We start from the raw sequence: 530949 nt of genomic DNA, 5'->3' as shown, positions 1-530949 counted from the left end.
TGAGACGCTTAAGATAACAGCCAAGCTGTGGTTGAGTGTGGAGCACAGTGCGATCACACCTTTTTTTTTTTTTTTTTTTACCCTTTTCCACCACTATTACATTGCGTCAAGAGGGGCTCTGTTGTTGATAATGGATATGCTGTGCGAAGGTGTATCTATATCCGGAATATTTTCACAAGTGCATTTAAGATAGGAAAGACTCCTCAGTCTGTTGCTACCTAGAGAATTCTTCACAAACGAGATTTGAGCTCTTGGTGCTTTTTCACTGCCACATTTGGAATTTTTCAATGTTCACCGTTGCACAACGTCCACATACAGTCCCTCATCGTGCTGTGAACTTGGCTGCAGTGCAGACGTTTCCACTACTTATGGCCTATTGATGCTACTGTCCAAAATAAATTGGTTTCTCTGCCTCTGATATGACAGTAATTGTTGAATATAGGTGCAAAATGCTGAGCTTAGAAGACAGACTGCTGCTGTTTTTCTGAGCGGGAGACAAAGAATATATACAATTATTACTCATGTTAGACGACTGACTGAAGGAAAATCCTGCCATGAAATTGTAGCTGCACTGGAAAGCTCTTCACATGACACCACACTGACTGCTTCTGACCAGATTTCCACAAGAGGAAGAAAAATACATTTCCAGAGAAATATATACAGTAAATTGCCACAGGCAAAAAGTATTTTCAGGGGAAAGCGCAATGTGTTTTTTTTTTTTTTTTTCAGATTTCCTTCTCCCTTGATGATACCTTAAATATTCCAGCAGATAAATGCAGAGCATGGCATGTTTATTTCTTTGAGGAGAGTTGTCAAATGGTATTAATATTTATAAATCAGTCAGTAGCACTGCACATTCTAATTACTTGGCATTTATTAGAATCCTTTTTTTTCACATAATGAAAATGGTGCAAGTGTTGCCTGCTTTTGTGCAAGAAAATCAACATACAACAGACATCTCACATCCTTGTAAAGGTGGAGATACTTGCATTATTCTGAATATGTAACTCCCCAGTGTGTTGGAGAGGATCGATGAAAACTGACGGGATGAAAGTCAGAAACAGACTCGCACTGTGTCATGTTTGTAATCGCCGTCCGAATAGAAATCTGTGTTTGTTTGTGACTCATAACTTTCCCCCAGATGAATTTTCTTGTTGATTTTAGTTGGCATGGCTTTGTGTAGTTTCATTTCATTTCAAGATGGTTTTTTCCTGTATTTGCTTTTCTGTTTCGTGCATATGTAAACTGTTGTTGAGTCATTTTCATTGCTTTTCCAGTTTTGACCTGCCTGACACATGAATACAGATTGTAAATGTTTCAAGACAGGCTACAGATGGAAATAAGAAAAGCACTGAGAGAGAGAGCAGTATTTCGCCAAGGCGGCTCAGTCATTGTATAATTTCCGACGGATAAGTCCCGATAAGTCCGCAGCGATGGATTTGTAGTAGGGATTGCAATCATGTTGTCATCAGCAGGCAGCTGATGTAGTGTTCACTTGTTGTCATAGATACAGTGACGCTATGCCACTATCTCACAATGATATAGAAATCTAACAAATCCGCAAACTATAAGCTGCATCACTGCCAAAATTGAATGAGGTGGCCCTTGTGTCATTTTTGACCTTCCCCGAAAATTTCATCCAAATCTGTTTGTCCGTTTTGAGTAATGTTGCACACAGACAGATTAACAGAAGGACAAACATGCGCCGATTGTCACATAATTCTTCTGCGTTCCTTGGCGGAGTAAAATTCAATGGCCTGAAGGCCCCTCAAAAAAGGTGCAGTATACTAACCTCTAATTAGACCAGTGACTAACAAGTATTTTCATTATTTAGTATTTTACTGATTGCACATTTGATAAACGGATACTCGTGTCAATATAATGTTAGAAAACAGTAAGATATGAAAAAATGGAGGTCGAGTTGCTTTGTTAAACAAGTTTTCTTCAACAAAGCATTTATTTTTGGGGATTATAAACATATAAACTGATCAGTAAAATCAACGGTGATTGATTTACTATCAACTGACAGTAAGCTATTGGCCCCATTGGAGACATGTCATAGCCATGCCGATGAAAAACTAGAAATATATTATCATGTGCTCTGTGTGTGGCTCATGGCTGAAAACATGAACATGTACACAACTCGTTTCAGCAGCTCTTCACTCCTGCTGTTAGAGATGTTTGTGTTTCTCTGGAGTAACTACAAAATCCCCGACAGTAAGTTTGGGAGCAGAGCTTACAAGTCTGGTTTAATAAGAGGTCAGTCATGCATTGAGGGAAAGCTCAGGGGTTGCCACTGCTGACTTTACTAGAATGTATCCTTGGAATCTCCATCAAGCCGTGCAGCGAGCAATCAAAAGACATTAAGTGAAGACTGATGCAGTTTTAATGAAACTGACACTGCAGCTCCACAGAGTAACTACTGTCAGAGAGTCCCATCATATTATGAAGCAGCTATATTATATAACTTGTATAATTTAGTATAATTATGATAAATGATCATTATGGAGAGTAATCGCTGTTGATTTGGTTTTAGTAAGAAGGAGATTCATGGAAAAAGCGCTATAGAAACAGACCAACCAATGCATGCAGGGCAGAATTAGACCCACTGGTTATTAACATTCAAAAAAGAACGCTTATATTAGGTTATATCTCGAGACACACAGACATTTCAGACGCTAGAAAACCCAAGAGCTAAACACCCAAACATGTTTCTTCTGTCTGATCAGATAATAACCGGCGCTGATCAACCTCAGATCAGCTCTGCTCTCCAACCACTAATCAACCAAATTATTACATTAACAAAAAGATGCTTATCTGGAACACTGGAGGAATCAAATCAAATCTCAAAACAAACTCTCCCCAAACCACGAATATAAATTGGAAAATTATCTCTTTACTATCAGAGATACGAAACAGAGTCAGATTCTCATCAAATGCTGCCTCAGTGACCGCAGTCGAGCCACAAAGAAACACAACAAGTTGTGGCACCAGACAGAGAGACTGTGATCACTGCATGACAAGTGAGACGACAACAAATACAATGATAAGACAAGAATACTTAGTAAACACTGAGAAATTTGACTTGTTGATCTCAAATTTTGCAGAGCTTGATAACTTTGAAGTGCATCAGATTCTAAAGGCAGAGCTGTACTGACCTGCATGTCACAAACTGAGCATCACATGATTAAAAATCCCTTAATATGCAGTACAGTTATTCTGACATAGCCTATAATACATATGAAATACACTTTTTCTCTCAACCCCCAAACACACAGACACACACAGCATTCTTATCCTTTTTTCCCTCCTATTCATTTCTATTATCACTCCACTCACTTTTTCCTTTTGATTTTTTCCACCTCTTTTATTTGTTGAATTAAACCATCCTTGATGCTTTGAAAATATTGTTAACCTGACATTCATGCCAATAAAGCATAATGAACTGGACTGAAAATGAATTGCCTACAAGGCCACAGAATGGGTTTAGTGTGTTTAGGTATGCTGGTTAAAGCTGCATTAGTAGAATTTTTTTTAACCTCTTAGTGTCAGAGGAACTCAACTCATGACAGGACTGCCACTAAGTGAAGGACAACAAAACAAGGTAACAAAAGGCTTTTTCCTGCATTTTAGTGTCTCGCAATCAAGGACAGGAGAGTCAGGAAACAAAAGTACGGCTCTTTTAGGCAAAGTGGTGACCTGAGCTAAATGCTCACATGCTAGTGATGCTGATAACCATCACTGCACTACCTCAGTACTGAAAAGCTAATTGTATTTGGCATTATCTTGTAATTACACAATTTCTTTTGCTATTTAAAAATATAGTAATGTGACTAAATTTGTCATTAAGAAATAACTTTGGCACTGTTCAGTCAAGAGCAACAAGCTTTGCAAACAGAAAGTCACTGGAGCATTCTAAGCCTAATTTGTAAAACTTTCATCCTGTTTGTCCATCCATCCATCCATCCATCCATCCATCCATCCATCCATCCATCCATCCATCCATCCATCCATCCATCCATCCATCCATTCATCCACCTGCTAAATTTGTGACCAGAATGTAAATAATGCATCAAAATAATTTGAGGGTTATCTGTCAGCCCACAGGATAATTGCAAAACACCTAATGTGTTCTTTTTATATATAAAACCCATCTGTAATTGAAGTTAATTACATTCAGATATAAAGAAGAATAACAGAAACAGCGTAAAACTTAAGACCAACACTATAATCAACCTATGAATGGAAATGCTGCGTCTGGTTTGACTACAAACGTACAAGAAAAGTTTAATCTTCGCTGTGACTACGGCCATAATATTCTGTGTGTTCGCAACATGATAACTGATAAAACCTTAATTCTTCAGGAGTTTTTGGCAGAAGGTCACTTTTTGGTGGTTCACTGTAAAGTCAAAATGTCTGCCTGTTGTACGATGCAACAGCTTGCTAAGGGATCAATCAACAAAATAAATCATTCCTACACTATCTTCAAATAGACAAAAGTACTGTGTTTACTAACAAATGATTATGATAATACAGAGCGGCCTGTTAACAGATCAGTTGAACTTTTCTGCTTTCTGCGATAAAGAAACAAAACAGCTTCGCCACCTAAAACAACTACATTTACAGTTGCATATTTTATGTGTTAACCTCTTTTTATTTCAGAGAGCACTCTTGACATATCGGTTTATTGAAGCTGCAGCCTCGCTAGTCTGAGGGAAAAGGCCGCAGTTACTTATTCAATAACTGCGATTCAGTGGAAACACCATGTGCCTTTGTGAGCATGCTGCAGAAAATGTTTGAATTGTAGAGATGATGATTGTAAGCTAAGTGCATCTACTCCTACATAAGTCACTTCTCCTTTGTGTAGAAAATGTGTCAGAGGAATTGACATCTGTAGCCAGCCATCTTGTGATTGTCAGGATTTTAAAGTGCTCCTCTTCTCCGCTGCTTTCAGCTGTCATTTTTAGTGCCACCTTGATGTGCCTCACCTGCTCGCCTCCACCTTCAGTATTCATCAGACCCGACCCCTCGGTGTGACTGTCAGCAGTACAGGCCCAGTGAGCTTCTATACATCCTCCTTTCCCCTCCATCCATCTCCAGCTGACAGCATCTCCAGGAAGAGTTCTCACTGGAGCTTCAAGTCTTCACCAAAGTCTTCTGTTTCTATTCTGGCTTTATGTAAATAACCATTCACACTACTGTGGATTCCAACACTGTGAAATCATCACATTTTTTCTCACATTTTTTAAAAAATGCAGTTTATAGTCTTAGTGCAAGTGCAATTAGACACAAAAATAGTTGTATTAGACCTTTATATTCAATGCTGTGCTCTAACTCAATGACTATGACTGATTTCTTTTTTCTTTTTCTTCTATGATTTGATTTCTGCATCAGTGTGTCATAGCATAAATTAAATTTGCCACCACTGAGAATGCATACGCTGAGTACTGTTACCTCCCAAATTCATTCCATTGACACAAACCTAGTTTTCTAAGTGTGAATGTGTTGTCCCTTCAGGCTCAAGCAGCCGGGACTCATGTGCACCACCGCTAACCGCTACTGGCCTTCAGGTGTTTGCAGTTTAACAAGAACCTGATGAAAATCCTACAAACGTTTTCCTGAAAATACCACTTGAGAACAGCTTGCCAGCTCTGCCGTCAGACATAATAAATTCTTAAAGTCAGGATGGAAGCGGTATGCTGGAGAACATGCGAAGGGCTGGTGCCAACCTAAAAATAAACTTTTCTCAAATAAATGTCCGCCGTGCAGATAATTGCCACTGGCGCAGAGCAATTCCTCTTTGGTAGAGGTCACTCGAGTCATAGCAGCATGAGTGGCTATCGCTCATTAAGAGAGAGCATCACCGTCACAGCTAACCTGGCATGAGCCACTCTGTGCTGGCATTCAGATCAAACGCACTGATTGGGCCCACTGGTTTCCCCAACTAATGGGCCAGAAATACCACTGCTGGACGTCACCGCAGGAGGACGTTTGGCCGAGACACTTTCTCAACAGTGAACAGTGTTAAACGGCAAAGACTTTTATAAGAATCCAATGAATATGTCTTCTAAAGTACGACGAGGGACTTCTCCTCTGCCATTTTTCACTCCTTACCCTTCTTCTAACCTGTGGGATCTTGGTGTTTGAAGCAGCAGAGAGCCCACTTAGGGGGTGCAAATACCTTATGGCTATTCACTGCTGTGCTTTCAACTCTTTCCTACTTTGTATGAAGATCTATGTATAGGGAAGGCATGAGAGTAAGAGACTGGGTACATGTAGCCATATGCATATCCTGTGCTCAGACACCCTACAGAGCGCAGTGTAAAGCAGCTATTCCAACATTTGCCATTCATTCAGGCTAAAAGTGCATGCAATTCTTGGAGCCAACCAAAATGCAGCAAACAAAAACGAAACGGGGGAAAAAAATGCACAAAAAACACGATTTGCTACCTGCTAGACTAATAATCCTCAAAGAAATAGAAATCTCTTTAGTTCTAGCTTTAATATTCCATAGTTTTAGTCTTCTAAGATGTCATTCCAAGTGCCTGCAGGCGAGTGTTTCTGGAGCAGCGCTGCAGCACTGGCAGCCTGGAAATAGAAAAAATTTTAAGAGCTTTCATGCATGCGTGAATTAATGAGGACCGTGCAGATTTTACTGAGAAAGGAACCTGCATGTGCATGTCCCCCAGTGCTGCGGCCATTTATCCGCTGTCAATGCAAATCACCCATGGTGCTGAACAACTGGAGCTGCAGTTGCCGTTGCGCTCAATAGGAGGAGCTGTTGACTCATCGCCTCATGTCAAAGAGTTTTTAGAGATTTTTCCTGTGATGTGTGTGGATATGCAGTGATTTATCAGGTGGCAGACAAAGCAGCAGTGCGTTGGTTTATAAGCTCCTGGTCAGAGTGTTGGAGCTCCTCACTACAAACCCTGCAGCTCCACGACCGCAGCGTGGACAAGCTTAGAAGTGAAGCCCCTCTGTGCTCTTCTAATCTACTTCCTGAGGTGATTGTTTATCTTATTGTGGACCGCAAACGCCGCACACAGAGACACCATCCTCTCACCTGCTCGCTCAAGGGAGGCCATAATCATAATTAAGCAGACGAGGATGCCTAACGGAAGCAACATGAGAGGAAAAGGTAATTAGGGGTATCTTGAGCATCACGATATCACCCATAAGAACCTGGTTATCTCCTCACGTCCAATTATACCTATCTCATCTGTGATGTGAATATGTATAAATGGATTTACTAAAATCATTCAAAGAAATCCCACCAGATTGACATTAATGCTCTTAAATTTAAAATTCCGGCTCAGAATTTGCTCAGGCTTAAAATCAGCAGATGCCCAAGGACATCTTCTAATATCTCTCCCAGAGACTTTACAAGGTGGGAACTGTCCTCTGGCATAATCACTATTGGTGAGGCAAATCACACCCTCGCTTACATGCACCTTGAATTGAATTAATGAGGACGCTCCTCACTGTGTCACAGTGATGAGAAGACGACGGTGAATGGAGAGCAGCATTCACCAGGGACTGCTGGTGGATTTAATTAGTCTGTGTTTACCTCCATGTGTGATGCCTGAGAACCTGAAGCACAATCGCAAGCGTGTTTGTGCACGCGCACTCACACACAAACAGCTGTAAAAGAGATAAATTGCGAGTGCCTCCAGTCTATCAGTGCGTAGGAATGGCAGCTCAGTTGGGAGGAAACTCGAGACAGAAAGCTGCGTCTGAAAGGAAAGAATGCGCCGCATTAGTGTTTTGTTTATGTCAGGGAGAGCAAGAGAGAGAGAGACACGGTGTTGCAGAGAGAGGAGGCTGGTGTGAGGTGTGCTGGAGTTTGTCATCAGGGATGTTCCGCTGAGATCAAGTCTTGCAGCGTGGAGAGGAAACGTGGTGATGCACAACTCTGCACAAGCAACATCTCACAATCCCAAGTGCACTATCAAGCAGGCGGGAGCTAAAATATCTGGATTTACAACTCTTCTTCTGCGTTACCCATTCCAGAGCGTTTCGTTAATCTGCCGTCAAGCATGAATGTGCACCCTGGTCACTTTTCCGTAAAAGTCGCGTCGGGGCAATGGCTTTTCCCAATTTCAGCACCAACATTTGTCCAAAACCACCACAGAGAGCACCACATACGCAGACTGTGGAAAAAAAATCCATGTTGCTCACTTGCTTCCCTCTATAGTTTCTTCTTCATTTTCAATCTATTGGGCTACGAAATAAAATATCCATAGTAATAAAACTTTACCGGCATGAAAGCAGCAATTAACAGCTTGGATTAATAGTACACTTCAATAATGAATGCAATCCAGGTTTTTTCCTCTCTCACAAGACCTGAACAGGAGCTGAAGGTGTTTAAAGGAGTTTTTCCTCTGATTTTATCGAACACCTGCAGCATCAAACAACAGCAGGATCCATATGAGTGTCGCCAAAGAGAGACACGCATTTACACACGGAACAATAGCAGTAATTTCATTAACCGTCCTGTTGTCTTCATTTATGGGCACCAAAAAATATTGTTTCCTTGTCTGAAAAAAAAAATCCCCAAATTTCACAAAATTTGCAAAACTTTCAGGAAGAAAATTTCAATAATTCCTTAAAAGTTTTGTTTAAAAATCCCCCAAATCTAGCAAGAAAATTCTTGTAAATATGTTCAAAAATGAATAAAAATCTTCCTAAAAAAATCCCCAAAAGTGATTACATACATATCGGTAGAAATTCTAATATTTTCTTAAGAACATTCACAAAAAAATCTACCAAAATCCAGCGAATTTCGCTGGATTTTGGCAGACTTTTTTGTGAATGTTCTTAAGAAACATTTTTTTTCCCACCAAAAACTTTTAAAAAATTTCCCAAAAATGTTGAAAATGTGGACACCAGAAGTTTCACTGTGAAAATATATATTTTTTCCACATTTTCAAACTTTATAACAGGTCAGTTTGACCTGCAGGACGACACAAAGGTTAAATAGTTATAATTAAATGAATCCTGACACGGAGACAGGCTCAATGAGTCGCACTGTGGACTTTTATTCCCCTCAGATAGGCGAGTTAAACTTGGTTTTTAGTTATTTTGACCATTTGATGAGCTGCTATTGGTTTAGATTTAGTCTTTTGCTTGTTATTTCATTATTATGCATTGTACATCACTTGGTATATTGTCTAATGTCACGTGAATGACATATTGCGTGCGTGCTGCAGCTCTCTCCATCACGCTGGTGTCTGAATGAAGCCCTGAGGAACATTAGCAGAAAAAGTGACCTTTGTCTGAATGACTGAATGCAGCTGTACTGATGAAGCCGGCAACGTTACGTCTCCCATCTATGAAAAGATCATTATTATAATAAATAAGTGTAACGTGTCTTATGAGAAGAGAAAAGCCCTGATCTTCGCTCCAATGCATTGCTGCGACTGCATATAATATCATAACGCCTGCATTACAGCACCGGCATTCATTCTCCTTCCTAATCATGCTTGACAGAAGCCTACAGACTGAGTGGGTTGGAAATTATATACTATATTTAACATGCAAACAATTCCACTCCCATGACAGATTTACTGCAGTTTACTTTTCACTCATAAAAGCCGCTTTCATTTGAAACCTCTGCTCTTAATAATGGATACATGTGTACAGAAAGAAAGCCTTGTAGGAGCTTGTAGGAAAGAAATACTCATTCCCTATTATTAATTCAGCTACAAGAACTAGTATGCTAAGATGAGCTCGAGCACTAATGTTTCAAATACAGTGACTGTAGGAGACGGAGGAGGCCAATGAGAGCAAATCATGCACAATAATAAACCTTTGTTTCCCAGAGCAACGAGGGGAAGCGAGCGCGCCGTCAAACAACCCGGTGGAGGCGTATTAAGAATGCTTGACTGGGCTTTGGGGAGGAACCTCCAGTCCTGGCGGCGAGAGCTCTCTATCTGCTGAAGGTGGAGAAGAAAACTCCCCTCTGCAGTGTTGTATAACCATTTAATATATGGATCCAGGCAAGTGGCACACTAACATTTTGTGTACGCTCCATGCCAGAGACCACACACACACACACACACACACACACACACCAACTGCTTCACCAATTAAACATCATTAACATGATCCCCTAGGTGTGCTTCGCAGTTAAGTGTGATGTGAATGCACTATGCCTTTAGCCAGGCTGACAGCCAGGCTTAATTGGCTTTTGAGAGACACAAATGCCCTCATGTAAGGCTCTAAAACCAGCCTTGAGTACAGCTTCTAAAGGAACAAAAAACCCAGGAAAAAAAGGCAGCCCTTCAAGCTAGAATGGGCACAAACTTAGAAGTGAACCACTTGTCTTGTCTTGTGCAGGTGTCTGTGTGTGTGTGTGTGTCTCTCAGGACTGATAGTAAGGGTTGGCAGGCTTAAAGATGTTTGAACAACTGCACTCGAATCACACAGCTATTTTACAACCAGCCTCTCCAAACAGCAGGTATATAAAAATAAATTCAAACGCTTTCATATACTCAAATGTCTTTTTATAATCAAAAATATCATCCAAGCATTTACAGTGTATTACAACAAATGATTCTATGCAACTGTTAACAGCCTTTACAGAAAATGAAGAAATATATCCATTTTTGATCTATGTTACAAACCAGGAACAGCAAAAAGAGAAGAGGGGGAGGCCCAAGGGTTTGGCGGTTTAAAGTGTTCAGGCAGACTCTGATAACCTCCCTGGTTAGCCCTGCAGACCCGGCCCACACTTACACCATACAGAGCCAACTGCGGGCTCAGAAAGTACAATGCCCTGCCCCCGTGGGCAAAAACAACGTAATAATCCAGTGACTGTAGGAATTGGTGCTCCTCTGTTGCTCCCAGGGAGTCATTGTGTCTACAAATATTTCAGACACCCAGTAACTGAGAGTTTAAGCTCACAAAGTCTTTATCGCCGGGGCTTGGTGTCAACATTCCTGCAACCATGGAAATGCTGCGTTTTTACGTCTCTGCCACCTACAGAGTCCCTGAAAAGTTCATGTAACATTCCTTCCTGATCTGAGATCTCTGCTCAGTCCTCTGCGTCCTTGAACAGTAACATACAGTCCACAGTCTTTGATAGTTGTAGGCTTTGTACGGTTTCTTTCACATCTCTACAGTGTCTATGCGTTGCGTTGTCCGCCTGTCGTCTCTTCCACGTCCCACAGGTGTCCTCAGCAGAGTCTATGTGCTCTTGATGCCTTGGAAGCCGCAGAAGTTCCAGCGTTTCTCCAGACTGGCACCAACACCCGTCAGCTCCTGTCTGAAAGTGCAGGGCAGCCGAGAGAGAAGAGCCTCCACCTCACTGGGGTTGATCTGCAGACACACATACGCACTATGTCAAACACATTTGTCTGCACATGTGAACAACTCAATTGCATTATGTAGAAACAGTGTTTTCTTGCAACTGACCTGTTACAAATAGCATAAACAAAGTTGTTGCAGATTTGTTCCAATGCTTCATGTTTCATTCAATTTTAATTGTCCCAAATGTTCCAGCATATTTTAAACTACTTCCTGGAAAACCTACTTGGCTTTAGTACTGTGCCACCAGATCATGGTTCATATCTGTGTAATGTGTTGAAGGAAGAACATCTTCTATTGTCTCATGTGGGTCCACAACGGTTCATGTTACTTACACCAGTATACATTATCCACAGATACAAACCTCCACTGTCCACTGTCAACACATATGTCCTTTATTAAGTCATCTTTCTCCAGTATCTCCAGATCTCTTTATAAGCAGTGGCACTACCAGTTATATTGTGTGTCGTTTGGACAGCTTTTCAACAAATGTAAAAGCCCGAGGCCATAACCTTGATGCATTTTTGGATTCAGAACTGTCATATACTGCTCATGATGCTAAAGAAGTGGAATTGTGTTTTAATCAGGAGGGACACATGACTAAGATCGGGCCTCTTCTCTTGTCAGCGGACCAGGAGAAGGTCATTCATGCTTTTATCTCCTCCAGGCTTGATTATAGTGACGTGCGTCTTACAGAGAAAACATTAACAACTACAGCTTTTCTTTTCTATTATACTTTTTTCCAGTAGCTCTTTCTGATTTTTATTAATTGATGACAATTCTGTTAAGTAAACAATCAGGAAAGCTCTTTAGCCTGAAAAATGCTTATTTCTAACTCTTGCTGGGTCACCCACAGAGTTGCTCATACGTCCACACTTTATTCTCTTGTACACCTCCTCTACACTCACAAAGCCTTCACTCACGACACTCACACCTCCGCTCCAATCAGACAACTATAGCATAAACAAACTAGTAGCAAGCTGCCACTTGACTAAGTGTAATCTGGCTCACCCCACTTGGGTGGGCTCGGGATCAGACAGTCAACTGAAATCCTGAGGTGACACTGCCAAGTCCAAGCTGCTGTAGACAACCCACGTTGTCTTGAATTAATAAGTAGATTGTTCAAGCCCTGTGCTGATGTCAAGTTGCATTAAGGTCCATCGGAGATAGGACTGGTGTGTCATTATACACAATGGAGCTGTGTGTGTGTGGAGCCGCTAGATAAGCAGAGAGGATTGGGCTTGTTGTTGGGGAGTCTAGCCAGTGATATTGACAAAACTGTGGGCTGCTTGATATGTGTAGTGTAGAGTCGGAGTGGGAACAACAGATGCACAGGCAAACTCGGACGCACACAGACAGACAAGCGTGGGCGTTCGCTCACATAAACACAAACCAACACATGAACATACACTGGACACAAAACCCCCCAAAAGGCACGAGAGAAGACCGTCACACTCTTTGCATGTGCGAGAATGTGAGAATGAGTCACGCTGCTGATGAGCATATTCAAAGGTTTGCTACAGAGAACAGTCATTTCTCGGGGCGACCTTGTGGATGTGGTCGAGGCAAAGTTTTCTGCAGATGACAAATTAATTCTAACAAATGATGAGTAAGAAGAGCCTGAAATCTGAGGGTTTCATCCCAGATGTTTCGTGCGTCTTCTGTTTGGTCGGTAACTCTGACTGTGAAGGAATGAACAGCTTTTTTTTTTTTTTTCCTGAAGGGCTTTTTGTTGGGGTGGAAATAGCAGAAATAGCCATTAATCTTGGTGTTGCTTTTTTGGAGGGGACACTGAAAGGTGGCATTTTGAAAGCCTCATATAAGTGGCAGCGAGGAGCGATAATATGTCTAAAATGACTCAGCAGAAAGATGGGGATAAAATAGCTGTGCTTCAACAGTCACAGTGGAAGCTAAGCGCGTCTGAGTACGAGGAGGGTGGTGTCCAGCTTGAAGCGACTGAATGAAAGATCTACTTTTAATATGTTCCGGCATCAAGGAAAATCACCCAACTAGCCAGAAACTGGCTAGACATGCAGCTATAAAATTTAAGTATAGGAAAGTGACAAAAACTGTCATCAAAGTTTAACTTATCCAAAAGTGTTTAAGGAAGTTTTTTAAAACCTACTTCCAAAGAAACATATATAGAGAGATGTCTAAAGTGCTTTATTGCGACTAACCATATCTGTTGAGCCTTTTTTCCTGTGAATGTTTCCTCTGCTGTACTCTTGCAAAGACATTACCAAAACATTGACACAATCTACCAACAAATACTGATTATTTAAACAAAGAATTCAACATTGAAACACAAAAAGCTGAAACATTTAAGCGACAAGTTGTATGCAATCCGATGCATTGTGCATCTTTAAGCTAGGCTCAAACTACAAGATTTCTGGGGCAGTTTACCCTTGTTTTTAACCCCATGTGACAGTTGGAGGAGAAATCTGGTCTGGCATCTTGGTCTGACTCGATGTTTGGGCCATATTATGTGGTAATCGGAGGAATTCATATAGCCCATCTTAACCCTGAACTGCTTGTAAACTCATTGGGGCTGCACTTATGAATATCTTACAAAGGAGTGTGAATCGGGATGGTTACAGTAATAACATTAGGACCCATAGAAGTGGACACTGTTGCCGAACAATGCTAAACATGGTAGCGATTGTGACTAAAGTTAGTTACAGATATTTAAACTCATGGTAATAATCGCATCTCCTGTTTTAGCAGAAGCACAGATAACTAGGCTCGATTGCATCTTCCCAACTACTTTGTCATCCAGACGTCCAGTATTTTAGCATGATAGCTAACTGTTGCACCACAGTCTCCACTTTTTGCTTACATTTGCTTCCCCATAAGATCATGTGACATTGGTGCCTCCTGTTGTATGTGATGCACCATTATTTTAAAATTGCGTACGTTTAATTGAGATTAGAGAGAAGACTACCTGTGAAGTTTCTCATTATTTGTGTGATACAACCACATTTCAAAATCTGTTTCCAAACTCCTGTGGTGTGAGGCCGCCTTCAGAGGTGTGTTGAGGTGGATTGTGTTAATTCTGTACAAACCCAGGCTAGTTTCTCCCTCTAATTATAGTCTGTACACTAAACTGAGTTAAATGACAGCTGCATGTACCTCTACACTTAATGCACGGGTGCAAGTAGTGTCAGTCTTCTCATCTCAGTCCTCTCTACTGCTGAGAATTATGCTGCAAAGCATTGTGTAGAAAGTAACTGAGGTTTTTTAAAAAAAGCCCTAATCATGGGTCATTTATCGTATCATCTAACAGATGTGTTTATTTGCCAAAATGTCAAAGTAAAACGCTTTATCTTCACACCACTTCTGCAAAATCCATCCATTTCTGTGGAAAGGGCTGTAAAAGCATTAAAGAGCCCTGCTTGAATAAAGTATGTCAACTGCACAGCAGGACCCTGGCACACAACAAGCACATATGTGAGCCTTGTACAGGAGACTGACACACTGTCTGTATGAGGCCATGTAATCTAGAGCGATGCTGAAGGCCAGCTCTGCTGATCTACTCCACAGCAGAAGTTTTGATTCATGAGTCAGTTACCTTGGTGTCCAAACGTTGCAGGTAGGAACAGATGTACTCGATGCTGGCTCCAAACGGGTGGACGTGCAGGAATGTTGAAATGATCCCTGAGGTAGAACAAACAAGTCACGCAGAGATGTTAACACAGAGCCATGTCACATAGCTCCAGCTTCTGTCACCCTTAAAACACTCAACTACCAAAGGATGCTTGCGGCATCAGTTTATCTAACTGCTTCTCCTCTCCTCTGACTGACTGTAACAGAAGCTCCGAGTTGCTTCTCCCAGAGTCCCACTACTGTTAAGAGCCTCTTGCATATTGTGGCTGCAGATTAGAGGGAGTGTTTAATGACAGCTTTGATGCTGTTGTCTCTCATCAAAGCCACCCTCTTCCCCAGCTCAAACAAACCATCTGCTATGAGCTCACAGTTAGGGCCAGGAGAGAAGTAATCCTCCACCTCTGCTCACTAACCACCTATAGAGCACCGAGATACCAGCATCTGAAACAAACACACACAGTGGTAAAGCCACAAAGCCTTCCTCTGGCTCGGACACGAGAGCAAAAAAAAAATATCACAATCACTTGAGGTTTTTTAGGTGGAAAATACTACTCGAAGGCTTCATTTTTGTCACCTGCAGGAGGTCATTTGATACTTGAACACAGTGTTCTAGTGGAGCTGCTCTGCTGACAATGATTAAGAGATTGACTGAGAGTCTAATGGTGCATTCAGATATAAGCCACCAAGTGAAATTTCACTGTGATTTATTTGTATGAATTCACTCAGTAGAATGGTTTTGCTGTCTATGTTTATTGGCGTTAAACAGCCGATGAACACGTCCTTCAAGTGACAACAGATGCTTGCTGTAGCCATGTGCAGAAAACCAGTACATATCACTGTCAGTGCTCAGACTACGATTTATTATCATTACATATTTTCACAATAATAGATGATAAATGATGACTTTCCTTTTCAGAACTTCAAAGAAATTGCAGCTGTTCCTCCACATTACCTTACTGAACAATTACTAGGTGTGCAAATTCAAAAACAGCCTTCAAGTACAGCACCTGCAGCCCTAGAAACCCAAAAATAACCCTTCACTGCTACATTTTCTGACGTCATTTTTGCTGCCATGATAGACAAATCCAAGCTTAACAATGTAAGCACAATATAATCTGAAATAAGAAAAGTAAACCAGATATGACGCATTTCTCCTTGACAAAACAATTCCTAATCTAATGAAGGTGGGAATGCAGGACCCACTCACGGCTATTAAGGGCCTGCAACCAGCAATTTGTCCATTTGCAAGAGATTATAACTGACTAAAATCCACTTCATGTAGCCATTGGTTAGATGTGGAAATGTTTTAAAGCAGGCAGGCTTTAAACCTAACTCTAAAGCTGTCTCTTTTTCCACCCTTTACACAACCACTTCTTTTACTTTTTGTGTGCAAGTACGACACCATGAGGGGAGACAGCCTGAACGCGTGGGCCGCTGTCCCCATTGGTATTCTTAACTGCACCTGGACTAGAAAGACACAGAGAAACACCAATTCCTGAGGAGGGAGGCAGTGAAATGGAGCCAGGAAGGACGGCAGGGTGGCCATTTGTTAGAAACATACTGACACTGTAAAACACGCTATGTTATTCCTGTGCTGCTTAATGCAGCTTTAAACCTTCTTCTGCATTGAATATTTACACGTCTCTGCAATCAATCAAATTAACACATTCCAAATGACGCACAGAGAACCACTCTGAGAGAAACCTGTGCCTGGTTTTGCAAAACAACATTTTAATCCAGAGAAAATGTATAATGATGCAGCTCTGATGATACTGCCTACGTACCAACCAGCAGAGCTTCCCTTTCAGAGTGGACAGGACTCGGTGGATTCTTCTCTGTAGGACCTTCTTTCTCCTGACTGCAAGACACCACTGTTGACACTGCAGCTTCCTACACGAATACACAACACACACACGCACACAACACACACAACACACACGCACGCACGCACGCACGCACGCACGCACACACACACACACGGTTATCCTAAACTAATCTGCCACCAGCCTTTGGCACTCTTTGAATGTGGTGTCTAATGTGAAGTAAACAAATTTAAATTTAAGATGATGCACAGCACACAAGAAAAAGACAATCACATACAAATAAGTGGAAATGGACACATCAGAAAGTTTCACCAACAACACGTCAATCTGGGGAGACAATGAGGACAAGGATAATGAGGCGAGGGAGGATATTCAGCCAGCAGCTATATTTCTGATAGAGGGACGCATGTCACACACACACACAATGACACGAAAAAGCAGACGAGTTTAAAAAGAACAAATAGAGGGAGAGGGGAAGAGGCTTGGAAGGCAAATGATCAAGCTGTTTGTTTCAGATCTCTGACAGGTGGCAAGAAAAAAGGCAAAAGGGTTTTTGTCTTTGTTGTCCTACATAGTACTGTGTGTACTATTTCCACTTCTGGTGTGGGATGCCTGGTGGCCTTTCTTCTGTTTTTAATCTATCCATAACACCCTGCGAGTGTGTGTCAGTGCGGGGGTGTGCAGACATATGCACACGTGCGAGCCATTTTGACTTTATGACTCCCTTTATTTCCTAGCCCAGTTGTGTCTGTGCGATTTATTCACTAACAAATGCCGTCGCGGTGAACTGGTTTGGCCTGTAATGATCTGTCATGTTATTGGAAGAGGTTAGAGGAGAAAGTCAGGGATAGGGGAAGAAGAAGAAGAAGGTGGCGAGAGAATGAGGACACAAAACAATATCTGGAGCAGTGAGAAGGGCTCAACGTTTTTCCACTTACACTGGTCTGATTAGCGCTCTCCTCGCTGCCTCTGTCATCTTGCTTCGACATCTCCAGCTGCGGCACATTAGAAACATATGAGGAACAACATAGTGAGAAACAAGCAAGGTGCTAATGGTGGCGCACAGCGTGGTGCGCAAAAACAGACAAATACAAGCATTGTTTATTTTTAGAATAATGTCCAGAAATAAGCAGATTCGCAACAAACAAGGAAAACAGAGACACCGAGCTCCATACGGATGCAATTAACTCTTTCTGAGTCAAACTGGCACAGACAAGTCAAGCAATAAATATGTGTGCTGACATTTAAGTATTGATGCTTTTCTGGTCCGTGAAATGCTTCACAATTCTAGTTACTGTAATATTATTACTTTACAAATGGATATTTGCCTCTCAGTTGAATTTTTAAAGATGCCCTCTAGTGAAATCATGTATTTCACCGTGTTAACATGACATACATAACAGTGTTTTCTACATGCTAGTAGACAAATCATGGGTGAAATAAGCAGCCAGTGTCTGAGTTAAACATTGCCACCCGGAAGCTGCAGTCTACTGATGACAGTCTCAAAAACATGGATTCAGACTTCCAGGGTTTTATGTGTAACAAGCTTAAGGAACCAATCCTGTTAATTTGCAGGCTGGTCCTTCCTGTATCATTACTCTTCATTTAATTCCATTTCTAACACAAAAGGTTCAATTATGCTCAAATTACAACATTCCTATGTGTAGCATAGAGTAATTTTACAGTGTCTGAGTAGTCGTAGGTGAGCTGGTGTGCTTGTGCTGCAGTGAGACTGAAGAGGTGAGAAATTTTCTAGAGGAATTGATGGTGCAAAGACACATTTAAAGTCCCTTTAAGGCATGAAAGGCCCAACTTTGTCGATGAAACTCATAAATATGCAAGTTTTAAAACACAAAGATGAGTTTTTAGGGATTAAATCGATGAAGAGAGAGGGACTATAATTATTTGGGCTGGTGCTTCAGAATTAAATAGTTTTTACAAATTCCTAAATAATCTAATTTTCCTTTTTAGTGTGGTGTACTTGTGGTTGGGTCTTAGCCAGCCATGGACCCAAAACACCCACTCTGTTTGGAGGCATGTGAGAACATCATTCATGAACCTGAGCCAACCAGGTCAATGTATTGTTGTTGTTATTGTTTAGGTTAAAAATAGAATAGCTGCCTGAGTGCTTCTCCCTCCAATCCACGGCAAATATTCAAACATCGCCAAAAGCCTAATAATTCAGAATAGATAAATGAATAGCATGTAAACAAAGGAAAGTAAAAGCAGCATTAATATAATAATATTATAGACATGTGGACCATAAATTATTGCATAGTCAAAAAGGCTGTTCCAACACAAGCAGTAAACATAGAAATGGAAAATTGAATTAATGAGACGTTTCTGTTTATTTTTGATCAAAAATCAAACTCTGAATCAACAACCCAAATGTGAACAATTAAAAATAAAACCCTTTAACAGTTATCCATTTGTGCAGACACACAAAAATAAATGATAATGACCCTTTCAAATCCATTTTTCATTTGATTTCTTCTGTTGATACCAACTCAACAAAGACCTGCAAAGCGCTGCACGAATCTTTGCTTGATTGTTGGTAGAACAGGATAAGCAGTTTGAAGACTTCACTTTGATCTCTGGCAAACTCAGCAGCCTTTTGGACTATGCATACATAATTTAGAGCAAATGATTAATCCATTAAAGGGCCACTCAATCAATTTAACAAATGAACATCACTTCACTCCTTGTGAGGAGGATTATTTAAGGCGTCACTATGTTCAAAATGTTCACCAGATGTGCTTTGAAGACAAATGAGCTTATAGTTGAGGGTGCTGTGGAACACCTGTTGCAGCGGGAGATGCAATATAGTTTGAATATTGGCATAACGGCACTCAGTTTGTCATATTTTAAGGATTTTAGAGTGTTACTTCGAAAAAATCCTCCTGTGGAAAAAGACAGAGGGTTAAAACTTGCTGATGTTGGACAGAGAAGTGGTGCAGGAAGTTTCATATGCAGCTCTAACTAAAGTGTAAGAAAATATCCCACCTGATTTCAATGGGTTTACGACCTTTTTTTGAAAAGTTTGGAGTTTAAATTACATGAATTTACACGAATGGAGTACTAAGTCACTTTACTACCATTTCAGTCAACACATCAATCAAATTTTGAAAAAACTGTTAGTGGCAGCACTAAGATGTATATGAAAAGAATGACAAAAGACACTTGTTGTGATCGTAATAATAATAAGGTTAATATCGTCTATGACCTGCACTCATGTCAGTCAAGCAATGTGTGGCGACAGCTCGGTGACAGCAAGGACAGTGACTGAGCCAGTGAAGGAGAACTGATGGCACCAAGAGATCTCCTCAACATGATAAATAACCCCACCACGACTCCTTATCTTAGAAGAAACCCACACCCAAAAATTGATTTCTCTTTCTCCCTTTAATGAGACTGTCTCTCCTGATTCATGTTTGTCCATATACAGGAATTTAATTAGCATATTTCCAGGGGCTCAGAGTTGTGGGAGGACACATATTTCTAATCAAACTCATTAACAGGCTATCGACAACTCCGTCACTGCGTTTGGTCTGAAGAAGAGATCTGCTACCAAATTAGTCATTCCGCTCTGCTATATGAAATCTGCTGTGATCTCAGAAAACAAACAGACAACACGCGGAGCGGCTCCCCATGTGGTTAGAGAGTCTTTCATTTGTATTATTATCCAATTTAATAGGCGATTTAACCTCAGGCTCATTTTAATGACAGCCATTCCTCTCATTATACTGAGCCAGAAGGAACATCAACAGAAGTGCTTGATCACCGGGAATAGGGGACAACACCTGAAACATTAGTAAACATGACATGGCTAACAGAAAAAAATGACCCTTGAAACTTGAAATTGTTTATAAGATTGAAGATTGTGTATTAAGCACTGTACACTTTAGCAATACAACAGGGCATTAATCAATACTAGATGGACTTTTGTTGGGAGAAACATTCCTCAATGTGAGCAATGCATTCAACAAATGTAATGTTGGGAAGGATGAATAATGCAGCAGGAGAGACTGTAACTGATGGTCTGGTCTTGTATAACAGCTCCGAGCAGCAGTGGCTTACATTAGTTTAATGTTTTCTGCAGCTAATTATCTAACTACATGGTGATCACACTGATCTGTGAGTTACCGTCTCTTGGTCAGTTCAGACTAAAGCATTGTTTTGTGTGATGCCAGAGCATGTGCAGCCTAAAAAGGACAACATGTTCAGGAATGAGAGGACATAATTGGGTGGTTGGTGGTCAATGTCGCATAAAATACAAATGTGCAGAAAAGCAAGGAAACTATCTGACTGCGGCCAACCATGCTCAATGTGTTTCTGTTTAAGAGGCGGACGGATTTCTTCTGTGCTTTTTTAATGTATCTGCAGTGAGAACATGCAGTTCAGAGGCGCGTATCCTGCCTGGTAGAGGGGAAAAATTCTCATAAACTGGAGCAGTTGAGGGCAAGAGTGAGGTGGGATTTGCTGCCGGCAATACTTGGCTGGTTGTTAGACAAACAAGTTACAACCTACAGGCTAATTGTTAAGGTGGTGATTTTCGCAGAATCCTTTTGTTGGCACGGGTGTTTGCTCATAAAACTCCATTCAGACCTGGATATGTTATGTGGATAAAGATTTCAAAACCATGGGCTTTAGTAGGTATTAAAAAGCAGGTGCAGGGGGTATTAAACTGCTCAGTATGTGAATTAGCTAGGTGGGGTGTGCTGAATTGGCGACCAGCATGGCGTGCTGCAAGCAAAGGGAAGAAAAGCTGTTATGTCGGCTGTATTTTTTCATTGCTGAACTAACGTTACTACTATCTAGGAAATACCTGTAGTTTTTTCTGGTTTGCTAAATGGACTTTTTTCCAGATCTGAACATGTCTTATGAGCATTTACACCTTAAATTAAAGTACATTCTCCCTTATCGTGATACGTTTTTGGATATGTCTATCATGGTAATACCAGGTGCAGACAGGGTGTTAATGGTTTTATTCATCATATTCCAGTGTGACATAACCCGAAATCTTGATCATAATCTCCGTAAGTGATGCTTAATGATAAGAAATTATTATTGAGGCAACACACATATTGTTGTTTTATCATATAGTCACTTGTTTGCAGAGGTTGTAGTAGTCTTTTTCCAAAAAAAAAAAAAAAAACCCTCTTTTGGAAGTGTCTTATTTACCATCACCAGGTGAATTGCTTATTACTTTCAGCCGGCATGACAGCCTGCAGACCATGTGGTGCATAATAAATATTTATAAAAATAAGCATGTACATAGCTCATTGTTTGTTTTTATTTTCTATTAATTTCCAAAAGAAAAGAAACTCAGTTCTTATTTCATCATCCATGAGGAAGAAAACTACCAAAATCTCACATTTTAAAGGCTGGAGATAGAGATCCTGTTGACAGTTTTGCTTGAAAAATGACTGACATTATTATTTGATTAGACAATAGGTGAATAGAACAGAGTTGAAATAATTAAGCAGCTAAAAAGATATATGTATATAATTTACTAGTGACATTGCATGTGAATTTGTTTCTTTCTAATAAAATGGGCAGTGAAGGATTTTCATAGTAATATGGAAATTGAAAAACTGTTAAAAGTTTACAGACATAGAATAATAAAGAATCCTGCAAATGATTATTGGTTTAAAAAGTTTTAATGGGCCTTGTTATTATAAAATAATAAAAACTAAATGAAGGGAATTCTTATATGATCATTTGACTCAGCCACTTAAAACTTGAAAGCTGCAATACTAACTTTTGGGAGCAAAATTAGTCGATTATAATGTGTGTTAAAAAAGAATGGAATAAGCTCTGGGGAGGAAAATGAGAATGAGAACACCACAACACTGATCGAAGTCAGAAATTCTCTATCTCACTGTGGCCGCCTCTTTCCTGCTGTTTTGATATAATGAAGATGCACCCAAAATAGCTATTTTGGGATATTTGATGATTTCTGAGTCATTTTCTCAACCCCAAACTACATGTTCCGACATTCACATCTTGCCATTTTGTTTACTGATGATTTATTTCCTCAATTTCTTTTACGTGTTAGAACTCCTTGAACGAATTTCTTTCTTATTGCAGTGAAGATTAGAGAATGTTCACTTCCGAACAAAGAAAACAACCCAGAAATGAACTCTCTTATGAAGCACGCTCAGGGAAACATACTGCCTGGATTTCTGCCTGTCTTTGCTCTCAGGAACTCCAGCATAGAAACGTGCTTTCTGTTTCACTGACCTGCATTACATGTGTGTTTTGCAGGTTCTGGAGACCTTCCTTCAGGTTCTGGACTTGGTTCTTCAGCTGCTGTTTGTCCTCCAAACTCTTCTCCAGCTCAGCCTCCCGCTGTTTTAATTCTTCCCTCATTTTTAACAGTTGCTGTAAAAAAAAAAAAACAAAAAAAAAAACAAAACATAAAGCGAGCACATTAAGCCACTAATGCTACTGTGAACTAACTAACCGTGACAATACCAACCTCACACTTGAACTGCTCTGGAAGCAGAGGAACAATCAGCCATTTGTTTCATTAATATTTAGCATGTAATCCCTACAATGGTAATTGAACTTCAGCTCGATACAAAAAAGCAATTAGACATAGATGTGAATTATATCTTTAATAAACATTTTCTAGAGAGAAAAATATTTTTGTATTACACCCCATCTTATTCTATTTTGCTGGATGTGTCCAAGAGGAGTTATTCGCCAAATCCCTTGCCTATAGACTGTAAAAAATCTAACTGCATATGGCAGAAAAAAATTCACTAGAAGAATAATGCTCATTTTAGTTTCATGTTTGCTTTGGGAAGCACAAGAGTTAGTTTTGAAGAAGCTTTGATAGCTAACAACTGTATTTATCTCCAATTTGTTCTGTGAAGCTATCTACTAAGCACAGAAAGATTTACCTCCAGCTCTGTTAATTTCAATGAAACAAGCATCCGTGAGCCACACGGAGGTCTTTACAGCACAACCAGGAGTTTTCATCTGCACAGTTGCACACTGAGTGCTTTTTCGTTACATGCAATATAATTCACAGGAGGGAAACGGGTTGCCAGCACATGCTGATATTTTATTGCAATTTGAGTCACTGCGTGGTACAACATGCGGACTCTGGCAAGGAGAGGTATCCAATTTCAGTGTATTCCATTTCATTTAATCCATTCACCTAATCTTTTCATAAACACACCATGAGAGACGGAATCTGGAAAGGTAATTACTCTCTGCAAGCAGAAATGAACAGCAGGCCCTTAATGGATTCTCTTCTTCTGAACATGAATCGATCATAATTTCCATTACCTGAGACAGCCAGCTAAGTGAGGACACTTGACAAATGCCAGAATGAGTCAATTTAGTGCTTCTTTAAAGGGCAAATTTAAAGGTTTCTGACATACCAGTAGCTGTTCTTTAGAAAAGTATTGAGATTAATTAACCAGTCATGTAAAGATTTAGTAGTTATGAAGGAAATGTCCCCACGGTCCATGTAGTAGCTTTGCTGGGACTTTGATCATCATCAGCAGACGGAGTTTATCCCGCTGACATGGAAGTATGGATGTTTGACTATGATTTGGTTCCTTTAATTCTGAGTAAAGAAAAAATATCATTCATTTATTTAATTTATGTTAGATTTCTTCACAGTTTGCTGATGATGTTCATATGATTTGACTGTAAGCTCCAGAAAAAACAGACCTTGTGGTGAGATTTAGCTGCTGCTGTCATGTTCAAAAACGAACTTTGAACCTGAGCTGAGGATAAGTCTAGAAAAAATGAAGTTTTGAAAGTTTAAAGGTGGGGGGTGGGGTTCCCTTTCCTTCACTGTGTTATGGCTTTTTTATGCATATAAAAGGTCATGGCAAAAAGAGTTCTTCTCTCACACAGAAAACATTGCCAAAGGTGAGAAGAGGTGATGCCGCAATGTACAGAATCTGAAAAAAAAAATATTCTTTTTTGAACATTAAAACATGGAAACATACTCTCATGACCTAAAAATAAAATTATTAACCTGTAAACATGCATAAAACGGGCTCTTTCAAAATATTACAACATAACAACTGTGTATGCCTTTCCTCTGGGTGATTTATCATGACTTTTAATGTCCTAAATTTGTCTGTGCCTCTCTTCCTTTTGCACACATCTGTCTGAAACACACAAAGGCTCACATACTGGACTATATGTAACAGTATTTAACTTTAATTTTTTTTAAATTCGCTGTTATTATAATCTTGAAGTCTCATGCAATCATTATGTCTAATGATGGTGATTTTTTCACCATGACAGCCTCCTGAAAAAATGTATTCGACTATCATTACATTTTCTATTTTTGTTTGTTGTTTGCTCAAGAAATATCTGAATGTCAGACACACTGAATGCCAGTCTCCTGCTTTATAAAGGGTTCCTGCTTGTGTAAACACCACAGACAACAATGACGAAGAAATTCTTTGTTATATCTCTGACAAAACTTGATATGTTGTATTTTATGGATATAGAAAATTGCTTTACTACATGTTAAACAGCAGTTCAATCAGAAGGCCACTCAGATGGGTTTAATTTAAGAATGCATGATTGAAGAAGCAATGGCATTTAGAGGCAAACTTACTGTATGAGACTCAAGGCATACTTCCAAAGAAAGAAAAAAAATCCAATATTTTTCATTATCTTTCCTTGAATAAGTGATTTGAAATTGTTTATAGCCTTGGGTCTGCTCCAAGATGTGAACGCTGTTTGAATCACAGTGCACAAACTCTCCAATGTGAACAGTGAAAAGGCCTTCATATAACAGGAGTAAACCTGAAAATACTATTTTTTTAGCTGCTCTTCGCAGATGCTCCAGTCCGCTGCACTTTTCTACTTGTTCCCAGATAGCACTTAGTTATCTTTTAAAGTGCTGTGTGGTCATGAATAGATGACAGTTCAGGTCCCAAGCTAGAAAGATCAGCGGGTTAAACGGAGTGACCTTGTTCTTACAAAGGACCTGGTGCAGAAGAATAACTAACAGGAGGAAAAAGTGATTGTCGGACTGGAAGGTAGCGTCTGTATTTGTCTGTATATATTTACCTTCTGCATGCCTTGCAAGGCCTGCTGTAGGAAGCTGAGCTGCTGCGAGTGAGTGCTGTCCTCCTCGCTCCTGATTGGTTGGTTCTTGCCTTGTTCCTGTTTGAGCAGCTCCACCTCGTTCCTGTAAGCGTCCAGCTGGCAGCGCAGGGAGTCGTTCTCCTCCTTTAAGGCTTCTGCTTGGGAAACACCTACATGAATTAAACACAAAGAAACATGAAATATGCTACTTGTAATGAATCAGCGATGCGACAGCACAAATTATTGTCCGGTTATCATCAAGTTTTCGCCCTGTGGCTTCCAAAGCTGTGATCTCAAGGCTCTATTGTGGAAACATACATATTTCAACAAAACAAAGCGTTAAGGTTGCACGTCTGACTTTGACATTTGCAGCTACGATTAAATTGCTCTTCATTCACTTGGGTGAGAGCAGGCGCAGAAAGGAAGGTGAATATTACAGCATTAAAATTCAAGACTAATGGAAAAAAAGTAGAGGCCAGTTTTACTTCTTGTCAACTTCAAACATATCCATTTGATAGATAGCTGCTCCCAAAAACATCTCTGCCTCTTCCAAAGGGCGGATGTTGCCAGAATGTTTATCTATAAACTAGGTGACATTAAAATCCCTGAAAACTCGATCTTTCCATATGCAATGTTGTGGCTCAGTGGGACCAAAAGACTGACGACTGTGTCAGAAAATATCAAGATCTTTGATAAGAAGTCACAGGTGCACACATAAATTTTGGAGGAGAATTAAATTCTAACACAAAATGAGTATTTAAGAGATAAACTTCTAATTAAAAGCTTTAAATTTTGTAATGTGTATAGAATATGGTGCTATTTACAGTCAACAATGAAGGATTCTGAATTTGCTACAACACTGATATCCACCATATTTGCTTTTCCTACATAGCTACAGGCTACAGTGGTTTAGATTCATGGGTAGCCACACAAGGTCAAAACTGGCAGGACAAAGTTTGATTTCTTACAAGCTAAGTCGGTTGGATAATCCAACAAGATCTTATGTTTCTATGTTGAGGAACAGTGAGGATATGATTCATAGAAAATTTTGAAACCGGAACCAGTGTCTCCTTTCCATTTCATAACTCTACTGACAGTCTCTTGGCAACATTAGCAAGCAATTCCACAACTCCCTGCACATTTTGATTCAAATCCACCCTGGTGAACGTCAGTTTGCTATTTCACATTTTCTAGCAGAGCCGTGCTCACTTTTAACTAGTGAGAGGAGCTCGGAGAGAAATACAAACACGTGTCTTTTTTCATGTAGAATCCATCACTTGCCTTAAAAAACTGACTTCGAAGCAGGTTTCGAGGCTGTATCGGAAAACTGTATTACACCTGTATCTCAAACATCAGAGTCCAAAACTACTGACAACACTGTCAAGCAAAAACAACACTGTCATTTTATATTCACTCCATGTGAAATACCTACAGTATATTAGTACAGACTGAACGCTACAATAATCCCAGTGTTTTCATTCCAATAGTTCTCTCCTGGACATTTGACCTGACCTATTGAGTAAAGAGATTAGACGGAGAGAGTTATTATATATGAGACCTGCTCAGCACCAGAGATGTCCAGCATTATCGGGTCTGCTCTCCTACTGCGGGTCTTGAGCAGAAGCTCTTTGGGAAAGTGCAATACACTGACTGGACTGGGGAGATAAGCCCCATCCTTTGTGAGTGTGTACATGTGTGTGTGCATTAAAGTGTGTCTTGTTAGGTTTTGTGTGGGTGTTCATGAGTGCTGCCTGCAGTCTATCATGGAGGACCATTGGCAGTGTTAATGAACTCTTGCTGTGGGAGTGTGTGTGTGTGTGTGTGTGTGTGTGTGTCCATACTGGGCTTGTGCGTTTGTTGCTGCCGACAAAATGAAGGTTTGAGGTGAGAAGGGTATTGATTTGAGAGCCTCATCAACTTGGTGTGAGGAGATGTCAACTGCTTGGCCAGATTCTGTTACATAACAGGCAGCGATATCGACCTGCAGATATCTGTGAGCGTGCACGCACAAACACACACACACACACACACCTTCGGGCATACAGTCATGCACACAAGCGGTTCTTTTGCTTTCTATTCTGTAGATGAGTCAGACGCGGTGCATCGATTCACTTTTTAAGAGGCTGCAGTCATAACACAGGTGTTTTTAGCCAGGCTGGTTGACGTGTAAACATGCGCCTTTGCTTAAAGGTTAGTGAGTAAAGGGGGTGTAACGCTCAGCCTGTTAACACGAATACCAAGAAGTGTCACATTAACACCTGTCACCTTGGCCAATCGTGCAGCATAGAACAAAATGACAGGTCTTTGACAGCAATGCTAATTACTGATAGCTAAATAGCAAGGTTGCAAAAGAGAAGAGGCTGAGCTGACAACTGCATTTACATTCATTTGCATGTTGATTAGAGAGACTGCCATATTAGCAAATGGCAGAGATCAGAATGATTAAAAGGCAGAAGAAAGAGTACATGAAGAGTCCATAACAACACTAAGAGAGGAACAGAACTCAGGATGAGAGACGACCTTACAGTGGTTTCCACATGTTGCCCTGGTGACTACCCTAGACTTATCGGTTATTGTTATGGGGGTTGAGAGATTAGCAGCGCCATTAGTTTTTGTTGCTTCAGCAAACACAAAGATACTCCTTTGAGGCAAAAACAAGATTATGACACTTCAGTGGTGCCCCAATGTGAAATTAGGAGGCAGCTGGCAGCTGTGGACAGATTCACATCCATACATACTCCTCTGCGTATAATTCACTGGGGTGGACTGAGGTGAATGTCATTCTGTTGTTATGTTCAACATTAACTCAGTAAAGCCTGCATGTTGTCAGCATCTTGATGTACACTGAATGTGTTTTCTTATTCATGCAGAGTTGTCAGATGCTTGGGGGATGATCACTGTCATTTCAGTCAAACACAGCTGTCTCCCTCAGTTATTTAACAATCTCTGAGTTCATCCTCTGGAGATGTTGATCAGTGTATGTCCTGTCAAGATGACACAAGTGTTGAACTGGGGATGCATTTATGCATATGCATACCTGAGTCCTCGGAGTCCTTGCTGTCAGGGGCATCCTCCATATCATCATCGGACATCTCCATCTCCTCCTCTCGTCTGATGCCCATAAGCTGCTCGTTGTGCATGTTTCTGATCTCCTGCAACACATAATAGAAAGATGGGCGTGTCAAAACTGCAAAGACTCATGGGTGATGCACATCAAGTAGCAGTACGACCATCACTAAAGTAACCTCTTTCATAGTTAATGTTAAGCATGAGCTGCAAGGAATACTTTTAACACATCAGTACAGAACAAAGGAGTGTAGATGAGCAAAGATGAAAAGGACTGGTCTCAGAGCGAGGGCTCAGTTCCTCCTCTTGCACAGCGACAGGGCATATGGTAGCACAAATATAATGGGACCCTACTGTTTTGTACTTCACTTTTATGTGATAAAAACAGCATATGAAAGAAGCAACACATAAGTTTATGATACTAACAACCATAGCTTCTGTCAGCAAGGTCAAAGTTTGGTAACTTTACAAGATACCGCTGCATAACAAAAAAAAAAAAAAAAAAAAAAATCAAGATTAGTTACAGTGAATGTTTTGTCTGCTGGAGTTTTTTATTCTAATTGAGCGTACATTTGGAAGCACCAACAGTAGCAGTAAAATACAAATCTTCTTCGTTTTATTTCACCCTCCCAGACAGCACCAATGACCACATCCATCTGGAGACCAGAAGCAGCTTTCAAAACGGTTTAAAGAGTAAGGTTGACCCAGTGAACTGGATTAGCTGTCAATGACACCAAACCTTCCAGAGGTCTTTCAGGAGAAAGATTAGAGAAAGAGTCATCGTGATAAATTTGACACATCAGACAGTCAATACCTGGACTAAACATTAGTGATACTGAGAGATAATGTGCGCTTTCACAGGTTTCAAAATGTCATTCTGCTTCAGCTCCCTGGTGTGACAATACATGCCAACACTGAGAAGCCTAATGCACAACCAGCTGAGACAGGCATTAATGCTCCGACTGACTGATGCCTAATATTTACTCCGCCAAGGAATGCGGGGGAGTTATGTGATGATCAGTGTTGGATTGTCTGTCTGTTTGTCTGTCTGTTCGCAACATATTTAAAAAACGGACAAATGGATTTGGATGAAATTTTCAGAGAAGGTCAAAAATGACACAAGGGCCAACTGATTAGATTTTGGCAGCAATGTGGTTTATAGTCTGGTGTCCACAGATCTGTTAAAGATTTCTGTATGATTGAGAGATAACGGCATGCCGTCACTGTATCTACGACAACACATGATGGCTGTTCATGACGATCACATGATTGCGATCCTACTACAAATTGACTGCTATGGACTTATCGGGACTTATCTGTTGGAAATGATACAAGGAACACCTGATTAAATTGTGGGGCTGTTTCTGAGTCCCATCAATTCCCAACACTTGCTACATATTTAGGTCACATGATTTGGTATCCGTACATAACGTACACATGCACATCACACACCTGAGCTTAGCAAAAGGTCATTTTGTTTATGGGTACATCTATATTAAATTGCCACATTCTATGTTGTCGTGATTTCTGAATATCAATTTCTAATAAACAAATGCTGCATTTCTAAAAAAAAAAAAAAAAAAACATGCTGCATTTCTGCTGCCATATGGGAGAAAGAATGGCCTTGGCAGAGTACTGCGTTCTGATTGCTTTTCTAGTTTATTTTGTGTCATTTAGAAACAATATCCGTCGGATTAGAAGCAATAATACTGAATCACTGCAGCTCCTGACTGAAAAGGTGACGTATAGGTGAAGTATACAATACATGCCATCTGATATGAGGAGGTCAGGAAATAGCTAACCTTTAATATAGGGACATCTTATGCACTGTTCAGACAGTAATGTGAAGAGCTGAGCCTTTATCACAGCTTAACAGGCTGTACTGTGAGACCCCGTTGACTCCAGACAAATCAGAAATTATTTGCTACAGGCACAGAATTGATCAATACCATCTTACCAAGATACATTTCTCATGTGCAACTTGACTCAGTGACACTGTGTAGTGTTTAAGGAAGTTCATGCAATGATATTCATTCATTTATTTAATGACAAAACAGAAGATAGTTTGAGCACAGTACTATAAAACAGTGCTAAAGCTAACTGCTCCTCTTGATGTATTTATGGAACATAGTGATATAGACATGAAAATACATTATTAATTCAAAAGCAAATATATACAGACATACATGTACAAACACCACCAGTGGATAGAGACATGATGAATGCTCTATCAATAAAAAACTCAAAACAACAGGCTGAAAGCTACATCTAAAAACTGAACAGAGCGAAAGCTGCCCATGAGAGAATAAGCTTACAACCATCTGTCAGCTGATGATATCAACCAGAACTCATGGCGAAGGTCAAACAGGTACCCTAGGCACACAAGCCAACGCACACACACACACAACCACCTGGTGTGTGTGGGGCACACAGTGCACACACACATCCAGTTCATATACACAGGGCACACACACACACACCACATAAAAATACTGATAGAAGGAGGCAGACATTTGATTCTGCCTGGGAGCAGAAACTACTCAGCAGCTCTGCTTGTTCCTCCATAGTTCACCTCCAGGCCAAAGAATTATACTGAATATACAATATGACAGAGTGAAACTACCTGCCTATTTTATGATAAACTAGCCCCAAACAACTGCATTTACTTACCTATGCTCTTTACACTGGCCAGTGGCTGCCAGTTCTGCAGCCTCTAAGGAAGGTCTATACAATCAGTCTGAAAATAAAGCTGCATTCCACCATATTTTTGACAATGAATCAAAGGAGTTATCAGTTAAGGACTTAGCACCTGCCTCTGCAGCACCGTTCATTTTTCTGACACGTAAGCCAATTATTTTGGTTCTCTAACTTTCCCACAGAATGTTTGGTGGCCTCTCACAGCTCTTCTAGCCGCTCATATATAACCAAAGGCAGCAGCTTCCAGCTCTGACCAGCATCCAGCCGGCAGTAAAAGACAGAGAGCTGAAGGGAAGTCGCTGTTGAGGACATCTGAGCATCTATCAAGCTATGTGTATCTCGCAAGATGTTGCAAACCAAATCAGCGCTTTTATACAAGTAAAGTTCATGTTGTATGTGTAAGCTGGCAACTTGATAAGACCTGGGAGTAGAAGGATTGTGTTTCTGAATAAATCTTCTGCCTCCCAGAGTCTTTTTAAATACAGTTTCAAGCCTGGAATGTCTTTTGGTCATTTGGAGGGGTGTGTTGACAAAGAACAGCAGTAGAATGCATTTTGAGCCACGTTGATACATAAAAGTCACATATTTCCAGTTAATTTTACTCTGGTTTGGTCTCCATCAGCTACTGAAAGCAGCCCATTAGTGCTAAATGCTCTGCTAAATGTATTTATTTAACAGAGACTGCCATCACACCAGCTAGCTGGTAACTTTGCCAGCTGGTTGGTGCTAGATATTTAGCATGCAGTCTCTTCATTTGCTCAAAACAGTTGCCTGCTGCAGCTGAAATGACACTAAATGGTGAAATTGAACCACAATGCGGTTCAGTTGTCACAATGAAATTGTCACTATGCAGAGAATGATGTGAAAATTCTCCAATGTTTGGAAGAACAGCAGAGCAATTACCTGTGGGTTCAATGGTACAAATGCTCCATTTGACTTACATGTGATCATTTGATTTAGTTTTTAGGTTAACTTAGCTTCTTCATATATTGTGTTTATCAGCAGAATGTGTCCTCTCACTTCTTAGTCGTCTGATTCTGGGTCAGTTCTCTAGTGTAAAACTAGAGTATAAACTTTCAACTCAGGTTAATGTTAACTCAGCAGCTTGAGTCAAAATAACTTAATATGTCGACTTGCCTCCCATTCTTAGACACAACATTATGTGGTGTCACAGTGAATGAATACGTTTGTTTCCGCATCTATTATTAAGTGTGAAATAGCTAAAAGACAAAAAAACAAACAAAAAAACAGCTCCAAAGAATATCTGAACTACGTTACAATGATGTTTTTTTTCCTGTGAATCAGGACCTGCTTTGTAGTGTCCACCTACAGTAGCCTCTTTCACTTGCATTTATGGTCATGTTGTACTCCCTGGTGTATGCAATGTGTATACAGCAACTCTATAAAGGAAGCCAGAGAAAGAGTGGACAAATCCCCAAGGCCTGATGTAAACAGTCTTTCATCCACGTAATAGATTTTAAAACAAGCCGACAGTGTGTATGATACACCCACACACACACACGCACATACAACAGAGTGATTCTCCAGTGAGCGTATCTCTGAGAGACCCTCAAGGTCTGATTGAGGAAAGATAATTACACAAAAGGGATCTTTTCTGGTGTCACACAAACAGGCATGTACTCAAGCATTTGCATATAAACATGCATCATCCAGCTTCCTACTCACTCATCAAATGTGCATTAAGGGACTTTCACACAAGCCATTATTAGCATAAGTTCTAACAACTACCGTTATGGAATGGAAAAATTTTAGTCTATTCATTTGACTACTTTCATAATCTCGCGGGAAATCCAAGCATTAGAGCAACAATTTTGTTTTGCAACACCTACCTTTAAAGAGAAGTTTTTGTACAAGTTGATTGCTGCCTCTGCCGTGAGATTCTGCTATTACTGCGTACGTGTGCCTTTAATAGACTCTAAATTACACCTTAAATCATTATTTTTTTTCATACTTGTGTTCAAAGAAACTTACCAATATGCTCAAATACAGTCCATTAGACCCAGGGCTGCCACACACTTCAGACCCTCCATAACATACAACCCATCATCATGCCAACTAATGTTCCATTTGGCAGGGAGAGAAAATGGTGATTGGACAGTAGATGACAAAAAGCTGTTAAAAATGAATATGCTTTTAGGTTTCAAGATGTTCCTCCTTAACTGTTTACGCAACATGTCTTTACATTCATTGGTACAGTGGGGAGAAAGCTTGTAGATTTACCTGTGTTCTGGACACCCTTAGAGATGGAAACAAACTCACCCAGCAGCTTGCATCCCTTCATGAGGGAGGACAGGGGTGGGAGGGAGGGGAAGGAGGAGGACGGGGCAGAGGTTTGGACCTCAGTCTGTATCTGGATCTCACACTGGCTGGAGTGAGCAGGCAGCTGTTCTGTAGCCTTGCTTCATTCAAAGTACTTACTATAACAAAGACTCTGCATTTTCCCACTCTTTCTTTATTACTACCACCTCTTGTTTCCCTCTGAGTATGATTATGCAGCCCTAATGAAAGCATTATAGCTATCAATAAAAAAAGGCTTACAATGACACAAGTGTAGAACAAAATGGGATAAAGTCTAATTTTCCATAAATTATGTGAACAACAGAGTGAAATCAAAGTGTACCAACCTCTGCTTGTTTGCGCCACATGTCCAGGTTCTTGCGTTGAGCTTTGGAGAAATGGTCCCATGCCTTTTGTTTGGAAGCAGCTTGGAATACAGACACAATCTGTTCAACTGTGGCGGGGATGCAGGGAAGGACCAGAGACCATCCAGAGAGAGAGAGAGAGAGAGAGAGAGAGAGAGAGAGAAAGACAGAGGGCAGTTGGGAAGGAGCAGAGGAGTGAGAAAGTGGAGTCAGCTAGGGGTGTAAAGAACTGTGTGTGCATGTGTGTTTATATGTATGTACATGTGTGCGTTCTACTTACCAGCTGATGCTAGTGCATCATCTTATGGATGGCTGATCAGACAGCTCCCGCATGCAAAACCTCAATAAACCATACACTCATCCAGCACACTTCAATTATATATGATCTACTGATTTATGCAGAAAGTGCCCTTTAAAATTGTACATCTACTAATACTGACTTTTATTAGCCACACTAGCAGCTTAGCTGGGTAGCAAAAACAAAATGCAATGTGGGTTGGTTCACACTGAAATATAAAAACTATGAGCTCATGAAATTTGGCAAACTCATTCATGGTGCCCAAAGGATGAATCTTTGTGATGATCCTCTGTCCAATGCTGCAGCAATGCCATAACTGAAGATGGCATTTTGGATTTTAGTAAAATGTTTAGACAGCTACTAGTCTGAAATGGGTAATCATGGTGAAATTATGCTCATGTATCACTAAATATCTGCATGATAAACATTTACATCTGCTAAACAGCACCATGTTGACAAAGATCGCTTGCATGTGACGCCTTGTTTGCATCATGTTTGAGGGGAAGTGTTCACATAATCTGACAACTGAAGATGCTAGCTGTTTGTTTTTATGCTGCAGTTTCTTGCACATTACTGGAGATTCAAGCTGCCTCAACAAATAAACTATAACAACAAAAGGTAAGATAAAATCAGTAGCTACCTTTCTTCATTATCGTGACCAAGCAAAGTGTTAACTTAAACTATTAATGGCTTCTACACATTTAAACAAAATGTTATAATACTAAATGATGATTGTGTGACTTTAGAGTTGAGGTTAAAAAAAACATATTAAACATACTATTATGTCTATTACATTTTAGGATATTGTCTATAACAGATGCTGGCTTTTGTGAGGCATCCGTATTTAGTTGTTTTTTGACAGCTGTTCATTGCTTTTACAGCAAATCAGATGGATCAGAGTTTTTGTAAAATTTGACATTCCCAATCATAATTACTTTTATTTTATTTAACCTTTATTTAACCAGGCAAGTTAGCTGAGAACTGATTCTCATTTTCAATAACAACCTGGAATTACAACTTGGATGCTGAATAAAATGCTATTTAAAAGGGGAAATTACTCTGAAACGATGCAAACATAGTACAGGCTCAGAGCTTGCTAGTGTGGCTGCAGACTTATTACTTAACGAGGCAGTTTTTGCTCAGCAACTGCCAGCTGCCAAAAATAACCTACTCTGAGTCGACCACTGTTGACCACTGTGCAGCTCCACGACAGAAGTAGGCTCTTAAGAACCTTGCCCAAGGACACCACCTTGTTGAGGCAATAGAATTTTGCTGATTTATTTTCCCTGTGCAGATGCCGCTTTTCTTTTAAAAAGGAGCAGCAGTGTGCTTCAAGCTTTACTATTTAAACCTTCAGCACAGCTGTCGCAACAATGTCAGTTACAGTGTAGAAACTTAATCCTGGACTGAACGGAGTGAGCTTCTTTGGGTCAAAGTGCATTAAAAGGACCAGCAACAAGTCAAAACCTATAACCCTGCAATCTCCGCTGATCCTACATGGGATGTGTATGATGACAGCTGCTTTGTGTCTATATATTTTGTGTCAATCAATATCTTAGCTGCAGCGTATCAGCGGAGTCATGGCCCTATTAGCTACCTAGCTGTTGTCATGTGGGTGGTCATGGAGAACTCTATGGGTGGTCTGAGTATCGCAGAGGTCCTAATGAACACACAGAGTAGTCAATAAGTCCACCAGTAAAGTGTGTATGTGTGTGTATGTGTTTGCAGACTGGTGAGAGACAGAACAGTTCAGGGATCAATAGCATCTTCCAAGCACCCTGTAATTTGATGGAATAGATCGATGAGGAAGGCAAAGGAGAGATGCATGGGTACAGATAGACTTTCAGGTCGGTCGGCTTACATGCAAGTATATATGTGAGAAAGCATTTTTGTATTCTACTTGTGCCCCTATTTGAAAGTACTTCAAATAGGGGCTCTTCACAGTGAAGTCTGCAAATTATCTTAAAAGACAGGACATTGTTTCTGGAAAGGCAAGATGCTTTTGAGTCTTCGAAAAGTAGTTTTTGAATGCTTTGAGCACCACAAATGAAATTCTCTGCACTTCCACTGTATCTCAAAACCTGGACACATAAAAATAGAAACTATATGCATGGCGAGGCATCACTAAAATTGTTTTTTTGTGACTGGAGCAAACTCACCCTTTAAAGTGGCATATTCCATCAGAGACAGACCTGTGTGGACACCAGGTAAGAAAGTCCACACGCTGTATTTGTTTTGACAGAGAGTTGTTCCCAGGTGAGAAAAGCTGTAAAACCTCCCCACAGGAGGCCAGTCTCTGAGTTGTCATGAATACGATCAGCCATGCATCAACGGGAAGTCATGAATAGGGATGTGTTTGTATGAGCAGGAAATAAATGAGGATGGCTAATACAAGGTCAGCAGGTCTGCCTATCTCTCGAAGGCTTATACAAACACACACACACACACCCTCTATGTCCTCCGTGAGAATTATTTACCCAGTAAACAATCTGGAAAAAAACACCTGCAAACTAAAGACGGTCTTTAAGGATGTTTGCGTTGTATTTACAATGCATGTCCAGACAAAGTGCTGCAGGCTGTGGTGTAAACCGGCAGCTGCAGAGCCAAAGCTGTCAAAGCTGGCTGCTGTAGGAGCACGGTACTTTGCCTTTGGCTCTGAATCAGCATAACAGAGTTAAGTATGCATTTACTGTAAATGTTTAGCCTCCACTCTATTCTTGCAGCAGTTTCTTGCTACTTACTACTTTCATTTGAAGGCTGCCTTAATAATATTCCCCTCCAGTCTGCTCTTCTTGAATGCCAACAACAATATCAGCATTTTTTGGACCTTGATTTTTAAGATATGTTGTATCTTAAAAGCAGTGAAACAGGAGCAGGAGACCCCTGATGGTCGAGAGGGACATCCTCGCTGTTAGGAAAGAAATGAAACTTACCTTTAAGCCATCCTCCCATCAACAAATTAGCACAAGATGGCTTCTAGGACACTACTAAGCTCAGTAACCTTTATATGCACTGTGTGTCGGGTTAGTATTCAACAGTGTGCACACACACTCATGTGCATCATGTAACAGGCTGTGAACGACATTATACTTACTTTGTAGTAGGTTTCAGTACTCCAGGCACAGTCTTGATTTCGATTTTGGCTTTGCCTTGCTGTAAACTATGTATAGTCAATGTGCTGTGTATTAAACCCCCCCAAAAATTAAACTTATTCTGAACCAAAACTTAGCCAAGAAAAGATTTGGCTCATCTTATCCTCCTCCTGCACATCAAGAAGTGCTGTTGTTGTTGCTTTGGTCGAAACAAAAGATTATCTGCATAATATATACATATTGCATTATATTTCCAAGTCTGTTGTGTGTGTGATTGTTAAGACTCACATTGAGCCAGTATGCCAGCCAGAGCGGTCTTGAACTTTTCTTTGGCCTCTTCCATCTCTTTCTCATGCTGACTCTTCTCACTCATCAACCGGCGGATGTGGCTATTAGACGATTGGATCATGGAGTAGAAGTTGTTGGCGTTTCTGCGGTTGACTTCACCTCGTTCCAACCAGGTCAAGAGCACACGCACCGCTTCAGCAAACTTGCCGTCATCTGACCAAGAGGTGGGTACACAAAGAGAAAGGATCACGCTGTAGCTACAAAAGAAAGCAAAAGTACGTGTTCCTGTACAGACCCACAACAGCTAAGTTGGTGAAAGCAACAAGGGCGATTGCAAAACAGAAAGATTACAAAACACTGCAAAGAAAGAGTTTTTGGTTATAATCCACAAAGCTGTACATGACACCCTTCTTCCTGGTAGGTAACAAGTATTTCATATAATATATAGGTCATATAGTGTTAAAACATTCATCTCTCATTGCATTGACAGTAAATAAAATCACTGATATAAGTGAGGTGACACTAAAAGATGAAAAATGAAACAAGGACAAATTAAAAAGAAAAAGACTGTAAATATGACAAAATGTAAAATATTTGGTAACAAAACAGCATTATGGACCTCAATGACAGCTGAGGGACATGGGGAAAGACATAAAAGGAAGGGATGAAACCAATTTATAGGTGGTTTTGGGAAAATGTTTCTCTGTAAGCTTCTTGTCATCAAAAAGAGGAATTGGGCTTGGAGTACAGGAATATAACTGGAAGTGGAAACAGCTGAATCCATTTCCCCCTCTGGGTAAAGATTCAGGACAGAGTAAACCTAAATCTGCAGCAAATAGCTGGGATGTGTGTTTTCACAACAGCAGCCCAAAGTGATCAGAAACAAATCCTTGGCTAAAACGGTGCAACGTTGGGGTTCTTTTCACCAAGGCCAGCAAAAACAGAGCTGCAAAAGACACACACAGATGGCACAGAGGCAGAAAGTCACAGCCATTTTGTTATCAGGCAACTGTGACTGAGACCTGGAAGTGTCATTGCTCATTAGTGAAACAAGTTTATTCAGCCAGAAACTCGACAGAAAGCTGAGAAGAGGGAGAAAGGGGAGCTGAGGAGAGAAAACTGAGAGGATGGGCAGAGAGTGCAGAGAGGTGAGAAGAGGAGAATGGACAAGATAAGAGAGCGGCATGTGTTGAGGAGAGAGCAAACCGATATAATGTGTTCAACAGCCTTTGGATGGCGTCTTTTGTAAACACATTCCCTGAGTTTGTTGGAACATCAAAATTAGTTTGTCAGATTTAGCGGAAGCAGTTTAGGGCTGGTCCTGTAATATCCTGGCCAGCACTGGGTCCCACCTGCAAGCACACATCTATTCAGTGACTCTGCTCCCTTATTCCCCACCTTATCAGTTTTTGGTTTGCATGGATAAAGATGGTGCCATAAGATACATCTTTACTAGTATTTTCTCAGTAACAATAAGACGAAAGAAAACCTTGTTGTTCCATGTGTCAAAGGTTTTTTCTATCTAATCAAGCTCTGTTTCTCATGCTTGTATTATCATATACTGCATACATCACATTAAATATGCTTCACAGGTTGCCAGCATCCATGTCTACCTTTGATCTTATCTCCCAGCTGGCTGCACTCATGCTCAGAGTAGTGGACAATGGGAGGAGGGGACGGCGGCCGGAGGCGATCCTCCTCCATCTTGCGCCTGTGACGCTCCTCTCTGGCCAACATGCGCTGGCGACACTCCCACTCATAGAGGTCATCTCTGGCCTGGGCGAAGTCAACGTGGAGCCGGCCAGTGTCTTTTTTGTCTGTGCTGGAGCCCAAACGAATACGATAACCTTGAGAGAAACCAACAAAAAGGAGAGAGCGGGAGAGGGAGTAAGCAAAAATGCCGGGGAGAAGCAGATTGAACTGTGGAGAACCTATTGATTAAAGTGAGGTTATCTGTGTGCACAGACAGTCTGGTGTCCTCTTTATAATGTGCTGTGCAATTTGTAGGTGTATAAATGCCTGTTTAGCAATACCACAACAGCAGTCACGGTGTGCATGTCAGCCTTCTGATTTTAGGATTTAGCTTTAGCTGTAACCCATATGAAACACAGGGTTAGTAAATCCTCGTATCTCATTTAGAAGTGCAGTTGTGTGTTGTTTCCTGATGGGAGCGCTATTCACTGTGTCAATCGGTATAGTTGAAGCTGTGGTCATATCAGCTCCAACTTGCAACCTCCTCCTGAAAGCGTTCTATCATTGTGTTAGGAACTAACTGAACAATTCTTGGTAAAAACGCCACATAACAGTGTTATAGTTTTGATTATTTCCACACAGTGAAATAAGCTGCTCTCTAATTAGTACTTCAGCTGCGAGGGTGAGGGACAGTGTATGTCCAGTTACAGGCAGCTGAAACTCCAGCTGCTTTTTTGTTGTATGGAGCTTAAAACTTTAGGGAAGATTCAGCTTAGATTCAGCAAAAATGCAATGAAGGCGAGTTCAACCCAGCGAGACTGTGGAAGGTCGTAGAAGATGGTTTGACCCTCTGTGGGACATGTCCATAAGATGCCAGATAAGCACCCATACACACCATTACTTCCAACTGACTAGTAATGACACTCTGGACACACATCCAAACAACTGAACTCTCAGATCTCCTCAAATTTAAAGGGGCAATCAAGCCGGAGGTTCCAACTTGGGAGAAAAGTATTCTTCGTTTAGGTGTGACTGTCCTATCTGCATGACGTTAAACGGTCTCACAAACCTTCTAGTGAAGCTGTAGCCTTTTAGTTTTGTCATTAGATGCTTGACAGGTGAGAGCAGCAAGAAAACAAATACAGAGAGAGAAGAGGGTGACATGTGACAAAAATCCCTCATCAAATTCTGACCAAGGAGGTCACACTTATGTGGTTTCCACCTCACAATACTGCAGCAATGCAACGCATGAATGCTTCTAATTTTGGACAGCTGTCAACTTCCGACTTCCAATTCACATCAGTTGCTTATTAAACTATGCTCATTATCAATGATTTGGTGAGGCTCACATCTTCAAGGCCGCTTACAAAAAGAAAAAAAGAAAGAGAATAGAATAGAATAAATGAATTAGGAGCACAATACATTGTTAAAATGTAGATGAAAAACATGCCTCGGAGCATGAATTTGACTGAACTGAATAGCAAGATAGAAAAAGGAGCATGAGGCAAAAAAAGGTACACAAATGAGCTGCAGTCTGTTTATATCATGGGGCTTCGTTCTGCGCCAGCCTCTTTCCGTCACCAATGGTCCACAATTTGTATTTTCACAAAAAAACAGAGTAAATGCACAGTTTTTTGGTGGGGATCTACCTGTCTATCCACCTCTCTCTCTGCCTTGTCATTATCCATTTTTCTTATTGGATGCCTGCGTTTGAGCAGATACAGGGTTTTGTGGAGGATGGATGGCTTGCAATCTGCTGGCAATACACAAGACTTGGGAGAGGCCAATTACTTCTCGAGTGTCGCTGAAAGACCACAATAACTCTCATTACCCCCTCTTCATCCCACTACTTCCCTCTTATCCCCACTCCCTGCTCTTTACTCAATTTTCACTAATGACTGGTTGCGGACTGAAGTGAAATCATGCCCATTTAGCGATTTAATTGGTTGAAATGATCAGAGAATGTGTCCAGTGTGGATGTTTGGAAACGTGTGTGAGAGTGTGTGCTCTAACTGGACACAGTAATGATGCGCAGCGTGATTCACTGAGAAGCCCAACATGCTCTCATCAAAGCAGAAGGGGGGCAGTGGTGGATGGCAGCGCAAACAGGAAAAGAAATGAGTGTAAGTTCAGTGCTTTCTACTCCAGCCGGCTCTCTGTGCTGCAGGCTCCCAATCTACCACAACTTCAATATTTCATATAAGGGGATCTTGATGTGCTGGGGCTGCTGGAGTGTGTGTCACTGCAGAGTACTGTTGTTTGCACAGTGTGCGTGTGTGTGCGTGTGTGTGTGTGTGTGTGTGTGTGTGTGTGTGTGTGTGTGTGTGTGTGTGTGTGTGTGTGTGTGTGTGTGTCTGTGTGGGGTATTATTTATGGGGAAACTACACAACTCTGTCATCACTCTAATATACGACCCTCTGCTCCCACATCTCACTGTGAGAATAGAGGCAGACGAAATCAAGGGACCTCTCATTCAAACTTATTCTCACACAAACAAACACACACATTTGCACATTCATGACCGCATATCACTCCTGGGTATACTTCTGAACTGGCTGCAGGGTCAAGTGATTAGTTTTTTCTCAAACCAGGAATGTATGGTCAGACAAGAAACCAAAAGCCACATGGTTAGTAGTAGAGGCACTTTTTCTGGCTTGATGGTCATTTATTTCTTTTGCTATTGGAGCCTTTAGAAGGCTGTAGTCCTGAATTACTAAGAGTTAAAACAGAGGAGTTGAGAAAAGTAAGAAAAGACTGGTTCTTTATGCATTTTCCCCAATCACAATTCCAATTTCTAAATGTTTTTAATGATTTTATTTACATGGAAACATCATAATTCAATAATGATTATAATGATACCAGAAAAAAACACAAGTCAGAGCTCTAGCATCCACATTTTAGATTATGTTTGTAGACTAATTTTTCTTAACAGCACCACATCTTTACCTTTTACTGAGAGGTGACTGCACACACAACTCTAGTTTTGAGACTGATAATTTCTTAAGTGCCCAGATCTGCATCTTCAAGGAAAGCTTTATCAAAGGAATACATATGCTCTGAGACAGTTGGTCTTTTGTTAACTGTAAGGCTGGAAATGCAAGTCGTATAATAGAGTCTATGGAAAATAATATTTATTTCCAGGTGCTCCCTTTGCAGTTATCTGAGTGGTACTTAAACTGACAGAAATACAGTGAAATATTATATTCATAAAAACTTAATGAATGAGATTAAGGGTTCAGAGTTATTACCTGACAAGAAGAGAGCCTTGTCCACAGTGAACTCCTCAGCAAATCTGATGTGGCAGAAGTTTTTCTTGCTTTTGCGTATGGCGGTGATATCGCCACACTGTCCAAACACCTCCATGATGAGCTGCTCAGTGGCGTTCTCTGGCAAACCACCGACAAACACCGTCTTACACCCTGGAGGGCGCTCTCTCGTGGCTGGAGGGGGAAGGTCTGTGCAGAGATCGTTGAACAAAAGAGAATATATACGTTAAATTACATGGGAACAATGAGCAAGTTGAAATATAAAGGCAAAGCAGGAAACAATAAAATTAAATACACACAACTCGAGACATTTTAATGCTGTCTGAGAAAAACAAAATTAACTTTCTGCATGAATTACGCTCTTTGAGAAAACAATGTGTCCAGTAGTAAAAACGATTTGCATTTTACACATTTTGGCAAAAAAGAGAACTGGGTCTGATTTCTTGACTTGTTTTACGCAAGAAGAAACATAAAATCCCAGTGAAAGCCAGACTACACAGGACACCCCAAGTGGGGGCCCTGATGGGTCAGAGCTGTTTTGACAGCACAAGAGTGACCAACACAATATTACACATGGGTTTTACATTTATATGTAGCGTCAATCCAAGAAAATCCAGGCAGGGACAATGTTACTCTGTCGGAACAGAGAAGGAAAAGAAACAACTGTATATCTGTAGCTCCAATGCAAAAAGTGCATTTCTGTTTTACTTGAAAAGGTGTTAATACTCTCTATTCTGCCTATGAGGTGCATCTGTACATTAAACATGCATAACAGTAAAAAATATAGATGAAAATATAATGGAACTGAAAATACTGATTTAGTATGTGCAATAAAAACGGTGGGGAAGCTCCTAAGAAGGATGAGTGGCACTACAGCAATTGCAAAAATGAGACTTCCATGATGAAGCATCCCATCCACAAACAGTGACTAACAAAGACAAAGCCAAATTCATAATAACCACAAGGCAGAAATGACAAACCCCTTAAAGACCCTGAGGTCAGTCTCCACATTTAGGCTGAGAATAATAAGGTCTGGGTCACAACAACATTTAAAAAAGAAGAAGAAATCTGCATATAACACAATCAAAGACTTTGAAAAATGGACTAAATTTTGGAGGTTGATGCTGCAAAATTCAATTAAGTCATATTGAAAACTTAGTGCTTATGACCTAAAAAACGATAAGGCTTTATGCATGAATAATGATATCTTGGAGCAATATGTTCAGATCGTTTTTATGTTAGATAAATGTTAATATCACACCATTCCATGCATGAAAATGAAATCCTTTTGGCCACAAAGTGATTGCAAATCCTCTCATGTGGAAGGTCCCCTGCACTGCAGAAATCACTTATTCAACACAGATGAGTGTTGACTGATGTAATCTCCAATAGATCAGGCTTCTCATCCATGATGAATGTGATTAGTGGGGTCTATGAGGAGTGAACCAGCTAATCAGTAGAACGCTGAGGATGCTGTACTCCTAGAATCATAGCTACTGATGTCTATTCCTGTAGATATTGATACTCTGGAAAGAACTGGGGGTTGAACATGGGAAGATACCCGAGATGCACCATGAGGGGTTGGGTTGATCAGCATTAAGTGGAGTAATGTAGATGTCTTGGGGTTTTAATAAAGTGTGATTAAAATGATTTTAAAACTGGTTAGGTGCATTGAGGGCAGACCTTCAGACTTTCCTTTTTTTTCTAGCAATGTCCAACAGAGGGAGGAAGAGGGCTGACAACTTTTGTTGCATAATCATTGACACTCAACAGGAAATTAATTCTGTTCTGTGTAACAGCAGAATTTGTAAGCTCCCTCTTTCCTGAATTCATAGTTTCATATCTTGCTGTTACTTAGGCGACTCTATGCCATCCAGAAAAGGTGACATTAACACGAATATGAACCATAACTTTGAATCCATTGAGAGGTGCTGTGAATAACACTGACCATCTCATAACAAAGCAATGTTCTTTTGGGAACCTTTAGATCCAGGCTTTCATGTGAGTGGTGCTTGTCAAGTACCATTCACCTAAACATTGCTACAGACCATTAACACCTCCCTGTGGCAACAACACTCCCACATGGCAGCAACTTCCCCCAGCAGAGCAATGTGCCCTGCCACACTACAACAACTGCACAGGAACAGCTCAAGGAACATGACAAAGAGCCCATGTCGCTCCAAATTTGTCAGGTCCCTGCCAACTCAAGCTTTCACAGGATGCACCAGAACAAGCCTGATCCACAGAGGCCCCACAGTACAACCACAGGATCCACAGGATCTGCGGCTGATACATTCTGCTGTCAGGTACCACCGGACAAACCCAGAGGTCCCGTGTTCATTCCCTAAATAGTCAGAGCTGTTTCGGAGGTGTTGGGGAGACCTACGCAATATTAGGGAAGCGGTTTTAATGTTTTGGCTGATCAGTGTATATGTGTGTGTATCATACGCTGATTTTAGATTGTGTTGTCTACATGCACTTTAAGAACAACTAATTACCCTTTTAACACAAATAAGGTGACAGACTACTGTGCAAAGAGCAAAAATCTGAACTTCAGTCCAATCCTGATCAGTAGAACAAATGTAATGAAAGGAATGAAGGAGAAGACTAAACAAACAGGAGCTGCTCAGCGAGCTCATCTTGTTCTACAAAACAAAGAAAGGAGCTCAGTTGAGAAGGACCTTGGTAGTGAGCTGGTATTTCAGCTTCACATTCAGCTGACATTGTTTTGGCTCTTAATAAGATAGTGGGTTTAGAAATTTATGAATGGGAGGCAATAAATGTTTAAAGCCATGGTTCTGGGTAACAATAACCTTTCCATCTCTAATGGCTGCACTGCTTATCTATAATAAATAAAACAACAGTCTGGAATTTGTGATCCTCAAAGAGAAAAAAAAAGTTGTGAAAGCTGTGAAAACATAACGATCCAAAGTCAGAGTTTTCTGTTGGCTAAAAAGATTTATCGGCTCATAATCCCCTTCTGTCAGAACTCCTTGTACTTGCATGCAGTACTCCGAAGAGCTGCAACAAAACTTTACGTCCGCTGAGTCCAAGCCGGCACTGTCCCTTTCTTTCAGCTTTCTCTGCATCTATCATACTCTCACATATAAGCTACCACAACCCATCCCCACCCCTGCCTCCTCTTTTCTTTAAATGTGACTGTTAAAGCAAAATATTGACTGAAGTTTCTTTCCTTGACCTCTAGAGTTGGCGGATTAAACTAGTTTTGAGTTGAGATGGACAGAAAAAGTAAAGGCGGTGCAGAAAAAGCTTGCGATAGCAAGAAAAAGCTTTGTTGGCAGATGCAACAAAGAGTTCCAAATTAACTGACCTTTTCAGTCCACGAGTGGCTGATAGAGGAGTGAGGACAGAGATAGGAGAACAGGTGCAGTGCAGCAATAACGTACTGCGTTGTAACTCATTTCATTTAACTTCTTTTTTGCAATGGAAATGTTGGCTTGGATCTGGTAATTGGTTAAGACTTAGCAGAAAGTGAAATCAATTTTAAGTAATCTCAGCTACCTGCTCTGTTACTGAATCCTCCTGTTTATCACAATAGAACATTTTATGCAAATGCAATAGAAACAACACCCCGATGAACTATTCATGATTTCCAGATTACAATAAAATACATGCTATCATACAAAGCATTTGTGAGAAGTCCCAGTGATTGCACTTTTATGCAAAAATAAGCAGGTGAACCTGAGGCTAAGAAAAGGCAGATGAGGATGGAGGGAGCAACTTTTGCATGATGCACGGTGGAAATCATACCACACAAAGTTTGAAGCCAGATACGAACTTTGGGAAGTTTTTAATTTCTTGCTGAGGTTTAGACAATGCAGACAAAGAAAAGAGAAGAGACCAGAGGAGAGGGCAGAAAAAAAAGCCAACGAATTAACAGGAGAGACGATATATTGACAAGCTATGAAGGAATCGTAGTGCTGAAAACAGCATTACAGTATACAGTCTTATCTGTCCAACTTATTTGCAGACTTTGGGATCCAAATATTACAAAAATCTATTAATACAATGCAGCTAAACACAAAAATACAACAAACTACCTCTATAATTACACCAAAATAGAATCTGTCGTGTTGTATTGAATTATGACGTGTATGCTGCCATTGAATCTTTTAAATCTTGGAAAATTAGCAGGCTGTATTGTGAGATATTCTGAATCAATGACTGACTAATAAGCTGGCTGATGATCTTTACTTTGGGTGAGTATGGAGGTGGAAAGCAAACACACCGCCTAATTCTCAGTCCAACCCCGTCTCACTGGCCTGCTGTCTGTGTGGCCACCCACTGCTCTGCTACACTCACACAGGTCATCACCATTCATCACCTTGACTGGCTAAACGCCTTTCCATGGTCCGAGGGGATGCCACAGTGAGGAGGCTTCAACCCTCGAAGGACCGTTATTTACAAGATAAACTACATTTACACACACTGCAAGTAAACACATTTAGTTCATTCACGTCACATGAACCGTAAGCATTACCCTGTATATGGGAAGCTTTATGTCATATAGGCACAATTATCTCACAATTGAACACACTCGGGCTTTTCCCTTTGGAATCTGTTTGTTGATGACAGAGTGTTGGTTTAAGTAATGATTTAGATGGGCTTCAAAGTCATCCTTCCAGGTGTTTTAAGGTAAGACTAGAATTATTCTAACTGTAGTGCTTAAGCTCAATCAATATGAGTGGTTTCATTACCCATTTATTGTCCATTTAATATATTTATTAAGATATTATTCTGCCTTTTCTGTTTAGCTAAGTGTTGATTTTAGGAGAAACACCATTTTGTTTTTATGCATAAACCTTTTCACAAAAAGACAAAAAAGGGATATATCAGATATCAGAATTAATCTGACAACACAGGCAGATGGCATAAAAACAGTATTTAAGATGTTCTTCAGACTTGCCTGCCTGCTGAGGAACAGCAATATGGAACAAATTTTTTTAATTAACACTCTGAACAAAAAAAAGACAATATCACACCATTTATCAGAGCTAGAAACTGTACAAGCAGAAAGAATCGTAAAATTTTCAACTTTCTGATGGTCCTTGAACTTCTCATTTGTGGAGCATTCCATTAAGAAAATAAGCCAAATCTAAGCTTAAAATCTCAATATTTCATTGAAATCATTTTATTTTATGTCTGTAAAAAGCAAAAAATTCTGCGTTCTCGCATGTACCCATAGAGTCAGGTCTGATTCCACTGCAACCAACAGTCACATGATGAAAATTATGGGTTTTGTTGGCTGAACTGCAGGCTGTTCACACAGAGCTGGCAGGAGACAAATATGGGAACAAATAAAAAACAATAAATATCTTTAGTATGTAGAGTCACCAGTTCTTTCAACACTTGTGGACACTTGAAAAAATGTTGTACATACATTTTGATTTTCCCCTACTTTTAGGTGTAAGATGTTATATTGCAGTAAAAAATAAGCCCATATTGAGGAGAAATGTGACAAGCAAGAAACTCCCAGAAACTGCTTGGGTTCAGAGGGTTGAACTAACGGATTAAAGAATTCTGGTGAGTCTTAGTTGGCCAACTAATTTTTTATTTGAGGAGAAATATTTATAGATTTTCAGAGGAGGTCCCTTCCTCTTGGCACTTCACTGAATGTGATTAAGGGTGAGCCAGTGGCAGCAGTACAGCAATACAAATGTTTGGACACTGTCCTGGACAAGAAGCTTAATGCAAAATGCAGACGCTATATATGAAAAGGCAAATCAGCAGTTGTCATTTTTAAGGAATAATTAGTCTGTCCTCTTTTCCGCTGTTGGTTTGGCAGTCTTAGTCTTAAAATAGAAGAAACAAACTGGAGAAAATTGGCAACCTGTGCTGTTCTATGTATCCTTTAGTAACCTTCAGCATTTGTATTAAATGAGGGTCAGACCATTCTTTTGGACCTTCAGCACACTTTACATAGTGAGTTGCAGTTGTTTCCATCAGGGCAGTGGGTTTAGTCTCTTTGTAGGTAGAAATCACAGGTACAGATTGTCCTTCGTGGTCATTGTTGCCATTGTGTCTCTCCTTCTTTTTCCATAATTCATGCTGACAACGTGGGCGATATGGTTCTTGTGCTGTGTTTGTGTATGATGTGTTTTATGTATTTGTGGTGAACTACTGTCTGTAAAGCAAACAAAAAGTTTTACACTACTTTAACCCAAACCTTCTACATTCACAGTGAGTAATAGCCTGAAACAATCAAATAACACCAATGTATTTAGGTGTTAAATGTTCTTTTTTTCAAGCTAAATGGATTGTGTATACTGTATACACGCACATGTATCACTGGGACACACTGCTACGATCCTCAACACTCAAAAGAACCCGTTTCATCTCTTTTCCAAGAAATATTTTTCTCAGACTACCTTCAACCGTTTGAAAAAGTAAGAGACAGAGGCATCACAGTGTTTGATGTCCAATTTGACAAAGTAAGTCCACTGGTTCAAATGTTGAACGTACAGTCTTTGCCATCCATTAGGAGAGAGGAAAGGGTACTACACCACTTCAGCACTAAATAGATGAGTATGCAGAAGTGTCAGTGGAGGAGGTGAACGAGTAGTCAAAGTTGAATGCAGAGGGTGAGACTGAAGAAAAGCAAGAAAGACACAAAGAGAACAGAGCATGATGAGGATGCACATTAATGGTAAGGTTATGTACACTGAGAAGATAGTGGAGGGTCGGAGCACAAGAGCTGGAGGAGGTCTGAAGGGGCTGTTGTTGCTCAGCTAAAAGGTCAGTGAGAGAGGATGCTGCACGTGGTGTCAGGTTGAGTGTGTGCAGCAGGAGGGTAATGACTACTTGTTATGGACACCGTATGTAACCTTGCTGCAAAGAACCCAGTGCTTTTGCTGTGATATTTCCTGAAAGCCTGAGAGCAGCTAACATCAGTGTTTCTTTCCTTTTGTTCTCCACATACTGTACAAACCCAGTGCAAAAGCAATGCAGCTCTAGTTCAGAGAAGGAGTCTTAATTTTCTGGTTCTACTGTGTGTACCAGTGATCTCACAGCGCTGAAGCTGTAAAGTAATAAAGGACATTGTTCCTTATGATAGTAAGCTTTATACAGGCTCAATGTGAAAGCACAGTCCAGCTAAATTGTATGTTGTTAGTATAATCACAAAGATTTTCTTCACCTCTTAACAAATTGTCCTCCAACATCACTATTTTGCATCTAAAAGCACTTTTGATGGCAGGCAGTATAAAATATGAATTTGCCTCAATCATCAAAGTTGTCCTCTCACCCACCCATCAGCCCCGTCCCACTGGAAGACAACAGAGCTTTAGTTAGACACATACTGAAAAGATACTATTCTTAAAATAAAACTGACTGAACAACTATATTTTACATTTTTTGATAGGTAGACTGTTGCTGCTCAAAAGTCTGGTGAACACTAGTGATCTGCATAACCTGACATTTTTGGCAGGTTTTATTTGCCTATTTCGTGAAGTGCTTCTGCTGCTCCTACAGTGGGGACCGAAAAAGCCTAATAACGAATTCTACCCATCTACTCATTTTCCACTACTCTGATTGCGTTGGCTGCAGAGGCTTCCATATACATCTGGAACGTCCTTCTCTCCAGCCTGTTCCTCCAGCCCCTTAAGGGGGATCCTGAGGCATTTTTGGTGTAGGTGGAATATGTAATCCTGGCACCTTTTTCTGGATCTGCCCCAGTGTCTCCTTAACGTGGACGTGCTTAGAATACCTCCACTTAGAGGAATCCAGGAGACATCCCGAGAAGATGCTTGATTCTGCCTTCTTAAAATGCAAAGAAGCAGCATTTCTACTTCACGCTTCTTCTGAATCTGGACTGCGGATGAACCCAGACATTCAGATTAGAAAATTATACCTTCAGGCTCGGCTCCCTCTTCTTTTTTTATTATTCAAATTTTGCCTTTATTACAGTGGAGGCACAGACAGGAAATGCGGGTGATATGGGGACAGATGCTGTGATTATGTGCTATATGCCTTCACTACTAGAGTACCCACTGACCCCTCATCAGCTTTTTCTGCACCAGATCGCCTGTGTGGATCTCAACCTAAATCTTCACCTGTGTAAAGAGAATACAGCTTTTAACTGCAACTATAAAAATTGTTACAGCACGGGCTAGCTGCCAAAAAAGAGAAAATAAAGTTCTACTCTACCTCAATATTCTGACCATGTAAGACAGAATTGGTGATGAGCCTCAATCTTGCAGGTCGGCCAATCAATATAGTCTCATTTAACCAAATGATCACTGGTTGAACAATTGCTGATGATGCTTTCATCAGGACAAAAGCCCTACATTAACAGCTTTCTGGGATAAATCTGTCGTTTTTTTGCAGCAGGAGGAACAAACTACTTGTGGACACAAAAGTGACTGGTCTAACTTATTAAATGCTCACTGAATGTCTACTCGGAGTCAGCTCCAAACTAACTGACACCTTGCTAAAGTGGTTGTCTGTGTGGCTTTTGCTGAAACAGATGGCAAATAAGTAAAGTTTAAACTTTGCAAACAGGATCATATCACTTAAAAAAAGAAGGCTAACTTGTCTAGATTATAGTACTCAACAGTTCGTGTTGCTGGGATCACAAGTTGGTTTAGTTCTATATTGAGAAATAATGTGAATATGGGTGAATGTACGCTGGTCTGCTCTGAGCCTTTTATCATTTCAGTACAAAATAGCTTGGCATTAATATGTTTTTGTGATTAATTTAGGCTAATAAGGCTAGCAGGTATAGCACAATCAGTTCATTTTGGCCTTAGAGGTAACATGCAGATTTTTTTCCCCCATGACCAATGAATTGGTTGAAGAGTAGGTACAATTTCAGTTGACCAAGATTTTCTTTGGTTGACAACAGCCCTACTTGCTAGATAAAAAAAACAGGCCCAATATTTCAATTGATTTTAGTCTGGTCCTTCCGTGCGACCAATTTGTCTTGAGTTGCTGACTCCAACAACACAGCTCTAAGAGTCACAGAGACACACGATCAAGCCACCATGATGAAGTGGCTATTCTCTCAAGGCATTATGTATGCCTGTTGGTTGTCTACAGAGTTACTTGACTTTCATGAGAAGGATCAAGTCCGGACAGTTTTTCTCAGATGTCTGCCTATACAAAATACCTGACTTACAGATTAACTGCTTTTTGTGAAACTGAAATAGGTGACAGGCAAAAAGATCTTCAGCAGAGATGAGATCAAAAAAAGTTTGCGAAGCGTAAGTGGGACAGAGTACAAAGGCAGGAAAGTAGAAAGTAAGAATAAAGACTAGAAATGTCCACAATTTAGTCTTGTGTCAGTGCACCACCAAGAATTGAAAAGACTTCAAGTTTTGTCCTGCAGATTATTTTAGACAAGGTATTAAGCCCTGGTGTCAATTTTCCAATTAATGAATGCGTCCCAGGACACATGTGCCACAGAAAAAGTTCTCACTTGTGTCAGAGAGCGATTGTGACAGGCTGTAAAGTTGTTAGGTAATTTCTTGACAAGCTGATCTCTCATTCAGCCTCAGGGTTTATATGTGCCCTTGAACAGAGTACCTGGTTCGTTTCTCTCTCTGCTCCTGAGGACTAGCTCGAAATATGTTCCTAGGTGAAGTCAAACTTTTAATCAGATTTTCTCCCTGCACTACATTGTCAAAGCTTATACTCAGCCAAAATGCACGCCGCAGATACACAAGAATAGCTTTAAACAACTTTACGAATGTAGAGAAAAAAAACAAAAACAATGTTTGCCTAACAGAATGCAAAGTGTATGTTTTATTTCCTAAAAGGGTTGTAAATTCCCAAATGCCACAGCGGTGAGGAGCTTTTGTTTTAGTTCACCTTGAAGATGACATGTAACGCTTGTTTGAAAAAAGTCCCAAAGCAGAAACTTTTCGCTAGCAGGAAATTTAAAGCTAAGGTGGGATGAATCAAAGGACCCCCCACAACTTCTCTCCTAACTCTGAATAATTGAAAGGTGGTGGTGAGATAAATATAAACAAGAGTCTGTGCTGCACTCTTCTAGTCACACTATATAAGCTGACTTGCTCTGAATATTTCCATAGCTTCATGTGTGAATACAAATGTGGCTCATGGTGATTACGTTGGCAGAAAAAGGATAAAAAATAAGCAACAAAGGTTATCTGTTCTCACACTGACATCGTTGATTAATATTTTCAACATTGGAATACCAAGTGTAGGCTAAATTTTAATATAAATCTAGGGCATGATATCTAACAAGAACATAATCTCAAATCTCTTCACAGAGATGAATCACCCAAACAAAACCACACGCTGACGTCTGCAGTATCTCATTTTGTTATTTCATCTTTTTTCTTGCTTTTAGTGAAGAGTGAGCAGATCTGTTGGGCAGAGTCGTAAATTGTTGATCAAAAGAAAATGAAAAAGCATCCATTTTCTTTTTTGTTATTTTTCAAGCCAGTGTGATGACAGCTGCTCAAATGTGAGTATTTGCTAGTTTTCCTATTCTTCTATGACAGCAAAAAATCTGCTGTTTTAAGGTTTTGGACCACTGCAATGGACAAGAAAAGTGATTTTAAGATGTCAGCTTGGGCTCTGGGAAGTTGTGATTTGCATGTATTACTGTTTCACAGTTTATACATCAATGTATAAATTATTTAATCAAGAACATAACTGGCAGATAGTGAGGCGTGGGATAGGGTTTTGTAATCCCCGACACATTATGTGAGCCAATCTACAGCGCAAAAGCTGCAAAAATAAGCGTTAATCAGCCACCAGGACTCAACGTGACCTGCAACCCTTATTGTAGGACGCCTGAACCGGAGCAGTGACATTTCTAATTCTTCACTTCCATTTTATCCAGTTATCTCCGTTTCCTGTCAACTGCAATTATCTGGCTGTTAATGTTTATTTTAGTACTGAATAAAAAAAACCTTGAAGTTTTATGCTGCAGACCGAGTTTTCTCACGATACACTACAAGCAGAGCCATTTTAAGCTACAAGACCTCGACTTTTGTTAACTCAGTCACGATACCTGCTTCACTCTCAGGTTACAGCAAACATTAACAGTAAAAACTGTATCTATAGTCATGTCTTCCCAAAACTATTTTGGTACAGAGATGGCTTGGTCTGGGGTGTATGTCGTGCAGAATGATCACACATAATGATCATACAGAACCATAATAGTGTTATTAAACACTATAGGAATACTACATGTAGCAGTGCGTCTCCACGAGCCTCTTGCTCTACCACGACGGCACATTGTTCCTTGTTGCTTATAAATTAAAGTGTGGGTGCAGAGACATGTGCAATAGATGTCAAAAGAAAAACGAAACAGCATCTAATTTAGTAATGTAGATTACTGACAGTCAGGGCACTCTACAGTGTGAGTATTTGAGAGAAAAAGATGGGAAGAGAAGATGGAATAGTCATCACACAGCCTAGCCTGTTGAACAAAGTATTTCTGTAAGTTATCTATAGTCTGAACATTGCTTTGTCACTTGTTCGCCCAACCTGCTCAAACCTGTGATATTTCTATTAAGTTTACCCAAAGCTGCCTGACCTTTGAGTTATGAGCAGGGCTGAACAACTTGGGGAAAATATCTAATTGTCATGTTTCTGGCAGATCTTGTGATTTGATTTGCAGTACAATCTTCTTAAATTCAGTTTGATATTCAATGTGTAACTGCGTGACCCCAACCTACACGAGACATCAACAGCGAGCCTGTCACAGAAAGAGGACAGCATGAATGTGTAAAACCGTTGACATAACAGTTGAAACCCTTGATCAAATGTGCTTCAAAATGTATGAGATGAGGCTACTAAATAATGAGGCTGAACTCAGTGGAACCCATGCCTGAACTAATATACATTGATCAACGAGCAAGCATCAACATCCACTCAAAGTTTTAATCTGCTCAATTAAATAAAAGCAAATTACAGCATTAGTCTCAGTATTACTAATGACAGACTGACCATGTTAGGTAGAAGTAGGGCAGCACAATATATCGTTTCAGCATCAACATCGCACAATATTCGCATTGCATGTAGTGCAATGTTGCGTAAGGCACATCATATTTCAGCTGTTTTTGCTGCTTGACACAAAAAGAAAACTTCGGCTGTCATTTATTTTGAATAATCTACATGAGAAGTCTGTCTATTAGAACATTATTTACTCTGACTTAGGACTTCTTGGATAAGTTTTTCTTTAACTTTGTTTACAAGACAGGAAGTTTGTTGATATGCAGGCACAGTGAGATAAGTGAGGGACAAAAAAGAAGCAATAAAAAGGAAAATTTGGCAATTGTTGCGACTCCATGAGACAATGTGACTAATTTGTTTGATCATTTAAATCAAAGCCAGTGCAAAGCCAGTTCTCACTGCCATCCGAAGCAAAAAACTATGTTGGGTGCCTGTGCGAGTGTTACACCATATAAAAAAGGCGATGAATGGAATTTCTTTTGCCGTTTGAAAAAGATATATTTTCTTATTTTCAGTGAAGATGCACGCCACTACAAAATAAACTCCAATCATTTCTCTTCATATAGAGTTGTTCGAGTCATCTGATGAAAATTTCAGTATTTTTTTTTTTAAATTTCACTATATATTGGAGAAAAACAAATAATACTGCAACTTCAGATTTTTCCAATATTGTGCAGCCCTTGTTGCAAGAATTACAGAATGAAGTAATAAGAACCAGACCCTCTCCATAAAAACTCCATATATCAAGGCCATGAGATGTGTTGTAAGCTGGACGTAGTTTAAAATGTTTTTTAAGCTGCTGCCTTCAAAGTCCAGATAATATAACAGAATCAGATGTCTACTATAGCAGGGTGATTCTCCTACATAAAGCCCCTGTTGAAGGAAAGGTTGGGGCAGTGGGGGGGGCTGGCGTAGGATTAGCATAATATTATGACTTACTGGGGTTGGGGGGGAACAGGGTGCAGCTCTTGCAGTGGATGATCTCCTTGATGACTGGTATGTCCTGCGAGAGGGGTGCAGGCACCATACTGAGGCCGGGCATCATCGGGTTCATGGGGGTAATTCCAGCCATCATGCCAAGGTTGGGATCAAAATCTGGAGGCAGGCGAGAAATATGAATACAATCATGCAGTAATTCCTTCCAAGGAAAGAGGATAACATCTACACAGAAACATTAAACACGACTTGCATTCAACAGCTAACCTTTGGTCAGATATTATTTAAACCAATACTAAATGTTTTAAATTTCACATTGTGTGCTTATTCCCTGATTGATTCTTCTGTCAACACCAGTGACACACAAACAGCGTACACATAATGGAACACACAGCCATTCATGAATAAATCATCTAGTAAACAGCATACATATTTTAAGAAGTTTTTACCGAGTCACTCCTCCACTCTGTCACCCCTGCTGTTTGACTGACGACCTTATAGATAATGTAGCTGCGTATATAACGTACATGACAGACAGGTTTTATTTACAATATTGACATACACTGTGACTGGGGAAACATGGACACACTTGTACAGGCACATCCACAGCCACCATATGTGCTTTTGATCTCCATGTGTCCCAGTATACTACTTTTTGAAATGGAAATGACGCTGCCCTCCAGTGTGCTTTAACATCACCTGCAGAGAAATTGGACTTCACAATTATGCCGCAGGGTCTGCAGTGCTTATGCACCTGTGTATATGCATACAGGAGCGCTGCTTACTAAAACAAATCCTTTGCAGGGGATTATATCCACACTGCAATGTGCTGGAGGAGACAAAATCAATCCGATACACTAGCTAAAAACAATTTTACAGAAGGTGTTATTTGCTGACTGTGAGATGCAGCTGATGAATTTGGAGTTTTGAAATAAATAACATAATGAATCTTGAGGTAAAAAAAAAAATGAACGTGTAAATAAACATTTTAAAGAGCCCATATCATGCACATTTACAGGTTTGTAATTCTAGTTTGGGGGTTTTGTACAATATGTTTACATGCTTAGATGATCAAAAAACACAATATTTCTTTTCATACTGTACATATTTACCTTTCTGAAGCAGAGGGAGAACTGTTTAAGTTACTTTCTCTGTTTATGTACTGTGACACCAGGTCTCTGAGTATAGGGATGTATCCCCAGCAGAAACAGCTCTGGCGAGGATTTAACGGGGGACTGTAAGGAGGCTGGTCATTGCTTATTTGAGGATGTGCCAAACGCATTGGCAGGTGTTATGCAAATGTGTTACTTGGGGACATAAATAGGTAACCGAAGAAAAGCCCGAACTTCTAACAAAGTGCGTCACTGTGGTAGGGAGCAGTGTTTTCTCTGGAAGGGAATAACTCCCTTTGGTGTGGTTTGCAGACCTCTAACAAGAAATACAAAAACAACAAAAAACTATAACACAATGACAGAAAGGGAAAACCCCCAAAAAGCATAAAATGGGCTCTTTAAAATAGTTCCTTCAGCTTGTTTGTAATTATGTAAACGCGGTCCTTCAGGAAACAGTGAGGAGGTGCAGTGGCAGCAGCTAATAGGAGTACAGAAAATATTGCAATACTTAAAAAAGCGTTGAATTACATGACACAATCATACAACTAAATTAAAATATGAAAATGAAGCATGAAGCAATTGAAGAAATAATTAAAACTTTAGTCATGGTTATGAAATGTTTTGTCATTCACTTCCATTACAGATTAACAGATTTTCATAACGTGTTTTACTTCATATGGGGTCTTTCATGTTCGTATCATGTCAGTGGTATAATTGCCTATTTCAGACTGACATGTCTAGAGGTCATGTCAAGCAAGGTCTAAGATGAAATTATTACTTGGAAACTTATAGTTTTTCCAATATGCTGTGCGACACAACAGTATTACACTAAAGACTAAAAGAAAAAAGTAGATAAGTTTTAATGCAATGAATAGTTTTATGAATTTACTGCATACAAAATGAGATTTAGGGAGATTAAGGTTGGACTTGTTACAATTTTTAGGTTTACCAAATTGTTTCTATGCCTTCATATGAACTGAAATTGACTCCATGATGTTGAAACTACAGCTCTCTGCCAGTCATACCACTCGTTGAAAGACTCCTTGTTGGCATTTTCTGTTTTATACCTGGGGTTGCTGTCAGACTGTACAATGAATATAGGAATGATCAGATGCCTCCTTGGTATTGCATGATGGATAAGAATCGAATGCTGTATATGGTGTCTAAATTGGTGCACAGAACTGAGATGGCATTCATAAAAATTAAAGTATCTAGTATGGATGTTTCCATTCAGCAAAATCATTTCATTACATTACATGAAATTAAACCTACATTGAATAGGTAAGGTGGCATGTTGACCACCTCTGCAGTCTCTCATACTAATGATGATGTGAAAACTCATAAGTCATCCAACTCATATGGCATGAACAGAGTATTAATGTTGATCTGTCACTGGTGATATGTAGTTTCTTCTGACATGAAACTTAATGTAACTTATTTGACAGCTTGTCTATTGTGTTGTCAATTTAGCTTTTGTGTTACTGCACTGTGGCTCGGTGGTTAGCACCGTCGCCCTGCAGCTAGAAGATCCCTGGTTCGTGTCCCGGCCTGGACCTGGGATCTTTCTGCATGGAATTTGCATGTTCTCCTTGTGCATATGGGTTTTCTCCGGGTTCTCCGGCTTCCACCCACAGTCCAAAAACATGCTGAGGTTAAGTGATGATTCTAAATTGTCCGTAGGTGTTAATGTGAGTGTGCTTGTTTGTCTCTATATGCAGCCCTGTCATAGACTGGTGACCTGTACAGGGTGTCCCCTGTCTTGACCTCAAGTCAGCTGGGGTAGGCTCCAGCCCCCCCCCACAACCCTACAGAGGATGAAGCAGCGAACAGATAATGGATAAATGGATGCTTGCTGTACCTTTGGTTTACAGTACCTTTGGTACCTTGGTTCTACTTAATGTTAATTCCTGGTTTGTAAATCACTATAGCTGAATTTTATACATAAAGTCTTACAAATTCTTCAGTAAAAATAATCTGCTATCTTCAACCTCTTATTGGAAGAGTGTTTAGATCAATCCATACTTGTACACCTATGTATACAGTGAAGGAAAAATGGCATAACTGTTGTTTGCACAATGTATTGGATATTGCATAGTGACACCAAAATCTCCCAGGAAAATTAAGCCTCGATTTATGACACGTACAAGGGAGAGGGAAGGAAAACAAAGAAGAATGAAACTCAGACAGGCATTTACTCAACAGAGAGAGCTCTGGGAATTGACATTCAGTTATCATTATTTTGACTAGGTCAGTAAATAAGTAAATCAGTAAACAAAACCTGCCGACTTAATAGAAGTAGGTGTTTCAGTCTGCCTTTATTGTAGCACTGAGACAGGGGTTTATTTTTCAAATTGGGATTCTTAAGGTTGTTTCCTATTTCCTTGACAGTAGATAGATAAATAGATAGATTAGGTTAGCTTAGGTTTATCTGCCTGTACTTCAGTGCTCATATTTTTAGTTCATTGTGATAATGCCCAACAACAGAAAACAACCAGAACAATTATGGTTTACTCTCTTAAAACTGGTCTAGGCCCCAAAAACTCAGTATCTATTGGACTCTAAGAACAAAAGCAGCAAACGTGATAAGATTTCCTTGTTGATCTTCAATAGCAATAAATTCAGCAAAGAAAAGACAATACTTTCTGTTCTTCAGTATACAGCTTTTACTTAAAGTAGATGGATACAGAAACATTTCCCCAAAAGTCATTCCCTCTAAATCCAGTGTAAGAGAGGAAATGGATGAATTAAATGACACTAAGTGAGGGAGAATAAAGAAATATGCACATTATTGAAGAGTTGGAATGTGTCCCTGGAGCAGGAGAGGGTGTAATAAATATGCTAGACTGATAAAACCGGCTGAAGGACAAAAATGAGGGAAGAGAAATAGAGGCCAGAGAGAGAAAAGACAGTCCCAAAAAGAAAATGGAGCAAAGCGAGTTACATAAAGAAAAAATAGATGGAAACTACATGTCGACTGATGACCTCACCATCAGTCTCTAACCTGGTGTCAGACTGAGAGGAAACTGGTGATAAGGACAGAAACTGCCAGGCGACTGATGAGTTCTTTTGTATGCTAAGGTGAAGAAAAAGAAGATGGAGCACAAGAGGGAAGATAAGTAATGGTGGATGAAGTGTGAGAGGGTGACGGCTAGCCTGAATGCCAAACAGAAAACAAAACAAAGAATGCACCTAAGCCAAATTCCGTCTTGTGGGAAATTGCTTGAAGAAAATATTGTAAAAAATATCTTGGAAATGATGCTTGTGGAAGTAACACTGTTTTCTGACAAAGCAGTGCTCCACTGTTCCAATGGTAAAACGAGTATACATACTTATGAGTTCATATATTGTATATTGATGCAAAGCAAAACAGATTCCAGCTCACATGGAGAAAACGATCCGGTTACACCAGGGTGCAATTTCACTGCAGAGCCGCTCATGTCCCTGCTGGAGTGACTGTCAGCGCGAGTGTGTCTATATATTTATCCTCCACCATTAAAAGCCTGAGACCTGAAGCAAAGGAGATTATTTGCTTCTTCTTAAGGATTTCCAGCTACACCAGAGTCCTCTCATATCCATTTTGAACAATATAGCTTGAGGACATGTTTCATCTCTAACATGTTATTATTTCCTTCCTTCTTCACTGCTACTCATAATAATGTATGCTGTAAGTGGACACAGATGAACATTTAGTTTTCTGCAAAAAATGTTGGTTGTGTTCCAGATTTACATTTCCCAGTTTGATGGTTCACATTTGATCTCATGCAGCCTGCCACTTTTATTGCTTTGTCTCCTCTGGTTACTATTGCTGCCTGTGTCAAATATGAGTCAAGTATCAGGCCTGATAGGTTAACCACAGACAACTACACTTTTCTAAGTTGGGGAACAAACTGAGGCTATTTTATTGTTCATCGATGCCGTTTCGTTCCATTCATTGTTGGTGAATCTGCCGATTACTTTCTCACTTAATCGATTAGTTGTTTATATGATGTCTTCAAATGCCTTGTTTTGGCCACAACCCAAAGATATTAAGTTTATTGCTAGACAGTAGGAAAAAAATGTATATATTCAAATTTAGGAACTTGTAATTAGACCTTTGTCAGACTCATTTTTGAGAACACTGATAGGCGCACACTTGAGATTTTTTGATGTAGCACAAACTGGAAGAGAAAAAATCAAATAAATATTCTTTGTCAATGTCGCTAGTAACAAGAGGTGGGTTTATATCTACCACGAAGAGCAGAAACAACAGTTTTTAGAGTAAAAGAGCCAGCATTTTCCAAGACTGGGACAATTTGCATCAGGTCAGGAGCGTACGAGGATCACGCTCGTGGTTTTCTTCAACATTCACGAAGTTGTGCACCGTGACTTCGTCCTCCAGGGTCAGACTGTAAAGGCAGAGTTTCACTGTAACATCCAAAGGTGTCTGAGAGAGAATGTTTGGTGCAAATGCAAATTTTGGCTCCATGGCATTAGTGATCCACTGTGCTGAGAGTCTGGTTATAGTGCAATGATTATGCAGGTTTTCTGTCTACATTATAATCACTGATCCTAACCTGCCCTCCTCAGTAGATATTCAGCACAGATAGAACTTAAACCAACCTAATATTGTTTTGGGAATGGGTAAAATGACTATATTGCTCTTGTCAGTAAAGTGATTTCAATGTCATGGCAATATCCTGGTTTCACTTGACGCGGGTCATTTCTTGTGCCTACTGACTATTTTCTCTCAGCAGAGTAAACCATCACAGTGTATAAACCTTAAATAAAGCCAGGCCCTGGTCCAACAGCAGCATTACAGGAGATCAATACGATTTTAAAATCTAAAATTACATTTAGAACCGATCATGCGCAGAATAGAATTAATAAGCAGCAGCTGCTGCTAAGCTCTGGGCTACATTTTCACAAGTATGAAAGGACAACAGTCAGGCAGCTCCATTCACTCACAACCAGTTGTAATGCTAAAGGTGTAAGTGGGTGAGTGTGGCACAGAGGTACTAAAATCACTTTTTTTTAAAAAAAATCTCACACATGAACAAATCAAAATGCCTCATGGAAATGTTTAGTGGCACAGAAACATTGTACTTCACACCAAAGTACAGCTATGGTTACCAAAAGTAGCATTTCCTAGACTTAGAAGATAGCAAACATTTTGTATTTATCCAATTCCTCATGGACCAAGCTGCATCTACTCTAAAAATGCAGCAGGTGTCATTTTTCCAAGGTTGCAAAGTGTGGCACAATCTGTGAAGAGGCTGCTTAGTACTACTATGACTAAAGTACAGCACTCTGTGTGCTTCATTACTGCTGCATCACATTCAATAGGGTCAGGTTCAGTGCTATCAGTGGCTACTGACTCATTATTATTTCATTGTTATTTACTCATAACTTAATGCATTTTGATTAGGTGGAAGTAAAAATGTCTATTTTTCCTTGAGTTTTTCAAATCTTACTCTGGTCTGGTGATGGGAACAAGCAGACGTAATACATATATTTTATATATCAAAGTGCTGATTATCAATAGAGGTCACTGAGTTCATGTTGGCCTTAGAGTTGGGATGTTGTTACTAACTGAGCTTAGGTATGTATTTATTATTTTTTTTAGAACTTAATGGGTTAATCTGGCTCTATTATGCAAGCTGCATTTGTAGTAGTAAACTATTGAAATGCCTTAATATTATTTTTAGGGGTTAAATGGTCAGTTCAACAATTTGATGTGAATTTTTAGGGAAATGTGACACTGAAAGGACTCTAGTCCCCCCAAAGTTAAGAAATTTCTAGACAAAGAAATTAGATATTCAAAAAATATACTGCGGAGTAATTGCTAATCTTAATCATTGCTATTTGCGGACCTGTTTTCTCCAAATTAAGTTTTATATACGAAACGTGTGTTGAACTTTAAGAATATGATGGATATTTACAGAATAAACAACAGTGCAACTCCAAACAAAGAAAACAGAGAACATAGAATATATAGATATAGTTGCATAATATATGGGAGTCAAACCAAGTACTTTTACTTGTATTACTTTGAATACATTTAGTTCTTTATTCATTGCACTTGTATGATGTGGCATTTCTACAGTAAATAGGCTGAATACCTCTTCTCTTACAGTATGTAATGCAGTGTGTCTAAGAAACAGGGACAGATTAGAACAAGGCATTCTTTATGTATGTCACTGGGGTGAAGGCTGTGAATTCAGACACGAACAATGGTGCACTCAAAAACACTTTCACAATGATAATAATGTAGTTTTAATATATGAAAAGACATTCTGCCTTGAATACCTTGAAGCACTGTGAGTGAACCAACACTGAACTTATATTTAATGATGAGTTTTAAAAAAACTAAACAGTAGCACAAAATGAGAACATGATTGGACACTGTTCTAAAAGTTGTTTATGTTTAATTTATTCAGCCAGTAAACTTGATGAATAGTAATTTAGAGACCGGCCTGGGACTGATTAGAGAACAAGAGAGCAAGATTCATGATTCAACAATAGTACAAATGGGAAAGAGCGAAAGAGCTGCAATGATTATAGTCTATGACTTAATCAGTCGATTAATAGAATATTAATCAGCAACAATTATTAATCAGTTAATTACACATTCAAATAGCTTTTGAAGCAGAAATTCTATCTCCTCGTATGTGAAAATTTAGTGGGTTTTATAAAATTGAATATGTTGGGGTTTAGGACTGTATAGTTGAGCATGTCAAAAGCTGAATTTATACTAATATGTCTAATTGTTTGTATGAAAATAACTAATCACACTAATAGCTTGAGAGCATTTTGGGAATTTGGAAGTAATTGCCTAGTCTTCAGTATCTCAGAAAAATGTATTTTCAGAATTATACATTTTTTCTATTAAAGGGTAATAAGGCAAACATGGCCTTAAATAATACTTAATTGCAAATTGCTTTAATAGAGTCTCTTTGAAAATAACAACATCGTTTAAAGTGATGCCAGTTCAGCTCAGATACACCATGTAGCACTAGCTGGTATGTGGTGCACTCATCGAGAGAGAGACAGGATAGGTCTGTTTTACTCAGCAGAAACCCCACAGAGAGATTTAGAGAGCACAGGGGTCCTCTTGAAGAAGAAAAACAAAAGAAACCTGGGGCTGGGTCCACCCACACATGGCCGCACATCTGTCTGATCCTTTTTACTGCGCTTGTCTATGAGCTTTAGTCCCTATTCCCTCTCATGTTGGAAAACTGAAATCCACAAACATCCCCCTGCTAACACCTCCTCCTTGTACAGCAACATGCATGAGTGCATACACATACACAAAGTTGGCATCGAGGGATATAACAAAGATTCTTCTTCCTTTGATATTGTGTTCTTCTCCATCACGTCCTTTTGTTGTTAAACAATCCATTTCCTGGAGGTTTGTTCAAAGTAATCACATTTTGAGTCTGCCCGTCAATCAGGAAGTGCAGACGGAAAGAAAAGAAAAACTGACATTTGATTGTATGAAGCTCCTGGCTATTCATGTCATCTTCCTCTCGCCCTCCCCCTCTTTTCTCCCCTCTGATTTCCAGGGTAAACGTCCCTTCTAGCAGTCAGCAGTGGGTGAGGGGTTGGATGGAGGGGGAGACATAGGCGGTTGCTGTGAGGCATGCTGGATAATATTCTCTAATGAGGCGAGCTAGCCATGCCACCTGGAACCCTACCAGTGGCTGCCTCTCTCGATATCTGCCAAGAGTCACCCGCTTTGCATTTTCACATGAACATCTCCAACTTAATTTCTTTACAGCAACATTTTTCTGGCCTCGGCAACTTGCAGCAGAAAGAGGGAAAAACTCCCTCCTGATTATAAAAGTTATTCCATCTCCCTATTTCTTTACATCGAAATAAGAATCAGCTGCCTTATCTTGGTCTTCGTAAATCCATCGCCTTTATCTGACACTTCCATACTCAAATCTCCATCACAAATCTAGCTTTTCACAATATCTGGCCTATAACAGGCCCATATGTATGCTGTAAATGGCCAAGAATGGTCAGAAAAGTCCAATTTCTGTAGCCCTATAAATACTGGCTCTATTTTTTTCCAGACGTACTGTACATCCAAGGTAAGGACGTCCTCGCCTCTCCTCTCTGTCCGCCTACATGCAGCCAAAAACCTCTAGCATCTTTCCAGTGCAGCTCCTGAGCAGTCAGCAGAAAGGAACATGGCTTTCAGTCCAAGGATTGAAAACCGCTTACGGCAAAGGAATGACTGTCAGCTAATGCAGATCCTGATGCTAATCCAGGTGAGCTAATGTGTGAGAGCGAGAAGCCCCTGATTCATATCATCAAATCACATGAGGAGCACTGTTTAAATGAATGCTTAATAAGGATGGCACCAAGTTTTCAAATATTCCACAGTGGGTACAGTGGTGCAGGGGTTTGTGGCAGCTGTGGGGAAGGGATGAGGACGAGTGGGATGCAGCAGACAAAGAAACGCTTGTTTATTCAGGAAACAGTCCCTGGAGTCTGCTTATCTATTCCCCTGAGTTTGCGCTTCTGTGTGCATCCATACAAAAGTATGTGGACCTAAATTAATTGTGGTAAACTTGCAAAAACGTGTGTAAAAATCTAAATGCTTTCCTTATGGTGTAGTGCGTGAACGTGTGGCCAGGCTGCATTTTTTTCCCTTAGTTCTACACAGTTTCCTTTTGTCCAGACTGAAAATGTGAGAAAGCGAAACTGGCTAATCAAAGCCATCAGTCCTGCAAAAACAGACATCTATTATTACTACAGAAGCCTTTTACACATGTCTGAGGTGCTGGGGAGTATTGGGCAGCTGTGCAGTTATTGGTTTGGTGAAATAGACTTAACTTTCAAGGTTTGACAAACATAGAAATGAGAAAGTCAGGCAGCAGTAGAAGACAAGCCATTATTGCTCGCTAACGTGAGGCTTCACCACACCTCACTGAAAGCTGGCATATTGTTCAAGGAGCTTAATGTTCTGTAGACCAATTTGGGTGTTAGGCCTGGGTAAATCTGAGTGTCTGAATAAAGAGGTAATAAAAACCATTTTCCTGTTTTCGCTTTTTTAAAAAATTATTATTATTTTTTTTTACCTGACTTATCTAAATGCTGCTTTTTCACTGTGGAAAAAAACGCTAAAGAAAATTCACGTAGGTTGATCTCACAAGTCATGGCTGCACTAATACTGTAGAAAAGCCTTAAGCCTTAATATGCCTCTGCCATTATTCTTTTTTTTTTTTTTTTTTTTTTTTTTTTTTTTTCTGCCATTATTCTGTAGGTAGTCTGTGGTGAGTCATTTCTGTCTGGATGGAGTGTACAAAAAGTGCACATTTGTTGAACTATGACTGTTCTGTAATGATTGTATGACTGTAATGATTTTTGTAAGTGCAGCCATATTGCTGTTGACCACAGCCTGATGCGTATTACTTTGATTTCTTTATAACAGCCAAATAAAGGTATTTGGTGAAATATTATCATGCAGATGCAGCTACCTGATTTGTTACAAAAACTGAGAATTTCTGAAATGCATTTTTATGTGTATGTATAAATTTTAAGGTGTCAGAAAGCAAAATGGTCAGGAATCTATCAGAACAGCGATACAACATGTACCGTCTTAGATAATAAAAACCATCTTGGGAGGTCTGTGTTTTGAGAGTAAAGGAGGAGGAACTCTATAGTCGTACATCTGGTTCTGCTTACAGTGTGGATGTGCTGGAGAACACTGATCAAGGATGGGGAAATAATGGTGACTGGTGCTGGCGGAGGATTTACTCTGTCAGATGTCAAAGATGTTGAAACCAGATGTTGATTCCTGCTGGTACTAAGGGTTAGTGAAGTATAGCAGGCTTTGGGCCTGCTATACTTCAGCCATGTGCTGCTCATTGCGTGATCATCAGGTAATAATGCCGTTTTCGTAATCACCGGAAAGTCACTGAATCTAATTGCAACCAAGAGTTCCCATCAAGCATTTTTTGGCTATAAAAAAATCCTCACCTAAAATATGACAGTCTTTGAGAAACATGGATCATTCACTATAACCCTGGCTGGCCAGAGAAAAAAATCCTGCCGTCACATTCCATCACTTTCAAAATTTCCCAAGAGAAACTCAGTCTTCATCTTTTGAATTCTTGAACTGAACAAACAAGGTTCACTTTACTATTTACATTTTTGAAATCTAAACAACTTCTATTTCCACCAGTGGTTCAATGTTTTAAACTGACTGCACACAGTTCAAGTTCAGAAGCAGAAACTCCGACTGCAGCTGCAGCTATTATGAGAGCAGAGTGCACGATCAATATTTACTCCAGATATCCGATGGTCCCCACCTTCCCTGTCACATGTGGGGTCAGACTCCTTACATTTAAGTGTCCTGAAGTCTGGCTTACTGATCAATAGCTTGCCATCTGTACTAAAGGTTACTTCCCTGTTGAGCTGCAGGTTGCCTCTATGCCTCTGTCCCTCAGATGATTGGGGTCTTATTTGCTTCCAGGACTGTGTTGTGCTCTCCTGAGCCGCTGGGAAGAGCTAGTCCTACTCTACCCTGCTACACTGAGCCTTTCCCTTAAAAACCTACCCTATCTGCTAGGTACCAATGTGAATAACAGAGTGGATGCAATCCTAAAGGCTTATTTTACTGGACTTGTTACACCTGTATTGGTTCTGTTATGAATTACAACACTAACTGTTAGATCACATTTGTGTTTGGTTACTGCTATTTTCCCCTCCTATTTCATCTACTGCACCTGCGTCCGTCTGGTCGCGGGTAGGTCCCTGTGTGAATTTCTCCCCTTTGTTTTCTTCCTTTTATATCTGCTCTGTTCTTGTGAGACGAATGTGTCTTATTCTTCTGGGTCAGATACTGTTGCTGATACCAGGCTATACAAGTCAATTCAGATTTACATAAGCCAAAAAAGAAGCCAATCCACTAATGTAGAGGGGGCTCAAGCAATATGTGTGTTCCATATCTGGCAAAAAAGTTGAACCACTCTCAAGTTGGTGGCAATGCAATTTGAGTTCATCTGCCAAAGTACTACACTGGCCATTTGCAGTTGCCACCATAAACACTCTCCAATTGTCAAGTTCTGTCTCAGCATTACAAACTGTTGTGCAGTGTTTTGGCAACTGATAAACCTTTAAATGTGGCAATCGGTTACTTCAACTGGACTTCCTAGATCCCATTTCATTGCCTTGCTGGCAACGTAAACAATGAATTTTTAACAACGCAGCTCTGTATGTTGTTTGTACACAGGGCTGGTTTCGGTCTGAATCCTTGTTTACACCCTTGACTTGGATGAACATCAACTCCGCAAGAACGCCTTAAAAGAAAAAAAGAGAAGGGATCCCTCTTGCAGGACATACACATAAACAGTAAAATCATATTATAGGGACACTGAATTACAATAGTAAACTGCAAACACAAGAATATCAAAAGCAAAGGCTTCAAGCAACCTCTAGGTGGACACAGACTACACAAATCGCTTGTACCACAAATACCATTTCTTGTACAGTATGTACAACCTTGACTGTGGCTTGACTCCAATATAGCCCTCTATCCAAGCATTTCTCTAACACAAAGACATAATAGAAATTTTGTACATAACCACTGCCCAGTCCATCTATAGAAACAAAACTGTCATCATTGCAGATGTGCACCAGGCTTTGTAACGCTGCAGAGTGTTGGAGGCTCTGCCTATAGTGGTCTGTTTATCCAGCTGTCTGTCTGGATAAATCCATGTGGCTGGAGGCAACAAAGACTCTGCAGTGAAGAATTACATTCCAGTCTCACAGTGGATGAAACAGAGGCACACTCTAATGTGTAATGAAAGTACGAGAGCACGGGCGGTCTCTTTTAAAGAATGAGCCTAAAACTGAAATCTGCATGCAGGAAACATATCAAGTGTAAACATGCACAAACGCAGGAAAAAAAAAAATCAAACAGTAAAGGGCAGAGAGAGTGACAGTGAATCCTCCCCTGCTGTTTAGAGGTGAAACAAAAAGGAGAAAAAGATGATCTACAGTCATGATGGGGAATCAATAACTAATCCACCTGGATTACTTGAAAGGCAAAGGTGCTCTGGCAACAAGCGCTGCATGAGGGCATAAGACTTTGTGACATTATGTGGATGTGTGCATGTGCCTAGTGCTTTGTGTTCAGAGATTTCATGAAAGAGCTTGTGAGGAAACTCGGCTGACTTTAGAAACCATGAAAAAGCAAAGGCAGAGACATACAGGTTTAGAAAGTCTAATCAACACATATAGTGAACAATCTTTAGCTATTTTGTCCTCATAAATTGTTAAAAACTGTAAAAAAAAAAAAAAAAAAAGAGTCAAGCGAGAAAGTGGTGGTTAAGTGGATTTCTTCCCACTTAGATGTTTCTCCTGAGGTTCAGCAAGTGAGGATTTTTTTGTACTTAAGTGAAGTGAAAAATGCATGGGTGGAAAATATAGACCTATAAGTAATAGATGTAAAATTCTTCTGAAGTGTAGATAGAAATTTACATATTAGAAGTATTTTTACTGTTCATCTGGGGAAGAAAACATCACTTTTGGTTTAAAATGTGTGCTTTTTTACATTATTGATATACTGTTCCATGTGCTAGTGTATTTGTACACTTCGATGCCTTATGGTATATATGTTTCAGACATGATGAGCATTTCAGAAAGACCAAGTATGGCGAGTGAGGGAGGGTTAGAGTGTATGACCTGGGCTCTATAAGGAGTAGATGGATAGAATGTCTTCTAAAGTGCGTCTAAATGGCTGACGCAGTTGTAAGGGGGAAGGAAAGACGAAGGAACAAAGCAAACTGCTTGTAGCATGTGATGTGCACTCTTGTTGACACTTAAAAGCTCTGGGAATCACACGTGTAAAGTATAAATACATGAAAAAAACTTTACAGAAGTAAATCGACTTGGTTCCTTTCAGTCACATCCCTACCATCCATATGACGATGACTGAGGCATGGGCTGAGGTCTCACGAGACAGAAAGTGGAACATCTGTGTAGGCGTGTATGGTTTTTGAGCTATTCTTTTACACACAAACCAAAGAATTTTAATCAGTTTTTCCTTTCATTACAAGAACACAGACCAAAACCAACTGGCTGATGCACCTGGTTGGAAGTATGACTGTGAGACCCTGTGAGAGGGTCCGGGTAAGTGTAGGGGCAGTTTAACTGACCTTCCTCACAGCTGATATTTTGGTTTGCCAAACACAGGTGCAGTTAATAGCATTGCTAATACTCCATTTATGTTGAGCCAGTTTCACAGACGTCATATTGTGCATGCTGGATCATGACCATCATTAGGGTTTTTAGTTTCTCTGGTGTTTTTCCTGCTATGAAGTCAAAATGTCTGCTATCAAAAGGTCTTCAACTGCTGCAAATGAAGATCAAAAGGGGAATCACTGTAGGAGGTCGTACGCCTTTCTCACACACACTTCATCTGAAATACAGACTTCTGAAAAGACGCATTGATGTCCAGCCTGCCAGTCTCCGTCTTTACCTCGAAGGATGTTTTCAGCCTTGGGTTGTTTAGTCTGGTCGAACTGAAGTTTGGTTCTTTATCCCCCCTTGGTCCAATTTGCTTAGGCAAATCTGAACCCTTTAAATATACTCTAATGCTGATCAAAAACAGCCACACCAAGACCCTGTAGAGGAAGCGACCTCAATCTGGATCCAACCTCAGCCTGACCCACAAGCTATACTCTGCCGATTCGAGCTGAGCAGCTCCCAGAGACGGGTTTGCTTTGCATTCTTGGATGCGGTTGAGCAAAATCAGTTGCCAACAGCTAGCTGGGAAGTAAATCAAGGTCTGACCTGGATGAGTAATGAAATACATTGCCCTTTTGATGTTTTTAAGGACCTCCTTCTGTGTTTATTTTCTCGGTCTTGCCCCAGACACAAAGAAAGGAGAGTGAATGTTTCTACTCAGTTACACTTAGGATTAATGTCTGAAAAGAAATCAAACCAAGGGGAAAAAAAAACAGTTAACCATCTCATCCACAGATACGGATGTTGTCATGAAGGGTCAGATAGGTCTGAAAACCCTGTTACATTAGGTTCAATTTTTGTGCTGTTCACCTTTATGAAACATTTTGGAGCCACTTATGTTATCTGTCTTTCCTCAGTGGAAAAGCTTTTATTTACTATATTTGAAATATGCCATGCCTGTGTCTATGTATGTGTGTGTGCGTGAGTCTCTTAATATTTCTCAAGGAGTGCATTTGGACGAGTGTTTGTTTCCAAGTGCATATACACACACACACACACACACGCACACACGCACACACGCACACACGCACACACACGCACACACGCACACACGCACACACTCCTATGCATTTACACACATACACACACAAGCCTGGCATATTTCAAATATGAAAGTGCATTTCAGCTAAGAAGTGGGAAGTGATTTATAAAAGGCTTTAGGGAAAGGCTTTCTACTGGGGAGAGAGAAAAGACATGGCGAAATAACTCTTCAGAGATGGAGAGTGGGAGGGTGCTGCTGAACCTAATGTTATAGATAGCAGAGCAATGGGTAAGGCTGGGTATTTTAGTGCTTCATCAGAATACAAAAGCTCAACCTTGAGCACACAAAATGTTCTTTGAGGTTGTAAGAACACAGGATAAGCAACAAAATAAATTAAATTTCATTGATTTAAAACCCATAATTTAGCAGTTCTAAACTGATAAACAGTTGTTTTTTGCACAGCAAGGTGCTGAGCAACGATCGTCCAACATACATAGAGGAAATATGTCTCTAGTGAGCAAACCACGTATTCATGTCAGATTAGAAGAAAGGCAGAAATTAGGAAAACACATTTTTGTTTGACAGAGCTGATTTGGTTTGTTGTAAAATCCTTAATAATGCTTAGAAAAATAACTTGATTTTAATATTTTTGTAGTTGTCAACTGAGTGTAAGTGGGTAATATTTAGCGGCACGGTGGTGCAGCAGGTAGTGCTGTCGCCTTACAGCAAGAGGATTCAGATCTGCTTGACAGATGGTGCTTTTCTGTGTGGACTTTCCACGTTCCCCCTTGTGTCTGTGGGTTTTCCTCTGGCTTCTTCCCACAGTACAAAGACATGCATGGAGGGTTAAGTAGTGATTCTAAACCTTCGCTAGGTGTGAGAGTGAGTGTACAAGGGCGTCAGTCTCTTTGTTTTCATCTCCATGATGATGTATTCTTGCCCAATTTCATCTGGGTTTGGCTCCAGCCCCTGCAACCTTCTATAGGATAAAATGATAATAGCCGATGGATAAATGGTGGTTCAGATTCAGCTTTCAAAGCAACTCATTAGGCCCAAGTAGAGTTTAAGGCTGTCAATGTCACGCCCTGAACACAAAGTACGAGAGTGTTATTTACCGATGCTAAACCGAAACGTGAATCTGCATTTTATCAATACATTATTGCCACCCAAGAGAAAGAAAATACAGAAAGTGGAAGACGAAAGTAGTGATCATGAGTCTGCATAACTACACAGAGACGTGCAGTTGTTTTCACAGCTCTTGTAAAATTTACATTTCCTACAGGTTGAAAATAAAAACCTGCTGTTTTTTTTTACTAATGCCAGCTGGACTGAGTCATATCTGCCTCATCCGGACTGAGCTTGCTTGTCTGTGTGTACCATCCTAAGACTTGATTCCCAGCTCAGAATCCCATCTTGGTGACTCAGCTCATCCTGTTTATTCCTGCATACTTATTTATAAATGACCAACGCAGCCACACATACCAGTCCACTTTGTCATCACTCAAAGCCACGGTTACAGACAATCTGCACTCAACAGCATCATAAATTCACAAACCTACCACCTTAAGAGTCAAATTTTGAAAACCTGCCTCGCCCAATAACAATGCGTCTTGTTGATTCTCTCAATGACAAAATTAAAATGCTCTAGCAAGAAACCGTGTAATCAGAATTTTGATTCATTTTCTGTATACATTTTCAGTTTGATTAGATTTTTTCATAACATCAACAATTTACAATGTCTCTCAAAAAAAAAATAAAAAAAAGAAACAGCCAGTAGGAAATAAACACTGCAGCTGAAATTAATGAAATAATTATTATGGGAAAATACTAGAAACTACATCTCTGAAGAGAACATCAACTTCATTTTTTGTTGCTAAATTAAATAAAAGGACATTGGGTAATTATACCAATACTGTAAATCTAAATGTGAAACTCAGTTTGCAATATAAAATAAGAAAAGACACTTGGTATTGAGTAACCGCTCATAGGAATACCGTATCTTTAGTCAACAAAATGGTCTCTGTGACATGAGAAAGTCCCTTCTTTTTACCTCAAAACATCTGGATGGAATTCAAATGTGTTAGGAAATACATTGTGCCTGTTGCTAAGATATCCAAGTCTTCAGTACAGTATCTTTTCCAGTGGAATTCTGAAGTAAACTTTCAAAAACGGGTTCGGTATGGGTGCTATGTGATGGAGTTTGGACAGTGTGGTACCTGGCATAAGTGGCTGTCCAGTCATTCCGATGGGAGGCATCCCCAGGTTGTTCATGGCTGTTGCCCAGGCATTGGGGTCTGACATGGGCATCGTCATCGAGTTGGAGTCCATTGTCATGTTACAGATGCCTTCTGCAGGAAGACACAAAGAAAGGAAAGTGAGAAGAATCAGTATAATTCCTGTGACCTTTAAGTCCTCATGACACACGAGTCACACAAGAAGAGGAACCATTTTATGGCAAAGACTGAGGAAGAAGATTGTTCTGACAGTGTGGTGTTGTCATGGCATTTTTAGTTGCGTCCTTTCTAGAAATTGTTCCTTTATGTCTCAAAGGAGAGGAGATGGGAAGGCCTCTGTGACCCTGCAGTCAGTGATTTCTGCAGCACTGTCACTGACAATCTATTCATTCTGATGTTGCTGTTTGTTCGCTTGCAACAAAGAGATTCAACAGCCTGGCCTTTTGACACCTCCTGTCTCACTGACCTGTACTCGGAGTCAACTTGAAATGGTGCTGTATGACTGAAAAAAGAAATCACAAAAATAAAGAATCTTACTTGGAGCAGCACGAGCAGGTTAAAAAATAGGAATGCATTCATATATACACAAAATGCACAACAAGGATCATTCCAGTGAAAGATCAGAGCTTTCCTTTGCAAGCCAGTGTAAGAAAATAATAAAGCGTAAAACAAGATTATCATGGCGCTAAGCACAAATCCTGATGCTATCAGGCATTTGCCAGGCAGTCTGCTACTAAACCTTGGAAAACTTTGAAAAATCTCCAACTTAGCACGGCAAATACGCACATATTATCTCAAACCGACATCCCCTGACTCATGGTTTTCTGCCCACTGTTGCATAATAAAGCAAACATATTTAGGTCCCCATAACAAAAACCCTGCAGTAATGTCAACATGAACACATCATGCATCAACCAGCTTCTCATTCTCCCTGTCTGCAGTCTATTTCACAGCTCTAAATGCCTTTTAATTCTCTCCTCTGGTCGACCTCTTTCTCTCTGACAGACCTGTAAATTGCTGTGACTGCTGGCTGAGCCAAGCTGCCCTCTTCTGTCCTGATGCCAAAGCCAACACTACTGTTAATAATGAGAAGTGCTGCACCCTGCACACACTTCACACCTCAGAAGGTCTGTGGCAGAGCCCACTGTGAATCTCTGTGTGTATCAATGTCTCTGTCTGTCTGAACAACAGCCGCTACATTGGCATTCCTGGTATTCAGACACAGCTGGCCATGTGTAATAATGCCGTTTGCCTCTTTGCCTCCCTCTCTGAGCTGCTAATTTCAGAGCTGTCTGCTGTTGCTGCCATAGAGAGGCCTGATAAAACCGACTGCGTCTGTGCGTCGCTGTGATAATGCTGCTGACGAGGACTTCACAGGCTTGTTAACTAACACAACCCTATTAACTGTGGACACTTTCGAGGAGTTCAAATGAAAGAGGAGAGGAGTGGTGAGCTTTTATAGGAGCTTTATTACAATTTACAGTACATTAACCACTGTCACTGCAGTGCTGATGAATAGACATACTCAGGGTTTGACAGGTGATGTCCTCAACTCAACTTCTTCTTGCTCAGCTAATGAAAACAATGATAATAAGAGCTGGGAAAAACAATGTTGATACAGGATGCAGCTTGGTTTGAGAATTAGTAATTGCAGCATACACATACACACATATATATATACAAATGCTAAACTGCATGTGATTGATATTTCTGAGTATATTTGAGTCTTTCAGCTCATTTTTGCTGTATTCACATTAAGAATATGCTGAAAGTGATGCAAACCCTATTCTTAAACAACGATAAAATATTTGTTTAAAATGATCACAGTGCACACCAATTTCATAGTAACTAAACTAAAAATGATTAAACTACAACCATCTCCTTTGAGGTCTTCATATCGCTTGGCTTGTCCAGCAATTAGAGCAAAAGTCAGTTTGTAACAGATAAAAACAGTAAAATGTCCTACTGGTGGGCTGTTCGATATATTACATGTAAAAATCTGTATATCCTATTGTCCTTTCATCTAATTTACTGATGTAAATGGAAATATGACAAGACATTGCCTTTGATATGAAATCATTGCTCAGGTCATAGACATGAAAGAATTTGATTCTGCTCCTCACTAGAGGATGGAGTACTTAATTTTTGTGTAGTTCACAATCAAAGTCATGCATTTTACTGTTTGGTTTACAGATGTTCAAAGTTTAGGTCCATTTAGCTCCACTATAGTATCACCTGAACCTGCACACAAGAAGCTGAGTCATACACCCTCCAGTTCATTCATTCATTTAGTGCCTCCAACTTCTGTCACCCCTTTTCATTTTATCATTTAAAATTCTGCTCCTGTTGTTCATCCTGCATCGACCCATCCGTCTTATCCTTCCATCCACTGTCTCATGTTCCTACATCCCACACATTCAGTCCTTCCCCCATAGATCGATGATACTTTTCAAATTTGCACCTCTGTATGTTGATCATGAAGCGCTTTTGATTTTGGTATGGCAAGGTGGCCTTGAGGGCAAGAGTCAACCTTGGGTCCCCCTAAAGGAGCCATCTTACACCATCACATCAATATATAGAGCTCAGGGAGGAATGAAAAATCAACACAGGGACACACACGTGCAAGCACACATCGAGACATAGAACACACAGCACATAGGTTCACCTTGCCAGAAAGGAGGAGTCAGGGACAATACTGCCAAAAGGGGAATCGATGTCGATAAATATTTTTAACTGAAAACATGGATTAGACCACTTTGGTTTGTTGTTGTGAAGCCAATTGTCTGCATAGAATAAAAAGTACCTAAGTGAAACCCACAGTTTCAGCGTTTACTGCAAGGTCAAGTGATAAGACAAAGCAAAAATCAATGGCGATAAGAGAAAAATAAGCCAAATCATTTTCAGCTGCTGGCTCAAGTTGCCTTGAGCTGATGCAAATGCCATATTTAGTTATACAACCTGAACAATCTAATCATGTGTGGCTAAGACCCAATGACACAGAGATACAAATGTAGAACTCTGTAGGCCCGAGCTTAATGTAAGTAAGCTTAAGCTTGGCTAGATTTAAATAGAGGTACAGTGGAGGTCACATTTACCTCTTTTCACGGGATCTCATCATCATGGTCCCTCAGTGTGAGTGCCAGAAAGACTTCATGTAAAAACAATATCACAGGAAGGACAATTAATAGGCAAAATTAAACGTACTGGAATGAAAAAATACAACACTAATCTTATTCAAAATGTGATTTTTGACTGTAAAAAGTTACATGATGACAGACATTCTTAGATCTATTTTGACTATTAAACTACAAGTGTTTTTTTCATCTTGTAAAATATACGAATTTCCAGACTTTTGATTTAGATTTTTATTCTATGAAATATATTTGCATTTTGAACAACTTTGGTTAAAATTGTGACGGACATAATTCAAGATTTACATGGATCACGTGATTAACAAGTTCATCAAAAAAAAATGTGTGGTTCAACTTCATACCTATACACACCTGTGAAAACAAAGGTAATCCAAGTGTAACACGCACAATAAGTTTAAAAGAACACTAAAAAGTAGCAAATACTAACGGACATGCTGTGAAGAGATCACCCGATGAGCAACTCTACACCAGCATCACCATGATAAATTTCAGTCATCTGGATATTGCACATGGCGATTAAAGCAATAGTGATTTTGAATCAGCTGGGGTCCGCCCAGCCCAAGGCTTTCCTGATACTCACTCTCGGCAGGCTGTGACCAGCTTTTAGCTTCCCTAAAAGCTCCCCCAGGAGGCAGATAGGAAATTAAGTCATTTAAAGGCCCATTGGCCGTAAGCCCCAACAGCAGGCAGAGAGACGCTGAGGGCCATTTAGTCTAAAATGCACATGGTTTTAACCGCTAACTACAGGTTTATTACAGCCCCTAGAGAGAAAATTCAAGAGGGAGCTAAAAGATGAGGGACATAGACAAAAAGAGACAGAATAGGTCGCTTATAATACGCAGATGTGATGCTCACAAGACAAAATGACAGAAAGAAGAGTGAAGCAGAAAATGGGAGCTACCTCAAATTGAACTTCAAACACTGGCAATGAATAAAGCGTGCAGGCCTAATGATAGTCATTACCACAAAGTACGAACTGCAAAAACCTACAATCACGCATAATATAATGCCTTCACAGAACACAGTGGTTGGGCAGGCAGATGAGCATAATTAAGTTTCAATACATGTCCTCCAAGCAAAGGAAAAAATAAAACCCCAAATATTTGCTGGTGACTGTGTTCTGACTCCTTGGTCTTAGACAAAACACTGGAGGAGAGGTCTGGCACTTTCCATTTGGAAGGATGTGTGAAGTGTCCATACTTATGCATGGAAGGAAGAAAAATGCCTTGAGTGCAGAACTGCCCTCTGAGAGTGGATGACTCTTTGACCTTAATCTTTTCCTGAACACAGGTTTGCATGTTTGCCTGTATGTGTATTTTTATCTTTGTGTGTTTCAGAGTATTGAATGAAGGTCAAAAGACCAACTCATATACATTTTAAAAACAAACAAAAAATTAGAAAGTCTAATTTTATTTTGAGAACTACCTAAGAGTATGAAGATAAGGTAAGAGTAGAAAACCTTTTTTTGGGGGACACTTTATACAGCTTTATCTCTGATGAAATATGAAATGCTTCTCAAAATAGATAAATGTGCTCATAAAGATCACTCTATTTTTTCCCATTACTTACGTGACTAACACACACACAGACCCACACATGCACACACACAGGCTCTGTTTAATAATGTATGACTGCCCTTCTATCCGCTTCTTTGATCTGTTAATTATGATAAAACTGGTGGAGGTCTGGTGATTAGTGGTGGCACAGTCAAGTGTGCCCTGAGTGTTCCACTACACCGCATCTCACTTAGGACCAGAAACGGAGACAACAAAGTGAAGCTATAAGTATGACATAAGAGGCCTGAAGACAGTCCGGCCTCATGGGGGAGGAAAAAAAAAAAAACTGTGGGACATTCTCTCTCTGCTTTTTCTCTTTCATTAACCTCGATATGTTCTGATAAATAAAACCATTAATAAGAGGGGGGAGTTTGGCAGAGAAATCAGTACAAATTTACAGCATTACTTAGATTACCGAGGACAGTTTCAAAGGGAGGAACTCACATGCACTAACATGTACGAACATGTACAGAGAAGCTCAGATGACAGCACATGCAGAGGGGAGCACTTCACTCTCCTAAGGTGGCAATTATTTAGGACTTGAGAGACTTGATAGATTTTGCTGCTATAATAATGGTCAAGTGTTTTCTTCCAATACCTTACCGTCTGTCTTACTTACTCCCAGAAGTCTAAATTGTTAGAAGACAAAAGATAAATGGGATATTTCATTTGATTTTCACCTAAACAAATAGATTATTTAAGCTAAACAATGTTAAACATGAAATAAATTACTTGTTGAATAGCCAACCATGTAATGTCATGACTGAAACTACAAGACCGATGGTTTTGTACCGTTACAGAAAAATGGAATTTCATTACTATCCTGAATGAGAGACCTCAGGCATGTTACTGCACAAAATGGGACAGAGCCTTGTTTACATTCGGTGCTACTTTAAAAACCTCGCCTGATGCTGAGTCCTTCAAGAGAACAGTGTAAACTCAGGTTAGAAAAAAAAAATCCATTGCAATTTAATGACAGAGTGGATCTGCGCTGTCTTTGTGTCTAACAGTTAACCATGGCCTTAGTGACTGAGTAGTGGCACTGGCAGTTGTCAAATCAAATTAGTGACTCTCAAATTGGATCGGAAAAACCAACCTGAACCCAATTCTCGGCAGAGGTGAAACTCCAATTCCAAAATAACACTAAAAGACTGATGCAAATCCAATGAATATTACAGTCCAATCAAGTGCTTATAAAGGCTCAGCTATTAATCCAGTGAGTCAAAGGGTACGAAATCCTACTTTCTCTACAGAAGATGCAATCACTACTTAATTTGCTAATTTGACCCAGAGACCCTCGTCAGAATGTGATCAATTAAACTTCTTTACCTCCTCCACATTGTAAATCCATTTGAACAGATTGCACATGAACTCATACAGATCTAGACAAGATGTCGGTCTTTAACTGATGAATGAATGCAGACCGCTTGTTCAATCCACACCACATCACTCACCACAGAGCAATCAACAGCAACCAATCAAATGCAAGTTAAGCATGTAGTGTGGCGATGTTGTGTGTCTGCTGCCTTTCAATCAAAAACTGATTCTCCATTTTACTTTTTTAGGCTACAGCAGTGAAGTGAGAGCTGACTGTGCGCTGACCCATGAGTAAGAATGGAATTATATTTTAATGTTTTACTCCTAGCTATTCAGCAAGAGTAAAGATGCCCCGCGGTGTAAATGTACTTTTTAAAAAGCACTGCTATCATGTCTATATGGTATTATTTATATGTTAGAGGAAATATCATGCGCAAAATAAGCCATCAGTTTCAACCTAGAAACTGGAGTGTAGTAAAGACAGTCTAAAAAAACAATTATTCAGACTTTTGAAGTTTCATATACAACAAACCGAAGGAACCAATCCGGTAAACTCATGAGGAAGGGGTGTTTGTATCATTATTCTTCTTGAGAATCAGTGTCCAGTTCAGACATGTGCTCAATATTACATCATGTAGCACAGAGCAGTATCAAGGTGTCGAGCAGAGCTGCAGACTAGCCGACGTGCTTGAGCTTGACAGCAGCCAGTTCACTCATCGCAGCAGAGTCCTGGGTTCAACAAAAGCTGCTCTTGTTGCTACAACGTTTACATTAAAAATGATGAAAACATTCTTATATTCATTCACCCCAACAAATCATCCAATTTCCGAAGGACTGGATAATACTGCTGACATGATAAACCAACAAATTACAGCTGCTCTGTCATGACTCCAACAAGCTCAGCAAGTACTGCTAAATACCTAATTTCAATTCCCTTAATGACTTTCATCGCTGGGTTTAAAATGGCTGAATGCTGCGGTTATGCCTTTTCAAAAATATTGCGTGATTAGACTCAGCTATGAAGCAAAGCTGCCAAGCTAGTGCACATCAGGGACTGCAGTCATAACCATCCTGTATGACAACAGGCGATGAAAGAGAAAGAAAAAGACGCAGTGATGCACAGTAGACATCAGCATTTATCTCACTGAAGAAGAGGTTTTACTAACGACTTCCCTGATAGGCAGATTACTTGTAGTAAACAAACTCAGTTTCTACTGGCTTATCAGGAGCTATTTTTATACAAATGGAGCAGAGGCCCTTGTGTTTGTGTCAATGTTGTCAAGGAGGAACATCCGTTCGTGGACAGGAGCATGACTCTTCCCTTCCTTATCGGGCCGAGAGAGGTGACAGACAGGAACAGATTACTCTGATATCTCATGGTGGGAGGAAGAAGGAATGGGAGATAAAAAGCATGAAATGGAGAAAAAGAGAGATCACAAGCAGAGCTGTACCATCAACACCTCAATGCTAACAAAGCATTGTAAATAATGTGATGTGAGTTTGATGGTGGAATCTATAGTAAACCAGGGTATGTCTATGAAGAGCTACATATCTGTAAATCTGGTGAGGAAATCAATGACAGCTACCTGCCTTGCTGTCTGGTGAGGGTTCCAAAATAGTAACATTTGAATGCTTCACTTAGATGGTGGTCAGATTGCGAGGATGAAGCATGAGCTGCAAAGTGTACTGCTCTACTCCAACATGATTGCATGGTTGGAAGTGGAAAAACAACAAACTCAAAGCACAGTGGCCTCCACTGTTTTCAAGCTGACTTGTGGCTCCCACATATACTGTTGTTTGATACTGACCGTTTTGATTGGCCAGAATAACTGAAGCGTTGTGCTGAAGTGACATTGATGGATGTAACTCTTCACCTCAAAGCAGAACCAACTGGACCGGGTTCAACTTGAACAGCTGCACAACTAGATCTGCAGCAAAACAACTGATACAGAGGTTATATTGTGGCTGAGCAATAGCAGACAATAAAACTTACTTAGCTACTGCTTCCTCCACTAATTGCAAGTGTGATCGCCATCATGTAAACAGCCTTTGGGGCTGTGGCTCTCTTCAAACACGATTCCTTGCCCGCTATGTCTTTGCAATGGATCTAATTATATTAATACAAAGCAATATCTGTATCTAGTCCATCTGACTTCTCGCTTGCCCTACACAAATTAGGGAAATAACAATGGCACACATTTTTGAACACATAACTGCACCACGAGATGCATAGCATTTCAAGAACAAGGGTATCCCAAATTAACAATGGTTTTCTGCTGGTTGGAAGGTTCACTAGCCCAGTGTTAGATCAAAATAACATCTAGTTGTGAAGAAACCCAGAGGAAAATAGAAAACAGAAAAGTGACTGCGCAAGGGAACCTCATCTTGCAGAGATAATATTATATGCAGATTTGTTAATTTTTGTAGTAAATACAACAACTGCAGCAAATTAGTATGTTTGCTGTGGGAATTTTTCCCAGCTTCTGGCCACACCTTTCAATGTAGTGATCAAAACTGAAAACATCCTCAACTAAGACAGTGCTGCAAGCAGAAGAATCACTACATGACTGACAGGATGCAAGAGTAAAGTGACTGTAGCATTGATCTTAATGATGTAACAAAACAGCTGCTACTAATCTGTACGAATGATGGGCTCGAAGAGACAGGAAGTTACTTTAATGAACACATTTACAGAGAAGGCTGACATCCTTCTGTCCACAATGACAGCAGTGAGGATTTGCCCAATTACAAAGAAGTCGATTATTGTCCTGTGTTCCGTCACACCTGAGAGGAAAATGCAGCAGAGCTGAGAAGTCTGTGAGACAAACATGTAGGACAGAGCACGCACAATGAATTACTGAAGCATTATACAATATAAAACTCTATTGCTGGCTTATTAATTTAAACATGCACGATGAACCACTGAAGCCCTGCATAAAACTGTATGAAGCATGACGCAAAATATGTTTCCACGGTGTAAGCAGGGCTTGTGATGTGCATTTCATTCCAAGTACCTCACTCCCATGTACGCTGCACCCGTTAAACACACCAAGTCCTTCAGATCTCATTACCGAGCAGAAGAAATGGTTTCTCATTTTAATGTGCAAATGATGTACAGCACCTATTCCACTGTCCTGGAGGGGGAGGGGGAGAGACAGTGGTGGAGACTATGAAGCTGAAATATTTTTCAAGCTGGCCGAGCTGTCACATCATTAAATACTGATTTGTGAGTGGGCAATCTAATGGTGCAGATGTGAAGAAACAGACTATTACCAGAACATCAATCTAAAGAGGAGAGACGTAATAGGCAATTTGACCATTTTGAGTTGTGCAAAAGGAAACGATGAAACCGGCATCGAATCCTTTGGGACCTGAGCCTCCAATTTATGGATTACACATAGTTAAGTGCTTAAAAACAAATTGCATCAACCAGATGAGCCATGTTTAATCTTACATACATCTACTGTACAAGACCAGAGTTCAATAAAGGAATCTATTACTTTTATTAGATAGTTTCGCAAGGACCGGTCCGAGATTGGTTGAAACACAGCGAACTTTATCAGCATATATATTGACAAAACAGCAGCAAGAGAAAAGAAGACATTTTGCATATGTGTGAGCTAAATTATAAACAAAGAATTAGGGCTGCAACCAACAAGTTTTTGCAACTGTTTTCTCATTAAAACATCAAGAAATAGTGAAAAGTGCCTTTTGTGATCTCCTTAAGCCTGAGGCTTACTTTTCTGTTCAGCAAACAGTCTAAACTATCAAATATAATCAATTTACAATCACCTAAGAGAGAAAAGCACTGAAATGTAACAAATTAGAAGCTGAGACAAGGGAATGTTTACCATTTATGTGTGAGAAATAACCAAATTGCTTGATTAAAAGCAGCCAATTAAATTTTTAATAATGTGAAGTATTCTGTTTTGCATGTTAAACCCTTCTTTTGCTGTATTTCCAATTTTCTTAATGCCTTTAAAAGCTGATGTTCTTCTAGGGCATTAAATGTATATTCAGAAAATTTTGATATAGAAGTCAAACTACATTTGCATTGTAAATTGTGTTTCAGCTTTACTTGCTCTTTCTTTTAAATATATATATATATATATATATATATATATATATATATATATATATATATATATATATATATATATATATATATATAAATAAAAAAATAAAACTGTCCTGGTTCACTATGCAACACAATGCAGAGTTAAACCCACTACATGTTTATAATTCAAGTCAGGTCCCTAAAATGCCACCAAGAGTCCACTTCTTCACCACTTCTTCTATAAGTGACAAAAATGACCCCAAAACACTATTTACAGTTCTTGGAGCAGCTGGGAAACATGATGCTGTTCCTGCTGACCAGGCTCGGCGCCGCTGTGACCTGCACTGTGTTTGTGTTTGGGGGTGTAGTGGCTAAAAAGCTAAACAGTTTTGGTGCAAATCATCCGGGGTGACAGGGATCAATGCGACTCATACCGATGAGAGCAGTCACAGATCACCTCCTCCTAAATGGTGCCTCTAGTGAGACCACAGATGCTACAATTCAACTCGGTTACTGTCATTTTTTTTCCCCCTTCTCCCTTCACAATTTTCTTGTCAATTTTGTGTTTTTTCAACCCACTGAGAACATATTTCATTCTGAAATTAGATTTTGGAGACTGAAAATCCCAATTCTATAGTTTATCAACACATTTGGTTACATAATCATTTTAAACATATTTCCTGAAGACAAATCCTGCTTTGATGTAACCATTTAAGAGAATTACAACTTTCAGCGTGTCTGATTAGAAAGGGGAATATAATTGAACTCCTCATGAGACATAATTGGGAAAAAATCCTGCAGTGTTTTCACAAAGTGAGTAATTTCACAGCAGTATGACAGCAGAGGGCAAAACTTATATTTTAATTTAAAAAATGACAAATTCACGGGGTGCTAAACTTCTCTATGAACTAATCTGTTAAGACTTCAAAACGTCTGTGCAAAACCAAGGATGCCATGGTAGTGAATTCATATACGCACGCTGATGAAATAAGACACCCAGGTTCATGTACATGCTATATTAATTTAACTCTCTCTCTCATCCATTATGTATTGTGTAAGAACGTGACTTATCATGAGCAATTTCCATAACTTCCAGTTCTACTGTAGAGCCCGTCTGTTCACCAGAAAAATCAAACCAATCTCAAACACAGCAAAAAACAAGCAACAAGAGTTTATCATAGCTGTAACCTGCTGAGCTACATCTAATGTTAACATCAAAAGTAAGCAAATTCCATAAGGTAATAAAGTTACACTAAAAGATCTGGTTTCTAACAATAACACAACAGCGCAACAGATAATTTATACCATGGAGAAAACACTGAACACTCGAGCGTTTCGCTGCTCCTCAGACAGATTCAGAGGTTCACAGACAGACCAAATGAGTATACGCACCTTAATGAGTTGCTAGGTTGAGTAAAAGATATGAAGTGATGCACAAATACGAGGGACTATGCATACAAAAAAATCAACAGCTTAGAACAGGCTGCTCAAAATGCCTGCAGTTGATGCCACAGAATCTCTCATTACCTCATTAGATTTGCACCCATAAAAACACCCAGACAAGAACAAGAAAACCTAACTGAAGAGCAGCTCGGGTTGCATTTAATGAGGGCTGGTTGCTCATGAAACTTGTACCGGTCTCTTCTTGTTCTGTATAGGTACTTTTTTCTCAATATGTGGCATTGAAATCAAGCCAAGCAGATCTTGAAGTTGATTATAACCGAAACAATAGAAACACACTCAAAATAAACACATTTGGAATTACACATGTATAGAAAAAATTGTTTTGCTGAACACTATCTGCTTTCTCTGTGGTTACTGTCTGCAATACTGTAACGTCTCACCATGTAAAGTGCCTTGAAATCACACGTGGTTTCATTAGGTGTTAAATAAATAACACTGAACTGAACTCTTGACCTTCTGTTTAATTATTTAATTGCATCACTTTACATTAAGTGTTACTGAAGGAGGTGATCTTTGCTTCAGGGAAGCTGAACTGCCTCCATCATAACAACACTGCAGAAAAACTCATCTGTGCTTCATATGAAATGCAGTTGCCTAGTGTTCAGTAAACAATCCACTCTTCTAAATGGAAGCTAACCACTCCCAGGCCTTATTCCAGTTTTCTATATTTGCCAAGACCATCTCTCCAACCTACAATCTTGAGTGCTCTTAAGGCTTGAGGAAAAGCCACAGTGCAGTATACGCAAAACGCTGGTGTCAGAACCGTGGGGATGCACAAGAAGTGTCTTTAGAAGGAACTTTTACCAAGGACATTTGTTAAATTGTTCCCATATATTTCTATATTTCATAACTCCTACAGATAGCATGAGTAATAGTACAAAGACTCCTGGACCGCAATTAATAATGAAAATAGCACATAAAACATGTCATGTTGGTGCTTTCTCAGTTGGCCCAGTTGCTGATAATATATCTGAAATTGTCTCTAATTACCAAAACACGATGCCAGCGAGAAGAAAGCAAAGACAAAGGATCAATGAAAATGCTGAAAGCTTTGCTCGCCAACTGAGGACGGATCAGATGGCGACTTGGACAATAAATGGAAAGCTTCCAGTTTCAGCAGAAAAACACAGAAGATTCAAACTGTACTATAATCTACGGTTCAGACCTGGTTAAGCCTGATGGCAATCTGTACAGCTGTGGAATATAATTCATCCCACATGTGATGTCAAGCACACAACCGGTCTCAGGCTTTGATTTACTGTTTAACTCACTGATGTGCAGTTTGATACCTCAGTTTTAGAGTTCAGATTTACGTGTCCTCAGTACAGTTTTCCTTGCTTTTAACCTTCATTAGCTGAATTAGCTTTTAAAACAAAGTTACAATTACATCAGGAAATTCTTTGGAAAATAAAAACATAGAGAAGAAATGCAGTAATCAATACAATGACCTCTTCACTTGTTCATTACCATTTAATATCCTTGTGTATATTATGTCTCTTCGGGTTTGAAAAGCAACAAACCCTAATTCATCTTCAATACACTGATGTCGAATCAGCTGCAGAGTGAAACTCCTTGCTTACTGTTAACAAAAACAGAAGCTTCAAGGAAAACTCCCAGCTCTTCACACAAACTGTTCAATCAGAGTAAAAGAAAACTTAGAAGTGTCGAGTGCACAGAAACCCAGAGCTTTTTCCCTGAAGATTCACAGGCGGAAATCTCAAGAGTGACCAAGTGTGAAGTTCAGAGGGCCTGATTAATTTCCTCCTCAGCACTGTCAGAGCGTACGTCTTTCATTGTTCCCAAGAGGATATCGAGGAGAAAAGGAAAAGATGACCTAAGTCAGGACTTACATGAGTATTTGTAAAATCTAAACATATCCACGTATTTCTAAAACCTAAAGAAATTTGAGGCCACATCAGACAGTTGGTTTCTCAGTGAGATGACTGAAGGTTAGAGCAAAGACGATGGAGCACATAAAAACCAAAGCAATGCCTATTAAAAATGAAGGTCACATAGTTTTATTGGGTGAATATTAAATGTAAAACTTTAAAATTTAAACTGCACTTTTGAACCTATTTACGTCAGAATAATTTAGCTGTATAAGCTCCCCTGTGTTTTCAGGATTCTGTACTTCCTAGACAGCTTGTGTCCAGTTTGCAGCCTTGTAGGAGTTTGCTGTTTAACAAGTCACTACACAGCCAAACCCTTGTTTAGCACAAGAGACACAAATTGAATGTGTCTATTGATGCCTAAAGGACAGCCTGACAACCTCTAGGAGGAAAAATAAGCTGGGGAGCTTCTTTAAATCTTCTGTCTTTCTCCTTTGAAGTTTAAACTGTCAGAACAAGAGACCAGGGCCTTAGAAAAAAGTTGTGGAACTGTCACTCTTTGTTGTGCTAACAGTGCTTTAAGTCCTCATAGCTTGTTATATTATGTCAGCTTTGGAGAAAAAGCATCTTTGATGGTCATGGTTAATCAACAGCTGGAGAAGTCCTGAAGCAAAAACTGTAAAACAATTACAAAGTCTCTGACAGATGCTGCTTTTCCCCCCACAATTCAGGCTCCTAAAAATAAAGTGATTGTCCACTGAATAACCTTGAGAGCATATTCAGTTTTATATCTTTTAATTGGGATTGGTACAATCTGTTTCATCACACTAAGTCACTTAAAATGAATTTGTTCAAGACATGGATTTTTTTCCCCACATTTAAAATGTCCTCATATCGCCCCTTTACAACAAAAACTTCATACAAATCCGGTGGTGCTGCACATGCAACTCACGTTCCCTTTATCTTCAGAGAACCTCAGCTCAACATTACACAACTCAAAACCATCAGAGAAAGACGGACCTGCCACATCTGACGCCGGCAACACAGACAAATTCGACCACCTGCTATTATTACATTCAGAGACACAACTAACCATTATTATAATCACTGATTTGTCATCTTCTCAATCAAATGAATGTTTGGTCGGAAAAAAAACAACAACCATTAACTGATCTCTTGGTTTTGGACTAATTTAAAAGGCTATCAAAACCAGCAAAGATTCACATTTTAGAGGATTTATTGCGTTGCTAAATTTCAGCAAAAACCTAAAGTGATTATTTGATTGCCAGATTTGTTGGCAAATAAAAAATGTCAGTGGACTAACTGGTTAAACAGCTCCAATCACACAACTGAAATGGTTTAATTCATGTGATGACAACTACAAACAAGTGACAAATCAAAGGAGAAAATTCTAGACAGCTACAGTGAGGAGATCTGATGGTGCCTGCATGCTGTGGGGGACATTTTGCAAGTGTGTTTTGTGACTACTTGTTCCCTAAAGTCATTGCAAATGAAAGTTCTGAGGTATCGCCTTTATCCTACGAAGAAACATTTTTGTTCTGGTCTTTTCCAGAATGACACGTGGAGTCACTGAATGGTTTGACTAATATGGAAAATGATGTGAATCAGAAGCTACAGCTTTCACAGTCACTTGATCTTAACTCAAGCGAAAACCTATGTGAGATTTTGGTCATCGACAGTAACGTCATTACATCACCAAATGAGAGAATATCTTTTGAAGAATTGTGTTTCAAGTTTTCTTGTGACTTGGAGAACCATTCTGGTGGCAGATGGTTGCCCAACACCTCACTTAAGATATTTATGTAGATTTTTCCTTTCATTTGTGGCAGGAAACTTCAAAAACACAAAATAAATAAGCTTTGATAACATTTTTTCGAGCGTGAACCCTCAAACTTTTTCTGATTAGCTGGTATGTCAGGAGAAAAAGCAAAAGTTAAATTGATTTTACTGAGATGGCTTCAAAAGTTTCAAAGTAAACTTACAAGTAGTCAATTATTTTATAATTTTGCCTACATGCTGCTGGTGAGTGACGCATACTCAAACTCCTGGGACATTGAGGTTTGCCTTCCTGACTCTCAATACTAACTGTGGTAAAGGTGTCTCAGGTCCTCTCTGTCTAACACACACACAAATTCCTTCATACCCTTCCATTAGAAAAGCTCTGGGGACTACAGCAAGTTTCCCATCAAGTACTTTGTCCGCCAGGCAAGGCTTCTTGTTCATTCCATTAACTAAAAACAGGAGCATAATTACTTTCCTGAGATCAATCAAAAAAATGATACAGACAATAAGGAATAATGGCCTGCAGTTCAGGGAGGGCAGAAAGGAAGTAAGGTTAGGAGAGAAGACGGAACTTTTGTGAGAGTGTATTAATTACATAGAACACAAGAGCGCAAAAATGCCTTTATCAGCACTTCCAGCTCTTACCTAGGAGACTCTGGGCTCCTTCTGCCAGCAGAAACATCTGCTAAATCTATGAGTATGGCCTGAAACATGACTGAAATTTCAACAGAAAAAAAGTGGCCTGGATTTAGCAGAGTCAGCTGTGCAATGCTGAATACAGAAGTGGGCTATGGGAGGAATGTTAATCTTTGTGACATGACTACACCCAGAACATGCATAAAAGACACTTTAGGCAGTAATACAAGAATGCTTTACCATGGGATACGCCTTATATCAGCATATATGGGCACAAGCACCATACTTTCCCTCACAACCTCCTACTTTGCTGGAGAACCTCATCCTGTTGCTATGACGACCACTCTGCAATTTAACCAATGCATTTAAAAACAAATGACAGGAGAGTAGAGGACACTTTCAGACACAGCTGGGGCAAAATTAAAGCTGAAGAGCCAGATATTTCCCTATACTTGGCTTACATTCCCAATGTGGCCAAAAATATCACTTCAAATTAATGACCGTATTTTTTGGATCTGTAAATAAGCAACTGTTTGCCAACAAAATTTCAATATTAACCATCACTGTTGTCCAAAACAACCACTGGTTCCAATATTTACTGCAAATTCACAGCAACCGCGCCTAAAGTTTGGAGGAAAAAGCATTCTCTGTTATTCATTAAAAGTTTTATGTGGGTGTGGTTTCATCAGATTTGACTGACAATAGCCTAATAACAAACCCAAACAACCCACCAACACAGCTTCTACCCAGCTGCCATTTTGAATCGTGCTCAATTTTCTGGGGTGCACAGAGTACGTGACTCATCTTTTTCCAAATAAGTTCTCCCCAAATCACACCAGTGGCAAGAGCACATATGAAGCAGCACAGGTAGAAAACTAGAGTCTAAAAACAAGCCACAAATAAACAGTCTCAGTTGCACGGAGAAACTGGTTGATAAAACATATTTTTAGATCCTTTAAGGAGTATCTCCCTAGTCTATCAGTGTGTCATAGCCTGTATGCCAACCCCTGACTAGAACAGAAAATCTGGAAAGCAAGGTTGAGGCCCAGGATATAGCCTTGTCCGCCCACTGACTCCTGAGCTGTTGTCATTTCACCGTGCTGCTGACTACTGCAGCAGGGGACAGCATCTTATCAGCAGCTGCCAATTACAACATGGGAATCTTATCAGCGGTAGCCAATTAGAACCAGGGGAGTTGCTCTGAGGAAATGTCAACAGCTGAGTGAACTTGCCATGGCTCTTATCTGGCCACGCCTCTCCATCCAGGCAGCTTTCTGTGAGTATGTCACAGTAACGACTTCGGGTGCACCGCTGAGACGATGAGGGCTGGAGGAACAGCAGAGTTTCAAAACAGCACAAGCCTCCTGGAAAGACTGCACCCTTACTGAGAATGGCAATATTTTAGTAGGTTACTGAAAGCTGATGTGTAGTAAGCTACAAGACTGTGTCATTTGTCACTTCAGCTGGCTGTGTGTCCAGATTGAATACCTAAGCTTACAGAAGATATTGAAAAAAGGCACGTAACAGTACACATGAGGTCATTTTGGTACAGCCAAGCAATAAAAAAAATAGTTGGCATATTGTCAAGAAAATAAAATAAAAGAGCACAAATCTCAGTTACATTCTGCCATAACCTGTACACACTTAAGTATGAAAATAAACACAAAGATCCAATAAGACAAATGCAATATATTCTCAATCAACTTATATTAACCATTATATCAGCAGCTTTAAAACTGCAAGTAATGCAACCTTTCTCTATTTTAGTCACCATTGTGGATACAGACATCTGTTTGAAAGAACTGTTTCATAATTATCTCATACTAAAATAGACTGATGGTTTTGTCTTTACATGTAGCGTGAGCTCCACATCATGGTTTTTCTACTGGTGTGTAGTGTGAGCAGAGAATCTGCATGTTTGGTAACACATAAGTCTCATACTGTATCAAACACCTGATGGTTAGATGCTGTCACCACCATCGAAAACTAAACAAAATTGATAAATATGGAACACAATACATCTGGTTGTTTTCTGTAAGGCAGGCTTCTCAAATTGATTACAGTGTAAAAGATTTGTTTTTGTTTTGTTTTTTCTACAGCTTCTTGAAATGGATGACCGCTAGGATGCAGCATTTCTGCTCATAAACATCTGTTCAACAGTCTCCATTGAGGAATCGATGACGTGCCACTGCATCTCTTTTCCACAACCGCTGAAAAATCACAACCAGAGAAAACAAATTATCGCTGTGTTTGCCTATTAATCTGCCTTCATTTGAACCCTGGGCGTTTATTTCCTCCCATCACATATTTACTTACTGTGAGCTACTTTTTCATTGCAATAGAAAATTCTGCACTTTTATGTAAACAGTACAACTATTGATAAAAGTAGAGAGAAATAAAGAATGTGCTATACTGCCATAGATTACAAAAAAAGAAAAATATGAATTTCTTTACTTATTTCACAAAAACAGAAGAAAATATAAAATAAACATTTACAACATTTTTTCAAGTGCCCACAAGTGTTATCAATACTGAAATGAAAATGTGACTGCACACTGTCGATATTTTACAACATGCATTTTTAATATGTTTTTATATTTTTGTCGCCCATCTGCTCTGTGTAAACACAGCTGCAGTTCAACCTACAGTTCAGCTGAAAAGACAATTGTTTGGCTCTGATAAATGGTGCCATTTTGGACTTTTTCTTCTTCTTTTTTTTTTTTTTAAAGATAACATTCTTGTCAAACTCACTGGTGGTTTTGGTCTCAGAGGGTTAATGACAGAATGACATTTAACATCAATACCCAAAGGTATTTATGTTAAATTATTAGGCTACAAATAATCACTCTTATCATTGCAGATAAATCTGCGGATTATTTTATCTGTAAAACACATTGCATAAATGTTAAAAAATGAATTTTTCTTCAGCAAGCTTAACCAAAGCTGATCACAAATAAGAAATCTTACCCCATGTGTCTTAATATTGATGAAATGTTTCATCATGTGTATGACTGTAGAAAATCTGCTTGGCTGCTGCTGTTAAAAATCTCAGATCTTACCAACATGATCAATACGAAAGAAAACTGAGAAGGCGTAACAGCACATCATGCTTTTACTGTCACTCCAGTGGCTCTAAGCGTAGACAGGCACATTTCTGTCATATGTCATCATCAACTGCATCGCTGGTCATGAAACTTAATGGACATACATAACAGTATGGACTTGCTTTTAAGATCACATACACGATTCTCACAGACAGTGACCTCCACAGCAGCACGGAGCATTGAATGAATCATGGTCTGGTGGTTTCTCTAGTAAAGCTTTTTGAATGGAGGTCATTGCAGTTATTTCAATGGTTCATCTTTTCTCTAATGGCAGCATGGTTGACTAGAGAGATACCTTGTGTGTCAGACACATTGAGCTTATGCCAGACAAAAACAACAGATGCCTGGTAAACCCTTTTTCCACTGGCTTGGAATAGGAACACTGCAGAAAAGACATTTTCTGGTGAGAATAGACATTTTCTGCAGCACAGCGTGGCATGGTATGGTTGTACACATTTCCACTTCATATGCAGAGCACAAGATAGCTGCTGACCTCTAACATCGAGGTTTAAAATGGGAGCAAGGGCAAACCATGATTCTCACTAGTAGTTTCTAGTGTATTCTTATTTATACAACCAAAACTTCCACCACCTCACTGTGAACTGATTTCACACAGTCTATTTTGCATTCATTATCCAAGATCAGAAGCCATTTCTGGTGTGTGCACCTACTTTCTTCAGATACGGGGAAGGGAGCCTTCATGTTTTCTGCTAAAGCCACTTGAAACTGTCTGCAAAAGCTACTTCAAATAAATGTGGTATCTCTGACAAAAAGACTATTACAAGGTCTCTCATAATTGAGTCCTTTGTAAGCTCTTTTTTAGCATTTCTTTATATAAAGAGAAAAGCAGTTGTTCTATGACCATGTGGTAAGTTTCAATAACACTAGTCGATGGCACCACCGACCATCACAAGGAAGAAGAAACCTGGAAAGACCTTTATATGACAAAAATAAGCAGGGCTCAGTATAACTGATGGAGGGGTGGATAGATATAGCAAAACTGAAAGCGAGGGAGTGTGAAGCTGTTACAAAAAACCTCAGCTTTCCTTCCAGTCGCGTTGACAATTGGCTTAAACACTGTTCCGGTCAATGCCATTATGACAAAGTTTGGAATTTAACAAGCCTAATCATCTGGTGTGCTGACTTTAGATTAATCCCATTAGCCCTCCTCATACAATACAAACACCTGAGGGGGGAGTCGGGCCAAGCAGGGGAACGTCAAAAGGATGTTAACAAAGCCACCGCTGTGTTGATACAATCATCATCATGCTAGAATACCCTGCGGCCTCCACAATGTATAAGAACTGACACTTCAAAAACAGAAGGTTGATCCCACTGTACACCCTGTGAAACTCCAATCAGATCAGCAACCATCTGCATTCCTAATGTGATCAATTTAATTAAAACACTCCTATGAAAAATTTGAGAATATATTACGACACTCGGTACACTTGGGTTGTGTCCGTTTTCAGAATTCTTTTTACTGATGCCAATCTAGATTTCCCACAGCTAGTGTGTCATTAGCAACGCCTCCATTATTCTACTTTATGTCCAAATGCATCACTGCAGGCTAGGAGATAATTAGGCCACATTTCCTATAGAAAATCTACATCCCCTTTCAAGAGTCTGAGTCCCATGTGCACAACCAAAGTACAAAATGTAACTGGGTAAAGACAATTGCATCATTTTCAAACCATCTCATCTTACACCTCCACCTATATGCGCAAGAACAATATCTCTGTGAACAAGAAGAGCAGGAGGGAATTCAGATAAAAATAGAGAGAGGCAGTCACCAAACCTTGAGCAGTGAAAGTCATTGTTAGGGAAGGAGTTTGTTTAGCGTCTAATCAGACTTTGGCAGCACAGAGTGAATCTGTCCTTTATACATTGTCAGGGAGACGCTGACAGAGAAACAGAAAAAGAAAGACATCTAGAATGAGAGTAGATTTTCTTCTGATCTATCAGGCTTCTCAAACCGCTGACAAAAGGTAACTGGATGATGTAATTTTGAGTTGGTCTTGGCAGTCATTGCTAGAGAACAGGGAGATTGGTGCCTTTTCGAAAATGGCTTTGAGGAAGAAATGGTGACTATGAATAAAGTCAGGTTAAGATTACTGTAATAAGGAAGGCCATTAAAAAAATATTACTCAATGAGGAAAAAGAGCTTGTAAAAAATAGCTCCGGATTTTCAGTAAAATTGCAAAACTTTCTGAAGACTTTGTCAGTATGGGTTATTGAGCACAGATGAATGGTCAAACATGGCTACAAAAAATTCTAAATTAAAAATCAACAACACAACAAAGAGTGCAACAGTAAAGGTCTGAGTATTTTCTAAAATCCACTGCATCTGCTGATGGCCCGTATACCACCATACACATCTTCTGTTTGCATATAAATTAGTTTTCTTTACTTTTTTGAAGCATGTTACAGGTCTCTTGGTAAGAAGTGCAGTATATAGTTGAAGTTTTGCTCGCTTGCCTATGTGCTGCATGTGTTTCTTCAAAGGAGACAGAACATATGATCAGCCATACTGCAGCTCTCCCTGACATTTTTAGGTTCAGGAGGCTCAGAAGTTACAATATAAGTCTGTACTGAAGTAAAAATGTAATCTCATTTTTTTCCTCAGATGTTTGATTATGTTCTTGGCACCTACTGCGCCTTTCAGATGGAATACTCCACTACTGAGGAGCTCTGAAATCAACAGTCACTCACTAGGTTGTGTGTTTACATTGCTGCAATCATGCGTTAATAATGGATGGGAAGCACATCACATGTGCACCTGAAGAGGCTTTTTGATGAACAATGAGTTGCAAGGCTGACAGAGTACACGATAACAGCGGGGTTTCCTGGGAGTTGAGCAGAAGAGGTGATATCCTACAGTGAAGTAAATACTAACAATCAAGCAAGAGGTGGAGGAAAATATATTTCATACTGCTAACATGACAACAACTATAACATGTAGTAGTGCTGGGTGATTACATCAGCTATTGATGATTGGCTACTGTTGGCTTTACAGTAAAACAAGATTTCACCCATTTTAAATAGCAAAGAAAAGAAAAAAGCTGATGCGATGCAATCAGACTTACAAATAGTCGACGTTGTTGGGCTAACATTTTACCATATCAGCCAAACCTAATGTACAGAGCTAAAAGCAGTACTAAGCAACATGTTTTGGTAATACATAACCTATTTTAAGATTCTTTCTTTGTTTAATAGTAAATTGAATATCTTTTGGCTAAATTAAAACATAAACTTTTAAATATCACCTTGGGCTCTGGTAATAAGATAATATTTCACCATTTTCTACCATTTCATGGACTCTATATGCCCCATCCGTTTTGTTTTTAGGTCTATTAACCTTTTGTTGCTATAATCGATCTACAATGGATACAAGTAATTGATACGACACCCAAGATAAGATAGTCTTGACACTTCAGTAGGGTAACTAAGCAAATGGGTCTCCGTAATATTGCATGAGCACATGTTTGAATGTCCACATAAACAGCTTCTGTTACGATATCATATTGTAATAAACATAAACACCGATATATTTAGACCGGTCACCAGATTTTCTTCTAACAGAAACATGACCAGCTGATCCTGCTGCTAGTTTGTGCAGCTCCGTAAACATCAGTTACACATTTTCTTCCAGCTCTGTCAGTCTTTTGCACAGTACTTAGAAAACTGTTCAGGTATTTGCTACAATGCAGGTACAAGCAGCTGATGTCAACACAGTGCGGCACATTTCCAGTTATAGATAGGCAGGAAAAGATAAAGATAAAGGAATGGAGCACTTCAATTTGTGTAACTATACAATGTATACAATATATATATTTTTTCAAAATAATCTTCTATGAACAGTTTTTTCATATATATATTCTAAAATTAGAGAACAGTAACGCACATAGCAATTTGATAAAGTATCATGTGATTTATTCATGCAAAGCTCACAATTCAGTTATGTAAATGAGGATGGTTGAAAGTTGATTAAATACTCATCATCTGATCTTTCCTTCACTAGCACTCAGACGCTGCCCTCTCACGGAGCGCTGTGAAATGAGGGTGTTGGAAGAAGGTGGCAGGATCATGATGCAGAGGAGCGGAAACGAAGGAGACATTGAGCACATGGGTTCAGAGCACTAATTTCAGTCAGTGAGAGGCAGCTGTTGTGGACCAGTTAACCCGGCTGGAGGCTTAAGAGGAAAAAACAGAAGGACAAAAGCAGGGAGGGATGGGTGGAGGCAGGGAGAGGTGTTGATAGAATACGAGAGGATCTGCGGGATGTCTGTGATGAACATGCTGCTGTGAGCACAGCGCTGGTTAAAAACAGAGATTCCTGCAGATTCTCGGGGAGGTAACTGATGTGGGAGAGCACAGACAACAAGGAAAAACGTGGGGTGTCCTTATCAGGGTTTGGGTCCCTTATTAGTTTGGATATCTTCCCTTGATAAACTCTACTCGAGCTATGTGTATCTAATAGAGAGCCAAACATGTCACTTTCTGTATAACAAGGTGTCATGTTATATTATACCACCAGGTCCATCTCCAATTATAGCAGTTTGAAGAAGCACTGAACTGTGGGTCTCCTGCTACAACTGAAATGAGTTCAGAAAACACCAGAGATTAGTTGAAACCAAATTTAGATTTAACTGCAGTAGAAACAAAGCTTAGCGCCAAGATAATATAAATAATTCATCAAGTAATCCGACCTATCTGAGAGAGCGGCTATACTTCGGTGTTTTGGGGCCGTCGCAGACGTGAAGAGATCTGACAGTAACTGGTGGCTTTATGAAAAACATTGTAGATAAAATCTCTCACCAGCCTTTACATTTGTAATTGAACCATCTGAGTCTTTAAATCTCAGGCCTTCGCTGTTAGAGAACATGCACTCAACAAGAGGAAATGGCAGATTCTATTACAGCTAAAACGAGGATGAGGGTGGGAGGGCTGAGATACAGAGGAAGTGCTGTTTAGATTACAGTCCTTATTTAAAGATTTATAGATGCTTTGGCTTTTTGCTAGATTTGTTATACAATGTCTTAATAAGTCCCTCCAAAAAACAGCACCTGTGTGTCTTTCAGCACCTATTAGAGCTAAAACTACCGAATACGTCTATTATTAATTATTCAGTCATGCCTTTTCCTCAGTCTGCCTTATCTGGCAGAGGTAATAACCAAGGAAGATGGCAAAAAGACAAGTTATGTGGCTATTTCCCTGAGGCTGAAAGATGAACAGAAAAACTCATCTAAAGGCTAATTATTTATCTTGCTGTGCCTGAATAAAAAGTAACAATGAGAAGGAGGCCATGTGCAAAGAATCCCAGCCCCGTTTGCTTTGATCGTGCACAAAACTAAAGCCCAGATGAAGATTTCTGTTCTCATATCAGAATCTTTTCAGAGTTTGAGCCTTGCTTAAGGCTTTGCCATTAGCTTCAGTCTACAGGCACACCAGAGCAGAGTACCTTCTGGCACTGAATTATTTAGATTGCATGTATGTAGGCCTTGCAAGATGAGGTGAAATGGTACTAAATCCCTGACCACTGCTGAATACAGAAAAGTGGCAGGGAGCTAGACAGCACAAGATATATAGCGGAGGTAAATAAGAAAAGGTGAGAAATGATTAACCCAATCTGATTTCCTTGCTTAATGATGAAGAGGAGAGCAGATGAAGAATATAGGATTTGACATCTTTGGCCTGGATCGAAAGCCTTCTGTTATGGTTTGAACTACTGTATACAGAACTTTTCTAAATACTCGAAGATGCTTGATATGACTGTGCAAGCACACACTGTTCATAGAGACACACAGGCATTGTAGAGTCTTTACCTCTCCCAGAGCAGCAGTAGAGACAATTGAACTGTTATGTTGTGACTAAAGCAGAGGAATCCCAAATGGATAAGACGGGGCGGGTGCCTTTGCAGCTTGTCATGCATTTCAATCATTATTCTCTTCCAGAGTTTAAAAACATATACTGTGTACACATTGTGTGTAGAGTGCTTCAGAAGCATGCAGCTGCTCCCTCTACGCTGAACACTACACAGTTTCTAAGTCATTAGGCTTTACATTCCCTTGCATGGCTGCATACATCCTGTTTGTGAGCTAATGAGTATGCATTTTTAGCATCATCCTGTCATTCCGTGTCTCCTATCCATCAGCATCACTCTAAATCCTTGTTGTCACTGTGTGGCCTCAGAGTCACAAAGACTGACATCCGGCTGTAGATCTCCCCCAGCCTCAGCACACAGCAGTCACAACTGCACAGGTACACACATACACCTCTATGGGGCAATGACACGGCCATATATATCAATGGATCAATGGACTGTCATCCCTGACAGCTTAAGTAGGCCATTACATTATTTACCTTCCAACAGCTTTTTGCCTGCTGGTAGTAGGTCAATAACATCACATTACATATTTTATGCTTAAATGCATTGCTATGAAAAAAAAAAACACAAACAAATATTGTTGCATGAAATACAGGAAACTATTCTTCAGGGCTTTCTCAAATGTGAAACCACATTCAGTTTACTGAAGTGTAGTTTATTCCTGTTGTTTTGGTGCTCCACACAGAAAAACGACAGACTGAAAACCATTTGTCATACGGAGTAAAAAGACAGGGTGTGGACTAGACACTGTCACAGACCTTGTACTGACAATTTCCTTTTGACAATCTCCAATAAAAACTCAGACCACATATCTTGCACCTGTAAAAATGTGTGTTTAGCAGGTGCCAAAGCACTGTTTATAATAGTAGTAGGAATATGCCATTTGCATTGCACTGCATGTATTTGGTTGATCAACAAAATGTCCACTTTTCTATCTTGCATTGTTTTAGCTGGAGCCCTCTGCAATGAATGGTTAAACTGGTTCCATTAAAACAAATAACAGAGCTGCACTTTGTAGCACAGGACAAAAGTCTGAACTCTGCTTTACTTTAGACGAGGCCACAGTGGATCAAAACTAAAGGACACTTTTGTTCCTTCTGCCTGCAGAGGTGAATGTGTTCATATCTCTCCACATGGCTGTGCCGACCTTCGTAGAAATGGGCAGATAATGAATTTTACATAACATGGACCCTTGTGCCTATGCAGACATGGAAAGTATAATTTGTGCCTCAGGCTCGAGACTCAAGACAAGAGACTCAGAAGTGGCTGTAATCACAGCCAGGCACAAACACAGAGAATCCTCCCACACCTTAGTTATACCGTATTTGATAGAACCCTGTCCCAGTGCCCTCTGATGGTGGTGAACACAAGATCGCTTAAGCAGACACGCACTCCTCTCTGTTAATGTGATGGCATCTGAACACGTTGGCTTCCTGTCTGAATAAACACACTGGTCCCGTTTCAGTAAAAGTCAGAATGGCAATCTTACCAGGTTGGGTCTCGTACAATTTAAGTATCATTTTCAACAAGTCTGAATTTCATGCAGCCACGTTACCAGACAGGCATGAACAAGCATTGGTACCTTGAGTTGTGTCAACAGATTTGGTAGAAGGCTCTTTTCACATTTCAGCACCAATCTTTTTGGTCCAAAATCATCTCAGAGAACACAAAAGAAGCAGTTCATGTGTCAACACTTTGCTCCACGATTTCGCATCCTTTACAAATGGATGCCCATAACAATAAAACTCTACTGTAATAAAGGCAGAGACTAACAGCTCAGAATACTGAGACTCATTAAAAATAAATTTAATCTGGGTTTTACCAAGAACTTAGGAGAAGCTGAAGTTTAGTTTGTCGTTTCCAGCTGTTTGTAGGAGTCTTTCCTCGGAGTTTAATACATATCTGGAGTATCAGACGGCAGCAGGATTCATACCTTCACAGACTGATAGTTTATGAGCTGCAGGCAAATTATTTGTTACACAGATCTGAGGGTTGAGCTGAAAGACAGAATGCGGTCACTTTAACAGATTAATAAAGCTATCAATGTTACATGTCCCAAGTCTGAAAACAGCTACAGATTTATCAATAGCAAAATTTGATGCAAAAAGATGCAGCATTCTGCACAAACCACAATATAATGCCAAAATACATCAGAATCTAAAAACAAAAATATGGAGGCATCAACAATGTTTTGGTATGAAACACTGCATAAAAATCAAATCAGGTTTGTTTACAAAGCTCCACAGGCGACCTTTAATGTTTTCGTCACCACTAGAATATTCTCCTACTGCGATGCACCCTGAACACTTGTTTACTAGTTCTCTTGTTGACTACATGTCATGTTATAATACTGCAGTTGTCTCAGAAATATTGCCACAATTCACCTACAAAACATGCATTTTTATTTTCCCTGGCTCAATGATATTAACCTTTCTCCTGCAAAATCAATAGCATTTTATTCCATTCCTCTCTCTTAGCTCTGACTAAAGGTTAATGCATAAGAGATTGGATCGGTTGGAGAACAATTCTTTCATTGGTCAAAACAATGTCTGTGAACTGGTATTTGTGTTGAAATTTAATAAATAGATTTTTTTACACAGAAAATCAGAAGTGAGGGGACTTCTTTAACCCTCACTTTAACCCTAGCCTTGGAAGCAATTTGAATAAATCCATATGTAAAGTGTTAAGTCCAAAAACATACCTAAGCTCTGATCAATACTCAATATTTTTTTTCAGTAGAAGAGACCTTGTTAAAAGGAACTTAAAACCTATTCAGCCAAAATGTCTTAACATTTTTTTGTTGCAATAAACTGTTATTTGTTACTGAACTAAACAGACAGACACTGTTTCCATTGGAGGCTGTTTATATGTTAAACTGCAGAAAGGGGAGGAAAAAATAGTTTACTGCTTGTTGTCCAAGCAAGAGTATTTCCTGCTAATGTGTGTGCTCTCGTTGACCCAATGTAGACTGCATAAGGTCCAGGATGTTAGCTAAGGAGTGCTGCAGGCAAAGTACTGTGTGCACTGACTGAAAACACACCTCATTACCGAAGTTGACAGGACCTCCCGCAGCTGTGAAACCCTTCGCCTTCAGGCCTTAAAAAAATGACAATCCTAAATACAAATCCCTTTTTAAAAGTTATTTAAATTGCTTATATTTCCCTTTAACTGTTTTTTAATTTCCATTTTGACATCACAAGTGTACTATTTATGATACTTTTTAGCTCTGTTCTCTGTGTTTCTAACTGTAAATCATACCCAATTATATTTGTGGAGCAGCTTTTAAAACAAAGTTGTCATTGGTATTACATTAACATAGTAGGCATGAAACAATAAAATCCACCTTGTTTCCAGTAAACTGACATTTATATTCCCTGTAAGAGGGGAAATACTGCTCCACTAAAAAATGAGCATCATTTCAAAACCTCATTCTCGTCACCACCTACAGCTTAGACACAGCAGGCTTGGAAGAGAAATGGCCATCTCTGGCTGTGTTGGAAAACTGACATAAAAAACAAAATAAGGGAAATCCTTGCTGTGTGCTGCCTCAAGGCACCACTTATTATGGATTGTTAAAAAACAGCCACACATACAGTGAGTGCACATGAAGAGAGAAGACTAAACAGATAAAGAGCTAAGGCGGTGGCCAAGTACATCTTCTCTGACCTTAGAGGGAACTGATTTTAAAAATGTAGTGTTTGATTAAAACAAAAAAAAGGAGCAAAATGTTTAACAATTCAGTGCCTCTGGTCCCAGATGGACAAGCACCACACTGATCTTTTTTTTTGGTGACAACAAAATAGAAATGTCCCACCAAGCAGGCGTCATTTCCAATGAACTTCATTTCCCTGGAATTTTTTCATACTCAACTAAATAACAACATCAAGTTAGTCACACTGAGTCCGAGTGTGAAGTGCGTGGACTCGGATAAACAGTGTCTATTTTGAGGCAGTGTGACCAGAATATCAACTTAACTTCAAACGTTTCCTCTGACTGTTTACAAGAGGTGAGGGCTCTTCATTAATGCATGTCCATGGCTGCTTCTTGTTTGGTCGTGCCGTGGCAGTTTAAAGATCATTAGTAAATAATCTATCAGCTGGGTGGCATTAGGTCCGGAATGACTTTAACTCCTCATGGGTCAGATCAAACAGGCCGTTTGTTTGTTGCCTTCTTAAATTCTTAATCAGCTACTGAGAGAAAATGCAGCTGTGTAATGTTGAAGAAAAATTATTGTGTTGTTATGGATGCTTGCACACATGCATGATGGATTATCAAGTGTAACACCAATTGTAATGAGAAAAATCTATCCATTAGGGTCCCTTAACGAGACTCAATCAATATGGCTGTTAATGAGTCAGTGCTCCATCAGAGAGCTGGAGGACCTGACTGAGACTGAAGACAGTCAGGAGCCAGAAAGAATCAGACCCGATAAGCCAATAAATCTACAGCTCCAGCTGCTCTAGACCTCCACTTACCTGCTAGTCCTTCAGGGGATTCAACCAAGCAAGCAGTAATAGTTGATAGCAGACTCTCAGGTCATAGCAGGACGAATCGAAGCTAATTTGTAGTTATAGCTGTAATCACCATGTGATGGTGAGTGTGGTGAGAGGTCACATATTTGCTAGATGAAGGGCATTAGCAGGTTACGGCCCAGCCTACACACAAGCCAGGTCATGGTGGTTCTGAACAACCATGAGAGGACAGATTTGTGATTTGTCAGTATGGATTGCTTGTGCTTGTTCCTATAATTTTCAGATGCTGAGATTGTTGAGAGTAAAGATAATGAGACAACTGAGGAAATCCTCAGCGAATGTCTCCTTTTCAGTCACACGCATTAAGCTAAGGCACTGAAAATGACCCTTGCTCTCTACAGAGAATGAAAAAGTAAATGCACAAAAAGTTAAGGGCAGCAGTATTTCCCCCATTCAGTAATGAGATGACGTGAAGAAGAAGAAAACGACGTAACTCAATTTATATAACAATGTCACTCTATATAACCAAGGAAGTAAAATAATGTAAACACAGTTACTGTGGAGAACATAATTAAAGCATGAGGTGGACTAGCCATGTACAATGCATCGCTCTGGCATTTCAGTGGTACTATCAGCAGCTTGAAGGTCCCATATTGTGCCTATTCTCAGCAAAGTAAAGAAAGTTTCACATCTCAATAATGCCATATTCAATTATTGAGCTCAAAATACTGCAAATGTGCTTCATTTTACAATAGATAGATCGATAGATCGATAGATACTTTATTAATCCCAGGGGAAATTCAAATGTTCCACAGCTTTCATACAACATAAATAACAAAAAGGTTCCTGAGTCTGTTGGTGGAGCAGGTCAGAGACAGCAGCCTAGAGCTGAACACACTCCTGTGCCTGACTACAGTCAAATCAATGACCGTATAACCCCTGGTTTTACCCCTCTTCTAAACAGGCTAAACTAGGCTGTTGCCGTCCACAAGAATTTCAGGAAGAAGTGGATCTGTGACTTCGAATGTGGAGGAAAAACAGCCGATCGCAGAGAGAAGGACTTTCTATCGCTTCTAACTTTCTTTCTGAGTGATCATTTTACATGAAAATACTGCTGAATTCCCAGCACAGCTGGTTGTAACTTGTATATGCCGACTTTCTTCAGACAAAATTGCGGTTATAAAATCAAGAGTTTAGCAGTGCAGTCACAGCTTGAAAAAGGCCTTCAAAAGGAGTGCTCATAATGGGCTGTGTTTCAGTCACTATTTCATACTCATAAACCGAAAAACATTGAAATGAGACCAACTTTATTGGGAAGTCGGCGATATTTAAATGCAGTATGAGAGAAGAAGAGAAACAAGCAAATATGAAAAGCGGCATGGAAACACACAAACCCACCCAGTCCTTCTTTAAGGGTTTCAAATCAGTGTTCAAGTTTCCGTCATCTCTAAAAGTTCCTCATCATTACAATCCCCACAGAGCTCTAGCCTGTGGCATATGATCAAAGTTAACGGTAACGTTTGCTACATTAGCCACATAACGTGCTAACACTAAGGATTTTCCTATTGTCATGGTGATATTGCAATCTAAAGTAAAAGTAATCCACTCCATCTTCAGTTCCTCTGATGTTGGAAATGCAAGAGTTTAGGCTTGCAGGCAACAGCAGAACATTTGGTGTGCTTTGCTCATGGCTGAGACATTTCATAGTTTGCAGAAACAGCTCTAGAGAGCAAATACACCTGGTGAACTGAGAGGCGGCTACTCATTCTGAATGGCTCATTTGGAAGCAGTGGGCAGTGAGGGGGAGGTAATATACAAACTTTGAGCTAGACGACTATTGGTTCATTAGCTGGAATGTAGCAGCTTGTAAATCTGTGAGGCTATTGAGTTGTTGGGGGCCTGAGGAATGGCAGGAGTAAACGTCTTTATATATAAATGGCTTTTAATTTCCACTTTCAAACTTGCAACAGTAAAAAAAACATGATGAAAATGGATTTGTACCATATGAAACCTTCATATCTGTCAAACAATAAAGCAAAATCTATGCTACAGGTATCTACTCATTCAATTTAATCCTTTGTGTTAGCTTCATATTCATTGTTTGACAAAGTCCACTGCAATTGAGCACAGCTTTACTTATGCCAAAATGTAATTCCTCTTATTTAAACAATCTCCAAACACATGGATCTGGCATATACATAATAAAAAAAAAAAACAAAAGAGTTTGAGTTTAAATTGCGCCACAACAGTGACAGAGGAAAACCTGCACCGTTTCTACTGAGAGAGTGATTTTGCATTACACTAATGATATGACTGTAGGATACCAGGCTTTCTGAGAAGCAGCGGGACATCTGACAAGACAGAACTCGTTACTCGTAAATAAATTAAAATCTACCACTAAAAGGCCTGCATGTTTTCACGCATTTGCCCAATTTTCTCCTCACAAAACACATTTACACACATTATTTTGAGGGATGTCTTAACACAGTCGACACTTTAAGTTATTGATTTCAAAATTAAATCAAGATGCCGTTTAGATGATTTTTCTCCACTGGGCTGCCATCTTCCCTGAAAACTTCTGAAACTATCATTTTCATACATCATCTCAATAAATTTTTCTTTTCACACAATTGTGGGAAGGTCTCTATGTTGTTTTGATTGCAGTTTCTAGAAGAAAAAAAATGTTGTTTCTTAATTTCCATAATGTTCAAGTGTCACTTAAACATTATTGTTAAGACACAATCACACATTAACTTATTATTAATAAACACTGAATGTATTCTATGTACTGTACAAGGTACAGATTTTTTGTTATACATGTTTTTTGAACATGACCACTGCTGATTCTTATTCAAGCTTCAAACACGTCTCTTGAACACATTGTCTAAATTTCACAGATTATGTAGAATTCTTCACATTAGGTCCATCATTTGTACAGCTACTAGTTATTTGTTTGACAATCTTCTATGATACATTAGCCAATCACAGTTTAACGCGGTCAGTGAATTAAAATCAAATTAAACATTATTAAGTCCTGAACTCTTCCTGTGAAGAAAATATTAACAGTCGATTAGGGCTGTGTTAATGTGGAGTATTAATCTAGTCCAATTTGTAAGAAAGTGGAGAACATGCAACAACTCTCTGTCTTAAGGGTCCCCTTCTTTCTATTACTTACAAAGCAATTAATTAGTCAGTATGTCTTTAATTCTTTAATTAGAAAGTCCTCCTTTAATTTGACACATTACCAGGCAACCCAGCACTTACTCAAATGACTGTTTAATTATAGCACACACTCACATAAACACATGTGCACATGCATCCTCCCCCTCCGTGTGTCCTTTCGAGCCTGACATGGTCCGAGCTTGTGTGTGAGAACTGAAGGTGTGTTCCAGTTGTGATTGGCAGGTGGTGTTGGCACGGTAACAGACAGTCAGGCACACACGCAATCTCAGCAGAGCACTTTCCTGCTGCAGCTGCCTGACCTCCAAACAGGCCCGACAACCAGAGCCTCAGGACATGGCAAGGTAATCGAAAACAACAAAGACCGAACTAAGCTACTTTTTTTCCCCCCTCGCACTGTCACCAAATAACAGGATTATGCAACAATTCCCATCACAGTTATTTGATGTTGGTAGAAGAAGAGGAAGGGGAATCTCGGGGTAAGAAATCTAGCTGTTGTATCAAAGCTCTCCTGTGTGAAGGGAGGCATTCTCGACTTAAGGTTACAGGCACTTGCATTTCGAATTTGATATGGCTGAGGGCAAAATGGCGAGTGTGAGACCATGAAGTAATCCAGCAGCAGAAGTAGCTGTTGTCAGTACCTGGAGGCAAGCTGGCTCTCTTCCTCTTCTTGCTGTTCTCAGCAGTGTTTTCCAAAGGAGGACACTCGGTGACCAGCGGTCCACTAGAACTGTTGAACTGGAGAGGGTCGTTGTTGCTTGCTGGATCAAAGGGCAGAGCGTTGAGTCCTGGAAGACAGATGACACAGAACAGCATGGTAAATGAAATGAAGTAACGGCTCCTGACCAAGGGAGAAAGCATTTTGAAACATCAAAGAGAAAAGCAATAGAGGATTAAATTTCACAAACAAATCTGTCGGCTGTAGATCATGTAATATGATAGAAAGCTCCAGAACCACTACAACAGGTAACAGTTTCCTGATGTTTCCAAGGTCAAGATCCATTTTACATTATTGCGAACATTTACATCTCCATTGCAACTGGGAAGCTACATTTGCTGATGAGGATCATGTGATAGAATGGAAAGCTCAGACAGCAAGCAAACTTAGTTTTTGGTGAGATTTCTTTTCGAACAAAAAATACAAAATATATCTGTGAGTAATTAGATGTGAATAGAAACTAGAGTTGAAAAAAAGTAATTACAAATACCAGAAAGATAACAAAAATGTAGGCGGTCTTACAGGAAATCTATGTAATCCTTAAAAACAAATACCAATTATTTTTTTGTTCCAGCATCTTAATCTAACGATTTGCTGCTATACTTTGTCCAACATGAGAGTTATGACTCATTATCTTTGAGTTTTCGACTGCTGGTCAGACGAACAAACGATTACAGACGTCACATTGGGCTGATTGTGCAGTGGGCATTCTGCACTACAAATAACTAATTAAGAAATGCAAAAAAATAATGGCACATTCATTCATAGAGAAAATAATCATTGACCTTAATGCAAAGCTTTTGAATCTTCACAGAGTGCAGACATCAGGAATTTGTAGATATTTAAAACTAATTTAAAAAGTGAGAATTTCAGCCAGCAAAGTAATTTCATTTATATCTTAATTCTTGGCAGAAAAAGACATAAAGATGCACTAGTTGTCTGACATCTGAATCAATATTTTGTGCACGCACCGACACACTGATACAACACGTTTCTTTCTCTTCAAATAAATGTCAATTTTAACAAGGTCAAAATCTAACAAAAAATCTAAAAAAAAAAAAAAAAACATATGGTGCATTTACCACCAAGAGTGGTTACATAAAATAAAGTTGTAAAGGATCTAAGGCCCATACCACTTCTGTAAAACCAAAATTTCAGCTGAACTTAAAAACTGAGGTAGTTCTCGAGAAGTACTTCTAAAGTATAAGAGAAATTGAAGCTCAGATATACTGTATAATGCGGTGAATTAATCAGACATTGCACTAGAGGAAAGCTTTTCTATTTAATCATATCCTGAATACAAGACGATAAGATACCTGACATCTATAAAAACAAAACTAAAGTGGAGATTTTTCCTGAGTCCTTATAAATGATACACAACTTGTGTTTTTGGCTTAATGTATCAGCTATTCTTTGCTCTTTAAGGGCTGTATTTGTTTATAATTCAGAGCAGGGTCCTGGAAAGACTCAGTCTACATTCATGAAAAATTCATGACACTTCTTTGTGCTCAGATTTGTTTTTCCCCTCCATGGCACAACAGATGAGAAGCCCCACTTTACTGTGTCTCCATCAGAGGTCTGAAGGACCCTAATCGGTTTGAATCAAACTCAGACAGTACTCTCCACATCAACAACACAATTATTAATAGGCATTTAAAGTGTAGTCTGCCTTTAGTTAAACTCTACTTTTCATTACAAAAGATGTATACATGATGCTCTAGTCCTGCAGGTTTGTAGGAGTATTTTCAGTGAGAAGAGATATATAATTTTATCATCACTTTTCATGACTTCAATCAGTCAAAGGCAAGATTGATTAGTGGCTTAACACGGACTGACATTTGAGACACTCAAGAAAACAAAAATGGAGAGAAATGGAGGCCTGGTTGGCAGCGACAGGTCGAGCGATGCGTTTGATTTAGGGTCAATAATGATTATTAGGTATCAACAAGACAGATAACCAACGCTTGGAACAAATATACATTTGCAGTATCATCAAAATCTTGGTGTCAACATTTAGAAAAATAAAAGCTCCTGCATGAAATTTAGTTAAAATTCTTATATTTATGTTTCACGCGTGTTTAATTAAAAGAGAAGTTCAGTGTTGATTGGCCATAACTCACGACATGTAACCAATCAGATAGTGCTGTGGGCAGGATATTGCTCAAGATTTTTTTTTATTACAGATAAAGAGAGATGGCTGCATCAGAACCAAAGCAACATGTATGTTATTGGACTGATGCTGATACTGATGTGTGTACAAGATCCTTTTTTTTTTTCCTCTTACAGAAATACCCACTCTCTACATGTTTGCGTGCAAAAGTGGGACAAAGTGTGTCAGAGAAGAGGCTAAGGTCATGCTCACAATCCATGCAACACAACTTTAAAAATAAGGCCTTAAAATACATTAAATCTGTGCGCGAGAGATTTGTTCGATTTAGGCATGAGGTCTGTATTTGCTACAGAGTCATTCTAAATAGATCTTCTGTCTGAGCTCTCTCTCACACACACACAGCAACAAACACATAGACACACATCATTTCAGTCGATCTCTACTCAACATTCATCTGTCACACTTCTTTAAAGATGACCGTCAATAGTCGAGAGAGTGAAATAAATCCATTACTCTGCCAGTGTTAGCCATGTCACCAATAAACTGCTACAGTTTACATTTAAAGAGACAGTCTTTCAGTCATGAATGCGTAAAGAGATACTAGAAAGAGAGGCAGAAACAAGCTGTGGAAAGAGTGAAACAGCGCTGAACAGCTGAAAGGGAAATATCACTCAGCTTCAGTGTTTACAGTGTTACTGCAGGTCGAGGTGAAGGAAAGAAGTCCACCTTTGCTCACAGCAGAAGGCTTACCCAAAGATTTCTCCTTGAAGAATGAAAAAGGACTTCTAAAATGTGGTGCAAAGATGACTAGTCTTGTGAAAAATAGATTAATTAAATATGAAGATATGTGTTGAATTCAAATATGTGACTTAAAAAGTGATGCAGAGCTACATGACAGACTGCATCCAGAACATTTTATGCAAAATTGAGTGCCTTATCTGGCTTTTAAATAATGGCACTGCTACAATATAAAGCTTGGAGGCAAACTGAGGAAAAGCACTCCACAAATCCAGTCTCAATGAGACAGGCTTTGGCTGTACATTGTTATTTTATCACACATCAGAAGCTGACGTTGTCTTGAGTTTGGGCTCTGAACAGTTGTCAGTGTTCAGAACCAGCAATCAGACAGCCACCCACAGCAGAAATCAATGCTGATGTAAAAAAATATGAGTGTGTTTGGTGGGGGGGAGTAAGCCAGCCTGTGACTGTGTGTGTGAGTGTAAACCCATATATTAGCAATGTCTTTGCTGGGTCATCGCCCCTGTCTCCGCTGCTACTCATGTCTGTTGGCTGATGAATGGTGTGTTTAAATTTCAACATCTGGCCAGAGGGAGGAGCGATGTCGTCGAGTATCACCCCCCAGGGGAGGAAGAAAATAAATACCAGGAGGCTGGGTGGAGACAGGAGGAGACTGTGGACAGAGGGGCTGCAGAGTAAATTAAGGAAATGAAAACACCAGAGTGAGAGAAACTTTATGGCCTCAAGAAGTCATAGAAGAAATAGGAAATGATTCTGACCTGATCTTACATCAAGGGCGGATTAACAGTGTGCACCATTAATGGTACAGTGAGCCAGGAAAGAACAGCACCATTAGAATGTGCAGTGAGAGTGTCATTTGGTCATTAAAACACCATTTAGCTGCCTTGGAATTGAAACAAACAACTGCATCTACACTGAATTTCCTGGGTGAAGTGAGGCTAATGTGTGCTGAACATGGCATCCTTATATCATTAAGACAGGTCATTGATGCATTTTATCAGTGACCAAGATAGTCCTGAGCAATTACACAAACAATAGCTTGATTCTTCTGATCACACAATACACCTCATCTTATGAATGATCCCATACTTTGAGTAAAAACAAGAATTATCTGTTTTAATTAAGTATTATTTTGTATATCTTCAAGATTAATTGGGGGGGGTGGGGGGTGGGTCAAGGACAGAGGAAAAAAGACACTAGAGACAAACAAGAGAACAGCAGTCTGTGTAATTACAGAGCATACATGCAATCGAGTTTGCATGATTATAAAATGAGAGCCATTAAACAATGCCTCTGTAATTTGTTTTTAATAATGACTTTAAGACACCGGCAGCTGTGGGGATTGAACTTGTGATCTTTCAGCCGGGCTTCAACCAGTGTGGCACTGAGCTGTAATGTCTCACCAGCACATTTATATAATTCTCCTGTAGTTCTTAATCTAACTCCTATCAGCTAATATACCCAATGGTATAGTATGAATAATGCAGAGCAAAAAGTAAAATGTGCATCGGCAGAACACTGTGAGGAAGGGTATTAGTGACGGGGGTGGAATAAGCAGTGGACTATTAATCTAAGATAGCACTGAGAAACATAGAGCGACCATGTAGACTACTGCTTGCTCATTCATCTGAACAAGGCAAAGGGGCAGATGGAAGCACACTATATTAACATATCCCAACCTCAGAAATAAATTAGTTTCTCTGACTGTTCTACTTCATTACTAAACCCTAACTGTCTGTCAACAAAATGCCTTTCAGCTCCAATGATTTGCATCATCAGACAGGCAATGTGGCCGGGCCCATTCACCTAGCAGGACAAAACATGAAACTAGCTTTTCATGATAAACAGCAATAACTACACAAAGAGGCTGTGTTGTATAAAAAGATGCCACGATGATCCTCAAGCTATGCATGTTCCCCTGTCTTGTAACTTGAACTACAAGTTCCGTAAATCAAAAATGATGGCTCGTGTCAACCAGCAGCCAAAGAAAGTTGGCAGCTGGTTGTCACAAGAATTTGTTGGAAGAGAAATTAAACAGAGAACAGTACATGTTGTTCAGATGTATCCCATTTCTGTGCTTCATATGGTCAAAGATACAAGAACAGAAAAACAAACAACAAAACACCTTCACAAACACCATTTCAGCTTTGTAAGGTTGTGAGCTCACAGTTGGATTCACCTGACAGAATTAATGCTGCAAAGAGGAATAGATTTATTCAGGATAGTCACATTTAACTCCAGAGAGAAAAGGGGGAGCAACCCAGAGCCACTATTTCATCACAAACACGATGCCAAGTTCCTAGTTTTTGGTCTTTTGTTATTTTTCCTATACAGCACAGATCCATTATGTCTTAACTTCAGTCCCACAAGATCTACGCCCACGCAGACATCAGTGATTTGTACAGAGATGATCAACAGCATAGGTGCATGCCAAGAATCTAGTGGGAATAAACAATGAATTTCATCTGAATGGTAGGGCCATTTACAGAGACATAACCAGCCTTCTGTAGTTATGAAATAAAACATATGACAAGAAACTTGGGAGGACAGTTTACAATTGATATACAGCACTCCTTTATGCCAAATTGCCACTAAATGTGCAGCAGACCAACTAATGGTCAATCCCAGCTTTTCAAAGCCCAAAATGACATCTTCATTTCCCTTAAATAGCCATAACAAGAGTCTGTATTGTAGCTACACTTGATAAATGACCTTAAACAATTTATCAACTATGAAAATATGATTAATTTCCTAACAAGCCACGTGTTGTTTTAACATGAAAATCAATTAATGTCCTTGTTAGCAATGCAATAGGGTGCAAGTGGTTGTAGTGAAAAAAATCATCAAAGTCTTGCAATAATGAATTAAAAAAAAGAATAGAGGTCACAGTCTTCATTACCAAATGGTTACAGAAAGTCCAGTGAAGTAATGCAGATCACAAGTCACATTCTGATAACATTCATAATCTTGCTGCACTGCAATTACAGCAAAGCTGGCTGCTGCGGGTCACAGTAATGTGACAGTCACAGGCTATAACTCTGTCGCGTTGGGTGGCAGCTGGGACGTCTGCAGAACAGGATCCCAAATTAGGCTTCAGTCACCTGAAAGGTTACTGATGAAACCAAGTCACAAGACCTCCATTAGCTCTCACTAAAATTGTTTCGACACACATCAGACACCACAGTATAATGAGATGTTACTCTATTCATAGCCTTGCATCTCCATCAGAACAACAGCACACGTTCAGAGCCAGGACTGTGGGCACCGGCTCCAAGCTTCCTAAAAAGGTAGCCGACTATGAAGTTATGAGTGCCCTTAGCAGATACACAAACAAGGTGTCTGACTGATGTGGCTTAGCAATGGATGGCAAAGCATGCTAAGCAGCTGTGGTATTCTCAAGAGACTATTAGCCGAGCTTTTCACTTCCTGTGTATTTATAGCAAAGACAAAGAGCAGTTAAAACCACAGGCACTTCATACAAGTTGAGAATATACAATCATTTTATGTGCACTTCAAACAAGGCGAGAATTCACAATTTCATGTGCAACTGCATTGTCTGGCAGATGAAGCTCATTGTAATAAGTAAAATGAATGGTTGAGAGCATCCTTCTTTGTTTCGCACCCTCGCATTTCCTAAACAAAAGAGCAAAGCCACAATAGTTTGTCGCCTGTGCAAGATATAGCAATCACTGGTACACACTTCAAATTACAGACCATGAGCCGCAGCAGCCTTAGACTATAAACTATACGCGTGTTTTTATCACAATCAAATATATTGTCAAGTGATTTCACAAACAAGTTTTCTAACTCCAACTTTAATGAAAATTTAACTTCACGTTTGAATCTTCACACCAGAGGGACAAGTGTTGCATTCACAAAGAAGACAATCGCTATAAATACTCTCTAGGTGTTAATGTAATATCTGTTCGTGTTGTTGATGGGGAGTGACACGTTTCATCCTGGTAAAACAAAACCTCTGCGTTCGTTTAATGCAGAGACTATTGAAAACCATGAAGACTGCAGCCTAGACTGGTGAAGCCTCAGTGTCTGTTGCAGCTCGCAGTGTGATGGGAGTTAGTGTTGCAGGGAATTGATTATGGTGAATGCAGAGGACACAGTGACACTGCTACCCATGGGGTCCTCTACCAAAATGCCGTTGTTAAGTTAGACTGTTTCCATGGAGACCTGTCAAATAAAGACAAACTGAAGATCTCTGCTGAGTAAACCGTCAGCTCAGTTGTACACACACCAGATGAAGAGGACATCACAGTCATCACCACATGTACACATATAGACACTTCCTCTGCTGTATGTGAACCTACTACTCGCACGTCAGCCATCTGATCCTTCATGTGTTCTCCAATAGTCCAATTACGAAACTTTGTGAAACATGAAACTGACTTTTCTTTGCTCATATTGTAAATGGTCCATTATACATAACTTGATGGATTTATGCCTTCTCAAACTGTGTAGTCTTTTACAAAAATGACAATATTTTCATGGCGTCTCTGTTGACATATACACTGACTGGTCGCAGCTTAAAAGAAAAGCACTGACAGGTGAAGTGATTAACATTGATTATCTTGTTACAATAGTATCTGTCAAGGCATGGCCTACATTAGACAGCAAGTGAACAGTCAGGTTTTGAAGTTAATATGCTGAAAGCAGGAAGAACGGGTTCTGATAGATTCTGACAAACGGCTAGATGATTTGGTTCGAGCACCTCCAAAGTGGCAGGTCTTGTAGGGTGTTCCTGGTATGTACCTACCAAAAGTAGTCCAAGAAAGGAGAGTCGGTGAGTGAATGTTCGGAGCGAAGGTTTGCCTGTGCATGTTACTTTGACGTCTTGTACTCGTCATAACATTAATGCAGAGCATGCGCACCCTTCAGTGCAACTGTGTTCCCTGGTGGCAGTGTCCTCTTTAAGCAGATTAATGCACCCTACCACACTGCAAACATTGTTTAGGAATGATTTGAAGAACTTGCCAAGGACTTCACGTTTACTTGGCCTCCAAATTCCCTGACGTCAATCCGATCGAGCATCTGTGAGATGTGCTGGAAAAACAAATCTGATCCATGGCGGAACCATTTCACAACTTACAGGATGTAACGGATCTACTGCTAATGTCTTGGTGCCTGGTACCACAGGAGACTTTGGGCGGTTTGTGGAGTCTATGGTTTGATGGGTCAGAGCTGTTTTGGTGGCACAAGGGGGACCTACACATAAGGCAGGTGGCTATAATGTTTTATTAGACCGGTGCCTATACTGACATAGACATTTTTCCTCTGGCATTAGTTAAAATTTATTCTTTATCACAATTTTTTTAATCCTGAAAGAGCTGTTTACACATTCTTTGTGGATGTAGCAGATATAGTCTGCAAAATGAATTAAATGTACTGTCAACACAGTTCTGCAAGGATCACAAGGAAAAGTGTAAAAGTCTGCTTCAATTAATATTAATATAGCTAAAAAAAATAATCACAAGCATCTAAAAACTTTTTGTTTCAGTTCACAAGTCCCAAATTAGACTTAACAACAACTACACTGTCCAGTCAGTTTTAGCAGGTAATCGTGTGTGTGTGGTATCAGAAAAATACAGAGAAAACACCTTTCTAACACAAAAATAGCAAATATCACGTTTTTCTTACAGTTATTACAGTGTGTTATTATCCATTAACCAGAGGTAAGAATATCCAGACTTTTCAGCATTTTGCATCTTTAAGTAAATGTCACAGACACCAATCAGGGTTAATATCATGATAAGTACGTAGAAAGAATTATGTTCTTATGACTGGGAGTTTGGTAAAGGTTAATCTATTCCCTGACGTTGTGATGACATTTTGAAATGATGCTAGCACTGGAATATCTCACTGTGCATTCAAAATTTCCCCCTGCACTGCATGCGATATAAACTCTACCAACACATTGGCATATGGAGCTGGAGCACACACTAAATGCAAGGAGTTTTTAATGTTCAAAGAGGATGATATATTTTTTGTGCTCTGCTGCTGTGCTTGCCAAGATCCCTAGCATTAACTTCTGCTGTGCTTCAAACACGAGCTCAGGCTAACATGCATGTTGAAGAGCACTAGCTATCCGTAATATTGCCACGACTATTCATTACATCAGTGGCAAGGAAAAAAAAATCCTCCTCAGACCCCTTCTATCATTCCTTCACGCCTCGGGGAATTCACTGAAGGTTAATTTATTTAAATCTCCCATCCACTCATCTCTATTCCATTAAACTCACTAAGAATCTTTGGTTTGCAGTCTAATCCGCTTTCTACTGTCAAAGGACCATGCCCTCTCTGCAATGCAGTGAGTGAACAACTGCGTATGTTTGTTAACAAGTAAACACAGCAGTCGATAAGGTCATGTTAGCTTACACATGCATGCTCAATGTCCTTTTAGAGTGATGCATAGCGCTGGACTAATAAATCTACAAGGCTTTCATGGTAGGAGACAGTGAAGTTAAAACGTTGGTCCCTCCCAAGCGACCTGTTCGTTTCTACTGTCCTCAAGGCCACAGAAAGTCTGAGCTCCTGCCATCTGTTCTCTGCTTTGAAAGACAGGATACTTCAATGCATGCAGGGTATGGTCTGATCAAGCTATCAACAATTAGGCTCTGGTACTAAGGATATCCTGGCTATGTGGGCAATTGCTGTATCATTATTACAACATGGCACACGTTACGACCGGCACTCTATTCCTAATTACTTTGGAAATGCACAGCCTTCCCTTAAATAGTCGCTGAAGCTATTTGCAGTCTGTCAGAAAAACATCCAGCCTATGTTGATGTGTTTTTGTGTCACAGAGAACTGGCTAATGAGACATTCACCGGCTCCAACAGACTTCAACAATGGCATACTGAGAGCTGCGAGTGTCCAAGTGCGGACACGAGCGGCTGCTTTTAAAGCACTTGACTCAACACTGTATGTCCATTTTTTACTCCATCTGTCACATCAGGAGATTTACTTCAAAACTTCAGTTTCTGAAACTTGAGCATATACACAGAGACCCAAACTGCTGCAGCGTGATGTAGTCTGCATGCATTCCATGGCATATCAAGTGTTAATTCAAAATAAGCAGATGAAACTGAACAGAACTTAAACTCTCAATCTTGTGATAGAAAGATATTGCTCCTTAAGACTCAGAAATAAATCATTCCTCCTTAGTAAAACAGGATTAGGTCAGACTGATTTTAATAGGGCTTCAAATGTATATCGCCATCTTTTGGCACCGGCTGCTTGTCCATAAACTTTGATTCTATTTAACACCACCTCTTGATCTTTCCCATCTGTCTTCTAAAACAGGCTTCTCTTACTTATGCCTTTCTCCTCCCTCCAGTGCTTAGCCACAATCCACTTCTTTCAGGGTCTTTTTTCTAATTTCCTGCCTGTCCTGAAATCTCCGCTGCTCTATTATTTGTTTCAGATCACCTATATTTTATCCTTGTGAGGGAATGGCCTGAAACAGAGGACATTGGAGATTTATGATGAGCAGCTGCCTTCGCTGACACAAGCTTTTAAAAGCAGCAAGATATACTGCTCCAACGTTTCGCCTTTGATTGCGTGAGTCCAACTTTTGTCTTTCAATAGCCCGCTGCAGGACATATCCAATATCTAGACTTATTAATAATTTAAATCTGAAGAGAAAAGACAGAATAAGAAATTAGACAAAGGGAAGGGGCACTGGGAGGAAACGACACACTAAAGGGGAAGAGGTTTTTCTCAAATGAAAATTTAAATACTTCTGTCATTCATTTCCTGTATATTTAATGCCCTTGTCTGTCACAAAGTCCCAAAAGATCAAAAACTAAGGTCAAAGATATGCTCTCAGACAAAACTGCATGAGGCTTAACAACAACCTAGTACTACTTGATAATCTTTCATTCAAGCTCAATCTCTCCTTTTAAACTTAAATCATTCTCTGCCTCATTTGTCTGTACTCGCCTCAGGAGAAAGGGTCACTAGAGTATTCACTATAGTCATTTTCAAAAGACTATTTTGTAACTTTCAGTGATTTAATTTATTACTGCAAAGACCCAAGGCCGCAAGGATGGCACACATGCATTTCTTATAAAGCTGTTGTAATTCATTGTTCCTTGATGATCTTCTTTAAGAGCATTTTATCAGAGGAGATAAAGTTGACGTCTGCAATAGCCCATAAAGAGAACTAATGGTAGTAGGTTACAGTTCAAAAAAAGATAATATGTTTAAAACAAAATGGGACATTGGGCCCTGGAGCCACTGGCACATGAGAATAAGCACTATTAGGGTAAATCAACTCACAGCCATTCCAAAAAGATTAATTTTCTTGACTCAGCTGGTGTCACAACTTCACAGATTTCTTTGCAAACCATGTTTAAGCTTGGTTTTGAATAGCACGCCCACACCTTGTCAGTACGCTTCAGAACATCCTAGAGGCTGTACTTAGTTTCAAGGAGAGTAGATAAGAAGCCTTATTCCCTTGTGTGTCAATTAATACTTGTAAAAAGTGCTCCTTAGCTGTTTGTCCTGCTTGTCTTGTGCATGCAGCTTCCTCTCTCATCCCCACTCTGAGTGTCGCTGAATCTGTATCCAAATGTATCAGACCCCCTGAGTGACAATTCAAGTGAGATCTCTCTAGCTGTGGATGCAACAGCCCGTTTTCAAAAGACAATTCTTCGCCTTTGATGCTATTTTGGGATGAAGCTTCCATACAGGTCTGGAGAGAAGAATTACCAGATGGCTACTTGTCATTCTCCAGGAGTCGGAGCTCTGAATTCTGGTCCAGCAAGCAGAAGTCCTCACTGTGAAGACTGATGCGGATCACGAACTAACAGGGACACACATGCTGCCTTGATACTACCGCTGATTAGCATACAAGTGATAGCAATTTTTGCTACCACCTCCGGACAGTTTTGTAAAAATCAAAGCTGAATCACTGTTCAAAACTTGACAGCTGGGAATGTGGCATTGCACGGCTAGTGATCAGTGACTTCATGTGGTATACTACTCTTTGATTTCAGTTGTCATGGCTCCTATCTATAGACAATCTAGTGGCAGTTATTTCAGCTGTGCCTATTTATAAGCTTTAACTTGTGGATGAAGAATAAACGATACAGCTAAGGCCAAACCACAGTTTTTAGAGAGCTGTTGTTGGAGCAAAAATAAAACTCAGAAATGCCAGATTAAATAAAAACTGAGTCATATAAAGAGAAGCTATGGTTTATGACAACTTGGGTTGTGAATCCGTAGTTCTGGCAGTCAGTGCTATTGACTATAATGAGTTCACACAAAAAAATAATTGCTGAGTGTGGACACGCTGCTAAAAATAAGTTCAAAGGGGCAACAAACTCAAGTGGTCTGACGCTGCAGATGTGAAAAGTTGTAAGAAATTCTCTCAAAGTCTCTTTTTCACACAACTACTTCTGTCATTTTTTTTGTTTGTGCAACCAAATGAAACACCATAAATGCCTTCTTGGAGAGACTGTGTGAGAGATAATGCCCGTTTGGATGATTCACTGTGCTTTACTCCAGACTATAACTCCTTTCAGACATGGGATATGCAACTCTGCTGTTTGTCTGTTAAAGAGACAGCATTCTGTCATTCAGACATATGTCACTTGTAAGCTACTGTTCTCCATGGCTTCATTTAGACATGCCTATCACAGTGATGGAAAGAGTTCAGGGTATTTATCACAAGATTGGACTGTACCTCAAATGATGTATAATGCAAAATAAGATTCTAATAAACAAAAGATTAAATCTAAATTAATCAAAAGCTTATCAAAAAGTCCAAATAACTAATAGCCGAGTAGATTTATGATTTCCTAAAAACTGAAAATTCTGTTCTGCCGGTATTAAATAATACCCAAATCATCATAAATTAACCATAATAAAACAACAAACCAGACAAACTAAGCCTCGGCTCCTGTTTACATTTTGTCAAAACTGGGATTACATTCATTATGAATGTGTCTCATTAATCTGAGCTGTTAAAGATCATCCTCATCACAGTAAAGTTTTATTTTTATAGACATTTTAGTCTGTTATAGATGTGAAATTATAGAGAAATATGAACGAGAAAGGTGTTTTGTGTTTCATTTACATTTTCAGAGATATTGCTGGAAAAATCCTCCGGTTCAAACAACTCCAAGTACATCCCTTACGAAAAGGAGTGCAAGTCTGAAAGGAGCTCGAGAAACCAGGTCTTTTGCAAGGCCTCCAACTCCTTTTGTAACAGCTAGAAAGTCTTTTTGGCTTCAAATGTGGTCTAGTGACACTTTGTACATACTATTTTGTTTTAAGCTTTTGGCAGCATTAATTTATGAAGGCTCACTTTCAGCTTTTGCCTCAAAAAGCAGTTTATTATCTGGATTTTTGGCAGCTTGTTTACAAAATATATGTGGTTGTTTGAAAGCCTGTTTGTCTTACCCCAACTGACTTATTTTTTATATTGAGTGTATTATCATGATGGATGGAACAGCTGGTGTGGAAAGTTGGAGGATTTGTTAGAAAGTATAAGAATACGAGAGTAAGCTTCCAAAATACTTCCATGGCACTTCCCATAATAGAACTCATTTGTGTTTTTCTGAGATCAATCTTGTTTGATGACAAGTAAAGTGATATTCATGTGTAAATGAACAGAACACAACTTTAATACTTAATGGAGAACAGAATTAATGAATAAGGTTTCTAAGCCATGTGTCAACACTGCTATGACTTGAAATCGATACAAAAATCAAAAAAGACTCAACAATTCTTCAAAAATGACCAAACAATAACACAGCAAAGACCATTCAACTTTTACGCCTTCCAAACAAACTTGCATTTTTGTCCTTTTTTGCCCTCAACAAGTACAAACATGATAACATTTGGAGCTGTGAGCGCAAACAAAAAAAAAATATTTAGTCACACATGAGGGTCCTAATGGACCCTCTGGCAGAAAATGTCACCACTCATTGTCTGAAGGCTCTTGTTGTTTTGCCACTGGAAAACAGGAGCAAAGGTGTTGGTGGCAAACAGGGCTTTAGTGTGCCACAAGGAATTATTCAGTGAAGCAAGAGAAACGTCTTCCTGTAATGACCAGGGAACGAGTCAGGGAGAATCTATTCCAAAAGCTGCTCTACTGTAATTTACAGCATAAATAAAGGAAATAGCCAAAGTGGGGCACAACAACGCAAAACATCTTTGTTTTACTTTGGGGAGGCTGGGAGCGGTTGGGGTCACAATAGGTTGCACTCAGTCAAGTAAACACCCACTTAGGAACACTGTGATTTATTTGATTTATTCAAATGCCTTGGGTTTCCACTGATGCATGCTAAAGCACAGCTCTGACTCATTTAAAGAGAGAAACATAGTGACAAAGGGTAAAGTGAATCATCTTTTTAACGTGACCCCTGGTGCAAATTTCACTAGCAAAGTATGCCACTGCAGGGAGAATAGTAATACATCAGATTCTGAATAATACTAAGTCAAAATGGCAACAGGATACCAATAACTAGTGTTGTCAGGGAAGATATAAATCATATTCATGTAAATGCTGTGAATTTGGCAGAGCAATACGAGAGTTTCACGGACCTGTAGCAGCAGGATTAAAGTGTTTCTAAATACTTTGGTAAGCTAATGAATTTGTTTCAGAGGGAAGAAAAATGTCCTTAGTGTTGAATTGAGCTTTGGTTAGCTGTAGTTAAGTACAGACAATTGTATGAATCCAGCCAGAATAATCAAATAACAAAGGGGAGGATGCCAAAGAGTCCATCCATATCGTTATTTTGTTGAAGGCATTTATCTTTTTTCTCCCCTAGTATAACATTTCACTACTTCCATCATCTTAAATGCTAGGATTTGCTCTTTTTCTCCGATTTGTAACACTGTAGCCTTTGGTTCAGTTCTTGGAAATCATGATTTTTTTTTTTCCTCTGCCAAAATGATAAATTGAGTAGTCAAAAAAAGTTTCAATCTTTAGTTGCAACCCCAATGCATACCTTTAAAAAAAAGTGTGTTCAGATATGTGTATATTTAAAAGCGACAGCAGATACCCTATTAATAACATTATTTATAAAAATCAAGTTCAAATAGCGTCATAACAGATTCCAGATCTGCAGGCTGCTAGTCAAGAAACTGTGCTCATATCTACCCACTGATGTTCGATCACAGCTTTACTTTGTCAAAGCGGTCTCCTCACTGCTCATCTCCCTTGCCAACAAGTGCCAGAAGAAAACACATTTTGTGACTGGTGCCTTTATGCAGACACCAAAACTGCTTTTTGAAGTATAAATCTTAAGTGGTTGATCTAAAAGCTGGCTGCAAATAAACCAAGCTATCTGTTCGTTTTTTTCAAAGAATGTTTTAACTACCTGTGCGTGTGTTCAGTTTATCAAAGCCAAGAGAAATATGTATACTACAATACATATACGACCTATAGTATGTGTAATTCATGTCTAATGGAGCCAAAAGAATTGAAATAAACAACTGTGGGGATCAGCTTTGAAGATAAATCTGCTACTTAATGTGTTCATTGCCAAAAAGGATAGGCTAATTGGATTCAGTCATAATGAGTCAACAGTCATTTCATGTCCCGTCAACAAATTAGCAGTGGGTCAGAACTGGAGGGTGAACATCAATATGTCCACTGTATATTTGTGCCATATGTTGAGTCACTCTCTCCAGTTACTCTGATAGTAGTTATGGACAACTCTATTGCTGGAAATGTGCAAAGATAATGTCTGAGTCAAGTTTCAGCTCTGCGACTACATCTCCACAGCTAATCTACAATTTCTTTTCTCATTCTGCCCCAATTCAGGAGCTGTGTCACACAAATGTAGCATGGCAGCCTTGAGTGCTCAGATAACCATCCGCTGATCTCTCTGAAATCACTTGTACATTCCCAGCTGTTTGCACATTCCATGCCACCTCTCCAGGGACAAGCTTTCAATAATTTGACAGATAACCCAAACAATAACACTGCAATAAAATCATCTACAGAGTTTCACTTTGCAGTGGCTGAGTCTCCCTGATGAATGGTACAGAAAGAGGACAGGAAATGACCTTTGCAGACAGTAATGGCCTGGACATGGAAGAGATCAGGACAAAGGCAATTAGGCAGTTTATAGATCACACTTATGCAGCTATATAGGAGGCAGCCAAGCCCAGCAGAGGCCAGTCAACCAACGGAATGAATAAAGAGTCCCACTTCCATTTGAAGCATATATCCATTAAGAGATCTAATGCACAGAACGAACGTAAAAGCAGGAGCAAGCCTTTCAGGACCTGAAACATAATAGTGCAGCGTCTCCTTGATCTAATTTTATGTTATATCAACAGTATGGCTTATACAGAACTTTTTTCTTTGACTTTGGCTCGATTTTGATTCAATTCAGGGAGAACTTTTAGTGACGAGGGGAAAAAAAGCAATGAGAAGGTGAAGAAAATTTACTTTTCTTATTCAAAATGGTTCATTCAAGAACTGTGGCAAGAAAGAGAGTTCTGCAGTTTTTTCTTAAATCTCTATTTCTAAGCTTGCCCACAGCACAGCACAACACAATGTCTTCTGAAAAACAGCACAACATTGGTAAACTCAATATCAATATAACAGGCTACTGTATTTGTTTCTGCCTATGTCTTAAAAATATGATTTCTTTCTCCCTCACAACATAAAAAATTGCTGGTGACAACTTAGTGGGCGCCAGTTTGTAATTGTGCACAAAAAGTATACTTCAACATGTAACAACTTTGTTTTCAGCAAAGGAAAATTTGCTGCATTGCCAGAGAACATTACTTATCCTGTGCAGAATGCATTGTCATTGAAATAGGAGAGCAGGAGCATGATTTTAAATGCAGCTATTCAGTGATTTCAGTCTCAATCAATTGCACTATGCTTCTCAAATCAAAAGAGTACTTGTGTAACAGAAGAAGTAGCTACCAGGTTCATTCCACACCCTGTGTTTTTGTTTTTTTTTGATTGAAAAACTCTTGTGTCTGATGCTTTCATCTAATTCATGAATTATACACACTTGACACAAAGATGAACTCTGGTATGCGTCAATGATAACACTCCAACTGTATTTCATGAGAGGAACAAAACAATACGTCACGTATCTCATTGTAACTATTCACTAATATTTGGGTAATATGCATCATCATTTAACCTCGATGTTTTAGTGTGAAATATCTACAACAGTCAGAAAAAAACTCTGTAGCTAGTAATACTAATGTCGGAAATTCTCATAAAACCCAGCATGGCCTGCATACATAAACATTTATCTGTTAGTCGACCACAGCTCTGGGTAGGTTGCTATAATTACCCAGAGTCAGTGCCACACACATTTATACACCATTTTACTTCACTCCATCAACTACATCTTCAGACATTTCATTGCATATACATGGAATCTAATATAGTAATACCTAATACTCATAGTCATTACTCTATAATCATGGGCTCTTAAAAGGTTGTCAAACGAGTAATTCTGTAAATTTAGATTGCCGGCTCTCGGTCTGGAACAATAAATTACTTCAGGCATGTCAAACAGGTGCACCATCTAAACCTATTGGAAAACAGGATCTGGATGTTAAAACCGAATGCCGCAAATGGATGTTGAGGGATAGATGCGATAATCTACTGATGCACAAGTGATTTGTGGAAGAATTACAAACAGATTAGTTCAGACTTTTCATTATATAGAACCGGCCTCACTGCAACATGGACAGACCTCTAAATACCTTGAAGCCCTCTAGTAACCACCCTGTCCCAGAGCAGCCAGCAAAACAGCTTGTACTATTTCTGGATGATGGACCACAGCAGAACCCTAATCCTGTCTGTACTACAGGACCCAGTTCCATACCACTGGGCTGAAATCCTCAGAGGACCACAGCAAGATCACTAATGAATGATGACGAACATCATGATGCAGTTTTCATCCCTGGAGTGGGGACGGCAGTACTGCACGAATATTTTGATCAGTGATGAGACTTGCGTGTTGAGATACAGTCTAGCTAGTGCACAAACCTACATCAAAATAAGGTTATTCACATGAAATCAGTGCATCTCCTAGAGGCAAAATATAAATTAATCTGTACCCAAAACGCTTCACTTGCTGAACATCTGTTTATCAACAGACACTGCAATTTACCAATGTTCCCTAAACACCTCACATGCAGATTGTAGTACATGCTAGACAGACAGCTGTGCACAGAGAAGCCTCCTGTCTCTCCACAGTTACTGCACCAAGAATTGCTTTGAAGAGAGTGAAGTAAGACGTTTCAGTGTATGATTTACCCAAGCTGAAAAACCAAGTGATTAATCAATATTTGAGCCTATCAAGTTCATTTATATATGGGAAGCCAAAATCATGATTAATATGGGATAAATACTGCAGCCCCAGTCAATGGTAAAAGATTTGAAAACAATCTCAGGGAAATGTCATAATGTGAAGTGAAACCTGCTGCATTTTGATTCCGTGAGTGCCTACAAAAATGAGGATCTAATGATTTATTGAGCCTGTGCTCGTGTTAGAGTGATGCCCAAATGTTTAATACACATTCCAATAAATCAAAAATATATCTCAAACCATTTTAGAATAGTCTATTCCTGCAGAGATGTTTTCAATTATCTTGGAAATGGTGAAAAGTTGAAGAAACAATGAAAAATTGACAAACGAGACTTCAAACGTACAAATTTTGCTGATGAAGCTTATGCAGTATCATAGCTACTAAATGGACTCCAAGGTACTACTATGTCGTCAATAATAAGGATATTGTTGAAAAATATTCTACTTTTTCTAACCACAGTTCTACAATAATCAGTCAGGGTGTCATTTCTGTGACTTTTTTATGTTCTACAGTAGCAGGATAGTAAGGCAAAAATGAGCAACTTTTATCCCCTTCAGCTGATTTTGAGGGCACTTCCCCACAGCAATGCTCTCTCAAGATCTCAAGAGCCCCCTCTTCAGAAAACATTCAAAAACCAGTCACTGTTTTGGAGCCTGTTCCGTTTCTCTGCTGTCCAAGTGTCACAGCCCCTCTATTACAGAGACTCAAAGACTGGATGGGAGATTTAAGCAACAGGCAACATGCACAAAGCTTGCTGTGCTAAGACAATTAAACACAATCCTAAACAAGTCGTCTGCCATGGGACCATCTCTCATCCCCATACTGTTCTGTTTACCTTCAAGCAGCTCCTGCGGATTAAGTTCTCCCTTGGATCCACATTAATGAGAATTTGTGTGACATGTCACTCATACAAAGAAACCCACTTCAGCAGCCCTTCCCCACCTTGTTCTCAACCATGAATTCCCTATTCCAAAATTAATTTACAGTTAGAAAGGCATTATTCTTGAGTGCTGCTGAAGAGGCATCTCCATCTCGCCTGTTCTCTTGGTTGGTGGTGTTGGCTAATGAGGGCCTGGTGGCAGCTCAGCTCTTTTAACGCCTTTAAATATAGCAATATAAATATTGCTTAAGGGGAGATTTGAGCTGCTAGTTGCCCATATGAACACTTCTACCACGGGTACAGCGCTCATTTCCCCACAGCATTGTTTACCTGCAGGCTACATGTCCAGTTCCTGTGTGTGGCTGGCCACATTCAGACCGACACTTGTCAAAAACAGGGAATGAATACAGAAGAAATGTGTAAAAATACAAGGAGCAGCAGTAAGCCAAATATAAAGGCAGTCTGCAGTATATACAGACTTGCAGACATTAGGTTTGAGTCCTCTTGACACGTAAAAACAGTATGAAGAGGTTTTTTGATGAGTGGGTTGCCGTCTTGTTCATCTTGTATGTATACATAGTGACGCACACGCTCTTGAGTGACACCATACACAGACACTATTTCACTGAGCTACAGGTGGTAGCAATGTGCCAAGAAACTGCAATATGCCAGCAAAAGGAAAGAAAGAGGAGAGCTGCTTGCCAGAAAACACAGATGTAAACAATACAGGATCCAAACTCTGCAGGGTAGCATTAGAGGACAAGTTCAGTGATTTTTTTTTTTAATATACGTTTTGTTTTGAATGACAGCCATAAAGACCAGAACCAACAATAAATTTTTTCTAAAAACAGATATTGTTGCCAAATGATGCCATAATACAGCCTATTGCAGACTTACGTTGTTGTGCAAGAACTGTTACAACAAATGAGTTTCACTGTTGCTTTGTAGGATGTGTCGATCCCCCATATAGATACCACATCATTAATGCAAGTAGTAGCATGTTGACTGTGTATTTATGCTTGGCTTGGCAGTATATTCTTTTGTGTTTTGTTTTTTCATAAAAAGGGTATATACTATACATGGATCAGTCACAACATTAAAACCACTGACAGGTGACGTGAATAATGTTAATCATCTCATTACAGTGCACTGTTCTGCTGGGAATCCTTGGGTCCTGGCATTCACATGGCTGTCTCTTTGACACGTACCACCCACATACCCCCCAGGCAACAGCAGTACCCAAATGGCAGCAGTGTCAATGCGCCATTCCACCCTGGAAAAGCTTGAGGAACACAAGGTCCAAAAGCATCAGGTCCAGCCTCCAAAGTCCCACAATCCTGTGACTTGAGCATCCATGGGCACCAGAACAAACCTGATCCACGAAGCCCCACCCAGCACACAGGACACAAAGGATATCCTGGTTCCAGACACAATGCAACATCCACAAAGGCCCCTTGTCCATGCCCCAGCAATTCAGAGCCGTTTGTGCGGCACAAGAGAGGCTACCACAACATTTTACAGGCGGTTGTAATGTTGTGGTTGATCAGAAGTTTGTATTATTCAAACCGCTAAGGGCTGAGTGTCACAAACCATACTCCTTAACCTTTAATATACATAATAAAATACATAAAAATAAAATGACAATATTTAACAGCACCTCTCGTAAAATCGTGATGGACGATTTGGTGGAAAAAAACCAAAACAGTGCTTGAACTTTCAGCACTGCCATAACCCATTTAATATGTGGTTAAAACAAACAGTGGTGATAAAGTCTGACAATGAGGATGAGGGATAAATCCTAGCTGAGAATATTTCTGTCTGTGCCAGAACTTGTCACGATATCATCTGCCGTTGGATGTCTGGACAGATGCCAAATCTCCATATCCTCGACCGCCACCACAATGAGACCCTGGCCAAGCTCTGGATAAAGAAACGAGGAGCAAGTCGAGTAAACAAGATGAATCCTTTCCATTAACAGAAGGACTGCGGGCCCTCCTGCCATTCCACCATTAATTATCTGGTCTTATGGGAAGATTAGGGGAGAAAAACTAAGCCAACAGTCAGACTCCACTGAGTGGGCCTCCCCTGTTTAATTACCAAAACAGCACAAACAAATGAAGCCCCATAGATCATGCAACAGGATAGCTCCGGAGGCTATGATTTGGCTGAGCTTGGCTCTGCTCCTTTGTGTTTCCTTTGTTCTCTTCTGTCTCTCCTCGTGCCATCTATCCATCCATCACTCATCAGAGCGGACTAACTGGGGACTTTAGTCACACTGTTATTAATGGATGGAGTGATGAGAGAGGAAACAGGACAGAAAGGGTGCGACAAGCACAAGATGGCAATGACTGATCATTTAATATGAAAAAGCCTGTAAGGTGTTAACCAGAGTTTGCTCAGTGATGTTTACTAATCGTGTACAAAAATCCTCAGCTGCTGTCGCGCTTGCAGCCTGACAACTCAGGCTTCACGGTAAAAAGGCTGAATAAAAGTAACACAACCAAGGTCAACGAACTGTGATTTACTTTTATGAATCATTATTACAATTTCAACTTCACCTCTTCCAAGCTTCTCTTACACTTGCATCCCCAGAGAAGCTCTTAATATAAGCAACATGTAGAAACATTACCTGAAACCAATTTTCAATTGAGTTTTGAACTTATCAATATTATCAGTATTTTTAAAACAAAAATGCCAATCTTTTCCTTATCCCAGCTGCTAAAATGTTAGAATTTGCTGCTCTTCTTAGTATTTATAGATGCATGATAATGGACTAAATTTCTTTGAACGAGCAATTTGGTCTTCAAGAAACTCTAATGAGCATTTTTAACCATTTCTTAGAATGAAATCTATCAAATGCTTAGGATGCAAGAGGATAATGGCAGAATAACAAATATAATCCTTTGCCGCAGCTTCAGCTGAAAATACAAATAAACAGAATTACTTTCATACTACAAATTATTAACCTCTGATAGCATGTTAATATATATTCGACACAAGCACATTTCATTCAGTCCCAACACTGCACATTTCCATACAGACACAACTAACACACATGGCACTCAAGTGTGTGTGTGTGTGTGCACAAACACACAATCTACTGTTCTCACAGTTGTTCAGTGCTGACAGCTTCATTCCAGCAGTAATTTGAAAGTGGGATTGCGTGTGAACTGGCAAGCAGAGATGAGCACTGTGTTTCAAAGTTTCAGCAAAAAACAATTTTTTTTTGTTTCTGTGCAACAGAGCGTGACTAACATGACAGTTTGCAGCAGGGAAATAACCACAACACAATGTGAAACTCCGCAAAGAAGTCGCCCCCCCCCACCGTTTAACACCGATAATGTCAAAGTGGACACGTCTCTGTCAAGGAAGATATTTCAATACCCAACATGCTGAAGTTCTTACAACAGACGCCGTCTATGCAAACATTATTCTACCGTATCACATTCCTTATGAAACTTCACACCTTAGGCTTCTAGTTTAACAACTCTGGGTAAATAACCCTAATGAGCATATTTTCAGTGACATTCTCTTTAAGGTTGACTCTATGACAACCTAATGGAGCAGACTCAACTTGAAAGAACAGAATGGTACATTGTTAAAAGGGAACACGAATACTTAACAATAATCAATTCAGATAGATGCGAATTACAACAAAATGGAGATGATCTTGGGAACATTAAGTTGCTAAAATAACCACATCTCCTTGAACAATATGACTATATTTTTAGAAGGCATGTGAAAATCAATTTACAAGCATATGTAAATCCTTCTGGGGGGGTTGGACTGAGTTGATTAATAGATGCTGCTGCGACAATCTGTTCATCATCAATGTCTTCGATCTAGGGATCATGTGGAGTGATATAGTCACCACTGACATCTGCCAGTGACACCTGGTTGTAACTGATTCATGTTTATCTAATGATTTCAACATATCTTTAACACACTAAAATGCTCCACTGGCCTTCAGCAGGGAAATTTATTATCCTGCTGTTGGCCAGTTTTCCTTGTCTAGGCAGTTCAGGCCTACACTCAAACACATGCTGCTGATTTATTGGCATGGCATGGTGGACATTTCAAGACACAATATATTAATGTGCTTCAATAGAGACACATTGATAAATTGCACAAACCTGTTAAATAATCCCAATGCAGACAAGCAGATTGCATTATTACAATGCGGAATAAATAAGGGAGTCATTTCCTTTTGAAGTATTTACATACCTGTACACCAGACTATAAATTGTGTTTGCCTGGATTTGTTTCTTGAAAAGTCTTCTATCAGTCTGATCCAGCACAGATAAACCAACAGTGAAACAGTTATCATTCCACTGCAGCCTACAGAGTACAACCTGCACTTTTGATACCTCAGAGAATAGTTAACCTAAAACCTAATATCCAGGAGGTTACATTAAGCCCAGAAAATGCTGTGGGACCCCTGGTTTGCCTTTTGGTGGTGCTGAGTTGAGCTGCACTGAGCCTCAGTGCGTTACCCCTGGAGCCTGGTCCAATTTTCTCTCAGCACAGCTCCGGTCCAGAGACCACACTAACAAGCTAAAGCTCAGCGCTCGTCAGAAAGGGAAGCATTTGGGCACTCACTAGAGGCCTGAAAAATGCAGGTTGTTGGTGCAACCCTCAAGCCTGACACAATAATTAATCTTCATATCGATCCACCGCCTCGACTTCTGTTGGGACACGCACAGAAAGCATGACTGAGAACCTGCAGTACGTTTCCGCTCACTGAGGGAAAGACGAGGAAAAGATTCTCCTTAGCTATTCCTCCCACCCAGTCTCACAAATATACACATACTTTATCATCAACCTCCCTGTTACACAGGAGAAATTTTATTTGTCTACAAGTAAGACACCAACCAAACAGGAAGACAGAGACATACAAAATAAGTGGTTTGGAGTAAAAGGTTCCACATAAAGCACCAGAAGGTAAACTAAAAGAAACTGTTACAAAGAAGGCAAGGTCAAGGCAGTGAAAAGCACAATTTCAGGTAGAGAAACGAAAAAAAGCATACTTCATATTTCAGTCTATTTCAGCTAAGAGCTATAATACTTGACAAGATTTCATTTGGGGCTACTGTTTTAGGATCCAATCTGTGTATTTTCTCTGAAGGAAAGGGGAAGTTCAGGTGCTCCTCTGACACTCTCTCTCATTCACCAGTTTCTCGTTACCACCAAGCCTCCTCTGATTAACTGCCCACCAGCCTCTGAAATATGACCCATAAAGGCCAGTGCCACTATAAACACGGAGCCATGGCTGATTTGTGAATCCAATTACCTCCCTGTCTGTAATGGCTGTGTTCAGTGCCATGATGTTCAGTCAGCTGTTTTCAGCATATGTCCTTAAGGACACAGCTTCCACCACGAGCAACACTTAGCAACTAGGACTGATCATTGAAATAACCATCTTGCTTTATAGCAGTACAGGACAAAGGATGGGCTCTGGGAATACAAAAACAGAGTTTAGTTGCTGACACATACAAAGAGGGAAGGATCAAGGAGTATTTAAAGATAGACCTGTTATGTAGAGCTATTATTTTTATTGGCCAGAAGTCTCTGCGTCATGGTGGCCTGTCGCTAGCTTAACCCCAACAACGCTTTCTGCTAACACAAAACTTTCTCCTTAAGTCGTAACAGCGCTAAACACAGCAAGTGAGCTGCAGTTTACATGTCATTACACAGAAAGAGACTCCACCTGGTGATGCAACCAGGTACTACAGTTAATGTACAATACATGCTTTGACATGCATGTCCTTCATCTTCTGCCTCATTAGTCACTATATTTTTAATTGGTTTAATGAATAACAATTAACAAATGGTCATTACAATCCCTATCTGGCCAACAGCACTTTTTATATGCTTACAAACAGACATACAATATATTGAGGAACAGTCCACACATGACTCCCCTCCTCTTCCTCAATGCACTATTGTTGGTTGTCTACCAGAACCAGTTAGAACTTTTTTTAGCCATCTATTTGACCAACATGGCTTCACAGTTATATTGTTAGTTTGTTTTTTCTCTCAGAAAAAAACCCAGTAACATAGCACAGTGGTACTAGAAAGTTAACGTGACTGCTATGTGTCACTTAGCTTTATCAGGAGACAACTCAGGTCGTATTTCACATGATAAACATTGTTTTACTTCACATCCATCAAAGTAGGAATGTCGATTGAAGTGAGTGACACAAATCTGAGCCCCAAAGTCAAAAGTAGCTTCAGTTCAATGCTTCACACCTGGATAGCCAAAACAAGGCAGCGCTTGTTGCACATGCACTATGTTAGCACAAATCATTTATTCGACGTGCTTACAGTGCTCTCCATTTTCAGTTTTCAATGAGCCACCAAGAGACTATTCATGTGAAGCATACATGCTCAAACAACAGCCAAACAGGTGTAGCAATTCACATGGCTCTGGCCATCATTTCCCTCACTGTCTCCTACAACTGCCTGTTTCAAATTATCCCCAGAAAGTTCACTGACACTTGCCTGAGGGGTAGCAGCATAATTTGAGCTTTAGCTGCAACTAATAGTGGTGTTTTCCTAAACAGGGGTTAATGAAAAGCAAGAATGTTGTGTGTGTTTTTACAGAAACAGTGTACTCATGGATCAGATTCTGGCTCCCAAACAAAGGGCAGTTGTCACATTAAAAATATTGATCACTTCTCCATGTCAAAAAAAGCCCACTGATAAAGATGTCAGTAGTTTGACTGATTTGTAGATCAATAAACCATGTAATAAGGGGACATTTATCAATCACTGATAATTATTACTGTGAACTAGTAATAAACTAGACAGGATAGATAAACTAATCAACGTCATGAGGGGTTATTTACCAAAAGACATTTGTGATATGCAATGTACTGTCTCAAATGATAAATTAATGAGGCATATACCAGTGATCTCACGATTCATTTTTCTGAAAGCACAGTAAGAGGCCACAGACGTCAAGGGTCTGACTGTAAACTTAAGCCATCCATGTGGATGTCCTCAACTCAACCCTCTACGATCATGTCACACAGAGAGTTCTTAAGTTCACCCAATTGCTGACCTCAACTGGCATTCCAATGGTCCAAAATAGAGAGAGCTATAATTTAAAGAACCAGAATGGAAAACTACACCCCATTCCCTGGTAAAATGTTACACTGGTGGTCTATCATCCTCACATAAATGCTGACCTCTCATTCCTCAGAAAGAGGCAAGAAAAAAAGCAAGAAAACTAATATTGGCCAGTAAGATGTGCTGAGTGCAGAAAAACCTTGCATTTATCTGGCAGTGGGGGTCTGACTCCAGCCAGCTCAGTGCAGTAAACATGCAAGTACAGGGCTTCCTTTGAGCTCAAACACCAAACCTTTCAGAGCTGTTCCAGTGACATATCAGGTAGGGTTTTCTCTCCGATGCTATGAAAAGGTTGTGCACAGTGGGGATCTGTGACTGAGAGTTTGTTGATGCAAAATGGAAAGAAACACCCCAAAGAAAAATCCTGACAAAATATGTCTCTTGCAAATGGAAAATTCCTGGGTTCTCCCAAGTCTCCCAACTTCATTTCCACAAAGAAACAAGTTCATCATGTAAACATGGTTCAGAATATAAAGTTAATAGCCTTGCAGACTTATTCTACCAAGCTACCCAAACATTGACCGTGAAAGCACTCTCCGTTATTTCTTCAGACTTTCACTGAGAGGCAAAATGCCCCCAAAAGACAGAATACAGAGAACCTCTGCTACCACATTAATAATGCATTCTTGGTTACGTTCTGTCTATCCATTCTGGTACCATTTTGATTTCAAGCTCCTTTCCCCCCTTAAGCCATTCCTTTTTCCTAAAGTAAGAGCCACATAAATCTGGGCTCTCAGTCTCTATTACAGTAGAGTGATGGCTGCTTTCCAGACAAGCAATCTCTGTGGACACCCCTGTTCTATGGTCCAAACCACTGAACCACGGTCTCAGCTATTGGGGAAATGTTCAACATATCAATGTTTGGAAGGAACAGGTTTCGGCCGAGAGGGTCAACTCCTACACAACCATATATTCATAGGCCAGCAGCAAAGGGGTAATAAATGTCATGGAATTTCTTGCAATAAATCCAGGTATATGCAATAGTCGATTCTCATATTTAAAGGGGAAAATCTGTAATAAAATGCAACTGCGACACACAAGTTAAATTTAGTGGCTCAATTTATCATCCTGTTCCAAGGCTGAAATTTTATTCTAATACAATCCCTGAAGCAGGACACCAGCAACTTCAGAGATGTACAGCGGTAGTGTCCTACATCCCGCTAGTGATCACACCACGTGACTTGCTTCTTTTGGCACTGCTGGATAAAGGGGAAAAAATACAACTGCAAAAACAAAAGCTCAGGATTATTCTGTCTCTAAGGAATGCCACATTACCTGGCAAGTGTAATATTTTTGTGACTGTTTCAACCCGAGTTGTCCTCTTCTATCCCACAGCACACTGAAGTAGGACAGCACAAGAGCTACCAGTGTGTCTTGCATTTTATAGTAACAGCTGTAACTGCACTTTGGATTTTTTTCACTACTAATAGCGCACAGTAAGCACAAACTCTGTAGTTTAGCTGGGATGCTGCCTAGTGTCTGAGTGCGGTGAAGTTTACACAGTTCCGATTGAGTTGTAGCCCCACAAACCAAACAGAAAGCTCCTTCTAAAGGTTATTTATGCAATAAAAATTAATCAAAGCTTTATTTAGATACAGAAAGTAGCAATATTCCACATTTAGGTTCAGTTCTAGGCATATCCCAGTCATTACTAACAATGTAACAGTTTAAGTCATTCTCCGCCCAAATACCAGCCTTGTTAACACTAAGAGACATTATATTCTGCAGAAAAGTTTTCACAGACCAACGAAGCCCACACAATAATTAACTGGTAGAAAGTCCTTGAACTGATTCAGCATGACAAAATTAATGTTTACAACTTGGGACGTGCGTGTGTGTGATAAATGGGTTCACCAGAGCACTAAAAAAGAAGCAGAAATAGTTTCTTTTAAATAGCAGAACAGGAACTCTTTGTTCAACATGACAAATGGTATCAAATGCAGAATATGCGCCTCCAGTGTTCGTTTTAGCCGACCGCAGCACCCTTGGGACTACAGATTACACAGGATGTTGAGACCAGTGTGGAAGACTGAAGTGTTCATTGTATGCTTTTGAGAGAAGTTATGAAAATGTGGGAAAGTTGTACAGCAACTCCCTGGTGAACAGTATAATCCAGCTTCTTCGAACTGCTTCTCTTTTCTCCTCTGCTCAAAGGGACTGTCAGCTGGGCTTAACACAGCAGCACTGCAGCCACAATCCCATCTCACACACTCCTCACAAACAGCAAATGCAGAATAAGGCTGATGGCTCACGTCATCTTTCATGTAGCTCCTGAACTTGCTATTGCAAAGTCCTTACCTCCAATTTCAAGGTTCCCTGCGTGGTTGCTTATCATGAAAGTGATTAGAAATGAAGAGCTCTGTTAGTGATACGGTTGGAGCCCCCAAGTTGGTTGCCTTCAGGCTGCCAAGCTCTCTTAGCTACTCAATACCAGATGGCAGGTTAAACCGCTGCTGCTGCCAACACTGCTGATCCTCGCAGGGATCTTCCACACAAGCAATACACATTTCTTTAACCTGAACAGATTTCAGCTTCACTTTAGCACTGCTGCTGTAATTCAAAAGCTGAACAATTAGACTAAGTCAAATAGGATTTTCTCGAGGGCACATACAAGTGAGCATCAGACACAAGAATTAACACCAATCACCGCCTCACATTAGGTTGTTACTGAGATTTAGGACCAGTGTTGAGGCAATCAAACAATCAAGTTATAACAACAACAGTCTTAAATATCCGCCTAACAGATGGCATGCAGGAGCGATAGCACCACATGACGCAAGAAGACTTGAGAAAAGCAGTGGAGCATCTTGTAAAAAGTGACGTGCACAGGCGTGTACAACTCTCTCACTGGGTTGCTTTGCAAAGCGTTTTTTAATGAATGACTGTTGTTCCATGTTAAAATAGTACGATAAACCAGCGTTTTCCACAAATATATATTACTCAAGACTTTCTTCTTTAGATGGATTGTAACATACCACATCAGCATCTACAGCAGCTTAATAGTGGGATTTACTGTACCATCATAAACCAAATAATATGACCACATCCAGGGGGAGGAGGATTTAAGAGAATTCACTGCTTAGTGCAATAGCATTTCTGGAGCTGTGGTAGGGGAATCTGAGGACATCCTTTTGTGGAAGAGCACTGAGATATTGGCAGAAAAATGCATCCAGCTGGTGTGCTTTGACATAATTGTACAAATGTCTAAATGTGGCAAGTCATTTTTTGCAATAGTGGTGTAAAACACTATGATAAAAAGGGACACAACTCGTCACCAGTGTCAAAATCCACAAGTTGCAGTTGAAAGAAATGGCAAATGTTGAATATTACTAATATAATAAATTAACAGAGTGTCGTGAAGACAAAATCTGTTTTAATGTCAAAATAAAAGTACGAGTAAGCCAGACATAGATGCAAAATCTCCTCATCTCTCGTCTTCAGCTGTAATCTTTACTTTTATGCAATTTTTAACAGGATTTTTTTTTTTAACAACATTAGTGTCAGTGTATGAAGGCTGTAGTCAACCCAAGAAAATCTGGGTTGATCAAAATTATACCTACTTGTGAACCAATTAATGAATCGCAGCAAAAAAAAAAAAAGGTTTACATGCTATCTCCAGGTGAACTAAATCAGTCACAATTCACTGGATGCACTATAGCTGCTAGCTTCATTAGCCTTAATTAATTATAAATATACATTAAAAAAATTGATTTTGCAGCATATTAAATCTTATTTTTTACCGAAATATGTGCCAAAAATGTATTAAATTCCTTTTCAGTCCACAACAGTAACAACCTCACATCCTACTGAATAAGCGTCATGCAAATGCTCAGTAAGCATTAAATAAGGTAGAAATAGCAGTCTCCATCAGGTTGGATGAGTTCAAAGTTGTGAAAATGCAGGATTTTTTCAAACACACCATTTGTCATTGGTAGTCTGCTATTGATGTGACATTTTCCTCTTTATGGAAGCAAAACCAGCACGCAACCACTGAGAATGTGCTCAGAAGACACCATATTGACCAACCAATGAACCCAGAGACCAGCGCCCTACAGTGCATGTCCACCTGTAACAAGATATCCCTTCCTTTGATCCATTCTGAAAGCAGCAAGATACTGTCTGTACACTGCTAGAGATGGACTTGCATCCCAGTCTTGTTTTATCTGGCAACCAGTTTATAAAGATACTCAGGTTGTTAGAATGTGTTAACATGACCAGTGCAAAAAAAAAAAGAGAAAAAGGAATCATACCAACACTGGAGGACATTGAGGCTCCTCAGACCATCATTTTCCATATCAATATTGCTTCTATCAGCAGGACTATCTTAACTGACAGACAAGAACGAAAACATTGCCAAAGCTTTACAAGTGGAACTCAGACTTTTGAGATCAAAATTTGCCTCATCGGTAATCTGCAGAGCCTCCTACCTGCCTGTCCGTTCAGCTTTGAGCAGTCAGGTGACAACAACAGCGCAGAATACCGATGGGCAGGCTGAGTCAGTAAATAGCTCTGTGAGACTATCACAGGCATGGCTGAAACTGAAGCCAACTGATGCTACGTTTTAGGTGGATTGCTCATGATTGCCACCAGCACCCCTCTTTGCGACACAATGATGATTAAATTAGCTTTTCTGCAGTTGACGCATTTATTTTTCCTGGTTCAGAATAAAAAAAAAAAAATGTAAATAACTGCGACTGAGTAACTTTGACAATGATGTTCAATTCCAAACAAACAGGCACTGGAACTATAATGCTAATTTTGTCCTGCAGCTGGGAATAAATAGTCTGTGTGTTCACGTTGACACTAGTCTCAACCAAAATACGCACTGGGTTTGAATTTAGCTTCTCAGCTTTTACAGTCATGACAGGCAGTTTCTCAGGGCAGTCATTTATACTTTTGATCATTTTAAATGTCCAAAAAGGTAGGGCAGTTTCTCATGATGCATTCCCACAAATAAATTTCAGCTTAGTCTGGATCTCATTGAAGTTGCTGGGTTCACTAAATCAGACACTTGCGGATAATCTCATATTTTCACTTTTCTTTTGCTTTTTTCCTTTTGTCCTTGTCACGTTTGCCTTTTTTTTTTTCCTCCCCTTGGCTGCCGCTGCTATGAAAATCCCACTTAGTAACCACAATTTGTCATGTAGCAACCAATTAAAATTTGAGAGTTTCCAAAGTTGCCAAATCTCCTGGTATTATACAGCGGTCCGCTCTGTATTCAGTCTTAATTTGCTCTGCAGCACTATCATCCTATGCCAAAGAGAGCTGAAATATTTAAGCTCCTTCTCAAGCACTCTATGTACAACCTTTAAATCTCTCCTCTCTGACAGATCTAAGCAAAGTGCCTCCTCCATCGTGCCATTAAAGGCAATCTAAAGATTCTCTGCCGGTTGATCAGAAAGGACTAGAGCAGTGTGGAGGTAAATGGCTGTCACAAAGCCACAAAGCCTGATGGACCTTTTCTCTTGTACTGGTCATGAGGAGGCACTCGACCTCCATTCACTCAAAGTGATTCAAAGCATGTTTGTGCCTCTGGAAGGGAAGGGAAGGAAATAGAGGAGAGGAAAAGTGATCCTTTCTGCCTGCTCTAGATAAACAACAGCATAACAGAGAAACAAGAAGCTTCTAATGTGTGAAGGACAAGAAATACATTTTTCATTCGACCGGACAAAAGGCGATAGCCTTTGCTTTCCTGGTTAGAATGCAATTTTTGAGACAGCATGCCTTAAATGAAACTATTTCAATCGCTGCACTGAGGAACGCTAACCTCAGAAATAACCTTAGTTGCAAAAGTAACTAAGTCTTACTTAATTGAGACATTTAAATGCTCTCTTAAAAGTATTTCTGATTTGTGGTTCCTCTTCACAGAGATCTGAAAACTGGGTCTCTAAATGTTAGAAAGCATAAAAATGATATTTGGAGGAAAAAAAGGAAAAGGGAAATCTAGCTGGCTGCCGTTCAATTTCTGTAGTCAGTATACTTACTGCACTGAAAAACGGCGAATTAATGCCATGAGACTAATCTTTCACAAGTCATTGCTTTTATAAGCTAAAGGAAAGCACCAATTAAGCTATGAACACACAGACATGAGAGGAAATTTAAAAAAAGCTGTGGGACATCTGAGGTAAATTTACCATGACTATAAACAGAGGAAACTGGTGAACAGAGAGCCAGAAGAAAGCAGACGAAAAGCAGGTTAATAATGTGAGAGTTCGAGCATCATCTCTGCTTAATTAGATCCTGCGAGCTTCAGAGGAAACGTCCCATTTAAAAAGCGAGCTGCTTGTGCGTTGTGGCGATTCGGGAATAAATGACACGGAAATCCTAACAGTTGGACGTCGCAGCCAAGAAACCAAACAACTTGCATGTATAATGCAAACAAGCCCTCTGCAAGATGGGCCCTGTCTACTATAATGCGACTCACCGAGCTCGACAGTGCAGGACAAAACAGAAGAGAAAGCCGGGGTGAAAATAAGCAACATTCAATAGCAGCGATCAGTGGAATATATTCTGCAAACTTCCATCCATAAACGGCACCAGTAGGCGTGCGTTAGGGAAACATAACAGCGACGGCTCCTGTCTGCTGCACTGACAAGCAAGTGTAGAACCCCTGGAAGGAATTACTGTTGATCATTTATCATCTTAACACACATCAAATGCGAAGACATGGAGAGGAGGGGGAAAGAAAACGCAAGGCTACCATGCTGGAGAGAGGCAGCACGGCTCTTTAGATTGCGGTCTCAACAGCTGGTATCCGCCCGACAATCACACAGGACTAAACAGAGCTAGAAAGAAAAAAAAACCTAACTTTGATCAAATGACACAGGAATGCTAAATGCGACAAAAATGATAAATCAAAGACGCAGATTTGCAACTGTCGTGCGGGGGATACAGTGTATAGCCTGCAGCGAGAGAAGTAACAGACGCGAAACAACATCTCTGCTGTCAGGGGAAAAAAAGCCGAGAGGAAAGGCGCAGAAATGAACTTGTACCTGTGTACTGCAAGAGAAACATTGTCCACACGAGGCGAGCTGCGATAGATGTCGGTCCTGTGCTCGTAGGACGAAGTGTACGGAGTAGAAAAAAAAAGAAAAAAAAAAGAAGGGAGAAATCCTTGAATGGAGACGGGGGCTCGATCAGTCGGGTCCGCTGCGCTCCGCTCGGCAGACCGGACTGCAATGAGAGCAGCCAGTCGAAGCGGGACCTTTTAGCTGCGGTGAGCCGAGCCCGCCCTCACGACGTGCCGGCTGGAGACGCACCACGCAGCGCGCAGGAGAACCAGCTTAGGTGTCCGAGAGATCCGCTGTCACCGACACAACTCCTTCTGTTTGTACAGGCGATCTCCAGCACCGGTGATGTCGTTATAAAAAGCAAGAGCTACAGCCAATCTGATCCCCCCTCTACCCTACCCCACCCCGAGAACAAGATAAATCAATCACGAATCAGCCATTTGTCCAAATTCTCTTTAAATATTATTTATTCTGACGTGCAGGAAAGCGATCCGTGCAAATGAAAGCTGCAATTTGTAACAAACTTTTGACAGCTGTGCGTTAAGAAGGTGTCATTCTGTGGTTTGCCAGTTGGAGGAGGAGAAGCAAAGAGATCGTTTGTAACTGTGAGGAGAGGAATCCTGTCATCCTTAAAAGCTCAAGATATGCTGGAAGATGTGAAATAAATGCAGAAAAATAGCAAGATTTGATAGAGGGTGGCCATGCTGAGACCATTACTCCTATTGGGGTGACACAGTGTCTGGTTCATTTATTTCTGCAATCTGTTGTACGCCAAATAGTCTTTCGTTTTTTTGGTCTCTCACTCTAATCCTATGCTTATGCAGGCAAAACTGCCATGCAGAAGTACAGAAGAGTTCATGTATTGTACATGTATGAGTATAGCAAGCCCTTTAATTTAACCCTCAATTGATGAACAGTCTGGAAATGTTAATAATTTTGTATTTTTTAATTGATAATGAAGTGCAGAAGATAAATGATACAGGACTGTTATAGAGCAAATGTCCTTGTTTTGTAAATCATCCACTTAAAATATCACACAGTGTCCATCCAAAGTTTTGTTTCATTTGGATGCAGGTCAATCTTGCATTGTTGTACCTTGTTTCAGGGGTCCTTCTAAGTAGGTTTCATCCTCACAGACTTTAAAAGTCAGTACAAGAGCATCAACTAAATTCCGAAGTAAATCTAAATTATGCACACTTTCTGGTACTTTATGTACAAAACTAATCAATTTGTTTGACCTTTTCAATGGCTATAATGAAAAAAAAGCTACAAAACCAGTGTATTACTTGGTTGTATGTGGCTGAATGGGAGTTTTGAGCTGTTAAAATGCACATGAATGGAAACTGACATACAGAAATGATTCTGCAAAAAAAAATTCAACCAGAAAAATACTGGATGTAGATCCAGTTCTATAGGCTCATCTCTAATTGACAACCTCCAACTTCCTCATCTCCTTCCGTGACCCGGAAATCACTCATCACGAAGGACATCTCAGTTCCTAAAATGCATCTTGAGGAGAGAGGCTCAAGGATGGAGGCGTCTTGCTGAAGGAGCTCTAACGGAGGATGCACAGATGTTTCCTAGATGAAGTCTTTTCTGCATCCGTGACATGAAAGAGGCGTAACACAGCTGGAACATACAAACCATGACAGAAGCAGGACTGACAAATGTGTGTATATTATATGTATATATCTCTCAATCAGAATATCTGTCAGGTTGGTCACAGCAAAACTATGGACAGATGAAGCAACTGTGCCACACGTCATATTTAATTGACGTCACTTTAAAATAATGGCTCTGAGGCGAGGATGTCTCATTTTGTTAGATGTATGTTGCCTTGACTCCTCTCTCCTCGTGTCTTTTCCTTGCCTCCTCCGCTTGCATCTCATTGTGGTGGGACGGACAAAGATAGGAATCGAGGATGTACAAACGGGAAAATGAGATGAGGGGTCTGAGTATGTGTGCATTGGTTGTGTGACAGAGCCACACTTTATTTGGTAGTCGTAGCCGCCACCTTGGCTCCACCCCTGACTACTTGTCCAATTTGTTGTATGTGATTGTAAGCATTTTGAGGGGGTTGCTGGGGATACATTAAAAGCAATACAGCAATAGAGAATACCGTACGGAATTATATTCCATTATATTTTGAATTGCCACATGGTGTTTTTCTTTATATAAAGAAATTTTCACCATAAATTGGTGCAGAAAATGAACAAATTGGTGCAATAAAATTCATCAGACTGCAGGAAATCTAGTGTTTAAAGCTCAAAATTTCCTGTGATCCCTCGCCTAATGTACCTCACATGGATGTGATTGGTATTTTGCTAGAAATGCATGTGTTCGTTGCTGCTGTAGTCTCTTCAGGAGCTGTTCTCAGCATGAGTGAATCATCTAATGACCAGTATGTAACACTGTTTGCCTGCTTGGTAACGGTACAGCAGACAGGTGTCTACATTGATTCACAGTGTTTCCACAATGGATTCTGATAAACGCAGCCTACTCCTGAAAAGTATTCCACTCAAGTATTTGTGTAATCTTGTTCTCACGCTGTGAACAATGCAATTGTTTAAAATGACTAAGGCTTCTGCGAGTGTGAACAGTGTGTCTTGGTTTGATCAACACACACATTTCAAACTGCACCATGTACAGAGACATGACGTGGTCAGCTATCCTTTATCCTCATCTCATATACTCCCTTCAGGCTGTGTTCTACAGAGATACTGACACCACCTGCTCACTACTTAATCCAGCCTCTAATGGTAACAGCATGTCAAAGGGGGTTAATGTTCATTTAAGGTGATTTAAGCAATGTGCTAATTTTAGAGAAATTTCAAATGACACTTTGATAGTTTTTCCCTAGAGAAAATGAAAACCTTTTTCCAAGTGTTTTCCCTTGCATTAGGAGCTGTTTTAGTTTGTTAGTTACACGTAATTGCAACTAATGACGATCCTGCATTTATGAACATTATAATAGCCAGTTATTGTTGAAAATGTTCTCATGAGGTGTTGATTCAGATGTCATGTGCTGATTAATATTTATTCCTCATACATACAGATGTGGTGGATTAAATATTAAAAGAAACTCTCTCAGTGTAATGCAAAACAGTTCAACAGCCACCAATTGACCATCAAGTTATTGTATAGAGCTGTACATGCTCAAACTTTAAATGACTTCCAGCACATATAGGACAGCTCATCCACAAAGTATTTACCCTGAAAACTTGGATCACTGTTGTTTTTTTTTTTGTTTTTTTTGTTTTTTTACAGAATTTCAAGAAAATTTGAAAACATGCAATTAAATGTACATCCATGCAAATAGTCAAAGTTTACCATCAACAGATCAAGAATGATCCCTTAACCTAAAACGTAAAGCTCAATCAACACTATTCTAAAGGTTTCAATAAAAACATAACACTACAACCTCCATAAATGGCCAGATTTTTTGCAAAATTGTGAAGGTAAAAGGTGTGTTCAAACATGCACAAACACACAAAGCTCAGTTCAAGTCAATAAGCCTCGGATATATTTAGAAAATAGCTGCTGTGTCAAATGACTTGCTCCTCTGCCCCACCATAAACTCCTTTCCACGGCCATCACAAAATCATTTTAAAGGCAAATAAAAGCATTTACCAAAGGCCAGAGTGCCAGTCCCTTTTTCCAAAAACTGAAAATTGCTCTCAATTTCCACTCCAGTGTGAAGTCAGAAGAACACTATTCCCCAAACAAGGTGTCAGGCTGATTCGAAGTACAGTTATGACTCTAAGTTGCAACACTGTGTCTTTCGTCTCCTGTCAGCATGCCAGGTTTCTTCTGCAATTCCCCCTAAAAAAAACCACATTGCTTTATCAGCATGCACCGTTATTTCCTGCATAATTATTCAGCCACTGCTGGAGGATGATTAAGATATTCAAACAATGATCCAACAAAGACTCATCTCAAATATGAAAAAGACTTAAAACATTATACCACCTGAGTGCTTCCCTCTGCAGGTACAATTTAACAAGAATCTAAACTGCAGGCAGCACAAAAACAACTGTAGAGGAGCATCTTCTATTCTGACTGAATTTGTTATTATATACAGACCTATTGTCTCAGTTGGATTTCTTGCCAGCTTTTATATAAATACCACACTTTCAAAATAAAACTTGACAGACTGTCAGGGAAGACTAATCAAGGCAAAACTCAAGTGTTTGTAGGCAGCCAACCCAACAGCCCAGTATGGATTATGCAGTCTATGTTACAATGGGGATACTTGGAAGGACTTCTGAAAATTACACAACAATATGGGGACCTTTGTTCCTCTAGCATTTGGACCACAGCCTAGCCTTCGAAAAAATATTGGATGGGTAAGCTCTCTGTTTTATAAGCCCAAGTTTGTTTTAAAAAAAAAAAATTACAGAATATGGTGTACAGGTTTTAGATACATTTTGAAGATGTTAGCATCAGCAGACAGAAACTCAGTATTATCAGTCTGCAGCTTCTTATTGATCGTCTGCGTTTAAGGGTATAAAAGATGTAAAGCAACTAACTGATAGCTGTCTTTTCCTCTGTGCACATTTTCACCAGAAAAGACTTGTCATAAATAAACTGAATGTTTTCCAGGCAGAATTCAATTACCCCTGTCAGCCAGCGGTAATGAGTAACAGTCAGTCAGTGCATGCTCTCATTCAATTTCGATGTCCATAGGGAATGATGTTTGTCTGATGTCTTGATTTTTTTTATTTTTTTCATTTTTTTCACAATGAGGTTCTTTCCGTGCCCTGCTCAGTGTAGCAAAACATTCAAATCAAGCACTAATTTGACTCTGTGCCTCAGCAGATGAAAGCAGCCTTGGCTTGCTTTTACGGTTTAGTATGAGAACGTGTGTGTTTGCCGACATTAGAGCTCTCTTTAGTCAAATAAATAGCCGGACTTGAAAATGACAAGAAATAAGTCATTCTGTCTGAAACATTTCACAATTTCTTACGTGAGAGGACTTCATCGTATGTTTCATAAATCACAAGTCCATTTCATCCCGCTCATCCCATCATCAGTTCCATGTAATAAAGCAGAAATCTATAGAATGGCTGACCCAGTTAGATCTAATCTCCTGCTCAATACATTTGTTTAGTTAAGAGGGAAATCTTGTATAATGAATAATTCAAATTCAATTACTGCATATTAAATGCAGGCTGGGCTCATCAACAACTATCATAGTAAAATTTTAACAAGAGCTTTGAGAGGCATGGCCTTTTTCTTAGGTAGGATTCAGTTTATTCAGTATTTCCCTTCCCACGAAACATTTATGACTATATCTCCCATGAGATGCTGGCACTGTTTGTCTGCCTCTATCGATTAATTTGCCAGATCACATAGTCCCATTTTCACTTGGTAAGAGTGCACCATGCTGTATCAATATGCCCTTTCCAGTCAAACAACAGGGTTCAGGTAGCTGCTCCACACGGCCTTCAGAGAGGGAGAACGGATGATATTTAAAAAGGTTCTGCTCAGCAGAAAGCCTATAAGTTTAAAATGACTGTAGTGGCATTTGGTGTCGTCCAGTTTGAGATCAATGGACGTTGGGTTTGTTGCTCAGGCACAAGTGAAAAATGTCATTAACTCCGCTGCCCTGTACAAAGGAAGACAGCCAGTCCTGAAGATGGGGACAACTCTGTCTTCTGGGATCCTGGTAGTTATCTTTGACCTCCATCTTCCTTAATCCTTCCATTTCTAATTACCTATCCCTTCTTCTCATCCTCCCTCCTCACCTCATATCCCTACAGCCTGACTGATGGTTAGCAGATGATCATATGGACAGGAAAGGTTGAGGTGACTCCCCAGTTTAAGTCACACCTCATTAAGTGAGCTTCACAGTGTCCCAGTTCACATACTGGTGCGTTCCTACTTGGATGAATTTAATGAGTTGTGGAGGAGTAACAAGGCCCCATAAAAAGTCACTGAAGCCAACATGTTATGAGATGCAAAACAATGTTTGCCACTGTTTTCATGATGATGTGAGGAGGGAGTTACTGTAGGTACCTTGGTGTTGGCAGCATCTGTTCTGGAAACCAGATAGCGCTAAATCTAAAAGGAGGCCAGGCCTTTCTCTGGAGTATTTTCCCTCAGCATGAATATTGATGGAAATGGGTCTCAAACAGAGTGCAAAACAACCGTTAACCCCACTGCACTTCTGAAATGTTGTTAACAGTGCTTATTACCCCACCATCATTCACAGCCAGAGAATCACTTGACTCGAAACACCACTCGTGCATTGCCACCAATACAGCCACGAGAAGAGGTGATCACAAATCGTGTTTGTTTGTTATACAACATTAACACACTGCATTCAAATTCTGCTAGTCCTCTGATAGAAGCAAAATCAGTTTATGAGGCTCTGAGGTGCATTTTGGCAGCTGTGCACAGCATGTTGGGATTCCTGGCACCAAATGTACTATCAGCCTTACACAGGCATGAAACTTCATTGCCCCCAAGTCAACATTAACACAAAGGCAGGTAATATCTTGTAGACAGACCTCTAGCTTCCATCGTGAGGTCAACAACTGCAGCAGCAACAAAAACAGGCAGAGGAACATACGTTAAAAACACTTTGGAGAAATTCTAGTGGAAACTGGATTCCCTTTGAGTGTGAGAAAACAGTTCTTGTGTATGTTCCATTAAAACAGACCCTTCACTTATCCTAAAACTGATCAGTATGCATGTTAAATTACATGCTGACCTAAAATACAGATGTAAGGGCAGCAGGAAATCCTAACAGTGAGAGAACCTTGTTTGAAAACTAGTAAACATCAGATAATGTTGTTTTTCTCAACACAAAATAGTTAAAGTTTGACTTTCTTTCCAAATATTAGTCATAGCATTGGCCATATCTTCCCTGATGACTCCAACAGTGAAATATGTCGTAATTTTGAAGAACAAATGAATAGTCGCTGTAAATGTAGGTCAAAGAAGGTGCCAAAATAGTCAGAGTGGAATATTCTATTGTCTTTGAGACAATAAAGACAATTTTGTTTTCTCAGACAAGTGAAGAAACCTCATCAATCGATAATCCTGTAAATCCAAGTAGTATTTCACTCATATTTTGAGTTATTATCTACCTTTGATGGACTGCTGCTACTTATTTGATGTTCTACAGCTCCTTTTTTCATTCTTAACCTCAGAAGCATCTTTTCTACAAAAAAACAAAACCCTTTACAAGCTGTTGTAATCGTTGCTCATGTTATATAACATACCTTACAGGGTATTTTTGATATTTGCAAGCTAATAATAAATTCAGCACACACTCAAACAGCAAAAACAAATTAGCCCCAGTATAAAAAACCTAATTATCACCAATAAAACAACCTCGTGGTTTCATTCAATTATGTGTGATGGTCACACAACTGGCGCATTTCTAAAGAAAAATACATGAGAACTAAAATGAAAGGAAACGTAAGTTTCCCAAACGTCTGACTCAGAAAGTAGTCACTTTTCTATCTGAAATGGAATTCAAATTCAGTGATAACCGTTTGCATTTCATTCTTTTAAAATTTTTGTTTGCTTCCACAAAAAATATATAATTGATTTTATTCAGATTTGACTGTTTACAAGAAATGTCGCAGTGCAAATCTTTGAGGCCGCCATTAAGCGTTTTAGCAAAGCAGTGGCTGAACGCACTATTCACATGCCGTCCAATTATAGATGGTCATGTAGTGGGAGTTAGCATGCACAGACTTTGATTAGCTCATCCAGTTCTGTATGTACTGTGGAGACGAAAGCAAATAATCTATCAGCAAAAGGTGTCTCCTCTTTTTGTTCATATAAACCTGACAAAAGTAGGTTCCACTGTGAGACGACTGTGGGTTTAAGCCAGAGTTTAAAGAAAACTTGACTTCTTCATTGTCTCGCAAACTGACCCGAGACACATTTAAATTGCAAAATGCTCCTGAATGGAAGAAGAGGAGATTGCTAGATAATTAAGCTCATAGAAGGCAAATATACTGAATACTGTAGAAAACTTTGCAGTGTACAAGGGTGAAGAAAGAGCGAGGATACAACAGAGAGAGCGGACCAGACAAGCAGGAGGGAAGGAGAAAGGCCACGTATCAGACAGAGCATTCATTATCACCTGACTGACCTGCATATTGCGCTGTGTGAGAGTAATGAGAAAGGACACACTCATCGGCCAAAGCCCAGCAAGAAAGGCGCTTTTCCTTCCCCCTCTCTCTCCCTTCTCTTAAGCAATCTGTCAGTTTCTTACTCGGTTCAGTTTCTATTTCCAGTCAGTGTACTGTAGGATTATTGTTTTCAAGAATACACAAACAGCTGACTGCAACATAGTAATACCGTGCCTAATGCAATGCATAATAACTTACCTGATTGTATAAAAAGCTAATTGTCCATTTGATGAGCATGATTATTCGTTGTTGTGCACTTAGTGGTTAGTTAAATGAATTAGCAGAAAAAAGGTAATATTCTAAGGCAGAATAACAGCATATATAGATGTATGATAACACGATACAGGTGGTAATGGCTCTTGTAGTGGTTTTTCTGAGGCTTTAACGGTAGTGCTCTGAGCTAGATGTTAACATGCTGACACAACAGTGGTAAATGCCAATGTTGACAGGTATGTTCAGCATCTGAGTATGTTAGCAGTTTGCTAAGCAGCCAAAAAAGCTGCTTGGTTTTTTGTATTTGGCAAAAAAAAAGGACAAAGTACCGGAAAAATACTACTTTAATATAATGACAGCAGTAGATGGAAAGTGAAGGGGGCATACAAGTTATTACAGTTCATCTTCAGGGGAAAGGGGATGTTTGTATCAAATTTCATGACAATCCGTCCAATAGTTGTCAAGACATTTCACTTGAGGACAGGAAAATGGGTAAAAAAGGAAAAGTAAGGGAATTACCAACCTCAGAGGTGTTCATTATCTGGGAACCATGCCTGTACAAAATGTCATGAAGTGACAGAGATTCAAAGCACCTTGCACCGCTCTGCAGCATTGTATAGGGAAGAAAATATTCAGCTGATGAATGCACAACCTTGTGAGTGATTTAGTTTCTTGATCTATAATTTGCATCTAATAATTACACCGGCACAATTAAAGAACATACTCTTCATTGTTGAGCTTGAAACAAACATCTGCAACAGTGCATAGTAATTTAAGCAAACTGGTTTTCAAACTCAGAAAATGGCTTCTGGAAATATACTGACTTCACATGTTGATTTAATGGAGTGTTCAGTTTTTCATCCTTGTTTAAATAATTTAAGTAAATGTAATCCATGTAAATATCTTCAGTTGTATACTGGGAAAAAATGTCTCTTTTGAACTTGTATAATAATTGGCAAAAAATGAAATGAACTCAGTAGCCAATTGTATAATAATAATATGTGTAATAATATGTACTGTGTCAAAATTCCAATTAATGTACCAGATTCTCAGATGTCGCTCCCCTGATGTGTTGAGAACAGTTTCCTGACAGTATGAAAGTTCACAAATCTTGTCTTAAGCTAGACATTCACTCATGTGCTGCAGTAAGTTACCGTTGATGTAAAATTCCCTCACACGACAGGTTATGTTTCAGCTGCATATTTTTAGGTTCAGCCACAGAATGAGCCTTCACATGCATTTTATGACAGTGTGTCAGTGCATCACTGCTCTCTGTGCTCAAATCCTTTATAAAATCATACACGTGAGGATAAATGAGAGTATGATTTTGAATCAGAAACCTTGACACAAATAATTGAGAGTACGCAGTAGATTTTTATGTCTGCACAAAAAGAAACGAAAGTGAATATGGAAAAAATAACCATGATTAAAGAGAAATATATCAAATCCAGGAAAACATGAGGGAGGATCTGAAGTTTAGGCAAGTAAAAAGAGGAAGATCCTTCGAGACACACAATAAGACCTTTAAAGGGTAACTGGTGATGTTGTTTGTGTGTGAAGCAGAGATTTGACCAGCAAATTGTTTTGGTGTGATGTGAAAATTCTGGATTCATTAAAATAACCACCTCTGGAGCTCTGCAGCACAGCTTAGTAAAAATACTTGCATATACAGTACACGTTGGCAGCAACATGCAGTCAGGCCTCTTACCTGCGAATCGACTTGATCTGTAGTCTTTGTACATCCTACATATGCAGAGTTGTCGGGTGTGATCTCAGCTTCTCTGGTCTTGTAGCAAATCTGTTTTGGAAAACAAAACCAAGGATAACAAAGGTCTGATCAGTCACTGTTTGTTATTTTCCCAAAAATACCACAGAAGAGTCTCATATATCACAACTCACAACGCAAGTTATTCATTCTGTAGTCGTTCAAGGACACATAGTGAGGGGAGCTTTTAAGAAGGGGCCAAAATAAAAGGGCTTTGTCTTGAATGGAGAGAGAAGACAAACAGAGGAGACTGTAATTCATCCGCTTCTCCAAGAGGCACGACCTCCCTGCTTTGTGGAGCAGAAGCTCATCCGAGCCAGAGAGGGCTTTGAGGCACAGGAGGGTCAGCATAGAGGAAATACTAAACTCTGCCAGAAGCATGCACAGAGAATTCTGTAATGCATTTCATTCCACTATGAGAGACCCCGAGGGTGCAGTGATGACCAGAGTAATTGGCTTTCTCCAGCTATGATAATCTGCATCAGTCATGCCATGCCAACACACTCTCAGGCCACGGAGAAGGTCACAGTGATCCCCAAACCTCAGTCCACAGTGCTGACAGCAGCGTCTGAATTCTCACAGGAAGACATTCATGCTGGATTCTTGGGACTTTACCTTTAGTTCAAAGACTTGACAAGTTTTTATTCTTTGTACCTGAGATGGAGTTTATTTTACATTAAAAATACTGCATAAATGTGACAATTTTCATCTTTTTTAAAGCTAACTATTATATACAGCCCAATAGAAAACAAATTCCATAAAATGAAAAAAAAAGCATCCCCACATATAAAGCACATATCACATAAAGTAGAAGTCATGGGCCACCATATCTCATGGAACCACCTTGATATTTTTCTGCATCACTTCTGTTATTGTGAACGTTACATGCCAGGCGGTGATAACATTCTTATCAATGACATGAAGCTACGCTTATGTTGACATGTACTGCATGTGACAAGTGCAATAAGATCTTGGCGCACACAATAATGTCTTCACAGCATCTTCGTGAGTCATCATGCATGCACAGCTCTGCAAATCATTCCTTTACAACCTACAAAATGGAGCATACAGTAGGCCTGAACAGTTAAACACTGACATCGGTTGACAATACATCCTGTGCCAGCTAGGCTTTGGTGGTGCCACAGTGTTAAGGTAAACAGCGCCTTTATCATTTCAACTCAAACAGAAATGCTTTAAAATGCAAGTTAGATCAAAATATAGAGAGCAAATCAAGTATTTCACCTTGTTAGCATGTTCATATGCTGCATTTTATATGGTACCTGGGTACTGAGGTCACTGCTTGGTTCCTTTTTTACAGTGTTGGAAATACATAACATTGAACCGCATCTTTTTCTGTTTGTTTACACACTATAAAAAAGTCTGTCAGTACTGTTGCAACTGGCTGCAATTGCCCAAGAAAACATCACTTTCAAAATAAACAAATCACCATGAACATTCTCTTAAATAAATTAGAAATAAGAAAAGAACAAGCCATCAAGGTGCAGCATTTACAAAATGAACTGTGCTTAAACTGCACTGTACTTGTATTCACATTAGCAGTTTTCAGCCTCACATGAGGATTGTGCAACACAGATACTGTCTTACATAAAAAAAAAAAAAAAAAAAATATATATATATATATATATATATATATAAAATACCTATTAAAGTGCAGCATTCAGAGAATTAATTATTAGTGTCAGGTTACTCTCAGTAGCTGTACATGTCTACCCATCGATCATGAGGGTGACAATGAATGAATTTTGGACATCAGTGGCTTGTGTTTGTTTATGAAGGCCTGGCATGACTTGCTGGCTGAAATGTAGATGAAAGGGTACTTCGTAATGCTGCTCGAATACTTTCAGAACGTGTTTAAAACCTGTGATCTATACAAGAGAGTATGGTTGATTATCTATATTATGTATAATTGCTGCTATTAAAAAAAACTGTGCCATTTGTTATTGCTTTGGCTCAGTCTGCACTGTTACTAAGAGGCTGCTTAAATACCACAGGGAGCTGGGTTTATACTGCACTCGCTTTGTTTTTCTTGTACCGCTCATGTTCACATTCAAATGAGTGAACAAGTTCAACACACGCCCAGCTACACACTTGATTGCAGTTGAACAACGCCGGCTTTCATCTGATCCACCTGTCTTTGTCCATCATTGCTGCAGTTAACTCAGAAACCACAGTGTTCCAAAACAGCGGACTTTAATGATAGTGGAAGGTCCTCAAGCTGTAGCTGGTCGGCGTTGGCATCACTAAAATGGTGGAACATTGAGGTTCAAATGGAGTTATTTACACACAAATGAAGTTGGTTGCATTCATTGTGAGCTGAACCGAAAAACGAAAAATTTTCGGTGCCAAGTGCACCGTTGCACCCTTATATGATAGAACAGCGGTCCCCAGTCACCGGCCGTAGGCCATTTGGTATCGGGCCGCACAGAAAAAATAAAAACTTTTGATTTTGTATTTTATTTCCGGCGGAGTCTGCAAGATCATCTTCCCATCACTTTCATCTGTGCTTGTTTCCCCACACATAATTCTGTTGGTTTTCATGACCGGATGTTAAATCAAGTCGTCAATCCAACCCCTGCCAAAGTTAATTAAAAACAAACATCTCAGGGGGGCAGACTCGTTGTTGAGACAGAATAAAAAGTAAATACATACTTAATTTTATGCGTTTAGGACACATTTTTTTAAAACTAAAACTAAAACAAATATATTATTATTTGTTTTGTGCGTGATGATTGGTCTGTAGAAAACTTTCTTGCTTGAAACCAGTTCATGGTGCAAAAAAGGTTGGAGACAACTTTGACAGAAGACATATCATAAGGAAAATAAGCAGTCAATGGGTGCAAATTTCCTCCTTAAAACTGCAGTGTAGTAATGACAGTTTCAGAAACACAGATTAAGTCATCCAGGGTTTCAAACATAACAATCTTAAGGAAGTTTTACAGTGTTTGAGTATAGATGAGCTGGTGTGCTCCAGTTGCATTCAGCAAGGAGGTGTAGGTGAAGTCAGACAAGGGGACTTTATGGATCAACAGTGTAGAGTTACATCTAAACCAAAGACAGGAAGAGATTGTTTTCTGGGGCTAAACTATTCTGATACACAGAGATGAATTTTTAGGGGTTTAATCAACGACCAGCGAGGGACTGTAATGACAGAGAATGAGAGCAGAGAATCATCTGAGTTAATGACAGCCAACGTTCATAACAATAAAGAATCCTATTTGATTGTCTGGAATTAGTTTTTGTCTTGCCTAAATGGGGAAAACATCTCTTAAGAATTACAAATTATACTTTTGACATGATTGCTTTTCTGATGTATGTTTCATTTAACAGTTTATGCATTTTCAAATCTCTACAAATTAGCATACAAGTGCAATTCGTGGGCGCTTGTATCTTTGGTTGTGCCAAAGTGATGTATTGATATTTTCGCTTTGTGGTTTTATATGTTTTTATGGGTCACTTGGCGGCTCAGTCGTGAACTTGTACAGTGCTGACTAATCCTTCACCCCTTATCAAACACATTGCTGATGACATGACATGTATAAAGTATTCTGCCACAATATCTCATATAAGTATTTTTAATGTTAAGCAGCAAGCTTTGCCTACTGACAAAGGACAATAGGACTACATATTTCTGCCTGCAATTACCGTTTAATTAATCATAAAAAGCTCATGACACAATATTTTGAGAAATGAAAGAACCAACTCTATGAGAAAACAACCATGAGGCAGGCTATACTATGCATGAAATGATAGCATATATTACTAAAGGGTGGGGCCCACCTTCATGATTCACCTCCATGTCAGGGTGATGTAGAATAAGAGCATTGGGAGCATATATGTGTTAATAGGCAACAATTATAATAAAAAAGTTTGCATGATTTTTTTCAAAATGCTGATAATAAATCTGAGCTGTATAATGCCTCCTCTGGAAATAGCTTGTTGTTCAATGCACAAACAAAATTTGTTCACTGAGGGCCAGAATCAAACATTTGCTAGTGTTTTTAGATGTTCATTTAAGAAATTCTAGGTACACAAAGTAAATCAATCTGGATGTAACGAATTGTCTCGGGCTATTTGACATCCTCAGCATAATTACAAAAAGAAAAAAAATACAATATACAACTGCATTTTAGAAAAATCACCATCTTTGATTAACTTGTGTCAGCAAAGACACTTCAGTCTGGCTACTTCTGCAACACATCTAAAGTCAAAGCTTTATAGACTCACCATCTTTTTGGGTGGCCCTGATTCCAGTCCATACACTAACACAAAATTTCCAATTACTATTACTGTGTCATCTGTTGTGAGTATAGGCAACACTAGTGGAATAAAAACAGTACTGTTAAGGCTCTACAGCTCTTGCCCTGTTTATACAGGTGATGATGAATTTGCATGTGTCTGTGATATAACCAAATTTATGAATGAGGTGTCTTGATTAACTCTGCAAACCTTCTATGACCTAATCATAAGATTCACTGGAAGACATTTGGTAACACTGGTTTATCCCCTGGAGCACAGGACACACAGGCACAGTGAAGTGGTGTTCATGAATGAATGCACAATTGTTTCCTTTTCCCACATGGATTCAATATAGAAAACAATGTAGACTGGATAACAAAATGTTTGGGGAATGAGGACTAGAGAAACATGCTGAAAACAATGGCCCATGTTCAGATATGCACACTCAAAGCTTGAATATTTAAAAAAGAAAAGAAAACAAAGAAAAAAAGATTTGTTTTAAATAAAAGGGAAATCATTCCCATGACAAGAAAACCTTTTTAACACATTCAGCCTATTTTTCAAAACACATAATCATCTGTAATCCTTGTTTTCCACAAAGTGGCTTGTTAGGACAGTGCTGTAAAAAAATCCAAAACTAAAAGAGCATTGACCCATGGTTTGCAATTAAATACAAATGAAATAAATGGAGAACAGATTCTTAACCAACGAGGCAAAAACCATGATGAGGATTTTTCCCACTACAGAAAAGCTTAGGTGCAATGACTAAATGTTTTTCTGGAGTTCCATAAGTCCAATGAATGTAAAAACACTTAGGTGATGTTTCAGAATGAGTTCACAAACAACACTCAGAGTTCTATATTCTGACTAAAACAAAGTTAAAGTTAATTCTTATTTTTGACAGGTCCTCTCAAAATATTCACAAATTAGCATCTTGCATCAAACATAATTGCTGAAATGTCATTAGAGGATCTCAAGCAGCTTCAGTTTATTATTTAAATGGAAAACAAAATGAAAAGCTCACCAGGCACCATCCTGACACAAGCAACTGACTGACTGTAACTCATGCAGAGCTTGATTATATAGCTGAAAGTAACAGCTCATGCAATATTCACATCATCACAGACATGTCAGCCTTAACTGATCCAATCTGTAAGAAAGTGCCACAGGCTATTCGTACAACAATTACATATTTTAGGGGTGATGAACTTTCTTTGAACATCAGTGTGACTAATATAGTCTGTTCTACAACTACTTAAATATTCATGTACTGAAATACATTAGCCATCGACGCTAGCTGAAGTTACATAGAAATAACAGCATCTAATGTGACTTGTCAGTCAAAGAAAGTTACACTGTGCTCACACCTTTTGTTCAGATGGAAACAGCTGTTCCATTGTCATTGTCAGCTTTCGTTCACAAATATTGTCAGGATAATCATCAGAAACAACATTATCACCGACATCACCACCCAGAACACATGACAGCACCTAAGCCTATCAAAAATGTAGCAAAAACACGGTTATGTACAATTTTATTTAACTTAAAATCTGTGCCCTTTTTTTTTTTTTTAAATAAATAAAAAACTGTGCAAGTAAGAAAATGCTGAGCATCATGTAGTACAGGGTTAACCACACTAAAAGATCATATAATGTGCAGGAGTCAAGCAAATGAAAGAATTGTCTGTCTTAACACAACTCTATAGGTGTGTACTTGTAAACAGAAGATCAGAATGGCTGATGAAAGTAAGTTCTGCTCTTGCACAAACAGGCATCTGGATCTATAGGTGGTATAATACTGAGAGCCAGTCAAACTGCAGAAAATGCACCACAGTAATGACAACGACAAAGCGAAATCAAGGCCAACAAGAAAATGCACACACTCCCACTGTGTGGACAGAAAAATAGGCTGGCTAGTCACCATCAGAATGGCATTAGCCTAAACTTTGGAAGAATAATGACAGCTATTTTAATTTGGGGAAAAGGGAGTTTTTCTAATGGGGGGAGTGCAAAGAAAATCTCTTTTTAAAGTCCTTAGTGGGCACAAAAACAAATGGCATTCATCACTCTTAAGGAACCCACTCTCCCCCTATCATATTTCTTATTACCAGCATTTTTCATTTCCACACATTTAGTCCTAAAATACTTTTCTATAGTTGAGAAAAAGCATGAGATGCTAACTTGGGCAAATGTGTACACTAATGATTATGAATGAAACGGAGAAGCTGGGAAGGGAGAAGTTTCACACTGGGCTTTGAAATCAGCCTCTGAAATTTTGATTCAGATCTGGCACACTTAACAATATGCAAGCTCTAGTGTAAGCAGGAAGACAGAGCATTATGCTGTGACCATAAGAATTATTAAAATGGAAAACTATATTTTTGTTTGTAGTAGAAATGCAATTTGATTTTTTTTTTTAAATCAAAATGAGGAAGAAGGTTTCGAAGGTTAGTACAGCACAAGCTGCTGATTGCTTTTGGCTTTGATGCATGGTTATTATTGAGTCAGTGTTCATGTATACTTAGTAAATCAACACCACACATAGATGACAATGTAACTGTATTGCTTCAAAATACGATTTGATGTAATGCTTCTTGCAAATTCCTCCTACAGATATTCATCATTCAGACTACATTCTGTGTGTTTAGCTTGTGTAAGCATGTATGTATTTTCACATGTACTTTTACACACTGTTGAGTACATTCATCTTCGTGAGGAATGCACAAGGCCAGACACCTGTATCTAGCAGGGATTAGAGGATCCCCTCAATGAGAAGAGGATTATCAGAGTCAACTGCCCTCTACAGTGATGGAGAAGGGAGATACCCCATAATAGCCCCAATAGGTCCATTCATCTTTTGTCTCCACAGCAGGGAAACAGCAGCCTGGAAAGGCACAAACCAAATCGCCCTCCGAAACAATTCGCAGCCTTTGATTAATCATACCAACTTCAAAAGAACTGATCGGTACTTCACAACTGGCTCTTATGTACCTTTTCTTTCCTGTAGCCGTCCCTCAGCCTGCACGCTTATCTCTGTGATAAAGTACCTCATTTCCCACACAGAGGCAACAAAAAGAAAGCTTGGATGATTCTAAATTTGTCTGAAAATCATAGAAATATGTCCAGTACATAGAGTAGGATGATGAAATGTGCAATCAAACTACTAGATACACACAGTGATGGGTTCAAAGTGTACATATATTTTCTTATGTTTAATATGTATGGTGTTGTACTGTTATTTTGCAGAAACTCAATTCTTGTAGCCCTAAGTATGGCTTATTTGGAAAAAATATTCAACATTTTAATATCAGACAGCTTTCCTTGCATTTTTGCTGTCAGTACTTGTTGTGCCGACAAACACTATTTTTACCATCAATGCATTAGCCACACCTTCAAGGTGTAAAGTAATGAGGAACCCATTTAACATAATCTGCATGGGGTGACTTGATGGGGCAAAATGCCCAGAGGAGCTAAGTTTGCAGTTAGACTCCTGGTCAGCTAGACCTGAGCTGTCTTTTACTGTGTTTTCGCTTGAGCTTTGCTGAACATGAAAATAACCACACAACTGCAAAAACCTAACTTAATGCATACCAATAAATGCATAAAATGTCTCTACTTTCTTATGAATGTGTATGTGTGCTTTGTCCCTTGTGTCAAAAAACAGATCATGAGGGCACGGGGCCCACAGAAGAGCTGCTGCAAACTGCTGAAACCTTAATGGCTGTGATATAAAGGTTAAGAAAACACAGTGCACTGCAGTTTCTGGCATATGGGGTTGACCGGTTAGAATGTCAATGCTACCTCCAGTGAGCAGGTGAGTGTCAGAATTGGACCACAGAGCAGTGAAAGAAGGTGGCTGCATCAGATGAATCATGTTTTCTTTTATATCATGTTGACAACCGGGTCGTTTAACTGGGGATGAGATGGCAGCAGGATGCACTATCAGGGGAAGGCAAGCTGGCAGAGACAGTGTGATGCTTTGGGCAGCATGAGTACAGACATGAGTATTCAAATGCTTTACTGTGACACTTGATATTTAAGCCCAGGTGCCTCCCATTTCCACTGATGAGCTTTCCACTGTTTCTACACATTTGACTGGAATCCACCTGCGGTGAATTCAATTGACTGGACGTGCCTTGGCATGGCACACACCTTTCTATATCAGCTTTTACAGGTAAGATTAATTGTCAGAGGAAAAACGAGGTCATATGGTCAAAAGAACTGCCGGCAGAGCTCAAACATGGGATTGCGATGATGCACAGATAGAAGGTTCCCAAAGGCAAAGTGGCCTCCATAATTCGTTAATGGGTCAAGTTTAGAACAACCAGGACCAAGAACCCAATGGTCCCTCCGGCTGAGCTACAGAGAAGATTTTCAAAAAGATTACCATCACCGCGGTAGTCCACTAATCAGGAAAGATACGTGAAAGTCCAAATGGAGTTGACTTTGTGAAAGATTGAATTGGTTAACCTGTCACATCTAGAAGGAACCAGGAGCCATTCATCAACTGTCCAACAGCATGGTGGTGGCAGCATCGTGTGTGGGGGTGTTTTCTGGCAACATGGGCAGGGGTACTGGTAGGGGTTGAGATAAAGCTCAAAGCACAGAGATCATTCTAATGAAAAATCTGCTGTAGAGTGCTAAGGACCCCAGACTGGGTAAAATGTTCCACTTCCAACAGGACATTGACCCTAAGCACACGGCCAAGACGATGCTGGAGTAGCTGTGGGACAACTCTGTAGATGTCTTCAAGGGGCCTTGCTAGAATCAAGATGTGAACCTAAGCAAACATCCCTGGAGAGACCAGAAAATGGCTGTTCACAGTCTGTCCAGCCTGACGCAACATGACAATCTGCACACAAGAATGGCAGAAATTCCTCAAACCCAGGTGTGGAAAGCTAGATGCATCAGATCCCATGAGACTTGAGGCTGTAAGCACAGTCAAAGGTACTTCAACTAAGTATAGAGTGAAGCGTTATGGGTTACTTATGTCAATGTGATATTTCATTTTTTTCTTCTCATCAAATTAGCAAAAAAAAAAATCATCAATTTAGTTTTTGCTTCTTTTTTTAATGGAGTATGTGTATGTGACTTTCTCTAATTTTTCCACAGTTTTTCTATTGTTTCTTAAAAAATGTCCTTTTTATGAGGTGTTGTTGTTATTGCACAGCCCCGAGAAACAGTCCTCTTGCATTTCAGTGCAAATAATATATGTGTAAGTGACAAATAAAATTTTTTGAATCTTGGAGTACAAATTCCTTGGGGGGGCCTTTCTGGGACTGAAAAGGCTCCATTGCATGGAAGCTTTGGCATGTTTGCAGTGACTGCCTATTCCTGTCATCCTTCCTACAATCACAGTTTGTATGCACTCTGAAGTCAATCAAATTCATGCTTTTAACTACATAGAATAGCAACTGCATTGTTCAGCATATGTACAGAAATACAGCCACAAGTGTGCCCACACTACTACAAACATGCAGTCATGTGGTACCGTATTCGCTTGTTAATGAGACCCTGCTGGCGTGCCGAAGAGATGACAGTCTGTCAAACCTTCCTACACACAGGGAAACAACATGCTGAGAGATGGCAGCAGCACTGTGCTGTGCAATATGTGAAGCCACAATGTAAAAAACAGTTGACCATAAATTTCAAAAATGGAAAAACACTAAGGCAGTCATCTGTGCCCTCTGGTTGCATTTCTTGAAGACATTTCTTTGTCATTAATGTTGAAATCATTTATTTCATCTTAAAAACTACTGACATTCACTCCAGTCAGCTGTGGGTGATTAAAATGGAGCAACAAAACAAAGCATGTGTGCTATAAATCATCTACATACCATTTCTAGCATCCGACTGGTCGCTTGTGTAGTTGTCTTGACAGTACAATATAGATTTAACACTGCACATGTCTCAGAAAATGTAGTTTTAGGACGTTTTCAAATACTTAGGAAGTGCAAGAGAGCCAGAGGGCAGAAAGAGGGCAACAAGAGGACAGAAAGAGCAAAGCAGGCATATCCACTGTTCTCCACTATTTAACAATCAAAGACAAAGAACTTGTTGCAAGTGGGGTGCATCTTCCTTCTTGCTGATATGGCTCAGGCTGAAAACTCTAATGTTGAGCAGAAAAACAATTTTCCACAGCGTTAACAGACATAGCCAGAGGACCAACACAGTACTATTTTCTATCACCCTGACATAAGAAATAAGCCTATAAGTATGAGGAGTCCAATACAATGTGTGCAAGTTTAAACAACAGATGAAGCTTCATCTTGGTTTGTGGAAAAGTTCACATAGAGTTTTAAGAGTTTGGTGAATATTTTCTTTAAGCACTTGGTCGATCATCTTACCACTTCTATGTAATGTCATTAAATGTGCTTTATGACCAGTCCAAACCTAATGAAAATAAATTCACGAGTAAGACTAATTTAATTATTTGCATTTGGGTGGCTAGAAGTAGGGCTGAACGATTAATCAACTGCAGATTGAACTTGCGATTTGAAACAGTTCAATCAGCAATTTGTACAGGATGCAGTTTAGGAAATTAAATATTAAGAGTAATACTGCATCTCAATTTTATTTAATTCAAGCAGAAATTTTCAGGGTTTGTTTATGGTTGTCTATTGATCAATGTGTACTACGTGGTTTAGGCACAGATGCTGTGGTTGGACTGACCACCAGTGTCACTATTTAGTAGCCACACCTCTTACATTTCACAGCACGTCTCACCTAGGGTTTAAAGATTCAGATTTTACAACCTTATGCCATCCTCCTATTGTGACTATTGTCACTTCTTGATGGTATCTCATGTGGTAATGCTCCATCACATGTTCTAAATCTGTTGCACAGTGAACATTATACTGAATTTTGACTTTAAAAAGATGCATAACCAATACAACCATTCAGCCCTAGCTGGTGCCATCAAATATGAGTCATTTTTCTGAAAACCATCACTTAAACATTCGCATCGCATCCAATTAAATGACAAATGGCTGCAGCTTTAAATCCTAGATTAAATACACCAATATAGTACCATTGTATAGGGTAGAGTGAAGAAAAACACTTTACATGTAATACAATACAAGCAATAAAGAAACTAATTAACCCAAGAAAGCAGCTTTTCATAATTTATAAACAAAGTCCTGGTCTCTGGGCCACCAAACTCTGTTAACTGACAGCTGTGGTGGTGGTTTTGGGAAACAACCTTACTGACTGAACTGTTTCACTAAAGGTAGTCTTGGGAGAGGCTTTCACTCCGTAATTTACGAGTGGGCTGGGAGCCAGTGAGTGTTGTTTAACAGCCGTAGACACATGCTGTCTCTGCATTCATGGCCAATGAGGAGGTTGGGGAAATCATTTTCTCCCACCCGCTCAGAGACACGGTGAGCTCCAGCCCAGGATATCATTTGTTAGTGCCAAAAAAAAAGACAGAACTTGAATCAAAAACTAGAAAAATAAATAGGATTTCATATCAACTAGTGCGGCAGGGACAACCCTTTAGGTGGCTAAATTATTATTAGGGATTAGTTTCCCCTTGAGAAGAGAATCTTAAAGAAATCTTGAGTGCGTGCCATTAGTTCATTGTGTTAATTAGGCAAAGTATGACAAAGAGGAATTTAATGAGAATATTCGAAGTAAATGACTAAACATTAGACACGGCAATAAGAAGGAACAATGGCGTGTTGTTTTTAAGGTCTTCGTAATTATCTTCGGTCTCCATCCTGTAAAACAAGAATGCGTTTATATCCTTACAAATCCTTAAACACAGTGGCCTTGAATGCCTGTTATTTCCCTAAAGGTTCGGCCATAGCGGACAAAATTCTTTACTAAAATAAAGAGGCACATTTTCACAGTTCAAATATGCGCAACTTGTGTAGCAGGCTATTGCTGGAAAAGAGCAGGGGTGTTGAGTCAACCAACCCTTGGTAAATACAGGTTTAAAAAAGCAGTCTTGCATGTGAAAGGCTAGATGGGGCTCAGCTCTCCTTGTCACAAGTACTTAAATCAGGGAAGAAGGGTAGGAGGCAGGGTAAAGCATGCATATAGAGAGGAAAGGATGAGGCATGGAGGTAACGGGGACATATCTCTGCCTGTACCTCAGAAGTCTTGGTTAGATGGGCAATGTAAGGACTCCACTTTTTTAAATTCATTTCGGTTGAAACAATACTCACGAAGGGACAACAGCATCTGACAAGAATCATATTCGAAATAGCAAACAACCTTTTCCCTCAACAGGAAACTGGGTTGTTAACAGATTTTTGAACCAAGAAAATCTCTGATAAACTCATCTGATTTAGTCAAAACTCTTTGTAGTGAGGATGTTAATGACTGGAATGGTTTTAGGCAACCAAAACAGACTCACTGACCCAAAGGTGGTGTTGTGATGTGATGCATTACAACATTGCATGTGTGGGATGCTGTGAATCAATGACCACAGGCTGTAGAATTCATGTCAGCACCACAAAACTTAATTTTCTCATTCTGTTAAACTGTCACACTTTGTCTGATTAGCAAAAAGGTAATATTAAGAGAAAAAATAGGTATAATCCTTACTTGTCATAAATGAAAGCTCAGTGTTCAGCTGTCTCACTTTTATTAGAGTCTGTCTCTGCCTGTAGCAGCTCATGGACTGGATGCACACTGATCCATATCTTCTGCACACCTAAAATGAAGAGAAAAATAAAAAGATGAAAGAACATTCAAAGGCCTTTCTTTGATTGGTGCTTAAGTTCCTGTGTTTTATCCTGCAAGGATCCACAATTAAAAAGAAGCCAAACTTAGTTGTAACTCACAGTAATAATGAAATAATACTATCTGTTCTCCAAGTAAAGTGACGAGAGGAAGCATCCTCATTCAGCTGGTCCACTGTGTTCTCTCCAATCCTGACCAGTCCTCAGCCTTTGACTGAAAAGCAGAGTCTGTTCTGCCCCTAAATGCAGGTACCTTTTCTTACAGATAATTACTTTGTCCCAATCCACAAACCACCTCTAGATAAGAGGTATGAGCTGCTTAGGAGTAAAGACAAACTGTGCAGCATGCTGGCACATGAAGCCTTAAAATAGCTGGGATGAATAAAAAAACTGAGCAGCTTTTTGAGCAAGGTGGCAATACACTGCACAAAATTCATTGGGGCTTTGATTTACTATAGTTGTTTTTTTTCTCTCTTTCTACTAATATAGTAATTTTGCTTTTAAAGTTTATTCCTTCTATAAACAACTCAAGTTTTGCTTATAGAAATGAAAATACTACTGGAATAAATATGTACATCACTTCATTCAACTTTATGTATCTGTGTTCAAGATACCAATTTAATTTTGTTAAACATACATGAGTTTTAAATGTTGTTTATATGCTTTTCATTCATGTAAAGTATTCAGAGTTACCTCCAGTCAGTCAGTCATTAATGTATTATGTTTCGGTGAAAGTGTATTTCGTTATCATGTGAACAATATAATGATTTTACATTAATTTAAATGTTTAGTTTAATGGTTGTAATATTTATATACTAACGACTGCCAAATTGCCATCTAAAATGAATGCATTACATGCAGAAGTGTTTTGATAAATACATCTAGCTGAATAATTGAATGTTAGACTATATTTATAAAACTTTGACATAACCTTACTTCTGCAAATTTTCCATCTCTCTGCTTTATCTAATACAATTTGCAACATTTATACTGTACATTTTTTAAGCTTTAAGCAAAAACATATTTACTGAACCTAGCTGTGTTTTCCACTAAATATGTAATACCACAACACAGTGCCTCATAAATATGCTGGTGGACCCCTAACGTTATAAGAAAAGTATTAATGTGAAAAGATAAACTCATATTTTTATCTTTCTAAGGCCCATCAGGAAAATGAGGCAATACGACAACAGAAAATGCAATTAACAAAATGCCACAAAGCAAAACAGTAAAGCAGGATTCAAAGCAATATGAGAGCAGAATAACCTATATACAGCACTGCCACAATTACTTAGCTTGACCCTGAAAATCAATGGGATTATTCACAATGAGTAAACATAAAACAACACATAAATTGTGGGACAAGCAATTTAAAACTACTGCTATGACAATCAAAATTGAAAAAATCTTTCTGTCCACATAAATACTCCTCCTTCAACCAAATCTACCTTGAAGCAGCGTATAAATAATTCATTGTCGGACACAGCGAATACCAGTTCCCTCATATTGCAGGAGCACCATCATCACGGCTAATTAAGCAACCGAAGGTCATGTACTTCAATGAGCAATGTATCTGCAATCTGAACCAGTCAGGTCAGCGTGCTGAAACTGAGGTTAGCTGGGAGGCTGGTAGATTGACAAGTCATCCTTAAAGACTGACACAATGTGCTAAGTTATCTGCCCTCCTGTCCACATGATGAAAGCAGTTACGTGAGGGTGAATTTTTAAATTACCTTTAGTCAAACTTCTTCCAGCAAAAACGCTCTCAGTGGCTGAGACCATAATTTACTGAGACTTATATAGAGAGCTGATGTGCCCACAGTGAAGATTTGTAAAACTCTCCTTGCTGGACAAAATAAAACAAGAGAAAAAACACTACTCCTGGGAGTATGTAGGGTAAATTCAAGTTTTTGAGTCTGATATTTCCTGTTGTTTTATCATGACTGAATGACACAAGTGCAAATCAACAAGCTTATTCAACCGGCTGTGAAATTTGTCAGTTGAACTCCAGTGCTATTGGACTAAGATGGTCTAAAACTGTGGGTGTTGATCTGGATCCAGTCAGACTCCGTGTATTTTGGCAGCTCATCATTAAAAACTGAGTGAAATATAATTGACATATATTCAACTATTCACCCCTGTAATTCTACAGCAAGATGTCCCTTCTTATCTTGCCTCTATCTGTTCTGTATGATCCATAGCATAAGATATTCAGTCTTTTTTGAAAAGAAGTTATTTATTAAAACCTTTGCCTGTCACAAATCATTTTCTAGTTCACTACTTCTTGTAATGTGCTAATGTAGTCAGTAATTAGTTCAAAATTGAGATTTTGGACACTTCCTAGATGCCATTATTTTGTGTCATAACTGAAACTTAGTCATTTTTGCATCTATATAAGGCAGAACAATTGCATTGTGGGATTGTGAGCAGAAATGCCACAGATCAACATTTTTCATGCTACTGTGTCATTACATTGTAAATGTTTTATGAGGACACTATATGCATGTGCACTCTTAGATTTCATTTAAATAAAATTCTGTTTCTCCTATTCTTCTTTCTAGTCAAAGCCAGGCACCTATATTACCCACAATTCATCCTAAGCTTGCATGGTTCAGTCAGAGATTTGGAGGGTGTTACACAAGCTGCTAACCTGAAGCACAGAGGCATACTGGGCTACAGAGGTCTGATAAACTTACTTCTTTCTAACTTCGCACCCTGACATTGGTTTATTTTTGGGCTTGCAGTTTTCAGACCAGCATTGCCTCAAGTGGCATGACTTGAGGCAAATTATCAGATTTCACACAGCTCCATCTGGAGTCAAAGAAGGCTTTGTCAAACTTTTTCACATATGCAGTAGTACAATCGAACAGACATTTTTGGTCTCTGACAGCGCACACTAAAGCAGCATATTGGACGGATTTTCAAGCCTGTTTCTGAGTGGGAAGATCAAGACAGTTCAGACAATCTCTATCCTCCAGAGAAAGATGATAGTAAATGTGCTACTTTCCAGTGTAAACTTAGATCCAGTAACAAACTGCCAAAAACAAAGCAACATGAGCCTACATTGTTGTGTTTGGTCAGTGAACATCGCTGAGCACAACATGGGTGCAATCAAAGCTGTGACTAAAGCTAAATGACTAAATTAAAATAGGCTCATTTTAGGCCTCTGTTGATTGGCAATAAGGTAAACTATCAACAAACAATCGCTTTTAAACAGCACAAGTAACTTTGCTCTTTAATTCTATGCAGTTTGCGATAACTTTTCCATCTGCCAATTTGGCTAAACCCTGTATCTCCATTCTCCATATGCCTGCTGCCACTGCTCGATTAGAGCCAGTGAGGACACGTGTGTCCTCTAGGTACATGAGCATGGTTCTTTTCCCCGCTCCGCTATTTACATGCCAGGTCTATTTCTGCTAGGCTATATCGCCTCTCAAGCTGAGGCCTGAAATTAATTTGTGAATGGTTATACAGTAAATGCAAACATCTATCCCATCACCCGCAGGCTGCACTGCTCCACTGGTTGTCTTCTACCATGACAGAGTAAGCAGGAATTACACAGAACCATCTATTTTCACTCTCGATGCTCTTGTTCATGGTACCCAACACAATGTTACATCAAGCCATTTTTAGCTGTCATTGTGTAGTTTTTAAAAAAATCCATTAGGCTAAGTGTCCATGTAGTGTTTTTTTTCTGAGCACCAGCATCTTTTGAAAATTGTTCCTATTGAGAGGAGAGTGGCTGCAGTCACACGTAGCCACCTAGAGAGTGATCCATCTTTTCTGTGTGGTCACTCCAAGTGCGTCTAGATTGTAAATCTCTGAATTTTTAACAAAGGCACAAATGTACCAATGTGATTTTTCGGTGCCACCAATCATATGGGCGGGACTCTTCACCCCGGTAACCAAGAAAACGGAGGATAAGCTTGTCCTGGGGGTGTATTTTCATCCCAAGCTGTATGGCATGTCAGAAATTATCACAAGACTCAATGCTAGTCTGTTGTACAACAGTGATTAGAGTGTATATGTATGTTGTCAAGAAACTGTTGTCATAGAAACAAAACCCCACACGGACTGTCTGGTTTTTTTTTTCTTTTTTTTGATGAATCACTGGGATAAAGTGCTCTCCAGCATCCTGCAGCATGATTCTGTCAGAGAAAAACAGTATATGGACACACACCTTTAGATGTCTTTACATGATTCAAGCTCATAATGAGAGAAGGTAAGTTGTCTGCTACCTGTTTCCTCACATACTAAGCATACTGACGCTCAGAAAGACTGCTCATCTCCGTCTGGTCCAATTGACTGATGGATTTCCAAACTCTGCATCAGCCAAAGCTATTAAGTGGTCTGCTGAAGCGAAATGACTTTACTGTTCCCAGAGTGCAACATTAGGCTCAGCAATTCCTGCTTGCTATTGTCTAGGGCCACTGTGACAAAGTTAATTTCTTGCCAGACAAGCACAAACATTTATGTCGACACGCACAATAAATAACTACAACCAAAAAACAGAATTATCCGAATGGCTCTATTTTCTCTTTTTGCTTCAAGCAAAGATTTTGGTCACATGAGGTGACCCATGCCAGAATGAGTTTCCTTCAATAAAAATAAGTGAATAGCTTGGTCTTTGTATGCGTAGGCATTGAAAAAGTAATAGGCTAACATAATCGAAGCTACTGTGTACTATAATGGCTACCTAGAACAGATTATCTATTCACTATCTTTGAGCAAGGACTTAACATATGGCTTGCGCTATTCAGTAAAGTTTGCATAGACAAACTACGTGCTCATGGCCAAATGCACACATTTTTAACCAATGGTTGCAGTGTATAAACCATGAAAAACCAACATGTTCTGTCGAGAAAAGCTGTACAACTGACTGTAAATGAATGTGAAAAGGGACTTAAAGAATGCAGAACCCTGCATTATTCTTCGTCATATCTGAGTGTTAGGTAATAAATGTACTCTTTATATTTATGTTGACAGACTAAAAGGTCCAGGCATCTTGTGGTACTGTATGATTCAAGGTGCCTGCCATGGTTAGCCAAAAAAAGAGTTGATTTTCCAATTCAGAGCTCTGGTTGTGGCCAAAATCCCAGAAGGACCTGTGAAGGTGCAGTGCACACACAGTAAAAACAATGTAGCCTAGGATACAGCAAAAGGGTAATTTAAGTGGGTGCCAGCTTTAACAAGCTCCTTACATGTGAAAAAGAGAACTATAATTATCTGTGCCCACATTTTTAACATCATTCCTGTTGTCAAATCTCTCAGCTCTACTGAAGGAATGATTCATTTCTCTTTGGAAGAGTCAGCATGCTTTGAAAACTTCAGTTCTGCCATACGGTCAGATATGACCTACTGACATAACTGCCATAACAGTACTATGTACTATACACACAAATGTGAAAAAATTGCCACTGCGAGCATTAAAACAAGAGCTATAAATTCAGGTGACAAGCTAGCTGTTGAAAAACCCAATATGCAAAGAAAAAAATCTAAAAATTTGAGTAAAATTATATGACATACACTCATATTCTACAGCATTTTACATGTATGAAATAATGTCCCAAATAATTAATTGTCAAAGTAAAATGCAAGGAAAATTAGGCCAATTACATAATTGGATAAGATGTCAAATGCTATTAACAATTGCTAATCAGGAAGTTCATGGTGTAAGATCTTCTTGACCTTGGCACCTGACAGAGCAGTATAAGCTAAGTAATTTCCTATAGATGAATAATTACAGAGTATTGTAGGTTCTCCCTATACGTCAAAGGATGTTTGGTTTCCTAATTGTAGAAATTGAAGTCTAACTCAACTGTACCCACGATTTAAATATAGCTAAAACCGACACAAGACCAAGTCTTTGAGAAACTTCAGTTTTGTGCACTGAATACCTTGAATTTTAAGACTTGCAACTTACAATATACTCTTGATAACAGCCAGACTACTAACTCAGAGGATAAAAGTAAAGCATTTAACTGGAGCAAATTGTCAAGGGTTATTAGTCATATATCTTATTTTCTTTCCTCCATTGTAGTGAGTGGGGTCTAGCTGCAGTGCTTCTTTGTCTCGGGCCCTTATCTGGCAGTGAAACGCTGAGCTGTGTGCTGCTGTCTCTATTGGCATGGCAGTAGAGGCGAGGCCTGCCATCCCAGATAAACCTCCCTCTGTTCTCCCAACAGCCCAGCAGGCTTCATGTTTGCTGCAGGTGTCAGAGAAAATGTTCCCATAGCCATTAGACTTTAGCGCTGCTGGTGACATGTTGGCACCTCTGATGGGAAACGACTGAAGATGGAGGAAAGCGATGACAGGGGAGATGGAGGCAGACCACACAGGGACAAGACAGAATGAGAAGGGAAAAGCGAGACTGTGTACGCACAATGGGAAATAACCAATAATTAGCATTGTGTTTTCATAAAGCATTTCTCACCAAAGTGCTCTAAAACACACATAAGAAAGTAGTCCAGAGTTATTCTACACCTCTTTTAATGCTAAGCAGCATTACATGTCAGACACTGTTGACCTAGAAACCCATTTTAATAACTACAAAGAGGTAGTCAAGCTTGAGAAAAATGCATTTAATGAATACTGTACACCACAAAATAAAAAACAGAAAAGAAACTAAGGCAGATAGATTGTATTACCCACAGGATAATGATGGTTGTTGTTGCTGCTGTCGTTCCAAAACTGTCACCATATTTATAACCTTGTTATCCTGAATATTCAGCAGCCAAATTGTTTGCAGGTGGCAGGAAATTGGATACAAGAAAAATAATTGATTACTCACAACGTATTTCCTTAAATAATTTTCCATCAGCACAAACAAACTTTAAATGCAGGTAGACAGTAATCTGACAAACTAAAATATTACTTTTCAACATCTTTGACATGAATGGCATTTTGTGAAAAAGGGGTTAGAGCACATAAAGAAATGTAAGTTTTGGTCAACCAAACATCAGAAAACTGTGAAATATGTATCAAGTTTTGACGAACAGTTTAGAACCTAAAGATATTAAATATATTATAATGCTCAGACAAAGGAAAGCAGCTTGTTTGTGGATTTGATAATCAAATGTTTAGCACTCTTTCCCAGAAAATAATGCTTAAACATTAATCAATAAATATATACAGTTTGACTAGTTAGTATTTACATTAATAGGCAAATCAAACTAATAGTTTTTAGTTTTAATTTTTGCAAAATGTCAAAGGCTATGTAAGAACAGAAACAGTGTTCATTTTAAGCCACATCATTGCTTCTGCTTAATTCAAGATGTCTCTTTAGCATAGCAAATGTACAGAGTATCTCTGATGCCACCTTTTCATCAATATACAAGAACTAGCCCATCTGTGGGGACTGAGGCCAATGTTAATGTGGGGACAAACAACCGCCACACCACCTTGCTAGGCAGGGTGCAGGATACCAACCTGGCAGATTACACCACCTGGTCCTGCCAGACTGTCAGCCTATTTATACCCTGGACAATAATTTACACCAGGACAGCCCAGGAGCAGAGAGATACAGACCAGGGGGAGGCAGATCTGTGTGACATTCTCATGGTGGGAAGAAAAGAGCCATCATGATGACCTTCTGCCTTCTTATTCCCTGTAAGGCTTTCCCAGAGGAGTGAACTAATGACAATGTCCTCCACTAGCTGCGCATACTCCTTCAGCTGTATGAGAAACTTGTAAGTGTAAGCATAAGAGTTACAAAAAAGGAATTATTCTCTTAACAAAACCTGGATTATGTCTTTTCTGTAAATAAATCAACATGATGACTTTTATTAAGATTGTCAGGATTTGTACATAAATTTGATTAAACACATCAGATGAGACAGTCCATGAGGACAGTTTGACATAATAAACAAATATTCCTCCACTGGCAATAATGCTGTGGTTCTATACTGCAGAAGGTGCACAGCACTGCAGTAACGCCCTTCGATTAAGCTCGTGAGAGTCTGATTTGTCATTCTGTCAAAGTTGGTGTCAGACGTCAAAAAAAGGCGAGAAGCAACTTTACAAGATAAACTGAAATCTACAAAGGACATGCAGCAGTATCCAGTTTAATGGCTTGTGCATGAATGTGAGGACGAACTGTAAGATACTTTGTATCTGCTCTGCAAACTCTTGCAAATTCTGAAACTTACAGTTTCACGGTAAACCACACTGCAATTAAACCAGGCAACAAGTTGCTTAAACTCAAAACCTCCAAAGAGCTCTATTTTTTGCCCCTGCCACGACTGACATTTTCCCATTAGTGGCACAGACGCATAATTTGGTGGCACCAATATTTCATTTCAGAGAACGTTTCACACAGTAATGAACATGTCACCCAGTGAAATTAATGTGTCACTGTGTTTAACAGATCCAATAAAAGTAAAGAATTTGAATCACTCAGAAATTACATATCAGACCCATTATCACAGTTCATACAACCCCAGTGACAGTTTATTTTGCTGTTACTCAACTCATAGTTGTACAAATACCTAATGTCATGAACTTTGTAGTCTCACTTCAAACACCCATTTTCTTCTTGGCCGCATTATACAGCTAAGAATGATAGGCGTGACTGTGATATTATGATCAGAGAAGAAAAGTACTATCAACAGATTATGAGTAGAAGTAAACAAGTGGGAAATGTGGAACATCTTGAAAATGTGCTGTTTTGCTATGTGACAACTAAAAAAAACCTTAAATCGAAAAAACTTGCAAGTACATTTGCATTATGCAATCGAATACAAGCTCTTGAGATCCTAAATGTGCATGCTATATGTAACTGTGGTCTCAAATGTGTAAGAATAGAGTCTCAGGAGTTTCATACCCTCAAGATATCATTTTGAGAATGGCTGTTGCCAAAGGCTGGAACTTGAAATGTACAGCTATGATTCCTTCTCCTTTTTTTTTTTTTTTTTTAATCCCAACCCATAAAATGACAAGCACCAACGGGAAATAAAGTGGATTTTCAGTTGAAGACATTTTAAATCCACCAAATTATTAAAAAGAAGTGTCAGAAGAACAGTTTAATATTTTGGGCAATATGCTGATTTGCTTTCATGCCAAGTGTTCACACATACAGACTCATAGAATAGAGGGACAACAGACTGAGCCATTCATCTTAAAAAAAAGCTTCCAAGTAGTCTCATGGCTCCAATCAAGACTCTCAAATCTCCAAGGAGCAACGACAAGGACTTTCAACAAATGTGTCTTGCTATCATGGTAAACAGCTTTCCCATCCAAAATTACTGAATTTAACGAGAAACCAAGACTTGACAACAATGCGTGGCATCACATTGCTCAAGAAATGAAATTTGTTGTGCCTCATGAAATGAAAGAAAATAAATGTCCAGCCACAGCCAAGTATGTATGTTACATGTTTAACTAAATACAGCATTAAAGTAGATGTTAGGATTGATAGCACTATATTATCTGTGTCCTAAATATGAAGTTTTCATGGTGATAGCTAGCTTGTTATATTTGTTTAAGAGGAGCAAAAACCAAAGTGTAAAATCTAATTTGCATTTTTTTCAGGGCTGACGAGAAGTTTGGCTTTCATACGCATCAAACGGATGAGATGCAATGTAATTAGTTAGTTGTAAAGGTGCAGGTAGTTGGCTCTTTTCCTTGTTTTCAGGCTTTATGCTACGCGAGTATAGCTATTTCCTATGTTTAATGGATATATGAGAGTGGCATCCATTTCCAAAAAAGTCTATTTCCTTAATTGTTCATCACAAAGTGACTGATGTGTAACAAGTAGAACATTTCTTTGAAGGGAAATATTTTCTGTCTGGAAAGCAGCATCTTCACATTCCTTCTCCATTCATTCTTAAGGAAGCAGCTCCACAGACTCTCTCTTCATGAGACCAAAAAGAGCTAAAACCATTAAAAAAAAAAAGTGTGTAGGTGCTTTGACAGCTGTTTCGTCCTACTAGATTTCCAATCCCTAGCCTTCTTTTTGAAAATACAAAAAGCTGGAGGCAGAGATGAATTCAAGATAGTGTAATTAGCTACCACCGTCACAAAACTGCTGCAGTGGAAAAATGCTACAGAGGAAGATATTAGTGGTTTTCATAATGTGTTCACTGAACCACGTGGTGAGTGTACCATTTTTTGGACTGTATGACTTTGCCCACTTACTTGTTCTAATGTAGAGTTACAGCACATCAAAACAGACATTAGCACTGGCTAGGCAGCGGGCACTAATGATGATTAAAACAGGTTCATAACAAGAGTTGCAAGTCAGTGACAAAAATGTATTTTATTTATTTTAACTGAAGACAAACCTACACATAAACACAGACATCTTGTTTATAGCAACTATGCCTAAATGTAATGATGGTGAGAACTGATTCAGTGCTGTGAATTTCATTAACATGGCTTAAATGTTTTTCTTGTGTGACTGTTAAGTTCTGAGTGTTCGATCAATCACACCTGCTCTTCTGTCTGGAGGCAGAAAGGTGAAAGAGAACCTAATACTGAGCCTGGTGGAGCAAAGTGGAGCTAATTTACGGACTCTGTGTGTATGTGCTGCATTTGTATCACGAGACAAAGTCGGTGAAACGGACTAAAAGATGGAACAGAGGTGAGTGCTAACATTATCCTGTTGCAGACGGTATGTTGATTTGGATGATATGATAACAACATAACCTACAAAAACCGTCTTCCACTGCTTAAAATTAGATCTTGAGTATTGCTTTTCCTTGAATAGGATTGGTATTAGTAGATATGTAAATCTTTTCTTGTTCAAATTGTAAACTGATCTGTGATAATCTCTTGGTTTTCAGTCAGAGAATAGCAAAAAGCATCCACCCTAGCTTGCCAGAGTCCAGTGTTTTGTACTAATCAATGGTCCAAAACTAAACAATATACAATTTACAATTATGTAAATAGGAGGAAAGCAGCAAATCTTCACATTTTATATGTGCTCTGAGAAAACTTAGTTTTTTGAGGTGCTTGGCAGTCCTGAGCATCTTGAAGCACTTGCCATAGTTCTTCTGTGGGATTCAGCTGTCTGACTTGTTTTTTGTCTCTTCATGTAATCCTACACTGACTTGACAATGCTGAGATCAGGCCTCTGTGGGGACTATACCATCTGTTACAGGACTCCTTTTTATTTCTTGTTCGCTGAAGATAGTTGTTTATGACAGTATGTTGGGGATTGTTGAAGCTGCAGATTAAATTAAGGCTATGCTCCAGATATTTAAACTACTTAGGGCTTTTGCACAGGACTATATAGTTACAGCAGTTTTTTGTCACTAAGGGATGTCTGTACAAAATAAAGTGCACTGACAAATTCCACGTTAACACAAGATAGAATAAAAGCACGATGAAAAAAAATTATATGAAAGAGAATGAATTTACTGTGCTTTGTTGATGAAATGCTGATTTAAATAAACTACTGGGATCCTCTCCTCACTTCTAACTCCCTGATAAAAGCTCAAAAAAGGTCAACAAGAACTTTTTGGTCCCTTTCCTAAAAAAATTAAGTGTTATACGGTCACATATTTATGGAGCAACAGAGCAGTAATCCTCAACTATTACTCCTCCTACGCTGCTTTCACCCTCTTACATTGGATTATTACAGGGTAGACCTCACAAAACAGACAGAAAAGGTAAAATAGCAGTGCAATAGTGCACAAAGCCCTTGACAGAAAATGGCTTTATCGGTATGTTAAATCAGAAATTGGCAATGATTTGTCCAGGTCTACAAAATATCTGCACCGGTAAGTGAATAACTGGTAATATCCTCTCTATTTCACACAAACAGTAGTATCTGGGCTGCCCTCAATGTCAAATAGCTGTTTTCAGCAATAACCAGTAAGAGGCTGACGAACATTCCTCTGGCAAGCATCTCTTGTAGTGTAGGCAAGGTTTGTGTGTATGTGTGTGTGTGTGTGTGGTCAAGTTGCTGTGTAGCCTTGAGCAAGCTGCTTTTAGCAAGAAAAATAAAGACAAGGGTATCCGTATTTTGAATGTGATTTCGATGAAAGAGAAAAGAAAAGGCTCTTATCACATCTCACAGCTGGCTCTAGTGGGTGTTTTTAGAGAAAGGATGACCAGAAACTCCAAAATATCTTGCAGTGACAAAATGGTTGTTGCTGTGACACAAAACTCTCAACTAGCAGCATGAAGAAAGTGCCTCTGCCAATCCAATCTCTCACCTTGAAAGTTTTTCCCAAAAGCTGCAGTGATGGACATTCTTCTGTGCCCAGTTAAAAATGGGAGCTTTGACCCATTTGCGTCCACATTGGGTATTAAAATAGGACATCACACTGCCTACTGAGTATCACATGGAAATCTAGTATGTGTAAAATTAGAAAGATTACTTAATCAGCAACAAGCTAATACTGGAGTTCAGGATCCTAATTTCTTTACGTGTGGTGGCATATTTCACTCTGAAGCTGTGGGAAAGGCAGAGTGAGCTCCGTTTACAGATAATAACAGAGTGTGGCTTGGCTGAAAACTCTAAAAAAAAAAAGCTACTCTTTCTCTGGACTCAGAAGGCATGACTGAACCACGGATAAACATAGAGAAGAACAGAAGCTTAATCTACTGTTGGGTCATTTTTTCATTTCTGGTGGGACATAAAACAAAAACGACAAATCAAAAGAATGGCCTGCTCCAAGGTCAGCTTTTGTTTTGGTTGAAAAGAACAATAAACCTGCGATTATGGCATTGTGTAGGTCACCTAGACACCATTCGCTTTAGAGCCAAGCACAACTGACAGTCATCATTTTAGTACATAATATTGGCAAGTTCCCACTCGGCCCAATTATGACTGAGAGTAACAGTTTATATTAATGAGTCCTGTTTGAAACAGGTAGCAACAAGCACTGTTGACTCTAGCTCCTCTGCAAATGAGCATGATTGTGTGTTTTGGACAAGAACAGGAGTTGAGAATTGGCTTTCGATGCATTAAACGTGCAATGCGGCCACAATTCCCGCATTTTCCTTTCTAAACTCTGGTTGGTTAAGTAGATCACTGTAGGACAGAGATAAAACCCTTTTGAATTTCACAGGGAAGTTTTGTGTGTGTGTGTGTGTATATATATATATATATATATATATATATATATATATATATATATATATATATATATATAAAAAACAATATTTTTTTGGAATGTATGATTTTTTTTTAGAATTTATAGAAATTTGTAAAACCACTATAACCCCAAGAAGCCGAATACAAGAGAAGATCTAACAAAACAAGTGCAAGATCCAGACTAAGCTTCTATATTTCAGCTGCAGGCCATGAAATACAGTCCATATAGTCCACATGCAAATTCAGTCAATGTGGACTCAACAGTATGTCCCACAACTGGAATGCAAAACACATGTACTTATGTGACTGGGGGGAAACTGCACTGCATTTCAAATGGCACACGTAGCTCCACAAGAAACCAGTATTGCCTATTCAGTTACAATTTAATTGAAATGGTCAGAGTTGACAGGCTCAGTTAAGTTTGCTGTTCAGACAGGCTGACAATACATTTTTATAAATTAGGTGTAATGGTGTTATCCTTTCAATTCCTAAATTGAAATAGAGTTTAGATACTTACTCCGTGGACAGAAAAATACACAGCAGTATATTCAAATGGGCAAGGCTCTAATTTGTGCACGTGTCCAAATGCAGGCACAATATCTAGGTCGGGAAAACTATTTGACATGCAGCCCACATTTCCAGTAGTTAGTAGTTCTTAGGCAACAGGCAATTAGAGGAGATGTCGATGCTCTTATCTGCTGCTGAATCTGAAGGCAGATTCTAGCAGTAATAGCCTGAGAGGCAAGCAGCACCTGAGCCTCTGGGACAGCCAAGAACAGTAGATATCCTGCAAGAAAAATAACTTCAGCACTGCTTTACCTTCCTTTGTATTACTCTCCGGTGAAAGACGCTAAGATTTACCTCTTCAGATCTTATACAAAACATAAAGGTATAAAATCAACATGACAGCTGTTTGTGTAGGCAATCTTACCCAACATCCGTTCATTAATAGAAGTGACACCGTTTGAAGACTAACACAAAGGCAAGCAGCAAAAACTTCCACAGCAGAATGACACTCAAGAAAAATTAACAAACTAAAGCCATTTCAACTGACTGTTCATACTGTGCAAGATTTAGTTTTCTTCCATAATTGGTTTCATGTTTAAGTCAAGTTGAACGCTTTACATTTCCTGTCATTGGAAACGGTCAGAGTTAGAGAAACAATCTTCAGCGGTGGATAGTTAGATTTCTTTGAATAAGATATTTTAATTAATAGCAGGAATATTTCCAGAGAGGCATACTGATTAAACTAAAGGCCAGTCCACACAGAAAATGCTTCAGAAGTATTTTTGAGATCCATCAGCTGCATCTCTTTTTAAACAGAACTCTATTGTTTGATATGCATGACTGTTTCTGTCTGGTGCTTTGAGAAGATAATCTCCATAGACAGCTGTTTATATCATACAAGTCTCCTGCTGTTTATACATTGAGAAGCATTAAATGGTACTTGCAATGACTAATCAGACTTGTGGTGTCAATGTGAGCTGTCAGCGTGTACTGTCCTCCACACTCTGTAGTGGGCAGTGGAAAATACCTCTGAATCTCTTGACTCAGAATGCCCTGATACGTGGGCATTACTTCTTACTGTGTGTCATTGCCCGATGTGATTATACAGTGTAAAAGCATGCACCACCCTCTGACAGTCAGAGGATATACAGACCAAATTCACTACTGATCTTCCCACAGTAGATCTGGAGGACCTCTGCTTTAACCAGAAGTAATCATTGCAAGTGCAGACCCCCTGCATGACCTAAACATCAGGTAAAAGTTTTTTTAAACTACAGTAACCAGGCAGCAAATAAATCTAATGGTTGTAATGGCCACCAGTGACATCTAATACTCAATCAACACTAGCTCTGCGGTAAGTTGGTGAACTGCAGCCAGCGAGCATTTAAGTTTATCAAACAAACTATAGGATCCCCCTTAAATATAATTTTTTACCAAACCCATCTGTCTCTTTACAAGCATTCTATGAGTACATAGATGTTCCAGGACTCACTGGTCAAGAGCTTTTCATCATCATCAAAAAATGCAGTGTTGTAGCAAAAACTGACGAGGCTAAATCACAAAAACACACACATACAGTATCGTACCAAAGTATACAAAGAGCATCTTTACTGTCTTTGTGTTAGTTGGCACATGCCTGAAGCAACATCAACCTAAATTTAACAGCTGATAGCTAAATAAGAGCCATTGTGTCATTGTGCAAAACTCAAGAGTCGACTATTCATTTCAATAAGTGATAGATCATTGCAGGACTCATTCAAAGACAGGTGTTGAAAGAAACCCGCTGTGTCACTCAGCTTTGAACAGCATGAATATTGCATGTCATGGAGATCATACCTGTGATGCTGCAGTCCTGGAACAGCTTCTCTCAAGCAGCAGGCCACTTCACTCTGGCCAAGACGACACTGCAGCAGTTTGGCTTCATTTTGTATCCTGCAAAGTACAACAGAACAAGATTAAGCCCACACTACTATAAAAACCTGAATATGCCTCTCACTTCAAGGCTCTCGAGGAGCTTTAGAGCTGTGGAACTAAAGCAGTAACCACAAGGTCCATTTTGATATAGCACAATTTAGTTTTAGATGCCAACGTGCCGCCTCAGGCAACATCCGCACTAACAATGGCACTGCTGCAGAAGCTCAAGTTTCTTCACTCATTTCAATGAAGGAGTCAAAGAAAATAGTCTGCTGTGAGGTCTTCTTCTTCTTCTTCACAGTGCAAGGTGAGGTCATCCCGAAAAGCACTATGCTGGCCAGTCAAATATGAATAAGCACACACATCAAGGCAGCATAATGTATAGCATTGTACTAATTTGTTGTCTACCTGCCTAGCATCAAGATGGAGAAGAAAGTTGCTGCTGCTGTGATTAACTTCCCAGAGCGGTACAATCAGACCTCTGAGAAGTACAAGGACATAAACTGCTGCCTTCGCATTTTAAGCCTTCACCCCGGGCTCGTTTGTTTGTATTTCATTTTATTTACCTGCACCCTGTGGCAAAATGCCCACACTTACACAACCCCTTGCAATGTTTGTGCAACTGCTGGTGTGAAGGCCTCTAATGCAGCACCGAACACTAAAATGATGAGTAGACGATGTTTCCATAATCCCTGAACATTTGAGTGAGAAAGAAAAACTCAAAGGTAGCCAACCACAGCACGATATAAAGAATTGTCTTCATAAGATTCATATACCCCCTGAAGAACCACTAAAATCCAGGTTGCTTATTATTTAGAACTAAAGGCAATGAAGATAACACATACAGTAGCTCTAGATGCTATTAAAATGTGTACAGCTATTTACTGCAGTGTGAGAATAGTCTACCTGCAACCAGACAGAGAGGTTCTTTGTAGGGGATTTAAAACACTGCCATGTTCTCCAAATCTCCTCACTTGCTCCTTTAAAATTGTGGTTACATGTCCAAAGAGTGGAGCCTTTTGTTACCCACACAAAAGTAAACACTGCTTCTTCCAATATGGATCAAACTTGGTAGATTATGTTCAGCGATTAGGTTGTTTATGCTCTGTTGATGAAAGACCACCTTCTAGACTTATAGTTACATCATAGCAGTTTAATAGGCAACTACAGAAATGTGTGGACGGGGTGGGCACACTTGAAAAGTTTATTTTTCTCTCTGAGTTGATAAAGATGTGGTCAAATAATCAGACTACATCGCCATGTCATTGCACCTCGTTCATTCAGACTGACGTGTTAATGTTTAGCTGATTTCTTGTGAATGCAACTTGCACTGCTGTAATAATCTTGCATATATCCTGAGCCTAAGATGTACATTCTATGTACATTCTTAATCAGGCCTTCTGTTGTAATTGGTCAAGTTTTCCGCCAGTCATTAACGGGCACAACACCAGACCTACTTAAGTTGACGAACAAATCAGAAACGTAAGCAGTAGATAATACAGATTATTATTATTACTATTGGAAAATATACTGTAATTTAAAATTGTTGTCCTTTCTGTGAAGTTGAGGAGGCACTCATGAATACTTTTACAGATTGTATTACAAGGAGTCGACACACTGAGCACTGACATTTTCTTTGCAATTCCCCCACTAAGGTCATAATATGACGACTCTGCCCCTAACCAAATCTCCAAATACACTCCAAGTCCACCCACACCCTCTTCAACATCCAACTCACACTAGCAAAGAAACCATTAACAGTAATGCAAATCGATGGGAGTGTTAAAAGTATTGGCAGGCCAGCCCAGGAGCTGCTCTCTGTGCCTTCTTTATTAGTCTGGAAAAAGAGTGCCAGTCTCTAGGCTGCCAGCTCTAAATAGGAGTGCATTGATCAGAAGGTCAGGCCAGACTGAATCCAGCCCTTTAATTGTCTGTGTCACTCCTCATTCTTATTCCAACACCTGTCAGACTTCTCCCAGGTAAACCAAGGCCAGCATCCCAGCCTTGCTGTTCATGCAGAGGTAGAGGTTAGGACACAGACAGAACACCGCCTACGCAAGAGGAGAAAGAAATTAAACATGATTTCTGCAGTCATACTCATCTTAATCATTTGAGAGCAAGCGAGAACATCACAAACTCCCAGCTTCAGACTCGTACAGGGCATGTCATTCTCTTGGGGATCTCTCCCAAGTGACTTCATCTACTCTATGGCCACTACAACACTAAACTACTTTAGGTTTGTCAGGCTATGACAGTCCCCTTGTTTACCTGACAAGTTATATGTATGTCTTACTAATCAATATTGTAACCTCTGAGGGAGTTGATAAGAAGATATGATAGGCTTTAATTAATGAATCAGTCTTACAGTGTGTGTAACAACTGTTGGACAGGAAAAGGAACAATGGGCAATGGTAGATAAATTAATTCTTTATAGGTCTAATGACTGTAATAACAGATACACACACCCATGTAATTTTATGAGTTACATTTTTTCCCCCACACATTTACCTACATGGTCTCTCTTTTACATTTAAAGCTGAATAAGGAAATCCCTTTAAGGTTTTGAGTAATGTACAAAAAATACATAATAAACATGTAATGAAATTGTGATTATTACTCGCAAGAAAATGAAAATCAGCTAGCACTATGTTACTTGCCCAAGGAGAATAAAAAAAATCTAATGTTAGTTAAGTCTTAATAGTCGATGTCAACACTTGCTCTGAAGGTGGAAAACCAGTCAAATCCTTTTTCACATTAATCCAGATGTCTGGCAGCTTCAGACACACAGCTCTGTCAGAAATGTATCCTGGCTTTAGAGCTGGAGTCATTTCAGATGTCTTGGCGGCTAATCAGACACTATCTCTCATCAAAAAGTTGCAGTGACAGGGCCAAGCCTGTCTTTACAAAATCTACCAGGGTAAGATTGCATTTCAGTTGTACACTGATTCAAAGCTTAGTGTTTGGAATACGTCTGGCTGGCATGCAGCTACAGACTTTTTTCCGGATGTAACAGAGGTAAATAAATAGGTTTGTTTCATAAGTTACACTCTATAAATCCAACAAATACAAGCTCAGACACAACCAGAAAAGTAAGACAGACAGAAGCCAAGGAAACAGAGAAGAAAGGGCTTGAAAATCCGCTGCAAAATCTAATTCCACTTCCTATTACCCTGAATTACATAGACGTCAGTTATATAGAACATGACAGTCAAGGGTAAAGTATGAAATGATGCTGTGACCATTATAACCAAAAATCCTGACAGCTCAACGCTACAATGAAGATTTAGTTCAATAACTAAGATTATAGCTCATCATCAACACTCCCTGATTAAAAATCTGGCTTTTGTCTTTATGAGAAAAATGGCATTTGTGAAAGTAATTGATCTGCAAAACAGGCTTTAAGCAGTGAGTCGTCCTCAGATGATCAAGCAGTCAGTGTAAAACAAAGTGTAAAGCACATTTCACATTGTTGTTCAGCTCGTGAATTTGAAAAGTCATGCATGTCTGAAATCTGCTGGGTATGATGAACACAACACTATTTCCTGTGCTGGATTAGCTTGAAAGTACATCCACCACCTCTACTTGTCAATGTCATTGCAGCTTCCAGATTTACTCGGGTATGAAATTAATTTACTTCACACCTTTCGGAGACTTCACACAAGATCAGCGTCCACTGAGATCTGATGAGGAGATTTAGCCTGGAGCTGATATCCACATAGCCTAAATGACTGACCAGGGGGAGTGATAAAGTATATTGTAGTGGGATGGTTAGACCAATTTCAGCAGCAATTCAGCCAGCCTGAGGAAAAGATAGGCATACAGCAGCTCAGTGTTTAGAACTAAATAGAACCTGTTTTCCAGCAATGGGCTATGTGCGAAAGTAAAACCAAACCAGTGCTTTTACATATACCCTCTGTTCTTACTGCATGGTCGTTGTATCACTTTCATTCATCTTCTATGTTACATACCTGTTTAGGATGGCAGTTTATCCCATGTGGGAGTTGGAGTATGACTACACTGCTCTAATTTTGAAGCCTCCTGGGTAGCATGCAGTATATACTCCTATACAATCATTTAACATAGTTTATTTCCATAGCAAAAAGGTGGATGATGTTTAAACTTAAGAAAGCGATGTATTTTTAACAGCAATTTGTGCAAAGTGGAACAGACGACAGACCTCTTCGAGGGAGGTGACTATAATTAAGTTAGTATGCCAGCAAAACATCTTTATCTGCACATTATCTTTGCCCTCGTTCTGACAGTGCACACAAAGTTAAAATGAGACAAATCTTGACAATGAACACACTTGAATAATGCTCTTGCAAAAAGATGGGGGAGAAAAAACACCCAATCAAAAAAATCCAAACTCTTGCTTACTGACATTACCTTTAATTACCACAGACAGGGTACATCCCATGTTTCAGTGAGTCAGCTATTAGTCAGTTCTGCTGTTAAAATGTTTTTTCCTGAAAAGATGAGATCCTGAGGACATCTAATCCACATTGGGCTAAAAGGTTTTTAAAAAGCAGCTTTTTGCATAACCCAACACACTGCATATGTACAATGCCTTCATATTTCTGTGGCTGACACCTGCATATATGAAACATTCCTGCTACAATGACAAATGGGTACACCTCTTTCCTAAGACATCATAAAAACACTGATGATGACGTTGTATTATTATTATTATTATTATTATTATAATTTGTTGCAGTGTTAATATATTTCCTTAGTCTAAGTGTCAGCGACATGACTGAAGTGCATTACTAATTTAAATAATTACTGTTACATAAGAATATGTAAATATAATTAAACACACCCACCATTATTAAAAGCCCCCATCAAAATGGTTAAAATCCAATTAGAAGTATTTATCGGTCTTATTCAAGGTTGCCAGTGTGCTCATTTCTGAGACAACAGTTTAGTTTATTAGCCTGTCTTTGAATGAATTGTGCACAATGTTTTGCAAGAGAAAGAGTGCTCCTCATGCATGGATTCATAGACATAATTTAGCATTTTATTAACCATTTTCACTGCTCTGTTTACTCACTTTAGTTTTGTGGCATGCAAGCACTGTATGCACAGACTCAAAACACACACAATCTTATTGATTCGCTGAGATGGCACCCTCTCGCCGCCTGCCTCTTCTTATCCAGCTACCAAATTCCCTTGAGGGTCAATAAAACATCTCATAATGAGAAATGTCACCTTTCCTCACCCGAAGTGGGACGAAAACAATTTGCTTCAGAACATGGGAAATGTTATCAACATGGTGCCATCCACTGAGCTAAGTTTAGGAAAATGGCCCCAGGCAGGAAAGACTAGTCAGACAGATTCAGCAGATGAAATCGAAATAGTGCTGGGGCAATTTTACACAGGATGCCTCAAAACAGTGAGGACACAAACAAACAAAAAACTGAAGCACCACACCCTAAACTGACACGAAATAGCGGAAGGGCAGTGATGGACAGATTATCATCAGTGACAGGAGTACTGGGAGTAATCATGTTTATGCACTATTTAAGCAACCTGTAAATACATCAGGAGAAGCCCAGCTGATATTTTAAGTCTGAGCTATCGAGGAGATCAAACAGCAGCATGTCAGTGCATTTAACATCAGAGAAACAACTCTGCTTTAGAAGCTTTTATGCCACTGTTCAAGGGCGTTTCAAGTCTGCTGATGGCATATGCTTCACTAACAATTAAGATGATGTCCCATTATTTAGTTTGTTCCATAATAAGCAGTTTAGCATTCTAACATCATCAGCCTATTTAATGCAGCTGATTTTCTAGCTAGCACATCTAGAATTTACTGGCTATAGTATCCTGCACTAAATAAAGTAAAACCAAAGGCTTTAAACTGACACACAATCTTTCTAAGTTGCCAAAATTTGAGAGTCTTGATCTGATTCAAAAGTTTCTAAATAATACGGTGGCATATTCTGCTTTGCCGAAATCATAGCCACATCAAAACAGGAAGAACAATTAGGACTAATTGCTCATGATCAGTGACTGTCATGATCTTTTACTTCCTTGATTAACTCAATTAATTGTTTTGTCCACAAATGTCTGAAAACAGTGAAAAATCTGGACTTGCTAAAGCCCAGTTGTTTCATATCTTAAAGGATTTATTTGATTTGTAATTTGATTTGGTGTTTTAGTGTAAATACCATAAACAGTAAAATTTAAAAGTGTTGCCAGTTGTATGCATTAATCCAATTAATAATCCAAAAACCACTGTCGCCTTGCAGCTAGAAGATCCCTGGTTCACGTCCTGGCCAGGGCCGGGGATCTTTCTGCATGGAGTTTGCCTGTTCTCCCTGTGCAAGCGTGGGTTTTCTCTGGGTACTCTGGCTTCCTCTCACAGTCCAAAAATATGCTCAGGTGAACTGATAATTCTAAATTGAAAATGAAAATGCCGAAAGTGTCACATGATTATCGAAATGGCAAATTAATTTTCAACAGTCAATTGTTCGATCAACTGACCACCTTGCAAACAAGATATTAAATGTACAATATAAAAGCAGTCTTTTTAGAGTGTCTGTGTGATACAGGAATGTTAACGTTAGTCAGAAAAAGCTGCAGCACTAACGTTTGGGCAGGATTCTTAACAAACTCTCTTCCTACTCAGCATGAACAAATTGTTGAAGTTCAATTGCACTTTGTATAATGATGGTGCACTTGCAAATTGTCTAGTTATTTTATGATTGACATGTGCTATAAAACACAATTATTTTTTTGCTACACGGCAGAGCTGTACATTTAATGAAATCGCCTATGGGTATCTAAACCTGTATGCCTCATTAATATTCCTAAACAAGCTTTCAGCCACTCTAACGCTGCACACTGATAATCAAGGACATGACATACACTTTATACGTGGGCTCTGAAAGCAGAGGGACTGCCCACCACTCACAGCAATTTGAAGTAATAAAAATATTGACCATATGGTGGAAAGTGGGTGCGCTGTTATGGTAATGCATTTTAATAAACTGAATTAGGATTGCAGACGAAAATAGCAAACATATTTCACTTTGTGACCACAAAGATGGGACACGTGGTAGATGCATTATTTTACATATTACATCAATAACTCCTCTGCATGGCCCTTGGGGGCAGAAACACAAATGCATACTGTCCATCACAGTCTAAATGAGATAGTGACTGGCAAATATAAATAGTCAAGCATATGCATATTACATGCAATAGCACTGTGAGCCTTCTAATTATTTCCCTGAAATAAATCATTTCCAGTAGAAACGCAAACTTGTCCTTGTTTCAGAAAAAAACAGCAGCTCTAAATTGCTAAAATGGCTTTGTAAAAACAATTGATTTCTGTGCTCCTGTGCGTCTTTCCTGAACAGAACACAAACAAAACATTTTTTAATCTCTTTTGAAAGCAAGAGATCATATTATGAACAAGTAAGCTTAATCCCAGTGTGGAAAACTAACCTAAATTTGTGTGCAGGAGAGGCTTTTGAATCCAAATGTAAGGTTATAGCATTTTTATTCAAGCTTGCTTCTGTTCCAAGCAGCCAGGGTCACCTTACCAAACATCCAACTTTAACTGAACTGACAGAACCAAAATGCAGGGCAGACAAAAGCACTTTCAATAAAAACAGGTGACTGCTGCAGAAGTTTATTTCAATCTCATTTAAAAACAAAAAACAAAACAACTTTTGAATGGAAGCTGAAAGGACTAATATTTAGACAGCTGTTTATGATGGAACCCTTCATTTAAGTTTCAAAAGAAAAGCTGTTTATGTATTATTACCTGAAGAGAATAGAATATGCTACAAGAATAAACTATATTCCGTCATTATATGCATATCAATAAATATAAGTGTAGATTCTGAGAAGCTCAGTGTTGATGTCTGGTGTGTAGTCATGAATAAATAAGCAAAAGATGTAGAAACTAAAAGCTCAGCAGGGCTTTTCCTGCATAGAGGAATTTTTGGAGTCCCTCAAACAGGCTTTAGCCAAATGACAATCACCAACATAAGCAAAACCATAGCCAGTAGCTGCAACAATAAGGATAATGTGGCTAAAGTGATTAATTGACAAGTTAAACACCTTATCAAAGAAATACATTTGATTTTAGTAGTGGATTTCTTCGACACTTCTGAATCGATTCACAACCGCACTGATCATTTACTATGGTAATTATCTCATACAACTTTAACTAACTCAAGTGACACAAAGAAAATAAGCCGTTCCATTTATAAAACCCTGTGCCCACAGAGCCATCACTGGATAATAACAGCCTTCCCTGACACTACCATAGCAGCACAGAGGCTGTTCTTCATTCCTGGAAACATAATGTTAACATCAACACAGCTGGACAGTGTGGAGATTTCCAAATACTGCTACCTAATTGATCACTGAAGTAATTTTTCAAGCAAAAATAGTGTTTAATGCGGATTACACATAGCATCGACACTGATCCAACAGATTGGATCAATACTTGTCAGTGGAATGAGTTTAAATGACATTAGCCACTGACACCTGAGCTGCATTTGTTGTTCGCACAGCATGACATCATCTCCTCGTAATGGCTGTAATTACATCTATTATCTCTAACCATTTTCCCAGCTGATCAGACTTCAGCAGTGACACACAACAGAGTACAATGACTTTATCCCGCTGCCACGTTCACGCTTGTATGACATCAGAAAAGGCAACAATAGGTGTCCTCTACTACACATGGAGAATCCCCTCTGCTCCCACAGGTTTGGTGTCCACATACGTCTCTGTCCTGTGCCTTCAATAAGTCAAGCGCAAATCCATCAACAGAGCAGTAGATCAGGTATCACTGGCACTGGTGCAGTTTGTATTTGTGCAAAGCAAGGTCATTGAACCACATGGATGCCGGATCAATCAGACAGATTAATGAAGCACAACCTGCTGACATGACGAACATTGACACCCCTATTACATCTTGGTCCTGCAGTCCTCAACACTGCTTAAATAAATCAGGCCCAAGCAGAAGGAGACAGGTAAACTTCTGAACCTAATCCTTCACATGATAAGCATAATACAAGAGGAGCCTGCATATAAAAGAGATGTGGCTCCCCAAAATGTCACAGAACTACGTCTCACTTTGCTAGCAGCTGCTGCCATCAAATTTATCTGTGCACATTCGTCTCTGCAAAATATTTATTAGGTGATAAAAATAAAATCAAGCTATAAGTTAAGGTTGGGTTGAAACTACTGATTATCTTAATTATTATTCTACTGATTAACATAGTTTGATTATTCTATGAAGCAGCAATAAAAGGGGGAAGAAGCAGATTTTTGTTGCATTTTTTAAGCCCAAATACAGATTCCGTATGCACACAATAAGAGGTGAGCCGCAATAATCAGTTAGTCAATCAACACTAAATGAACTGCTCACAATTTTATACTTCAATCAAAAGAAGAAAAAAAAATCTGACATTTTCTGGTGTCAGCTTCTCAAATGGGATCATTGCATTGAGTATTTTAAGGGTTTGGTTGATTGCAACTTAGTTGGACAAAACTAAGAAACTGATTAGGTCTCTAAGAAACTGTGAATGCATTTTGTTCCACTATTTCAAGAATATGTTTATAGTCTAAACAGTTAATAGAGAAAATAATTGCCAGGTTAATCAATAATGAAAATAATCAGAATTTGAGGCTCTTTCAATTAACTCTATGATTTCAAACATGGTTGCATGTTTTGTTTTGATCAAGGAGGTAGCCTGTTATACATGAACTTCCACTGTCAAATGATAAAAAGAATCAGCCACTCTCACTTATTAACCATCACAGAAAATACATAAGCTACCAAAAAACTGGATTAAATGTAATCTATACTGGCTCTTAGCTCCACAGTAGATAAACACCCATGCCACCTCGCCTCTACCTGAATTAACAGGTTTATGTATCGTCTTCAGGCACCTCAAACGTCATATCCCCTGCCCAGATGCTGCTTAGATTTCTGACAACAGCGGCAGAACAAATGGCATCCTCCATTTTTAATCAATAGGAGGATTAACCTTTTCTGCAAGTGGTGCCTCTCTTAGCAAAATGCGCAGTCGAGATTTAGGATTATACCTGTGAAGACATGCTTTAGCTTATTAACAGACTTAGATCTTCCGACCTGTATGACACCTCATATATCACTGGCATTAGGTAACCATTAATGACTCAGTAATCCTTCAAATCTCTCCAAAGAAATGCACCTCATCATGAGCCATTCTGGAAATTAATGTGTTTGTAGAGGTGTCTACAGTAATGAGCTTCAATATTTTTACAGTCAAGCTCTCCATTTCTGTGTAAGAGCTGGTCTTTCGAACATGTGGATAAGTACCCTGACGGCGATTCTTATTATTTCCATGTCACACAAAGCACTCATAAAACTGTCTAACCACACAGAGCAGAGCTGTGTTTCTCAAATTTATATCTATAAAGCGCAATAATTTGACAGCAAACAATCTTCTACAAATGATTCAGTCCTGGACCTCAGTGATGAAACATTACTTGACTAATTTTATTTTTCTATGCAGTGGTCTGCTGGGGAGCAGGGAGCACTGAAAGGGACAGAAAGAGACTAAACAGACTGGTCAGGAGGGCTGGTTCTGTCCTGGACTGTTCCCTGGACTCCATAGAGGAGGTGGGTGAGAGGAGGATGTTGGCAAAGCTCACATCCATCATGGACAATCCCTCTCACCCACTGCATGACACTGTGGGGTCTTTAAGCAGCTCCTTCAGCAGCAGACTGAGACATCCACCCTGCAAGAAAGAGCGCTATCGCAGGTCCTTCATCCCATCTGCTATAAGACTTTACAACATCAGCATCACTGGCTGATGTTAACATAAACTGGACTATATCATTACCACCCCAAACCATAAAATTTGCACTGACATTCTTGCACTGCACATCTTTGCACTTTTAAACTTATTTTTATTTTTATTTTTTCTGTTAAAAATTTTGCCACCCTTGTATATATTGTAAATAAAACTGCTGTAACAATGTAAATTTCCCCTGGAGTGGGGAGAAATAAAGAACTTTATCTTATCTTATCTTATCTTAATGAATTGGTTGATGAAAACACGTCTAATAATGAATAAATCATTTAACTGAAGCACAACACGGGTGATCCAATGTGCTTTACAGTGCACAGAGAAACAACAAAAGGAGCGAGGGGAAATCTAGTTTTAAAAATTTAATCAAATGAATACTGTCAGTGCATACAAAGACAAGAGAAATATGTAAAGTTTGCAATGGTTGTAGCTTGTGAAATGGAAGAAAAGACGACTTTGTTTTGTATCACTGATATTTGAATACCTTTGCATGGACTGTTGAATGAACTAAACAAATTATCTAAAGACATCACCTTGACTTCAAGGAATGTGATGGCCAATTTTAACTATTTTTAAATCTTTTAGACTAGATCATTTATTTTACTCAGTCTGTACTTTGTTAATACAGTGCATTCACTTCACTTTATCTTGAACTACATGATGCTTGTTCATTTGAAGTCTGCATGGGGACCATTCATAGCCACAATATAGTTCTATTTGACTATGATTCTGGGCTGATTGACTCACTTTTTCGACTGCATTCTCAATACAAAGACCTGTGTCTCTGGTTCAAAAACTCAGAATGAGAAGCTGACCCTCACCAACGAAACACATTCAAACTCAACCCAAGCCAAGAAGAAAGAAATCTGAAAGGGACTTTTGACTCTGATTTCAATTTCAAAGCTCATGGGCAAAATGAGGCCATTTATCTCTCTGAACAGAACTGATGAACACTTTTAAAACTAGCAGCTAGACTATTTGAACACTCTCTTCTGAAGAAAACAATACATCATTTGGTTTCCCGTTAGTTATTGTATTGATTTTAAATTGTATTATTAGTTTAAATAGCATTACAGGACCTTGCACCAGACTGCCCCTCTTTGAAACTTCTCTATTCAGTCTGGGCTTTATGTGGTGTTTCAGAATTTTATGGATTCAGTATTTATACTCATTCATTTTTTAAAATCATTTTTAATTTATTACGAATTGACAGCTTTGTTATAATCAGTTTACCTTGTGTAATATTTCTTACGTTTATTTTATTGTTATTTTTATTGATTATATGGCATTTTATTCAGCTTTTATCATTCTCCATCAAATATTTGAGCTTATTCCACTGTTTATGTGTGTATTAGTCTCTAAATCTATTCTACCATGCTAAGTTTTGATTTGTCTTGTCTCAGTCTTGGAGCTTTAATGCTTACAGAGCTGCACTTCATTTGTTTGAAAAGTAATATATAAATAATGTTCGACTGATTGGTTCGGATGCCAGTTTTAATTAAACCTAATTCAAGCAGCATGTCAGTCACACTCTGCAAGCTTTGCCCACATTAAAGCTGCCCTGACAATGGGTGTATTTAACTCAAATACGTATTAATCTATGTAGTAATCATCGCAGTCAAACATGTCTACCGCTAAAATCGTGGCTTTAAGGTAGATTACAGAAGACAAAGTAGAAGGCATCACTAACGTCTGGACTGTCTGGTGAAAAAAACTGTAAAATAACTCATAATAATTCACAATAACTAGACTAAACTATGTTAGGACTATCTTATAGCACTCAAGTGAAGCAAAGAGGAGCATTTCAACTGCAAAAATCAACCAGTAGCATGACTGACTCTTACAATGAGATGAAATGTTGAGAATAATAACTTTAACAAGGGAGCTGCCGTTGCGGATGTCCAGAAGATGCTACAACACGCTGCTGACACACCGCTCCGTCAAACCAATGTAAACCCAGCAGTCACGGTACTAAGTTGTAAAGTCCGCCAACTTGACGTTCCGCTGAAAAAAGTCGACCAAACTCCACTCGTGGTTACACTTCTGCAACAAAAAGCCGTGTGAGTTTCAGAAAATGTGACTGTGTGCTTCCCCGTAAACTTCCTGTCGCGGCGGCTCGGTGACAGAAGCTAACACTAACTGGCCAAGTTAGCCCCGGCGAAGTGACGGAGGAAAGCAGAGAGCGAGTGTAAAAGTACCTGTCTGAGGCGTCTGTCCTCTTTCATGCTCCCTGAAAAGCTTCCCACAGACCCTTTCGGGACATGGAAGTTTCTTTAGGTGGCTCTTGTTCAGGGGGTAACCAGGAAAGCCTCTGGTTAGCAACGAGACCTGTCAAACAATGGCGAAGCCAAGTACGGCAAGCGAGAGGGCGAAGTCTGCTGTATGTTGACGTTTCGGTTGGTTTCGTTTTCACGCTGTGCGTCAGCGGTGTGTCCTGTCCAGTAGCACACTAAACAGATTGTCAGAGTGGAAAAATGACTCTCGAGCTAAGCATTTCTTCAATACCATTTCATAAAAGTGATGCAAGAAGCGTTCGGGTTCTTTATTTCAGCATTCGGGAGGCATTTCCGAGGCAATACAAAAGTGGAGTCTGAGTGTTGGTGAAATGAGACTTTATAAACGCCAATTTCGGAATCATTCCAATGCCTTAGCTCATGACTTGATAAAAGTCTATAAACAGTAACCTCCCGAATACAATATGAGAATAATAATTTTAAAAAAAGATTAATCAGACGTAGAACCGATAACTCGATCTCAAACACATGTCCTGACAACACTTTTGTTACAGGCACTAATGGCAAATGGGACACTGTATATTTTAATATATTTTAAAAAAAATGAAATTATAGTTAATATGTAATATCAACATTTCAAGACCTTCAAATAATTGTTTTTTAAATGCAAATTTAATGGCGACAGGAGATCTTTGTGTATTTTAAAGCTCTTATATGCTTTTTTTTGGTTAAATTTAGAGACTTTGTATTTTCCACCAGGAATACATCTTGCAGTGTTCACATTTGTTTATTTTTATTTAATTATTTTGTCTTTGAATCACACAGAAGTATTAATAGGTAAAATTGATCAAAAACAAAACTGCAAAAGAAGCCAACTCATTAAGCTGAATGTCCCCTGACAGATCGCTACATTACTACATGATATTATTTCTACTCATTAACATGTGCTGTCATGTGTTTGTTCTAATAAAGGACAAACAGATACACATAGCTGCATTCATATGTGTTGGACTTCTGTACACATACACTATCAGTTAAAAGTTTGGACACACCTTCTTATTTAATGGTAATTCTTTATTTATATGACTATTTACATTGTAGATTCTCACTGATGGCATTGTGTTTTTTGGTGGATACTCATCTATAAATTATTAGTGTGTAAATTTATGAGTCAGGTAAGTTCCCAGAAACTCCAAATAGGATTTTGATGGATTCAGTTTTAGTCCGTATTTTATTCCACAGAAAAGACTTTGAATGGATTTCTCTTAATTGCACAAAAATATAAAATTCCAACCTCCTGAAGTTGGCGGCTCACATCTTTCTTTTAGTTTAAACTCGACCAGTTTTTAAGGAAGACTGATTTCTGTCCGTCTGCTGCATTTATCAGAAGTCGTTATCCTCTTCCACAGCTGTCATTATTCGTTTGGGATTATTTAATGGATTCACTTCAAATTGTAATTCAAATTAATACAAGACTATTATGTAGATAGGTTTGATGAAATTTAAAGTTGCATGAGCCCTTGCTCAAAGAATTTATTCACTGAAATTCTTAGGAAAATTTCCACAGAATGTGAGTCGCCAGCTTTGTATGGAACAAAAAAAATTGTTAATCTTTTGGAATTACTTGGAATTCTGCACTGATTACTCATAAAATGTAATATGATCTTCATTTAAGCCACAATTATAGTCAAAGACAAAAATGCGAATGTCTGTGGTAAAAGCAGCTTCGAGTCAAGTGTTCCAATTAAAAAGATGAGATTAGAACACTGAGTTGTACAGGCCGCACTTACTGTAGATAAAAAAAAAAAAACAAACATACAAACTCTGGTTTCTGAGATGACCAGGTCTCAACAGAGACTGCTTGATGTGAACCATGCTTCAATCTCTTTAACAGGACTTTAGAAGAAGAATTACAAAGATGCACAAAGTAGGAAAAGAGTGCAAAAATCAATCTACAGTCACACAAATTGTGTTTAGAGGAAATTCCTCACACTTGTAACTCTTCCTAGGAGTGGGTGTCCTGAAGAGATCACATCAAGAGCACAAGATGCAATTCTAACAATAAACCCAAGGACAACATTAAACACCTGCATGAATCTCAACAGCTCACATGCCCACTTCAAGAAAAACACTGAGTGGGAATGGTGTCAGTGGACGGACACTACAAGGAAAAACACTGCTCTCCGGCAAGTGCCAAGTGTGCAAAAGTTGACCTGTTTGTTCCACAGTACTTCAAGGACAATGTCCTTTGGATGATGAGGCAAATGTTTAACTTTCAGGGAAAAAAAAAAACACAACAGTATGTTTGAAGGGAGAAAGACACTGCACACCAACACCTAAACCTCCTCCCTGCTGCGTTGCATGTAGGAGGGAGCATCACGGTTTGGGGCTGTTTTGCTGCCTCGGGGCCTGGACGCCTTGCAAACACTGAGAGTACAATGAGTTCAAAACTATATCAAGACATTGTACAGAAGAATGTCAGGGCAGCAGTCCATGACCTGAAGCTTGGGAGAGAGTGGATGATGCAACAGCAGTAAGGCAACAACAGAATGGTTGGCAAAGGAGAAAAATCATGTTTTGGAATGGCTGAGTCCAGACCTCAACCTGATTGAGATGCAGTGTCATGACCTGAAGAGGGCTGTTCAATACAGACATCCCAGAAATACTGATGTTTTGTTGTAGGGAGGAACAGTCCAAAATCCCTCCTCATTGTTGTGCAAGTCTCATAAGCAGCTGCAGGAAACCTCTGATGGAGGTTGCTGCGGCTAAAAGAGGTTCTACGAATGACTAAATCCAAGAGTTCACTGAGGTTCTCCAGTCGGCACTGCAAATGAATACGTAATGTGTTCAATAAAGACATGGAAAGGATGGCAGATGTGTGTTATTGGTTTAGTCAGATTGTGTTTGTCTGTAACTGTGACTTAGATGAAGATCAGTTTAGAAATCCATGTAATTCCAATGGCATTCACAATGCCATTCTTGCAACTGCACATATTTGCCTTTTCATGACTATCCAAGCAAGTATTTGCCCATAGTGAAACCTGAATGCACAGGAGTGACAGAGGAGTGGTGCAAAGTAGGTACATTTACACATATCTTGTACTGAAGCATACTTTCAAGTTACTTTAATATTTCCATTTTATACTCTCTTGAAATTTCCCATAAAATGAAACAAACTGCAGTTACAAGTTACTTTTCATACTCTGCATTGTAGAATAATAAACAAGTTCTTCCCAATCATTCTGGCTTGTCTGGGATCCTTTATTTTAATGTTTCTAAGTTGTTCACCACAAGGTCACTTCCTCTTTAGATTTCTCAAATGGTTTCACTTCAGGAAAAAAAAAGAAGAAAACAAAGAAAAATGTCTGAGGTTAAACTGCTAAAATAATCTGACAGCCCAAAAGTACAAATACACTACAATACAGCACACTACAAATTTGTGAAGCAGAACTTTATTTTGTACTATTTCTGCTCCTATTAATCATCTCCCTTGTGACCCTTTGGAGAAACCTAACCTTTCTTTGTGGGAACCTCTGGATAAAAAAAAACAAAAAAAAGAAAAAACTGTATTTCAAACTATCTCCAACAACAGGAAAGAGCTGCTGATGCATCTGTGCATCAGTATCACCAGTCTGATAATGTAATCTAAAGCAATATATCATATGTAAGGGCTACTTTCTGCTGAAGCAACACTTTACTGTTGATGCATACAGTATTATATTTCAGTGTTTTTTTCTGTGGCTCTCAAATGGAACACTTTTATGGGTTTTTTGTACACAGCTGTATTGTAACTAAGGATTTCAATGCTTTCTCTAATTTGTGATGGCAACTTTCCTCTCTAAGTTGCTGTGAATAAAAAGCGGGACTCTAAACACTGTGGTTTGTCACATGTTGATATACAGTCCTCATTTTTCATTTCGTCCCTGTGGCATCTCGACCTGGGATTTCTGAGGCTTAATTTATCTGCATCCTAATCTTTAATAACGAAAAAGTTCAGAGCGGATTGTTCACACTTGTGCACCACTTTAGGTGTGTCATCGTTGAAAGATGACAGCATTAACTCCAAAATGTCTTAATTTAATCATCTAAAAGCACTGAAATAATGGACATGTCACAGTAAAGCCTCTAATACCACCCTTTTCCTTATTAAGCAAATTATTCCATTTGGTGGAAAATTTCACTTTGCTGTCAGTTGGGTGCCGTGCCATCTCTTACTCTTCAGCTTATTGTTACTGTTCTGGTGGCTAAGCTCTTTCAGAGATGCTGGGGCACGAACAAAGCCAGTGATATCTAGTGAATTCTCATTACAAGGGGATTATCATATGTGCCAGCATGCATTTCACTCCCACATCATCAAGTGTTTTGGATCATTTACAGCCAATTACTCCATTGCTAATGCTTTTTTTTTTTCGCTCCCACCCTTCCCCCCCTCAGGCCCGTGATGATATTTGACATGTTTTGACAAATTGGCATGAATCTATCTTGCTTGGTGTGTTTGGACTAGATTGAACTACCTGGTAATCGCTGTTTGTTCTGCCACTGACGTCTGTTTCTTCAGTGCGACTAGACATAAATATGTATTACAGCTGGCAAAGTCTAAATACTGATGTGAGAGATCTATTAATGTTTAATGATCCAATAATATTTCCGAATGAATAATAATCCCAGTTAACGTGTCACTCACAGCTGGAGAGATGTACCATTACCTGGTTCACAGCAGGTTCCTTCAATTCGATGCCTGCTACACGATGTTCAGCTGTTCAGCACAAGCTTGGATTCTGATATAGACATACTGCATATTAACCTTAGTTTTCTTGCAACAGTTAAGTTACACAACCCAAGCATTTCTAAAGAGCACACTTAGCCATATGTACTGAAAATGAAGGATTTTCAGTTTGCAGGTTTACATATTTTCGGCTTTTAAACTGTAAATTGTAAGGTGGGGAGTACAACACCTACTTTTGTATGGTTTTCTTTTCAGGGTATCTCTCAGGCTACATCCACACTAATAAACAACACAAACAAAAGTGGGATTTTAAAATAATGAGCAGATAAAGGTGTCAGGGTCACATGGGAAATAATCTCTGTGCGTACTAACACACCCTCAAATCCATATAACAGAACCTATCACGTGCACTGGGAACATAGGTGTAAACATGAACCAGGGGGTTGGTTACTTGGTTGTAGAAAATACTATGGAGGAAAAACAACAATGGTAAAATGTAGCATCAAACGTTGTAGCTGCACAACAGATGTTATCATAGACAACAAGCTAAGCAACACCTGCAACCTAATTTGTTGAATTTACCACCAGGAGTCAAAGCTGATGTCTTAGTTTACTTGTTAAAGATGGCAATGATAGGATGTGACAGGAGCAGGACGACTCAGAAATGTAATGTCAGTAAGATCCAATCAGAATTTTATCGAGGTCTTCCTGTTTGTCCGTCCAGACTAAAAGACCGGTTTAGTTTTCATACTAAAATGGGGTCAGCTGTGCTCCAAAAGTCTATTTTTATGGATCTCAGATTGGCAGAATAATTTGGATTCATCCATACATACATTTCTTTCCACTTATCCACAGTCAGATCACTGTGGCAGCAGGCTTAGCAAATTGTACCAGTCCTCACTCTCCCAAGCAATGTTTCCCTGTTCCTTCTTGGAGATCCAAAAGCATTCCCAGGCCAGATGAGATATGTTATCCCTCTAACAACAGGTCTCCTCCTCGTTGGATGTTGCCAGAAAATCTCCAAAGAAAGATGCCGAATAGGAAACCAATCAGATGCAAGAGCCGCCTCAAATCAGTCCTTTTACAGGTGAAGGAACATACATTCTACTCTGAGCTCCCACAAGATTTCCATCCACCCAGTGAAGAAACTTATTTTGACCATTTGTATCATTGTTCCAGTCCTTGCCAAGGGCTCATGACCATACGTGAGGGTTGCAACCTAAATCAACTGGTAAACCAAAAGTTCCCTCTTCACGACGACAGTGATCATCAATAAATGGATGCTAGGCATGAACCCATCAGAAATTATGAGTTTTAAATTCAAAGTGTCGTCTTTTGGCCCCATTCAGTGATCATTTTCTGTTTAGTCTGGTAAGTGTTGATAAATGCACGTTTAGATTCAAGTGACTTTTAAACTGGACCTTTCGTGTAAGTAGTAGCTTTGTTGCAGTTCAAGCTCTTGAAGTAGGAGCAAGTAGTACTGAGATGTTCTTGACCCATTTATAAGTGATAAATAACCACAAAGGCCAGGACATTTGTAATGTCTGTTGTTTCAACTATGTACATACTGTTAGTTAAATCAGCCAATCTTTGTCTATGTCTGTCTTTCTTCCCCCAGCTTTCATTCTGTGTTTTTTCTTTAGTTCATCTTTTCCTTTAGGTATGTAAAATGAGCTCATTTTCCTACTTTGTCCAAACTTGACTTAGTTTGAATCTAATGTAAATGTGTGGTGAAATCCAGCACACGCGTCCCTTTGTTTTATAAGAAAGGATTCAGCGCACAAATTGGTTTCATTGTTGTTGATTTCAACATGATACAAATGGAAATATGTTCTCCTCTGCACTGAGGAAATGAAAGTGTTGGGGAAAAAATCTGTTTACTCAAACTGTTGGAGTATTTTAAGGGTAGTGAATTGGGTTAATGATGGACAGCCAGCTTTCAAACATCCATTCATAGAGATTTTTCTGTGCTAGAGAGCTTTGATGGTGAAACATCTCAGCAGAAACATGAAAAAAGAGATTACCTCCACAATATAAGTTGCTGTTGACCAAAGAAAACATGTTGTTTCTCATCAACAGTGCATGTGAGAGCATTCAATATCAGCCCTCCTGCAGGCATCCAATCTCCTTCCAAGCTGCTGTCTGTGGTCCCTCCGCTAGTCTCTTCAGCTTTTCTCATTAGATTTCCCACTCTTTTGCATTCCAAGTATTTTTGAAGTGCATAGTGTGTGGAATGATGCAATGCATTCAAGTATCAAGCCTGCACAAATCTCATCATGTCCAGGGTGATTCACATATGGAAAGTTTGGTATCCTAGCAACAGCCAATAAAAGCCGGCTTTGATTAGGTATTGCCCGTGGCCATCACATTTAAAGAGTCAACAGGGTTGCCTCTTCATGAACTGATGAGAAAATGTTTACAAGAAATCAGCGGTTGTTTTACTCATTTACACCAGCTTGCTGTGAACTGGAGAAATGATGGGATTTCTTGTCTTGATTGAGAGCTGAAGGGTGTGTAATCCTCCCTCGTATAAAACTGATGATTTTTACATGAGCGCAGACAAAATGGATCCAATCACATATTTGAGCTTGGAGGTGATTGCTGAATTAAGCCAACTGTCTTTCACACTGGAGGGTGACATTCATGGATAGGTTTCATCATGTGTCATTGCAACTGATTGGGCCTTGATTGCCAGTGTTCAGTGTGAGAATGATTTCATGGCAAATGTAAGTTCTTCTGTAGATTTGTCACACTCCATGCCTCTGCGCTGAGACACAGAACTCTTTCAGTCTGGAATCCTGAGGGAGCTAAATTTATATTTTACCACTTTAGTTTCCATCTGTATCGTATTTACACATATGACACTTGATGAGACAGTCATTTTTCAGGGAAAAAAGAACTCTACTGCCGGCAGAGAGACAAAGTAAGCAGATTTTTTGTTGTACAGACAGTTCAGACTGAATTTTCTGTGGTTTTCTCCCTTGAAGCTGAACTAGGAGAGATTTTTTTCAGCATTAAATGAAACTTGTCCTCTCTGCTTAAGCATCATTGCTAGAGAAAATAATGTCTAACTGAAAGTCCCAAGGCTTCCCAAAATAAATTCTGTTCTTAGAAATGGACAAGAAGGAACCACTCAAAAATTCAAAGCTCACTCCAACAAAGCAGCAACCGAGCAACCGTGAAAAAAGTTTGACTTCCCAGTTAAATGTTTTCCACCTCCCATCTCTCTGGTATTATCTGGTAAAAAACCACACAGACCAGCTGGGTTGGTAAACATGTGCTTTGTGGATGTCACACTGAGCTGAATTTCAGCTTTTCAAAGTTAGTTCTCGCTGTCCCTTGGAGCTGCCAAAATGCAGTGTTGCCCAGTGAATGGCTGTATTTTCATGATTCCTCATCATTTATACTTTTTTTTTGGAATATTTCTATAAAAACTGGGAACTGAATTTGATTTTTTTAAATTTTATTTTGATTGTTTTCAGTGATTGAACAACAATTATGCCAACTTTCGTGCAACACATGCAGCTCAAAGGGCTTTAACATCAAAAATAAAGCAAAAATACAAAATAGACACAAAAGTAAAATTAATACATATGAATTATGTTTAAAAAAGTATTGTAAGTATAAATTATATTACATCATACGTATCGTTTTAGGTGGTCTTAAAAGAGGTTAAAATGATATGTTTGGAAGTGCAACTTAAAGGTTTCCACTGAGCCAGCTTCTCTCACATCTTTAGGTAGACTATTCCACAGCTTGGGAGCATAGCTTAAAAAAAAGCTGCATCTCCAATTTCAATTTGGTGTGGTTTTGGGTAGCCAGAAACCCAGCAGCAGAGGATCTAAAGGCTCATGATGGGAAATAAGGCAGCAGGGAATTTGTGATGTAGGCAGGTCCTAAACCATTTAAAGTCCTTGTATAGAAGTATACAACGTATACTTTAAAATCAACCCCATAAAATTTAGGGAGTCAGTACAGGGTTGCAAAGGCTGGAGTGATGTGAAAACTCTTCTTTGTTTTTGATCTTTAAAATTGTCAATACATATAGTTTGGTACAACTCAACCCAATTTCAACAGATTACAACAGATCCACAACTTATATTTACACATGATTCATATCCATATACTGACTATAAATTTCTTAAGCCCACTAGTGAGAGATTCATGTTTCCAAAGAGTATACATCTTTGAAAGTGTAGGTGTCCTGTCTTTACCCAGGAAATCTCTGCAGTCCAAACTGAAACACTAAATACATTCTTTTATTAGAATGGATTTCCAAAATACACAGACTATATGTGAAAAGTTATGAATATTCACATAAAAGATGTCTTCAATACATATTCAAAAGTTCTGATATATATCTTCTGCGTGCAAGAATACTGTTTCCATAGGGAAAACTGAACTCTGCTTAATCTCCAAATGAAGCTAATATGGATGTATTTGTGTTAACATCTTAAAACAATTAAATCATTATCATACTTTATTTAATTAAACCCTTTAATATATTGTTGACTATGTTATCAGCGCTCCTGTATCTTGTGTCGTGTATTGTGCACATTTAAATGTTTATGAGCTGCTGAGTAAGAGCTCCACAGTAAGAAGAGGTATGCAGTGCGAATATAAGCATCAATTGTTTTGTCAGATGATCACTTGCAAGCCTATATTTGTTTGAAGGTCAAAGAAAAGCAGAAAAATAACTTCAAAGAAGACAACAGGAGAAATCAGCGTTGCGAGAAATAAACTGTCCTTCGAAGCACGTCTTATCATAATATTTATCAACTACCTCGCTTACATTAAGTTTACATTTGAATCAGTACTTTGAAGAACAAAGCGACCGAAAACATAAGTCTATGTAAAGACCTAAACCAGCATTCGCTATCAAAGAGAATTCTTGAGGACTATAACATTAAAGTTCACAGTAGTCTACATATTAAAGCCTCTCAGATATTAAGCTCTCTGTGGATTGCAAGCTATATTTTGCTCTGTAGATTTGACACGTTGGAAGATGAACGCCTGTGCTGGTTAAATTTGAAACCGCAGAGCAGCAATGTGCTTCCTGAGATGGAATGACCCACCACATCATTAGTATCACTTGTAATTTGCCTTATTGCATAATTAGATCATTACACAGTATATCAAGACAAATAAACATTTCGCTTTGCATTTGTTTGGCATGAAATGCATTTCATCTAAGCGAAATAATCATACAAATGGAGATCAAAAAGGTTGAGCATTATTAAGGACTCATTTGGTGGGTTAATTTGTTGGATGAAAATGATTAAATAAATATATATATATATGAAGCATGGGTTCCCTAACCGGGGGCCTGGGAGTTTGAGGCTTCTGTTCAGCATCTTGGCTGTTCCTAGGACAGCACTGTTCAGATGTTGAACCTGGAATCCACTGAAACCAGTCTCCAAGTTTGGGGTTTAGAGCCTTCAGTGGAATCACATTGGATTTCAACTTCCCCATCAGTTCCAGTTGTTTCGTTGATCTTCTGAAGCTCCACCCCAATGTTACAGTGAGCTGTGATCACCATATCCACCACAACTGCTATCTTTGGATGATGCTATTCAGTTTGGGTAGCTCTGTCTCATGAAAATTATATTGCAATACAACTAAACTGCACTTTCTCTTTTACATTTTAAGCAACTATCTGCTGTATTTGTTTGTGATATATCATATATATGTTTCAAATCAACATGTCTTTGCCATTCATATTACTTTAGAGTCTCTCCTTTTCAGCCAACTAATCATATATTAGATGGGATGGGACTCATCACCCTGATAACCCAGAAAATGTAGAAGAAGCTTCAAAAAATGTTGTGAACGGGTCATTTTTTCATTTCATATTTTACCTAACAGCCTAAAGTCCTAAGCCTAGCCAAGAAGTTTTGACTTCCAAACTTAACCACGCTTCTCTCAAGTAGTTATCATTGTGAACATGTCAACCACAGCGTGATATTTTCCTCAATATATGTTGTTCTGTGCTTAAACCACACTACACAGTGGGAGAAAACCAAAAGCACACAACGCAATGGAAATCAATCTTGAAGAATAAGAGAAATGGCCCCATACAGGACATGAACCCTGTTCTCCTGAGTTGCTAACTTATGCCATCATTCTTCTTACTGCTTTATACTGGAAGCCCTTCTGATGACGTCACTGTTTCAATTTTTAGGGAGAAAATATGTTTCTTTCCAAATGTAAATTAATATGCATTTACTTTATTTTGGGAAGTACCGTTATTGTGGAACTTGAAGCCCGACTTGACCTTAGCTCTGCTGTTCTTTACCAATCTAAGAGTTGTCACCCATTAGTACTTGTTTGTTTCTAACCAATGCTCACCACCCTGTATCCCAACCTTTGACGAAACCTCTCAATGTACACTGTCACTTTATATACTACTACTATGTGCTGGACTATCTCAGGGGCCTCTTTCCACAGTCTGCCTTAGATCCTGTCTACTGTGGTAGACCCCTGCCTCTTCGGATCTGTTGGTCAGGAATTGTTTTGGTACTACCACGATCAGAGCCTCTGTGATGTTGCTCATGTTGGCCTTTTCTAGCTACTGGTAGGATTTATTGATGCCTGCTATTTCCTCTGTCATTCAATGATACATCCCATGGAGAGGGTTGGTCTTTCATGATAATTTTTTTCCCTTCCCATCACCTTCTGTCTTTTGCTGCCTGAGGTCCTGTCATGTCAGTTTGTTCCAGGGGGTCATCTTCCTGATATATTCATGTAGGCTCCTTGTTTCATCCTGGATAATGGCTTTCATCACTTAAAGAGTCTTTAAATGCTGGACTTTAGTTGGAACCAACTGTTTGCATTTCTTGAGATCAGCAATGTCTGTGTCCAGAAAGCAGCTTACACAACTGTATTTTTACAAAATAATAATAAAATATATAATATAAAATAAAAAATGGCCAGCCAATTTGCCGTGTAGCACTGGAAAGGCCTTAGAAGTACTGTGTGTTCACCATGAAACATACGATTTAGTGAAATGACAGGCAGTGTTAATGCAAAGCAAGTGACAAAGATTCCTGCATTGAAGTCGAATTATAAATCCTTAAGCAGTGTGGCAAATTGTGGATAATGTGCTGATGCTGAGCATGGGAATGTAAGTATCTCAGAGCAGAGAGATATTTAAGATGGAACTTCCCCAAATGCCTGAAAGATAAGTCTTTGAAGAGGACACCAAAGCCTGGAGCTCATACCTAGACAAAAACATGGCAGATCATTATTTTACATTTAATTATCTGCAAGTGGGCCCACTTTACAACTACAGCTTTGAAGAGATTTGAGGTATTACTGGTTTATTACGACTTAAGTTGGTGAAATAATGAATGCCGTATAGATCTGTAAAACTGAATCTAGCACTGCAATGTGTCATTATAAATCTGGACAGTCATATTTATTATAAGAGGGGAATGGAGAGAATAATTGAGGACAGCTGCTGTTGTGAAACATACGGCAGGAACCAAAATATACAAATGTGGTACAAAGAAATAACAAGCAAAATCCTCCAAAATGCTACAACATGTTTTGGCTTAATCAACAAAAGGGAATCTGGGCAATATCTACAAATCACAACAAACTATTTTTCTATTTTATTAAATTCCTTGGAGTGCACAATCAGGCTCAGATTTTACAAAATGTTTAAGAAAATCTGAGAAAGAGATTGACATGAGCTTTAAAGAAGAGGAGGTATGGAGAAAGTAGTGTCTGTCACTTGGTGGTCAGATAGAGAAGCAGGGGCCGCGTTTGCAGCAACTAGCAAGTTGGAGTTCCTCAGATGGCAACTTGACACTGACTCGAAAGCAGCTCAATACCCAATTACTTTTAAAGACTTCTAGCAACTCAAGAATTCTTGTCTCCCCTGGAGGAATCAGGCAAACCTAGTTTGGCAGAATGGTTAAAAAAAACCTGTAATATTGCCTTTTTTAAATCTTTAATTGCAAGGACTAGCAATTACTAAGGGAATTTTGATGAAATATAGTGTTTTTTTTTAACATTGGTATGAATTAAATATACTGTACTTAGGCACAATTAAGAGTTAATCATACCTGAGTATTTACATTTTGTGCTACTTTCTGCCTCAGCTCCTCTATATTTCAAAGAAAAATGTTGTACCTTTTAACCCCACTACATTTATCTAGTAGCTACTAGTTACTTTAATCTTTAAAAACCTTTAATGATGTAACAAATTACGTAAAATATGATAAATTGCTATTGAGGAAATTAGCTTATAAAATTTATTAAATCAGCTTAAACTGCAATATTTAAATGCTCACTGCATGTTAATGTATTAACAGCAATAAGCAAATTCTATAATATTTTAAAATATAACACCGACAGAGCTCATTTAATTGTGTAATGAATACTTTTACTTTTATGCTTTATGTACATTTTGCTAATAATACTACCTTAAGTAAGATTTGGTATGTTGGACTTTTACTTGTAATTGAGTATTTTTAAACTTTAATATCACTATCTGTACATAAGTAAAAGATCTCATCCCAATTTTTGTAAATAATAAAAATGTGTTACCCAAATGATGTTGCATTTTTGTGGCATTTCATTTATACATTTCTTCTGAATATTGTTTTAGTTTATTTTACTTGTATTGGCCATGTGCCCAGATTTGTTTTGTTCTGTTTGATTTGCTACTTGTTGTTCATTGACTTACTGAAACATGTTGTCTCTTGATGTAATTAATCATTTCATCAGAAAACTACAAAACAACACAAAAAACTAAAACTCCTACAGACACCAGAGAACAATAGAGAGAGAGGATGTGTTTCCACATTTTACAGAATTATGGATTACTAAAACTATACACTGTTGCCGTTGGTAGAACTACTTGTTTCTGCACTCTTCTGTGTGTGAAGCTCTGTAGCACCATCTCATAACTTGACTGACACACAGCGCAGGCGTTCATTTATCTCACTCTAAAATTCTGCACTCCGGCAGAGTTTCTGGAATTCTATACCTATCACACTTCATTCTTAACAGTTTCAAATAGTTGTGAACCATTGCCCTGAGGCCACATCAACTCAGTGGGTGAACAAACAATCCAGCTACAAATAATTGTCGCTGAAAAATCAACCAGGGGAAGTCTTGCTATATAGGATGTCAAACAGCTGTTCTCACAAGTCACTTTGAGAAATGTGTTAATTCCTGACACACAGGAAAGTTCCTGTCCATCATTCACCGCAAAACTTGCTACAACTTCTATCCTGTATGATCCTGTAGAATGAAGCACTGAGCTACCTGGAAAATATGTCTCCCTCAGTCATGATTAAGAAAAATAAGGAACTGTCTTGCTCATTTCCAGTTCTGTATTTCTATTTTGGGACTTTATTCGAGTCAGAAAACTTGTCATAACACCAATTCTGCCTCTAATATTTTGTAGATTCCACTTGAGCAGCAAAAACAGACCAGTAGGGGACTGATCACAGGGCCTCTGGGTGTGTTATGTTATGTCTGATGCTGGGACGTTGGTAGCTGAACCTTTGGGGAGGGGTCTTCATTGATCAGGCTTGTTTCAGTGTATTTCATTAAGGCTTGATTGGACTGAAACCTGAGGAGTTTTGGGGCTCATCCAACACGTTGGGCTCTTGGTCATGTTCCTTGAGCCGTCCCTGAGCAGCTCTTGCAGTGTGTCTGGTTGCATTTTTCTGCTGAGGGTGCAACATCCACATAAATGCCAGGAACCAAGGTTTCCCAGCAGAACATTACAGTGAAACGAGATGATCAGTGTTATTCATTTGTGGTTTAAATGCTGAGGCTGATCTGTGTACATCAGCAGTTTATCTACTGTCTGAAAGAAGTAATTTTAACCCCGCTCTTAAAAGCGCATTTTTTTCTGATTGGCTAACTTCCGGAAGCCTCCTGAGGGACAGCGCTTGTGAGCATCACCTCATCTCTTGTCGGTGTGGAAGTCCTGGAAGCAAACTGAAAACTGACTAAGTAACATAGTTTGTTGTTCTAGATAGCAAATGACAACTTCTCCAAGCTGGTAGGCTCCATGTTTGAGCCTGAATCTGATCTGTACAATAAGAGTGGACAGAATTTGCTGCAAAAAATACAATAGCTGATTGTCTCTATTTGGTCAATATTATGCTCATTGCATGCTTGTCCTGTAACATATTGGTGGGTTTAGCCTCTCAGTCTCAAGCCGTATGTAAAGGTTTTAAATATATGACTTAGTTCATAGGTTCACATTTTTGAAATGTATTAAAATATCAACTGAAGTGGAAAACATCTGCTGTCAGGACATTTTATACAATAACAAAGGTAACAGTTGGTAACATGTTATTCTGGCTCTTTGTATGATGTTTGTCTGATATAGTAATATAGATTACAGGGATTACTTTTATATACTTTTACATGTTCTGTGCACCACAAGAATTGCCTTTTATATTGTTGCACATTGTGTGTGTATAATAACAATTTAAAGGATTCTATTCTATTCTATTCTATTCTACATATGCTTACCTCACTATTTGAAACTTTGGCCACATTTAAAATGAATACCTGACACTGTAACTTTATAACAGGAAATATACTGTAGAAAAGCAATAAACAGAACAACACACACCATATATAAATGCAATTTCTAGGAGACAGAGCTGCTGTGTTTTGACCTTGTTTTGCACCCCAGAGCAGCAAGTGGAAAGTTTTTGTAATGGCTGAAGGACATCCCTCAGCTGTACAGGAAATCTCACTTACAGACCTTGAAAAGTTATAGACCAAATTGGTTTGCCGAGTTCCTGAAACTCATCTAAGGTATAAATGACTGGATTTGTGCAAAGTTGGTGACCACAGCACGATGACCACAGGACGTCCAAATCTGTCACGTCAGCAGGCTGTGTTTCAATAATCTGCTGATTGATCCTGCATATGTGGCTCTATGACCTTGCTTTGCACTGTGAGACCTGCATCCATTCCATTGTCACCAGATCTCCCGTTTTTCACCATAGTGGGATTTAGGAATTGGAGATGCATGTGTTAGTTTGAGTGTATTTTAATGGTGGTGGTGTTACAGTGTTGCCTTAAACTGTTAAACAGAGTATAATCAAGAATCATAACTATCTTAATAGACAAGCATGTTGTTATTATTACTGCATGATTGTGTTTAATTGCTCAACTTGGTTAAATGGTTAAGAATCTTTAAAATCTTATTTGCTCCGCCTGGGAAACTTATTATGCAGTTTTACAAGTTCAGTAATATCTGATTAAGACTTTATTCCTCCTCTGAAGAGCTTGGCAAATATTGAAATAAGTCTTACTGGCAGAAATAACTTGCAGTTGCTTAGCTTTTCATTTAACTGCTGAAAAAAGAACCACTCCAGGACAGATGATAACGCATCTTCTCTCTTTTTTTGCCCAAATTCCTTTCAAAGCAATTACAAATATCACTTTTTCTGCTAAACCAGAATATAAGCCTACACTTTGAGACTGAATAAACAATCTCATCTTACAATCACTGCCTCTGGATTACAGATAAGCCCCTCTCTTACATATTAAGCCCTATGATCATTTAGTGATACCACAGTACATACCAATAAAGCAGGGAACAAGTGAATTCATTCATTATTCAACACGATAACTTCACTATTTGGCGTTACCAAGCAAGTGTTCAATTTAGATATTAAGTTTAGCACAGAAAATGAAGGGAACATGAAACAGTAGAACCCTTTCGAGGAGCGTGACATGCTTGTTTGCTTCTTTAATGTATAAATGTAGCGGCTGAGCTTTGCATTATTCTTTTGATGCGTACTGTGGCATGCAGCTACTGAGGAGAGGATCAGCAGAGTCAAATGTTGTCCACAGTGCAGCTACTCAGAGAAATCAATGGCAGGTGCATATTTGTGATGGAGAGGCTTTTAGTGATACAGACAGCATGCACAGCACAATTGTTTGTTTGGTGCTGTGGAACTGAGTGTATTAGCAGAGGTGATGCATTAGGTTCTACATCTTACTTCTGAAATGCAGGCGATGCATTTGGACTCAGAACAGATATGTGGTAGAAACGCAGTTGTGTAAGCTCTGCAAACATAGACCTTGCATTACATTGATTACTTCTCTGGCACTGAATTTAAAGGCATAGCTTCAGAAACATGGGGAAAGATGAGATGATACATACATTGTTCATATCACTACAGTGGACATGGTGCTGTATGTAACACATATGATGTAATATTCAGTGTATATTACCTATATGCATATGCACAGCCATTCTATAACAAAATAAAGCATTAGTTAAGTCTCGTTAAGTATGGCTTCTGGAGCTGGAGGAAAATTAATGAAACAACACAAATTTCTTTTTAATCAACTGTATTAAAACAAAACACTTGATGTGAATCAAGGAAAATGGCAGATACAATCAATTAAAAGAAAAGATTACAAAACAAGACAGAACCTTATGAAGTATCTAAATTATAGAGTTCAATAAATTTTAACCATTCAAGTACCCAAACAAATCATACAGTTCAAAATGCAAAGTCCGTTTTAGGTTTTCCAAATCTCAAGGGGAAAAAAATTAAGAAAGGGGGGAAAAAAATTGCCTGCACAGCATATTCCTACCACCACAGCAGTATGGCAACCAGGCTTGAGGCCTGCACCAAACCAGGATTTGCAGGGTTTTCTAGCTCGCCATTAGATAACTTCAAATCCAACCAAAAAACCTGACCTATTCCGGTAAACAGGTAAACAAAAATCGGTAATTGCAACAGGATTTTAATTTGCTAATCTGGCATTTCCACTTCCTGCATGCCTCACCATCCATTCAGCAGCTTGAAAATAGAAGCTGTCCTGAGCTGCACATCCTGAATGGGGTCTGCTGGTCAGTCCAGGCTCCAAAAAATACATTTGGGTTTTAGCTTGGCTGTGTGGTATTCTAGGACTTGGCCTGACTGACACAGGTGTAGGGCGGGGTCAAGGTGTGCTACCATTGGCTTACAAACTTGGACGGTCAGCTGAGCTGTCCAATAACAACAGAGCAGGCTTTCTGCTTGATGGCCAACAAAACCATTACAGTGTTCCATTTTACCTGGGTTACACATAACTTCAATGAGTGAAAACGTGGGGAAAAAAGTAACAAAATGCACATACAAATAAATAAAGCGCATCTCATAAGCTCCCCATAGGGTCCCTCAAAACTTTGATTTTATAGGGAATAGCCTAATAAATGACTAACTATCTAGCTTTTCTTCCTGTTGGATAGAGCCAGGCTAGTTGTCGTCCTATGTTTCCAGTCTCTGTGCTAAACTAAGCTAACCAGTTGCAGGCATTCAGCTTCATATTAAACAGACAGAGGCGAGGGTGATATTGCTTTTGATTGTTGTACAGTGCCTGCATGTGCTGGGCAAGACTCAAGGTAATAACGTGGTCTTTGTACTGCATCGTCACAGGCATTTTGGAGCTGCATGCACACTGAGCATAACAAGAAGTGGATCTGAGGTAGTTCAGACACCTGGCTAGACTGACCCCCAGGCACCTTCCTTTGGATACGTTTCAAGCACAAATTAAGGGGAGAGGAACAGCCAGGTAGGTGACATGGGGGCAGAGTGGAACATGCTGGAGGGGTTACATCTCCATTTGAGGTCCCCCAGGGAGACGTGGAGGCAGCTTGGCGTGGCAAAGCAGGCCTGAATGGCTGCGAATGCCCTGCTGCAACCGCAATCCTGACAAGGATAATAAGTACCCACTAGATGGATTGATAGATGGTGGACTGTTCGGTGCTTGTTGTTCAGCAGCGCTTTTTTTTTTTTTTTGCATTTCCTTCCCTTTCAACATGGTTATTTCTGAAGTGTAGAAGAGAGAGGTTTGTGGGGGGGAGCAAAATACACACTGTGGATCTCACAAAATATTTCATCACAACAAAGTACATCTTAAAAAATGAGCATAGAGTTGAGTCAATATTAATCTGGCGCAGTCTCACCAAAAACGTCAACATTTTAAGCTGAACGGGGAAGATTGACTCCCCCTCCGCATTTGAAAAAATTATTTTTGGGCTCAACAACAATAACAACAACAACAAGCCAACAGTTTGCATGATTCTTATTGAGGTATGACATATTCTAATGAAATTATGTTCAAGAAATTACATTGAATTTGGAATATTAGCTTTTCTTTCGCAATTAAAGGTGTTTTTAATTACCACTTTCTAAATGACTGGTTACATAAACACAAGCTTTTAGGTTGACTATGCATAAAAAATTAGTTGTTCTAAATAAAACTTTAATTTTTAGATTCTAAGGTAAGTTAAAATATCAAGTCAAAATCATTAAATTACCTTAGTTTGAAATTAGTTTTAAACCAAAAAAAAAGCTCCGAAATCTGAGGTTAAGTTACACACAAATTGGTGCAGTTACCCACATTATTATGTCAACACAGCCCATCAAAAATAATGTTTGCAACTAAAAGGTTTTTCTACATAAGTGCATTAGAATTGTTATCTTGAAACCAGGCATTTTTTAAGTTTACTCTTACTTAGGTTTATGACACTGAAGATATGAATCTTCAAAAATGGGTCATGAATATGAGGTTTTATTTCTAAAGACAGAGTGATTTATTAAATTAGCAAGAGTTTAGCAAATATTCCTCAGGCTGAAGTAAAAAGCCTGTTAATTGTCGACTATATTCAGATGCAGTTTGGAAAATATTTAGTATTTATGGCAGCACAATGGTGTATGTGGGATACACTCAAATTAAACTGCAGCGTGTGTGTTCATTGTAATAAAGCAAAAAGTCACATGTGGCTCTCTGATGTGTCTTTAATAATTTTGGAGCAAAAAGAAATAGAATCTATGGTAAGAGAGAATAAGCTTGATCAGTCTTTGCAAGGCGGGCAAGTACTGCTACACAGACAATATTTGCCAGCCAGTGGGAGAATTTAATTGTTGGTTTTGATATTTTTTTTGAATCTGTTGACAATTACTAAAATGTATGATATCACCAACTAATTGAATTATTGTCATGGGTTGTCCCATATAGTATGAGTATATAGTGTAAAACAGGAGTAAGTATAACCCTGTAAAATATTGCTTGAATATCAAATGATTCCAAATGGGATCAGCTTATAGTAATTGCACTAGTTCAAAGTTGAACAGTAGGGCATTGACTCTTTTCAAATTCAAAAGTAACAGTTTTTGTTTCCTATATTAAAAATGGAGGCCCCATGGTAAGAACTCAACGTGGCTAAAGCTAGTCCTTTCATTGCTGAGATTCTTTTGTTTTTGATGACAGACTCAAGCCTGCATGGAGGATACTAGTGCCCACAAACTTCTGGAGAGGTGACCTGCCATTCTTCAAAGACTGCTGTCTTTTTTGCTGTGTTGCTCAACCTTTCTTCTTAAAATACCTCAGAGATGTTCCATTGGATTCAAATCGGACAACATACACGGTCAGATCATAGTTTCCCACCATAACAATGCCATTTGCTCTTATGCAGTCACATGTCCTCATAGTTCTTCACTGCCCGGACTATGCATTCACTGTGATGGTCCCCGCCATGTTCATTCCAAGCATGCTAGACTTCATCTGAACACATTTACATTATTTTCTGTGCCAAGTTTGAAGCACGATTGTGCAAACAGCACATCATCTGAGAACAACCACTATGGTTCCAAATAATGGTGCTATGGCTCATTTTATACCACAGATTACTGCTGCAACTGTGTTTTGATTGATCTTCAATTGGTCAGCATCAACCAACCATATTCTTGTATCCTTATCCATCTTTGTGAAGTCTCCCAATCAGGTTTTTCAATTCATCTGGCATTTTTTTCCCCCATTTGGACCAGTGATGCAGACATGCAGTCCAAATGTGCAAAACTGAGAAAGTTTTGGTTTTTACGAGTCGAACTAAATTCATGCAGTTAGGTCCACTCACTTTGTTCCAACAATCACATGTGGATTCACATCTGTTGCATTGCATTTCTACTCGTATTTCATATACAGTCTTTGCAAAGTATTTCCTTTTGTTTGTTCATGAGAAAAAAAACTCTAATTGTTGACTTGGAAATAATGCAATTATTGAGGTGCTATGATTTTGAATTATCCAACATTTAAGTCATATCGCAGAGGGTTGTACTCACTTCTGTTGTATATTTTAGACCAGTCCACATCCTTTCTAGATTGGGAGACACTGTCAACAGGATTATAGGCTTTTATCAGCTTCAGTCTTGTTTATTGTGTTTCTAGGGCTGATGCCAATAAAATCTAACCATAACTGTACAATCTAACTACGACGGCTGTAATGTGTATTATGTGATATTTGATCTGGAGGTCTGTTGATCAATGCTTTGGAGGGGAAAAAAAGCACAAACTGTAATGGTGCTGTTTGTTATTTTTGAAGGTGGATGTTTTGTATGTGTGGCCATGTCTTCGTCAGTGTTATTGATATAGGTTATTTTCATAGTGCCTAGTTCTATATTTGCTGCCCGTTGCTTCATTTTTCCTCCAAGTTTATACCATTCTGGGTTCGGAGATTTGTCAAACCTGACCTCAGAAGAGCAACATTTCCACTGCCTTAGGCTGTATACACAAAACTCAGCCCTGCAGACAGCATCTGAATGGCAAAGACATTAGTCCCATTTATTACCCATCCTGGCCAAAATTGTTTTTGTCCTTCACAGTGAGGGTTCTGCAGGCATTTCCAATTACCAAAGACACTGTGTTGACCCTCAAGGGCATCAGCAAGATGAGAAAAGATGTAGATGTGAGGAGGTTCCATTCTGTTCAATCAATATGCTTTTTATAGGCTGTGCATGTCTGTCAGAGAAACAGCAGTATCTTTACCCTCCGCAAAACATCACTGACACAAGCTGAATCATGACATGATATGTGTGGATCAGAGCACTCGCACTTGTTTCTTCTCTGAAATGTGTTCGCGCCTTCATGGCAAAGGTTTCCATTTCTGTAACTTCAAAACCTTGTTTGATTTTCTAACCTCCGACCCATTTCAGTTTGAAAGTGTAATATGTTGGTCTGTGACAGCCACTCAGCCCTATTAATGAAACTCAGTGCAGGAGGCTGGAACGTGGCACTGGAGATATGTGCACATCACTCTAATTGGTATCCCACTGGTTATTATGGATGCCTTTTGATTGGGTGATGAAGCGTTGACCGACTAATTGCCTGGAAGGTAGAGCTCTGAACCCTGGTGAGCCAGACAAAAGACAGATGTAAATCAAGATGAATGCTTGTGATAAAAGTTTTGTGGAAGTAGGAATATCTACATGTTGTAGACTGTTCTGAGAAATAAGGACACAAAGAACAATATACAAACTGCTGTAAACATATGGACAAAACTTCAGATAAAATCAACTGAATTACAATTAGATTTGTCACAAAATGTAAACACTTTGCTGTCCAGCAGAGTCACCGGCTAGCTCTCTGTGAGAATGACTCATGAAGGTGTGGTTTGAGAGTGTAATTTGCCATAAGGTGAATAAGTTGATGTGGTATCTAGCCACAGATATTTACTGCTGTGTCATCAATGTTACCACACTAATTAGCATTCCAAGCCCTACAGCCAGTTCCAAATCCAAAATGCTCAGCCAGAGTAAAAAAGGACTGGCAAAAGCTTCCATGATGCAACAGCTGCCTAACAGTTGTTTTTAATGCTTGAGGGGGCACTTTAAAAAATACAGACCCCATAGAACCAGTGCTTTCTTGCAGAGGGGGCTGCCGACACAGTCCAACACAGTCCAACACAGTAGGTCCTCGTGAAAAAAACAATAAAAACAATGAACCACGCCTTTGAATGAGCTGTTAGCCACTCATATACTGGGCATGCATGTGTACATTCCTGTTACCTCATAGGTGAAACATAAGTAGATAACTTTCCAGTTGTAAAGTCTTACTTTAGTTCAACAGATTGTTTTGTAGTGTCTGCTGATCTGTTAAGCCTCAAAACTACTCTATTACGCAACTAGACTTCCTGGACTGGATTTAATTGTCTCAATATTCAAATATGCCCCCACAAATTCTGCCCCCTGCATTAGGACTGTTGTTTTCTGTCTGATTCCCTGCTTGGCTGTTTGATTCCCATTTGTAGCAGTTTTTCATGTGCACAGTTCAACGGAGTAAAGAAATAAAAAGAAAATAGCAACAATTTAGGCTCTATAGGTAAAATAGACCTTTCCCCGTATACAAAATGAAGGAGAAAATTGTTGAAAACATTCAACGAAAGTCTATCAAAACTGGTTTTAGTGAAGGGTTTTAAAGTGCCAAATCAGTTATTCTCCTGTGGAACCCTTGTTCCAAAACTTGGCTCTGGTTGTGAATCATTGTTCACCACTAGAATAAACTTAGCAGCAGCAAGAAGGGATCTATCTGAGAAAAAATGACTGTATGCTGTGTTGTAAAGGATTACCATATCTGCAATACAGCTCGCAGAAACCCTTAACTGTGCATTAAAGGTGAAACCATCAATCCTGAAACCAATAGTTAACAAATGGCATAACAGAAACTCATAAGTTCAGCAAAGCTGGTAAATAACACCAGTGGTAGGGGGGAAAATGCGCTCCTTCACTTTAAATGAGACATGTGGGGTGAATTAGTGAACCCATTAGAAATGCTTTATGAAATAAGATGAGAATTATTAAGTTTTTCCAGTTTAAGACCCATAACAAGTAATTTAGGTCCACACTGAGTCTGTTTCTCATAATCAGGCTCATAAATTTACTGATGCTATAAAGCAAAACCATTTACAAAACTGATATTAAAACTGAGGCCAAGGTTAAATCATCAAGATAAACTAAGAAAGTGTAACTTTTAAACTTATGTCTGACTCTAATACATTTTCTATTTGGACTTTGAGTTGGCTGTATGCAAAGAGAACAACATCCAAAATAAGGAAATGTAAGGCTGTAATCATGCCCCTCAGATTTGTTGATTTATATGTTTGTTGTTTGTTGTCACTACTGTTGCAAAATGCAATGTACCAAATGAAATGGGGGAGCTGCTCACAGCTGGAAAAAATGAAAACAAAATGCAGATGGTGGTGAGAGAGTTCCAGAGAGGAAACAAAATAGAACAAAACTCTTGAAAAATAGTTTGGCTCTCTCTGTAGTTTAATGGTGAGCAGGTGTTCCAAGACTGCAGTTTGACTGACATCTTGTTATGATGTTATGAGAAAGTACACTCATGTCATGTGTAGCAGCAAAACAGCCGACCTGTAGGCAGATTCTGGGCTTTTTTAAAATCGACTGTACCTGTGTATGTCTGTCCTGAATGTTCCTCTGGATTTGTATCTCTCAGTCATCTTATTTTAGTTTTTATTAAAATCTGTATGACTGTATACCTCAATAAAAACTGACTATATGTTCAGCATTAAATGTTGTTGTTTTTTTTTACATTAGATACATCATTAAGAAAAGAACATTTCTAAGTTATTTTTACTATAAAGATACCATTATAATATAAACTCACTGTGGACACACTGCAATTAACAGAAAGCTTTATTCTTTTAAATTCCAGGTCATGAGCTACCAGTGATTGTTCTGCTATTTCAGATTTATTTGAGAAGTACGACAGATCAGATCAGCCACATCCTAACCATCTAAATGCAAACTTGCTCAATATCAACAATCTTTCTCCAGAATCGCTGACTCCATCTTTAATCATTTTGATGTCTGTGCAGTTTTTCACAGATTTTAGTTTCATCTACACTTTTTTTGATTGTCCCCTTCTAACTGGCCTCTCATCACAGACGGGATCATCCGGGCTTTAAGTTTTTCACTAATCAACACAAATTCCAAACTTGCGACTTATGCGTGAGCATTTAAAAGATGCGTAGCACTCAAAAATGTTTGTTTGCAGTTTGTTAACGATAATCATTCATGAGGTGTGACATTGCCATCATCTGCAATTTGAATGTAAACAGTGTTTACACGCATGAGGTGCTGATGAGATTGGAAAAGAGTACATTTTGACTCTGCTTCGTCTGTATGGAGCTGCTGAGATATTTACTGTAGCTGAATCCTTGCAGGGCTGTAAATCTTGCCTTATTTTGGTCTGTTGCCTGGGTGTCCAGATAAAAGGCAACCAAAGATCAAAGTATTATCATGTAAAATTACACGTAACAAAAAGAGACAAAAAAATGCATGCAAAGCAACACCAGCATGCACAGACCATTACGAATGCACCCACTGTAGAGCAAAAATGCAAAAGGAGTAAATATGAATAAATAGGAATGAATAAATACATTGTTCCATGTTTTTCTATGCAAATGAACAGGACGTGAATATGTTCCTGAAAAGGCTAAACGCAGATCGTTTTGGTCCTGCTGCTGCTACACTCGGAGCATTATGCAGCCCCGTAGATGACACAGGAGGCACATCTGATTCCACCAGCCTTACAGCTAACTCTCAATATTTCCTCCTTGAGTGCAAAGTTCTCTTGCTGAATTTGCTGCAGGCAGCCACATGCCATAAGTCCTCCCATCAGAGCTGAATGGCCACTGATTTATGATGAAGTCTGAGAAGAGGTGTGAAGTAAATGAATTTCATACACCAGTAAGCCTGAAAACTCAGTTCTGACTGAGCAGTCACTCTGATTGAGGTTGACATGTGGGTAACTGTGCTATGCTAATCCTGCACAGCAAAAAGGCCTATTGCACACCCATATATGTTTGAATTCACTGAGCAGGGATGTTCACGAGTTGCGATTGTTTGTTTCCCCTCTACCAATTATCTGTTCTTGACCTAAATGCCGCGAGCCATTTAACTCAGTTACTCCCCACGATAACACTGGAACTTAGTGGCCTCACTCTCATAAACACCTTATTTTTCACACAGACAGCTGGTCAATGTTGGCACTGATTGTATTTTTGCTGCTGGAATTGAGCCATCAGTGACGGTGGTGATGAAGCATGAGCTGTTTGATCTAAAATAGTAAAAGTGACAAGGAGATCATTACTGTTTCTTACCTTGGTCAGTCTTGCCGGTCATAAATAATGTGAAGGGCATCCTTTCAGCTTGAGCTAATGGAAGGTAGATGTCTGCCACACAGGAGGGGATCTCTTACAGTCTTTGAATGGTATTACAGTCTCGCTTTTTTTTTGGTACAGCAAAGTGACTGCTTTGCTGCTGACACTGTCTCTTACCGGTATTGTCGTGTTTTTTATGTATCATCAGAGGAGGACCAACCTGTGCTTCTCATGAGTTCTACCAGTCCCTCTGAGGTGGGTGGTACAGATGGTGCTCATCCACCCCCACTGGTTCAACACCTGGCTTCTCTGCTAGTTTTTAATTACCAGATTAAACTAAATCATCTTCCAAATATTTTTTTGGTCCCCCCCAACCCACACATCCATCCACACAATGGTCTGACTCACGCTATTCCGGAGCTGTGGAACATCTTTGATTTAAGTGGTATTTACACAAACTTTTGTTTGAAGGCATTATGATGTGCCTGTGCCTAAGCTCACCAAAAATGTAACTACAAATTTGGGCTAACTGTAGAAGGAGCATATGAAGACGGCAAGAACCGTGACTGATCAACATGAGTCGCTTGTGTTGTGTCCTTTATGTTTCTGATTGTTGCGAATGAGCAAAGACAACCTGAACCAGCATTTGGAACCCTTTTAGTTGCACAAAACCCTCTGCTGACTGTAATCAATTTTCTTTAACACAATAAACAGAAGAAAGTAATTAACTGCATGGTATAGTCTCACAGTCTGTAATGAAATTTAACTCTGATGCTTGTAACAGAAAGTAAATAAGAGACTGTACACACAGTTACTTTAGAAAATACAATTAAAGCAGAATAAGGGCTGACCAAAGCAGTTTAAACGCTGGAGCAGTGAAACAGGTAAAGCACTTTGCTAAATTACAGGTAATTAAAGTTTGATGAGATTTATCTCCTTTGTATGAAGCAAAAATTATTTCTTAATGGCAATATTCTACAGTAGAATACAAGAAATCTTGAAAAATGACCAAATAATTACTAACTAAAGCACAAATCAAGAAGAAGCTGCTAATTAACAAACAGTTCATATGTTAATTATTCAGATTAACTCTAAATAAAGAGACAATATATGTAGTAAGGTTAACGTGCAGTTGCTCCCTGCTGTAACATGGTGCATAAGAAAACATTAGGTGCTCATAAAAGAGCTCCAAAGCCATACAGGCGTTTTCTCTCCATCTGGGTGATGAGACCTTTAGTAAGGCTTTAGCTGGGAGGAGCAACACTTTGTTGTAAAACTCTTTTGCTGTAATAAGGACGGTTGTCTAGTCCTTAAACATGCCAGAAGATTAACGTAAGTGCAGTCCCATCAAGTCTCATATAGTCTCATAATTCAGCACTAAAGAATGGTCTGACTGCACCCACTATCACTCTTCTATAGAGGTCAAAAACTCTCCGTGCCTGTGCAAAATAGTAATGGAGCAATTGTTTTTGTGCAACATTTGCACACAAGAAGGTGACAACTGCCAACAAAATGTCAAATTTACCAAAATAACCAAGCAGCTTTGCCTTATTGCATGACTGAAATCCTTGACAAAACTTGCCATTTTTTGCTGCTTTGAAGGTTGTTGTTTCTCGTGGTGAAGGGGATTTGGGAAATAATAACATGGAGGTAGTGGACGGGCAGAAGAAAGCAATGTGAAAAGTGTGCCAGAAATGGTGGGTTTACTCCTGAACTCCACTTCTGGAGAGTCAAACTAACATGAGAGTGACAGATTTCCCAGTCAAGCCCTGTTTGTATGGACTGGAGTTAAATAAGGTAACACACCTGTGATGGACAATTATGAGTGGTTAGTGGTTATATATTCACTGTCAGTCTGAATTCAATATTTGATTTGATTCTTACTTGTTTCTTCTCGTTATGGTGGACTTTAAAGAACCAGCAACCAATTCACACGTATCACAGCAGAATCCCATTTAAGCAGATTAAAAAACAGCTAAAGTCAGTCTGTGTTAGTGTCAAGAACATTATTCATTTGCTATATGTAACATTTTCTTTACTTTATTATCATATCTCCATTCAACCCAACTTAATTCAATTCAGCTCTATTCATACAGCACCAATTAACAGCATTAGGGTAATTCACCTAATAGAGTCAAGACCTTACTATTTTATATTACAGAGAGAATCCCAGCAAATCCAAATGATCTCCTCTGAGTGCTCACTTTGGCAACATAGTGTTTTTGAAAGGGAGAAATCTCCCTCAGAAAAAGGCTCAGGGAGGGCAACACTCTGCCTTGACACCTGTGGCTTTCACACTACACTCCTGTAACAATTCTACAAGATGCGTTGAATTGAATCATACGAAGAAAGCACAATTGTGTGACTCCATCTGCCTGAGAGGCATCTGAAATCTCAATTTACTTTTATTTTAAAGGCAGTAGGGAATTAGTAAATGGAAGAGTGCTTGCTAATACAGCGCTCCCACAAAACCCAGGTAAGTTTTTAAAGTACTGATGATTGAATATTTTTCTGTTTTGGTTTCGGGACCCTGAAACACCTTTGAGTTGAAGACGTTATATACACATAATGCCACAAATGTAGCTTTTGCAACATGTTTTTGCATCCATGGCCGCTGATCGTCACAACAGCAACGCATTTCTGTGATGATGTATTCTTTTGTGTAACTCAAGGAGGGTTGATGCAAACAGCAGTGATGCTCAATGCAAAGCTCCAAGGTTTCCAAGTAAAAGGTCAAGCTGTAGCTTCAGTCGTGACCTCTGAGTCAAAAGCTCTAACGCAGTTTGTTCCTGACTTATCAGGTTACGCATCCCCAGTGAGGCCACACACTGCATCTCAAAGCAGGTGTTCATGGTTTATGAAATCAGCCTTTTGCAGTTTACCCTAAACGGTATCTGCCACCCACAACCTCAAAACATTACATTATACAGAACTCATGTTGGCTAAGGTGCAGGCTCATGCACCTCATTTGTTCATGTTTGACGCACTCTCTGAGCATTCAAAGACAATCAGGACAGAAAAATGATCCTCTCTGTATCAAGAGACGGAGTTAGGGCTGATCATCCACTGTGGCATCTGAATTCCATATGGCTCCAATCCTCATTTCAGTCAGCATGACTCAGATAAGCAAAGACTCAGAGGGGGGGGGGGGCTTGAGAAATGTCGGAGAATGACAATGAGGCTTTTGAAATTGCAGCCAGCCACCTGGATTAATGCGCAGAAGGATTCGACCTGTTTTCCTCCCTCTCCGACGGAGGAACGTTGAGGCTACAGCTGAGAGACTGACGCATTACTGTCATCCGCTGTAAAAAGGGCAAACACGCCTGGCTGCCGTGACCAGCGTGACCCTCTCAATGTTCACCTCTGTCCGTGTAAACATGGTGGCACCTGATTTAAAAGCCGGGAGCACATTAGACACGGCTGAACGTCCCTCGGCCCCGGCATGCCAACAGGCCCCCTGCAGAGGAGGGGAAACACAACACAGGAACACTGCAATGAGAACAAATGATCAATGGGACACATACTTTTCTGGGTTATGTATGCAAGCACAGTGTTCATCAAGTTGACAGGGCCATTACTGGTGCCTCAGTCGCTGGGTTCAGCTGATCCTCAGTGAGCAATATGAGTGGAGGGATATTAAGTTGCTCTCTGATTCTGATCATGGAATCGACCGCCGGCTAATCCATGCCCCCCTTTCTTTCTGCTGCGAGGCACGCCAAGCTTTTGTCCATCAGCGACCCAGAGGCAGTTTATAATGATAATAGCCAGAATTACTCTTTTAGATTCTCTGTGATAAATGAATCAGTTTGAGCCAGCTAGTTAATAGCTCCATTAGCTGGTTTAAAGTACTGTCAAAAGTCAACTTTTTAAAGTATTTAGTCTTGCCAGTTTTTCTGTCTCCTTGAATTCATCTTGTGATCTCCTAGTTTGCATATTTATTTTTTAATCAGTTTATTTTACTTTTTTTTGTTTTAGCTCATTCCCTGTGTTTTTGGTTAACCCTTTCCTATTGTCTGTGCTCTTTTGATTCCCCTTTGTATTTGTATAGAATAGATAAAAAAGTTCTCCTTCCATATGCGACTGCATTAAATCCCCTTTCTGACACCTCACATAACAAATGTGCCTGAAGCCTCGATTATACTACCATAAGGATTAACACATGGACAGCTACAGACACCACAAATACATAGTTGTTGCTACTATATTACTTTTTTAGTTGATGGGAGTGTGCTGGTAGGTCTTTATTTTATGCACAAGTAGTAGATTATTTCGTTGTTTTTTTTTTTTTTTTTTATTCTGAGCATAACACTGCCTTTCCAGCAAAGTTGCTGTACGAACTTGGGCAGATAATGAAATTTACTTTTTGCGCACTGTAGCATATTCACAGATGCGGAAAGTCCAACACTGGCCTCAGATCTGCACTGCTTCTTCCTCTATAAAGCTACTGCTTCTATCTTCAATCAATTATCCTCACTTGCTGCAGTTTGAGCACACCAGCTCACCTATGACCCTGTTCAAATTCTGTATGCTACACGATTGCAAGTTGCAGTGATTCAGAAACAGATAGAAGATGCAGAAATTCTCAGCCTGCAACTCAGCAGGGCTGGTTCTCCGGCTTTGTTACGTGCCACAAATCTTCTAAGATATGTCCTTGATGGCCACATACACAATCTTGTGTGGAAGACTGATAATCATGGCTCGTTCCAGGCAACAAGTCTGCACCATCACCACCAGTAGTGCTCTACGCAGAGCACAAGGAAATCAAGAAAATGCATTGCTGTTGTAGTACTGTGAACAACAATCTTGTGCTTTATGTTCATATTTTCAGTGACGATTGCACTTTTCATAGTGCAACAGAAAAGGACTTCAGATTGAGTGTTTGTGTGTACTGAATGTAATGTTGCCCGAGGGAACATAAACTCCCCCTTAACCCCAATAGCATTCAGAACAGAAAAATACTCGACGGGGGAATACAGAATGGACTATGATGCTAATCATGAAATTGGCTTTTTTTTTTTTTTTTTTTAAATGTAAACCTTGTTAGGGATGGGCCCCCTTGCCTCGGAAATATGTCTATTTTCTTGTTAGCCGAACATACTAACAACCGCACACTGTTTGCTATTTCATTTATGGTTTTGCCAAGGCTAAAAACAACACCACCTTTCTGCTTTGTTTAAATGCAGAGTTATGGTCTTATAGCCACATAAACGCCATCAAAACCCAAAGTTTGACAGGCCCACCATGCCTCTTCACGATTACTAGCCTATGATTGGACATTCACTGTTTGTTCATTGGTTTTTTTGGCTGTGTTCATCTCTCTTTAAAGTATTTTTCTGTCTTTTAGCAGTCATGAAGAGTAGTTACCAGCAGTGTAATTGACAGCTGTTGCAATAAGAAAATGGAGTGACAGTGCATTAGACAGTTGAATTCAATCTGATCTGACCCTCTGATCAATGCGCTTGTCATCCGGAGTTGGCAGACTGAAGACCTGTGCTCTTTTCTCAGACTTCAAGAGGGAGCACAGAGGGAGTTGCCTCTGGGCTGGAGTATCAATACCTTTTACACCTACATCAATTCTTTTCACCACTAGCGGTTTCAAATTTTCAGTTTAACTCGATGTTTTGGTGCAGCATGGGCTGGCAGACTGAGATGGCGGCCTCATGTTGCGAGCTGGACTTGACTCCTGTGTTAAAAGCAGGGTGTCTCTTGGCTTTAGCCTCATAATGTAGCACTTAATAATACAACAGGCCGTGCTCCTGGATACTGCCTACCTAACAGGGCTTCCAGACAAGAAGCATATAAGTATATGCCAGTGGTTATCATGCCCAGAATAATGAGGAAGCAGCCTGGATTTGCATATTTGTAGTATTATCCAAACAAATCCCTCGGCTCCCTCCACAGAGATGTTGCCAATATGATATGCTAACTAAAGGAAAAAATGAAATGAGCAGCACCCTCTTTATAATCCACTGAAGGAACTCTCCCCTACAGTGATTTGTACTATGCTGTTGTTCTCCCGCTTTCTTACTGTAATAAATAGCTCTGATTATTTCACTGGTCTGTGGAACTGAGTGTTGCATTCCCCCCCTTTGGCTGTAATTAGTGACAAATTTAGAGAGTGGAACATAGTCACTTTGGGGGCACATAGTTCTTCTGTTGCTGAGTTCAGGGAGGATAATTCACAGTTGCTTGTACCATCACTGAGTCCTGGGACTACAGCATTGTCTCTAATTCTTTGTCAGGGCTGCAGCACTGCTCAGTGAGGACACAGCTGCATTGTACTGATGAGTGACATGTTTGCTGAAAGGATCTGGTTGATGGATGGTTGTCACACTCTTCTTTGTTTTGTAACAGCGTCATGACGTGTGCGGACAGGAAGTGGCTTTTCGAAATAGCAGATCCCTCTGTTCCCATGTCCGTCTACCTGACCCTTAATGTCCAGCCACGTTGGCCTGCCATTCTGACATGTGTTTGTCTTTGCAGACCTTTCTCCTGAAAATGTCCTTCACATGATGCTTGAAAGAAACATTAATGCTGTACTATTATATCTTTATTTAACATGTATGTGCATGCATTTTCACTTCAGTATCTGCCAGTGTTCACAAAATTACTGCGAGAAAGAAAATGAAGCAGACAGTTATCTACAGTATAGATTAAAAAAATGACACAAATTACTGTACTTAAAGGCATGCTGTTTATCTCACCACAGCGCATCCACGCAAAGATTTCCTTTGCTGGCCATATTTCGAATGCTACCGCTGCCCTCCTTGCAGGATATCATCAAGTACATGAGTCATTACTATTGCCTCTCAGGCTGATGTAACTGAAATGTATTTTCTCTGCTGAAACTCTGGCAACACTATCTCCACTAATTTCCCCTGTGCCTGTGAACCACACACCGAATGATGCCAGCCATGCCAGACTGTATCCTTACACTCTGAATTACCTTTCATCACTGCCATAAAAACATTTTTATATATTTAATTTTTTTGAATGTTAATAGATTTTATGCTAACCGCATTCCCGGTACAGTTTGCATTTTCATGACCTCAAACATTGGCCGCTTTCTTCTTTTTTTTTTTTAAAGTTTTTTTTTTTGGCCTTTTTTGGATAGGCGCAGTGAGAGAGAGACAGGAAACAGGGGAGAAGAGTCGGGGGAAGACATGCAGCAAAGGGCCGTGAGCGGGAATCGAACCCGGGACGCTGCGTCAGGAACCAGCCCCTGTACATGGGTCGCCCGCTCAACGTGTTGAGCTATACGGGTACCCGGCCGCTTTCTTCTTAATTCCATTTCACATCATCTTCCTGTCCTTGTGCACTGTTATTAGCCGCACATGTCTGCTGCTCGGTCTTCCACAATGACCTGTGTTCAATTTGCTGAACTCACATCAATGAGCTAATAATTCAACCTCTGTCCTGATGGATGCTGATGTATGTGCTAATCACCTTTGTCCTGATGAAGAACCTATTGAAAATCAGTAATGTATTCATTAGCTTAATTGTACACAGAGTGCAATTTGTGCAACCTTGAGTATGATCAATCTTCACTCAAATCAAATTTATTCCTTTCCGAGTGTATTGAATGATGGAGATCAGCTGCAGAGAGGTGGACATTCACAGCTCCACTGTCATATTAGGCTGAACAGCCTGAAAACTGAGTGCTTAGGGTGCAAATCTCACAGTTTGTGAAGTTTTAGTTCGAAATTCAGATCAATTTATCTTGCTAATTTAATTTTTTTTGGGGGAGTTTTGAAACTAAATTGAGTCCTCGGCTGTATTTATGTGAAACTACCACTTGGATGGAGACACAATTTGAGTACAGAAGCAGCAACAGTCAGAATTAAAACCCTAAAAATGATGGAAAGGGAGCAGACACTGGTGAAGCAGCAACCTGTTGGTAGAGTGCTGTTAGTATACCAGTCGAAGCATAAGAAAAGAAAAACCATTGACGCTCTGAGCCACAAACAGTGTCTGGGCAGCTTTTGCTCCTGTCACATTTTTACTCACTGTAGGTTTATTTTTCTCTGCAGTATAAATTCCTGCACCTCTATGGAAACATCGCCACCATCTCTAAAAGTAAAGAGACTACTTATAGCTAGAGATTTTTTTTCAAATGTAATTTGTGTAGTATGACAGTTAAAATGCCAAAAATCATTTAAAAAAGAAAAAGGTTTGATTTCCTTTATTATTTCTGTTTCAAAAATTGAAAAAAAGAAAAAACTGGAAGCAGCACTTCTAACTTGTACACATGTACAAATGGGTGTGACTGGAAATAAAGGGGCAGCTCCACATAATCTGGATATTGCATGCATTTTTACAATCTCTCAAGCAAGCATAAGTTATGGCAACTGGACTAACCTCGTGTGAGTTGAAAACGTTTCACCTCTCATCCAAGAGGCTTCTTCAGTTCTGAAAGCCTGGTGGGGAGTACCAGATATTTATCCACCAGGAGGGTGGTGGCAAAAACAAGTGGACAAAGACCCGAAACCAATAGACTCGTTAGGTGTTAATGTGAGTCGTTAGCCTTTGATGGGCGGTCGTTACCCCTCCCAGCCCTCTAGGAGGGTGGTTGGGGGTCACCTGACTGCAAGTGGGACAGATGGCTGCACCTCCTTGGGAGGGCTCTAAGAACAGCGTTCTTATAAAGCGTCGTATAAAGCAGCTCAGACTGTTGGGGACAAAGCCAGCGATGGCTGAAGTAGATGTTTGGCGTTGTTCCTATCAACAAAAAATGTACTTTGGACATTTTACAGTATATATATATATATATATATATATATATATATATATATATATATATATATATATATATATATATATATATATATATATATATACACATATACTGTATTATATGAATGTATCTCCAATGAATGTAGCATCACAGGGTCCCTCCACGACCCCACGATATATGGGTCAGTGTGTGGGGTTGAATTTCAATGCTTTTTGTACATATAATGCACGTACTACAGCATCAAAGCAAGGCCAAAGCAAACAAGCAAAGCAGAACTGGCAGAAAATACTAACTGTTCTAATTATCATATATATATATATATATATATATATATGTATATATATATATCTATATATATATATATATATATATATATATATATATATATATATATATATATATATATATATATATATATATATATATATATATATATATATAAAAATAAAAAAAATTTGTACTCAAGTAAGAGTAATGTTGCTTCAAAATAATATGACTCAAGTAGAAGTAAAAAGTAGTCATCCAAAAAATGACTCAAGTAAGAGTAAAAAGGTATTTGGTGAAAAGACTACTAAAAAGTATGGCATAGTAAAACTACTCTCAGAAGTACATTTTTTTGAAAAGTTACTCAAGTAAATGTAACAAAGTAAATGTAACTCGTTACTACCCACCTCTGTCTATACTTTAGCTGAATATAAGGTTTATAATATTTCTTTCCAAGTGATATTTTATTGGAGCTTTAAAGCACAAACGAAGTAGCTCTGTGAGGTCTGAGTCAGCAATTAGCACGATTGGAGTGTTTTTTATAACTAGCTGAAAAACAACCTGCTGCCTCCTCAGCCTCTCATGTCCCCTCCCTGCTCAGTGATGCCTCTGTGGGGATGACAGGGCTGAGCAGGGCCTCTCCATGATGAAAGAGGTGTAGAAACGCCGGTTGCAACCCCAGCAGGGTGCAGAAGTGCACGATGTGCTGTCATTACCGCTGCAGCAGCTTTCGGTAGACACGCTGCGATCATTTGGAAGTCAGTCCCTGAGCAGCCAGCAGGGCTGAACTGTTCCTCTGCGGTTGGTCAATATGGCTTGTCACTCAGAACAAACCAATTTAGAGTTGACAAGTGCGCTCTCATGTCAGATATCCACAAGTAGAAAACTGAAAGTGACACCTTGTCCCCAAAAATGATTAATTGCACAAAATCAATTAAAAAAAAACTTAATTTGACAGATTAGTTACTTTGTAAAAACAAATTATAGCACTTATGCAGTATAGTTCTTTTATTTATTTTTTATTAATTAAAATAGTGCCAAAGTGGCCTCGTTCAGTGACATATGCAAAGTTTCCAGTGAAAATATATTTATTTTTAAAGATTTTCAGTTGTCAAAATGACATTGACTTGATAGTAGGGGAGTTACTTGATCATTTCAAGAAGAAAAGAGCATCATGAGGAAAGAAAATCGAAGGAATATTTGACATTTGGGAAATGCGCATTGCTTTCTACTAAACTCGACCAGCAACAAAGTTCTCTAATGAACACTTGACATCTTGGTAGCAATGTAAACATATTTTTGTGTGGATTCAACAAACATGACATATTCAAACATAGCTGTTTCCACCAGATATTTACCTGTATCACTTAATTTAAAAATCTGTGAAAACAAACAAAAAAACAAAACATAATTCATTTAAAAAATGACCATAAAACAATAATCAACTGCATCATTGTAGTGGCAGAACTGAAGATATTGTCCTTGTGTGAGACGTGGAGGTGGCAGCGTCTGGTGTGAATGATGCAAAGCAACATTTTAAGTTGAAACCGCACCAGAGGAATAGACATCAGAGGGAGAATCAGCCAATGATGGCGATGTTCGTGCGTCCCAAATCCGATGCCCTGACAAATGTGGTAAAAGATGAAGTTATGCTGTGCAAGTACATAGCACAACATAAGCTGCCGATGGCTGTACTGACTACCTGACTAAACTTTTACCACGCATACGGCGAATTTTTTATAATCTGCGTGATTTTATGCATACATCTGTAACCATGTTAAATGGTGGAAAATGCACATAATATGTGCAGGTTTGCTTAAGTTTGAATATTTAACAAAAGTGGTACCATCTTTGAGCATAGTTCTTGAAGTGTTCAAGTATTTCTTTCATAAAGAAATTGACTGAGTTTCTTTTAGCAAGATGTCTTTCTAGGATGCCTTCCCCTCGAGTGGCTTAGTGAATCTTCGAGGATTCGGTCATCAGTCTGCTGTAAAGAAAAAAAAAACAAGAAGACGAAATGAAAAGAGGACATTTGGGGAACTGAATGTATTGTCTTTCGAATGTCATTTAGGAACATCAGCCCTCCATCATAGCTCTAGAGCCCATTCGGCAGCCTATTACCAACACTCCAAAACATATTACTTCTCTCGCATATGTCACATAAAGGCGCATACTCCTTGTTTTAACCTTGTGGTACATCAGTTAAGAAATGAGATATTAACTGCACATGGCTGTTAAATTATATTTTTCGATGAGAGCTCAGTGAAATTGAAACGGCCTTGAAATTCAATGAAGAACTGTAGTCATGTAATAGTATGGTTTCACACCCCTATTGCAGCAGCTTTGATCTACACGAGATGAGACAGGTTTCAGCAGCTATACTGTCCTGATGGAAGAGAAAAATGAGGCAGATATAGATTATAATGGATGACACAAGAGTTCATTGCTTGCACTTCCTGGTAATAATCTCCACTTGAGTGACAGCTACCATCGCTGTGACTCTCAGTGGGTAAACACTGACCAGCGTCTCCAGCGACACGACGCCGGCTGGGGCTTCTTGCTGAATCACAGAGGCTGCAGTTAAAGAAACAGAGTGTGGCTCACGCCTGACTGATTGCAAAATGGAAAGTCCAATTGAAATTATTCCCAGAGGCAGTTTGTCTCATATTGTGGTGTGATCTCCGCTAAACTGTAAACAACCATTTTGTTTTAGAATTAGTTTTGGCACCAGCTCCTTTTTTTTTCGCTTTTGTGATCTATTCACTGAGAGCTGCTGTGGCTTTTTCATGACTGCGTCTGTACCCTTGGGTGACAGCTTAACCACAACATGTAAACTGCACAACAAATTAATAAGAAATGGTCGATATTAAGAATGAAAACTGGCATACTTGTTTGCATGAATGGATGCGATTCATGTGCATCCAGCAGTTCGAGACACAAATTTCACATTACAGCTACAGAGCAAAGAAACAGGATAAGAAAGGGAAATAGGAAGGAAAAATATTGTAGATTAAAAACAGGAAAGTACAAATCAAGATTTAGACAGTAACGAAAGACAGGATTACAGCTTTGTCACACAAATAAGCCGTACAGTTTGTACCTGGTGGAACAGTGTTCAGATACTCACTGCATGCAATCAGATGTTGTTTCAATAAGCTCTTTTTTCCCTTTTGGTTGTAAGCATCTTGATTTTTCAGAAGGACTTTCCCACATGGCAGATGATTCTTCAGGGTCCAGCCAATGAAGAGGATAAAAACTGTCCAAGTCGACTTCCTAAATGTAATTCTGAGGTTGGATTTCAGGAATTTGAAAGCTCTATGGTCTATCTTATATAATAATCATTAATAATCTAAAAAAAAGGCAAAATATACTGTTTGTCCATGTCCTTCAGAACAACATATATGATTGCTTTTATTTGTGCCTTCCAAAGCTGAAATCTGACAATCATGGTTAAGACATTAAAAAAAGACCCGGTTAAGTTAATTAAAAGAACATTTTTTCTGCAAAAAACACTAACTTATGAAGGATAGAAGACCTTTGACATGGTTACAGAAACAACCATATAGTTGTTCATGATTGAAGAAACCTTTTCAGACTGCTGGTACAAAACCGAAAATGATCAATGACCTTGTGGGCTAAAGTCTAACATGTTGTTGACCCATCCATCTGGCCCGACCTCCTCCCAGTGTGGACTCTACAGAAAAAACTTTTTGAAACAACTACAGTTAAAAGTGTTTTATAAGCGACTGGCTAAAAAATAGGACATTAAAAATGTATTTTGAGTGTAACACACACACACAAAAACACAAAATAGAGGACAAATAAGAGATACAGACAGGAGTCATACTTCTGCAGCTTCTCAGCAAATATACAAAAAGCTCCATACACCCTGTAGCGTACCAGTCGAAATTAGTGAAAGCCAAGACTGATGGTCAAATGTCTTTTGTTACAGGTCATAAACCAGGTTGCAGTTTGCAAGTCCAACTAAGACCAGCGTAGCTCAACCTAGGACCAACGTAAGAGCTAAAACGGAAATAAAACACAGAAATGTCACATTAGCTGGCTTCAAAAGTACCACCGTGTTTCCTTTAAACTATAACCTTGAGAAGATATAACTACCGTACCTTGTTGCCACTTTCAACTGGAGCTAAATTCCTTGTTACACCTTACGCTCCCATTTATTTTTGCCTTTTTTTTAATCACTTGTTACTCTGTGCTTCTTACCGTCATTACCGTGTACCATTTACTTTTGTAATTCGCTGTGCGCTCCAAGTGACCTTCCAAACGAACTTCCTTTATAGCATGAAATGGCAACATAAAACACAAGAAGTATATTTCAAAATAAAAATCACATTTTAACCATAATGAATTTGAGTCCTTTACACACCCTATGTAGCAAAATACAAACATGCAACACAAAAACAACAGGTGGGGAAAGAAAATTGTGCATTACATTTGCTGATTGGAATCAGCTGCTACATTCAGGCTTCAAAATCACCGTCTCATTCAGTATTATGTGACTAACAACGTCCAGGCACATTCACGCAGGTGTCCGGTGAGGCTGTTTAATCTTGACAATTCCATCACAGTGCTGATTGCATCCATTCCAGAGCTGCCTCAGCATCCTCCTCCACAACAACCTTGTGGTGTTGTTAATTTAACAAAGATTTAACTTCAGTTTATGCTTCTTTAAGGGGGGATGGCTCTCTTTGCTTCCCAAAGCAGCAGATTCCACTTCACTAAATCTAAAGTAACATGTATAAACGTGTGACATGAAATTAGGTTTGAATTTACTCACAGTGCAGCGTGTGATAGCTGCTGCTATAAGGCTAGAAATGGACATAACCACCCTGAATAATGAGTAAACATGATAGGACGGGTTTGGTTGCTCTTTCCATTTTACTGACTCTGAGTGAATGAAGCATAACAGACAGAAAACAACTGATTAAACTTAGGAGTTTGGCTGCACGCTATGCTAAAACACAGTAACGCTGTGTGAAATGTGCTGACAGTGGACGTGCGGGCTTCAAGTGCTGATTATATAAGACGAGTCTAGAGCAGAGTGCGATCACTACAGGTCCACTGCTTCTAGGGTCACTATCAGTGGCTGAAGAGAGATAGAGGAGAGCTCATCATTCAAGACCCAGTCATCCATCTTTCCCTCCTGCTATTCCTCTATTGGATTCTGTCTATATCTGCCTCTCTGTCTGATCCTCTGTCTCTCTCTCTCTCTCTCTCTCTCTGCGTTGCCAGGTCCTGCTGTGACCAAAGACAGTGTTGTGGATTTGGGGGCTTCGAGCCAAGCGGCCTCCCAGGGAAATTACCTCGAGCTTGCAGGGCATTTAATGAGGTTCACAATGATTTATGTTGCCTTATGTACAGAAAATAGAATCAGGGACCTGCATATTGGCTTGTTACTGATTAATTCCACACTCTAATTTTACCTTGGATACATTTCAATATTATATTGACAACAGTGTGATGTCCTCTACTTATTGCTGTACAAGGAGGGAAATTAAAGTTCCACCAAATTAAGCCCATGGATCCCTGTCTGAGTGTTGTTTCTGCAGTGGTTTACTCATTTTTTTTCTTTTGTTGCGGAGAACTTCAAGGTGAAAAGGTCTCGTGTCGTATGAACCCCGTCTCTGCCACGCTCAGTTTTACTCTCCCTCCCTTTCTGCCTCTTTTCCTCATGTATCATCACAAGTCGATGCAGTCTCTCTAGCAGTGCTTGGACCACATACACAAACACCACGTGAATGCTCACACACAGGAGTAAGATATTTATCTCATTTGACATTGGAAACAGAGACACACGCCCCCGTCTTTAACAGAGTACACATTATTTACTGTCAAGTTACCGTTGGGTTTTTTTTTTTCTCCAGACTCTGCATGAGTTGCTGTTGTTTTTCAGTATATTAAAGCTGTCAAGTTATTAGTGCAGAATACTGTCAGCCATCTCTGGGAGTATTTTTTTTCCCAGACTTACTTACACCTGCTATCTGGTTCAGCTGGGTGATGCCAGACCTACTGGCTATATTCTAGCTGCAGATGAAACCAAGCAGTCAGTCTTATGTCCACAGGGAACAATGGATTATCTAGCATCAGGTCTGCTCCTTTCCCTCTCAATTTAAAAGCCAACAAGTCTGTCTACAGATCTGTTAATAACATGGCACTTCTCAGTCAGATCTTTTGGACTCTTTCAATTAGAGTTCCTCTTATTGACCTGTGATTTGAAAGGGAGCCTCCCCACGTGGCAAGTCCAAGCCAACAAGTCTTTCATAGTGGGCAAAGGTTTGTTGACCAAGATTAGCAGCGAACTCTGTCATGGGCCGAAATAAAAAAGGCTGGGAGTTTCAAGACAAGACATGTTGTCAAAATTAAAGCACTTATTTGAGTAATGTAAGAGTGGCGCTCAGAAAAAAGAAAATAATCTCTTCATTTCATCAGGATTTTGTGCCTGTTTTGTGCCCATATCCTTTTCTCCAAATCCCCTTTCCCACATATAAACAGACAGATCTCAGTATAGTCTGTGCAAATACCCTCGCAAGCTGTTCTCAGCAAAATGTCTGAGGATGATTCTTTTTTAGCTCATATCATAAAGCCAGGCTGTTCTTAAAAAGGCAAAAAGTAAAAAGAAATAGATTTTTCTATATTTTCAGCAGCACAGCTTTTCTGTGTAAGACCCTCTTTTGAATATCTGAATGGTGCATCTCAAATGCATCACTTTCTAATAAGTTCCCTAAAAAGGGTTTATGAGCTGTAATGCTATTTAAGGTTTTACAAATGATTTATGGGTGATGGCATGAGCCATTTTTCACAACATCATTTGAGATTTTCCAGTTGAGAAAATTTTCCCTGCTGGTGTTAATCTTGAACGAGAAAAACATTTACTTTGCCTTTGGTTACTCCTTTAATCATTGAGGAGACCACTCTGATGAACAGTCTAGCCAGTGATTGTCTGGAAAAAACATTACCCATTATGACTTGGCAATATTTATAATTGCTGGCATATTGAACAGACAACAGGTCTGGTTGGAAACCTAAAAGTTGTTTCCTGTAATGGCTTTTACCTGAAAACATTTAGTAAATTGTAATCAACTATTGTCTATGAACAAACTGGTTTACCAGACTGGTTATTAGTGACTATGCCTCATGTCATTCTCCCTCTATTTTTCTCATTTCCTGCCATTTTTGTTTAAAAAGGTGATGCTCCAAAACAGTCTCATGCTTCATTTCCATACTATTAAATTATAGTCTGGTGGAAAGTATCCTCAACACAGAATAGACAGCAAGATGGAACTTTGATCCTTCAGACTGTAATTCACATCATGTGTTCTTTCACATGTCAATGTAGATTTCTTTGGACTATTACAACATTAACTTACAAAAAGTAGTCGCCTTAATTTAATAAAAACATTAATATGACGGTGGGAGTAAGGCTGGACTGACCATGGAGCAAAAGCACCTTTCAGACCAACACAGCTGTCTTTTTTTTCTTTCTTTTAAAAAAATCAGTCTGATCAGGGGCTGCACAATGGCTTGGTGGTTAGCACTTTCACCTTGCAGCTAGAAGATCCCTGGCTTCCTCCCAGTCCAAAAACACGGTTAATTGGTGATTTTAAATTGCCCGTAGGTGTGAATGTGAGCGTGATTGTTGGTCTCTGTGTGTAGCCCTGCAATAGACTGGTGACCTGTCCAGGGTGTCCCCTGCCTTCACCCTAAGTAGGCTGGGATAGACTCCAGTCCCCAGCGGTGTATAGATACTGGATGGGTGGCTGTCTGGCCCACCCATGAAACACATAGACCAAGCCATAGTGTGTGAGTTTTTAAAAAATTATCTTAATTGACACTAGGCTTACCCAATCTTTACACCTCACCTCTCCTTTGATCTGAGTGCCTTCATTAAAATTCCTCTCTGGTCATTGATCAAAGCCCTAATAACGGATCTCTGCATATCAGGTTTACCCATTTCAAATTTGTTTTGATGAAAAAAAAACCCTTCCTACCTCCAAATGGCTTAGATGTAACTCCACACCATTGCTTCCTATAGAATGTGCAGATCTATAATGTTCCTGCTTCTCTCTCCATCCACCACTCAACCACTCCCTCATTAACTCACCTTCAACTCTACAAGCACTGCAAAACTTCCACACTGCACAATGGCAAGTTTTAACAATGGAGTAATTCAGGCATGTGGGTTGCAGCACTGTTTCTGAAGAAAATTAACGATATTGATAGCCTTGCACATTAAAGGGATTGACCATGGAATCGATGGCTTATGTCGCTCATGAAGTGTCTACGTCACATAAAACACCACTTTAAAAAAGGTTTAAAAAAAAAAAAGCCAAACAAACTTGGATTTCTACTAAAGGGAGACTTTCAACATCACATCTGCAAAAAGTCAGAGTGACAAAATGGGTAAGACAAATTGCAAGAGAAGCACAGAGACAAAATTGCAGACCATAAAGGACAGACCATTCAGGCAGATGCTGTCAAATGTGCAAAAATCACTGACACATTTGCTGCAGGACCTTCTTGAGCTGATGGTGGTGGGGGCACGGTGAGGATGAGGACGATGAGGAGAGGAACATGAGGGCAGGAGTGGAAAGCAGAAGCTAACAACAGGCTGGCTGCCTGGCTCAACTATGTGCAATGAGATGATGATGATTTGTATTGTGCATCTCTGGAATTCAGGAACCAATTAAGATCTTCTTGATAAAACCAAACTAAAATTTTTAATGTTGAACAAAGAGGCTGCTGTTCGCAAAGTTTTCTTGATGAATATTTGTGGCTTGGCTTGGGATTTCTTTTTAAGGTTTGGTTTCTGGTTTGGTTTTGTAAGATTTCCCATATGCTTTTCTTTTCCTCTTTTCCCCTGTGGCTCCCTCTGTTTGTCTATGGCTTGATTCCAATCTCCACCCAGAGGCCTGAGCAATAAACCCTCACAGATAAACTGATGTCACAGCTGTAGCACTTGAGAGTATAAATATATGCGGGCTTGTTATTGCATGAGCAAGGGGAATGCAACACATGATTGTGACATTTCATGCTGATCTGAGACAACACATCACCAAATTAAAAAAAGAAAAATCTATCTTAATTTGTGCTTCATGTGAAGTTTGGTTAACTGCTTAGTTCATCAAATAATAAATTTTTTTTTAAGCAATCACAACTCAAGAACTTGTAACATTTGTAAATCCTATGCAGATGTGGGACTGAAGAACTCTACAACAGACGCTGTCACTTACTCCCAGTGAATTTCCTCTCTGCAGCCTCCATGTTAGGTTTGTGTTCATTCTATGAGGATCAGTACATAGGTCACTTATATATGTCACCAATTTTGCTATGAACTCTGGGCGAGTACGTCAGGAAAGTCAGCAGATATGCAGACTCACATGAAGGGTGCAAAATAGTGTCAAACAGTTTGCATCAAAGAAATCATGCTTGTGATGATTTGACAGCCTTAAGCCCTGACGCTCTTAGCAGGTATCTCATTGTCTCGTGTATCTACGCTCAGATGTAGAAAAAAGTGTCTGTTAAATGAAACTGTAGAATTGTAGAGTACATATGAAGAATGTGATTTGCTCTATGAATATGTTCCATGTCCATTTTCAGGTAAGGATGAGTATGACAAATTGGGACAGTTAATCTTTTCAATCAGTATTTTTTTATGGAATACATAAAATGACAGTGTTCTGTCATAATAAATGTTAAGCTCATAAAAATCTATAAATAAATATTTATGTCATTCCAATTTATTTTAATAAAACTTGTAACAATCAACTTTTTGCTCGTTTTGCCCTTTTGAAAAATGCAGCCAAATTCCCAGTATCCCAGTGTGTATTGGTAAAACAAGATATCCTGATACTATGAAAATGATACACTGCTCTTTGTCATTTTGAAAGGAAAATGCTGTATTCAAAGAAGTGAAATTTCAAAATTGGAATTAACATAATTTCTCTGTGATGCTTTACCAGATTGCTTGTTGAAACTGTGTCTTCCTGCTGTTCTGATTTGTGACTCCGCCCTGATCTGTCTCACCTGTGCCTCATCACCTAATCAGCAGCAGTGTATATATATATATATAGCAGCTCTGTCTCTCTGTCTTTTGGTGATCTCTTCAATTTACCTGCACGTCTGCCATCTGGGTTTCCTGTGTCTGCTGAGCTCCCAATTACTTCTGAATTCAGTTTCCTTGAATGTGATTTTCTTCTTTTATGGACTGTTTATTCCTGGACCTTCCAGCTGCCTTCTGTTTCAGTGTTGCTTCCTTTCCAGCTTTGCTCAGTAAGTTTTATTAAAGTTTTTCTTGGCTCTACCTGCCTGTGAGACCCATTATCTGCTTTTGGGATGCTCTCTAATTAAGCGCTATAAGGAATTTTATTCTGGTAAAAAGCACCAATGTTGCATTCAATGCTAGATAGGAATGACAGGAAAAAAATAGCAATCCTGTAAGTTAATATATTAATTTTACCAGTTGGTGCACTCTCAATGCAACTGCTTACTGCTGATGTGACAGTCAACGTTAACAATTATCCTCAGCATGTTAGAGCTGTTAAATTTTAAACATTATTTACTTGAACACGATAGAGAAGAAGTGCATATAGGCCTCACACTCTCCCATATTAAAAGATATGTAGAAATCACTTTATTTTTTTGGCAAAATAGAAGTAAAATTAATGTTTTTCATTGAATGTTCTTTTTGATAAAAACCAACAGTCTAACCATGTTCTATCAGCTGCAAATCAGAACCAAACACAAAAACATTTTATTCCACATTATCAAATGTATACATGCAGATTCCCATGGCAAAGCAACGCAGACAGCGTGCAATAATGTAACCGTATGACTTTGTTGAGTGAGACTATTAACGTGCAGCTCAAAATGTTTGCAGATATAACCAATCACTGCAGTAGAGACTCTATACTGCTCACAGAGAACCGTCAAGAAAAGAACTAGATGATGCCTTTTGTAGCTGAAACTATAGAAATAACCTCCTCCAGACCAGGTTAGCTGTGAAGCATAAATTACTGTTACTTGTGATCTAGCATGTTAAATGTGCGCCTGTCACAATAGAAACTAAGCAGCTGCATTGGTAGAGCACTGGGTGGTTTGACTAATATATTAACTTATGTAACAAATTTCTGCTAGCAGTCCTCTTGCATCAGTTGCACTGACAGTGTTGCTTTTTGCCATAATATAGTTTTTATATACTTCATAGCTCACTATTAGAGCAACCTGTTTCCCTCAAGTACAGGCATTGGTCCATTTTGTGTGGATAAAGACTCAAATGATGCATCAATTTTTATTCAAGCAAGCACATAGCCTGAACAAGAAAACCTGAGTTACCAAAAAAAAACAGATAACCACCATCATAATACCCATTGTCTCCGATTAGGTTTTGAGGTTTTGTCAAGGCAGCTTGGACAAAGAAAGTGTTGCTATGTCAAACTTGCTTTGTAGTATACCTCTCTGGTAAAAAAAAAAAAAATGTGTTTGGGTTACAAATTATGCAATGCTTCTTCTGTGTAGAACACTTGATTATCAACTCAATCACTCACTTGCCTCCTTTTGACTTTACAATTTATTCAGTGCTACATTGTCTGGAAAATAGCAAACATCTAATTAATCATTTATTATGTTTACATTCTGTCTCTTGTATTCCTCACTCACACAGGATGCCATCACTTGTTTTAGGATTCATCGCACTAGAGCACACAATTTTCAACTTCACCCTTTTGAAGGTAGGTACCATGTTTCCTCTTCCTTAATCTTCCTTGATTTCCTCTTACCCATTACACAGCTTTAGTGTTTTTAGAGACTGGCATGATCAGTTTACAAATTCAGGGAAGGGCAAAGACGAGTTGTGTGTGATTGATTGTGGTGGACCAGTCTGGAGCCAAATGGCAGAATGTCATTGGTAGATTAGAAAATTGTCCTATTGTTGTTGTTTTTTTGTCATTTGTTGTTTTTTAAAGAGTTTGAAAAAACATGTTCTGAATAGTGGGAGGCCTTATCAGATAAAGTTCATATAATTAAAATTGTGTTGGTTTTGTTGTTGGCTGGGGGAGGCAGAGGTCTGATTCTTGTGGAAACATGCAATTAAGCCGAGGCTAAGCTCAAAACAAATGGTCCACAAGCTACAACATGTTGTCAGACCACATTAAAATATTCATAGCTGTTCTAAGCATTGACTTCCTGGAGTCCCTGTTGGTTGCCTGGCCATTGCTTACAGTGGTTTGTAAATAACCCATCGACTGTATACATTATGTTGTCTATGACATAACCCCCCTTTTAAATTACTGTTTATACATTTATTTATTTAGTTATTTTTTGCACAGACAACCAAGACAGGGTATAGCCTGCTAAAAAAATAGCTTTAAAGGTGCTGGTAAGGGGATTTTGAAACCTTTGAACAGATGCAGGCTAACTGTTCCTACTGTTTCCAGTCTTTTTGCTAAGCTAACCAGCTGCTGACTGTTGCTTTGGTTTTAACTCACAGATATCAGAGTGCTGTCAATCTTCTAATAATATTCTCCTGAATAAGAATATTTACCAAAATGTCAGACTCTTCTTTAAAGTCTCCATGCTTTGATTTAAAATTTGGAGAGATGGTGTCCTGCTTTGGAAGATTAAAATCATTGTAAAGTCATAATGTAAATCCTGTTGTAAGGTAGCTCATAATCACAGTTGAGCTATAAATACCCGCTGTCACAGGACCTACCACCACTATATCATAGAATCTTACTTTGCACTGCTCCTGGATGTTCTGCTCTTCTTCCCTGTGATCGCTGGCCAGCACTGAGCCAGAGGGGGAAACAGAAACTGTACAAGTGTCCAAGTATCAGGCATTAGTCACATTCACTCTGCCAACACTGCATATCTCTCTCCTTTGCACTTGTGTGCCTGTGGGGCCCGTAGACAAATGCACCTACATGCACAAACACACAAGTGAGGTGCATAAACCTGTGCACGTGCACACATGCATAGAAGCCCCCCACCTGTTATCAATGCTCAACAACACTGAGCTCCTGTTTCCCTCTCTGCATAACAGACATGGCTGCCAAAATGTTCCCAAAGCCACATTGCCACTTCAGTCTGTGCAATATTGCAAGTATCTAGATCAATTTAGCTGAGCGTATGCTGCTCTTTTGCCAGATTATGTGTATTGGACTATTTGTAGCCTTGTGAGGAACTTTTCACTTGGCAGAAGCCATGACTTATTGGCGGTGTGGAATTATAGTGTCTTGTTTGTGATGTCTGTGAATTTAAAAGGCTGCTTTATACGGGTGGAGAACTATCGATTTATTATCACCAAGGTATACGTTTTCATTGATCTTAAGGTTAAGCTCTGTTTTCCCCATTTGGACTTGAGAATGTTGTTGATGGACAGCCAAAGCCAGACAGCCTGACACTATCTAAAATAGCCATGGGTGTCTTGAGAGGTGACAGAAAGCAAATAGACTAAATGTCGCCCACCCAATGAATCTCTCATGTTACACTGGCTGACATTGTCCACTGCAGCAGGCACCTACCCCATTCAATAACTAATTACAATGTCTTTAGCCTCCTCTACCTCCTCGCTACCTGCAGCCTTTACTCTTTTCAAAGCAGAGCCAAAGGACAGGATGTCTATCCATTAAAAAGGCCGACTAATAGTCGCTCCAGCAAATTCTGCTAATTTTACTTTCACTTTGACTCATTACGTAACTGCATCTGGGGATTTAGATGGAATTATAAATTAAATGAATTTCCAGACCTTAATGCACAATCCCTATAATGGTGACATTTCAACACAAATGATTCACACAAATACATTTATGACTTTAACTGTAATTTCAAATCTTAATGTTATCAAAATACAGCACAATATATACCAGATGTTAGCATTTCTGTTATATATGGAGAAATGAGTGGAGTGTAAGTTTTCATCCAAATATCTGTTGTGAATGAGGTTGTTTAAAAAAAATGCTTTTAGTCAAATCTGTTTGAACTACATCTATATAGTCCTGCAAGAACAGACTGTTTTTTTTTTTTTTTTTTTTAAGAATACGTATCAAGCTCAAAAATAAAAATAATTAAGGGTGTTTTTTTAAAAGTCTAACTGTCTAACCTGCAATAAAACACACATAGAAAACTTGTGAAATCAATTTGTGAGACAGAATTAAAATACTGTAAAACATTAAAAACAAGCCCAACAGGTTGAAATGTTCAAATCGAAGCTGTAATTGTATAGTCAATACAAAAATATTACGATAACTGTGAGGAACCAAATGCCTTTGAAAACATGTCTTGCCAAGAAAGATATTTACAAAAGTTTCATTATTAAGTTTAAATATTGGAACTGATTTTCATATGTGTGTGTTTCTTACCGTCATTGTTGTGGAAATCATTGTTAGTAATTATTGCAAGGAATAATTAACATAAATGTGATCAGACAGTCTTTTTACATATCATTTTCATTATTATTATTGTTTAAAGATGATGGCGCAAGTTTGCTATTGAGGAAGTTTGTATCAAACAAGGTGCCCTTCGTACTACTTAGTACCCTTGAAGTTGCTCTCAGGTTCAAAAAGGTTGGTGACCCCTGGCTGACAGTAATTCTTCTGAGGATCCAGGAGCTGTAGAGTAGAGGCAGAGAAATTTTGAAATGTCCCCAGGTGCCAACCCATGCATGGCTTTATAAACAAATAAAGTCACATCACAATCTCTTCTGTATCTAACTGGGCAGCCAGAGCAGGGGTGGTATAATAATTGTATTCTCTTCCACTGTATCTTTTCTTCTGCCAAAATGTTAGTAAAGTTTGAGCCAGCATTTCTGCACATATTGCAGATCATGTTTAGACATCGTTAATGTTTCCCCTCTGGTAGACGAGGTGACAGCAGGCAGAGGAGAAAACACTGTCACTGGTTTTCTCCTCTGGGAAAGTCTCACAGGAAAAAGATGGCGGAAGGTCATCAGAATCTATATTAGATTGCTTCTTTTTTTTTCTTCACCATGGTAGCTTCACACAGACTCCCACCCCAACCCCTACCCCCTCTGCATCTCCTTGTCAGTGGTGCTGAGGAGTCCTGGTGCAAATTATTGTCCTGGGTATAAATAGGCTGACAGTCTGGCAGGACCAGGTGGTCTGATCTGCCAGTTCAGTGTCCTCCTTGCTGCCTGGCACAGCGCTGCAGCTCTGAAGTGGATGTTTACCCCACATTCACAGTGACCTCAGATTGTCCGCAGATGGCACGTTTCCCTGGCAAACTGTAATGATGTAGCTCTACTGATGAATAGACGACTCCGGTGTCTACAAAACTGCAACCCCATTATAAAAGTTACCATCAAAAAATGACCATGAATAATAACGAATAGATGAGCAACACGACGTCAAAGTTAGCATGACTTTTAAAATCTGTTTATGAATTAGTTTTGATGCTTCTTTTGAATACAATTAGAACACTTGTTATGATGCACAGCCACGGTAATTTTATGCAACATCGCGTTTGTAGCTCATTTATGTTCAAGACTGTTGTGTTTCTTGACCTTTTAATTGATTACCCTTGTGATTGCGCTTGTTACATATTCTACAAAGGTCAGACCTGTGTGAAAACAAATTCCCCTCAGTGTTTTTACTGAGATAGTATTTGGGGAAATATAAACTGAAATGGTACTTTATAGGTGCACCTAATAATCTGTTAACTGAATTAGGTGTTGTATGACATTAGACAACACAGCAAGGTACCCCGTGAGATGCCAAACCAACAACCAGCCCGTGAGTTTGTTTGCATGATTCCTACTCTTGGGTTTGTGCTTTAATGTCTCGCTCGGTTACACTCAGGTGAACAGAAAAACCTGGAAATTGAATCACCAACCCGATGTATAATGTCAAAACAGCCCTGTGGTTCTTGGTTCCTCAGTAAATCCTTGAAATGGTTCGGTGTGAAATTCCCAAGACTAGAGTTGTTCAGTCGAACTGACAGAGTTTAAAACACTTGTTCATCTGATTTATACAGTCCACAGAAGTCATGTGATCTATTTTTTTGCTAGAATGTAGAATTTGTGCAAAGGTAGCCCCATTTTTGCAGAGAATATTGCGTTACTAGGAGTCTCGTTAAATTGATCAAGACTCCCTGTCTGGTCCTTCTTCTCCTCTCCTTTGTCCTAAACCCTCGGGTTTCCTCTGTCATCCCTCTTTATTGTCTGTCTCTCCTCAGTCTTTCTTTCATCATTATATTACACAGTGTGTCTGCTATAGCATTCTACTGAGTCTTAAAATATTGTCTCCAACTCTAACTCAGTTCTGTTGTTACAGTGCAACTATTATTTCCACGGAGGGACGTTTTGAAAGCTGAGATAATTCACTTCCAAACCACAGTCAGTCTGACTGCAGCTTTATGCTTCTAGTATTCAAACAAGTAAAAAACACTTTGGAGTAAGTGATGTGCTGAAAGCTGTTTATTTTTTTAAGGATCACCTCAAAAATATTTGTTAGATTTAGCATTTCTCAGCCCTGTCTCCCAAAAATTAGGTTCATATTTAATTGAACTGCATTAGTTATGACATTTTACATACTTTCTGCCATTTTCTGTTTGTGTTGTATCTCAAAAATGAATTTTTTTTTGTATTGCTTCACTGTTGTTCATTTATTGTATTGTGGCTCCTTTTCAGCCAACAAATTATGTGTTACAACTTTAAATTAACAACATAGGCTTTGTGCCTAAATGTTAAAAAAACAGCTAGAATATTGTCCCCACATTGGAGGCAAACCCTGGGCTTCTGGGTGGAACTCCTGTGGCTGACTCATGCCACCATCCTGCCCTCTTATCTCCTTTGTAAGATTTTATTACACAGCATCAACTTTCAGTGAGAAATATGTTTCTTTCAACGCAAAAATCTTTTTTTCAAACTGTAAATGGAAAGTCTTTGAACCACTACTGGAAGATTTCCTTATTGGTGTGTTGCATGGTGCCATTTATTATATTTCTCTTTTCATATCATCAGCCTCGTCCATAAATTGGTCACCTCTCTGTCCTTTATTTTTAAGATGGTACACTACTCTACCAAAAAGACTTGAAATTAAACAGAATTTAAGTAATAAAACAGATCTTTATTGCTGTATGAAGACATTTTCACCACTTAGGAATGGTGGAACAAGCTGCAAGCACCAAGCTATCATGTTATTACCTTATATTGCTGAAAGGTGAACTTGTTGAAAATCCCTTGTCTGTTCACACATCCAGGGAACACATTGCCACATTTGCATTCAGCCATGTTTCTTGCAACCTGATGAACTTTAGTACATTATTCACTCCTCCTTTTTGCTCTGCTTACAGTTAACTCAAAAACTAGTTGCTACCTTTTGGTAGATTGGGTGTGCAGTGGGTTTGTCTAATTTGTTTTAATCAAGAAAGCTAAAATAATAAGTTAAAAGAAGATGCTAAAAGTGATTCTTATACTACATTGCAATTCCTTCCAAATGACAGTCATTTCCTCTATTGCATATTCAAAAATAACAAATAGCACAGCTTTAAATTACTTAATGTTGCACTAAACATATAATTTATTAAAAATGAAAAAAATCCAAAAATGACCACATGTAATCTGACTAAATATGTCATAAATCTCATGTATATCAACAGCACAACAACCTAAAAACTGTGCACACGATGGCAAATGTGCAAAAAAGTTTAGTTTTGGTAACTTTTGGGATGGACCCACAAACTGACTTGGTAGCTGCTGGTCGCAACTAATAGGATTCTCACACTCAATACAAAAGTAAATTACGTGGTTAAATGCACATTTTTCATTGTGTCTCCATTTCCTCATTCCTGTGTCCTACCTTTCCTCCACTGTGCCATCTGTATGCCTGTTTACCGGCTACCTTCCATTTCTTCTCCCTCCACATCCTTTATCTCCGCCAGTCTGGAGGCCAACTTGTCACCGGCAGACGTGCTGATGTCTAATGGTAGTGGGAGAATTTATTTATTTATTTATTTTCCACAATGCCTCCAGCAAACAGGAAGCCTAGCGGGCTGCAGGGAGAACAGAGGCAGGATTTATCTCGGAAGACAGGCCTTCCCTCTATCACCATGCCAATAGAGACAGCAGCACTGAGCCCAGCGCTCCGCGGCCAGATAAGGCCCCCAGACAGAGCAGCACTACAGCTAGACCCCGCTCACTACAGTGGATGGGACAGAGCAGAGACAGTACGTGACCAAACGCTCCGGCTGTCCTCCCCTCTTCTCGCCTCCTGTCATACAACTCCTGCTAAATCTGTTTTAATTTCCCCAAAGGCCTAAGCTATTTGACAAAGTGTGGAGTTGCTCATTATTATTGGATAATGCAGAGGTGGAGAAAATATTGCATCGTTGATCATGTTTCTCAAAACAGATTTTTTGTGTCCTCTATGGATGAAGATCATGGAAGTTACTGACCAACCAAAACGGTATGAATAAATACGTCCCAAAAAGCCGCTTTCAGTAAAGTCTAAGAAAACTTTCACAACTCTCATAGATATACAAAGTAATGGTGAACTTTGTCTCATACTTAGTAACATATGAGAGAAATGAAGCATTCAACTGAGTGATTTTCATTGCAAATTACTGTTGTGGTCTGACAACAGGGTCCTCTGAGCTTTTGATATCTGTGTTTTTTGTTCTTTATATTGCACTTATCAATATTTATGCCAACTATAAATGAACTGGCAACATATAATGTAAAAGGATTCCTTGTAATCACAAGCTAATGGAAAACATTGCTCCGATCTGCAGGTGCCCTCAGCTCTCCAGAGTATTTTAGCATCTTTTAGCTCATTGTATTGGTGTAACTTTGCTGTTGTGGTTCACCATTACTGTTGACCACATATGTTGATACAGTAAGAAGCCTTTTTTTTTTTTTTTTTTTACTGAATCCTGAGTTTCATCCGACAGTAGTCCATCTTACCAGATGTAGCAGGCGGATATAAGCCACGAATCATTTCAGTGGGCTTTGTTTTTCCTTCCTCCATATGTATGTACGTTACGGCTTCTTTCATTATGAAGAAAAAAAATAACAGCCTCCATGTAGCAAGGATTTGGCCAAGGATCTGGATTGTGCAGTAAGGCAGTCATGCTTGTTTTTGTGATGAATTATCCATTTTAGTCACAGTGCCCACCAAAACAATTCTATCCGTCACTATCTTGAAGGAACTTCTGCTTAGCTCCACCCACAATAACTGATTGATTTAAAGTAACACAAACGAGACAGTGTTTTTTTTTTTTTTTTCTCCCGTAGCAAAGTGATAGTGTGGGGAGACCATTATGTCTATACATGGGCTGGCAAAGTGAGACTAATCCTATAGATAAATTATATGACACAAATTTGCTTTGGCATATATTGCTGTTCACTAGTAATGCTTTTATCCAGGAACTGGGATATCTGAAGTGGTAAAGTCAATTCATGCTTTCCACATTTGTCTTAAAAGACATGTAGTTCATTTGAAATTAATTTTGTCCTCTCAATCCGCGAGAGTCCACGCAGAATCCTCTATAGATGCCTGCATGCAGTCTAAAATATGAGTGCAACGCTGCAAGTTCACCTGCTACGAATGCTCCAGGAAAACAAAATGGATTTTTGTTTTGAAGAGAAGCTGTGCGAAAACGTTCATCATGATCCACACCTTTTAAATTAGTTATTTATTGATTAAGAGTTTCAGCTGAAGTCGTTGCTTTGATTTGCGCATGCTTTCCATCAGCGGAGCCCAAACTCGCTTGTGTCTGATTCTCTAGAAATCCTGTGGTCTCTCTGCCCACTGTGCTATGGATGGGAAGGCAACAAAGTTTGGCTGCAGACTTGGCAAACCTCAGGAATAATCATTGGCATAGGGCTACAGTCCAATCTGTAACTAACTGCTATACTTTGCTGTGAAGATCACAGAACAGCCAGCCTTTCAGAAACATCCACAGGAGCCCTGTGTTTATCTGTTTGATGTGAAGAGCAATGTGACACATTTTTGTAGGCGACCAATGCATTCCCTAAAATTGTAGTGTGAATAGGGCTGTGTGTGCCTGCTGTCTGTGTTCAAAGTCTACAGTGTTCAGCAGTCATGGAAACCATGAACTGACTTTAGGGAGGGAGATTTTACGGTGAATAGCTGGATGGAAAAAGTGCAAGACTTTGAGAGCAGAGCGAAAATGCATCCAGTGGATCATGGTGTTGTTAGGTCAATAAACATCACTTCACTGGTGTTAAAAAGTTGCGAACACATAAAAAACTGACATGGTAAACATGTGTGCAAAGATTGGCTTACTAATCCTTCAAGCTATTTTCTATTTTTTTAATTCCTCCTAGAAAAATGTATCCACAAATCTTGTCAGTAACAGCTGCTAAACTGCACGGCCAAATTAAAAACCTTGGACTCAATGCAAAGGACACATGGGAGACTTTCGAAATACAATAAGACTCCTGGTTTTTATCACTAGGATAGAATGATTTTTAAACATTTCAGCAAAAACTGACAACTTCCACATAATCAAAACTGTAAATTACAGTAAATAACATATTTATGACAGTGAGTCGGTGACACAGGTGTTACCAAACCTATTTGAAAAATTCCCAAATTTCATGCAAGAGACACGAAGCACAACAAATGCTCCATCCATTCTAGTCGCAGTAGTACCAGGCGATCTCTTCGGTGAATGTGCCATGCTTGGCAATATTTGAAAAATGAAAAAACAGAAATGCCCCAGTGCAGCAACCTCCAGGTGGAGGGAGTTAACAGATGCAGCAAACATGGAACAACATATGTATTCATTTGCTGTTATAACCTCTGTTCAGATGGTGTATGTAAGTAAAACATGCCAGCATTTATTCTGGTTTGGTCTCCACCTGGGGAAATATCTGGCTCTTTACTTGGTAAATGCTCCTCTGCGATGAGCGAGTGATGAGTCAGTCTAAACAGTGGAGATACAGAACATAAAACATAAACGATGAGTTGAGAAATACAAAAATGCATCAGAGAGCTGAGGGGAACTGGAAAGTGAGGTGATAATTCTCATGCCTTGTCCAGATGTACACAAACACATCTTTAAAAAGAGCTTTTTCTGTGTTTTAGCCTTTTGTCCACACAGAAATGCATTTTTAGGTCACTGAAAATGGACATTGTGGCAAACTCCTACTGGGGTTTTGCAGTGATGATGTGTAGATGGGGTAAATTAAGACTTTTGGAGAACAATGATGCAGAGAAACATGGTGGCTTCCTGACTGGACCTTATCAGTCACGAGGTGTCCTTCCCTGATTCATCACCATCATGTGACTCTGCAACTAACTAAACAACTATCTCCAGCATGCCCAGTGTATATGAAAGATCGTGGGATATGTGAAATTATTCCTGAGGTGATTGTAAAATACTTTGCTCGTATTAGCGTTGATGTAGTTTCAGTTGATTTGTCACTGCCATCTTTACATTACATGGTATTCGTCCACCCTGTTACAGCCTCAAGAGCCACAGCCACAAGAATGTGCAGGGAGTAGTTGTCTGAGATTTTAATGTAGCAGAAAGAGGACCCAATGCTTCAGTCTGCGGTTCGGGCAACATAGGGAGTTGAGGAAGGTCAGAGGGTTATGGTCTGTGTAGACCACCAGAGGTACACCTAAGTCAACATAAATTTCAGTTGGTTTTTCAATGCTTTTAAAGCTCAGACAAAGTATTGGCTGACGCTTTGTCCAGAGCACCTGATGGTGAGGTTTTGCTCACTACTGCATGTGCAGTTGTCCTGGTCTCTTGCCTGTTTCTCTTCTAACACACTTAAAGTGCTTCTCCAGGCGCCAGGGGTTAGATGGAGATTGGTCGCATAACTGGAGGGGGGATTACTCCAGGATTGTTGAGTATGATGACCTGGACCCTGGTTATCGTCGGTTGAATGAGCCACACCTGAGCCCTAGTGGCTCTCATTCCCATGCTCTCTCTCTCCCTCTCTCTCTCTCTCTCTCTCTGAGCTGCCCCCCTCCAGAGAAACACCAGCAGCATGAATGTTGGTTCTGCTGTTTTGTTGCTTGATACACATTTTGGGTTTGTTTGTGATGAAAGTAGAATTTAAGCCACCACCTCATTGTTGCCTCCCTGTCTTGTTGCCGTCTCAAACCAGGTCGTAACAAATGGTCAATATTAAATCAGTGGTTGTTTAAATATTGGACACAGTTTGTGGCTTTCATTTGATAGTAAAAAGTTGCCTTGGTTATTTCCATATTTAACATAACCATACTATTTACATAACCCTAATAAAGACCTCTGAGGTGCCTAAACAAAACATGAAAAATGTTTATGCTATGTATGAGTAAATATTGTAAGGAAACTTATTAACACATTGACGGGTAACATTTTGCCTTGACTGCTGGTAAAAAGTTTAGTTACGGAAAATGTTAAAGTTTTCTCATTGTACTGGCAAACTGTAATCCAACTGGCATTGCATTTGGAATCCGCTTTATTATGAAAGGAAAAAACAGCAGTATCATGCTTTAAATGTTATGTACATCAAGACAACCCAGTCTCCTGAAAATGTCATTCCTTTACAATGAAACTGCATACTCATTAACAATTTGAAAAAAAAAAAAGGAAACAAATTTTAACACCTAAATATGATTGTGACATAGCAGGGAAGTTTAAAAGAATTTCAGAATGTAGGGGGAGGATGGAGGCATAACTCAGTAACAGGATCTTCATCCATGAGACAAGGGTTGTTTGGGACCATTATTCTTAGACTAAAGTTTTGTATTCACTCATTGTTTACCTTCAGTTTTTGCTTGCTGTTTGGTCAGATTTAGGCACCAAAATTATGTGGTTAGGTTGAGGAAAATATCAAGCCTTGGTTAACATTTTCACAAAGATAACTACATGTTAGAGGCTCAGTTAAATGTTGACTAAGGGGAGGAGTCTCGCCTCATCTGACATTTTGGCTGGAAAAGGCGCAACAATAAAGCCATAAAATGAACAACAAAATTTTACTGAAAATTCGCTTTACCCAAAAGTAATTGAAATTGCAGTTATCTGTATGGAAACTTAGTGTTTAGGACACGGTCTTCATCAAAGATGTTCTTTGCCGAATTTCCCTCAACGCTTCCTCAATATACTGTATTTCATATGAGAAAGACAAGTTGTCTTTTCTTTTCTCAGCTCTTCTTTTGTCTCATCGCTGTTGCTGTGAGCCCCTCGTGTGTACAAGGTCTTATGGGAAATAACTGCATTCAGTGTGTTCTGTACAGGGAAATCCAGTTCTGTGTTTGGCCAACCATGTCAGGCACTTAAATCACACAGGGTCTGAATTCCTCTGGGCCTTTCCAGCCTGTCACCATAAATGTAAAGACCGGCTTTATCTCCAACGACTTAAATATGACCATGAATAATGTAAAAGCAGGTAGAGCAAGTTCTGAAGGAGGATCAGAGCAGTGCTACATTTTCCATGCTTCTTTGATACTAAGCCAATGACACGATGCCACCGATTCATCAAGTCTGATTTACTGCCATCATCTTCAAGTGGGAGCAGTATGCGGTAATCAGAAATCAACAAAAGAATATCACGAGCGAAGAGATTTCAACACGTGATAAATGAGGCCTGTATCAGATTCATAATAAAACAAACTGCTACAGCATAAGTTATGCATAAGAAGACAAAAAGCTCTTCAGAGTGAAATTCATTCGGGTTGGGTCACCTCTTCTATCTGAATTCAGTGCTGATAATGAGGGGGAACAAAAGACGTTGTTCAGAATGAAATTCGCTGTATTTCTTGGTTGTTATTTGTTGTGTGTGTGTCAGCATATATGTGTCTGTGCTTGTCTGGCAAGAAATTAACTTAGTCACAGAGGTCTGAGACAATAGCAGGCAGGAATTGCTGAGCCAATTGCAGCACCTCAACAACGCTGAAGCCATTTCGCTCCAGCAGACCACTTAATAGCTTTGGATAATGCAGAGTTTGGAAATCCATCAGTCAACTGGGCCAGACGGAGATGAGCAGGAGGCTCAGCTACACAACCAGTGGGAAGCAAAGATCCTGTCCTCATCATGAGTTCAGGTCTTTTGGTCTCAGGAGCGCTCACACAAATTTTGATTTCTGAGATTGAAACAGATGTAAACAAACATGAGCACCTACTCTGAAATTCAGAGTGGAGGAGGAAATGGAGACGAATTTTACATGGTTTTCATGTGGAAAATATGAAAGACTGAATTAGTTGCTGGACTGAAGTTTTCTTCTGATACTTGTGATTCTAAAGTAATGCTCATTTTGTGAACCATTTGGAAATAATTTTTTTTTTCAGTTAACCTGAAGAGTATCTATAAATCAGAATGAGAAGACGGGCCATTTAAGTAGCATGCAGCAAATTTGTGCTGCATTTTAAAAATTGGAGCTCCAACAATCTGATTTAAAAATTGTTCACTACCCATGCAGCAGGAGTCAAGGTAGCAAGGTAGATTTTCTGCCTCCAAATTGCTTTATCATTTACCTCAACTGTGTGTTCTCTGTCCTCGTGATTACAGCAGCAAAAGTTACACAAAAGTAACGCTGACAGCTAGTGTTCTCAGTCTCGTTAAAGTAAAAACTGCTCCAGTGATTCCTACACATAAGATCAAGCGATGGTACACTGAGCTGCTTTAGTGTTTATCTGATCCCTAATCAGTTCCAGCACCGATTGATTTGTGTGGATGAGGCAGCAGGGTGAGGTAGAACCTGTGAAGATGTCTCGCTCCTACTTCAATAATACAATTCATTCATTTTGGCGTCAGTTTAAGGACTGCTGTTAGCAAAAGTACGTCTACTTCTAGAACTTTCTTCAATCCAAAAGACACTAACATCTTCAACTTTAGTGTCAGTTCTTGCTGTGCTGGAGGTGGGCCTGATTTGCATGAAGTTGGGGAAAAAAAAAAAAAAAAAAATATATATATATATGCGTGTGTGTGTATATCTATATATTTATATATGTATATACATATATTTATGTGTATATATGCATATATATATATATATATATATATATATATATATATATATATATATATATATATATATATATATATATATATAAAATAAAATTTTATTTTTTCCAAATCCCTTCTGAAGTTGGTTTATGTGTATCTGTGATGACATGGAAAACAGCGTTTGAGAGACATTGTTTTCATACTTCAATTTGTGCATGCCGATCATTAAATTGTGTAGTGGCCATTTACAATCAACAACAGCAGCAGATAAATACCAGTTTCTTTACATCTGGTTAGCAGTTACAAGGTTGCTGCTTAAGTTAGCACTGCAACATCACTTCACTGGTACACACAAGTCTCTGAGTCCTGCGTGCTCAATACTTCTTGGTCCAACATTCACAGTTTTTGGGCTGCTAGCATAATGAAATGACAGTCCTCTCGGGAACTTGATTGGCCTGGCATGTTTGTTAGAGCATGCATATGCAGAACACTGTAAAGTAATGGTGTGTACAATATATTTTTCTTGCAAAGTACAAGGAAAATGTCAGTCTGTAAATAATATTCATACAGTATGTTTCAGGCTTAGTGGATGTTTTTGGTAGTTCCCCTCATGCAGAGAGGGCATTTGACCTTTTAACCTCCTACATGGCCCTGTGCTGTTCTGGGACCACCACAGTGCTGGGACATGAACACCTGTTGTCCCTTTTGCTGACAGAGCTGCTGCCTGAGGTTGTAGATGTCTCTGTCTGTGTGTGTCTGTGTGTGTCTGTGTGTGTGTGTGTGTGTGAGCCATTTGTGCTGATGCAGGGAGAAATTCATATTGCACAAGGGAGAGCAGAATCTGTGTTATTGTATCCGGCTGGTATTGAGTAATGTCTGAGTAGTCTGTCATGTCAACATGTTGCAAATATAGGTTATTGTCTTGTCAGGATAGAGATACAACAGACATGCAGAGCTGCAAAAACAGGACAAAATGCTTTGGGAATAAAAAGTCACACAACTGGGTAGACTTAACATGCATCTACATGACATATGACAAGATAAATTCCTGCCTTTTATAACTTGTTGAGAGTGCACTTTTTGTTGCACAGCTAAAAGTTGTCATTATTCTGACAGAAGAGTTACTTTGTGAGATAAAGTCCTCATAATTCTGTTGGGTAAAACCGAAACATCCATGGAAATGAGAGTTTTCTGTCGATAGCCCAATGTAGAACAAAGTCAAAATAATCAGTACAAACGGCAAACTGTATGCAAATTCAGTAAAAATGTTAAAAGGAAAATCTACAGTATAATTCAACTTGGGGGAATCGTTCATCAGCCATCAACAGCACAATCAAATCCAAACTTCTCATTTCACAAAGTAAAAAGACGTCATTCACAATCCAAGTCAAAATAACTTTCAGATGTGCAGTGGTTGACATAAAGCTTTGCCTCTTTCAATTGGCAGGAATTGGTTATTACTCATGCTTTGTCTTGTAAACTGGCAATTTACTTGGAGGCTTTTTGACGTTTTTCAAATTGATTGTGAGGTTACTGGAGAGGAACTTCAAAGTCTGTGTGAATAAAAGACTGTATATGTCATTCTTCACATTCCGAGCGAATTGAATCTTTTCTTCTTTGGCCTGGCCTTCAATTAAATTTCGAAAAGAATGTGAACGAAAGTGTTGCCTTTGCTTCAACTAGTTGTCAGAATTTCTGTGGTTTGAATTTCTGAATGGGAGGCGCCCATCTGTAGATGTAGTTCAGCAAAATGTCATTCTTTGGTTTGTGTCACATGGGTGATGCCTCGGATTGTATGGAGGTTTCAGTTCTGACATTCAGTGGATTAAGAGTCATTTCAGAGTCAAATGTCAAGAGAGGTCATGTAGATGCTGACCAAGGGAAGATGATATGTTCTTTTGATGGTAAGCAGACTGAAAAATATCAAAGGAAATATAAATCCTACCTCAAGGGTTGCAAAACAATACTTTTCACTCTAATTTACTGCATGAATAATAACCAAAACAATTTTGAAAGTGAGAATCATAGATCATATTTTTCCAATCGTTATTACTCTGTTTTCTCAGCTTTTAGTTTTAACTAATAGAGACAGCGGGTCAAATGCATTAACCTCATTTCAAGGTATGACTACGAGAGAATGATAAAACAGAGATTACCACATTGTTTCAAGACTGAAGGTCTTTGAAAATATTGTGGCATACTTAAACAATTTAGAAGAGGACCTTTTTATGTTACACTGTAGTCAGAGATTAGTTCAGATCATAAAAGAATTGTTTAGAGAAAAAGTGAAAGGAAACACGGAAAAATTGTTTGACACTTTGACATGTGTGTTTTGCTTTCTTGCTGAAAATGTGCTTTCTTGTGTTGTGCATAATTAGAAACAGAGGGAAAAGGCAGCCTTGCTCTGTCCGGTGGTAACCAAATTTACGTATCGCACTTTGAAAGCACATTAAGTAACACAATATATCTTGTTACTTAATCCGTTCCAAAGCCTAAAGTGTAAATATGATTGATGATTTGCTTCTTTATGGAGAGTCTGAGCCAAACTCATTCGTAGCCATGATGACTAACTTCTTGGAGTTTCTGCTGGCAACCAGCTTCTGAACGTAGTAGAACATTTAGCAGCTACCAAGCCAGACTCTTACCATAAACTGTCTATTCTGAGATTCTGGGAGCTGAAACAAAGCTCAAAAGAGAGAAAATATTGGAGAACAAATTTTCAGTTGTTTGCAATGGGAGCAGAGAATCAGCAGCTTGACAAGAGACTTTAAAGCCTGGCGTTTTGTTTTTTTCCCAGCAAAAATGTAAAAATGTTCATGCTGTGCTCACCACTGTCACCTTTATACCCAGCTGTCCAGTCACAATGGAAAAGAGGTAGGCCAAAAACTGCACTGACCAACTCTCACGTTCTGCTTTCACCAGTACTGAACAACGCCTGAAGTTTGCGTTGCTGTATTGAGCAGGGTTTGAGGTTAGCGAGGAAACTTCAGGTTTAACTCTGGATTTCCAGTACTGCGACTGTGGTTCACTTCTTTCCAATATAAATGGTAACTTATGTTGCTTATGTTCTAGATAGCAGACCAGCATGTATTGAAACACCACCAATAAGTCCTCTTGGAAAATGGCATCAACAGTCCTGGAAGATCCTGCAGAGCTGCACAGATAGTGAGAGAGGAAGTTCAGTGTTTTCGGAGCTGCAGATGTTTTCAAAGCCACTTCATGGTTTTGTATTCCTTTGTACAGTGATAAAATCCTAAAATTGATTTAAACACTAAAGCCTTGCACTTGTTAACGTTCTAATATTTGCAGTAAGCCTTCTTATCGGTTCAAATGATGTTTTTATATTTGCTCTTTACTTGCTCTCATGACTGTTTAACACTGTCAAGGTTGCAGCTGAAAGGATAAAGCTAAAACTATCTTACAGGCCAGAAGAATGAGACTAAACATGAGATTACTAAATTCATCCTCCACATCACCTGACAACAGTTTTAATTATATTACTTGATTTATTCATGAGTAGCATCAAGTGAGCTGCAATTTCATGATATATTCTTGTGATGCTTGATGATAAAACAAATCTAAGCAACCTATACAAAAAGGAGCAGTGAAATCAATAAGAATGTTACATACACTTTTACACAGGCTGCAGTTTATTGCAGCTTTGAATTTGGCTGCAGCAGTTGTGCTGTGTTTAGCCTGTATTATATTTTAAACTCCACATAATGGTTTAAAATTGCAAGTTTGTTCTCGTTTTGAAAAATATTCAGTTGTACACACTTACTTGGAGTCTTTTATATGATACGAGTCAGCCTACCCAGTGCTTCAAATTATGTATTTGTTTATTTATTTATTTATTAATTTCCTACCCTGTTACACATTGCCAGAATGGAGCCTTCTTGCATGCCAGAAGAAAACATCGAAGCAGCGCGTTAAATTAATATACAATTATAATTATAGCTTGATCTACTCTATTATTAGAGGGAATCCAAATCATGGTTCAAAAAGGCAGCCATGTACAGTTACTCACAGCAACTATGAAGAATCCTGAGTGGGGTTGTGCCCAGTTGTGAATTGGTTCGCCGTACGACCAAAATGAATAAGAGGCATAAATTTTTGCTTGAGTCGTATCAAATTTTAATTTAAAATTAACTCCTCTCCAGAGACTGGACTAGTGCATGCCAGCATGGACAAACTGGGCTGATGAAATATAAGATGCTGAGAACAGGTGCCCATGACTGGTCCAGGCTGAACTGGAATACAGAGGCTGTACTGCTTTACAAATAGTTGTCCATACATTTCTGGTTGCCCCGGCGATCCCTTCTGCTACTTTAAACCAAAAGTCTGTAACTGTAGTTGACAATACCAAGTCGTGGCTCACGTTGTGTGGCTGCCCTCGTGCGTTGCCAAGTCTATTTTTGTGCTGGTTCCAGGGGTTGATGCCAATCTAGTCACTGATCTCGAATTCACTTCTGGCAAAGAGTCTACATTTTTAAAAAAGTAACTGTCAGCAAATAATATTTTAGGCCAATTTGCTTGAGTCTACTGTGATACATTCATCATTTAAGTCCCAATGACAGACTTCACAGCAGTTTGATTAAACTGTGCTCATTTATCTTAAAAGAAGTGTGTTTCTAGTAGGTTTTCAGGCTAACCTTGGTGTCAACAGTCCAAACTGGCTGTTTAATATTGCAGACATATTCCTACCAATAATGCTGATGACCTGAGGTTGAGCAATCAGCCTTGATGATGGGCAATATGAAAGAATTGGTATTCATTGTGTCTGTTTCAATCAATGAATTATTTATGGTTTGCTTGAAGCTACTGCTGGGCTGGTGTGGAGAGGAATGACTGCAGCAGGGTAAGTGGCGAGAGGGAGAAACACAAGAATGTTAAAGGCGAATCTTATCTCCTCATCTCTTATTCTCATGGCAGCATTGTTGGGCAAATAGTGAAGCAATTCAGTTATCATTAACGACACTAGGTCGTCTCTATTACCGTTCTGGCTAAATGATGTTGGCCAGATGAGACTTCAGACATTAACCTGTACCAGAAACCTGAATGTCATACCATCTTTGGGGTTTTAGCAAAGAAAGCAAAACTACATTAAAAAAGAAACAATTCACCCAGTGCTGATTTTAGCAGTTTAGCTTTCTTTGAGAGTTAAACTGGTCACGTTTCTCACTAGAAGATACAGATGAATTTTAATATGTATTTCAGTTCCACATCATGCTTAAGGAACAAGAGGCCTTCCAGCTGTCAAACCATGCACTTACATGATAGTACCCACCAAACTGAAAGTGTGCTAAAGCTGGAAGAATCTCGTGGCTCTCTTCAACCACCAGAGGTTAGAAGCCCTGATCGATGGCATGGCTTCCCTCAGGCTAGAAAATGTTTTAATTGAAGCCGACTTGGAAAACAACATTGCAACACATGAGGAGGGATTGCACAGTGGTTGGTACTTGTGCACTTAGCAGCATATCATGCTTCATCTTCTAATCTTACAGAAATCTTCCCATTCTGATTATTAATGTTCGTCTCGATATTAATATTTATAACCCACACAACAAGCTGACTGAAGAGGCTTATAACAGTGGTAATATTACCTTGCAAAGAAATTAGGTAACTTGACTATAAACATCGTGAGACATCATCACATGTTCTCTTTGTATAGAGCCCACAGAACCACTGTTTTCTTTAAAGACCTTCTTTGATGCAAATCAACATTTTTTATTTTTTTTACCTTGTCAACATGTCCATGTGATGGTTTTTCTTATATGGTAGAAGACATCATGAGTGAAACAAGCAGTCAATGCCACGGCTGAACATTTGCACCTTCAAGCTGTCGTATATTAATGACGGTCTCAAAAACACAGATTGAGACATCTGGGATTTCTTACATACCAAAACTAAAGGGCAAATCTTGTAAACTTAAAAAGTGGGGTTTTCTGTATTTTTTTTGTCTGCATGATTATATTCTGATCCTAACAGGCAGAATTAGTCCAATAATAAAAGTTGCCATTTTGTATTGTACAGTAGTAATACAGTGTTTCAGTAGAGTCTTTGGTGAGCTGGTGTGCTTGAGCTGCAGCAAGGGGAGGAGTAAATGGACTTAATAGAGCCGCACATTCTGGAGGAGGCAATGGTGAAGATTTACACCAAAGCCAATTTAAGGCAAGAAGGGAATATTTTGTTTCATTTTCATGTTTTGTCGTCTTCATATTGCCAGACTAGTGAGTTTCTGTCTGTTAATGTTAATCATCTCCAAAGTGTTAATCAGCTCGTTACATTTTTTATTACCATGTACAAAAAGCTTGTTATTAAATTATTCTGCAACGATATAATGCAACAATATATTGTAGATCTATTAGCGTGTTGAATAACTACAGTCCTATCTCTTTTTGAATGGTGTGAGCGAACACAGAAAGAAAATCCTGAATAGAAAATCTTCAATTTACTGCTTTCAAGAGCTTGACAGGTGGCCAACATTCAGATAAAGGAACGCCACACAAAGGTAGAATTTGTATTGAACAACATGTTTCCCTTTATAGAAGCTTCAAGGTTGAAGATGGACTCATGACTTCAGCAAATTTGTTTGATGTACATTAACATCCAGAACCCCACTAAGAAGAGGATAAAGCAGCCATACTTTATCCTACAGGCCTGAATGGTGATTTTCTTTTGACTCAGCATTAAATTTTTCTCCTCTCAAGAGATATTAAATATGGTACATGTGCCTAACTTTCTGAATGCAAAGTGGTTATCTTCAAAAGGTATTTATCCTGCAAAGCGGATGTACAAAAAAAAAGGTGACTTTATTCCTGGTGACTTTCTGTAGAGCTAATGTAAGGCTTAAAGCTCAGTCATTGACAAGCTCATGATACGCACAATAAGAAAAAGCACATCCGTTTAAGCTCACAAATATTTAATACATTTATTTATATTGTATTGCACCTTTAAAAGCAGTTTACAAAGTGTTTAACAGACAAAGCAAAAGCAGGATACCCAGGGAATATAACAACAGGAAGTCAGACAGGAAGGCCCAGCAAAATTGAGGTAAAATTAGGATAATGTTAAAACGAGAAGAGAAAGAAAGAGCAAAAAGATGCACAAATACAAACTAAAAGCAACAAAACAATAGAAAACAGACTAGATGATGCCACAGCAAATCTATAAAAATATGTTTTGATATGTGATTTAACTGACTGGACAGGTGTGGCTCATGTGGTAGAACGTTTGGTCCACTAATTACAAGGTCTGTGGTTCATTCTTGGATGTCCTTGGGCGAGACACTGAAGCCCAGCTTTGCTGTCATTCATGTGTGTGTGTGTGTGTGTGTGTGTGTGTGTGTGTGTGTGTGTGTGTGTGTGTGTGTGTGTGTGTGTGTGTGTGTGTGTGTGTGTGTGTGTGTGTGTGTGTGTGTGTGTGTGTGTGTGTGTGTGTGTGTGTGTGTGTGTGTGTGTGTGTGTGTGTGTGCGCGCCAATGGATGAATGACAAATACAATGCAAAGCACTCTGTAGAAGGTTGAAAGATGCTATATAAGCAAAGACCATTTGCCTCTTACCATTCAGCGAGCCTTATCTCCTCAGGCAGGTCGTTCGAAAGCTGAAGGGCCCCAATGGCAAAAACACTGTCACCTTTAGATGTAAGTCTCGACCCTGGAACAGCTACAAGGGCCCCGACCTGAGGATCTGAGACTGCAAACTGGCAAAATTAGTTGATGAGATCAATTTGCAAGCCACATTTCCCAAGATAGATCATAATATTCTTTTAAACTGAGGCTGTAAAACCTTTAATACTATAACCTGTGCTGAACAGATGTTTTCTCCTTAAATTTTAGGGATAGGTATAACTGATATTTGTCTTCTCGATAATCCTTCAGTCTATCCCCAGACTTAGCTTTGAGCCTCCACTGTATGACTAGAGCTTTGCCTTGAAATCTCAAGAGAGCCGAAAGAAGCGCTATTTGCTGAACACCAAACTTTCTTTTTCCTCTCACTTGTTTTTTACTGTCTCACTCTGCTCCCACCAACAGCACAGGTGGAACTTTAGTATAAAAAAAAATACGGACTTGGTGTTTTCATTAATGCCTGATTCTTGCACTGTTATTTGTCACTGTTTTATATTTGAATAATTTCAGAGAAAACCTGATTTATTTATTTCTTTATTTTTGTGTTTCCCGTCTTTGAGTTCACACTGACATGTGTCCATCGGTTAAACATTTTAAGAACACAGTGGCAAAACCAAGTGAGGAGAACTCTTTCAGTCATTGCACATTCATGCTGAAGCTTGTTTGCCTCTTTGATTTCTGTCTTCGTATGCTTGTTGACTATAAGTGGAAAGTGTTTAGCCCCAAAAGAAGCTTTGCTCTTTGTTCAAAAGGACTCAGATTCAAATTTTTAATATTTGATGGATTTATTCTAAATCTTTTGATAATGTTTATTCTGTGATTCACTTTCATTGTGACTGTACTCTGCTAGAAATGATTTGATGTGAAGTGTGTTTATTTGGAGTAATAATGAAAAGAAATAACTAAATGGGAACAGAAATAAAAATAACCCATCCTCACGTTCCTTTCTAGTTTTGCTACTCATTTTCTTGTTCTTTCTGAACAATGTTTTGTCAGTGTCAGAGTCTGTGGAATAATTGGCAGGCACAGGTGTGACTTTCATTTGGTATCAGGCTGCTCACAGCTCTCTGCTATTCACTGTCCAAAGTATCTTCTTTTGTTCAGGAACCAGTGCAAGCAGTCACTTACTTGGTAACGTTGATTCATTAAAGCAGTTACAGCCTCTAATGCGCCTGCCTTCAACAATATCATTGGCTTACACCTCCACTTACATGTACTTCTGCATTTAATGAACAGAAGTAATGATTCACTTTTCAGAACAGTCAATGTCACAGAAAGCTAATTGCTTCTCAAGGCAATCGCAGCTTTCAGGTAGGAACCCTAAACGAATGAATATGCTCAGAACTTGTTAAAGTCACACTCCTCTATCCATATGAGGCCAATTTTCTCTTGACACTGATCTCAGGAAAAGAGAGTCCTTCACTGTCTTGCAAATATTGTCAACCAGCTTTACTGTATATGAAAGATTAAGAGCTTACTTTAAATTGTTTCTGAGCAATCACACTGCAGCTCTGTGCCACAGATACTTTTGAAACTAAAGCTGTCAGGCGATGCTTCATTTTCTATCTGCCTTCATTTGCTCCTCTTCCTTTCTTCCTTGTTACTTCAGCTCTGTTGTCAGGAATGATTTAAACTTTCTCACCAGTTTCCTTTTCTTCTTAAGTCCGTGACGTTTATTTATTTCCTTCTCTTTTTGTGTGAGAAATTCAGGCAGGTGCTGTCAAACTGCATCCTTTCTTCAGTGCCGTGTGATGTATGTTTATGTGCCCATGTGAAAATGAGAAAAGCCTTGGAATGATTTTCCCCATCTTACTATTTGGAAATAGATGCAAAGAGAACATGTGGCTGTAGGCTGTTAAACAAGGTGAATTGGCTCCCAGCGCTCTCATAAATAACAGGGGAGAAGCTCTTTTCCAAGTCGGACTTCAGGGGAGCTGTTTGGTCCTGGATGCAGAGCTATGCACCCACAATAGAGCCTCAGCTGTGTTGCTGATATCAGCCTCTTTGGTACAAATCAAGGCATTACCAATTACTGACATTTTTTTCTTTGCCTCTGCAAAAAGCACATGTTTAAAATCTAACCTGTACACATATCTTTGTATGTACCTACTGAGTTCATGATCAAATTGAGTACTATTTTTTTTTTTTTTTAAATGAAGGCCCAGATAGAATAAGCTGTTTTCCAGTGTTAGAACTTTGCTTTTGTACATGTTCGTTCTGCTAGAACCACCTCCGTAGAACCTGTCAGGGCTGTTTTTGGAGGAAAAGTGTATAGTTCAGGGTAGCAACCTCTGAGTAGCCATGAAAAACTGCTGAGTGGGTCTCGACACTGATAAACTGAGAAGACAAATGCTGATTGGTTTAACTTGGAGATCAATTTTTCTGTCCTCTTGATGTCTTCCTTCAGTAGCTTTCTTCTCCTTACTCCTGCAGTGGAAAAGTGCCTATTCAGGGTTCACAAAAAATAACTATTTACAGTTCTTGGTGCCGTCGTGTATAAAGAAATTCCTGTGACTAATCATGAAGGTAAATGTGAAGAAAGTTACAACATTGTCTCAAACGTGAATTGTTTAATTAGTTAAAGACGGGCATGGCATGATATGTTGTGGTATTTCTTTAGGATGTAGCAATAGTTCTGAGCAAGTATTTCAAAAGAATCCTGCTCCCAAACCTTGATCTAAGCTTATTTTAAGTAGTAATTGATTTTTTCTGTACACCTAGCCAACACTTAAAAGATTTTCTTTCATTTTATATCATTTAGCATACAAATGAGGGGTTACTTTTCACTTCTACCCATTAAATACTGAAATTGCTTGAGTTGCCGTCAAACCTTGATTTTCTTCCTCAAACCATTTCAGCCTTTGTTATTCTGTTTTTGATGGGTTGCATTTGTTATGTCTGGGCATCTGCTTTGCAGCATGGAGTCTCTGCCAGCTTTCAGGCAGACGTCTGCTTCTGGCACTGTGCTGTTGGTTCCTCGTGCGAATGAAAGCATGACAGTGCCTGTCATGTCTTAAATGTGTCAGCAGGGACTCATTAACTAAACAAATCTGTGCCATCGCCCCGCAGTCCAGCAAGAGTTCCAGTCACAGTGAACGAGAGGGATTGTAAACAAAGTACCAACTGGTGTCACAAACAGCCCCTCGCTAAAGATGGATTACGTATTGACTTCAACTTGTCGCCAAGTGTGAGGTGATCAACTGATCACTGCTTAGATCCTAGTTTTTAATATGCTATTCCACCAAGACCAGCCTGAAAACTATTATTCACTATCAGATTCAGTTATTGACACAACTCGATTTACCCAAGATTTACCCCTGTATAGCTGTTAAACAGCAACTTTGTGTTTGTCCTTTTGTCAATGACTACATGAGGGATTTGCTTTTTTAGGTTCATGCAATATGTATTAAATGCACTTCTGTTTAGGAGTGCAAAATATGGGAAAGGGAATGGAAATTTACACAAAAAGTCGATACACTTGATTTATCACTGCAGACTGCCCACTGCAGCAGAGGACAGTGAGTTTGAAATTTAACATCTGTGGAAAGCAGGTAAAATATGCGACACGGTTTTCAGATATGCAGGGAGAGTGATGGACTGATTGGATGGAAACAGAGAGATAGAGAAACACTGAAATAAAATAAGATGACGAAAATTTGTAACGTGTCACATGTCTGCACAATGACTCCCTGGTTTTATGTCTGTTCTATACAGGCTGCTTCTGTGTCTGTAGCTTTAAATGCAGTTAAGCTCCTGATGTTCGCCCTCTCTTCAGGAAGAAGACTCTCTCTGCCTCTCTGATTGACAGCATGGAGCAAAACAGCTGATGGCATGGCAGCTGACAGAAGTGACTGTATGTGAGACCTAGACTTTCTATTGCATCTAACTTTGTCTCTAAGCCATTGTTTTACATAGAAATATTGCAAAATTCCCAGTTCAAGTGTTGTTTTTAACTCATGTACGATGAGTTCCTCAATATTGTTGCGTTCATCGGCAGTTTTGGGGCGCAGAGCCACAGACTGGAAGCGGACTATGGGTTAATACCCTAATAGGCTGCGTTTCCGTTTCTAATTCATACTTGTTCTACTGTATGACAACAGAAACAAACAACAAAACATATGGAAACGAGAACAGCTTTATTGGAATTCAGCTATATTAAATGCAAGTATGCATAAACTCAGAGAGGAGCAAACAGACGTATACAGCAGCTGAAGGTGAAGCACAGCAGACGACGAAAAAAACACAGTAATCCACACACAGTCCTTGTTTATTGGTTTCAAATCGATGTAAAAGTTTCTGCCATCTCTGGATCTCCCTTGGCTTTACAATTTCCACAGAGCTCCAATGTGTGAACACACGATCAATACTAATGGTAACGTTGGCCACATGAGCTGCACAACACACAGTAAGGATTTTCCTCTTGTTGGGGTCACATTGCCATTAGATTTTAAAATATATATATATCCACTGGGTCTGTTGTTTGGATTGTTTGGATTTTTACCATATCAAACCTTTGAGTGACACCAGGAAAGGATATCTGAGCACGATAAATTTTAAAAGGATTTTACAGAAGCTCTCCATTCAGCACTGAAACACAAAGAACAACAACCTGATCGTGCTACAGTTAACTTGATTTTTCCCTCGGTGGCCTCCTGCTTGAATATGCAGTTTTTCTGACCTTTAGTGGCTTCTAGCAGGTCTAGTAATAGTATTTAAGTATGCCATTTTTAAAATAATTTTTCACTATAATTACTCAAACTCACTCAAAAATTGAAAAGGTTATGCCAAATTTCTCCCTTTTATTTATTTATTTTTTTTGTAATTGAATGTATTACTGATATTTTTTGCTGAAAATTAACTGGTTTCAAAGAATGACCAAGACATGTCCAGCACCAAGCTTTGGTGTTATGCAAATCAGATGAGCTGCAGCTGGGCTCATTTACATCTGTAGTCTTAGTAAATACCCCACAAAATTCAATTCTGTGTTCCTAATGGTAATTTGTAGCACACAAATATCCTACTAGGAGGGGCTTCTCCTGGCTCTCTTTTCAGTTTGCAAAATGCACCATGATACGGTAAGGTAAAAAACTGCTCACCCAAAATTATTGTGATAAATATTGTGAATCTTTTATCCGGATGACTGTGACATTGTCCCCATCTTATATCTGCTACTGTCTGCCCAGTGTGAATTCTTCATAAAACCACCGTTTCTCCTAAAAAACCCAAAGATTTTGGTGTGAAGAGAAGATGATCAGAGACATAACAATGCTCTACTCTCTCAGTAGGAAGTAAATAAGAAGTTCCCTGTTGCTTCCCAGTGAAAGGGATGAGGTACTTCATCACACAGATAAGAATGCATACTGAGGCACAGCTACAGGAAAGAAACGGAACCAGTGTCTTGCTTGTGAGGTATGGATTAGTTCTGGTAAAGCTGGTATGATTAATCCAGTGCTGGGGAGCTGGTGTGAAGTTGCTCTCTGCCTCAGTGTGCTGCTGTTCTGCTGCTGTGCGACCAGGCAAGATGAATGAAGTCAGAGGTGTCGTGGTGTTGTGTCTCCCTCCTCCATTACGGTGCGCTCACGGTGACTTTGTCTGGCAATTCTGTATTTGTGGAAGGGGGTCCTCAGATCAGTGCTTGAAAGAGGTTTGTGGCCAATGCACTTAACGTCTTCGATTCATCTGTTTGATTACATGAAAGGATTCAAGAGCCACTTAAAAATGTTTTCTGTAAATAGTCTAAGATTAGAAAAATAGTGCATTCTTCGCAGCTGTTCATCACATTTTCTGCTCTGTGCAGGTTGTGCGCTGCATAACATTACATACACAGGATGTGTTTTAATCTTAAGCACGTGTTTCAGTATGACTCGTTCCCGTCATGTAAATTTGCTGTGAAGCGCATGAATCAAATAATCTCTTTGCGTGTTATGGAGGTTTAAATCAGGGAACAAAATCCTAAGAACATACGTGTTGCTCATTTGCATTCTGCAGTTCGGTTCATTTTCAAAGCAGAGTACATGTATTATCTTTACATTTCAAGAAGAAAGTTAAATCCTCTTCTCACGGTCAATTTTCATGTTTAATGGAATATAGCCTCGTGGAAGGATTGTTGCAGGATTCCTACTTGAGTTACAATATGTAGTTGCCCCACTTTCATGTATGGGCTTAAATATGAACTTGCTGTAGTCATAGACAGATTACAGCAGCATGTAATAACGCTGGAATTTTCTCTTGCTATATCCCAAGCCATTAATAATCATTACACATTTGCTACTCCAGGCTCGTTAGGAATCCTTTAAAGGGATGTTTGCATGTAAGAAAGAATGAAAAATCACAGTGCTATGAAGAAAATGGTATTATGGCTGTGATGAATGAATGCTGCTGATGTTTTTGTGTGGGCTCCTTTCAGCTTGCACTGCCTTTAAAGAGATACCTTTTCATCTGCCAATTCGGCTTGGACTACTGTGATTTTTAAGTGGGTATTTTTTTCACCATAAAGCTTAACTTTCCTCACATGACGTACAAGGCCGTAAAAAGCTATGTCCAAGAAAACTATGCACTGAACAGAAACCTCTGCTTTTAAACAACACCTTGTGTGTCTGTTCTAAAAAAGCAATGCAGATATAATGGCTGCTCCACGATTGTTCTGAATTGTTATATTGTTCATATGACAAACCACCAACTACTTAGCATGTGTATACCAACTATAAATAAAGATGAAGGACATCAGCTACTGTAAAAAATCTAAGCAGATATACACTTTATCTAAATTAAATTACATAAAAGCCGTCATATAGTACCTGTACAGTACATAAATTGAAGCATGATTGAAGCATTGATTTGCTGTTGCATGATTGTCTGTGGCAGACATGCCGGTGCAAGAAATCTGTCGAAATTTCCCAGATTGATATAGAAAACATAAAAGGAAACATCCAGTGAGCAGCAGGTGTGCAGACAGATATGCCCGGTGGATGACAGAGGTCAGAGGAGAATGTGGAGACTCGTTCGAACTGACAGAAAGACTTCAATAAATCAGATAACCATGCTTTACAACGAGTGGAAAAAGCACGCCAGAATGCAGAATACGCACAACCTTGAGTCAGTCATGGACTACAATGGCAGAAAACCATGTTGGTTTCCACTCCTGTCTGCCAAAAAGCATAAATCTGAGACTGTAGTGGGCGCAGGCGCACGAAAACTGGACAGCTGAAGCCTGAGAAAATGTAGCCCGGTCTGACGAATCAAAACTTCTGCCGAGGCACGCAGATGGTGGATCATAATTTGGGTGTCATCACCACGAATCCATCGACCCAACTTGCCTTGCATAAACAGTCCAAGTGGCTGGTAGCAGTGTAATGGTGTAGGGAATATTTTCTTGGTGCACATTGGGTCCCATCACCCATGAGTCATATTTTAGATGCCACAGCTGAGCCAAATATGATTGCTGACCATGTGCGTCCCTTAATGGTCATGACTGACCATGTTCCAATCTTCCAGTGACTACTTAAAGCATGATGATGCACAATGCCACAGAGCAAAAGCCATGTCAAAATGGTTTTATGACCTGACAACGGCTTCATTGTCCTTCAGTGGTTTCTGCAGAGATGGACAGATTATGAGACAGCAGATTTCTGGATCTTGCATCCATTTGTTAATTTTGCATCTCTCTTTCAGCGGCTTTTGTCTTTTTATGGCCATTAGGACAAACATGTATTTTCTTTTTTTAATATTTTTTTGGAGTCATTGTGTGACTCCTTGTTCATTTTGCATCTTGTCCACCACTCTTTATGGTTGATTTTTGGCGCCTTGCAGTTATTTTGTCTCTCTTTGTGGTTGGTTGACTTTCTGGCAGTGGCTCCTGGCCAGGGCCTTGTGCTAATTAGGCCTGTTTACTAATCCCTCCATATCCCTAGTCACCAAATATGAAACCAGTACGATGCCTTTAGCATGTGGTAGAAAGGGAGATGCACAGTATAAATATGCAACTGATTGATCTGCAGGAATTATGTGACGCAATCGTCAATATGGAGCAGAATCTCAAAGGAATATTTCCAAAAGATCGTGTAGTTCACAAAGAACCGAGACTGGTCAAGTGATCGATTTCCATAAATGAAAGCTACAGAAAAAGCTAGTAAGTAGACACTGAATTAGTTAACATACAACAATCAGTCACATGAAAACCACCGGTCCAGTATTGTGTAAGTCCCTCTTTTTCTGCCAAAACAGCTTCCATTCATAGAGCCGTAGATTTTGGACCTCTGAAGGTGAGCTGGGCTGTCTGGCACTGGGAAGATGGCAGATTGACAGGTTTTTGTGGATTGCAGAATGGGGCCTCCGTGCTTGGGCTTGTTCCAGCACGTTCTGTGGATGCCCGATTTGATTGATATCATCTGGATTGAGTTTTGAAGTCGGGTTGACACCTTGATCTCTTAGTTGTGTTCCTCAAGCTGTTTCTGCAGTTTGGCAGGGTGCCTTGTCTTGCTGAAGGAGGATACCGGATTTGGGGAGTGCTGTTATCATATTCAGGTGGATGGTACGTGTTAAACTAACTTTGACAGGAAAGCCAGGACCCAAAGTTTCCAGTGCAGACCACTGCATTGTAATGAAATTATCAGCATTATACACCCTGTCAGTTGTTTTAATGTTGTGGCTGCTTGGTGTATTCTAGCTGTGGACCACATTAGCAAATGCATTTTGTACAGATAGTTTTAAATGATTTAGAGACCTACTCTGCCCAGACTGTCTAGTTTAAATACATTCTTGTCAGTCAACGTGACAGATTAAAGTTCCTTCCCTTGTGTGACTATACACAACGAGAGATGTTCTTATTTGTGAGGGTTTGTAATGTATTAACTATTTTTTACTTTCACCTCTAGACTGGACATCCAGTGTTTAAATATAACCTTAAATTCCCAGGAATTACATCCTTATTGAAAGGTGTGGGCTTTATGAAATGCCTCCAGTGTCCCTGTGCCACGACAGTACAGGAAGAAGGTTAAAAGTATCAATATTTATATCTGGGTGGTGGATGATTATGTAATGTGTTTTGCTTTTAATGCAAGAAACTGGAATTTAGTCACCAGATTTAATCACCAAGTGTTTAATCTGCCCAACCTGAAACATATCTTGACCATTTCCTGTCCTGTACCATTCACAGGCTACACAGAAAACTAAATTTTTGTTAATGTGGGAAGTGCATATAAAATAAATGTTAATCCACAGTTTTACAGAATTGTCCAATACTTGCATTTGTGCCTGCTGAAAGAGTTTGAGGTTCAGTTCTTGTTAGCCTTCATCATGCTGCAACAGCAAATTGAGCATCAGAGTATAAAAACACAATGACATTACCATGCTGCAGTTTTATTTATGACTTATAAATGAAGGTTTCATACAAAGTTCCTACTGGAGTCAGATATCTCAGAACAGACAGTTATTAGCATGTCAATTTGTAAAATTTGACATATTCTGAAGAGATATAATACAGACAGTCAGAATTGAATGTGTAAATACACCAAGGGATTGTGAGACTGCCTACAAATTAACCATTGCAGAAACTATCTACTCTGACTTTAAATGTTTCCTGCTATTAACAGGAGAAGTTTAATTTCTTTCTATTATAATGAAAGGCTCCCAGGCCTTCCTCTTAACAGACAAAAGCTTTAAAGTGCTATGTTTTCCCGTGATGATTTTATTTTTGCAGTTTCCTCTCATTAAATTAAATTGGCTCTTGTGCAATATGTTTCTCAGAACCACCATCAATGTTAATAGCAACATCAGTGAAACATTTCCTGTCTAACCATAGAAAACATGTCTGGGAAGATGTTGTCGATCTCTCGGCTTGTCTTTCTGAGCAGTTACTCACATAAAAGAAAGTTGTTTGGAGTCAGGACTTTGACAGCACTGCTTGTGTTCCTGTCCTGTTGGTCATTATTCACTGTGACAAGTAAGCTACGTGTAATGAACAACTTTGGTCTTGTGTTGGAGCTGAAGCCTGGAGCCTGTCCTAATTTAAGATAAAGATAGGTTATTGATCAATGGTCTTAAACAATTAGCTCTCTGCCTGGATTTCTGGTATGCAACAAATACGATGGGCAGGATGCTGAAGCAGCAAGTTGAAAGGCAGAGAGGGAACAGGGAAGGTTTAGATAAATTGGACAGGTCTGCTGGTCAGCAGAAGCAAAAAGTTTTGCTGTAGAAATCAACATTACAAAGGGATCAAGATGAGGTAAATAAAACAAGCCATGTTTGCTCCTTTGTGAGGCTGCTTCCAAACTATCTAAATTTTGCTTGAACTAAACTCTAATATCAGCATGCTGACATGTTCACAATGACAACATGCTGATGATTAACAGATATGTTTTACCATATTCACCATAGTAGTCCACTGATACCATGCTACCACTGAGTTCCAGCTGAGGTTGATGGACATAAACCAAAAATTGGACCCAACAAAATAGATCACCACAATTATTTCAAATCATCCTGAGCTCCTCTTGCTGCAACACACTCACATACCCAAAATATTGAAAACCTGCGTTGGTCCACAGTGTAAAAGTGTATTAGTTTCACAATAAAGGCTGTTATATTCCAAGAAGCCTACATTTCAGTCACTATTTCCTTTTGTTTATGTGACAGAACTACCTGTTTAAAATCTAGCAGCCTGTTAGGTTCAGAAAAGGAGCATGGTTTGGGTTAAAAAGCATCTATGCAAACACTAAAATTGATTAATGTTAATTCATTGATACAATGACAAGTCCTGCTTCATGAATAGTCCCTAAAAAGTACATGGGGATCTCACAGTTTTATAGCTTTCTTTTTTGGTACTGCAGATCAATGTAGCTTTCACACTTTCTTTTATTTTTTTGAGTGACTGAGCTGCTTGTCCACAAATGTCCAAGGCTCTGAAATTGAGGCAGCACCTTTGTATAGTTGTCCATGTGGATGAAAGAAGCAATTTTAGTTCTTTTACCGAAGTGCTGTGTAACTGCTGCCATTTAGATCATTTGGGAACTATCAATATCTGCACAAAATTTTGTGGCAATTTAATAGTTGTCAAGAGAAAAGTCTGGACCAATTGACTAAATGGTCAATCCACCACAACCGACCAATTAGCCAACAGAAGACATGCTGTCCTAATACATGAATAAACCCACCAGTAACTCATTTCACATATATCTTCATCAAGAGTCAAAAGCTCAGGCTGGAATCTACCACACAAAGAAGCATCCAAAAAAAAAAACAAAAACATTAATGCCATTCATTAATCCAATTACAATGTTTTCTCACGGTGAGGCCACATGATTGATGGGCGACATCTCTGCACATGAAACATTTCATCATTTTACTGAGAACACAAAAGCACTTCTGATGAGACGTGAATCTTCTTTGGCTGTTGACCCTGCAGAGATGGCTTTCACTCATGCAGGGGAAAAAAAAGTTTCTGTAACTTTCAAAGGGAAACATGTTTTTTGTTATGATGAGAGGGACAGGGAGCTTTGTGAAACTTGTGACCTTTCCTTGTGTGCTGGAATATGTTAGCAGTGAATTAACGACACAGATTATAATAACTGTGGAAATCCAATAATTCTCGCAATCAGAAGACCTTGGGTGCTCTTTTTGCCCATTGTGCTCTCCTTCCAAGCTGCCTGCGGAGGCTTTTTGCATTTCTTTCATGTCATTTCCTTGGTTTAAAGTGTCTGAGCCTCAGAAGAGCCTCTGCAACACTCGGGAAGAAGGTTATAGTTGGTGCATGGATGAAATACAAAAAACCTTTTGTTTTTCTTTTCTCTGGGGTTCAGACAAAACTGTGACCCTTATTAACCACTTGTCTCAATGTCCTTGAGCTGATGGCAGTGCAGATAAATGGGAGTTCCAGAGTTCATATGTTTTGTAGATGGTTTTAAGAGAGAGCTGGGGAGATTCAAGAGCAGTGTGTGTTTGTGTGTGTTTAAGGCTTCGGAAGGCTAAGATCCACCTCACTGGGGTTGAGTTCTCCAACGACAGGTGGATTGTCCAGATATTACAGCACAAAGAGGATTTTGCTGGCAACATTTCTGCTTCGCACCTGATAACGGTGTCATTGTCCCCTGTGAGGAGGTCTTTCCTTAGATCTGAGAAGAGCTGCCTCTCATCTGAGTTAACCCCCGGAGCGCCATCTTTCAGCCCTTCCTCTGCACTGCCTCCACAGCATTTTGGAGGACTTTAATCAGTATTTCTGTGCCGACATTATGAGCAGCAGCTGCACCTTTTCTTTTGTTTGTTTGCTTATCAAAGGATTCCAGCATGTAGCACCTGATAAAGAGTACAAAAAGTATACACACCTCTCCTGTGTGGCTCAAATCGCATAAAAGTGAGAGCCCTTTTCATTTTAGTGAAGATAGCTATGCAAATACATCCAGTCTGGTGTTTTTGTTTGAAGGCCAGCAGTCCAGAGATCAAAAACTGAGAGCACATGCTGGGCCTGCTTTTATTTTATTGCTCCAAAACTACAGGTTTACAAAAGTGAGTGGAAAATTACAGGTTGTTAAGAGCGTTAACATTTCACTTAGGCTGAAAATACATATGCCGTACTCCAGAACAATAGCAGGCTCACATGCGTGGGTACAGCAGAGATTAAGGGAGATTGTAAGAGAGGGAAAGATGGAAAGAGACAAAAAAAAAGGCGCACAGGGATAGAAGGGATGAGATTTGGTTAGTGAGAGAGGGGGTTGCGATGAAGATCAAACGTGAAGCGGTGATAGAAACGGAGGCAGATAAAGGGAGAATCAAACGAGAAGTTCCTTGGGAGTGATTAAAGCACATGCTAACTGATGATGAGTATCCTTATTTATTTAGCTACATTTAGCCTCATATCTGTCATCTCTTTTTCATCAGCCATGCTCCTTCGCATCCATCATCTGTCTCCCTCTTAATCCTCACCCTCCTCTCCGTGGTTTGGTTTGTTCTCCGCTAACAGCTGAACTGCCCATTTGGCTCTCTGATGGACTCTGGCATGTGTGCGTGACGTCATCCATCGCGCTCTGTCTCTGTCGGCTAATTGGGCCCTGTCCTCCTTTTGGCCTTCAGGGGCTCAGATGTAATTAAAGCAGAGAGACGGGAAGTGTCAAGTTCAGGGCTGCTAACCACACCCTCTTAATTGGTAAGAGTGAGAGGTGGAGGGCAGGGCAGGGGGTTGCAGGAATGGTTGGATTTGGATGCCTCGGTGGTTTCCACTATCAGTTGTGACTGGCACTTGAATGTTGCTGCAAGAGGAAAGTGATGGTAATGAACCTGGAGTGTGTCTGATCCATAATTGCCACGGAATGAGCATGCTGAGCCATAAGCAAAGAGATGATGTGGGTTTAAATGAGCTCGTGCTCAAGTTAGTTATGTTTCTGTACATTTAATATCTAATTCCAATTTATTACAGTTTGGGCTTTCATGTCTATCAGTGATGATAACATTGCCGCCTCGGTTAAAGGCCGTGAAAATATCCCAGTCAGATTTTCATTATAAGTGCTGGGATTCTATTTATAGAATTTTCTGCCAGAGTTAGAGCTGCTTGTAGCATTTTTTGAGTTTCTCTCCAGCCAAGCCGCCTGCACACCTGAGTTTTTCAGTTTTCCACCAGCCAGCTGACTTTCCATTGATAAAGTAATTTTATCATATGACTGCCAGACTTCAAAATGTCATTGCACCTAATGGATCCAGTTTTAATAATAAAGCTGCAGTCCAGCTGGAAAAGGTTGTCACACAATTCATCAGGTTGAAGCTGTTGGTGAACATTTCCAGTTAAGTCTAAGTAAACTACATTCAAAATTTTTAACTTTGATTATAAGCCACTGTATTCAGACAACAGAGCAGACAGATTTGGAGGTAAATTCACTCGTATTTGCACTATGTATGACATATTTGCACTGATATGTTACCAAGCTGTGTTTTTGTCTTATTTCTCTCTTTTTTTATTTTGTATTCCCATATTACTTGCTATAGACATGTATGTATATTTATTCCTATTTGTTAAAATAGTACACCACTGTTGCACTGCCTGCTCTACGTGCCTTTTTAATTGCCCCCTGGGGACAAATAAAGTTTTCTGAATCTGAATCTAAAACCAGGAATAAGCAGACCAAATGACATGAAAACTGTAAGCTAGTTCAGGTTGAGTAAAGTTTGACTGGAGTAGCCCCAAATCACAAATTCAACTAATAAGGCTTTACAGTAAAAGAGAAAAAAAAATGATGATAGAATAGATTTTTTTCTGTATATTTTTCAGTATTTTGAAATTACAAATATAGACTGAGAATTTAAATGGCTAATGTTACACAACATTAAAAATCAATAAACTGGGAAAAGCCAAAAAATTTGTTTTGAAGAAAATTGGATTTTTTTTGACAGGAAAACATTGCTAGAATACCATTGCACATTAATAATAATTTCACAAATATATTTTTTTTAAATAATAGATAAAACAATTATATTCAGCTTAAATACTGTAAACATTATTCTATAATTAGATGCAGCGACAATGAATAGTTGTCAGTTTTATGATTTTACATGAATTTGTTTGTTAGATGAGATATCTTGTCTAATTACAGATGTTTGTTGAATAAATGTGTTTGCATAAATGTATAATATCTAAGTTTTGGAAATCTGGAAAAAACACAGTTTCATCAAATCTGTCTATTATTACATATAATGGATAATGTAATTGGTTTTACACTTGCAAATATCAAACATTAAAATCCCAATAATACACATGATTTCATGTAAATTTAAGGCTAGAAAATGTATTGTAATTATTGTATTTTTATGAGATGCTGATTTTCTGTTTCAGTTTAATACAGCTATTTATTTATTCTTTAAACTCTCTTTATCGGGAATAAAAATGTAGTCGGCTTAAGTTTTCCCATACTTCCACTTGTAATTCTTTTGGTACTTTAACATGCAGATTTCACATTTGTTCCTTTTTGGGGGAAAATGAGGAATATGTGCAACCAAAATCCTTAGACATATCCTATGATGCTTTTTCATCATAGTGTACTTCGACTGTCTGCACTCTGTTCACTCCTTTGCTGTTTGCCTGCTGCCACACCGTTCCTCTGAAAGCTGTGTTGCAGCAGCAAATGGCAGCATCAGCAGCAGTTGCTGTTCACGTTGCATTTCAAAAGCCACTTTACCAAGGAGAGTGATTATCATCATTTCCAGCTCCCTCCTGTGCTGAGCTTAGTGATTCCTTGTCTTCAAAATAAATTCCCGTGAAACCAGATCTCAGCAACTGGCTTGGAGAGGTACGTGTTAAAATATGAAAAATAAGACCTCAACTTTTAATGAACCAGACGTACCATTTAAACGCAATTATCCTCTTCTAGTTTTATTGCTAACATGGTGGGGTTTTTTTCCACTCTCAGCCTCATCCTTAGCACAGTAAACATGGGATCTGTCAGCCTTGTGCTAATGTTGTCTAAGGACCAATGTATGTGATGCTTATCTGCACAGATGGCCCATTGAGAGCCAGATATCATGACCAGCTAGCTGCATAGCACAGCTGCCAAAATACATTATGGTGCCCACTCACTGTCATGGACCTGTTGTGCTGCAGAATAGCATCCTTGTGGAATTTGAATGTGAATTGGGACTCCCTTGAGATGAAAACAAATAATTTAGCCTCCCCTCGTTGCTATATTGATCATGTTTTATGTTGAAGTGACCTCAAGTGATGGACTGAGGCCCTTGCTGCTGACAGGGATTCCGTGATAAAGAGCGGTTAAGAGCTGCTATTCTGTGCCCTGCATGAAGTTTGCATCAATATTCATGCTGAAAGAAAATCCTCTAGAGACCGACTGGCCTCCGTACGGATTTAATCCAATTTACAGAATACTGCCACTGACTAAACGCCAATCTCTTTCCTTTCCCTCTTAGAAAATTTGCGACCTCAACACAACGGTCCTGGAACATAGAACACCTCAGTCACGCTTCTTTTACTTTCCCCACTATGTTACATCACTCAGACTGGTGAACGCCAGGCTATTCACTGGTAGCTCAGTTAATGAGGTGTAGCTCTGACGGGCCGGAGAATCACCTCAACCTTCCATGTCCCAATGATCACTCACTAATCACTAACGAACGAGAAGGTATGGAGAACAGTCATGAAACAGATGATGGGAAATAATGAGAATTAATGATGATAAGGCTTGAAGGACAAAGAGACAGAATAGACGGTGAGTGGGAAGAGTGAACAAGCGCCGCACACAGAGATATGAAGGGAGGAAAATGAAAAGGCAAAAAGACAAGTGACCAGTGGAGATAATGAAACATCATTAGCCTTCACGTGGCATTTTAGGTTCCTCTCAGAGCTACGATGCATGGTTTATTGCTTTGAAAATGGAAGGTGCACTACAGTTTGTAAAGGAACAGCTTCATATTTCAGGCAGTTTGCTAATTTGTGATCTAGCGGAGAGTTAGATGAGAAGATTTCTCATGTCTGTACATTAAATATTAAGCTACAACCAGTTCTCTGTTAGCTTAGGTTGGCTTAAAGATGAAGGGAAAATTGCAGTTTTTTTTTTTACAGTGCTGGTTTTGTATAGATTACATAAATACATATTACCAATGTGATATTATGGGATGGCATATAAATACCATGACACTTTAAGGATATTTCACATGCCTTGGATGGGTCTTAAGCTTTTCATGTGTCTTTTTACACCGTTGAGTTCCCTTAGACTTCCATTGTGAAAAGATATCGTGTTATTTGTTGATAAATGAACTGACAGAGCGAGGCTAGCTCTTTCCCTTTTCTTCCTGCCTTTGTGCTAAGCTACGTTAATCCGATGCTACAGACACGAGTGTGGTATGAATCTTCTTATCCAACTCTTCGCAAGAAACTAATAAGCATATTTCCCACGTGTCCTAATAGTCTTTACAGGGAACTCAACCAATTTTACACATCAAAGTCTGTTTACAGGTCATTGGAAGTATTAGTGCACATTAGGAAAAAAAAGTTGTTTAAAGCCTTTGTGGCTTCAGAGAGAGCTGTAGCCCACTCCTCATTTCTGCTTAATTGAAGCTGGAGGATGGAGAACATATTAGCATAATACAAGTGTCCACAGTTATGTCACACAGTGGGGGAACGTAGGTGTCCTGATTTACACTGAAAAGTGGAGTAAAAAATAAAAAAGTTCTCTGGATCAGTTTTGCAGTATTTTTTGTGTTTATACCCCCCATGAATTTGGCAGTGGTACAGGAGTGTAGTACTAAATCAGCACGGTACTCTTTTAAGGAGACAACTTTTCCTCTGAGTAGCCCTTTTAAAATATGATTTCCCTTTCCTTCCAGAAGACTAGATTATTGAGCCCTCTTATTAGATTGGAAAGAACATAATAGTACATCATGAGGCACTCTGTGCTATGTGGGACATCACAAATATTCATATAACGCTGAAGCATAGACGTACACCAGAAGACAAATCTGGATGAGAAGGGAACCCAGCTGGGAGTTAAAGCTCCCATTATGTGTGAAGGTAGAATAAAGGCCTTTATTATTTATTTGATCTGTGCGACATGCAGAGAAAGCCTTCACTAACGTAAGATAATTTATTATATCTTTTCATTTTTAAAATCAGGTAACCTTTCATAATTAAATGACAAGAGTGAGAGCACAGCAGGACGGTGTGAGAGTCTTCATCAAGATATTGGGGCCTTTCTTCAAAGCAAGTTACCTTTAATAATCCATTTTCTGTAACTGAATTTAAAATTCAGATGGGACTTTCTGGAATGATCAGCTGATCATTCAGCTTACCTCAGGTTGAAATGAGTTGGGTCAAATTCATGCCTCTCGACTGAATAAATGGCTGCTGTGACGTGATCTGAGATGGTAAAGATTTTTCCTTATTTCTGAAGTGGAAATGTTCTGGCAGGAATTACTTTGATTTATTACACCCCCATTTTCATGCCACCCAGCTCACTTTGCTGGGGAGGACTGTTGTGTTTTTAATGCACAGTGCTATCTATAAAAGCCACAGAAGGTCTCCTGCATCTGCTAGGTATTATGTCAAATTAGCATTTGATTAAATGAATTTTCTGACTAAGCGAGCGGCGGAGAGCAAAGCATTGTCTGAAAATTGAAGAAATGTAAACATCATCCCCAAGGACCATGCAAATAGAATAAGAGCACATACTGGTTTTTATTCATTTCTATTGGGTGACAGAGGTAATTGAATTCGGTCTGGAAACCATTAAGATTATTTATGACTGCCTTTCTTTAGAGGAGACGTGAACAGTGAAAAAGAGCCCTGCTTGGCTGTACATTTCTGCATGACCAGTAAAGGCCAATGTAGCCAACGCATGAAACACATCTTGTTCACCCAGTAGGGGATTTTAAATCTCCTTTCCTGCTTGTTTTGTGGAAAAACAGAGAGTCTTATGCTTCAAAACATAATGAGGAAAAGGAGATGGTCTGATATGCTTAGCATTTGCATTCAGCTGAGCTTTCCAAATCCCACCTGGCTTTTCTCTGTGACATCATCATCAAATGATCAATACTGGTGTTTAAATTTGGCTCATCCAACACCTTTATAGTGCGCAGGGACTTAATTGAGCTCTCGCATAAATCACAGCACAAAGAATCTTTGACTTCTGCATAGTCTTCCGCTATAATACTAGTAAAGGTGATAAATGAGCATTTCCGTGACATTCCTCTAGTACCGCAATTAAAAAGTAAATATTTCATCCACTGCAGTTATTGCAACATTATAGGTACTTAGTTTTTTATTTGCTGCTTTTTGAAGTAGCACATGATGACCTTATGACCTCGACTAACTACATATGCAAACGTAACAAACCTAAAGAACTATTCTTGTACGCATGAAGGGTGGGGTGCTCTGTGTCATTAGTCTTCTTTAGAATCAAGTAGGCATGGGTAATTTACTCCACAAAGATACATTTTGCAGTTGTGCTGGGCAGTGTAGTTTTACAGTGTTTAGGTAAAATCATGGGAAAGCTGGTTCGCTTGAGCTGCAGCCAGTTTGGAAGGGTGGATGGAGACACGTGCAGACTTCATAGATCTGCAGCCTGAAAGAAGCAACCATGTAGATACGTGTCTATTTTTGGGAAGGGAGGGACTATTTTCATGATACAAAAAAACCCCCCAAAACTTCTATGTATCTTTAATAGAAAAATTAATTTACATGGGTCAAATCAGTGACTGGAGAGATACTTTTGCTTCGTATTTGAACACATAAAGGACTAAGGACCTTATTTAAAGTGCTTTTGATTGGCTCTTCTAAGCCACAAAAGATTCTCAACTAACACAAACTGCTAGCTCACCTAAACATTACAAATTTACAAGAATGAAAGGTCAAACAGTTATACTAAAGCTTAGAAAATTACCAGTTAAGCTGAAAAGGCCCTCTTCTTATTTTAGCTTGCCCTTTATGCAGCTTTTACTGTATGGCACACTCTAAGGCAAACTGTGTGTCAAACTATATTGTCCCAAGGCTGATGATAAATGACTTGCTGTTTCCCTAATAAACTAAGTTGGTGCACTCTTTGACTTTTAATGTATTCCCACACCCGGTTGTTGTACTTTATTGCATTTCATATGCTGTATTGCTTTGACATATAATCACTGCTGCACAGATTCGCTGTAAACATGTAATTTCCACATCCAGAAAATGGTTGCGCAGATTGAGAAATCAACATTAGTCCTCCGTGAAAAAGCGGATGCCTCATTTATTTCTGTAATTGCATCAAAGTTGTTGTAAAATCAGTGCTGAGAACTCTTTGCTGGGTGTGATGGATGCACCAGGAGCCTGCTTCTTTTCCACTTTAGGATTCGTCTGACATTATGTTTATCTCTGACCTATTTGTAGTTCTAGGGTGAAGGAACAGTAATTCAAAATCATTTTTCAAGGAGACATTGGTGTCAGCTGGTGAATGCAGAATATCACCTTGGAGCAAGACAACATTTTCAAACAGGAGAGAAAATGGTTGGCCCTCTGTTGCCCAAGCAAATAACTAACTTTTCACTTTGAAAGGCCTTTTATATTATTTCACCTACTTGGCGTTGTTTGTAAATGGTGAGTAATTTGGCAGTACAATATCAGCCAATCCAACCGCTCCTCTGCCTTTTTAGAATATAACAATCGCCCCTGACAAAATGTCTTTGATAAGAGAATTGTACTTGTCAAATAAAATTGCTGGTCTTTTCTTCTTTTTGTTTTTTTATGCATGCTAAATGTGATATGTAGGGCACATTTGAATTGCACTAGTCCAAGCACACACTTCAAACTGATTGTTGGCAACATTTTAAAGAACAATTTAGTGCACTTTGACAAGCAAAGACAGTCCAGGCTGGATGTGACCAAATATACTTTCCATGAACTGAGCCGCAGAGGGCAGATATTGTTCAACTAACTTTGGAGAAGACAAAAAACTTGGTAAACATGTGTTGCACAGGTGCTTGGAGAACAGCTTCCTAGTTTAGAGTGATGTTAGGCAAAGAGCCAACCAGACGTTGGTGGTGAAGCACGGGGGCAGTTTGGGTGCAGGAGGAACGCTTCCACCAGCCAGCATCTGACTTCTGTGGAGGAGGAAATCACCTACTCAGCGCACATAAAAGAAAAAATTTTGCATCTCGCCTTTGTTCTTTAGTAAAAAGTGTGTGAGCTGTTTCGTTGTGCATTTCCCGTCAATTTCAAAAAAGGTGAGCAGGCATCAAAATGTTAAGTTGACACTGGAAGAACACGCACTCAGAATAAAAATTCAGTCTTGGCAGCTCTGATTCTCGATGTACGGTTGCAAAAATAGATTGCTGCAACTCCTTCAGTCTTGGTTTGAACTAGGCTGAGAACTACTAATGAGGACAGCAACAAACAACCCAGTTACCCACTCGGTGGCATTCTAATATGGACGCTGTCACAGCCTTGACACTGACAATGTTTTCAATAAACTTGTCCCTGATATTATTGTATATTTAGGCCACTCACTGTGATTTTATGTTGTTGTATTATTATTCTTAGAGCTCCTTGAGATTTAGTCAGCATCGAGCATGCACCAATTAGCCACAACATTAAAACCACCTGCCTGGTCTTGTGAAAACCCCCCTTGTGCTGCCAAAACAAGCCCTAACCCATCTGACCTTGAACATGGTGTCTGGCAGGAGATCCTTTGGGTGCAGTGGGTCAGAGGATGGGGGTTTCTGTGGATTGTGCTTTTTGTGGTGTATCCCACCAATGTTTGAACTGAATGTATGAATTTAAATGGCTCTCTGAAACACATCTGGATTTGTTTATCATTTAAATAAATGCAGTTTTAGCAGAGAATGCATCCAGATCATGACAAATTTCTGAGTAACACTGAAATTCTTGGCCTTTGAGTAAAAATGTAAAATTTCATGGAGAGTATGTTCATTTTTTAAAGATTTCTGTTTGCTGCTGCTGATTGCAGACGTCATCGTCCTCTCATCTGATCAGAGGAATATTTCACTTTTGAGTTTCAATATTTTGCCTTGAACATCAGTTGGGAAGTTTTCACAGTTTCCATGGAGATAGCTCTCTTTTCATCAGGTAACAGGTGGTCTTCTTAACAATGTTTTTGCTGTAGGCTATCTTGATGTGATCAGTCTCTTGCAGCTTTCCCTCTCATCCCATCCACTGATATTTGGTCTTTTGACTTTGACGTCTTCCCTGTTGATGTTGCACATGAACCTGTGTTACGCCATTTTGGCACCCATCAGATTCTGTTACTTCCGTAGGAATTTGAGCTTTAAACTAGCCTCTGTTTTTTGAAGTTGTGGTCTTGTGTAAAAGCATTTGTGAGCTGTTGTAGGATGTAGAGGCCAATATTGACCAAATATTGTTAGGTGAGATGTTTGTGTTATACAGACTGACATACTCGTTACCTCCCACTAAAGTGAATGGAGGTCACTATAGTGACAGACACTGTAACCCTATCTAGAAAACAGCAGGGATGCCATATTTGTCAATACCTATTACACCTTAGACCAAGTCTGACCGTAGGAATGACTAAATGTTTTTGTCACAGAATCTTGTTTGTTGCAGAATATGGTTATATACAAAGTTTGTTGTCTGCAGATATTCATACCGATGTTCATTTGGTCTTGGTCTGGTATCTTTGGGAATTGTTTGATTGTCATTTCATGTCATTTCACTCTATGGGACATTGGAACCATGAAAATATTTACACCTACAAGAAGGGATGCATTAGCAGACTCCTACTGTCATTTGACTCACTTATCAGAGTCAAAGGTAGTGTGTTGCAATAAAATAAAACAAAAAAGTTAATGCAAGCAAGTGCTTCATTGCAAAAGTTGTAACCGACGGTTTGTTTTCATCTTGTTTCTATATTGATTGTAACTTCATCCATATTGAAAGCCAGTTGATAGGCGTGTGGTATTTTTCAATAGTTCATTTTCTGCTACAGCGTAACTTGTTGGCCCATAAACTCACTTCAAGGTTTGACACACTATGCATCACACTGAGGAGTCAAATGGAGATTGCAGCAATAAGCCTGCCATTGGTTGCGTGTTTCTCGTCAGTCTCATCCCTGTTTTCAAAATTATTTCACCATGGGAAACAACAAAAACCTCCTGTTGGCAGCCTACCACACCATTTAAATGGTTTATGACTTGTTTGGATATCACTGTTGCCATATTTTGGACTAGTTTGTAAGTTGTTTGTAAGTTTATTATGCTGCATGGGCTGTTTGGGGAGACCAACAGAAGAACAAGCTTTGAAAGGTTTCACAGAGGCGATTTTGAATATTCTTAATAGTCTTGAAAATTTAGCTTGCATGTGGATGCAATTACCAGACTATGATATCTGACTGAGGAAAGGACCATTTGGAAAATTCAAGTTAATGTGAGGATTCACATTTAGAAACAATTAGATTTGGTCTCCTTGTGTCTCTGCTTCTGAAACAGGTTGCAATATGCACCACAGCTGACTTCTGACTTGTGACCTGCAACTAACTAGTACTTGTTTTAGCATCTTATACTAATAATTCCCAACCAGGCATAGTTGTACTGCAGTTTCCAAGGGGCACATGAAAGGATTAGCTTGAGTAATTTAAAAACAAAAAAAAATCAAATCTTAAATTAAAAAGGTTTTATAGTGTCGAATGACTTAGACACAAAATGAACAAATGGCTCAAATATATAGCTAAAAGTAATAACGAGACAGGTGAAAGTAATGGAAAATGATTCAAATATGTAGCCATATATTGGATAAAGAATCAATAGCCAGATTGTTTGTAATGCTAAAACTAAGTAATAAATGATCAATGAAAAGTTAAAATAGCTAAAAAATAAAATAGGTTAGGGGAGTATCTCTAAGTAGTGGGAACATAGCTTAATATTTAACAACATATAATTAGTATTTAGTGAAATGTTCAGTTTCCAAAATTATCTAAACAATAATTGGCTTATTTGTATGAAGACAAACTGTAAAAATATTCAAAATCAGATCAGAGAATTAAACCACAGGAACACAATGGGCGGTGCCAATGAAGGAATAATAGAACTTATCTGAAAAAAAAAACCTAAAATCAAGACTGTCCTACATTCTTTCTTGCAATCTCTAAAAACATTCGTAGCACAAACCTTTCTCTTGCTTTAAGGCCCCAATAATGAATTAATAGTAGCCCTTACTCTTGGCAAGTTAATGATATATTTTTACATTTTTCTTTTAGTAAAAGCTATGTTTATTTTTCCTCCACATGTAATGCTTAAAAAACTTTGTTTACAGGATTACTTTACCTCCTTTGGTAATGAAATGCATGTTGCTCATTTGCTTTTCTAATGTTGTTTATCCCTGTTTTTTATCCTCTCAGGGATGCAGAAGTATGAAATGACTGTTGAAAATGTTTCTTGGCTTGGATCGGGATAAACAACGTTGACTTTATCTGACTCTTAAAGCCACAGATCTGATCGACGTGCTTGGCTGGAACCTTCACTTTTTTTTTCTTACAATCCACTCCAGTTCCAAATAAACTAAGTTTCTGTGTATTATCAGATAGCATCGAAGTGGCCGGGTCTGAAGAAAGAATAATAAAACAGACAACTTTGTACTTTTAGTCTATAAACTCTTAGTGATAAGTTATTGAAGATTTTCTTCAAGGGAAGGACACTGTTGAACATCAGAGCTCACCTAATTACTGGACTGTTTGTGCCTGTAGAATTAAAGTCAAAGCTCTCTGTTAAAGTATATTGTGATCAATAAGACTTAAAGAACTCAGATTTATATTATCTGAACGCTATTTACTGTTCTAGCTGCCTCTAGTTTATACTACTGTGGTGTATTTAGATCTTGTTCTATGCAGGTCTCTCTCAGCCTGTCATGGATAAGTGCTCATAATTTCATGATTAGTTCCCCCAGTACCCTATAACCAGCCTGCCAAGAGCTGGGAACATATAAGCAAGCTTTTTTTTTCCTGAGAGAATTTCTCTATGCATACATCTGTGCAGTTTGGCCTGTGATTTTAGTGGTGTTCTGTAAAACCTTACTTGTGACAGTACAATATTGTATTTAGGAGACAAAAGTTGCATAGTGACATAAAAATCAAAGTAAGACACTTGTAACTTTGAAGCACAGTGTACAGGCAAGATATATTATCATTTGTCCAATGAAATCACTCTATTTCTTTAGAACATTTAAATGACAGACTCTGAGTCAAAGTGCTCTCAAATGGAGAAATAAGATTGTCATATATGTGATATTCAAAATTAAATATTAAGGTTAAGATTCTATATTATTATTATATAATACTAACTTAAAAATTAAGGTTCAAACACAACAGTATTATATGTGATACAAATATGCCTGACTAACTTAAATATTTAGGTTAAGACTCTGTGATGTTATATATATTGCAAATTTAACTGGCTAACTTAAATATCAAAGTTAAAGTCAAGGTCAAATCACATTTCTAAACAAGAATTCAGGTGAAAGTGCTGCACAGCTGCAATGGCACCCCATAAAACACGATGACAAATCTGAATGAAAAGAAAATGAAATAATGAAATGTAAAACACAATAAGGGATAGTTGGGGTGTCAAGCTATACTTGAATGCCAGAGAGAAAAGGTGGGTCTACAGTTCTACAGTTTCACTTAGCAGACACTTTTATCCAAAGCAACGTACTTCTGAGAGTAGATAAAACACAGGCAAGGATCTTTGTGTGGCTGTGGCTTAAAAGTTTCTGAAGTCGGAGCAGTTCTTTCATGGAAAGGTAAGCTGGTCCAGAGATTAGGAGTAGCCACTGCGAAGGCTCGGTCACTTCAGTCCTTGTGTCTGGACTGTGGAACATCCCAGAGCATCTGGTTGCTTGATCTCAGCACTGTAACCTGGATATGATAGTGTCAAAGTTCGACTAAAAAAAACAAAAAAAAACAACAATAATATGTTAAAATCAAGCTTGAAGTGGTTAAAAAACCAATGAGGGAGGCTGATACTGGAGTTATGTGCTCGTGCTATGTTTTTCCTGTTACATTACAAGCAGCTGTATTTTATACCAAAGAGATGACTGCTGTATGCTCACGTGCAAGGAATTACAATCTAGTCTACATTTTCAAAGTCTCTGAGACAGAGATAAGCCTCCACCTTGGCTCAAAGACCTAATTAAAAAAATGCTAGTTGTGACCACTGAGCTGATCTGTTCGGATTTTATTTAAAATACAAATTTACCCAACAAGCTGAAATAATAAGGTTGAAAATCCACAATATAATGGCAGAAATGCCTGCCTAAAACCAAACTGACTGAATTAAATCACCTGGTATTATCAGTTAATCATTACATTCTTTTTTTTAGAGGCTTTGGAGTTTGAAAGACACGAGCGTTTACTGGCTGAAATGTCTAACAGAAATATGCTATTGCTTGCATACTGGGAAATGTGCCGGTCAGCATATCTGCCTCTGCTGCTTTGATTTTGACCATTATTGTTGAGGTCTCTTGCAAGTCCCACAACATTGTAACAGTGCAAAATTAAACTGATGGATTGCTTGTGTAATTGTTTAGTCAGAAAATTGTCCAATACGCCTATCAGGAGTTCCACAAGCTCACAGTGACGTTTTTAAAACTGCTGGCGTTGTCAAAGAATCTGCTTAAAACTCAGCCACGTCCTGTTTACTGTCATCAACGGTGATTTATTTTTGCGCATCTTTGCTTGAAACTTTGTTAGAATGATTGATGACTTGGCCAAATTTCTTTTTGTAAATCAATAAAATCATCGACATTGTTTTAGTTAATAATAATGAAAAACACTCTCTTTCGAGTTTAAAGCAAATGCTGACTGCACTGAAGATCAGTTGTGTTTAACTTCACCAGTTCACATTGGGGAAAAAGGAGACGAAGTGATTTCTAAAACCGATGCTTTATGCTAATGTTTCCTGACTCCTCCAGCCATGGAACAAACTCTTGCCGACTCTCAACAAAGTGATGGGCCACATCCTTGCATCCATCATTATAAGTGGAGGCTGAGTGGCCTCAGGAGCAACCGTGGTTGAGTTAAGGTCTATCATTCCCTGTGACAGCCATTTACCTCCACACTGCACCGACTCTCTCTCTGATCAATGAGCAAGACATTGTTGGATTGCCTTCAGGAAGGAGGGGCTGTCAGAGAGGTTTGACAGAAATACAGAGAGATAGAGAGGGGGAGAGATTGAAGGGGCGAGGGAGAAACTACTGGATATCTGCTTTGTTTTGAGTTTTCAGTGGCCCCGGGACAATGGTGCTGCTACGGCTAAATTAAAGCGCAACTGAATTCAGAGTGAGATATCGCAGTGTGAAGAGATTTGTCAGCTTTGAAAAAAATCTCCCTTTTAAATGAGGAAACGTAAGCTCAGTTTTGCTAACGGTTTGGCAGTAAGTGTGCGTCTTGTAACAATGGCTATGGGGAAAAGAGTCAGCATAATGAAATGTGAAAATAAGAGTCGGAGATAAAGGAAGCTCCCGTTCTGTTGGCACCGCTGGCAAGATCACTGTTTGGGAATGGAGGACTCAGGAGGGTGTGCTGCTGAAAGGCTGCGATGCTCAGCTCTGGGTGGCAACCTGGCTATGGATCATTCAGCCGAGTCTTGAAGGCCTGGGAAGACATGGGCTCTCCTCACTCATGAGCTGGTTTTCTTTATTTACGAGTTCCCCTTTATGTTGCACTGTGCTCCAAACAGCTTTGCCAGTGCTGTTATCAAGAGCTAAAGGGTGAAGCTAAATAAATTAGTCTGGCAAATTGTGTGCTTTCACTTTTTGATACTCTCCACTGAGTTGCTTTAAGATGCAGATAAATGTTAAAAATGTAAAGAATTACGCCTGTGATGTATTAGAAGGCAGTGCCTCGTCAATAATTAGCGAGGGATGCTTTTGATCAAGATCCATGAGTTGAGCGTGAACTGCTCCATTAATATTCCTGTTTTTCTGCTACACAAGCAGTGTGAATAAATGACTGACGGAGGCTTGTCAACATTAATTTATCAAATCTAAGTTTGCCGTCACACCTGGGCTTTGGCTTCCATGTCATTATCTGTGGATGACAAAACTGTGCTTTGAGCCGGTTTTCTTAGCGCAGCTTCAACACAGAGCAAGTTGGTGTTTCTCATTTGTCAACAGGCTAATAATGCTGCTTTCAGGCCAGGAGGTTTGTTGATTATTGATTAAAAATGAGAGAATTAGTAACAAAACAATGAAAGAGACTGAGTGAAGAGGATGTCCTGTTGGACTGCAATGTGTCACAGTTGTATTTTTCAGATGGAGTGTCCTTTAGTAATGCAGGTAATAACATGGTTAGTAATGCAGGCCTTTTTAGGGAGACTACAAACAACAATAAACACCATCAGTCCAGTACAGGTGAGGCAATGAGCCACATTAGTGAAAAATAAATCACAGTAATGTTTAATTTGAGTCGATATTAATAATTATTGATCATTTTTAATGATGGATACCAAATGATAAAGGGCTTACTTAAATTTAACCATTTTATCATGTTAAGGTACACAGGTAATGATTTTGATAACACACACAAAAATAATCCATTTTCAAGAAGTAAAAATAAATAAGGAATAATCTCACCTTGGTACACATCAAATAAATGAAACAAGTAAAACACGGAGGGCGACCAGGCTTCTGCACCTCATTGAAGTTCCTTGGGACTGACCTGAACCTCCACATGCATCCTGGTGTGGCTTTGGTGGAGGTTGTCTGGGACACAAAAGGGCAAAAGGAAGCCCAGGAGGCCGGGGACTAGCGTGCCTCAGGAGGCCTTCGTGGAACCCAAAGTAGAGAACAGCAAAGGCCAAAGAGCCTTCACTGTTAAATGATATGATCAGCTGTTTATGAAACAGATAGGGAGCATGCTGGGAGGTTGTTCATGCAGCTGAACTTTACATTATGTGCTTTAATGGTGCATAATGAAGGAAGGAATCTATTGAATATTTTATCAAGGAAGGAATCTATTGAATATTCCATTGAACTATTTTCTCATTTTTATTAATGAAATGTCCATTGCTGGTGATCGTTTTTATCACCCAGGCTGAGTTTGTGTTTATTTGACAGAAATGTTGGAGTTGCCTGTTTTGTTTTTTTGCTTGTTTTTTTTCCTGAACTCTAGATAAACTTTCAGCTGGCTTAAGTCCCTTCCCAAAGAGACTTCAGCCAGGCACCGAACATTCCTCTATGGAGGAAAAAAAAAACTATTTTGTATTCATAGCATCTTTCTGCTGTTATACTCACTCTGGGTGAGCATATCTACACTAACATATCAGAGTATGGTGTTTACATTTGTGCCATCTTAGAGATTTCACACCAATTGCACAGAGAAAGGCCATTATTTCCAATGAAGAGAGCCATGGCAGCACATACTTCTGCAGACTTCTGATTTTCCCTCTGGTTGTGCAACTAAACTTGAAATTTTACCTCAGATGCCCTGATTTTCCCAATGCACATCCAATGGGATTTTGCCCTTGGTGGAAAAATAGCAACTATAAAAGAGAAGTTAATTTTGTACAACCTTGATTACCAGAAGTTAGAGAGTTATAGCAGAACCTTTGTAAAAAATAAAATGAAAAAAGCTAACAACAAAACCTAGTAAATATCATTACCACCTTAGACTGCAATATACTTAGATGTAGTCTGTAGCAGCTAGCTGTGTTGTACTGCTCTTCATTATGTAATAATAATAATAATAATGCTTGTAATTTATAATGCACTTTACATACAGAATCTCAAAGTGCTACAATAGGGAAAGTGTGTGTGCCCTAATGCATAAAAATAATTAAAGAATCTGGTATGAATTCAATGTTACACTTATTGCTTTTTATTGTGTAACAACTGGATTATTATAGTGTCCATTCCGTAAATGCTTTTCATTTAATTTTTCATTGTATATAGCTGTGTCGAGCTACATTTTTGTACTTTTATGATATTTAAATATTAACAGACCCCTGAGTATGGTAGTTATATTGTAAATTCTAATGAATGTGGCTATTTCAAATATCTCTAGTTTTCCTTTTGATATCACAGCTTTCTCCACTGGAGCAGGTTTATTTGGCCGGTCACTGATGGTGAAAATGTTACAATAATACAACTACAGTAAGAAAGATAAAGTACTTTCAATTAACAAAGATTTCTTCCCTGACTTTTCATGTAATAAACTGAAGTCACCTTAAATGTCTGATGTATGGTTAGTGTAAGAGTCTTACTTGTCCGTTAATTTCATTTAAGTGTGAAAGTAACTCGCTTGAACTTTCTTTTCCTGTGTCTGCACAAAGTAATTCTCACCTCCACTCTTAGTGAGTTCTATCCTCCAGGCAGAGGGTAATTATTTAAAGCTATATCTGAGGAATATCTCAGAAATAAAAAGACTTAAAAAAAAAAAAAAAAAAAAGCAGAGCCACCATCGAATTTGGTTCTTGAGGATTAATTTTAATAATGCATTTCATCCATGTGAAAGCAGCTTTGATGAATGGAGTTTGAACCCTTTTGCATCTGTTTAATGACAATCATCTCCTCTGAGCAGGCAACCTGACAAGCAGCTTAATTGAATCCCTAAACAGCTCCTCTTATCTTGTTAAGTCTTATTGCCGAATGACCGTGATAGAGACCTTTTTCCTGTGACATTTGCCCAAAGAGCTCATTAAGGTCCTCGTTTAAATGAGCATTTATGCTAAAATGGGTGAAATATGTTTATTTTGGTTTAGGCAGAAAGGCACGTTCATGGCTTGTTTGGCACTAAATGAGATTGTAATTTTTACTATACCCCACTTGTATTTGAGCACCTCATGCAAATCTGATGTACTGTTGTTACACCAACAAAAGCAATTGTTTGGAAAATTGCTTTTTTTCCCTTTTCAACTTGAAGGGAGGTGCAAGAAATGTTCCTGTTTCAGTTACAGAGACACTTTACATCAGATTTTGCTGCATAATGGCGCCTTTCCACAATTACTGCCACCACAGTGGAAAGCTGTACTAGTGAGCACTGTCATTGTTTTTTCAAACTGCCTGCAACTTAGCTGATGGGCTGCTCTTTGTATCCCTGCACAATATTAGGCAATCTGTGACATGCAATGACATTCAACAGTTCTGATGTCTCTCTGCTTTTATAGGTACCCTGCTAACATAAACCCAAACATTAAACAGCCTACGCCCACTGGGAAAGTAAATTATCTCAAACATTTCACATGAATACCAAACTAATTAAACAGAGCATTCATTTTAAAAAAACACACTATACATTAAAAAATAGTCCAATAGACCTGTTAACACTGTTTAATTGAATATATGGTTGCAACAGACCTTGGTTTGATGAGTTGTGTTGACATAATAATGTTGCTAATTCTGCCAACTTAATGCTGCATTTAAGTAATTTAAACTGACATTTACATGTTAATCGGTTTAAATAAAAACATTCAAGTTGTAGTAAATTCATTAAATTGGTTTGGTAATGTAATTTTTTCATTCATTTGGATAACAAGGTCTGAAAAACATTAAAACTCGTCTTCATGCTTCCAGTTATTAAGTAATTGGTAGTTTAAAATATCATTGATTGTGAAAGAAGGGCTAATTCCCCTGACTCAACATAGTTCATTGGTTGAACATAATTTTATTAGAAGTTGTCACAACTCAAAAAGACAGGTGGACAGCATTGTGTTCATTTTTTCCGTTTAGCCAAAATGGTTATTATTAGAGCGTAATGATAAGAAATGAAAGTGTATTTTCCACTCCGCCCTTCTTCTGATTCAACAAAACATCTCTTGACATTTTCTCTTCTACCTCAGCCGCTGTGCAGCTAACCTTGCAGTTGACATCAATTAATCTATGGGTAGCAGGGGCTTCACCAGATTAGCCAAATGGTGTGAATGAATGACTCATGTATCCAGGGCTCCATCTGACAGGTCAAATGTTTGCATGCTGAGCGTGTGCAGAGTAAATGATTTTTCTATTTCATTTCAGACAGTCTTCTGCACTGTTTATCATGTATGTTCACATTGTTATGATGAAAATACAATGTACTGGTCAGCACTTGTCTGAGGCTCTGACTGCATCTGTAGTTGTCTTTGCAGTTCATGTAAAAATATATTTATTTACAGGAATTTACGTCTTCATGTCAAAGTAAAAAGAAATTGCATCAGTATTTCCCCCATCCAGGTCAGTTTGTAGTAGATGCACGTCTGGACACTGCAATTTTACCCCATTCTTTGCAAAACTGCATGCAGATTTGTGGGTCAACAGCACTTTTGAAGTCCAGCAACAAATTCCCTTTAAGGATTGAGGTCTTGGTTCTGACTCGGTCACTCCAGAACATTCACCTTGTTGTCTTCAAACCATTTCTGTGTAGCTTTGGCTGTATGCTTTTGTCATTGTCTTGCTGGAAAACATGTCTTCTCCCAAGCTGCAGTTCTCCTGCAGAATACATCAGACTGTCCTCCAGGATTTCCCTATCCTTTGCTGCATTCATTTTACCCTCTACCTTTACAAGCTTTCCAGGACTTGCTGCCAAACAGCATCCCCACATCATGACGCTGCCACCACCATGCTTCACAATGGGAATGGCATGTTTGTGATGATATGCGGTGTTCGGTGGCTGCCAAACTTAGTGTCGAGCCTGCTGGCCAGAAAGCTCTCTTTTGGTCTCATCAGACAAAAGCTCTTTCTCATAGTTGAGTCTCCTAACTGTCTTCTGGGGAATTTTAGTCCAGATTTAATGTGAGCTCTATTTGAACAATGGCTTTCTTTTGGCCACGCTCCCATAAAGCTTTGACTAGTGAAGAACAGGTAACAGCTGAAGCTTGTAACTCCATCAGAGGAGTCATATGTGTCTTGGTGCCCTCCCTCACTTAGCCTCTTTCTTTCACTTTCAGTATTTTTGAGGACAACCTGATTTACACATGTGCTATTTCCCCTCCATTTCTTAATGATGGATTTATCTTTACTCCAAGGGATATTCAGTGACTTGTACATTTTCTTGTATCCGTCCCGACATCAATAACCTTTTCACTTTTAGATACTTTTATGCTGTTATTTATTTTAAAGTAGGTGACTACTTTGTAGAAATCAGTTTGCACTTTGACTTGGTGTATTTTTCAAGTTCTTTTCAAAAAAGTAAAAAAAAAAAATTGGCATTGGTTTAATGTTAAAAAGGAAAAGTTTCCAAAGGGCGGTGAATACTTTATAAAGGCACTGTATATTCAAAGTTTTGAACAGATATTCAATTGTGTGTAGTTTTCCTTTTTTTAAAAAAATCTTGTGTGGCATTTTGTGATAGCTTACTGTAGATTGTTGTGTTGAATTGGAGTTTTTCAAAATGAACTGCAATCCTCTGTTATTGATGTAGGCAAGTTCAGCCATTCCCTCGTCATTGTGTCTAACACCTGTATTCTTGCAGTCCTTTGAAACAAAAATAACAGGGTAGCTGAAAGCTTTGATGGGCTGTAATCAACTATGTACAAAAAATATATCTTTAAAAAAATCACCACAGAGGGGAAACAAGGAAGCAGACATCTACTGACTGCCATTAAGTGTGAAAAGGCTGCCAGTGGACAACAGTTCTGGACCAACACACTGAGTTAGGCCACATTTCTGAGCTCTGTCTGGCCATATGAAGGCAAGGTAGCAGCCAGCATGACGATAAGTGTACATTATTTAGCCAGTAATTATGAACATAATGATAATGGAGATTTTCTACTTTGCATGTAGCTAGTTGAGCAGATGGGAGCTGTTTTTTGCAATCTGTCATTTGAAGTTATTTAAAAAATGTGATGAAAAGGAATGCAGCCTTTATACTTCACCAATTGTCATGGTCTCCCAGTGGAAATTAGATGCAGATATGGAGACACTACAGTAGATAGATGCAATACATTATGCTCCAGTAAATTAGCTGTTGTGAAGTGTGATTTGACATTCCTTTGGAGCATCAATAAATGCTACAGTGCTTTTTTTTTTGCACAAGCTACGAATTCTTTAGCTCCCCAAAAAATTTGAAACATTCTCCTTTTTACACTGATAACTTTTTCATCACATGAATGAATAACACGGGGAAATTATGAGAGCAATAATGAAAAGGAAAATATCCAGATGAATAGCTCAGAGGGGCCTCACAGATAACAACAGTTGTTGTTAACCTAGTTCATTATATTCTCTATAATTAGAGGCAACACCACATGGTTGGAAGGAAATGTTCAAATGTATTATTCATTCATTTCTTTGGTCATTTTAAGGCTATAATTCCTACCTATTAGTTCATATTTTGTTCACATCTTTCACTTTATTGTGATCACAAAGCCAGCATAAAAACAGATTTTACTATTTTCAAACCATTTGAAATGGGCGCGTCACCTCCCAGTGTGTGAGCCAAAAATACGGCTACATCCAGGAAAAATGGTGTCAGAAATAATAGCACAAAAATGAAAGCAAGGTTGGATGAGACTGACACAGCTCTCCAAATTGTTTGCAGTCATCTTATCCAACAAAATGACCTGTAAATCTGCACGTCTTTGATTCGCATGAACAAAGTTAACTGTTCCTAGCAGCTTCTGTTACAGCTGAAAATGATGTTGATGGGACATAACTTAATACTGTATTTTAAGGCAAACAGCAATTTCTTCCCAGTCAGAGATCATCTAATATAAATATATCAGACGGACTATTAAAGTGTAGCAAAATTTGAATCCCTTCTGAGCACTGTTTCAGTAAACACCTGCAAACCTCAATTTAAAACATGAGTATTTTCTTCTTGCTGACTTTCACCTCTCAAAACAAGGACAATTCTTGCAACACATTCAATGCAGGTGAAAATCATTCAGGACACATTGTTTCATTTTCCAGTGAATGAAAACTATTTGGGCTTTGTTTTTCTCTTCCGTTTCTGAAAATTCGTTAGCGTCTTTCTGTAGCTCATTTTGGATGAGGTGAGACATTCAGCTGATAAGTGGCATGTTCACCCTAATCAAAAATAGTTCACTTGATTAGCAGTGTGCAGGACTGTGTGATTTAACGTTGTGAGTGTCAGCAGAGTCAGCAGAAAACACCTCAGCATCCTCGAGGTGTTTTTGGATCAGCTCTAGTGCTCCATGGGGCTCCACCGGCTGATTGATGGAGCTGGTTGTTCTTAATCACTTCAGAGATAAAGTATCATGCAATGAACATTGAAATTGGAACTGAGGACTCTGCAGCAGCAGGTGCAAGAACCACGCCACGGTTTGGGAAGTAAGTTTATCTTCAGTTTGTCCCATTGTTTCACTGCTCACGCTGTTTCTCCCTGTGGCTCACCTTTATAAGGTAACGGCTGTTGTTTTGGGCTGCAGCTGATGTTTAGATGGCTGTGCTTGCCAGTAACTCCAATTCTGGTGGTTTGATTTTTCAGCTGTCTGACCTTTTGTGGGGTTCACAAAGCTGGGCAATCAGCATTATGTAGCTGGTATCAGTTGAGTTACAGAGTCTGTGTGGTAATCAGGCTGTGGAGGTATTATCCGTATGTACATGTTGTGTGTATAAACAATGGCTGTTAAGTTGGAAAGTATCACATTGAAAACAGGGAGAAAATATTGAATAGAAAAGGCTAATTTATGATAAGAACATGGAAGATAGGTAGGAGGAAACAAGCATCTGGCAGATTAAAGGTGAAGATAAAAAAGACATGAGAAGAAGGGACAGGTATAAATGGAAGAAGCTGGATTAGACCGCTCACCAGGGAACAGATCTCAGCAGGTTTTTTTTTTTTTATATCTCCACTCGCACGTCATCTTGAGAAAGAAACCCTCAATCTGCTGCATCAATGTGGATTTACCCGAGTCTCTCACTGCAAGTCTCAGTGTCTCAGTGAGGGACAGACTGAGCCTTGGATGGACTGAGTGTGAACTCTGAATCCCAGTAAAACATCAGGCCTCCTGTAGGCTGTGCTGTTTTAAAAACACCTGAACTAAAATGCAGGACGTCCCCCTCCCCCCGTTTTCTGCCTTTCAGAGGAGAATAGGTGCAGGAAAAGTGTTGTGGTGGCAGTGGAGCAGCGACGCTGTAAGCAGTATAGTGTGTCTATCGCCTCCACTGCACAGCGGCCTCTCTCAAGAGACAAAATGATGCTGAGATTTTGCTGTGATTCTGGCATTTTTCTCTTTCCAGCAATGCCAGGATAAACAATTGGAAATAGCACAACACAGGCTGTGATGAATTACTGTAGGGATGAAGCACAGTACATCAGAATGTGTCCACTGCTGCTGCTGCACATTGTATGGAGACTACAGCATGCAAGATGTGGGGATATGTGGTCACTAGCAACTACCTTAAACTGTAAACTAATCTTAACATTATTTCTGAGTGTGCAGCATTACCCATTTTCGCTTCAAAATATATTGGATATTTGATTTTTTTTCTTTTTTGCATAAGCACATGTAGGGCAACAGGGTTCCACGGGGCAATTCACACTCCAGCTATGTTGCTGCCTGATCTGATCTGGAATTTTGGTTTTCTAAAGATGGATGTAAACCTTTTTATATAGGATCTTGTGGTCAAGCGTAGTTCACATAGGCTTGCAGAACAACTGGTACACACACCTCCATATTAGCCAGCTGGATAGTTGATAAAATACCTGTCAGGAGAGAAGTTCATCATAAAAAAGTAAATATTATACTCAAAATTCAAGCAAAATAAACAGACATTAGCATCTTCAATCCACCCACAGGTGTTTTACCGCTTTCATATTAAAGTGCAGCACATAACAGTTTGAAATGCAAAAATATATACTTTCTGAACCAGTGAACTATATCAATAATCATCTCTCAAGTTTTACAAAGTGCTTAAGGAAAACAGCAGAGTCAGTTTATAAAAATAATGTTGCTTCTTGCATTATGTTTCTCATCGGGTCATCATGAAAACTATTTTGTAGATAGTTTCTAAAATATCTGTCCATCTGCTACCACCTCAGCACCTCAGCTGTGATGAAGGTTGGAGTTGAACAGATGGAAGTGAAGGATGGCAGAGCTCCACATTTTATGTTACTGAGCATAAAAAGCCACTAATTACAATTGTGCTATTTATTTAAGTATGTTGTTAACAAGGCAAAACAGGAGGAGGAATCCTTAACAGCGTAGTTTTATTAAGCATTTCTTTTGGAGTGCATCAATGCCTGTTACAGTGTTCAATCATGCACATATAGGGATTAAGCAGCAATAGAGCTGCTGACATTTGTTTTACATACCTTCTTTTTATCGGATTTGAGTTTACTTTGTCCAGAACAATTTAATGATGCAGTGTAAGCAAGAATACATTCCCAATACACATACTTTAATGAAGAATAATTATTGGACAGTAGTTGACATTCTCAGTAATCAGTCAGCCCTCAGCCCACATATTCATAGATTTGCTGATGATGGTGTGAAATCCCATTTTCTTCAGGCATTGATATGTTGAACACTTTCCCCAGTAGGGACAATATTGGAACATGAGGTTGCGGTTCAGTGGTTTGGCCGAGGAAAAAGAAAGCATCCACTGAGATTGCTTGTCTGAAAAGGAGCCATGTCTCCAACTTAATAGGCACAGGATGCCTTGAGGGTCGCTGTTGGCAGCTTAAAGATGAACAGGGACATGAACACATACATGACACAAAAATAGCTAAAGCACCACAAAAACAAAGCCTAACGGTGAAGGAGGGGATGAAGACTTTGGAGCCAAACGCAATATCAGTAGTGCAAGTAAAATACTGTGGACACTGGATTTTTCTTGTCCTCGGGGGCAGTCTGGCACTGAAAGAAGAACATCCCTATACGCCTCAGTGAACCAGACTGGAAGTCAAATCACCATGGAAGGCTTGTTTGTGGAATCAGAGCCACCTCAGATTAGGAGCTTGATTTATTTTAGAATTACTGAAACATGGAGGAACCTCATAGCAGCTTGGTAACTTTCCATTTACCCGAGAGGCCTTTTCTGGGAATGCTGTATTTGCATTTTTGCCCCTGTTTGTTGTAAATATTCTCACCCTGACAGACCCCCACTGTACAGACCCCTTCAAAAACACAGAAGAAGCTCTGTCTCATATTTCTTTTAGATCTGCCATAAAGGATTCACTGTGCGAGCTCAAAAGAAGCCCTGTACCTGAATGTTTACCGCACTGAGCTGGTCGGAGTCTGACTTCTGCTGTTGGGATAACTGTTGGATTTTTGTGCATTCAGCACATTTACTGACCAAAATTTGTTCAGTTGCTCTTTTTTTTTTTTTTTTTTTAAGTCTTCTTGTGGAATGGATTGTGGTCAGCATTTACAAGGTAGCGATACATCACTGGTGTAACATTTCAAGAGGGAAGCAAAACAGCTTTCATTCGAGTTGTTAATGTATTGCTCTGTCTTTTTCTGACCTGTAAAAATCACCCTAAAGTCAGCAGTATGTTTGTTCCCCGCTCACTCAGATTTTCTTTTTTATCGGCAGCTAAAAAAAGTCAGAACTTCTCCTGTCTGTGTAATTATTTTACTTTCATTGCTGTTTCAATAAATCATATTGTCTTTGTGTTTTTCGCCCGTCAAGCAAAGCAAATTCCCAAAATGAAGGGGTGGTGAATATTTCAGTTGTTTGCTTTAGTAGTAATCTTGTGTGTTTTGTATTTAGTGTATTTGCCTGCTTCTTTATCTCTGTTTATGATGATTCCTACTGCTACACATGCACATTGCAGTGTATTTCCCTCAGGTCTGTAGCACTTATCTAAAGTTTTCCCCAGGATGTTGGCGGTGACGGCCTCTGATCACGCAGCTTCCTAGAAACGCATTGCTAGTAGCTGCAGAGTCAACTGAATAAAATGTGTGTGAAGCCTGTGATTATTAAAGTGTCTGACCCGCAGTACAGTTGGAAGTGACTACATCTGACTCTACCTGGAGGAGCTGTTTTTGTCTACTTTTTAAACTTGTTAAAGACTTAAATGTCATGCCTCCTTCACAACAGTTTAGATATGTGAGGACACCTACAGGTCATCTATACCACCACAACACTGAAACCACCCGTCTAATATTACGTCCTTCTTATGTTGCCAAAACAGCTCTGACCATTCGGGTCATGGAAACAGATCCTCTGTGGTGTCTAGCAGTGGATCCTTTGGTCCTATGGGCTGTGGGATGGGGTTTTGGTGGATCCCAACACATACCATGGGCGCTCCATCTCAGTGTTTTGGGAGCACTGAGGCCAAGTCAAGGACAGGGCTATTCACTTGACCTGTTAATGGTTTTAACATAGTCAAAGTCAGCTTTATTGTCAATTCTTCAATATGTACATGACATACCAAGGATGGAAATTACGTTACTCTGTCTTCGTGCAACAGTAGACATTTAAATAAACACTTCGATGGTTCTGAGATAAAACATATAATATAAATTTAGATATATAATGTACAAAATTAGGTCTAAAAAGGTAAAAACTAAGTAAATTAAGAACTAGAAAGCAAAAAATCTGGTAAACTACGAACAAGGGAAGCAAAACTGGAACTAAGCAACAACTAAGAACTGAGAAAAGCAGAACGGAGTGAAATGTAAACAGGACCATTTGAAAAATATGACATTAGATTTAGTCTTTAAACAGGAAACCACATCTGACAATTGGTTTTTACTTTAACTGACAAGAAAAGTAGGCAAATTTTTAATAAGTATTTTAAAAATCTTGGTGTCAAAATTTAGAACAACACAAATTCCAACACCAAAATTTGATGAAATGCTTTTGTTTATGTATTGTTTCTATGTTTCACTTGTTTAATTAAAAGAGAACTTTTAAACTACATTGCTTGTGATGAACAACCAGTCAGATTGTGCTGTATCCAGGACAGTGCTCAAGATCACAGAGTGGTGGCTACAGATAGAGAGAGGTAGCAGCATTACAGGTAAAATACCATATTTTTAGGTGAACTTGCATTATCAGAAATACATTTTCCCAAAAATATCCATATTTGGAATAAATGCTGAATATGGGCTCCAGTAAGAGCAAACCAGTCAACCACTATATAATCCTAAAGACTGCAGTCTTTGTTAACAGTAAGAAGCAGAGTTACAGCTGTCTCATGGGATCAACTTGGGTGCAACGTGCTTTGAGAAGCCCTACATCCTATGTATGCCTGCTTTCTAAAGGTGGTATTACTGAGTCTCTCTCTGGGATGCTGTTACGTAACATCCTTTAAAGAAAGAAAATTATAACATAAAGATGGCAGAAACAAGAATCCAGTAAAAGATGTCAGCTCCTATGGTTCCTGTCAGGGCTCATTTATTCACCTCTCATGCTTATGTGAGTCCTTGCAGCCTTCTCACCATATGAATTCTCATCTACATTCACATTCCTCGTCTGCCTGTGGCTCTGCATCCAAACACCTTCCCGGTGGGGTTTGCTCTCTGCATTTCACTGCACCCCTCATTGATTTGGCCTCGTCTGTGAGCTGAAGAGTCCTCCACCTGGGTCAACCCAATCTGAATCCCTCTTTAGGCTGCAGGCTTCAGGTCTCAAACTCTTCAGATGCCCCCCCTGATTATTATTTTTTTCAGCCTGAGGATATAAAAACAGTGTGGTAAAATAAAATTACTATTTTGCTGTATGTGCAGAAACTGTCAATATCTTTCTGAATGCACCTGGCCTTTTGGCGAGACCAAAACAGCAGAAAGTAAGAAAAGAGCACATCAAAGCCCTGATGTCAAGGTTTCTATTTAGTCTTGTTACTAATAAGGCCAGCTATGATAAAAAATACAGCACACAGTTTCATATATTGGAACAGGATTTAATTAGATGAATTATTACTGACTAAGAATAGAGCTAAAAATAATCCATCCAACATTAGCCAGCGGCAGGAATAAAACTGTTGACAACACAAAGCAGGAGGAAAACTAACAATGACACACTCGCAGTAGGAGTCTGTCCTTTCCTTGCCTTTGTCCCATCTCCCCTCCTTCATACACTCAGTCTTTTATTTCACCACATTGAGCATTTAGCATCAAACACGCCTGACCACGGCCTCCTGCAGGTGCCAGATGCTCATGGGACCTGAGTCATCATGGCTGTATCCCTGCACATCATTTCACCTGCGCTTTGATGGATATGCTCACCTCTTTGTCTTTTAGAGAGAGGCATACAAGAATACAATTTGCTTCTTAATTTTCACTATGTCTGCGAGTGTCTCTCCTAGCAGACCTTGTCCATGATCCCTAAGGAGCATCACAGCTGCAGTGGACAGCTCCCACTGTGCTGCAGCTACACTGGAGATAATCTCCCTGTCAGCAGCCTGTCTTTCTCTCTCACATGTCAACTGATGCCAACTGTTGTGTACCTTCAGTTTGCACTCCCACAGTGCTGTCAGCAAACACTCATCTCACTGTTTCCTGTGCTGCTGATTTTAGTGTTCTGTCACATGACAAACTGATTGCATACATTAGTGCACCTCGCTGGATGAAGGCAAGAAGGTGTGAATGTGTTTAGTGACCTTTTAATACAGGTGCTTTGTGTTGTTATATAATATGAATAAATTAGCACATTCAATCTGAATTAAATGGTATAATTAAAAAGAACCATTGAGGAAGTAACAGTGAGTCAATAGATTCTCATCTAAGTCCTTGTCAAAGAACAACCATGCTGTCAGCTCTGCTGAAGCTAAATCCTACCTTTAGCTTCCTCACAGTGTCAGTGCTAACATGTTGATGAGGATGCTAAGAAGGTGTAATTTTTATCATGTTCACAAATCTAGAAGACTGTCTGCGAGACAAGTCTGATTGTTGAAGCGATCCAGAAGAACGATTTCCTGAGCCGCTTGGACGATGAGCAGATAGCCATGATGGTGGATCTTCTAATGATTTCTAACTCCAAACCTGGAGATAAAGTCATTAAAGAGGGTTCTGAAGGAGACTGAATGTACATAGTGGCAGCTGGTGAGCTCCTCGTCACGCAGGCCAGCCGGGACCTCCGAGCTCTAACCAGTGGTGATATTTTCAGAGTATTGGCCATTTTGTACAAGTTTAGCACGTTAGCATGGTAGCTTCTTTTTTGGTTAGTATGAAATTCATATACAGCTAATGAGAATAGTGTTAATTTTGCAGGTGCAGTCATGTCATAAAGTATTGGACAAGCTAACTTTGACCTTAAGATGCAACCCAGTTTCCTCAAAAGCATGTCACAATACAACTTAACTGAATTTTCATTTACATTTTCAAAGACGCGTAAGTCGGTCATGAAACACATACACTGCCTGGCCAAAAAAAAAAGTTGGCACCTGGATTTAACTAAGCAAATAGGTAAGAGCTTTCCTTTGAATAATTACTGCAGTGATGAATAGTGGTGAACCATCATCTTTGAGGAACAAATATGGTCGGTCATGTGATCTGATGAGTCCAGATTTACCCTGTTCCAAAGTGATAGATGCATCACAGTAAGAAGAGAGGCAGATGAAGTGATGCACTCATCATGTCTAGTGTCTACCAGCATGTGGGGGTTAGAGTTATGATCTGGGGTTGGTCAGGTTCAGCAACGTTATGTTCCCAAAGAATGAGGTCAGCTGACTATGTGAATATACTGAATGACCAGGTCTTTCCATCAATGAAGTTTTTCTTCCGTGATGACACAGGCATATTCCAAGATTACAATGCCAGGATTCATGGGGCATGAGACATTTTCACACATGGATTGGCCTTCGCAGAGTCCAGACCTCAGCCCAATTGAGAATCTTTGTGATGTGCTGGAGAAGACTTTGCGCAGCGGTCCGACACAATATCAATATAAGATCTTGGTGAAAAATTAATGCATCTCTGGACAAAAAAAAAAAGCTGGGACATTGCAGAAGCTTATCGAATGCCGCAGTGAATGAGTGCCATACTCAAAGCTAAAGGCAATCGAACAAAATATTAGAGTGTGCAACCATTTTTTTTTTTTTTTGGCCGGCCAGTGTATGTTTTCTTACCTGTAATCTAGTAGTTTCCTAAGTTTAATTTTCACTCATTTACTTTTAGCTTTCACTGGCTGTTTGGTTAAGTTTAAGCACTAAATGTACCTGGTTAGGTTTAGAGAATATAATGATTTGGACTAAAATATGTTTCGTCTCAATTGAAGCTTTATCTTCATTTCCTGGGTTAATATAATGATGAGTCCTGTCCCCTCTAATACACGATTAGTTGGCTGAAAAGGAATGACAGTGAAGAAATTTGACTGAGAATGCAGTCTAGTTGTATTGGAATGTCATTTTTGGGATACTGGGTTGCATAATTGTACAATATCCAAGGCATTTCACTTGCAATCACAAATGGAAACTTTGTGGTGGTGCTAATAAAAAAGGGATTAAGTCAGTAGGTGTCATTCTCTAGCAATGATAAATATCTGACAATCCATAGAGTACTGTAAATGTTTTGATATTTCACAAAACACTGAAAATGTTGACCTGCTCGTGATCTATGTATGTATTTGATGTGGGAATGTGTGATAGCTTTAACATGTTGTTGGAAAGTTGATGTTTAGATTATCTGTCCTTGTTGCTGCATGTCATTTTCAGTGAAAGCTGAATCTTTGTTGACAGGTGCCAGCCGCAGCTGACTTACATCATTGCACTGAACACAACCATTACAGAAAGGAAGGTAATTGGATTCACAAATCAGCTGACAGCTCCAGCTTTATAGTGGCATTGGGCTTTATGGGCAATATTTCAGGGACTGTTGGGCAGTTTGTCAGAGGTAGTTTGTAGGTAGTGTGGAATTGGCACAGGAGGGAGCACCAGAGGAGCATCAGCATTCTTCTCTTAGCTTTTGTGGAGCTTTTACTGAGTAAAAACTGTCGGTGAGCAATGAGTCAGTGTGATACCACTCAGCCCCAAAGGACTAAGCCCTGCATCATCATCGGCTAGAATGATACATGCTTTTGAGGACAATTAAACCTTTGACTCATTGTCCTAAACGAAGACCAGGCTAAGTAATTTCTGGTGTGCTTTGCTAGATCCTCTTATATCGAAGTGCATTCAAAACTGCATTAATTGACTCATTTGTTTGGATCAAATTCTAAATATGCCACAGGATGCTATGAGTCATTTCTCTCTCACTGAACTGAAACAGCAGGCTCAGTCCATTGACAAGGGCTGAGCTAGAGAGATGAAAGACATCAAGAGGAATGCCATCCACAGAGTTTTTGTACTTCATAAAACCTGAGGCCATCTGAACTCAATGGAGGGGTCAGAACATATGGTATAGCACAGTATGAGGTGACCCTTTTCTCACTCCATCTCCGGCTTGTGCTCTTTATTATGGCAGAATGAGCAGTATGTTCTCGCTGCCAGAGAACTGCTTCTCCCGGGTCACAGGAGAAGAAAATGCCTGGGTGTGAGAAATAGAGTCCAGCTGAATCTTTTCAGATTTTCTTCCTGATCCTTTGTCTCCCTGTGCTGCTGACACTGGTCCAAACAAGAGCCGCCAAGGCAGAGAGGAGCGAGGATTAATTGTTTTCTGCAGGTATGGAGGGCAATACCAGCGGCTGACTTTATTGAGCCCCCACTGAGATTCCATATGCTTAGTGAAATCTGTTCCTTCTCTCCCGACGAATTGGCTTAAGTTTGTCTGCACTTTAGACTGAGCACTGTGGCTCGCCTCCCAGCTAAACGAACGTCCAAACCTCGACATCATGCCATCCACTTGGCCTAATGAGCTCTACAAACCTCTAATTAAAGTATGAGATTACAGTGGGATTGCTGCTATTGGAGATCTGTGAGCCATCAAGCCTTTGGTGCCTCAGATGACAGTGTGACATTTCTTTCAAGAACATCTTTTGTAAACTTGGACGGCAGCTGAATTCAGCCGTTTCCGTTTAAGATACCTGTATGCTTCAGTGTGCTGAGACCTCGAGGCCACTGCTTTGCTTACTTGGTCAACTTGCTACCGTGTTTTCCCTTCTTCAATTTCTGCTTGTCCTTGCGGACGAAGATTGGTTTGTGACAGCTCCAAGATAAATGGCTTGTGTCCTGTGGAACATATTTTATTTTGCTATGTCCAGTATATCATGCCAATAAATCAACAGTATGTGTGTAACCTCCCCCGCTGTTGCCAGCACAGCTAGGGGTGTGCCAGATTTGGTCAACAGCTGAATGATAAATTCCCTTTCTGAAGGCCACAGGAATATGTGGGTGTTGCTGGGCTGATTTATTAAAGACAAAACAGAATGTGAGTGTAGGAGTTTTGTTACTGATGGGGCCGTGAATGATATCTGCTGTTGCCGCTGGCAGATATGGAGGGGGTGATGTCACTGTAGGTGTGCACAGGATTGTCTGATTGGATGAACTGTCGAAGTCGATGCAAATGCAGCAGGGTACAACCAGCAACCAAATCGCTCCCTCCAGAAGGAGTTGCACTCCAAGCAAAAGCATTTTCCGTCCATAAACAGAGTCAAACAATCTCTTCATCCATATTAATCTCTGCATACTTATTTTTCTTTATCAGTTTTGTACTGTAACAACATTGAGTGCAGGCTTAACCCTTAGAGCAATTAGAGCATTTGAATGTTTTTGCATTACTGAGTTTTGTATATTATATAAAGATTTTAAGATTGTACAATAGGCAAGTCTTTTAACATTTTGAAAATGATTAAAGTACACATTTCTATTGTAGACCAACTGTACTGACACAGAAAAAGAAACTATAAAGTTTAAACTTTAAAGTATTTTTCTACTATACATTAAAACACCCCTTAAAACTTATATATTCACACACATTCACTAGATACAAGTAAAAAGCATGCTCTAGACAGTTTTGTCGAATACTTCTAAAATTGTGTCAGATTCAACATACACAACTATACACAGTAAAAAAGAATTAGGTAGTTCAGACAGACAACAGTTTGTCAACAACTGTTTTTGCCTAAACAGAGTAGAATGTCACTTTAAGGAAATTGTGTTGTGTTTCCCTTTAGCTGCAACATCTGCACTCTTTTGTGGTGCCTTTGGTCCTATCAAAATATTTTTCTGACTTCCTAAAGATGCCACAATGTTTGTGTTAAATTTTCAATATCCTGAACCGTACATGGTGTAGAAAGTCCAAACAGTCAGAGCATCCATATAAGAAAGTTTTGATCATGGTGTAACAACAGTTTGTCAGTGTCACTCAGAGTTACATGCTGGGGTTGAAGCAATATGTTTGTTTTCTTTTTTGGATGATCCTTTAGTAAGAAAGGAGACACATATTTGGTTTGTTGAATGAATCTTGGAGGCAAAATTTTGAAAATGTCAACACAAAGCTGCACCATTGCACTTGGGATTGTGTTAGATGCAGGGATGACCGCAAACCTGTTCAAAACACAGACCTTTTCATTCACCCATCTGTAACACCGTAGCAGTTGTGACATGTAGCAAGCCTGTCAGATAGTGTGTAGACAGGACATAAGACCACAGAGAGAGATGGCTGAATTGAAACCAAAGGAGTGCATTTTAGGTGAATTTATATTGTCACTAATTGGCTTAAAAAAATTACAATGCCAGTAATCCGACAAATGCTGACTGTCAGATACGATAATCACCCAGGCTGTTAATTGATTGACCCCTAATACGTGCCGCTTTGGCTCTTGGTGGTAAATCCTGTGATGACTGTTTTGTATCCCTTATATCCTTGCCAACAATCTTTTTGATTCCTTGCGTTAAAAATCAAACGATTCATGTTGCTAATCTTGCACAAACTTAATATATAGTCCAAAACATAATTAGATAAGTTGGAAGCTCTGCTATGGCCCCAGCACACTTATGCTCAGTCAATAAAATATTTAAAGCTGCAGATTGTTTCAGTTCAGCTTGATCATGTAATGCTGTCCCTTGCCTTAACATCAAAGTGCTCATTAGTGAAACTCTACTCTTAGCTCTGCACGACATCTGCTATGTGGGAATATCTGTAGGGCTCTTACATGTACAAGCTACAGCAAATGTATCCATCTGCACCCATACTGCCATTGCACGACCACATGGTTGTCAATACAGCAGACGCTCCAAATTGTAGCACACAATAGAGCCCTGCAAAATAGGCCTTACCTGCATGTGTATGAATCTACTGTATGAGAAAAAGCTGTAGCCTGCAGGCTCTGCAAGGCTTTCTCTCAGATGCACAGGCATGAATGTCCAATTCATTTGGGAGTTTTAACAAAGTGAGGATGATCATTTTCTTTATGTGGAAACATAAAGCCCGCTGCTGTGTGAGAGAGAGAGAGAAAAAGAAAGAGGAAGAATGAAAATGGCCAAGCCCAATTGTCAGTGGGACAAGGCGGAGCCCTGCTTGCCAATTCACACACATTTTCACTCTCAACTTAATATCGCAGCTAATATCGAAGTCTCACATCTGGTACTCCCTGTGGTTCATCAGTATTCATACGGCTCCTTACGTTCAATTAGCTCACTGTTCAACACACACACACACACACACACACACACCACCCTGCAGATAACCTTCAGCTTGCCATATGCCTTTGTGAATGCTACAATAGCTGTATTTTAAAGCTCGCTGCTGAGGTTAGCGACAATTTCACATCAATCACTGACAGCAGTATTGAATGTTTGTCTTTTCCTGATTTGGTAAATCATGGACTCTGAATACTTTTCTCTCCATTTAAGCCATCTTAATATAGGGCGGAAGAAGAGGAAGAAAAGAGGCGGTGTGGGATATATAAAGGATTTAGTCAGTAGCTGGCAGCATCACAGCTCCTGATTTGCCTTGCTCATTCAATGGATGCTTAAAGGAATAGTGCAGCAGTTTGGAAAATATACTTTCTTGTTGAAGATTTCTCCATTTCTAGTATTTTTGCTCAGCTAAGAAACTGCTGGCTGTAGATTCATATTTTCTGCACAGACCTTACATTCATCATTTAATGTAAATCTTGCTAAAAAAAAAGAATAAATGTATTTCCTAGAATATGAAACGTTTCCTGCAAGTATCTGTCCTCAACCTCTCTGACACTAGCACCAGATATACTGGAGTATTTTTCCTAAAACTCTTCCCTTAAAGTTGTCCCTGTCCATTAATCAACACCTTGTCAAACTTCATCACCATTTAAAAAGGATTCACAACACGTTAACTTAAGCATTATTGCAAAAGAGAAAACAGAAATACGGATTACACCTGATTAAACCTGCACTTTCCATTAAAAATTAAACTACAAAGGAACAGAGCTCCAAAGGGAGAGGAACAATTGAACGAGCACATAATAGGGAGGAGTACCTCCAGAGCAGCGGCGTTTAGAGACCAGTAGAACCACAGTGATTTATTATATCACTGATATAATAAATGCTTGCTGTGTTTCCAGGTCATTTGCCCACTTTGGCTGAAAAAGAGGGCTTCTGACAAATAGCACACTGCTTTCATTGATTGTAGATATCAATAATGAAGGACATTTGCTGTTGCTTATTAAAACTGCTAAAAATATTTCATAGAATTTCTGACACAGATTGATGCAGCTCTCAGTGTTATACTCATATTACCTTCTTTGCTGCCCTGAAGAAAGATGAGATGTTTTTGAAGATCTTTTCACAGCCTCAGTGTGATGACACACCATCATATCAATAGAGTTTGCCTACTGTGCCTTAATACTGCGGCAATGTGCCTTAAAAACAGTGATAACCCTTTCCATTTACACTGTCTACAGTATCTAGAGACCTCTATCCGCAATCCATTTTAGCATGGCTGCAGACCTGTTTTCCACTTATGCAGTGGTTTTGTAAGACCCGTGTGTATTTACAGTAATATTTTTTATCTTGACATAAAAACATGAATGTGAGTAATTTACTAAGCTCACTTAGTTTAAAAATCTTTGCCAATTTGGAAACATGCCACCATCTGCTTGGATGCCAGAGTTGACAAACTGGTTGAGTTTCATCGTGTGTAAATATTTGAATTTATGGGAATAATTATATGTAATTATGCTCCATAGTTCAGTCATTAAAATGATGGCTAAACATCTTAGGCTTGACAAAAAAAGATTTTTCACATCACACACTTTTCAATGCGCACAGAAAACTCATACAACATTGCGCAAAGTAAATTGTGTTTAACTGTGTGTCTTCAGGAATAATGCAATATTTAGAAAGTACAGCATCACACTATTTAGTATACTGAGCATTTACCTTGTAATTTGAAGTTTGTACAGTTATCTCCAGCAGGACTACAATTATAAGGTTATAATAAGAAATCATCTGTTTCTGAATATTAAATAAGAAAAAAAATTGTAATTATGAGCCTGAATTGATGCTCTAGACATTTTTGATCACAGAAGGAAAAACTTAAACCAAATTAGCCACAATGTTAAAATAATAATAATAATACATTTTATTTAGCAGCGCCTTTCAAAACACCCAAGGTCACTTTACAGAGGATAAAACACAATAAAATAAATAAAACAAAACAGCAGACAAAAGTAACACAATAGTTAAAAGAAACAATGAAATTACGACGAATATGCGGATTTAAACAGATGAGTTTTGAGTCTTGACTTAAACTGGGGTAAAGAAACAATGTTACGGATGTCTGGTGGGAGAGAATTCCAGAGTTGGGGAGCAGAGCGGCTGAAAGCTCTGCTCCCCATGGTGCTGAGGTGGGCAGAAGGTAAAGAGAGGTGAAGGGAGGAGGAGGACCTGAGGGAACGAGACGGAGTGGCAATGTGGAGGAGATCAGACAGAAAAGCGCTAACGTGAAGTGAATAGTATTGATCATCCTGTTACAATGCAAAATTTTGCTGGGAAACCTTGAGTCTGAGCGTTTATGTGGACAAAACTTTGACACATACCACCCACACAAACATTGCTGCAGACCAAGCACACCTTTCCATGACAATCTGTGGTGACAGCTGCGTCCTGTAACAGGACAATGCACCCTGACACATTACAAAAGCTGCTCAAGAACTGCTAGGAGAATGCGGCAAAGAGGTGAAGGTGTTGACCTGGCCTCCAAATTCCTCATAGCCCAGTATGATGGAGCATGGGAATGATGCACCGGAAAAAACTAGAGCTTCTGAAGTCCCACCCAGCAACCCACAGCACCCAATGGATCTGCTGTCAACGTCTGTGTAGTAGACAATCATGCCCCGACAGGTCAGAGCTGTTTGGCAGAGATAAGTGGGATTTAGATGTTCTAGGTATGTGTTTTTGTTGCGTTATTATGTTCTGACAAATAAATCGGTACAGGGGGTTCTCGACTTATGTCGGAGTTCCATTTCTCCGGATCAACGTAAGTTGGAACTCCACCGACAATGTAAACAAAGCCGCTACGTGCATCACGATATTTATCAGTTCTTTGGAAAAGTCATGAATACCAATGACTTTCATGCATGTGTGAATCATTTTACAAGAAGATAACAGAATATTCTAATGGACTGATGTTATTGTTGATGTTGAGGTTTCATTGTTTATTGTAAAGTTTGAGATTTACCTAATGTCAGTGAGCATGCCATGTTTAGTTAACTCACCTCTGATTGGCTGAGAGTCAGCAGTAGAGTGTGTGTTGCTTCGTGCTGGTGTGTCGAGTGAGAGAGAGCTGGGAATGGCAGCTAATTCTGGAGCTAAGTTGTAGGTTTTTTGGAGCTATTTTGGCATTGGTTACGGCCTACAGTAGCCTGTGTGAAGGTTCAATAAACAACCAAAGAACAAGATAAAGTTTTGCCCTGTTCCTAGCGTTTTATTGTATCTAATTTCACTTCCATGGAGATGGTTTTCCTTTTCTTCGAAGCACTGCTATCAGAAGAGTCAGACTTAGGCTTGGGAGCCATAATGAAGGGCAAAGAATTAGTAAATATAGCTCAATCCAAGGTCGCGTACAACCGGTGAATGTAAACAAAACCGTCTTATAGCGCCGCATGACAATGTGTTCGTCTGCTCCACTCGTTAACTAGTTCCATGTAACCAGTTCTGACATAACGAAACGCTGTAGGTCGATGACGTCGTAAACCGAGGACCCAATGTATTCATTTATGTTGTTCAAGTTGTGGCAGCATACATCTGCATGCACATCCAACATTAGTATCTCATTGTGGTCATGTTTCTGGTCACTTAATGAACTTAATCTTGCCTTTTTGACTCTTCAGAAACAATAGACACATAATTTGTTTAAGGTCTGATTAAGAAAATAAAACGGCAAACAATGAAATAAAACCTGTTTAAAGCTTTTCTAATATTTTCGTTGTCCCCAGAGTGCTGTTCAAGGCATGACTAGTAAGTCTGTTCATTAAATGACCTAGATTTATAATTTTACTGTGCTAATCTACCACAAAATCTACTTGAGTCTTGGCGATCCACTATTTTTATAGTTTGCAGCATTCAGAGTCGCAGCTCTTTGCTGATGTGGTTTTCAGATTAGCTCTTAGTAGATATCAGGCACTCCCTCCGTCAGGTTCCAGATCTGTCAACAACATTTCTAGGAGGAATCATGCTTTTGTTTATGATATTTCTCACTAAGTTTTAGCTTTGTTTGACTCAAGATAATGTTATGCATTGAAATCCCTGTCCCAAAAATGGTAAACTCAGTTCTATTAAAAGCAGTAATTTCCCCACAGCAGCAGAGTTTTGACACATTTTTAGAACAATAATAATTACACACAGGAATGAATGACTGAAGAAGTTTGGTCATGTTGTAGCTTCATGAGGAATGTCTATCTAATTAAAAAAGTCAGCAGACCTCCAGGCAGTGGAGATGCTGGCACATGACTTGTTGTTTTCTCTCCTCTAATCTCTCTGTAAGACCAGATAATTAATGGTGCTGTGGCAGGGGAGCCCACAGCCATTAATGGAATGGGTTCAGCTTGTTTACCCAACTTACTCCTTGTCCTGTACTTTCCTAATGAGGATGTGAGCAAGGGCAAGCCATCACCATGGTTATCAGACGTTTGGGGCTGTGGCATCAGTCAGGAGTTCCTTGTAGACAAACACAAGACTCTAGAGAGGAGTAATGAACTATGTATCATGAAACAGGAAGTAGCTTCTGTGGCCCAGTAGCTGCAGAGAGAACTACTTTTCATTAGATTAGCTTTGATACAAGAACTGTAATTAGGCAATTTTTGTTTTGTTTGCATATAGGAATAACAGTTTAAAGTACATAGTCCATTTCAAAAAATATCTGTATTGAAAGAGTACAGACCTTTGAAACTAAGAAATGTGAAGAAAAAGTGCCGCCTATGTGGCACATACTGTACATACATTGCAACCGTGTCAGAGGGTAATTAGTGGTTGGCTGCAGCCTGAATGTTAAAAAGGTGGTCTTAATGTTGAAAATGTAAACCGACTGAGAAAAAACATGAGTGGGAAAGTGAACAAGAATCCTACTTTCCTACCTCAGTGGTCAGTGTAGCCTAGAGGAAGGTTATTTTGCCTGTCTTTCACCATTGGAGCTGCTCTGTATCAGGAAGTAATTGCTCTGGGCAAATCCCAGGCGTCAGTGCCCATTGGTACATAGAAATAACTGAACATAGTTGCTGCAAAAGAACATTCAAAAAATTCCCACAGAGTAAACATATATTATTTATGTTCAACCCACTGACAGATTAAGTGTGTAACCCTGATCATCTAGTTAAAATGCGACGTCCTGCTGGGAAACCTTGGGTCTTGATATTCATGCGGATGTTCCTTTCATGAACCACTGAAAAAAAAATCGTGGCAGACTAAGCACACTCATCCATGGCAACAACACTTCCAGGCCAGTGCACCTACACCGCAACAACTGCTCAGTAACAGCAGAAGTGGGGTGAAAGAGTTCAAGTTGTTGACGCCACCTTTCACATTCCCAACATCCCAACCTGATTGAGCCTTTTTTCCCCTCTACTGCTGCACTGGTACAGACTTGAGCACTAGGATTCTCCCTGAGGTTCTATATTTGTGTCACAAGTGGACAGAGTTTGTTTTGGTGGCATGAGGAGGACTTACACAATAATAGGTGATCTTAATGTTGTGCCTGATCCTTTTTTTTTTTTTTTTTAAGAAATTGTTGCAAAAAGTAAACTTACCGAGCGTCATCTGTAATTTGGCACCGCAAGCCTTCCTGAGGCATAGTGCTGCTTTCATAGCCAGTACTTAGTGCATTTGCAAACATTTGTCTCTGTACTTTCAAAATTGACTTACTGTAGCGGAATAATTAAATTTTTTGTGCAGATTTTTTGGTGCCATGGGAACACAAAGTAGATCAAATTCTGCCTAAATCAGTCTGCTAATTTTTGAAAAAAAACTGAAAGAAGCAAAAACGGGATATTTTTCAGTGAAGAGCTAGTTTTGTGCTCGCTGGGTTTCTGCAGCAGGATGTTCTGGCCCGTGCCAAGTCCTTCGTTCGCTTTTATGTTCATTGTTGTACCCCGTGCCTAGCAGCAACTTCTCATCAGTCTGCTCTTTAATTAGCTGAGACATTTGCCTCTTTTTTACTCATTTTAAATGTGTTATATTGGCGCCGGTCAGAGGACCTCACATTGCGCTGCCTCTGGCGTTGGCTTGATTTGACTGGCTCATCAAGGGAGGAACATAGTTGCAGAGAAGAAGAGTCTGTAGGCAAGCGAGTTCAAACCTGACAAGTCTCCATGCCATCTCCTTATTTAGATGGCTTTTTGTCACTGTTAATTATCTTGCTTTCATGCTGCAGTGCTACCGCAAAATAAAGAAACAGGGGTTTGATGCCAACTGCTGCCTTCTATTCTGTGCTCATGACAGCCTGAAGGGCCCAAAGCACTTTTTTTCCTCTGCTGTGGTTACTCAAATGAACAGTTTCAGAGAAAACCAGGTCAATGTACTATGACTGCCTCTAAGGAGCTGAAACAACAAGATGTTATTTTTCCTCTCAGTCCATGATTAAGCACACAGAGATTTTTACAAATTTAGACATATGAAGCATTTTGCCGTGGCTTTTTTCACTTAAAGTACAACAAACTTTATTTCCCTCGCTGTGTCACTCTGAGATGTTTTCACATAAGCTCGCTGCCATGCGAGTTGGTACAGCTCCCTGGCTTCTGTGTTCAGTATTGGTTTTCATTTTAACTACATGAAAATGAATAGTTAAGCTGGTAAAAACCACTGGTTCATTAGCCCCATGCCATGAATCATTTAGCTCCCAGCGTCTTCATTTCATTTGTTTTAAATTGTTTTTTTCTCCTACTGTTAACAAATCTGTTGTGCCACCTACGACAATGTATTGGGGCAGAATAATAGCGTTTACTCCAAATCAACTTGTAGGAAAACACACTGTAGCTGCATTCTGTTTTGTTTTAGATCAGAACTATTAAAACGCTCTATCACATGGTGTTGTCCTCTACACGGGGGTGTGAAAAGAAGGGACCAGGTTGTGTGAACAGTGAATGCTCATGGAAATGCTTTCAAGATTGGCTGATTAATCCCAGACTCTGGCTTGTCCTTTCACATCTTTCACTCCCTCGGTTTTTATTTTTTATTTTTTGTTCCCATTGGTATTTCTCTAGTCCACATCTGGTTCTCTCTTATAACGTGTGCAGCTCTAAGGTGGATGGAGGCTATGGTTTATAACGGCCATAAACTGACACAGAGGGCACCGATGGAGGGCCGTCTTATGAATCACTGCTACAGTAATTTGCATTGACCATCATAACTCCTGCGAAGCCATTTCAGAGCTTTGCTACAGGGAATGAGCTTGAAGGTACTTTCTATTACAGTTCAGAGACGCAATCCATTGTTGGAAATTCTTCAGCGACAACCACAAAATAAATCTGTAACTCTGCCTTTTTTTTTTTTTAAAGGTGTTGTCTTTTTTCTTCTACTAAAATATTTATATAGTTATTTCAGTCCTTTCACAAATAATCATCTTGCATGATTCATGTCCCGGGGTGATCTTTTCTGAGTGAAAAGAGGTTAAGCTGCTTAAGCTCTTTTTTATACCAACACTTTTCTTATTCTTATTATTACAGTTTGGATAAGATTAGAAATAGGCCTCAAGTAATCCCACCAATAATTAAAACTGTATGGCACAGATTCCTTGGTGGAAGTAGTGTGACTTTTTTAAAGATGGTATGTGGAGAATTATCTCATAAACATATTACTGTAAATTATGTTTTAACAGAAACTTTATGATTAAAAAGAAAAGCTTGTGCCTGTAATGGAAGGATTAGATGCAGAGATTTCTGTGTGTGTTTTCATTTGGTCTTGTGTAAAAGTTCCTCAGCTGGTTTATGACGGTGTTACTGAAAATCCCTTCCAGTATATCATGAATTCTTATCCAGAAAACAATTATTTTGCGCTATAAAAGTTGGGATTAATCATCAGACATCAGAGACACACCAATCTGATTCACTGGATTGGAATCTGTGCCGATACTGACCCGATTAAGCGGCTGAAGCGTCTGCCATGATGTGAGAGATTCATCATCAATGTCATTTCTCTGTCACTGGTATTAAAAAATTCAGTCACACTCATTCCACTTGGGCAGGCTGCCAGTTCATATGAACACATTAACCTAACATAAAAACCTGGGAATTCCATTTCCTTTCCCATTTTCTAATTTGTTGTTTTGCAATTTTTTTTTTCCTAAACAGAACTTACTATTTTGAGGAGGCACATCTCCACTGTTAAGCTGACTGTTGCATGAGCTTGCTTTGGATTTAACACCTGATTGAACCGAGATGGACTGTGTTGTGAGTTTGGAGATAAAACCATGCGTATTAAAAACATGAATTCCAGTCTTAAGTTCCACATGCAACCAGATGTTCTCATAAAGATGTTTAAAACGTGTTTTCATATTTGCAGCAGTGTGACTTCGTATGACAAAATGAGCTAACAAATGGCAGCTTCTGTAATTCCATATGTTCATGCCTGTTATTTCAATATCTCACCTAAATTCTGTGCTTTTTTACTGCTTCTTGGAATTTTTAGCACTGCATATAAATACTACAGGCTGCTTGTTATTGTCCACCAGTCACCAAATCTCTAGTAATTCTGTGTATTCAGTCAGTCATCAGGTTTTATCCTCCTTCCTGACTGAAAATAATGTTAATGTATAGTTTGTTCAGTCTTTGTAGTTAGTCTTCAAGTTATTCGCAAACCTTATTTAGTTTATGATCCAGTTTAGAAGCACCTTGAGCTTTCTCTTTGTATTAAATATGCTACATAAATAAATCAGTTACTTCATATTTCCTGGTGATGGATTAGTACTCTGCTCTGTCTGCAAATATCCCAAGTTGAAGTATTCTAATTGGTGCTGGGAGAGAAAAAGTCATAACAGCGCTTCCCTCGTTCCGAATAATTTAGTCGAGATTTACAACAGATACACAAACGTTTCCCTGCTGAGTATCTTTGTGATTTGAATTCTACTTTTAATCTAACAAGATGTGGCTTTTTTGTCCTGCTTAATATACAAACTGAATACATTCGGTACATTCGAAAGCCTTTTGTTGTTTACATTAATTTGCCCTTGCAAAGAAATTCACATTCCTTCAGTAAATACAGTCTCCCTCGTTTGAATGTTTGGTAGCAACCTTCAAGAAGAGTCGACTTGAATTAGTTTACTAACTGCACACTGCTGGTGTTTGCGATGTTGTGTGCATTTTGTCATGTTATCGAATGTTTCTTCAGGAACATATTTGCTAATGCAGACCGGAATGTCACGGCATGTCGCAGTTGACTCTGATTGCACTGTGACCCTTTGCAGGTCCAGTGGTTGGGGGTCATATGAACTATGTGGGAGGTGGGCTTTTAATGTAGACAGCGTGAAGGGTCTTCTTTGGGTCAACACACACAGAAATAGCTCACACTATTGCCCCACTGCTGTTGAATAGGTGGGTCACAGGAGGAATTTGAGTTACTTGGAAAGCTGAACATGTCTGTGTGTCAGCAGGGTCTGTCTCTCATAACTGAAAGCCCTTGCTAATCTTTCTGCAATGTCTCAACAAATCAGTAGCATAATCTACATTACTGCAGCCTCCAAGCATGTAAGCCTTTGAAACCTTGGTTAATGTTAAACGAGGCTCTTGGGCTGATTTCTACATTATTGAATAGATTTTAACAGATTTTCTATGAGTTTTTTGCCTGGCCTACAGTTTGTACATCTATGTCCTTGGAAGGAAATATTAAACTGAATATCAATTGAGTGAAATAACCCGGTTTTTAAACTCTCGATATGAAGCCTGCTTGAGGCAGTTGTGTCCAAAGATCAGATTATGAAGGTGTTAAATGTCAGACTAGCCTTGATGGCAACTATTATCATTTCCATCAGGTCAGTCGCAGGGTATGAACCCTAGGATTGAGTTTGGGATATTGAAGGTGCAAATTATTGGTGTTGCAAGGTCCTTTGTAGTGTTAGCTAAATGTGCCCAGGTTGGCTTGGGAGCATTTTCCTCAGCCGTTAAATTGTAATCTATGGGCAGGCTGATTATCCTTCTCCTTTACTGCAGTAATAGTGTTTGTGACTGGGCCATTTGATGTCTCGAAAGGTCGATTCTCTTCATGCCATTCTGCGACTGTGGCCATCAATTCAAATGCCATTTGTCTACCTCACAGTGAAATGAAATAGTGTTACATTTCTACTTGCGAGGTTTATTTTAATCCTTTCCTCCTGTTTTCTTTACACCCTCCTCCAAACACAGGAAACGGTGCATGCAGCTGAAAATTCATCACTAGCTTAAGTGGACCACACAGGTGTTTAGTGTCGGCTACTGCACTGCATTTGTGGTATACTTTTTCCATCAGCAGGCCAAAATGACAAGAGGAAGCTGAAGGAAGCACTCACTTTTCTGTTCAGGATAAGGTTAATAAATGGTGAAGTCAAAAGATGGAGAAAATCCACATTCATCATCTGTTTGTTTGGGAGAAGTGTTCTCTAGAGTGATGCCGAGAGCCTGTACTGGTGTTTGGACACCATTTAAAATACAGTAGCAAACACTCTCAGACTGACTGATGGATTGTGTGGTCTGGCCTCATTACAGTCTTACATCTACTGTCTGTACTGTAATTTCTTTGTGTTGAATTTTGGAAAACTTAAAAGTTGATCATAGAGAATGTAAGGACAACGTGGACAACAATTTAGAGTGGAAGCCATCTGTTTGTCCTACAGCATTACTGATTCACCGTACAACACGCCACATGGTTTATTTCTCTTTGTTACAGAGCGGCTTGAACAATGATTCACTTTGCCTTCTGTTCTTACTGTCATGAAATGACTCACTGCTTTGCTTCAGTATGTATTCTTGAAAATCCAGGGCATCTGAATAAATCAAATAAATGATTGTTGCTCTTTGTCCATGTGAGAGGCAGACGGAACTGCACTCACGACTGGGCTATGCTCATTTTAAGTTGAAAAACAGTATATATTTTTTTATTTCACTCATATTGTATTTGAGAATTCAGATCTAACTTGGTTGGACACACTTTGGACGTCTTGTTTCCATCGATGAGGTGCAAAAACCTATCATGTTACACAACAGCACCTAAAGTTCTAATCTTATGATTGATTAAACCTCTAAAACTCATCTCTGTGGGGTTTTTGTCCCATGAAAACGATCCCTTCCTGCCTTAAAATGTCTTAGATGTAACTCTATACGTTGCTTCCTCAAGAATATATAAATCCATGAAGTCCCCACTGCATCTCAAGCACACCGGCTCACCTACCATTCTACTCAAACACTGTAAAACTACTCTGCAACATATTGGCAAGCTATAATATAGGTGTAATAATTTAGGGGTGCCACTGACAATTATTTTTCTATTGATTAAGCTGTTCACAATTTTATTGATTAAGCAATAATCTAAATGATTACCTTTTCTCTAAAAAATTTGATCAAATTTTGAATTTAATTCTGCTCATGTAGTGCACATTTACAACATATTTCATCTCACAGCCCTTAACATAGTGTGTTAGTGTCTCACAGCGACTGAACCTATGAGCAAGCAGTCAGCAATGGTGGGAAGGAACAAAAATTCATAAAATAGGAAGAGGAAAAATTTAACCTCCAGCAGAACCAGGCTCAGGGAAGGCAGCCATCTGGCTTGACCGGATGGGGTGAGAGTGGGGATGGAGGATAGCAGATGTAGAGCAAACCAAACGAACAGAACAATGAGTATTTTGGAGGTTGGGGAGGCCATCAGCTGAAGATCAGAGACATGTAGCTCCTGAGACACTTGTGAAGAGAACAAGCACAGGACGATTGTGCTAATTTTAGAGGTATGCTCGCTCTGCACATGCAACATGATGTTCAATGCAGATGTAATGCAGCAGCTCCGTAGTGATAAGGAAGAAAAACATTTGTTAGAATGAATTGAATGAATGAAATATTTTGTTAAAAGCTTTTTAAAAAACGCTGCGTTGATTAAAAATGTTGCCTATATTGATTAAGTCGGCTAATCGCAGCAGCCCTACATGAATTCAGCCATACGCAGTCAAACCATAGACCGATTCAAAATCATGATATGGAAAGTCTCGCCCTGCAAGCTGGCAGGATTAGTTCTTTAGGTTATGTTTTTTAGACTGTAATTGGGATCCCGTAGTTTCAAGGTGGAAATAGTCAGCCATGGCACCCATGATATGTTTTTCAGGTGAAGGGGTAAAAGGAAACTATTGGATCTTCGCCTTAGGAGGTCTTGAAGATATGCATGAGCAGTGACACTCAAATTTTCATGAGTTTAGCAGGAAAAGTATTAGACATCTCAATTTGTCCAAGGTCTGGCACCATAATCAGACTCTCGAAGCAGAGCATGCTGTGGTTGAAACAGTTTTCCCCTGGGTAAAATACAGCTGTAGAGTCAACAGGGAAATACAAACAAGGACAAGTCAAAAGACAAGCAGACGATCATCACATCAGGCACAGTCAGGAAGAACAGAGTAAAGACTGAAAGGTTTCACAGACAATGCGGCAGAGAGTGAGTGACAGTGCTGTATACTGAATACACAAAGCGTGCACAGAGCAGCTGTTTACATGACAGACACTTAAACAATGTCCATTAGAGCTGCAGCTAATGATTATTCTCATTGTCGATTAATCTGTCGATTATTATCTCAATTAATCGATTCGTTGTCAGGACTCAGAAATATTCTATTCTATTGTTTGGTCCGCAACCTAAAGAAATTCAGTTTACTGCCACAGATGGAGAAACAAACCAGGAAAAAGACAGATTGTTGATATTTTTTCCCTCAGATTTTTTTGTTTTCAAACCGATTGATCAATTGTCATCCTATTGAGTTATAACTAGGGTTGAACTGCATAATGAGTTTTTTTAAAGTTTCTCTCCTGACATTGATTAAAACTCTAGAAACTCAGAGAACTTTAATCAAAAGTACATATTTAGAACTTTGTTTTTTTGTATTAAAATTCCCTAACACCGTGCAATGACTTAGACATACCCTTCCTTCCTTTACTACGTAGTTCTGCAAAACTATTCTGTGCAACACATTAGTAATATTGGAGTGCTAATTCAGCCATACATGTTTGAACTGGAGACGTATTCTAGGTTTGTTATTATTAAAACACTGGAAATTTGAATTTTTATTTCGGGACTGTTTACTGGTACATTGTAATTTCAATTTAAAAACACTCCAAATGCTTATTTCTCTCATGAGGTGTCTTTTAGAATATATAAAGGACACATGGACAGGTTAAGAAGGTTAAAAAAATCTATTTCTTTGTGAAGAAAACTTATGATCCTCATATGACAGTATTCGGATATGACAAATTTATACAAAGACACATAGTAAATAATTGAATTCACAGTATGTTCAGTTACACCCTTGTAGTTTTCTTAAAATGTGCTTGATTTGATTCAGCTATGAAAAAGAATAACACTTTTTTAATGTCATTAATGAATCTGCCCAAGTTAACTCTGTTAATCAGTCTGTTTTGTTTTGAATTAAACATGCAAAGCTATTCGACTTTCAGTTGTATCAAATACTTTGAAGTTGCACCTTGAGAATTATTTGTGAAGCACTGTAGATGTGACAGACTTAATTCTTTATCTAGATAGTTGACAAATTTAGAGCTGACCAACTTGTGTGTTATATGTTTCCTTGTCCCCCACCCCCTCTTCTCCCATCCTTCCCCCTCTACCTCTCTACCCCTCCACCTCTCTACCTCTACCTCTATACCTCTACCCCTCAATCCATCTACCTCTCTACCTCTTCTGTCCCTCTCAACCCACCGGCCAGCAGGCAGATGGGTCCCCCCACATAAAGAGCCGGGTTCTGCTCAAGGTTTTTTTCCCTGTTAAAAGGGTATTTTTCTTGCCACTGTCCCCTGAGGGCTTGCTCTGGGGGTTCAGGCATATGGTTTCTGTAAAGCATCTTGAGACAATCTGACCTGTAATTGGCCCTATATAAATAAAACTGAATTGAATTGAATTGAACTTCATTTTCCCATTGTTCCTGGAATTTCTGACATAGTGTTAATTATATGATCAAAATTATTCTAAAAAGTTGATAAAAGATAATACTGAAGCGTCACTCAGCCGTAGAAAAGTGCAGGGAATCACTGGTTTGCATGCGATTAAACTAACAGTATTCTGCTCTGAATTTTGATTCACAGTTCACTGACTATCTTGTATTATTTTTATTTTCTAACTCAGGTTGTGATAAGTCATTAGCAAAAATAAAGTCAAGCGGTGGTGTAAAATTCTAACACACTCGAATTTGAAATGTCATAGCATCACTGTTAGGTTTGCAAAGCTCAAAGACTCACAGCGAATGACAAGCAGCCATCTGGCTATCCCTCTCCCTGAGCTTATTCACTAACTGCACACTGGAATAGCTTTAAAGGAGAGAAAGCCTCTTCTTTTGAAAGAAGGCTTTTGGCACTAAAGCTCTCCCTTGTGTCATCACTCAGGGGTTATATTTCATCCTGATTCAGATTTCATCATATGTAATCATCACACTCATTTGGGAAAAAAAAAAAGAAAAAAGATGTTAAGCTCATTGTGCTTCCTGTCTGATTGAAGAGAAATTCCAGGGAGGGTCCAGAGCGAGAGAGATGCTACAGAGGGGGATTAGTACTTTGGTAAAGACAAACTCAAACAGACAATGAGCTGGTGGCATGCTGCAGGGTGGTCACGCTCTGGGCAACAATGCTGGGTGGTGTGGACACTGATGGAATTATAGGTCGTGTTATGATTTTATCATTTACAAATATTACAAAATTAAAAGCTGAAATAGAATTAGAACAGTTTACTTTGCACATATTTTGGAATTCTTGCTACAAATTGACTCAAGTTCTAATTCAACTCATGATGTGAATCTTTATGATCTGAATTTAACATGTATGCAAGGAGTGTTTGCAAATATATTCCCTCAATTAACAATACATCAAAGTCCTCAAAATGCAGTTTAGATTTTGAAGTATTTCTCCATAGCATTAAATATTCCCAACAAAACAACCAACAAAGAAAAAAGAAAAAAAAAGCTTTTCTGTGATGCAGTTTGATCAGATATGATTGATGGTGGCCTGCTAACTTAAGAAAACAACATCAGCAGTCAGCTGTCATCACATTTTGGTTCGATGCACAGACCATCCTTTTTTCGTCTGAGCCCCACTCACTTCAAACCAATGAGGAAAAAAGAAAACAAATCAGAAATATCTGAAGTGAAATAAACAAAACTGCTCTGACTCTGGCCAACAAAATGAGTGTTAATTTAGGGCTCCATCACTCATAGCGAGAACCTGATTGAGAAAGCAGAATTCCAAGGGCATCAGTGACACATCAATCAAGCAAAATGTGTACACGCCCACACAGATCTGAGAAGCAGCATAACCAGCCAAAATACTTAACACTGACAATGTGAAGGGGCTAAAAAATAACAGAATGTAGCTGATATTGTCCATATCACTTTACATACTGTGACGAATGTTTTAGCAACAAATAATTTAACTCCATGTCTCAGAGAGGTGTTGGAAAACATTAAAAATGACAGGAAATTATTGCATTTTTTTCCTTTTTTGATGTTGAATATTCCATCTGGCTGATGCGACAGAAACTGATGCAAACGAAAACAGTAGACGCAGCAATAGAGCATGAACGAGAAACAAGAGGTTGTGTTACATGTATGGTGGGTAATTTGAGAGACACATGGTAACTCTAGTATTTTGTGCTAGCGTAGCTTTATTCAATCTCTGAAGCTGAGTTTTAAAGTGGACATTTGACATCTTTAGGTGATATTTTGCTTCATGCTGAATGTGGAAACTGATACGCATTTAAAAAAAAACGATACCCTGTGCTTTCCAGTTAGAAAATCAAGCTTCCCTCTAATGTGATTTTCTATTTTAAACTGCCAGGACACCTGTTGTCCAATAAAGCTTGTGTCAGGAGGGGGACTGGCAGCCTTCCATCATAAACTTTTTTATGATTTCTGTCTCTGTCTGTGCTCTGCACCGTAATTATGACCAGCAGACTGAAACAATGAAGTGGTCCAAAGCAAACTGAGAGAGAGTTTTATTCCAGCAGGTGTGTTTGCCTTTATTTAAGCAGAAATCTTCTGTGTATATCCACATGCTGACGTCAACTTGACTTAAAACTCTGTTAAATCAAATATCTTAGAATATTAAGAGCTACTAGAAAATGTCTGAAGAAATTCTGAATGTGCCAGAACGACTACTGTCTGTTGATATTTCCTGCTGTAATTACACATAAAATATAACTTATATAATAATAACATATTTTATATATAAGTACATTTTATTTTGAAAAGCCTCTGCCATTACTGCTTGTCAAAGAGAGGTTTAGATGACACTCTAAGTAATTTATGAAAAAAAATACCGTAAGTCATACAGCAAGCAGACACACACTGGGTGAAAGAGGATGAAAATGCCAACATTTTCATGTATAAATTGTTCATGTCGACCAAAAATTGTGAGAAGGAGACGTGGTTAACTGCACAAAATTTATGAAAAATCGGAATTGTAAAGAAATTCATGAAACTTAAGCTGCAACTGCATAAAAACTGTAAAAGATATCAATGTATGGATTTAGACAAATAAAATTCAAAGCCTTATGAGCTGCTTAAACTTAAAATTAAGTTTCTCCTGTAAAATGTCAGAATTACATGGTTCCAAAATGGCTGGGTTTTGGTAGTTGTCCGGCCGATTTCATATAAATTTTAATGGGGATGTTTAGTGCAATTCTTTTTTTACGAATTTTGTGAAAAATGATACAATGAATAGCTAAGTAAAGTCATAACACACCGTTCCTAATTGACAAAAATCACATGGGAAGGTTCTATAAGAAAAGGCTGACATATTGCAATAATTAATCATTTGAAATAATACAAATCCCCTTAAACCAATACAAAAGTGGTAAAATTAATCTCTGCTTAAATAGGCTACAGGATAAGTAGACAGAAATTAAAAATAAATAAACCAGGAATCAACATGTACAACCTTTTTCCAAGTGTCCATAGGTTTTAGAAACGCTGGAAAAACAGTTGGCGCTGCATAATATAGGTACTTTACAATATACATTATCTGTTTCCACACTTGTGTCCTCTTTGCTCTGTGGAAACACAACCTGCAGTTCCGTCTAAATGTCTCGGATTTTTTGTCATGTGACAAAACGCTGTGCATCACTAACGGCTTCATTGTTGGCGAAGAGGAGCATACAATAAAGTTTTTGCTATTTACAGAATCTAGTTTGAGCTCATGGTTCATTTTTAGAACAGAAGTCATTTTGATGAAATATCATGATTTAATGTTTAGATTTGGTTAAGTTTTGTGATGAAACGATGAGTAGTTGGAGGACAATCAGAAAGCCTGTACAGTTTCTTGCTGTGATGAATTAGAGATTAAACATGGCTTCTCGTCTTTCTTGACTGCACATGGTGGTCAGTGAGGTGACTGAGATGGACTTCATTGTTCCTCCTGGCAACAAAAAACACTCATATTTGTAAATATAGCTTTGTGAATAACAGTAAACCAGTCACTGTCAGTCTGCAGTGAAGGTGGACTCTGTCTTATTCCCTCCATTTTAGCCCTTCACACACACTGGTATCAATAAATGTCTCCTGTGGAGCTGTCTGGTACACAAACAAAAATTATGTTTACATTGAACGCAGTGTGTTTATCCTCGAGGCCTGGCAGACTACTGAATGTATTTCCTCCCTCATAAAACATCTGCAAAGCCACGTTTTAAAATTTACCGTGTTTACGTCTGTGCTCGCTTCCTTGCGGCCTTCTTTCTCCTTGTCTCTTAGGTCAGTGACACATAACAAATCACAGAAAACTTCAAACACAGTGGAAGATGATCATTCTGAAATGCTTGACTTTTTATCATGAAGCATCCCAAATGTTGTACCTTTTGTATTTTACTATAAAAGAAAATGCTATTTATGTGTAGATGTTGCACTTGATGGAAGGATATTGCCGAGCTGATATTTTCTCATCTGAATTTGCCTTTTCATGCCTTTGCTTACATGCCACAGATTGCACACTGACCCTCTCTTCCAGTTAGACTCTTTTTCTCCTCCAAAGCCTCTGATTAGCAAATCTTCTCTGCCACAAAAAAAACCACATTGACATCAATGAGACGTCCTCTTCAGCAGACCGCAAATGGCTTCACCCACTATTAAACCAACAGCTGAGCTTTTTAACAATCATTATCATAACGGCATCTGTGTCGCGCTGACATGACAAGCTGTAATAATGATGCAACGCTTGTCCATATAGCCAAGGTCCCCTTGTAGCTCAGACTAATTGTCGTTATCATGACCAGAGAGGTATGACCGGGTAAAAACGGGAGAGAGGGCAGATGGGAAATTGTGTTTCAGGCCACGAGCTTAGACTTTACAGGACCTTTGGGACACTGGAGCAGCACAGGGGCTCTGAGAGGGTTCAGCCTTTTGATTTTATTGCCCCCTACCATGAGATGCACTTAGATTAATTATACCAGGCTTTTGTGCCGCATGGAAAGGGCAGATGTCTGCGCACAGTTACACACAACATCTACTAAATTTACCATGACCTTATCTACTGCCATGTTATCGTCGAGCGCATATCCACAAGCATAAATGCAAAATGCAGCCGAGGCTCGGGCTTTTGACAGAAGAAAACAGATTACATGGCAAACCAAAGATTTATTAGTAGAGTTTAATGGAATAGAGATGAGTGGATGGGGGATTTAAATAAATTAACCTTCAGTGGATTCCCTGAGGCCTGGGGGGATGACAGAAGGAGACGAAGAAGGAATTTTCTCCTTGTCACTGATGTAATGAATACTGATGACATGATTCTGGCCTGAATGCACTCTGATCATATTCAAAGTATAAGTAAACATGAGCTCATGCGGATGGACCAAAGATGCTTGATGATGAAAGAGAAAACAGATGATGAAAGAAAAATGTGGATGATGCACAGCCGCATTGTATTTTCTGGTCTGTGCGTGTGTGTGTCTGTGTGAAATCATGATATTTACCTCACAAAATATGATGATAAAAACAGAGCATGTGGCAAAGTTAGAGGGAAGTAAAGAGTGAATAGAGAGGTGTTACTGAGGTGGACTCAGTGAATTCACAGCAAAATCTCATCACAATAGGCCCAGTGTGAATGAATAAAGATATTTGAAAACCCTGCATGCTGTAATGCAAAATATCAGAGAGTGACCTTATGAATGCAGAATGTCAGTGGGGATGTGGTAGCACTCATATAAGTATCCAAAAATATTTTTATCTAGGTAACACTGAAAGCTAAAATGATATGCCCTGAGTTAGACACATACAGTGTTGTGATGTTTTACGAAAGAAGCCTCATATTTAAATGTCACTTCCTCAGCTGGGAATTCATTGTATTTTCAGCTCAGAAACTAAAACTTTGTTTTCTTCTTTGTAACATTCTGCATTTTATTAATTTTTGTTATTAAATTCATGAAAGATTCATTATCTTTGTGGTTTTGGATTAAACTGTTAATCATCTATCCATCCATCCGTTATCTATACACTGCTTAATCCTCATTGGAGTCTATCCCAGCTGACTCAGGGTGAAGGCAGGGGACACCCTAGACAGGTCGCCAGTCTGTCGCAGGGCTACATACAGAGACAAACAATCACTCACACATTCACACCTACGGGCAATTTAGAATAATCAATTAACCTCAGCATATTGTTGGACTGTGGGAGGAAGCCGGAGTACCCGGAGAAAACCCACGCATGCACAGGGAGAACATGCAAACTCCATGCAGAAAGATCCCATGAAGGCCGAGACGCGAACCAGGGATCTTCTAGCTGCAAGGCAAACGTGCTAACCACCACTCCACTGCGCAGCCCATTAAGCATCTATATTAATTTTTTCCGTATTTGTTGATAAAATAATACATCCTTCCTGTGTTGTATTTTCCACTCTAACATTTATTTCTCTGTCATTTTATTACAGTATCACAATAACGCAGCAATGAATAAACGCTATATTCCAGTTGTCAATGAAAAAATAGCTCTTTTAGCATTTTCAAGATCTCCCTCCAGTCTACTACAAATGAGGAAGTCTCACACCAGCAATCTCATTCACACAGCTTCTGCTGTCTCAATAAATGGCTTGATACTATAAAATCTGCAAGTGGCCTCTTGTTGCCAAACAGTCTGCACAAAGGACAGTTTATAGAAAGCACGCTGAGTGGTTTCACTCTCTCCTTTAAGCCTATTTTCACAGAAAGGTGTCAATTTGACAAGTCGTCACTGCTGGTTTCGGAGATGTGTGGCTGTTTCACTGTTGCATGCAGAAGTGCATGTGGCTGAGTGCGATACAGACACAACAAAGGGAGCTTGTAGGCGTGTGTTTGTGCTTTTGTATGCCGCTGTGCACTTATGTGGCTTACTATGCTTGGATGCATGCTCAAGTGTGTGTATGTCTCTGTGTTGGAAAGTGACTGTGTGTGTAATGCGTCTCACAGCCTCACTGTGTGTACAACATAGAGCTGACAGCTGGCGCAGCTGAGATCTTCAGTTTTCTGCATTCAGATCTCTATGGAAACAGTCAAACTGAACAACAGCAGCTGGCACAATTGCCAACAGATACCTGTCACTATGGATAGTCTCTCCTCTGCATAGCCAGTTCTTTTATGCCCTCATGGCAGTGTGCACTCCTTCCAACATAGTTCTGTTTACAGCAAACCTTAAAACCTAAAGGGAGAGTATGTTGATTTATATTCTATGTATCAAATAAAATAATTTTGAAGTCCTAGGAACTCAGCGACTAATGGGTTTAGTGTGTAGTAAATTGGTGACGCTGAAAAGTGTAACAAACATGCTGTAAGCGTCATTTTGACAGACTCACTTTTTAAGTAGATATTGCTAACATGCAATGGTTGGTTATTTAGACATTCAGCAGTTACAGAGCAGCATTAGCATTACTTTGGAATTGTGTTTCTGGGCAAAGGACAAATTAAAGTCCAGCATTCACCCTCCATCATTCTCTCTCTTTTTGCCAACAACTCTTCACTAATTAAATGCTCCACCGGTTCACCATCTAGTCACTAACGCTGTCGTTCTGCTGTTTGATTGCTGTGCAGGTAGCACGCAGTGGCTTTTTAAAGCTTTTCGCTAAAAACAGCTGCCTCCTCCATTTGGAAACAATGCTGGTGAGAGCAGAGGGAATGAACCAACACAGTAAAATTGCGACCAGCAAAGGTGCTAAAATGCTCTCTACAACTGAGAGAAACTACAGAGTTGGATGGTAATAATCTTTGGGTTCACCAGTTCAAGTGACTCACTTCCTTTTGTCCACTGTTTATGAAAAATATTGAGTGGAGCTTTAATTCTTATTAAGTTATATTTTTATGTAAATGTGAACTGAGTATGTTTTTTTTTTTTTTTTTTTAAAAAGCTGTTTAAATGGTGGAAGTACAGGCAACTGTGTGTTTAAACTGACTGAGTGCTACAGGTATGTGATCTAAACCAAATGAACATATAACCATCTTCTGGAGTAGACTCACGATCCATGATCTTAATCATAATTCTCCCCACAGACCCATGGGATCAGATAACTGATATGGTAACCTGGATACAAAGCCTACTGCTTAAAATCAATCCAAAAAAGCCACCTCATAAAGCTCTTGCTTCCTGTTTTTGCTTTGATTTTATTGGGAAAGTAGTGATGCTTCCTTCGAAAGTGTACTTGCTGCTAACCAGCTAGATCCAACAGGCCTGTCATTCCTTGATGACATTTAGCTGGCTTTCATCGGTTATCCCACCCTGAGTGGAGTTTAAGACATGCTTGTATTGCTCTGCAGCCTCAGCAATCAGTGTAGGATCAGTCAGATGCAGTGTAGGATGATGGGGTTGGAGTACATGCAACCGGTGTCCTTTGGTTATAAGCAGTCTGTATCAGCAGTAATGTTGAATGTGAAAAATCACATGTAGGAGCTGAAGGCGAAGTCCAGAGCATGAACTTCAATCTCTTTTCTACAGTTATGGATGTACATTCAATCGTTTCTTCAAGTTAAACTATTTGCCGTTTTTTTCTTCTTTTTTTTTTTTTTTTACTTTATCAGTTTTCACCGTACTGAGTAGCTGTAACTGTGTTATTTGTGGTATGTCTAGATTTCCCGAATGCACAGCCCTTTCATGTCTTCACTTGAGGCAGATGTTGTGTGGGCAGACTGAGAAACTATTGATGAATGTTCTTTCACATGTCCTCATTGGTCCTGGCACGCAGTGAGGCGCCCACTGTGCTGAGATCGACTGGATGAAGGCTGTCCGTCTGGTTGTGTTTTTACATCTGGAGTCTCAGCGTCTAATAGATTCATTAGATGTGTTTTATTTATTTATTCATCTCGTTTTTTACACAACTCTACCTCAGCTGACTATTTGTCTGTGAGGGCATAAATTCATGAAGCACTAAAGAAAGAAATGTTTTCTGTCCAATGTGAACTTTATTTTTTGCCACTGTATTGGTCCACACATTATTGTTTCTGCAACTAAAAATACTCAACCAACAAGTGAAAAGCCAAGTTAATATCAGTCTGAGAGTGCTATTAATGCCCAGTATATCAAACCAGCTACTGTTGAGCCAGCTGTGCTGTAGTTATCTGACACTCCGCATAGTCTGCTAGTTTTGTGGCTAGCTTGATTTTACAGCTATGTGTGACTTTCAACGATGTAGTGTCTTTGACCCGGACAGTAAAGGCTATGAATAGAACAATGTGTTGTTCCGGTGGTTAACTTATCTATCAGGAGCTCCTAAGGGGTCTCATAACTGGGTTTCATGTGCAGACCTCCAGATATGGGAACATAGCTGCTGCTGGTGACAGGAAGCTAATCTTGGAGCTATCACCGGCCTTGACACAACCAGAAATATGTCACTTGAACGTGACCAATGGCAGCCAACCTGGAAATGGGTTATCAGTGTGTAGATTAATATGAGAGGCTACACTGCACCCTGAACCCTCAACTGTGACCGAATGTGACTTACGGCTCCCGTGACCGATATAATTTTTGTTAAAAGCATGCCTGTCGTTTGCTCTGTCACCCTCTGCCTTGATATCTTTGTTCAGTGGCCAGGAAGCGGCTAATTCAAGTGATGACAGAAAGGTCATAGATGACTGAGTTTAATTTCGGGCTTTGTTAAAGGTTATGACCCTTCAGAGGAACTTGTTGCAAAAAAAGTAGCCTTCAGACAATTTGCTGATTAAAGATGACCTGAGAAGTGGTAATTTATTGCCCTTTCTCTAATATGGGACAGTAATAAAGTGATATTACTCTGTGGTTAGACAGTCTGATGGTTATTATGTCCATTGACAAAATGATAATATCTCTGCCGGTGTCTAAGGGGTATACAAAGAGATTAATTTGAGATCACAGTTGCAGTTACCCAAAGCTATAAGATTAATTAACTACTGAAAGGTGTTGTACGCATCAACCTAGTGTTAGAAACTGGACTTGAGTTCATGATTTTCATTCCAAAACATGTTTCATAACGTTGGATGTGAGGTTAGAACACAGACTGCCTGATAACAGACAAGTTCATGGCACCTGTGTTTAATACAAAAAGTGAACAAAACTCTTTCTCTCCCCTGCTCTGGCTTTTTACAGCATTTACACTATTAACTGGAATATATGTAATGTAAAGGCCAAGTAAGACCTGGAACCTTGAAAATACGATTAACTCCTTTGAGAATAAAAGAAGCAGAAGAAAGCTCAGTTGATTTAGCTGTTCAGAGAATGCATCGCTTGCTCAGTATTATTCAGTATATTCATTGGAAAACACTGTAAAATAAAGGTTAGTAGCTTTGAAACTAATTTTTGTTGAGAGCTCTTTCCTCACCGCAACCCCTCCTGATATGTGCCACTATAGCAAAACATATAATTATCTTTGAGCCGACATCGCCAACGAAATGTATGCAGTGATTGAATTTGGTTTAAATGGATTCGTGGTGTATATTTATGAGGACTGCAGCTGCATAAAACATGTTCTATCCCATATTTTCAAACAGCGGTGCAGAGAAGTCTTAGTTCATGCATTAATTCAAATTCTTCCACTGTGCTTGATATTTTTCATTGTCATAGCAGTCAAATCCCCTGAACTGCATGGCCAAATAAGCACAGAGGTTCTGCAGAAAGTTATTTAAAGAGAGGAAGAAAACAAATCAAAATTGCTCAATGATGTGTTACGGCTATGTCTCTGAATGGACCTTTATCAGCTTCAGATGGATGAACACACGGTGATCTAACTGTGTTCTTTACTAGTTCACTTTGGTTATTCTGCCTGTCAGCACCAGCTCTCTGTGCTGGACACATGCTTGGAGATGCACATGAGTTCACCTGCTAATGTGCGCCAATTTTCTGCTGTTTAATGTGTTCACATGTTCGTAACGAGATCTACTGATCTACATGTATGTATTTACACAGCCAATTTACCTCAACAGAAATGGTTCCACAGAGCAGACAAATTGTGCAGTGGAGAATATGTTGCAGCATGGAATCTAAATCATTTTCACAAGGAGAATGGAGGTTGTGATATCATAATGCAGAGACACTAGTTCCCTCAATCATTTTCAGTGCCGATTTGTTTTTATGCGGTACCCAAAAAAACAACATCCACAATTTTGAAAGAGTTGAAAAAAGGCGCTCCAAATGTGTGTGCAGAGAATTGACCCTGCAGTAAGTGGGATATTGTGTCCCCAAATTAGGCGTCAAAGCAATGGAAATGGTGTGCTTTCATGTGTTGATTATGTATGACATCTCACATAATCACAACCCTTCACGATGTCATCTTTTTTTAATGAAAAGTAAAAATTGGGGGAAAATGATCATCACAATTTCCTAGAGCGAATGGTGACATATTATGACTGTTCAATTAGTCAATCTCAGTGCAACAGGCTTTCAAAATACATACAAAATTTAATTTACAATGATGCACACCGTTGGCAGACAAAAAATATTATTTAAGAACCTGGCTCTAAAAACTATTTTTGGCAAAAAAAAAATTATTCAAAAGAATGTAGCCTTCAGAATTGAATCTCTATATTTGATTTAAGGTTTCTTTCAGCGGCAGGTACTCGGGACAGGTATAAACATAGAGTATATCAGCCGTACTGTTTCTATTGTGGCGTAGGATCCGATGGCTGCAACTTCAAGTGTGTGAAAACAATGGCAAAAAAAATTACACTGGGCATAACACCCGTTCTATGACTATGTAGCTGATAGAACAACAGATTTTTGTTATGTTAACCTACATGGTGAAGGTTACATTGAGAAGACCTTAAAAAGGCAGAAAAAATGGCACTTGTTGCCCTCATTGACTTTTCCCAATCAAGGTTTGTGTTCTTTGAGTTTAGTCAATCAACGTCAAAACCCACACAGCAATTGTTTTCGGAAGTACCTACTTTGGAATTGGTACATTTCCCCCCTAAAAGCAATTCTAATAGAGATTCTACAGAGGCAATTCTTGCAGTTGGAACACATACAGAGGTTTGGGCCACCATAGAACAGCCTACAAGTTCCTGCATTGGAAAATGAATTATGATTCTGTTGATTTTTCCTGTGATCTCCAGTGCGCACTGAGACAGTTTGCAATAGGAAGTGGTGTGTGTCGGCACCTTAAAGTCTGAGGACGCTGATAAATAAAACCTTGGACTCCTCACTCTGGGTTGTGAGTAATCACTGCCTCAAGTGAAGCAGTTCAAGGATCTCAGTCTTGTTCCATGTGCTGGTGATCAATAAGCAGATTGGGAGAAAGCAGTTATGTACACGTTGAACAAGACTGTTTTGGTGCAGAAATAGCTGGGCCTGAAGGCTAAGTTTTCGATTGTCTGATTGATCTATTTTCCAACTCTCACTGTTGGTCATAAACTGTAGGTAGTGACAGAGAGAGATTGTGGGTTCAGGCAACCCAAATGTGGTTCCTCCTTCATATTAATAAGAACTCAGTCGAGCTGGTTCGGGTATCTAATAAGTATGCCTCCTGGAAACCTTTCCCTGGAGGTATTCCAAGCATGCCTGACTCAGAAGAGGCTTTGGGGCCGACCCAGAGCATGCTGGAGGGATTACGTAGCCCATCTGGGTTGGAAATGCCTCCAGATCCCCCAGGAGATGTTGGCTGGGGAGGCAGATATCTGGGCTGCCTCTCTAATCCTGCTATGATCATGACCCAGACCTGGATAAGTGGTTGAAAATAGATAAATGGTAACGCTAGATAAATGATTATTAAAACGTTAGCATTCATTTCCTCACTTAATTAATTTATTAACTAAGCATTTCTACTCTTTTGTCCCTAGTTGCGTTATATTTGTTCCATTTTTGTTGGACATTATAAGACATTTTGCACAAAAGCATATTTCAAAAGTTCCATCTTCTTGGAGATCTATAGATATTTAAAGCAGAAGCTACACATTGCCATACATGTACAGCAGTATTGATGTATGCATTTAAAAAGTGAGATCAGAGGTCAATGTCTTTGTCATGTTTGCATGGATTCTGCTTCTTTTCATAGCTTTGTTTTATCCCTGCAGCTTTTAGGACTGACAAAAACACAAGGTTGGCCCCCTGAGAACACCACGCATTTTAAATGATTTTCTTAATCATGGATCGGTCCTGCGACATTGACTCATCTTACCAATAAAATAGTGTTCATATTCAGCAGACATTATCCTGTGTTGTCTATGAATCTGTCCTACCTATTTGCCACATTAGAGCCATTACTTTTCCTCTGCTGAGGTGGAGCCCAAGGAGATGAATGATAATATCTGTCTGTTGGTTGAAAGATTATGCAAAAAGTACTCACGTTCAACGTTTCTTGATCTCTCTGCATTAGTTTTAATGTGTCCCTCCTTGCAAAGAGGGAAATTCATTAAAAGGAGAATCTTGTCAGCCTTTCTATACATGCAGACAAATAGCGTCGATAACACTGGAGCAATTTTGTAAAAAGTATATAGAGGGGATTTTTGTATCCAGGTGTGCAAACCTGATATGGACCTGTGCATATAGACTCAAGGATGTAATTTTTTGCTGTCTTTTTTTTTTATCGAGTCTCATCAGCGCATCATATTCTGAAAAAGTCACTACCCAGACTTTTAATATTCTTATTTTTTCTAATCAAACAAATTCAGGATTCCATGAGACATTCTGTTTGTCATTTTAATGAAAATTTTGACATTCAAATGATATTTCATGTAAGTTGCACACTTTGAATTGAGCTGGCATCACTTTTTTCCAAGTGTTTGGATTCCCTGGAGAGAATCTGTGCACTACCATGCGGTCTATGGAGTTCAGCTGAAAGACTTTGGAGGCAAAATACAGATATCAATACTGGACACAGATGGAGAGAAGAGATGTATTTTATATGAGTCAAAACAAATCCATGCAAACAATGTGTTTGGAAGAGCACGGTGTTGCTGGATGATGTGAGACACAGCAGGGTGGGGCACACTTGCTACATGCTGTTTTTGAGGCCCAGAATGTCTTGCAGAATCACAATGTTCAAACCCTCTTTGTCTTCCTTTTCTCCCTCCACAAACTGTGATCTTTTGGCCCACACATTCCCTTTCTATGCTCTTTATTGTCTTGAATATAAAGTTGCCAAAGATCAGTTTGTGGACTGACGGCAGAAATATCAAATCAGCAAGGTGATCTGACACTTTGCTGGGTCTGTCATGTGGCACTAGAGTGAGCGAGAGGGAAATCCCAGACAGATGGATGTTGATGGGCTGCAGACATCTTAGGAAAGAAAGACTGATGCAGTCAGTGAAAAGGTGTGCGTTGATGTGTTTGATGTAACCCCAGACAGTTGTGTTGTGCAGACTTTTTGGGGAGGAATACAGGTGTGAGCTCAAGCACGCGTGACTACTTGCATTAGTATTCACATGTACTGTCAGAAGAAGGTTTTGATAAGGATTCTGTTTTCCAAAACAGGAGGCAACAGAGTCAAATTGAAGACCTGTGTTTACAGGAGCGGAGAGGGAGTAGGTAAACATGGTGTTGCTGTGACAGACTGTGGATTAAAGTGCTGTATGCAATGAAATACTCGCAGAGATTAAGGTGTTTCATTGTGCTTTAATTTGATTATATTCATCGATGTGTCTCTATTCTGAATGTGAAGTCAAGTGCTGCACCTGCAGTAATGTTTGTGCCTGCGATTTTTGCAATCATTTTAGTTTTAAATTCAGTTTGTTTATGCCTGAGACCACCTTATACCTCAAATACTAAAAAGTTTTTTTTTTGTTGTTTCATGCATGTAGTTGTAGGAGTACACGGATACAGGTATGTCTTCAAATTGCATCTTTTCTGGATTTTTTTACACTCTTACTTCCATAGAAATTTCATGATCTGATTAAATGTTGAGCGTGTCAACAAAGAAATAAACAGTTTTGACAATCAGTTAAAATGAAAGTCTTGGGAGCACTACTGCATATCTGGAAAAAATCCAATAAAGCCTTTTTCTGGTTCCAGAGAGAGCTGGAGAAATCTGATGTTACCTAAAGCAATGCCGCTTGAGTGAGCGTCGGCTGGATCTGAAGACTACAGGTTTGAAAATTAAGAAAAATTGGGATAGCAGTTAGAAAGAAGTGATTTTACCAGACTCCCGTGGTGCACTTCTCATCTCCACTTGAGGCTACATTAGCTGCTACTAGCAGAACACACCAGCATCTCTGACTGAACTATCAGCGACAGAGTGCTACTGGGAGTAAGGTAGGCGCCAGGTTTTGACAAAGCAGAATTGTGCATGTAATGAAAAACACAATGTCTCTGGCATTGTTGGATCAGTTTTAATCTTTATGTAAAATTGTGCATCCTGAATTTGGTGTTGTCGCTAATTTATTTTAATGCAGAAAAAAATTTCTTCAGTCTTTCAGTTAATTAGACAAAACAGCCAATCTGATGACTTCCTCCTGGCTCAAGAATGAAGTCAGAAGTCAAAATGATATACTAGTTCATTCAGAAAATCTGCGCAGTTACTAAAAATAAAATGAATTGTTTGTTGCAGCCCTAAACACGTTTACATGCAGCACATCTTTAACATATACTTCACACAACAAAGAGCCCAAATCATTCGTCTGGCCTCCTACTCCCCACGTCCCAATCCAATCAAGCATCTGTGGGATGCAACGGAGCAAGTCCAATCCATGGAGGCACCACCCTGCAACCCATAGGACCCAAAGGACCCACTACTGACATCCCAGAGTCAAAACCCACAGAACACCCTCAGTGGTTGCATTTTTTTGGGTGTCACAAGGTTGACCTACACAAGTGGCTTTAGTGTTGTGGCTCATTGGTATATATCTATGCAAAGTGCCTAAATAGTGAAATTGAAAGCCAGCATCAGTTTAAAAAACTACAGTAAAAACATATTTCAGTGTATGCAGGTACTTTATTTACATGAGCTGAGCTGTGTTCTGGCTTTGGCTCACCAAGGGACATAATCTGCATTTGGAAGGATATTTTGGATCTTGTGTGTTCATGTTTGAGATGTTGTTTTGCACTTTGGGATCCACTACTGGGATAACAACAGTTTTCTCCAAGGAGAAAAAAGGACTACACATTTTAGAAAACCGTCTGTTGCTTTTAAAGTAGAGTGGAGTGGAGGGGCCATGTGGCCAGCATTACATCTTGCTCACATTCTGCCTGGAAAACAAATCTATTCATCAGACTAATAAGCACATAAGTTCATTATCAAAATCCCAGTCCTTTGAGGCTGCTCGTAGATTCAGGGGTGGTACACTCTGTCCTTTAGTTTGCTGCAAATCCCATAAATCTAAATTACTCCCAGTCTGTTTTCTCATTTGCGCCAATGCAGGTGTAAAGAAAAAACTATCTTGCTGTTTATGGAATAATCCCTTGTTTCCACTTTCTGCTGCATTTTGAAAGTCTGCAGTCAGAAAAAGCACCAGCACCAAACCCAGATTACTTAGAGGCAGAGAGTATCTAGCAGCTGATGTTGCAGAAGTAATAAAGCAAAGGCTTGACAGATAGATGGATAGCTGGACAGACAGAGGTACTGATAGAGCAACAAACCACATATACATGGAGGAGGAGCCCATAAAAACAAGTGTAACACAGGACAGATTGTGAAAGAAAGAGAGAAAGGCTCCATCTGTCCTTGTCTAATAGTGAGTGGAGAAGAGGCTCAGCTGAATGAAGGCGGCTATTAAAATTCCTTGTAAACACATTATAGGCCTGGTCCTGTCCAATATATAGACCCAAGACATAACAGTGATATAGAGGCTGGGCTGCATCCATAAATGCATGAAGCCAATCTCATGTCAGCGTCTGCGGGCAACTTTCTGTGCATCCTGATGTGCAGTAGTTACACAGAAGAAAGCACAAGTACACACATCCCTGAGTGGTTTGTAGGATTAAAAAAAAACACACAAAACAAAGCAAAACCGAGTTTCAACAATACACATGTGGCATGTGAGCCGATTTGCATGGCATCAGCATTCATTTTTCATCATAACTGTAGAGCACTTGGCCATGCGCAAACACAAAATGAAGTGAAAATGATTTGTAGTTTAGAGTTCAGGGGAAAATTTAGCAGAATAAATTACCATAATTCGTGTTTAGCGCTAAATAAAGGCAATATATAAACTCCTGCATGTGGCACCAACAAAGGACACAATGAGTGGGACAAAACCTTCATTATTTAAGTGAAAAATCAGAGCTAATGTGGCAATTCAGGAAGAAACAGTTTAGTTAGTTTCATGTGTAGTTTTATCAAATGTTTTTCATGTGAGAGTTTTAGTTCTATCTCCTGATTTTGTGTGTAGACATCTCTAAAGTTTTTTTGTTTTGTACGACGATTGTCCACAGTAGCGGTGAGTGAGCTGTCCCTGCTGGATGGGCAGTAGTGGCTAAAAAAAATCCCTCAGTACAAACAAAAAAAAAAAAAAAAAAAAGGGCGGGGGGGATAATAGTACATTAAAGCCCTTCCCAAACAATTTCACACAAAGCACCAGCAGTGATGAATTTCATGTTAACTAGCGATGATCAGTTTGCCAGAGATAACCAGGGGAGCAGAGTAATGATGAAGGCAAATAGGAGTATGGTGGAAAACCTCAGAAAGCTCCTAACAAAAGTTTCTGAAGCTCCAGATAAAAAAGCAATTCAAAGGAAGGATTCCAGTGAAAATAAGATCAATGCAGAGTTTGCTTAATAGGCTCGCATCAGCAGTGTTTGTGTGATTAAAACTGAATTACTGATTTTAAAAAATAAGTGAAAATAATGAACCTGAAGTAGATGTTAATGTCAAGAGGTAGCTGAGAGTTCACATTTGAATAAACGGTTTTGACCTTTTATTGCATTCCCACCATTCCAAAAATTCTGTAAATTTTTTTAAAAATCAAAATGTAAATATACATCATAGTCTAATTAAACTGTCAGAATCACAATATTGTCAGAGTTGTGAGAGGAACAAATATAATGGCATTTTCATTCACTCTTAAGCACACATGCTGTTAAACACGGAGGAAAACAAACACCCGAACAACAAACAAGCATGTTGTCAGGCAAAAAAGATTCTGTTGTCTGAGTGTGATACCTGAAATTGCCTCTCATCCCGCGAAGGCCGATCAATAAAACTGACAGGACCTGAAAAAGCAACATTTACTCACCGTCATCCACACCCTTTTGTATTTAGCTGACAAAATAGACACGACAGAAGCAGGTGTATTATTAAGAGCTGATACTGTATTCATTTCATGTTAGTATGGGGCTGGTGTTTCCCGAGTCGTCCTCAGAATTACGGTAATATATTTCCCTAAATTTTCTTGGCAGAGGGGAAATAGTTGATTTATTATAGCTTGTCATTCCCTGGGATTTGAGAATAACGTTCACATTACTGTGAACACTGCTGAAGGATGTGACTTTACTTTTTGCTCTGTACTGTGTCAGACTGTAGGTTCTGGAAGAGGAGCAGAATAAGAAAAAAGAGCAGGTGAAAACTAAAGTATTTATAAAGTGGAATGCAAGCTGAAAACCATTAGGTAGGTGTGGCTGATTTGCATTAAAGCCCAGGCTGTTATATTATGATCATGAGTCATTTCCTGTTTCTCAGGAAAGAAATGTTGTTCTGGGATTCAGAGCTCGTGTAGTGTTTTCCAAATAGTTCTCTTTTCTTTATAGCTATAGTTTATGAGATCTCATCTTATGACTGCCATTTAGATGCCATTTTTTTAGTATATTACTGGTAATTATGGGCTTAAACTTAGACTTTTGATTGGATATTTGAGAATCAATGAATCTAAACATTATGTGCATTTATTTTGTTTTGTTTTTTATTTCAAAAGATACGGGGCAAAGGTCATCATGGAGAAATATGTGCTTTATTATGAGTGTGACCTCGATATATATTTTATATTAATACTGAAATATTTACGGTCTGAACTCCAAGCATCTCACTGTGGGCTCAAATATAAATGGTGAAGGCATAGCCATGGCTAAAAGTAGAGAGAACTTTATAATGTCTGCAAAGTAACAAAACTACAGTGCCATCCATCCCAAAAAATGTAATTTCTTTATATAATTACCTGACAAAAAAGTAAAATTCACTATTATTATTACCAATACTAGTAAAATGGTGACTCTGTATGTGACATTTTCCATTAGTTTCCATGCTTGTCTCCTCTCTCCTGCAGTTCAGACGCAATGTTGTTGAATTTTTATGACATGACTGTTGGTTGCACTTGAGCAACTAATGGCTTCATCGTTGCTCCAAAGAGAATTTCTTTAGTTTTTGTTGAATCTGCATTGATAATTTCTTTTGAGCAATTTTAAAAATGAAACATGAAGAAAGAAGCATTTTGATGAAATACCACAATTTTCCGGGTAGATTTGGTGGTACGGTGCAGATGGGTATTTCAGTGACCGCCAGAAAGTGGAAAATTCGATGATTGTCTTTGTGCTCATGGTTTCTGCTTCTGATAAATGGAGTAATTTTGGCAATTTGAAAAAAAAATGTAGCATGCCTTCCAAAACCGCAGAAGAATTATGGAGTTCAGATGATTCATACTATATAACAAAATGGGGTTTATACGCTGCTCTTTGAGATACATATTGTTATGCTGAACCATGGTTAGTAGTAGACTTCTGACTTGTCTCATCTAATGTGGTTCTATGTGCTCTCTTTTAACCCAGTGACCAACAATTATGCTCTCCAATTCAGCAGCTGCAGCCAGCCATTGGTAAGCGTGTCCCTCTTTCGAGAACGCTGCTGCAAATGGCTAAAAGAGGAAAACAAGCCTCCTCCCTCCAGGTAGTGACAGCTTTATCTTACTGCTATTATGGCAGTACGGACTACAGAAACGTCTTTTGTGCAGTAGAGCACCCATGCTCCTACTGTTATATGTTTTGCTACACAGACCCTGCTTGGAACTGCAGTTACTCGCCTTGTTTGGCCAGATGTTTGCTGATCAAATGTATTGTAAAATGCTACCAAAAAACTTTAAAATGCTACTAAGTATAATCCTATTATTTTGAGACATTCTGAAAGAGGTAGCCTTGTTTGGTCTTTGCTGTTTTTGATTAGGTTGCCATAGCCCACGGCTCTGCTTGTTGGACTGTTTAGAGGTCACGAGGCTACATCAACAGGAAGCTGCTCAGCTGAGATTTCACATCCGCCTGCCTCTCACCATGCCGGCAGTCCCGCCATTCAAAAGCTCATGCGGCTTTGACTGCCATGTGCATACTGACCTGTTAAATTCAGAATATTGTATTGTTGTCTCTGTGTGCACATGCTTTGCCAGCCCATTCTGTAGTACACAATGGTCTGACTGCACCAGACTGTCATTCTGTCACAGGATGACAGAAAAATGCTTTGGCTTGTTTGGATTTCTTTAAACCAATCGCAGTTTTCATGGGCAGCGCGAAGGCTTTGGTGCGTCTTCAAAACAGTGACAGGTGGAATTTTTGTGGTGGAACATTTGCATGCAGGGAGAAAAGCTTGGTGATTAAACTGGATAATCCACAGAAGAAAAAAAAAATAGCAGAGCTGCTTCACTGCATGTCCCAAATACTCGCCAAAACATGAAATTTTCAGTGTGGTTCTTTGCTAGAGGTTGTTGTTGTTTCCCGTTGTGAAGAAAATATGCAGACTGTGGAAGTGGAAGGACAAAGCTGCTTGAAATGAGCGGCTTACACCCGCATCCTACATCTCATAAGTCAGACTAGTGTGAATATGCCACACATGGATGCAGTGAGCCTCATTTTAATCAGGGTCAGTGTGCTGTCTAATTAAAGAACGGCCTTCTAATTAATTGCATTACGAGCTGTAGAAAGAAGAGGGTCCTTTAGACGGAGAGGTGTTGGTCCATGTTCTCATGTGCTGGGGCGACACTAATTGGTCTGGATTTGCAATCTGCCAGAGACACACAGGGGCTCTAAATTAACTATTATCAGTTCTTGCAGGGCACAGGTAACTTAGTGGTGGTGCTTCTGGTAAAACATGGCCTGTGGAACCTTGGACTAGTCAGTTAATGCTTCATTTTGCTCCTGCCAAAGTCAGCCGGCAACAGTTTCGTCAAAGACAGTATCTGTTTATCTGTGTTATTGTAGATTTAATTCCAAGAGGTAGAGATAAGATAGTCTACTAGGGAGGAATCTGCACATGGCCCATCTTTCCTTCAGGCTCACCACTGTCTTGTGAATAATAGTGTTGTGGAATTTCAGCAGTATCTAAAGAGGATGAGAAGGCAGACAAGGAAAGACACACTGGAGACTCAAATGGCTTAGGTTGAGAGTAAGGTTTACTGATGTGAGGAGAAGTGATACAACAAAGCAGCAGTTCATGTGAGCAATGCCAGCATCGGTTCTGAGGATGCTCTTCAACCTTCAGGTATATATTGTAGTTGGGAGGGAGGCCAGATTTAATAGACTGCCCAACATAGAGACAACTAGTCTGGATCATATCTAACCTTGCTTACTCAAGGAGTTCTACCATATCTTCCTTATACTATAACTGTCTTCCTCAAGTGATATAATAGGGCGCCATATGGTCTGGACCCGATCACGATCTCTGGCATTCAAGAGTAAAAGCTAAAACAGAGTTTAAAGGGTCAAAGGTGGTAACTTGACCTAATCCTGTTGGATGATTTAGGATGATGTCAGCTAACCGCTGCAAAGAGATACCTCTGCTAAGGTATCTCCTTGTAGGGAGTGCGGTTGTTGGTCAGCTAAGAGGTATTAAAGTAGGGTAATTGCTGTCACTTATATTTAAGCACCACTTAACATCCTCAACTAATCACTTTGCTAATTCAGAGTGCTTTATTCACTTCTGCACTCACTGGACATGTAGTTTGCCTTTGCTTTTTTTTCCAATCTCCATTACTTATTTCCTAAGTAATACAACACATTTAAATCCACATAAGTGTGTACAGCAGTATATCAACTCATCACCAGTAATACTGCTGTGATGTTTCACGCTTATTCTGACAGTCTTCACTAATATGGTCTTCTGTCGGTTGTTAGTCCATGCTGTTGAGATCAGGACAAAACTAGCCTGTACAAGCACTATATATAAGGTTAATAGCTCAGTAAGGATGTACAGTGAAGGCAGCTCCACAGCTAAAAGCTACTGTTTCATTCAATAACCCTGCTAATTTAGTATAGCGAGTCCACTTTGAAGATCCTGAAGAAATATTTAAGTGTCTATTTGCTTTTGACCTCTATTACAGTCTCTAGTGTTCTGATGAAAAAAAGAGAGAAATACTGCAAGATGTTTGAAATCATCAGAAAAGCTTGTGAGTGGACATTTAAACTGCTGTTATCAAGGTTGAAAGAGAACTTTCATGCTCAGTGCTTTCAACATTATTTTCCCTGGTTGTCCAAACGTGCTGTCCATAATACCTCTTCTAAGCGCACTATGTGCACCAGTTTATCCCTATTCATTTCACTTGGTTGAATTGCCGGATTTTGTACTGTAAAGGCATTTTGTTAGATGGGGAAGGCCAGAATACGATGGATTCCACCAACAAAACAACAGAAAAAATGATATTACAGGGAGAGACATCATGGGGAGGTTTTTAGAATCATTTGACATGAAGGGCAAAGCATGTCAGACAGAACCTGGGAATACTATTGTAGTACAAAACAGTGGTCATATGAGCAAAGCAGCGAGCTTGGTCTAATAATTCATGGTAAAATTGAACAAAGGATAGTAATTAGTGGCAAGACGAAGTTGTATAAAGCAAATATGATGTTCCTTATTCCACGTTTCTTCAAAATCTGATCCCCAACACACTGTAGTGTAGTCATTGTCAAACAATATTGGTAGTACAATATAGAAAAGTTTACACCCCTCCTATTATTCTTTGTGTTATTTTAGTTTGAGGGATAAACATGCACTAAGTTTTAAAAGTAAAGATTATCCAACAAGTTCAGATGTCATACAAAGCATCTCTATGGGATGAAATTCCCTTTACAGGACAGATTAGATCTGATAACGAATGCAGTGGTATGTTAATGCTTATGTTGCATATGTTGTTTCAATGGAAAGTTACTTTTACATTTTGTTAGCAGTAAATTGTTAATGTGTGGGATGTACATCTGTTTAAATATATTTATGTATGGAGCCACTCTCTTAGTTTTCAATTTATAACCCTTAATACTCTCATTACCACTGGAAACTTCACCTTCCACATCTTTTTTCGATTGTTCCTTCAGCCCCAGATACTTTTGCAGCTTTTTCCTGCTCTTTCCTCCTGATGTTGAGCTGCCACATCTACCACAACTGGCCTCTTCCTCTCCTTGTCATCCAGCACTGTGTCTGTTTGGTTAGCCAGCACCAGCCACTTTGGGTGGTTTGGCCCATGAAGGCTTTCGACTCTCCACTCCATAACTGGCACAGATGTTCCTGTACACTCTCCCAGCCACTTGGTTGTGCCTCTTGGTGAAAGCTATCCCAGCCTGTTTCTGTGGTCCTGTCTGCTGTGGTGGACCCCTGCCTCAATGGATCAGGTACTCAGGGCCTGTTCTTGTGTGGCCGTGATTAGAGCCTCTGTGCTGTCCTTCAGACTGGCCTTTTCTAAGCACTCTATCTGCTGATGGTTCAACCCATGGAGGAATTTAGTCTTCCACAATATCTTTTCTTCCTCCTCATCACCCTGGCGTTTGCTTCTGAGACACTCTCTGAGCAGGTTCAGTTCTGATCATCTCCCCTCCCTTTGCCATCATACAACCAAACTTATCCTGTCTGTGTGACATCCTGATGTTCTTGCCTTAGATCCTGGTGAGGTGGATGAATGAGTCACTGTCTCATTTGCTCCTGGCGCACAGCTTGAGGAATTTGTACACATGTATGTGTGTACAGGTGGCTGATGGTTGCTCTGGTTCTTAATCTGTAACCATTCCTTCAGATAATCCGACAAAGGGGATTCAGCCCTATGCAGAACAGCAGGAGGGACAGTGCATCACCTTGATACTTGGCCTATGGTGATGGCCTCGCAGTTGGGAGCCAATGTTGTTCTCCACAGCAACACTGAGTTCTTGATAACGTTATCAAAGTTCTATGCCAGGCACTACAGTCTCCATGTGTAGAGCATTGAGTTGTAAGCTTTCTTGTACTCAGTGCAGGCAGTTTTCAGGTTGGTCTGCCGAGTCTTAGACTCTTACTCTGTCAACCAGTAGCTGGTGATGTGACCCTCTGGTATTGGCTCATGTGCCTACTCCACCTGCTTTGATGCCTGAGAAGAGCTTTTAGGTTGTGGAGAGGCAGGTTATCAGCTAGTAGTACTGAAGGAGTTGCATCTTTGTGGGGCTCTCTGATGATCAGGATTGTCTGCTTGCCTGTCTGTCTGTCTGTCTGTCTGTCTGTCTTATATATCTTATCTATCCCCTCTATCTATTTATCTATCTAATATATTGATATGTGTATATATTAGATGCAGCTTCACTTTTATAACTAGGTTAGCAGCAGATGCCATTGTCTCTCTCCCTTGCAGCATGACTAGAAAGAATAAGAGATTTGATTCACCATCAACTCTAACAAATATACAAGCAGAATTTAGCGCATCATAACTCAATTATCCCCTTTAATTTGAAAACTGATGATAAACAGGTAAATAGTACTTTCCTGGAAACTCACCTGGATGAGTTACACCAAGCATTCAGATGTTTATATGTAAATAACTTCTCTTTTTAAAAAGTCACTTTTAAAGTTATATTTGTTTTTAATTTTGTGACAAATTTTACAGCACTGGACACAATGGTGATGCAGTAATATAGTGAAGTATGTCTGCAGCTCCTGTTCGTCCTCATTGTAGGACTTCCCTCACTTCATGTCAGATTAGAGGTTGCTCCCTTCCTTTCCAGGTGCAACTTTATTTTTGTCATACTCTGATAACACAACCAAGGGTACTTTGAGATGAGTGAAACCATTTACCTTTCAGTTTTCGCCCTTTTCTCTTTATAATTTAAATGTCATTGAATGTCCTCTTCTTCCCACGTTCTGTGGTGTCTCTTAGAAATGTGAATTTGTTGGATGTGATTTTAACCCATGGCAACAAATCCACGGGAAATAACAAAGAAAAGGTGCAGCAGGCATATTTATACAAGTGAACTTGTGACAACAGCTTCAATCTCAGAGTTATAGTACACTGTGATTCACCACAGTTTGTGGATAAAGGAAAACAGATGAGCTTGGCATGGCTTCACATTTTATTTTCCCTTTTTAAAAACACTTTCTTTTATTTATTCACTGCAGTGCGTTTGCTGTAGCACCATCCACACATACTGACTTTTCTCACACCACAGACAGCTGGGAACAAGTCTGTTTTGTATATTGTGGCTTCAGTGAAAGGATATATGTGTGTCTGTGCGTGTGTGTGGTCTGCTCAGATTAAAGCCTGTCAGAAAGCCTTAAGATCAAAGCCTTTGTGGCGCACAAATCTGATCTGTCACTGGAAAAGCCACACAGTTTTGTCTCCTCCATCTTCGAGGTAGAGAGCAAAGTCACTCACGTGTTATATTTCAGTCTGTCAGTTACTAAAGTCATGAACACTTTGATTTTAAATGTGCCATTAATGCTGTGTAAGTACACTACTGTCATGTTGGCACAGGTCTGAGGAAAGCTAATAAAAAACAGATATGAAAAGTAATTTTTGGAGTATCAGAGTAATCTAATTCAAATCAATGTATTGGTGATGTGTCAGGAAATAGCACTCAAAAATTCTAATTTAGTGAAACGCAACATTACCAGAGAAATACCGTAGATTTGATGTTAGGAAGCACATTTAGTTGATATTTTTATGACGTATGATAAATAAAATGACCTGCTTGCAAACATTGAATCACAGACCTCTGTTTTTGTTCCAGTTCTGTGCTTCATGAAAATGATGTTGATAAACAGCTATTGCGTAGTGAATGTTGTGCATGTTTTATGTACTCATACAGGACGCTATAATACAACCCTGTTTACTCAATTTATGGGGTTGGTAGCAAGGTTATTGGTTAAATAGTTGCTAGATACAGTTCTAATGCGCTGTTAATCTAATCTAAATCTAAACTTAACCCACTAAACATCAGCACTCTAACATCATCACTGTGAGCATGTAAACATACTGAATTTAAGATTTAATCCAAAGTGCTGCAGTGCGTCTAGTACTTCCTTTAGAGCTACTCAAGGCTCTTTTCTTTAAAAAGCAAGCATATAAATGAGAATTAGATTGTAGACCAGATCTCAGATGCCTTTATTTACAAGTGCACAGTAATAAAAGTAATACAAATTTAATCATAAAAACCTATCATAATGCGGTTCAAGTGCTGTTGGTATTGTTTTGGTGGCATATATAAGTATTTGCATGCCACTGTAGTTTTTTTGTATAACCTGAATTAGGGCCTTGTTGCACCTATAGTTGCACTTATGACTGGCAGGTCTTTTAAAATTAGTATAACACTGGAAGGTGGCAATCTTTGTTTTTAGCAAGGCCTAACCCCATCCACTGCTGCTGTGGCTAAACTGAAGCAATTCACAAAAACAGAAATGTTCCTAAAACCTTAGTGGTCTCTTAGAGCTAAATTCTCTTTTTTTTCCCCTCTTGTCTTTCCTCCATTTTCAATTTGCAAGGTCAGTATACATCAGCACTTGGTGCTGTGCATGTATATGGACTTGTTTGCTATATAATAGTTCCATGGTTGAAAAAATACTTACAGTTTCTTGGCTATTGGTCTCAGCCCTGTGCTGTTATATCAGTCACATGTTGCATAGTATGTAGTCTATGAGAAGAGAGCACAGCAGTAGCTAGAAAGGTAATAATGGCTCAGTAACAACAGAATTCTACAGAGCATTGTTCCATCAGGCTAATGAGTATGGCCCAGTAATGGCAGATCTGTGATTACAGATGATTAGTGTTTTCCTGTGCTGGCTATGACTCCAGTCTCTATAAGTTGTTGCTGCTTGCTAACTTGAAGTCACCCCCAGAAGGACAGACAGCTAACTGATGCAGGTCTGCAGTACAACAGCTGGAGCTTTGCATTTGCTGGCTTAGAGGCTTTGATTGCGCCTCGCTCCGGGTCGTCTCCAGCCTTAGTCAGGTCCTCCGGCTCTCTGAGGAGGACTGATGGAGCACTGACTCATTAACAGCAATGTGGATTTAGCCTTGTTAAGGGACCCTAATGGATAGATTTATCTCATTACATTTGGCACTTCATTAGATACACATACTGTTGGACAAATGGCATGTGTCCCTGCAGAAGCGCACACACACGTACACAACTGTACTGTACTACTTTTCACACACTGTCATTCATTAAGGCGATATAATGACCTATGGCCGTGTACTCAGGGTGTATTTATAATCTAACGAACTTCAGCACAGTGAGGCCAACGTCAGAGTGACTGTTGAACCAGTTTATCAAACTATAAAAAAAAGAAAATCTATCATGCATGCCAGTGTTAAGTCTATAAGTCATTATTAGCATTCTATTGAATTATATGTATAGGGAAAGACACACATCTATCTATCCAGATGTCTGTGTCTCTGTGTGTTCTTGAATTTTTGTGTGTTTCTGTGAATTTCCGTGAATGTTAAATGTTATATATTGTTATATGCTTTACCACTCAATTTCTAATTAGTTCAACAGCTGCCAAAGGTGCAGCTATTTGTAATGGTGTGACAGGGGCTGGAAGAGGAAGGTGAGTCCACTGAGGCTGCAGATGTACAAGGCTCAGACTTTTGGCTCAGACTTTTGGCTAAAGTACCGCTCACGATGGTGCTAAAGGAAAAGAGAGGGGATCAACAGTCAGTACGGTTTATCCCTCAGGAAACATGGATATCTGAATCAAATTGCATGGCAATGCTTGAAGTATTTTGTTGAGATATTTCAGTTTGGGCCAAAGGAGTGAACTGACTGACCAAATGGCATCCCTAGAGCGTGTCTAGAAAATGCATCAGGCAACATATCATAAAATATCAGCTACATCTCCTCATTACATTTCAGCCTCTGTGCATATGTCAGGGCCTCGCTTCAGTTCCAGACACTCCAACCCAATAGTTATTGATTAACAGACAGCAGGCATTAAATTTTACAATAGCAGTAAAGATTATATGCAGCCGAATGGAGACCCCGTTGAGAAAATATTCTGTATTATTGTAGTTGCCAGGGGTACTAATAAAGCCAACTACAGTGTTTATTAGCTGGAAAGTAATTAATGAAATGACCACAGACATGTAGCTTTTCATTATTCACTCCTCTCTTCACCAGCGTCTCTTTTCAAACAATGCATAACAAAGACTGCCTCAGGGCCTCGTACAAACTGCCTAAATTGTCCTTTTTCTGTTGGTATCAGCATTTCACAGTCATCCAGGATGGCCTTCTCTCTGCACTTGTGATGTGGTTAAACAAAAGCAAGGGAACAGAATGAGCAGTTAAAAAGCTGTTGCTGTGTTTAAAGACCATGACTTTACTCGCTGACTAAATCAATAGCAGGTAAATGTGTTTTATTGGTTAGCTCGACAAAGCAACATCTGACTTATTGCATTGGCAGCGTTACTGTCTGCGATGATGCTTTTAATTTTAAAATGTTGCCTGGCAGAAACCTCACAGAAGACTGTTCTTGTTGAAAACAGGGTCAAGCACCTTTTATAATTGAATATGTCATGCCTTGTAGAGAATAAAACATATTCAAAAACAGATAATGCAGTCTAAAGCACATTAACCTGTAATGTAATGACATGAAAAATGTCATTCTCTGGACTAGTCAGTGGTTTTGTTGTTGTGGCTGTCCAATGTACACTACCACCACCACCATGTTGAAAAGTGTGGGGTCACTTAGAAATGTCCTTATTTTTGAAAGAAAGGTGGTTTTTTTCAATGAAGATTACATTAAATGAATCAGAAATACAGTCTAGACATTGTTAATGTGGTAAATGACTGTTCTAGCTGGAAACGGCTGATTTTTAATGGAATATCTACATAGAGGTACAGAGGAACATTTCCAGCAACCATCACTCCTGTGTTCTAATGCTACATTTTGTTAGCTAATGGTGTTGAAAGACTAATTGATGATTAGAAAACCCTTGTGCAGTTATGTTAGCACATAAATACAAGTGTGAGTTGTCATGGAAAACATGAAATTGCCTGGGTGACCCCAAGCTTTTCAACGGTAGTGTATGTAAGAAAACACAGGTGACTAAGGCTTTTTTTTGTTGTTTCTACAAACATTTTCTAATCATTTAGAGCAGTGGTGTCAAACTCATTGTAGTTCAGGGGCCACATGTAGCCCTTTTTAATGTCAGGTGGGCCAGACCAGTAACATCATAGAGTAACAACCTATTAATAATGACAGATCTTGTACCAGATTTTATTGATGACCACTATGGCCATAAAGTGCTGGAATATAACTGTGTATGTTTGTGCAAGTGCTATTCTTGAATACAATTATATGTTACTTGAGTGTCTTAGTTTTATACTCCTCTTCTTCTTCTTCACAGATGTCGTAGAGATTTTCTACACAAAACACATCACCAGTTTGTAAAATATGATGCATTGTTTATAGATGAAACCACAATGAAGTAGTTAATACAGAGAAAAACAGTTCTGTCACACAATGAGTACTTTTGATACTTTAAGTAAATTGTTGTTAATTTTAGTCCATTTCAGATTTTTTGTTTTGTTTTACAGTGTTAGTAAAGCCCCTTTTTCTTCAGGAAATATATTGTCCATTAGCTGAAAAACCAAACTGACATTGATCCAAAATTTCTCTTCATGCAACACCATATTTACTGTTTGGAAATAACATGCTGTCATTTAAGTCATTGCATGTAAGTGTCTATGTTGCATTATTAAAATCTCATTCCACTGCTCATGACAGGCAAAGTTAACATTAGTTTTGTTTTTTAAATCACACTGGGGGAGAATCTTGATAGATTACTTTCACAGTGGCGGCTACAAAACTGCTAAGTGCATGTTGTGGGAATCTCAGGCTGTCAAGAGAGTCTCTAATTTGTGTTTACATTTTGCAAAGTGACGGATGCGCTTTAATTGCATATTGAAATAATTCAGCATTCGCTATCTGTTGGCAGGATTTCTCAGTTTGCGTTGAATGTTTTTGAAGGTGTGACCAGATGAAGAAATTAAGATAAATACACATACCACTGTGTTTACTTTTCACTTCAATTTTCTTTCTATCCAACACACATACGGTACATTAATTCATTACGAAAAAACAGCAAGTCAAATAAAAGAGATAATGCAAATCCTGTTTCTGAGTGACATTTTTAATAATTACATTTTTCATTCCACTAACAGTCTGAAAATCAAATCTAACTTTAAAAATTGGCTGTGGATTAACTTTCCATTATAGTTTTAGTTTCCAAACACTTGAGAATTTTCATGTAAATAATGCAAAATCTTTAAAACATAAAGGTAAAATAACATTTTTTAATCGATGGTCATCAATTAATACTGACAGTACAAGGGTTTCCTCTTCTTTTAATAATTCAAATTTTGACAAGCTCTGTCCGTCTCCTATACCTCATCAGACATTAAATGTCTAAATTATAGAAAATATACAAGCTAATACAGAAAACGCATACCCAATAGACTGGCATCATAACTACAAGACATATAACTCTAAACAAAGAAAAAAGAAAACAATGAGACCCTATTTGACTATGCTAATAAATGGTTGCTTGATTCTCTCTAACAGATTTGCTGCATTTGAACGTAGAAAGCCTGCACCTTGCAAGTTTGTCGAATTTTTATTAGAGGACACGGCATTATGTGCCGGTCAGGCTCCAACTTTGTGACAGATCCATTCAGCAATTTCCCTTTTAACTAAATAACATTAATTTGTGGAGAAAATAATTCTTATCTGCAGCTACATTAGAAGAATAGGAGTCCTTCAATTTATTTTAACTGACTCAGGATGCTGTTATTCAGTCATTATACCTGAGTGCTGATTAAGCGAATCTTTGCCGAAAACAGTAATAGCTATTTAATCCTGCTAGAACAATCAAGCCCATCCATCACGCCATAAGTATACAGTCTTCGTATCGCAAAAGTCCAAACAGCAATAAACAAATGCCTTGGAGTATTTGTGAATACAGCAGCTATGGCCACACTGGCAGGAAAAAGCAGCTTTGTAGCAAGCGTTAAAATTAATGGCCAGCTCTTACAAATCTTTTTCAAACCACGAAAATATATAGCTGTATCATAATCCCACAGAGGTGTGTGTATATGTGTGTGTGTGAAAGTCCTGGTGGCTGCATGGGGATTCTCACCAGCTCCCTCCCCCAATATCTTTCACAAACTCTCAGAATTTTTAGCTGGTGTGTTTGACAGGAGTGATGATCAAGGGGGCTGCATTTTTACCTCCATCATTAGTACAGGGGCTGAAGAACGGAAAGAGCTTCTCAGTGAAGTGACATCCAGTGAAGGAGAATATTCGGGCTCTGGCATCCACGTCATAAAAGCACACCTGACCCTCCTCATAATCCACAAACACCCCAACCTTTTGAAGCATCTCCCTCCTTTGGAGGTTAATGGCAGGGCCTGCGTTGGCTGTGAGCTCGTTTCCTTTTCTCAACCAGATAGTCCAGTATCCGTTCTTCGGACTCAGCCTTATATCCCCCTTCCTGTTAATGGATTCGTGTGCAACACCCAGATCCCACTGTGTTTTGTCTTTTACCTGGACCTCGTAGTAACATTTTCCTGAGGAGAAGCCTTCCTTGGCCAGGACGTTCAGGACTTCATCAAACCTCTCTGGTTTGCTCAGGACGTACCTCTTTTGGTTGACATGTGTGACTTGCTTCCCGTCTTTAGAAACGTTGAGACTGGGGTTTGCTGTGTCAGGATCCAGGGTCACATCCACAGCATGCCGCTGCATCTGTTTAAAGTTGGGATCACACAGCATGCTTATTTCTCTTGTGATTGTTGCCTCCAGTTGATCCAAGGCGGCCTCAGTTGGAAATTGCTCACTGTTTGGAGTCACATCAGACCAGTCCTTCACCTTGGGTGAAATGATGGTACGAGAAAAGAAAGTCTCGAGGAATTTGAAGGGGTCATCGATGAGTGAAATATCATTATGCTGCAGATCTTTCTGCTTTATTTGCATAATTTCTCCCTCCAGTTCATTAATGAGGCCTTCTGCTTCTTCTTCATTTTTTTTCTGCCTCGTCTCAATTATCTCAGTCAGTTCAGCTTGGGTTCTCCTCATGTAGTCCACCATAGTAGTCATAACATGCCTGCTGCATGACAATGCTTTACCTGCAGTATTTCTGCTTGCCTGCAGTGAGTGTTGAATCTCAAGAATTTTCTTCTGACGCACCTGGATCAGCTGACCCATGTCTTTCTTTTCCAATCCCAGCTGAGTTTTCCTCATTTGAGCCTCCTCCTCTAGAGCCACTATCTTATGTGTTTTATGATCACTGTCTTTACAGGATTCACACAGAAACTTTCGATCCTCACTGCAAAACAGCTCCAGAGGTTCACCGTGTTTCTTGCATAACCTGCTCTCCAGGTTTGCAACTGGGTCGATCAGCTTGTGTTTCTTCAAGGCTGCAACATTCATATGTCGTTCCAGATGTGTTTGGCAGAAGGACATAAGACACACCAAGCAGGACTTGAGGGCTGGGAGCTTATTTGCCCCTGTGCAGAGAGCGCAGAGCACATTTTCTGCTTGTTCAGAGTCACTATGAGACGTTTTCTGAGCAGAGGTCTTGAACTGTGCTGCCATCTCAGCAATGAAAGTGTTAACTCGAAGCATTGGTTTGTTGTAAAACTTCTCATTGCAAAGTGGACATTGGAATATGGTATCGAGAGTGCTCCAGTAGTCTGTGATACACTGAAGACAGAAGTTGTGGCCACAGGGAATGGACACAGGTTTAGTGAACATGCTCAGACAGATGGAACAAAGAAAATTTTCCTCAGTCATTAGGTTTGTGGCAGAGGTCATGTCTAAAATACACAAGAACAGATATGAAAACATTAGAGCAGCATAAAGTCACTATAGTGTCATTATTGTCAGTGTTTGAAATTACAGAAACAAACTTGTTTGCATAAAAAAAAAAAACAAGACTGCAAACTTTTTAAAGAATGTACTGTACCTGGTCTGAAGGATTCTTTAAAATATGGAGGAAAGTTTACAACACAGGTGAGGAAAGTGTACAACACGGAGCACTTTTCTTTCTTTCAGTTTCTGTTTTGGCGTGACTTTAGAGTCTCCTCCCATTTCCTCATCTAACTGGGACACGTTAACCCTTCATACGCTCTGTTCACTGAAAACCATCATTCACAGCTTTCACATTCTTCCACATTCATCAGAGCTTAGAAACATAGGATGTGTCTCAAATCTCAACTTCAAACGCTTGCCTAGGCTACTCAGCGATTTCTTTCAGGCATGCTTTATTATTCATGTTACGCTTTGCTTGTCAGTGTTTCCACAATGTTAGTGTGCCATAAATCCCTCTCATGCACCAACAAAATCAAAGTTTTGAAACGGCACACCATGCCAAATTCAAAACAAGTTTGTATGCATGCATGCATGTGTGCTTTCACACTTTATCCAAGTCTTTGACTTCCCTATGATAAACTGTAAACACTCAAACTGTGCTCTATCCTCTGACGAAACAATGCTTTTGAACACAATAGCTTCCCTGCATCTTTGAATGGCTTTGTCAGAGCTGTAAGAATCTGTGTCCGCGTGAAGGTTTCTTTGCATTAGCGGCATTCATGTATGTATTTCCAGATGCTGCACCCAGATTTATATACAATATGCGCCCTGGAGGAATGTAGGAGTGAGCCTATAATAACAGGCTGAACACTGATAAATGAAAAGGAAGAAAGTGAGAGATACAGTGCATTGTACTTAACCTTTCAGTGACACAAATTAATTAGTCTTCTTCCTGTTTGATATGTCAGTTACACAAGGTATGTGTGAAAAAAATAGTGTGTGTATGTGGGTGGATGCTGAATGCATCATCTCATTGCTCCATTATTCAAAACGTGTGTATTTGTTGTAGATTTATTGTGTAAATGTAATGGTGCAGCCTCAGCAGTCATAAATGTAAAGACAAAAACATTAAGGGAACAAAACTTTGAAATATCATCATAAAACACCAAGACTTAATGTATATTTGCTCAGAACTGTAAATTGTTTATATATACAATTTATGTGCTCAGGAAAAAAGCTCCCAATAGTTCTCCACATGTTCTCATCTGAAAATAATCGACCAATTCTGATCAGGATCTCCTGAGTCACGTCTTATTCAAGCCTCACCTCAACACCCCGACTAACATAAAACATTCAAATGACATTTGGATCAGATGGAGATTCCCTTTGATCCTGGTCTGTGTGAAGCTCCAGGACTCAGGCCTTTCTTCTCCTCTGCATGATCTAATGATTGGTTCATCGAGAGATGAGAGAGGTTTTTGGCCTCCCATCTTTTATTTCTTCTCACTCCTTCCACCTCTCATCCACCAGTGCTTTCTTCCCACCCCCCACTTCACCCCTGTTCTCCAACTCATCGGGCTCTAACCTTGAAAGCATTAATAAGAGATTAGAGGAACTGAAAGTGCTAGAGGACACAGACCTCCCTCTATTAGAATTGGATGCCTCCTGTTAGGTGTCTGCTTAGTTTTGAAGTGAGTGTAAATCCAGAGGAAAGCCTGATCTCTACAGCGCAGCCTACAGACAAGAGAAGAGCTGTAACTTGGACTCAGTGGTGGACTACAGATGGATTTGTGTGATGACAGAACATCACAATCAGCCAAACACACGTAATGTTACAGTTATCTTCATTATAAGATTCATGGACAAATGTCTGTGGACACCCTCATCTACCTGTTGAAGGTTTTACTCCATTAAGGGGGATTTTAAGGGAAAGCTTGTACTTTTTGAATATTTTTTTATATAGACAAAATACACATTGAAATAGAAATGTAACGAAGTATTACTTCTTGGCCAATATGGGGAGGTGGAATGATTACAGAAGCTGTTAACTCTCTAAAAGTACACTTGGCACGCAGTTTTCAGTTCAATGCAATACACTTCAATTCAGTTTGTTTCGTTTCAGTTCATCTATCCTTCATTATCTATACACCGCTTAATCCTCATTAGGGTCATGGGGGAGCTGGAGTCTATCCCAGCTGACTTAAGGCAAAGGCAGGGGACACCAGTCTATCACATGGCCACACAGAGAGACAAACAAGCACAATCACATTCCCACCTATGGACAAATTGGTGTAAAATATTCACCTTTGCATAATTTTGGACTGTGGGAGGAAGCTGGAGTACCTGGAGAAACTCCACACCTGCACAGGGAGAACATGCGACCTCCATGCAGAAAGATCCCAGGCCCAGGCCGGGATGCAAACCGGGGATCTTCCAGCTGCAAGGCAACAGTGCTAACCACCAAGTTTATATAGCGCTAATTCACAGCATATGTCATCTCACAGGGCTTAGCATAGTAAAGCACAGACCTGACAAAAAAAAATAAACAGAGAAAGGAAAATCCAACAATCCAAAGTTACCTATGAGCAATGGTGGAAAGGAACGAAAAAAAAACAGGAATAAAGAGGGGGAAAAAAATTCAGACAGACCAGGCTCAGGGAAGGTGGCCATCTGCCTCGACTGGTTGGGTGAGACTGGGAGTCAGTAGAAAAATATTCACAACTATTCTTTACATGACTCTACATGACAATGGATGAATCCTGTCCTGTTACTCTAACAGTCTTTGTTTTTCTTGCTGTTTATGATAATAACTGAAAACGTGTTTCAATAATGACAATTGGCCTTTTTTATGACAGACAATTTGACTTGTCATTGCAGGAGAATCACAGGCTAACCAAATTTCATTAAAAGATGGCTCATCGTGAACCTGCTTGCACAATAGAAGGGCAATGTCACTTGAAATTATTGTTTTAGTCCCCTTCAGTAGCCTGTGGACAGCTGTGAGCCAACTGAATACATGATCTTGACATTATTTGAGACCGTAATTTTTTAAAAAAGCATATAATTAAAGTTATTACAACAACTGTGTTGAGAAAAAGTCACCATAATTCACCACAATTTAGAATAATACTGTTCTTAACCTAACCAAATCCACACCCATAGGAAGGGAGGAATGAAACTTTCCAGATCTTGTCTCTGGGCTGTCTATATGGCTGCTTTGCTCTACAGTGTTGTGAGGCAGTAAAAGGCGAGTCAGTCACCTCCATCATTCTAGTTTGTTTACTACTTGGTCAGAGCAAGGAGTTGTATTATTTCCAACCTGCAGACATTAACGTCTGGAGGGAAGATAAATAATTAGTCATGAGATGAGTTTTACCCTTCATCCATCAGCCTGGGGATCATGGCTGCTATAGGAGAACTGAAGCCAAATGAGAGTCCTCTCCCTCCAGTGCTTTAGTTCCCCTCACGCTCCAGCTTTTAGATTTCTCCCCTTGATAGGACGACTTTGAAACACTGAAAACTGTGTACGGATGATTCCATTTTGTTAGGTCGTTCATGGAGTAAAAGCAGGTTTTTTTGCAACTCTTGTTAAAAGCACTGCTTTTAGCATCTGGAAGAGCCGGTAGAGATACTGCTTTTACCTTCATCAAAATTGCCTGGAAAAGTAGAAACACTGAACTGGGGTGCAAGTCAGTTCAAAGTAAATCTTGTTTGAGGCAACTCATGCCATTAAAATCTCTGTTGCATTACATCTTTTTGCCTCCCAGAATTTTTCACATCTTCTGCTCTTGTAACTTGGCAGTGAAGGGGAAGATTTTAGGGTTTGTAAAGTCATATGAGGGGGAATGGATAAATGTGGGACACCAGAAGTTGAGAAGTTTTTTTTGAAGTTCATTAAGTGATAAATTGAAACCAACAACAGAAAATGTATACTGAATTCCCACCTGACTGACGCCACAGTAAAGTCCCGCTGGTAGAGGAATATATTCTCTGGGGGATGTTTTCTTATTATGTCAGTGTGAGAAACCTTTTTTGAGAGCTGAATGTTTTGTGAATTGTATCTGGGCTTCTCCCCTGCATTGAAATCAGACCGGACATTTTCTTGAACCTGGAGTGGCGCCTGGAGATTTCAAGGATCAGAAAGCTTTTTCTAAATGTAAAGGCTGTTAAGCTATTTTATCTGCACTCTTATTTATTAAGCGTATGGTGACTGTTGAATTTTACACCACTATCTGAGATAGCCTCCAAACACCAGAGGAGTTAGTTTCTCTGATAGGCTGCTTCAACTGTTGAATTATTCATTTGTGCCATTTGCCAGAGTCAGTGTCCGTGACTGAAAATTTGACAAGGACCGAATGATTAAAGACTCATGGGGTAAATATTTTCGATGTTACGGAGGTCAAAAACTTCTGATAGTTTGCTGTTTGTCAAGGCTGAAAACTCCAAAAACAATAGATTTTTGGTCCCATAACTGTAGTTAAATGGCAAAACATTTTGAATCAGGATGTTCAGTGAAATGCATATTACATTACATGGCTAATATGTATGTTAGCACTTCGGCTTCATCTGGAGTCCACAGAGGAAAGTCTGGAATTAAGAAAAACAAATAAACTAACGTGTTCATGCTAGAAAGCCTACCAGCTTTTATTCAGACAGTAAAATGACTTGTAGAAGTCAAAAACCTTGATATCCCTCTCTGGTCATTGATTATCCAACACCTAAAAACTCATGTCTGTGTATCGAATTCACATATTTAGAGGCTTTTTTTTTTTTTTTTTTTTTTTTTACCATGAAAATGATTCCTTCCTAACTTTAAATTACTCTGCTTAAACACTGTGAAACGACTGTGTGCAACACAAGGTGTGATGCTGGAATAATTCAGTCATACATGTTCGAGCTGGAAACTGAAGAGAAATAATGATACGATGATAAGTTCAACCCCACAAGGTTGTCTTTTTTCAAGACTGTAATCTGTACACTGCAGTTTCGATGTTTATTTCACTCTTGATGGGCCTTTCAGCATATAAAAAACACCATATAGACATGTCAGCAAGGTAGAAAACCTGATTTTCTTTAAGATTTCTTTTATGTTGTCTTAAAATTCAATCTTTTTTTTGGGCACCATTGTTCCATTAATCAAGGTAGTCAATGTAGTGACTTTCTGTACATTGCATAAAACAATAAACTCTATATTGTAGTTTTTTGGCAGCGTCTGTCATGCCTACACATCCAAACATCTTCACGTTGCAATCGTTCAACCAGAGAAACATTACTATACTATGATACCTTACTATATACTCTACTTATTATATACTTTACTTTACTGTGATACTTTCTCAGATACCTCATGAAGTTTTGCTTGTAAATATTAGAGCAATAGACAATATGCAAGTGTTTTTCTAGTTTCGAGTTGTGCTTTCCTCTGACACACCTGTCAGATATTCAGGTGTGCAGACTGAGATTGTTTTCAGCTTCTTTCTGCAAAAGTGCTGGAGCCAGAATAGAAGCTGCTGTACTGAGCAGCTACATGAAGAACTGCAGGTGACTGTGGTCCGCTGTCACATGAAACACTACCTGTGCAGTGTGCAGCGTGAAATCTGATTGCAATCTTTATTAACCAACTTCTAAAACATTCCTAAAACAATGAAAGTTTTAATTGGGTGTGCTGTAAACATCCCCACCAGCGGTTCCTCTTTTGTATTCTTGACAAAGTGGAGTGTTTGCTGTTGTGGGATCAAACCCAGCCATGACAATACAAGGCATGAACACAACAAAGCATGACGAGCCATAAACAGGGAGCCAACAGTTTCCATTCCCTCCCTTGTTGGATTTTTCACAATGACAACTTCGAGCCGGCTCAAGTGTCTCCTTTGATTAAAAGGCTCCAACACAAGGCTAAACGCTAAACATGTCAGACCTTCATTACATCGGTTGTCAGGAGAAGGTAGCGGATATAAACCCAGATGCTTTTTAGAAAACAAAAGACCAAACAAAAGACATCGTTATCCAGACTGAGGAAAAGTTAGGTTGTGTAGGAATTCAATGTTATTGTTTCTGAATCTATATGAGCATATATCACTGTAATATTAACCTGCCCTTTCTGTAACCACAGGTGTCACCCAGTTAGGAGTTTTCTCTGCTCCTGAAGCACAGAAAATTCCTAAAAGCCAGTGAGGTACTGGTTCGATCAAGGCAACTATGGCAGTTTTATTAGCATTAGAAATTGGAGAAGTAGTGGGCACCGATAAGTAAATCAAATAATATTTAAAAAATACAGAAACTGTATGGAGGAACTGAAGGTCTGGGACTGAGGTCAGAGTGTGTGTGAAGTTTCACTTCTGCCAGTAGCTCACTGTCTACATTTAATTTAATCGGATTATAGGACTACTTTGGACAAAGAGAGCATTTACAGGCCAGCTGAGAATTCACAGACTTGCCACCACAGTTCAACGGCAACATATTTTGTCCAGTTTTATCCATTTTCCTACCACTGTAACTTGTGGCACTTTGTGTTGCTCAAATAAAATAACCAGCCAGCTGAAGACAGTGGATTTATTATACAAATAAACAAGTGTTTCAGTTCATTAAGGGACTATCAGATGTGTCACCAACTCCTCCAGTACATCCTTTAAATCATGTCATCTATAACTATGTGACAAAATATTGACACCTTACACACTGAACCTAAAACAATTTTTTTGTATTTGCAAAATAATCTCATAAACTGTTTTATATATAATAATTTCAGCATAATTTCTAAGATCTTGCATCTTTTATAATAATTAAAGTCTGTAAAATATGAAAATATTCCATAAAATTCTTTAAAAAAAAAAAAAAGAAAAAAAAAGTGTACTTAAACACCTACCAGGAACTAGGTGATGTAGCAGCTAACCTTAGCTAGCCGGCTAATAATCAGATATACTCAAGCACTGCTGTTACCTTATGCTAATTAGCTCATTGGCTAGTACAGTTTATGTTGCTTAGCAAACAATAATCAAAAAGCCAGTGTTTCCTAAATCTAGATGCTCTGTCACTAGTGATAGTTTTGCTTATACCTTTAATTGTGAAATTGTCACTTTTACTTATCTTAGTGAGCTTCTACTTGATCTTCTGTCTCCAGACTATGATTTTTCTGCTTATTGCCATACCTACCTCTGAAATCCTCTCTCTCTGTCCATACATCTCTTTTTTTTCAGTCACTCTCTGCAGCTTCAGCCACATTTAATGACTCGGAGCTGCAGCCCTTCCTTGGCTGTCACAGAGGGGCTTTTAACAAGGTCCTGCGCTCCTTTTGCTCTTTCCTCCTCATTTTAACATGCTGCCACCACTTTCCCCTCTCTCCCCTGTAATTTCGCCTTTCTCTGAGGGTAAAGTGTACAGGTGCCTGACTAAAGTAGAAGAGAGCTGGGAAGTGGTTAGAACCTTTTTTTCCTTCTATTAAATAGGAATCTGCACATTTCTCAGCCCCCTTCAGGCCTTTGTAGAGACAGATTGCTCAGAATTTGAATTTGCTTGATGAAAAGTCATGTAATGCATAAGAAAGTTCTATTTAAATAAATAAATAAACTAGTTTTTGAATCATTATGCATGTCCTTGAGTTGAATAAGGATGTGGTTGAAATATTGTGACAATCATCATATTATTTATGTGATTTTTCAAGCACAAAATACTAGAAAAATAAAGGTCCCAGCTTGTTGGTTGTAGAAATGTGTTGCTTTGATTTGTTTTCTGTGACAGGAAAATGAATCTTCTTGGGTTCTCTTTAAATGTTTGTGGACTTTTAAGTACAGTATGTCAGCTTACATTCTAGGATATTGTAATGGACATTTAAGAAATGTATTTTGGGGGTATGTGCCATTTAGGTATTTGTCAAGAATAACTATTATTATTATTATTATTTTTTTTAATAATAGAACCAAATCCACCAGTATGGAAGACAGAACAAGCCCAATCCTAATCTGCAGGAATCCTCTCACAATCAATGAGTCTTCTTCATCCACAGCTGGTGAATTCTCATGAACAAGCTATAAGTGAACAACAATTATAATATACTAGCTGAGTCTATATATTAGTAAACTTTGAGGCTGAGACTGACCAGCTTCACCTCTGTATTACTGTCTGTAGAGCATCTAAAGACCAGCATCAAACCCTTCAGTTCAGTAGTTGTAATTTACTACAACAATATGTAAAATAATAATTTTGTAGCTTAGAACTGCTTATCAGTGAGGAGATTATGTCAGGTCATTAATTTATTATATACAATTAAAAACATGTTTACAATAAATTAAATACATTTTTGAAGGAATATTGTTGGTCTATTGCAAGTGTGCACATAGTTGGCAGGTGCTATATTTAATGCCATAATAACCCCTTTCTCCTCCCAGCTCCCCTCCCTTCAGCTCCATGTCCTGTGCACGAGCACAAATGTCTGTAGGAACTTGTTTGCTTCCCATTTACAGCGCCAGAATTTGCCTAAAACGTACTAGCATCGTTGACTGTAATTGTAATTCTTAGGAGGAGGGGCCTCTAAACATGGTGTTGTATTAGAAAAATAATCTTGTCAGTCTCACAAATATTTAGATATTTATTTATTCCTCACATTTTGCATTTGTTAGAATACATATTGAACAATTGAAGAAGTTATATATATATACATACACTACTGTTCAAAAATTTGGGGTCACTTAGAAATGTCCTTATTTTTGAAAGAAAAACTTTTTTTTTAATGATAACATTGAATTAATCAAAAATGCAATCTAGACATTGTTAATGTGGTAAATGACTATTGTAGCTGGAAACAGTTGATTTTTAACGGAATATCTCCATAGGAGTACAGAGGAACATTTCCAGCAACCATCACTCCTGTGTTCTAATGCTACATTGTGTTAGCTAATTGTGTTAAAAAGCTAATTGATGATTAGAAAACCCTTTTGCAATTATGTTAGCACATGAATAAAAGTGTGAGTTTTCATGGAAAACATGAAATTGCCTGGGTGACCCCAAACTGTGTATATGTACAGTATAATATGCTTTTTCCCACAAGAGCATCAGGTGAGCTCACCCAAATGTCTATGAAATAAATTATGATTAAATGTTAATTACATTGAATATTATATTGTATAATCTTGTATCTGTTTATTCAAACAGTAACCCCACCTGCCACCTTCTCATAATCTCACTCCAACTGGTAGCTGAAAGACAAAAACCAAATTATAGGATACACTCACAGTGTATGGATTCACTTCAGTAAAAGTCACTGTACTTGTATTTAACAGTTATTAAGTTACATTGGATTAGGTTACTGACTACATTTTTCACAGATAAATATTAATTGTATTTGACTGCATTTTTAAAATGACCCTCTCAACCCTGTAATTGAAGCGCATATCAGTTAATATTAGAATGTGTGTATGTTAGTGTGCATTTCTAGATGAATGGAGATCTGATGTCCTTGGGCTTATATTAGTATTCATGACAAACAAGGAAATTAAAGCCAACTAAATCACCTCAGGCTCCCTGCATTTCAATTATAGACAGTATAAAAGAGTTATTGATCCATAGCGGAGGAGACACACGGAGAAGCAGAAAGATTTTTAAATACTCATCAGTCGTCACACTCGTATAAGGTTTAGTAAATCTGTTCTTTAATTGATTTCTGGAAGGAAGCAAAAGCCAGCAAGTTTCAGAAAACAAGTGAAACAGTTCAAAGTGTTGGTATGCTAGTGTGAAATACATTCCCCCACGTATCCCTCTGTACTGTATCTTTAGTAATCTGTGTCGTCCTGCAGTGCTCTCTCAGAAAGTCCCAGTGGTTTCCGGTGTTCCATTAGCTGTAAGATGCAGTCAGGAGTAAGGAGGAGTGGCTGCTCGGGTTCATTCAGTGTTCCACCTGACTATGATAAATGTGAGAGAGACCCAGTTCACACCTCAACCACAGAGCCTCCCCAGTCCAGCCCTCCTCACCCCTTCCCTACCACCTCCAGCTCCTCTCTCAATTGGTTTAGCAGTGGGATCCAATGTGCTCAGCTAACCATGCAGCACAGAAGCTCCAGAGGTCAACTAGCTGCCTTCCAGATGTCTAGCAAGCCCCTAGCTCCATGGATATATTACTGGATGGGTCTAGTGAGAATAGTCCAGGAGTCTAAAGGGTCAAGGGGGACAGACTAGGACAAATCTGAAGTGACGGGTAATATTTCCTGCTTGGAGCTTCCCCACAAAGCGACACAAAATAACTAAGAAAAACAAGAAGAGACACAAAACGGATACAAGAGATGCAAAATGACAAGAACGAGACAGAAAATGCCTGCAGAGATGCAATACAACTACAACACGATGTAAGAAGAGAGATAAATGGCCACGAAAAGCACAAGCAACACAGCCGTTCCTTGTTTAGATGTTTTGTGTTTCTTTCAGTCTGGTGGATCCTGTCTTGATCTTATCTATAAGGGGTGGTTGAGCTTTTACATGTCTGTGCCCAGCAGCCTGTTGTCTCACCATCCACCCACGTCTAGTTTCTTCCTTCACTGTGTTTTTTCTCTCTCAGTTTTTGTCTCTGTCTTTTCTCTCTAGTTCCTATCCTCCTTGTGTGCCGTCTGTCTCCCCTCAGTGTCTCTTGTAACGCCAAACGGTCTTTGTGAAAGATGGGGGAGATCACAGAGGATTTCTATCTATCTGACCCCGATGTGCCCTTCATCTTCCTCTCACAGCTTGATCTATCACACACAAGTGCTTTTTATTGTTGTTTGGCAGCTGGCTCTTGGCCCATGGCTCTACTTTTCTCCCTCCGCCCCTCTCATTATTGTCGTGTGCCTCGCTCTGTTGGGAATGAGCCAAACTATTTGCATTTCCTCTATACTACACTTTTGTTGTTGTGTGTAAAACGGCACTCAGCCCCAAAGCCCCTCTTATTTCTGATATTGTCATACAGCAGTCTTGTGATCAGGTAAAGGTTATTCATAAAGAAATGTTGTCACAAACGATCATCTTAGACACTGCAATCCTTCACCTTCTCCTGAAAAATGTATTGTCAGCTCTTACAGAGCTTTCACCAAACAAAAACCGCAGCAGCTCACCATGGCAGTATTCCGATGTTTTAGATGTCTGGTAGATTTAATTCAAAGACACTCCACCTATTCCTCGATGCTTATTTTAGCTGTCACTGTCTCTCCTTGACCCTTTAGAACAAGAGATATCCACTGTGCTGAGAAAATGTAATCATCTGCTTGACAAACTTCTCAATGTGACAGAATTAACTTCTACCAAAACAGGAACTGGAGCATCTCCTCTTCTTCACTCTGTCTTGAGCTCTCTGTCTTGTGATCTTTTCCAACTCGTGGCAACATTATGTTTTATTTTTATTCTTCCTCTCTACTATACTGAACACGATGTACACTACACTGTTCTCACAATTTCAGTTTCATGAAGTTAATGTTATAATCATTCTTCACACTGTTTTTTTTCCACAGCAGCTTTATTTGTGTAGAGATAAAACTGATAGTACATACATAATATCATTTTACACAGACTAATGCAGAAGCATGCTGTCTCATTTAACATCCATCTACACAATACAAGTTTGTTCACATCTTAAAATTGAAACTAAGCTCTCAGTAACAAGAGTTCTAATTACAATCAGCCACTGTATGCTCTAGGGTAGATTGGACAGTGGTCAAAGTGTACAGTTATCTCTGGCTAATCTCAAAGGGAGCTTGGCAGTGACGACAAGTCTTGTCTCTTTGAAGTGTCAGTTCATGTATATTATGAGGCCTGCAGGGCATTGTAGCGTTGCTGTGTTTGTATCAACACAGCAGACACTTTGTTAACAGCCTTTTAACAATCCCCTGCTACCGCTTATGGGGTTCTTTTACCCCCAGGTCTTTGTGTAATAAGGAAAGGTTGTTCATTTAATCTGGAGTCACTGCAGCAAATGATTAGACCGTGAAGCATTTAACAGCTGCTGTACTAGTACAGTGTTGGCTAGAGCTTTACTGGCTATCATCAAAACAGGTGACCGCATCTATTTTCAGCATATATATTGTAATCTGTATCATGACTGTACACTTCCTGAAGACATTTTCCTTCATTTTAAACATGTTAAAGCACTTTCCTTTGTGTAAAACATATCCCACACTCACCTTGCTTGAACATATAAATAGTAGGAGGCTGTGCGTTTATGAACAGAAAAAATACATACCAGTGCAATAAAGTTAAAGATGATCTCAGTAGCTTTATAAGATATTTGCTCCTACCATCAGTGTTTTATTGGCTAAACTGTTGGAATGTTGTCTTACACTTTCTCAGTTTTTCTCAGTGTCTGTTTTGATCAGGGTAAAATTTCTAACGCTCATGTGTGGTAGCTATTTTTTTTAAAATAAGTTTCCATTCCCTCACAAATAGATATGCCTTAAAATATGTATTGCATGAGCCCAAGCATACTTTTTTCCATTTTGCTCACACAAAAGTAAGGAACAAAATAGTAAGTGCAGATGGACATATGTGGTTTGAGTGTTTAGGACCTCAGTGGGCCCATAAGTCCATCCAGGGAATTTCAGACATCCCTCTACCCAGCAACATTTTCCAGCTCCTCTGGGGTAATTCTGAGGCGTCCCCAGGCCAGATGAGATATATGATTCCTCTGGTGAGATCCGAGTCGACACCTGGATCCCAGCTGGACTGTCTGGTTAACTTTCAAAGGAAGGTACCGCAGAGGCATCCTAATCAGATGCCTGGACCTTCACAGCTGCAGTGACTCTGCTTGGAGCTCCATTTGGATGTCTGAGCTCCTCATCATTTGTCTAAGGCTGAATCCAGCCACCCTACAGGGAAAATTGTGTTGTACTGTCTTTGTTTTGGTCACCAGCCAAATCAGTGAGGGATGGAGTGGAGACCGGCAGGTAAATCGAAAGCTTTGCCTTCAGAGTCAGCTCCGTTTTCAACATAATAGTGCAGTACAAAGCCCACATTAATGCCAAAGCTACCTGCAGTAAGACCACAAATCTGTTAAATCTTCCCAATTATGCTATTAGGAGTCAGCAACTGGATGCAATTTTCCACCATCCACGTCTTCTTTTACTTACTGTTCCTTTAAATCTAACTTGTTTCTTTTCTTGTCTCTTACCTTTCCATCAATGTCTTCCTGCTCTTGTCACTGCTTCACCTTCAGTCAGAGCTCCAGCCAAGCATCCAAGCAGTAGAAGACAGGTCAGCTATTAAAAACAATAACACTGACCTTGAGTTTGACACGTGTAATGGATAAAGCAGCTGACCATAGCTCCATACCTCATGAAGCATCCAGGTGGTGTAGCGCTCTGTCCTGACTGATGATGATGGACTGGTGAGATGGATGGACTGCTTGTCTCTGATGAACCATCTGGACATTTACACCCATGCTGTATTATTTTCTTTCCATCGTGTAGTAGCTTATGTGTTCAGGTCAGTGTGCAGAGTTTCTCCATCAAGTTTGATGACACGTGACAGTCCCTGACACTTCTGTCTCTGCTGATTAACACTTGTGTGTCCATGTGTACTGCTGTTGCCTTCAGGGACAAGAAAGTGCCAGTCACTCTTTTTGTCCAACCTTGGTTTGTCAATGTAGCGTGCAACAAGGATTGAAGTCTCCTGCTGCTGCTGTAAGACTGTTGGCGTGTTTTAATATACACAAATAGTTTTACTGAACTCCTTCAGTTAGCGGTCCTAAGGAGAACCTCACATCTATAATAATCCAGAATTGATGAGTCACAAATCACTGTAAGCTGGCAGAGACAAACAAAAACAAAAGCCCAACAAAAGTGTTTGTAAATGTATTGTTGATAGTTTTTTTTCCATTAAAAGATACAAAATGGTAGCAGGAAAGAGTTGTCTGTGTTTGATCGACAGCAGCTGAGCACCAGCAGGATAAGTAGAAACAAAGTAAACTGATGCTGCAGCTTAAAGGGCAAGTCTGTCTGCTGTTATAGTGAAAATTTTTCTGATGCCTAATGTGGTGAAGTGTCTGTAGCTCTTGGACATGTAGTAAGCTGCAGTATTATCGTTTATTGTTGTTCTGCTGTAAAAAGTCTCAACCATGATTGCATCAGATTTAATGCAATAGAAATGAAGCACAAATATCCAAGATTCATTGTCGTCATAGTAGCACCAGGCAGCCTTCAGAAAAATAGCACTGGGTACATACATTTATAACAGATAGGGTCTGGTCCTGGGAACAGGAGTGCATGTCTGTGTTTTGGACAGAAATAATACGAAGAGCTGCCTTTTACCAGCTTTAGGATCATCCATATAGAAAAGAAAAAGAAACTGATCTTGACCTTTATTCTATTTACAGTCATTTACAACATGTGTTCAGAACTTGCCAATATTTGTGGAAACTGACAACAGATGTAATGCCTAAAATGTATTATATGGCACCAAAGGGCTGGTAAAAATCTTTGTGTTGACCTGTATGTTTTGGTGCATCTAAATGTAAAAGTTAGGCGCACCATTGCAGTTGCTCTGGAGCCCTGCCTTAAGGCTGGAAAGGGGTGAAGAGTTTAAGAATTTGTTGTTTTTGTGTTTTAGTGTCACTTCTTTTCAACCAATCAATCATAGATGATAGGACTCACCAGAAAATGTTGAAGAAGCTTCAAATGTGAAATAGAAGGGTCATATTTTAACCCAAACAATATTTTCCTCGCCCTAACCAAGTAAGTTTGGTGCTGAAACACAACCAAGCTTCTAACACATAAAAGTCTCTACCAAAGTGTGATATTATCCAAAGCCTAACCATGTGGTTTTGGTGCCTAAACCTTAATAAAAAGTGAGAGAAAAGTAAACAACTGAAGTAATAATAATGAAATAATGTTGGTTTTAAAGTATTACATTGCCCTTAAAAATAGAGCTAACTGTGACTACTCAACTCAGCCTGGACTGTAATGTGAAGTGTGCAAACATCTCGTGAATACATAATACGTAAAGACTCCGAGGCTAGATTTTTAGCTTTTAGCATTCATGTCGATTTGTAAATTTTCTTCACATTTTTCATGGCCAATATTGAGGCATGTTTATCCCACTAGGTATTTCTGAAGCAATATAAATCATTGATTTGTGCAGTTTAATGGTTTGGATCTCCTGCCTCTGTCTCTCTGTTTCTATCTACTCTTCCTCATAAATAGCACAGCTGTTTACAGTCAAATATCAATAATGAGTAAATGCTGCAGAAGTCTCAGCGAGGTTCAGATTCACAGCTGTTTTGAGGTTTACTAAAAACCTGAGAGATTTGCCATTTTGAAAGCAGCCTACACCTCTAACCTCCTCAGTCCCAACATCCCAGCTCCTGCAGTTCCTGCCACAATAGATTCAGAGCTGTCTAGATGAGGAATGGCAAGATAAGACCTCTAGTCAGTTCAGTTTTGCTGTTGACATTTCCTCACATAGCATTTCTCTGGGATCTTCTAAATGCCCGGCTCCTCTGCTGTAATTGGGCAGCGATGACAAAGTGCTCTAAGTGCTGACCAGCGGAGTTAGATAATCACAGCTCACCTGAGTAGACAAAATTAAAGCATCTGAACAGTAACTTTGCACAAAGGCTCACTTTGTGAAATCTCGTTGGTTGCAGGAGATGACTGGATAATGGGTTAATTGGTCTTGTGAAAGAGCTGCAGTTTCTTTTATTGACAGATGGATTGCCGAGCAGCCATTAGGTGGAAAACAGATCCATTACATTGCAACACCCTCTACAGTCCACAGTGCCAACTAACTAATGGAGGTGTCTGTAAAATGTATGGATTTATCTTTCACGTGCTTTATGTGACTGTGGAGAGATGAAGTTTAATGACTACTCATGGAGGCCTTCCCATCGTACATTACCACATATGTCAGAGCTCTTGGTATGCCAGCTCTTCTACAGGGCTTTAGTGGACTCTCGCGTTATAGTGAATCAATATCTTAGGCAGGATCTCATTTCTCATGTCTGTTTTTGTCTTTCCTTCTAAACTCCTGGGCACTGGGAATCCCAGAGATGGGCAATGCATGTGTGGTGAATGGATCAAATAGACAGTCTGTAGTGTTGCCATGTTTCCTTGTAAAGTTGCACCGTGAAACATGATGAACACCAAAGTTAAAGTAACTTTTCCCAAGGTCTTGCACAGCTTTTTGGCATCAATCAACATTGCTACCTTCAAGTCTGACAGTAAAAGATGGGGAATACTCCAGATGATTTCACTTCTCCAAGGTATCTCTCCTTTATCCACTGACAGCTGATAAAAGATGATTTATATTGCTCTCACCTTTGATGAAGCAATATCGCACTAAATTGCAGTCTCTTCTTTGACTATGTAGAATCTAGCACTGGATAGCTCAACTCTAATGAGAATAACATATTAACCTGTGGTTTGTGCTCAAAATTAAGCTACTATGCACCTGATGCATGGTTAAACATACAACTCAAAATCTGTACAAAGCTATGATCAAGTCTCTACTATCACTTGTTTCACTTTTTTAGCTACATAGACCTGCTAATTTCAGCTCTTTCCCATAGACATCTGTTGCAAAATCACTGCTTGCTGACACTGACAGAACTTGACCATGTTCTTCCACTGTTGGACAAGGATTCTGCTCACTAAGCCACACTGCTGACAAATGGTCAGAGTAACAAGAAACACTACATTAAATTGCTGCACAAAAACGAACATTGCTGGTTCTACAGAAGTTTAATTACACATGTTCGAACTTTTGTTTTCTGGCCTTCAGACTTTTCAGCTCACTTTGTTGTTTCAGTGTGTCTGCAGGAAAACTAAGAGACAAAGGATCTTACTCTCCACAGTAAAAGAGCATATCAGCAACCACTGAACCATAAATGCACATTCACAACAGATTTCTCACCCTTGAAGGAAAAGTTGTTTTGAGCCTTTCTGCTCTGCTTTAACTTGGCTTTGTTGAATATGTATGTATATATTTTGTTGGCTGTGTGTTGCAATTTGTGTTTACAGTGTTTTTCATGCTCATTTATTACCATACATCAGAGAGTAAACACCACAGGGAAGATGCCAGAATGTCAAGCATATGTGCAGGGAAAGGGAAAAAGCGATGGATAACTGCTTGAAATTTAGACAATTAGTGTTTGACATTTGCTCATAAAAATATTTCATGGATGTGTGCTTGTGCAGCCAGGACTGCGAGGAAACCACGTGAAACAAGTGTGGAATTGGATTCTGTGAATAATTAAGTGAACTGAGTGGGTTTATGTTTTCCTGTGGATTGGTTTAGAAGCTATCTAAATATGTGTTTGGAATCTATGCATATTTAACTTGCGGGCAAAATATAAAATCAGTGACTCAAGCTCATAGATGTTAGCATAAACCTGTATTAGATGAATTCCTCTGATTCTTTCCTGTTTGTTTTTTCCTATAACTGTTCCACATTGTTTCTAATACATATTCTGAAAGGCTAAAACCAGTGTTAACATTTTACTGTGCATGCTTTATCCATCCTGCTGGTTTTATCCTGTGGAGGGTTGCTACAACTTGGACAGGTCACCAGTCCACCACAGGACTAACACAAAGCGACACAGAATCATGCATGCTCACATTTACACCTACAGCCAATTTAGAATCACCAATTAACATACAATGCATATCTGTGAACTGTGTGAGGAGCTGGTGTACCTGGAGAAAACGGCACAGGCACAGTTTCATCCAGTTTACTCCAATTCAAAGGACAGATGGACATATTTTGTGTTCAGCTGTCATTTGAATTCAAATAGCATTTGAGATTTAAAGTGCCAACTCTCAGCTTCACATTGTTCGTTTACATCCAACTCAGTTCAACCAATTTCCTGAACCTTCAAGGGAACAAAGGCAATTGTATAATATTCACATATTTCTTTGGCAGGCGTAAATGTGACACAAACACAAAAACTTCACAAATGATCTGGAGTTGATTCAGTGTGTAGCAGTTTATTTTGTTGGCTCAGACTATGAAGACAAAATTACCATCAGTGCATGTCAAACAGGCCATCATAGGGATGAGAAACAAGTGTTAGATGCTCTAAAATGTTTGGTGTATCAACGCACTATAGCACAGAACACCAGTATAGAGGCTGACTAAAAATAGTTGTAATGTTGAAGAAATCCACTTCAGACTAGGCAACACTCTGGGATCTAGGCAATAATTGACATGCTAAAGAGTACTCTCAGGACAGCAGCAGAACTGGGTGACCTTAGGGCTCTTTCTACAAGAGGGAAACTTATTGTAACCCTCAACAACAGAAATGACAAGTTACAGTTTTGGGGAGAAAAATACAGCAAGAAAGTCTGTATAGTTCTGGAACAAAGTGTAATGGGCAAATGAGATACAGGTCAACCTACCAGTGATGAACCATACCATGAAATCAATCCAACCTAATTGCTCCATCTGTTAGACAAGGTAAAGCTTGTATTTTGGCTTGCATGTGTACGGCTGCCAGTTAAACTGTTCAAATGTGTTTATGGATGATATTACTGCTGATAGCACCTGCAGGTTAAATGTAGAGATTTATTTGCATATATCCAAGTGAATGCATCATAACTCACTGAAATTAAATATGCAGCCTGGCCAAACTGCAGAATGTTCTTGAGTTAATCCATCTGAGCTTGTTTGCAGTTGTTGAAAGCCAGACTGAAAGCAAAGACTACAGATGGCTACAAAGGCGTGGCATATAGCAAGTATCTGCCCATGTCAGTGTTTTGTAGATTTACAGTAAGCCAGTTTTTGAGTGGGACATTATTAAAATCTAAAACTAATTCCTGTGTTTTGCATCGTGGCTTCTTTAAGTTCGCTCCTCATATTATCCCCAACAGATTATTTAAATACAAACAGTGGACAAAAAAAAAGAAAAATCCAGTGTAAAGTGTCTTGGGTTACAAGAAGAGCTTAAATGCAACTTGGCACTGATCCTACAAGTCTCTAGATCTCTACTATAGGGATGAACACCATTCTTCCAAATGATATTTTATCATTTACTGATCTGAAGATGGTGGTGCAGAGCAAGGGGTGTTTAGTTGGGTTGAGAGCTGGTGGATGTGATGGCCATAGCACAGGATTCATGTCATTTCCATCAAGACAGCCAGTGGTAATGTACTGTGCTTCAAAAAGAGAAACAAACAACATAGATTTCTACTAGTTTATATAAACTAATCCAGTGGGCTTTGTTTCTCCAAAGTGGGGTCTGTGTTTGTTTTAGAAAAGTTACAGTACTCAGTGTTTGTATGATATTAATGTACAATCCTGAAGTTGAAGCTGGATGTTGGCACTTCATACTCAGAGTCGCTGTTTCATTTCAAACCCAATGCACTGGAGCACAGAGCCAACAGAACAGAAAAATTACCGCCATCTTAATATATTCTGACTCTGCTGTGCTTTCCATTGTGTTCATCATTTTCCAAGCCAGAGTGTTTTAAATTGATGGATGAACTATTTATGCAGCCATTACTTTCAGTTCCATATAAAAATAAAGCTGCAGAGAATTGAAATGTACTTCAGATTGGTAAGTCATCACAGTCAAAACCACATTATGGTTTTGTGGTAATGCAATTGAAAACATTTACACTTTTTAAGTTTCTTTTGTTGATTGAAATTTCTCATGTCCATGATTGAATCAATGTGTCTAAAAAAATCTTACCTGGAAGATAAGAAATGAACGTTGTGGCCGTATTTGGTGGCCTGTAACATTAAAAAGAAGGATGTTATGCTCTCACATCTCAGATGCTAGAGCTTCCTGGCTGCACCTGAGCTCACCCACCCCAAATAACACTCATTTAATTGCATCACTTAAATTAAATTACATTGATGGCAAGGAGGAAATATAGCTGATAAATGATTCATTTTGTTTGATAGTATGTCTTTAAAATCAACACATCACTACCAGCTAATGTCAAACTGACAACAGTCATTTCAATATTGCATTTTATGTTAGATTTCACATTAATATTTCACGATATGTCATTTCTTTTTTATTTGAAGACAACCCACTGCTGTAATTTGGGACCTATCCTTGATTCAAATATCAGCAGATTTTTTTGCCCACCTGAAACTCTGAGATAATGAAAGGTCTTAATTTCTCTGCACAACACCTTCATAGAAATGTGGAAATTGATTTTACTTTTCTAATGTCCTCTAACTCCGTGAATTCAAACACAGTGAGTACAATAATGACTTTTGTACTTGCTCTCTATGGACCTCACGTTTGATTAAAGCATCGAATGGTTCGGATGAAACTGGCTCCCTTTTTGCAAGGCAAACCTCATTGAAAAGCATCCGCATGGAGATAATGAAAAACATGAATGATGGAGAACAAACATTAGTGGGTGTATTGCACTGACAGATTTCAATCTAAGATTGCTCTTAATCTGTGAAATTAAAAAAAAAAAGTCTACTGTCATTGACACAAAACTCATTACTGAGAGAATAATGAAATTACATCAAATGTGTTTCCCAAAGGACAACTTTTCTGGGACAAATCTTTGAATACCGTTTTCAGGATCTGTGCATGTTTAACAATTATTTAATAGTTCAATGAGTGATCCTGTGTGTGAGCATCAGTGTGACATATTTTTGTACATGCAGAATGTAGAATCTGTTACACTAGATAGTCCTGAACTGTCCATTTCATATTTAGAAACACAGGCGTGTGGTCAATGTGAGGACAATGCTGTGTTAAAAAGAAGTTCAATGATAGGGTTTTTCTTTTCAATTCTGATGCAGTGTATTAGTGATCAAGGAGACCAATAGCCAATATATGAGACCAATGTACATATCGCAGTAAAATTTAGAACAACTAAACACAAAACTTTGTTGAATTTATAATGCTAATTTGAATTTTACAGATGCTTTAATACCATTTTTCCTGTGTTGATAGCAGGGTGTGACTTGATGAGTAACTCGATGTTTGAATGAGAGCTGAAGTAACACATTTTCATCAAAAATTGGTTTAAAAATAAATTGGGTGACCATTTATCCTATTCATAATTTAAACCAGAATCTGACCAAAACACCTCAAGTATATTTCTTCCTATTGTCAGTTAGCTGACATAAAGCTCACAATCTGAATCATACACCTTAACTGTGCCTTTACAGCTCTTTCAACATAAAGTGAAGCTGAGGCACATTTGGCATGATCATCAAGCCAAAGTATTTATTTAAAAATGATACAACAATTAAGTTCTTTCCCTAGTTTACCTTTGCTAATCCTTTCCATGTCTGCTTTAAATAAACTGAAAATATAACCACCATCACAGCACCGTTTGAAGCTAAATATGATGTTTTTTTGTGGCTTTAAAGGAGTTGTGACATTGATACTCTGAGTGGAACCTCAAGTCTTCAGAATCTGTATTTAAAGAAGAAAAAATGTAAAACAGTTTGCTGTATTTTGCTTTTTATCAGGCTTGCTAACTTATGCTTCAAGTGTGTTTTACATCACCCTTTGAGCTTTTCTTCTTTCTGTGAACCAAATTCTGAAAAGTTCTCCTCTAGTTAGCTTTGCTTGCAAGACACTCACTGGATTTCCACCTTTAAACGGCAGTGTCACAAAAACACAGATTCAGATTTCCATGGTTTCATACATAACAAACCCAAATAACTAATGCTGTCAACTGGCAGCTTTATGTGTCACTATTCTTCTTCAGAATTGATGTCCAGTTAAATGTGAATGACTCGGTTGCTTTAATGTTACAGTTTAGCATTGTGTGGCGTGGAGTAGTTTTTCGACGTTTGAGCAGATTTGGAGATGAACTGGTGTGTCCAAGCTGCTGTGAGTGGGAAGAGTTGGGTGAGGAGAAAGGCAGGGACTTCATAGATCTGCACATACTAGAGGAGGCAGTAGTGTTGAGTTATATCTAAGCAAGAAAGGGTTTTATTTTCTTGAAGAAAATTCTAAAAATGCAGATCTGTTACACAGAGATGAGTTTTTAAGGTTAAATCAATGACCAGAGAAGGTCTTTAAGCTGTGTTGTTTAATTAAATGTAATTTGGAGGAGAGAATTAAGACAATGAATGCCACTCAGCCCTGTAATTTGGTCTGGAATTAAGCATCAGCAGTCATTCATCTTAATGACAACTGATGGAGCGAGTTGGCATTTGGTTACAGAGTAGCGATGCACTAACTGGAATGTGATTTCACCATGCAGTGCATGTATGTTACATATCTACCGTATGCTTGCTTGCATGTTTATCTGGTCCTCTAAGAGACTTCCTGCAGTTTATTTTCAGACACAAGACTGAGAGAGACATAATTGCAAGGCTTTCAAAGCACTGGCCTTTTCTGAATCAAATAACATATGACTTTGAAGAGAGCATTTTCATGTCTTCAAAGGGAAGCCAGAGAGAGAGAGTGAGAGAGAAGGGAGAGTGGTGGGGTGGGAGAGAAACAAAGAGTAAGAGTGTAGATAAATATCTCTGGCTTACGCCTACATCTCACTGATACTCCCCAGACACCCACTTAGATGGAGGAGAGGACCTTCACTGGTCAATACGCGCCTTTTGATTAATTTAGACCATTATGTGACACCTCAAAGTTGAGACACATTTTAAAATGAGGTGTAAGCAGCTGGAGGATCCTAATTGACTCTTTCTCTCATTAAATAGTCCCCGAAGCCGGCTGAAGAGACGTTTGTAGGGATGTGTGTGTCTCCTTTTTAACATTGAAATCAATGTGGATTGAGCGATCTAAAAGAGGTAATGAGAAACACAGTGAGTTGTGACTCAGTTCAGGTCTCACTTGTACTATATTCTCACCACTCATTAAGTCCTTTTTGTTTTAGAGTCAGGGAGAAGCATCACTTGAGCCTTAAAAAGTTTAGGAATGTCCTCCTTCATTTCCAGGTTTAAAGATGTCGAAAATGCAAACATGAGTTGCTCTTGTGAAAAATGTGTTTGTCTTTTTCCCTCTATTTTTAAAATGCACGTGTTTGCGTGTGAAGTGGAGCTTTGGCCGTTATTCCTACCTGCTCTGCTGTTATTGTGTGATTCCCACGTAGCCCAGAATCAACAGCTTATTCAGTCTTTTTGTCCTTTTCTTTTCTCTCTGAAGAATTGTATGTGTCTGAGTGACAAGACGCAGCTGAGTATTTTCTCTGTTGCACATCTCTGAAGGATTGTTTTGACTGACAGCCCTCTGGTAGGTTTTTTTTTTTTTTGTATTTTTTGACAGCTATTATTCTTTTGACTTTATCTTTCATGTGGCTGTTAAAAGTTTGATTTGGGCCTTTTTAGGCTTGTTCTTCTTTTGTGCCTGTGGTTTTATTTTGTCTGCTCGAAACCATTTTGTCTTCAGGACTGACTGACTGTTTAGCAGGAGGGCGTCATTGAATGCATCGGTCAGCACAAATCACATCGCTCTGATGAATGCCCTACTCACATTCTGATTCTCTGTTTAATAGTTGCGTCAGATGAACCAAACAAGGGCATTTCAGAGCTGCTATCTTCAATTAACTTATAAACTCAGCTGAGAAATTCACTTTACATGGTACAACTTGAGATCTGGAGCACGTATAGTTAAACTTACATGATTCAGTGTTGTTTTTTTTTTAGTTTTTTCTTTTTAAAAAACAACATTATTATTATTATTAGGCTATACTTCCTGCTCTGTCACTCTGCTTCTGAATATTTCACCCTGATTATAGAAACACAACAGGAAACTTTTCCAATTACGTTTTCTAGGGGAGGCTTTTGTAGTCTTTGCGATTTTAATTACGTGCGTGCCTATCATTGTTCATCAACTTTCTTCTCGTACTGAGCTATGACATATTTAATCGGTAGAGTTAAGCCAGTTTTTATAGCTCTTTTGCAGGATTACATTAGTATGTGATGTACCATATGCTTACAGTCTGTTCTTGGGAGATGAGCAGAAGGAGTTTTTTATTGACGATAAATTACAACCATTTTGGCTTGTTTGTCGTCTTTATATCAGAAAAATGAAAAGAAAACAAAGGGGGAACCCTCCTTGAGGGTTCGAGTCAAGTCAGCCAAAATAAATCAGATACTAAGTAAGGATAAGTGTGTGTGTGGTTGCTTATGGATGTCTGATTTAGTGACTCAGCACAGGTATTCTGTATTCAGGTAACATGCAACCAGTGACACCTGTGTTCGTTTTCATGCCATATCTTTTGTAATTTTGACTGTGTTGCCCAGAGACACACACTCGCCTCTGCAAACATGCAATCATTGACTGAAGACCAGCATTCAGCCTCCATGGCCAGCCAGCAGGAACAGCTCATAATTCCAGCATGTCTAAGGGGAGCCAAAAGACGAGAGGGGGAACGAGCAGTGAATGACAAGCCCAGGAAGTGTCTGTCTTTGAAATCCCTCTCCCTGCCTGCTCTCCCTGTTCCTGTTGCTGCTCCGTGTCATGGTCCTGTCAGCACGGCTGCCGACCGGCTCCAGGACCTCGCTGCTCCTCCACTTAATTACCAAACATCTCTGGGGTCTGATCATCTCGGACGAGCCTGTGAATGAACCGCTGACGTCTGCTTCCCCCACACTCACACTCAGCTGTAATAATGAGTGCTTACAGCTTTTACAAGTCAGCTGTGATTTAGCCAATAAAGACGTCTCTGTTAAGTAATAGAAAAATAAATGTGATGGACAGATATGCAGGATAAATTACTCAATTCACGATCTAACATTGCCTAAGAGGGCACTTAGATATAGCTTCCTCTGCCCATATCCCAATGCTCCACCAAGCCTCATGGAAGTCAGCTTGGTAGTTTTTGCAAATTCAGACAGAAAACAGACAGACAGACAAACATACCTTTTCCTTGGCTCCCATCTTGGTGCAGAAGTGTCATAAATTGAAAGTACTTCATCTGCTCAGCACAGCTTACATCCAGTTGGCAAAACATATAAAACATAACTCCTTTCCACAGTGGAATTGCAGCTGGTTGTACACAATACATGTACTGATAGTAAAATAAATAATTGAAATACAGAAAGAGCTAGCTGTTAAATCCGCCTGTTGTGCTATATCCTGAATATATGTCAGTCTCCTGTGATTTCGGTTTAATATTCTGTTGCTAGTAGCAACCACTGTCTCTTCAGAGACATTGTTACAGCCATCATTTTGTCAGATCTGTGAGCAAGATATTAACAACCATGTTTATTTGCTCTTTTCTGTAAATATCACTTATTGGATAGATGTTTGTGATTAGTGGCTTGGAAAGAGTTTAGTTTTGTGGACGATATTTGACATTTTTCCAAATGTTGTAAATTCTTGACCAATTTTTGATGAGTTAAATACAATACTTCAGTTGTGATGCAGCCACCTCTCTGTCTGTAGTCCCCCTGTGATCTCAGAAATGTCTCTCGAGCAGAGACTGCAAAAAATGAACAAGAAACCAGGAAATTAGCTTCTCTCACAGTGGCTAAGGCTACACTAATGGCTAGTAGGTAAATTAGAAGGCAGTCAAAGATTACCCTGAAACAGAGTCTGCAAAGCAATAGCCAACAATGCTTTAAGGTGTGGGTTTTAGTGGGTAATAAAAGTGATAAGACAGTGAAAGATTAAATTACAGGATCAGATCAAGTTACATCTGCTGTTCTTCTCAGAGAAGATGTAACTGCAGGAGACAAACTGATAGCACCATAATTTAATCAGTCCTATTTATATTTTACATACTCAGTCATAGTCACCCTTATTAATAAAGAAGCCTAGTTCTAAGTCACTGGTTTCCTGCTATCACATGCTGTTGGACCATTGCACGGAATGTTTAGCAGTTCTAAATATCAGTCATTGGCCTTTCTTGATTACCAATAATCGGCACTGGCCCTGAAAACCCATATCGGTTAATCTATAGTACTAACCATGAGCTACATGGCTCATTTGTGGTTTAATAGCCTACATTTTATAAAGTAAGGGTTAAGTACCATTAGGGATGTCATGAAAAGTGATATTTTGGTACCAAGACAAAATAAAAATTCTGAAAATGCAGTTTCTCATTTTGTGTGGTGGTGAAGGTACCAAAAGTATGACAGCTGTCATAGGTGACTACTGGAGACTGTGAGTCTTCTGTAATGGTGTAGCAACAAGTTCACTGAAAATTCTGAGGGAAAAAAATAACTCAAAAATTGTTTATGGACCTACTTAGTTTTAAATCAAAGATTAGACAAGTTATAGTAAACCAAGAGTGAAAATACAAAGAGCTTCACATTTGTATGTATGTGCTTGTTGTGGGTCAGATGATGGGTCTGACAGTTTAAAGACATTAAAAATGGACAGGATGCTTGTAGGGTTTTTTGTTGTGCTTTTGACCCTTAAAGTGACCCCATGTTCAACCAGTTCTTCTTTACTTACCCAGTAGCCCACATTTAGAGCACTGTTAGTCTGGATTTGGTATTCCTGAAAAGTTAGCATCAGGGTCAGAGTGATTCAAACCAATGCTGTTTTGCAAAACTGGCACTAAAGAAAGACGGATTCTTTGATCTAGTCCTGGATACAAAAACATGAGATTTCCAAAGCTAGAACATTCTGACAGAAGATTAAACTTTTTGAACAAATGACCTCAGGATATTCTGTAAAAGTCCAGAATGACCATTAAGGTTGGCCTGTTTGACACTAACCATTGCTGAAAAATGCTAATTTAATATACAGAAAATAAGTTATCATGCAGTCTGCAGTGATTTAACAGTTCATAATTGGCTACATTTAAACTCAGGTTTAATCCACTATTGTCTGCCCAGCACTGCTTACATTAGAGTACAAGTACTGTGTTCAGTGGCCTACTTTCTTTGGCCGTATTTCTGTTTCCAATAATTACATCCTATTTATATAAGCCTATATTTAATGCATGATTATTACAGCCACTACAACCTCCTTTGTGGCTACTTTAAATCCATCAGCACATGTTTAAGTCTCCTTTTCAGAAGTGAACAGTTTTCCCCACAAATAGCATGGCTTTAGTAAATACAGCAGAATACTAATCATCCTATTAAAATGCCTCATATTATTTTTTACACCCTCTTCACTGAAATGCATATGCAATGACAAGAGAGGATTTACACAACCTCTGCTTGAACTGTTTATATCGCTGCGTAGCTGTAAATGAATAAGGGCTGAAGAAGTGTTTACAAAGTGTAAATGAGTTGTAGGTGCAGCATTCATGAGTTGGTTGTCCTTTGTCCTCTAATGGTAGGTGTCCACAGGGGTGTTTTTACACATGAGGCAACATGCTGTTTCTCACCATTGCATGTTTGTTGGCGTGTCACTAGTGGGTTACATGACAGGTGCTTTACTTTAAGTCCTGTAGAGGTGTCTGACCAACATGGCGGCTCGGTTGCAAACTTTTTCTTTTTTTTTTTTTTTTTTTTTAACAGTTCAGTGAAAAGTATTTCTGAAAACTTTTTAGACGAGAAATGAGCTATGCAGTTGCTGAATCTGTCCTCATTTCATTTCATTTTCATTCAACAACTGTTATTTTAAGTGGATTTATGAAGGCTTTGCAAGGTGTCGGACTTCCGCTTGAGGCGCCTTATTTACATAAACTTGAGGTCTTGGCTATTTTATACAAATGAGGTGTGGGCAGCTAGCAGTCAACATGATGCTACCACAATGCAACGCAGGGCGTTTCACATGGACACTAAATGGAAAGCGTTAAACTGACTGATCCTGTGGAACAATGCAGCTGAGGGACGGGGTGGAATGAGGTAGAACGGAGTCACCAACGTTTTATTTCAATCAAATCAAATCCCTGAGGAATCTGCTGAAATTCCTTTGAGACCTCATCTTCAGTTTCACTCAGAAATGCATCACGAGAGGCTGAAGATCGACCTCACTCCTCGACTTTTTTTTTGCTTTAAGCAGTTCCACTGCAGGAGGCGGTAATAAAGTTCCTTCATCAAGGCCTAATCGATGATGTTTTAAGCAGGGTGAGTGTGTTAGTCGCTTGGTCTCCCCTCCCACATTTATTCCTGTCGGGCTGAAAATTCAAAGAAGCAGCTTTCAGTCACAAGTCACTTCTCTAATCTCTACTCTCCTGGAGTCCCAGACATGCTTTATGTAAGCCTAAATTAAATTCTCCTCATAGCATGTTATCGCCCTTACTGCAGTACTGTCTGCATGCAGTCTTGTGTATTTGTGATGGCTACGCTGCAGGCTGAGCAGGGTTGTATTGTCAGAGCAGAGACCCGTACAAGCTGGGCCACAGGCATCCTGGAAAGCTCAAAAAATTACTCCTAGTGGTAGAAAATGACAAACAACCTGAAAATAGTCCCAAAACACAGATGTTTACAGCGTCTTGAACTTCTCTCTTATAAGTTTACTTCTTATTCATTTTGTTTGTATTGAAACAAAAGACATTTGTGTCTGAGCCATATTCACAGTTTAAGGCGGTCGTTGGTGGCGTCTCCAGACTCCATTTTTTTTGTTTGTTTTTCTTACCGCATTGCTGAAGATATCAGGGAAAAAAATAGCTGAGATGCTTCTTGCCTGGGTGATATAACTCATCAAAGACAAAACAGAGAATGAATATTTTAGAATTACCTGTTTCCCCCATGTTCACATTGCCTGAAGTTGTGTTTTGCCTTATCTGAGCTGGCGAGGAAGTGAAATGAAAATTGAAAATAAACCCCACCAGCCCAGGCAATTTTAGTGTTACAAAGCAGTCTGTGTTATCTTGCTCGTCGGTTTGTGTTTTTAATAACAGTCTGTTGATCCTGCTGGAAAGTCAGTGGTAGGAAATGAGTCACCACTGCCTTCTCACTCAATCTAAAATATGGAATTACTTGTACGTATGTGCTGTGTGTCAAGAAATCAAGTGTGGCAGTTCTGCCTACTCGTATGGACCTTTGACTGGCTGCAGATGAACAAGATACAACTCAGACTGCATTTGCTTTGATTGACAGGGAATTGATGAGGATTAGCTCATTGGCAGATACATGGTCGCTAATGTAGCAGCCTTGGAGGCTGTTTGGATCAACAGACCAATCAGTATTTTCCCATGTTTGATTATTCATCAGTAAGCATTCTGCTCCCGTCTGTCGATGGCGCTGCCTCAGTAATGGATGCTTTTATTAAGGCTGATTAGATTAATCGTAGGGGATGAAGACACATTTGTTGGCAGCAGACCCTCAAGGGTTGAAGGAGAAAGGATCAGTCAATCACGTCCATCTCGAACCTCATAATGCACTGCTGATTGTTTGAAGTGCAGAGCTGGAGGAGATTTATATAAATATAAGAGAACCGAGGCTCCCTATTTCTATTAGCCGTTTTTCTTTCTTTCTCTCTCTCTCTCACACACACATGCTGTGCTCGCTGACAACACAAAACAAGAGGGAAATTTGTGTTCCGCTCATCTATAAATGACCTCTGATATTAAAAAAATGGTTGTTTACAACTGTTGTGCCTTAGGAGGTTTATGGCAATACACTCCACCACACCTTGAGAATGCTTTCTCCTCATATGTTTATCTCTCAGTAACTTTCACTTAAAAAGCAACATTCATTGAGATAAAATGGTCACTGAACCAGAACTTCCATATGGTATTTTCATTCCTTATGATCTTCTGACAGTCATTCACTCAGATATTCTGTTTGCTGCAATACGTAAAGCAACCAAATTGTCCATTTGTCCAACAAAGGTATGGTCAGTGTGTTAGGTGACCATAGTACATACATCTAATTTTTCAGCAGCTTTTTCAGTAGAAAGGTATGTATTGTTTCATGTAGTATTCATACAATTGGAACATGCCACTTTGTCAAAATATTGTGTCTTAAACTTTAATTGCTGTGGTCTGTAGTAAATATTGAGCTTTCATCTGTGTGCTTTCTGCATCTCATGAAAGACACTGTAAAAAAAAAAAACAAAAAAAAAAAAACAGAAGATCTGCAGAAGACTGTGGGTCAAAATGGCCAAAAAATCATGTACAGGCTTGCACACTGCAAAATTCAATCCAGATGTAGTAGTACATTGTGGTATTTTTGGCATATTGCATTTGAGATGTTCTGTATTAGGACACATTATATCTTCTTCTAGCATATTACACAGTATAGAAGTGTTGTTGTTGGTATGCACCCCATATTTCCAGAGAGATGCTGATTCAGCTCATAATTTTCAACACTCAATTTGTTTATTACTATTTTATGTGGTGCTTATTAACAGTATTAGGTCATTAGTCTCAAATAGTCAGGTAACCATTTACTGTATAATTTTCATTGAGTAAAAATACCCCAAATGTGCTGTATCCACCTTCTAGTTGGGGATTTCTTGCTTTTCTCTATTTTTCATCATTTCCCATGTTACATGTCTTTGGGTCTGTACTATTGTTTTGACAAAACTAGTGGTTTTTCGCTGGTTTGTTGAAAATTGTGACTGGCATTTCTTTTTAACTTTCTGTCTCCCTGCTTTCCTCTTTCCATCCCTTTGATAGAGATTGGCTTTTGTTTCATCACTCCACAGTTGTTTGTTCCAGAAGTCGTCTAGTTTTTGTTTGCAAGTTTTTGCAAACTGCAAACTGGCCTTTCAGACTTTTTGAAGTTTTGTATGTGTGATGAATCCATAGAAGTTCTGATCATGAAGATGTACAATCACTTCCTGGAGAAAATTCTGAACTTGCAAATTGATTATTTTTTACTTCAACATATTTTTGCTTTTGCTGATGTTCATATATTAACTTCTTCTCTTATTAACTTCAGGATAGACAACTTCACCTCAAACTAAATAGTAATTCTCAACTCCTAATCAATGGAGCTGCATGTGGGTTTGTTTTTTGTTTTGTTTTGTTTTTTTGGCACAAGAATAAACCTTGAAATGATAAATAGCTGCAGCCAAGTGAAAATTTTCACTTTATCTCGCATACAGTAAGCCTCAAGAATATGTGTGACTATTTAAATCCTGTGTAGTACATAATAGTACGCAGAGGTTCAGTTTACTAGGTACACGCCTCCCACACAGTCGCTTCATAGTACAGGTAGTACAACTGCATGTACAGAGCATTTATATTTGTCTGAGTTTTTTTTTTCTCCTGTGAAAGTTTCCATGAGGATCAATGGTCCTCCTGCTCTTTGGCTTCATTATTTCTTCTCTTTCTTCTGGAGAGCCAGGATCAAAATATCAAGATAAACTGTGGGTGTTACACAGCACAGCTCTAATTACAGCCCTAAGCAGAGAAGAAGCCAAGATGTGGAACATTAATATTGATATGTTTGTGTGTGTTTGTGCATTTGTGCAACAGGGGAAAAGACAATGCTTGACTGACAGGGAACATAGCATGATGTTCTGTTCCTTTGTGTGTACATCCGGCAAAATTCATAGTTGTCTTATGCAGACACTTTCATCAGCATAATGCATTCGTGGAAAACTTCATGTCATCCCAAAAAGTTGACTTCTTCAGTTGTTCTGCTGAAACTTTGCACACACAAAAAAGCACAAGTAATGTATAGAGGTTTATTGCTATGGCAACATGGTTTTGTCACAGAAAATATGGTTGACCGAAAAGCAGTGCTTTTATTATTATTTTTATTGACTGGTGATGCTAATGGGGTTGACCTGAATACCACTTTGGAGCTTCAGAACTTCAGTAGCAATCGACAGCGATCTCTCTCACATATACATATTTAATGTAACTACGGCTACAAAATGTATTTTGTTTGTGGAAAATTCCTGTCTTTTTATGAGAAAGTTATTTTCCATTATTTGGTATTTAATTTTTTTCTTCCATAATATTATAGTTTTCTTTCTTCCGTTACTGTGCACTGTCTGTGTGTTCAAGGAGGCAGGAGTCTGTTGTATTAGAGTCTTAAGTTGCTGTCATAAATTTCTGTATTTCAGAGACAGGACGTGTGAAATACTGGACGTTTTGGGGACTGAGTAGTCAGGCTTCAACTTCTTCATTAATCTTCGGGAGTCTTTGCCTTCGGCTACATTTATGGGTCTCACATCCACTCTAAGGAACTCTGCTGTGGGATCTGTTATCCCTTTGACTGTTCTTTTTATCTGGTTTTGGAACTGTGGGTCCTGCTGAGTACTTCTGACTATAGTTGTGGATTCTGATGTCTCTGATGCCTGGTGATGCACTTATGAACATGTTATTAGACTGGGTTACTCTATGTTTTTATGCTAATTATTGCTTTAGCCTCAGATGTTCTCACACTACTCCTTATGTTTGATCAAAGCTATTCAGATTAGTTGCACTTATTTCCCAACTACACAACTATTCTTGACATTTTTCATGTGTAATGTTAGCTGTGAATGGCAGATTAAGGTGGATATATCTCTGCATTTTCACAGTGCTCTTAAAAAAGTAGCAATATAGTGCAAGAATGTGCTGAAAACGTATGTTTTGCCCTTTCCTCTTTGCTGATAACCTGCATTTAGTCCCCTTGAAATACCAAAAAACAACATGATTACATGAATCTCAAAACTGAAAACAGAATGCCTCATATATTGCTTGTTGGAAACAGAATCCAAACCTGTGAAAACACAAATATGCCTGTGCACTATTCCAAACACCACATTCTTATTTTGGGCTTGCACTTGCTGTTATTGTTTGCCCAAACTAAAATGTTACCACAAAACAGTTTTGCGAGAGTGTGTGTGCACGTGCTCATTATGACTGATGTCACATAGACACACTCCAGTCTGGCTCCAGTTAAATTTATGATAGATTGCCCTCTGTTGGGATGATCTAAGTTTTGTGCTGATGCAGATTCACTTGTTTTTGTGCTGATGTTGTCGGTAGGTGAGTAGGATGTATAAAGACACGCATGCACGCACACACACACACGATAAGGTCAAAAAGCCATCCACTGCTACGGCAGTTTTGCAGTCCCTGCATTTTATTGTGCCTGCTGCGTGTTTTCATGATTAAGGCTGTGCTTGTACGAAGATCCTTCTCTTTCCATGTAAATGATTTGCTGTCAACTCATATGCATCACAAGTAACTGAACTAATGTGAAGCATACCACCACTCTCCATCCACAATTATTCTAAGTGTGCAGTCAATTGAAATAATTATATGATGATTTATGTGAGAAACTGGGATTTTTTTCCCCCCTTTCTGTAAACTGGTTTGGTGTTTATTTTCGTATAATCAGCTCATACACAGTTATTCTTCTCATATCCATGCCGGATACCAAGTACATCATTAAGTGTGAATTAAAAAAGATAGACATATTGCCATTCTTATCACACTACACTTTTTAGATTAGCTTCTTAGTTTCTTTCTCATTTCCTATCTTAGTTCACCTTCTCCCTTTAGGACAGGGCTTGCTACACTGTGAGCTTGCTCACTGTGAACGAAATGGTCCCCGAAATGGTTCTGTCTCGGCTAGGAGGTTTACAGCTAATAGGCCTTAAAATGGCTTCATTTCCCATTTGCCCCACCGCCCGTGAGGAAACGTTTAGTGGCGCTAAAGGCCAATCAGGAGTCCAAGAGATCAGTAAAGCCTCGGTCTGAAATCAATCCAAAGAGTTCACGAGCTCATGACTCTGGGGAGCGATGGGAATCAACTTGCCATCGACAGATTCAAGGGCCAAAAGCCTGCCAATATCAATTATTAAAGAAGAAATGTGACATCATGACCTACATGTGGAAAATATATAGGCCTTAACCCTGGATTCATTTGCCTCATTAAATCTGCCAATCATAAGACATAAGCAGACAGATGAAAGGAGTTTTAAATGTGAGGACAATTTCCTTCATCTTGGCTTAGGGAAGCTGACTTAACTGTGGGCATGCAGAGCTAAGATAAAAAAAATAAAGCAATATTTGGTATGAAGGCTTCTACCTGTTGCTTTAACTGTTCGTTAAATAATTAATGCACCCTTCACTAGCTGCTGGCAACCACCATGAAAGGAGAATGTCAGTGGATTCAATGCAATTGGCTATGGGGTTCACACCAAATTGACAGAAAGTACTGTAAAGCACCGGGTACACTGACTCTTTAATGGAAATGAAATTTCATGATCAGAAGCATTGAAATCAAAAATAATGTACCCTACTGCAGGAAATTCTTCTACCACCTCAGGCAAACCTCAACTTGACTTATTACACCCAAAAACAGGTCAGGGAGAACACTTTGTGTTTCTCACAGATTTCCTGCACTTACTTTAATTTTTTAAAAAAAATAAAAAAAAATAAAAAATAAAAAATCTTTACTGTGGCTGACATACTGCTGAATTTGCTCCCAAGATCAGTGGATACAAGCAATTAGACTCAGCTCATGAGTCAACATTTTGCAATTTCTGACACAGCATGAAACATAAGTCATAAAATAAACACAAAGAAAATGACAAGCACCGATGAATTTGTCTCTGCCTAATTGAATTTGCAGTGTAATTTGGCTCTATAGGCATCGGAATAGATCTTCGTTCATCATTAGATGTGTGACAGCTACAAAAACACACTGTACTTTTTTACAATTCAGCCTCTGGGCTTTTGTAGTTCAGGAAAAGTAGAGTCAGTTAGTCAGTGACCACAGTCATTTCCCTAATTTGAAGATGCCTAAATTAAGCCAGACACAACTTTATAGTGCTTTATTGCCACAACAGATACTGTAAAGAAACAAGATGACAGCATATTAGGGGGTTTCTCTCAGCCTCAAGCAGTTCTATGTTTCTGCAATCCAAAACCCAATGCAAAAATAATGCTACGTTTTCTGCTCAGTCACTCTACAATGTTTCATGCACAACTTGTTTGACATTTTTGCTTTGCTTCAAATCAACTTCCTGTGCTCATCAGCTTCCCCATGAGTCTGGCGCTGACCGTAATACTGATCTGTATTTAGGTTCACTGCGACGCTAATAATTAAGAAATAATTCCAGCTTTATTATAATGACTTTTTCAGACTGCGATTCGCAACTCAATATAGAATCAGTCACTCGCGACTCTCAAAAATAATCGTACAGAACAGCATGGTGCCACATGTTGAATTAGCTTTTGGACAAACCAAACTCAGCCAGTGGCAACCAGCTGAGACTAATCAGGTGAGAGTCATCCCAGATGTCTCTCACTGATGGATTTTGACTCATTATCAGCAGCGTTCAGACTTTGCCTTAACCTTGACCTTAGTATTGCAATCTCCTCTTGAATCACCAGCTTAAAAGTAAGGGCTTTCAACTGTGACTGTTAATGAGATACACGGCTTCACAGAGCAAAGGTGTCTCTTTGGTTGAATTGGTTTTGCGCATTACTGGGACCGTCTATTGTTTCTGACAGATGATGTGAGCAGGATGTAAGCATGATGAAATGAAAAGCAAATATCTGACAGATCAAACAATATCTAACAGTTTCAGATAAACCCCTTTTTAGAGATGCTGCTGTAATATTCAAACTGTTTGCTGGGTTGTTGAGTTTACATGCCTGCTTTGATTTCTTTGTTTTATTGAGCTGTATATGTTTTTGATGCAAGTTGATACTGCGATGGGACTCAAAATTATGAGCCCAGTCTCATTCCTAATTTTTTACATATGGCATCCTTGTCACAATAGAACACACAGCTTACTCCTTGTAATCATTTTTGAACACACAGGGTTGTCCAACAGACCTATAAAAGTCACTGAACTTCAGAAACTGACTCAATGGCTGTTTTTTTCAGCTTGTTTTGTTTGCCTTGCTGTATGCTGTGGAAGGGTGTATTTTAACCCAAATCATGATCATTTTCTGAAATTAACCGAGTAGTTTTGGTACCTAAACTTAACAACCAGTAAGCAAAAATGAGGCTGAGTGAAGAAAAAAAAATAGGAGTGGCTGATTAGTTCAATTATCATCATTTTCATTTACCGATTACCAATGAAAACATTAAATACATTTGATCTGTGATGCAGCCACCTCTTCCTGCCTGTGGTCAGCACTGTGTCTATGTGTGTTTCTGATTGGGTAAATGTCATGAGTAACAGCCAATCAACAGCAAAAGATTAAGAAAATAGAAAGGATTAACAGACATAATTGCAGGAGAAGTGGAGACAAACAATTACTGATCTCTCTTCAAACAGAGGAGAGCATCCTCGTGTCATGTGATGCTCTGATACGTCTATTGTTATTGTATATATTCAGCTACAGTGACAGGCTCCCTGACATTTAATGTATGTACTGGTTCCAAATATCAGTGGTCGGTCTCTTTGATTACAAATGTTTGATTTCAGCCCTGAAAAAACCTTATCAGTGGTCCAACACGGGACACGAAACCTACTGTCACCCATCTATTGACATGGGTGGCAGCAACACCAAAGGAGACCTTATGCATATTTCTGAGACTCCAGCAGCTTTGAAAAAATCTTTTGCACTATGGAAATAAGAATCTTACAGCACTGAATGGATGAATGGATTTACTTAGTTTGGATAGGAGAAACATCATAAATGTTTCAACTCCGTCTCCTCAAAATTGCCTTGCAAAGTTGTTTTCCCAGTTACATTATGTTGACACTCACAGGAAGGTGGTTAGATGGGATGACAGCCAAAGGACACCAGCATTACAAAGTAAGGCAATGCAGTAGCCACTTAATTATAGATAGAATACGTATTTATTATTAATGCATTGTTCACTGAGGATGGTCATCTTACAGTCACCCAAGCTAATGTAGGTGTTACTGGCCACATCCTTTTGCTTTCATTTCGATTACTGGCATGTGCATGTGGCAAATGTTGCTGCCTTAAAAGAATCCATCCAGCTCTGAACATCTTATTGCTGACAAACGGTCCAAACCTTGTCAAAATGGATTCATCATTTTCACCTAATGGGTAACTGATGCTTTTCTTTCCTTTGTAATTCAAAGCAGCAGCCCCCACAAATGCACCACACTATGCTCTGACTAACTCTCAGCTGGCACACAATCTGATGTGTTAAAAAGACGTAAGAAAGTGGAGAGTGGGCTGATTGCAGAGGAAAGATAACGGCGTCACTGGGTGAGAAATAGTAGTCAGGAAACTATTACTGGGCACTGGCCCAACTGGGCCAATTTCTGGCCACTTTTACAGTCCAAATCAGCATCTTACTGCCAGCAAGACAAAAGGAGGTGAATTGTTAAACCCTTCATTAGTTTTCATTTAGACTCTTATCACTGCATGTGTTGTAAATCTGATTTAAGCTGATCGTGGATGTGTAGTAAACCTTTATGTTTTGTTATTTCTCTTCTCCCACTGTATTATCTGCGTTCTGAGTGTACTGCCACCCGTTCAGGACAGCTAATGGGGTTGCAAGCGGTTAGCAGGCCTGTGAAGCTCTTGTCGGGAACATTAACATAGCAACGCCACAACAAGGAATGTGTTATCAGGCCTCGCCATGGCAACATACAGACAACTTTTAATGAGCGGATCTGAACAGGGATGCCGTTGTTGTGTTAGTGGAATTTTTATAAGAATATTAATTAGAATGAAAGGAAATGCAAAGCGGTCGTGTTGCTATATGATGAGCATGTTGGTGGGATGATTTCTTCTCTGTCAAAGCCTAAGACTGCAAAGCTGAACATTCTTCATCCAACTGTGGCCATGGTTGAAATGCTGTAATCACACTAGCATTTAATAGTCGCATTTACAGTGATGTGTGAAGTATCTGATGTTTGCTCTGTAAACAACAGTACGCTGTGTTTTTAGATAAGCAGCAGAAGCAACTTCTTACTGCTGTTCTGTGAGTGGGATTGCAAAACTGCTCGGTTTGTGGGTATATACAAAAATACACAAACAAGCCAAGAACACGCACACAAACAAACATTGTGAACACAGGTAAACTAGGCATTGGGAAAAACTTTTTATGGTTGTAATCCCAGAGCTGCACAGTGCAGCTTGGCATTACCACTGTTAAAGTTAGTGTCAGGGAAGACGACAGGCTGGTGGCTCAGCCAGCAGCTGCTGCTGCTCAGTAATTTACAGGTCTGCCAGCCAGAGCTCAACCAGCAAGAGTTGTAAGAGTATTTAGAGGTGTGAAATGAACTCCACATCGTGAGAATGAGCTGCTAGTGGATATATGATGTGTGCCTGTTGACTTTACTGCAGGGTTTTTTTCTATGGGGATCTGAATATGTTTGCTTTTCTATGCAAGACTTAGGACTTGGCAGAGAACCATGAGCCTGAGGTTTTGTGTGGCAGCTGATATGTGCATTTGTAGGGGTGGACTGGAGAATTTTCAGTCTTTTTATGCCTCAGATTTAATGTCTGGATTTGTACTTTGCTCTGCGGTAATATCATGTGTGCTGTATGCTGCTTACTGACTTTGTATTATTTTGGGTCAAGTTGAACTTTGGCCAGGACCTGTGTTTACCAAATTTCTGGCAGTTTAGAACACTGTGAAGTGCCAACTTGGGTGTAAGAAAGAAGGTGTGAGAAGTGGCACACATTTATCATGCTACTTACTTTTTTTGAAATGCATGAGTGCACTTCAAGAGCAGTCCACAAGTAATTAAATGAATAATCACACTTATGATCAGAGCATGGCTCGCCAATCAGAGACAAGGATTAACTCTGGAGCTGCCCTGCTGTTCGTTATTAAAATCCTTAATATTACCAGCATCAGTTAACATGTAAAATTACAACCAATCTGATATATTTATAGTATATTAATAATAAGGATGAAATCGGCAACAAAGCAAGTCCCCAGAATGTGAGTCATTCAGTTTTAGGTTGAAGATTTGTTTTCGCAATTATGGTAACACTCCAGGAAATTAATGTAAGTAAACAGTTGACAGCCTTTTCCACCAGAGCACCTATAAACTTTTGAGTAGAGGTCAGAGAAGCTGTGCTGTTGAATTTGTGAGGGGAAGTTATACAAATCATCACATCATGAGAAATATATTATAAGCAACACTGCTGTAAAAGTCACTACAGAGTCAGATGGAGTGTCGGGACACAGCTCCTTCCTTTGTGACACAAAGTACAATTGAAATGAGAGTGGAGATCACAAAGCACTCATGACAATAAGGTACAGCGATTTTATCATAAAAGGAACTCGGAGATCTGAGGCCCTTGAAATGTAATGCTGATTTTGACCTCGGACCCTTATTTAACCCAACGAAATCAGTGTTTCTTCTTTTTGTCGCAGTTGAGCAGCAATCACAAAGGGGAATTTCAATTTTTACTTTGTCATTCATCTTGTGTCTCTCTCTAAAGATAGGAATCATACCAGGACCATAGACTCTAACTCCACCATGAGCATCTTGGGGATGGTTCTTGTAAACATGACTGGACCACAGCTCGTGCCACGTACCAAACAGTTTACAAGGTATCATGTAAAAAAAGATCCACTATACTGTAAATATATTGATGTGGAAATTTGTCTCCCTCTGGTCATTAAAAACCTCGTGTTAGTAACATTAGTCAGAAACTTGCAACATTTTTCTGTTTGTTTTTGACATTTTGTTGTAGTTAGAGGATATGCTGCAAGTAAGGTACAGCTGCCTACATGTTTAGAGGTGGGAGCAATGATGGCCCAAAGGTTGCAGAACTTTTTTTGGTTGTTGGCTTGAATTCACAGACTGGCTGGAGAAAAAAAAATGTGTGTGGGAGGACAGATGAGTAACAGTGTTTTCTCCCCCTCTGCTGCCCTCAAAGTGCCCCTGAGCAAGCCGGTGAGCATCAGCTCTGGACTCATGTACTCACCACCACTAGGCAGCTCCCCATGCGTCAGTGTTTGAATGTCTGGAGCCTCCCCTCCTCTGCATCTCCTCCCTCAGGCAGTTACAATTAAGGATCTGCTGTTAAATCATTTTCCTGCTTAAGCAAAGGTTTAAAAATGCCAAATGTGTCCAGAGGAGGATTCTCTGTGTGTGTTTTCATACCTGTGTGGGCCGGCGGGGGGGCTAAGTCATCCTCATCTGACTGTACAAAGTGCAGCAGGAGCTCAGGATGTTTACAGTATAAGCAGTAACCCCTTTAAGGAGTACCCTGGTGTTCCATGAGTCACTGAAGAGGTCGTAGTCCTTATGCAGCCCCCATAAGTTCAACTAGGTTCATCCTCATTGGCTGAACACATAAAGTACACAAAGGTTCTAGCATTAATGTGAAATATTATGCAATCAAATCATCAAATATGCAGATAGGAAGACTGATATTTCTCACATTGCTGTACATTAAGTGTTATGAGTTAAGTAGAATCTTACTATTGCACCTCCAAAGCCAAATGCAGTACACAGACTTAGGAGGAACAGTTCACAGAGGTGGGAACGGAGGTGAATTTGGACAGAGGTGAAGGTGGAGAGCTGAGAGGAGCTGATGTCAGAGTGGGCCGAGGCAGGAGGCACGATGGAGATTGGTGGAGTGGGCTGGGACAGAAGGAGGCTGTGGAGGTTGGATTAATGACAAGCGAGCTGGAGGTTGGAGAGGGCAGAGCAGGGAGGCGCAGTCGGGAGTGAGCGTGACTTGGTGAGGAAGGGTTGAGTGGAGGGAGGTTAAAGCAGGCAAGCGGACGAAGAGGAAGCAGGAATGATAATCCACGAGTCAAAACGCAAGGAGGCCATGTGGCATTAGTTCCCCGCTGACTGACTGAAACAAGGGTTGAAATACTACTGAGTGGATGGGAGGCAGGTGTGTAGGCTGATGATCCATCAGGAGGCCAAGAGGAGATGAGGAGCACCACGCCCACAAACATATACACAAACACAAAGAGAGGCTGATAACTGAGCACCACAGACTCAGGGGATGGAAGAATGTTGGAAATATAAGGAAAGAACAGGAGGCACAACCGAGACTGTGACATGCAGAGCGACAGTATCTACTGGTCTTTTACTACTTATTGCTCTCCCTCTCTTTTTAGTCATTCAGCCGTTTTTTGACAGATCCATCTAAATATAAGAATAACAGGTTTACTGGTGAGTTTTCCAAGCACCTGAAAGTAGATTTTGTTACTTTTGTACAAAGGCAAGCTTCCTGTTTCCTTCAGTCTTGTTTTGAAGCTGCTTGGCTGCTGGCTGGAGCTTCGTATAACGGACAGATATGAGAGCAGTATCGATTTTCTCCAAATCTTAGCGAGAAAGTGAATAAGACTCACTTCCCAGCATGTTGGACTATTTCTGTAAAATGACTGCATATAGCTCAGTCTGTGGTTCTGGAATTATGATGCAAAACAAGCACCAGCTTTGGTCAGGTCACGTTGGGTCAACAGCTGAAAATATGCCAGCATATATGCACGTGTGTGTGTGTGTGTGTGTGTGTGTGTGTGTCTGTGTGTGTGTGTGTGTGTTGCCATATCAAATGTGCCAAGTTTACAACAACAGGATTTAGGAGAAGATAATGTTTCTGCATGCTGATCCCTTCTGTATAACCTCCCTCACTTGAAGTCAAGACATGTAAACACGTCAACATCCCTATAATCCCTCAAAGGCCCGGTTTCTTAAACTATGGTTCACAACCCCAACTGTGGCTGCCTTCTTTTGTTGAGGAGTGTGACTCAGCGTTCATGCCCTGAAAACACAAATAGCACATATGCAGTGCAGCGACACACATACAGTAACAACATAAAAGATATAATTTATACAAAGCCTCAGTGCACAGGATGGTGTTTTATGCCTCCTCCATAGACACAGATGCTTTAACCGAGAAGAGACAAGCAGCTCATATAACTGAAATAAGAACACTGCTCCTCTCTTAGTGAACATACTGTAATGTTTGCCTGCTATTAAAAGTGAAGTTTTTTATTTTGGCAATTTAATATGAAGATGTATCTCCAAAGAATATTTTGTAGGGAGTTGCAGACTAACAACAGTCATTGCATCACAGCTGGACTGAGTGTTGTTCAGTCGGCTCCATTTAAAAAAGTTGAATTCCCTCTAATGAGGCATTTATGCAGCATTTAATTTAGAGGAGCTAGTATTATCTGCCAGTCAGTAATAGTATTTTGACTGCTCTGCCTGTGAGAAATTAGTTCTTCAAATAGCTTTCATAAACACCCTTTTAACTAATCTACATTCATTTGCAAATTGTCACAAGATGTGTCACATTTATTGTGTGCTATATTTTTTCGAGAAAATCACTGAATCTGAATAATAGGAAACTTTGAATTGCTGAAAGCTCAACGATGAATCACAAGGCCTCTTTGCTGCACTATATTAACATTACAGAGTACTTCACATGCAAGAATTCAATAATAATAAAAGTGCATCAGTGGCTTTAGAGTATAAGGGTCTAATCTCTAATAAGTGTACAGGCTAAGACTGAAATAAACTTTGCATAGCTGTGAGGGTGCACAAGGATGTGCATCACGTGGAAATTATTGATCTGGAAATGTCTGTGACAGCCCGTGTCGACATGAGTGCAAAAGTTCCCCTGCAAGTAAAGATGTATGAACAAATCAGCTGTATATGTTGTAAAATACCCTCGAACATGGCTTCTGGAATGTAAAAGGGTTTGCTCATAGTGACAAATCCACAGAGAATTATTACACGGTTTTACTTTTCCCCTTTAGTTCTGTGAAGCTACATAGCATATTTTTACTCACTGATTTGGTTTTAAGGCCGTGCTCTGGTTCACACTCACCACTCTCATTCCACGTTCGGCTGCAGGAAGCAGTTTTAAAATCCCACTTAGTGCTACTGGCCCAGCACCAAACAACAGGCAGACAAAGATAGCAAGTAGCTGCTGAACGCTGCACAGTATTTGGCTGCTAAGGAGCCAGATATTACTGGTGTTGAAGAAGACCAAACACAGAGCTAAGGGTGAGTGAATATTGGACATTTATCAGGCGGATAGAAACAAGATTCCAAAGGCCTACTAATGTTGCTGGATGTGTAAATAAGCCAGCTGATGAATTAACTTATAAATACATCAGGGTTGTGTTAACAGCTTGTTCCAGTCCACCTTCATCTCAGTAGGAGCCCAAACACTGAAGGCTGTTTGCAAGCACACATTATTAATCATCTTGTAATATTTGTGTTTTTTATTTGAAGTAGAGTTGTTCTTCCAGTATAAAGTGTATTAACAGTACAACTAAGGATTGTTGATTGATCTGTTGATTACTCCCTCAACATACAGTAGTAGTAGTAGTTGTTTTTTCTATAAAATGTCAGAAAAACATGAAAAAAGTCGCTCAGTGTTTCCCAAAATCAAAGATGGTGTTTTCAAATGTCTTGTTTAGTGCACAGCTCAGAGATACTTAGTTTACTGCCACAGAGGAGGAATTAAACCAGAAAATGATCAATTTTAAGATGCTGGGATCAGATAATTTTGACTTTTTTCTTTAAAAATCCAAATCAATTATAAAATATGTGCCAATTCGTGTAATGGTTACTCGTCACACCTTTAGTGTATTTGTCATTTGTGCTTGGTCATTGATTTGGATATGTGTTAAATTAAAATATGATGCTGCACAGCAATGAAACTGCAGGTAAGATGTGATGATAAGTCTGTGTTGACCATTGGGATCATCCTGATTAAACTTGGGATGCTAAAATTACTGTGGGAGCAGGAAACAGTTATTACTCTGTTGTATCTGAGTGGAAGCACAGAAACATTCACTTAAATACTCAAACAGTGAGCTAGACTCAGATGCACAAACACAAACAAGCACATTGCAAAAGCTCAGTTTCACCATGTGGACTACAGACTCCTTCTTGTTTGGACTGGAGACAAAAAGCTCAAGCTTATGATAACGATTCCAGTAGCTACTTGGACATTGACAAATATGTAAAGCATAAACATTTCTGTGAGTCTTTCTAGCTGAGATAGTGACTTAAAAATGATATCTTATGGCGTTTTTCTGTAAAAGAGGTTCAACAGGTTCTGTCTCTTCATACTGCAGTTAATGAGGGTAAAGGTGACAAAGAAACCAGTGTCTCTCCTGCAGCTACCTGGTCCTTTTTTCACATTATGTTCTACATGAGCATAATGAACAAAGGTAACTAGTCAGAGAAAGCTGTCATTGATATGTCCTTAGGAGAGCACACACCATCTCATTCTAAACTGTGCTCAGCCAACACAGACTTAAGCACTTCATCAACATTACTTTGGATGAATATTTTAGAACTTTAAGATTAATGAAGCATCCACGTGTGTTCCCATCTGTTTATTATTGCCATAAGAACTTCAGAAAACGCTTACTCTTATATTTACTGCACTGACAACATCACATTCACGGTTACCAACCACCGCTTTCTATTTATAAGACTTGTACACCGTGTAGGTTCTGCTGTTTTTGCACCGCATCTGTGATTACTCTTGGTGGAATTGATTATTTGTGGTATTCAGAACATGCTTTTCTTTCATTTATTCACGTACGTGCATGTTAGAACTGTCACATATAAGATAAAAACATGTGGAAGTTGCTCGCCCACGCTTCATTGATTTAATTTCATGTGTGGTATTTACCGCTAAGAGCAGCCTCTGCCAGCTCTCATTTCAAGAGTATCATAAACATTACCGACAGAGCGTGGAGCTGTCCAGCGTGATGGAGATGGAGGGAAATAGTCTAGCTCACATCACGAGAGAGAGAGGTGTGTTGGGAGACTTGATCTGTTTGGCAACAATGGATTACGTTTTAGTTGCGGTAATATATCTTCATTAAAGTCGTTTTGCTGAAGTGGTTTGTGAAGGGTGGCGAGGAGAGGAGAGGAGAGGAGAGGAGGGAGGAGACAGAGATGGAGAGGGAGGAGAGCGTTGAGGAAGAGGACAGCTGTGTCTCCCCACGTGGATCATCTGGAAAAGCAGCTGGTGCCTCCCTACCTTTACCTCCTCTTCCTCCTCTCTCCTTCCCTATTCCCCCTCCCGCTCCGTCCTCCGATGCCAGCCCAAATTACCCAACATCTTCATTAATGCCTCATTACAGCTGAGTCAGCCAGTGTAACCCGCTGCCACAGTAGAACACACGCTGCTCATTTGTTTTGTTTTCCCCCCATAGTTTCAGCCTGCGCTCTGTGGCACAGAAAAGCTCAAACAGTATATGTTTTCCACTCATGATGGCAGGACGTGCTTCTGTCACTGTTCAAAGTACACTTTTTTCCCTCTACTATAAATTCAGTTTAATTAGGTTCAGTTAATATTGAGATAAAATAAACTTTATTGAGCCCTAACTGGGAAAATTCACATGATACAGCACCTAGAGAGAGGTGAAGCATCGTACACCACAGGGCAAGAAATATAAAAGAAAATAAAGATGAATATAAAGATAATAATAGACTTCATACACCTTTTACATGTACAGATATCACATAGTGCTTAATTATACCTAAATTGTAGGACACACATCGTGTGTTGAATTGTAAGGAATAAATATAACTCAAGTTTTGCACTTACAATATGGTGTTACACTTGAAAAGTTCATAATTAATTCATAATAATTAATTAAAAATACATTTAAATGATATCACTAATAGCAGATTAATAAAAAATGCTACAATATATAAAAAATAAGTTTGCTAAACATGATTTTAACTCATACTCAACACGTTGTCTGGTTTTTCAGGAAGTTATAAAATCACTAATATAGCAAATGTGATGACTTTATAAAACAAGCCCAAATCCACAAAACAATGTTTCTGTAAAATTAAATTGCTTTCTCAGCTACAACATCCTACAGAAGCATTTTATTTTGATGTATAATGCATCACTGACTCATTTTAAATCAGCACATCTTTGGCTTTTGTTGTATTGCCTTACTGTCACTTCTATTCAACCAACCAATCACATATTAGACAGGGGCTGTTTTCTTTCAAAATATACATTAGAGTGCAGTTTAGTTGTACGGGAATGTAATTTCGTGGAGACACTGTAGATATTCAACTATCGCAGACTGCTGTGAAAAACTGACGTTCAGATGTAAAAAAATAATGCTGCAAATGGTGTTTCTCTGTCTCTTTGGGTCAGGGGCTGCCGACTTGTCCAAGATTCACTGAAATGTCAGGCTGCAGCCCCCTGTGACCATCTATAGGATAAAACAGGTAAAGGTAACAGGTGTATGGGTTAATAGATGCAGTTTATTTATTTATCCTTTTTTTTTCAATTTTGCACATAAAAACCCAAATGAGATCAGTGTTTTGTGTGACCAGCCTTCATATTTTAATACCATATTGTGTGAGAGGAGTGGAAGGGCTATCACAAGGTTTAAAGAATTTATCATTTGTTAGTGTCAATTCTTTACCTGCATCACATGTCTACGGGTCGATTCAGGGGGAGTTGATGAAGTTCTTGCGAGTGGAAGGATGACCAAACGTTTTCATAAGTCCTATTTAATTTGAATTGATGAAAAGTTTCCATTTGAAGAAGGGCTCATTTTTTAATGTTTGTTGAGGCTTATTTCCTTTTTTTCTACTTAAAAATCAACAAAATAGGCAGTGTAATGAGCATCAATGCCTTAAATACATTTAGTTTAAGAAGTTTGAAGTGAATTTTTCTGCTTACAATCACTTTATGGCGGTATGAGTTACTTTTTATTTTATTCAGTTTTGAGCAAAATTCTATTATATAATCCCAATACTCATAAGAAAAACAGCATGGTACTTTTGTCTCAGTGGAACTTAGTATTATCTGTCTGCAGACAGACAGACGCTTCATTGAGACAGGACGGAATAATTCTGTTTGAAGTGCTCCTGCCGGCTCATTTCTTCAACTCCACATCTACCATATCAGCCTCCATCTCCCTTTAACTGTTCTTGAAGAGGAAATCTCAGGTCAATCAAAGTTGGCTGCTAAGTGCTGTCTGAGTTATGACTCTGCATCCACACTCTGTGATCTGCTTGCACTGAAACAGGCAGAAGAAAAGACCTCCTAGCAGTGAAGCTGACCTTCACTGAACTCCATCTATAATCCAAAGGTTCAGTAAAGTTTGGCAAGAGATGCACAGTCATATTTCCAGTCTGTTAGCTCTGAACCTCGTGAACCTTTTGAGCCAGTCTGAACACACTCAGTGCACGCCCTCCCCCCCGATCCTCCCCAAACACACACACCAGAGAGCATAACTGTACACAAGCTATAAAATATGCACACACACTGAGTCACATGTTATGTTTTATAGACTTTGAACTAATCCAGATGGATTAACTATTGACGAGAAACAACCGTTTGTTTTGACCTCAAACCAGAGAAGGCAATTTGCCAGTTTTCTCTTCGTTTTAATATAAATCGGTGTTTTAACATCACTCTAATCCATCCTAAGTGTTGAAATCAAATTATTTTTATTAATGGAAGACTCTGGTGTTTGACAGCTTGTTGGCTGCTATGTTTGGATTTAGATACCAAGATTGATATCTGTTTCATCACTGGGTGTTCAGCCAAGAAATGCTTAAGGACAAGTTAATTCTACAGTAGCTTAGTGCACAGATTGGGAGCGAAAACTGCCAGTTTCTTCTAATAGGGGAGAAATATAACTCCAAACATGGCTTATTCAAAAAAAATGTCTTATTAATATGTTGTGTTTTTATTGCCCATAAGGTTGCTGTCATTGCAATTAAGGTAGAGGTCTTCACAAGCCCAAATGTCTGAAATGCACCCATGGAAAACCTCCCAGAGCCAGACATGCATAAGTAATTAAACTAAAACCAGAGACCTCAGGTCAGTCTGTCCGATCCAAGTAAAAACTTAAGCATAATTGGACTCAGCCTCCAATGCAAGTGAAGTGCACACACCCAGATAGCGAGAGAGCTTAGTAATATGCTTCACATATGAACAAGCAGCCATGGTCAAAAAGAGTAGCGATGATGAGATGGATGTAATGTAGCCTCCAGGTCTGAAAAGTGAAGCAAAAGCCTTAAACCTGCATTCTTTCCAGTGGCCAGTAGAGGGCGAGTCCTCTGGTTACAAAAGAGGTTAGACTTTATAGAAGCTTATGAGAAAACAGTCCCGCTTCTAACTTGATTTTTGACCTCAGTAAACAATTTCCTGATAAGTAAATAGTCTCAGTTGCGAGTGTCAAGACTTTGCATTGTGATCATTGTTGTCCTATAAGGAACTGGTAACTTGTCCAGGGTGTGTCCCAGCATTCGGCTTCATCCCTCTGCCACCCTCTACAGGATAAAGCAGGTAAAGTTAATGGAAGGATGGATGGATGGTGCTCATTTTGTAAATTATGGTCAGGTTTAGAGTAAAATAAATGAAAATGTAGGGTATGTTTTCTGTTATCTTAGATTTGACAAGTTGCTATTGTATCGCCGTGTGTAGTGTCCTCAAGTTTTCAGTCTGTTCCATGTCTCAAATGTTACGTCAGGTTTTAAAAGAGCAAGATGATGACGGCCACATACCAAACTCAAGGCTTTAAAGCGATAGTCCACAAACTAATGCCCGACATCCATCTTCATAAGCAGTCTATGAGCAATACATTTTCTAAACTTTGACACCGACAAGAAATACTTCTCAAACGATTATATCACAGCACATTCTCTTACAGTAGCTAACAGCAAGACAAAACTGATTCACTCTGGTATTAGACACAGTGACAAAATAGGACCCAGCACAGCTGTGTTAATGGGTCTGGTTTCAGGTACCATGAAGTGAGTGGACTTGAGTTGAGTGGGTTAAGGCCCTGTGCTTATTTTCTACAATTAGACCCCTGCTCAGGTTGAAGGTGGAAGCAGTTACAATATCTGTAAGAAAGGTAACCTGTGGCGAAGCCATAGAGATTTCAGTCAATCCAAACTTGTAGATGACCACACAGTCCTGAGTTGAGCTCTAATCAGGCACAATAATAATAATAAACACCTTTGTGGGTGTACTATGGCTGTGCAGGGCCTGTAAACGCAGCAGCACACCAATGTGCCTTTTGAGAAGCTGCGTGCAGCCAGTGGGTGAAGTAAATACCTCCAACACTCTACTGCACCTAAATGCTCATTATACCACATCTACTTTTCTATCTACAGGTACACAATGCACATGTCCATATGACAGCCTAGAGGCTGTTGAAAGCCTGGTTTAAAGCCAGGCTGAACAAGTGTTGGACCAAGCTATAACCTGAACAGAGAGGAAATTGATATTGATTGTCTGATCTAACTGCTTGTAAGAAAACAATCAAGTGTGTGTCCCAAAATGCCACAGTTTCCCTTTAATATATTATTCATTTCAACCGCCATTATTTAATCATTGCTGTCCAGTTTCACCAACCAACTGTAAAGCACTCTGTCAATTTTGCTTTTAGATAAGTGAAAAATAAATACAGGAGATTGTTGTTATTATTAAAGTATTACTGGTGACAGATAACAGGACAGCCTGAGGGGAGAGTTCCTTCTGCTGAAGTGTCACTTTGTCAGCACAAAAAAATGCCCTAATTTGATTTAATTCTGAGTCATCGCTCATTTTACAAGGGTCATTTGTCATTCTGTAGCATATTGTAGCGTTTTTATTTCTAGAATTGAACTGTTTTCATTGTGGAGCCAGGACATAGGCATGAGAGGAGCCTTTATCTGTCTGTCTGTTAGACCAGTCATCAGAATGTGATGAAACACAGAAAAATTATACCTTCAATATGTCAATTTGCTCATCTTTATCAATTTTCCTGGCAGTGGCATGGCAATTAAAGGTCACAAACACAGCAACATAGTTGTCACTGATTGGTCCAAAGAGACTGAATGTTGGTTTGTAATATCTATCTAAACCAACACTTTAGGACGACAAGTCAAATTCTCTGTTGTGAAACTGGTTTGCCGTCAGAGGTCGCACCTGAACTGTGGTCATATCACACTGTGTTTTCTATTGTCTACACTTTTGCACTTTACTGTAATGTTAAATCAGCTTCAGATTGCTGAGGAGGTATTTTGAGCACCAGAAGTAAAAGGGAAATGTTACGTAAGTCACAGTTGGAGTACTTCTACGACTTAGCATTGAACTTTTACATCAGTCATTAGTCCAAAAAAACAATTAAAGCATTTTAAAATATCTTTTTCTTTGATAAAAAGTTGAAAGTAGTAGCTTCTCCATATAGAATTTTCAGGAAAGAAGTTGAGTAAAACTTCATAAGCACATTTTGACATGAAACATCCAGTCACAAAGCTTAAAATTATGCTACTTGGGCAGATAACTGCAGCTGAGAGCTAAAGATTACAGTGTTGAGACTTAAATCAATTCATTTTTAAATTCTGCGTCACTTATAATAAAATTGGGCAGCTATGATGCCACTTTTGGTAACAACAGATTTGTTACTGTTATGACTCATGCCTCTGACTGGCTTCATCTCCATAGCAACAATACCAGAGGGTCTTGTTTATGGTATTGAGATCAGTCAAAACAGATCGGATTTATCACGAATGCAATTGAAATGATTTAAGGTCCCCCTCCAGTAAAAATCAAGCTTTTTACCTTTGTCTGCATTGTTTTTTGGGGTTTTTTTTGTATGCTGCAAGACACATTGTACAATAAGTTAGCATTTCCACCTTGAAATTGCAGTGTAATTAAGTGATTAATTGATTAAAGTCTCAATCAGACTTCAAAGGTTTCATGCACAACAAACCTAAAGTACAACAGGCATCGGTGCAGAGTGACATCCAAGCTAAAACTTATATATAAATATAAACTTTTGATACACAGAGATTAGTTATTAGGGGTTTTATCAATGACTGGAGAGGGACGTTAAAACAGACTCAGCAGCATCTATTCTGTAAAACCCACACTACACATAGTAAGAGCCACATTATGGGTACCATAAGACTATATTTAAGCACAGAGATGTAAAAGCTGAATACTAATATGCTTACAGTGACAATGCTAATATACTGATGCTTCGCATGTATAAAGCTCACCGTCATCACAATTTCAGCTTATTAGCATGCAGTGCTCACTAATTAGACTGCTATTGTGATCTATAAAACATGTTTATTGTTGTCGTTGTAAGCTTATAGTGCAACGGAGATTATGTGAGGAAGGTAGACTACTTATAGCCACAACACGGGTACTGTTTTGTCAGTGCAGTGTAATATCGAATTCAGGCAGATAAACTTCTGTCCAGTTTGAGTTGTGTTGACCGTAAGAATGAGAAGTCTATTGATCTCTGTATGATAGATGTCTTTACGGTTAGAGTTGGTGAATGGAGTTTGTGTATGTTGGTGCAATGTTATTATTGGGATATTGAACTGAGGCTGTTATATCACTGAGTCATACACCCACACTGTGATGACAGCAGAATACTGTGGAACAGCCAGAGAAATGGTTCTCCTTCGTCTCCGTCCTCTCCACCAAATGTAATTACGCCTGTCTCTCTGGTTCGCTGTCTCTCTCTCCGTCTCTCTCTGACCTTATAACCTTACAAGCTACCACTTATTATCACAGAAACACAGACTCTCTCATCTCTAAATCTGACAGGATTTATTCACTCTGGCAGCCGTGTCTAACACACTTTATCTCAAGGATATATTTTGCCTTTTTTCTGTAGTTTCCAACAGACTTTGCAACTCATAATTCATATCCTCCTCTAAAGAAAGTGTAAGCAGGTTTTCAACTATTTTTGGTGTTGATCACATCTCTATCCTCTGGTCAACCTCACCAACAATTAATCATCTTAAGGGGCAAATATGCTGTGAAGAGGCCACAAATATGAGTTCTTCAGTATAGCTATCTAGAAATTATATTTCTTTGACATTTAAGTACTGACACTGTATTGATATATTTTTTAAAAAAAAACGCACTAAATACAAAATACTGAACGTTGTGCCTCTCATCGTGATTCCAATGGTTCACACTAAAGGTGTCACAAAAAACGCACTTTGATTATTTCAGTTTTTATGGTGTAAAAAACAGTTCATGATGGAGAGTTCAGCTACAAAAACATCCAACACTCTTTTATGTGCTACCCATCATAATGGAGTATGTAGAGCAGGATGTAACAATGTTCCACCATTGTGCATTTAGTGTCAGTGCATGTTTTTGACATGAGGCCACATGTAAATGCTGATTTAGATTGGTTACTCATCATTTTGTTGTCTTAATGGGAAGGTGAAATTTGGTGTTGGTTCCAAAGAGGACTCACACTAGATTTTAAAACTACAAGTTACCCGCGTCCAACAGAAACGGTCTCATTAGCTACGTAGTTTTTCAATTGTTTGCATTTGTACTTGACAAGAGGCACATGCAGTGAGAAGAGGTCTGAAAGCAGTGAAATAACCGCATTTTCAAACAGTCCCTCCTTGTTCTCAATGTCTGTCCATGTAAATCCACCAGTTATTTAAATATTTTAGCCTCATTAACATTCACTTGGTATAGAATGCTGACAGATACAGTTCTGATCAGATTATTGTACTTGTATAGTATCAGTCTGTCTGTCTGTCTATCCGTCTGTCCGTCCGATGAAAGCTTCCAGTGACTTCCTTAGCTCTTAATTGTCTGTGATGGAATCATTTAAACACCTGTTTTTGTCATTAAAAAAACTCTTTCATAGATTTATGATAGATCTTCTGAAAACTCTCTTCCCTAACATCTGTAACTTGGTGCATCGACCTTTGCAGATTATTCAGTGTATGTTCTAGAGTTTTAGACAAATCTGCATCCACTACAGCAGCTGCTATAAAGAATTAAACCTTTGTGATTTTAACAAAGTTGAACAATAACTACCCCATGAGCACAACAGGCTACGGCTTCGTCTCAGGCGGTTTGTAACCTTCTCATCATTACAACTACAACTCACACCACTGTCACGTACAACTGCTGAGACTGGACCAGTGCCAGCAGGAGCTGCTTGTAGCAACAGGAGGTTCGACTGAGACCAGCTGCCGCTGGCAGAATAAGAGTGTTAAATTGTCAGCTAATTAATGAATATTTACCCTGGATGTACATTTTTGTGTTGTTTGTTGAGCAATTTGCATGCTGCCAGCTTTAAACCTAAACCCAATTTCATTTCATGCCTCATAACGCTTTTTTTTGTCTTTTGTTTCCTTATGTGGCCCATTCATAGGTATCACTGTTGTAATTTGTTATGCTCTGTCAATAATATGCCAGTTTTCCTTGTGCATTGCCCTCACAACACTCACAAAACATGACAGCCTTTAAGGCCTTTTTTTTTTTTTTTTTTTTTAAATTGTATTTAATGAAGTAGTGGATGTTCTTATATATTGTCTAGTACTCCTTGGAAACTTGGAAACTCCCTGTAACTATGAAGCAGAGCAAAGCGCTGCTCCTTATAAAAAAAAAGTACTGGATATATTGATTCCAGCCTGGATGTTCAATGCTCACTTGCCCTGCTCCATTCAGAGGTCAGAGGATTTTCATGCTTATAGATGGTGCTGCCATTGGATGGTAGCCTCTAGCTGCATTTTAGTGAACAATAATGAATAGCCGATGCATCTTTACATCATCATTAGGTGCAAAATGGCTATTCTGTTAACTTTAAGCTCCCCAGACAATAAGGACATTTATGATAGGCTTCCCTCATGGAAATAGATGTTTCAGTTACAGGCAATAATGGCATTGATTCCCTGATTTGCACTCTGATTAGAAGTGCTATTGGATGGAAGCCACAAAGCAGCTGCTGGTGAGAGTAAGGAAGATGAATTTGTGTCTCTTTTTCTCACAGTTTCATAAACACAGATTTGTCCGTTACTCTCACACAGACATTTACACAAATGCATGCAGTTTTCTGTATTTTTGAATGAACAAAAAGGCTGACAAGAGGAGAACAGTCTCTCACAGTTATTTCTTCTGGGTTCACTTGGCACAGACTGTTTCTACGTGAGTATACAGACACAAACATGCACTCTCATACTCTATGAACTGATCTACTGCGGCAGTGAGTAGCCGTGTTTCCATAATGTATTTTTATGCGCATTTCGAAGTATCGCATTAGAAAAGGTTAATAGGAAAGGCAAAATTCGAAAAAGCTGAGTCAATGTCATAAAAAAGCTAATTTGAAGTGTTTTTTTTCCTCCAAAAAAGAGCTGATATGCCTAATGGAAGATGGAGACATCTTTTCCGAATAAGTTCTGATGTAGCAGTTTAACACACATGACTGAGCAGCTTTTTCCACTTCAAGAGAATCCGGACTGCAAGAAATGCGGCCGACACCAGATGACACAAAAGAAAAATTACAACTTGCCCAACTGAACAAAATTCCCGAAGAGCTCTCTGCGTGTTTTTGGTTGACGGTGGCTGAAGCTAAAGCAACTGGGTTTTTTTCAAGTGTTTTAGTTTTTTTTTTTGCCATCTGGTCAACACTTCTTCTTCTTCTACTGCGCTGTTTATTACAGCCATGCAGTATGTCACATAGCCATATATCACTAACTTCTGAGGACACTACGCAGCTGAGTTTATTTGATCCATTTATTCATACTTTTTGCGATCATAGATGAGGGGTGTCAATACGGCCCATGGGCCAAAACCTGCCCACCAGAGGGTCCAATCCAGCCCGCAGGATGGCTTTGCAAAGCGTAAAAATTACAAACAAGACATCAACTGCAATTTTTCAGTAAATGTAACTCCTATTTTCAAATTACTTTTGCAAATATTCTGTGATCTGTAAATTGTAATGATGTACATGTGCAAATGATAAACTGAGGTGTAATATTGTTGAAATTGCATTTCTTTTTCTCAAAAAATTTCAGGTTGTTCATTAATGTTTTGAAAAAACAAAAAAAAAGATGTGAACATTTTCAGAATATACTATTTTGCACTAAAACAAAGGGAAAAAACTGGAGTTGTCATTATTTATAGGTTGCTATACTGTGATTTTATTGGTTTGGCCCAGTTGTGATCAAATTGGGCTGTATGTGGCCCTGAACTAAGCCTGACACCCCTGCCATAGACTGTATGTAAAAGATGGACTAAGACTCTAGGTCTGAAAATTGATGCCAAAGCAACTAATAACCAGCAGAGGGTGACTTCTCTGGTTGCCATTGAATTCTGGTTGTGTAGCTGTCTACTTCGTCAGAAACGTCTTCCTAATGACTTTATTGTGTCAATCACTAGTCCACAAACCGATGTGCAATGTCACAGCAGCTTTGTCTATCTTTATGTGCAGAAAAGTTATATAGCAGTGCAGCTCATATAGACTGATGTAGCAGGCAGAGGTTAATGTCCTGTGTGATGGAGTCAGTAGAAAAATGAATAGTATAAAATTAATGATGGAAACTGCAGCTCATTAATGTTATAAAGGGTTTGAGGGTTTGTAATAAAATGTGATGTACCTACATATATAGAAATGGAGAAGATTAAATGTAGAATTCCTTATGGTTTATACAGACTGATGGATTTTTAAGTGATATCTGGATGAAATTAGGAGGGGAATAGAGATGCAGGCAAATTCCAGGAGGCTTGGGCCTGTCTGTTCATCAAAAAATATTACACATATTACCCAGCAACCCTCACAGTGGCTACTCATGTCCCCCTGACCGCCACCCATCGCTAACTCTGCTGCGGGGGAACATTTATTGTGGGAAGCACAGTTTGAGGAGCAAGAGAGACGAGGACAGGTTGTGCCAAGGCGGAGAAGAGAATACGACAGCGACCGCCAGGAGGTTTTTGTAGTTGAATATATTTTTCAAATCTAATTTCATTTCTGTGCTTCTCATATGCAGGCAGACCGAAGTGTAGTTCAATTTAACAAACCTCCAGGAAAGATTTTAGCATTAAAAATAAAGCAGCAAGGTGAGGGCGTACTGTATGCATAAACGCTTGAGAGCAGTGCCATGTACAGTAATGAAGGAGCGGAAAACACACAGAGAAATGCATTCAAAAACATTTAAAAAAGCCAGAGTCAAACAGTGAGCAACAGAGAAAGAGATCAGAGACAACTAGGCGGGCGGCCTTGTGTGGGCGGACGGAGAACTAGAAGGTTTCTCTTGATGCTTTTGTTTGAGGGCACTTTTCGTGATCTCTGGGTCTCGAAGGAGTTTCTCACAACAAACCCCTTGGTCATTGCACCGTTAGTGATGAAACATAAAACATGGCTTCCAGACTGAAGCGGCATTGTTGCCATAGCGATGAGAGAGCCGGAGCCGCTGAGAATCACCGAGAAGGAAAGACCGTTCAAAATACATTATCACACACATCTACCGCTGCTGCTGCTCTCTGCACACACACATGCCCTCGCAGGACTTTTAAATGCACTTTCCTATGTGTGTATAGATGGATGGACGGATGAAGGAAAACAGGGCTGTTGTTTCAGGTGATTGTTGTTAAATGGACTTAGTTGCTATGGTAATGGTGACAAATGGTGACTGCTTCCTCAATAAGATGTGAGCGCTAAGAAAGTGTTTTGTCACATTACAAAAGTGGTGACATGAACTTTTATTGAAGTGAGGACAGGAGAGGCGCCGTCTGTCTTCTGCCCGAGGCTACAGACCCACCTTTCCAGATGACACCCGAACACCCAATGACAGCTCTCACTTACTCCAGGAAAAAAGCTGTAAAGGAAGCCTGCAAGTAGACCTTGAGGATATCTTTATTATAGCAGCTCTGCAGAGCTGAAGCTAGGCACAGCTGCATTTGGACCTAAAGACTACAGACGACGATGCTGTCAGGTGTACAAAGTTATATTCTCGATTAGCTGATTAGCAACTAACATAATAAACAAAAATACTTAGTGAGATTATATTTACTATTGCAGTTATTTGGTTAGAAATCAAAGTGAGTGAAAGTTTTAACTTGAAGATGGCACCAAATGGAGAATTGGGATCAACCAAGGCAGAACAACCACTTGAGGTTACCTCAAAAAGTGGGTCAATTCTCATTATATAGCACCAATTCACAATATGTCATCTGATAGCACTTAACATAGTAAGGTGAAGATTTACATTTTTTTTTAAAGTGCATTTTGGGCAGACTTTTAAAGATATCACTGTGTGGCATGGGCAGCTGGTCAAAACAGTTAAACAGAGAACCCTACACTACAAAGTTGCCTTTAGATTCCCTGTTAGTAAACAGTCTGCAACAGTGGGAAGGAACCAAACACCACAATCATAGACTCCCACGGTAAAATGCCCAACTTCACAGCAGGAATAAACATGTACAGTTTTTTTAAATAGTAAGGTCTAATATGATGCATAATTATGACCATACTTGCTTTGACTAACAGGTAGTACCATCAAAGGACAGGCTTATATATATGAATATATGAGTGGTTCTAGCAGATTCAAGGTACATCACCAGTCCAGACGAATGCAGTCCTGTAAACAGTTAAGATACTAACAAAACCCTCAAACTTACAACTGCATGGAAATGTAACCTTTCTAATAATTTTCATGACAGTTTGCTGAAAACAAATATAAGCCTTATGGTGGCACTAAAATAAATATTTATGATCTTTTCTGTTAGTTGTGATATTTCATTGTGGACCAAAGTGGTTAGCCCCTGACCATTCCCGCCACTGAGGATACTGTTGTTTCTCAAACATTGGTGACGTGCAGAAAATGGATGAAGCTAGGCCGATACCGGCTTAAATGCTTAATAAGAAGTTTATTACAAAGAAAACCAGCATCAGAAATGGACACCATGGTTTTACCTGAGAGGTTTCTCTCTGAATTACAATGTAGAAGACACTTTTTTAGGTTCATGCATAGGTTCATACATAGGTCACCAATATCTACATATGACACACACAACTTCCTTGTGGTGAGCGACTCGTCCTTCCTGGTGGGATCACACCACTTTTCCTACAAAAGCTCATTCATTCTCATGTATAGATGCTCCTTTGACATGTACATTCCAGACAACCTCATGTTTCCTCTCACATGTTTTCCAATCAGACACTAACATCACACGTTGTCGATCAGATACTACAATACCAAGGTTTTAATATTAATGAAATACCTGCAAATATTTACTTTGGTGCTATGAAGATACTGAACAATACCAAGAAAACTGAAATCGTCTTCAAATCATTGCCGTCTTTGCTTGTGTCTGGGTGGGTGGAGAGCATGATCATGTTTAATTAGTTTTACTTGAGTAAATCAACTAACTAGCTATCTAATGTCACTTCCCATTCAATCAATAACCTTGAAATTCTTTTCTTTCAATTCAGTTTGTGCAAGGAGTTGAAATGCATCTTAAATAAGGTACACCTATATATTTTTATTTTCACAGCCTGAGATTATCCTAGAGGTTGGGCTCTGTATGTAAATATAGACCCTTTGTTTACTTTCCTCACGAACACAGCTGAAAATGAAAAGACTGTGTCAATCAAAGCCTAGATTTCAGGGGGAAGAGATACAAGACAAGATGAAGAAACTGTGAGAAAAAGAAAGAGAGAAGGTGATGGGGCCGCTAACACAAGCAAAAACTGGCCTGAGCACATTCAAACAATGTACGCCTTATTACCACAGAGATAAATGTTCTTTCGTGTTTATAGTGGAACTTATAGGCTCAAATTATCAACAACACAAACAAAAAAATCTCATAATTACAGTGCCATAATACAGTATTATTGTATAAATATAGTATTGCATAAAAACATTGTGCAGATTTTTTTTATTTTTGGCACATTGCCATAATTTAAATCCAAAATGATGCAAACAAAAAGATAAAGAAGGGGTTGATACATTTACAATATAATATTAAACCATTGTGGCAGGAAAGACAAGCGAGGAGTCAGAGGAGGAGACAGTGAATGCAGCAGGAAAGAACAGAGCAGAAGAGAACAGAAAGAGACATGAACAGAAAAAAATGAAATGTTGAAGATAGAGAGACAAGACTGTATTTCCAGACTGTAGAATATATCCTTTGTTGCGACATTCAAACAAAGTCACATGTATCACTGCTTTACAGGTAATGTATGCTACTGCTTACTTAAAATACATAAAATCTAAATGTTTTCAGGTAGTGCATGCCTCCGTATCCTCTAACAAACTGCCATGGCTAGGTGGACCAGCTTTTGCTATCTGTGCAGCTAACATGGGTGAAATAAACAGGTGCATCAAACAAACTGGTCACTGACAGTGTGATCGATGAGCAAAATCAAAAGAGGAAGAGATCCCAGAGCTGTTGCCTATCAGGGAAAAGTGGGAAGCATAAAATGTGCAGATGTTACAAAGTGAGTTTCAGTTAAATAATATTTTACACAAGGTCAACAAGTTACTTCATGTCATTTTATCATTAGTTGGACTGTAAAGTTAAATTGTAGCAGTGACATCACATTGTGGGATTGGGGCCCTAAATTTTTTGCTAGTGTGAATTTCTGACTTCTAACTGAGGCTGACAGAATTTTGATGGTTCCCACCCAAATTTTAAATCAGCCATGGGAGGTTTCTCACAGTCTGATAAATGCACTGCTTTTGATTGACGACCAAAGCTGTCACCACATTTCTTTACCTGTCAACTTTGTACTGAGACAGTCCAAAACTGCACAGTGTAAATGCTCCTTGAGAGAATGACATGTTCTCTGTCTTTGGAAAAATTGAGAGTCGAGCCTTAAATGCAAATTGTACAGTAAGTCTGTTACACTCAGACTTGAAGCTACTGTCTTTTTCTGCCTGACATTTGTGCATGGGAAATGCTGATTTGGTACAGATTAAAGTACTTAAACAAGTCAGGACAAATGTATGTCATCTATTTGGGATTTTGCAGGTATGATTTAGAAGATGTAGTTCCTTGGTACAAATGAGATATTTAAAACATTTGCTTGCAATTTAACTGATAAAACCTGAACTGACTCGTTTTGATGTTGTTTATAATTAACTGAACACATCAGTGAACTTTCATGATTGTTGTCAGATTAAGGAATGAAACAAACAAGTCATTTTGTTTCAAAAGACATGATAAAACAAGCATTTACCACAAACGCAGAGAAGTCTCATGAGGTGACATGGCCATGCTTCTAATGAGATTAGCTCTTGCACTAAATGCAAACTTAATTTGCCCTCAGCCAACATTTGATTCGTGAACACTACAGTAATAAACAGCCTTTCTTGCTGCACTTTTGCATGTGTAAAAGAACACGAGCATGAAGTCTGATAGGATTATCATGGCAAAGCAAATGGAGCAAAACTGATAAACAAAGCAACAATACAGAAGTTTGCCAGCATAAAAGGAAGCAGAAACACACACAGTGACTGATCCCTGAACCGTCAGATCATGTCTGTTGAAAGCAGCACGCTGACCTGAGTTCAGAGTCCCAGAAACAGGTGAAACCGGGATGTAACCTTGGAGATGACTTTTTATCTGAGCTTGATGCTTTCCTGGTTCACATAGAGCCTTATTTATTGCTTTGGACAGAAAAAGTAACAGAAAATCACAAGACTGACAGTATATTCTGACATTACAAAAAAGAAAATCTGACAAAAAAAAAATGCATTAATGGTAATCTTATCACACAGACACACACTGGACAGGTAAATGTGAAGGCTACCATTCGTATCTCAAAATTTCAGACTGTTCTTTTCCATTTAGGATGTGCAGCCTATTTCCCCCACCAGTATGAGTCTTGCATGTACAAAAACAGTAATGTACATTTTCTTACCCTCTCTTTTCCCATTTGGATTGAACACTTTTCTGACACAGAAAGCTCCTTTCTTTAACTTTCTTTCTGTCGTCTCATTTCTATCCTCAGTGTTATCTTCCAGGCTTGCTGAGTCACCACAGACAACAGTTAGTATGCAATAGTGTCGAGTTGACAAAGTAAAACTAACTTCATGTTAATTTTGGCAAGCGTTGTGCAGACAGGTCAGAAAGAAAAAAATGAGGGTGTGCAACAAAAATAATACATGTAATGGAATGTTTTTACTAATTGGAAAACATTAAATCATTCTCAGAGAGGGAATAATGTTTATTTATTTTAGTTTATGTATTTTATTTTTCCTGCACTGTCTCCCAAACACTGAACAATGGCATGGGAGGCTACAAACCAGTCTCGACTCAAAATAACTAAACTGAATTTGTATAGTGAAGGTTATGGGGAAATGTGGGCAGAGCAGCAAGGCTGGCTAAAGCACTTTGGAAGCAGATACTGGCACTGCGTTCTCTATTGCCATGCGATGACATCCAGAGCTGTCAGCAGCAACACCACAAAGAAAAAACTGTGACCAAGACTTCTTGACCCAGGCGACATCTTATAGTCTGTATCTGGATATCTTACTTGCATGAGAAAAACACATTAATCTGAAGGGTACATGCATACTTGGTGATCAGTGCGGGATCAGATCACATCTACTGTATAAGTGAGCCAGAGTACACCAGTCCCACCTCACTCACCTTATTCATTTGCATATCGACATTCAATACCACTGCTGGTAGAATGAAGACTACATCCACACTAATATGTCCTAAAATGGAGTGTTAAAATGAAATATGAAATAGCCTCACTAAAAGCGCATATCACAAGGACATACACTGTTAATTGCATAGACAGCAACACCTGAAATTCACTATGTACGCTGAATTAATCACTGGCAGTCAAGACATGTCTTTCATTGCTTCTAGAATACTGTCAGATGATAGTAGAGTGACGAATGAGGGAACAACTTGTAGTGACAATTGTGACCAATCAGAAAGCGAATGTGGTCATCTGCATCAAGTCTCCGTTTCTATCCGTCCAGACTGAAATACGACCTGGATCTTTCAAACTGAAATGGGGTCAGCAGCATTTCCAGAGGTCTATTTTAGGGCTTCTAACACTCTGAAGTGGTGTGAATGCTAAGTGTAAACACAGCAGAAGTTATGCATTTTTTTAAATGTAGTCTAAGATAAAGAGAATGCTTATGAACACCAGATGTAAATGCAAAAGTCATGATCAGATGACATTATCCAGACAGGATGAAATGCCCCAAAACTGTGACAACTGTAACATGAACCTTGACATGTACCGTGGATTTCTATAGATCCTATTCTTCTGCAAATGTTTGGCACATGAGCTGGACTATAATGTTTTTTTCATAACTTTCAATAAGGTGTATACATGAAAAAAAAAGACCCAAAATTGAAACTCAGAAGGAATTGCTGTGGCTAACAACCTGAAAACCTGCTGAGTCAAAGGCTGGAAGCTTTGATTTTTAGGCACATTTGACATGAACATCAACTTGCTTGAACTATAAATAATCTGTTAGAGTAAAGTGCAGTAAAATAATCTTGTTTTCTTTTTCTTATTGGTACCTTACTGCTTCTGTAAAAAAAAATAAAATATTCAATTCAGTTTTATTTATATACCACAGGTTCACAATGTCATCTCACAGTGGTTAGCATTGTACTGTAAGGTACAGACCTTATGAATTATAAACAGAGAAAAGAAAACCCAACAATCCAAAATCAAACCCAGAAGACAGACGGTGGCAAAACATAGATATTGTGGATTGAACACATTGTGCAATAGTGTCTATTCAGCATGTAGCTGTTGTTTCAGCGAACAGAGATAAAAATACAATTAGTAACACCTGTGAACATCCCAGACTGATAGAGATACAGATTTAATGGAAAACAGTGCATCCTAGTGTGCAGTATGTAGTAATAATTGGATTAGATTTCATGGCTGTTTCTCTTTTGCTGCTTCCCTCCTGTATCACTTATCTCTCCTTCGCCTTATCTATCATCCTCTCCTCCACCTCACCCGAAGAAGCCATTCATCGCTCTGGCAACCAAGCAGTGTTTTCATTATCACGTGCCTCTTCTCCTTCTGTCACCTGGCTAAAGACGGATGATGGGGTCATCGACAGGAGACAGAGAAGTCCATGCGAACAACCGCAGCTCTTCATCTTCATGGCGCTTAGTTCAGCAGCATCATGTCTCTGATAGCTTTCACCATCCCTCCCACTACTCTACGACATCATAGCTCATCAAACCAGATTTCTCTCTCGCTGTCGACCCCTTAAAAAACACCCATTCCAGTCCTCCTGAGGATAGATTGCATCAGTATTTTGTTGTGCTTTCATTTCTGTTTTGTTTCAGTGGAGTTTTTTTTTCGTCACTCATGGGGATGGAGGTTTAGCATGCAGTGTTGCATGAACACGTATGAACACAGTGGCATACTTTTGCTGCAGGTGCAGAGGAGACTCATGGGAGAAGGCAATGCATTTCCATTTCAAAAAAGTCTGGGACTGTGTGTGCGAGTACGTGTGTGTGCATTCCCAGGTGTGGTCTAAATCAGTACCTGTGAATGTACCCTCTGTGTTTTCTGAAATTTCTTTGTGATCTCACAGGTCAGTGTTCAAAGACTAAAGTAGAGGCGGAGGGGAGGAGCAGACAAGAGAAACTGACAGAGTATATGAGAGTTTTTTGTGTCTGTGGTAGAAAGTGAGACATTTCAAGAGAGAAAGACAGCAGGAGAGAGAGAGAAAATCATAAAAAGACAAGAGACTTAGTAAAAATAGTTTAAATATTCATGTTTTCCTTAGATGATTTATTCATGAGTGGCTGATATTTTCAGTTATTTATAAACTGCCTGTGTGTCACCATTGTTGACAGAAGTGTTGCTCTGTGTTCATGGAGCAGGTAGATAATGTAAAATGGAACATGAAACAGCCGGCATGTGCTTAAATTATTCCACAGTAAAGGTTAGCTGTAAGTGAATATCAGTTTGAGGATAGAGGCAATTTTCTTAACATTTGTGCACTGTGTGTCACCACTTTTCCAGCAGCTGCTAGATATGTATTCTTATCCACGTTTCCCTCCTGGCTCCAGATTTTGACCCCAAGTCTCGGCCTGATGACTGGCATTGCCCCCATGAATCCCATGATGCTCTGCTTGGGCTTGGTGCCCTCTCCACGCTCACAGGATGTGACAGTTGTCAAGGAGATCATCCGCTGCAAGAGCTGCACATTGTTTCCTCCCAACTCCAGTGAGTCTCGTAGTAAGATATCAGTGCTGTTGTAAGAGATATAAGCATCAGAGACACAAAGCATCTGACCCTTTTCAGCCTGGAGCATGTTTTATTTATCAGTGGAGTAGAGGGCATTATCTGTGACTCATCTCTGTCCTCGTCCTCAAGCTTGGACTCAGGATGGGCACATATGCACCTCTCAGCCAGATATTGTGTGACAACGAAGAGGAAGTGAGTATTCTCTCTTAATGTCACCTTTAATTCCTCTTAGTACCTCTACCCAGCCGAGCGTAGCTGATTTGCATTTTCGTTTCATCAAGAAAGATGGAAGGAAAAGGGGAGGGGGGGGGAGTTAAAGGGGGTGGTGGGCCTTGTGTGTATGCATGCCAGCATACACACACTTGTGTGATGTCCATGAATGTATAATTAAAGGAGTGACCTCTGTGGACATGTAACACAGTGCTGCTGTCTTCAGTATGGCAGTCAATAGAGGTGATGGACTCTGTCCTCCCCAAGCTTAACTTAACCTTATCACTGTATGTTCACTTAATCTCACTTCATCGGCTCATTCCACTCCACTGTATATGTATATATAGTAGAGTGGAAATACATATAGTCATTTTTTCTCTATCTAATATTGCATCTCCTCTCCCTCCACTTTGTCTCTAAGAGGAGGTCAAACCCACTTAATTACCTTATCAACTCTGAGTCCTGGAGCTGCTAGTTCCAGTTCAAAAGGTCTCTGTCAGGTTCTGTCTGTTACATATGTATATGTACTAACACAGTCTCTTCAGCCCACACATACTTGTGTCAACATTTGTGTTCATCAGGACTAGGACCCAACCGATATGGATTTTTTGAGGCCGATGCCGATTCAGATATTTGGCAGAAAAAAATTCTGATAATCAGTTAATCAGCTGATTAATTTAAAAGATATATAATGAAAATATTTTGCATTCACATCGCTCCTCTTTAAATGCACCTCAACATGCAGCTGACGGAGTGATGAACAGTCGTTCTGTACTCTCAAATATTTTGTACACTTGGGTTAATTCTGCAGTTACTTATTGGCTTTTAAGCTGTTAGCTAATGCTATGCTAGGTTGGCATAACTACAGCGATGTTATTGCTAATATAAACACAGAGATCAACTTCAGCTAGGTTAGCACAACTTTAGCAATGCAACGTAAATGAACAGCATGACCAATGCAACAAAGCACGCGTCACTCGTCATGACAAAGAGAGTTAAGCTGAAACAGGTGATATGTTGAGTCACTGTTAATTTCACAACGTTGTTGTAAACTTACCTGTCGGCTCAGCCCACTCCTGTAATGTTGCCTGGCTGTACCTTGCTTCTGTACGTTGCTGAGAAGACAGCAGTGGAGATTGAATGGAGTCAGAGCTCCATGTATTGGACAAACGGCACAAGGACATCATTCTGCACAACTCCGACACTTAACAGCATTCACTGTTTTATGAGAAATTAAGAATATATTGGTGTTTAATCGGCAAAACTCTGACAATGATTATTTTTGAAAAGGGCTATAATCGGCTGGCCAATAAATCGGTCAGGCCCTATTCAGGACCTGAAATGAATGATGTTCTGCTGTAATCAGTTCCATGAACCTTAAATGGGATGTACAGTTAAAAGAGGAGAGGCAAAAAAGATTTTACTTACCTTCTTTTGATAAATTGTCTTTATTACTTGCACTTATAGTGCAACAGTTCTCTGTTGGCCTCTCATGGCCATTGGGTTAATGTTTCCATTGTGTTGTGTAGGAATAGAAAAGTTATTACTGGAAAGCAAGCACGCTCTCCATCTGAACCTGAAGAAAATGTCATTGCGTGTGCTGACCATATGTAATGGTGGGTCAAGGAAAGTTAAAGAAACATACTATATAAAGCTGAACAATAGAGAAGTGGAATAGGGGCTGAACACTATTCCTACACTCAGCAGGCTCTAGAACGGCTCCCAAAGGGGCCATTTCCTCTGTGACAGCGACTGCAGTCTCTAATGGCCTCCATAAAGCGCTGCAGCAATGTATGCCAATGTTCAGGGCGAATGTATTGTTTCATATTTCAAGGCAGCTGCTGCTGAAAAGTGTCAAAATAGGATTAGGTGATATCACGGCATATATAATGAGATTTACAGTAGCCTATATAGTGTCGATGCGAAAAGAAAACTTTTTGTGAAAACATAATTGTACACTGTATGATATATACTTTTATATGTAAGATACAATTAGAAGAAGAACAAAATATAATCTACTAGATTGTGAGAATGATTGAACCGAGCTTAATTTACCATTTGTGCACTGGCTAGAGGTCAGTAAGCCATAAGAAGCCTTATTAAGTCTTTGTAGCGGTGCTCCTGTACTTGCCCAACTTCCTCAATGCACTTTGCTTGTCAACACAGCAGTGCCTGCCATCTTTAACTGCTATAATGTTAAACAGCAAGAGGCTCCACTTGGTGGTACAAACAGGTACTGTGGCTAATGTACAACTCTTGATAAGTGTAGTATCTAGAAAAGAGGTGCTGGGTATCAGCAGATACTAAATATTAAATACCAATCAGATCAGGAACAAAAACTACTTGAGCAGAACATTCCTAACTCTAAATATACTCGCTTCTGTGCTTTTCATTGTTATGATAACATTAAAATTACTACTCGTGTGCCTTGATAAGTAAAGTGGTTACATTTGAAGTCAGGTGATTATTTTTTTCAAAGTCAACCTTTTCTCAACTGGTTTTTTATTAAAAATAGGTCTCTCAAAATTATCAATTATTAGTGATGTCATCTAAAATTAATCATGTTATTAAGACTCATATTTCAACTATATCACGCAGCATTATCTTCTGTATTATGTCAGTTCTTGCTTTAGAACTAGTCATGCATTCACAGTCTCATTGTCATCTTCTCAAACATCTTATGAAAGGTACTTATCAGGTAGGTTGTTCAAGCAACTTGGAGAACTTGCCACAGCTCTTCTGTGGATTAGGTGTCTTCTGTTTCATCATATTATCCCAAACTGACGCAACAATGTTGAGATCAGGTCTCAGTGGCGGCCAGTTGACAGTGCTTGCTCTGATTTCTGCAAATAAAACTAATAAAACAAAATTCAAATGGACTGTTTTTCAGTTGATTTGCAGTTAATCTTTAATGATGTATTAATATCATGGAGTTCAAAGTGTTTCCTAGTGAGCATAGTCTCCGTTCACTCTTTTCCTTCACACTTGCATATTGTTAATGATTAAACGTGATCCTGCTCACTTCCTTTGGGAGGAACTTTCCACCCACTGTCAGAGAAAACTGTCTGTCTGGAGGCAATTTTCAAGGCAGCCTCACATATCAGATGGAGAACACATCAGTTTCAACCTAGACTATAGTGAGAGCTCCTCACTACAACCAGCGTGGGTGTTTGCCTTTGATAGCGTCTGTGTTTGACCACGCTTTTCACCTGAGTATAAAGCATCACTGACATGGCTTAGTGTAGACAGAAAAATTCATCACAGGCTATAAATTAATGAATAAATCCTTCCCTTCACACCTTTAGACCTTTACATGAGCACATGGATGAGAAACATCTCATCCTCGTTCACTCATACTGAGACTAAATGAGGAGTCGGGCTGTTAACTACGTGACAGCACTTGAACCTGTCATAAACACTAATGTAGGGTTATTTTTTTCTCCAAGCACTTTCATATTGTTCCTTCTCTTTTTGTTCATGCATTCACTCAACTGACACGTTAAGTCTAAAAGAGCCCCTTTAGTAAGACAGTCATTCTTGATTTCAAGTCTTTACTTCACCCTTAGAGTCTTGTTATTGTCTACATGACAAAAGAGGTAATATAGAAAGCCACTAAAGAGAGATTTAAAAAGTTATAAGCTGGGATTCAGTTGCAACTCAGTGGGGACAGCTAACAAATACACTGGTAAGGCTAAGGACTCCATCTCCTATGGGCCACTCACACTAAAAATGTAAGTACTCTTGCTACTTGTAAAACACTTTGGATAAAAGCATCCTCCCAGTGGCGTGTTAAGATATAATGTGGCGCTCCCATTAAGCTCTTGAACAAAATCTTTGACTTTAACTTTTCCCTCCATCATCTCTCCAGCAGCATCTTCACAAATCTTTGCTATATTTCTTGCCACAATTTTCTTCCATCTCACCTTTTTCTTACAGTACCACCTGTCTCCTTCTTTTCATTCCCTTCCCTTTATGTCACCTATAAGGCAAGCAGTGCACCATAGATGAGAGTGGGTCTAAAAGTTAGTCTTCAGACGAACCCAATTTTCTCCCAACATGAAAGAGTAGCACTTTTTTCTTTCATTTGAAAAATGCCGCTGTCACATTCTACAATAGAGCGAGAGATTGTCAGAAATGTCCTTTGAAACCAGTAAGAAGAGATTCCTGAGCGGCACACATTTTTAAAGCAAAAAAGGGGGGAAATGCAATCTAAATAACAGCATTTCAGGGTATGAATTTAACATAGCAATTTGTGTGAACGGATGGAAACTGTTCACTCAGAGCCAAACAAAGACGGTGAGATTTTTGGTTTACTGGTCGGGTTTCTGCTGTAATTGCGACCACTGAGGTTCTGCTAAGGGGGTCACAGCATGATAAATCCCCACCACTGAAGACGACGTAGGGGTTCACAATTAAAGCTGACATGTATCTTTCTTTAAATGCATTCTGAAAAGGAGTATCATTGGGTGTTTGTATATGGCATGGCTGTGAGGAAACAAAAATCGGGAGAAAATGGAAAACGAGGGCAGAAATGTTGCTTTCAGCAGTGTGTTTTTCCACTTGCTGTGCTGTTTGTGAAGTTAGAGGATGTTTGTGAGTCAGTGCGCTATTTCCGAAGGTATTTGCTGTGTGTCCAGCAGGCGATAGTTGTGAGTGTGTGTGATGGGGATAGAGGGCAGCAGGTTACATATGGTGGCTATCACAGGAAGCAGGACCCCCAGCTACTACACCTTCAAACAACACACGCAGCTTCCTCCTCATTGACCTTTAACAGCACTGAAACATGGGCTTTCTCTTTATATCAGGCGTCATCTTTGTCTGTAGGTTTTCCTTTATTTTTTGAGTTCTGCATTCATGGCTTCTTTTGTTTTTGAGGTTTTCTTCTTTATATATTGCTTAAACTATATATTATTTATTTTTATGAGCTCTGTATATTAAAATAATTATATATTTTTGTTTTGTTTTTGTAATCAAAAAATGTAAACACACAAATATGAAAAATTTTGTAATTTTCTTTCTTTTCCATCAATGATATGATGTCTAATTATTAGTGCTCATTGCAAATCTGAGTATTTGAAGATATGTTAAAGTCAGGTAAGCGTCTCACATCCTGCTTACTTGCAATGAATGTCACACTTCAGTTCACCTTAAAAGTGAAATGGAGGACAAAATTCTGCACATCTCAGCTGAATGAGAACACTTTAAACTGAGTGATGACAAGACAAAGGCAGTTTGCCAAATATGCACCTTGAAACTGTTCTGCCACAACAACCATCGAAACTCGCCTGCTTGCTATAAGTAGTACACTTATGTGTAATGGTGTAAATAACTGAGACACAATACTAGCTAGAAAACTTGACTAATGTCTGTTGTCCTGTCGCAACTATGAAGCTGCTTATATTCATTTAAACTGCAAAGTTACGCATGACAAAATGTGCATTTGCTTTGCTTGGAAAATAGCTGTTCTAACAGTTGAAATAAAATGTAAGGAGTGATTTGGGAAATATTGTCCATACGTTCATTAGGGCATCATCAGACAGAGAAGCTATTAACATCCTGAACTCCATTCAAAACTATGCAGCAGACGCTACACTTCTAAAAGCCGATAACAGAAAATACAAAGAAAGTGAGAGATAACGGATGCTGTAGTAGAGTTTATCATTATGGATATGAGACCTGTTAATCCAGATAAAGGGAAAGGCTTCAGAAAGTTAATGAAGAATTTGTCGCCCGACTACACTGCCCCCTAAATACTGCAGCAATTCACATGCCCTGTCTAGGAAATACAGTAATCTGTAACTTTTTAGCTCCAAAACCTCAAACAGGGATATTGGGACATTCTCTCTAATTATCAATGAACCACTGTGAAAAAGTTACCAGTGAATGTTTATGTATCCATAGCACTGAATCAATGCATATTTTATGATGTAAATTCTAAGTGTAGTGCTACCTAACATTGCTCATAGTAGCAACAAGGCAACTTCCATTATCTTGACATTAGACATAGCAGCTGTAAGACTGCTAACTTTATCAATCTGTTTACAGGATGGCATTCTGTCCTTCAGTCATATAGGTCACCTTTAAGTTAATATTCCTCACAGCTTCAGTCAGAAAGACCCACCACAGTGTCAATTTCAGTTGGATCATGATCAATCCCATCTCCATGCCAGGCGTAATTTCTAAATATAAACAGTTAGTGAAGTTATCTGTGCTCTTATTCTGTTGTCTCTCATGTGGAAATTGAAGTAGCTATCTTTCTTTATACATTCTCATTGGATTCGCCTGCTGTTTGAAATTGCAGGTTTTTAATAGACTCAGATAAAAGACTCCTACAAACAGCTGGAAGCAACAAGCTAAACTTTAGCCGCTGTTTGTGTTGTGTCAGAAACAAAAGATGGTTACATTCATGACTGGCGAGTATAATTAATCTAAGCTGTTCATTTCTGGTTTCATGTCGGTAAAGTTACATTTTTGTGGATATTTCACTTCATAGCATAATTGATGTGAAGAGAATAGTTGGAAAGTAAATCAATAGAAAAAAATGTGTTTTGTGATTTTGTCTTGCAAGCTGTGTCTTTTTGGACCAATATTGGTGCTGAAATATCCCCCAAAACATTTTAACAACATAGAGTAATGCCTATGTGCACCTTTTGTGTTTAGATGATGGCTTGCAGTTCAGATTTGTGCTGTGTTGAAACTGATGCAGAAATGTAACTCAGCCTGGCAGAGTAGGATTGCCATCACTATTGTTATGTTAAGCTGACCAGTGTTCTTGATCCAACAAATTCAGTTGTGATTGGATTAAGAGAAAGGAGTGCATGTCTTTGTAAGCCTTTATTGTTGATGTCACTGTTGTTAAAACTCCATTAAGGCTTTAACGGTGAAACACAACAATATACTTGATCAAAATCTACAAATACTATTTAATGTTTAAAAAGTTGTATAAAGCTCCAGTGGGACCTGCAAGAAGTCTGAAAACATCATTGGAGTAAGTGTGAAAATGAAAAAAACAAACAAAAAAAAAATGTGCATGTGGTGTTAGAAAGAAGTGAAGTTAAAGCTAAACCTCTTGAACACACTTCTCACATTTCTGCTCATATTAGTGGCTTGGGCTCACATTTGTACGTCTTGGCACAGCAGATCCCAAACCGAACTGTTGTCAGTTGAGTTGCATTGTGGGTAATGGTGACATATGGTGCTGCTGTTTCCTTCAGTTTGTCAGTCTGTTGTCTTTTTAGTTGTTCATTGCTAGCATAATTGTGTTTGTGGCGTATTTTTTCAAGAGATAGTTTTTTTTTTTTATTTCATTCTGTCAACTAAAAAATGGTTAAGAAAATAAATAAAAATTGTGATTATCCATGAACAAAAGAACTACAACAATGTAGTGGTAAGATGTGTAATTACCAACAGCACAGTCTTTGTCATTTTCACTCAGTGCAGGAAAAATGTAAGATTTGATTGAAAATTGACCCTTTTCTTTCTTTGCAACCATAATTTCCATAAACACACACACACACACACACACACACACACACACACACACACACACACACACACACACACACACACACACACACACAAAACCTTTTCAGTGTCTTGCTCTTAAGTGCTGAAGACCTATACATTTCATTTGCTGCTTCAGGGAATTACTCTGAGTGCTTTTAATGGTCCTCACTTCCTCTGGCGCCGTTTTTTCCAACACTTTTTTCATCGGTGTCAAGCTTGTCTGTCTGTAATTACCCTCAAGTAAAAGACCAAAGATGCCCTTCAGAACCCTCCAGTCTACGTGCCTACATTTCAAAAAAAAAAAAGAAGAAAAAGAAAAACACTTCACAGTACAGATTTCATCTTCCTTTCAAAGCTGAACATTTAGTATTTTGGTCACATCGCTAGCGTGTCTGGAAAAAGTTGTTGGTTTTTAAAGGGAGGCTTTTATGAAGTAAGGATGTCAGCTAAATGTCAGTTTGTTACCTTGTTGTCCTTTTATTGTCCTCCTCGCTCATCAGACTAAATCTGTCAGAAATTGTAATTTAATGCTGAATCGTGCGACGAACCGCGGCGTGTTTTAGCTGACTGCAAAGTAAAGGCAGGAAAATATCACCTTGGTGCTGTCCTACAGTCCGTGTGTGAGCTTTTCTGTGTGTGTGCGTGTCCTGGCTGTGAGCGTGCGACCGAGGCTGCCGCCGTAAGTATGTGCATGTTCCAGTTTTAATACCATCATCATCTCCAAGGTCAGGGGACGGAGGCATTTGGGCCTCGTGCCAGAGCAAGTTGTGACATGAGGAGGACAGAGCCATAAAGTACCTTTGATGTGTTTTACCATAACTTTGCTACAGGCTCTTCAGCACCACAGCTATAGGACTGGATAATAGCTCCTCCTGGGCCCATAATTTAAAATTTCATGTCCAGCCTTTTTTGAGCACTGAATGAAAAGCACACTGCTTTTTTTTTTTTTTTCTAATTTACAAGATGATTGATGGAACGTTCTGTGATTTAGGCCACAGCTTTACAGCCGTGGGAAAGCGATTTCAGCGGTTCAAAGTGTACATGAATGAGTCCTTCATTCCAGCCCTGCTTGAGATACTTTCCACATAACTGCTGGGTCTATTTTGTTCTGTGTGCCAGAAAGCAAATGTCACTAGAATTTTATCATGGGTGCTGCAAGAATAAGATATCATTTATCAGCTTTTATATCTTACCTACAACACATGGGTAGAATTTATTTGACTGTGTGCATAAGGAGCATTTAGTCTGCATTTTTAGGTAGGTAGATTAACCTCTGCTGCTTAGTCATGCCCTTAAACACTCTCATAATCAATTTTTAAGGCCTTGCATTTAATTGCTTGAGACTTGCATTTTTTTTTTTAGTTATATTTTAATGCTAACCTTTTCTCAAGCACACAAGATAGTGTTTCTCTGTTATTCTGGTACGTTTTGTTTCCATGCTGACCCATTAAAAAAGAACCAAGAGGCGTTAATATGACGTCACAGCGACTGACAGTTCACTCAGTCATTGGACAGTTGTGTTGTGTGTCATCCTGCGTCATCAGCGTTACATTGACCCAAATGGATAAATGAAATTCGAGTGACTCACAGCAAATCATGCAGCACTTTACTGTGCCTTATGTAATTACTCTTTCTACTGTTTACAGCCCATGGGGAAAAAAGTGGGAGCTTTATTAATTACGAGTTGGGACTGCAAAATGAAAGGGTGTGTATTTAGGGCAAATAGCATTACTTTTAAAAGTAATAGTTTAAGATTTTTTGAATATATTAACTCTTTTCCAGTGATGAAGATGACTAACCTCAAGTCTACATAGGTTCCTAAATAGGAATCTACTTTCAGTTGACTAGCAGCATGCAACAAGTGTTCAGCCCAAATCTGGAGAGATTTACTGACCATTCAGCAGCAACTTACATACCTCAGTGACAACATTTCACTGTTCAGTCACACTCTGTGCAATGTCTGTACATTATTATTATTAGCAAGTCAGTGAAAGTATTTAAATGACACGACTTTGTAATTATTTTGTTTCTCCTCTTTTGATAGAAGCTAAACATACAGAGACTAAACCAAGCAAGCAGACTGAACAATCCTCACGCAGCATTTGTGGGATTAGGAATGTAATGTAATTACTGAATAATGGATTACTGTTTGACACAGTTCCAAAGGTAACAAAATCAGCCCACCAGCCCCTCTAAAGCGCACTGATTAACATATTATGTCTCATTTGTTCAATTTAGACGAAAAACGGCATTTAAAAAAGCAACAACTGTGGTTTTATGGGGCAGGAGGAGCAGAGACTTTGCGTTTCTCATGCACATGCTTTCTTCACAATTCCCATAGTCAGCAGATGGATTTGAAAGTAGCTCAGTATCTGAATCCATGCTAATGTATTTGTATGTATTCGAATTATGGCTTTTATACCAATTTAAACCAAAGGAAATGGACACGTGCGAGAGCCTGTCACACAACACAGCTCAGATTTGAATGCAGCCTTACTTAGAGTGATTTGTAAATGGAAAAGGGTTTTCTTAGAGCGCTGTGCATTAAAATTACAGCATTTTTCTAGGCTGTTATTGCAAAAGATAGAACACATTCAGCCTCAAAACACCAACTTTATCCAAGTAGTGCTTGCATTTGCCATTAACCCGGAGAAATTAATTTTCACTCTGTCAACCAGTGTTTCCAAATTTGAGTTAAGCTTGTTTCTATCTATCTTCTAAAGCTGTGCCAACATGAAGCCCAGATGGTTTAGAATCCACCAGTTTCCCTCAGTGCAGACTCAACCAGTCCTACATATCAAGCACAGAAAGCCTGATCTCTCTGCGATTACATCAGTCAACATTTATCTTTGCTCAGTCAGTAACGTCCTTCATGCCTCTGATCGTCAACGTTAGCGGATCAACCTCTGTCTAGCCTGAAGGATTAGATTTTCATGCTGCGGATGGTGCAACGCGATTATTTCTGTAATATAACAGGGATTCAAACATATTGTTCCATGCTATCACTTGCCATTCTATATTTCCATCACAGCATGGTCACGGAAATTCTTCTCCGGTAACCTTTTAGTATGATAGATCTGCCTCAAAGCATGTTATTAGGAGGTGGGATAAAATGTACAACTAAATGCACTACAAATGTCAAGAAGAAACACATTCGCCATTAAAAAAAAACCAAACATAGATGCTGCTGCACTTGATTTGTCTTGTCATATTCCTTACAGCATGTCATTGTTGTTCATTTAACATGGCTTAATGCAGAGAAATTTTAAAGCAGCAGGATTCATGCTGTTGATGGTTATATTAAACTGTTCTATCATGTTCTTGACTGGTTCATAAAAAAAAGAAAAAGACAAACCCATAGTAACCTCTGCTGTGTTTTCACTGTTATGAGTTTTTAGGGGGTTTTTTCATTGTCAAATGCAGCTTCTTTTGGTTTTAATTTGGCTTACTTCAAACAAATATTTAACAAATCACCATTTTTACAAATGTACCTTTATTTAACCAGAAGATTAACCTGTGATGCCTGTTGAGCTGTCTATCAGTTATCATGTCTTATTGAGAAAACGCAACAAATAATGCATCTTTGCAGTTTAACTGACAAAAAAAACAAAAAAAAAAAACTGATAGAGGATAGCAAAAGACAGATTGTCTGTCCCATATTAAATAGAGATGAAAGAAAATCACGAGTGTCTTGGGAAGCAAATCAAAGGAAAGTTAACCCACTCAGCTGGAATGAAAATGGAAGGCAGAGCCAATCCATATGGTTTAACTCAATGTAAATCTTATACATGTTGATGTGCCAATGATTCAAAAGTGGAGGGGCTGTTAAATTTTATTATGTTCAGGTTTCCTAACCTTGTCTCAAAAGCATGGAGAAGAAGACATGGATTATTTAATTAGAATTTATGCTGGTTTCTCATGTTTTGCCAGAAGCGATTATTAATAGAGACTTGAAGCTCTGAGAATCTGATTATGGAAATTCTTAAAATTGGTTTTCTTCATCTTTTGACTTCATATTATTGTTTAAAAAATGACATTCTGTATTTTGCATGAATGAATTTGTGGTGTCTTGTAAGTATAGCCGAAACACTTATTTAATTAGCGGACAAAAAAAAATGAGTCGGCAAAGCTTCTCATGATTGATTAGGTCTGTAAGTAATTTTTCAAGCAAAATATTTGCTTGGTGCAGCTTCTCCAGCATGAAGATTAGCTGCGTTTTCTTTGTTTCATATCAATTTTACATTAAAAAATTTCAGATGCTGTCCAACCTACAAAATCTGAAATACTTTTGTTGGGTGGACAAACGCATTCTAATCTGTTCCAGAAAATGGTGATAGATGTTTTTATTATTATTATTATTATTATTATTATTATTATTATTATTATTATTGTTATTATTATTATTATTATTATTATTATTATTATTATTATTATTATTATTATTATTATTATTATTTCCTGACATGGCATAGGAAAAAGAAGTAATCAATGAATCAAAAAGATAACTGACAGATTAAATAATAATGAAATTGAGCCTGCATTTGTTGTGTCAGTTGTATTCATGACAGTATCATAAAATCTTCATTCATTCCTTCATAAACCATCAAATGAATCTTGTAAATCAGTAATGTTACCACCCAGAACAACTTGTGCTTGATGTTTCTCAACTGAAACCGATGATGTAGCTTCAGTAATTGTAATAATTAATTAACCATCTATATTATGAATGTTCCCTGTAGTGAAATGAATGCTGACTGAGGTTAAAAACTACGACTGAAACAATTTAGTCTCCTTTCTTTCCTTCTCTACGTTTGACGGACCTTCTGCCTCCAGCCACAGGGCAGCACTGTCCAGGATGTATGACCTTATTTGTTGGTGGTCCGCTTGTAAATATCACTGAGCAGTTCATCAGTGAAGTTTTTGGACAGTTTGCGGATATCGCTGCCATCAGAAAAAGCTAGATTAACTTCTGACACGTGGTGCCTTCTCATTGGTAGGAACTGTCCACTCTAAAATCCATCGAATGCTTCTGTTTCTACGTCCTCACATACCACTAAACACTGAAAGTTGTACACGCATTGTTATTTTTATTGCAGACTTTCATGATTGAGCACTAGAGTCTTCAATAAATCCTTGTTTTTGGTGTGTAATGGTTTACAGTGGTTTACTTAAGGTCAGGAAGGTAACAGCTTTCTTTCTTGCCCGTCCAGACAATATTGAATCTGTAGAGATCACTTGTATTGTCAGTCTGTCGCTATCGGTGCACCCAACCCAAGCACTCCTTCACCCCAGGTGGAGGAAGAATGATGAGCTGTTAACCTTTACTCTGATGGAAATGAAAGGGCTGATATATATCACTCAGTGCTACAATTCTCCAGCCTCACACATTCACTCAGGACCGTTTGACAGACGGATAAATAGACGGATAGATGGACAGGTAGATGAAAAATCACTGGTTGTTTGGAGGTGAACACTGGACTTAGAGCCGAAGAAACAAGAGACTCATGTTGGTCACAAGGTCAAAATAACAGAAAATAATAGACTTGTGGATTTATATTAGTCACTGTTGTTTTTTCTTGCTATTGTGCGCCATAGAAATTTGTACACCTATCATTGCTTTTGAAATTTGTTGTCTTTTCTACACCTGTACCTGCCACAATCATAAACGGACAGCTGAACTTTATAACAAATGCAAAAGCTTCTGTAACATAAATGGTTAATTAAGACTTGTTAGCAGCTTTTCAGGAGATCAGCTGAAAAGGGTTTGAGAATCTTTTACTGGTAAGAAACCGCTCCAGTCTCCAGCCGGATTTAGCCAATTTAAATGATTGAAGGTTTGCAGATCACACTGACATCCCATCAGACACATCTGGGTAGACAGAGAAGAAGCAGCTGCTCTTTCCTCATTACCACCATTGGCTCCCTTATTAACACGACTGGCTTCAAAAGTACTGTATGTCCTTTGAATGAAACAAGACATTAGAAAACGTGAAACGACTTCTGAAACTGCTTTTTTAAGTATCTGTGTGACAACTTTGACTCCAAGAATTCCAGTTTTTCTGTCATAACCCTCTACAGGTCTCTATTTTTAACTTTTGTTGCAATACATTTTTAGGTGTCATAAAGGCTTGAAATAAGAACAAACCTGGATCTGAAGCTGACATATTTTTACTTAGCTTGATGCCTCCATGCCTCAATATTCTCATGTGGAGTGCATATTGAGGCATTTTGTCTCATGTACAGCAATTTTTTTTGGAATCAGTGAATAATCTGTATGACAAATCCAAAGTTTCCATTAGAAAATTTCCAGTTCTCTATTATTCACTTCTCAGTTTAGTTGCTCAGTTATTTCACATATACAGAAACAGGCGCAGATCACTGTGCAAATGAATTTGCTCACATTTGAAGTCCTTCAGGTAATGAGATGCTGCTTTAAGAAGTCTTTCTGCTCTTCATGTGACACCAGCTTATGATTTTTTTTTTTATCTCCACCCAGCAGCTTCTCCTCCACAGAAGCCCTCAAATCTATCTATATGAAATGCTGGCCATATTTTCCCTCTTCACAGAGTTCATTCAAAACACCGGCCCCAGCAATAATACCCTCTGCATTATTTAATGTGTGTGTGCTCACTGTGTCCATGTGTGTGTGTGTGTGCTCAGTGTGTCTGAGTGTGTGTGATTCAACCCATTTTCTATAGTAGGACTGGAGCTATAAGTCCCCATGTTAGCCCCGTGACAAACCTGTGGAGCTTTCTCATATATGATATATCATCACTCTCTGTACACTTCAGGCTCTTCTCACAAAATACACACGTGTTCACAAACATTCACACACAGATACACATCACAGCAGCCTCCCCACCTGAAGGTCTCCTCTTATAAAATATTAAAGCAAACCAAGAGCCTTGAGCAGGAAGAGCAGACTCGAGAAACAGCCCAAAACTCGAGTCTTTCTCCTGCATGTGCTGACATCCGATTTTATCTCTTTTCCTCTGATGTGAGCGTGCATTCACATGTATTTGGAGGAAAGCCTGGCCCAGGGCTTTCCGAGCGTTTCCCCCCTCCCCCCTCCTTGTTTTAGCCTGCACTGCTCGCTGTAAACAGCAGCCTCTCACAGATCATCCAGACCAATCAATTAACAAAATGAGTGTGATTGGACTTTACTCCCACAGACAGACAGTGGAATGAGCTTTGAGTGTCAGGTGGGAGGCAGTGGGATGATCCAGGGCTATCAAGGTAATTAGTGTTTCACACTCTCGTACATGTGGAGTAAAAAGCTCAAGTGACTTACTCAGCTTTTGCTTTTGTCTGTCAGTGCGTCTGTCAGTGCACCTGGGGCCACATGTATTAACAATGCGTACACATAAAAACCATGCATAAGCCAATTTACAGACACAAACTGTTTGTGCAAAACAGGAACGTGCAGTCAGAATGAGTGTGTGATATGATAAGATGGAGATTAAGCATTGTTTCAGGTTTCCCTGACTGTCATTATTTCAATCAAAATTCATTTTTAGAAGCTAAGAAAGAAAAAAAAGTTGATTTTAACGGTAAAATGATTTTCACAGTGAACACTATAAATGAATGACGGAGTAAAAGTGAGTCTTAGCTGTGCATAAAAGTCATAGCAGGTGTGACAGCTGTTACATACCTTCGCACATGTGATAACTTCTTTCACAGTCATTGATCGGTCTCAGCAGAGCAGACACAAGTATATCAATACAATATGCAAATGCCTGTTTAAGGGTGTTTCCACATTCAGGAAAAAGGACTTATGCACATGCATCCAGTTCCACAATGACTGAGATTTACACAACAGAATAAGACATATTTTGCAATGCATATTTCAGACGTTGCGTGTATACAGAGATGAAATCATAAATCTGCACATTGTTTATATATCTGGTCTCCGATGTGTTGCTGCAGGACACTGAGAACAAAGAGGATCACTTTGTTCTTTCCTATCGGGACAAAAATGAGGACAAGTTGATCGATTTAGCCCTTTGTTTTCTTATCAGTGCATATCTGCCTATCTCTGCTTTCTGTTCTATCTGTGCTTATCTGCGTCTATCTACTGTAGATCAGAATCAGAGGACAGGTCTGATAGAAATTAATATTTCATTTGGTTGACACTCTAATCCAGTCACTGAATTTCTCTGCTATTTTTTCATGTCCTCTGTTCTCTTTTTCTCTGATCCTCATTTCGTATCAAATCTTTACCTCCTAAGGACAGGTTAGCTCCAGCAAAGATTTAAAAAGATGGCATCAAAATAAGATGATGATGCTCCCATCATCCACTGCTGTCAGTGCAGTAAACTGAGATACAAGATCAAAGGTTGGTCCAACGTTACATACAAAATGCACTTACATATAGCATGAAACCAAAGCCAAAGTCAAACCGGGTGGAACAAAAACATGAAAAGTTCTAATCTGTTCATATTTGCTACTAACAGCAGACAGTCATACCCTTTTCAGGAAAAATTTCTTAGGTGACACCTTAAGCTTTTATTTAGCAACACCATCAGGTCATATCTGTAGGTGCTCCACTTGAACATTCCCACCATCGTTTTCTAAAACTTGTAGACGTAGTTTTGAAAATTACCAAACTGCATTTTGTTTAGTAATATGGTTAAAGTGTGTCCCAACTGTACTTGCTCATTCTGAAATTTCTTTAATTATTAAAAACATTTTGAGTTGATTCAACAAATTTACCAAATAATCAGCCATCCCTTCCTGTTACAATTAAAACAACTTAAATCTTCACAAGCTGAAAATGTAACTTGTTGCACAACTTTCAAATACAGACGTCACTGCAGGTATGAAATTGTATTTAAGTTAATTCTGAATTTATTTCGAGCCAGCCGTGACGCTAATCTAAACACACTTGACATTTCATTAAGTGTTCCTTAGTGTCTGCAGTCTGCTTCTTATTTAAGTGCTTTATACTTCCTCCTGAGAATCCAGAGACTTGATATGTGTTAATCATTTCTGACTTCAAGGAGCTGTTCTGTAATTTCACTTGAGTTTAGTCCTGAATCAGAGCTCAGAGCACATATAAGGAGAGGCTGTTCAGGAGGCTCCTCTGGGACGTGAGAATATTTTGTTGATCCACGTGGATTCTTAATGCAATCAAACACCTGCAGCAAGGGATTCCCTGGTGATCCTAGGTGACATTCATGCCTTAACCCTTCCCTGCTTACTTTAACATCAAAGTTTGGAAGTCACTCTGTAAGAGAAGTGTAGGGCTGGTAATTGTTTGCTATATAGATTGTTATTATTATACAGACAGCTCATTTATGTGTTGTTTGACTATTTTTTCTGAAACTTTTAACTCTGCTTGTGCCTAAATGTGTCACCATTAGCCAAGATGTTTCACAGATGTACAGCGAGTGTCTTTTTCTTACAGCTGCTCACGGAGCTTCTTGGTGTTGACTGTGTTTATCGAATGACGCAGTCTGCAGAAAAATAGCATCTTTTTGTCGGGGAAAATTATTGTGTTCTGGATTGTCTCCTGCAAGTTGAAAGTGACTGTGCCATCTGTTTCTCGTCAAAATAGCTGTGGCTCGTGGGTAAAAAGACAAATGCACAGAGGCAAGAATTTTGTTAATTTCTGATAAGCCAAAGTGATGCATTCATTTATTGTCTTATTGTGTATTTATGCTCAGGTAATGCCTCAGCTAAAGACTAAAAATGAGAATCCAAATCTCTTTTGCCTCCGGCCATTGTCAGTGATCGAATACCACTAATATTCATCCAGATTGTCTATTAATAATCCTGCTGCAGGGGGCATGTATTATAAGACCCGAGTCTGCCTATAAACAAACAGCAACACCTCAGGGATTTATGAGATAACACCTTGATTCAATATCTGTAGCTGTGATAGATCATCATTCAGGCAAGCCATCTGATGGACCTCACAGTGTGTCCGTGTGTGTGTGTGTGTGTGTGTGTGTGTGTGTGTGTGTGTGTGTGTGTGTGTGTGTGTGTGTGTGTGTGTGTGTGTGTGTGTGTGTGTGTGTGTGTGTGTGTGTGTGTGTGTGTGTGTGTGTGGCTCAGAGTGACAGAGAGAAATTGAGAGCATCTGCAGCACCCAGATTCAATACGTAGAAACCCTTGCAGCTGCTCGCTCTGTAAAGACTGTAAGTAATGTTCGTGTGTTTGTACGTGATGCAAATGTGGCTTCGTATACGTTGTGAAGTGTGCTGTGTACTGACGTCGCTGTATGGGAGCGTAATCCTTCCTGCTCGCCTCAGCTTGTTGGCAGCCCAGCGAGGCACCAGAGGACAGGACAACCACAGAGGAATACCAACAATAGAAATCAATAAAGTCTCCTGACATCATCTGATTTTTCACCAGAGGAAGCAGGACTTCTGTAACAGCAGCAGCAATATAAACTTTTCTGTGGATATTTGGCAATTTCTTCTTATTATGTAGCCGTCTGCTCTCTTAAATTTAGTGTATAGATATGATCAATTTTCCCCTCAGTCATTTATTTAATCCGTTCTGATGCTTTCCTCCCAAGATAACTAAAAGTCCTTGAGGTCGTTTCCATCTAATTCTTTTTTTTTGTCTGCTTTCTCTCATGTGAAACGATTTGAACTGATGTTATAAGCTAGCCCCAATACTTAAAAAATGCACAAACAATAATCAAATTTAATTTTAGCTTGGGGTTTGAGCTAAACACTACCTCCAGTGAAAAACCACATTTTTGCATGTTAACTTGCCAATACAGTTCACATGGTGAGTGAAAGAAGCCGCCAACATCATGGCTGAGCATTTCCACACTGAAGTTAAAGGGCATCATCTCAAAATCATGAATTCAGCCACTCAATTTTTCACCAAACAAAATTAAGGAAACAATCCTGTACTTATAAGGTGGGGCTTTCCATATCATTATTTTGTTTATGAATTATTCAGTTTGAACATGTATGGCTGAATTATTACAAATATTACAACTTGTCGTTGTAATTTTACAGTGTTGTAGCAGACTTTGAGGAGAGGTAAAGGTCTATAGTTACATTTAAGCCCTTTTAAGGCAGGAAGGGGTTATTTTATTGAAAAAGATGGGATTCCAATACATGGACGTGTATTTTTATGAGTTTGGGACTTTAAAAAGAATTTTTTCTACTTTTCTACTTCCTTTTACTTCGCTTTCTACTTATTTATTTATGTGAAATCTTCCTCACCTGGGTTCATGTTGAACTTGTTGCCTCCTGCATGACCCTGAATATTCAGTGTTTCCAGAGAAAACTTCCAGAGACAGCTTTTCCTTGCTGGTGGTGACCCGGCCTCTTTTCTCAGGTTCCCTTTTTGCTGGACAACTCTTAGGTTGCAGAGGCTGTTCTGTTTTTGTACTTGTATGGTACTGACTTTGCCCTCAATTCTCTCTTTCTTCCTTTTTTAGTCTCCACTTCCCTCCCATCTTTGCCAAATGACAGCATCTGTAGAAACAGCACTTGTTTTTGAATAAACTTTGTTAGCACCTTGTTGCTTCATACTACTCTTACCTAGATGGTGCAAAATATATGATGTTTTGTTGTTTTTTTTTCAGTTTGCCATGCTCATGTTCACCCAGTCTCTTCTCTCACTTTCCTCGACTCCTCTCCGCTTCCTTAGACAATAAGTTTCCTGAACAAATGTGTGTACTCACTTCCTGGCTGGAACTGGAAGGAAAACCATCGACTTCTACTCTTCAGCTGCCACATCTGTCAACTGATGAGCATGAAGAGTCAGCATGAGCAGGAGATGGAAAAGGTTAAAGACAAGTTCAAGACAGCAGTGAATTTTCTATATTGCATGACTGTACACAGTACAAATATGAAGGAACCTTTTAAGATTATATTTCACGTGCTGGCCTCTTTTGAAATGTTGCAAATGCAAAATGAAAATAGAGCTAATACATCCACATTGCCCTTCCTCTCACTCCCAACCTACTTGACATCATCAGCAAACAATTATTTTAACACAAATGCAAAATTCATATCAGTTTAATCTGTATTATGTTTCCTCAAAAATGGAAATAGTAATACAAATAAGATAAAATAATATTGTATAAAATTTACTGTATGGAAAAGAACGCATAAATATAGAAAAAATAGTATATAGTTTGTTAAAACTCATAGTTGTAGGCACAGTTAAGGTATTTTTCAGAGGCAGAAGATCTCATTTACCTCTGGCATTCACACTGTTTGCTTTGACTGGATCTTTGAATTTTTTTGGCAAGTCTGCCGGCCACTCCTCACGAATATGCATACAGAGATCTGATTGCAGTGCACGTAGAATTGAGACAGCATCGCTTTTGGATTAAATGTAATTTTCCAGAAAATTTATCTAGACAGAGACCACATGCTAATAGCAGGTAAAAAAAAACCGATGTGAGGCTTAGGGTCATAAGTGACTGATGTGCATTTACTGCACTCCAGCAGCCAAAACAGATCAAAAGCAAATTCAATCTGGAGTTACTGTTGACGTACTTAACATTAATGAACGAGCCTTTGAAATTTGATTTGAGCGGAAGGAGCCGTTTGGGGATAAAATAAAAGGATCTTTTCAGGAATTTTGCTAATGCAGCTGTCATGCTTTGCTCCACATATTGTAAAGGGAGAAAGTCAGGACAAGTGTCATGAATGCTTTGACCAGTGTGTATGCCAAAATGTTAGATAGAAATTAAGTGTTGAATGCCTATTAAATTGCCTGTCTGGAGGCCAACATTTTATGCAATAATAGATTCAGAAATATATTCAAAAGGAAGCTGATTTATATTCGGCACCTGATTTTTCACTCTTTGAATTTTAGAAAAGAGTTTTATCTTACAGTATTTTGAGATAGTGGCCTTGTTGGATATGACCTTCATAACTGTTTGCATACAGAAATGCTGCTTCTTCTGGTTTTGACCCATTACCAAGACTTAACTAAAACCTTACCAGATCTTAACACGGAAAATGGTGTCTGGCTCTTTGCTGCCAGTAATACAGCCAGGATATTACCAGGTGAAAGGGCCATGTGGGCTCTCTGAGAGTGTCTTGATCATACATACATACATGCACTCAGTCAACAGTCCATCCTATGTCACAGCCCCTGGAGAGCAGCGCTCCATCCTACAGAATTTGCCATTCATTTTCCAGCAATAGTTGGGTAACAGGAGCAATCGACCACGATACGCTGCTGTAATTCCCATGACACTCCACAGTCTGCTGTTTTATCACAGGTCACCGCTCTATACACAGCATATCAAATGCTCAAATACCCAGAGAGAAATACCATGACATAAATAGGCTCTAACCCACACATTTTCACACATACATTTACCGGCAGACACCAGGTCTTTCTCACTTCCCCATTTCATCATTGTTTCTCGTTAAGGCATTACAGGATTTATAAATATACTTGTTACAAGGCACACGTGTTCCAGGAGCAGCTGAACTTATTGTGATTTACTGTAGGATTAAAATAAACTAGAACATGATGCAGATGGGTGGCGTTCACAAGAAAAACATTATATTACAGCACTAAGGAAGAGGTGGACAATAGTGATGGTTGCCAAGTCTGCTGTTCTTGAACTTCTTCAGTTACATCAACGATGTGCTGCCTGTTTATGACCAATAGTGATGGAACTAGAAAGCACTCAGAGAGCGCAGTACTCCGCCAAGGCTGGTCAGTTGACGTATCATTTCTGACAGATGAAATCTTTCATAAAAAATGACCAATTCCAACTGATAAATCACAGTCAATTTGTAGTAGGATCACAATCATGTGATCATCAGCAGGTAACTGACACAGTGCTGATGTCATGGTTACAGCGACACCGTGCTGGCAGCTATATCTTACAATGGGAAATCCTTAATAAAGCCGTGGGTCCAGACTATAAGCTGCATCACTGTGAAAATTTAATGAGGTGGTCCTTGTGTCATTTCTGACCTTCCCTGAAAATTTCATCCAAATCCGTTAGTCCGTTTTTGAGCAATGTTTCACACAGACAGACAAGCAGATTCACAGACAAACGTACGCTGATCGTCACATAACTCCGCCATTCCTTGGTGGAGTAATAAAATAGGTGTAGTGTGCTGTTTTGTTTTTTTTTTAATGTTTTTTTCTTAATTAACAATGTCACATGAGATGTCAGACTAGATTGAAAGAACTAATATTGGAGTAGTCCTTATGCCAAGCAATTACAGCACTGAACACATCAGGGGTAAATGCCTTCAAGCTCTGGTTTGATTTCAGTTTGGACCTTTACTTAACTTCTTTCCTTTGCTCTGTCTCATCACATTTTCTGTCTCTCTTCACTGTATCTATCCAACATAAGTGAAAATAGCCAAAATGTAATCTTTATAAAAAGGACTAACATTATGCTGCTAAGCTCAGTTGCTGTTTACCTTCAGCCCAGACCCACTCATTTGTGAAATCGTCGTGCTCTTTAATGTTTTGTTTCATGAATATGAATGTTCTTTTTTTTGTGTATGTGGAGATGGCCATCCATTCATCCATCCATCCATTATCTATACACTGCTTAATCCTCATGAGGGTCGCAGTGGGGCTGGAAACTCTCCCAGGAGAGTTAGGGTGAAAGCAGGGGACAGGTTGCCAGTCTACTGCAGGGCCATGTAGAGACAAACAAGCACATTCACATCTATGGACAATTTAGAATCACCAATTAATCTGAGCATGTTATTGGACTGTGGGAGGAAGCCTGAGTTCCCGGAGAAATCCCACACATGCCCAGGGAGAACATGCAAACTCCATGCAGAAAGATCCCAGGTCCAGGCCAGGATGTGATCTTCTAGCTGTAACAGTGCTAACCACTGAACCACTGTGCAGCCTTATGTGGAGATGTACAATATGAAATTGGAATCAGTCTTCATAATTCACTGGTGATTCAACGTGGTGCTATGAAATTGCTCCATTTTACAAATAACAAAGAAATACACAGTGGTAGAACAGTTTCTGTCAGACTGCTTGCTTGTCAAGAGGCGATTAAAACTGATGAATTGCTCTAGTCACTAACTAGCTAAACCAAAAAGAAAAGGAAAAAACTAAACTACAGTGTTCCCTGAGGATCACTTGCTGCATGCTAGGGATGCTGACAATGTATAGAAGCTGGGATCCGAACCGCCCCGTCTGCGATTATGGAATGAGCGCTTCACAGCCTGAACTACAGCCGCTAAGACATTAATCAGGTCAGCTGGTATTTCAAGGTTTTATCCTCACATTTGGGACAACGTGGTGACAAATTATGATTTCTTAATCAACAGTCTACAGAACTATGTTGGTGTCTGTGATGTGGCTCTGGATTGGTTCGTTTCATATCCAGTGAACGGGTCCTGTTCGTTTTGTGCTCATCTCATTTACTGTAGACATGTTACCCCTGGGGCGAAACAGGCATAGAGATGACACTGACTTCAATTTCTATAAAGATGACACCGAGTTATATGTCCCAATAAATCCTGGAACCTTAGATGCATTCTGTACTAGATTTTGCATTGCCAAGATTAAATAAAAAATAGATTTCTTGCAGCTGACTGTAAATATAACTATCCCCACTGACCCCCTCGCTAGCTTCTTTAGTAATCTCCTCTCAAGCTTTATCTTATGATGTTTGTTAAGAGGTCTCCATCCGAAGTGTTATTTTTGACGCCGATTTGACCTTTGATGCACAAGTGACTAAAGTAGTGCAATCCTGCTCTGCCCAGCTGAGACGGCAAAACAAGATCAGGTCATTCCTTTCTTCTGCAGGTTCAGAAAAGGTCACCCATGCTTTTATCTCTTCCAGAATCAACTATTGCAATGCACTTTACTTTAGTACCAGCAGGTGAAACACTGAAAGACTGCAGCTGATAGAAAACGCTACTGCCAGGCTTTTAACACACACAAAGAGAAGCAACTGCATTACACCAGTCCTGGCTGCCTTTCACTGCTTACCTGTGGGTTTTAGAATTGATTTATAGACTTTATTGCGTGTTTCTAAAGCCTTGATTGTCTAGGTTCTGCCTTTATCTGTGATAAAGTCTGTGAAAGTTCTGATTCTTACCACTTTTGTTTTTTTTTTATTGTAAAGCACTTTGCAGCCTTGTTTTTTTTTAAAAGCGTTATATTAATTCCTATTATTATCTTCCTTAAACGGCATGTAAAAAACTTAAAATGTGTTGGAATGTCCTTAAAATATTTGAACATTTGTATCCATGTACACAAGGTTGCTACAGCCAGATATGGTTTAATATCATGAATTGCAGTCTTTCTTCCAGTTACAAGACGGTAAAAAAAAAAAAAAATGCTGTAAAGAATGACATCTTTATAAATAAGCTTTTATAAACATTTGCATTGAGCTTCTGTTGTTTTGTTATTCCACCATCTCTACTTTTGTATGCATGAAACAGTCATTCTATGTAAACTGTTGCATTTGGTGTGAACCAGTCTTTGGTATAAAAGGAATCTTTATTTAACTGCATTCACTCGGGCTCTTTATCTTTACGCAGACTTTGTGTGCTCCAGCTTCAGCGAACGCTTGTATCTGATACATTTCAATGAATTCAAATAGATGACATGAAAAAGGCACAGCAAACCCGAAAGCTTAGTTGAATGACAGAAAACAACAAAAGCGATGCTGTCACCTGAGATCAGACCTTGATCAGCCTGCATTGCGCTGCCTGATGTATATTCATGAGCCTGCTTGTACTGATACATACCTTCACTGGTTTCAGAAGGAATAAGTAGGTTAGAACCTCTGAGGACTTTCCCTTTCTTTATATTTCTCTATCAGCCACCTTCGCTCGCTTTGCTCTTCCTGTCTGTGTTTTCCTCTCATTAAAAGCCATCCACATCCGGTACAATAATCCATACAAACACTTATTTCTATTCATGAGTTTGTCTTTCTCATGCCGTAGTTCCACCCACGAAAATGTCAACACTGAGAATGGTCTCCCATGAGGTGGTTTTCCACAGCACACCTGTGAACAAAAGACAGATCCATATTTACTAACCTCTGCGTTTGTCAGCGTCCCAGACACATTATTGTAGGCATTCATGCTTGTCACTTGAATAGAACTACCTTTACTGAAATCCCCAGGACATTGTCCCTGTTTTGTTTTTTTTTTAATCAGTCAGTTTACTGAATGCTACCTCAACAAAACTCACAACCCAGTAAAATTACCAGCTGCTGGCAGCTTTTGGGTTTCACAAAATTTTCTGATTGTTTTCAACGGTAGAAAGGGCTTCCTGCTCATGTGTTTGTTCTCCCAGCATCATCTCCCAGCAAATCTTATGAGATTTCCAGGAGACAGCCTGGAACACATACAGGGGAGGATCTGCTGTTGAAGAAAATCCTTCCTTGGTTGACCATTTCATTTTTGCCACCAGTTTTCTGGCTCTATGTGTGAGATGTGAGCAGATGCATCGGTTTGTGGCTTGTTTTTTGGCTCTTGATGGATTTTTTTTTCACTCAGTCTTTAGGTGTAAGGTCTATTTTAATAGCCATAGTTTGCACCTCTGATTCATTCTGTTCACACGTGGATGTATATGAATACCTGTGTTCAGTGAAGCATTTTATGTGTTACTGGTTTCTGTGCAGAGGTTAGATTTTTTCAAATGCTGCATTACCCTCTTGAAAAAGCAATTGAATGTTATGGAGCACATATATCCCACAAAATCATGACAGGTGGATTAATATATACAGTATTAGCCCAACAAGCCAGCATTAACCATGAAGGATTTCTACTTATAGATTCCACTGTCCCAGAGACATTCCCCTTCTTGTTGTAGTTCTGACTGTCCACTTGGAACCTCGTTCTGTCAACTGGTTTGGGAATTCGAGACCTTATGATTGTATCCCCACTAGCAGGGAAAATGAAAATCCTGACCAGGAGTGTCGCTTCTACCAGCAGCTGCGTTGTGGTCCTAACCACAGGTAGTTTTTGACATGTCTTGCTAAGCATGACTGCCTTCCATCAGAAACATAGGGTAGGTCTCCTGGGTGCTTCACTCTCACCAGTGGGATTGTTTCAACACTCAGTGCTTCCAGAGGGGAGCAGGAAAAAGAAAAAGCCCTTCAAAGTACCCTCCTCTTTGCTTCTATGAGTTTTTCCACCCATTTCTCTGCCTTGGAAGAAAATAGGCTATTTGTTTGGTTTGGCGTGTTTTCCCCCTTCTGTCTGCAGCCAAGATGAGGTTGTGTCTCACTGGCAAGGTGAGATCAATACTCTACAAATACAGTGGCAATCTGCAAATCATTTGATTTTTTTTTTTTTTATATTAGGCCACTGACACTTCATAAATGAATATACTTTAGTTGATATCTGACTTGATGTTGTTTGGCTTTTTACAGCTAGCCAAGACTCATTCTGAAGTGATTTTGTCAGTTTTAAGTTATAACGTGTCATTTTCCTTAGCACTTAATGTGGACTGTTTACACTGTGAAAATTATTGTTTTTTATTTTCTAGATTTGACAAAAGTTCTTTTCACCAACTGGTTGATCAGCCTTGGTACCTGACATAGGACATAATAAATTATTGTTTCTATTTTTTCTTTTATCTCGACAAAAGCACAGGTTGAGTTGCTTCTACAAGCCTAACAATCATCTTGTCAAAATGTTCTGTCATGCAGAGACACATCATGCTGGATATAAATGAAACACATGCAGAACATGTGGGGTATTGTAGTGCAGTTAAAGGCTGGAGCTGATGATTGTTTTCATTATTGACTAATCTGTCTATTATTTTCTTGAGTAGTTGGTCTGCAAAACATTTAAAAATGAGTGGAACACGCCTGTCATAATACCCAATGCCTAAGGTGCTATTATTGTATTTCTTGGTTTCACCTCGGTTTGACCACAAACAAAACTATTAAGGTAATTACACAAGACGTAGACACAAGCGAAAGGAAAGAGAAGCACATTTCTTTCATTCAATACAGCTTCAGACAGAAGTGAGTGGTGGAGCACTACAGCAGGGCTAATCCTGCGATGTAACAATAATTAACAGTTGAGTAGGGAATCCAGTAGTCCCATTCTGTAAATACATGTATCCTAAATATGTTGTGTATCTAGTAAAAATCCTAATGGCATCACTTGAAGCATCTTTTCATGCCTGTAAGTTTGATAACACATCTGAATACTTAGTGATGCAGAGCAGAGTGCTGTTTTGACACAGGTTTTGTCTCATTACATCGTTACACCCAAAGGTGCAGACAGCAGCGCCTCCCCTAAATGTGGTGAAAAGTGCAGAGAGACCAAGCAGTAAATCACAAGTACACAGTGTACAAACTGCACAACCACTTTCCCCCTCAGCTCCTTTGCTTCTCATTGGCCAATCAAAGTATAGTATTTTAGGAATAAATGTATCATTAATACTGACACCTAATGCAGACACACACACTTTTCCAAGGATAAACTGTGCTGTCCAATATAAAACTGCCTGGGTACAACCATAACACAACAGCAGGCACATTGGAAGGAAATGGCAATATCAATACACCATTATGTAACCCAGAGCTGATGCAGCCTGATCTCTGAACTGATTACTAGTACAAAGGGTGCAGTGTGTGATGATGGCAAGATACACCGACTTCTACATTGAGTTTGTTGTTACTCCTCCAAGGAACCCGGCCCAGTTATGTGATGATCAGCGTACGTTTGTTTGTTTGTCTGTGTGCAACATTACTCAGAAACGGAATGACTGATTTGGATGAAATTTTCAGGGAGGGTCAGAAATGACACAAGGACCAAGTGATTAGATTTTGGCAGTGATGCTGCTTATAGTCTGGATCCACGGATTTGTTAAAGATTTCTGTATCATTGCAAGATGGTGGCACAGCAGCACTGTAACTATGACAACAAGTGAACGCTACGTCAGTTGCCTGCTGACAATCACATGATTGCAATCCTACAACGAATTCACCGCTGTGGACTTATCGGGACTTATCCATTGGAAATCATACGACTGAGCAGCCTTGGTGGAGTACTACACTCTGTGAGTCTATCAAGTGATGTACAAACTATTGAGATGAAATCCTGAGTTCATGTTTTCAGCTGTAGTCTAACAACAAAGCCTCCTAAGGACCATGAAGGTCTCTGCAGAGAAGGAGGAAAGGCAGCAAAAAAACAAAAACAAAACTAGTTTGTCTTAGTGTCATATGAATGCAGAAGTATTTGTGATTTTAAATTGATGCCTACCAGGCTGACCAGCCAACGCAGAAGCCTGTATTGACATTCGCTGCAGGAGAGTAGACTTATGATTGATAACACAACAACTCAGAATCAGTTAGCTGACAAATAGCTGGATATTTACAAAATGAAAAGTTGTTTTCCCCCTCTGGTTTTTCTGGCTTGTTGGTCAGCCTGCAGTCAATGTAATGACAGTTATTTAACAAGAAAAATGTCTATATATCAAAATCTAAAGCCCTAAATATTTCAAAAATACATGCCTGCATCATGTTACACTTACCAGATCTCAAATATTTCCCAGAAACTCTCACAGCAAGTAATCATCCTTTATTTAAATCTTTTTCTTACTGAAAGTCAGGATGGAAATATTTTTGTCATCTGTTGTTGTCTCTTCTATCTATCAAGTTTTAATTGAATTTAAATTGGAATAGCGTAATCTTGTTTCCAAGTTTATGTGTTCTGTTAAGTAGCCTCTCTCCTCACCATAGAGAAATGCCACGAGATCTCGTGCAAATTTGGACATGAGATATTTCAAAATGGATATAATAAAGATGTTTTGATGCTACACTGATTTAAAAAATAAATAGATAAATCCACGAATATGGTTTATTATCTGAAACATCTTTTTAAAATGTTTTTTAATAAAGGTAGCAGCCCCTTTTCTTCTGTTTTTATTTCCAAATAAATAAAAACAAGGATGTTTCAATGAGACTTACAATTACAACCAATTTCATGAAACAGAAATTTCTGTGTCAGTAATTGCATCCTTTTAAAAATAATAAATGCTTTGTATAAATCTGTTGGTCGAGTATTATTTATTGGAAGTAGGGAGCTAGAAATGCAAATCTGTAAACCACAGTGACACGCACCAGTTGTTGCTTCCCTCTTTGCATGAATAACCCATTCATCTATAAATTACTTACTATCGTTAAACTTCAAAGAAACCAAAGCGTCCCTGACATAGTTTCTCACAGTCTCATGTTTTTTTGATCCTGAGCACCTATGAAGAAAACTTTTTTGCATGTCAGTACTTTGCTGTTACGTTCTCATTAAAAACCCTTCTCTCTTGCACTCTCCATGCATTGATATGCCACTATTGCAGGCCATTAACACTGTGAATCCTCTCTATGGTAGTTTATGCTTCATCTTCACTGTCCTCTTCCTCACTGTCCCTTTCTGCAGATATTTCCGACTCCAGAGCTGCATGTTTCTGACCCGCGGCTGCTGAACCCACCAACCTGCCCCGTGTTTGTCTGTTTGCTCTCCTCTTATCCCCAACGGTCAGAGGTTTCTTCCAGTTAAAAAGGAATTTTTTCTCTTCACAGTGCTTGATAATGGGGGACCTGTTGGATGCTGATTTGAAAATTGACAAGCACATGAAATCTGATCTAGACAATACAAGGAAAATACATTTGGATTTCCTGAGGCAGCTTGGAATAGATTCACTGCTTCTTTGTGTCAAAAGAGGTCAACTAGGGTAGTTCAGGCATCTGATTAGGATGCCATCTTTAGGAGGTTTGTTAGGCATGCCCAAATGGGAGGACACCCCAGGTGGATCAAGAACTCACTGGAGGGATTACATAGCTCTATATATGGCTCGGGAACACTCTGTAATCCCTAGGAGGAGCTGGAAAATGCTGCTGGAGCAAGGGACATTCAATATGCGCCATTTAACCTGCTGGCATTGGGACTTAACCCCAGAAGATTGATGGTTTGAAGAATATTTGGATTTTGAAATGAAAATAGTGTTAATGTTATGACTGCTTTAAATATGCACCAAAATTAGTTTCAGTGAGTTCTTCCTCATCTGGCTGTATGGCAACATCTATAGTATGCATGTGTAAATAATCTGCACATCTCTATCTCGCTGCAGTTGAGCAGATTGTGTCTGCGTTCGCCAGGCTGCTGTTATTCCACACTGTCTCTAAACAAAAGGTGTGATACTACTTCTCTAAAGCTTTGCACAAGCCTGGACATCTGGTGCAAGCATGTTAAGATCCCTACAGTATTTATCCCCGCTTGTACAGGTGTGTAGCTGTTTGATCAATACTTTTTGAACTTTAAATTGATTTGAACCCTTTTGTAGTTGGTTAAAAGAAGGTCAACTCTGCCCATGTTTTTTCTAAAGTATGTTTTATAGTAGTAAACTAGGAAAAAAAAAAACAACAGCAAGGGACCTATAATTAAACTCTGAACAACTCAGAAGAGAGCTCACTTTAGAACAACCCAATGGAAAACTGGAAATTCTGGCATTAAAAGAAATAACAGTTGAGCTGAAATATTACAGAAGGTTTTATTTTGACATAGATGATTGAGATTTGAGAGAAAAAATGAAACTAAATCCAGTGCTGTGTCCAATGCTTAAAAAAAACATCTTTACTAAACATTTACCAAACAACCTCATCCTTAAATACAAGGCACAAAGGTTCTGGACTCAGTATTATTCTGACATTATCATCCTGTTTTACTTAGTAATCTAGACTATCTGATCTTAGTAACCCCATTAACAGGATTGCTCGATTTATATGATGTTCACTGGCCATAAAAAGTGCTATATATAATTCAGGTACAAGTCTTAGTTGTTCATTTGCACATGTAATAACACTGCATATAGTTCTCACAGGCTGCTGGCATAAATACAGGATTTGGAGTGTTATCACAAAACAGGTGGAATTAAGAAAATTAGAATAGCATTTGTAAACAGACTCATGATTAGATGTCATTATCCAGGGTACTTACACTACCGTTCAAAAGATTGGACACACCTTCTCATTCAATGGCTTTTAGTTCAATATTTTATACATTGTAGATTAATACTGAAGACATCAAAACTATGACAGAGTACATATGGAATTATGTTGTAAACAAAAAAGTGTTAATCGTTAGTGTTGATCTACAATGTAGAAAACAATAGAAATAAATAAAAAGCATTGAATGAGAAGGTGTGTCCAAACTTCTGACTGGTAGTGTAGCTCATGTTTAGCTGTAAATGTGGTTTCTGTTTGGGGCTTTTTGTCTTCTTTTGATAAGACACCCTGTAGAGGGTGCAGGGGAGTGACATACATCAACTGATCTGGTCGACTGAGAATAGATCAGGCTATATGAGCCCCGACCAGTCAACATCAGGACACTCTTGATTGTCCTCTTAATGCAGTGAACTTCTGCATGAGGTTTTGGCATCAGAGAGCTACAAGCAGGTCACTTTATGTTGTTCTGATGCTTCTCTGCTCTAAAGTACATCCCCATTCGCTGCCTGCGGTTATATTTGGATGTACACAGCTTGTTGACATGTTTTGTTCGAGGAGGAAATTGAGGTTATCCATCTCATCAGTTTTTTTTTTTTTTCAGGAACTGACAGGGCTTTGCTTTTTTCATTATTATTTACTGTCAAGACAAATGCCACATTAATTATGAAAAAGATGTGTTAAATGGAGTCTGTGCTGTTTTAAATTGAGTCCACTGTTAGTTGTAGATCTAGTGTTAAAACAGGAAAGTTGACACTAATCAGCAACCAAAGATTTTACACATGCATGCACACACCAATAAAGTTTATCTGATATTGTGCATGAACGTCTATCTTTGTGAGGACATTCATGGACATAATTAAGTCAGTTACCTTAACCATCATTACCAAATGCCTAACACAAACCCTCAGCCTAACCCTAATTTAATTCTAACTTTATCTGCCCAGTAACCCCTGAAGATGTGTCAGAAAGTGATGTTAGGCCAAAATGTCCTCATTTTCCAAAAATGTCTTCACTCCCAAGGCCTAAAACAGCTCAGACTGGTCCTCACAAAGATAGACATACAGGCACATCCAAACACGTGTATTCATGTCATGCACATCACACGAACACGCTATTTAATGTGGTGTGTCCACACACAGAAAACACACATTGCATCATTGCAACATCAAGCTTTGTCACAGCATGCTGCTGAACATTTTCTCTGCTGAATGTCAATGAGGGCCTATTCTTTGTGAATATTCATGTACAGTATCAAAAGAGAAGAGCGTTCATTCTGTTCCATCCCCTGCAGAACTATGAAAATGCTAATAACTTTCCAGAAATAGATCTATGACATTAACAAGCATTCAGACCCACTGCTGGGAGCCGTCCACATTAGAGAGCTGATGCATTAATCACACTTTACACTTTAACCCACGAATATTGATTTGCTGTTAGGTGGAGCACCGTGCCTCTGCACATTGTTGTTAACTCCCCAGTGTGACTGCAGCAGCCTTTGCATCAGAGGTTGTAGCTTGTAGGGGTGAGTGTACATTCAGATTCAGATGTTTGTCAGAGCTGCTGCTGCTGAAAAGACTCTTGTGTTCAACATAAGTGTAAATCAGCTGCTGGATTATTCTCAGTGCCTCAGTCAGACAAGGTGTTGTTTACATCGCTGTATCTGTAATAAGACAAACTGTCTCACCATCTGGGCACCAGACAGACCGCAGCAGAAGCCTTTTAAAGGCCTAAATGAAGCAAATTAAAGTCAAATAATTCTCTCTTTATTTCAGTTTATCTTCTTTTCTTCCCCTTTTCAATTTCTGTAAAATGTTCTGTCCTGTTGTTCACATTTTTTTCATTGAAATTAAAGGTGCCTCTACAGCAATACTTGTTTTTATTCACCATATCAAATATCTTTGCATTTTTACAGTCATTTTAAATACATATCTTTAAAGTTTTTGTATGGTAAGTCACGATTATGATGCGGCATGACACTTTCCAAAGAACTGTAGACATGAGTATGTCTTATGACTGTTTAATGAGGGAAACAGTAATGGTCAATGATTATCAGTACCTGGATGTGAAGCAGCACCAAGCAGAACTATGACATCCTCAGAGGGCTGGTCCACTCAGCCAAAGTAGCCATTAGAACCACCGCCCCCTCTAACCTGCAGGACATTTATAATAAACCAATGCACATCAAAGGCCAAGAAGATTGTTTTGGAGCCCAGCCACTCCAGCAACAGACTGTTTTCTCTGCTGCCCTCAGGGAGGCGAAATCACTGCCTGAGGGTGAACACAGAGAGAACGAGGAAGGGCTTTTTCCCTCAGGCCACCCGACTGTTAAACAACTGCACCCAGTCCCCAAAACCTTCATCCCCTTAACCTCCATTTCAATTTGCACTACTTCTATAGCACATATATACTCCATATTTCATTTTTATGGCATTCTTTTCCCATATTTTCTTTATTTTGTTCCCCTGTCTTGTGTGATCTGTGCTGTTTGTTTGCTTTTCTGTCCACCTGTCTGTGAGATTATGCAAAAGATGGCAAGCAGAACTTCATTAAACTTGGCGGAGAGGTGAAGCATGACCACAGGAAGAATCTATAACATCTTGGAACCAGACCACTTTCGTTAAAACTGCGATATGGAGCACTGGCCTTGGCCCCTTCTAGTTTTTATATTGTAATTGCTCTTTTGATTTCTGTTCTTTTAAAGAAACTGGACAGGTGCCCAAGGTGTTTCACTGCTGATTGTTCTGTGTATAGCTGTGTACATGGTAAATAAAATTAGCATTTTAGTTTTTCTTAATCATGACTTGAGGAGTCCTGGGAATCAGTAGACAACCATCCTGACTGTCAGTCTGTTGGTCCACAACTTAGGTCCTGAAGGAAATATTCCATCAGCTGCTGAATCAGTTGTCACAAAGGTCTGGGGATTACTTCTCATGCAGCAATAGCATCATCTCAAAATTTTAATTTGTCCAGTAATATGACAGTGGCATTCCAAAATCAGCCTCAGCTGTACTTGGTGCTTAGTGCTAATTGGAAAGCGCTACCATACTAACACACTAAACACACACACACACACATATATATATATATATATATATATATATATATATATATATATGTATATATATATATATATATATATATATATATATATATATATATATATGTATATATATATATGTATATATATATGTGTGTGTGTGTGTGTGTGTGTGTGTGTGTGTATATATAATATAAAACGTTTGTCCCATATGTTAATAATGCCTGAGTATGTACCAGATTTTCATTGCAATGACCTTCTGTTGGATAAAACAACATTCATAAGTTTGTTGAAATATAGATAAGCAGTCTTAGTGTTACATTAATGTTCAGACACTCTTCTGCTACAGAGGAAATCATCTACACAGGAAAAATGTCACGTCTTTCACTAAGGTGAAACCTGTTTTGTCTTTTAAGGAGTGCTTCCTCCCATTCGACATGGCACAGGAAATTGAAGTGGACAGTTGAAAAGTTGATGGTTGAGGAAAAGAAAAAGTGGGGACGTGACCTTCATTGTATTTATTGAATGCTATGCTTCTTGAGTGATTATTCTTCCTCTGAGTTTCGTTAGAAAACACCAGGATTATGAATTGTTCATTTTTTTTTTCAGAAGCTGCAAGTCAGATATGAAACAAGCAGACATAAGAAGGTTTATTTCAGTTTTTTTTTTCACAAATTCTTTGAAACATTGGAGGCTGACATATGAGGGGGTCTTCAGTGTTGATGACAACAAATGAGACTCATGAAGGATTATGTTGCTCTTTGATCCTTAGTTCTTTAACATGCTCAATAGCCTGTTTTAATCCTGCTATCTTTCATCTGTTACATACTTCCAGAGTGCCTTTCACAGAGAGGAAAGGCCTTGTGCCTTTCAGTGTCATAATAGAGCAGACATTTATTCATATATGCACTTGTGTGTGTGTATTTTCAAGACAATAGTTGTAGGCAAACGGTTAAAAGAATGTTATGATCCTTGTGGAGGTCAAACCAGCAACTGACAGTGTTCAGAGGGAAGTATTTTCATAGTATTTACCACGAAATGTCTCAGACAGAGGCATAGCTGACTTTTATATATCCCACAATAAACAAACAAAAATACACAGAGGATGATAGAACTGAAGTGCCACTGATCAAGATGATCAGTGTACTTTGATATACATCCTGATATGTTGCCATAAAACAGCTCTCCACAGCGTTAGTAACTACATATATTTAGAACTGTGCTGTGTCTTAGCTAAGACACCATTAAATGCAATAAAAGACAAAGAAAAGGCATAGAATCAAGACAGTGTAGAAGTAATTAACAAGTTAGCAATCACAAATTATATCTAAAAGGCAGACAGCCACTGTGCCATCACCCATTGATCTGTGGACTACTATTTTTTAACTTTGGCATTTGGTGTCGCCACCTCTGTCCTTTAAAACTAGACACAATGAGCAATGGGTGGATCTCACTCTGAACTCAAGGACATCACGCACAGCGATGCAGTATTGACCTGTCAATTACAAGCATGCCTTGCTTTAAAGTCTCATTTGTTCTAACTTGGACTGTAGTTTACCAAATGAACATCATGCTATATTCAAAGAGTCTTGAAACTAGTGATTGAAGCAGTCAACACTTCATTAAAATGGTTGCTGAGGCAACAAATCAAGAAAGAAATATTGTAATTTTCACATAGATTTCTACGCATTGGGACTTCCAGACAAGTTGACCCCTGCTGGCTTTTAGAAAAAAATGCAGGTTCAAGGCATTTCTGCATTCGACTTCACTTTTCAGACCCAGATGTTACATCGATCTTTCATATAAAATTTGTGTTGTAGAAAGAGAATACAGATGAATGACAGAACCATGAACATATTGTTTCCTTCAGTCTCCGAATTGGCATTTAAAACCAGTATATCAACATTTATAGAATGGTTCATACCCCAATAAAATAATGTAATAAGCAAATTTAAGTCTGTATTAAAAGTTTACATTCATTATGCTATAAATTTTTAATTAAATGTTTGTATTCTACTAAGTGTTACCAAATATTTTTGCAGAGCAGACTTCCAAACAACCATGTTGTAGCCAAACAAACAGCAGACTGCTGTGACAACAGTTTGTGATGTCAAACGGCAGTTGTTTTTTGGTGTTTGCGATAAACCAAATAAGCACTGCCGGAGTCATATTTTTCAGTCCTTTGTAGCTCAAAAAAGTTAGCTTGACGTGACAAATTACCCTTTTCTCCAGGCGACAAGTGTAGCATGAGTCCATCTGTGTACATATATTTAAAGATCGCATGCCATGTGTTGAGCTTCTGTTAACACTTTGCCGCTTTTTGTTCTGATTTTTTAGGTTGAAAAGCAAAATTATTTCACTGTATGAGCTGCAGAGCCAGCAGAGTGCAGATATTATCTGGTGATCGTTTTGTGCTTGGCAGGAGATTTGAAACCTGCAGCTGATGGGAATCCGTGAAGAAGAGGAGAGGGTGATGTCTGATGATGATATATACGACTCTTCAGCTACCATCAGCACAGACTCCAGGACTAAGGTAAAAATATTTGATCAGACACTCAGTTGTGTTATTGGTGCTGAGTCGTGGAAAATGTCACAGACTATATTCATCACTTGTGCTTGGTTTGAAGGTGAGTATAATTTGCACAGTGGATGTCTCAGCTTCACTGTGATACCCCGAGAAGATGCAAAAACAACTGTTTTAGACATTTTGTGGTAACAAATTTCTGACATACGCTTGTGCACATTAATTTGTTTTAATTCTAACAATTCAAAACCTCACAGAAGCAACAGAAGCCACCCTGTACAGCTTTTTCAGTTTTTAATAGCTGTCATTACTTCCTGCATTTATTTGATTGCATAATTTTATTTTGTTTTATTATTGTGTGAAAGAAAGAGTCAAACAAAACTATTAGAATCAGTGTGTGGTTAAAATCACAATGTTTCAGCAGTTTTTTTTCTGGTTGGAATAAAGATGACAAAAGGAGTGTGGACTGGATGAGCAGGATACACTTTCCACAGATTTTATCCAACTCTGCTGCATTTCAAAGCTTGTAGTTGGAATAATCTAAAAAGAATGTTGTTGTGGGTCCAAATGGTGTTCAGGCCTTAGTAGGGGGTGGAGAGTGCTTGACCCACACCATCATTTAATCCTCCTCTCTGGGGCACAGTGTTGGTCTGTACCTACAGCTAGCACAGTGGTTGTAGACAAATTATGATCAATCAAATTGGATCCGCAAAAAATTGCATTGCACCTGTTCCTGGAAGGTACAAGAAAAAATCACTGAGTCCTAAGCTACACACACGCTGATACACACTGAGCTCTGGCATTATTTCTAAAAAAGAACCTGTAATCTAATATTAGAAAGAGGCAACACAATAAGAGATAAATAAGCTGTACTGAACAGGAAATGGACTTAATCTTTTAATCTATTTTCCAAAGGAACGTTGCGCCCTTTAGGCTTCATATTACCAGATGCGTTGTTATTACTGCAGTGAATCTCGGTGCTGATATGTCTGATATTCGACCAAAAAATGGAATAAAATAAACGTCTATAAATTTAAACAGTTGATAATGCTAGTGTTGCTGGAACTTACTCTAATAAAACATCACACTGGGATGTATTTTGTGAAATATGATGAATTATGTAGCTGGTTGTACAGTGCATACAGACAGACAAGCATGAAGAAACTGAAATTGAAATTTCAGATCTTACGGTAGAGCTGAGGGTTTTCTATCAGAGTAAACAGGTTAATGGGAGGATAAACTGTGTCCTCTGAGTCTGAACACAGTGCATATGTGTATCCACATGGGTGCTGCTGCTAACACTCCTCACCAGGGAAATTCAGGGCAAATATAGAGGAAATGGGGCAGAATCTGACCAAACTGTTTGCCTCCCTATGGCAGCAGGTTAATAGAACCTGATAATCAGTGCTAACCTCACCTGTTCCCTGCCTCACTGAAATCACACTCTAGTGCACAACCTGGTGTCTTCATTTCATCTTAAAATTTCCTTGTCTCAGTAATTAAACACTGTTTCCAACATAGATTGAGCATGACAAAAAAAAATCTTTTTACAATATTTTGCAACACACAGAAATATACATATGACTTTATGAGAGTATTTTAAAATTGCATTTTAAAGCTCCTGTGATATGTTGATGTGATTCACATGGTAATTGCAGGGATTATATCAAATATCTATAATCATTCCATCATCATTCTTGCTACAAATGGCATGAGCTAAATGAGATATTATACATATTACTATCATGTGTCTTTGTGATTTGACTGACAGCAGACTCATGTAGAAATATAATTTGATGAAAAACAAGAAATGTGATTCTCCCTGAAAGAAGCAACCATGGAGCTGTAGCATGTATTTACTGCCCAGATTAACCTTATTCATACCAGCTTTTACAAGTTCTTTTTTATTCTTGTTCTTGTTAGAGTTGCCCTAATTGTACTGAAGCTACCTGGAGATTTGTTAATGAACATAGACTGTGAGTGTTTATAAATTGTGATTCACACCCTGGCAAACCCACAAGTGTCTGCTCATTTAGGTAAAAAGACACTGGAAGAAAGGCACAATTAAATTCCTATGAAAGTGTAGGAAACGTGTAAGCAATAACAAGAAAAAGATGACATTATTGATCCTGTCAGCTGTGTAAGATAAGAATATAACATCAAATGATGTTTCTAATCAAGCTTCTTACCTTGTTAACAAGGCGTCAGGTGTTCTTATGGTATATGGTGGATGACTTTCATCATGAGCCATGGCTGAGCATTTCCATCTTGAAGCCACAGAATATTGATGACAGTCTGAAAAACAGGGTTTCATAACAAATCAGAACAACAAATCATTGCAGGGTGTGTATTTCAGTATCATTGTTCCTCTTCCTCCAGTATTATAGCTTGCCATTGTGTAGAGTTTTACAGTGTTTGAGTAGGTGAGCTGGTGTGCTGAGCTGCAGCAAGCTGAGGAGGAGTGGGTTAAGAGAGAGACGAGGACTTTATAAATCTGCACAGTCCAGATGAAGCAACAATGTAGAGTTCCATCTAAGAAAATTTAATGCAAGAAAGGATTTTCATGTAACATGGAACAGCTCCTAAATATGTAGTAGCATGCACAGAGATGAGTTTATAGGATTAATCAAGTGCTATAAAACTAGTCAATAATACATCAGTCACAATGGGCAGATATTGTATTGTAAGTCTAGCTATTTTGGTGGAAAACAAATTTAATAAGTTGCAAGTGAATATTTTACTGACGGTCTCTACAGTTTTCTGACTTGCATGAAAATATAATCCGGTCAGCTTTACATATCTCTCAAAACACATTTTCTTTTGCAGAGTGGTTGGTCTCAGAGACAGGCTGGTGTTACAGGTGGATGGCAGAGTGCTGTCATTACATTTATTAAGGTAATAAAAGGGAAGGCAGTGCGGTCACAAAACAGTTGATATGATTCAAGCAGCAGTTTGTAAGCTTAGACTTTAGCCAGCGACATAATTCTAATGCAGTCTGTAGCTCCTGACAAAAGTGTCAAGTGTGTCTAAGCCTGTTAACAAAAACACAAATGCATGACGAGACCTTATCAAGAGTATTATTATGCAGTTGCTCAGAGATTTAGTTAATTTCCATTAGTGGGTAATTTCTGTCATCCAACAACTTATTATGGGTGAAATCTTCAAATTTAACACTGACAATCAACGGTTGTGTACATGCTGTACAAGTTAAACGTTTGCTTGTTGTAGAGTTCAGAATTGCCACCATATTAGACTTCCAATCCTCTATTTGTGAATGTGCTGAAAATCAGATTTTGGGCATTTATTAATATATTAGCAGTGGATTTGAGATCAAAATCGATAATCGGCTTTGTTCTGCTTTCAGTTGCACTGAGGTCAGAGTGAATTAAATTTCTTCATGAAAGTTAATAAGAAAAAAAAGAATAGGAAAAAGAAGAATCCTATTGAAGTCAAAAGCCTATTTAGAGATAAAAGGCACTTTTGCCATTTTTCAAAAGGGATTGTATTTCACTGCCTGCATGGGAACATAATTTCTTAGAGGTTCACATACTCTGCATTTGGTTCATAAATGTAAAAGGGAAGAAAACGATTCTTTGCATCGAAGTGTCAAGAGGGTTTCTTTACATTTTTCTGACAATTGAGATTAAACAGAAATGATTTCTGCATCAGCGTCTAATGTTTCTGTGTCGACAGATGTTTCAGTTTGGTAGTCACCAGTATAAAATTATTGAAATATCATCAATTTCAGCGAATACATCTCACATTGCAAATAATTCAGGTATTTGGAGAGCTTGTAATTTAAAAAAATTAGTTGCATAGTCAAGACTCATTAGCTGGTTTTCTTTGAAGGAGCAGAAATATATTTGTTTTTCTAGTTGATGTCTGAATTGGAAACCTGAGAAAATGTTTCTCAAGTACAGAAGAGTCCTCAACACAGTTGAGATTGGCATTGAGATGATATTTACCAACAGACTTCTAATAATGTGTCATTGTGTGTATGAATGTGTAGGTGTTTCCCAAGCAGAAGTCTTAAAGGAGAAGAACAACTCCTTAAGCTGCCAGCTGGATGCCTCCAGGAACGAGGTGGAGCTGCTCAAACAGGAACAAGGCGAGAACCAAACAAAGAGTCACTCATAGCAGCTCAGCTTCCTGCAAGGCACGCGAGAGGTAATGTGTAGCATAAACACATGGCCACATAAATATTAAATATGTCATACATCAGACTTCTCTGGGCAATACAGGAGAAAAGTCAAGGAAATACAAAATAACATGTCAAATGCAGATTGTGCAACATTGGCTCTAAATTATTAAGGGGTCATTGAACATTGATTGCTCATTCATGAAATTATTTGAAGCACTTTGATGGTTGAAAAACCATATTTCTTTTAGCACAGTAACTCTTCCAGTTGGGATCACTATTGGAGTGGTTTCATCTATCATACCTTCTCAATGATTGTCCTAATATTGGCCATTGGATTAGAGTTAGGAAACCAGTTGATTTACTTTGTTTTGAGACATACAGTAAGTTTCAAAAAAAGAAATCAATCATTTAGTATTGGATTTTTTTCCCATCCTAAGCAGGCCTGTTTTGAGAATTTTCTTGGTACTTGAATGACGACTAAAGGATCACTGCTTGATTGCTATAATGTCACTTTAAGCCGGCAGACTATTGAATTAAGTTGCTTTACATCAGTCTCAGTCATACATAACCACATGTAAACAAAAAACCTCCTTGCGTTCCAGCAGAGGGACTGTACTACAAAGCTAGTTTAACAGAACCAGACTTATGAATCATATTAGTTAATGTATTTTTTTATCCACTCAGTGCTCTCTTTATCAAACTAAAGCTTTAAGCCTCATACATTTAAACATGATTCTCACAAATGCATTTACATCTGACATTGGAGGTTAACTTCAGTGAAATTAATATTATTGCTTGATCATTTTCTGTGATAAATACCAATAGACTTACACATTTTCTAATCTGTTATCTAATCAGCTACTGCAGCAGCAGTGTAAAACGAGCTTGGCAGCAAACCAGCACTGAGCATTAAAACATCTTTATCTATTTTCTGCATCACCAGCTGAATGCATGGAGGTTCCCGTGGCAACACAACACATATACTTTACATTACTGCAACTGCACAGCTTCATTAGGTGGTGTTAGGAACTAATGCATGACTAAACAGGTTTGCAGATGTAACATACCCCATCAGCTGATAATATCGTCAGGGAAACGACTGATGACAGGGTGGCACTTCGTATAGCTGATTTAAATCCCAGAACCTCCTCAACTGCGCACCATCAGTTACCATGGTGATCCAGCCAGGTTAGAAGAGAACTGCCTTTGTGATATTGAAAAAAATTTGACTGAGCATAATTTAGTCACTCATTAATCTCACTTCAAACACGTCACGGGTGGCACTTTGGGTGGGTGTAAAGAAACATTCTCTTGTGTTCTGTGTGGCTTCAATCACTGCAAATCAAATTTATGTTGTTCTCAAAGCATTCTTGTACTTCAGAGGAAGTAGGGAGGTGTTCAGTGTACCTTTGGTTCATCACTGCTGATAATTATTGGTGTTTCAGTCACAAATCTGAGAAATGTCATCTTCAGCATGAATGTACGACACTGTTAAATTCTTCCTGGATGTGGGGAAATAAAGTGAGGGCAACATTTTCAGACAAACTGGTGTTTACCAAAATGACCGCACTTTGATGTAACATTGATATGTCACAGAAGAGAAGCAAAAGTGTAGATAATAGCAATAATGGCAGCTGAATTCACCGTCAGACTCCTGTCAAAATGACCCATTGTCAAAATATTTCCTCAACAAAACCTTTTCAGATTTAAACATAGTTCACAACAGCCCAAAGTAGGAGTAGTAGCAAAGCAGTTAGCGTAAAGAATAAATCACTTCTTGAACGTTTCTGTCTTGTTAATGTGAGGAAAAATGTGCTCTTTCCATTGATAAAGTATAAATTAGATTGTAGTGGAATTTCCAAGATGAAGAAGAAAATGTTCCCTTTGGCAAGCAGCCATACAGGGTGTTATACTGGATCTTGGAGATCATGGAGTCAAGGTCACACAAAGGTCAGGATATCAGCCACACAGGCTGTAAAAAGTAAAACATCTTTAACATCTCTTGATGGCCTGAGTGCTCTCACTTATTCTAGCTGATGAGAAATTTGCTCAGGTTGATGTAGAGAAGAGCCCTGTGAAGAACTTTAAGAGGTCACCACACTTTATACGCCAGAGAAGAATAATTAGCCTGGAGCAAAAAGCTTCATTCACAGCCTTTTATGGGGCAAACAGACTAGCATTTCAGCACTGCCCCCTATGGTACACCATCACATTTTCAAGTTACACCAGCTGTGCAATGCTCAGGAGAGAATAGGATTTAAGTTATCGTGGATGATAAATTATCGGGTGGGTGCTGCCATTTTCTGCATCCAAGTGCCACATCACCAAAACTATGTCGGTACAAAGATAACCAAACACACATCTGACCAAGTTGACAAACCAGAGGAGTCATGACAAATCAAGCAATCCCTTTATGTCACAAGGTAAACATGTTGTCAGACATCAAACAAAAATCTCTTGGATATATAAGGATAAAGGTACAAAAGTACAGCTATTAATATCTGTCAAGTTTGACAATCTTAAAACCTCTTTTTGTTTGTCTGACATTCTGATCCACACAGAGTTTCTTTGCGCAACAGAAGGCTGGGAATTTAGTAGTGTACTCCAGTCCTGTTCTTATACTCTGGAAATGTGTTGTCTTCAAGCTGAGAAACACCTGTTTCAGTTGCATTTTGCTTCTACTTGACTTCACATACCAGTTTGGATTAAACTTTCTATTGTGGCTGAATGCACACCATGACTGTGCAGAGTATTACGAAATGTTCTTGTAATAGATTGATCATTTCAGCAACTTTTCCAACAGAAAAGAATTTTTTGCTTTTTTTAATGTTGCTATAAACTTTTCTAACTTTTTACCTTTTACTTTTTAACCTTTTTTTTAAATTTTAACTTTGTACACCGACGTTTTTCTTTGTCATGTAGTGTTTCAGCGCTTTCAATGTCTTTAAGTTTTTCATTGTAATAATTACACACGACATGTTGCCTTGAGCTTCGCCAACACAAAGTTAGTTAATTGATTTTGAAAATAACTCTCAGATTGCAACTCCTTTTTCTTTGTCCATCGGTTTAAACATTACTCCTTGGATGTTGCGCTATTCTCACATTACGCACATCATGTTTTGTGCTGGAGTTACATTTCACCTTTAGCGTCACTGGATTGTCTGCTAAAATCTATAATGGCGCCTAATTAGCCCACTGTTTTTATATATATATCAGCTGCCGTGTTGTGAAATGCTTGACAATTCAGTCCAAGAGGTGTCTCATACTCTGCTACTCTGCAGGCTTGTTGTTCCTCTGTATTACTTCAGTAAATGTCTTACTTACATTAACACACACACAGAAACCACCGACATGCTCATGTTCTGTGATGTGACTCTGTCGTTGTTGTTTGAGGAGACTTTGGGATTGCATCTTTACTTCTAAATTCTTTGCAGTATTTACACGGAGAAACATTTGTTCCTGTGTTAGAGACGCTTCTCATTTGACCTGGTGTTTTATAGCTGCAGGCATAGAAGCCAGAAAACAACAGTTTCCCATTTATACAGAAATTACACCCTTTAAACTAAAAAGCAGTAAGGCTTTGTGTCCTGAGGAGCAGCATCAAGAACCACGTCTTTAGGCTATATTTAATAGAATAATACCCTTGGGAACATTTTGTAATTCACATGAAAAAAAGAAAACGTTTCCTCAGGCGGCAATCCACTCTTCATATCACCTGCTGTGTTGTCAAATAGCCCCAGCTTGCAGTTACTCTTTAGTGCATGGAGAAAAGCTGTAGAAAATATTGTTTGCATGGCAGAAGAGCTTTTCTCTACTTCAATCTAATATGACAAAGTGCATTGTAATTATCTTTATGACTGTGTCAGCAGCATGTATCTGAAAACATGAGCTGATGATGTGAACACTCTGCCTTTTTTCCAGCTGGAGATTCAGTTATCTTCTGGCCTTCAAAAGGTTGACATATTCTCAGCAGATACATTTGTCCTGCCTACAAATCCATGATGCCACTTGAATGATGTGTAGGAGAGAATTGATGTTCACCTTGAAACCTAAGAGACATTTATATTGTGTTTATTGTAGAATTTTCCCTAGCGTCTCTTTATTTATGCCTTATAAAGTTTACTCCTCTTCTCCAGAGCCCTTTTCACACATGACAGCATACACGTCACTGTGGTTAACTGGTGTGCAATGGCAAGCAAATCAAGGTATACACCTTATTTTTCTCCTGTTAGCTGAAAAATGTTACCATCCGCCACGTTTTCTCTCAGCTAAATGATGCCAAAAGCTCACATGTTAACATTTTAACATTAGTTTCACCTATGAAAGGTCGACTGAGCACATCTGTTGTTTTTCCTTCCTACACATTCACACATAGATGTTTACGTCAAGTGGGTGCAAAGTGCAACCAAAGTCTTCTGTTTATCACTGTGACGAGGTTCAGTCTCTGAGGAGCAGGAAGCATATGTGGAGGTTTGGCCCTGGTGTCTGAATTATAACAAATGGTGCACCAGTTGCACAGTCACTGTTCTTATTACAGTGTTTTCAAGCCACCAAATTAATCTTTCACTCCCACAGTTAAGTCAACCAGGATTACTTCACACTTCCTTATTTCATTTCTCCTTTTTTTTGTTTGTCTACTCTGATAAACACTAATTTGTGCCTTAATAAGAACATGTTTATGCAGTTACGATACAATAAACCTCCTCTAAAAAGATTTTGCAACTAATTTATTAGATTCCACTTTGTTTGATTGTTTTATTGGTTTTAATTTGGGCATTTCCATCCTCCATACATTAGAGGCAGTCAGGTGTAAGTGATGTTTACACAGTTAATGGTTCTTATTGTGCTTTCTGAAAATGTAAAGTCTCCATTTATGAGGTCACTGAACCGGCCTTATATATACATCAGGAAGTAGTTCATCATTTGCTGCATTCTGCCTGCATCAAATTGGAGAAGCAGCTGGGCAGGTATGACAGCATCGTATGTCAGCTCCTGTTTTCAACACCTCCTTGCTAATTAAAAGCTTTAGTTACAGGGTCTAATTAAATTCCACTTACAACAAAGTGTCATTATTCTGTTACTTGATACGATTTCTAAATGAAAAGCATGTTAACACCAAACATAAATACATAACAGATTACATTTGGTTAGTTTACAGTTTTCCGCTTGTTTGCCAGCGATATGTGCTATTCTGGTGCCTGTCACACACTTGTTGTAACACGGCATCATGAGTTTAATTTGCTGGCTGGTTAGAGTTTCTTCAGTTAAATGGGCTGACAATCGTCAAGCTACAACTCAGAACTTTCAGTTATCGTTTTCTGTTTATTGCTTGATATTTTTCTGTAATGCGAACAAACTCAGTGGCTTTAATATGTACAGCAAGATAGCAGGTCAACAACAGCACAGTATGCCATGGATTTATGAGCCCTGAGTGGTGAGTAAAGGCTAAAAGCATTTCTGTGATGAGACCCTTCATACTTTCCATTATCGCTCTGTTAAACTAATCCAGTGGTGTGAGGCATGTGTCACTTGCAGTTCACTGTACTCTCCTCTTGAATTTTGGTGTTGTTTTCATGGAGCACTTTGTTGTTAGATATTGCATCTGTCTGTGGCTGCCATGTCTTTTCTGTGGTGGCTGAATTTCTCTGACAGCTCCCACCGAAACAAAGAGAATTTCTGAAAAGACAGTAAACGAAACTAACTAACTCACTCAGATGCCTGACAGCAAGTTTCTTTTGATACAGAAACCAACAATTTGAAACCTGACTCAACAGATTGGTGAGCATTGCTTAAAGTCTCTCTACAGTCATTGATTTAACTGATTAAAAATCCATTTCTATGCGTTGAAATTACACATTTAGAAGTTTGTCCTTGAAAATAGCCCCTATCTACCATAATATGGCTTAGATTGTAATGCTACAGCATCTGCTCAAACTCTGTGCAAGTTGTAATATTGGAGTAATTTACACATATATAATCAAAGCAGAAGACAGTTCTGAAAGAATAGTTATAGGAAAAGTCTCAAAATGTGAAGATAACAGAATTAGATTCTTATCTTTGTTACATATAAAATGCCAAATGTCTAAATCCATGTTTTTGAGATTGTCATCAGGACACTGCAGCTTCAAAGAGGGAATACTTTGCTGTGGCACTGACTTCTTGTTTTGCTGATGATATACATGCCTTCTAGCATATAACAAACACCATATGCTTCAAAGGTAAAAACTTGATTTTAATTGGAGGGGGTCTTTAAGATATTAGTGAATTCCTTTTGCGTTGAGAATCCAACAATATTTTAAAGTATTTATCTGAATTATTTGTTTTAAACAACAGTAATTTCACTGTGATTTTGCCCCTTTTTCATGGGACTGCTGCCATATAGGGCCAAAAACAGAACAGTTACTAGATTTGTGCTGTTTGCTAGCTGCCTTTCTACACACCTCCTGTTCTGAGTGCATGATATCCAACTCTAACAATGCACTATGTACAGGGTGTAATTGCATTACTCATGTGCCTAGATAGCATATGCAGGAAACATATTCTTAATCCTAGCTATGGATGAGGTTTCAGACATGCAGAGACACTCATTATGTGCAGGTCTTCCTCACTGACCAGCTGAATCACTCCTGGCTCCTTGGGTACAGAGCAGTGCTCAATTTTCACCTTAGCTGACACACTGCACGGCACCTCTGTAACTGATGAATTGTTCAGCATGGCGGTGAAAGAATCTAATGAGGGAGCCCTTATTTTTGATTTTTTTTCTAGCAGGAATTTTACCTTTCACCCTTTGCCAGAATTAGGATTGGGACATTCTTTTTGCAATCCAGAATTAGGTTAACTTATTCTCCCTTTTTTGGAAGAAAATCAGCGCTTAAGGAGTATTGCTCACGTGAATATATTATATAGATTTATGTTTAGCCGTTTCGGAAAATAAGGGATGACTTGAAGGAGCAAAAATGTGGACGACAAAAAGCATACGAAAAGAGAAATCCTTAAACTGCGAAATCTGCAGACCAAACACACACTCGCAGTCACAGGACTCACACACATATGCTAAGTAAAGGAAGAACCTTCTGCTTCTGATAGAGTGTTTTTAAACGGGGAGGAAAAAATGGTCTAATTTGTGGTCTAGTTCGAAAGAAATTACTTCATAATGAGCTTCAGTGCATGACGAATATTGTATATTGGGAAAATGATTCAACACACCACTGCCTACATTTTTATGAAGATTTTGCTGCATTTGATGTGGTGTCTAGTAATTTGTCCCTGAATCAACTCAGCACAATTAATGAAGGATGAAAGTTGCCCTAAAGGCTTTAATACTAAATACTAATTAAGATATTTGGGTTTACATGTGACTTTACATATCGAAAACTAAAAATGACAAATTGTCTGAAGTGCCTGAAAGACCAGATCACCATAATTTGAACAGCATTTTTTGATTCAGTTGCAACAAAAAGAAAATATAACCTGTAATAGATTTAAAGTCCAGGTTAGGTTGGGGGCACCTGTAGTTACCGTGGTAACAGCCAGTATGGTTCAAGGCAGCAACTCTTCAGCCGTCACTTTGTCAGAAAAACAACAAGGGAGTGCGTGGTGGATGGTTGCAGTTCAGCCGGGTAGAGAAGTCGGTAAACAAATAGCCTTTTTCCATTATGTCAAGACCTTTGCGTCATTTTATAGATGCATGTTTCACAGGGCCGGCTGCTGGTGTAAACACTCTTGTTTAGGGCCATAACTGCTGGAGGAGCAAATGATTGCTCCTGTGATGCTTGCTGCTCACATAATGTTTTGTTGCCATGTAGCAGCTTCAACCTGACTCGTTGAGTGCGCCGTTTAGTGCAATAAATCTCAATGTGCAATTTATTAGGATGAACCAAGGAACTTTACACAAATGACTGCTAAAAGAAAATTTAGAAGAGAAAAAAACTGATGATGGAAAATAATACAGAACAAAGGTGTGTACATATTCTGACAATGAATCTGAGATGAAAATTCTTCAAAAACTATGTTTTTAAACAAGTTAATTAGCCACTATTGATTTTAGCCCAGTAAGCTAGCTAGAGATTATTAATGCATAATTATAACTAGGGATGTCCCGGTCGGGTTATTTCACCCCCAAATCCAATCAGAATCATTTCATATATTGATATATTAGATGTAGTATCTGGCTGCGTCACTAGGTCGAGCCTCTCATTGTTCAAAACTGTAATGGCCGGTGGAGACATGCATTTCTGTGTTGGCAAGCAGAGAGCATTGCAAGAGTTTAGGAGTAAAGGGATTTTAAAAACCTTGACACGCAAATAGCCAAAGGACAGGCCTAAGCGGTGTGACAAAAGCAGCCAATGCCAGGCTGCATCTGCATCCTACATCTGGTAAGTCAGGCTACAGGGATACAAGAGCATTATTCTAGTTGATACTAACATAATTTGAAACACGGTGCTGAGAGGAGGTCATTAATCCTTACAGACAACTTTGTAATAGTGCCCCATTTACTATGCAATGACCCCTGGGCTAGCAACCAACCACACAGAAAAATCTTGCAAAGGATTTTGATTGTACAGTAAGTCAACCATGCAAGTTTTTATTTATTTATTTATTTATTTTTATTGATTTACTTTGGTGGATTATCTATTTCAATAAATGTTCTGTCGCTCAGTGTGCAAATATTCTATCGAAAAAATTCCACCCTTCTTTATTTTGAGGGAACACTTAAGCCGATTCTTGTCTTAGCTCCCCCGAGTTTGATTATCATCGGTTTAAAGAAATACAAATAAGCCAAAGCATTTTATTTTCCTATTGCAGAATGATGCTGATGTACAGCCAGAGCATTATGTACTACAGAATTATTTGGCCTTTGCAGCACATATAATACGTCTGTAGCCTAAAATGGCAATATTAGCAAAGGGCATATGTCCAGCATACTCAATCTGTATTACAAATCAATCAGTTATTGATTATTAAAGTTATATTTATTAAGAATATCTTTACATGTTCTTCAAAGGATAAAGGAAAAAGTAATGAATATATTTAATCATAGCACAGGCATTTTTCAGTAGAACAAGCTGTTACCCACCAATGTTTTCTTGCAACATAGACTTTTGATGCAATGTTTTACAATGTGTAATTTTTTTCCAGGGAGTTTTTGAAATATTTTGACATGACTGCTGTTGATACATATGAAGGGCATCTACTAGCCATAATAACTGGAGGACCACAGCTTTCTGCATCATACGCTACTTTCACATTGGTGTTTATTTGTGTTTTGTAAAGACCGTACTACGTGCAAAAGATGTTTCGTGAATTCATTTTGTTGTCTGTGTGTGCATATTCAGTTATAAGGAGTGTGATTTGGTGGGTTTACTGGGAGTGTTTCAGGGCCATTAAAATCCTATTGCCGGCCCTGATGTTTTGATGAACGACTGCACTTAATGCTAACTGCAGTAACTGTTGTAATATGACCTAACAGCAGCAGGAAATGTTTAGTGGTAACCCAATTAGGTGACAGAAACCTGATCACTGACCTGCTGTTTTTACATGCATTCATAGCAACCAGGTTACTTAAGTGAATGTAAACACACTGAATGAGATACAATTGCAAGCAGTCACAATAAATCACATGAAGCATCCATTTGTGTGATTCGCATGAGGGCAATTTGAATTGTGTGTCAGAATAATGGACTCAAACAATCAAAACTATGATATTCAGAGGTAATTACAAAATAGACTAGATGGCTGCTGCAGGGAAAAAGTTCACTGTTAAGTTTCAAAACAGAACTTCTTTTCATGAAAATCATAAGGACATAACAATTAAGGTAGAAATTACAGTAAAAATGCTTAAAGCAAATTACCTCTCATTATCTTGAGAGGAATTTCAAGTGGTTATATTTATATTGTGTGCATATGTGTGGAAGGATCAAACCAAGATACAGCCTGGAACAGTTTCCCTGTATATGTGTGGTAGAAGACATTTGGGGAAATATAAAATCCGTAAAAGTTTGAGTTTTTTTCTATCCACAAAGATAATTTATTTTAAAATATGTAGCTCTGAGGCGGAAATGTTTACATATCCTGGGAAAATCATCCCTTTGCCATTGCTGCTGTGTCTTCAATTTAGTGTCTGTAATGCTATAGTATGTGTTGATGTTATATCATGACAGGAGGGATGGAACAAACTGTTTTCTGTCTGGAGCTGGAGCTGGAGGATTTTAGAAATGTCATACCAGAAGGTAATTGATGTCAGGATTTTAGCGCAGATAAAAGCTCTAAAGAGACCATACTGTCCTTTTCATTACAGGGAAAAATACTGTAATTCAGTGCTGTTCTACTTCACCAAGAGGCAGAAGTAGACTTTTGTGCTGGATACGACAAGGATGTAATTTTGAAATACAACAGAGGTCTTGTTGGAGTGCTGGTGTGGTCCACCGCTCCACTAGGTGTGCGGGCTGACATGAGAATGAACTTCAGGTTCGATCAGCTATGTAATTGGTACTAAAATGATACTGTCAAGTGTTCCCTGATGACTTTGGTGGCTTACTTTCTGGACTCAGGGCATCTTTTTGATCTTCAGAGCTGCTACAGTTGGTTTATGAGCTGTCCACAGTATGTCCTGCATTGATGTTTCTTGAATAGATTTCCTGTTCTGAACTTCTTTTCCCTTGCTCCTCGTAGTCACCATTGTTTTTCTACTGTGCATACACCAAGCTCTCCCCTCTCTGAACATGAGTGTAGTGGAACGAGGGTGACACATGCTGTTGTTTTTTTTAATACCTCTTCCCTCAAGCAAGTACGTATCAGTTGTGCTATTTTTTTCCAGGAGATCCCCAGGAGAAAACTAGGCATTTCCATAGCAGATATTCAGCAGAACATACAAAATTTCATAAATTCATTCACTATGTAAAAGTAGCCAGAATATCAATAGGAAATAAAGCTTTCAATGTTAAATGAATAAATTATGTGATTATAACAGCCTCGTCTTTTAAGAAAAAACTATTTCCCCAATAATTATTACCATATTGTTATAGTGTGGCAGTTTACCCTTTTCTGTGGTTTCTAGTCCATCAGCATACTTTGAACAAAAATTTAAAGGGAACATACAATTTGTTGTCTCTTTCTGGCTTGGAGAAAAAGTTCAAAATCTAATTTTTAGCATTGAGAAAAATGCAAAATTTCACCAATTGTGAACTTTCTGAAAGATCTAACTGGTGCCAAATTCTCCAGGAAGTTAATCCATGCCCCAAAGAGGTCTTGATTTTAAAAGAAAATGATGAGATAGTTTGAACAGTACACCAACTCGTCCTTAACCAGTGATGATAAAGTGCCAAGTTAAACACAACTTTACTCAAATGGCACAACTCCACCATTTGTCTTCTAAGGAATTGTTTCAGACAGCTCTGGATGGGCTTTTCCAACAACGACGTTCTGTCCCCAAAATGTCTGTCAGCATCATCCAACCCCTCAGTAGAAATGGGACGATATTCCATAAGCTACTGACAACCCGATTAACTCTGTGCATTGCAGATGTGTGGCTCTGCATAACGCAAATGTTGGACACACTCAGAACTGTCTTGTGACTTAGTGTCTATTACCCAACTCTCAATCTGCCCATTAGCATTTCCAATGTAGCGTGTGCTTGGTTATTTCATGATGTTCATCCTGTTGTGGAGATGCCATGCAACAATGCATATTTATCCCCTATGTTAAAAAGAACGGATTGAGTTTTTCATAAAATATTACATGTTGCATTTATAGTTGTTATTCAGTGTAGTTGGAAATTCTCGCTTCTCCTTTGTCAGAGAAGAGCTCCTTTCCATGCTTTATCTTTGTTTGATTTATACAGTGCAACATCACACATCTCATTCATTCAGACACACACCTCTACTAGTCACTGTACTGATTAACACTTCACATCGTTGTGCCTTTTTTTGTTTTTTGTTAACATTTTGCGCTATTTTTACTACCTGCCCAGGTTGTTCTTGCCTGTGCAATTCTCAGTGCTATAGACTACATGTATCCTCTGTAGCCAGGAGTCTCAGCATAGACAATAGATTATGGGTTTAATTTCTGTTCATTAGTCCGCTGAACAAGATTTCCTTCCGCTTCTTCCTGTTCTCAGGAAAACTGTCTCTCTCTATAAGCAGAGCTGTAGAGATACATCTTGCTGGGATGCTGCCCTCAGGTGATATTAAGGAGATGACAGGCCTTGTGGTCAGCTATTCCTGGACTCCCATAGGACAAACTACAAGCTGTTTATATCACTGGAGATAACACTGTAGTCCTCCCTCTGGACTCTGCTTTTCCTGCAATCAGCGGTGGTTCCTGCACCGCCATTATTTTGTAAGTGGTGTTTTTGGGGGTGTCTTAATGTCCTGAACTCACAATGTGGTGCAATTGGTGCTAAACACTGCTCCAAAACTATTTAACAAACTCCATGTCCTTCCCTGACTGACCTTTGTGAGCGCTGCCAGTCGCTGTAAAAGAAACACGGACAAAAAGTCAGTTCACCAGGTAATCAGGATGGCAGGTTATAAAAGTTTCATGCATCGAGTGAGTTCTAGCACCATCTTCATTTAAGCTATAAATAATTTGCCATCACTGACCTCCAAGTTTTAATGTTTAAATAATTCAGTGACATGCTACTTCAACCTGTTTTTTAATAATTTGCTATTCATATTTCCGAAAACCAGAGAGACCAGTATGTACAGGAGATGTTTTTTTCAACAGTTTGTGTGTGCGTGATATGTGTGTCATGAGATATGTTGTGCGTCATCTGGAGCTTGTCAAGCCTCAGCTTCATCGCTCCTCCCCATCCGTCTTCTCTGCAGAGGGAACACCGCCCTTAATAGAACCTCTATTACACAAGTACTGCACAAACCCTCACAACGACAGTCATCCTGCTCCAATCCACCTCAACATACAGCGCACAACCCTAGTAACTTTGGCCACAGAAAACAATCCATCACCTCCGTCTACTGTCCCGTTAAATGGGTGTGAGCCAGCGCCACTGAAAAGGTTAAAGTATTTTTCCGTCCCCCACATCTGTCTCAGCCCTTGGAAATGTTAAGGCTGCCCCAACAAGGAGGATGGCTTTAAGGACATGTCTCCTCTTAGCATGTTTTCCTCAAGTGTCTAACTGCCAATCAGGAGCATGTTTAAATTAAAAATGTTCAAATGCCCTGAGGCACACGTATTACAATCATAAATTGATTTGCTAACTGACCAGAAATTGCTGTACACTAAAATCAGTTATCCATCAGAGAACAAACGTCAGGTAGATACGTGTAGAGAAGCAGATCTGTGAGCCTCCACCTGTCACCTAATTTGAATCCTGACCTGCCAAAGTCAAAATCAAACATAAAATAAAAGATTTTTTCTCCAAATTCCATATATTCCTGCCTTTTTGTTTGACTGCCTGATGTTTGCTCTCTTTCTTTACATGCACCAGTATAGGTTGGAGCGTACACCACTTTTGTTTGAACTTCATAAAATTGAAATTTAAGGGATCCTTATCATGAATAATAAATATTCTCTGTGCCCTCAAAGTAGCTCTTACAAGATCACTTTACTGTTACTGATCTCTGTGTCTGCTGTCAAAAAAGAGCTGGTTCTACATTAGCTCAGATCTCAGTGGCTGGATTTGTTTCATTTTGTAATTCATTGCAAAAATCAATTCCTGTTTTAACATTTGCTCACTGGAGGAGCAAATGTATGAGAATGCAGCAACAATACTTAATGCATTAAAAATGTTAGATGTGTTAAAAATGTTAAAAATTAAACAACAATTACAAATAAATACAAATAAAAATAGATGTACACCACCAGTCAAAATTTTGGACACACCTTCTCATTCAATGCTTTTTATTTATTTGTATTATTTTCGACATTGTAGATGAATACTGAAGATTCACACTTTTTTACTTACAACATAATTCCATATGTATTCTTTTATAGTTTTGATGTCTTCAGTATTAATCTACAGTGTATAAAATACTTAAATAAAAATTAAAAAAACATTGAATGAGAAGACGTGTCCAAACTTCTGACTGGTCGTTTTTTCCTAACTGATCCTACTTTGTTCAAAGGGGAATAATTATATACAGCAAGCACAAAGGAACCAGCGGGCTTTTTCTTCTTCTAACACAATTGGTACATAAAAAACATATATGCATTGAGCTGATGACGCCACATGTTACGGGCCATCAGCTCTTCTCACACAACGTGACTATATGCTTACATGGGACGGTAGATTACATAGAAAACCCGGCAAACATTCATTCACTGTGTTCATTCATGCAGGATCGCAGCTGTCAACATTGCATTATTTCTCAATACTGTCTATCTGTTAAATAATGTAGTTTGGATATCAGTCCTATAGTCGTCTAAATCCTCTCGCAAGACGTCATCTTTCATCGTGCAACTGACAGCTTTGTTGTCATGTTATTACCACCTTCAGCCATGAAAGATTACTTTACTCATTTTAAATAGTGTGTCAACATGTCATCTTGAACAGCTTATTTCTATTCAAATGTATTTAGAAGGTATTCTTAGAGTGAATATGCTTTGACCACTTAAATCAGTGACTTTCCACACGGCACTGTCGAGTCGGAGACAAATATAATAGCCAATTATTTTGGTTGCTATTCTTGGACGTGTAGCCATACATTCACATTACTCACATAACTATTTGGCTTTTCTTTCGATGGCCCTGTCTGCAAGCCTTGAACAGAAGTCCATTTATAACCAGGCCTCGTTCATGCTGCTGCTGATGCATTTTGTGATTGTGTCGATGTGTGTGTGAGAGACTCGGAGAGGGACACGGAGTGAGTTTTGGTGTATCTGATTGCATTAGTGGGTGACTTGTTTCTCAATGACGTTTCCTCTCATTTTTCTAATTGACTCTCGCTGGAGACATTGAAACAAAATGACAGAGGGAGCGAGCAGAGTGCTAATCAAGTCGGTATAAGTGTGGGAAACAAAAAACCTGAGTTCAGTTAAATGTTTGCCTTCTTTTCCATTTCCCTTTCTTCTGTCCTCCTACTTTTACTGCTCCACTGACATGGCATATCATTACAGGCCAATTTTCACAGGGATTGTACTAAATAAATCACTCAGACACAACTGGGTTAGAAAATAGAGAACCTGTGCCCCAGCATTGAAAGATACATAAACTGTAAATGAGCACTGGTCAAATACATACATGCACAAACTCACAGTAGATGAAAACTATGACACAACTTTGAGCTAATTAGGTTTGAGGAGGAAAGACGGGACCTAGCTTCAACATCATTTTAGACACTTTACTCAGACAAAAAACGCAATGTCTGTTTTTGCGACATTAACAAACATCCAAATTTCCTCTTCCCTCTTCACTTCTGTGTCAGGCTGTCACAGGCGTCGCAGTAAACAACAGCTTGATCATTAGCATCGTTAGCACTTTCTCTCTGTTGTTTTGTTTTGCCCTTTTGTCAGACTCTGGCTGCTGGCCTAATTCTTCCACTTCTTCATCTTTGCCTCATTGTTGTGTCCTTTTTTATGTAGATTGTTTTGTTATTATTTTTGTAGTATTGCATTTGCGTGCAGTGAAAACCCTTTGCATGGTTGTTAATCCATTTTGTGCACTGGCATTGCCAAGTGAATCGACGTATCGCCTTTAATGTGAGGCTTTTTCAACCCGGGGCCTTGTTTGGATGTCCCAGTCGCATGAATGTTTAAATGTCTTGTACCCTCTGGGGTTTGAAAGTTTCACAAAGAATGTTTTTGTGTGTCTTTTTTTCAAGATGTAGCAGCGTCATCAGTCATGAACTTCAGGCGAGAAAGGGAAGTTCTTCTAGAAAAACTTTCCCAGTCCTCTTCACTCCAAGAGAACTGTAACTATATGGAACTATACACTACACTACAAATGCATATTTATAATCACTGACATTATGACGTAACACAATTAAGCGTAAACACATTTACATTAATGACACTCAAATCTGGGCTCAGCCTTTTACCTGATGTGCCTGTCCAAGACATTCAGGTCAACATTCACTATCTACATCAGCGGGATGTCCACCTTTTGATAAACATGTCATAGATGAACTGGGGTTGAGTGACACATACTACGGTCAGGACAAAAGAGTAACATCCTGACAGTTTTCATTATTTATGCTCTCAGTTTGAGACTTTTAACTCCAGCAGGGGCTGTCAGCTGCCTCTGACTTTGATTTTTGTTGTTTTATTTCATGTATAATCAAAACCTTTAGTGTCTTGGCTCTGTTGATTGTAACGTCAGTCAGTCAGTCATCCACTGGACTGATATATTTCAGCAACCAATGGATTTTTCACACATGGTGATCCCTTAAGCTCAGTTTCAGCACCATCATCAGGTTAAAATTTCATTTCTTTGGTATATACTTGCATAAATGCTGAGTTGAGGATCGTTATATTTAATCTTAAATTTCATCAGTAGAACAGCATTGTGTAGCTTTGTTTGTCAATTGAAGCAAAGCATTTGATACAGTTGATTGTATTCATCTTCGTTATTACTCCTTATGCTCATGTCTACAGGTTTGGGAAGCCTCACTCGGATGCGTTGTAGTACCTGTTGAATGTTTAAATTCTGATTCCTTTAGGATCTCTATGGGAGTTGAACTTGGGTCTGTTCTCAGACTACTGCTGTTCTAACTATAATGTTTGAACAAAACAATCTCAATATCAGTGATGCAGATGATGCAATTTTAAATTTAGTAACTGCTCTTATTGCTTAAAATGGGCTTTAATTCCAAAATACACCTTAGACAACTGAACATCTAAACAAGTCACATCCTACTAACCCCTGTCTTTGGGTGACTAAAAACAAAATATCTTCTAAATTACTGTTACAGAAGAATATATTGCAGCAGGTCCTAAAGTTAATCAACTGATTTCTTTCACTGATTTTGTAGTTTGAATTGCTATTGATGCATCTGAATCAAGTGTAGAACCTCAGGTTAACTTGATTTAATTCTATTTTCTTTGTAAATGAAAGTACTTCTGATTTAGTCCCGGTTCTGATCAATTTACTATTTTATCCTAATCTCATTTTCATTAATTTAATCTTGGATTTTAGTGATATTTCTTATTCTTGCTCTTTCTTATCACTTAGCATTTGGTCCTTGTATCTTATCTGCACTTTATGATTAATTTTTGCTTCATGAATTTTGTTTTATGATCCTTTGAGGTTGAGTGTTCATGCAAATGAAAGAAAAAATGGGTTCTTGTTGCACCAACCACTACAAATATAGGTTGGCTGACTAAGCGTGTTTACATTATTTGTTAATTTTCAGCTTATGGGCATTGTAATTGTAAGCGTGTTCACATATGTAACTCAAAGCATTGCGATATTTACACACCCGACTAATATGAGGTGTTCAAAACAACAAGAACACTTTCAGTACAAGGAAATCTATACTACAAAGAGAACAATTATGGTCTCAAAATTATGGTTTCAGCAGAAATTCAGCATTGTTAGTCTGTCAATGGGAATGCTTACTATAAAGCTGTTGAATTGAATGGTGTTATACATAATAATCCACTTGGCCATTTGTTGTATAACACACCAGCTATACCTCCTTGAACGCAAATGGATTTTTCTGATTTGATTCAGTCGTTTTCAGGTAATAGCTATGCATAATTACGTTTCCATTAGAGCAAGAGAAGAGAAGAGGAAGATGTGACAAGAGAAAGAGCCCAATTTACTCGTAACATTACATAACACAATGTGACTTTATGATAATGGAAAACATGGCCAACATCTATCTCCCATGTGAATAATAAACCAAATTATTTATAGAAGTAAACAAAGCCTTGTCCTATTTTGCTGCTTGTTTTCTGGCACAGTGCATTTTCACATTTTAATTGTCAAGGACATCCGTTGGCTCAAAGCATAAAACATAAGACTTGCTGCGTCTCGTTAGGGATGAAAAAAGAAGTGCAAACTGTGCTGGATTTTTGGTAAATGATAGCATCTGTCCTTTTGGGTCCCAGTTTTATTGCTCTTCCAGTGCCAGAAATACCTGCATCTCCTGTGTCATAGCAGAGGGGCTGTGTGATTGGCTTACAGGTAGTTAGGTAGTCAATGGTGCTTGTCCTCTATTCATGGCCACTCTGGCTGTTTGCTGAGGCAGGAACGGGCTACAGTTAAAGATCCTGGCACTCTCTTATGTCAGAATCACTCTTCTTTACATCTTGTTTGATGCAGCGGTGAAGTGGGCACTGCAGGAAAAAAGGACACCCGGCTCCTGAAGGAAAATGTTTCATCAGAAAACAAAGGGCTGAATCTCTTCAGCCTTTTCGCTCCCTCCACACAGTGAATGTAGATGAACGCTGTTGCATAATCTATGAACTGTTCACTTCAAGAAAAATGAGAGCAAAAGTATTCCAAGATGAAAGAACTTTTGTTGTATTTTGTTGCATTATTGAGCTGCAAAAGTCTCTTCAGGGCAGGTCGTGTTTTTCTAATAAGACTAAAGCTTCTGAAAAACACGATTCAAATCATACTTTATACACTGTTAAATAACTATTCTATTCCAAGAAAAGTTTTATTTTAGTAGTTTTGGCCAAGAGCCACATCTGCCTAAGACATACCCATGCACCAACCAAGCGCTATAAAATATTAGATCAACAGCTTTCAAAAGATCCAGCATATTCAATGTGTGTGCGATTGGGGGGAACGTTATCTTTACCTCATGTTAACCCCATAACATTTGCTGCTTATTGATACATTTTTTTTGCCTATTTGGCAGTCCAGATGGAAATGTTTTTAACAGAAGAACAATAAGACCAAAAATGCTTATGTGAGACATTATTTGAAAGGCAACGTCTTAGTTTCTGAAAATGTTTTGTATAGCAAGGAGCAAAAACACAACATAAACTACATTAGTTCAAGCTTGGCTCAAACCAGTTATTTTTTCTTCTCACCTAGAATAAATAATATCTATAGAACAAAACCTAAGACTAGGTATATACCAGATGTATGCACCACATACCCTTAAAATCCTGTCAGCAACACCTCTATGAAAATACAGACCTCTTGGCCTGATCTTATCTGACTTTTATGTTTGTGGTGTCACTGGTGCCTTCAATTCTGTCAAAAGTACCAAAATTACCATATTGTGCCAGTTGCCTTTACTCACTTGTCACAAACACACTAAAGCATTTGACAATTATTATTATTATAAATAGGGTCTTAGCACGGTACACATCAAAATAGCTTCAGTCAAATGGAACCAAACTGCCCTTGTACACAGCTGTTAGAATAGAAGACGATTGGCTGCGATCTTTAAAGACTAAAGTGCCGAAAGCCAATAACAGCTGGTTCTCCTCCTAGCTGAAGAGACACGACACTGACCTCCAACCTACGACTGCTTGCTGCCCTGGGGTAAAAACTACATGTGAAGTGGCAGGGACACTAACAAAAATACACAAAACCAAGAACACGGGAAGTAAGGGAAATAGTTATCACGTGGAGAGATGTTTGTATTTAGAGTCAGTGAGCAATGGACTTCACAATATTTACAATTTGAAATAATTTCTATTAAAAACCCTTTACGGACTAAAGGAATATAAATAGTCAAGGAATGGACACATAATTGGACTTTATGACTGTTTCAAGGATAGGGAGTTGCCACTTTATGTTTTTTTTTCTGTGTTGTTTACCATGCTGGTATAAATCTGAATTATTCATACTTTGTTTACTTTATTGCTCATGGTTTATGTAAAATGAACTGGAAAATCTATTCGATCTAACGATGTTTATCAACCCCTTTGGGACATTACACGTACCAAACCTAATCAACCAGTCCTATCTACTTGCAGGGTGTCGCTTTTCATATCATTAATTTTCTTTACAGTCGGTTCAGTGTTCAAACACATATCCCTGAATTACTCAGTAAGAACAACTTGGCTTTGTGTGTTGTTGACTTGGTTGTAGGTGTCCTGACAGCTGCAGTGAGTTGGAAGAAGTGGATAGAGAAAGAGGAGAGGACTTAACAGATCTACACATTCTAGGGGAGATTTACGTCTACATCTATTTGGTGGAACCTATCTCTACCTCTACACCTCTATCTCTACCCCTCTATCTCTATCTCTACCTCTCTACCTCTACCTCTCTACCTCTTCTGTCCCTCTCAACCCGCCCGGCCAGCAGGCAGATGGGTCCCCCCACATAAAGAGCCGGGTTCTGCTCGAGGTTTTTTTCCCTGTTAAAAGGGTGTTTTCCTTGCCACTGTCACCTTTTGGCTTGCTCTGGGGGTCAGGCATATGGGTTCTGTAAAGCTTCTCAAGACAATTTGACTGTAATTGGTGCTATATAAATAAAATTGAATTGAATTGAATTGGAACAAACTTTTATATCTCTGCCTTTTTATCGTCCTAAACATGTTGCCCTGGATCTGATGGATGTTAGAGGTTAAACCCCCTCAGTTTTTCCAGAAATATAATCATCACTTACAGATCTAGCAGTATAAATGTTCAGACAGTCATACAAAAATCTGACTTCAAGATCACCCAACATTCTTTGGAAGCAAAACCAAATGTTAAGATAATTACCAAAACTGTCAGATTTTACAGACAAACTTCCTTCTTCTACTTTGTCTCGCTCTGCAGTGACTACATATTCTGTTGCTTATTCTAGATGTTTTTGGTCAACTCAGTTGTACTTTTAGGGTCAGGCTTCACATAAAAGGGTTAGAATAGAGGTACCAGTACCAAGACTCTAATCATTTCTGGGCAGTGAGTAAACAATATGATTCTGTATAAAAAGCTGACAAATGATTACATGTCTTTAGAAGTTACTGTAGGCTGTTTGGCAGTCATTATTTAGATTTTTCTAGTCTTCTGTTGCATCAGAGACTCTCTGTCATGGCTCCAGCAACAATCTGATTCAACTCCTCCATTAGCACCACATTTTTGTAAACAGCAGGAAAAGGGAAATCTCTACACCAAATCAATAGTGTTTTACATTTTTATTTAGTAATTAATCTCAAACAACACGGAGTAAGAGAATGTTTTGTTTTTATGTCTTTCCATGCCTCTCTCCCTCCTTGTTATTTACTAAGTCATAATAAAATGTATTTGAGCAATTGAAAGATAAACAGAGATCACACCTGAAGCAAAACATTCATGTTGCTCCCAGATTTCATCCGTTACTTTGAGGAGTACAAAGTTTCCAAACCTGCTGGAAATTATGCCACAAACTGCCAATATAAAACGCAAACCATGATAAATCAGGAGCTATTCTTCAAGTTATTCTTGTCGTATAGAGAACTAAGTCTTACTTTCAGCCCAGCTTTCCATTGTTTTGCTTCGGGGTTACAAATGAATGCCCACATTCAGGTCAGATCATTACAAGACTCACCACCGATATCCCAGCTGGGCGCTCATGAGTTTTCTTCTGTCTGTGCTCTGATGACAAGCAGCAGTGGAGGATTTTCTCTCTGCAGGCCCCATCAGAGAGCCGAGAGCAGATGGTTTGGTTGTGAGCTTTTAGGAAGTTTCAGCTACACACGGTTTCAATGAGTGACAGCAGCATCAAAGCTGTCATTGAACTCTGCCTTTAATCTGGAGTCACAATACACAAGAGGCTCTTAACAATTTTGGGAGTCGGAGAAAAGCCACTGAGTGCGGCCTCGCTTGTTTTTCAGTCAGGCGAGAGGAAGACGGAGAGGAAGAATGCAAACTGATTTTCTTGAATCTTCTGTTGTGACTTAATGACGTGCTTGAGGTGATGGATTTTCAAAGTGGTGGAGGTTTGTGACCAGGTATGTCTTTGCATTTTGGCAGGTTAATTAACATGTTTGTGTGACCTATTTGTGCATCCTCAGGGATCGTTTCAGCATTCCTGCATGGCCACCTGTTTGGAGCCAGCATTGAGTACATCTGTTCCTACCTGCCACGTTTCGACACCAAGGTAACGCACACACACACACACACACTCACGCACACACACAACCTGGACACAGTGACATAGATTAAATTTCCCTGCAGGACTGACATATGGACCTGCTGCACGCCAGGGTCCTGCTGTGCCAGTTTAGACTCCTGGCACACAAACAAGTCTGAATTGCGGGTGAAAGCCATCAGTTACTGTGCGTTTTCTTTTTTTTCAGCCTTGATTTATCTAAGCAAACTCACACAGTAAGTCTGCGTGCCACCTGTATACCTGTGCTTACCAGGGCTGGAAGAGAGCGAATTGCTTTTCTTTGTCTGTCAAAGCCCTTTGAAAATTCTCCTTTTAAAGGTGCTATATGAATAAAGTTATTATTGAGATCACAGGTGAAATAAGTGTACTTACATTTAAAGTTAATTCTCAGACATTCAACAACACTACTGACCTGGTAGTTCCTAAAGAAAATAGAGCACAATCGTCTGATGGCTTTTTTTTTTTCTTTTTAAGGTGAAGTTCAGGTACAAATTGCTCTTTATTATTTGATTACATGGTTAACTGTGCTGTTTTGTCGGCAGCTGAACACAGAGAGATATACAAGGAGTGTAAATTGGAGGGGGGAATCAGTTCATGTAGAAAACAAAGCAAAATTTCTAATAACTTCCAGTATAAGGTGCACCCTTCTGTTTCCCTTGTGTACTGTTGCAGCTCTAATGCAGATGTGAATATATGATGTCGCTTTTTGTTACACCTCCAGTAATTGCACAGCACATTGCAAGCTGCCTGATTAAACCACATTATCTTATGTGCTTAGCTGAGCAAATCCACAGTTGTTGTGGGAGGAGTATGGCAGGTTTATTCCACCTGGTTGTATCTACTGCTGCAGGATGAAGCACTGCTGACCTTCCCTGTGGTAAATATCTTGTTTGTCTCGACCTTTCAGACCTCAGCTGAGCCGAGTGAGAACTTTAAAGGTCCACTGTGTCGGATTTAGTGGCATCTAGCCAACTAATTACCCCTTACCTCAGCCTTTCTTTCCAAATGTGTTGGAGAACCTACAGTGGCTGCTGTAACAGTAAAAGGCCGTCACTAGATGTTTGGTTTGTCCGTTGTGGACGACTGCTGGTGCTGCATGGCAAAGTGGAAGAGGACGCAGTAACAAATGGCAATGAAAACACAATAATTCTTATTTTAAGAACATTACACAACAGTAGATATATAATTATGAATCTTACGTTTCAATTCTGCCAGTAGATCCCCCTAAATCCTACACTCTGGACATTGTAGCACCCAGTAATGTAATTATTTACTGAAAATGTAATAAAATGTGCCCTCAACTTTGTAATAATTTTTCATTGTATTAACATCTTTACCAGTATTGTAATACTTTTCAGGTTTCTCATTTCATATTTTAAAAGTGGTAAAGTAATACTTTGGACATATAGTGTAATCTTATGTTTATTTTCATTCCAGAGTTCTACATTTTTTGTTGAAACTCACTGACAAGCAACACAATCCTTGCCTTACTGAGTGGATGATGAACTACCTCCATGGGAGACCACTAGCTAAAGATCCTGAATTCCAGGTCAGGGAAGCTTTTGAACAGCACTGGATACCTCGTGTAATTGATCCCTAAAGCTCCTTCATACGTCTCTATACCATGGATTTCCAACAAAGCACCATGAGAAAACCACAATCCAACAAAGCAACTTCCAGCAACACTTCTTTTAAAGGAGGAATAGAGAAGCATTCATGACACCCAACATAACCAGTCATAAAGACATGTTCCACCTGGTGATGAAGGGTTATTATGTTGCTTTGTCAACATTTTATCACATCCATGGTTTTTCGATCGGGTTTAGTAAAAAAAAAAATCATGACATTTTCATTAAAATACAAAGTTATTGAGTGTTTTAATACACAGCAAGTTTTTCCTTGCTTCAATAGTGTCTCACTGTTTCTGTCCGTCTGCAGTTGTTGCCTTCTAATTTTACCACACACCCCTGCTTGCGCAACTTATTGATGAATATATTTATGCTCAGCATCCGTCTGCTGTTGCCTCCCGCTGCCAGTTTAGTCTGTTAGTCAGCCTGATTTCTCTCAACAACACAACATGTTTGAGCTGATTTCTGGTTTGTAACTGCATGAGCTTTGTCATCGTCATCATCCCTTGAAGACTGACTGCGCTTTAAGTTTGTCTCCTGACTCAAGCACCATATTTACACTACAGACATGAGAGTAATTTTGATTTTCTTGTCTAACTCTGTAATGCGTTTTCCTTTAAATGTGTGCCCTTTTGGGGTATGTTTGGCATGCATTCTACATGACTGTGTGCTTGTCTGAGTTTTTGTTAAAGTCTGTGTGCAGCTGTGTGTCGGTGTATCCGTTGTTTCAACACTGAGTCTGCACGTCAGGCAGCCCACAGAGTTTTGTCAATATCACTGGCTGGACTCCCCAACAACAGGCCCAATCCTCTCAGCTTATCTGCTGCCTCCACACGCACAAACACACACACACACACACACACACACACACACACACACACACACACACAGCTGTATTGTCTGTAATGATACACCAGCTCTATCTCCATGATGAACCTTAATGCACCCTGACATCTGCACCAGGCTTGAACAACCTAGTTATTAATGCAAGACACTATGGGTTGTCTGCAGCAGCTCGTTGCAGCAGTGGATTTCTGTTTCTATTGTCGCTTTAGCTGTTCTGGTTCTCCTCAGCCCACCCACTGTATATCTTGTAATGTGGCTCATATTGTTTTGATGCTTGCTCTCTTCACCAGATTTAAGTGAAGGTGTGAGAACTGAGTGTGAACATGAATAGCAGAGGTGTGAATAATGGAAGTTTCAGTATGTGTGAGATTGTTTGTGCTAATTTCGGTGTGAAGATAGTTTTTGTCGCACTGGTTGTGTTTCGTACTGTGACAGACAGAAATTAGGGGGCATTAGAGGGCGCCCGAAAGCTTAATTCAGAACCAAGAAACTCCACAAATTTAAATTTGACATTTTGAATGAGCAACTGAATTTCTTAATAACATTAATATTTCTGGAAATGAAGTTAAACAGTATGAAATGCAAGGTCTCATGTTTTGCGGTTGTTACAAACTTGGAGTTGTAAAGTAAAAGGTGTTAAGATATGAAGACATTTACTTCTGCCATTTTACCTCAAACCTCCCCACAGCTAGATAGCCTCCCTGCTTTACAAGTTACTGCTTTTGAGTTACTAAAAGTCACCAAGCTCAAACAATCAGAAGTCCATCAGGTTTTTTACTTTCTACAGCTGCTTCTGCTAACTCTAAAATGTCTCACCCACAATCGAAGGGCACCAAATGTTCTGCTGTTGGCTGCAAGAGTGAACACATGAATCTCCATGCACTGCCGACATTTAAGGATCTGAAAACCCAATGAATATTTTCATTTTTGGTGGCAGTGTCTCCACAACAAGAAGAAAATTCTCAGTGCTTTACGCCTAATGTGGCTAACAATAGAATTTGCTTTGATTTTTTTCCCCCCATGTCAGAGCTCTATGGAAACAGTAAAGCAGAGGGACATTCTGAGATTGAAGCTAATAAACAAGGACTGGGCTGATTGCTGTGTTTTCATTTTGGCTGTTATGCTTTAGTGCACCCTGAACACATCTGTTTACTTCTTTCCTGCTCTCTGTGCGCAATTCCTTTTTTGTACATCCAAATTCCCAATAAAGCTGTTCTTAATTACGTATTTTTATGTTTCTGTTGTCAGACAACAGCACAAATTTGAAACAGCGATTGACATGTGGACGATTAAGACTGCATGTTAAGGCACTCACTGAATTTATACAGCAGCATTGTCTGACAAACATATCATACATGAGTTAACCCTTTGATGTGCAACGTGGGTCAAAAGTGACCCAAATCCAATGGAAAATGGATATCTCCTGAAGCACATTGCGCATCAAAGGGTTAAAGATAACACCTGTACTATGAATGTAACTGTGTTTAGTACAGGTGTCAAATGATCACTCAGAGAGAAAGTTAAAACTCTATGAAGACCTGGCCTCACATAGTCATTAATATCAATCCACTGTTTTGCTCCATGCTGTGGATTGCAGAGACAGGGAGAGTTTTCTTCCTGAAAGGAGACATCAACAGCCTAGCCGCATGTTAAGCTACAGACACTGAAACAGCCTGTTTAGAACAGGGCTAAAACATGAATTTTACATCATGGTAAAATGAACCATCTTCGCACTATTTTAAGCTGAAAAACTGAAATGACACATTCTGGGTACATGTGAGAGCTCCATTCATTTGTTGAAAAGGAGCACAAAATGGGACCCATAACTGCAAAAATGAGAGTGTTTTGTGCTCTGTTGTCACAGGAACAGCCCCATCCATATACACACTACTTTTACATTTGCTTCTTCATGACTCTACCTCCATCTAACACAAGGACTGTGTTAAGTGCTATGAGATGTCATATGTTGTGAACTGAATTGAATTTAATTTGCTGGTAAGACACTAAAAATCTCACAACATTAGGACTGTCACTGTTTGAATTTCTCATGCTATAAAAAATTGCACGTCATTGTAGGAGAAGCAGACGTACTCGATTCCATATAGAGTTTCCAAAATAAAGTCTACATCTCACTGTAATACAGCAGCCTTATAATGCACGCTTATCCATTACCGCACGATGAAACACTGCCAGGAAGTTCAACTCAGCAGATAACACAACAATAGAGATGCTACACTGTAGGCTGTTGCTCCTTTTTTTTTTGTTTGCACTGTTTCATTTTACATTTCTGTACACTAACTCTAACACAGTGGCAGTACATTTCAATTATTCATCAGAGAAGCAGTATATGACAATCAAATCCAGGCAATATTTTGTTATGTTTATGAGAAAACAGAAAAGCACAGCTGCTAGATAGTGTGTTTGTGTCTCTAATTCGGTCTACTGCACCACACGCCTCGACAGCATTGTGTTAACAGAAGCCCTCCATTGCTGTAGCCTCATCCGGAGGAAGAATTATGAGCTGCCGCTGGTTGAGTGTAAGTGTCTGCGGATTAACCCCAGCGAGGTCTTCTTTCTGTGCTGCCCTGCAAATTCAGACAGGAGCTGACTGGTGTTGGACCCAGTCTGGGGAACAGGTGGAACTTCTGTGACTTCCAGGAGCACGCAGACTCTGCTGGTGACACTTCTGGGCCACGGAAACGACGACAGGCGGTCGATGCAACACAGGTACAGGGAGAAAACACACAATTAATGGAGAAACTGGGTTCTACCTGTTCAGACAAGAGCACAGATTATTCACCACAGATCTCAGATTAGAAAGAGCTGTTCCATATAGCTGGCAAGCACATAATTTACAGGTTTTTTTTTTTAAGGCAAATTAATTTGCAGCATCTCTATGGTGACTAAGAGGTGAATATAACTCTGTGGTGACAGTCGCATCATCTCCTTCCCTCTTCTTTTACTCATAGGAGTCAAATCCCTTCAGAGGAGCAATGCGATTGGCTGTATTTTTGCACATTCTCCCACAGCTGGCTCTGTGCAGTGGTCGACCTGGACTAAAGGGCTACACAGGAAGGTCATTAGGGTCTGCTTTGATCGTGGATATTCTCTGGCTTCTTTTATGTCCTTTTCTTGATTTTTGAACATCTAAAACCTTAATTCTGTTCCTATTTTATGTGTGAACAAGTACACAGGAAGGATACTGATGGATGAATTTAGTGCTTTCAATATCGGGTTCTACGTATTTCAGTTCTTAAATGAGCAAAGAACAGCAGAATTAAGACTCAGACTCTGAAGAGAGATGTGTCTCCAAGTTAGTCATATGTATTTTTTCTAATCCTCAATAATGAAGAAAATAATGCATGTTACTGGCTGTCAGAAAATATTCACACAGTGCCTTCGGGTTCTGGTTCATTTTTACAAAGATGAAATTATTTTCTTTGCACAGCTGAAATCTAAAAGACTAAATATAAATTACAATGAACTGTCTTGTTCTGCTGTATTTATATTTTTAGCCCTGTATCCATAGACAATACACTGTTTTATTGTTGCACAGATTGAGCCTCTTTTTGTTGGTCATTGCGCTCAAACACTGAATTAGTTGCATGTCTATTAAAGCCATTCAGTCCAGACAGTGAATACATCTTTAAAAAAACAAGCATTATGAGGTCATTGATGCATTCATGGTGAAGTAACAATTTTGACAGCAAAGTGCATTAAAAATTAGTCAGGTGGTTTGTTGTCTGACGAAAGGGGCTTTGCTGCAAGTAAACTGAAACAAAATGACATGAATAACATCTAAAGGTTGTGACTTTTGGAAAAAGCTGCTCATGCTTCATATCTGTTCAATCTTAACTTCATTATTCCAGTTTCTTTTACGGAACGATATGAATCTAGCTCATTTTTTCTGTAATATACTGGTGGGTTCACATTTGTTATCAGCCAAGTCTGATCTCCAACCATCCAGAAGGCAAAGCTCTACTGCCATCTATTGGAAAAATTTAACATGCAGAGGTTTTCAACTGTCAGTCCTCGGCTCAATAAAGGCAAGCATTGTGCTGATGTGAAACAGTATGTGAGAGAGTGAACCAAAGTCTTTTTACCTACAGCGTAGATGCCTGTGTGCATATTAAGCGTTTTGCTTTGTGAGTTAATATCAAAGCAGTGTGGTATAATGAAGCATTCAGTTCCTTCAAAGGGCTTTATTTGCTTCACAATATTTAGATTTAACTCCAACATTACACACAAGTTACCTTTTATAATAACAGTAAGTAGCGTACAGGTTATGTGTCTCCTCATAATGAAAATAGCAGATTTTCACATCTAAACAGCTGGAACATGTAATGTTCTGAGTGTTCACTAAAATGTCACTAATGTGAGGTGACATGTCCCTCAGCACTGAGAAAAGCATTTTCACCCTGGATTTTCTACTGTGGTAAAATTATTCACACTGAAGTTGCCACATCCCTAATTAACTTCTGAATGTCAGGCTTTAAACTTGAGCAGTTCTCTTTAAACAACACAATGTCAAAATTAAATGAAAGGATAAACAGCTTTTAAAATATTACAAAAGAAGTCTCTGATATCAGTTGGTGCACCAGTCCAGCTCAAAACAGGCTTGTCTGTAAGTGAAAACCTATATTACAATAGCTTTACATACAATAAAGGTGTTGGAATATTACATATTAAAGTCAACTACATTTACGGCGAATTTGTAATGAAAATTCAGAAAACAAATGAAGGCTGTAAATGTTGATGCAGTCACCAGCAAATGCTTGAACTGAAATCTTGCAGTCCAAATGCATTTCTTTCAGCTTTTTACAGAATGATTAAGTTCTGAGTCCACCAGGTGGAAGTGAATCGTTTCATACAGTTGCTCTGTTGTTCTACATGTGCTGGGCGTCCATGATGTCCAGATACTTTGCGTCAATCATTCTGGGAAGCAGGCTGGTCCTGAGGTGGAACACATGATAGAGACACGTGTTATTTACATGGAAACACCATTTTTAAGAGACTTTTTTCAAACAATAAGATCTAAACATCATTTCTGAAAAGTCTGAACTTTGACTATGTAAAAGATGTACATGACCACTGTGACATGTAGATGTAATGTATTGTGCTTTATTGTCTATTTTACTTTAAATGGGACCATCATTTAGAAAATGAGAATAATATTGTATTGAAGGAGACGTGAAACTAGCAACTGAGACCAGAAACTCAATAGGGAAATGTTTACTGAGGTAATAAAACAAGTGAGATGTTGGATTGTTTGCTAATAGACTTTTGTGCAGCCAGACTTCTTTTTGCAACCAGAGAAGTCGCCCCCTGCTGGGCTGTAGTAATAAATGCAGGTAATTCTGCTAAGGCTTCACTCCCAAGGCCACGTCCATCTTTTTCAGCCTTCTGAACAACAATTGTAGAAATGCAGCTTTAAAACAGTGAAATGATTTATGATGTAAGTGCAATGCAATACTATCGTGAAAAAAGATCTATAACATATAATCATGTAAATCATTAAAATAATTCTCCAGCAATTTAATGTTTCACGACCACAGTTTAGAGAAATTGCAAGAGGCTGATTACTATTTTTAAAATTCAGTGTGATAGAATCACACATCTCCTCAGGCTAAAGTATGCAAACACAGCAGGTCTACATTTTTAGTTTAATGCAAAGTGATAGTGTCTCTCTGTAGACCCTTCCTGACTGATAAACAGCGATGCCTTTCAAACTCAATACAGGCTCCCTATTAAAACTTTCTCCAAACTTTAGACGTTTAGAAAGCTCCCTCCAGAACTACAGATCACAGCTTCTCACTTGGAGCAGCAGCAGCAGCTGTGACTAATAAACTTATTTTCATGTGTAAAAATCAGTGTGATGCCCCTTTAAAAACAACACAGGTTCAGTCTTACACTGAAACATGTTTTCATGTCAGGAGGTTTGTGGGTTTCTGTGGTCCCAGTCTGCCCCCTGTTGGCCTGGGTTATCTCACCTGATGGGGACAAGCAGGATCATGAGAAGGGGGAAGACCATCTTCATGTAGGGCAGCGGATACATGCCAAACGCACACAGGATGATCAGCTGGATCATCTGCAGCGCCGTGAAGTAGTGGACCTTCCTCTGAGGCACACGGCGGATGTAATGGGTGGGAGGATAGGAGGTCTAGACAGAGAAGTACGTTACGGTTATAAAGCTGTTTTCAGTGAGGTTATTTGTTAGTGAGGTTAAGTGGGGTGACTCATATTCGTATTTTAATTTGATCAAAATAAAAACAGATTGAGTATAATACCCTGTGCTTCCCTGAAGGCAAGATTTATGTGTAAAAGCACATCTGTTGTTGCAGCATAAATTACCATTTGTGAACAAACGGTGTGCCAATTTCCCCTGTAAGCTTCCTATTTTCTGAGATTAAATTTAGATTTTTATTTTCCAGCAGAGTATCTCTACCACCGTGACAATACCTAAGTCTCGTTTCCACCAAATTCTTTTTATTATGACCGGATTTCACTATTATTTCACAAAACTATGCTATTATTCCACACGCTCAACATATCTCATTAAAGCAAGAAGTTGTTCTTGCCATGATGGAGTATCGTGTTATTATATGAAAGGTTCTGGGTACAACAACACAACAACGTGTCATATTATTACTAGAAAAGTTTGTTTTGCTAGTTTTCTTGTAGAAATTACACAATTTGGGAGTTTAACAAGAAACTGTTCATGATGGCAGCAAAAAAGTAATAGATTTCACACATTGTTTTCAAACTCTGGCCTTCATTTGAAGCTGCTGCTGTGTGAAATGTAATCAATAAACAGGAAGGAAACAAAGCGATAGCAAGATAGAAACAGGCTTACTGACAATTAGCAAACAGGCCAACTAATCAAACCGCAGCCTCCTTATGTCCCTTCAGCTCACCTGTTCCTTTAGCAGCAGGGCCATGCGGTCCACCATCTGATTCCCATCAAGTGAAGTGGCAGCGATGTAGAGAAAGAGGCCGTAGAGGACGGGCTTGGGGATCCACTGCAGAGGAATTGGCAGCATGAACGCAGACAGACCGATCAGGATGTTGGCCACCAATGAGGTCAGACGTGTCTCTTTCACACTGACGACACTATTAGGCCAAACGAGAGAAAGTTCTTTAAGAAACCCAGTGACCGTGTCGCATCTGTTCAGGGAAGACTAGAGAACATCTCTTTATCCTAATTAACAGAAATCTTCTTCACACTTGAACTTGTTTTATGGCTCTTATCCAGGTTGTTTTCTCATGACTAGATCCTTGCTTGTGTTGTATCTACTCTCAGATGTATAGAATTGTAGCTTCTTTTTGGCCTGTAAATGACTAAAGTAAGAAAATATTGGGCCAAACCAAAGAGTTGTATTTTTTATGAACTTTCATAAGAAATAAGCAAAAAAGAGAAACCAGATATGTGTCATGGTTTATTTATCTTGTATATAGTATCATGTAGAGATGCCTTACAGGGTTTAATGACATTTCTTGGATTTATTAGCTTTTTTTCTAAATGAAAATAATACAACTAAATTACATATTAGATTCAATCTACCCACAGATGCCTATAAATCTGACTGAGAAGTAATTGATGAAAGTCTTGATCTAATGGTCAGATCTATGTTTTTAAATTTATTTAGTTTAGTAATAGAAGTGTAATTTTAAGAACTTGTAATTTAATTATTTATTATTCTAGCTACTTCACTGAATTTACTGTTTAGATTTATGGTTTTACAATTCCTTTTTTCACTTTAACAGCAAACAAGCAGGTACATTGGGCTGGAGTTAAGCATGAACTCCCAAACTCAGCTATGTTTCTTTTATTTTCACTAGAACACATTTAAATACAGGGTGACCAATAGCCAAGTGGTTAGGGTGTGTACAGTGGCAAAAAAAAATCCTGAGCAGTCGGTGCCTTTAAAGCTCTGCTTGAAGGCTTTTGAACAGTGGTGTTAGTTCAATGACAATAATGACCAAAATAGCTAAATAGTTATTCACTGTTGTCTCACTGCAAGAAGGTCCGGCTCGATCTTACTTGTCGGCAGAGGCCTCTCTGTGTGGAGTTTGCATGTTCTTCCTGTGCCTGCGTGGGTTTTCCCAGAGTGCCGTGGCATGGCTGATTAATTATGGTTTCTAAATTGTCATATGTGTGAGTGTGTGCGTGAATGTTTGTCTGTCTCCTTGTGTTAGCCCTGTGACGGCCGGCTGTACTCCGCCTCTCACCCAGTGTCAGCCGAAACAGGCTCCAGCCTCCCACAACCCTCTACAGGGTAAAGCAGGGACAGCTCATTTTCATATTTTTACAATTATTTTGGCAGCAGAATGATCCCAAGCTTCACATTTTTTAATAAAGTCTCTTCACTAAATGGCTATTTAGCAGTTTGATCAGTATTTGAACTGACACCACTGTTACAGGGCCTCCAAACATCCAGAGGGTTAAAAGGATTTAGACAAGCTGCTGTTTTCAGTCAGTCACATGCTGGATATCGTTCGTTCTTTTTTTTTGTCCTTGTGTTAACTTTACTCACGTTGTGTAGAGGTATCCGTTCTCTACGTGCTGTTCTACTTTGGCGAGCTGACGGGCGTGCAGAGAGGAATGTGGGAAGGCAGCGTGCATCCATGGCAACCCCAGACAGGACATGAGGATGTTGATGAAGCCAGTCAGCACTAAGTCCCAGTGGAACGCTGTGCCTTTTAGCAACCTGGCACAGACATACACAAACAGCCTTCAGTGGTTTGTCAATGAAGTGGTCGCACAACTTCTGTTCTTATTCATGAGCTACTACAGCTGAGCATGAAGACACAATACAACCACTTTGTACAGTTTGTGAAATGAATAAGACATACTGTGACTAAAATATGCTACAACAACTTTGTTTGGTATTCAAACATAAAATGGGGATCTTACTTGTGTTCTGGTACATGTGTGAGTGAGATGACGATGTTCTGGTCGATAAAGATGAGCAAGGCAAGGAGAAAACCGAGCCCGACTGCACTCAGTGCATTCATTCCTGACAGCTTTTCAAAAGGGGGGTACCTGAAGATCGGACCATCATGGACACTGAATACAGGAACTGATAGGAGCAAAAGATTTATAGGAAACACATTACACTATTTGCAAAATACAAAAAAAAAAAAAAAAACATACAATGAAAAATGTAACACAAATGTCTGAATAGCAACCTTTCCTAGTAGGCTTTGTTTTACACTGCCTTTGGCACGTATCAAAACCCACACTGGGTTAAAGGTTCACTGCAAGCAAATATTTTCCTTTTTCCCCTCAAATGAAGGGTTTCTGAACAGCTATTATGTGCCAAGGTTGTGACTTAAAGTCTCAAGAGTGCTCTTCTATCAGTTGTTTCATTTGAGAGATCTGTACTCACGCTGTATGTCAAGGAAAAGGTAGGAGCCAATGAAGGAGAATATCACCACAGAGATAGGCAAAGCACAGTCAGACACTACCTCTCTGATTTTGTCATTCAGATACGGGCTGTGGAGAAAAGAAGCAATCCATATTTCAACACTTTGCAACTCTGATGTAATAAATTCTACATGTACTTTTACAGCAGTATTTACTGTAGTTACTGTTTTAAATAATTCATGCCAAGTCCTGAAAGTTTGCCACTGAAGGGAAAGAACAATGACTTCCCAGGAGTCAGATGGAAATCCATGATGGCAGACTCACATTTATCTACCTCATGTATTACAGTGTAGCTGAAGGCTTCTGCCTGACTCCTGGGATGTGACTTTTTTCCTCTTACATCATCCATCCATCCATTATCTATACACCGCTTATTCCTCACTAGGGTCGCGGGGGGGGCTGGAGCCTATCCCAGCTGACTCGGGCGAAGGCAGGGGACACCCTGGACAGGTCGCCAGTCTGTCGCAGGGCTACATATATAGACAAACAATCACTCACACATTCACACCTACGGGCAATTTAGAGTAATCAATTAACCTCAGCATATTTTTGGACTGTGGGAGGAAGCCGGAGTACCCGGAGAGAACCCACGCATGCACAGGGAGAACATGCAAACTCCATGCAGAAAGATCCCGGGAAAGCCGGGACGCGAACCAGGGATCTTCTCGCTGCAAGGCGAAAGTGCTAACCACTACGCCACTGTGCAGCCCTCTTACATCATTCAGTTTCTTATACAAATTATGTCGGCTAATATGCAGCTGCCAAAGCAGAGGTGGAAAGTAACTATTTACCTTTATTGAAATACTGTACTGAAGTAAAATCATCAAATGCTACTTAGATGCAACATCACATGTAAACTCAATAGTGGAAGAGGTTTATCAGTCCTGTAAGGAACTAAAAATAGCAATAACACGGTGAGAAATACACTCCTGCATTCAAAACCTCAGAACAAGAAGTTATCAGCAAAATTTACCTCTAGTAAAACAGCAGGTGTAGATAGTTCGATCAATTAGATAAGCTGGTTGGCTGTCTTATCTTGTTTAAATACTGATTAGATACTATTACTGATACCTCCATGTTTTTTTAAAAAAATATTTTACATACTGTCGGACGGCTTAATATGCTAAATAATAAAATGTGCTATTTTATGAGCTCAGTTTTTGGCTATTAAATCTTTAAATCTGCTTGCTCATAGGGAATCCAAAGGCAACTTTGGATTTTTGAGTTACTATATAAGGTGCTATGAGATGACATATGTTGTGAATTGGCACTATATACATTTTTTAAAACTGAATTTAATTCAATATGCACCTGTCATGTTTGACTTGGTTGAGTGAAGATGATTTATTTTTAGCTTTATTTGACCTGCTACAAATAGCTGTCATGCTCCTTACATGTTAATATATAAGAAGTAAAACTTAATTCAGCAAAATGAATGCAACGGTGTACCATTACATTTCATACATTTTACGGCATGAGGGGATTATTTGCATGGGAAAAACACTTCTAAATAAGCAACACTGGTACACAGACATACGTTTTTAGGTGTTAAATTGAGACCTGAACAAGGACTTTGACATCTAGTTTTTTTTTTCCTTTTACTTCCCTTAGAGCAGCTCTGTTAGTATCACTAATGTTCTGTATCTGCTTTTTCCATCTTTTTATTAATGTAATCCTTTACACTGACTAAAATACTCAAGACTTGACACTAACGGCTCCCCTACTCTATCAAATCAACAATATCCTAAATGCTTTACGCAACATTTTCTTCACATTTACCCTGATTTATTTTCTATGTTTGGAAACTTACACAAAAGTGTACATTAAAGAGAAACAGAGCTATGCCTCTTCTTGCTGTATGTATTTTGTTATAATGAAATAAATGGGGGGCTGCACAGTTGTATAGTGGTTAGCACTTTCGCCTTGCAGCAAGAAGGTCCCTGGTTCGCGTCCCGGCTTTCCCGGGATCTTTCTGCATGGAGTTTGCATGTTCTCCCTGTGCATGCGTGGGTTTTCTCCAGGTACTCCTGCTTCCTCCCACAGTCCAAAAATATGCTGAGGTTAATTGATTATTCTAAATTGCCCGTAGGTGTGAATGTGAGAGTGCTTGTTTGTCTTTGTATGTAGCCCTGCGACAGACTGGTGACCTGTCCAGGGTGTCCCCTGCCTTCACCTGAGTCAGCTGGGATAGACTCCAGCCCCCCCCCGCGACCCTGGTGAGGATTAAGCGGTGTATAGATAATGGATGGATGGATGGATGGATGAAATAAATGGTTCCGACTTCCTAAACATGAACCAGTGAGTGAGCATATTATACCTCCTCTTGATGAGGTAGAGGGTGTAGCCCAGCCACAGAGTCCCCAACATGAGCAGCAGACAGAGGATGGGCCTTTCTCTTGTGCATATCACCAAAGACTCAGGCAGGAAGACTGACGCATGCCCTTCAGCCTGTCCCGACGGCGACACGGTCTCATTATGATGCTCGGGCATGTTTTGTGTCTGGTTGTTTGCCATCTCTAGAATCTCATTAATTTGCTGAAGCACCACCGTGCTGTTTGTGGTCGCCAGCATGGGCCCGTGGTAGTAGTGCTGAAAAACTAGAAAGGGTAGGAGAAAGAAAGGAAGAAGGGCATGACACTGAGGATAAACTGGAAGACTAAACATGACTGTTTTGTCTTTTAAATACTGACACATTTAACGAAAACCTCTTGTCAAGTGTTGGAACAAAATACTCCAAGGTCCATTTTGTATCTCACCAGCAATTATTTTACGCACCAACTTGTATACATAATTCCATTTTACTTGGTCATTCTCAGTATATTCCCAATCATTCAAGTGCATTCAAGCATTGCTGAATTTAGTGTAATTTGGCATAAGGCCATATGCTCATCCGTGTATTTCTTGACTTGTGATAAACTCTTATTGACAGGATGAAACAGAATCACTGTGGAAGGCTACATTATGTGAATACCACGTCTGTTTCACACAGCACACAGACAGGCTTGTTTGATTTTATGCTTGCTTTTGCTCTAAAGCCTCCATTATGGTTCTGTGTATTTGCTGGGCTACATCACTTATAACAGAAGCATTCGCTACATGTATTATGTAGTCTGACCTTGGCTGGACTCACTTTTGACGGTGCCTTTTACCGCGTCCCCGACAAATGCTATGGAGATGAACAATGCAATGACTTCTTCTGTGGAACTGGGTGATAAGGGATATAAAAGCAGCATGGCGTGATCATTCATGTTTTATCAAAGCAGTGTTTTTTTGCACACACAGACATAACAGTCCATTCAAGGCAAAATAATGACCAAGATAGGTACATTAAACAATATTAATGATTAAGGCTGAAAACAGGAAGTCATAACAGATGTGACTTTTCTTATCAGTGATTTCACCTCAATGCATACACAATGAACACAGTTCAGGGTTTCGTTACATATATTACAAGTATGGGTGTTCTGTCTGCAGTATGTAATAGACGACAAATGATGTGAGAGAGTCTTGTTGTGTATTCACCGTTTGAAGAGTTTCATCAGCAGGCTGACATTGAATAAGCCTCCGAGGATGAGGAACAAACTGTTCCATAAACCAATGCAGGCGTAGAAAGCATCAAAGTCGAGGTCGTAGTCATCACAGATACCCCTGATAACTATAAATTATACATACATATTATACAACACACACACACAGATACAACCTCATACATATTTGTCTATTTTCACGGCAGCTTCACTACTCAACTGCTCAGAAAAACATATTGTTTAATGAGATGTTCGGGAAAATATTCTACTTTTAGTGTGTAAATTCTCATTCCTTTTTGCTGTAAATTGTCAGTACCCATTTGATCTTTAGCATGTTGTGTACATTGAGGTTCATCGGAAGTTTCTTGCTGTAAACAGCTGCCTGTAGTGGCTGGAGATGGTGTTGAAAAGAGCAGGAAGACTGAACCATATGGTAAATGTGATGTAAAACGAATAACCTGATTAGAAGCTTCTCAGACCTACAGAGTTTGGTCGTTATGTCTCTGTGGTTTGGCCTTTTCAAGTGACAACTATGACCTTACATTCAAACCAAGGGTGACAAAAAGAGACCTGTCAGGCTGTCCTCATGTGGGTGGTAGATGTCACCTAATTAGATGCACCATGCTTGAAGTAGGGGTTTAATGGTCTGGATTGACAGATCAACGTCAAAACACTGATCTATGTTATCATTTTAAAGGTACAACTTTATCTTGAAATTCCTAATTTCCTGCTCACATTCTTCCTAAACATCCAAACAGTGCCAGCTAGTGCCAGCAGATATCAGAAACCACCGGAAACAAAAAAGACCGTGGACACTTCCCTCTCTGGAATCAGTAGTCTAGATGTGCTTTGGATTATGGGGAAAAGAAAATTTAAAAACGAAAAAAAAATACAATTCTCAGGAAACGCGACAAACTTGGTCCCTTAAAATAAATCTAGAATTACTTCTCTTGCTAACCTTAGGATGCCAAATGCTGCCTGCTCAGCTGCTTCGACTGGCTTTTTTCTTCACATTGTGCTACAACTGCCATGCCATATTTCATCTGCAAAGACGTGAATCCAACAATTTTTGATAGCCACTAATCTGGAGATGAAATACGCAACCCTGTCAATGCAACGCTTTAGTGAAATGGCAGTTTTAAACTCAATATGTCTAAATCACTGAGCACACAGATAGAACGTTGTACGATGATGAAGCATGGTTTATGTTCACAACTGAGAGGTCAATAAGTTGTCTGATAAAAACATGTGCAATCAATGTTAGTATCAATAGCAGGGTCCTAATTTAAATCGTGACACACTTTGTGATATCACCAAATATCATACCATTGTCAGGAAACAGCGCTGCATTTACTGTATGTTATTTAGTCATTATCTCTGTGTGTTTGGCAACTGATATACTTTCATATAACAGCTATATACAACATATTTTGGTAGATAAAGTATAAAGCACTTTTAAAAAATGGCTTCTGTTTCTTTTTTAATTAATAGTACACACCGCTTATGAAGATTGCCAGCGGTGCAGTGGTCAGCGGAATGACGAGTGGTGAACCAGCAAACAATGAGTAGATCACTCCTCCAATGCTTTGGCCAACAATAGTCTTCTGAACATCTGTGCACAAATGAAAATTGTTGATAAAAATTTGTTGACACAACTCTGCATGACACAGTTTTTTTTTTTTTTAATCTCAAGCACACTTAACGTATTTAAATGACTTGAATGAGTTTTTCCTTCATGGGCAATATAAGTTGGCATTTTTATGAGAACTGACAAGAAAAGATTTTTACAAAGTATTGTCAATCAATTAATAATTTGAATGTAAACTAAATGATTGCATAATTATCCAACCCCTTCAAGTCAGTATTTAGAACAGCAATTACAACAAGCCTGTGTGTAGAGGTTTCAGTCGGCTTTGCGCATCTAGATGTTGAAAATTCACCCCATGCTTTTTTTTTTTTCAAAACTGGTCAAGCTGTTAGGTTGCAGAGGGATTGAGAGTGAACAACAATTTTCAAGTCCAGCCACAAATTCTCAATTGGATTGAGGTCTGGGCTTTGACTCAGCTGATCCAGAACATTCACCTTGTTGTCTTTAAATCATTTCTGTGTAGTTTTGGCTACATCCTTCCGGTCATTGTCTTTCTTCCAAGTCACAGCTCTCTTGCAGACTGCATTAGATCATCCACCTGGATTTCTTTATGCATTGTAGCATTCATTTTACCCTCTACCTTTCAAGCTTTCCAGGACCTGCTGTTGAGACGCATCCCCACAGTGGAGATGGTGTATTTGTGATTGATGTGCAGTTTTTGATGTCAGCCAGACATGTTGTCTAGTCTGAAGGTTTGAAAGCTCAATTTTGGTCTCATCAGACTGAAGAGTCTCCTTTTAGGAACTTAGAGTCCTTCTTGAAAACTTTTGCTGAAATTTATTGTGAGCTGTTTTCAGCAATGGCTTTGTCTCAGCCACTCTACCATAAAGCTTGACTTGTGAAGAACAGGCAACAGTAGCTGTATGTACAGTCTGTCCCACCTCAGCTGCTGAGGCTTGGAACGCCTTCAGGGGAGTCACTGGGCCTCCCTCACTAGTCTTTTTATTGTAAAGTTACTCAGTTTTTGAGGATGGTGTGCTCTAGAAAGAGTGACACATCTGCCATAACACTCCCATTTCTTAATGATGAATTTAACTGTACTCCGGGGGATATCCAGTGGGGTTAAAAAATTCTTCTATCTCGTCAATGACTGATGGTTTTTAGTAACCTTTTCACTGAGTTGCTTGGGGTGTTTTTTTGCCTTCATGGTGTAGTGGAAGCCAGAAGTACGGATTCACCAGCAACTGGACATTCCAGATACAGGTGTTTTTATACTACAGTCACTAGAGACAGTCACTGCACTTAGATGATCTCCATTTTATTAATTGTGTGACTTATAGCACCAACTGGCTGCACCTGTGTAGAATTAGATGAGACACTTTAAAGGGGGTAAATACTAACACAATCACGTATTTTACATTTTATATTTTTCATGAACTGACATTACCTTGTGGAAAACTGCTTTCACTTTGATATGAACGAGTCTTTTTTTTTGTGATTTTTTTTGAAAAACGAAAAAGTTAAATTAAATTCACTATGATTCAATGTTGAAAAGCAATAAAAGGGAAAAACTTCCAAGTGGTGTGAATACTTCTTATAGGCACTGCTGCTGTATAACAACTTGGAAGAGGATGTTCGAGATCAAGATGTGGAATACCTATTTCTCCTCTTGTGCTTTCATCATTCAGTGAGCCAAAGGCAATAGCAGGCAGCAGAATGGCAATGTAGAGGAAAATAGCAGTGGTGGTGTATTTCAGCAGACAGCGGTCCTTCCCAGTTATTCCTTGAAGGGTTATTCAAAGGGTTATTATGGACATAATGACTTATAGTGGTAACAAATCTGCAAAATGGATGTTAATAATACCATCTGTGAAGTCTGAGGGGTAAAGAGGCAGTCTGCGACGGAGGTCATCATAAACACCTTTACCGGCTTTGAAGAAATCTTTACACTGTGAAGAACAAAGCAGAACACAGTCAGGGCCATGGAGACATCAGCCAATGTGAAGTTCAGGGAACGGTATGCAGTCACATTCTCTAACTCTTGTGCTATGGCTAGTTGGCGATTAAAGACTTGGCTTCTTTTCTCTTCTATATGACAGTCACTGGAATTTTCCTAAAAATGCTATGGGCCAATTATCATGAGCAAAGGAACAGGAGAATCCCAGAACAGCAGGGTGGCTAGTCACAGGCTCCACCTATAATCCCAGAGCCAGTGAAAAGCCAGGCAACAGTTTGGTCCTCACTCCACAATAATTTATCCATGGTTTTAGCGGATCAGATGTGTTCAATTGTAAAGTGAATTAAAAACCTAACCAAAAATTTGCAATGTATCAGCAAAACCTTCAAATCAGAACTGCTCATTTATAAAAGGCTCCTCAACCCATTCTCGTCATGCGTCGCTAAAAGCTGTGGTAGTAGAAATGTCAAACGTAATACTTTTAAAGTGGCTTAAGTTGGTGCTATTTTAGAAAATGACACTGAGTAATATATCCATCAGTTTGAATATACACCAGTCAGCAACTTAAAGACAAAGTGAATGCCATTGATCATCTCGCCATAATGCAATGATCTGCTGGGAAACCTACTTTAACAGGTAGTACCCATCTAAGCTTTGTTGCAGATCTAGCACATTGCCTCATTGAGAACTGCTCAGGAACAATTTGAGGTACACAACAAAGACACAAAGACGTTCATAAAAATGCCAAATTATATTGCCCTTCTAGGAAAAACTGCCAACAGCAAACCTCAGGTTGGCAATCAAGCTGTAAACAATAGAAAAGTAGTATTGGCGGGGAGCTTTGACTTTTTTTGGTGGAGCCGGCATTCTAAAGTTTTTTTTGAATTTCAGGAATAAGTTAAAGGTGCTGCACTTAAATGCTGTTTTGAATTCAGTCCGGGCATCAGGTGTCACCACAACCTCTTATTAAGTTAAGACTTTTACAACCCAAATACATGCTTTCTCTCCCAGCAGTGTTTGGGTGTTCCCTCTTCTCCAACCCCCTGCTGAACACACACATTTCCTCTTAATTTAAAAAGTGGACATAATGAAGTACTTCATCATTACACGGAGCTGCACACATTCTGCTGCCAGCTCCAAGGAAGACTTGGCAGCTTTTTCAGTCTGTTGCCCAGCTGCTTCTCATTCCTCAGGCCTGGCTAATAGAGTGTGGAAACAGGATTCTCAGATAATCTGGCTCAACTACTTTACTTTACTGCACCACATCTTTATATGCCTGATAGTGGGGGGAAACCTGAGGGTGGTCTCCACATCTGGAGACACCAAGCAGTCGGTAGAGAATTCAAATGTTGTTTTTACAAGCGAGTATGCTTTGTTATGTAGATTTATGTTCCTGTATGTTAGCTTTTCTAGGTTAATGCTTTTTGGCACCCATTGTTCATTCTTATCCATGTACAGACACACTGCACATTACCCATGTTAGTCAGCAGGCCACTTATCATTTCAGTAAATTCTGCACAGAACCCACATAGCACTGTTTGTTTTACATCGTCTTTGCTCTTATTTCGGACCTTGAGTGTTTTTCCTTTACGTGGATCTGAGTCCTCCACTTCCTCTACGACCGCCTTCTCGTTGATTATAGAGAGCTGTTGTCGCTGGTAGACCAGCTCCTGTTTGAACTCCTCCTGGGTCCTGGTCTCCAGAAGCTTCTGTCTGAAGGAAATGTCAGAGAACATCGTAGCAAATGTTCTACCCAGTTCAATGGCCGTCTTGGTGCTTTTCTGAAAAACATGATGGGACAAAGAAAAGGGGAATTTCAAATGCAAATTAAGATTATTTCCCCAGCTTTCTACTAAAGATCACAGTTGCTGAATTCATTCAGCAGCAGTAGCTCAGAAAGACTGGTCATTGGATTCTTTAAAGATCCTCCACAGTGAAAATTAAGATTTTTACCATGTTAATGTGTACATGTAGTGTTTTTATAAACTATAAGAAATTCTTAGCAAAATAACCAGCAAAATAAATGACTGAGCATTTTCATCTTAAAACTGCAGTGTACTGATGACAGTCTTGAAAACACAGATTCAGACTTCCAGGATTTCATACGTAGCAAATGTTAGGAACCAATTCTGTCACCTTGTGGGGTTTTCTATATACTTTCTCTTAGTCCAATATTACAGTTTCCCATTGTGTAGCATGGAATATATCATTTAAAACAGAATTGTAGGTGAGCTGGTGCACTCGAGCTGCAGTGGGTTGTGTGTGTGGAGGTCTAGATGTAGGAAGGGGCCTCATTCTAAATGAATAATAGAATCAAGAATATAGAATCTTTATTGTCATTGTGTTTCCACACAGCGAAATTACGATTGGTGACTCCCAGCCATAGATAAAGAATAGAAAAAGGCACACTATATACAAATAAAATTTAAAAAATATTGAAAAGATATAAATATGTAAACAGAGTTAGTGCACATGAGCGTAGGATGGGTGTAAAGTGCAGTCCAGTGCAAGATTCAGTTCTTTATTGCATATAGTGTGTCTGTTGTAATAGTGTAGAGTTCCATCAAAGCTATTTTAAGGCTGCAAGGGATTATTTTCATGGAAGACAAACAAAACCAATTGTATATTCATATGTAACTTTGACAGACAGCGATGACTTTTAAGGGGTTTAACCAATGACCGGAGAGGTACTTTATATTTGACTCTTGAATAACTAATGACATTTATAGTTTATAAATCCCAGAGATTAATAATTTCTTCATATTTGGCAACATTTTTGTTTGGTGTTGCAGAAAGTATGAGAAAAAAGGGGACAGAGGATCACTTTAGCACATCTGGTTATAGTGATTATTGATGGTGATTATGCTATTAAGTGGTTTTTTTGGTTTATAGGATGTCAGAAAATGTGAAAAATTGTTTATAAATATCCAGTTCACTATCACAGACGTGTCCACCAAATATTCACATTAAAGAGGCTGGAGGCAGCAAAAAAAAAAAAAGTGTTCAGCAGTTATACAAGACATAATGACATTTTTTTTTTTAATCTAAAAAAAATCTGAAGTTTTTAAAGATAGGAACAAAGAATTTGGTTTTACCGTTCTGGGCGGAGCGAGGATGAGGATGACGTAGCGAGCCTCGCAGCAGTTGACTCCCCAGTTTTGTGGCCTCTCCAGGCGGGTGATGCAGACATGACGCCTCTGCAGGCTCCTCACATTGGAGCTGCATTAATAGCAACTTTGGATCAGCGATGTATAAATGATTGATTGTGGAGCAGTCTGTACTGGCAGCAAAAATGTTGTGTATTGTTCCTGTTCAGTCAAGTGAACTCAGCAACTACGAAGAAGCCTTTGGAAGAGATTTCTACAGATTGGTTAGTTAGTGAGAAGGATTTAAAACTGCGCTATTATTACAGATGAACTCACAGAATACAAAGCCAGGATTGCTGGTAGCGAATGCCAGTAGAAGTAGCTGTCACACCCTGGATGGTTTCTGACAGAAGGTGAACTGTGGAAGCATAAAATGACATAAATGAACGGTCAAAGGAAAACAGCATAATGCACATTTTTTCAGCAAACTATTCATCAAGTGTATCAGACTAGTTTTTTTTTATCATGTTTCATTCACCATCAATGTCTTTCCCTCCTGCATCTGTGAACAGAGAGTTCATGAGTTCCTCCACATTGCAGCTGCCATGGCCATCTTCCACCACGTGAGTTATCATTCGCCTCAGGACCTCGTCCAGAGTGGCAGCTTTCTCATCCAAAAGGATGCTCGCCTGAGCCAAGAAGCTGTCCAGGTCTCTGTGGGCACGCACCTCCTCCTGGAAGTTCATGGGCTTCACGTACTGGTAAGAGCAAGAACAACAGAAAGCTGATTGATTGATGAAAGGTTAAAAGTTCACCATCTGATTTTTCTTACTGTACATCACATAGCAGCGAGTAAATTCATCCTCATAGCTGACTCTGATGCTTTCAGATTTAGCACAGATCTCAGTTATGTTGAGGAAATGTGGAGATTTCTGTGTTTATCTGGTGGTGTAGTGTGATGTTTGGAAGGGATGTGTATTCAGTGATTTTAAAAAAAACTGCAAAATGGGTCTTCTTCTGGTAATGATTATAACAAAATACCAAAAGGGTCATTGAAAAAGTGAGTCTTACTTTTCTTGTTGTGTTTAAAAGTCCAAATCCAGGTCCTTCGGGATCTACAACGCAAGAAACAATTTGTCTTTAATTTTACTTCACTGATGTAGGCATTTGTTCTGTCTGGTTTATGTTCACAACAAACCCCACCACAGACTAAACATGTACAGGTATAATATCTAACTTTGGACACACACCTGAAACGCTGATCGGGAGCTTGTTGTCATAGATGTTCTCCTTGTTGGTTGCAGGTGAATCCTCCTGCTCCCCGTTCTGCAGCTCTGTGGATATCAACCAAGTCTCAGTCCATACATAAACATATAGTTCTGTCATTTCAACACAGGAAGGGTATATCTAAGTCAAAGTAAATTCTCTCTACAGTTGAGTGAATCACATAAAACCAGAAGTAATAATAAAGGTCATTACGCAGCCTCACTTACTGCTTTATTATGACATTATGATAAGTCACACCGAGATAAAACTGCTTTTTGTATCAAGGTTAAGATGCTGTGTGAGCCACATTAACAGTGTCTGCCGTTAGGGACGATTTATTTTGCCCTCCTACCACTCTGCCATCTGTTGACAAGCACACAGCGAGAGGTAGAGAAAGAGAGAGAGCCAATAAAAAATCCCCCTTAAACCAGACATGCAGCAATATAACAACAGCAGCCCCTCATAAATTCCTTCATTGTATAGAAGATAAATATGGCTCCTCGATTGAGGGTTTTATGGAGGAAGAAAAAAACTGCCTCAGAATTAGATAATTAACCTTAACCCTTCATGAGCAAAGCTTTGAGCTATGATTAGTCCCTATTCCCATCATTGACTCAGAGATCATCTGCCTCGTTATTTACCCATTAATTAACCTCTCAACACACAGTGAAGGGACTGACTGTGCTCACCAGCATGTGAAATGGGTCATCAGTGAGTAGCGAGAAGAATTGGCATTAGCATAAATAACTGAGGCAACATATTTAGATCCTGAAGGGAAGAGCCTGAATGTTTGGTAGAGTGTAGAACATATCACGTTCATAAAAGAGCAGGACTCTGCTGAGACAAAGCAATCTCAGTAAATGTAATGTGTGTTGCTGCAGTTACGCACCCATCTCTTGGAAAACATATCCATTCTTAGACCTCCCAGTGCCGGGAGCCTCTGTGGGAGAGGAAACACAAAGGTGGTGTTTACAAAACTTCATGCTCAATTTCAGGCTCAAAGTCTTTTCTATTGAAAGTTTTCATTATTGTTTGTGCTGCCTGGCATCAAGCAGCACTTTAGCTACATTATGGAAAGATTGGTGTCATATGAAATACAAACATAGAGGAATAAAGAAAAGTCTGACTTTTGCCCACAATATATCCATTTTATATTATATTATAAAGCCAATATGTCAAACATATCATTGACAGCTTCTTATATATGACATTAAGCTGATTTGTTAATATTTTAGCCAATTCAATAAGTCCAGAATTCACTTTCTTTATCTCAGTTTAAATACTTGGCTCCTAAATTCCACTATTTTCATAACTTCAAGCTGCTAACTCTGTCAGTCAGTTCATAAAATGTGGGTTTTTTTGGACTTTTTGCAGCTGCCCACAATGCTGACGATAGTGTTAGTGACAAATTAATCCACTGTAAAATAAAGCATCCTTTACACTCTGATTTCAGCATTGCTAGACTACATATAAGTTTCAATGATTACATCAAACATAAGCGAATCCACATAAAGTTCTTTCTTCTTAAAGGTTTTTCACAGATGGACTTCTCTTTCCCAAAGTCAAATGCATCTCATTTAATTAGAATACAAAGGAAACAGTTCAAAATATTTTTCATCAGACATTGCTCAAAGTGAAAATTATATATATTCTATACTCAGTACACATAAACTGAAATATTTCAAGATTTTGGTTATTTTAAATTTGATGATAATGAATTACAGGTCATGAAACCCCCCCAAAATCAATCTCAAAATATTAGAATATTCCACAGGTGGCCACAGGCATGTGAATCAAGGACCTGTGGACACAACCACACAAGACTGCTGACTTGACAGCTGTCCAGAAAACAATCACTGACACCCTCCACAAGGAGGATAAGACTCAAAAGTTCATTGCTGAAAGGACTGACTGTTCACAGAGTTCTGTATCAAAGCATATTAATAGAAAGTTAACTGGAAGGAAAAAGTTAGCCAGGAAAAAGTGCACAAGCAAAAGGGATAACTGCAGATGTGAGAGGATGCTCAAGAAGAGCAGATTCAAGAATGTGGGAGAGATTCATGAGCAGCGGATCGAGGCAGTGCATCCAGAGCCACCATGTCTCTGTTTCATGAGCTGCAAGGTGTTATCGTCAAAGTTAAAACCAAAAAAGGCTTGAAATATTTCAGGCCATGTGTACTGAGTCTAGAATATACATCATTTTCATTTTGAGCAATGTCTGATGAATTTTTGAAACTTTTTCCATCTTATTGTTGCCACAGAGTTGTGCCATGTGTCCACAGAGATGTTTGACACAGTTAAACTAACAAGCGCATGGTGATAAAACTGTGTGAAACTGGACTCCATGTGATCAGACACTTTGACCCCGGGGCTTCTCCAAAGCACAACAGCAGCTCTCACTTCATAAGTGACAAAAAAAATAAAAGAGTCAGTATGCAGTAGTGTTTCCAGACTGCAGAAATATGTCAACCCATTCAGCTGCTCCCACTGTACGTAATGCCAGATTGTTCTTAGACAGAGGTTTGATATGGAAACTTTAAAAAATCCAGCTAATTATCCATAGCATCTGAGCCCACTGAATCATTATGTTCACTCTGACACACAGTCAATCAGACTTGAAAGACCTTTAAAACGGCGTTATGCTATAATAAAGATGAAGGAGTGGATGTCAGTTATGCAAATATTGAGGAGGATAATAAAAATGACATGTGCTGAGCAGCTGAAAACAGATCCTTTCACTCTCTGTTAAAGCAAAAATCTGATGCCAGCTGTGTCTGATGTTTGTATAGGCGATCATGTATCTGCGAGACGCTGCTGCAGCTGTACAGACGAGCTTTTCATTGCCTGAGGCAGAGTTTTGGCACCGAGGGCTTCCAAGCAAGGCTATATCTCAAAGCAGATTAAACAGAACGTTCCCAGGCCTCCTCTACTTCATAGGAGTCTACACAGACAACAGGGTGCCTCAAAGCTCAGGCAATGAGCTGTTTGCACCTCAGCTGGGTGTGAGGAGGATGATGGAGACCTTTTAAGTCCTGTCTCCTGAAGATAAAGGTCAGGTTTATCGTAAATAGTCTCAACAACATATTATCAGCAGTGTGATCAACAGCAGAGACTGGAATGAGCAGTAATATCTCATCACTTCAAGCATTAAGTTTGTGTTAGGACATTAATGATGTTTGTGCTTCAAAAGGCAAAAATGACGGGACAACCAGTGTCGGAAATATCACCTATCTGTCTTCTCCACAGAGTCCTACAGTAAAAATCTACCAGACAGGATATTTTATAGTCTTTTAGCAAACCAGTCGGTTGTTGGTTTACTGCAGTTTGGCCGATAGCTCCAAGCTTATGGTGCAGTCTGGTGGCATTTACAGTGACAGGAGTGTAAGTTAAGCCTCAAGTTCTTCCTCAAGGGGCACTGGAACCATGACATTGAAACCACTCCTCAAAATAGTTTGTTTTCTGAGCCCGTGACAGTGTTTCAGGCAGGTTTAGTCATCACCAACCTCTCCTCTGTAGTGCTACCACGAGGCGGACATAGACACTTGATCTGTAAGGTTTTAAAAAAGTAAATAAAAATTTTTCTTGCATCTAAATATTTTGACACAGTAAACTAATTCGCATTTGTAAAACTGTGTGGATAAATTCAACACAAAACTGGGGTCGACATTTTTGTTTGTACATTCGTGGATCTTAATTTCGTCAAATATTCAGGAAAAAATATAACTCTCATATACTGTACGCTGATCAATTTTTGCACATTGTTTGATTGAAATGTGTTGTAAAATTCACAAGTAGAGCAAATATCGTCCATACATCATTTAGATGATCTGATTTACATTTGGATATGAGCGCACTTTTATTTCACTCACAAAATCTTATTTAGATTTTTAAATCTTATAAATCACATGTACACTATCAGTCAAAAGTTTGGACACACCTTCTCATTCAGTGTTTTTTATTTGTTTGTATCATCTTCTACATTGTAGATTTATATTGAAGATTAACACGTTTTTGTGTACAATATAATTCCATATGTATTCTTTTATACTTTGGTGTCTTCAATATTAATCTACAATGTAGAAAATAATTAAATAAAAAGCACTGAATGAGATGGTGTGTCCAAACTTTTGGCTGGTAGTGTAAATATCTTCTTGAACAGTTTTAACTAAGGTTTTAATTGAGTAGTTTATTACTAATGCAAAAGTTACTGTGAACACAGTAAACTACATTGTGAACATGATAACCCAAACCAGCATGTTAGCACCATCATGATGATATTAGCATGCTGATGTTTGCACTTGGTTCAAAGCTTGGCTGTGTGCAGCCTCATGGAGTTCTAATGCTTCTTGTTTGCATGTCCTTGTAGCAACCACTGGTTCATTAATGCTTTTCTGTCACTATTTTTTACATCCTAAATTGTTTTGTATCTGTCAGCTCTTTAAATCGGAGACACCAAAGCATCACTCTGTTAATGCCATGATTTGATGTCAGTAATTAGTCCGTCTCATTGGACACAAAAGGCAAACTTAAAGTCATGTTTTATTAAACCCTGCTATCTGTGGGCAGATGATGTCCTTGAGCAACAGGAAACAGAAGAATCTTTGTTGGGTCTGTGGAAACGAGTGCACAGAGCTGCAAAGCTGAGAATTCTGTTCTGAGTTGTGCAAGGTCAAACTCTCACAGCAGGACGGACACGGTGTTGATAAATGTGAAGAGTTTTTTTCTTTCAAACATGAAGGTCAGCTGTTTAGTTTTGCGCTTTGCAAAGTGATATATTGTAATGCGCTATGGTAAGAAAATCTCTTTGCCGCTTATACCTTGTGGTAAAGCTATATCAACCTTATCAAGATTGAATTTGTGCACGGTGGCTGCTGGCAGCTGTACCATGAACGGTGTGTACACTGTAGGTCACAATGTACACATTCATATGCTTTGTTACAAGTAAATAGCAGGAAGGAGGAACTGCAGTTCATTCCGCTTCAACACCTTAAAGGCTAATAACAAGGACAACCTAATATTTGCTTATCCAGTACAGTGAATATGGTCACTGGACCAACAGTAATTACAGTCACACCAGTTATACTTTACAAGCCAAAGTACACATGGGAGCTTCTTGTTTGTTTGTTGTTTTATCGCGCTGTAGTTTATGTGACATATTGCGCAATCTTCAAGATACAGAAATGTTTCAAAGAGCCACTTCTTGGTAATTACATAGATATTACACAGATACTACATAGATGCGTAGCTATTAATCCAAATTGGAGATATTATAGGTATGATACGGTTTCTAAACTAATTTTAATTAATAACAACAATACAATTGTCAGTGAAATGACACTATCATCAACGTCAACCAGAAAATGCCTTAAATGAGAGTGGAAAACCTTGAAATTTGCCAGATTAGAATATTAGACATTTTTCTGCTAGATAATCTCTTTAATCCTTGACCTGAGAAAATTCAAGTAGGGCTTTTTAACTCGTTAATGGCACTTAACAGACATATTTTTATCAAATAGTGAAAAATTCCTAGCATGGGATACAGGATTGTCAACTGACTGTATTAATTATTCATTATAATTACATTTTTAACACTGGATATCTAACATGCTAGATATCCAGTGTTAAAAAAGTAAAGTGCACCAAACCCTGGCAGCTGAATTACTGCACAATGGACACGACACTATAGTAGCATAACATTGTAGACTTTCCCACTTTGTACAAGTAAAGCTTTAGTCCATTAAGTATATTTTTCAATCAATTGTATGTACTTTTCTTGGACTTGGAAGGACTTTTCCTTTATGAGTAATATTATAATAGGGTAAAATCCGAAATCTGGAAATATTTAGCAGGTCTGTTGTTAAAAGCTTTCATGAAAAGCAGGTGTACTATTTATTGCCATATTGTAAATATTGACCCATACGCTTTGCTTTAGGCTCTCCAGTTCTCCTGGCAATGAAAGCATCTCTCTCATATTCTGCTTCATGTCAGTGTGAAGAGTAAGCAAATAAGAAAAAAATACAAGAAAATCGTAGGGTTATGAAATCATCTTAACTCTAAACATGATATGTTATGAACAAGTTTTATGAATCCTACCATCGCACACGCACACACACACACACACACACACACACATAGTTTAAAGAGGATTTCTCCACGTGTTTGACACAGTTGGCTCAGGTTGCACCATGAGAGACCTTCTCATCCCCACTCCACCCCTGTAAAACTTACCAGATGGCACAAAATGGAGAACCTTTTTGCCTTCCATGTTCTCCAGGTTTTATTCAGGTAAGATGCTCTCCAAGGGTCAACCCATCATCCTTTTCTTTGCCCTGCTCTCCTGCACTCACTAGTGATTCTCTCTCAATGTGTTAGACACACACACACCCACACACACTCACAGTAAGGTAAAATCACCTCCCTGCACCTCCTCCAGAAGCACATGGGTTCAGTGGAGGAAGTGGGAGGGCAGATAGAGAAACCATGAGCGTGAGAAGGAAGTGTCTGTTTCTGCTGGGTCCTTGTGCCTATGAATTGGCGTGTGCTGTGTGAAATAAATAGAAGAAGTGACATGTTTGGTCATGGACATTTTTGTTACTTTATCTTCTAATTTTGCAGTTTTAGCTCAGAAAACAGTCAGATCAGTTAAAATGATCAACTTCAGGAAGTTGTTGAATTTAAACCCCCTAAAAAGTGAACATTTTAACAGTTTATTTCTTCCTTTTTGACAGTTTCCTGTTTCTGTTCTGTTGCTTTCAGCTTGCTCATATTGATATATTGATGCCAAACTTGACATTTTTTAGATTGTACTTTAAAACTGAGGCCAGTGCAAGTTTATTAATGTGCACTATGTTTTCAAATTCAAACACAAACCAACACACCACTTGAAATTTGCTGTGTAGTTTTTGGTAAACATACAAAATTACATTATTCACATTTGATGAAATCTAGTATGTTATATGTAGGTACAACATCTTAAAAAGAACTAAAATACAGTCCACTTTCTACACTATGTTGGCACCATTTAAGGTTCATGCCTTGCTGCATTTCTTGGCACATTACTGCCACCATTTGTCAATACACAGAATAACATGAAACCTCTCTGCTCCACTGTGTATTTCGCAGCATGTTCGAGAGCGTCAAGACTTTAAGAAAGAGCGACACACTGTTAAAACTACTGATCTGCTGTGGCACAAGAGGTCAAAAACTCCACCAAATAATTTAACTGCAGTATAAGTTTCGCTCCCGTTGTTCTCAGGGTAAAGACTCTGAAGTCAAAGATCACTTGTTGTTTTAGTAATCCATCTATTTCCTTTCGATCTGAAATGACTTGCATGAAATCCTCTTAACTTTTCCAACCTCCAAAGCCAGATGTGTGAGGATCGTGAAACACTGGATAGGCTGCAGTGAGAAACCACATTCAATAACTAACGCAAACAGCCCTGGCAACAGTAGTAAAAATGAGGCCGTTTCAAGGCTCAAACTAAAGGCTCTCAAACCCCCAGCATTTAGACTGTGAATTGACTCTCATGTCTGCTGCTTAGAAAAGCTGACAAAGATGTAAAGTTCCTCCACAGGTGATCACGATTCTCAGATATGGAGGAAACATTCATTTAAATGTGTCGTAACTTTGTCTTGCGTTGTGACCTGATGGTAAACAGTGATCAGTTTAGAGAGAAAAAGGTAGAAAACCTTAAAAAAAGTGCTTGTGATCCTTTAGATCCTTGTGATCTAAAGCAAAATATAAAATAATAGTCACATAATAATGGTTCCAAAATCATTATTTTTATATTTCTAAGTATCTTATCATTCAATCATGATAATAATAATAATAATAATTAATGTACACATAATGTCATTTTGAACTGAAATGCACTGAACAGACTGGCTGGTGTACACCACAAGGTACCGTGAAACTAACAACGAAACAAAAACAGCAACATTAAAGCAACTGTCCTGTGTATTTAGCTGAGTAAAGCTGGACTGATGGAGGTAATGTGACATGACTATCACTCGCTTCTGCAAACTGTTATGTTGCTGATTAAATTTGGGTCCAGGGGAATGCTCAGCTTTGCCTGAAGGAACAAACCCGTCTCTTTTCTGTTTTGTTGCCAGGGCGGAATGATTATATAAAACGCCAACTAGAAAGAAAAAGAAAGACATAACCTGTTCAGGAGGAAGTGGAGCTCTGCAGGGAAATCATTTTGCATTTGAAACAAACAGCCCTTGTGCAAGCTGGTGACTTTCTTGTTGTGAAGTTCTTCCAGTGAATCCCAAATTGCATGATGTAATTACTCATTCTAACTGCTTGTTATTTTTCTTGAAGTTACAAGCCTCATAAAACTTTACGGGCTCTTTTTAATTGACATCAAAGGTAGTTATGGGGAACACCTTGGGTGCTCAGTAAAGTTTTTATTTCATACAAGGCAGCTTGAGTTTTGATTGGGTGGGTGGATGCAAACAAAATAAACCAAAATCTCCTGACAGGAAAATGCATTACATGTTGACGGTAAGTGTAATAGAACTGGGGCAGCTTTGGCAACAATTACCCCTGAATTTGGCCAAGATGTAATTGTAACTTTGCAAAAATTAATTTTTACCAAAAAAAGAGGGGAAAAGAGTAATCAAAAAAAGTGTAAAGATGAGTGTAGCAGTTCCCTTGTTTGCCATGAGATGGCAGCAGAGTCTGATGTTCAAAAGCAAAACCTGCCACAACGTGAAATAACTGAACGTTTAAGAACAGGGCACAGAATTTGTCATGGTGTTTACTCATTTTAAAAGTCACGTACTGCTGAGTCTCAGGACAGAAGTGGTTAAAACAAGATGCTTGTTTCAAGTGATTTTTTTCCCCCCATTCTGGTGTTTTGCAAAAAAAATTACCTTCAAATTTTGTCTGTAAGTATATCAATTATACTTTTATTTTGAAATTTAATGACTTAAAATGACCATACATTCTATATTTGAATAATAAAATACATATACATTTATAATATATAAATTAGAATTTCATTAACATTGTATATATAAAGTATATAAATTGTGTTATTTTTGTATTCTTTTTAAATATTTTATTTGATAGGAGAAGTACACAACTTACAGTGTGGTATTAGTGACAACAGCAACAACAACAACAACAACAATAATAATAAAAATGATAGTAGTAATAATAATAACAATAACAATAATAACAACAGAAATATATAAATGTAAACATTATTATTATTATTATTATTATTATTATTATTATTATTATTATTATTATTATTATTATTATTATTATTTCATTACTATTCTTATTATATTGATGATATTTTTATTATATGTGTCTGTTTTAAGTTATTAAAGCTAATGAAATTCTGGCTATGGCCCTGATAGAAAACAAATAAACAAAAAAAAAAAAACACACATACACACACATCAGTAAGTATCCTCTGCTGTTGGCTGTTCAGATCTGAGCTCACTAAGCTTATTTGTCAGTTTAAAGGTTAAAAGACGTGCATATTATCCTCAAATGACCGCACACCCAACAGGTCAACTTATGCATTAAGATATGTTTCAGTGAAATACTGCTTTAATAAATTAACATTCTGTGGTCAAGGAGTTCACTGCAAAGAACACAGTGAAGCAGTGAGTCTGTCTCAGTCTGCTGTGAAACATTAATCAAACTCCACAAGCGCCTGAGGGGCATAACTGGGATAAACACTCACATGCGAACACCTGAGGGGCATAATCAGAGGAAAACACGAAGCACACATCATTTTTGCATTTGTTGGTGATAAAAGAAGCGAACGGAGTGCTTCTTCATGATAAATATTCAATTAACATGTGCAGAATGGCCCATTATCAACAGTAGTTTCAGTGGTTTCATAATTCAGTACTGGATGACATATGAGAGCTACTGTGAATTTGTTGACAATATTTTACTGGCTTCAAGCTATAAATGTGTAACAGAGTGCATGTGAAAGCTTGCAGTGATCCATTGCTACAGTCAAACATTAAATATAGACACACATGGACAGACAGTGCTGTGTGATTATACATATCAAAAAGCCAAGATTTAAAAAAAAATAAAACATTTACTGATTCCATTATGTAACCACACAGTGTACTTGTGTACCACACTGAATTTTATTTCATTTTCACACATAAAAACAAATAGATGCTGCCTGTGGTTGTTTATGTCCCTGTTTATCCTTATTCTAACTGAAAGTTTGAAAGTGTAAAATTGTTTTTGGTCAAAAAAATATTATTGTGATTGTCGTGTTTCAACAATTAGACTTCAGGTTCCATATAAATGCTGTGTTTAACAACCAAATCTATAATATTATTCTGCTGCTGATTACTTTCATACATTCATTGTATATCATTCCAAACAATCACAATAAAAAGGCATGCAAACAAACACACAATGTAGAGTTCAGGTTAAGTAATTCATGACACATTTGTCAGATTTTAGTTCCCAGTAATAATATTTGAAACAAATCACATTTGTAAATAAATTTTAAAAGATTCTGACACACCAGTGTACCAATGTCAAAGCGATATATAAAGTGGCTTTAGTGGAGGTTTATTACAACAAAGCAAGCTCTTCCTGGTTTGATGCAATCTGTTGCTTGGACAAAGCAAACAACTAATAATCAGTTAGAGATAATATTTTGACTATAATCTGTTTTAATTACAGTTTGACGAGTCTTACCTTCAGCAAAACGATTCACCGTGACTCCCTGCATGTCCTCGGCTTCCTTTTTGGTCTTCATCGAGCTGGATTTGTTTCAAAGCAGACAAAAATCTGAGATATTTTTGGATATAGAAATGAAAACTCAATGCAGAGCTAACAGTGGACAGTGTGACTCATGTGTGAGCGCTGCAGCAGGAGTGCTCTTGCATGCAGGCCCATAGGTAGAAGGGACGGGGTCAGTACCAATGAATAACACCTTAATGTCCTCTCTGCCAATCACAGGAGGAGCTGACTTCAGGTACAAAAGGTAATGTGGAAGGTGAAGGAGGGCTTTAGGCAAAGTAGAGATAAAGAAAAGGAGGAAGACAAGCGACACGGGAGGAAACTTCTTTTAACGCATGCTGGGAGCCTTTGATATTATATTGCGACAGACCCATTAGATGTTTACCATTTTATTGTCATGCTAAACCATGAATGCAACCTTCATATCTCTCATTGTTTAGATGTATAAGTCCCTGTAGTATTAATGCAGCTTTTCAAACCACCTAGCTCAAGGATCTCTAACTAGGCTGTGTTTTGTGTAGGTGTCTAGACACTGAAGTGCTGCTTTTCTCTGATTAATCAATTTTCCAAAACAATCACAAACACAGTATGCATGTACTTTATATACAGAACACTGCTGCATCACATATTTCACAAACCGCTCCTGTCAAGCAGTTAAAGAATGTGTGCAGTCAGTATCCTAAGGGGCTGGGTTTTACTCAGTAAGAGCTTTAACAGCAGGTAGTTTGACTTCAGTACAATAACATCATATGTGTTAACTGCACTCTGTGGCCACACCTTGAGAGGGGAAAAGCAGACAGTTGCAGAGAGGGACGAGCCACATATTCCTTTTTACATGTGAGAATAAGTGTGCACATTTTCAGGAAGGCATTTCACGGTGCATTCATTTGTATACAAGAGTGGTCTTAAGAGACAAACCCCGGCAGCGTTCTCATCTCCAGGCACCTGGCCAGAGGATGTGAACATTGAATTATCACTTTTTGAAAGTTACAGAATTGGCTGAGTGCAGTACCCAAATTCTAGTGGCATAAAACTGTGGAGGAGGGTTGCTTCTAAAAGCAGTTCAAATAAAGTCTACTGGCACCTCAAAGTGGGATTTATGGTCTGTGGGGACTGCAGGCCAGATGCAGATGGCTTCAGAACCCCCTCCCCCCACACTTCTCGTTTCATTTGGTAGGAAGTACCACTGCAGCTCATTACCTGTAACAAAGCTAATGATTGGATATTTACACCTACGTTTTGCTGCGAGTGTCTGTAAGAGCGGAGACAGACATTTTTCTTCTCTTTCTAGCTCTCGTTTTCATTTGACTAAAAACTATTTGCATCATTTTTTTATCTTTATAACCCGCTGCAGCATTATTAGTGTCACTAGAGGGATGTCTGAAAATGTGTGCTGTTATCGTCGTCGATGTCGACAGCACATCTTAAGAACTTTGCCTGAGAGACTGTAGCCCAGCCCTGAGGCAGCCCTACAACCCACTCCATTACTCCTTAAAAGAGATTGCACATCAATTAATACCCGAGGGCTTGTGAGAGCTAAATTTTGTTTTATTTTCTCAAAAGTCAAAACTAAGACAAAGCAAAGCACCAGAAGAAGAGATATCTTGGTATTTTCGCACCACGACCCCAAAGCGATGCAACCTAAATTTGGAGCAATCATCTACCTTTATGTGTAATCTGTCACTTATTGTGTGAGCTTCCTCAGACAAACATCAAAGGTGTGAGACTGAATGAATTCCCATTACTCAATGCCTCTTTTCTACTCTTACTACTGCTACTCTAATCTACTTTTCTTTTTCTTTTTTAGCGGATTCTTACTTCCTCCCGTTTTTCTTCCTCTCACCCTTCAGTGTGGAAACACTGGTTTCATAAAGTGTCAAAAGAGTGAACCAACACTCATTAACTGAATGCTTGAGTATACTCTTTTTTTTTTAAAAAGGGCAACATTACTTAAATTGATTCCGAACAAGTCTTTTTGCACCAAGTTATTATATCGTTTTCTTTTTTTCATGGCCCAATTGATATTACAAATTATCCAATTTGACTTCAGTAAAAACACTAGCAGGAAGGATAAAGTAGCTAAAGAATAATTAAGTAGCCAATATAAGTGAAAAGGGGAGCTTGCATTTTCTCTTAAATCCATCAAAGTCAGGCCAACAAGATTTTTGCCTTTCATAAAATTCTTGTTCTGGTCTTCAAATTTGCACATATAATTTAAGTTGTGGATATGGAATATATGGGCTGATATGCAAAATTTCACCAGGAGATGCTATAGAAACCTTTATTAAACTTGTTGCTCAAAAGACTAAAATTAGATGTAAAGCCAGAAGAGGGGATCAAAGGGAGTCCGAAGATGTCACCTTTACAATACTAGACTCATACAGTGGTTGTGATCACATCATGGTTTTATATCCTCCACAGTAAAACTGTTTACTTTCTGTCATTTCATCTTTCAGACACAAAGATTAATAGCATGGGAGTTAAATCTCGGTTTCTCTGTAATTTTTAATGTTAGTTTGCCTTGTCTCTCTGTCTTTACCGTCTTTAAACTCCACCGACACCAGAAATAGCGATACAGTGAACAATATTTTGTAGTCCCCACACAGTATATACACCAACAAGAAAGCCCTGACTCCTTCATCAGGGTGACGATGTGTTGAAATGATCTGTCGAGAACTGAATCATGTAATTACAACAGAATGCCTGGTGATGTATGAAAATACAACGGTTTTCTACCCTTTTCACCCCTGAGGAAGGCTTTGGCCTAAATATTAATTCAGCATCTCACTGAAGTTGAAATGAGTAAGGCTGTAAGCAGTAATCCTTTAAGAAAAACTAATCATGGGGTCATCAAAGTTGGTAGAACTAACTCTCAGGAAACTATGAACTCCATATTTAATACATTCATAAAACACTCACTGTTTCATTAATCTCTTGCATGATTTTGTTTTTGTCTTTGAGTGTAATCCTTTGTCATAAATGCTCAGATGATTGGATTATCCTGCAGGTGCTCTGAATGTTTTTATTACTTCACATTTTATATTTTATTGTCATTCTTATCATGGTTTCCTATTTGTGTGTACACAGAGCCTGGCTAAAAAAAAAAGCAACAAAAAGTAAGCATTCATCATGTACACATGCAGATACACGTACACAAACACACACACCCACAAATGTAGCCAAGTCTTTATTTTTGGACAAGTTATGTAGAGAAAAGTGAAAAACAATGCAACATAGTCTCAGTACAGAGTACAGGCTCACAGAATGTAACTCAAGGAGCAGCACAACACACAAAGCAAAGCAGAACTGACATTAGCCATGTTCTACTGTTTTACCTGAGTTTTAGATGGAAATATGAGCACCAGAATTATTTTTTGATTATTCCTCTTGGATGGAACTGCATCATTTTAGCTAGTAGCACTGTCACTTCATTAATAAATCCCACTGGGCTTTTCGTTAATTTCCTCAGTTCAATTTGCTACTTCATTATGCTTGTCCAATATATGTAATAATGTGTGAAGTGCAGGCATGCAATTGTGATTTAAATTTGGAAACCCTTGTGATTTATTGTAATATACCCTGACAGCTGACATTACATGAGTTGACCTGATGTGACAGCATTTCAAATTTAAATGGCAGTTCAATGCCTGTATGTCATTTATTGTTACATATCACCTCGTGATGAAACCACAGTATAGCAGTTTAAACACTAGCAGTGACCAGCTTGTGCCGTCGTACTTTAGACCTCATATGATCAGCTCTGAGCATCACACTTGTCTAACTCAGAACAGATTCATAGTCATTTAAAAGTTCCATTTTGCACCTTGTGCAAACTTATCAGAGTCTCACATGTCACCACAGGGGGTCTCGGTTTTTCACCTCAAAATTCTGAAACGATCTTTCACATCACCCTGACTGTATAAAACTGGTTTTGCTCTGAAAACCAACGAGCTGCCGCTGTTCTTGGTTTTCTCAGGAAGGTCACACTGTCTGCTGTCAGTTCAAACTGTGTCGATTATTGGTAATCAGGTGATGCATAGCACCTGGGTGGATTCAGAGTAGATTCAACCACCTGCTCAATACATGCCGGTTGGATTTCTGTCTGACTTGATCCTGAGTTGCTTTGATGTCATGCAAACATACGTAATGATAACATTGGCAGATCAACACTGCTGATGTTGCAGTTGCTCTCCAACATCTGCAACTGCAACATGAGTAGCGTTGTCCTCAAAATATGATGGGAAAACTTCTGGCTTCCACCTAATCTAACAACTGACTGGTTTAGGCGTTGGCTCAACTATATGACATTTAATACAAACTTTTCATTTTAGTTGATTCAGAAAAAATTATGATTTATTTTTGATGGTGATGCTTATCAGGCAATGAGGCTGAATACATTCAGATTAAACATAATAAACTGCATACAATATATAGCTGTAATATAATGTGTATTAATTGCTCTGAGGAGAGTCAGAATAAAAGCACAGAACTATCCATGGTGGCCAAACAGGAGAACTTTCTGCCAGAGAAAACTCATGACCCTGTGAAGGAGGAGAAGCCAGTCACATTCACGGAGCTTGCTAAAGATTTCATTCCTTCTCTCTGGAGGCTCTTCAAGAACAACATCTTCTCCCTGATGGTCCTCACCTACCTGGTGGCCATCAACGACTTCACTGGCAAGTTCATAGTGTAAACCTTTGGCCATTCGACCTCCAAAGCTATTTTCTTCATAGGCATTCTGAACCTGCCGGCTGTAGCTCTGGGAATCATCACCGGAGGTTTCGCGCTGAAACGGTTCAAGCTGGGTATCATCGGAGCAGCCAGAGTGTCCATCACCCATCACTGCTTCTATCCGTGTCTTTTGTATGCTCGCCATTCAGGTTTTCATCTTTTCCAAATCGAAACTTCAGGTAAGATATCTGCAGATTGCTAAAAGAACATCTGTACAGATGTTTCAGCCATGACTGTCTATTTTCCTGCATTTATTTTTTTTTATTGTATTTGAGTATTTATTATTGTTTTCAATTTATTTATGCAGTTTGAGAGAGACACATTTGGTCACTTGATGTACAATGGCAAACTCATCTAATGTGGATTTACATGAAAATTTATGTGACATGGAATTTGAACCATGAGCAGAGATCACAGATCACTGAGAAATGGCAGTCTTCATATCTTAACAGCTTTCATTTTACACCTCTAAGTTTGTAGCAACCACAAAACACAATAAAAATGGATTTTCACTCTGTGGGACCTTTAATCTGTCAGTGGGAACTGAAATTACCTGACATCACACAGTTGGCCAGTCACATTATAACAAGCACTCTTGAATTGGCAGCGGACTTGATCTATGGTTTAGGATTAAGTCATTATAATTCTCTAAACAAGGAAATTAGCAATCCAGACCAAACCAGTTTTTGTTGTTGTTGTTGTTTTATATACCAGTCTGTGAACATGTTTATTTCTGTAGTCTTTTTAACATGAGGATTTATGAGGATTGACTTGCTTTTGAAGTCAGCCTCAAGTGGCCATTCAAGGAACTGCAGTTTCTGGCACTTCTCATTGGCTTTTGTTTTCTGCCGGGTTTTCTGCCACAGGTTGCTGCTTGTTTAAAACATTCTTGTCTTGCAGGGAAGGAGACGAAACATTAAGTACAAAGTGTAATAGCATGGCAAGGTCTGAAAAATCGAATAAATCTCACATGTGAAATTATACATATTTATGAGACAACTCGTACCATTTGGGTACATCACGAACGGCAATAAGACAGTAGACCTGAACAGCAATAAATTCCTCTCCATGCATCTGTAGTCTTACAAATGCACCTGACAAGCTGCCAACACATTAAACCAAGTCCCTAAAATGAGTTAATCTGTATGTGAATGTTCTACGATAAGCTTAATGTTACTTTACTGTTTCCTTCAACCCTCGTTATCATAGTTCAGCGGAAATATCTCACTGGAAACAATAGAGGCAGTTTTCTTCTCCATACTTTGCTTTTATTTGTGGTTTTGGATGGTGATCTGGTTATTATTGCATGTTTGTTTTGATACACAATGTATTGGATATATGCAAACAATTATTCATTTCCAATTTTCAGCTTCACACAAGAGTGGAAAACATTTTTTAAACATTCACAAGGGGTTAAAACAAGATGTGTCTTTACTGTATAGGCATTTCAGAGAATGCAGGAGATAAGACCCCATCAGTATTTAGGACACCTAAAAGTACAGGTATGTGCAAAAACGTTTTGAATGTGCAGAACATTTTAAACATAAGCACACATTTCACTGAAATACATTTGAATTACTAAAGACCAAGAGTTCATAAATCAATTAAAATTAATACATTTATTAACTGACAGAAATAGGTGCAACAAGCACATTTAAAGAGGTTACTGCCCTAAATAAAATACACAAAAGAGGATAAAATGAGAAAAATCAGACCTGTTGGTTATGTGTGTGTTGACTGAGCACGGATAGTATTTGGTGATAAAAGTTGATATATAGGGAAAATAAATATGCCTCAGATCCTTACTGCATTATGTTTCATTACATTTTAAAGTAAGTGTTGGCTGTTGCCTGAATTATGTGTTTTCCTTTATATAGCCAAACTTAAAACATTTATACTATAAATTGCTGCCCAAAAAAAATCAAAAGAATGCAGAAAATAAAGTGTTTGACCCCAGATCTTCTCATTTACTGTGTATTTATGTTTAAAAAAAAAGAAAAAGAAGAATGCTGTTGAATGGTCAAAATGCTTAATAGTTTGTAAAATGCCAGAGATCTTAAAAATCACTACCCAGTGCAGTAGCGGATCTAGATAGAACATCTATTTTTCTGAGAGATGGACAATAGAACTGCCCTGCAACAGAATCAAGATATACAGAAACTGAAGTATAGAAATTATGAAAAATAAAGAGATAAACGAAGATACAAGCAAACACTGTCAGGAGAATCTGTTTCATGTGCCTGCATCAGAGTTGGTGCTACATAACCATAATGATACCTTTATATATATAGCAGTAAGTGCTTAAAAAGAAAGAGAGAACAAACAAATGAATTTCAGACATAATACCATCACGTACTGTTAAATAAAAATAGGAATGATACAGATATAATAAAAAGTGATGTTAAAACAAAACAATACAATTGTGCAAAATAATACATTTTAACAGGGATTTAAGACAAACTATAGTGCACCATCACAGTCTGGACTGATTTAAGGGGATTTACCTGCATGTACACACCAGGATAAATGTCTGTTAATTTCCACACTCAAGGCATTGAGTCAGAGTTCCCCAGTCCTCCAGCAGGTTTGTTTTTCAATGTTTGTCCAAAATGAAACTTTCATCAGCACCAAATGTATGTTAAGGTGGCTTGATGCAGCCCAAGGAAGGACACATGGTGGTCAGCCTTAGGGATGTTCTGCACATGTGATCTTTTTCTATCCATGTTAACGGTTTTTGCACTGAACCTCTGAGGCCAGCAGCACATAATTAGCAGCTACATCAGGAGCTGTGCTGACAATGGTGACAGACAGGTTCACCTCAATGTCAAGCAACATGTAGAATCTTCACACAGACAGGAGGCAGCTATACTATGACATAAATAAATAAATATAAACAAGAAAAGCACTCAGAGAGCGCAGTACTCCGCCAAGGCAGCTCAGTTGTTGTATAATTTCCAACGGATAAGTCTCGATAAGTCGGTGGATTTGTAGTAAGATCGCAATCATATGATTGTCATCAGGCAGCTGACATAGTGTTCATTTGTTGTTCACTTGTTACCGTGACGCCGTGCCACTATCTCAAAAAGATACAGAAATCCTTAACAAATCCGTCGATCCAGACTACAAGACGCATCACTGCCAAAATGTCACACAAGTTTTTGGGTTTTTTTTTTTTGTTCTTTTCTCTCCTTTTCTTTTTCTTTTTGTTTAATAGTAATATTTTTTTTTAAAATACACACACTGTACAATACAAAATTAGGCCTACTATTTGTAGAAATACAGATTTTTGATGTAGACATTATGTCCAATTTAGTATTTTTTTTTTCTTTTCTTATTTTTACAATCAGCATGTATTAATGAACAATTTAACAATAACACTGTATTTTTTTTTTACAGTGTACAGTCAATTCATCAGTTTAAACCAGTTACCTATCATTGTTGCAACAGATTGATTTTGTATTTCCTTCAGTATGTTGGACAGACTGCTGCTGCCTACAATTTTGTCACCATGGCAACATGGTGATTTTACAGCTGGAGATTTAAAGGACTAATTACACTCAGTCTGTGATTACATTTCCCTTTGGTGTCCCTGTTGGCTGAAGTCTTATCTGGTAAGGTCTGATTGATCCAGAAAATGCTCTCATGAAGGTAAGAGCCACAGTCAGCTGTTGTTGTGCAGATGTTTGCACATTCTGCTTTTGTTTGAACATCCATTTATGTTATTAATCATAAATCTTTATGTCCATATTTTTTTTCAGGTTTAACCTAATGTTTAGCTCAAAATCTACAATTTACTTGCAGGGTCTGTTCTTGAGCATTTGTGGTTTTATTTAGGTCAGTGGGTTTCTGGCAGTGAGCCTGACCCACTTCAGCTGAAATTCCTGCTGGTTGTTTAATAAAACGAGTCAGGTCTGTTTATTTATATTGCACATTTAAACACAACAAGCTGTTGAGCCAAATTGCTGCACGACACCATCCAAATGAAACTATTGAAACAAATCAGAAACAAATAAGTTAATTACAAACCAGGAAGGGATAAAACTAATCTAGCTAAAGTAATCCAAATTGCTGTATAATGAATTACACAGGTGGTCATTAGGACTGTATATTTTTTTAAATTGTTGATTAACCTGTTGGTTATTTCCCTAAAAATGGATGATTTATTTGATAGTCAACATGCGAAGAAATAATGAAAAATGTGAATCAGTCTTTTTTTGACCACAACTCAAAGATACTCAGTTTACTGTCATAGAGAAATGAAGAAAAAAGAAAATATTCACATTAAAAAGTTTAAATCAGTGAATTTAAACTTTTTTCCTAAAAATTTTTTTTATCAAACTGATTATTCGAATATCAAAATCGTTGATTCATTCAGTAGTTCAATTGTTGCAGCTCTGATCTGACATGAAGTAAGCTGCAATAGTAAAAGCCTAGAAGAAATAAAAACAAGAATGACCTTCTTAAGATCTCTAAAGAAAAAGAGAGGTTTGACTTAAATAATGTGCTGCCAGGATCTTCCTGGTTTTTAAATCAATGTCACAACATCACTAAGATGTGCAAAGAAGCTGAAATTGGGATCTAAACTACACACGTGGACAAAGTTGTTGGTACCCCTCGGTTAATGAAATAAAAACCTACAATGGTCACAGAAATAACTGACAAAAATAATAATAAATAAAAATTCTATGAAAATTAACCAATGAAAATCAGACATTGCTTTTGAACCGTGGTTTAACAGAATTATTTTAAAAAATAAACTCATGAAACAGGCCTGGACAAAAATGATGGTACCCCTAGAAAAGACTGAAAATAATGTGACCATAGGGACATGTTCAATCAAGGTGTGTCCTCTAATTAGCATCACAGGTGTCTACAAACTTGTAATCAGTCAGTCAGCCTATTTATAGGGTTACAGTAGTCACTGTGCTGTTTGGTGACATGGTGTGTACCACACTAAACATGGACCAGAGGAAGCCAAGGAGAGAGTTGTCTCAGGAGATTAGTAAGAAAATTATAGACAAGCATGTTAAAGGTAAAGGCTATAAGACCATCTCCAAGCAGCTTGATGTTCCTGTGACTACAGTTGCACATATTATTTAGAAGTTTAAGATCCATGGGACTGTAGCCAACCTCCCTGGACGTGGCCGCAGGAGGAAAACTGATGACGAATGGAAGAGACGGATAATACGAATGGTAACAAAAGAGCCCAGAACATGTTTCATGAGTTTATTTTTTTAAATAATTCTGTTAAACCACGGTTCAAAAGTAATGTCTGATTTTCATTGGTTAATTTTCATAGAATTTTTATTTATTATCACTTTTGTCAGATTCAAATTATTTCTGTGATCATTGTGGGTTTTCCTTTCATTAACCGAGGGGTACCAACAATTTTGTCCACGTGTGTATATTTCTGCCTGTTATTTTGGGAGACACTAAGAATGTATGCAGCTACATGACGACTAATTAAAGCTAAATGATTAATTATAGGTCATGGAGTTGTTTGAAATGAACAGCCACAGCACTTTAGTGCACAACTAGTTGTCGTGGCTGTTAGATGGAGGCACTGTGATAAGGAAGAGTGTTACCAAGAGGCCACAGGTGCTTTGGAGTTAATGAGCAACAATTAGGTAATCAGTGACCCTGGTTTTTGTTGACCCTGCTGGAGATGTTACCCTTTCTGTCTCCATCAGTTCAGTCTGAACAGGATAATAGACCGAGGGACTGAGACTTGAACTATGTGCTTCACAGAAATCGAGCATAATACCAGAGATAGGTGACATATTTTCTGGTTGAGCGGGCCTGAGGCACCGAGGCAGCACTAATAAGGCGACAGGGAGAACTTGAATCGAGGTAGTCTGGCTCTGCGACGGGCTTTTACTGTGGCACAGGAAGGTTGAGCAGGAGTTCTGCCTGCTTTGTAACATGGGAGTATTTCGACCATAGCAAACAAAAACAAAGAAAAAAATAAAATATCAACAGTTTTGTATCAGGGTCTTGGTTTCCCATTAGAATTCTCCGACGGTAAAAAGCACAGCTCCCAACAAAAGGCTAAATACTCAGTTATATAAAATCACACATAATTATAGAATTGTAATAGCCTGCAACTAAAAATCATTGTCCTTGTTGATTATCAATATTTTTTTCACTAATGATTTAAAACATATAACATCAAAAGATTTTTTAAAGCGTTTTTAGAAAACCCCTATCACTGTGTCCCTGAGGCAAATGTAATATTTTCAGGGATCTGACTAAAATTAAATTGAAAAATGAGGGGTAAAAAACAACCTCACATCTGAGAATATATAACCAGAAAGTTACTGGCATTTTTTTATTATTAGTAGTATTTTTTTGGTTTGTTTGGTTGGTTTAATGACTGACGAATTCATATGCTGTCATAATGTTCAATGATTTTAAACAATAATTCCCTGTCAGTCAAATCACTGATTCAAAATGCTTTAGCTCCAGAATATGTTTTACAGCTGCTTTGTATTTCTAAATATTTAAAATCATTTAAAATTAAAAATTAACAAGCAGTACAAAAGCTGAAAAAAGAATTGTCAGAGATTGTGAAAACAATATCTTTAATTCCTTCATAAGTCTTCGTCATGTCAAGCATTAAGATGTAGCACTGTATGGCACAGTTATGCTGCTGAACTGTGATTTGTCATGCTTTCATGATGAAATGTGTAAAGATTTCTGTTTCTTTTTCCACTCTCTTTTTCTTTCTGGTGTCTGCTTTATTCTAGCTTCACTCTGACAAATGTTAAACTATATGTATAATGGCCACTAAATAAATATTACATTTGCATTTTCAATTTTCAAATGGCATTCCTCCTTGTTCAGTATGGAACTTGACTTTGTGCACCTCTATAGACTCACAGTATGTGTCCACTGAGGTTACCATGACTGCAGAGAGCCTCAGGGACCGCAGGCTGCCTGTAAAAGCTCTCAATATCAGACCTCCACTTGTGGCGGCTGCACTTAGAGCAATAGTTTGCTGTTAGTGTGGTGTGGCTGTATTGTTAGCATTCAGTGTGATGCAGTCTTTGTGTTTTTACTTTGGGGAAAGTGAGAACTGCACTGCTTGTCCAAAGCTTTAGGGGGCAGTATCACCTCAGCTCAGAGCCTCCCACAACTGGAGATATGTATTTTTTTCTTCATGTTTTATAATAGGAGTTCAGTCATGTTTTGAAAAAAATAAGAGTAATATTTTTTTTTCTAAAAAGACATTCCTGGCAAAGTGGCTGAGGTGGTACTAAATGTTCTACTAAGCACATAATGGTGTAAGTGCAGTTAATTGTGTTAGGTCCTCAACTCATGCCTTGTGTTTTGTTTGGTAACACACTGCTTTCTATTTGTTGCATACCTCCACTTAACCTGAGTATTTTAGCTGTGGTCAGTAATCATTGTACAATATCTTTTGAACAGAATGTCCTTTAAAAATTACTCTCAAAATAAGTAACACTGAATTGCAACATTACAGGAAGAATTAGTCAGCTGACTTAAGACTGCTCTTTTGATAACCTACCCATCGTTTTATTAATTTCTTTGGTCAAAAATGCCAAACATTCACTGGTCTCAGTTCCACAAATACAAGAAGTTCTTGCTTTTCTTTGTCAAGCATGATAATGGGCTGAAAGCTGTGGTGGTGAGATTGTTGGGTGCACAAAACAATACATTTGAATATGTCACATTTGGTTCTTAGACAATAAAACTGGCATTTTTGCACTGTTTTCTGACATTTTCTAAGAAAAACGTAATCAAGAAAATAAATAGAAGGTAAATCAATAGTGAAAAGAGCTATTACAGGCATATATTTCTGTTTTGTTTTTTTTTTAACATATATTTCAATTATTAAATTATTAGGAAAATGCTTCAGAAACAGAAGAACTGCATCTCCCAGATTTCATGCATGAAAGCCTGTGATGATATTCATGCTTTGTGTTGTTTGGGGCAAAGAGGAAGAATGCAAAGGTGGTTTTATCAAGGCTGACTAGATCAGATGATATGCAGCCAATGGACAGGTGTTGACTTGACTTGCATCTGGAACTAAAGCAGTAGAAAAGTTGCTCAGCAGTTGGTGGATGTCTGCAGGAAAGGAAGAGACAGACAGAGAACATGCCAACCTCGAGCCTGTATCGTTGCCCATGCAGAGACTTTTCTTCAGGCCAAATTGCTGCTCGGTCTGGTCTGAACAGCTTCACTACAATGATGGTGACTGAGTGAGGGCATGGATGGTATCAGAGGTGGATGTGAACTGACATCTCCATACACTTAACCCACCAGCCTGTTGCCTTCAGAATGTCTCATTTAGCAGCAGAGCAGAAATACTGACAGAAATGCTCTGAAGGATTACTGTCAGCAAATTGGTCCAAGGTCAAGACTTTGAGTAACTGGGAATGCGTTTTTTGGCCAAATTTAAATGCTTGTGTTTGTGCAACTATGGACTGCTGCATGATGTGCACAATCATGTAGTAGTATGGCATCTAATGGGTTGTTTAAACAAGTTTGCTGTGGAATGTCAAACATGTTGAATAATTAATCGAATGCAAAAACACTTTGCACTTTTTTCTGAAGTCCTATAATGACTGTTAATCTGAAAATCCTTGCTTTGACACTCAAGAGTTATTTTGCTAAAATGGAGTGGGCTTTTTTACCACCAGGTCATCCAATTAATTGCACCAGGGGCTATGTTCCTGTTGCCTGTGATTTCTTTTAAAAACACAGTACGCGCCAATTAAATTCCCATGGGTATAGAAATAATCATGGGTGAAGAATTTCATTTAATTATTCCACTTCAACTCGGCTTTGGTTATCTATTAAAAGAGAGAAAATCTGTATATACCTGTCACACATACTTAAAGAGCTGAAGAGTAACAGGAACTTCCAGATTCTGTTCCAGAAGTAAGAAACTTTACATTTGTAACTTGCTAGGCCTGGACGATCAAACAATAGCGACGAGTACCAGCAATAGACACTCTGTTAGCAATAAGGTGATTGTTTGATAGAATGTTCCATAGTGTCACTTACATGCATCAGATGCAAATTGCCATGAAAGCACTTACTAAAACACGATTCAGTTGCATGAACAAACCCCAAGCGACTGTCTTCTCTGACTCAGCAGGGTATAATACTCAAAAATGGAGACTTTTTGTCCTTCCATTGCTCTCCAGTTTGGGTTCCGTGCAGGTCTCCCAAGGCATGCTAGTCAGTGGCCACCTGGGCCTCTCATCAACTCCATCCAGACCTGTGGTTGCCTGTGCAATTCCCCATGTCATTTTACCTCAGCAACACACACTTGATGACCTCCTTAAAAGGCTGATGGACATAATTTCGGATTGTGGGCAGATGACAGTGCAGTGTCTCTGTCCAGTGTTCGTCTAAGCCACCCACACAAAACCTTAACTTCCACGCGTTGCAGCATTTTCACCGGGTCACCCTTCATTTGCCAGGTTGTTTTTTCTTTGTTTCTTATATATCAAAGTGAGATTATTCCTTTATCTTTATTTGTTCATTTGTTTTACTTGTTAACATCAAATTGATTACTTGTATAGCTTGATTAATAGACTAAAGTGCTTAATTTACAGTAAAGTGGCCTCTTGTTATTAAAAATAGGTCATTAAAAAGGAACAGTAACAGTACTGCTATCGACTGAAGTGAAACATTTTATCGTAATACATTTGTCAGCTGTATTGCCCAGGCCTAAACCTGCTGATAACTAAAAAAAAAAGAACAAAATAACCTTATTTAATGGTTTGTCAAATGCACTATGTATCTAGGTGAGAAAAAAAAAAATCTAACATTGGTTTTTATTCAAGGCATATGCAGGTTAAACATCATAACTACATAGATGAGATGAGTTTACTAGTGGATTGAGAGGTGAGCAACTACTTTATTGTCTGAAACAACAGCAGGACATGAGAAGCAAATACTGTCGGGCTTCAGAGATTATAACTAGGAAGTTAAAGGTGACTTAAGTGGAAAATGTTGGTGAGTAAGTGGGCATGGATGAAATCTTGATGATATGAAGAACTTGTCATGATTTCAACTCTATTGGTCCAACTCTAAATACGCTGAGCTGTAACTGAAAGCCAAAGACAAACAACAGCATGGCCTGTTTTGCTTTTCATTATCTTATAACAAGATTATTAGTGAAGGGCTCGGACAGTATAGCCTGTTAAGGATGTTAGTATTCACTGAGCATGTGATTAAGTATTTTCAGACATGTACCTGCGAACAGGCTATTTTGATGAGCAGGTCAAGGTAAAAGCTGTGATCCTGGTTGAATAAAAACCTCCCCAGTTGATTTTTTTTTTTTTTAACCCTGTTAACATGTACATATGGTGTTTTTGTATATGCTGGAAGACATGTTATGAGTGAACTAGGCAGTCATCACCATAGCTGAACATGTCCACTTAACTGTAGTACACCACCGACTATCTCAAAACCACAGAGTTAGACTTATGAGATTTCTTATATCACACCACAAGGAAAATAGGTATGTCTGGATTACTCCAATATTACATCTCGCCATTTTGTAGGAGTTTTACAGAACTTGAGCAATGTTGTAGGTGAGCTTGTGAGCTCAGTGAGTGGAAAGAGGTGAGTGGAGAAAGAACCTCGATCTTCTTAGATATGTGCATTCTGGAGGAAGTAATCTTAAAGACATCTAAGTCAGTTATATTCATGGAAAGAAACTTCCTAATATGTGCCTTTGATACACAGACAAGACTTTTTAGGGTCAAGTCTACTACCACAGAATGACTTTAAATATTACATCCACATAAGAAAGTAATGCAGAGATATACATGATGGCATCTATAAGAAAAGAGAGAAAATGGTTTAGTTTTCATTATAACCAAGGCATGGGATGAGTATTGAGTGGCATAACTTAACCGAAGGTCACCGAGTTCCTGATATTTTGTACACAGAAACTCTGCACTTGAGTTCACCAGCTGCACACTCTGCAACAATGTATCACTGTAAGCCACCTGGTGACAGCAGAAACATGGGATGTAAAATGTGAGCCTCAAACTCTCCCTCCATTGCAACTGCACACATAACTTAACGACAGATTTATTTGTTTATGTCTTTTTTGATTGTTATGTGATATCTGATTTTCTCTTTTTACTTTCTTCCAAATGTTGCACATTTTGAACATGTAGCTACTTCAAAAACAAATTTATTAGACTTTATTTATATTGAATGCAGACCAATGTGCCCGTTTGTTCATTTTTTTTACACATGTTTAAAATTCTGCTCTTACACACTAATTTCCTGATGTAAAACAGCTGTCCTGTGAAGATTATATGGCGGCAGTATCTTCATGGTGGTGGGACATGCTTTAAGCCAAGGGATGATTGGGGGTGGCATTTTTGAAATGTCAAAAGGGGTGAGAAGTGCAGAGCTGCCAGCTGTCTTATCTGTGGTTCGTCCCTACTGTATTATCTCACTATCGGGGTATAGATTTCATTTCATGGCAGGGTTGTGTTAGACGATGGTGGGTGGGGACTTCCTGCTGCTGCTGTTGGAGAAACAATAGAGAATATCACAGACTGGGTCTTTGTTGGGGCTGAAACTGCACATTTAGACAAAAGTTGCACTATTTTTGTATTCAGGGTATGGGAGAGTAACGGAAGAGGTCAGGCAGGGAGTGAGTTGATGTCAGTGTGAATCCACTGACCTCCTGATATGCTTGTCTACAGTAAACATGCCTACAACTTCTATGTTATCATGCTCCATCAAAATATCGTTAACTCCTGTTGTACTCCACATGTGAGTGTCAGGCGATCATCCCAATGTACAAAACCTAACATCTTCACATCCTTTAAGTTAGGAATTAGATACTTCACTTTCTACACATTTTAAGATTATACATTAAAAAACTTTTTTTAATGTTGTTGCAACACAATATGGTCGTCATGGTGCTCAAATGAATATTTTATATGTATAAAAGATCAAAGGACTGCATATAATATGAAAAGCTGTTGCTTGTATCTATAAACACTAAGAAATGTCCCCCAACTCTGCAGGTGCCCTTAACTCTACAGAGCATTTTAGTGTTTTTCAGCTCATTGTTTGGTTTAATGATCTACTTTTCAGCCACATCAGATGTTCTCAGCAACAAAGACTATGACGAAAGAAGTCAAGGCATTTTTTACTGACCAGTATCACAACAAACCAATCAACTGTCACGCAGTGGCCCAAAGGAAAAGCACAACTTGTGGCAGAATGGTAGGGTTGCAAGTTTTGAATAGTTTTTCAAATCAGTAAGTAGCTACATTATCAGTTAACAAGAAAAGTACTTTGCCAAGGCTGTTCAGTCATATGATTTCCTATGGATAAGTCTGGATAAGTCAGCAGCGGTTGATTTGTAGCAGGATCGCAGTTATGATCGTCAGCAGGCAGCTGACATAGTATTAACTTGTAGTCATAGTTATAGTGGTGCTATCTCACAAAGATGCAGAAATTTTTAACAAGTCCATGGATCCAGACTATAAGCCGCATCACTGTCAAAATCTAATCAGTTGGTCCTTGTGTCATTTCTGACCTCTGAAAATTTAACCCAATTCTGTTTGTCCGTTTTTCAGTAATGTTGTTAACAGAAAGACAGAAAGAAGGACAGACAGACAGACAAACTACACTGATCGTCACATGCTACACTGATCATCCACCTCATTGGCGGAGTAATAATGGATTAATCAGTGACTGATACTGAGCACAGTGGACATTTGTCCTGTGCTGATATTGCTCTCCTAGTCAGGGGACACATAACATAGGTCACAAAAACAACTTTCTTTCATTTGCCATTGGGTTATTGAAACACTAGCCCAGTTGATTCTGGTTTGTCATGAATGCATGAGCTCTGGTTGAAGGTCATTACGCATCACAAAAGTATTTGCCTCAATGCCATTTGCTAACTAAAACTCTAACTAAACCTCTCAGAATGCTCGCTGTTTGCCAGAACTGCCCATAGTTCTTGTGATCGCCTCCTAGGGTCACTACAGTTTGAAACAAACAGCAACCTGAAACAAAAACACTCCACCTGGTGGCTTAATCTGGTGGAGCTAATCTACAACACATTTTCTGACATACATGTAAAGAATACTGGCTTACATTTCAGACTATTGGCGCTTTAAAGCAAGGTTCTTGACCATCTATGTAACATTAAGTTTGTGTTTTATTTAGAAAATGATATTAGCTTGAGCCTTTTAGTCATTAAAATCATAAATGACGCTGGGCGGGGCACAAAAAACTTGATTGGAACACCTCTAGATAAACCATTGTACCTGACTGCTGAGTAACAAACTTAAACTCTAGCTTGTGAATGAAGTGTAGTGTTAAGCAAATGAAGACATAGATATTTCTCTCATCAGTTAATGGTGAACAAAACAAAGCTAAAGTAGAGAATATTGGGCTAAAATTCATGAAGTGGCCAAAATCACAATTTTCAATGAATGCTAATGGTGCGCAGTGTGCAACATCAGCAAAGATAATATGCTGACATGTTTGCCATGTCGGGCTGCAGCTAAACAAATAATCTTATATTTGAAAGGTGTTGAAGGAGGCAGTTTGTAGTGCTGTTCAACTGTATATTTCTTTTGTCTTTTTTAGAACTCATCCGTTTAAATTGTCTAGCTGATAAAAATGAGGCAGAAAAAATTAAATATTGCATGTACTGTACAACATGTCAACCAGCTCAACGTGAAATACTGAGGCAGTAATTGTGAAAGTGCCTCTGGGGGAGGGGCATTTGCTTGAAAAATTGTCTCCACTGGGAGAATTTCAAGTTAAAGAGGATCTGCTCCCATGAGACCCCAGTTATGGTTCATAGACTATTGACTGATTGGTGAATAGTGGGCAGTCATTACTTTCCAGCTGCTGCCCGTCTGATGCTGGCCTGCTCAGGAACGTCAATACATCTTGTACAGTGCAGCTGCTGGCAACTGTAGCAAATTAAAACATAGTAAATTTTGAGCCCAGATGCTCACATGTGCATGTACACCTGTAAAGTCATAAACTAAAGTATGACGATATGACACATTCTTGCTTGAGTAAGTACAAAGTGTCCTCTTCCTGTCAAATATGTAGGATGAGAATCTAGACATCACCTTTACTGGACAGATTTGTGTTTGTCCATTCATGCATACTCACAAAGACACAGATATGCATAGACACACACTGATTACAGAAAACAAACCAGATGTGTGCAGACATACGCCTACATGCTTCAAACACATACGCATGAACACGCAGACTCGCATACAAACACAGATGTGAGCAGACAAACGTGAACATATGCACACAGCTGGGGAATAGATCTGCAACAAAATATGAAACAACCCTGTTTGCAACGCACGGGGGAACTTGTCAAAGATGAAGTTTTGGTCTGCAGCTCTCCTGACACAATTACCCATAAACCTATTGGAAGTCTTTTTGATACAGAGCACTATTGCTTTCCTTCCAGGTTTAAATCATGAAAGGATTATAAATGTCACATGCAGTGTAGAAGTGACTTTGCATTAGATTTTCCTCTCTGTTAGGACTGGACAGCAACAAGATCCAAGTCCTGCAGGGAAAACAGCGATGCCCTTCAGAGAGATTATTAGCACCAAGTTACACTGATTAAAAACATACTGAGTAAACAAGACTTATTCTCGG

The 530949-nt window shown here is 39.0% G+C and overlaps 3 protein-coding genes and 2 long non-coding RNA genes across 9 annotated transcripts; 2 read left to right on the top strand and 3 right to left on the bottom strand.

Annotated features, from left to right (window-relative positions):
• Positions 1 to 10483: 10483 nt before the first annotated feature.
• Positions 10484 to 191416, bottom strand: enox2 (ecto-NOX disulfide-thiol exchanger 2). Of its 4 annotated transcripts, XM_035952292.2 has the most exons (19): positions 191262 to 191416; positions 178162 to 178257; positions 162640 to 162748; positions 149777 to 149866; positions 106418 to 106564; positions 73302 to 73433; positions 55756 to 55911; positions 42850 to 43068; positions 39523 to 39756; positions 37910 to 38122; positions 34214 to 34320; positions 28843 to 28957; positions 25788 to 25975; positions 22977 to 23117; positions 17672 to 17728; positions 17011 to 17060; positions 16695 to 16800; positions 14876 to 14961; positions 10484 to 11319 (listed from the first exon to the last, which is right to left on the bottom strand). In XM_035952292.2, the coding sequence occupies exons 4-19, from the start codon at positions 149808 to 149810 to the stop codon at positions 11256 to 11258; spliced, it is 2049 nt and encodes a 682-aa protein (XP_035808185.2). In that variant the 5' UTR covers positions 149811 to 149866; positions 162640 to 162748; positions 178162 to 178257; positions 191262 to 191416; the 3' UTR covers positions 10484 to 11255. The 4 variants fall into 4 exon arrangements, with proteins under 4 accessions (XP_035808185.2, XP_035808183.2, XP_023134835.2 ...); XM_035952290.2 differs by lacking the exon at positions 17011 to 17060 and having other exon boundaries at positions 191262 to 191415; XM_023279067.3 differs by lacking the exon at positions 17011 to 17060 and having other exon boundaries at positions 42850 to 43056; positions 191262 to 191415.
• Positions 191417 to 236095: 44679 nt separating this feature from the next.
• LOC129350285 (uncharacterized) lies at positions 236096 to 477500 on the top strand. Its single transcript, XR_008603628.1, has 5 exons — positions 236096 to 236258; positions 237649 to 237715; positions 451312 to 451422; positions 455423 to 455580; positions 477397 to 477500. It is a non-coding gene; the product is annotated as an uncharacterized LOC129350285 (long non-coding RNA).
• LOC111574466 (E3 ubiquitin-protein ligase TRIM21-like) lies at positions 347235 to 351954 on the bottom strand. Its single transcript, XM_023279074.3, has 2 exons — positions 351860 to 351954; positions 347235 to 351710 (listed from the first exon to the last, which is right to left on the bottom strand). Exon 2 carries the CDS (start codon positions 351706 to 351708, stop codon positions 350077 to 350079), a length of 1632 nt encoding a protein of 543 aa, XP_023134842.2. The 5' UTR covers positions 351709 to 351710; positions 351860 to 351954; the 3' UTR covers positions 347235 to 350076.
• A 468-nt stretch (positions 477501 to 477968) lies between the features above and the next one.
• On the top strand, positions 477969 to 481063 carry LOC129350422 (uncharacterized). Its single transcript, XR_008603814.1, has 2 exons — positions 477969 to 478371; positions 478932 to 481063. It is a non-coding gene; the product is annotated as an uncharacterized LOC129350422 (long non-coding RNA).
• A 3092-nt stretch (positions 481064 to 484155) lies between these two features.
• On the bottom strand, positions 484156 to 511709 carry LOC111574465 (solute carrier family 4 member 11-like). 2 transcript variants are annotated; one of them, XM_023279072.3, is made up of 20 exons: positions 511513 to 511709; positions 501709 to 501759; positions 500804 to 500887; positions 500625 to 500668; positions 500092 to 500311; positions 499890 to 499971; positions 499563 to 499686; positions 498039 to 498248; positions 496375 to 496459; positions 496168 to 496293; positions 494421 to 494534; positions 492918 to 493050; positions 492526 to 492599; positions 491713 to 491992; positions 489358 to 489464; positions 488883 to 489048; positions 488503 to 488676; positions 486883 to 487078; positions 485959 to 486128; positions 484156 to 484921 (listed from the first exon to the last, which is right to left on the bottom strand). In XM_023279072.3, exons 1-20 carry the CDS (start codon positions 511571 to 511573, stop codon positions 484855 to 484857), a joined length of 2568 nt encoding a protein of 855 aa, XP_023134840.2. In that variant the 5' UTR covers positions 511574 to 511709; the 3' UTR covers positions 484156 to 484854. The 2 variants fall into 2 exon arrangements, with proteins under 2 accessions (XP_023134840.2, XP_023134841.2); XM_023279073.3 differs by lacking the exon at positions 511513 to 511709 and adding an exon at positions 507048 to 507246.
• Positions 511710 to 530949: the final 19240 nt, after the last annotated feature.

Source organism: Amphiprion ocellaris, chromosome 13 (genome assembly GCF_022539595.1).
Source record: "Amphiprion ocellaris isolate individual 3 ecotype Okinawa chromosome 13, ASM2253959v1, whole genome shotgun sequence".
Taxonomy (NCBI): Eukaryota; Metazoa; Chordata; class Actinopteri; family Pomacentridae; genus Amphiprion; species Amphiprion ocellaris.
The sequence above is the reverse complement of the archived record's forward strand: the minus strand, read 5'-3'. Positions and strand labels throughout refer to the sequence as shown.

Coding starts and splice junctions, on each gene's coding strand:
- enox2 (XM_035952290.2), bottom strand. CDS start 149,810: ATGTACAAAGACTACAGATCAAGTCGATTCGCAG. Junction 38,123..39,522: donor GCTGGGAGATAAGATCAAAG/GTAGACATGGAT, acceptor CCTCTTGGTCAG/ATGACGGCAAGTTTGCTGAA. Junction 34,321..37,909: donor GGCTGGCATACTGGCTCAAT/GTGAGTCTTAAC, acceptor TCCCCGCCACAG/TTGAACAGATTGTGTCTGTA.
- LOC111574466 (XM_023279074.3), bottom strand. CDS start 351,708: ATGACCTCTGCCACAAACCTAATGACTGAGGAAAATTTTCTTTGTTCC.
- LOC111574465 (XM_023279072.3), bottom strand. CDS start 511,573: ATGAAGACCAAAAAGGAAGCCGAGGACATGCAGGGAGTCACGGTGAAT. Junction 492,600..492,917: donor CTGATGAAACTCTTCAAACG/GTGAATACACAA, acceptor CTTATCACCCAG/TTCCACAGAAGAAGTCATTG. Junction 491,993..492,525: donor GGTAAAAGGCACCGTCAAAA/GTGAGTCCAGCC, acceptor TACCCTTTCTAG/TTTTTCAGCACTACTACCAC.